Source organism: Sciurus vulgaris (genome assembly GCF_902686455.1).
Source record: "Sciurus vulgaris genome assembly, chromosome: 5".
NCBI lineage: Eukaryota > Metazoa > Chordata > Mammalia > Rodentia > Sciuridae > Sciurus > Sciurus vulgaris.
The window spans coordinates 109,745,663-110,322,378 of record NC_136465.1 but is presented as its reverse complement, the minus strand read 5'-3'; the positions used below and the strand labels follow the sequence as shown (position 1 = coordinate 110,322,378).

General features: G+C 38.9%; 2 protein-coding genes and 2 long non-coding RNA genes across 14 annotated transcripts; 2 read left to right on the top strand and 2 right to left on the bottom strand.

Moving 5' to 3' along the window:
- Window positions 1-33,955: 33,955 nt before the first annotated feature.
- On the bottom strand, window positions 33,956-40,867 carry LOC306660925. 2 transcript variants are annotated; one of them, XR_013763791.1, is made up of 4 exons: window positions 40,540-40,867; window positions 39,160-39,270; window positions 38,771-38,972; window positions 33,956-34,148 (listed from the first exon to the last, which is right to left on the bottom strand). It is a non-coding gene; the product is annotated as an uncharacterized lncRNA (long non-coding RNA). The 2 variants fall into 2 exon arrangements; XR_013763792.1 differs by lacking the exon at window positions 33,956-34,148 and having other exon boundaries at window positions 38,465-38,972.
- Window positions 40,868-99,454: 58,587 nt separating this feature from the next.
- Window positions 99,455-375,744, bottom strand: PCED1B (PC-esterase domain containing 1B). 9 transcript variants are annotated; one of them, XR_013763781.1, is made up of 5 exons: window positions 375,147-375,279; window positions 351,445-351,519; window positions 273,169-273,348; window positions 221,712-221,895; window positions 99,455-99,469 (listed from the first exon to the last, which is right to left on the bottom strand). XR_013763781.1 is itself a non-coding variant. In XM_079139623.1 (5 exons), the coding sequence occupies exon 5, from the start codon at window positions 251,053-251,055 to the stop codon at window positions 249,757-249,759; it is 1,299 nt and encodes a 432-aa protein (XP_078995749.1). In that variant the 5' UTR covers window positions 251,056-251,112; window positions 272,438-272,633; window positions 273,169-273,348; window positions 351,445-351,519; window positions 375,353-375,744; the 3' UTR covers window positions 249,381-249,756. The 9 variants fall into 9 exon arrangements, 6 of the variants coding, with proteins under 6 accessions (XP_078995749.1, XP_078995751.1, XP_078995750.1 ...); XR_013763782.1 differs by lacking the exon at window positions 99,455-99,469 and adding an exon at window positions 209,518-209,885; XR_013763783.1 differs by lacking the exon at window positions 99,455-99,469 and adding an exon at window positions 216,148-220,890.
- AMIGO2 (adhesion molecule with Ig like domain 2) lies at window positions 371,574-378,215 on the top strand. Its single transcript, XM_079139597.1, has 2 exons — window positions 371,574-375,411; window positions 375,774-378,215. Exon 2 carries the CDS (start codon window positions 375,834-375,836, stop codon window positions 377,397-377,399), a length of 1,566 nt encoding a protein of 521 aa, XP_078995723.1. The 5' UTR covers window positions 371,574-375,411; window positions 375,774-375,833; the 3' UTR covers window positions 377,400-378,215.
- A 66,471-nt stretch (window positions 378,216-444,686) lies between these two features.
- Window positions 444,687-454,642, top strand: LOC306660924. 2 transcript variants are annotated; one of them, XR_013763789.1, is made up of 2 exons: window positions 444,687-444,937; window positions 452,275-454,642. It is a non-coding gene; the product is annotated as an uncharacterized lncRNA (long non-coding RNA). The 2 variants fall into 2 exon arrangements; XR_013763790.1 differs by lacking the exon at window positions 444,687-444,937 and adding an exon at window positions 447,860-451,696.
- The last annotated feature ends 122,074 nt before the right edge of the window (window positions 454,643-576,716 follow it).

The window sequence follows — 576,716 nt, the reverse complement described above, 5'->3', positions numbered from 1 at the left end:
CAGAGACTCAAAGACTTTGGTTAAGTGGCAGAGTTTACTGGTGGCAGAGCTAGGAACAGAACCTGCTTTTTTTTGGTCAAGGTGTTTGTCTACTATCCTATCTTACTGAACCCATCTACCTGTCTTCCCCTTCATCAGCTGACGCTCTGTCCTCTGAAAACTAACCTCTGGTGCATTTGAACCCCTCAGGGTCAATAGTGGCTGTAGGGATGCATGTGTGAATGTTCTTAGGCAAAAAAGATTCATTCATATTTTGGAGAACTGGATGTCTATTTTAGAAGATATATCAAATCATCTTTGGTTATTTTGTAACTATGTGGCATTTCTATCTGCCTGCTTTTTTGCATAAATTTTTCATGAACCAAAATCACATTAACTCTATTTGATTTTCCACATAATATGGACTAGTAATATGAAACATTGTCATCTAGAGGTCAGGAGGTCCAGCAGGATTTCTAATGTTGTTTTGACTCCCCACGGAAGCCTTAAGGGAATGTGTTGAGGTGGCCCTCCCTCCCACCCCACCTTGGCTCTGTGTTTCACTTCTGACTTAGGGTACAAAGATACCAACCTATAGCTTATACTAGACATGATTTATAAGACCAGACTCATTTTAGGCTTCGTAAAATCTCATAGTGACATAGTAAGAAAGGTCACTTAACAATGAGACAATTAACAGGTTTCCTCCCCATGAATGAAGTTTGGTGTAAAAAGAAGCAAAAATAGTGCCAGAAACAAATTACTGGCTTATAAACATATCTATTAAATGCCTCATCCTTGAAGCACCAGATGTGGAGAAGACAAAGGCTAAATGCCAGCAGCAGGGTTGCTAAGTAAATTATTTGGTTTGTTGCTGGTAATGAGCAACTGCACATGGTAGGAGTTGCCATGAAATTACATGTTTCTGCTGGTTTGTTCTTTAATGAACCATGATTGACTCCAGGAATTGTTTGGATAAATTTTCCCTTTGGTGTTGAGAGAGAAGACAATTCTTCCTAAAAGAAAACCTTTATCTGCCCCAATATTGTTTTTTTCTGTATTCACAATTTTTTTATGTCTTCATCATTGAAATTGATTAATTTAGCATACATAGCTTATGATTACCCATAATTTCCCCCTTTCCTCTAACCTTGCTGGGGGGCACTTAGAATGGATGGAAAGAAAACCGAGGAGATAGTACTGTCTGTTAGCATTTCCAGATCATATTCCTGCTCCAAAAATGGGCAAATGTTACCATAAAGCTGCTGATTTGATTAGGAAGACTAATAATTACACACTGTAGCGACACCCTCACGTGCAATTTCCTATCACAGATCTGGCATTCTTCCCATTTCCTGTTTAGAAAATATTTTCTGGCTCACTTGAGAAGAATAAGTCATTAGAAGCTCCAGTAAACAATTCTGTGTGGGGTGTCCATTTGAGCAAGCAGCTGTCCTTTGAAAATTGCCTTTATTGTTCAAGGCTCGCAATTTCGCAGTCAGGAGGTTGTACAAAATCAATTAAACCAGAGGATCTCTAGGTAATCAGCTCTGAGAACTGTTGGCCCAGCTGTGATTATTTGCCAACGGTGGCAGCTTCTTCCTTTATTCCTCTGTCACTTGTGCCCACGCTTTAGCCTTCACCTCCTGGCAGTAGTGCGTCCCTCCTACCCCCCTCTGCTTCTTTCCTTCACCACCATGTTGGCTCCGAGGTGACTGCTGTCTTCCTGAGTCCTACCCCAGCTCCTGCTCTTAAAAGATGGGAGGAGGATGCCCTGCTGGGTTAGGAGCTGGGGCTTTTAGTTCCTCCTCACCAGCAGGTAGGGAGCTGCTGGAAGGAGGTACCACAAATTGCTGCTGTTGCTATGACAACCTGAGCTGCTCCTTAGAAAAGCACTTGAAGAGGAAAAGCTCCTTTGCTCTTTTGATCTATCTTTCTGTGTCTCCCCCTTCCTTCAGCCCTTGTTAGGTACCTCAAGTGATCATCTCTCCTAATGTCACCAGATACCTCCCCCAAGGAAATATTTCACACCAAGGCTGAAACAACAGAAGAGCCTTCCTGCCCTGCCCCCCTCAGAGGCAGCCTCCTTTAATAAGGCATGCATTCTTATGCCAAAAGAAGAAAATGTCAGTTATAACATTTAATACTAGGTACTAACATTTAATACATTTGTGTGTCATCTGGCTGAGTGCAGAAAGTAGTTGGAAGTACAGGGTAGAGTGTTCATTCATTCATCAAGCACTTATTGAATACCCACCAGTAAGTACCAGGCAACATGCTAAGCACTGGAGTTTCAGAGCTGAGACAGTTTCTACCTCACAGTCCGGTGGAGAGGCAGATATGCAGATAAACACCCACAATAAGATATTGCTAGTGCTTGGTAAAAATCTAGGTGGTTCCTGTCTGGTATAAGGGAGGTGCAGAGGAGTGGTTAAGAAAGGCTCTTGAAGGAGGTGAGTCTTGAGAGAGAGAGAGAGAGAGAGAGATGGATGTGTAGTAAACATGTACTTTAGTTTGGAAGACTCCTAAATGTTCTCCAGAGTCCAATATCTTGGCTTAATTTATTGGCTCATGTGCCCAGAGAGACTGCATGAGATGTAATGCAAATATAATTAAAGGTCAGTGATATCTTGCTTCTGAGTCCCTGGAGGGAGACCATGGTAGTGCTGGGAGCAGGGCTGGTGAGGCCCAGGAATGGGGTTCCACTCAGGGACCCTCATGGGAGGAAAAGCTCCATTAAAACATTCGGCTGCACAGAGTGGGGTCAGGAGCCAGTGTGGGAATGGTTGGTGTAGGTTACTAGCCTCTGGGTATGCGGTACTTGGGAGTGTGAAATTGCGTGGGGATACTGATGGGGAAAGAGCCACCTAATTATTACTAAGGACAGGATTGTATGTCATAATGAGTTGCAAGTTTTGTAATCCAATAGATCTGGGTTTATCTTGGCTGTGCCACCAATAACTGAAGACTTCAGACAATAGAAATCCCTCTGGGATGATTTGCTCAGTTGTAAAAAGGGGATTATCTATCTATCTATCCATTCACATCCATCTGTCGTGTATTGCATGCTATCCCACCCTTCCCCTCAGATTCACATGTTGAGGTATTAAGCCCTCATACATAAGAATGTGACTGTATTTGGACACAGCACCTTTAAAGAGATAATTAAATTAGAATGAGATGATTATGATGGATCCAATATGACTGGTGTCCTTACACGAATTTGGACAAAGACAGATACAGAGGAAAAATGACACAGAGAGAGGACAGCCAACAACAAACCAAAAAGAGAAGACTAGGATAGATTTTTTTGCTCATGGCCCTCTAAAGGAACCAACTCTACAACTACCTTGATCTCCCGAACTGTGAGAAAATAAACTGTTTTTTTAAGCCACCCAATCTGTGGTACTTTATTATGACAGCCCTAGCAAACTAATCCATACAGCTATTGTGAAGATTGAAAACACTAATTTATAAAATATACTAAAGCTTATACAAATATTCATTATACGGCAGCTATAATTATTGTTCACAGATAACAATACAGCTGGGTCTACTTTATGTAAAGACAAACCCCAACTCACGTGCATTATTCCGTTATTAAGAATATCAACATTAACTAATTTCTTTGGTTAAATGAATGTTAGAGGACCCTTTGCTTCCATTCTGATGCTAAGATCTTTTAAACATGCATCTTTCCTTACATTGATTAAAACTGAACGTTCAAACTTTTAATTTGTAGGCTCAAGTGCTTCTCTTTAATTGCAAGAGATTGAAACTAAGTGTATACTGTTTCTCAGAAAAAGTTTTGTTTTATTTTTATGTCAATTATGTCATTGTTTTCCAATGATTTGCTCCCACCCCCAACAATGGAGTGCTGAAAATTCATTTAAATTTCAGATTCTAAACAAGTGGACAAATTCTATGTGTTGGTGTTCTTTATGAATACATTCTATAAAATGTAGTCTTATGTAATGGTTCTATACTGTAAAAACTCAAACTTGTTTCTGGAACTTTAATTATAATTTAAAAATATGCAAATTACTATCATTGTCTCTATTTAGTTATGAACCAGCTGCTTCTAAACAATTAAAAAACAGATAATGTAAATGTAATTAGTTAGAAGAAATACCGTGCTACAAACAGAAAACAAGAAATTGAATTCTATTTACAATATTCCAGATTCTGCTTTTCTATTGAGTTTATGGGAGCTGGTACCAAAAAATAAATTGTACTTTATCATTGCTCTTTTCTAACATCTCTACTATTTGCTAAGAGCAAAATTTATTTATCTTCTTTCTCTCCCTTGCAGAGAAGGTCATAATCCAAAGAGAAAATTATCTTTATTGGTTCTAATCTATTCAAGGAAATGCTGTACTTGGAAGTTCAAGTAAAGTGAAGAAGAACTACTAGCAGAAGATATGACTCACTCTCAGAAGAAGAAATAAAGAATCAGTAGACCACACCTCTAATGACTGTGGTAAATTATAATGCCACTCCTCCCATAAGGAGTTGGGGGCCTAGTGCCCTACCCCATGAATCTGGGCTATACCGGGTTATACTTTCATCTATCTTTGGCCAATAAAATGTGGGTAAACAAATGTGATTCCAAGAGAGAATTCGAGAGGACTTGTAACTTCCTTCACTTTCTTATAGCATTTCTCTGAGATTTCCATGTAAAAAAACCCACAGTCTAGTCCCCTTGCAGATGACAGACCACATGAAAAGAGACCCAGTTGACAGTCAGCATTAACTATCAGACACATGGGTGAAGTCATCCTAGACTATCTGGCTCCATTCCCAGGTAAGACTAGGATAAGAACAAAGTAGCCAAATCTGGCCCAAATTTCTGATCTACAGAAATAAAAGTCAGTAAAAGGGATGTAAGTCACTAAATTTTGGGTTCTTTGTTACACAGCAGTAGCTAAAAGACATAAAAGCATATAGGTCATAGAAAAACATTAAAAAAAAATCTAGCACTCTGTTATGATAAAAACGCTTAATAAATTAGGACTAAAATAGAATTTCCTCAACTGGATAAAGAATATCTATGAAAAACCCATAACAAATATCACATTTAATGATGAAAAACCAAATTCTTTCCCTCCAAATTCAAGGCCATGAACAAGACAAGGATGTCCACTCTCATTACTTCTGTTCAACATCCTACTAGAGATTCCAGTTAGGACAATTAAGGAAATAAAAGAAATAGAAGACACCCATATTGGAAAGGAAGAAATAAGATATTTTGTTTGCAGAGGAAATAATCTTTTGTATAGAAAATCCAGGGTTTTCAAGATGGCGGAGTAGAGGGTGGCTGCATTTCATGTTGCTCCAGGACTCAGGATTCAAGAAGAGGAGATATTGAGAGACTTGGGACCAACTCAAAGCCGCCGGGTGAGTCTCTCCCGTTGGGGAGGTGTCCCGGATGGGGCGGTAGTCCCCGAATGCAGGGAACTTTGTGAAGTAGAGTTGTCCAACGAGAGACCCCTCCCCCCACTGGAGCAGTGAACTCCGACAACTGGGAGCATTGTAGAGGAGGCCGCTCAGCATGACGCTGGGACTTAGAGCAACCCACCAGAGATCTGGGCGGCTGCCCAGAGGAGGAGGTGCATGGTGAGCTGTTTGGACTCAGAGCGACCGCTCCTGAACACTGGGGGGCTGCCTGGAGGATGAGGAGGAGCGCAGCGGGTTGCTTGGACTCAGAGTGACTGCACCAGGGCTATGGGCGGCTGCCCAGAGGAGGAGGTGCGCAGTGAGTTGCTTGCACTGGTAGCAACTGCACCGGATCACCAGGTGGCTGCCTGGAGAAGGAGGAGGTGCACGGCGGGTCACATGGACTCGGAGTGACCACACAGAACACCAGGCAGCTGGCCAGAGGAAAAGGCATGCGGCGGGTCGCTGGGACTCGGAGCGACTGCACGGGGCTCCAGGTGGCTGCTCAGAGGAGGGGCCGCACAGCCAGGTGACTAGGTGCAGAGCAGGGTCCCAGGACCTAGGAGGCTTCTTGGTGGAAGAGCTGCACAGAGACAAGCTGAGGGGCAGGGTAAAGGTTCCAGGACTGCGGGCAGCTTCTCCGAGGAGGGGCAGCCTAAGGAGACTCATCTGCGAAGGGCAAGGCTCCCACGTGCAGGAGGTAGGCCCAGGCCCCTGGGAATGTTGCAGAGGAAGGCTGCCCAGCCCAGGCGGTAGTTGTGGATTGAGGAGAACCTCTAGGAACTGACCAGCAAGACCTCCCCACCGGGTGAATCTTCCCTGCCAGGTGAGGTTTCCCCACAAGGATGGTAAAACCAGAGACACGGGCCCAAACAGGCCTTGCCTCAGACTGCAGCCTAGTTCCCCTTTGGATGACCATTGGTCAACAAGTGGAGGCACCTCTGCCCACTAGCAGGGAATATACCCCACCTGAAGGCCACCACCCCTAGAGAGGTAGCTTCCTTGTGGAGCACAGCATTATCAACTTCCTCCAAGACTTCAGGCTACTGAAGGCTAAGAGGGGATATACTAGAAATCTTCAGGGACATTATAAGTCAATAGAGGAAGTCTGCAATATCTCAGTGGTCCACTGATACCTGAACAATATGAGAAAACAAGGGAAGAAAATGCCCCAAACAAATCTAGATGTTACATCAATAAAATCCAATGACAGCATGGCAGAAGAAATGACAGAAAAGGAGTTCAGAATGTACATAATTAAAATGATCAGGGAAGCAAACAAGGAGATGAAAGAGCAAATGCAGGCATTGAATGATGAGATGAAAGAGCAAATGCAGGCATTGAATGATCACACCATTCGACAGTTAAAAGAGCAAATACAGGAAGCAAAAGATCATTTCAATAAAGAGTTAGAGATATTGAAAAAAAAAAAACCAAACAGAAATCCTTGAAATGAAGGAAACAATAAACCAAATTAAGAACTCCATAGAAAGCATAAACAATAGAATAGAACAGCTGGAAGACAGAATCTCAGATATTGAAGACAAAGTATTTAACGTTGAAACAAAGTTGACCAAACAGAGAAGATGGTAAGAAATCATGAACAGAATTTCCAAGAACTATGGGATATCATGAAAAGGCCAAATTTAAGAATTATTGGGATTGAGGAAGGCACAGAGAAACAAACCAAAGGAATGAACAATCTATTCAATGAAATAATATCAGAAAATTTCCCAAATCTGAAGAATGAAATGGAAAAATCAAGTACAAGAGGCTTATAGAACTCCAAATACACAAAATTACAACAGACCCACACCAAGGCACATTATAATGAAAATACCTAACATACAAAATAAAGACAGAATTTTAAAGGCTGTGAGAGAAAAGAGCCAAATTATATTCGGGGGGAAACCAATATGGATATCAGCAGATTTTTCAATCCAGACCCTAAAAGCTAGAAGGGCCTGGAAAAACATTTTTCAAGCCCTGAAAGAAAATGGATGCCAACCAAGAATCTTATACCCAGCAAAACTTACCTTCAAATTTGATGACGAAATAAAATCCTTCCATGATAGACAAAAGCTAAAAGAATTTACAAAAGGAAAGCCAGCATTACAGAACATTCTCAGCAAAATATTCCATGAGGAAGAGATAAAAAACAAAGAAGCAAATCAGCAAAGGGAGGAACTATCCTAAAGGAATTGTCAAATAAAGGAGGAACCAAGTCATGTCAAAAAAAATAAGTAAAATGAGCCAAATGACTGGGAATACAAATCATATCTCAATAATAACTCTGAATATTAATGGCCTGAACTCATCAATCAAAAGACATAGACTGGCAGATTGGATTAAAAAGAAAGATACAACAATATGTTGCCTACAAGAGACTCACCTCATAGAAAGAGATACCCATAGACTAAAGGTGAAAGGATGGGGAAAAACATACCATGCACATGGACTCAGCAAAAAAGCTGAAGTATCCATCCTCATTTCAGATAATGTGGACTTCAAGCCAAAGTTAGTCAGAAGGGATAAAGAAGGACATTTCATACTGCTTAAGGGAAGCATAAATCAGCAAGACATAACAATCATAAGGATCTATGCCCCAAACAGTGGCTCATCCATGTATGTCAAGCAAATCCTTCTCAATTTCAGAAACCAAATAGACCATAACACAATAATACTAGGTGATTTTAACAAGCCTCTCTCACCACTGGACAGATCTTCCAAACAAAAATTAAACAAAGAAAGCATAGATCTCAATAACACAATCAATAATTTAGACTTAATGGACATATATAGAATATACCATCCAACGAAGAGCAAATACACTTTCTTCTCAGCAGCACATGGTTCCTTCTCTAAAATAAACCATATAGTATGCCACAAAGCTACTGTTAGCAAATACAAGAAGATAGAGACGCTACCTTGTATTCTATCAGATCATAATGGATTGAAATTAGAAATAAATGAAAGAGTAAAAAACAGAAACTACTCCAATACCTGGAGATTAAACAATATGCTATTATATGATGAATGGATAACAGAAGACATCAGGGGGGAAATAAAAAAATTCTTAGAGGTAAATGAGAACCAAGAAACATAATATAAAAATCTCTGGGACACTATGAAAGCAGTACTTAGAGGAAAATTTATTTCATGGAGCGCATTCAATAAAAGAAGTAAAACTCAACAAATGAACGACCTAACACTATAGCTCAAAGCCCTAGAAAAAGAACAGACCAACACCAAAAGTAGTAGAAGACAGGAAATAGTTAAACTCAGAGCTGAAATCAATGAAATTGAAACAAAAGAAACAATTGAAAAAATTGACAAAATAAATAGTTGGTTCTTCGAAAAAATAAAATTGATAAACCCTTAGCTACACTAACAAAGAGAAGATGAGAGAAAACCCAAATCATTAAAATTTGGAATGAACAAGGAAATATCACAACAGACACGATTGAAATACAAAACATAATTAGAAGCTATTTTTGAAAATCTATACTCCAACAAAATAGAAAATTTCAAGGACATCAACAGGTTTCTAGAGACATATGAATTATCTAAACTGAATGAGGAGGACATACACAATTTAAATAGACCAATTTCAAGTAATGAAATAGAAGAAGTCATCAAAAGCCTACCAACAAAGAAAAATCCAGGACCAGATGGGTTCTCAGCCGAGTTCTACAAAACCTTTAAAGAAGAGCTCATTCCAATACTTCTCAAAGTATTCCATGAAATAGAAGAGGAGGGAACCCTCCCAAACTCATTCTATGAAGCCAATATCACCCTGACACTTAAACCAGTCAGAGACACATCAAGGAAAGAAAATTTCAGACCAATATCCTTAATGAACATCGACACAAAAATTCTGAACAAAATTTTAGCAAATCACATACGAAAATATATTAAAAAGATAGTGCACCATGATCAAGTGGGTTTCATCCAAGGGATGCAAGGTTGGTTCAACATCCAGAAATCAATAAATGTAATTCACCATATCAATAGACTTAAAGTCAAGAATCACAGGATTATTTCGATACATGCAGAAAAAGCATTTGATAAAATACAGCACCCTTTCATGCTCAAAACACTAGAAAAAAATAGGGATAGTGGGACCATTCCTTAACCTTGTTAAGGCCATCTATGCTAAGCCCATGGCTAATATCATTCTAAATGGTGAAAAACTGAAAGCATTCCCCCTAAAAACTGGAACAAGGCAGGGATGCCCCCTTTCACGACTTCTATTCAATATCATCCTTGAAATGTAGCCAGAGCAATTAGACAGACCAAAGAAATTAGAGGGATACAAATAGGAAAAGAAGGACTCAAACTATCCCTATTTGCTGATGATATGATTATATACTTAGAGGAACCAGGAAATTCCACCAGAAAACTTTTAGAACTCATAAGTGAATTCAGTAAAGTAGCAGGATATAAGATCAATGCTCATAAATCCAATGCATTTTTATACATAAGTGATGTATCTTTGGAAAGAATAATTAGGAAAACTACCTCAATCACAACAGACTCGAAAAAAATAAAATACTTGGGAATCAATCTAACAAAAGAGGTGAAAGACCTCTACAATGAGAACTACAGAACACTAAAGAAAGAAATTAAAGAAAACCTTAGAAGATGGAAAGATCTCCCATGTTCTTGGATAGGCAGAATTAATATTGTCAAAATGGCCATACTACCTAAAGTGCTATACAGATTCAATGCAATTCCAATTAAAATCCCAATGACGTACCTTACAGAAATAGAGCAAGGAATCATGAAATTCATCTGGAAGAATAAGAAACCCAGAATAGCTAAAGCAATCCTTCACAGGAAAAATGAAGCTGGGGGTATCGCAATACCAGAACTTCAACTATACTACAAAGCAATAGTAACAAAAACGGCATGGTATTAGTACCAAAATAGATAGGTAGATCAATGGTACAGAATAGAGGCCATGGACACAAACCCAAATAAATACAATTTTCTCATACTAGACAAAGGTACCAAAAACATGCAATGGAGAAAAGATAGCCTCTTCAACAAATGGTGTTGGGAAAATTGGAAATCCATATGCAACAGAATGAAACTAAACCCATATCTCTCACCATGCACGAAACTAAACTCAAAATGGATTAAGGACCTTGGAATCAGACCAGAGACCCTGCAGATTATAGAACAAAAAGTAGGTCCCGATCTTCAACATATGGGCTTAGGACCAGACTTCCTTAACAGGACTCCCATAGCACAAGAAATAAAAGCAAGAATCAATAACTGGGATAGATTCAAACTAAAATGCTTTCTCTCAGCAAAGGAAACTATCAGCAATGTGAAGAAAGAGCCTACAGACTGGGAGAAAATCTTTGCCACTCATACTTCAGATAGAACATTAATCTCCAGAATCTATAAAGAACTCAAAAAACTCTACACCAAGAATACAAATAGCCCAATTGACAAATGGGCTAAGGAAATGAACAGACACTTCACAGAAGAAGATCTACAAGTGATCAACAAACATATGAGAAAATGTTCAACTTCTCTAGTAATAAGAGAAATGCAAATCAAAACCACCCTAAGATTCCATCTCACCCCAATTAGAATGGCGATTATCAAGAATACATACAACAAGTGTTGGCGAGGATTTGAGGAAAAAGGCACATTCATACATTGCTGGTGGGGTTGCAAATTGGTGCAGTCACTCTGGAAAGCAGTGTGGAGATTCCTTAGAAAACTTGGAATGGAACCACCATTTGACCCACCTATCCCACTCCTTGGCCTGTATCCAAAGGACTTAAAATCAGCATACTACAGAGATACAGCCACATCAATGTTCATCTTTTGAAATGTGCTCAATTCACAGTAGCCAGATTGTGGAACCAACCTAGATGTCCTTCAATTGATGAATGGATAAAGAAACTGTGGTATATATATATACAATGGAATTTACTCAGCCATAAAGAATGATAAAATTATGGCATTTGCAGGCAAATGGATGAAATTGGAGAATATCATGCTAAGTGAGATAAGCCAATCTCAGAAAACCAAAGGACAAATGATCTCGCTGATAAGTGGATGATGACACATAATGGGGGGTGGGAGGGGTTAGCGTTAGGGTTAGGTTTAGGTTTAGGGATATGGAGGGTGGTAAGAATGGAGGAAGGAAGGACTATATAGAGGGATGGGGGAAGGGAAAAAATAATAGAATGAATCAAACAACATTACCCTATGTAAATTTATGATTACACAAATGGTACGCCTTTACTCCATGTATGAACAGAGAAACAACATGTATCCCATTTGTTTACAATTTAAAAAAATGGAAAAACAAAGAAAATCCAAAGGGATGCACTAAAAAATTATTAGAACTAATAAGTCTCTTATTTTGTTTTGTATTGCTAACCAGAATCCTGAAGACTGAGTAATTTATAAAGAAAAGAAACTTATTTCTCATAGTTCTGGAGCCTTGGAAGTCCAAGGTCAAAGGGCTAAATTATGTGAGAGTCTTCTTGCTGTGTCATAACATGGTGGAAGTGATCACATAGCAAGAGAGTAGAGTATTCAAATTCAGTTTTCTCTTCTTCTTCTGTAAAGCCATTGATTCCATCTTGGGGGCCCCCACTCTCATGATCTCATCTAACTTCACCTCCTAAAGGTCCTACTTCCAAATATTATCAACATATGAATTTGGGGATTAAGATTTCAACGCATGAACTTTTGGTGGACATATTTAAACCATAGCAATGAGACAACAAGGATACAAGAAACCATTGTGTTTCTACACATTTGCAATGAATAATCAGAAAAGAAAATTAAGAAAGCAATTCCATTTACAACAGCATTAACAAGAATACTGACAAATACATTTAACAAAAGAAAAGCAAGACGTGTATAATGAAAGCAAAACACTGATGCAAGAAATTAAAGACCCAAGTAAATAGAAAGATATTCATAGATAAGAAGACAGTAATGTTAAGCTCGATCTGTAGATTCAACACAACCCTTACAATCCTTATCAAAATCATAGCTGACTTTTCTTTCTTGCAGAAATTAACAAGCTGATCCTAAAATTCATATAGAAAGTTGAAAATCCAGAACTAAAACAATTTTGAAAAAGAACAAAATAGGAGGATTCACACTTTCAGATTTTAAAACTTACTATAAACCTACAGTAATCAAGACGAGAGTGTTACTGGCATAATGATAGACATACAGACAAAATACAGAATTGAGAGACCCAGAAGCCCTTATGTTAATGCTTAACTGATTTTCAATAACAGTGTCAAGGCAATTAAATGGAGAAAGAACAGTCTTTCTGAGAAATGATACTGGGCCAAATGGATATTCATATCCAAAAGAAAGAAATTGGAGCCCTACCTCACTCCATAGACAAAAGTAAACTAAAAATGGTTTATTGAAGTACTAAAACTATACAACTCCTAGAAAAAAAATCACAGGAGCAAATCTTTATGGTCTTGAATTTAGGCAATGGTTTCTTTGGCACAAAAATAAAGAACACAAATGAGAAAAGAAAAAACAGATAAATTAGGATTTATCAAAACAGATAAATTGGGATTTATCAAAACTATGAACATTTGTGCTTCATATGATATCATCAAGAAATTAAAAGGAAGGAAGACTGGCTATAGCTCCGTGTTAGGGTAATTGCCTAGCATGTGTGGGGCCCTGGGTTCGATTCTCAGTATCACACACACAGAATTAATATCTATTTATTAATAGACAAAATAAAGAATAAAACACCTGAATCAAAACAAAACAAAACAAAGACCACAATGACATAACACTTTATACCCACTAGTATGGCTATACTAAAGAAGACAAACAACAAATTTAAGGAAGAATGTGGAAAAATTGGAACCATCATATATTGCTGGTGGGAATGTAAAATAGCTTTACCATTTTGGAAAACAATTTGACACTTACACAAAGTGTTAAAGATAGAGTTATTGCATAGGACACAGCGATTCTATTCGAAGGTATATGAAGGAGAAATGAAAATATTTGTCCAGACCAAAATCTCTACAAGAATGTTCAAAATAGTAGGATTTATAATAGCCAGAACATAGAAACAACCCATATTTCCATTCAAAATTGTGAACTGCAGTAGAGTTGAAAGAAGAATAAAGTGAATTCTAGAAGGCCCTCACCTCAATTCACAAGTAATTAATTATCATATGCAAGAAAATATTATACATATTGATAAAATATTTTCTGAGACATGATCCATATTCAAATTTTTACAGTTACCCCTTTCCCCCAATGACTTCTGTTCACTTAAGATTCTATTAGGGATCTTGTGTTATATTTGATAATGCTAAATTTGCTCTGCTGGTATTTATCACACCATTGTTAATGTATCATTTTTCTGTGTGTAATTAATATGTAGACCAGTACTTTGAGACCTTGTAAATAACCTGTCAACAACTTTGACCCGGTGGTTTTATTATCCATTGATGATCCTTATCTGAATAAATTATTATTATATATATGGTTTCAAAATGATGATTTTTCTAATTCTGTTATTTTTCTACACTTATTAGCTAACTTTCTTCTATAAAAAAGGAGCTTACCACCTGTGTCTCCTGTCCCTGTTTTTTGTGTTTATTTTTGACTTGATTTTTAAATTCCGTGTGTAGAATTGGTTGCTGTCATTTTTTTTTGATGATCAGTTTGACCCACGTGTCCAGTGGGAACCCTATGAAGCCAGCTGCTGAGTACTCAGGACATGCTGCCACGAGTCTTCAAGGTCTTTCCTGCTTTTGGTCAAAGATGTTTCCATCTCACTTTGGACTTTCCCAGCCAGAATTGGAATTTGCCAACTTGCTGGGCAAAGTTTTTGAAGTGGGGTATGAAATAGAGTCTTTGTACCTTTTCTCACGAATCCCTGGAAGTCCTCTCACATAATTTCGTAGAGATCTTACTCATGCTCTTTATGCCTGTATGTACTTCACTGTTGGGATGTGTCATGGTTTCTTCAACCAGTCTTTTCTGCACGGACAATTATGGAACCCTTTACTCTTTCAAATGGTACCACCATGAATGACCCTGTGTTTGTTGCTTTATATGCTCAAAATGTAAATGCATTTTAGTTTCATTAAGATATTTTCAAATTCTCCAAAGAAGCTGAATCATTGTGCACACCCTTCAGGGGTGGAAACATGCATGCTGCCATACAGCCTTGCCAATGGCAAGTACTGTCAAGTGTTCGAATTTTTGCCAATCAGATAGATGAGAAAGGGTGTCTCTGGGTGTTTTTTTGTTTCTTCCTTTTTAAATATATTTTCAAATGGTATTTTTTATACTTTTATTTGTTTATTTATATGTGGAGCTGAGGATCAAACCCAGTGCCTCACACATGCTAGACAAGTGCTCTACCACTGAGCCACAACTCCAGCCCTCTCAGAGTGATTTTCATTTGTATTTATCTTAATGAGAGTGAATTGTGTGTGTGTGTGTCTGTGTGTGTGTTTGTAAACTGTGTCTTTTGTCCAGTTTTCTGTTGGGCTATTAGTCTTTTTTTTTTTTTTTCCCCTTGACTTTTCAGAGTTCTTTTAGGTTAGAAAGATTTGTCTTTTACTGACCTATCTATTGCCAAAACCTTCTCAGTTTGTCACATGCCTATTGACTTTGCTTATGATGTGTGTGTATGTGTGTGTGTGTGTGTGTGTGTGTGAACTTTTCCAAAAATTTTTCAATTTTATGTATTTAAATAGGATCAATCATTTTTTAAAAATTGAGTCATGGATATAGAGACTGTCCTCATATCCAGTAGATAAAATCACCTTATTCTCAAAGGCATAACCCCTTCTCTCTTGAGTTTGCTTGAATTTCTTATTAGATACAATTTTTTAAAAGTTTTTTTCCATCTTCCTTATACAATAAAAAAAGTTTTGTGTGTGTGTGTGTGTGTGTGTGGCGGGGGTGGGGCGGGGGAATGTCAGGATCAGTTTGCCTATCAGATTCCACTGTTAGCATTTTCAATAACAATACATGGAATAAAGGCATTAAAATGCTACCCAAAGCAACAGTTCACCACCCTGATTTCATTCCCCATTTCATTCCTTTGAGTATATGAGAGAGTTTTTTTGTTTGTTTGTGTGTTGTTTTTTTTTTTTTTTTTTTTTTGGATGTTTTATCCTTTATCCATCTTAAAGACAAGACTTAAAGCAGAAATTTTGTTTTGTCCTAGGTTATAAAAGCATCAAACAACTGCATATTGAGTTTATGCCGTTTACCAAGTATAATGTGAAACTCGCTTACTTTTGATGCACAACATCTCTGGGAGCTGTATTGTTTTCTTTAATTTACACACAGTGAAAATAAGTGTTAGACAGGCTAAATAGTTTTTGTATGGTCTAGATTTGAACCTAACTCTTTACTTTGCTTTGAGATAAATAAGCTTCATAATTGATTATTTGTATGATTTTTTTTTTGTGTATAATATCTATCCCCCCTAGAAGTTTTGAGCTCCATAATGAGCAAAGGAATTAATCCATTGCTTCCTACCACAGTGTCCCAGAGAAATAATCATATATAAGTAGTAAAAGAAACATTTGTATAGCCAATACTACAGGCCATTCCAGATTGATTTTTTTTTAAGTGGATAATAAGTGAAAGAGGAAAGACAACATTTCTCTAGCTCTTGTCCTATTGAGTTTTCAAGACTACCATGTTTATTCCAAGTTGATGCTTCAGGATCATCATGAAACATCTGCCATTTATTTCCAAGTTTCCATCAAAGATTCTATAGTTCAGGACATTGGTGTTAGAGTCAATGCCCCTGCCAAGGCCCAGGGGCAAAACTACTCATACTGTGTCTTCTCTAAACCACATGTAGGTTATGTGGGTGATTTGGAGCAAGGAACAAAGAATCCTTTCTTCCCTATAAAGTTGAAAGATCATTAGGAGCTGGAGAGAAGGGAATAAAAATATGAGCTATACTTAGTCATAAAATCTGAATTGCAATGGTTGGCATTAGATTTAGTCTCCTGATAAGGTGCTTTTTCCAGGAAACCTATGTATTGAGCGCTACACTATTTTAGCCACAAACTCCCTCCTTGCATGGAGTTTAAAATCTGGAGATGCAAAATAAGCAGGCTTAACATGTAAGTAAGCTATAGTGTATAAATAAACAAGGTAAAAAGTTGCTATGGAAACAACAACAACAACAACAACAACAAAGGAGGGTAAGATGGATCAGTGGTGTGGGGATGAGGGAAGCTTAGTATATCAGGTAGTTCTCACTGGCAAGGTGGCGTTTGTATGGGAATGTAAAGGAGCCAAGGGACATAGCCATGTGCATATCCTAGGGAAAAGTATTGTAGGCAGAAGTAACTGTAAGTATAAAACCCCGCCTTCCATGTTTACAAGAGAGGAAGAAGTCAGTGCAAGGGTTGCAGAGTGAGTGAGGAGGAGGGGAGAGGAGTCAGATCTGCAGTCTGAGAGGCCATGGGGCAGGTTGGGGGGAAACTTGGGACCAAGGTAAAGGTGTTTATTTTGAATAAAATGGGACAGGAGCCTTTGAAAATTATTTATTTATTTATTTATTTATTTATTTATTTATTTATTTATTTATTTATTTATTTATTTATTTTTGATGCCAGGGATTGAACTCAGGGGTACTTGACCACTCAGCCACTCCCCAGCCCTATTTTGTATTTTATTTAGAGACAGGGTCTCAGTGAGTTGCTTAGCACCTCACTTTTGCTGAGGCTGGCTTTAAACTTGTGATCCTCCTGCCTCAGCCACTTGAACTACTGGGATTACAGGCATGCACAACCATTCTTGATCTTTGACAAGTTTTGAGTAGAGGATTGACGTGAGCTGACATGTTTTAACAGGATTATTTGGTTTGCTGGTTGAATATGGATGGCTGGAGGGAAGGAGAGAAACATGGATACAAATTAGGAGCCTGTCACAGTGCCAAGTCAGCTTTTGCTATGTGGCAAACTACCTCAAACTTAGCTGCTTTAAAATAACAATCCTTTATTCACCTTCCTGTGGATGAGCGGTTTGGACTGCGTTTGGCTGTAATGGCTTGTATTTGTTGCACATGGTTTTGTCTGGGCCTATTTCCAGGACCAGGACCTCAGCTGGGATGGCTCTCTCTCTCCAGGTGGTCTCTCTTGGTAACAGAGGCTAGCCCATGCTCACCCACGTGGTAGCAGCATTCTAACTGGTAGAATGGAGGCCCCAGTGCCTGTGCTCAGAACTTCTGCAACATCACTTCCATTTCATTCTCTTAGTCAAAGCAAATCACAAGTCCAACTCGCCTTCAAGGTATAGGTAAAGTGTGACGGGCGAAACCTGGGGCCCAGGGTTACGCCACATGCATCTAAAGATGGTGACTGACAGAGAGCAAACGGCATCCTGATTATGCCTGGAGAACTGCAGGAAGTGTTTACAATTGGTTGCATGATAATCAGTTCAGCCACCTAGTGCGTGGACAGATATACTTTACATGTATGCTTGAGCGAGTGATCGCTTGACCTTTAACGGGATTGGATGGACATATCTGGTTACAATTGCTTATGCATGAGACTACTTATATATTGAGGGTGTTATATGAATAAAGCAGAAGCTGCTTCATGAACCTCTGAAGTGTATGTGTCTTTCATCCCGCTGGTCTGGCCGTAGGAGCAAGAAGCAGCGCGAGCCGCTTGGAGCAGCTGGGCTAGGAAGCAGCGGTTTTCAGGAAGTGGTGGCCCAGACCACGATCAAACGAGGATTGGACTGGGAATTGGTGAGCGCTCAGGTATATAAAGGACAGTTTCGCTAGCGTAATTAACGAGAAGGTTTCCCTATTTGAGGAAACAGTGGCCTTAACGTTTTAACGGAAGGTTCCCCTAGAGAGGGAATATTAACAGAAGATTCTCCTAGAGAGAGAATATATTGAAAGGCTGTCCCAAGAGACAGCAAAGGACGTCCCATAACAAATATGTGTAAGTTGCTGTTTGTGTTACCTTTTCTTGTTTGGTTTCTGTTTGTTGTTGTTATAGCGATGTGTACATTAGTTCGTTTTTGTCTGACTTCCAAAAAACCAAAATCTCAAAAACAGTTAAGAGAAGGGGAAAAGATATTAGAAATTGTAGAAAAAGAACAATCAAATCAAGCTTCTGAAAGAGAAAGGAGATGTTCAGACTCTGAGGAACAGGAGCAATCTGAGACAGAGCCGGAAAAGAAGTTACCTCAGTGGCATTTAACCCCTACCACGCCACGCCCTCCGGCGTATAATCCAGATCATCACTCTTTTTCAAGTTGTAAGGGTGCATGTAATTGCTGCACAGGGGAGGCCCCCAGACAGTGGGCTGATGTAGAATCTCGATCAGTGTTCCAATACTCCCAGTATTTGAAGATCAAAACAATCAGAGATATCATCAAATATTAGATATAAAATTAGTAAAACAATTAAAAGAGGAGATTATGTCCTATGGAGTACAAGCTACATTTACCATTTCTTTATTAGAGAATGTTGCAAGTCAAAATCTTACTCCGACTGACTGGGGTAATTTAGCAAAGGCATGTTTATCTGGGGGACAATGTCTCATGTGGAAGGTGGCTAACCAGGAGATATGTTCTGATACTGCCTGCCATAATGCAGTTGTGGGCAATCCTCAGTGGAATCTAAACGTGCTGACAGGCCAAGGACCATATGAAGGGCAAGGTAACCAGATTAATTTCCACCCTGGTGTGTATCAAAAAATTAGTGCTGCTGCCACTAAAGCTTGGAGAATGCTTTCAGGTGCTGGCGATCTTCAAGGACAGTTATCTAAAGTTATTCAAGGTCATAATGAGCCCTATGCTGATTTTGTAGACAGATTGATTCAAACAGCAGGATGTATATTTGGAGATGTGGACCAGGCGATGCCCTTAGTCGAACAGCTTGCCTATGAACAGGCAAATAGATGGTGTAAAGAGGCGATAAGACCTTGGAAAAGCAAAGACCTTGGAGCCTACTTAAAGGCTTGTAGGGATATTAATGAGACTTTTATTCAAGGTCAGGTGATGGCTGCAGAGTTTGCACAGGGTCTTAGAGGTAATACCAGTTCCCGCCCAGGCCAACAGTGTTATCAATGTAAACAATTTGGACACATGAAAAAGGACTGCCCCCAAGGTTCTGTGCCAAAACTATGTCCCTGATGTAAAAAGGGGAAACACTGGGCAAGTGACTGTAAATCAACTAGAGTCAAAGATGGTAAGCCTTTACCTCCAAGAAATGGGAATCAGGGCCCCCAGCCTCAGGGCCCACAAATATATGAGGCTATCCAGTCTGTGCCTCGGACCCATTACCTCTTGACTCCCCAATTAGACAAACAAGAGGAAGCACAGGATTGGACCTCTGTGCCTCTGCCAGAGCAGTATCAACTCCAGAGACAGGAGTACAGCCAATACGTACTTTGGTTGTCAGCCCATTACCTAAAGGAACAGTGGGACTAGTTCTGGGGAAGAGTTCTTCTGCTTTAAAAGGATTAAATATTGTCCCTGGAGTTATAGACCCTGATTTTACAGGAGAAATAAAAATTCTTGCTTCTTCACCAAGAGGTGTAGCAATAATAGCTCAGGGTGATCACATAGCACAATTGTTGGTCTTACCCAGTTGCTATGATCAATAGCCATCAAAAAATATTATTAGGGGAAATAAAGGGTTAGGTTCTACTGGCCAAAATATGGTCATGTTAACATGGGGATTAAAAGATAGGCCTATGACAAAGTTAGTGATAGAAGGCAAAAGTTTTGAGGGCTTATTAGATACTGGAGCTGACAAAAGTATTATCAAAATTACAGAATGGCCAAAAGCCTGGCCACTTCAACAGGCAGATCAGACTTTAAGAGGATTGGGTATAGCTTCCAACCCTAACAAGAGTGCAGCCATATCAAAATGGAAGGATAAAGAAGGTCATAGTGGTGTCGTCCAACCTTATGTCCTTGAACATCTCCCGGTAAACTTATGGGGGAGAGATATCATGGAACAGATGGATTTACATCTCACATCCGAGATCCCATACGATAATCCAAAAGCTAATCAAATGATGTTAGCCCAAGGACACATATGGGGAAAAGGTCTTGGGAAAAATAATCAAGGACCTACTTCACCCATTTTAGTTACTTCAAAACAAGATAGAAAGGGATTGGATTTTCATTAGGGGCCACTGAAGCAATTAAAATAACATGGAAATCTGATAAACCTGTCTGGGTCCCTCAGTGGCCCCTCTCAAAAGACAAATTAGAAGCGGCCCCACAATTGGTTAACGGACAATTAGAGGCCAGACACGTGAAACCATCCACCTCTCCTTTCAACACACCAATATTTATAATAAAAAAGAAATCAGGAAAATGGAGGCTCTTACATGACCTAAGAGAATAAATTCTGTAATGGAGCCCATGGGACCTATTCAATTAGGATTACCTACTTTATTGACTATCCCAGTTAATTGGCCCTCCATTGTAATTGACATAAAAGATTGTTTCTTTTCCATTCCGTTACATCCTTCAGACACCAAAAGGTTCGCATTTACTGTGTCCTCACTTAATAATAGCTCTTCTAATAAAAGATATGAATGGATAGTCCTCCCGCAAGGCATGGCCAATAGCCCTACCATGTGTCAAATATATGTAGGCAAGGCTATTGAACCTATACGCCTAGCAAACCCTCAACTTTTAATCTATCATTATATGGATGATATTTTGCTAGCTCATAAGGAAAAACCTGTCTTAGAGCAATGTTATAATTCCTTACTAAAGTCACTTGAAAGATGGGGCTTACATATTGCCATTAATAAAGTACAAATCACAGACACCAAAAACTTCCTGGGATCTATCATAAATCAAACTATGGTTAAACCCCCAAAAATTACTGTTCAGGTGGACGAGCTTAGAACTTTAAATGATTTTCAAAAATGTTTGGGTGATATTAATTGGATTAGACCTTACCTTCATTTACCCACCTCAAGTTTGGACCCCCTGTTTGATATTCTTAAAGGTGATTCTGATCCTTTTCCTAAGCGAGTGCTTACCCCTAAGGCTTGAACAGCTCTCAAGCTTGTTGAAACAGCTATGGAAAAGGCTAATCTTGATCATATTGACCTAACTAAGCCTTTATCATTCATTGTCTTGGCCACAAATAAGTTACCCACAGGAGTGTTATGGCAAAAGGGTCCTATTCTATGGGTACACATGAATTATGCCCCTAACAAGGTCTTAGCCTTGTTTACTGAATCTGTGGCAGAATTAATCCTTAAGGCGTTAAAAGTATCCCTTTCCACCTTTGGATCACATCCCTCAACTATCACTACTCCATATACTACTGATCAGATACAATATCTTATTAATAATTCAAATTCATGGGCTGTAGTCTTTACTAGTACTTCTGCTGTGTTTGATAATCATTTGCCATTTGATCTTCTTCTCCAATTTTGGAGTCAACATCCTATAATTTTTCCTAAAGTCACCTGAAAAGAACCTATTACAGGAGCTACCTTTATATTTACTGATGGATCAAAAAATGGTATGGGTGCTATTACTATAGATAATGTTACAGAAACATTGTTATTTAATACTCTATCTGCACAACAAATGGAACTATTAGTAGCTATAGAAGTATTCAAAACCCACCATGAGCCTTTTAACCTATTCTTTGATAGCAAATACGTTGTTAATGCTGTTCAAAATTTAGAATTAACTGGTATGATTTCCCTCACCTCCACTATTACTAAATATTTGCAAAGTTTACAAAAATTTATTTGGGACAGAAAAAAATCCTCTTTTTATTGGGCATGTTTGGGCTCATACTGGCCTTCCAGGTCCTATAAGTTTACACAATGATTTAATAGACATGGCCATCAGAGACCCACACATCTTTAATATGCTTGAAAATGCAAAAACTTTTCATTCCAAATTTTACGTAAATGCTTCCACTCTACGCACATGCTATAAAATTACTAAGGCAACAGCTCGGGACATAGTCAAGTCTTATGCTAAATGTGTTACATTTATTCCTAACCCCTCATTGGGAGTAAATCCAAAAGGGCTTCAGCCCAATCATATTTGGCAAATTGATGTAACTCATTATTCAGAATTTGGAAAACTACAATTCATTCATGTGTCTATTGATACCTTTTCAGGATTTATTATGGCCTATGCTCTTATTAGAGAAAAAACCAAAGATGTAATAACACACTGTTTACAATCTTTCTCCATCCTAGGAGTTCCCAAACAAATTAAAACAGATAATGGTCCTGCATATATGTCCCAGGCCTTTAAACAATTTTGTTCCACCTTTGGTATTCAACATGTCACAGGAATTCCCTATAATCCTACTGGACAAGGCATTGTTGAGTGTGCCCATTTAATGCTTAAAAACATGCTCTATAAACAAAAAGGGGGAATAGGGGCATCGTACAGATCCCCAAAAAGACAAGTTGTCTGTTGTCTTGTTCATTTTAAATTTTTTAAATCTTGATTCTGAGGGCTGATCGGCTGCTGACTGTCATTCAGAGCCTAATAAAAAGCATCTACCTCAAGTGCTCTGGAAGGACATTCTATCAGGACAATGGAAGGCCCAGATCCGGTATTAATTGGACCCGAGGGTCTGTTTGTGTTTTCCCACAGGACGCATGATCACCAATTTGGGTGCTGGAGAGATTGGTCAAGGCCTCAACAGAGACCCAAAAACAGGAAGAAGATGAGGAGGCTTCTCCCGCTGATGGTGCTGGCAAATTCTCACCAAATTAATGGAGGAGACTTGCGTGAACTGTGGGGGATAGTGAAGATGTGGCCCTATCCTGTACCCCTTACCAACTCCTCTATTTTTACAACACTTGGCCACATTTCTGCAGTCCACTGTTCTATGGGGAAAAGAATGGTTTGGGTTTTTGTCCAAGGGAGTTCTCTTGTGTGTTGTATCTGTCCTGTGCATATACAAAATGCATATACATCCACGCAGAGAAACAGCCATTATTCACCAAGCTCTAGTAGCAATTGATGCTGGCCCATCCCCCCAAGTCTGGTTAAATATGCTGGACCGGTAGCCGATGACGGGTAAGATTCATGGGGAGCTCATACCAACCTAAGACAGGAAATGAGGGCTAGAGCCTCATTGTCCAATGATGGGTAAGGATGTTGCTCTGCCATGGACAACCTAAGACAGGCACAGTCCCTTTTATAAAGAGAAAGGGGGAGTTGTGGCAGGCGAAACCCGGGGCCCAGGGTTACGCCACGTGCATCTAAAGATGGCGACTGGCAGAGAGCAAACAGCGTCCTGATTATGCCTGGAGAACTGCAGGAAGCATTTACAATTGGCTGCATGATAATCAGTTCAGCCACCTAGCGCGTGGACAGATATACTTTACATGTATGCTTGAGCGAGTGATCGCTTGACCTTTAACAGGATTGGATGGACATATCTGGTTACAATTGCTTATGCATGAGACTACTTATATATTGAGGGTGTTATATGAATAAAGCGGAAGCTTCTTCATGAGCCTCTGAAGTGTACATGTCTTTCGTCCCGCTGGTCTGGCCGTAAGAGCAAGAAGCGGCGCAAGCCGCTTGGAGCAGCCGGACTAGGAAGCAGCGGTTTTCCGTAGTAAAGAGACTCCACCTTTAGAAGAAAGAAGTCAGTAATTTGTGGCCATTTCAAACCTGCTGCTCAGTAATTCAGGCAAGAGATTAGAATAGTTTGGAGCAGCAGGATCCCTAGGGAAGTGGTAAGAATTAGTTGAGTTCTAGATATAATTTGAAGGTAAAATCAACAGGATTTCTGGTCAGATCTCACATGTAGTATTAGAGAAAATGGAATCGAGATGATTCTAGAATTTTTGGCCTGATTACCTGGAAGGATGAAGGGAATTGGTGTCATATGAGATTAGTAGCTGATAGTCCCCTGGATTATATTTTGATCCACGTACATGTGAAGCTGCACGCTGCAGCCCTTCCCCAGGGGCGAGCCCCCCTGCTGAATTCACCATAGCCAGCGAAAGCTACCTGGAATGCAACCTCCTCATGGGCCGTTAGATCCTAAGAGAATTACAACCCTGCACTGAGCATGGTCAGGTACTGCTGCCAAATCTCCAATCAGGTAAGGCTTCCTCCGATAGGAAGAATGAGTGTTAAGAAAGAGGCTTGGAGGCTGCGAGCCACAGAGCAGGGAATGATAGCTAGCTCCTTCCTATTGGGCTGGGTCAGGTGCCCACTCAGGGCCGTTTTATGATCCTGTATATCCCATCAGTCCCCTTCTCCCCCCTCCTGCTCCCTCCCCGCAGCTGGTGCTGCTTGCTGATGCATAAACTACAATCAGATCATTTTATGCTTATACTGCCTTAGAGATTTTTATGAAATAGTTATTTAATGTGCTTTCATCCCTAAGATAAATGATTCCACCCAGAAAACATGTTCTCACTAGCTTCTTCTATCAAATAGCACTACATTAATCAAAATAGTAATGGTTTCAACACATTGGATTTTATTCACATGTATAAAAGAAGGCTAGAAGTCAGTCACTGAGCACCCCTAACTTCTGTTGTTCCAAGCGTTTGAAGTTTGGCTACCAAAGTTTTAGCCATCATATTTATGTCCAGGCATCAGGACTGAAAAAGAGCAAGACAAGGTCTTTTCCCTTAGTAAGGACACTCCCTGAAAAGAGTACATAATGCTTCTTGCATCTCGTGACCAAAAATTTGTTACATCACCATTATATGCAAGAGAGACTAGAAACAGTGGTCTGAGCTGGTAACAATGGTTCCAACAAAACACTAGGGTGCTGTTATTAAGGAAGAACAAGGTATTGAGTGGCAAATAGCAATCTCTGTCATATCCCCTTAATCAGAAGGGGACATAGGTTTTAAAGAAAGATTATAGATGAATACCCCATAGGACCCTAGCTTAATGCTGGTTTCTTGGATAAGATGCAATAGTATTGTTGTGGGACTTCTATTTTCTGTTTTATTTAATAGTATTAGGTTGGTAGGTGGTGGTAAAATATTTCTTAACCTACTACACTAATAATAATTCTTAATAATTTAATTTAATCATAACTCTATTTTAGCATGGTTGAAAGGCTGGGGCCTGGGTCTGATGATCTGAGTTTGCCACAACTTGCTATGGGTATCAGGTAGCACATATTAAAGAATTTAATAAATAGGTAACAAACAGTTAATGCCACCACCTTCCTTTCTTCCTCTCTCCCCTTCATCTTCTCTCCCTCTGTCAAGATTCTGAGTGCCTGCAGAGAGACCTCCTTGAGATGGACAGCTTCACAATTACTTTTCAATGCTAACTGTGTCTGGCTAAATCCAAAAGGATATTAACTGTGCCTGGGGGACCATTTGCTGACTCAGTTGCACATAATCTGGTTGAGGTTGCCTAGGTCTAGAGTTTTAAGTAGGACAACTCTTACGTGAGGACGGAGGTTCAGTAATAGCTTAGAAAAAACATGCCCTCACTTCTAGCTCTGGACCTAAGGGACTGTTTTTTTAAAAAAGTAAATTTATCAGGCTTCTGGCTGGGAGATTGTAGGAAGAGACTCAAGAGTGGTTTGGGCTGCCTGTGCCCTCGATTTTATAAAAAGGGCACATGGTTTCAGAGGCAGACCCACGGAAGGCTCTACATCCTCTTCAGCACCGGGCAATTCCCATCTCAGCTGTTTCTTTGGAAGTTGTTGCCTGAATCATGTAAACCACTGACAACAAAGAACAGAAGGGAAGCAGTTTTGTAAAACATCTGTATAGTGTCCACTTCAAGTAGTAGTCGGGGGCGGTGGGGAAAATTAACAGTTGTTTTGACAGCTTGAGTCTTTAAGAGGAGGCACTAAAAAGTACTTTCCACATGGTTAAATACAATTCCTCCTCCTTGTTCAGAGTTGAGTTGTAACAATGGTTCATTACTATATAGAGGCTACTTTATCTTGACGGTGCCTTGGTAGCACACATGGGAGGATATTAATCACAGAGGCCTTCTGAGGTTTGGGTTGAAGGATTTTTTTTAATAGTTTTGACATTTAAATGATGAGAGTACCCATTAAAATGTTGACAGCCTCATCACATACGAGGGATATTTATTAGCTCTGGGAATCACACATAGGAGTGATTTTGTGGATTACCTCTTTACCAGATCCTTTTATATGGGGAATGGGGTCTTTGCTCACTGGGAAGTAAAGGCAGGAAAAGAGAATGGTCTACTTGGTTCAAGCCCTGCCTTGCAAAGCAGAGTGACCTGGGTAAGTGTGAAGGGTCCTCTAAGATTCACGAGAAGCAATTTTGGGTGTCAGGCATTGACTGGGTTGTCTCTGCTGTGCTGTGTTGTTTAATTCTCATGCTGACTCCATGAGGTGTCCTCTGTTCTCTCTGTATTCACATGGAATGCTTACACCTTGTAAGTTATAAAAGGCTGTGTAAGCCTAAGAAATTACTATTTATAACTTTTATGAGTTATTAAAGGCTGCGTAAACCTGAGAAATTTTTTTTTAAATTTTTTTATTTTTGTGATGCTGGGGATTGAATCCAGGGCCTTGTGCTTGCAAGGCAAGCACTCTACCAACTGAGCTATATCCGCAGCCCCAACCTAAGAAATTACTCTTGTCTTCATTCAACAGAAATAGACCCCACAGTTCACAATGTGCCACAGAGATTCAAAAGGTCAGAGATGGTTGAGAGGGGAAAGGTTTCTGCAATAAGAGAAAAATAGTCTTAGTGTTGTAAAAAGAAACTTCAAGGAAATAAAATCCCATGTAATGAGAAAGGGAGTTTGAATCTAAGCAAAGCTTGCTTGCTGATGCATATACTACAATCAGATCATTTTATGCTTATACTGCCTTAGAGATTTTTATGAAATAGGTATTTAATGTGCTTTCATCCCTAAGACAAATGATTCCACCCAGAAATGACATGATATGAATGATGATATGACGGGCAATTGGATTGGCTGACTCAACTCCATTTTGAGACATGCTCCTCTTTGTCTGTTTCTGTCCTAGAGATGAGTTCAGGGCTTGCAAGTTCCGCCCTATGAAGCAATGGGGAATGTAGCACAGCAACCTCCCACATAGCAGCTTGGACACAGGTTATTAGCTCCTGGAGGGCTGCAGGGGTCTGCCAACCTGTCCTGGTGACTTCCTCGCCACTTCCATCAGACAAACCCAGGGTTTGAGCACTTTTAAGAGTAAATAAGTCGGCTCTTAGACAAAGAAGAAGACCTACGTGGAGGGTCCAGAGAAGGATGTGAGATAGCACAACCATGACTTCATTGCCCCTAAATCACACTGAAAGGGCTCTTCCTCCCAGAAGTTCTCATGGAAGCTGCCCCAGATTCTCTCCCACCTTCTCCTCTTTGTTACCTCCCAGCGATCTCCTTTCCCACTATCCCTTCCCTTGCTAACATCTTTCTTCCCCCTAAATCGTGCCATCTCTGGGCCCAGTCTTCTTAAAAGAGGAGAGAGAAAATGGTCAATAATGTACTTATAACTTAATTTTTTCTATTGCAATTCAAACAACACAGAAGTTCAAAATAAAATATTAACACATGTTCCTGCCCTCTTGTCCCTCCATCTCATTCACCAGATGTAAAAAACTATCTGTAAAAGGTGGCCTTGGAACCTTCCAAACTTTCCTCTATTTAAATGTTATCTTCAATTTTGAGCTTTGTATGTAGTTTGAGCAGAGATGGAAAAACAAAACAAAACAAAACTGATCTTTCAGAATCTGTCAGCAGTGTGTGCCTGTTTTTCTAGGAAGAGACTGCTCTTTTGTTGTGAAAACAAAATGCTTTCATGGGCTTTTCGAAAATGCAGAGCCTAGTCTTCAGGGGAGAGGTGGAGACAAGGACGCACTAGGAAGATTTGCCTGATGTCCATTCTGGGTGGAGACAGGGATAACCCTGGCCTCCCTAAGGATCTTTGGAAATATCAGGTAGGTCATGGGGACTGGGAGTCTACCATCCTGGAGGAGGAAGGTTTGAATTATTCTATCAAATTATTCTATTGGATGCCAAAGAAGGCTAGGGAGGAGGGGACAGTTGCAGTTCCTGCTCTGCACCCTAGCATTTCCCCCTCACATTCTCTCTTAGACATCTTTCTTTGTCAGATCTTAAGAATGAGTTCATCAAAACTTGCTGGTACGAGTGAGTGAGGTGCCAGTCTAAAGCACAAGAGTACGGCTCATTCATTGATGAAAATAAGTGGATATCTGAGCAGATAAGTCAATTAACTTTCCTTCAAATGTAAAGGTCCCTGAAGGATCTGGAAGTGTATTTTAATGACCTTTCTAAGACCAAGCGGAGAACACAGCAGTAGGACCAGACTGAACCCGTCTTCTCTTCTAGACTTTAATTTTCTCCTTTGAACAAAGGGACAATGAGGCATCTGATGGAACAGAACATGTTACATGGTTGTTAAGTTAAAAAGACTGAGGCTTTTAAAAGGAGTGCCCAATTTTCCTATCAACAAGAGGCCTCTGCAAAATTTTTGCCCAATCAATATGGGCTCTGTCTTGGGCTGTGAAAAGTCCCTCTGGAAGAAAGGCTTGAGGTTGCTGAGGTCTGTTGCTGGGCCCCATCTTGACACCTTTGGTTTGTTCTCTGGACTCTGTCCTTGGTGCAGTTTTCCCTTCCTTTTTATACCCCTTGTCTTCCTCTAAAGTCCCTGACTAAAAATTCGCCTATTGCCCTGAGACCCCAATTACAATGAACAGATGGTTCAATTTGGAGTTGAAAGCCTGAGTTTGAGCTTGGGTTTTGCCATTTAAATGGCTATCTCTTTCGTTTTCCCAGAGGAAGGCAGTAACAGATCCTTACAATCCTTGGAATGACAAAGGGTGGACATGCTTCATAGATTCTAAGGGGTTTAGCAATGCAAGGGAGCCGAGTGAACTTAAGCATTCAGATGCACAGCCTCTCTTACTGTGATTTTGACTTCATAGAAGGCTGCCTCTGGGCCTCAGAATAGGTACGTAAGAATTGGTGCTTTGAAGATTCAGAAAAATGTTTAAATCTTCTCAACTCCTGGATCTGGCAGGCTCCTGGGAGATCATCAAACTAGATGAGTTCTCCTAGCTCATTTTATGGGTGGGGAAATGGGGGCAGTAATTGTCCCAGAGCAAAGCCCCAGTCTGCGCAGAGCCAGGCCTAAGTGGCAGGTTGCTTGATGCTCCGTTCTGTGCTCTTCCCTCCATTGGGCATGCTGGTTTCACCCTGTGGTTTCTGGTTCATCTTGCGGAGAAAGTGAGTAGCCCAGGCTAACTCTCCTTATAAACTTTTATCTGAGGTAACTAATGTGCTGTCATGGCTGGCCACCCAGCACCTACCTGATGAGGTGCTTTCAAGGCATTTCTAATAGGTAAAGTATTTTCTTGGCAGAATGTTGGTTTCAGCCCACCTCCTGCCCCCCGTTAACTTGGGAGACAAGGTGGGAAAGGAGAGGCCTTGGCAAGACTGATAAAGAATGAGTTGGTCTTGGGGCCTTGTCCCAAGTGGTTTGCTTTCTCTGCAGTGCTGCTGCTTTCTCTTCCCTCCTCCATCCTCACTCCATTTGATTTTGCCTCGTCACCCAGAGACATCATTATGAGAAATTCCTATAGATTCAAACCTCTCGCAGCTCCTTCTCTTTGTGCAAAGGGGCAGTCCCTTATCACCAGCTTCTATAGGGCTCTGCTTGGGAAGATAGTGTTCCAGACTCTGAGATGTTAAAGACAATGATGGTCCAATGTCTTTATTGTTCCATGTGATAACTTTGCATATAGCTCTGGTGAATTTTATTGATTGTAAAACAATATAATGATGACAGTAAATGAAAAAGCAAAAGCCCCGCCCACTGTCCCACCCTCTAACATGCCGACTGTTTCCATCCTTTGAGTTCCTTGCTGCTCTTTGTTCATATGCTGTGTGTTTGGCTGAGTAGTAACTCATAGTAGTACAATTCAGCTCTCTGCTTTCATCTGGAACATTCTATTAGTTTACCATGTTACTGCCTAGATTTCAGAGTCATCATACTTAATAATCATAATATTTCATACCATTGGTCTGTCTCAATTTATTTAACCCCTCTCCCAGTTTTGTATGTGTGGATTAGTTCTGATTTTCCTTCATTAACAGAAATACTGCTTTGAAAAATGGATACTTTTGGTTCTTTTCTTCTTTTGAATTATTTCCACAGAATAGATTCAAAAGAACTGAATTAGTGAATCAAAGAATAAGAACAATTGTTGGGATGTGTAATTTTTTTTTAAATTAAAAATTTTTTTAGCTAACACCTACCGGACTAGGCTCCGAATTCCTCCAGAGGAAAGTCATAGAGTTTGCATTCAATAAATTCAATATCTGGTAGGAAAAATACCTGTTTTAATAATCACCCTCATTTGTTCAGAGTTGAATGTACATTATACTACCAGGTATTTGCATATTATATTTTTAACTTCTCATTATCACCAAGGAGGAAAATAACAATTACCCTCCTATTTTGCTGATGAGAAAACTGAAGTTGAGAGAAGTGAAGTAGTTTGTCCAAGATCGTACAGCTGGTAAGAAGCCAAGCTGGGATTCAACCTGGGTTGAATTTAATCTGACTTCAATGTTCATGGACTTCCCGTTAGGCTACCCAGTCCCTCCTCCTACAGTGTAGGTATTTACTAAACTCTTCCCCAAATGTGTAGTGTTGTAGTTTGTCAACAATATGAGTTTGTATTTCACCTCAGTTCTGTCAGTGTAAGGTGTGATTATCTGCCTACCCCAAATTGTAGATTTTTCAGATGTAAAAACATAAGCATTATTGAGCTTTTAAAGAGTAGCTTTCAAGGTCTTAACTGAAAGGATTAACAAATATGATGCTTCAGAGAGCACGGAAAGGCTCTCCCTCAAACAGTACCCTGGAAACTGCTGATTATTCCCAGGGTTTGGCCTTGATAACAAGGGCAGAGCTGGCTCACATGGATTCTGCAACTGACTGTCCCAGATAATGTCATCTTCCCTAATATAAGGGGATTTTGTGGGATGTGCTTAATCATGATGAGATTTCAATGGCTCTAAAGTTCTTTGGCTTATTGCGCTGTTCCAGGGTGTGTGAGCAGCATCATAAGGTATTTTTTTTTTAAATAATTTTTATTACACAGGGAATTCATATGTATTGTAGAAAAATTATGTAATCCAATAAACCAAAATTAGATAAAAGCAGTCATAATACTATCTCAGAGCTATATTGTCACTGTATTTACTTTATAGTATAAAGTACACACACACACACACACACACACACACACACACACACACACATGACTTCACCATACAGAATTTCCTGTGAATTTTCTGTGAACTAGATTCTGTACTTGATATACAGCATAAACATCTTTCCAAGTCAATAAAGATACTACTATAACATATCTCCAATGGCTACATGGTGCTTCATTGTGCCATAATACACTCAATAAATTCTCTGTTTTTGGGTTTTGAGGTGGATTTCCTTCCTCAGACTCAGTGCTGAAATGAACACTTTTACAGTTAAGTATCTTAGTCAGATTCTTAATAGATTTCTTGTGATAAATTCCTGAAGGTGCTGGGTCAGAAGGCATGTAGTCTTTAAAAGGCTTTTGTCAGTATTTATAAATTATCTGCCACAAAGACTTTATCAGTTTATACTTCCTAAACTCTCAAACAACACTACATATAATAATTTATTTTTTTTCCTGTCATTTTAGTAGGTCTCTATATGATCTCATTTTATGTGGTGTTTCAATGGTTAAAATGAGATTGTACTGAAAAAATATGTTCAAGGGTGAAATGCATCTATTTTAGTATTATTATTTTAATTAGTGCATTACAATTATACATAATAGTAGGATTCCTCAGGCCATATTTGAACATGCACATAATGTACTTTGATCAATCTCATTCCCTATTACCTTTTTTCCCTCCCCTTCTCTCACTTCTGATCTGCTTTTCTACTTTACTGATCTCCCTTTTATTTTATTTTAATTTGCATTATAGTTAAATTATTATAATATAATAATTTAATATAATATTAATTATATATAATTATATAATATACATAATTATATATATTTATTATTATATATTATATAATTATATATAATAATATATAATATATGATACATAATATATATTATCATAATATATAATATATATAATTAATATAATACAATATAATATATAATCAATATTAATATAATAATTAATATCAATAATATATAATAATTAATATTAATATATAATTAATTATATGTGATATAATATTAATTAATTATAATAAAATAATATAATATAAAATATTATAGTTAAATTATTTTAATTTGCATTATAGTTACATATAATCAGGATTCTTTGTGGTATATTCATATATGGACAAAGCATAAACTGGTAGGTGTCATTTCCTGGTACTTCCCAATGTCCTCCCCTCTTCCCTTCCTCTCTATCCCCTTTCTCTATTTTATTGGTCTCCCTGTATTTTTGTGAGATCTCTTTCAAAAATTTCTTTTCTTTTTTTCTCTCTAGATTCCACATGTGAGAGAAAATATTCAATCTTTGACTTTCTTGGCCTGACTTATTTCACTTAGCATGATGTTCTCCCATTCATCCATTTACCAGAAAATGACATAATTTCATTCTTCTTAATGGCTGAATAAAACTTCATTGTGTATATATACTTCATTTTCTTCTACATTCATCTGTTGATGGGTAGCTAGGCTGGTTCCATAACGTGGCTATTGTGAATTGCATGGTTATAAACATTGGAATGCATGTGTCACTATAGTATGCTGATTTTAGTTCTTTTGGATGATTTTAACTACAAGTTAGACCAAATGCTTTTTTGAACTTAACATGTTTAGTTACATTAGCTTCAATGGACCATGAGGTATGGAAGCTTTGATTATAATAGGGCTCTTTATGAATATGGCAGCCAGGATGAGTAACTTGGAGAGAAAAAGTTAAAGGAAGAGATTTTTCTAGAAGTAGGATTTTAATGTGCTTCTACAGCTGGAATCAAATTACTGTTGAAAGAAAAAATGGTAAGAATCAAACTCTTGGGCCTAACCTGAAAGACCTTCAGTAGCTGTGAGTTTTGGAGTGCAACACAGCTATCGATTAACACACCTAAGAGGGCCGGGTGCTGGTGACTTATTCTGATATCATTTCTATTTGTTGGTGCTTAAATTCAGCAATCTGTTGCCAAATGTTACTTTCTTCTCAGGAGAGTCACACATTTTAATTAGGCAAGGAGGAAGTGGGATGTTCCATTGCCTGCCAGCTGACACTTCTGGCTAAGAAAGGAATCACTAAAAACATTAAAACCATTAAAATATAGCTGCCTTTGTTTCCCGAAATGAAATCTCTCAAGGAAGATTTTACATTTTTCTAATGCTTATTTTGGTAAACTTCTTTAGAATTGTGAAACCGAGGTGGGTGATCCTAGAGTTTATAGCCACACATGACTGAATCATATTAGCAGAAATTAGTGTTTTTAATGTTCAAGACTGAAAATAACACCAAACCAATACTTGCTGTTGAAGCCAAATCTATGATCAATAAGTATAAATTAAAAGTCATACTTAAATCCTCTCTCAATAGCAGTTGTAGCTTCAAGATGTGCAACTTTAATACTTACTTTTTGACACATTTATTTATTCTCTCAGACAGTTTTTGGCATACAGTTTATGCCCAAGGTCAGTAAGCAGTGAAGATAGTAAGATATGGTTGTAGTTCACAGGAAATTATATCTGGAGAAGAAAATCAGACAGACAGACCCAATAAAACAAGAAGCAAGTGCTGAGAAAGAGAAATGAAATTTAAAGTGGGTCTTAAAGGGAAAATTTGCTGCATAAAAAAAATCAACTTTATGTTGTTGGAATCACTCTGAAAAGCAGTATGGAGATTCCTCAGAAAACTTGGAATGGACTCACCATTTGACCCAGCTATCCCACTCCTCGGTTTGTACCCAGAGTACTTAAAATCAGCATACTACAGTAAAGCAGCCACATCAATGTTCATAGTTACTCAATTCATAATAACTAGACTGTGGAACCAACCTAGATGCCCTTCAATAGATGAATGTATAAAGAAACTGTGGTATATATACACAATGAACTATTATTTAGCCATAAAGAAGAATAAAATTATGACATTTGCAGGTAAATGGATGGAGTTGGAGAATATCATGCTAAGTAAATAAGCCAGTCCCAAAAAACCAAAGGCTGAATGTTTTCTCTGATAAGCGGATGATGATTCATAATGAGGGGTGGGTGGTGGGGGTGTGTGTGGTAAGAAAAGAATGGAGGAACTTTGGATGGTGTAGAGGGAAATGGGGTGGGAGAGGGCGGGGGCAGGAAAGATAGTGGAATGAGAAAAACATCATTACCCTATGTACATGTATGATTGCATGAATGGTGTGAATCTACATTGAGTACAACCATGTAAACAAAAAGTTGTGCCCTATTTATGTATAATGAATCAAAATGCAGTTTGTAAAAAAAAAAAAAAAAAAACCCAAGTAAATAAATAAATAAATAAATAAAATCAACTTTATGTCTACTTTCCTGTATTATGAATTCCTAAGACTAAAACAAGTTAAAATATACGACTTAGATTCTGCTGTTAAAGGTGGTTACCTCTTCAGGGTGGGGTTGATATGAAGAGGAGGAGAGGAACTTCTCTTGCCGCATGCTTTCCAGTTCTTATCCTGACTCCAATCTACTACTTTCTAGAGCTCACAGGTGCTCACAGTTTAATGGGGCAGTGAATATTAAGAGGTTTTACTTCTGAGCTTAGCATATAGGACTAAAGGAAGCTCCTCTGTTTCCTAGTTTTGATCAGTTTGGTTATACCCCAATGTACGTCTATTTGGGTTGAAAAAAGCCAATTTTATAGAAAATATCATTTAAGCCTTAAGAGGCAATATCTTAGTATTCATGAAGACCAATTTGTATTTGCAAGCTTTGTCAGTTGCTGAATGCCCGGAAGCGGGAGTCATCATGCTATCTTCTCCATAGTTGTTTATTTGGTTTATCTTACATGAAGATCTGCTCTCAGAGCCTTGATAGCTTTTAGTTTATGATAATGATCGTCTTGTGGATACATTTTTAAAAATACATTTTGTCTTTCTTATTTGCAATAAATATTAGTATTTTTCATATTATATGTACGCCTTAGTCCATTTTCTGTTCCTGTAACAGAATATCACAAACTGGGGAATTTATAGAGAAAGGAGATTTATTTCCTGCAGTTCTGGAGGCTGGGAAGACCAAGATGAAAGGGCTGCATCTGGTGAAAACCACCTTGCTGCATCATAATGTAGTGGAAGACATCCAGAAAGCCCGCAGGCATGCGAGTTTAGAGAATCTGAGGCACAACTTGATTAAGAAACAAATAGATTATGTTTGGGCTGATCGAAGTTGCAACTGGGGAAAACAGAATCAAGCAGATTTGAATGTGTGCTCTGGAGTCTTATAGGTTTCAAACAAGGTCAAAACCACAAACAGGGAGGGGGATTACATCAGTCATTGTCAAGAATATAGATTACTGTAGGCAGGATGGATGTCATGAAAGAATAGGAGCACACACTTTATATATAAAGACAGGAGGGCGAAAGGACAAGAACAAAGGAATTCCTGAGAAAGGAAGGAAGGGAGTCAGGGGCCAGATGACCCTGGTGGCTCCAGATGGGACTGGATGGCTCTTTTCTTGTGAAAACCATAGCTCTAACTCAATCACCACAGGGTGTGGAGAGGTCGGGCCCAGTGGATTGCAATGTATGCTGGGACAGGAACAAGCATCCACATGGGATCAAAAGTTCTCTGAGGTAGATGTGGATGAAATATGGTCTCCCAGGTCACCTAGGCCTTAAATTTTGAGGGTGCCTCAATCTGCTTTGCCCTTTGAATTCAATTTCTTCTACAAGAGAAAGAACACAAGAGAGCCCAAGAGTGAACTTGCTTTAAATAACCAGGTCACTCCCACAAAAACCAAATCACTCCCATGCTAATAGCATTAATCTATTCATGAAGGTGGAGCCCTCATGACTTCATCCCCTCTTAGAGGTTCCACCGCCCAGTGTCATCACAGCGATAATTAAATCAACATGAGTGTTGGAGGGAAAATCAAGCCATGACCAAATGATTCATATATTGGCTAAATATGGACTACTCATTTCTGTGGTAATTGTTTTCAAAGTAGTTGCTACGAAGAGGTTCCACAGCTTTCAGTAGGTTCTCGAAGGGTTCAGTGGTCTCTAGAAGGTTAAGGTGAATTTCAGTCTGATAGATGCAAGTAGAGGAAGGTTTTCTGAGGGGAAGGAGGCTTCTTAAAAGCTTTGTGACTGAACCAATATGGCACCCCTTTGCTCTTCCAGGTCAACTCTGGCTATGCTTTTGAAGAATCACTGTATACAGTCTCTGTTGCTGCTTACAAATCATTGCTCATATTTTATTTGATTAGGTTGAATGGTATGAAATTGCTGCTATTTGACCATTTTTTACTTACAAAAATCCAAATTGTTTACACAATACATAAAACCAAGGACTTAGTTTGAGCTCTTTCAGAAAGTAAAGTGGAAATTCCTCTTGAATGTGCTTGTGACTCATCACTTTTCAGGTCTGTGATACTAAACATTTGGCGTGGTTCAATCACAACAACAACTAATCCTCTCTGTTAAGGAGTCCAAAGACTGACACCTTAGGGCAGTACTCTAACCCTGTGCTTCAAGGCCATCTGGATTTAATGCTTGGGTTGAAAGCCAAGAGAAGATAATTATTTCAAGTTCAAGACTTACTGGCTGTGCCAACAGGAACATAACATGCAAGAGCTGGGAAATGCTCTGTCCACTTGACTTGACATAAGTCTGGTTCCTTCATGAGTACTCGGTATAGGTTTTAGCCCCATAATTTGACAGGTGAAGAGAAACAGGAGTGAAGACGAGAGATATGCAATGCCACTAATTAAGAGGCCAGAACATCAATCCTTTGAAAAAAGATAAAGGGCTTGAAGTTTTGTAGCCTGGAGAAGAGGAGGATTGGAAGTAACTTAATAGCTGTCTCTTATTTAAGGCACTGCTAGGATCACTGCCATGGTTCTCTCCCTCAGCAGAAGCCTAAGGGGAGGTGGACACCAGCTGCAGGAAGGAATGGTGTCTTCCTCATGGTAACGAAGTAGGGAAGGTGCAAGGTGACATTTAAAGTCATCTCTTCCCAAAGAACTGTGTAGAGTCTTAGTGTCGTATCTTCAACATAATAGCTTCATCTTTTTATCTTTAAAAAATTTTTTTGTAGTTGTAAATGGACAGAATGCCTTTATTTTATTTGCATATTTTTATATGGTGCTGAGGATTGAACTCAGTGCCTCACCCATGCTAGGCAAGCACTCTACCACTAAGCTACAACCCAGCCCTCATCTTTTATCTTTAGCCAGTAGGAACAGGTGTCTAATAGGGACCCTTTAAGATTTAGGAACAAACTGAAGGTCAGGAGTTTGAAGAGTCAGAGGACCTTTATGTGGTCTTAGTTTTCAGTTGCTTGAGCTAAAGTTAGTCCTGGTTTTGGGTAAAATTGCATAAACTGTCTGGATCTTTTTTCGCCTACAATGGGAAGGTGAATCAGGGAAAATATACCATCAAAACATTTAAAAATTTATTGAGATGAAATCCATACAGCATAATGTTAACCAATTGAGAATGAATGATCCTGTGAGATTAGTACATTCAAAATATTGTGCAGTCCCCACCTCTAGCTAGCTTCAAACATTTTCATCATTCCAAAGCAAAACTCCTTACCTGTCTAGCAGTCTCTCCCCATCTTCCCCTTCCTCCAGCCCCTGCAACCACCAATCTGTATTCTGTCTCCACAGATATATCCCTAGGAGTGGAGCTGTGGTAATTTTCATGCTTAAGGTTTTGAGGAACCACCAAGCTGCCTTCCACTGTGGCAAAACCATATATACTCTCTTCAGTAATATACAAGCGCTTTAATTTCTAATCATTTGTCAATACTTGTTCTTATCTGACTTCTGATTCTCATGGAATCACCTTCAAGCCTGAAGAAAGCAGAGCCAATGTCATTTCACAGGCAAGGCCACAGCCACCTGCTGGAAAGAGCTGGGCATAGAAGGAAAGAACCAATGTTTAGGTGAGGGAATAGTTCCTCTGGGTACAGTGGTGGCTCAATGGAAGGCTGGCTAATCTCCAAGGTGTTGCTGGAAAAGGCTTCCGGGAGAAGAAGCTGCTTAAGCTAGGCTAATGGCTGGGTGTTGCCAGGGATACAAGGGGGGAGGGGGATGCAGAACCAGTGAAAATGTCCCTCAAGCCCAGAGGAGGCTTGAATAGGGAGAGAAAGCTGTGCTTCTTCTCACTTACAGGAGCTGGTAGGGAAGAAATTCCACTACACATTGGTTGAAACACTTGTCTGGCATCACGATTGACAACAGGTACTCACTGAACATGGGGCACCTTGGAACTGTATTCAGCATTGGCAAATGCAAGAATGGTTGACTTGTCCTTGTTTTTCTAACCATAGGAAAGCCCATTAACCATTAGGAGTTATAGCTTTCTCAGAAGCCTGTTGAAGAAATAGGTAGCTTTCAGAATTATTTCATTCCAGAAAGGTTATAGAAGTGTTTGACAACTTTGCAACTTATTAACTTTTATCTTTTACTTGCTTTAGCCAGTTTCCTGATGCCAGACCTCAGTGTATACTGTTATCAAAGCCACTTGTGGAAGGGGTCAGGGTTGCTCACCAGCCCTACCTTCTTTGGTGTGGTGTGATTTCCACTAATCCTGCTTCATGTGACAGCTGACAGGTTACTCCTGTCACGCCACACTCCTCTGTATACCCCATCAAATGTGTATAACATAGTCTGGAAGAAATTGTGAATAATAATAATAATAATAAAAATAAAAAAATAATAATAGTAAACATGTATTTACTAGGCATCAGGCAATGTTCTAAACACATCACATTTATCAACTCAGTTCTCCTAAACCTGTGTAGAAGGTATAATAGCCCTGTGGTGGTTAATCTTTGTTGTCATCTTGACTAAATTGACAGATACCTGGACAATTGGTAATGTACACTTCTAAGTATGTCTGTGAGGGTGTTTCCAGAGAAGGATGCCATGTGGGCCAATACACAGAGTAAGGAAGACCCACTTGAATATGGCTGACATAGTCCTATGGACTGGGGACTGTATGGAACCGAAGCAGAAGGGGGACACCCCTGCAGGCACAAGGCTGCTCTTGAGTGGGTATGTTTTTTGCTACTGCTATTGTCATACTTCAGACTCCTCACTGTTTGAATTAAGACTCATGTCACCAAGTGTCCAGCTTCTTGGACTGAGCATGCTTCTGGTTTCTCCAGGTCTCCAGCTTACAGATGGCTATTGTAGGACTATCCAGCCTCTGATCATGTAAGCCAACCTAATAAGCCCTGTTTTAGTCAGCTTTTTGCTGCTGTGATCAGAAGATCTGACAAAAGTAATTTTAAAGGAGGAAAAGTTTATTTTGGGGTGCACAGACTCAGGGGTTTTGATCCATAGACAGTTGGCTCTATTACTTGGGGCTTAAGGTGAGGCTGAACATTAAGATAGAGAGTGTGGCAGATGGAAGCAGCTTGCATGATGATTAGGAAGCAGAAAGAGAGATTCCACTTGCCAGATACAAAATATATACTCCAAAGCCACATCCCCAATTTCCATCTCCTCTAGACACACCCTACCTGCCTTTAGTTAATCCCCATCAGGGATGAGATTTTGGGGGACACATAAAATCCAAACCATAGCAATCCCCCTCCTGCAACTATACATGCATTCTATTGGTTCTGTTCCTCTGGAGAACTCTAATACAAGCTCCAATGGACAGTTGAGGAAACTGAGACAAAGAAGTTAAATAACTTGTCAACATCATGCAGCTCCTAGGGGACATGATGAGCATTTGACCCCTGATCATCTTAATCCCAACCTGATACACCTCTTCTCCCTGCTTGAACCCATGTGAATGTGTAATTTTTCCAGTAATTATTGCATGGGATGCTATCATAGCAGATATATTTTCCTCCTCTCCCTGTACTCGTGGAGACGTCCAGTGTGGAGTAGGCTGAGAATACCAAACTCGACTGCTGTGACTCTTACCTCAAGGTCACTGAAAATGTAAAATAATGAAAGAATCTTTATCCTCTTCACATATGGTTTTTGCATCTCTTTACAGAGACACCCACATTGTTGAGAAGATATCACAATAAGCTTGCTTTGGGGAGGAATCTGGGCCTCCTGAGCGAGGCCGAGGGTGGACTGGCTCTTACAGTTCCAAAGAAATAGTGAATGCATCATAGAGTGGAGCCGGGGCAGGTGGGGTAAGAGGGAGATTTTCAGTGAGATGCTGTGTTCTGGGTCGTGTGCACACTCCCGTGACCTCCCCACGCAGTCTTCAGTGAATTCTAGTAACATATAAACAGACCAAAAGTAATGGGATTTTTAATGTGAAAACCAATAAAGAAGGATAGTCATTGGTATAGAACCAAGACAGAACCAGATGACATGGGCACAAGGAGGTAGAGATCTAGGCCCCAGCAGAAGGCAAAAGAAAAGCACATTAAATTTCTAGTTTTCTGAGATAAAATAACATAAAGCTTACTTCCAAAGAAAAAGGCACACATTGAGCATGAAGTGAGATGATCAACAAACTCCTGGCCTTCGCCTCACTGCACTCTTGGTGTGAAGTGGGGTCCTCCTGGGCCAGCTTGTGACATGTTACCCAAAAGGTCAGAATCTAAGTCCCTTCCCCAATCACTGTCCCTCTCCTCCATGACACCTCTCTGTCCTAAAGCGTCCCTCCTCCAGGATGAAGGTCTCTTCCAGCTTCTCATTCCTGCCTACCACAGGGCTGCAGATGTGCCTCTTTCTTGGGGGTACCCCCTGGGTTGCTCTGCTTGCATCTGCCTCAGTGATAAGGCCATGGCTAAAACTGTAAGCTGGCCTGCTGCTTCAGGCCCCCTTCTGTGTGCACTGCAGTGACAAGGCATGAGCTGGTGGCTCCTCCTCCCCCAGCTGGCAGCCCCGCCCAGCACCCAGGCCCGGCCACTCCTCCTGGAGGTGTCTGCAGCTCTCCCTGCGCTTCCTTCTAAGAGGGATAATCAGCTCTGCCCTGCGGTAATCTCTTCTTTGTGGGGAGCCAACATATTGCCTACCTTTCAGGGTCTCCCCAATCCAGGCTGGTTACTCTCCCAAATGAAAAGAAAAAAAAAAAATGCATTAGCAAAGGAATGTGTTTCAAATTATGTGTATTTATAAGTCTGCAAATTTATAACCTGATGTATAAGTTGAACATGTGGAAAACAAAATTAATACACTGAAAACACTGTATAATTACGAAAATAGGCAGTTTCCAAGATAATCACCCGCTCTCTAAGCTGAGGCAGGCAGCTGCAGCACCAAAACAGACAACAGACTCGGGACACGACTGGAGGTGCTATTTATCCCCGAGTCCCACGTAGAGGTCCCTGCACTCCTTCCACACTAGCCACAGGTTTCTGAATAAGTGACCCTTTCAACATGCTCCTGATGGTTCAAAAGCCAGGCCTGTTGGAGGTGCAGGTCAGATATGCCCACACAGCTTCCTTGGGAGGCTGAATCCTTCAGCGTTTTTGAACCTGCCTTGAAAAATACCAAGGAAACACATTGTCAGGCTGAAAGATGAGATATGATTGTTACTGTGGCTATTTCTGCCCTACAAGTGAGGAGCAGCAGTTATAACAGCATATTCAACATTGGCAAGGGTGACCTTTGAGAAGAAAGTCTCACCTGAATCAAATGCACCGCTAACACGGACATGAGGGCATCCTGGGAGTTGCTCTTGGGCAATGTGGCTCAGGCTGAGAAATTTCTCTTCTCTCCTTTCTCCCTGTCTCCATCTTCTGTCCCTTGAATGCCTTTGTCTTGTTTTCCTTACTTTGGTTTTTACCCAGTCTTCTTCACCCTAAATCTACAGATGGTACTGCGAGCATTCATCTTCCTGTAGGTAAGGTTCCCAGCACATAAACAGAATGGTTATTGCAACAGGCATGTACAGCACTCCAACAGAGAGGGAAGGAAAAATGAGAGCGAATTTGGGTCAAACGTTGAGGCACCTGGGTTAAAAAGAAAAGTTAGAAAAATTTCTCTTCGGATTCTCTAAAAATGTTTGTAGAAAAAAAAATCAATAATAGGAGGCCAGATCTCATAAAGAATGAGAATTGCCAGGGCAAACGCACTGAACAGGCCTTGGGGAAGACTGATGTGCAATTGTAAAGATTTTGATCAAGGTGACTATTGTACTAATTTGAGCTTCTGGTAAAGAAATAAGTGATTGACACAATAAAGTTAGAGGTGGGAAAGCTCTTCTGGTTGTTGAGGACACTGATCTGGGTTCTTTCCTCTAACCTGTTAGGGGTCAGTCAATCCCTGTTTTGCAGAGTCATGCATCTGGGATTTGACTTCTGAAGAAACCAGCAACTCTTCCAACAAGGGCCTCTCACTTCATGCCAGCAACAAAGGAAACATATCTCAACCACAAGGGTTCTAAGTATGGATTTTCCCCTGGCAAATCTTGAAGGCTGAGAGATTCTTCTGAATGTGTAGCAAGGGAAAGCAGTGATGTCAACAGTATGTTCTGGTCAGGCTGTCCTGTTGCAAGGAGCCAACTCATGCTACCTCAAGTTGTGGGGAATTTGCATCTAGGGAGAATTAGGGATCAGTCACATGTCCAAGCCGCATGGTCACTGAAATAGGCTAAAATAGACACTATCCAGTAGCACAAGTGACCAGAGGTCTTTCAGACTACACAGTCACTCAGGGATGTAAGGATGAAAGTAGTCGGTTTTCTGACCCTCACTGGGTGCTTTCCCAGTTTCAGGGTTCTGAGCCGACATGGCAGCTACTTTTCCCAGAACCAGACATGAGAGAGAATGATTCTCAAGACAAAAATCCATAGTCTTTTTATAACCTCATCTCAGAAGTAACACATCATCACTTTTGACTTTTTTTTTTTTTTTATTGATTATGGGAACTAACCCTGGCAGGTGGGCTATGTGGGTATGGTCTACAGAAACATGTGAATGAATGCCAGGAAGCAGAGCTCACTGGGGGCCAATGTGGAGGCTGGCTACCACATCATCTCTGGAGGTACTAGATATTTTGTATTCAGTATTCTTGTGATCTGGCAACTGTTTCCATTCCTTTTGCTGCTTCTTCCTGTATCATAAGGGCTGCAAGACTGGGAACTACATTTCTCAGACTCCCTTCCCTTCAAGGCTCTGGAGATGGGTCTAGATTTGGGCAATGAGATGTTTGGGAGTCAGAAGGCAGTGGAGGCCATTCAGTGGTGGCTGACAAAACAGGCTTCACTGGATGTGAGTTTTTCAGTGTCCCCAAACTCTGGATCCCACTACAGTCACTGGTTTTGGGGATCTGGGAAGCACGGGGTCAGCACTGACTTCAGCAGTGGCTCTCACAGCTTTCTGACCTCTCCTCTCAATAGTTACAACAGCTTCTTGAACTTTGGACATTAGCTTGTAGCCATATGACCTAAACAAACTGTTGGCAGCCCCCTGAATTTACTCTTCCAGTCCTTTTAGCAGTGTGACTTCTCTGTAGTAAATTTCTTTGTGCTTGGATACTGAGAAAGGGTTCTGTTTTCCCAGTTTGGGAAAGGTAAGAGTAGGTTAGTAGTTGAATATCGGGTTAGACTTCCACTTCAAATTCCATCTCTATCAGTTATTTGTTGTGTAGCATTAAGCAAGTTACCTTAAGCTTTTAAGTCTTAGGTTTCACATCATTTTTAGCTCATAAAATTGAGCTAAAAATAGCACTCATGTCATGGAGATTTTATGAAGATAATGCATAATAAACTTTTAGCATATAGCTGGCATGCAGCAAGTAAGCACTTACTAAATATGCATTATTATTATTACTGTAGCTACTGTTGACATGGCAGAGCAGTGACATCCCAGATCTCCAGAGTCCGTGAGAGTGCCTCCAGGGAATACACGAGAAAAGCTCAAACCATCTGGCCTTTTGTCTTAAGTGGAGTATGGAGGTGGTCATTAGAATTGAGGAGGAATAAGTGTTGTGCTGGGAGTTAAGGGAAGATACTTAACAGTATTTTAACAGGAGTGTACTGTGGGTGGAGAGCCGGGAAGCACAGACAGAAGGCCAGGTGAGATCTGGGACAGGCTGATGCTGCAGAAAGGTCCACTAGAGCCGGCCAGGTCTGACCCATTCAACAGATGTCCACATGCTTCCATGTGCTTGGACTATTTAAAAACCAATATAAGTTTAGTTTACTGATGATTGGGAAACTCAGCAAGGTGTGGGCAAAGAAGGGCTTCTCCTGTTTGATTCAAAAGATTGTTCATCCCGTGATGCAGAGGGACATGGATAGGTCTCACATACATAAATCCAAGAGTGAAAATAAACCACCTGATCCATTAGTGCAGAAATGACTCTAGCTGTCCTGTGAGCAAGGGTGCCCTTTAAAGTCAACAGCGAGACTGGAGGTGTCTTCATCTCACCAAGCAAGGAAGGACAAGCACACTGCCTAGGGTCACAAAGCTAGTTAACCAAAATCTCCTCACCCCTATTCTAGCACATTTTCTTTATCTTACACAGTAGTAGAAGGATGGCCGGGTTGAGAAGCAGGTGAATAGATTATGTTTTGGTGAATCTTCGGTAACTGGGTTATTTGATAAAAGAGCAAGGGGAAGATCTACCATTCCCTTAATTTTATGTTGTGTTAGAGCACAAAGGAGCAAGAAAGCAATTAAAAGTATTCGAAATGTCTGCCATTTGCATTTTGTAGTGAAAGTTACAAAGTTCAAATAAAGATATTACTGTTATAATGAAAGGCATTAGAAATTCTTCACCTGAATCTAAATATTCCCAGGGATCCTGTGAGTCAATCCAAAGTTGTATATGTAACTGTGTTTACATGAGAACGAGAGCGTATAGCTTCCTATACATTCACGAGAGAATTCATAACCCAAGAAAAGTATCAGAAGCACTACTGTTGAATCCCACACCTCTTCAGCACTGGCTGGCTGGTTTATTCATTGATTAAGAAGACATTTATTGAGCCTACTTGACAACCTCAAAGGCATTTAAAGTTTAGGACATCTGAAATCTGCTTGGGGTCTTTCTACACAAAGCTGAGTCTTCAGGTGTTTGCTGTTTCCATGTGTCACACCAAGGCCCAGTAATCCTCCCAGTCAGGAGCCAGGAGTCTTCCTTGGCATCCCCTCACTCCAGTCTATCAGAAAACCCTGTGGATTCTACCTCCTCACTCACTCTCATGTCCCATAGGTGGCTCTTTCTTTACTGCCATGTCCCAGCCCAGGGGGTCATCTGCCTCCCCTAACACTCACCAAGCCCTGTGTGCCCACTCTGGGGTCCACTTCGAAGTCTGTGATCTTTCAGAAATGAAAATCCAAGCATGGCTCCGATCACCACCTCCCTCTCCTGGACCTTGCTGAAAACCTTCCTAAGGGTTCTCATCATGAATACACCTAGAACTTCTTTTCAAGGCTGAAGAGTAAAAGCTGCGTGCTCTGTCCTGCTATGAGAGCTTTGGCTGTGGTACAAGTGCCCCGCGGAAAGTCACACTGGCCTTCATTAAGCTTCTTAGAGCCACCACGCTGTCTCCTGTTGTAAGGCACTTGCACACACTGTTCTCCTGTCTGAGGCTCTTTTCCTCCCTTTTGCCTGGGGCACCCTCACTTTCCCTGCACATTTCAGCTATCGCATTACCTCCTCAAAAGACCGATCCCGGCTTCCTCTCAGACCAGATGAAGTCTGTGGTTAATGCCTGTGCTTTTCCTTCACAGCACTTAGTACTGTTTGTAACAATATATTTATGTGACTAATTGATGTCTGACTCTCCCTCTATGTTATAAGCAAATCACACTGTCCTCAGAGCCTACTATATGTTCACTTTGTTACATGTACACATTAAACATTTTTTGAATAAATGGATAAGGCAGTTGGAAGCTGAGACTGTGCATGTGATGTTTGTGCATACAGTGTGCATTGACGAAGTAACAATTTTTTTGTTATTGCATTTTTATATCTTTATTTTATTCATTTATTTTTATGTGGTGCTGAGGATTGAACCCAGTGCCTCACACATCCCAGGCAAGTGGTCTACCATTGAGCTACAATCCTAGCCCCAAACTAACAATTTTTAATTCTGTAATAATTACTAATTCTGAGAAGTCATAGTATTAACTTCTGACTTCTAAGTCTTGTTTCCAGTGTTAAAAGTTCTGTGTTGATATAATATAGATATAAGATGGTCACAGTAAACACACAGCCTTCTTGAGACTTTCTGGGTCATCTCAAGCCCACTCTTCTTTCTCAGAGAAGTGTATCATGAGGGCAAGACTTCTTTTTTCCCCCCAGTAATGGGGATGGAAGCCAGGTTCTTACACATGCTATGCAAGCCTCTACCTCTGAATCACTCACAGGCTGAATTTTCATCTGTCAATGTGAGCTCTTGTCCAGAAGCTGCTCCCATGCACTCTTCAGGTAAGCCTGTGATGTGGGGCTGGGGGAAGAGTCATAGGTCACCTGGGTGCCTGTGGACACTGAGAGGACTTGTAAGTTAGTTAAACACAGCGCACTTCAAATGTGCATGGGTAATGACTAGTGCTTTCCTTTCCAGAATGTTTGTTATGCTTCTTTTCATAAAATCTAAAGTAAGTTGGTACTAATACATGAACATCTCGTACTTTAGAATTTTCTAATACATTCTTTCTCACATATGGAAGCTAAAAAAAAGTCAACCTGAGTGTGGATCAGTGGTTATAAGAAGTTGAGAAGGCCTTGGAGGGAGGAGGAATAAAGGAAGATTGGATAAGGGTTACTCAAAATCAGTCAGATAAAAGGAATGAGTTCTGATATTCTGTAGCACAGTGGGATGAGTAGAGTTCACAGTAACCTATTGTGTATTTTATGAAGATGTAAAAAAAAAAGAGCTCAAAGGCTCCAAATATATAAAAAATGATAAGGAGAGGGAAGTGCTATTTTCCCTCATTGGATCAGTGCAGGCTGCATGCCACTGAAATACCACACTGTACCCCACTAATATGTACAATTATTACATGTCAATCCAATAATGTGTAAGAAGATTCCAGAAATAAAAAAAAAAAAATCCTTCCTTAAATGGCATTAACTAACTTGGGAAATAAAAAGGGGGATTCAAAATGTTCTATACCTATTTTAATTTGTAATCCTAGTTCCCGTGAGTTTTAAAAAAGTGTGTTTTAAAATATCCTAAAATAACATATTGTATTCTTTGAGTTGGAAGGGACCAGACATTGGAGGCAGTTCAGTCCTCTTGTTTCACATGACTGGAATCCATGGCTTTGGGAGAAAGGCATGATGCGGCCGGGTTAGAAGGTATTTTTAAGATTCCTCACACCTTCTTTTCTCCTGTCTGTACCCCCTCTTTAATTTTCCTCAGAGGACCTCATAGTATTTCTTCTTTGAGGCAGGAAATGGTTTGTTCTTCCATGTTGCAAGTCTTGCTTGATACTTTTAGAGAACTATTTCATGAGGCAGTGTGGGTCAGGGTAGCCCTTGGACTGCTGTGTATGCATTTTAAGAACCACATCTGGGTTTTAAGAATCACAGGCACAGGTAGGGCCATATTTCTCTTTTCTGCTCTTTCCACCTCTGTGTCAATTGGTCCCTGTCAATAGCCCCTTGAAGTGTCCCTCATTGTGATTTTCCAGGATATTCTCTGATATGTAAAAATCTCTTAATATTAAAAAAATGTTGAGAGTTCAATAAACCTGGGGTCTTTTATGCTTATGTTAGCATTTTTTATTCTTTTACTTTCAGGCTAGTGGCTCACACCTATCCTTCCTGATGATCTCTCATGGGGTTTGGCCCTTGCTGGGAAAAAAAATCAACATATATTGCTTTGAAACACTCTTCTCTGCAGAAGTGATCTCAGCATCTAAGAATACCTCTTCCTTTGCCAGAATAGATTAGAAAGAATATGTTAGTCAATCAATAACTGTTACAAACATAAAGTTTGCCCAGAACTGTGCTCAAAATTGAGGTTTACAAACAAGAAAGTGGTATGATCATTGTTCTCTCATTAGAGAAGAGAACACAATTTGGCACCTAAGTTTGAAACCACCATTTGACCTTGAATTCTTATAACTCCTCTAAGCCTTAGTTCTCTTGTCTATAAAAATAGGATAGTTATTCTATTTCATGAGACTTTCACAAGGATTTAATGAAAGTAAATAAAAGAGCTTAATATCATGCCAGCTACATAGTAAGTGCTCAATAAATTTAGTGAACTTTACTACTGTTATTTAGAGAAATTAAAAAAAAATATTTGGCATGGATGAAGAAAACAACAATGATCAGTTTAGATTTAAAGGGGTTGGAAATCTGGGGTGAGCCACTGGTTCTTGAACCAGTGATATTATGGAAGCGATGTTTTGGAAATACTGGTCCAGGATCTTGCCTGGAGCAGAGAGATGTGAGGGGCAGCTGGGTCTATGTAAAGGGAAATCTGGAGTGTGTTGTGAGGAACAGGCACTCAAGCTGTGAAGGGGTAAAAGGGTATTTTCTTAGCAGTATTTCCCCAGAGGAAACAAAGGAACTTTGTGCTCATTGTGATTTAGGGACAGAGGATGAGAAGACCAATGCTGCCACTGGCACTTGTTACGCAGGAATAAAGAAAAGGAACTGTCCATGGTAGCGACCTGGTATTTTGGCAAGAGTGTCAATTTGTCTAGTAGCTATGACAAATGTTGCTTTGGAGCTGTTGGATCCAGATTGATATCATCTGTTTCACTACCTACCTAACATTTCCCTGACCGGCTATAACTGCCACGAGGACAAGGGCTTTCTGTCTTGTTAGCCTCAGCATCTCCAGCACCAGCACAAAGCAGGTGAATACTCACTGAGCAGAATTACTGAATTGAGTGGATTTATGGTGAAGGCTGAGCAGGGACGTGAAGCTGGAGGCAGCTGGAGAGGTGGCTTCCTTGGGAGGCAGTCCTTTAAAAGTGGTACTTAATGGTACATGACAGGATGCTCACACTTGAACAGAGAACAAAATCATGAAAAAGAGGCCACAACTTGAGGGCCACTCCCAGTTTGAGAGTAAAAGGAAACACTTTATGCCTTCTTCTTGGAGATGCAGAGTGGCTGTTCACATACTAAAGGTTCCCAGAGGTTCAGTACAGGAGAAAGCTTTTCTCAGCCCAGAGAGCCTGGGACCTCCTCACATTGTTACTGAATGGGGGCCTGCCGGGGTGAGCCCAGACAGCCACTGGGCTGCTGGTTCTTGTGACTGCACCAGAAAGAATTCAAGCAAGACACTGAGTAGTAAGCGAGGATTTAATAGAGAGAGTGAGAAGCGAGAGTAGCACACATAGCACACAGCGTAGGGACTGCATGGACTGCCTCCGAGAGGACATGAGAGGCCGGTGGCCTGGTGCTCACAGGGCTGGAGTTTTTTTTTTTTTTTTTTTTTTTTTTTTTTTTTTTTTTTTTGGTGCTGGGGATTGAACCCAGGGCCTTGTGCTTGACAAGCAAGCACTCTACCAGCTGAGCTATATCCCCAATCCCAGGGCTGGAGTTTTTAAGGAAACTGAGTTCTTTGCTCTTGCCTTTGTTTCCTGTTCCCTTAGTTGATTTGTCACCCTTTGATTAGCCCTCAGCAAACTTCCTTTGTGAGGTCTGACAGGGTGGTTGGGACATAATTTTGCTAATAAGGAAGGGTTGATTGCAAGAGAGGGCGATGGCATTTTATCAGGAAATCATAGTGAACTCATCTGTTTTAATAAGGTCCCCAGCATTTTAAAGTAATGCTTCCTCAAGGGACTGTAGTTCTCCACAGCTTGGGGAAGGCCAGTCATTCGGGATCTTATTCCCAAATGCTTGCCCGTGCAGATGAGGGCCCTGTGGTTTCTGTTTCATGGCTCCTGGGTCTTTCTCGATGCCCAGGCCTGATGCCTGTCCTTCTTGTCCTCTCCCTCTACCCCGCCTGTTCACGACTACCTAACCTACCCAACAATGTCACTTCCCACCTGGATGACAGAGAAGCCACCCAATGCCCTTGGATCAGTCCCTTTGTTGACCATTCTGCTCTCAACTGGAAAACAGGAAGACAAGGGGAAAAAGGCTGCTGACAGCAAGTGCCTCGGCCTCTCCTTCCTACCGCCAGGCTGCTTTGGGGGCAGCCATTGGTGTCTCCGGTAAGAACAGTCTTTTCTTAACTCCTCAGATTAAAGACACGTTAGCACATTGGTTACTGACAAAATTCTCAATTCTGTCTCGAGCTTGTTTGCCATTACCTGCTATTCAATTCTTTCTTTTTTTGGTTATAGTTAGATGTGATAGTGGGGTTTATTTTGACATGATCACAGATGCATGGATTTAATTGGCTCCACTTCACCCCCAGTGCCTCCTCTTTGCCTCCCCTTCTGCCTCCCCCGTGCCCCTCCTCTGCTCTATTGGTCTTTCTTCTACTCACTTATAGTTTCTTTAAATCGGCACTCCATAGACACACACGAAGGTGGAATTCCCTGTGGCATATTCATGTATGTACAGAGCTTCATTCCATTCTTCTCCCTCCCCCTTATCCTCTTCTTCTACTCCACTGATCTGCCTTAAATTTTTCTGGGATTCCTTCCCTCCAGTCCCCATATTTTGGATCCATATTCTGCATCCAAACTCATTTAGTAAGTTCTATTTTTTTTAAAAAAATATTTATTTATTTTTATTTTTACAGACTGCATTTTGATTCGTTGTACACAAATGGGGTACCACTTTTCATTTCTATGGTTGTGCACAATGTAGATTCACACCATTCATGTAATCATACATGTACATAGGGTAATGGTGTCTGTCTCAGTCCACCATCTTGCATACCCCCACCCCTCCCCCATCTCATTTCCTTCTACATAATCCAACGTTCCTCCGTTCTTCTCTTACCCCCCACCCCCATTATGTATCATCATCCACTTATCAGGGAAAACATTCAGCCTTTGGTTCAAACAACTCTAAGATTTCATCTTACTCTAATTAGCATGGCTATTATCAAGAACACAATCAATATAAGTGTGGCGTGGATGTGGGGAAAAAGGCACACTTGTACATTGCTGGTGGGGTTGCAAATTGGTGCAGCCACTCTGGAAAGCAGTATGGAGAGTACTTAGAAAACTTGGAATGAACCCACCTTTTGACCCAGCTATCCCACTCCTGTTTATACCCAAAGGCCTTAAAATCAGCATACTACAGTGATGCAGCCACATCAATGTTCATAGCAACTCAATTAACAATAGCTAGATTGTGGAACCAATCTATGTGCCCTTCAATTGATGAATGGATAAAGAAATCGTGGTATATATACACAGTGGAATATTATTCAGCCATAAAGAAGAAGAATATTATGATATTTGCAGATAAATAGATGGAATCAGAGAATATCATGCTAAGTGAAATAAGCCAGTCCCAAAAAACCAAAGGCCAAATGTTTTCCCTGATAATTAAGTTCTATTTATATCAATGTTATCTCCCTTTCAAAAAGATAATATAGTCACATGGCACAAATTTCAAAGACAAAAAGGGTCTGGTGAAAAGTGCTCCCTTCAAACTACTTGTCTCCAAATAGCCAAGTTTATGTCCTGTGCTTGTTTCCCTTGCTTTTCTGCCCACATGAATGGCCATGAGCACATTTTGTTATGCAACATGCTCTTTGAACTGAAAAGCACATCTTGGTAAGGGTGCATTATGGGTATGGGGCATGAGTCCTCATTCTTTTTGTTTTTATAGCTACATAGTATTCCACCATTGGTGCCATAATTTATTTAAACATGATGCTTAAGTTATCTTAGTCTTTTGTTCTAGTCAGTGTTACTATGAATATTTGAGAAATTGAGAGTATTGGTAAAATTAGGTACCAGTTTTGTGCCACTAAAGCAGATCAAGAAAGTCTGTATGTCTATAACAACTCTCTCATAATGTGCATCATAGTGAGGCAGCTTGTATAAATAAATCACTGGTAAAGTGCAGTAGATAAAATTTAGATTAATTATGCACACTAATGAGCACACAGCACACACAGAGCTAAGGGCAAAAGGAACCAAGACCCACAAAGGAAATCATGGTTTTATTTTAATGACAGACAGAAGTGCCTCATGGGTGGTTACCAAATGCACCAGGTGCTTAAGTTGCAATGTCACTGGTTATATAGCTTTACTATTTACTGAGTTTCTCAGTTATAAAAACTAAGAATTCAAAAAAATTTTTTTACTTTTAATTTTGATAATAAAATAATTTCAAAAAGTTAACACTTACAGAGCATGTACTGTCTTCAGACACTATTCAAAGTACTTTGCAGGCATTACCTTATTTAATGGATTAACATCCCAAGAAAGAGGTGCTTTTTTTAAATTGTAAACAAATGGGGGTACAGTTTGTTTCTCTGGTTGCACATGAAGTAGAGGCATACCATTAGTGTAATCATACATTTACATAGGGTAATGGTATTTGATTCATTCTGTTATTTTTCCTCCCCCGTCAACCCTCTCACCTCTCTTTTCCCTCTATAAAGTCCCTCCTTTCTCCATTCTTGCCTCCCTCCCACCCCCCATTATGTATCATCATACGCTTATCAGTGAGATCATTTGTCCTTTGGGTTTTTGAGTTTGGCTTATCTCACTTAGCATGATATTCTCCAATTTCATCCATTTGCCTGCAAATGCCATAATTTTATCATTCTTTATGGCTGAGTAATATTCCTTTGTATGTATATACCACAGTTTCTTTATCCATTCATCAGTTGAAGGGCATCTAGGTTGGTTCCACAATCTGGCTATTGTGAATTGAGCAGCTATGAACATTGATGTGGCTGTATCTCTGTAGTATGCTGATTTTAAGTCCTTTGGATACAGGCCAAGGAGTGGGATAGCTGGGTCAAATAAAGGGTCCATTCCAAGTTTTCTAAGGAATCTCCACACTGCTTTCCAGAGTGGCTGCACTAATTTGCAGCCCCACCAGCAATGTATGAGTGTACCTTTCTCCCCACATCCTCGCCAACACCTGTTGTTGCTCGTATTCTTGATAATCGCCATTCTAATTGGGGTGAGATGGAATCTTAGGGTGGTTTTGATTTGCATTTGTCTTATTTCTAGAGAAGTTGAACATTTTTTCATGTCTGTTGATTGCTTGTAGATCTTCTGTGAAGTGTCTGTTCATTTCCTTAACCCATTTGTTAATTGGATTATTTGAATTCTTGGTGTAAAGATTTTTGAGTTCTTTATATATTCTGGAAATTAGTGCTCTTTCTGAAGTATGAGTGGCAAAGATTTTTTTCCCACTCTGTAGGCTCTCTCTTCACATTACTGATAGTTTCCTTCACTGAGAGAAGGCTTTTTAGTTTGAATTTATCCCAGTTATTGATTCTTGCTTTTATTTCTTGTGCTATGGAGTCCTGTTAAGGAAGCCTGATCCTAAGCCAACAAGGTGAAGATTTGGACCTACTTTTTCTTCTATAAGGTGCAGGGTGTCTGGTCTGATTCCAGGGTCCTTGATCCATTTCGAGTTGAGTTTTGTGCAGGGTGAGAGATAGGGGTTTAATTTCATTCTGCTGCATATGGATTTCCAGTTTTTTTCAGCACCATTTGTTGAAGAGGCTATCTTTTCTCCACTGCATGTTTTTGGCACCTTTGTGTAGTATGAAAAAACTATTTATTTGAGAAGTATTGGAATGAGCTCTTCTTTAAAGGTTTTGTAGAACTCGGCTGAGAACCCATCTGGTCCTGGACTTTTCTTTGTTGGTAGGCTTTTGATGACTTCTTCTATTTCATTACTTAAAATTGGTCTATTTAAATTGTGTATGTCCTCGTTCAGTTTAGGCAATTCATATGTCTCTAGAAACCTGTTGATGTCTTTGAAATTTTCTATTTTCTTGGAGTATAGATTTTCAAAATAGCTTCTAATTATGTTTTGTATTTCAATTGTGTCTGTAGTGATATTTCCTTGTTCATTCCGAATTTTAATGATTTGGGTTTTCTCTTGTCTTCTCTTTGTTAGTGCAGCTAAGGGTTTATCAATTTTGTTTATTTTTTCGAAGAACCAACTATTTATTTTTCAATTTTTTCAATTGTTTCTTTTGTTTCAATTTCATTGATTTCAGCTCTGAGTTTAACTATTTCCTGTCTTCTACTACTTTTGGTGTTGGTCTGTTCTTCTTTTTCTAGGACTTTGAGCTGTAGTGTTAGGTCATTTATTTGTTGATATTTTTCTTCTTTTATTGAATGCACTCAATGAAATAAATTTTCCTCTAAGTACTGCTTTCATAGTGTCCCAGAGATTTTGATATGATGTTTTTGTTCTCGTTTACCTCTAAGAATTTTTTTATTTCCCTCCTGATGTCTTCTGTTATCCATTCATCATTCAATAACATATTAGTTAATCTCCAGGTGTTGGAGTAGTTTCTGTTTTTTATTCTGTCATTTATTTCTAATTTCAATCCATTATGATCCGATAGAATACAAGGTAGTATCTCTATATTCTTGTATTTGCTAACAGTAGCTTTGTGGAAAAATATATGGTCTATTTTAGAGAAGGAGCCATGTGCTGCTGAGAACAAAGTATATTTGCTCTTTGTGTATGGAATATTCTATAAATGTCCATTAAGTCTAAATTATTGATTGTGTTATTGAGATCTATAGTTTCTTTGTTCAATTTTTGTTTGGAAGATCTGTCCAGTGGTGAGAGAGGTGTGTTAAAGTTACCTAGTATTATTGTGTTGTGGTCTATTTGATTCCTGGAACCGAGAAGGATTTGTTTGACGTACATGGATGAGTCAATGTTTGAGGCATAGATATGTATGATTATTATGTCTTGCTGATTTGTGCTTCCCTTAAGCAGTATGAAATATCCTTCTTTATCCCTTCTGACTAATTCTGGCTTGAAGTACACATTATCTGATATGAGGATGGATACTCCAGCTTTTTTGCTGAGTCCATGTGCATGGTATGTTTTTCTTATCCTTTCACCTTTAGTCTGTGTTTATCTCTTTCTATGAGATGAGTCTCTTGCAGGCATCATATTGTTGTATCTTTCTTTTTAACCCAATCTGCCAGTCTATGTCTTTTGATTGATGAGTTCAGGCCATTAATATTCCGGGTTATAATTGAGATATGATTTGTATTCCCGGTCATTTGGCTCATTTTTGTTTTTTTGACATGATTGATTTCTTCTTTATTTGGCTATTCCTTTAGGGTAGTTCCTCCCTTTGCTGATTTACATTGTTGTTTTGCATCTCTTCCTCATGGAATATTTTGCTGAAAATGTTCTGTAGTGTTGGCTTTCTTTTTGTAAAATATGTTAGTTTTTGTTTATCATGGAAGGATTTTATTTTGTCATCAAATCTGAAGTTAAGTTTTGCTGGGTATAAGATTCTTGGTTGGCATCCATTTTCTTTCAGAACTTGAAAAATGTTCCAGGCCCTTCCATCTTGTAAGGTCTGGGTTGAAAAGTCTACTGGTATCCATATTGGTTTTTGCCTGAATGTATATTGAGTTTTTTTTCTTGCAGCCTTTAAAATTCTGTCTTTATTTTGTATGTTAGTTATTATCATTATAATGTGCCTTGGTGTGGGTCTGTTGTAATTTTGTATATTTGGAGTCCTATAAGCCTCTTGTACTTGATTTTCCATTTCATTCTTCTGATTTGGGAAATTTTCTGATATTATTTCGTTGAATAGATTGTTCATTCCTTTGGTTTGTTTCTCTGTGCCTTCTTCAATCCCAATAATTCTTAAATTTGGCCTTTTCATGATATCCCATATTTCTTGTAGATTCTGTTCATGATTTCTTACTATCTTCTCTGTTTAGTCAACTTTGTTTTCAAGATTAAATATTTTGTGTTCAATATCTGAGGTTCTGCCTTCCAGGTGCTCTATCCTATTGGTTATGCTTTCTGTGGAGTTTTGAATTTGGTTTATTATTTCCTTCATTTCAAGGATTTCTGTTTGGTTGCTTTTCAGAATCTCTAACTCTTTATTGAAATGATCTTTTGCTTCCTGCATTTGCTCTTTTAACTGTTGATTGGTGTGATCATTCAAAGCCTGTATTTGCTCTCTCATGTCATCATTTGCTTCTCTGATCATTTTAATTATGTACATTCTGACCTCCCTTTCTGAAATTTCTCCCACCATGCTGTCATTGGATTTTATTGATGTAGCATTGAGGTTTGTTTGGGACATTTTCTTCCCTTGTTTTCTCATATTGCTCAGATATCTTCCCCTTTAGTAGTGAAACTCTGAGATATTGCAGATTTCCCCTATTGACTTATAGTGTCCCTGTAGATTTCCAATAACTCACCTCCTAGCCTTCAGTAGCCTGAAGTCTTGGAGGAACTTGATAATGCAGTGCTCCACAAGGAACCTGCCTCTCTAGGTGTGGTGACCTTCAGGTGGGGTATATTCCCTGCTAGTGGGCAGAGGTCCCTCCACTTGTTGACTGATGATGGTCAGCCAAAGGGGGACTAGACTACAGACTGGGGCATGGCTGGTCTGGGCCTGTGTCTCTTGTTTTTAATGCTCTGTTGGGAAGCCTTGCCCGGTGGGGAAGATTCACCCAGTGGGGAAGTCTCACTGGGCAGCCCTCCTCTGAGAATTTCCCTGCGGTCTGGAACCACCACTGGGGCTGGGGAGCCTCGCTCTGCAGGGAAGTCTCTCGCTAAGCCGCCCTCCTCTACAACGCTCCTGGCTGTCTGGGTTCACCACAGACAGGGGAGTCTCGCTGGGCAACTCTTCTCCACAAAGTTCCCTGCATTCTGGGACTACTGCCCCAGCAGGAGAGCCTCACCCAGCGGGGGAGACTCACCCACTGACTCTGAGTTGGTCAATATCTCTCCTCTTCTTGAATACTGAGTCCCTTGGTCCCAAGGCAAGATTCTTCTATGGAAGGGACGTGATGAACAGGGTTAATGTCTTCTCATAGCGTGATGCACAATCACCTCTCGCTCCAGCCCAGGGTGACTGACGCCTGCATTGGTGAAAGTAATTTCTACCAATTCCCGAACACGGCACCAGTCCAGTAGCTCTACTGGAAGACTTTCCCCCGAGCTGCCAACTGAGACAGGTGCTCTTGTTATCCCCATTTTAGAGGTGAGAAAATTGAGGACAAAGGAGATTAATTAACTCATCCTACATCACACAGCCAGTGAGCAATGAGGTGGGTTTCACTCTGGACAGTCTGAGTCCAGAGCTTTCCTTCTTGAGTTCTGCTGTCCACAGAAGGACTTTATTTCCAAGTCTTCTCTGACTCTGTAACTGAAAACACAATAGAAAGGAACTTAAAATTTTTCCTATTCTGAAAAGTGCCATAGAGGCTTGGGGTCAAAGAGGCTTGGGGTCACCATTGGGAACTTTAAAAGCTATTGAGAGGCCTGCATCTCACATGCGTGATGTGCTGATTGTAGTAGCAACCTTGCTTTCCTTCCTCTTCCTGCTGCTTGTTCTGCTTCATGTGTCATGACTGCATTTTATTCTTGTTTTTGTTCCTCACAAAGTAATCTGCTTGAAGCACAATGTGAAATCACTGTTCTGAAAATGACTTCGGCATTTTACAAAAGCGAGTGTCCTCTGTAGGTCGTGATATTAGGTTTATTCTTCCCCAAGTGTTCCTTCATAGCTGAATTTATTCTTCAAATAAGCTTCCAGCTGCTTTATGTGCACAGATTATGGTTCAAATCCTCTCTTGTCAGATCTGATAGGATCACCAAATTCAATTGAGAAGAACCGTGAAGCTCACTAAAACACCAGAAGAGACAGTGGCAGAGAACAGTTTTTAAATGAAATGTAATGACTTCCTGGAGTCCCCTTTTTATCACTTTTATATAGGATGTTTGGAAATTTCTTGAGTCTTAGGGCAGAATTTATTCTAATTTGTGGATCAAATTATGGGTTAATAAGCCCTTATTTAGATTGGTAGAAGTCCTGTCCTTTCTTGTGGAATGAAACCTATATTTATAATTTATTCTCTATCCAATTCCAAAGAGCATTTGGTTACTTTGTAGCTAAGCATTGATGAGATAAAAGTTTTGTCAACCTGAAAATAATCGTCTAAATCTTCAAGTCTCAGTTTCTGTGTCCTCTTTCCAAGGGAGCCTTCTTTGATCTTCCTAATAGGAAGCAATCTCTGCTTATTTATGGAACGCTCAAGTGTCAGCCTTTCCTCCTTTTAAAGAATCCCTTCTTTTGGCATAGTTGGTAAAGAAGGACTTTGTCATGTGCTTCTTCCAGCCTTACCAGTGACAGCCAGTTCTCTGCGTCATGTGATTGGCACTGATGCTTCCCGTGGGCTGCTCCTCTTTTTCCTACCCTCTGGGCTGGGATGGGGGTGAAATGGGCCAGGCAGCTAAGGAACCAAGTGTTAAGGACACATTTCTTCTGAGGATGGGTTAAATGCAAGCTGATCTTCACTGGCCTTGGTTCTGGGACCCACCATAATCTGGATTATTCCCCTTGGTGAGTAGACGGAGAGGGGTCTGGACTATATCAGTCTGGTGACATGTGGTGGCATTTTATGTACACAGTGATAAAGCGCATAATCTCTGGAGCTATACATGCTACTTTATTTCTTTGTACCTCAGTTTCCTCATTTGTAGGAGGGGGATTATGATGCTAAAAATATAACCCACCTTGCAGAATGCAGGCCAGTCACAAAGAGCATCCCTGACACATGGTGCATACTCTGTCAGTCCCAGCTTTGTCTCTCATTGTCATTTCAAGCTCCAGTCTCAAGTACCTCCTGTAGCACCACCACCCAAAGTTACAGAAATGCATAAAATTTTATGAGAAGATTGGAGAAAACCAAGTAAGTGGAATATTTTTATATTTAATTTTTTAAATTTGTTTTAATTAGTTATGCATGACAGTAGAATGCACTTTGATACATCATATATAATGGAGTATAATTTCTCATTTTTCTGGCTATACATGATGCAGCATCCCACCAGTGGTATAGTCATATATGTAATAGGGTAATAATGTTTGATTCATTTTACTATACTTCCCATACCCTTCACTCACCTCTACCTAATCTAAAGTAACTTATTCTTCCCTAGCCACCCCTCATTGTGAATTAGCATTCACATATCAGAGAAAACATTCCACTTTTGGTTTTTTGGGATTGGCTTATTTCACTTAGCATGATATTCTGTAGCTCCATTCACTTACCAGTAAAGGCCATCTTTCATTTTTCTCCAAGGCTGAATAATATTCCATATATATATCTCACATTTTTTTAATCCACTCATCAGTTGAAGGGCATCTAGGTTGGTTCCATAGTTTAGCTATTGTGAGTTGAGCTGCTATAAATATTAATGTGACTCCATCACTGTAATATGGTGATGTTAGGTCCTTTGGGTATAAACCCAGAAGTTGGATAACTGGTTCAAGTGGTGGTACCATTCAATGTTTTCTAAGAATCTCCACACTGCTTTCCAGATGACTGCACCAATTTGCATTCCCACCAGCAATGTATGAATGTACCTTTTCCCCCACATCCTTGCCAACATTTATTGTTTTTTTGTATTCTTGTCAATTTGACTTGACATAATTTGTATAATTGTCATTTTTGTATAATTGTCATTTTGACTGGGGTGAGATGAAATCTAAGAGTAATTTTGATTTGCATTTCTCTAATTGCTAAAGATGTTGAACATTTTTTCATATATTTGTTGATTGATTGTATTTCTTCTTCTGTGAAGTGTCTATTTAGTTCCTTAGCCCATTTATTGATTGGGTTATTTGGTTTTTTTGGTGTTAAATTTTGAGTTCTTTATATATCCTGGAGATTAGTGGTTTATCTGAGGTACACATGGTAAAGATTTTCTCCCAGTCTGCAGACTTTATCTTCACTTTGATTGTTCCTTTGTTGAGAAGAAACTTTTTAGTTTGAATCCATCCAGTTTATCAATTCTTGATTTAACTTCTTACACTTTAGGAGTCTTGTTAAGGAATTCAAATTCTAGGCCGAAATGGTGAATATTTGGGCCTGTTTTCTTCTGTTAGGTGCAGGGTCTCTGGTCTAGTGCCTAAGTCTTTGGTCCACTTTGAGTTGAGTTTTGAGTAGGGTGAGAGGTAGGGATTTAAATTCATTTTGTTATATCTGGATTTCCAAATTTCTCAGTACCATTTATTGAATAGACTATCTTCAGTGAATGTTTTTGGCACCTTTGTTCAGTATGAGATAACTGCATTTATGTGGGTTTGTCTCTGTGTCTTCTATTTTGTACCATTTGTCTGCATGTCTGTTTTGATGCCAATACCATGCTGTTTTTGTTACTATGTCTTTGTAGTATAGTCTGAAGTCTGATATTGTGATGCCTTCTGTTTCACTCTTCTTGCTAAGAATTGCTTTGGCTATTATGGATTTTTAATTTTTCCAAGTGAATTTCATGATTGCTTTTTCTAGATCTATGAAGAATGTCATTGGAATTTTAATTGAAATTGCATTAAATCTATATAATGCTTTCAGTAGTATGGCCATTTGGACAATATTATTTCTGCCTTTCCAGAAGCATGGGAGATCTTTCCAACTTTTGAGATCTTCTTCAATTTCTTTCCTTAGTGTTCTGTAATTTTCATTGTAGAGGTCTTTCACCTCTTTTCTTAGATAGATTCCCAAGTATTTTACTTTATTTTTTTGAAGCTATTGTGAATGGGATAGTTATCCTAATTTTCCTTTCAGTAGATTCATCACTGACGTATAGGAACATCTTTGATTTATGGGTGTTGATTTTATACCTGATACTTTGCTGAATTAATTTAGGAGTTTTAGAAGTTTTCTGGTGGAAGTTTTTGGCTCTTCTAAATATAGAATCATGTCATTGACAAATAGTGATAGTTTGAGTTCTTCTTTTCCTATTTGTATCCTTTTAATTTCTTTCTCCTATCTAATTGTTCTGGTTAGAGTGTCAAGGACAATGTTGGATATGAGTGGTAAGAGAGGGCATCCTTGTCTTGTTCCAGTTTTTAGATAGAAAGCTTTTTGTTTTACTCCATTTAGAATTATGTTGGCCTTTGGTTTAGCATATATAGCTAAACCAAATGATGTTTAGTTATGTTTTTACTATCCCTAGTTTTTCTAGTGTTTTGACATGAAGGGGTGCTATATTTTGTCAAATGCTTTTTCTGCATCTATTAAGATGCTCATGTGATTCTTATCTTTAAGCCTATTGATATGATGAACTATGTTTATTCATTTCTGAATGTTGAAACAACCTTGCATCCCTGGGATGAACCCCACTTGGTTATGGTACACTATCTTTTTAATATGTTTTTGTTTGTGATTTGCCAGAATTTTATTGAGAATTTTTACATCTATGTCATCAGAGATATTGGTCTGAAGTTTTCTTTCTTTGATGTGTCTTTGTCTGGTTTTGATATCAGGGTGATAATAACCTCACAGAATGAGTTTGGGTAGGGTTACCTCCTTTTCTATTTCATGGAATACTTTAAGGAGTATTGGTGTTAATTTTCTTTGAAGGTCTTGTAGAACTTGGCTGAGAATCCATTTGGTCCTGGGATTTTCTTGATTGGTAGGCTTTTGATGGAGTTTTCTATTTCCTACTTGTAATTGATCTGTTTAAATTGTGTATGTTCTCCTGATTCAGTTTAGGTAGGTCATATGTTTCTAGAAATTTGTTGATGTGTTCAAGGTTTTCCATTTTATTGGAATATAAGTTTCAAAATAGTTTCTAATTATCTTCTGTAGTTCAGTCATGTCTGTTGTGATATTCCCTTTTTCATCATGTATTTTACTAATTTGAGTTTTCTCTCTTTTTCTGTTCATTAGTATGACTAGGGGTTTATCAATTTTATTTATTTATTTTTTCAGAGAACCAACTTTTTAATTTGTCAATATTTCCAATTGTTTCTTTTGTTTCACTTCATCGATTTCAACTCTGATTTTAATTATTTCCTGTCTTCTATGGTTTTTGGTGTTGATTTGTTCTTCTTTTTCTTTTACTTTTTTTTTTTTGAATTGTAATATTAGGTCATTTATTTGTTGACTTTTTATTTGTTTAATGAATGAGCTCAATGCAATGAACTTTCCTCTTAGTACTGCCTTCATAGTGTCCCAGAGACTTTGATATGTTGTGTCACTATTCTCATTTACCTCTAAGTATTTTTTATTTCATCTCTGATTTCCTCTGTTATCCATTCATCATTCAATATGTCTTATTTAGTCTCCAGGTTTACAGTTTTTTATTCTATCATTGATTTCTAATTTATTCCATTATGATCTGATGGAATGTGGATATTATCTCTATTTTTTTGTATTTGCTAAGACTTATTTTATGGCATACGATATGATCTATTTTAGAGAAGGATGCATGTGCTGCTGAGAAGAAAGTGTATTCGCTCATTGATGGATGAAATATTCTACATATGTCTGTTAAATCTAAATTATTGACTTTATTATTTAGATCTAGAGTTTCTTTGTTTAGTTTTTGTTTGGAAGATCTATCCAGTAGTAAGAGAGTTGTGTTAAAGTCACCCAGTATTATTGTGTTGTGATCTTTTTGGTTCTTGAAGATGAGAAGGGTTTGTTTGATGTGTGTAGATGCTCTATTGTTTGGGGCATAAATATTTATGATTGTTATGTCTTGTTGATGTATAATTTCCTTAAGCAGGATGAAATGCTGTTTTTTTGTCCCTTCTGAATAACACTTTAAGTCCACTTTATCTGGTATGAGGATAGAAACCTTGCTTGTTTACATGATCCATGTGAATAATGTTTACTCCCATCCTTTTACCTTCAGTCTGTGCATGTCCTTGCTTATGAGTCTCTTGGAGACAGCATATTGTTGGGTCTTGTTTTTTAATCCAATCTGCCAGTCTATGTCTTTTGATTGATGAGTTTAGGCTGTTAACATATAATGTTATTATTGAGATATGATTTGTGTTCCTGGTCATTTTGATTTACTTCTGGTTTTTAATTTGATTTAGTTTCTCCTTTGACTATATCTTTAGCTGTTGTTCCTCTCTTTGCTGGTTTTCACTTTTTTTTTCTCATGGACTATTTTGTTGAGAATGTTCTGTAGTGCAGGCTTTCTAGTTGTGAATTCTTTTAGCTTTTGCTTATCATAGAAGGTTTTTATTTCATCTTCAAATTTGAAACTTAATTTTGCTGGATATAAAATTCTTGTTTGGCATTCATTTTATTTCAGAACTTGAAATATGTAATTCCAGGACTTCCTAGCTTTGAGGGTCTGGACTGATAAATCAGTTGAGATTCTAAGTGGTTACCTGCTATATGTAACTCAATTTTTTTTCTCTCATGGCCTTTAAGATTTTATTTTTATTCTCTGTGTTAGTCATTCTCATTATAATGTGTCTTGGTGGGGTATGCTGTAGTTTTGTACATTTGGGGTTCTGTAAACCTCTTGTATTTGGTTTTCCACTTCATTCTTTAGGTTTGGGAAATTATTTGATATTATATCATTTAAAAGATCATGCATTCCTTTGGTTTATATTCTATCCTGATAACTTAAATTTGGGCTTTTCACATTATCCATAATTCTTGGATGTTTTGTCCATGGTTTCCTACAATCTTTTCTCCATGGTCAACTCTGTTTTCAATATTATATATTTTGTCTTCATTGCCTGAATTTCTGTCTTCTAAGTGGTCTAGTCTGTTGGTGATGCTTTCTATTGAATTTATATTTTGGTTTATTGATTCCTTCATTCCAAGGATTTCTGCTTATTTTTCACAATTTCTCTTTATTGAAGTGATTTTTTCACTTCCTACGTTTTTTCTTTGATTTCATTCCTCATACTATCCTTTATGTCACAGATCAGTTTAATTATGTACATTCTAAACTGTCTCTGTGACATTTCTTCTACTGTGTTGTCAGTGGATTCTGTCATTGGAGTATCTTGGTTTGTTTGGGGCACTTTATACCCTTGTTTTTTCATGTTGTTGGTGTGTTTTCCTATCTAGCAGTATGGAACTAAGGCAGCACAAGTTCTACCCTGCAGTCCTATAGTGTCCCTGAAGTTTTCCAGCACCTACCTTTCAAGGGGGGAGACCAACAGCAACAACAATCAACATAACAACACGCAGTCTCAAGCCCCCTAGATCCTATCAAAGCTTCCACAGTTTTCTGGCAACAAACAGAAACTACAAGTTCAATTACTGCCCACACTATACACAGCAAATTTTCTAAAAGGATTTACAATTCCAAATGTCGGACAAAGAGATAACAGAAGTGGTGCAGGACATGATGTTCATGAAAGAAAAGGAGAGAAGCCAGAAGCAAAAATCTAAAATAAGAATGGAAGAGCAATTGGCAGAGACTGACCATTAGTGGGAGAAAAGATGGAGAATTCAGGGAAACAGACCATCGGGAGGAAAAATATAGACAATAAAAAATTAAAAAATAAGAATACACAACAAAACTGCAAAATACCATCCATATGCCACAGTCTTCAACGAACTGATGCATGAAAAATAGCCAGTCCCCCCAATAGTAGAGATACTAGAGAAGAGAAAACAAAAACAAACAAAACAAACAAAAAGCCCTAGAAACAAAAAAAAAAATAACAACAAAAACACCTTGGTGAGAAACTGAACAACTGTTTACTTCAGAGTTCAGTTTTTTCAGTCCTGTCTCTGATTCTTCATGGACTTTCCAGGCCCAGGCTGGCCCACGCAGACCTAGTCACTATCCCACTGATCTGGGTTCAGATCCCCAGGCTTGGCCACAGTACAGTTGCAAGATCTCAATGCTATTCCAATTTGCAGAGAGCTCATCAGGGATGTGCTCACATAGAGGAGCGACTCTGAAAAGAATCTGCAAGGTGGCAGTCACCAGCACTCCCCACAGGAAGACTCCAGGTGCAGTCAACCCTGAACGCACTTCAATACTGGACCTTCAGGTCCCGGCTGGTGTCCCCAAACAGAGGTGGCTGTGCCCTGAGACGGCGATGGCGGCAAACCTGCTGACCCCCAGCCCCCCAAGCGCTGACTGGAGTCCCAAGATGGAGGGGCCATGTGTAACCAAACCTGCAGGCACACTGGCAGTGGACCTCTGGGCGGTGGTAGCAGTTGGCCAACAGCAGTAGGTGGAGGGTTGCCGGCAGCAACGCTGGGAAAACTGGTTGGCAGCAGAAGCACCTGTGGTAGTGATGCCGTGAGAGAAGACCTCCAAGCTGCGGCAGTGGCATCTCCCAAGTGGAATTTTTAAATAGGGAATTTAAAATTGTCATACAAAATCGGATTTCTCCAAGACCCAAGGAAAAGTCCCGCCAGGAATTAGAGGGTGCAGTTCACTCCCTGACCTTCCTCTCTCTTGGCGTTCTGTCTTCTCTCAAAGTACCTCTGCTTTAAGTTCTTTGGTTTCTGTATCTCCTTCTGCCACCTATTTTGCAGAAAACTTCATTCTTACCTCAGGGAGCTCTCCCCTCTCAATTCATCCTGCTTCCCCGACTGAATATTTCCCCACGCTGAACCTTCTAGTCCAGAATAATACCTGGAACCATCCGTAGCACAGTCCATATTGGGCACTGGCAGTTCATCATGTCTTCTGCAAAGTCTTCTTACCAAATATACCTCTCTAAGGAATACTTGTTGACTGTGTCCCCACCTGTCTTACTCCCCTCCCACCAAAACATCAGCGACTCTGGTTGGAAGAGTCGCTGGGCACCTATGCTTACCCATGAGGTTGGGGTGGAATTCTCCCTTCCCTAGTTCCAGGGATTAAGCTTATTCTACATCCCTGGCTCTGGTGATTGGTTCAGAGTGGAGCTCAACATAGCCAATCACAAACAAGGAGACAAATGAGCCAAGAGGAGACATTTGCTGGGGTTTCTGGTAACACTGGCTTCTTCTGCAGGAGATTCCTGAAGTGACTTTTTGCTTGCACAATCTCCCTCCCTACTGGACCTATGTGAAGAAGAGTGTAGTCCTGTAGGTACTGCATCTGTCTTGAAGCCAGGAGAGCACAGCCTGCTTGAGAATGGTGTTGCATCAAAGAAACAGGAACACACACGCATGCTCGCAGTGGGGGGGGGGGGGTGGGCAGGGGAGAGAAAAGGAGAAACCTCCTTAGGTTGGAGATCAAGCTGTGTCTGAACCCCCCTGTTTAGTTTAGTTATGTGAGACAATATGTTTCCTTTATGGTTTAAACCAGTTTGAATTGTGCTTTCTGTTGTTTATGACACAGTGTCCAAAATGATAGTGTCTTTGTTTTCTAATAGTCCAACTAAGAGCTGAAGTGTCACAATCTCTCTCTCACCAAATACACATACTCCAGAAGGGAACATTTTAGTTCTTAAATGTAATAATATTACTACCATTTTTAAGAAGAAAAATATTGTTCAAGTGCTACATAGTCTGTAAGGCACTGTTGCTCACAGAAACATTTGTCTTTTGATATTATTGTACACAGCTGTTTTAGTACATCGTATTTACCAACATCTCAACTCTCTTTAGATTCATCTGGAATAAGAAACTGAGCCATCACTAAACCATATACTGGCTTCTTAACTCCATGGGAGCTAAGTTAAAACTTCAGAATTATAACTTGTAAAGTCCTGATTGCTTTTCCTACAAGGTCATTCTTTTCTCTAATTTTTATTTGGGGAGGCTGAGTGGAGGACATGTTTTTGTTTTTTAATACATTTAGTTACATTTTTAGTGTTCTTGCTGAAATAGGATTTCATCACCTTGCCTGGCAAGTTGTGGATTCTGCTTGATCGTATCTTTTTTCATCTACTAGCTATGTTAATCATACTTCTGTTCTCTTAATATTCAGGTTAAAGAAAAGAGATAGGAATTTTCCCTTGACACAGAATCTGAAATTCTTCCTTCCACCATCTCCATAGTCTGAATTGCTTACCCTTTAGGTTAAGGATGCAGTTTGAGGACATATTTACTTCCCTGTAAATCTTTGGGAACAAATTAGAGATTGGAGATAAAAATAACACTCAAAATGCCATATTGCCCACCTATTTTCCACTCCGTATTTGTAAGGATGTGCCTTTCTCACTTTAATGGAAAGGTCCTACTTCAAGAAAGGCTTTTGTCTGAATGTTATGGAAAATGTTATAAAAAGCAAACACATTTACAATCCAACCAATTTGCAATGTTGTTACATATCACCTATAAATAAAGTGACAATATAATACATTGTACAAACCAAGGTGCTTTTGAGGGTGAAAAGGAAACTTTTCATAAGTACATAAAACTGCCATACAGGCCAAGAAGGAGCAACAAGAAGTGAATTTATCCTCTTACCCAAAATTTTAAACAGTCCAATAAAATGTATTAAGTAACAGCTTACAAGACAGAAGACATCAGTTGACAAGGGGCAGGTGTCTCTGAGAGGTGGGAAGCAAATAGGTGGGCCCTATGATTATCCCATATTACTGCCTGGATACGGCCTGGAGAGAGTTCTAGTCCAACACAGGGAAGGGGACATAGGTGGTCTCCTTGAAGGGAGAAGACACTGCTGGGAGTGTGGGATGAGGCAACTCAAGCTCACAGGACAGAGTACTGAAGAGGAGGAGGAGGAGGACAAGGAGGACGAGGAGGAGGAGAGAATGCTGTGGAGATCTTTAGTGGGTCACTCTTGAGTACCCACCTGACCTCTGATCAGTGCATGTAGGAAACAACCACCCAGGTAGAGCACTCAGGAAACTTTTGCCTCAGTAGTGGAACCAAATAATTTTTTTTCTGGTTTCACCTAACAAACCAGCTTAAAAGCAAGATTCAAAAGTTTCAAACTTTTTCAAGAACTTTACTTCTGTTCCAAAACGAAGCCCAAGAATTTTTATAGGAATACAAGAATATCACACTCAATGAGATATTTACAGTGTAACATCAACTAAAACTTGTTAGCACACAAAGAAAAAGAAAACTGTAAGTCATGATGAGGAAAAAGTTCAATCCAGTGAAGCCAAACCAGAATAGATATGGAACTAGTAGATAGAGATATAAAAGTATTAATTATTGGTTTCCATACCTCAAGACACTTACAGCAAAGATTTAACACTTTATTTAGAAAGATAAAATGACTCAAATCAGGTTTACAGGGACAAAACCTACAAAGTCTGAGGTGTAAAAGCATATTAGCATTAACATCATATTAGACACTGCAGAAAAAGATTAGTGACTTGAAAGCACAGCAATATAACTCTCCAAAATTAAACACAGAGAGAAAAAAGATGGAAAGAAAATGAACAGAGAAATATTAAGCTGTGGAAAAATTTCAAGTGCTTAATAGAAATGTAACTGGAGTCCTCAAATGAAAGGATAAAAGAAAATTTAAAGAACTAAGAAACAATTCTCCCCCAATTCCAAGGAGGGCAACAAATCCAATACATTAGAAATGTGTCTACACCAAGAGACATCACAATTCTTTTGCTTATAAATGACAATAAAAGAAAACTTTATACGTAGTCAGAGATAAAAAGAAGACACTAAGTGCAAAGGATAAGGATAAGATACGACAATGACTTCTCAGTAGAAACGATGTAAGCTAGAAGGCCCTCGAGCAACATCTTTAAAGTACCAAAAGGGGGAAGGTTAGCTTAAAATTCCACACCCAAAGACAACATCTTAGAAGATGAAGAAGACTTACAAAAACTGAGAGAATTTATCACAAGTAAACATATCCTACATGAAATGTTAAAGGAAGTCCTCTAAGCAGGACAGAAATGGCATCAGATGGAAATCAGGATCAACTAAAGGAATGAAGAGCATCAAAATGGTAACTGAAAAGGTAAAATAGAATGATTTCTTCTTATTACTTAAATCTTATTAAAGATGGTTTTGAATGCAAAATTAATAGCAATGTATTGTAGAGTTTATAATATATGAAGAACTAAAATTCATGGCCTCGTTAGCACAAAGGTTGGTAGAGGAGAAATGGAAGCAGAGTGTCCTAACGTTCTTGTACTGAATATGAAATGGTGTAAAATTACTTGAAGTTAGATTGTATGACATTTAAATATGTCAAACCTACAGCAAGTACTAAAAATAACCATAATACGTTATAACTAATAAGCCAACAAAGACAAAATGGTATAAAAATACTCAGCATCATATAAGTCAGAAAAGGGCATGAAGAACAGATGAATAAATAGAAAACAAATAGCAAAGTAGATTTCATTCCAACTCCATCAATAATCACATTATATGTTTAAGGTCTCAATACCACAGTTAAAGAGTTTTTTAATTTTATTATTTTTTAAATTTTATTTTTACAGACTGCATTTTGATTCGTTGTTCACAAATGGGGCACAACTTTTCATTTCTATGGTTGTACACAATGTAGAGTCACACCATTCGTGTAATCATGCATGTACACAGGGTAATGGTGTCTGTCTCATTTCACTAAGTTAAAGATATTAATTGATTGTCAGATTGGATAAAAAAACAAGGGTCAACTATTTACATTTCCTGAAAGACTCACTTTAAATATAAAGATAGATAGGTTAAAAGTAAAAGAAGGGGCCATGCCTCTTGGAATTCGCAAGGGTTTCTCTAGGGGAGGTAAGTTATCTGTCCCCACAAAGTCATAGAGTTATAGAATATAGCCCATTCTTCAGACTAAAGGGAACTAAATGAGGAGAATCCAGGTGCTCCATTACTCTGAAGCTACTGGTTCCAAGCATTTTGAATAAGGGATACTGAACCTGTATATCTTTGATGGAAGTTGATATCTCCATGTGAGGAGAAAAGAGGACAAATTTGTTCTGGTTTGTATGAAGTAAGGAGACAAAATTTTTCCTGAGAGGAATTTTTTTTTTTTTGAACCAGGGATGGAACCAAGGGGTACTTAATCACTGAGCCACATCCCCAGTCTCTTTTTATTTATTTATTTATTTTTGAGACAGGGACATGCTAAGTTGCTGAGGCTGTCCTCAAATTCACAATCCTCCTGCCTTAGCCTCCCCAGTCACTGGGTTTACAGGTGTGCACCACCATGCTTTGCTCCTGAGGGGATTCTTTATCATCTTACACTGGATATAAAGGACAATGTGAAGGTAGTGAGGTCATTTGTTGGAGGACAAGGATTACTACATACAACTGACCAGCTCATTGTTTTGGTATTTAAGGAAGCTCATCAAGTTTTTGGCACAAACAGCATAGTGGTGTTCTCTAGAAGCTGGAGCACTCTATATGGGGTCTGAATGTGTTAACTAAGTAGAAATTTAGCCCTTTTTACATTACAGACTTGAAACAAGATGATTTTTCCTTTGTTAGGTCATTTGATCAGATATTTTTAGTGAAGTAATAAAATTGATTTTGACATGAAATAAACTGAACATGTGGATCACATTTATGAAACTCGAGATTCAAGAATAGTGGTCTGTATGTTAATATATGCATTAACTGTAATCTAGGTAAAAGTTGAATCTTCCAAATTATAGCTACTTAGCATATGTTAACTGAATAGTATTCTTAGTCACATATGCTAATGCCATCCCTGCATTCTGAGGAATGATAGAAAATACAAGTAGACAAATACAATACACTTTCTACTTCCCATCTCACATTTTCCTTAGGTTGAGAAGTTGGAGAGAAAACCTATTATGGGGCACACTATTACCTACATTACTTTTCCAGTTCACAATGAAATAACTGTCTGAATTTTATGCAAATGCATAAAATTGAGAAATGCTTAGTTCTTTTGTCTGGTGCTTTAAAATAATCTCTGCTTAGATTCTTTGTTTTAGAGTCTATGCCTTCTGTGACAAACAGGTGGCTACATTTTGGACCAAGACACCTAAGCTAAACTTCCACAGTGACAGGGAGATAGGGTTGCTATGCTTCTTGATGTTTATGTTTAAGAAGAGATGGCTCTCAGGACCTTGAGAAAATCATTTCTGGGTTGTAAAACTGACAAAAACCTTACCCAACCTTTGCAAAAGATCTTTACAAAGATCTCTATGTATATCTATAACACACATTCATATATTCATATGTCAAAGATAGAGAGGAAGATCACATGAACGTTATGTTTGTCATGAAAGTGCTCTAAAAAAGAGAGAAGAAGTAATTTTCTTGGCAACCAAGAAAATTCTGAGTGTTTTTTTTTTTTTTTTTTTGTCCTTGTAGTACCCAGAAACCAGGCAGACAAGGAGATATCTCTGTAAAGAACAGAGGAGGCTGGTTGTACCAAGTGTAAATCCCCTCTGGAAATCTTCATGAGATTATAAGGTTCTTTTCTTAAGTACCTAGGTGTTTTTCTGAAGAGGAGTGGTGGAGGAGAAGGAAATCTGAAGGTTTGGGCATTTATCCTGATGTTGCTCAGTTTCATTAAGAGACTGATGAGGTATTGAATTGGGTTAAATCATCTTTTATCTTGCTAGCCAGTGGGGTAGGAATTCATGGGAAAAAAGCAGATCTGTTATGAGAAATATAGTTTTCTTTGCCACTTTGTGTCAAATGCACAGATCTGTGTTGCTGCTGGACAACTTTCTATTTCACTTGTGTCAATACTTTTCATTTATTTACCTAACTGCCCACAGCTTAGTTTATTTGTGGGAAAACCAAACCAAATTTAACAAGCACAAACCCTTTTTAAACACAGAATGAGTCACTGTATCTGATAAATGCATGACCAAACTATGAAATAAATATACATTCTTGGTGCTAATATCAAGCCTCGAATATGCTTGATCTAACTTAATAACAAAAAGTTAAGGTATTGTTTGCCTTTTTCCATTTTTAAGAGTCTTACTCCACCACAAACAAACAATAAATCATCATATTGTCATCTATCTTACCATTTCAGAGAGGGAGAGCAAATATGACAGTTAAATATTTGTTCAACACTGGCTTAATCAGATCTCATAACTGGGAGCCTCTCTTTACCCTTAATGTCAGTGATTCACAGCAAAAAAGGATAAAATGTTGACTAAGTTAAACAGTAGAGAAAAGAATGATTAAACAAAGTAGAACTTAAAAAAGAGAGAAATGGCTTTAGAACTAGTTATAAAAAAAGAAGGTCCCTTGGTCAATGCCTTTGGTGATATTATTTCTAGCTTCCCGTTAAACATGATGTACTGTGGAGATTTAGTTTGCTTGTAAGCATCCCAGATGATGGAGACCCACACTAAGGCCTTGCCAACTTCCTATGTTGGGTCCAAAATGTGATACCCGATGTAGCTGAACTTTTCCAAAAGACTGGGTTTCCAAACCCATTTTCCTTTTAAAAGCAATGAATCCAGTTTCCTGGGAAGTTCAGAATAAATTGAACTGAAATGTCTGAGACTTTTATGTTAAAAAAAGCAGCAACTGTGTTGTATGCACACAGTTTCTCTCAGACCAAGCAATTTCACAACTATTTAGAGAAAAGGAAGAGGTCATATAGAGAATTGGGGTATCTACTCTTAGGAAACAGTCTTTGATGTTCCTTGATTTGTTCAGAAACATGAAACAAATTTAAATTTACATACCAAACTTCTTCTATTCCAGTACTTTGAGAAGTCATAAAAAATGAACATTATTATGATAAGCTTTATACCAAATAATTCCACTGCCGAACTCAAACTCCTAGATAAATCAAGAGACTTGCCTTATCAAATTGTTTTGGTTCTTGGGGGCAAAGATATTATTTTTAAAAAGTTGAACATTGCCCATCAAGAAGTATCTCACAACTTCGAGCATTACAAAAAACTTCCATTTGTTTTTCTGTTTGATTTAGAAAGTATTCACTAAAGTTTTTTTTTTTCTTTCAGTACTATATAATTAAGTGGATATATCCTGCCACAAACTGCCTAAATACTAGGATAAATTCAACACATATTTGGTTCCTTGGAGTGTGTCTGGAGCAGTGAATGTTCTCCTTCTCTCTGCTCTTCCTCCTCCTCCTTACCTCTCCTCTATAATAAAGGCTCAGGGTCTGGACAAACAGAGGGTAGAATTTAAAAGTAACTCCTAGATGGTGCTAAGTACTTAGTGGAAAAATCAATATTGATTGATGGTAGATCATGCTTTGCTGGAACCTAGGTAATAAAAGAAACATTTAAGCAAAATACTTAAAATGAAAAATAAAAACTAGATGGCACATACTCCTTTGATTAGTTTTCTCAAAGAACATGTGTAATTTCATTTCAAATTCTGCTTTTAGAGGAATAGAACTCACTATTGTTATTATTCAAAGTCCAACATACTAACTCTGAAAAGGGTCTTAAATTTTTTAATTGGGTAAGGAGACATTCCACACTAAATTTTTAATGGATACAACTCCAGAGAAATTTAAGAAGTGGAATAGGGGAGTAGTGTGAGAGAAGAATATAAATGTGATTTGAGTCATAGCATAAAAGCACTCTGCTGGGTATGGTGGTGCTTGCCTATAATCCCAGTGGCTTAGGAGGCTGAGGCAGGAGAATCTCGGGTTCATAACCTAATTCAGCAACGTAGTGAGGACCTAAGCAACTCAGAGAGACCCTGTCTCTAAAATATATGTGTGTGTGTGTGAGTTTATATATATAAAATGCAAAATAAAAGCTATATATATATATAATATATATATGGGCTTGGGGAGGCCGCTGTCCCAGACATATGGTGCTGTTTTCTTCAGCTGCTGCCACAGCTGCTGCCCACACTGCATCGGATGCTCTGAGATCTTTTCTCCCAGTGTGGCTGCTGTCTATACTGCTGTTGCTGCCACTCCTGCTGCCGTCAACACTGCTGTCTTTCGCCAAAGTTGCTGCCGCTCCCCAGAGGTCACCTGAATGTCTTCTCTCTGGGTGCCACTGCAGTTGCAGCCACATTGCTGCCACTGACCCTCTACCTGCCACCAATGCCACTGATGACTGCAGCTGCTGCTGACCTCCTTCCTGCTGCCACCAACTCCTGTCACCACCACTGCCCCCCACTGCCCAGAGGTCCACTGCCAGGGAGACTCCAGGTTTGATTGCACATGGCCACATCCATTTTGAGACTCTGGTCAAGCCTGGGGTTTGGGGTGCCTGCAGGTTTGCTGCTACCACTATCTTGGGGCACAGTGACTTCTGTCTGGGTATACTGGCCAGGACCTGGAGGTTCAGTGTCGGAGTACCTTTGGGTTTGGCTGTGCCTGGGATCTTCCTCCTGGTAGTGCAGGTTGCTGCCATCTAGTTACTATCTCTCAGGATTGCTCATCCCTGGTGGTTTCTCTCCAAATTTCTGTGGCATTGAGATCTTGGGACTGCATCGTGGCTGAACCCAGCACATCTGAGGCCCAGATTGGTGGGATAGTGACTGGGTCTGTCAGGGCCAGTCTGGGTCAGTCAGTCTTGTGGGAAGTCAGAGACAGAGCTAAGAAGCTTTCAGATACTGGCAGAGACAGTTCAATTTCCCACCTAGATTTATTTTATTTTTATTTTTTTCTTCTCTCTCTACCATATTTGGAGCAGGGTGTTTTTTGTGCATCAGTTTGTTGAGGATGGTGATATACGCATGGCATTATGCAGTTCTGCTGTATATTCTTATATATATTTTTCTCTTTATATGTATGCTTCCTCTTGCTTGTCTGTTTTCCTGGATTTCTTTTCTACCTTTTCTCCACCTAACAGTCAATCTCTGTTGGTTTCTGTTCCACCTTCCTGTGGATTTTTGCTTCTGGCTTTTCTCTCTCCCTCATGGACATCATGTCCTCCACTATTTATGTTCTGTTTTTGTCTACTATCTGAGATTGTAAATCCTCCTGGTAAGTTTTCTGTTTATATCGTGGACAGTGATTGAACTCATCATTGCTGTTTATAGCAAGAGGGCAGTGGATGCCTTGGTAGGAGCTATTAGATTTGAGGCAATATATTGTTTATACTGGGTGCTGTTGATATTGGTCTCCCTCTTAAAGGTGGGCTACTGAAAATCTTCAGGGACAATATAGGTCTACAGAGTAGAATCTTCACTGCCTCAGATCCATACAACTAGATGGGAAAACACACAAGCAACATGAAAAAACACAGGAATAAAGTGCCCCAAACAAACCAAGATGCCCTAATAAGAGAATCTATTGACAACACAGTAGAAGAAATGTCCAAGAAAGAGTTTAGAATGTATGTAGTTAAACTGATCTACAAAGCAAAGGATGGTATAAAGAGTGAAATCAAAGAGAAAACACAGGAAGTGAAACATCACTTCAATAAAGAGAAATTGTGAAAAATAACCAAGTAGAAGTCCTTGAAATGAAGAAATCAATAAACCAAATTATAAATTCAATGAAAAGCATCACCATTAGACTAGACCATTTAGAAGACAGAAACTCAGGCAATGAAGACAAAATACTTAATATTAAAAATAAAGTTGACCATGCAGAGGAAATGATAAGAATCCATGAACAGAACTTCCAAGAATTATGGGATAACATGAAAAGACCAAATAGATGAAGGAGCAGAGATACAAACTAAAGGAATGCCCAATCTGTTCAATGACATAATAGCAGAAAATTTCCCAACCCTAAAGAATGAAATGGAAAGTCAATTACAGGAGGCTTACAGGACCTGAAATGTACAAACTTATAGCAGACCCACACCAAGATACATTATAATGATAATAACTAAAATACAGAATAAGAATAAAATCTTAAAGCCTGTGAGAGAAAAAAAGCAAATTATGTATAGGGGAAAACCAATTTGGATCTCAACTGATTTCTCAGTCCAGACCCTCAAAGCTAGGAGGTCCTGGAATTACATATTTCAAGTTCTGAAATACAATGAATGCCAAACAAGAATTTTATATCCAGCAAAATTAAGTTTCAAATTTGAGGATGAAATAAAAACTTTCCATGAAAACAAAAGCTAAAAGAATTCACAACTAGAAAGTCTGCATTACAGAATATTCTCAACAAAATATTCCATGAGAATGAAGTGAGAAAAAAATAGTGAAAATCAGTAAAGGGAGGAACTACATTAGAGGAATAGTCAAAGGAGAAACTAAATCAAATTAAAAGCCAGAAATAAACCAAAATGACTGGGAACACAAATCATATCTCAATAATAACTTTGAATGTTAATGGCCTAAACTCATCAATCAAAAGACATAGACTGGTAGATTGGATTAAAAAACAAAACCCAACAATATGCTGTCTCCAAGAGACTCACCTCATAGGCAAAGACATTCACAGATTGAAGGTGAAAGGATGGGAAAAAACATATTACTTATATGGATTGTGTAAACAAGCAGGGGTTTCCATCCTCATGTCAGACAAAGTGGACTTTAGGCCAAAGTTAATCAGAAGGGAAAAAGAAGGATATTTCATTCTACTGAAAGGAATTATACATCAGCAGACATAACGATTGTAAATATTTATGCCCCAAACCATGGAACACCTATGTATGTCAAAGAAACCCTTCTGAATTTCAAGAATCAAATAGGCCACAACACAATAATACTGAGTGACTTTAATACACCTCTCTCACTACTGGACAGATCTTCTAAACAAAAACTAAATAAATAAACTATAGAACTAAATTATTAATTAGTATAATTAATTATATTATTTATTATACTAATTAATAATTTAGACTTAACACACATATATAGAATATTTTATCCATCAATGAGCAAATACATTTTCTTCTCAGCAGCACATGAATTGTTCATTAAAGTATACCATATTCTTATGCCACAGAGCAACTCTGAGTAAATACAAAAAAATGGAGATAATACCTGCATTCTATCAGATCATAATGGACTGAAATTAGAAATCAAGGGTAAAAGAAAAAATAGAAGCTACTCTAACACATGGAGACTAAATAAGACATATTGAATGATGAATGGGTAGTAGAAGAAATCAAGGATGAAATGAAAAAATACTTAGAGGTAAATGAGAATACTGATAAAACGTACCAAAATCTCTGCGACACTCTGAAGGCAGTACTAAGAGGAAAGTTCATTGCATTGAGCTCATTCATTAAAAGCATAAAAAGTCAACAAATAAATTACAGAACCTTACATCTCAAAGCCCTAGAAAAAGAAGAAATCAACACTAAAAACAGTAGAAGACAGGAAATAATTATAATCAGAGCTGAAATAAATGAAATTGAAACAAAAGAAACAATTGAAAAAATTGGCAACACAAAATGTTGGTTCTTGAAAAAATAAATCCAATTGACAAACTCCTACCCACAGTAAATGAGGAGAAAAAGAGAGAAAACCCAAATTACTACAATATGTGATGAAAAAGGAAATATCACAATAGACACAACTGAAATACAGAAGATAATTAGAAACTATTTTGAAATTTATACTCCAATTTCTAGAGACATATGACTTACCCACACTGAATCAGGAGAACATACACAATTTAAACAGATCAATTACAAGTAATGAAATAAAAAACTCCATCAAAACCTACCAATCAAGAAAAGCCCAGGAACAGATGAATTCTCAGCCAAGTTCTGCAAGACTTCAAAGAAGAATTAACACCAATACTCCTTAGAGTAGTCCATGAAATAGAAAAGGAGGGAACCCTACCAAACTCATTCTATGAGGCTGATACCAAAACCAGACAAAGACACATCAAAGAAAGAAAACTTCAGACCAATATCCCTGATGAACATAGATGCAAAAATTCTCAATAAAATTCTGGCAAATCACATACAAAAACATATTAAAAAGATAGTGCACCATGATCAAGTGAGGTTCATCTCAGGGATACAAAGTTGGTTTAACATATGGAAATCAATAAACTTAACTCATCATATTAATAGACTTTAAAACAAGAATCATATGATCATCTCAATGATGCAGAAAAAGCATTACAAAATACAGCACCGCTTCATGTTCAAAACACTAGAAAAACTAGAAAGTAGGAACATAACTCAACATTGTAAAAGTCATATATGCTAAACCCAATGCAAACATAATTCTAAATGGAGAAATATGGAAAACATTCCTTCTAAAAACTGGAACAAGATAAGGATACCCTTTTTCACCACTCCTATTCAACATTATCCTTGAAATACTATCCAGAGCAATTAGAGGAAAGAAATTAAAGGTATACAAATAAGTAAAGAAGAACTTAAACTATCACTATTTGCAGATGACATGATTCTATATTTAGAAGATCTAAAAAATTCCACCAAAAAACTTCTAGAACAAATAAATGAATTCAGCCAGGTAACGGAATATAAAATCAATACCTAAAAATCAAATGTATTCCTATATATCAGTAATGAATCCACTGAAAGAGAAATAAAGAAAAATACCCTATTCACAGTAGCCTCGAAAAAATACTTGGGAATTAATCTAACAAAAGAGGTGAAAGACCTCTACAAAGAAAATTACAGAACACTAAGGAAGGAAATTGAAGAAGACCTTAGAAGATGGAAAGATCTCCCATGCTCCTGGATAGGCAGAATTAATACTGTCAAAAATGGCCATACTACCAAAATCTTATATAAATTTAATGCAATTCCTATTAAAATCCTAATGACACTCTTCATAGAACTAAAAAAAGCAATCATGAAATTCATTTGGAAAAAGAAGAGATCCAGAATAGCCAAAGCAATCCTTAGCAAGAAGAGTGAAGCAGGAGACATCACAATACCAGACCTTAGACTATACTACAGAGCCATAGTAACAAAAATGGTATGGTATTGGCACCAAAACAGACATATAGACCAGTGGTGCAAAATAGAAGACACAGAGACAAACCCACATTAAATGCAGTTATCTCATACTAGGCAAAGGTGCCAAAAATATTTACTGGTGAAATAAATAAGTGGTGCTGGAAAAACTGGAAATCCACATGTAACAAAATAAATTTAAATCCCTATCTCTCACCCCGCAAAAAACTCAACTCAAAGTGGATCAAAGACTTAGGCACTAGACCAGAAACCTTATGCCTAATAGAAAAAAAGTAGGCCCAAATCTACTAAATCACCATGTTGACTTAGGATCTGATTTCCTTAACAAGACTCCTAACGTGCAAGAAATTAATCAAGTATCAATAAACTAGATGGATTCAAACTAAAAAATTTCTTCTCAGCAAAGGAAACAATAATGTGAAGAGAGAGCCTACAAAGTGGGAGAAAATCTTTACCACATGCACCTCAGATAAAGCATTAATCTCTAGGATATATAAAGAACTCGAAAAAGTTAACACCAAAAAAAAAAAAAAAAACCCAATCAATAAATGGGCTAAGGAACTGAACAGATACTTCACAGAAGATATATAAACGATTAACAAATATATGAAAAATGTTCAACATCTTTAGAAATTAGAGAAATGCCAATCAAAACTATTCTAAGATTTCATCTCACTTCAATCAGAATGACAACTATCAAGAATATAAGCAACAATAAATGTTCGTGAAGATATGGGGAGAAAGGTACGTTCATATGTTACTGGGGGGAATGCAAATTGGTGCAACCATTATGGAAAGTAGTATGGAGATTTGCTCAGAAAATATGGAATGGAACTACCATTTGACCCATTTATCCCACTCCTCAGTTTATACCCAAAGAACTTAAAATCTGCATACTACAGTGATGCAGTCATATTAATATTTAGAGCAGCTCAGCTTACAGTAGCTAAACTGGAACCAACCTAGGCACCTTTTAACAGAGGAATGGATAAAGAGAATATGGTATATATATATAAGATGGACTGTTACTCAGCTTTAAAGAAAAATGAAAATGATGGCATTTGCTGGTAAATGGATGGAGTTGGGGAATATCGTGCTAAGTGAAATAAGCCAAACTCAAAAAACCAAAGATCAAATGTTTTCTCTGATACATGGATGCTAAATCACAATAAGTGGGGAGGGGATAGGGAAGAATAGAGTTACTTTATATTAAGTAGAGGGGGAAGGAGTGTGGGGATAGAAAGGATAGTAGAGTGAAACAGACATTATTACCTCATGTATATATATGACTGCATGACTGATGTGATCCTACAATATGCACAATCAGAAAAATGAGAAATTATACTCCATTTATGTATGATCTATCAAAATGTATAAATGTATTCTACTGTCATGTACAACTAATTAGAAAAAAATAAAAAATTAAACAATTTTTAAAAAGGCTGGTGGTGTGGCTCAGTGGTTAAGCACCCCTGGGTTTAATCTCTGGTTAAAAAAAACAACAACAGCAACAGGTGCACACACACATACACACACACACACACACACATACACACAGCTTACAAACATTAAGTTCCATGGTAGAAACTTTATCCAATGTGTAAAGGATAGTCATCACTGGTTCCAAGCATGTAGAACTCATCCCTGTGCTGATACCCTGAACTTAACCCTCACCCCTTGAAACACAATAGGGTTTTTTATTGGCAAATCCTCCCATTTCTTTAAATCTGTGAGCCTCACCTCCTCCAATGAGTGTTCTTACTTTCTAACACATACCCCACAGTGCTCTCTTTCTGGGGAAACTCCAGTAACTCAGCTGGGTCATTCCCAGAGTGCTTATCACAAACTGCCTTGTAGCATGACCTTCTGCTTGCATTTATCTTGTCTCTGGGATCAGTGGGTTACAAAGTCCTTGAGCAAAGGAAGTATGGTTTATGTGAACTGAAGGCAACCCTGCCCCAATGTCAAGTTCCAGGTAATATGTCAGATTGGTAGATGTAACATGCATAAACATTAACTGTTCCTCTCTTCACTGCCACACATGTCAGTCTCTTCATTGTAGTTAGAGATTAAAGACAAGAATTTTGGTCTCTTTATTACTTCCTAAGGCCCCTAATTATCTGCAACAAGGTGGTTTTAATTTTCCCGAAGAAATATTATAATTTAATACTAAGGAACAAATGGCAGCACTCTTTTTTCAGTTCCTCCTGTAAAGAGGTGGAGTCTCCTCCATGTCTTGAATCTTGGCTTAGCCTATGAGTTTCTTGGCCAATGTGACATTAGCAAGCCTGGCATAAACTGAAGCCTGACAAGTGCTTCTGCGTGGGGCTTGTTCTCTGTCTTACTGCTTTTGGAACTCAGTTGCCATGTGGAAAAGCCCAGCTAGACACTGGAGAGACATGGGGCCCAGTCTCTGTTTCTCTAGCCAACTGCCAGACATGTAAGTGAGGCTCTCTAGGACCAGCCATCTCCCAGCCAGTCCCCAGCTGACTGCAATGGCCTGAGTGAGTCCAGCAGAGACCAGCAGAGGAGCTGCTTAACCTCACCCAGCCCAAATTACACACCTATGGAATCGTGAGCTAATAAATGTTTATAGTCATGTGCCATGTAATATTTTGGTCAATGATGGGCCACCTATATGATGGTGGTCCCATAAGATTATAGTGTCTGGTGACATCATCACTATCTTTGTGTAAGTACACTCTATTTATCTGGGGATGTGGCTCAGTGGTAGGACACTTGCCTAGCATGTGTGTGGCCCTGGGTTCAATCCCAGTATTGTAATACATAAATAAATAAAGTGCTTAAACAATTTGTCCTAGAGAATATTTAACTAATAAAGTGGTGAAACTGGGATTAAAATTCTAGACGTCTGGATCTTTTTTTTTTTCTTTTTTGAGATGGGGGTCTCACTATGTTGTTCAGGGTCATTTCAAACCCATGAGTTCAAGTGAGTCTCCGGAGTAGCTCAAGAAACCTAGATTCTTAACCAAGAGTTCACATTCTTAATAAAACACCCTGTAAGTACTGCTTTAGTTTTTAAAATTGTAATTGGTAAACTGTGAAGCTAAAAAGAAAAGGTGTATCATTAGACTTCTTTTACATGAGTACCATCATTTCCTACTTCCTACTATTTAAAATCATTACCAATTGTCTTTGTATAGGTGTGAGATATAAGCCACAGCAGGGATTAATGAGTTTTTGCAGTTATGAAACCCTCGTAAATATTAGCATATTGGAGAAACGTGTCTCTTCTGTTCCAGAAGAATTATATTAGAATCCCAAAACATGGGATTAAGGAGGTTTATAGATCCACAGAACACCCACAGGCAGAGACCTGAACGTTATAGACCCCACTTGTAATTCAATTCACTAAGTGAATCCAATGAATGCACATATTTCAAGTGCTCTGTAGAGTCTGAAGTGCTATGCAAATGTTAATTGTTTTTTGCTAAATTAATTCTTCAGAAATGTCCAGCTGGGCTATTGGGAAAAAGGAGGCCAGGGCCATAAAGCTAACAGAGACTATGCTTTATTACTGATGCTATTATGACTTTCTGCTTTATGTAAAACAGTGCATCATGGGAATATGTTTAGGCACTGTTGGGACAGGTGCTTGCTTGGTGACTGTCTAACAACTCTATCTGAATGACACAGTGCAGACTCGAGTCAGTCACAGAGCTCATGTCATAGTATAAAACACAGGGGTGTTCGGGTATTCTTAACAAGCCATTTAAGTCTCCTAAGTCCCAGTTTCCTTCTTTGCAAAATAAGCATCATAGGATTGTTGGGAGATAAGGACACAGGTAAACAGGATGATGCTACAAAGACCTTACATTCATGTCTTAGATTCACTTTTCCTGTGCTAAAAATATGGACTAAATCATTCTTCCAACACAGTAAGTGCAAAACCTGGGCCTCCAAGCCAGTGGTTCTCTAAAGGTCTCATTATTATCTGTTTGCAACCCAACTGGAAGGAAGTAAATGTTATAACCCAAACAATTTTTCTCTGTCCTTACAATGCTTTGTTTACCCCCTTTCCATTTCCTTTATCTTTAACAGCTACAGTCATATCCCAGCCATCATTAATATTTTACTACCACAAATAGTGTTCTGTTAACTGTCTTCCCATGACCTTTATTTTCCTTTGTTCATAGAAATGTGCTGAAAGACGAGACACTCTTGGCCTAATGGGTGAAACTATGATGGTTTTCTCAGAAATTAGAATAGAGAAGAGTCCTTGGTTAAGTTCTGTATCTGCACTGGAGATCAAACTGCTCCTTTTAAAGCTTACAGAGAGTTTGTTGCTGTGCATAAACATTCTCTGACAACAGACTGAAGAAAATTTCCATAATCTAAGGTTTAAAGTCTGACAATGAGCTCCTTGTTTTAAGATTCTCTAAAAAAGATGAGCTTATGTAAAGTAACCAAGTCTGCTAATATAGAAGGGAGAAATGGTAATTTGGGAGGGTTCATTTACGCTTCATCCGTTTTTTGGAATAGACCCTCAGAAATTTTCCTACCTTTCCCCAGTGGAAGTAGTCTGAGATATCAGAAACGGTAACAGTTTTACTGAGACTTGGACTCATGACAGTCCTGCATGCACACTTGCATTGGTCAGATTTCCATTACTGTGACAAAGTACCCGCCATAGAGCAACTCAAAGGAGGAAACCTCTGATTTCCGAGTTTGGGTCCATGGTTACTTGGTCTTGTTGCTTTGGGTCTGTAGCAGGCAGCACCTCTTGGAGCAAAGCTACTTGCCTCATGGCAGCCAGGAAGCAAAGAGTGAGCTGAGGAAGGACTGAGATCCCAGGGTCCCCTTCAAGGCCAGATCCCCAGTGAACACACTTCTTTCCATCAGATCCCATAAGCTCCTAACAGCACCATCATCTGTGGACCCAAGGTATTAACACATGAGACTTTGGGACATTTAAGATCCAAACAACACTTCTTGGCCTTCCTCAGTGGTCTGACGGGGGCATTAGATTTTCATACAAAATCATCTACGAGGTTGTCAAATCTTGAAGAGAGGCAGTTGGGCCTGAGCCGCCCTGTCTAACCCCAAAAGGTCTGTGATTCCCCTTTGACATTGCCTCCTGAAGTCCTCTTTCCCTAGGAGAATCCCCCCGCCAGCTGTTTTCCAGGGCCAATCATGGGCAGTACTGTGCTATCTTCTTCAATTTTCTCCTCCTCTTCTTTCATTTCTCTGATCTCTGCCTCCAGTTCCCTCTAATCCCATGTCCACATTTAGACTTTTAAAATAGGACCTCAGGCAAACTTTTGCTTCCTGGATCCTGTCAGGAAGGAGGGCAGTGCTTTCAAATTGCCTTCCTGCAGAACTCCTCCTTTATGGTCACAAAACTCATTTAAGACCAACCAGAGCTCAATGGGCCATTTTTCTCAGGGTTGTTTGGACTTTTAAACAAGAGGCAGAATAATGGCAGAATTTAAGCAGTGAAACAGGCAGGGGGAGGTAGGACAGAGCATTTGGACAGGGGACCCTTCCAAGTATATGTCAGCCCCTGCAGGGCTGCTTTGACACGGACAAGGGTGCTGGCCTAGTTGACTGGCAAGGCCTGCTTTGATCATGGCTGCAGGATACAGACACTTTGCACTTCAGAATCTGGCTGGAGTAGAAACTTGTGCTAGCTAACCTTCAAGGCTGGTTTGGTGGATGTACATAGAAAACTTACTTGAAGATTTCCTATTTATAAAAGAATTACTGCTATTGTCACAGATCTGAGAACGTGGGTTGTCCTGAGAGGGAAAAAAGGCATTTCACTACTGTATCCAGTCATCAAAGTGACCAGATACATAAGAACATAAGAACATTAGTAGGTAACAGATGCTGAGGTGGCAGTGAAGACTGTGACCCCCAAATGGATTAGGATGGGCAACCATAGCATTGTTCTTTAGATTTTAAAGTGTTAAAAACCTGGGGGAAGGAGAATAACAGGCCCATCCCCAGACCACTAAAGGGCACTTCTCAGTGCTTGTTACACTGTTCTTGGGTAAGTGACCTGTCTCCCCACTCTCCTATATCCCAGGTTCTCCCCACTAATGGGCAGAAGCTCACAGATTTGTGCAGCCTTCTCCCTGGAGATAAATGATCCCTAGAATGATTCATGCTTCTTCACCTCCTTCTGTTCATTTGCATGTTGCCTATCAGTTTGGTTTTTGCTTGCTGCTTTCTGCTTAAAGCACTTCCCAAACTAATGAGAAACAGAGCCATATCTCATTCCCTTCCCAATGTTATGCCTAAACTTGGGGGCTTATTTTATTCTGTACCTGTGGGTAGGGCTCAATTTTATCCCAATATTTTTTCAGATATATAAAAATAGAGCTTTATGATTTCAGATAGCTCTCTATAGTGACAAAAGCAAGAAAATAAATTAGAAAAATGGAAAACAATACTCAGAGGGAAATTGCATTCTGGTCGGGAGGGTTCCCATTTTAAGAGCATAGAAACAGATGGATTTCACCTAGGTCTACAACAGGAACAAACAGTCAATACTAGCCCCCACCCCCATATTTGCTAAGCCCTTAAAGTACACAATGTCTTTGAAGACAACTGTGAAATATTTGGGGTACAAATATAAACACAGGAGAAAACAACAAAATAATGATATTTCTGCTAAAGTCTCTTGAGATGCAGAAAATAATTTCATTTTTCTTAAGGTTATTTCTTGAGAAAAATCCATTTGGATCACAAAATGAGAGGGAGGAAAAAAAGAAGAGATAAAGATAGACATGTATAGAGAGAATTATTTGACTATATTGAGGTTAAGGAGAAAATTAGACATTAAAGACTTTACTGGCATTCTGACTTCCTAAAATAGAATGCCAGATACACAATCTCCTTCTGGAATATATTAAACATAATGCAGAGAACTTGCAAAATGGAATTGGAAGACAGTGAAGGCCAATATAAGCCAATATCTGGTTATCCACAGAGAATGGTAGAACCAAGTTCACAGACTTTTTAATGTGTAAGATCATAATGAACCAAGGACGTCAGAAATGGCACCCTGAGGGCAAGGCAGGAGACGGGATATATTTTATCCAGTTATTATCAGTACGTGTATATGTAATTAATTCATCCCTTCCCTAATTGTTGAAAGTGATGTTACAGATAGCATCACTTTTTTCCCCACTTATCCCCAAATCCTGGTGTCCTCTACATAGGAAATGTGTGTATATTCTTGAATATATTAAGTTATGCATTTATAAACATTCATTACATGTATTAAATCTATACTATTGTTTTTGATGAGTATATATTTTTAAAAACCACAAATGATAACATTCTCTGTGCATACATAGAGAATGCAACTGCTTTTTCCCATCAACAATACATCTTCAAGATTCATGTCAGTGCAGTGGGTGCTGTGGTGTATGCCTGTGATTCCAGTGACCTGGGAGTCTGAAGGAGAAGGATTCCAAGTTCAAGGTCAGCCTCAGAAACTTAGTGGGGCCCTAAGTGACTTAGCCAGATCCTGTCTCAAAAAATAAATAAATAAATAAATAAATAAATAAATAAATAAATAAATAAATAAAAAAAAATAAAAAGGGCCGTGGAGATGTGACTCAGTGGCAACGCACCTCTGGGTTCAATCCCCAGTATCAAAAAAAAAAAAGTGCATATGTCTATCCACATGCATGTATCTTCCTTGTATAGATACATCTGATATTACACACATAAGCAGCAGTTATTACTACTTTTTAACTGAGTTGTAATATATCATAGTGAAGATGTGCTTTAACCATTTCTCTATAGATGGATATTTAGGGAGTTTATAATTTCACTCTTACATACTTTGAACATGCCTTCTTGGCTATATGTGTAAATGTTTCTTTAAGGAAAAATACTAAAAACCAGAAATACTGAGACATAAAATTTGTGCCATTGAGAATCCTGTTAGCTGGCTATGAGAATACACATTTGCCCACACTCTGCTTACAGAAGATACTACCAAGTGTTTAAATTTTTCATAATCTTATGGGTAAAAAAAAATGACATATTGTTGTTTTGATTTTTATTTTCTTGATTTCTAATGGAGTCAAGCATTGTTTTCCATATTCTTAATCACCTATTCACATTTTCCTTCTGTAAATTGCCTGCTTGGAGTTTTTGGATCCATTTTGACTTTGGATTATTTGCACATCCTCCCATTTTTAGAAATTTTCTTCATCTAGTCTAGAAATCAATTTGTCCATTATATAGTTTGATGTATCATCTCCTAGTCTTCCACTTAAAAATCTTTCTTCAATTTATTTGTCATATAAAGGTTTTGATTTTGAAGTAGTCAACTTCTCTTGTGACTTTAAAAAAATCCTAAGAAGGACCTTACTACTCAAAGTTACACATATATTTTCATGACTTCCTTAACAAGATTCCCAGAGCAGAAGAAATCAAAGCAAGAATCAATAAATGGGATGGATTCAAACTAAAAAAATTTTTCTCAGCAAAGGATACAATCAATAATACGAAAAGAGAGCCTACAAAGTGGGAGAAAATCTTTTCCACACGCACTTCAGATAAAGCACTAATCTCCAAAATTCATTAAGAACTTACAAAACTTTACACCAAAAATACAAAGAACCTAATCAATAAATGGGCTAAGGAACTGGACAGACACTTTACAGAAGAAGATATTCAGGTGATTGATAAATATATGAAAAAGCATTTAATATCTCTAGTAATTACAGAAAAGCAAATTAAAACAACTCTAAGATTTCATCTCACTCCAATTAGAATGACTATTATCAAGAACACAAACAATAATAGGTGTTGGCATGGATGTGGGGAAAAAGGTACACTCATACATTGCTGGTGGAGTTGCAAATTAGTGTAGCCACTCTGGAAAACAGTATGGAGATTCCTCAGAAAACTTGGAATGGATCCACCTTTTGACCAGTTATCCCACTCCTCAGTTTATACCCAAAGGACTTAAAATTAGCATACTACAGTAACATAATCACATCAATGTTTTGCATACTTTTTAAACCTTACCTTTAGAGCTTTAATTCAGTTGGAATTTATTTTGTAACTAAATACAAAAATAAAGATACATGAAATAAAGATACATCTTATTTCTCCTTATCAATGGATACATAGCTGACCTACTTGCCAATTTGATATGCCTCCTGTAGCATATCCAAATTTCCATGTATACGTGGATATATTCTTTCATTCCAAATATCTACTTGTCTATTCCTGATCTAATGCTGCATTATTTAAGTTACTGTACCTTATAATAAAATTTGATACTGGAAATTAATGATTCAGAATTTGTTCTTCATTTTATTACCTTGATTATTGCTCTGCCTTTACTCTTTCATATGAATTTTAACTTGATTTGGCTCATTGTATAAAAAGTAACTTGAGGATTTTAATTAAGATTGAATCAAATTTACAGATTAATTTATGAAGAATTGAATGTTTACAAATAGTGAATCTTCTCATTCACAATCTGAAATATTTCTCAGTAATATTTTATAGTTTTCTCTAAAAGGGTCTTAAAGGGTAGATTCAATTGATATGCTTTACAGTCTTGCTATTGCTGAGAAAGACATATTTTTCAATTGCTTTTTAGTAGGCATATATAGGAAACAATGGTACCTTTTAAATCTTTTTTCAAAACAGAAGTGTTTTATGTCAAGAATCCTTACTCTTTTCAATGGTGATAAATGTCTTTAAAGCTTTCAAAGAATGAAGAAGAATGCACACAGGTTGTTTTTTTTTTTTTTTTTTTTTCCATCAAGATGTCTGGTTTATCTTCACCCATGCTTAGATAACCTGAAGTTACCTATTGCTTTAATTGTTTCACACGAAGCTTCTGCTGCCCCTCTTATCCCTCCTCCTCATGAAAGATTTCTGACATTTAAACCAAATAAGACTAAATAGATACTAACCTCAAATGTTCTAACCTTAAATGTAGATATACATTTTTAAAAGAGATCAGTAAATTTGTATTGGGAACATCTTGTGCAAGACAGTTACTGCGAAGTATATAAAATGTATAAAATACTGCAGCTGCCCTTAGGAACTTAGAGGTAGCAGTGGATGTGTTCTCAAGAATGTCAGAGGCCAAAACTTCAGCAAGACAATAATTTATTACATTATTTAAGCCTTAGAAAACTTCCATGAAGGAAGTGCTATTATTATTCCCATCTTAGACATGAATTCTGTGTGTAAGAGTGTATAATAAAGGATTTGGCTGCTTTTGTCCCCTATTCCTGGGAGGGGGCCTCTAGTGCTACGAGATTTTTTTTTTTTTTTGTGGTGCTGGGGATTGAACCCAGGGTCTTATACATGGGAAGCAAGCACTTTACCAACTGAGCTATATCTCTAGCCCAAGGAGAAGCTTTGTTACTCATTGTGCACCCCTCAACTCATGTTTGATAATTTGTGCTCATGAGGTGACTTATGACAGACCCCCCCTAGATAGTTTCAATTACTTATTTTTAGGTGTGTACAGGAAATGATAGTGTCTTTTGAGTCTAATGAGATGCCTCAGCATCAGCATCTCATTAGAAAGACCGATCAGGATTAGATGGTTAGGACTTTGAGCTACGCAATGTCAGCCCAACCTTCAGAGAAAGGAGAGGGGTTAGACATTGGGTTGCATAACACTGCCAATGATTTGGTCAGTCATGCCTATATAAAATGAACCAATAAAAACTGCACACCAAAATTTGGGTGAGCTGCTCTGGTTGGCAAAAGTGAGCATTACCTACATTATAAGCTGGAGGAGGCAATAGGTTTGGGAGACCAGGACTGGAAGGTTCATGTTGGGGACATTCCAAGAACTCACCCTGTGTGCTCTCCCTTTGACCTGTTCTGACTTGTATCTCTTTTTTACAAAATTGCAATGGTAAATTCAGGGCTTCCTGGAGTTCAATGAAATATTCTAGTCATTATCAAACATGTGGGGGCTCATCAAGGGGACTCCTGGATTCGTAGTCAGCTGATCAGAAGTGAAGGGAGTCCTAGGAATCCCATATTTGCAGCTAGTGTCTGAAGGTGACGGCATTCAAGTAGAGGGCCCTGCTCTTAACCTATAAGGTTCGACCTGGGTAGTTGCTGGCTAATCATAGTGGAAAGATCACTCTTGGGCAAAGAAATGACCACCCTGTAATTTATCTTTTTTAAGGTTTGGTATTTTTATGTTTTATATTTAGATGGGGGAAAGGGAAAGTCCCTTCAGTAACTATTTTCCACTTCCTCTGGTGGATAGAACCATGTAAACAGGCAGGGACGAGTAAGGGAGAAACTCGTTGTATATTATTAGTGAATCCAGGTCCAAGTAATGCATTTTCTGCTTAACATCAGAAATGGGACAAAGAAAACCAGACATCCAGGAGGATGGAGAGCTGGATAAAGAATGTTCAGAAAGAAAACTCCCAGTTAAGGATTCTGTGAACCCTTTCAAATCGTATTCATCTTGTGCTTTAATTAATAGACAGCTAAGCACAGAATGCATAAAATGCAATTAAGATGGAGATGTGAGTCAATTTTATAGCCATGGGTTCAGGAAACTTGTGCCTTCTCATTTCAGACCTACAAGGTTTTTCACGCCATGCAGCAAGAATTATGTACATTAAACTTCTCTTTAAGTTGATAATTCAGTTGAACAGTGTTCCACATTTCATCCGCGCTAAGCGCCAATCTGCTGTTTGTTCTCAATGTGAGTAGCAGTCCTACCTCCAACACCAGATCCCTCCCAGAATATTTTCCTACCCACAGAGTCCAAAGTCATAGTCGCTCCAAATGTGGTCCTATGGAAAGAATTCTGAAGATCTGAAGAAATTTTCCTTTCTTCCCCAATGCAAGTTTCTCAAAAGAGTCATACGTCATGCCTCTGGACATTTGAGTTCCAGAGTGGGATGGGAATTCTCACCCATTTCACTGGGAACCAAAATGGCACAGATGCCTGGTCTTAAAGATGCTGTAGCCAATATGTCTCATTACCTATAACTGGGATAGCAGAGGTGATTTCTTTGAAAGTGGCAGGGGCCGCAGCTGGTCTCTGCCTCATTCTTTTTTATTTATTTATTTATTTTTTATTGTAAACAAATGGGATACAACTTGTTTCTCTGGTTGTACATGAAGCAGAGACATACCATTTCTGCCTCATTTTTAATGAAGGGTAGTTTTATAGAACATCCTTAAACTATGGCCACCATGCTTTTAGGGAGGAAGCAACGAATAAAGAAAAATCTCTATATGTGATATCTTTATTCGTTTCCTAGGACTGCTGTAACAAATCACCAAAAATTTGGTGGCTAAAATAACAAAAGTATGTTCTGTCATGATTCTGGAGTCTAGAGAGACCAACATGTCAGCAGGACCGCATTTCCTTCAAGAATCCTTTCTTGACTCTTCCAGGCATTCTCTAACTGTGGCTGCTTCACTCCAAATTCTACCCATCTTCATATGGTCTCCCCCGACCCCTGCGTCTCTGTGTATCTAAATCTTTCTCCCTTTTCTCTCATAAAAATGCCAATCATTAGATTTGGGGTCCACCCTCAATCCAAGAGCATTTCATCTAGACGTTCTTAACTAGTTACATCTGCAAAGACCCTGTTTCCAAATAAGGTCATATTCTGAGGTTCTGGGTGGGCACAAATTTTGGGGACACCATTCAATCCTCTAAGCAGCCACAAATAAGGATCTGAGTGGTGCATTTTCCAGATCTAATCTTTTTCGAGCCTCAACTCCTTCACTTGTAAGCTGAGGCTGATGGTGACACCTGCCCTAAATACCTCACAGGGTGGTTAAGATTAAACCAGTTAATTGATGCGACAAGACTTTGTAAACTATTACAGGGATAATGGGACAAATATGAAATGGAGGGACGTGGCTGCTGGCAATAAGAATTACTGTCTTTGTTGAGTTTCTACAACTGGATTTGAATGCTGGGACAGGCAGAGGCTCAGGACCCACTGTGGGCAGTAGCTGAGGGAACAAACGTGGATGCTTAGCTGTCTTGAGTGTTGGAAGAGGAATACATAGGTTTATTATGCTTATTGTCCTTAAGAGGAGATTATGAACTGGGAGGAGCTGGGACACTATGTTCAAAGGTGACATCCAAAACAGGGAGGCTATGACAGTCCTTAAAAACTGAAATTGCTGGTTTGTGTTTTAAGTAGTTTGCTCTGTGTCATGTCATGTGACTTCTTTCCTGCGATGCCCAAGTCCTCAGAAATGTCAACTGTACTCAGGGGTGTTTTGAGCATATAGGATTTTTTTGACTTGTTTTGGAAATTATGTCAGGAGATCAGTTTTTAACTCAGGCAGATGTGACTTGGGAAAAAAATTGTAGACATGTGAATAGGAACCAAGAGATAGTGACTCTAAAAATGTCATCATTTTCCCTGGGTTCCGGAATTGGTAGAAAAGGAGGGAGTGCTTTGGTCTCAGCCAAGGAATGGAATTAGGGTTAAGGCTATCTAATTCAGATTTCCCAAGGCAGGAGAGCCCCAGATGACATTGGGACACACGACACTGGGTGCAGGTATGAAGGAACTGCAATGGAGTGAGGAGGGACACAGAGCACTTACAAGCAGCAGAGGCAGAGGCACTGGGCTCACAGCCCTAAAAGGCAGACTCTTCATTCTACAGAAGCTCAGGGTCTAGGCGGAGAATGGACTGTGCGACCCATATAAGGGTAAGTGGTAAGAAGAACTGCAGACACCCAGCCCTAGGTCGGACTTCAGGCGAGGGTTCTCATCACCCAATCATTTCGCCTCTGAATGTTCTTGCATCGTCTCACATATGAGCTTTTGGGGGGTACCCCATATCTAAACCATAACAGCTAATGACCAATTGCATTCAAATTGGTCGATTGCTACTTCTCAGAAGTTAACACAAAAGATGGTATGCAATATCAATAATGGTTAAAATAGAATAAAAATAGTTCTAAGGCAAAGTACAAGCAATAAAATATATTCATAGTAAAGCAAGTATAAAAATTCATTAGGTAGCCAAATAAATTGCATAAGAAATAAACTGCTAAACCACTAATCATTTGCTTAACTATGAAGGAAATAGCTACTGATGTTTCAAAAGCCTTGGAGTGCCAACTGAACAGTCCTTTCCAAATGTGGCTCATTACTTATTCAGCTTTTTTTGCACCGGCTGATTTGTTAGTTGTTAGAGTGGGTCCTCTTGCCACTCTGGAGGCTTCTACATATAAAACTATGAATATATATACATACATGTACATCAGCATAAATAAAAGCAGATGGTTTACAAATGCAAGTACGAGAGTGTAAAAGGTATATACAAAGTCAATCCTCATCATTCACAAATTCTTTTCTGATGAATTTGCCACTCAATAAAACCTATTTGTAACCCAAAATCAATACTCTCAGTGCTTGCCAAGTGCTGTGGTTTAAATGGGTCCCCCTTAGTTCAAGGGTTGGAAACTTAATCCCCATTGCAACATTGTCTTTAGGTGGGACCTTTAGGAGGTGATTAGATCATGAGGATTCTGCCCCTGTGAATGGATTCGTACTGTTATCATGCAAGTGGGTTCACTATCACAGGAGTGGCATCCTTGTGAAGGATGAGTTCAGCCTTTCCTTCTCTTACCTTTCCTACTCTCCCCATCTCATTCTCTCTTGCTCCTCTTTTCTCTCTCACTTTATCTTTTTCTCTTTTTTCTGTCACTCTCTTACCATGTAATGCCTTCCACAGTATCATGATACAGCCAGAAGGTCCTCACTAGATGAAGGCTCTTGATCTTGAACTTCCCAGCCTCTAGAACCACAAGCCAGATAAATTTCTATTGCCTATAAATAAGTCTATGGGCAATCCATTAGTATAACTAGTTACAGCAGCACTAAATGGAGCAAGACCCCCCATCATTCAAAATGTATGAATTATGAAAACTATGAGTCTTCTGGGTATGCGCATTCCCAATTGAAATCTAACAAGGCAACTTCTCTGCTCTTTTGTTCCAACTCTTACAAAGAAATGACCAGAAACCAAGCATGGTGGTGCATGCCTTTAGTCCCAACATTCGGGAGACTGTGATGGGAGGATTCCTTGATTCCAGGAGTTCAAGATTAGCCTGGACAACATAGTGAGACCCCATGAAACAACAAAACAGATAAAAAACCCCAAACAGAACAGAAAGAAGAGGAAAGAAATATGATACATATGATATATATGATATATGCACTTACACATAAATTTATATAAATGTATATGTGCATATATTGTATATTTATATGTACATATGTAGAAATATAATATATAAATATATACATACACATATGCACACCAAGGGGTAGTGGTTCAGTTTTCACTAACCTGGTATTCACTTATTTGTAGAAATAACTACCATGAATGATGAGAATTGCGTATATACATTTGTATATGCACCTACAGACATATCTGGAAAGAGGCACACACATGTTTGCATGTTTGTAAATGAGGATAGGGTGTATTTGTCCATCTTTGCTATATATTCTGAAATCCACACAGGTATAATCAAGAGAATATTGCTAATGGCTCTTGTTTCTTCCATTTTTCAGAAGTGACGAAATTAGTTCTCAAAAGAGCTTTGCTCTTTATAAAAAGGGAGCAAATTGCTCACTTTTTTTGTAGGTACATTAAGTCTTTTGGGGAAAGTCTACTTGAGTCTACTCAGTAATCTACCTCTTTCAACACATTGAATAGCATATCCCATTAGTCTGACCAAGTTAATGCAACTTCAAAAGGGAAATAGTTCAGCTCTTTCCATAAGTATGATGAGAACCATAATGCAATTTTTCCAGCTGTTTTTCTATATTTTGCTATTCACTGGCTAAGATTGCTAGAAAAGGATTACATTATTATAGGAAAAGGATGGCCACTCATGGCAGGTAAAAAATGATGCCACTGACTTAACAATAGCATGAGAACTTCAAGAAATTTTCTCAAAAGTTGTAATGGGTTTACAATATTTCATTCCTGCTTTTCCTCTAATGGCCCAGGGTAACCAAGGGAATATTTTTGCATGACAGCTGAAATGCATCAGGGCATTTAGTCAAAATTTGGGTGAACTAACTGGTCTACGATAGCCATGAATCTTCAGTCTTGACCGCTGAGGCCCTATCACATAAAATCAGTGAGCCTGTTACAAAATTCAGAAATGGAAGTGTGGCATTTTATTTGATGCAACCAAGGGTAAAAACATGTATTTACATTTGATGTAATAAAAAGAATTCCTGTCTACAGGAATTCCTGTATAATTCTTACAAAATGAGGATTAAAGATTTCTGTGTTCTAAATGTATTTTTGGAGTAGATTAAGTTCAAGGACAGATTCCCAAATTAATGATGGCTCAGGCTAACTGCTAAGGATCCTAGGAGCTGTGGTTTCCCTATGGGCCCAGGAAGAAAAGAAGATGGTGGATTTTGGTGAACAGGTAGCCTTTTCGGCATGGATATTGTTATTTACTGGACCTGAAGAAGGAACACAGACCCCTCCCCCTCCACCACCACCATCACCACCACAGGTTGGGCAACAAATCTCAGAAGAGGAGTGGGGCCATTTATGATATTAATGTCCTGGGGAAGATGCTGGTTACTACTCAAAAGTGAATGGTGAAATAAAATAGTTAAAGGTAGAGAATAATCCATGACCATCAGTCTCTCACTTTTTTTTTTTTTTCCTTTAAGAATTGACTAAAAACAGCCAGGCACTATGGTGCATGCCTGTAATCCCAGCAGCTCGGGAGACTGAGGCAGGAGGAACTTGAGTTCAAAGTCCCTAGACAATTCAGTGAGACCCTGTCTCTTAACCAAATAAAAAAAAAGGGCTGGGGATGTGGCTCAGTGGGTAAGTGCCCTCTGGGTTCAATCCCCAGTACCAAAATAAATAAATAAATAAATGAATAAATAAATAAAATTTAAAAAAGAATTGACTAAAAACAAAAGTTGAGGTGCTTTAAAAACAGATCCTCACTGAGGAACCCAAGCAATGTGTGTATGAAATTATGCCTGCAAATACTAGAAGCTTTCCATTTGTGAGAGTGAGTGGACATTCTCATGTATTTTAAATGTCTTCCTCACATGATACTATTTATTAATCTTTTGAGAATCTCCCCAAAGTAATATTTTATGCCACTGGATGCAGATATGTGCCTTAGATTCTTTTTTTTTTTTTTTTTTTTTTTTTTTTGCGGTGCTGGGGATTGAACTCAGGGCCTTGTGCTTGAAAGGCAAGCACTCTACCAACTGAGCTATCTCCCCAGCCCGGCCTTAGATTCTTCCAAACAATTCATGAACATGTGATGTGGAGTCAAGCTACCAGAGGGATCATTGGGGCATCTGGTTGCAATTTGGGAATGGCCAAGGCGGGGCATTTCTGAGACTGACAGTGATGGAGGACAGCTTCTTTTCTTTTCTTTTTTTTTTTTTTTTTGTGGTGCTGGGGATCAAACCCAGGGTCTTGTGCTTGCAAGGCAAGCACTCTATCGACTAAGCTATCTCCCCAGCCCTGGAGGACAGCTTCTGATCACAGGTAAGTCTTAGTAGTCCTAGAGTTGATAGCAGGACCTACTGTATTACCTGGCCAGTCCTGTGGGCTAGTTCTGGGAGCTGTACCTGGTAGCTTAGTCTAAATGCTGTTCCCACCATTCCAGGCCTTCCAGTACTTCTGTGGGCTTTCTAATGTTCCTTCAATTTATTTTTCAGCTAACGAGAATGAATTACATTGTCTTCAACTAAGAGCTTTGACCAATATAAACAACAAGCTAGCTGCAGTAGAATGAGAACTCATTTCTTTGATGTAGAACTATTTCTCTTCCTCAAACTCTTTACTCACATTTTCTTAATCCACTCATATTTGTTAACAGTGCTGTGCTAAAGTACACAGATGGAAATTTCTGTCTACATTGTGTGGAATATCAAAGCTAGGGCAGAATGCACTCGGAAGCCAGTATGTTTTGGCGGAAATTATTCACATAGGAGAATCTGAAGGGGGAGGAAGGTGAATTCCAGGAGAATTAGTCAGTTCCACCGGTCCCTCTGCCCATCAATGCCAGCAAGTTCTCCTTCTGAGTTAAAACTTGAAGCTTCTGGACTGGAATTTAGTAAAAGAGGGAAATTCCTCCAGAGATAGGCTTATGAAAAGGAATCAACTTTTCTTTTTTTTTCAACTTCTTTTTATAAAAGGATATCTCAAATTTTATTCTGTTTTTTCTAGAGTTACTGATGACTTGGGTCTAATGTTTCAAGAAGTTATGTTTTTTCCTTAAAATTTTTCTAACCCAAATTGTGTTCCAGTGTAATTGAGGCTTAACAGAGACAGAAAGCAAGGGCATGCCATCAGGACTGGCCACGTAGAAGAGATGGTCTTGGTTTGTGAAAGGAAACTTGGCACTATCTCGTCCAGCGAGTACAATAAAGACTCGGCTCTCAGATGAAGTTTTAAGGTCTTTATTTTTATGGGAGAGCTTCTGAGGCGAGTGCCTGGTTCTTCTTCCTCCTCCACCGCTGCCGTCTTCTTCTTCTTCCTCTCTCGTCGCGCAGCTCTCTCCTTCTTTTCTCTCGCGCTGCTGCTTCTCTCTTCTTCTTCTCTCATCGCACCGCTGCTGCCTCTCTTCTTCCTCTCTCCTCACGCAGCTGCTGCCTGCCTTCTTCTTCTCTCGTTGCACCACGCCTGCCAGCCTCCGTGGTGCAAAGTACGCAGCCTTATGGGATGTAACAGCCAATCACCTTAACGGGTCAGGCGTTTGGCTCGTGGAGACTTAATGGTGGGTAATGAGGACATGTACTGATCATATCATGGCTCTTTGTTGTAGGTATTAGAAACCAATTGTGACCTAATGTAAGCAGAAAAAGTATTATTGAGGGGTGATTGAGATGCTTACAGAATTGAGGAAGGTGAAAGAACCAGGGTCATAAAATGAGCAGGTGCTAAAGGAAAAAAGAGAGAGCAAGGCCAACACTAGGAATGGTTGCTGGGGTACCCCCACTGGCTCCTCTACCACTGACCTAGTTCCTGTTACTGCTGTGGCCTGGCCCTATCACGATGCCATGGAACACTTAGCTCCACCATCTCCAGGCATCATTCCCCTCTCCACAAAGTCCTGAAGCTGAATTGAACCTGCTTATGAGAAACAACTATTAAACATGCAGGAGTTTTGCAAGCTGAGCAATAAAGAGTTTTTAGTTGGAAATCAGTCACAGTAGGAGTTACTTTTACCACGAAAATTGGCAAACCTACAAATTAAGACTGGTTTTGTTTTCCCAGAAAGCCAGTTTACCAACAGACTACTGCCTCAGGTACCATATCCTGGGTGTGAGCATCTACTTGACTGTGTCTAAGATATGTGACTGTTTAAGCTTCAAGAAGATGGGGAGGGGAGAGAACGGCCTTTTAAGTCTTGTAGGCCATAGTGGAAAGAGGCCTCTCTCTTACCAGCCCTGGAGCAGTGGGAGGATCTTCCCTCAAATGATGAAGTTTCAATGCTGACTAGTCTCCTCAAATTTCAAATATTCTCTGCAGTATGTAAAGGGCTTACCTCAATTTGTACCAAGCACCTGGTACTTTTTGTGTCCCTTTTCCTTTATTCTCCTTCCTTTTCCCAGTTTTTACCGCATATATAATCCTTCCTTTTCTGTTTGATATGATCTTAAATCTCAGCCACAACAAAAATAAAGCCTCCATCAAACCTTGCCCTAAGTTATATCTAGTAAAGGTGTAAGGTCAGCTTACACCTAGTTGAATTGCTAACTAACATTATGTTCCCTGTGAAGGAAATGAGCTTCTTTAGACAGAATTATTATTGTCTTAAAACCTTCATGTTTGTTTTTGAAATAATAATAAAATAACACATGAACACTCAAAACCAAGATAAATTTCTTACTGAGATACCGAAAGTCTATTTGTTATCTAAAATTCTATCAGAATAATTTTTATTAAAAAACCAAAAGGTAAAGTAGTGAATCTTCTAAGTGAGAGGAAATTACAGTCAGCTAGTATTATTTTTTACTCCTAATTAATAAACCTAAGGTACCTGGCTAACCAGCTGAAGGTTAGACACAGAAAGAATAAAAGTAAAATCTTTTTCAAGGAAACTGCTTCTTGGTATCGGTTGCAAATGATTTGTCTTGAAACTTGGATGCATTCTGGGGATGAGCTGGGGTTCAGGACTTGACAGCTGTGCTGGGTGGAGGGAAGAATGCAGTGACTTGAGCTAGTTGTCTCCTTCCCAGGTCATCCAGTTTCCTCATCTGGAAAAGAAGCCTCCATCCAGATGTCATTTTAGTCAGCTTTCTGTTGCTGTGACCAAAAGACCCAAGCGATCAGGTGAGGAAAAGTTTATTTTGGCTCACAGTTTCAGAGGTTCAGCTCATGGTTGTTTGACTCCATAGCTCTGGGCATGAGGCAGAACATCACGTTGGAAGGGCTTGACAGAGGAAAACAGCTCAGGACATGGCACTAGGAAGGGAGAAAGAGAGAGAGAGAGAGAGAACACTAAGCTCACAAGGGATAAAATATAAACCTTAAAGTCTTGCCCCCAGTGACCTACCTTCTCCAGCCATACCTTACCTGCTTACAGTTGCCACCCAGTTAATCCATATCAGTGGATTAATTCACAGATCAGGTTGCAACTCTTATAATCTAATCATTGCACTTATAATAAACTTTCTTGCATTGTTTGACGCCTGAGCTTTTGGGAAACACCACATATCCAAACCATAACAATTCCTTTGTATGCCCTTTCTTCTCAAAATTTTGCCTCTTAATTACCAATTCCAATCCCAACTTTCAGTTGAAAAATGCACTTAATTATTTGCAGTTCAGCTGGGCACTAATGAAAACTCGACACATCATGACGGAATTTCTGATCACGGAAGCCCTGTTCACACCTGGGTTACAGAATCTCCCTCCTTTGGTCTTTCTTGATGAGTAAAGCCTTATTTTTGGCAGTGCTGGTTTGGGAATAGCATCTCTATAGAAACCACTGCCTAGGTGAACACTTCCCTGTGACTGAGCATCCTTCTACATTTGCATGTCATCTTAATTGAAAGAACAGGTACATCTTTCTATCTAGATCTCTGAGTCATTTTGTCAGCTTCCAAGTCAAATCCTAAATTAGATGCAACACCTGAAGGAGTGTGCAAACTGAGAGAGGCATCAGGGTTGTCATGACAACTGGGAAATGCCATGTCTCCCCCAGAATGTTAATTTAACTGTCATGGTAGGGTTTTACAAACCAGTAGTTATTATGTTTTTCAACTGAGTAGAAATGAAGTGACATTTGGGGTTTTCCTTGAAGGATTTAAAACTATTTGTGGTTACTGTTGTTAGATTTCTTCCTTTGCTACAACCCCAAGCCCGGTGTTTTCTGAGTTGTGGAGTCTGGTGAGAATTGGCTGGGACATCACTAGAGGTCCCTGAGCAACCTCTGACTGGATCTGAAATAGTGAAGATCTAGAGCACCTACCATTTCATACTTTGGAGTACATGTTCTCAGAAAGAACTCCGGAATCCAGTCTTATAAGATGGTTTTAAGAAAAAACAGAAATGGGGACTGGGGTGGTGGCTAAGTGGTAGAGTGCCTGACTTACACGTATGAGGCACTGGGTTGGATCCTCAGCACTACATAAAAATAAATGAATAAAATAAAGGTATTGTGTCTATCTACAACTAAAAAAAATAATAAAAAAGAATAAATAGAAGTGACTGGCAGCCTCCAAATGCATTGCTGTTTCTAACACTGTTACAACCAGGAATAGCTTTCATTTGATACACAAACTAGAGGAATAAACTCTATAATGTGTAATGTCATTCAGTTTTTCTCCCTCTAGCCCCCAACGTGTTATAAGTGCTCTAGGTACCCCCTGTCCTCAGGAGAACAGTGGAATGATCAACTCTGCACATTTTCTCGTGGATCAACTATAATTACCAGTCCTACTAAGCTGAATTTTCTTGTACCTGATATTATTGAGTGAATCAAGAAGCAAAACATATGTATAGTCTGGTTTGGAAATCCCAGCAAGGTTTGGGTCAAGGTAGAATGATAGAAAATACATCTTGTAAAGAGGGATGATGTATTGAAACTACTGATAATTTTAAACTGGGCACTTTCTTTGGAATGTTAGGTAATCATGGAAGTTTTGATTCAGAGCTGCTCAGGACTTCCTGATGTATGACTGTCACAGGTAGCTTTAACTTCTTTCAGAAATGCCAATTCTAATTCTCACCATGAAGAGTTCCCCATGTTCTGGCAAGAAGAGGAACACTTTCTGCTCTAAAGTGTGTGCTGTCCCTGCTCTTTAGGAAGGATGGAGAAAAAGAGCCCAAATGGATACACACACTGTTTTTAATAGTTGGGAGCAGTATGTGCCTCTAAATTCACTTGATGCTTGCTCAATTTTCTATTTCCTGTGTAGATTCATTCTCAGATTGGAGGCAATTTTATTACCAACACATTCAGATTAATTCCTGAGTAATGCCTGGCTTCTCTTAAAAGCAGATCACAAAATCTGGACTTTGATAGTTGGAGTTTGACCATTTTTCAATCTAAGTGTTCCAGGATAAGATGTTCTATAAAGATAACTGTGATGAAACCACTTCTGATTTATTAGGCAGACTGAGAATTCCAAATGATGCAGAGAAAAGAATAATAATGCAACAAAACCACCACCATTTCTTAAGTGTCTGCTAGATTCTAGGCATTTTGCATATATTAACCTCATCTAATCTGCACAACAACCCTGTGAGTTTGATTTTATTTTCAGATGAAAGAACTTCTCTCAGAGATTAACTTGCTCAAGTCACACAAACTACCCTTAGCCCTGGAGCTAAGATGCAAACCTGAGTCAGAGTGATTCTTAGCCAGAACGCTACATAGTAAGCAATGCTGTATCACCAGTCAAAAAGCTACATGGGATGGTATATTTTTGCTCATGCCTGTGAATTCAGTATTTTCAATGTTTGTGTTCTAGAAGACTATGGCAGTTAAGGCAGTTGTGGAGAGGCAGACCCTGGAAGAAAAGAAGTGGAATGGTGATAAATAGGAACAATATTATGTGGAAAGAAGAAAAGATATTTCTTATTATCTAAATGAGATTAAGGTCTGGGATCTAAGAGTTCATCCTTTAGCATTTATTGAAATGCCAACATAAGCAGAGCCCTATATTATAATCCTTAGCAAAACTCAGTATAAATTACTGACTAACAACCATTAGAGGAGTTTCAGTTTTTTCTGAAGTGAAGCTATAAGTTAAGTGTCAATTGAAATCTGTTAGGTAACGTCATGTTGGAAAGAAGACGTTTTAGAAAAATATTGGGACCTGAAATTTCATTTTAGAAAGTCTCCAGTTTTTCTGACAAACAGGATGAAGAGAAGCATTGTAGTGCAATTGTGCTGCACAAGAAAAAGGAGTGCCATTTACATGGATTGCAATGCACATGGTGTCTACTGGATTTGTACAAAAGGGCAGCCTTCACTGAATTGAGAAACACTAAGAATCTTCTCTACTCAGACGTATGATGCTTCTGGTTTGTTTGCTTCTCTAAGTAACTGGGTCAATGATGGTGCATGCCATTTAGACAGATACAAAATATTAGGGAAGGAGTGACATTTCTGGTGGGGGGTGGTACCCAAGAGTTTTCTATGGGGAGGTCAAGTCTGAGAGGTTGAGGATGCCATTGGACACACTACATTGAAGCTGAGGGGAAAAGTTGAATCTAGAGAGAGAATTTTGGGAGTTAACAGCGTATACAGAATCCTAATGCCATGGGACTGAATGAGATGTCCCAGAGAGGGAGAGTGGAGAAAGAAGAGAAGAGGGCTTAGGACCAGGCCTAAGTATCCTCTAACATCTAGAAGTCTGGAAAAGGAAGAGAGTCAGCAAAGAGATTGAAAATGAGCAGTGAGTGAGGTCAAGGACAGCTATGAGTTTAATATCCAGGAGGGAAAACAAATGAGAAGAGTGCTTCAAGGAGAGTCAAATGCTGGGCCACGTGCTGCTGAGCAGTGCTGAAGCCCAATTTTGTAATATGTCCTCTTCCTCCCAAACCCATGACTGCCTCTCCAAGGATCCCCTTGCTTCTTGATTCAGTTTCATACAATCTGTGCTTATTGCTATCACCAGAGTGGGCTATCTCTCTACGACTATAAACACTATCATGTCACATTCTAGCTTAAAACTAGGTAATGGCTTTCCATTTCCCACAGAATATAATTTTAACTCCTTAATTTATTAGAGGCCCTTTCTCACTGGAAATTGCGCTCTCTACCTGCTTATCTCCCATACATCCTGAGCTGTACCTCAGTGAAACACTTTCCTTGTGCATGCTTTTCCCCCGTTTCCATGCAGTTCCTTTTTTTACTACTCTTCCCTCTGGCTGAAATACTCTCTTCATAGTCCTCCTAACACTTCTCAGTACACAGGACTCAATTCTAGGGTCATCTGCTCTGTAAAAGTCTTCCTTGACTTCCCTTGAACAAAGTAAACAATGCCCCATTCTACCACCCCGTAACTTGTCTTATATGTCTCAATTACAACACTATTTGTATTGTGACTGCTTTATATTACTATCATAACATTAATAACTGCTCATTCCTTAAGAATGGGAGCTATGCCTTTTCTTTTTAATGTTCCCAGGGCCGTGTAGAGTGCTTAGTTCTTACGAGAAACCCTGTAACTACACATGAAGGAACAAGATGTAAAAGTTTTCATAAAAGTCTGCATTTCTATGTTGACAATACTTCAACAAAACTTTCTGTTTCTTGAGGAATTACTTACTTACTAAAAGTCAGGGATAACTACTCACCTGGCTCTCACCTTCCTGTTCTGGGGGAACACACTGCTCTAGTACTTCCAGATTGTGGACCACTGGTGATTGTTCTGTTTTATGATTCACCAGAGGCCTTTTCCAATCATTTTCTTGGGGCTCAAAATCATGAGTCATGCAACTAGTTCTTTATACTAGGAAAAAAAATCCTACTCACCCTATTTATTGGAAGCCCAGAGCTCCATCACTTCAATTAAATTAATTTAGTATTTGTCAAAGTTCCCCCAGTTACAGATTGTACCTTAAAACATAAGAAAACGTACTCTGTGAAGACTCCACATTTTTATTAATATAATTTTTAAAGAAAATGGCTTATGTAACTCAGCCATAATCCATCTAGGATAAGATATGAGGAGAGAAATGAAGTCGATTAGATTATCTTGGAGCCAAATTAGTTTGTAGTGGAAATTTATGAAGAGCATTAAGTCAGACTTTGGTGTTTAAATATGTAGCAAAACTTTAATATTTCCCTGGCATTAGGTTATATAATAGTAGGAATACACTTATCCCTGTCTTGTTTTCTTTTGTCTTTGCATCTCAAATTTAAAAAAGCACTATTTCAAGAAAATCTATTGCTGAAAGATTAACAAGATAAAGTTCAGGTTTCTGAGTGTTATTTAAGCAGATATTTTGACCTCTCAAAATTGGACCTTTTAGAGGTCAACCATTCTAGTCCTTCTCTCTCTTTCATCAGGAGCAATTGAAATAAACCAGAAGAATGAGAATCTGTCCTACTTTTAGAGGCCTAGAAAATAAATCTCTATTGGTAACTCATTTCATTATATAGTAACCCTCTGGAACTTCCTTCTCATGTTTGTTCTCTAAGGACCTCATGTTTCCATCAAAGTCCTTTGCCTTCTTCCAAACCTGGACAACACCATTCATAAAACCACATTTTCATATAAGAATGCTCTTAGCTGCCCCCAAAAGAAACTGATTCAAATGGACTTTGAGTCAGCAAATCTATCTCTCCTTACAGCAAGTCTAAGGTCAGGTGTGCTCTGGGGTTATTTGGTTTGTGACTCAAGAAAATCTTTGAGGATACACATATTTTTATCTTTCCTTGACTATTCAGAACTTGTTTCAATCTCAGGCTGTAAGCAAGTTCCCGTATACATCCAGACAGGACAAAATCCAGATGGAGAAGAATGGTTGTTTCTTGTGTCTCCTTGGAAGGAAGGAAACCTTTTCGAGAATTTCTTAGCAAACTTGTCTTCATGTTTCTTGGTCAGAATTGGCTATTTTTGACCAGGTTTTGACAAAGAAGATAAAATGTCCACAACTGACCCATCATGTGGTGTAAACTACCAGGACCACTATGTCTGCCTGTCATTCCATCCAGCATTTTCTTCTGACTTTTGTTCCTCTCCTGCACCTTGTGCCGTATCCTCCATTAAGAGGGGAGGAAGGACCAGGAGGAGGACAAGAGAACAAACTGACTTGAAAGTAGAGATTGTTTGAGATTGTAGTAGGGATATAACTTATAAGTTGGAGAATAGAATTTATTGAAGAAGATCATGTTTACATTTATTATGTAAGAGAGTTGGATTATATGTTCTCAGAGGTCCATTTAACACTAAAATGTTGCGACCAGACTGATAGGAAGGAACATTGGCAATGAAGTCAGTCAAATATGCATCCTTAGATCAATTCATTTAATTCTATGGTGACTAAGATTCCTTGTCTGAAAAATAGAAACAATAACAATCACCTCGTGGGATGCTATGAGCACTATATGTATTACACAACTAGTGTACCACATCTGGTACTTTATTTATAGGTAAATCACAAAGGACAATTGTCTGTAATAATAAGGAGAAGGAATTGGAGATGCTGGGAACACCAAGCGCGTCAGTTGCAGGGACCACAGAACAGCTGACTGATGACCGTGAGATGGCGACTGCCCATACTGAATGATTCACTGGGCTGAACGTGGCACTCATGTTGTCTCACTTGTCTATTGTGGTCCCCATTTTATAGATGAGATCACGAAAGTCACATGACTGGTGAGTGGAAAGACCTAGTCTGCAATTTGGATCTGCCTTGTGCTGAGGCCCGAGCTCCTGACCAGAATATGATAATTCTTCCAGAATAAGCCCCCTTTCCCATGGTTACCTGGGTAGTACATTCTCAACAAAGTAGATTAACACGGTCCTCTAACTTTTAGATTTCTTTGCCTTGCTTCCTTTATCCAATTAAATTGAATCATTCAAAGTACATGTATATTAATAACTTGTTTTCGTATATTGTCTCTTTTTGACGGAGAACCTAAACCTTTTTGTATTCTCTAGGTAGAATCAACTGGCACCAAAACATTAGTAAGCAAATGCAGATTTCACCAAAGACTTTATGGAAGGCACAGAGGAGGAGGGGTCCATTGCACACTGCACAACAAGCTATTGACAAGTCCTGTTCAATCTTTCTGCTCTCTGGTTCCTTTTTCCCCACTGAATATTCAGTGTGGGGGTTATTCTCCCTATAGTAGAACCCCTTTCTGGGTCCTGGCTCTCTTTACCATGTTGCTTTCCCCACTCTGACTCATCGTTCCCTCCTCTGCAGACTGTTTAGCAGTTTCCCACCTTCTACCTTTTACTTATACACCCCAGCCTACCTCTGGAAACACAAGTGGGTCTGGCATTAGCCCTATAATATTAGTTGAGGGTCAAGAAGACCTCACTACTGAAACATCTTAACATGCTTTCCTCTTTGAATTGGGGTATAAATGCTATCTTAGGAGTGAACTGAGAGAGGAATGCATGATTGAAAGGAGACTTGTCAAACCATCATCAACAAGTGATATTTTATTTTGAATTGGTTTGTTGATTAACTCACAGAATTCTGAAAGGATAAATTTGATTTTTTTTTCCAATGAAAATCTATTTCTCAGGATATGGTATGGAAAGAGAGTCTCTGGGAAGCTGTGGGGGAGGTATACAGACAGGAGGGAAGATTCAATGTCAAACACCAGTGGTGGAATGAAATTTAGAGATGGGACTCTATATAATTTCCCCTAAATTAGTAGATGTGTTCATGTCAGGGCAACATACTAAGTGTCCTTACCTATATAGAAGACCATAGTCTTAAGGTAAAAGATGCAGGAGAAACTTTAAAACCTTGCTTAGTTTACACTTCTATCATGAAGAACTTGAAGAACAGATGTTTGTAAGTATCAGGTATTTAAATAATACAGAATCATGTCTTAACAATTGGCTATATTGTTGGTAGAAGTACAAAAATAAAACTGATAAAAAAATTGAAGTCAGATTCCCACCTCATACCACGCCTGAAATGAATTCCAGATGATTTCGATTTTGATATTTTAAAGAAAAAAATTAATGAAAGAAAATACACATGATTATATTTGTTGAGAATATTGTGGTAGGTTAAAAAGTTTTCAGCATGACACATATAAGGCAAAACTAAAGCTGAAATGATCAAAATACCCTTCTATGAGTGGAAGGGATGATCCATAGGCACACGTACCAGGAGGCAGGGGGCTAGATGCCACAGTAGGATGCAGTAGTTCATAAAAGTAGAAAGACAATGGACAGATTAGTGTGAAAGGGGACTTCATGGGGAACATGTCCCTTACAGTACAGCCCACAGTAGATTATGGGAGAAATTAGGATCAAACTTGGTTGCTCCCTAAAAGTTGGCATAAAGCTTAATTCTCTTAAGAAAAACAGACCAACAATTTCCAAGAGGTATCTTTGGGTAAACAAATAATGAAAGGTAACAGATCAAGAGGTGGTACTATAGCTTCCAGTTTAGGAGTAAGAATAGGCGGATTTTGAGTCCTGCATTGCTGGAATTCCTCATAGCCATAGAAGAGTAGAATGATAAATATTACAAAGAAACGTAGAGAAGCACAGTTTTAAAGTCCAACCCCTTTGCAAATAGTTCCCTTAGAAGGCATTTTTCTATGCAAAGAGAATTATGTTGAGAAAAAGTAAGTACTGAAGGCAAAAAGAATTTACTGTTTGGATGTATACCAAGATTTAAGCCGTCAAGATAAATCATGACTTTTTGTATATTCCTGAAGGAGTAAGCATGCTCTAGAGATCCGTGCATACCCATGTTTATAGCAGCATAATTCACAGTTATGGAATCAGCATATGTGCCCATCAACAGATTAATAGATAAACAAAATGTGGTATATATATATATACACAGTGGAGAACTATTCAGCCATAAAGAAGAATGAAATAATGTCATTTGCCAAAAAAAAAAAAAAAAAAAATATGAATGGAACTAGAGATCATCATGTTAAATGAAATAAGCTGGAATCAGGAAAATATCATATGTTTTCTTCCATATATAGAATCTAGAAAAAAAGGATAACATGAAAGTGAAGGGAAACAGAAGGGGAGCGGGAAGAGGGTAAATGATCAACGTGTATTATATGCATATATGAACGTGCCACAATTATTCTGTATCATTAATAGGTACTAAAAAACTTTAAAAAAAGAGAGAAAAATCACAGTTTTAAGCCATCAGTATCTATTAAGCCTAACTGAGGAAATTATATATTCTGATTGTTGGATTTTTGTCATGAAAATCTTGGTCTTGGTAACATTTCATATTTCTCTACTGGTCCTGTACAGAGAGCAAAGGAAAGACTAAGAACTTAAGTTTTGATATTGAAAATTTGAATTGAATTTTCAAAAAACTAACAAACAAAAGACCCAAATCCTTCTGTTTAGTCTCATACAGAAAGAAATTCTACTTCATTCTGTTATTCAAATTCCTTTGTTAGTAAATGCTAACTTCTTTTTAAATCTTAACTCCAATTTTTTTCACAGTCTTCCATTCTTCTCATCACTCATATTAATCTGTTCTACCTCTTTCCACATTTCTGATCATGGTTATCTTTTTGCCACTGCACCTATCTTGTCCTTCCTTCCTTTCTCCTCCCATATAATTCGTAGCCTAACCTTGAAGGCTTGGCTCAAATATCTCCTCTTTCATAAAAATTTTATAGACATCTCAGCTCCTTCCATTCTCTAGGCTCAAATAGCACTCTTGGTCTGATTCCTCATCATTCAAGTAGGCTATCCTTCAGCTGCCATTGACTTCTGGCACTTCACTTAATGCTGGGCACGGATATACACCAGTACTTCTTCAAAAGATTGCAGTGTTTTGGAGAACAGAACTCTACACTACTTTGTCCTCTTTGACACATTCTATTGGTGATTACCTCTTTGTCTACCTCAGGCACTAGAGCATCTGGAAAAAGTAAGTACTTGCTGGATTGAGTTTTTAATTAAAGTGACAATGCAAGACACCAGACAGTAGCTGGTCCCTTCACAGTGATGCTTTACTGGTGGTGATTGAGGGCTGTGTGCAAACCAGTGTAAACTTGGTGAAGCCACAGTGGTTCATCTTTGCTATGAGCTAGATGTGAAATCAGCAGGAGTTACGCCAAGTCCAAGAAACTCTGGGAGAACAGGGGTGATAAATATGCCATCACTTGGGATGCTCAGAGTGATCCATTTCCATTGACAGCTCTACAAAGTTGGGCAATTTTTCACTACTGCAAGCTTCAAATACCTGCTCTTCTGATTAAACGGGGTTCATTAAACATATTTATGAGTGCCTGTCAAGGGCATTTATATAAAAAACTGGCACATAGTAGGTGCTCAAAGATCTTTCTTTTCTCATTCACTTGGCAAATGTTGCAGTTATTTCCAAAGTTGACCCTTTATTCCCTCTTCCCCACCTCTGACAGCATTTTCATGCAACAAAAATGGTAGTTCCTTCCACTGATATAGAGCTTTATGGTCTGTAAAGTAATTACAAGAATTGTTTCATTTGAGCATCACATGAATCCAGTCAAGTGGATATGATTAATCTCTGTTTTTCAGATGGTAAAACTGAACCTTAGAGAACTAAAGTTATTTGCTATTGGTGAACAACTCAAACTTGAATTTCCTGATTTAATAAATTAGAAATGAAGAGGTAGAGGGGACATCTTATTTCCTCTTTTTAAAATGATATCACCTTGAAAATACCACTGTGTTAAATATTGCTATTTGCTTCCCAGAGGTTTGATTCACCATGAGCTGAACAAGTCCAAGTTCTATGGCCCTTCACTTAAATGGCCTTCCTAAAGTCATATTACAGTTATATGTTTTTGTAGAAATTGCTAGCAAAAGGATTGAGTTATATTCTACACCCCCAAATTGTATAACCTTCAGACCCCACAACCTAGCTTTGTCACTAACAGAAACTTGACTACGCACATTGTCACCCAACCAGAACACTACATTTGCCTGTATTCCTTGCAGGCATGGCCACATGATCAGTTCTGGCTAATGGCATGTAAGCCAAAAGTGTTCGAGACTTTCAGGAATTATTCTAAATGAAAAATGGACGACAAACCTTCTTTGTCCCTTTCCCTATCCAGCTGCTTAGAACATGAGTGCTTTAGTAAGCAACTTAGACCATTGGAATGAAAGACCCATACTAGGGATGGTGGAAGGAAGAAATGTAAGGAAACTTAATCTCTAATAACTGATGATATGTATCTTGGATTTTCACCAGACTTCTTTAAGTAAGAAAAATAAATTTTATAGATTAACATCTTTATCATTTGGGATAACAGAAAACCAGGAAAGTTTTGAGAGTGGTAGGAGACATATGGTAGACCTTTTTGTTTTGTCTTGTTAAGTTGCCCAGGCTCAGTGATCCTTCTACCTCAGTCTCCTGAGTGTTGGGACTACTTCTAAAAAAATTATTGGTGAATAGTATTGCATGATATGGGAGTGCCATAGTATGTTTAACCATTTACCCATTGAAGGATATTTAAAGGATAAAGGATATTTAAAGATAAAGGATATTTGTTTCCAGCTTTTGGCTATTACAAATAAAGATGCTATAAACAAACATGTATACAAGTTTTCATTCTCTGAGATAAATAGCTAGGAATACAATTGCCAGACCTTATGGTAATTGCATATTTAACTTTTTAAGAAACTGAAAAATTATTTTTCAGAGTGATTGTAGCATTTTATAATCCCAATAGTAATGTGTGAGAGATTCAATTCTCAATATCTTCACCAACATTTGGTATTGTCATTGTATTTTATGTTAGCTGTTTTAATGGGAATGTAGTGATATCTCATTATAACCTCAATTTGAATTACCCTAATGACTAATCATGTTGAACATGTCTTTGTGTGCTTGTTTGCCATCTGTATATCCTCTTTATCTAAATGTTTCTTCATGTATTTTGCTCATTTTATAATTGAACATTGGTTTGTTGATGTTTACTTTGAGATTTTTAAAAGTTCTAGATATTTTGGATATAAATTCAGATCTATGGTGTGGAAATATCTTCTTTTATTGTGTAGTCATGTCAAAGAACTCTTTACTGACCCCTAAGTCCCAAAGATTTTCTCCTGTACCATCTTATAATTCTTTCATAATTTTAATTCTACATTTAAACCTAGGATCTATTTTGAGCTAACTTTTTATGTCATGGGAGATTAGGTCAATGTTTTTGCTTATGGATATCAAATTGCTTTGGCATATTTTTTCAAAATTCTGTCCTTCCTCCATTGAGTTGCTTTTGAACCTTTGTCAAAAATCAGGTAGCCAAACTATATGCACCAATTTATTTGGTCTCTATTCTGTTCTGTTAATCTATGTACTCATTCCTTTGCCAATATCATACAGCCTTGATTAGTTTAACTACATAGCAAGACTTGAGATCAAGTGAACTGATTCCTCTCACTTTATTATTTTTAAAAAATCAGATCTGAACTATACTAGTTCCTTTGCCTTTCCATGTGGATTTTAGAATAAATCTGTCTGTTTCTATAAAAAAAAAAACTTACTGAGAATTTGATAAGGGTAATAATGTTTAGCTATGTATCAAGTTGGAAGAATGAACTTCTGAACTATGTTGAATCTTCTTTCAATTCAGAAATTCAGTCTATCTATTTTCATCTTTGATTTCTTTCATGAGCTTTCAGAATATAAGTACCATATATATATTGGTAGATTCACACCTAAATAATTCACTTTTTTGAACAATTACTATTTAAGATTTTTAAATTTCAGTTTTCAAGTGTTAGTTTCAGTATATGGAAATGCAATTGATTTTTGCATGTTGATCTTGTGTTCTTTGACCTGTTGAACTTGCTTATTAGTTCTAAGATTATTTTTATAGATTCCTTGGGGTTTTCTGTGTAGACCATTATGTCTCTTGCAGAGAGGGACAGTTTCATTTTTTTTTCCTTTTCAATCTGTATGCACTTTATTTCCCTTTCTTGCCTTACCATATTCTAAAACTTCTAACACTGTTGTATTGCAATGATAAGAGTGGATATTCTTGCCTTATTTCTGCTCTTAGGAGGAAAGTATTCATTTTTTTGCCATTAAATATATCATTTTAACTATAGGTATTTTTGTAGATTATTTTTATTAAAGTTTAGAAACTCTCTTCTATTCCTAGTTTTTAAATTTTTTCTCATGACTGATTACTAACTTTTCTCAAATGCTTTTTATCTATTGATAAAATCAAGTAGTTTTTCTTCTTTAGTCTGTTAATATGGTAAGATCACATCCCTGAATTTTTGAATATTGAACCATCCTTGCCTCTCTGAAGTAAACCCACTTGGATATGGTATAGAATTCTTTTTATATGTTGTTGAATTCTACCTGCTAATATTTTGTTAGAAATTTTTACATCTATACTCATGGGGGGTTAGTCTGTGGGTTTTTTTTTTTTTTTTTTCCTCTTTGCATGTCTTTATTTGATTTGCATATCAGTTAATATTAGCTTTATTCAGTGACTTGTCAAGTCATTTCCTTCTATTTTTCACAAAAGATTGTGTTGAATTGATGTTAATTCTTTTTAAATATTTGGCAGAATTCTTCAATGAAACCATTTTTTTTTGTTCTCACGGGCTTCCAAAGAGCACAATTTAAAAGTAGAGAATAAAGGAAAGAAACCAATACAGGTCCATGTGATAATATGGCATGCTCATTCATTATGAGAGAGGCACTTTGCAAGTTGTGAGCATGTGCTCTTTAGTGTCAGAGAGATGGCATAGTCCAGAGGAAGAAGAGCTGACCATGAATTGGAAGAGCCAGAAAGGTTCTGTTGGATGAGATGGACACAGCTCCATGGACAATGTGAAAGCTTGGTGAAATGAAATAACTAAGAACTTGTATGGTAGAATTAATATTGTCCAAAATGGCCATACTACCAAAAATGCTATACAGATTCAATGCAATTCCAATTAAAATCCCAATGATATACCTTACAGAAATAGAGCAAGCAATCATGAAATTCATCCCGAAGAATAAGAAACCCAGAATAGCTAACGCAATCCTTAGCAGGAAGAGTGAAACAGGGGGTATCGCAATACCAGAACCTCAACTATACTACAAAGCAAGTAACAAAAACAGCATGGTATTGGCACCAAAATAGACAGGTAGATCAATGGTACAGAATAGAGGACACGGACACAAACCCAAATAAATACAATTTTCTCATACTAGACAAAGGGGCCAAAAATATGCAATGGAGAAAAGATAGCCTCTTCAACAAATGGTGCTGGGAAAACTGGAAATCCATATGCAACAGAATGAAAATAAACCCCTATCTCTCACCCTGCACAAAAAATCAACTCACAATGGATCAAGGACCTCGAAATCAGACCAGAGACCCTGCACCTTATAGAAGAAAAAGTAGATCCAAATCTTCACCTTGTTGGCTTAGGATCAGACTTCCTTAACAGGACTCCCATAGCACAAGAAATAAAAGCAAAAATCAATAACTGGGATAGATTCAAACTAAAAAGCTTTCTCTCAGCAAAGGAAACTATCAGCAATGCGAAGAGAGAGCCTACAGAGTGGGAGAATATCTTTGCCACTCATACTTCAGATAGAGCACTAATTTCCAGAATATATAAAGAACTCAAAAAACTCTACACGAAGAATACAAATAATCCAATCAACAAATGGGCTAAGGAAATGAATAGACACTTTACAGAAGGAGATCTACAAGCAATCAACAAACATATGGAAAACTGTTCACCATCTTTAGTAATAAGAGAAATGCAAATCAAAACTACCCTAAGATTCCATCTCACCCCAATTAGAATGGCGATTATCAAGAATACAAGCAACAATAGGTGTTGGAGAGGATGTGGGGAAAAAGGTACACTCATACATTGCTGGTGGGGCTGCAAGTTAGTGCAGCCACTCTGGAAAGCAGTGTGGAGATTCCTTAGAAAACTTGGAATGGACCCACCATTTGACCCAGCTATCCTACTCCTCGGCCTATACCCAAAGGACTTAAAATCAGCATACTACAGAGATACAGCCACATCAATGTTCATAGCTGCTCAATTCACAATAGCCAGACTGTGGAACCAACCTAGATGTCCTTCAATTGATGAATGGATAAAGAAACTGTGGTATATATATATACAATGGAATATTACTCAGTTATAATGAATAATAAAATTATGGCATTTGCAGGCAAATGGATGAAATTTGAGAATATCATGCTAATTGAGATGAGCCAATCTCAAAAATCCAAAAGACGAATGATCTCACTGATAAGCGGATGATGACACATAATGGGGGTTGCGGGGGCAAGAATGGAGGAAGGAGGGACTGTATAGAGGGAAAAGAGAGGTGGGAGGGGAGCGGGGGAAGGAAAAAATAACGGAATGAATCAAACATCATTACCCTAGGTAAATGTATGATTATGCAAATGGTATGCTGTTAACTCCATGTACAAACAGAAACAACATGTATCCCATTTGTTTACAATTAAAAAAAAAAAAGGAACTTGTAAGGTGCTTCAGTAAACAGGATCGACTGTAAATGCAGTGAGCACATAGTGCTCAGGACCCTTGTCTAGGGATAAGGGACAGATCTTATCTAGGGATAGAAAGAAGTTTAAATTTGGGGGGAAGGTACTTATCTCAGTGAGCATTTTTTTTTTTTTAAGGCTTGACATTTCCAACCCCTAAAATGGCGAGTCCAACTCTAAAAACCATAGATTCATAGCTTTAAATCTTCCACTGTATATAATGCCCAAATCCCTGTAGATTACTGAAGAAGTCAGAACATGTCAGCATTCAAGATCTTCTGGGGAGTGGACACTGTGGAATGCCTCATCAGACTGTAAAGAACCCTTCATGAATGACCACCTGTCACCGTCTCATGAAGTGGTTGGGGATGAAGGGTGGCTATCATTGCATTTCTCTCACTGTTATTGTTCAAAATGCTCTGACAGGGCTGCCAAGGAGGAGGAATGGCACAACATTGTGACAAAATTTATTAGCATTTGCAGAACTAGACACAGCCCCCCAGGGGACTTAGAGATGCTTCGCCACGCTCTCCTCCCACGCTGCCATGGCTGCTTCCTGACCTTCCCCCCACCTTGAGATGTCTGTCGTCTCCGATGTGTCTGGGTCCCCAGCTGGCTTGAAAGTTCTTGTGACACCGGGGGCATATTATGTGACATTGTCCTTAGAAAACTCTAAAGCTGGTATACACTCCAGAGATCTGCTTTACATTTTGTTCATTTTGTATTTGACTCTGTTCTTATCGTACAAAATAGAGAACTGAAAATGCCAACGGTTGAATATAGTGTAAGGATTTTACATGTAGATTTTTAAAATTTATCATGACTAATTTAAGTTCAATATTAAGGAAGATTCAGCATTCTATATTCAGTAGGAATTAAGCCTTCTCGTTTCTTTATTTTGAAATACATTATCTTGTAAGAGTTGTAGAAAAGGTGTCCTATCTAAACCAGGGGCATGAAAATGTACATTCCCTGGAATGTGCAGAAACATTGTGGAGGGCGTTTGACTGCTCAGAGTCTAGCTGAGGTCTTGAATACTTCAGTAATATCCTAGAGTAAAATTAACAGCTACCATTGAGCCCTGGCCATATACCAGCACAGAAGTATGTAATACCCTAGTGGATCCAGGTGCTAGTATCCCTCTATTCCCATGATTATAACATTGACAGTGATGATGGTTAGCTAGTGTATATTTAAGTCTGGATAAAGTCCAGATATATTTGACTCCTGGCTGCAGTCTTGGCCACTGCCTTTGACATTCCTGAATTTAAGACTAAGGGATAGGTCTTAGTCTGTTTGTACTGCTACAACAAAATAAAATAAATGGATAGCTTATAAGGTATAGAAATTTATTTCTCAAATCCCAAAAGAAGCTCAAGGTCAATACAGATTTAGTGTCTGGTGAGAGTCCATTTTCTGCTCAGACAGCACCTTCTGGCTGCATCCGCACATAGTGAAGCGGGTGAAGGGTTCTCTGAGGTTTCTTTTATAAGGTCATTGACCCCTGCATGAAGGTTCTGCTCTCATGACCTAATCACCCCTCCTCCTAATACCACTACCTTGGGGTAAGAATTTTGATAAATGAATTTTGGGGAACACAAACATTCAGATGATAGGAGGATTAACTTATTCTGTAAATTTTTATTTACAGTCCTATAAATATTTGCCTGAGAACCTTAATTAAATGTGAACTGCTCTTTCCGGATAAGCATGGTACAGATCTGCAATAATTTTTATTTCTAAATACTTCACCTGATACATTGAAACCCTTCCAAAACATGAACACCTATTTCAAAATGTTCTTAAAATTAAGCTGGCTTTCTCTTCTTCTAATCACCTACTCAAAACTAAAATACCTATGTCTTCCAGGGGAGGACAACCTCATTTCTCCACTTCATGAGGTCCAAGGAGATGGTGGAGCCAAGCAGCTCTCTCTTGTTTTGTTTTTGTTTTAGAAGAGTGAGGTGCCAGCCCCCTGGTCTGTGCTACAGGGGAAGCTCTGCCCTCGGCCCTGTGAGTGCATTTTATAACATCCGAAAGAACCTTATGAACTACACCTGTACTGGCCAAAGTTCTTCCATCCCTGGCATGACTGTTGACAGAAGGAAGTGTGAATAGTGTGGGCCACGCTCTGTAGAGCAGAGTGAAACAAAAGAGTGCAATGATACCTACAATAATTAGGATTGCAGTCTTTGCAGTAGGTTGGGGGCATCTCTGGGAACAGCAAATTAATAACAATGTCTCTTTATGGTAGTGCATAATAATTACGAAAATGAATATGCTGCATGGAGTTGGGTTTTTCCCCCTAGTGGACCCACAGCATTGTATGATTCATTTACTTCTGGAGCAGAATTCTTTATCCCAGATCAATTGTGTGTGCCTTCCTGATGACTCTTTAATAGAAAAAGTGGACACGGAATGACAGCGGATGATGGGAGACACAGACGCAAAGTAGAGCTAGCATTGCCTGGAGTCAAACAAAAATTATACCACTTAAAAACCCAGAGTCCAAGAGCTAATACCTTGCCTACAAAAGAACAAAAGGCAGAAAGTTTTTGCTAAAGTCATGTAGATTATAAATGTCTGGAACTCCTAAGATATGTATTTCTAGTTGAGGCTCGAAGAGTCATTATATTTTTAAAGAAAGAAAAAAAAAACTGTTAAAGTCAGGTAACCTCATGAAAATCTCAGGTGCTATGCAGTAAGACAAGTCTGAAACTAGGAACTCATACCTAAGTGTTGACCAACAGGCCTTTGAGAAAGTGGCTTTGTCTCTCAGAACTGAGCTTCCACAGAGGAAACTCTGACGTACATAGGGAGAAAAAAGAAGCTCCCCTTTCTTGGAGAAACTTCTCTCTACAAAATTACCCACATGAAGGTGAACATTCCCTGGGAGGATGGGACTGACAAATATGGTTCATTCTATCAAATGACTTTAAAATTAAACCACAGAAAGAAGTAGGAAAAGGCACTGTGACAATAGCACATCTTCATGATGTTCTCCCCATAATTTACTCTAAATGAAGGTAGAAACCAGGACACAGAACTTTCGTTGCAGATGGAAAGAGAAAAAGGGATGCCAGTCATTTTGTTCTTATTCATGTGCATTCAAAAAAAAAAAAAAAAAAAAAATCCTTCCCTCATGGTTTCCATAGCTACTCCACCCCCTCAGTTTTTATTTGCAACTTGTCTAAGGGAGAGGTCACGGACAAGTGGCATCAGTGCCTTCTCACCCATCAATTTGGAATGGGTCTCCAGGACCCATGCCCTGTCTAATGCTGATCCACACCCCATGTCATGAAGGAGGGCAAAGCAAATCCAAACAGAATCCTCTCTACCTAAACAATCTCCCTTGTTCCTTTTAGCTTTGAAATTCTTATGGAAAGATGGCTCAAGAGTGTCCTTCAAGCTAAACACCAACTAGAATATTGAGGTAAAACACCATCATTTGTCAGAGTAAAAATATAGATCTAAAATATTTCCAAAAATATGAATTTTCTATCACCAATTCAATTCATAATATAAGATCATATATATGTTAATATTAAAACCAAAAGAACTGAAAAGAATACTTTTAGATTGATGAAAAGACCATTCTTTCTCCTAGGGTTCCCATTCTTGACTGATTTTGGGTTCCTGGACTCTATCCTGGTGCTTGGTTACTGGTCATAACTGCCAGGGGTATATTATGTGGGCCTCCCTTGATCTTCTCTGGAATCGTTTCTCAAGGCTATTTTGTTTCTCATAACAATTGAATTCGAATTTCAAAAGAGTTCTCTTTCTTTATGTTCAGACAAGAACATTAGCAGCATCTTACTGAATGTTTAGGACAATTGTTCTTGGGATTCTCAGCCCTGAGTTTAACCTCATGCCTGGCATCTGGTTCCTGGCAGACTCCCACATGGTGTAGGGGAAAGCTTGCCCTCCACCAGTGAGAAACATCAACCCGTCTGTTCCCTGCTTGCAGTTCAAGGCATGACAATTCTTCATGACAATTTTTCATGAGAAACTTCTCCCCTGCTCCCTCTCCAGCCTTGAAACACACAAGGGCAGATGGTCTTTCATGGCCCACACAAGTCTAAATCTATATTTGGAAGTCTTCAGATTGGGGATAGTATATCTGCTCTCTTCTTAGAGTCCACCAAAGTAAAATAAAGAAAGGAAACCATATGCTAAACCCACAACAAAGAGAATGGGAGTCAGGCTCAGTAGAAGAACTAGTTAACATTCTAAATATGTCAAGTGCATGGAGGATATGAAATGGATCCGGGAAGTCATGCTTTCACATGGGGCACAAAGCCAACATTGGAGCTGATTTACCCCACAAAATCTTAGAGAAGTGCCAAACTGGAGATGTCACCTATGGTGAAGGGCAGGAATAAAGCTTGGAACTGAGAACAGGGGATTAGTTTACAGGGTATGGAAGCGACAAACTCTGCTCTCCCTAGCCCATCCTTGACACTTAAAGGCCCAGTGTTTGCAGCTAGATATCTCCCCCAGGCTAGATACCAGAGTTTCTTCTTGTATGGGGGTCGGGTGTGGGCTTGATGGCTCTTGGTCAAGTACACACTCTAGACTATAGGTCTCCTCACATAAAAGACGGTTTCCCACTTGATAAAGCAAACTGCAGCAACGCAGAAGTCTTTCAGATGTAGAGTTTCAGACTAGCTTTTCATTGAATTACTCTGAAATGTGAACAGCAAAACAAGGATTCTAACATATATGAAGGAGTCCCTAAGTAGTAGGGGGACCAAGGGTGGGTGGGCCAATGAAAAGAGTGAAAATGCAGAGAACAGAAGAGAACTCTCCAAAGAGGAAACAGCAGTGAATGTCCATGATATAGGCAGGTAATTGGAAGAGGGTTGGAGTGATATTGAGTAAGCCTGATGTCTGCTCCCATCCAACAGGTACCAAAACAAAAACAAAAACAAAAAAACAAAAAACCTCAGTTTGACATTTAGCCAGTCAGTAAGTATGATTGCCTGTCTTTTTGTGCTAAGTTCATCCTGGATATTGATGGCAGTCAATTTTATTTTTAATGGCATGTAATCAGTTTTCTTCAGGGTGGTAATCAACTGCACCTCTCCATGCTTTTACTGAGCATAGCCAGCAAGATGAAGGCTAAGAATTATGGGAATAGAACATCACCTTCTCTCAGAGACATTGAAAACAGATGTGGGAAATAAAGTGCTGGAAAACAGTAAAAATAAATACCACCTTTCATAATTGATGATTTATAGCTTGCAAAGTGAAAGAATGGACATTTTTTTAAGCTGTCTGTTTTATCTCAACTCCCTAAGGTTTCCCTCCCAGTAATGGGAACAAAGCCCTTAAAGCTGTTCCAGGAAACAGCCCCAAACAGAGAGTAAAAGAGTAAATTGAGCCTGATAGCCAGATAGTGCTCAAACAGTAGGATTACCAGAAACTATTGACCAGAATCTACACCTGTTGTAAAACATTGTGAAACATGTTGTCAGCAAACCCAAACCCCCTTTGAAATTTCCTGGCAGCTTTGTTCCCCTTTTTTCCCCTTTCATGTGTGACCCCTCCTGATGTGTGGTTTCTGCCTTTATAAACCTACAAGATTTTCTGCTAGGGACTCGACTCCTCGAGTTGGGTCCCAGCGCGCTGGAATAAACACCTCTTGCGGTTTGCATCAAGTGACGCCTCCTGCGGTTGATTGGGGTTGCCATCCATCCATGGGACAGAGTTGGGGTTTCCTTTTTGGGGGCCTTACATTTGGGGGCTCGCCCCTGATAAGATGGCCCCCTCTCATCCGCGGAGTCGACCTTGGAGGTAAGAAGGGGTACCCTGAAGTTGTCTTTGTCTTGTGTTTTGTTAGTTGGTCTGGTTCTGTGAGCGCGCTTTCGGTTTCGGTGGCAGCCGTTCGTTGACTCGTGAGAGTGGCCGAACAGTGGCCGGTAGACGTGCCTGGGGGGCCACAGGTTGCAGCCCTGGGGGACGCCCTAAGGGTGGAAGGAGAGCCAGGGACGCCTGGTAGTCTCCGTCGGTAAGGGCGCTGATGGGGTTCAATTGGTGGATCAGAGATTGGCGCCCGTCTGGTTCTGGTTCTGTTGTGTGTTTGTGGCGGAGGTGGAGGAAGGGTTGGAACAACTGCGGGGTTCTCGGCCCGGGCTACTCTCGGGTGGACCCCAAAGGTTCCTTCTCTGGACTCCCCCTCCCGAGAGCCCTGAAGGGTAACTTAGCAAAGTAGCTTCAGTCTCAAAAGTAATGAAAAATAAGGTCTCATAATTTTAACATCCAACCTGTCCGGATGAGATGGCTAAAATGCCTTAGCCACAGAGTTTCTGTTAAAACCTGTTAGATCCTTCCAGATCTCAGTCAAGGCTTACATTGAAATATAAATAAAAGAAGCCTGAAGGTTCAGTAGGAGACCGGTCTCAAACCCAGGGAAAGAAAAGGTAAAAAGAGTCTTTAAAACTCCAGCAAAGTAAATGCTATATTTTTAATTATATGTTTTTTTGAGCTCATGATTTTTTGATCAGTTCTATTTTTTTATTCAACTAGAGTTTTTGAACATCTGTTACATTGCAATGGAGATTCACCTATAAAGTTACAAGGGCTTGATTTTGTGTTATTTGTATGTTGTGCTGTCTGATGTCATGTTTTGTCTGTATCAAAACTGAGCGCTCCTAAAATTAAAATTTAAAAATGGATCCAGATACTTTTAATTCACGTGATTTAAAAAAGGTTCAAATTGGGTAAACTAATAAGAGTAAAATGTCTTTGAAAATAACTTGCAAGTCTCTAGGTGGTCAAGCTAATAAAATATTGATGTTAATAAAATGTCTAATATCAATTGTTTCTAGGACTTTTCTTCAACAGGGAAGAGACAGCAAATACTGTTCAGGACACTTGTCTGATATCTTGGTTTTTTTCAGAATAAGTGAATTAGAGTTAACATGTATGTACTCTAATGTGTTTGTAGAGATATCTGATTAATTTACAAAGTTAAAATGCTAATTGTTAAATAACATCGAGTACTTTTAACTCCTTAAATTCCATGGGGTATCATACTTAAACATTATTGGTGTTTTCATAGGTTGGTAAATAAAAGGGTTTAAACTTGCTTTGTGTCATCACTAAACTAAAAACAAGGCTATTAAGAGTTATGTCCTAACAAGTGCAATTCTATATACAAAGGGTCCCAAAAGTTTCAACTGTGTTTCAATTGGAATACTATAAACAACAGAATATTTAATCTTATTAAAATAGAGTAATTTATCTAAATTCAGAAATTTCATAAGAGTTGTTTGAGAATGTGAACAAAAAGGGGACAACGAATAGGAAAGAGAAAATAAAAGGTTCTGTGTACGGAAATATATTTAGTAAAAGGAAAAAGGAAATGTTTCTGGGTAAGAAAGTGCTTGTGTGATGAAATACATGAGGGTCTAAGTAAGTGCTAAGAAAGCCTGTGTAAGTAAAGGGCAAGTTTCAACAAGTTTGTGTGTAACTAAGTTGGTTATATGTATGTGAGACAGCTAAAACTATTGAAGGTTTTTCCTAAGGTGAAATACTAACATTCTGATATAAACCAAAGTTTAATCTATATGGTAGAATGACATGGTAAAATGACAAGGATTTGAAACACTAATTTACTCTTAACTTTGTGTCTATTAAGTTTTATTCTTTAGAACAATTAGTCTTAAAAATTGGGGTGTATACAATTATGGTTAAACAACTATTATAGAGTATTGTACTTTGTTACAGAGTCTACATTTCTCTTTAAAAACTCAATTTGGTAAGATAAAAGTGTCAAGGTATTTGTGAAATGGTCACTAGTTGTATATTAAATGTGTTCATATTTTTCAGGACCACAAGTTTTTAAAGCAAGGAATTTATTAAGCTCTGCTATCCTCCAGATTAAACTTGTCTGTAATGGTAATCTTAAACTTATAAAGAGTAAATTTTATTGGGGATTTATTTCTATCATTTAATGTTCTATTATAGGACCTGCTATCAATAGGGTATGTGTAAAATTTGTTACTTTTTACACTGAGATAAAGAATTTCAAATGTAAATGTATTTCTAAACATTAGAGTCTGATTTGTTTAAAGGTTAATATTGTGAAATATGAAAGAAACATGAAAACATTTTGCCACTTAATCACACAAAAGGAAAGTTAAAAGCTCTCTCAGCCTTTCTTTGATTCACGTTTTAGATACTATGTTAAATTGTGTTAATTATAAAGTTTATATAGACTCAGGAAACAGTATATGTAAACTACTTAATGGTATTTAAGGAAGAAGCAAAGATCAACATCAGAATTAGAACACTCAAGATCTGTAAAGAGCCACGCCTTACCTGAGATAAGGCTCTGCCTCCCACCTCACTGTGTGTAGAATAGCTCCAAAATAAGCCAGACTTCAGCTTATTTAAAGTTATAGTCAAAAGATTGGTTCTTGTTGTAAAAGTACTGTGATCTCAAATAGGGGATAGAATGTAGCTCTCAATCAAAATTCAAGATAGCTATTATACAAGCTGAATATATTTTTACTCTTGCTAATTTCATTTTGTAAAACTGTTACCTGTTAATGTTTTGCAGAAGTAGCTGCTCCAAGAACAAACAACCTAGGTAACTTGTGATAATAAGCCATCACCTATAGAATAGATAGTGGTAACTTCCAGTACTAATGCAGACTCCAGTTAGATAAAAGGGTAAATAACTGTAAAGTTATAGACATTGAAGTTAAAGCCCAGTGCTCTTACTTTATGACTGGTGAGACTGGCTTGCTGGATAATTAAGATCAAACTTAGAGATTGGAGTTAAATACAGAGGTCAAGAAAAGTCCATATTTGGGTTTTGCCCTCAACGTTAGCCTGAACCCAGGGAATAAGAGGACTTCTCTAAGGAGCGTTGCAACTCTGGATCACACAACCTCCTGATCAAGGAGATTGTTGAGACTAGATGATGAAAAATCATCCAGTGCATCTGCTGCAGAGGAGGGTCATGGAAAAGGGGAAACATCCCTTGATGTTTCTAAAGGAAGTCACCTCATCAAGAGACCCTGCCTAATCAAAGTCACTGGTGGAGCTAAGGAGCCGCTCTTAAGTTCTGTACGAGTGACCCCTGTGGGAACTCAGCTGACTCTTTAACAAGACAGGAACCAGGTCAATTTGACCAGCTTGATCTTAGATACCCAGCAAAACAGTTAAAACCAAAATATAGCCATTCTTGGGCATTTAAAGGAAATAATAATTAAATGTAACTTAAGATGTACACTTGTATTAGCCCACTAGAATAAAGGCTGGAAGCTACAAATGAAAGAAAGATTCTTCAGCAAATGTGCCTGATAACTATCAAGAGAAACTGCCAGAGTCAGAAGTTTTTAGTCAGTTTAAGGCCTGCAGACCTTCCTAAGCTACACAGGTAGACTTAATCTATGTTTGCTAGTATGATTATCTATTCCTAAGTAACAGAAGTATAGAGATCTCTAGTAAACACAGGTTATACCAATAAAGGGATATTTTACAAAATCAGATGACATTAAGTAGCTTAACTATATTTTCTGGAGACATCTATGACAATGTTAAAGTCCCCAAATAAAGGCCTTGTTCTCTCTAGCCTTTGCTAGGCCTAGTTATGGGAACAATTTCTCAGTTCTTCCACCTCCTGGTGAGAGATTAACTTCTGTCATTTTCATGATACTCAGTTGCATGTTTCAGATGCTGCAACATTTACTTTGTACTAATCTCATTTCAGTACTCCTGTCTTTTTGTTCTATCATAGAAGCACCCACCCCCAGATGACTTTACAACCTGCTCTACCCCAACCAGGCTTCTTCCTGGGACCCCTTGATTGACCCGATTTTTAGAAAAGGAACTCCAAGCTGCTTGCCCCACGCCACCCACTTCCAGCTCGAAGAAGCTAGAGTGGTCATCGACCTCCTTCCCCAGCAGCATGGAGTTCCTAAGATTAGAGGGGGGAATGAAGCCAGAATTGGGAACAGGTAGTTAGTGCAGAAATAGGGGATCGGGTCAAATCGAGGAAATGGCCATAAAATCATCTGCCTCTGGAAGTTGGAGACTGCCCCTGGAAGAATGGAATGTCAAGGATCTCCAGAGGCCATTGATTACCAAATTTACCTGCCTTTATCAAGGACTTTTTATCAAGGACTTCAAACAAGGGGCTGCTAATTGGTGGCCCGCCCCCTGGGCTCTTGCCTGCCTGAAATCGCCTAGTCACCTTCATCAGGGAAAGAGTAAGTGCTGTACAGGTACTAGTGCTCAGGCAACAATACCAGTCCCTCTGCCCTCCGCCAAGGAAATAGCTTTGGAGAAGAGTATATAGAGACAGAAGTTCCATGATTAGAACTTACCAAAAAGAAAATGGGGGAATGAAAGAATGGACATTTTTTTAAGCTGTCTGTTTTACCTCAACTCCCTAAGGTTTCCCTCCCAGTAATGGGAACAAAGCCCTTAAAGCTGTTCCAGGAAACAGCCCCAAACAGAGAGTAAAAGAGTAAATTGAACCTGATAGCCAGATAGTGCTCAAACAGTAGGATTACCAGAAACTATTGACCAGAATCTACACCTGTTGTAAAACATTGTGAAACATGTTGTCAGCAAACCCAGACCCCCTTTGAAATTTCCTGGCAGCTTTGTTCCTCCTTTTCCCCCTTTCATGTGTGACCCCTCCCGATGTGTGGTTTCTGCCTTTATAAACCTACAAGATTTTCTGCTAGGGACTCGACTCCTCGAGTTGGGTCCCAGCGCGCTGGAATAAACACCTCTTGCGGTTTGCATCAAGTGACGCCTCCTGCGGTTGATTGGGGTTGCTGTCCATCCATGGGACAGAGTTGGGGTTTCCTTTTTGGGGGCCTTACACAAAGCACTTCCTTGTTTCACCTTATCACCAAACAACCCTGTAAAGCAGAACATTTTTACAGTTGCCCTTTAGCTCCAAGCTGATGTTGAACCTACTAGGAAAAGATTAACACATGCAAAGAGCTCCGCATGCCTGGTACCTAAGTGCTCAACAGCAGAGAGATGCATCTAGAGAACTTGAAAAGTGGGGCAAAATCTGCCTTTTGTTGTCATGGCTTTTTTTTCTGTGCTTATCTTCTTCCTTCCATCTCCCTGTGCCTCCTTATATCTAAATTTTTAGCTTGTGCATGCCTAAAGTCCCCTAGGTATTACCCACAGCTTTCAACTTCTGCTCCCTTCTCCCCAGATAAAAAGCTTCCGTCACATGTCTCTTTCCTTCAGATCTTTAATACAATGTGACAATGTTCGTACAGGAGCCCCAGAGTACTGTTTCAGAATCACTTACGAGTCTTTAAAACAGGCAAGGCATCAAGGTAAATGACAATAATTAAGGCGTCTCTCTTGGATTTCTGATGGTGCCACACAGGCAGGTTGTTGCCAACTTTGTGGTCCTGAATAACTTGACACCTGAACATCCATGTAGTCCGCTGAAGGAAGATTCAGATTCTCCTGACTTTTAGAAATAAAAGGAATAAAAGAGGTTGCCTTTGAGAGTTTTAAAAATTGATCTGTGGAATAAACTTGAATTTTCTTTGAGTAGAGTAAGCAGCTTTTAGTCTCTTGCACAGAAAACACCGCCTCCCAGCCTGGCACCACAGCAGGTTTCCTAGGCTGAATAGAGAATAGTCAGAGCTGCAGGCAGATCCTTGGAGAAACATTTACAGAGTATAAATCTGATTCTCATACAAGGACTGTGTGGTGTCTAGTGTAGGGTGGGTGGTGTTGCCGTGGCGATGGTAATGGTGTAGTGTGTGTGTATGCATGCACCGTCAGAACCAGAAAGAAAAGAGAGACAGTGAAATGAGTTAGCTCACTACATATTTACATTCATTGAGCTGTAAAATTTATCTCTTAAAAAAAAGAAAACCACAGAAAAACCAAAAAACAACTCTATTTTGTTGGATCCGATTCCAACCATTTTCAGCCAAATAGCACTTTGATTTTACAGGAAATAAACTCAGCAGCCCATAAAGTTGGGGGATTGTGGATTGCTACTGTGATAAGAATTAACCATCTGCTGAATATCTAAGCAAGAATTGTTACTGCCCAAATTCTAAAACAGAGTTTCCCATGGATTCAGATGATTTCAGAAGAATTTTTATGATGAGAATTAACTCTAAATGGCCCATCTGCTGATGCTCTCTGCTCCAAATGAGAGTCTCCTCGGTCACACTAATCATATATACATCTGAGAGAAGTCCTTGTAAGGTGTCAGCGCCAAGCACCAAGCGATGTGTGCTCTCAGTGCTTGGGTAGTTTTTGTTTTTATCTACTTGAGTCGCAATTCGTCAGTGATGATATATTAAAGGAAGAGAAGTGTCAAAATGAACATTTATGAATGACCTAATTTCACACTAATATAATCTAAAAAATAAAGTCAGATGTTGGAATAAAGTGATTAAATACATTAAAACAAGCAAGATGATGACGAGGAAAATAGTGCAGGCTTGGCTTTGTCATGATGACAAGCCCAGGGGAAGGACGTGGTCAGCCAGTGCCCAGATGCCTCTGTCTTGGAGGCTCCCTGACAGCTCTCAGGATTTCAGGAGAATCCATAAGCAGTTCAGTTCTTTCTCTTGATTACTCCTCCTCAGCCTACGTAAGGACAACTATCCAGACAGACTTCTTTGCTAGACAATCAGTTTACCTAGAAAACAAGCAAACCAGATTCTCTGTCCCTATCTTTAGTTTTTTCTCTCTCCTTTCTTTTCTAAATTCTGTTTTTTTTTTTGCCTTCTTTGCTTAACAAGTAGTAAATGTGTGTGCATACAATATTATGCCATATCAATAATCACTGGAAATCATAATTTAAGGAAGAGATCATGTTGGAAAAACCAATTGGTCAAAATAAAGAAAACATTACTTTTAACACAAGAGGGTCTCTTTAAAAAAAAAAAAAAATGTACATGACTATGGTTTTATTTCCATGTAATGAACTACCCCCAAATTTACTGACTTCAAACAACAGTTTTGTTCCAAGTCTGTGGGTTGGTTGGGAGTCAGCTGGGAGGTATTGTGCTGGGAGTCATTCATGCTGTTGTGGTGAAGTGGTGGATGGGGCAGGAACATTTGAGATGGCTACATCACATGTCTACACATATCTAGAACCTTGGTGAATTCAGTGGGAAGGCTGGAACTTCTTTCTATCTCTGTTACTTTCTCTGTATAACTAACTTGGACTTCTTTACATAATGGGAAGGCCTCCAAATGCACACACTTATCAATCCTCTGCATGCATCATGATTGCTACTTTATCATTGGACAGAGTCAGTGTTGGAAGGGCCTATACGAAAGTGTGACTATGGAAGGCATAATTTGGGTGGAGGGGAGCAAATAGTTCTTTTTGCTTATCCTTCAGTGGCATCACTCAATTCTGTAATTGCTAGCTTGTTATCAGTGCCAGGAGTTAAATTGGATCTAAGTATCCTCAGTGGCTAGCATAGTACCTGGTCAGCACTGGAATATAAACTGGATGGATGAACAAAGAAATGGAAATGTTGGGTAGCATACTCCAATCATTGCTGGGAGAGCTGAAGAGGAAGCCACGTGACATCAGTTCTTACCTCCATCTCTTTAATTCCTCCACTGCCTCCCTTCTGAGCCAGGTGTGAGGTGTCATCACAAACAGAAAGAAGTGCCTTCAGCTAAACTGTCTGCATTTGTCATAATTTCACAAGTCTCTACTTGTGAAGAGGACACTCTCGACTCACTGCTTTTAGGGGACATTTGAATCTTGTAAGCTGTTTGGTGCTAGGTGGTTTTGCATTGCAAGATTGTATTCTGATAGGTTAAGAAAAGAAGACTAACATTAATCCAAGACTTCATGAACAAACATGAGTTTGCACAAACATGAGGAAAGCACAGGGAAGTTGGTGAGTCCCAGGATGAGGTAGGTTGGGAGGACCAACCACACTGGAGCGGACACAATGTGACCACCAGATGAAGGTGAAATTGATTCTGACAAAATGCAATTGTATTCCAAAGAAGACTGGTGAGCCTACACAAAAAAATTATCTTTAGGTATATATGGTTTAGTTGAAAAGATATACAAGCCTAGCTTTGGGTCTCGTCTTTGAAATGTTCTTGTTTGCTTTTGTGATATGGGCTGGCATTTTCCTTCTCATGAACTGTCAATCAAGATGGTTAGGCCAGGTCTATAGGTTTCACCCTGTGCTTCTGGTGCCTGGGTCCCAGGGGATGAACAGGTGGGGAGATGGGGCTCCCAGACTCCAACCAGATCACCTCTGCTTTCATCTGTCATGCATATATTTATGTGATCTGCATAAGACCTTGTTTGAACAAAGATTCTGCTACTAAAAAAGATTATTAAAAGAAATCCTTTTATCTCTGAAACTCTTCTCAAAATCCACTGGCTCCCTTGAATGTTCAATTATATAATTTCACTTTGTCTTTCTTTCTGGGAAGAGAAAAATATGTAAATAAATTGTGTTAGAAAAGCAATGCTTGATTTTTGATGTTGTTTTGTGTTTATTTTGACGTCTATTAGCAGTGGTTAGCTGCATGTCCAGAATGCTAATTACTTTCCAGTTCAAGAATGGAAAAATGGTTTGTAAACATTCCTTGAAAAACGCTGTGATAGTTGCCTTCCAAATTATTACCAATTTCAGAGCCTTTGGAGTCTGAAGATTAACTGTGCCATTGGTTTTATAGTCTCTCCTGGTCTTCATTTCTCAGTAGTTTGGTTTCCAGGACTTACTAAATCAAAGACTTTTGATGTTTGAAGAACAGTCTTTTGAAGTTTATCTTCCATGCAGATTGTCAGGATTCCCTGTTGGCTCTATGAACTTGCTTTCATTCATTCACTCAACATTGAACCTACCTCAAGAATGGAATACTAATTAGAATAAGTCATATTCCATGTATGTATATGTTAAAATACATTAAGAAAATAAAAAAAATAAAAAGAACATTGAATAGGCACTTGCTATACACCCAGTGCTATTCTAGGTTCGGGGTGGTGGGGAGGTGGGACTGTGAACAGGACAGAGTTCCTGCCCTCATGGAGTTTACAATCTGCATGCCTGAGCAGGGGAGAGAGACAATGAGCAAATAAGTAAATCAGATAAGTTCAGATAACGGTTAGTGTTGTAAAGAGAAAGGAGAGAGAAATGAAGGAAAGGAGGATGAATGACGTGGTTGCAGAATCATCAGCAGAAGGTATTCTAGCAGGAAAATGTGAACCATTGACTCTTCAAAGAGCCAGGGCCCTGGAAGGAGTCCCAGTAGGGAGAATGTCCTGGAAAGGGGAGCAACAACTGGGAAGCCTGGAGAGGGGATGGGGCTTTATATTTTTGAGGTGCAGAAAGAAGACCAGTATGCCTGAAAGAAAGAAAGGAGGGTAGGAGACGAAGTTGGAGTGAGTTCAGAGCACGTAGGGCCTGTGGAAAAGAGTTTGGATTTTATTCCAAACAAAACAAGAAGTTGACCGATTTGAAGCTGGAAGTGAAATGATCTGAGATCCATTTTTAGAAGGTCATGCTGTTGACTGAGTGAGGAACGGCTCTATGCCATTACCCTGCTCTACCTTCTTAATAGCACCCATCGCACTCTGGAATGAACTTGCCCGCGTAGGTAGGTATTGACTTGCTTGTGGTCTGTCTCCTCCACCCCACACCAAAAGAATGTGAAATCCGACAGCGATAATTTTGTCTGCTTTGTTCAGTGCTGTCCACCCAAGTGTCTAAGACAGTACCTGCCATATTGTGGACACTAAAAATCCTTTGTGGAATGAATAAGTGAATGTGCTTGTTCATTTACATAACTGAGCCCTGAGAGGGGTGTCTGTGGTACATGAGAGGGTGACAAAGTAGGAAATAGGACATTTGGTAACTCTTTTCTAACTGCAGCTGGAATCAAAGGGATATTATGAGCCTGCTCTGGTGTGCCCCCACTTTAGATACAGGTGCAGCGTAATGACAGTAAACATTAAGTCCATTCCTGGAGTGTGGGAATATATATATATATATATATCACCTTGAGGGTGTTGAAGGATGGAGAAAGCAGACGTTTGAAGTTGGACAGGCCTAGGTCTAATTCTTCTTCTTGCTTGTGCCAGATGGATGCTTTTGAGTAAGTTATTTTAAAACCACCATCCCAACCTCAAAACTTGCTCATGAGTGTTTTCTGTGAGGAAGTTACCCTCTTCTGTGTTTCCCTTCCAATGTGAGAAGAAACAGTCTCTCTCTGGAGACAGGGAAATGTTTTATGCCTTTAGGTTAAGGGAGGCAGATTTGGTGGTGCAGTTGTGTTTGACACCAATTAAAATTCCCAGCTTCATCCTACTTGCCCCTTGAGCCACTGCCCAACATCAACAAGAGTGTCCCAGGAAGGGTGACCCAGGGCCATAAGACTTATGGGTTCTGATTCCTGAGAGTCCAAAAACAAGGATCGTGACAATAACAAATACACCAAGTGCTTCCTATGTGCCAGGCACTGTCCTAAGTGTTACTCATATCAATTAACTCAATTATGGACCATGAAAACCTGTTTTCTAGGTGAAGGAATTGAAGAACAAAATTTAAATAATGCACCCTATGGCACATGGGTGGCAAGTAGAATTTGAACCCAGGGAGCTTGGCCACCTGCCCTGAGAAGTGGAAAGTGGGGGAAAATCTACATCCATACCTGTGGTCTTAGGGGGTGCCCCAGCATCTCCTGCACCCACACAGGGCCCACTGCATCAAGCATACCTGGTCTTACGGCTACAGAGGCTGATCTGTGACACACTGTGTTTATTTCTAGGTTTGTGTTTTTTCATTTTTTTTTTTTTTTTAATTATGCTGGGAATCAACTCAGGGCCTCACACATGCCAAAAAAGCACTCTATCACTGAGCTACACTCCTAGTGCCCCACACATTCTTCTTCTTGATAAGAGAGAAGCACGTGATTTTGGATGACTGGTCTCCACCCTGGTTCCCCTTCTTCCTCCTCTGTATGACTGCAGGGCCACTTTCCTCCTCAGAAGACCTGTGCTACCATCACACACCAGCTTCTACCCACGTGTTGTCTCATTTCACCTCCAAGATGAGGTGTGTTCCTGCTGCAGACACAGTGTCTGACACATAGTAGGTGCTCAATGCATGGTCAATGAATAGAAAAAAGAGATAATTTCAGACAATGCTGAAAACCATTATAGAAATTGAGCTCTGGCCTTCTGCAAGTCTGGGAGCTATGCCAGGTAAAGGAGCTGACGTTACGCCATTGGCAGAAACAGAACCATTTTAAAGTGCAACGGCAAATTTAAACATTCAAGCATGAGGAGTATTTTTATTACTGCACCTTGCCAAATGAAACTGAAGCAGATTTTGATATAAAAATTGACAGGAAGCAAAAGTGGAATGGGTAAAAATAGAAATTACCAAGCTTTGAAAGGAAGTACACAAGATGAAAATGGAATTAGATCTACCTTGACTGGAGGAGATTATATATAAAAAAAAGAATAAATTGACAGTAAATTAACATGCAGCACATCTACAGTCTGTCTTTAGAAGATAACAAAAGATATATTTATTATCTCAAAGCAGACTTTGGGGTGAGTTTTTTTGTTTTCGATTGGCTCCTGAAACGAGAGGTTTCATTTTGCAGAGAACTGGGTACCACGCTCTGGCGACGGCTTGAGTGCACATGGAGGAGCCTGTGTTATGCTTCTCTAAATCCTCCTGGATGCAAGTATTTGCTTGGATGGAATTTTCTGTGAAGTTGAGATTGTTTGATACCTAGGGGTTAGGGTGTTTGTGTGAGGCTTGGGGTATGCAGATGGAACATACTAGAATTGAAGCCCTTAAAAGTCTGATAGGGCAAAACAGAATCCAATCAGGAGGCACCAGATCTGCCAACCACACAGTCACATATATGAAAACATTTCAACCACCAATTGTTTTTCTTCATCAAATGTGACAAATGCATAAGCTATAATACCCTGAAGGCCACTTTATTTTTCTGTCATTTAAACCAGGGAGTGGTTCCCCCCTCTTTTTTTCCCTGAGAGATGAATTCATTGCTACATCCCTTTCTATTCTTTCAGTTACTATAATTTTCTTACCCTATGGCTTCTTAGTTCTTAGCCACAAGAATTTAAGTCAACTCATTATTGAATAATTCTATTCCCACTTTGAAGAGAATTTGCACACACAAAAAATAAAAACTGAACAGAAATGAAAATATGTTCATGCAAAGACTTGTCCATGAAGGTCCACAGAGCAGCATTATTCAGAACTAGAAACAATCCAAATGTCCATCAGCAGGCAAATGGATAAATAAGACATGGCATATCTTCAAAAACAAGAAATGAACTCTGGATGCATGCCACAACATGGATAAGCATTAAAAAAGTATGTTGCATGGAAGAAGCCAGGAGCAAGGGACTGCATATTGTGTGACTCTATGAATGTGAAATGTCCAGAAAAGTAAATCGACAGAGACAGAAAGTAGGTTATCAGCTGCCTGAGGCAGGGGGTAGCTGAAAGATGGCAGCTGAAAGAATAGAAAGGGACATAGCAATGGCATGAATGGCCATGAGGATTTTGGGGGGCGGTGGTGAAGGAAATGCTCTAACACTGTAATGTGGTGATAGTGCACAAGTCTAAATACGCCAGAAAAATCACTGGATGTAAATTACTTCAATAAAGCTCTGAAAAAGAAGGTAAAAATAGAGGAACTCCGATGGAAAGCACGGGAGTATAGGTGGGCATTTGAAAGGTCAATTCTTGCCAGGCAGGGTCAGCAAGGATTGGAGCCTGAAATCCAGCATTCACACAACTGCCAGGAAGCTGAGAGCTGGCCAGTCCTCAGCCAGCTTCAATGCACTGAGAGGAGCAAGGTTAGGTTTCAAGGGAGCAATAAGTTCTGATCTAGAAGCTGGAAGACCCTGGGGACAGATGTCTTGGCCTAATTCACACTGCGATCAGGTGGACAGACTGGGAGTTCAGGCTGTGGATCCTACAGTGCTTTGCTTTGGACTAGACTCAGGAGGGTCTTCCAGCCTTTGGGGATGGTTACTGTCAAGAACGAAGCTCAGCCCTGGTCTTGTGTTCCATTAATCAGGAGAGAAGACTAAGAGCTGAAGAAGAGCCATGAAGGGGGAATCCCAGAGGTAACAACTGGAACACCAGGACACAACTGGACTCTGTGAGGGCATCAGAACAGGTGTTCAAAATCAGGGCATCTAAAGATCATCACCAGCCCTGGAGCCAGTGGTGAAGGGGTACGGTCAGGCACCAAAAGATGGCAGGTGCCAATGATCTGAACTGGGGTATGAGGGTCGTGACTAGTGTCAGTGACCATGCTGGGCCTCTGCTGGGGCTGCAAGCATTTAATGACCCTGTGTCAGGTCTGGCCTGACCAGGAGTTCTAAATGCCTGCCTGCCTCTCCTACCCCTATGTGAAAGAAACTTCAAATTATCAACAATACTAAACCATATGATGAGTGTGCAAAAGGCTGGCAAAATTCTGATTTTCCCACAATGACATTGGTGCTTTGTAAAAATATACCAGCAAAGTTTCCAACTTTCCTCTTAACCCATATTCCTTAATCCCCTGCCTGACTATACTTCATCATCTACTAATATACCATATAATGTGCTATACAATGTGTTCATTGTTCAATTCCATATCTGTCTCCCATCATTAAAATCTAATGGCACAAATTTATTGCTATGTCCCCAGCAACAAGAACAATGCCTGACAAAGGAGAGCTCCATAAATATTTATTGAATGAATAAATCAGACATAAAATTCTTTCCCTGCTTTCTTTTCTTTCAGTTTTGCAAATACTCTGAACACACAAGTTTAGGCTGCTGGGTGGAAGCCAGGAACAGACCTCATGGCTCCTGGCTTGGGGGTTTAGGGGTGCTGCAGAAGTGAGGGCCAGGCTGGGCCTGCACGAAAGTCCTGTGATGATGGGGGTCTATCTAGGTTAGGCACTGTTCTGGCCTTTGCACCCCATGGACAACTGCTTAGCATGCCTCCTGGCTTCCAGGTCAGCAAGTTTTCATTTTGTCACTGGCCAGCCAGCCTTTGAGACTCAGTGGGCTGGTGCCCACCTCTAGCAAACGGGCCTAGCTGGGGATGCCCACAAGAGCTGCCTATTGAGAGGACAGGGAATTTCTGGTTAGGATATCTCTGGGTTCCATTCTTTCCATTTTACTTTTAAAAAAATTTGTTCTTTAGATATATATGACAGTAGAGGATATTTTGACACATCATACCTACGTGGAGTATAACTTCCCATTCTTGTGGTTGTACATGATGTGGAGCTACACTGGTATTCATATAGGAACATAGGAAAGTTTTGTCCCATTCAATCTACTGTCTTTCCCATTCCTATCCCCACTTCCTTTCATTCCCAAATTCAAAGACCTTCTATTCTTCCCTCCCCTCCTTATTGTGTGTTATCATCTGCATATCAGAGAATGATTTTTCCATTTTAAACAATGAGAGAGAGAGAGAGAGAAAGAGAGAGAGAGAGGAATATGTATGGTGAGATGCAGTTACTTTAAAAAAAATTTGTAGTTGTAGGTGGACAGAATGCCTTTATTATATTCCTTTATTTTTAATGTGGTGCTAAGGATCGAACCCTGTGCCTCACACACGCTAGGCAAGTGCTTTGCCACTGAGCTACAGCCCCAGCCTGTTGATTTGGGTTTTTTTTTCCCTACATTTTCTATTGGAGCATTATAGTTGTACATAATAGTGGGATTTGTTTTTACTTGTTTTGGTTTTTATAAGACAGAAGAAAAGTCTGTTTCAGTGGAATTCCCAGGACAATTTTGAAAGGCTGGCCTGAGTATTGGCTTCTCTTCCCTGCATCCTAACTTCTGTCTCAGTTTCTTCTCAAGTTTTTGTAACATACCTCACATTCCAGATGTTTTTATAACCTCCCAACATTTAGCAGTGATTGATTTCTATTTTTCTTTTAGTCAAAATAAAAATAGGAGTTATTTTGTACTGCAAGAGAAGGGATTCATTTATGTTGAAAGAGGATGCATTCTGCATCTCTGTGAACACCAGACTAAATCACATATTTTCAAGATGCAGAATACTGTGACACTTCTAAATGTGTATAAACACTCTCAGCCCAAAAGTAACTGCTTACTCTTTTCCAAACTTTAATTATGTAAAAATTTTTTTCTTTCCTTTTTTTTTTTTTTTTTGTAATACTAGGGTTTGAACCCAGGGTCTTGCACATACTAGGCAGTAGTTCTACCACTGAGCTACATACAGTCCTTTAACTTTGAGACAGGGCCTCGAATTTGTGATCCTCCAGCCTCAGCTTCAGGAGTAGCTGGAATTACAGGCACACACCATGACTACATGTTTATGCAAATTTTTAATTGAAGAACAACATGCATTCAAAAATAAGCACAAATCCTAAATGCACAGCCTGATACATTTTCACTAAGTGAACACATTTGTGTCACAGCATCTGGATCAAGAAACAATATGACCAGGTCACTAGAATTCCCCTTAAAACTCCCTCTGGTTGCTTTTCACACTCACCCCATTACTGCCAGGTTGTAGCAGCTTGGCTTGTTTTTGAACTTTATGTGAATGGAGTCAGACAAGATGAACTCTTTTGTGTCCAGATTCTTTTGCTCAACAATGTGCAGTTTTTTGAATCACACAATGTATCAGTCACTGATGGACCATATGCATGATGGATACACCATAGAGCCTAGGTGTGCAGAGGACTATACCATCCAGCTGGGTAACCACACTCTGTGATGCTCCACAATGACAAAGGCACCTAAAGACATGCTTCTCAGAAGTGTCTCTGTCATTGAGCAACACATTTGTGAAGAAAAGTGTGGACCTGAGGGTAAGGCAAGTGGGAAAAAGAGAAGACAAGCAACGTGTTCTGAAGGCTGCTAGACCTAGGGTTCAGGCAGGAGGGCATCTGGCCCTGCAGCAGGGCCTCCAGGGTGTTAAGAAAGATGGTAGCGAAGATTCCTGGATTTCTACTATTCCTGCAGTAGATACTCCATCCTGCCCCACTTCCCCAGTGCCCTTTTGATTATATTTGGAAGTCCAGCTGGTGGGACTCACTGAAGGAGTGTGTACAGTGCAGAAAGATAAAGGGTGGACTCAAGGATGAATTTCAGGACTTTCCTTAGAAGCTGGGCTGCTGCCGTTTACCAGGAAGGCTGGGGAGAAACCGGTATTTGGGGAGGTGTTAATCAGACAGTTTATTTTGCACATATTAAGTTGGAAATGCTTCTTAAAACAAATCCAAGTGAGTATGGAGCTCTAGTCAGTTGTCAAAGTCTAAGAGAGCAATTCAGTCACCATTAGAATGCCTTTAAACCTGTGGGGACAGTGCAATGTCATTAAGGAATGTCAACTCAGCTGCTAGGTCCAAGTCCTCTTTTCCTCCTTACTCTTCTGTCCCTCTCTTTTCCCTTAGTTGGTATCAAAAAAGCCCAAATAATTGGGGAAGAGGGAATCTTACTGAGAAAGAGAAGATGGGAAAGGAGATGGGAGGGTGGTGGGGCTGGCTGCTGGGAAATTCTCTTTGGTTACAAAAGGAAAAACAAAGACTTAGTACACAAGCCAGTTAGAACCTGTGCACATACCTTTTAATGCCTTTTGCCTATCACTTTCATTGTTGTTATTCATAATGCATTGTCCTTGGAATTTTCTTGAAAGCAAGAAATTCCTTTCTGTGTTCCTAGAGAATGTGTAAACCCAAGAGTTGAACAAAATATATTTGTTGTATAAATTTCCTTTTCACTCAAAGAACTTAATCACTTATCTATATATTTATTCCTATACTTAGCAATTTGCTGATTGTAAGGTAAATGCTTACTGAATTGGTCTCTGTGTGTGTGTGTGTGTGTGTGTGTGTGTGTGTGTGTCTATAAGAGAGAGAGAGAGAGAAAGAGAGACACAGAGAGAGAAACAATGGTGTTTGAAGTGAAAAAAAAAAAAAAAAAGGCTCATTTCAGATGAAACCCTCTTTTCATTGCTGAAGTGTTGGCCCCATCTCTGGTGAGCACTTGTTTTTTAACCAAGGATAAGATGCTGGAATGAGTCCCTGGCAATCCCTGGTAACTAAACTGAAGGACACACACGTGCCTCCCCCTCAGATATTTTTGGCAATTAATTCACTCATATTCAATCTCCAACAGATGCAGCACTTGGGGGAAAATAACTCTCCCTTCATGCCTAGATTCCGCATCTTCTCATAATTAAACCATAAACAAAATAAAAGATGAAATGAAATATACATCATTGCCTTAAGAAGAAACAGAAATGCAAATGAAACGACTGATCCGCAGATGGACAGCCTCCCGGGAGTCTGCACCTTGGACTTGGACGTCCGCCAGCCTGTCTGCTCATTTCCTCACCCTCCTCCCGCCTCTTTCAATCTCTTTGCTTTGCCCCAACTCGAGTCCCTCCATTCTTGCCCATCTCCACCTGGGTGGCTCTTTCACTTTCTCTTACACTTGAATTTTCACATTTCCCAAGGACAGTGCTGTGAAGTAAGATCATATTATAAACAGGAATGATTATTTTAGCCAGCACAATAAAAGACTGACAAGTTGAGGGGCCCTAAGCAAGTTGATTCCTGATCATCAAGATGAAGATAGAGTAGCTGCCTTTCCTTCAGGACACACACACACATACACACACACAGCTATATCCTTTAGACTCTTATATTGAAACAGGATAAGCTTTATTCATAACTGGGGACTGAGTGCCACAGGCCCTAAACTAAGTCTCCCACTTCCTCTGCCTCCATGACTAAAATTTGCCGTACGCTTGATTGGTGTTGCTGATTCCACTATTACAACTATTGTGTGCAACTACACGTTTGCATACTTTGGCTCAACCTTGTGTGCCTCGCTCTGAGCTAAAGCACTTGACTAGGTCAGGGCCTTACATATGGTAGAGCTGGGGATTCTACCTGGACTCTCCTTGCATTTCAACTCAGCCAGGGCTCAATTGTGTTAGTGACTCTTTCAAAGCTCCTGTCAAACACAGGGACATGATTGCCAGGTTGGCCTCCACAGCCTTGGCTTATTCATCAGACCAGCTTTACCAGAGAACAGGATCCTGAGAAGGTAGGTGGGGGACAGTAAAAGGACAAATGAGATACCAAGAGGGAGGAAAATAAGGGTAGCTTCTTCAGGAAGACTAAGTCCACAGCCTGGGTGGTCACAACAGCTTTGCCAGAAGCTGGCCTGTGACACACAGTTACCCTTCTTACAAACAAGGCGACAGACTGTCAGAGCTCCTCACCAGAACTCAGGAAGACCATGTCCTTGAATGGTGTGTGGCTTCAGCTCTCAAGTCTGGTGAGAATTTGGCCGTGCTGTTACTGCTGACCTCTGGGCCCTCTGGACTTTTGCTGGGGAGCATCTGCTGTCAGTTTGTGGGTGTGTGAGAGCAAGGAAATGGGGTCCATGAGGGGCAACGTACCAACCAGGCCCACAGCAGGGGGACCAGTTAATGGCTCAGTGCTGACCCGATCCTAAGAGGCCTGAAGTTGCTTTCTGTCAGAAATCTCCAGTATCCCTCTCTTCACCCTTCTTGCTCCCCAAAGATGCAGAGCCCACGGTTTCAGATGCTATCCCTTGTCAGATCTGCTTATAGGATCTTAAGACCGAAGAACAGAAAACACCTTTGAGTTTTGCTCTACCCAAAGATTTCTTTCCTTCTTCCCTGTTTCCCTCCCTCCCTTTCTCCCTTCCCTCTTTCCTTCCATTTTTTTGTCTTCCTTCTCCTTTCTCTCTCCCTCTGTCCTCACCCTCTTTCCTGTGTTATAAACAATTAATTGGGGGGCTGTAGTTGTTGTTGTAGAGCACTTGCCTCGCACATGGGAGGCACTGGGTTTGATCCTCAGCATCACATAAAAAATAAACAAATTAAATAAAGGTATTGTATCTTTCTATAAAAAAAATTAATTGGGAGGCCACGAGACTGAACTGGCCCTGAACCTTAGGCTCCTACATAAGCAAGCTGAAACCTAACTCAGTGTTCAGTCAGAGTAATCTTAGGCGTAAGCAATCAGAAACCACCCAACTACCCTCAAACTAGGGACTTGCCTCTTTAATCACACAAGTAGATTTTCTTGGCCCTGCTTCTAAAAACCTTATCAAAGCTTCTCTTGCCCTGCGCTCCCAGGTAGAAAGACCAACCACTGTGGCCTGGTGCTGCTGGCTCCATAGATCATGGCATGCTCAAATAAGCACAGCAAAATTTTCATATGCCTTAGTTTATCTTTTAAAACCTGCATATCTTCTTTTATTATAGGATCTGTCTCGTGTGTGAGGCATATGCAAGGATCCCCGAGAAGGAAGTTTCTCTCATACTGATCACCACTTTGGTATAATCCGATATGTGATAAAATGCAAACTCCCAAAAGGGATTTCCCACAATTACTGAATGTCTAAAGACTTCTCTTTGTTGTGGATTTTTGGTGTCTGCTGGGACTTACGTACTAGGGTATGGTTTTATGTCCCAAATCAACTGTAGATTTGCCATGTGACCCAAGGCTTCCCCACACTGCCGGTTCATTTGTGATGACTTGCCCCGTGGTTACCAGGACTGCCTCCCTCTTCACAGGAGCTAGTACTCTCCACTGTGCAGTCCCTTATACTCAGTAAAATATGGTTTGCGACTGACCATTTTTTCCCCATTTACAAGTTTAAGTGGTTTCTCCGTGGTAAGAATTCTCCAATGTCCAATTAGGTGAGGGTTCTGCCTAAAGGATTTTCCAGATAGATCACATTTAAATGGTTCCTGATTTCCTTAGTTTTTGATGTTGAACAAAAACAATGCCCTTTTAAAAGCCGCCCCATGCTCATGACACAAATAGGTGTACATTTTCATATGCATTTTATGATGGGATTTTTTTGCAGCATGGATTTTCATACTCATTACAAATATAAGATTACTTCATTTCTCCAGTTTTTGACATTTTCTAATAATTAGGGATCCACATTAAAAAGTCTAGTTTTATACTCAGCCATAAAGAAGAATGAAATCATGGCATTTGCTGGTATATGGATGGAACTGGAGAGCGTCATGCTGGGTGAAATAAGCCAGACTCAGAAAGTTAAGGGTCAAATGATTTTTCCCACATGTGGAAGTTAGAACAAAATAAGGGGGGTAATGGGAAGGAGTCCACGAAAATAGAAAGGAAAACATTGGAGTAGAGGAACGGAGTAGAGGGAAAGGGAAGAGGGACGGAAAAGGGGAGGAACTGTGGAATGAAACTGATCAAATTATGCTATGTACATATATGAATATATTACAGTGAATTTCACTTTGATGGATATGCACAAAGCACTAGTTTAAAAACAATGGATAAATAGAAGGAAGAGCAATAGAGTAGAAGGGAAGAGAGAATGGGAGGAGGAGAGGGAAAGGAGAAGCTTTGGGAACTGAAATAGAGCAAATTATATTCCATTCATGTATGAGTATGTCAAAATGAACCCCACTATTATGTATAATTATAATACACTAACAACAACATTTCTTAAAAAATCTTAGAGGTCTTCCTTTCAAAATGTTGACATTTTTCACCATTGACTTATTTGAATATTTTCTGGTGGGGATTTTTCTTGGTTGACCTTTGCTGTGCAGGAAGCATTGCCTGGGAAGGAGCTTTTTTTGCTGCCCTTTGCCCTTCGCCCTTCTACTGCCTTTCTAAGCAGCTTTTACCTTCAAGGGACCCTCTGATGGTCTGGCACACATCCATTGCTGCATAGACACACATTCTACAGCAGTGACTCCTTCTTGGTCTTGGTGTTGACAATAGACACAGTGGATCAAAAATCCTAACATCAAGGCTTGGGTGGATCAGTATCAGAAACTCTCCTCTTAGCTCTTTGGGAAAATAAGACTCAGTGTTCTCGCAATTTAAAAATCACAGGATTTTTGGCTGGAAATGCCAGGGAGACCCAGGTCATGTGATTTTCCGGTGTCTCATCTCTGAGAGTTCCTTGCGGACAGAATTCAGATACAATCTTTCCTCTCAGCCCTAAAATTTTAAGGAATCCCAGAACAATTCATTTCCATTGTGCAGAAGCCAATTCCCAGATGAGAGCTAGCTGTAGCCCAACTGAGAGGACAATAGTCAGTACTGGAAATCCTGGACTTTTCTGGAAGTCTAGAGGATCAAGTGCAGCAGTCAATAACTAGCATCCTGTCTGCCGGGTGTGGACCTGGGAATGGAGGGAGTGTGGGAGTCCTGGGGTTTCTCTCCAGGAGGGTTGCATTTGAAGGACCCAAACCTTAGTTATGGGGATCAGGTTCTAATTGGGGCATCTCAAACTAGAACCAGCAGGGGGCATTGCACTCCTTCTGGTAGCAGCACTGCTTATATGACCTATTCCACCTGCCTGCACCTCTCCTTGGAATCACAGGTGCAAAACTGGAGACCTGAGCTACTCAGGGGTCCTGAGTTTGGACCCCTGACCAATCTCTCCTGTTGGTAAGATCTTGGAGACTCTCATGAGTTCACTGGGGCTAGACAACTTCTGCCTTTCTCATGGATTGCTGGGGAGATGACAGGAACTATTTAAGGAAAAGAGAGAAATCTGTAGAGCGGAATTTTGCAGGGGTGTACATGTGCAAATTGGGTGTTTTTTTGTAATGCTGACCATATTCTATTTGAATCATTTAGCACTATTATCTGCTGCACATTCTGGCTGAGCATTATGGGAAAATATAGCCATACATGGCTGGAGATGGGAAATAGAATGGGCAGGATATTGGGGCTTAATTGAGAAAATTCCACGATGCATTTTGGTGACTTCTAAGGACAACACTAAAATAAACCATAAAAGGCTCTGTGCAATTGTCCATTTCATTGGTTGCAGATAGATACATAAGACCTGAGAAAAGGGTTGAGAGAAATGGTCTCAGAGGTCCAGGCAGGGGTTCTCTGCTCTTCTTTGAGAAGGGGAACAACATCCTTGGTGATCACAGGCTTGTCTGTAAAACCCTACGCACAGACAGGAGGAAAGCCAGGTGGAGAGAGCCAGAAACACACTGTATTCACTTCCTACAGCTGCTGTAAACAGTACAAATTTATTCTCTTACAGCTTTGGAAGATATAAATCCTAAGTCAGCTTCCCTGGTCTAAAGTCAAGGTGTCAGCAGAACTGGCCCCTTTCGGAAGCTGGCCCCTTTTGGGAGGTGGGAATTCACTTCTGTGCCCTATTCAGGTTCTGGTGCAGCCTTGGCTTGTGTCTCCCTCCTCCACCTCCAAAGTGCAGCCCTCCAATCTCTGCTTCCATGATTACATCTCCTCTCACTCTGACTCTTCTGTGTCCCTCTTTCAGGGACTCTGTGACGACACTGGCTCATCTGGATAATCCAGGATAATCTTCCCCCTCTCAACGTCCTTAATTGAATTGCACCTATAAAGTCCCATTTACTGTGTCAGGAAACAGTCCAGGGATTAGGACTTGGACTTATTTGGGAGGCTGTTATTCACCCATCCCACAACATACCCTTTACTGGCTGGCAGAAGAGCAGGAGAAAGAACTGACTGTTCAGGAAGAGCAGAATGGAGTCTCCAAAACATAGCAAAGGGGCTGCATTTTAATTTCCTGATGACCAATTTACCCAATTTCTATATATTAATAGTATACAAAAACTTGTTTCTTTGAATGATTTTAATGTCATTTAAAAATTTTTCAATCTGCAGTATTCTCTTGTGGTTTCCTCAAATGGTTTATCAGCCTTAATTTTGAACTCCTAGTAATTTTAAATTAAATCAAAACTTAAATTACATTAGGTCAAATTAGATTAAAATAGCAAAGAATAAGACAAAGGGATGACGTTTTAACCAGGAACTTTCAAGTAAGAAATAGGTAATGGGGCTGTTTTTAAATTAAATTTTAAATACAAAAAAAAAAAAAAAAGTACCCCAAAGATTAGTAACAACAAAACTATCCTGTTAGAAATGATGACATTTTAGATTTCTAACAAGAATAGATTTGAGCCAAGCCAGCAGGAGGGCTGTGAAGAAGCTCAGAAGATTGAATTATAATGATTTTTATGTCCATCCTCAAGTTAGACAGTTTCTAACTGTAAATCTAAAATTGCCATGAAATGATTTTATTTTAGTGATTTTCGAACATCCTAAAAATTCTAAAAAGACTATTAAGTAAGAACGAACAGTAAGCTATAAAGTGCAACCATATTGTACGGTAAGTTTGAATTGTTCAACTGTTAGAAAAGTTAGGTTGATAAAATAAATTACCACAATATAATAGCCAACTTGAAAAACTGACAGAATCGCCACAAATATGATAAAATGTTGACCAAACCAAAAAGACAAGGCAAGCACTGACATTTAAGTTATGGAGTAATTTTTGATTTTTTAATACAGTAAAAACACTTAAAGATTTCTTTAACCTGCTACTGCAAAGAGAAAATGAAACCATGTCAGGGAAAACTCTAGAAATCCTCCAAAACAACTAAAACTGGCTCATTGGAGACAAATTACAATAAATTCGTAAATAAGTAAAAGAAGCAACTTTTTAAATAAAATGATAAATTTGGTGAATTGACGACTTGACAAATTGCTTTTTGGCAAACCAGGCTCTCCATGATTTGAGCTTCAGTAACCGCCCTGCCTTCCTTCCTTGGCCACAGAGCCTTCTAGTGGGACACAGGGTCTGCTCGGTGTCTGGAAGGGGAGTCAAGGAATGCCCTCCTTTGTCTCTGCTCATTTCTGGGCTCTGCTGCTGGTGGAATTGCCTGGGAGGAGTTGCCTGAGAGGTCTGTCCCTCTCCTACCAGTGAACCTCTCCCTCCGTGGTGCATGCTCTGGCACAGCTCTGACACTTCAGTTGCATCTGTCACTCTGTGTTCATCTCCTCCAACCAGACCTTAACTTTCTTGGGCAATAATAGTTTCTTATCCAACTTTTTCTCCCTACCCTGAGTTAGTGCTTGGCAGCAATTATTGAATGAAGGAATGGATGTGCCACAGACTTAAAAAATATGTCATTTCTCCAGGATTTTATTCCTGGCTTCTTCCATCTGTGTTCAGTTCCCTCCATTGTGGCAAAATCACACGTTTCCTTGCCTCACTAAAGCCAGGAGGCCTCTTCACCTCTGCATCCCCATCCCCAGCAGCTATGGGACTAACAAATTACTTCATGACCTAAAGTGAGCCCCCAAGATCAGAAGGCAATTCTCTGTATGAAGTCCCCCCATAGGGACATTCCAAACTCCTTTTTAAGTGTAAAGATCTTTTCATATATAAAGGAGACTTATTTCCATTCAAATTAGCATTTTGGCTCTTATCTTTTGACTCATGGGCAGCCAATTTCTTCAACAGCTTAGCTTCTTCAGGACCCACTTCATGCCACAGTCCTAAGCAATAGGACCAACTACTTTGTGAACCAAACAGAGAAACTTTATTTATGAACATTATAGTCTGTAATGTCTTTTAAATCTATTTTCTTTCTAAAAATAACATTATGGGAAATAACTGTCCCTATATTTTTGATTCCTCCTGTATTTATAACATGAATGGAATTTCCCAGGTTATCCTTTCTGTTTATTGCTGAAACACATTTTAAAAAATTTTAATTGCTCAGTTCATCCATGAATACTCAGAAATAATTCATCATTGCTTCACATGTTTTTTCATTTCTGTTTGCACAGAAATGAATTATTTATTAACCTTTTAAATTTTGTTCGACTCTCCCTTGCCTTTTGCATTTTTCATTTAATATTTGAAAATGCTGTATTGGTTGTAGTAATGAAGAGGGCATGATTTTGTCATAATAAAATATGGAAAAGCTGCTGATGTAAAACCAAAGTCTCATTTAGATGAATTGAGATGATGACTTCAGATTTCTATAAATATTTTCTGGACATTTTCCCAAAGGCCTTTTCCACAAAGCTTCTTTTCCTGTTCCTGTAGAGGACTGCTCATAGTTCTTGAGAGCACTCTACACACACCTGTTAGTGCTCACTTGTTTCCTTTCTTCACTAGAATACAAATATTTTACATCTGCAACCCAGGGCCTAGCACACTGTAGATGCTTAATTGATGTCACTCAGTGAAGGAGTGAGTTCAAGGTGTCACTTTCATCTCCCTATTAAAAATAATTTACTATTCCCTCATTACTCAGTATCTGACTTATTGCAATTTTAGTTATCTGCAGTCAACTGCAATCTGAAAAGATTAAGTGGAAAATTCCAGATATAAACAAGTCATGATTTAAATAGCTTCTATTATAATATATTGTTACAATTGTTTTATTTTATTATTATTGCTGCTAATCTCTTACTGTGCCTGATTTACAAATTAAACTTTATTGCAGGAGTATATGTGTAAGAAAACCATGGTATATATGAAGTTTGGTACAGTCTGAGATTTCAGATATCCACTAGGGATCTTGAAACACATTCCCCATGGATAGGGAGACTTTTGGACCAACAGCTCATGTTCATGACTACATTCTTTGGGACAACAGTAAGCCAACCTCACTTCATGAGTTATTTCATAATCTTTCCATAGTACAGTCTAATATATTTATTAACAATGCAATATATTTGTTGACTATGTATTTTCTTTTTTATATAAATTTATTTGTAAATTTATATACATTTATTTTAGCAGATACATAAAACATAAAAATTGTACATATTTATGAGGTACCATGTTGAAGTTTTGATAAACCTAAGTATTTTATCTGTAAGGAAATTATCAGAAATTTAAGTAAATTAGCTCTTCCCTGGAATCAGCCTGGAAGTCCATATTTTAATATAATTCTACCTTGCTAAGGTATTTCAGTTCACCTTAACTTGAAACTGATTGAAAAGATCCTCTACTACTGTTCTTTCCATATAGGACATGGATGGCTGCACCCCACGGGCATAACATCTGACAAGTGGCTTAAAAACTGAAGCCAGGCTAAAGGCAGGGAGCACATGTAGGAAACCAGGGACAAAGAAAAATAGATGGGGGGAAAAGTGCTAGATGGGATTGAAAGTGAAATTGTTATCTAATCATTGTGATGCTCCTAGGAATCCATCCCTAAGCTCCAGTGATTATACACTGATGATAAGTGCAAGTGCCCATTGTTTTTGTAGGTGAATGCTGGTCCAAAGACTCAAGCAAATCAAGGATAAAAAGAAGAAAAGAAATGGAGACATTAATTAATCATTCAAACCAAAGCATCTCAACTTCGGCACTATTGATATTCTAGGTTGTGTTACGGGTTTAGGTGCTCCCCTAAAATTCATATGTTGAAGTCCTAACCCTTAGTATCTCAGAATATGACTTTATTTACAAATAGAATCTTTTTTAGGGGAAATCAAGTTAAAAAAAATCATTAGGGTGGACCCTAATCCAATGACTGGTGTTCTTATAAAAAGAGGAGATTTGGACACAGAAATACACAGGAAGGTGATACGAAGGTACACAGAAGAAGTCAAGGAGAGAGGCAGAACAGTGAGACAATAAATTTCTTTCGCTCAAGTTAGCCAAACTGTAGTATTTTGTTTTGGCAACCTTGGAAAACCAATATGGGCATGATAACTCTTTGTTGGTGCGGTAGGGTGGGGCCTTTCTGTGCATTATAAGATGTTTAGCAATGTTTCTGTCCTGACCCACTAGATGCAGTAGTATCTCCTTGTGCCCACTTAAGGCAATCCAAAATGCCTCCAGTTGTCACTAAATATTCCCTTGGGACAAGCAGAACCAGACTGTATGGCTTGGAAGCAGTTGCTGGTCTCATCCATTGCAGGCATATCACTGCCAATTCTGTAGCACTCTCCAGGGCCTGATTTCCCAAGCAGAGTAATACACATAATTTGGAACATTTAATTTCATCTGAATAGGGACCACTTACAAATCATGCATACAATGGGAAAAACTCTAAATCAACTGAAGGTCTGCAGAACCTAGAGAAGGAGACCATAAAAGTCACCCAAAACTATACCACTTTGGCATAGGATTATTTGGAGTTGAAGGCATTCAAGATACAATAAATGCAGAAAGAAGGAAGCCTTTTTAAAAATTTCTCTTACTAAAAGCAGAAATTCCTGAGAAACAAGAGCTGCACTAAATGCCCTCTCCTGGAGATGTTTCATGGCCACAAAGAGGATGGGAAGTTGATACCAAAATGGACATGCAAGAATAAAGGTTACTAAGATAGCCTTTATCTTCCAGTGGTTTCCCCCATAGATTTACTTTCTCATGGTCTGCTGCTTGTAGAAACCCAAAACTCTTTTCCTTTCCTGTGTGAAATTTCCACAGTTTATTCTTCTGTGTTAAAAATGTCATGTAAGCTCTGGAGCCTACCTGCTTCTCTGGGTCAGGAAAGCAGCCTCACCTGCCTGTAAAAATTAACATACAATAAAATGTGCATGCTGTTCTCCTGTCTTTTCCTCAGTCTAATTTGTAGGGGCCCAGGCAATGAATCTCAGAGGGTAGAGAGAAAAAAGTTTTTCTCTCCTAGGAGTGCAAATCCCTTAGTCCTACTCAAGGAATACTTAAGGGGTTTCATTTTCCTTAAATCTGGACAGTGGCTGAGTCTGAAGACAAAGGCATTTGTAGATGTTACCCTTTTGTAAAAGGGCTAGTCTTGCCATTGTGCAAAGCAATTCAAGAAGGAAAATGATGCTTCTGTGCTATAGAAAATCAAGAAAAATGTACTGCTTCAGTAAAAAAACTGTAGCAGAAGAATCTAAGGACATACATAGTTGAGAAGTGAATATTGTAATAAACCATCTAAAAGGCCTGAATAAATTACTGTTTATTTACATGCAGGTAGTTAGTTATAATGAATGGAGAAGAACAAAAACAACAGCAGCAGGCATATTAGTGATGCGGTGAAATCCTTTTCACATCCTTTAATTCCAAAGGGATTCTAAAAGGTCACATCCACAGAGCTTCCATAATTATATTTTCCTCACAGCAAGAACTCTTCCTAATGGCGTTGCCATAAGCTGCATTCAGGTGATGAATTTTTTTCCAGTAGGTCAATGTATCATTTTAAACATCAGAAAGCTCTCTTTTGCTAATAGTTGAAGCATGCTTCCAAGGTCTAGATTAAAATTCTGTAAGAGATCCTTAAGTAAGTCCACTTACTTTTTCAATTTACTCCAAGATCTATCTGACCTTACTAGTCCATAATCAATTATGCATTACCGTGCTGGGGTTGTGGCTCAGTGGTAGAGTGTTCACCTAGCAGGTGTGAGGCACTGGGTTCGATTCTCAGCACCACATAAAAATAAATAAATAAAATAAAGGTACTATGTCCATCTACAACTAAAAAATATTTTTAAAAATTATGCATTATTTGTTTTTTTTTTTTTTTCTTCCATCTTAAGTGTCTTTGTTTCCTCTTCTTCTCAGGTAAATGTATACATGTACTAGTATTTTCTCTATGTCTATGTCTTTATTTTGTCCTAAGTTAGACTGGGAAATAACTAAAAAGACTGAGCCTTTCCAGTCCCCTCCACCTCTTTGAGTTGGGAGCTCCAAGACATGGCCTTGGTGTTCTTCAGCGATCACTCCCATCTCCGCCCTGCTTGGTGGAATAAAGGGGTCACAGCAGCAGAAAACAGAGGGCTCCATTTGTCTGGGCTCTTGTAGATACTGGCTGTGTGCGAGCTCTCATTCCTGATCTCTGAAAGAGATGTGCTGACCCCTGCCTGCCCTCCTCAAAGGATTGTCAGAATCAGGTAGGACAGTGCATGGGAAAGCGGTTTGTCAGCTGGCAAGTGCTTCACCACGAAGGACATCACAGTGAATAGGGCCGTCAAAGGCCTACGATGGCTTTGTGTGGGGGAGAATTGCTGGCCCACGTCTTCTGGGAGCAAGCAGACTTCTGGAAGAACAGAGCAGGACTTAAAGAAAGAGCTGTCTCTTTGGGATCAACAGGATTGGATTTGGACATCTGAAGTACATGCTTGTGTCCCTATAGTTCTCAAAGAATTGTTTTCCAAAGCTTCATCACCTAAAGTAGAGGAATTGCTAAACACAGAGATAATCTGATTTTATACTACTCTTAGGATTGGCTTTACTTCAGAGTACATGAAACAAAATGTGCCTGAGTTCTCAGATAGCTGCTTCGTAGGCAAGACACTTGCTTGAGAGGATCTTGAAATGCGGTAGGCATTTTCCAGGGAAGATGAGCTTTATGGAGAATCCAGATCAAACACAAGGAGGAAAGCTGCAATAGTAGGAAGGCCAGACCACAGTGGGGTTGGGTAAAGAAGGGTGCTCATGTAGGAGAAGCCTCAGGCCTCAGTTTCCTTCTCCCCAGGCCTCGGCAATCCTGCCCAGCATTTCCAGGGTAGGCCAGTTCTTCCTGTCCAATCCTCAGTAGTGTTCAGTGAGAATACTACTGCTATTACCCCTTCATCATTTTATCTAGCACTCCCCAGGGAGTTGGGCAAGGTACTCTTCTTTTCCCCATTTTATGACCCAAGAAGGTAAAACATTTTTGCTTTGTCAACATTTTTGCTGCTGTGACCCAAAGACCAGACAAGAGCAATTTTAGAGGAAGAAAAGTTCATTCAGGACTCATGGTTTCAGAGGTCTCAGTCCATAGATGGTTGAATCCATCACTTAGTGCCTAAGGTGAGGCAGAACCTCTTCGTGGAAGGGTGTGGCAGAGGAAAGCAGCTCAGAACACAGCAAATAGGAAGCAGAGAGAGACTAAACTCAGCTCACCAGGGATAAAATATACCTCCAAAGGCACAGTGATCCACCTCCTCCAGCTATACCCATCTGCTTATGGTTAATCCATTCATGTGGATTAATGCACTGATTAGGTTAAGGCTCTCATAACTCAGCCCATCTCACCTCTAAACTTTCTTGCATTGTCTTACACATGAACTTTGGGGGGATACCTCATAGACCATAACAGACACTAAAAGCAGGATCTCCAAGAAATATTTGTATACCTATATTCAGAGCAGCATTTTTCACAGTAGCCAAAAGGTAAAAGCAACCCAAGTATTTATTGATAGGCAAAAGGATAAAAAAAATAATGTAGTATATGTATTCAATAGAACATTACTGGGAGCAAGGGCCAGGCCAAGGAATGTGGGCTGGGCTGCAGGTGTCACATGGCCTGGGTGTTGGACCACGGTGCATGCCTATGCTCCCTATGTGTCATTCCCTGTGGTCTTTGTGGTCGGGGCTGTGGGCTACCCCCTGGGATGGTTCATCAGGGGAAAGGATCCTCAGTCGAGGGAGGAGGAAAAGAGCATCTCAGAGTGCCGGGAGGATGGCAAGCTGGATGAGCGGCTGGGCAGGACCACACCCAGGTGACGAGGCTTAAGGACTAGCTGGGGTTTGCTCCTAACGCTGTCCTGAACAGAAACTGCCCAGAGAAGAACTAATGGAGGACATATTGTTCCCTATGGTCCACAGGGCTGTGACTGGTTCTGCCACCATGTCGACCCAGCCCCAGAACATACATCTGATTTGCTTTGCTGCTTATTCTAGTCCCTCCCACCCCACAGTCACACTGTACCGGCTGCTCCTTTATGACCAGGCACAACAGCAGCTGAGGGGCCAGCAAAGAGGACGGTGAGGTCCTCTAATACGGTGAGGTCCGTAATACTCAGGCTTCTGGGCTTACGTGGGCGCACTATGCAGAGGAGTGTTTTGAAATGAACACTGGTTCTCAGACTCCCTGGGGAGGTGGTTTGGTCTCAGGAGGGAAAGGCTGGGATTTGGGTGTTACCTTTAGGAGGGAACACGCATGTCAAGTTCTAGTTTGCACTGGGAAGAGTTCAAAAACTGGTTCAAAAACTGGTTCTCAACTGATTTTCCTTATCTTTCAGGTTCATTCTTCCTGAAATTCTGTTGTCAGCTCAGGAATGGGATTCCTTAGAGAAGAAAAGCAGTTTTTTTCTGCTGTCAGAAGCTCAGGCTGTTCACCTTAGGGCAGGGAGGAATTTGCTTGAAAACAATCAACATCTTCCACCCCTCATTATTGTGTAGTGAAAACCTTGATTAAAGTGGCATCTGAGCACCTGTCAATTGAATCCTATCTTCCAGAAGGCATTTGGTGTTTCCTTAGGAGTTAGGAAGTACAGGCAAAAGTTCAGGTAGGACAACCACTGTTTAGGACTCCCAAGGCCCTGGAAACCTTGTTTTACTTGGTGGTTGCTGTGAATTCCTGAAGCCCAGGTTCCCAAGAGCCTTTGTATCATGATAACAGAGGCTATAGCATCATCTAAAGTCTAAATTGGAGTACAACAGATGCACACAACACTTCTCTAGAAAAGTAATATATGTATATTAGAGAAAATTTGGTAGGGATTAAAAAAGGTCACCCATGCTCTCAGTGCTCTTAAAAAAAAGAGAATATTACTCAGCCTTGAAAAAGGACATTCTGACATGATATTGCATAGATAAAACATTTATGCTTAAAGAAAGTGCTGGTCACAAAGAAGACAATGCTGTATGATGCCACTTATATGAAGTATTTAATCAAATTTATAGAACAGAAGCAGAAAGGGGCAGACAGGGGATTTATGGCGAGTTGTTTAATGGGTTCAGAGTTTCAGTTTTACAAGATGAAAAAGTTCTGGACTTGGCTGTACAACAGTGTGAAGACGCTTAATGCTACTGAACTGAACCCTTAGAAAGGTGTAAGATGGTTAATTTCATGCTACTTGGATTTTATCACGAGTAGAAATAGAAATTTAAAAACAAAGCAAAACAAGCAAAAAACGCGTGCAAAGTCATAGAGCCAGTGTTCAAACTATTTGAACTGCACTTATAACTTAAAGGCAGTAGGCTCCATTGCACATAAGGAAGCAAAAAGCGAAAAAAATAACGACGCAAAGGAAGGACTAGAGGGAGTCCATCTTCCTTTCTTCCTCTTTGTTTTCAAAAGAGTGGCTAAAGAAATGACGAACATTTGAAGTGATGCTACCTGACACTGTATACATGTTTTGAAATGTTACACTCTGCCCCATAAACATGTGTAATTATTATGTGTCAATTTAAAAAATATATATATTAAAATATCATAGAGTTTTGCCTCTGAATGCTTGTGGCATAAAAGTCCTTTCTAAGTGGTGGAAATACAAGATATTTCTTTTCCTTCTCTGTGTCAATCTGTTTTTTTCTCAAATGTCTATGATTATGGATTACCTTTGTAATTGGAGAACATGCTAAGGATCTATTACATCAACAGATGGTATGCAAACATTCTGAGATGCTTGGGTAAATGATATCTGACAAGGTTCCTCAGGGTGGGAAGCCCTATTGTTTCCTGTGGGCCACAGGCCAATTCCAGGAAGGACCTGGTCCCATCACATGGCTGCTCTAATTCAAGGGGAAAAATAAGTGGACCTAGAGATGGAAAACGACTTTCCCCAAGCTCCAAACCCATCACAAATCAGAACTAGAAATCAAGTGTCACAGCCTCTGCTGTTCCAGTGTCCTTTGCCCCTCGTCACTGTTTCTCTGAGAGCTGATGTGCTAGTTGTACCAGCCAGGTCAGGGTTCCATGCAGCTCAGCTGGGCTCACCCCACCGTTTCTCACCATCAGCACTGCAGACACTTGGACAGCATAGTTCTTTGCCAAAGCAGGCTGTCCCCTGTGCTGTAGGATGTCCAGCAGCATCCCTGGACTAGAATCCAGTCACCCCCCCAGCCCCCGTGTGACAGCCTCAGATGTTTCCAGACACTGCCAAATGTCCCTTCGGAGACACAATCAGTTGCAGTTGAGAACCACTGATTTACTCTTGGTGAAAATTCATATAATCAGATTAGCAGATTTTTCTTTTGAATCTTTGCCTCACCTGTTTGTAGTAATGGATTTGGAGTCTGAGAAGTTCATGAAAGAAAAAAATCCTTGGCTTGTTCCTTGACCCCCCTCTGCAACTCAATCTTACTTAGGCTGCGTTGCTGCAGAGAGAAATCCTGGGTGGCAGAGTAAGAGGCTGCAGCTATGGTAGCAGTTTCCTGAGACTGCTCTCCAGGCTCATCCAGCCAGGCTTCCTGGTGACTCACCGGCTCTCCTGCTCCCTGGGTCCCTGTCCTGACACTCTCCTGCCATGGGGCAGCCCTGTCCATTTCTCTCTTGCCAGCTGACAGCTATGTCCTCTCTCTGAATAACCCTGAGGTCAGGGGTAGAAAGGGGCCGCCTGAGGCACTGCACTGGTAATGGAGGCAGCTCTGCATTTGCACAGAAAACCTGGGCATGACTTAGCCCCTTTCCTCCATCTTGAAATCGGCGTGTCCTACTTGGTAAGACTGTCCATGAGAAAAAAATGAGAGTATATATGTCAAACTGGGCCATAAATGCTCAAGTCACCCTATTGTCATCATGTCACTGTGATCTTGAATAAGCCAGTTAACTTTTCAGGGCCCTCATCTGAAAAAGGAAGGAGTTGGTGAGGCTAACTGCAAAGGCTTTCTTCAATGTCAGCTTTCAAAGACTGTTCTTTCAGCTGAAAAATGGAAGAGGTAAGAACTCCTCCTGAAGTTGTAGTGAAAGTGGAGGATTGTGGGAAATGCTTTGCATACTGTCTGTTATTCATGTCAGCATGCCGTGGGCCTGGTCATCTGGGGGGGCAGGTGGGGCCTGCTAGCCAGAGGGATCACACAGCACTCAGTCTGCTCAGGCCTTCTGTGAATGAGAGCCCAGGGCCAGATGGTCCCATCTCCATTTACCACGTTTTCTGTGGTTCTACATAAGGGGACAGTGGGGAAGGAACTGCGGAGCCGTGTCATTTCTCAACAAAGAAACTCATTTTCTCATTTTTAGAGAGTTCAGGAGGCCAAAGAATGGTGATAACTGTTATAGGTGATTAACAGGTTGTTCCCAAAAAATCTGAGAGGTCAAATTCTCAGCATGAGAATGAAAAAGACAGAGATAAGTAGAGACGAATCCTAATAGTTCTGACGAATCCACAGGGAGGGTGTTGTTCTGACTCATAATCTTTTGGCTCTAATGGCCATCGACCAGGTGGCACCCAGCATCCTTTACCTCCTGTGAAAATAGGAATGCAATTACCACTAGCATATTACCACTGCTACTGCTGTTGCTGATGACGAAGATGATGATACTAGAATCCATCAGCTTCTGTGCTAAGGACTTTATATATGTTAAAATTTGAATACTAATAACAGTATTACAAATAGGCATTCCCGCTCTGTCCCACAGAACACAATGTCAGAGCCCAAAGAGGGTCAACATTGGCTCCAAATTTTCCAGTACAGACCATTGGAGCTGAGCACGAAGTCTAAAGTGAGAGAAGGACAAGAAAGGTTGACACCAACCTTACATGGTAACCGCCAAGAGTGATGGGAAAACTTCCTCCTCCAGTTTCCTCTTTGGACTTGAGCTTCCATCATTTAATACTAGCTTTATTTACATTGCTAAAACATTTTCCATGTGGCAAAGAATATTGGTCAAACTTTTTGTTAAATCTTTAGTAATTCAGAGGAAAGCAAAAACCATTTGAAACAGACCTCAGGGACCCCGGGCATCTTGACAGGCTCTATTTCTTACTAGTTTGGCATCTGCAGTCAAAGAGTTTGCTTCTCTTCATGATGGTTTCTTCATCTGTGAATAGTAATAAATGATTTCTCCGTAGTATGGCTATGAAGTAGTATTGATACAATAGACTAAAAGACCTTGGTAAAAAGTAAATTCACATAAAAAGAAAAAGTATTCATTGTCATTTGGGGAAGGAATCTTTTATTTTCATTTTTTATCACCATATCAATATGAGTTTACATCATCATTATTCACACACACAATGATAAGAAAGAGATCTATAACCTCTTCATGTAGAAAGAGGGGTTCACGCTTTCATGGGAATCCTTCCAGACCTTTGATTAAATGAAGGATGCTTTTGTTTTTTACCTATAATCTTGTAAGCACTGATTTTTACTGATGGCAGTACTGACGAGGTGGAGCAGGGAGAGAGTTCAAGGGCAGTAGGTTGCCAAGGATGGTAGGTAGAAGGGGAGTGGACAGATCTACTCTGAAGCTGCCAAGCTGGCAGCTAGGTGGGAAGTCAGTCAAAACAAGGAAAATATAGAAAATACTTGGAATATTTTACCAAAGTAAAGCAAAAATGTACTTTAATTTGACAGTATTTTTAAGGCATGAGATCTGTTAAATAATGGGACACCTAATTAGAGTTCTAAGGGGACATTTAGAGAGCAAAAATTGACTCCGCATCAATGGTGTCTATTCCAAGGTGATTAAAATAGGGCCAGAGTGCAAAGGTAGTTGGGGAATCATCTGAGTTCAGAATTAGTCTACATTTATCAAAATTTCCCAATTATTTTATATTTATCCATAACCAGTTGTAAGATTTTGCTTTGTCTTGTTTGTAAAGTTCCATTTCCTTTCCTGCTTATTGAAAATATTCAGTTTGGGTTTTATATGATGGCAATTCCTTTTTTAGTTATATTTCATTGGTTTACGTAATTACAAAATTGAGTACAACTGGCAAAACTAGTTTGTGGACAAACAGCAGTGCCTCTTGGTAAATATAAACTGTGGGAGCAGAAGTGCCCCGGGACCTTCAGACCTGCCCCCTGGCCACTGCTCTCCCTTTGACCCTCAGCACATGTTGAACTGAGAACCAGGTACGAATTTGTCAATCTGGTCTCAAGGGTTGCTCAGAAACAATGGTGTCCTTTAGGTGCTTTGGCTGCAAGTAACAAAAACTCTAACTGAGGTTATGTTATTTTAATTTTTTAAATTTTTAAATTTTCTTCTTGTGTATGTGTCTCTTCAAATAAGGAAATTTATCATCTCAAATAACAGAAAGTTTAGGTTAGAGGTAAGAGAGTCTTTGAGGCTAGTTGATTCAAAGGTTCAACAATATCATGGAGTTTCAGATGATCTCCACATCTCCACTTTTCTTCCTCAGCATCAGCTTGATCCCAGGACTGGAGCCAACACCTTCCCTTTTCCTCATTTAGGAGAAAAGAGGAAAAAACAGGTGTCACCCATGGAATCCATCCTTCCGTTCTATCTGCTTGGCCTAAGTTGGGCCCATGCCCATCCCTGGAGTAATCAATCATCATCACCAAGGGAATAGCATTGCTGATTGGTTTAGAATATCGGCGTCCTTTCCTGGAACTGGGGATGGGCACTGTTTCCCAGTCCTGTGGTTCTCGTGGGCTGTGTGAATGCCTGAACAAAGCTAGGTCCTGTTGTGGAGGAGCAAGGGAGGACAAGACAGTGGCTCCCGTAATAAGAAGCTTTCCCTTAGTTCATCATTGCCCCAGGCTGACTCTGTCCCCTCAGGAGCCAGGAATGTTCGTCTCCAGACAGTCTTTCTTCTTGGTCAACATGGTATCATCCACCTACTCTGAGCAGCTAAAAGTAACAAAATAAAACTGCAGAAACTAGTCTCACTTGAATTCGCAATCACAAATGTGATCGGCTCTCCCAGGTCCCTGGAGACCTGCCTACATGTGCCTTGTTTGTTCTGTCAGTTGTTGCTCTGCAAGGAAGCATTTCACGGATCTGTCCCGTTTCCTCTTCTCCTTGTGCTCTCCCTTGGTGTCTTTCTCCCAAACTTCACTGAGAAAGTAGAAGCTGGGACTAGATCCTCCCCCATCAACTCTACTTCACGGTCCACCTCTGCTCACAGGCTCTGCCTTCCCTCTGCCCCTGTGGCTGATCTGGTTCTTCTCTCAGGCCAAACTTGCCTTCCACTTGTGCTGGGACCCCAGCCCCACTCACTTCTCAAACCCTATCTGGCAACCAGTCCTTATTTCTCCAACTCCATCAGCATAAAAGGGTACTGGAATCTTGAATCTTAAAAACGACACAAAAAAACCTGTTCCACAGCCTTTTCCCTCCTGGAAGAGTCTTGCTTTTTCACAGCAAAACGTCTTTAAAGTGTTGTCTGGAATCACTGCCTCCTGTTTCCCAGTCATTGTCATCCCTCCTCACTGCAGTGAGTTGCTTACCCCACCACGCCTCTAAAAGGTTCTAATCAAAGTGATTCACAATCTTGCTGCATTTCTTTGACTTGACCTTTGCTTTCTTCAAACTCTTGCTTTCTTCTTTCACCTTCTATAAATATACCCTTTTCTATGTGAATTTGCCTCCTAAATCACTTGCTGTTTCTCAATTTCCTCTCTTTGGGGAAACCCAAACTTGATTTGGGATCTTCTTTTCCCCTTTTCTTCCCCTCCTTTCTCTTCCCTAATATCTCTTCCCTTTTCTTCCCACCTTCAATCTTCTTTTAGCACATACTTATCTGGTTATCTTAACTCTAGTTAAGAGACTAGTTAGCAGATGACTGGCAGATTCAGAGTTCCGATCCTGACTTGTCCACAGCTCTAGTTCACACAGACACCCAGCTGCCTGGGTCCCTACTGGGATATGTGGTAGCATCTCTGCCCTCACATGTTCTACATAGAACTTTTGGTTCCTCTCAGTCTCTGTTCCTCAAACCCAGTCTTTGCCAACCTAGTAAATGATGTCTACACCTTTGTCCCAGTCTAACTCTGAATCAGTTCTGACTTCTTTTGTCCCATGCTACTGTACTCATATACTCCATCAGCAAGTCCTGGCATCTCTTCTCCAAGAGAACCTAAATCCACTCATTTTTCATTTCTAGCACCAAGCTGCAATCATCTCATTATGGAATGTCCCCTAAAGGCACACTTATTAAAGTCTGGGTGCAGAAGTGCAGCCGTGTTCACAAGTGGGGCTTTGGGGAAGTAATTGAGGTAGAGTCATAATTTGATGTCATTCCTGGGAGGTGGTAGAACCTATAGGAGGTGGAGCATGGTTGTAGGAAGTAGGTCACTGGGGGACTCTTGTTCCTGGCCCCTCTCTGTGTTCTCTGCCTCCCACTGCCCCCCAGCTTCCCAGTCACCGTGAAGTGAGCAGCTCTGTTCTACCATGCCCATGCGCCATGATGTTCTGCCTCACCACAGGTCTACAGCAATAAAGTCAGCAAATCATGGACTGAAAACCTCTGAAACTCTGAGCCCAAATAAAGCTTTCCTCATTTAAGTTGCTCATATCAGGTATTTTGGTACAGTAACGAGAAGCTAACACAAGCTCACTGTACTACTGTGATAACTTGATACAGCTTCCATTCTCACCCTCTACTCAGAGGACAAGTAATCAAAATATATGAAGTTAGATCACTTCACTCCCTTGTTTAAAACCTTTCAGTGGCTTCCTGTTGTGGGCAGAACAAAATTAAGATACCTTATCATAGCCTAAGAGGCTTTACCAGATCCGGTGTGACCCCTTTCTGACCCAGTCTGGTGAAATCAGACCCAAGGCATTCTGAGCTTCCGAAACTGCAGGCTTGTTCCCACAGGCTCCCACTCAGAGCCTTCCAAGTTTCTCTGCTCCCTGATTTTTGAAAGGTTTGGTCTTTGTTTTCATTCAAACCTCAGTTTAACTCACTGCCACAGAGGCCGTCCCTGGCTGCCCTATCTAAATTGGTCTCTCACCCCCATTACTCTACCTTTAACCTTGTTCAACTTTTGTTCTAGAACTTATCACTGTTTTAATTATTTTACCATCCAGTTCCAGACAGCAACTACCAGGGAGTCAGCATTCTTGGTCTTGTTTATTATTGTTAAACAAAATTTATAGGAGGTCATTGTTTTGGTCTGAATTCTTGCACTAGACCCAGCAGAGCAGACCAAAGTGCAGTCACTTGTACTGAGTGCCACATACCCAAACTGAACAAACAAAAACTCCAGGAGACTCACAGCAACCAATTAGAAGGGGCCTGAGTAGCACAATCTCAGGCTGTTTTCCTTACTGCACACACACAGCAGTGTTTCTGTGACCTCGAAAAGTATGGGATTTCTCCCCGCCAATAAGCAAACTCCGTTCTGTGGTGGAACCATCTGGCTGTCCCCTAATTCACTTCAGCTCTGATACTACCTCCCTGAAGATGGTGTCAGCTTCCACAGGTCGAGGGTTTGATCTCCAAGACTGACCCCAGCTCCCACACTTGAGAAGCCAATTGCAAACCCCAGGTTGTTCTACTTGTGCTTCTGACTGACCAACTACAAACTGGAGTTTCTACACCCCCCTTCCTTGAGTTTTACTAGTTTGCTCAAATGGCTCACAGAACTTGGGGAAACACTTAGGTTTACCAGTTTATGATAAAGGATGTTACAAAGGATACAGATAAAGAGGTGCACAGGGCAAGGTATGGAAGAAAGAATATGGAGTTTCCAAGCCCAAGCTAGGTGTGCCATTCTCCAGGAACCTCTGGGTTTTGATCTATGTGGAGACTTCCTGAGCCTGGTCCTTTGGGTTTATATGGAGGTTTCATTACATAAGCATGATTGACTATATTATGGTGATGGACTTAACTTTTACCATTTCTCCCTTTTCAGGAAGTTGAGTAAAATCCCGACCCTCTATTCCTGCCTGGGTCTTTCTGGTGACTAGCCCCATGCTGTGTTGGTCACCAGTCAACTCATCACACTTTGGGGATTCCAGAAATCTTAGGAGTTGCATGCCAGGAAGTGGGATGAAGAGCAGAAACACATTTCACAGTACCACAGACCCAGTCTACTTTGGCTAGCTGGCATGATAAGGAAATGCCCTTATCTGTTGTAGCCGTAGTGAGAGAGTGACCACAAAACAACCCATCCACCTTTTGTTCCCTGTTTCTGCTTTCTTTAGCCCTTTTTTGCCTCTAAAGTCAAACTCTTCATCAGGACATCAAGACTCCCTTTCTATTTTATAAAATGAGATTGGTTCTGGAACCACAAATAAAGCCAATTATATCTTTAAGTTAAACTCGTAATTTTGGTGGTCTCAGCACCTACAACAATAATGAAAGCAAATAATAATCGTAAATTGATGAATGAGAAATGCTGTTTGCCTCACTTATAGCTCACTTTCTGAAAGGAATGACGTCCTGGAGTGGTCAACAGAAGTCCCAGGATGAATAGCCATGGGAGTTACCTACTCTTCTTTCAGTTTCCACTTGACTCATTTAGCGAATGTTCCTTGTCAGGTTGTGTGCTAAGCACTGGAGAATCCAGAACACAGAGCTCGACTTCAAGAACTCAGACTAGTGGATGGCAAACTGAGACTTTAGACAGTGACAGTTGCTGTCTGACAAATGCAATAGGAAAGGGAAGCATGGGATGATATTGGAGCTCAGGAGGATCTCCTACCTCAGAAAGATGAGATCAAGGAAGGCTTTGGGGTGAAGTGCTGCCTCCACTAAGTCTTAAATATAAGTGAGTGCTAGCCAGGGCAGAAGGGATGTCTGTGTGAGGACTCCCAGTCAGTAAGTGGTGGAGTCAACATAACTACATTAGGTGTTATTTCCTAATTTCCCTTTCTGGTGCTTAGTTTCCTCACTGGGTGAAGATAACTGATAACAGTGCCCCTAAACCATGGAGCCTGAGGACCCAATGAGAGCATTCCTGTCAGAGCACTGGGCACTTGTTTTAGTCAGCTTCTCCCCTCACGACTAAAAGACCAGACAAGAACAAGTTAGAGGTGGAAAAGTTTATTTGGAGTGCAAAGTTTCAGAGGTCTCTGTCCATAGGTAGCCAACTCTGTTGCTCTGGGCCCAAGGAGAGGCAGAACACCATGGTGCAAGAGTGTGGTGAGGAAGGCAGCTCAGGACAGGACACCCAGGAAGCAGAGTGAGCTCCACTCACCAGGGACAAAACATAACCCCAAAGGCACACCTGCTGTGACCCACCTCCTCCAGCCACACCCTGCCTGCCTACGTTTATCACCTAGTTAATCCATATCAGTGGATTAACTCACTGATTAGGTGAAGGTTCTCATAACCCAATCATTTCACCGCTAAACTTTCTTGCATTGTCTCGCACATGAACTTTTGGGGGACATCTCTTATCTGCACCATAATAGCGCTGAAGCCAACTTAGTCGGTACTCAGAAAATATCAGCCACTATCACTAGCATTACTAATTTTTTTTTTTTTTTTTTTTTTTGGAATGTGGATAGAGAAAGACTACCTTTAAAACCTAGGACCTTTTCCTTACAGTGAAACCAGGACTTGACAGTTCCTAATAGCCATGGCTCTCCTCTTCCCTCCTTCCTTATGATTGCTATATTACTTTATCCACTTAGAACATATTCTGAATGTCCAATTTTGGTCCTTTTTTCAATTTGATAATATTAAAAGGTAAAAAGATAGAATTGATAATTATACGAAAGGATTAATGGTTTGAATTCTTCATTGAGAAAGTAATGCATGCACACATTTAAAAAGTTCTAATAAAAGCCTACCAACAAAGAAAAGTCCAGGACCAGATGGGTTCTAAGCCGAGTTCTACAAAACCTTTAAAGAAGAGCTCATTCCAATACTTCTCAAAGTATTCCATAAAATAGAAGAGGAGGGAACCCCTCCCAAACTCAAACTATGAAGCCAATATCACCCTGATACCTAAACCAGACAGAGACACATCGAGGAAAGAAAATTTCAGACCAATATCCTTAATGAACATCGACGCAAAAATTCTCAACAAAATTTTAGCAAAATTTTAGCAAATATTTAAAAAGATAGTGCACCATGATCGAGTGGGTTTCATCCCAGAGATGCAAGGTTGGTTCAACATCAGGAAATCAATTGTAATTCACCATATCAATAGACTTAAAGTCAAGAATCACATGATTATTTCAATAGATGCAGAAAAAGCATTTGATAAAATACAGCACCACTTCATGCTCAAAACACTAGGAAAAATAGGGATAGTGGGAACATTCCTTAACATTGCAAAGGCCATTTATGCTAAGCCCATGGCTAATATCATTCTAAATGGTGAAAAACTGAAAGCATTCTCCCTAAAAACTGGAACAAGCAGGGATGCCCTCTTTCACCACTTCTATTCAATATCGTCCTTGAAACTCTAGCCAGAGCAATTAGACAAACCAAAGAAATTAAAGGGATACGAATAGGAAAATAAGAACTCAAAATATCCCTATTTGCTGATGATATGATTATATACTTAGAGGAACCAGGAAATTCCACCAGAAAACTTTTAGAACTCATAAGTGAATTCAGTAAAGTAGCGGGATATAAGATCAATGCGAATAGCTAAAGCAATCCTTAGCAGGAAGAGTGAAACAGGGGGCATCGCAATACCAGATCTTCAACTCTACTACAAAGCAATAGTAACAAAAACTGCATGGTATTGGTACCAAAATAGAAAGGTAGATCAATGGTACAGAATAGAGGACACGGACACAAACCCAAATAAATACAATTTTCTCATACTAGACAAAGGGGCCAAAAATATGCAATGGAGAAAAGATAGCCTCTTCAACAAATGGTGCTGGGAGAATTGGAAATCCATATGCAACAGAATGAAACTAAACCCATATCTCTCACCATGCACAAAACTAAACTCAAAATGGATTAAGGACCTCGGAATCAGACCAGAGACCCTGCAGATTATAGAAGAAAAAGTAGGTCCAAATCTTCACCTTGTTGGTCTAGGACCAGACTTCCTTAACAGGACTCCCATAGCACAAGAAATAAAAGCTAGAATCAACCACTGGGATAGATTCAAACTAAAAAGCTTTCTCTCAGCAAAGGAAACTATCAGCAATGCGAAGAAAGAGCCTACAGAGTGGGAGAATATCTTTGCCAATCATACTTCAGATAGAGCACTAATCTCCAGAATCTATAAAGAACTCAAAAAACTCTACTCCAAGAATTCAAATAGTCCAGTCAACAAATGGGCTAAGGAAATGAATAGACACTTCACAGAAGAAGATCTACAAGCAATCAACAAACATATGGAAAAATGTTCAACATCTCTAGTAATAAGAGAAATGCAAATCAAAACCACCCTAAGATTCCATCTCACCCCAATTAGAATGGCGATTATCAAGAATACGAGCAACAACAGGTGTTGGAGAGGATGTGGGGAGAAAGGTACACTCATACACTGCTGGTGGGGCTGCAAATTAGTGCAGCCACTATGGAAAGCAGTGTGGAGATTCCTTAGAAAACTTGGAATGGAACCACCATTTGACCCAGCTATCCCACTCCTTGGCCTATACCCAAAGGACTTAAAATCTGCATACTACAGAAATACAGCCACATCAATGTTCATAACTGCTCAATTCACAATAGCCAGACTGTGGAACCAACCTAGATGCCCTTCAATTGATGAGTGGATAAAGAAACTGTGGTATATATATACTATGGAATATTACTCAGCCATAAAGAATGATAAAATTATGACATTTGCAGGCAAATGGATGAAATTGGAGAATATCATGCTAAGTGAGATAAGCCAATCTCAAAAAGCCAAAGGACGAATGATATCGCTAATAAGTGGAGGATGACACATAATGGGGGGGAGGGAAGGGTTAGAGTTAGGGTTAGGGAGGGGGGCAAGTATGGAGGAAGGAACTACTGTATAGAGGGTAAAGAGGGGTGGGAGGGGTGGGGGGAAGGGAAAAAATAACAGAATGAATCAAACAACATTGCTCTATGTAAATTTATGATTACACAAATGGTATGCCTTTACGCCATGTACAAACAGAGAAACAACATGTATCCCATTTGTTTACAATAAAAAAAAAAAAAAAAACTCTACACCAAGTATACAAATAATCCAATCAACAAATGGGCTAAGGAAGTGAACAGACACTTCACAGAAAAAGATCGACAAGCAATCAACAAACATATGGAAAAATGTTCAACATCTCTAGTAATTAAGAGAAATGCAAATCAAAACCACCCTAAGATTCCATCTCACCCCAATTAGAATGGTGATTATCAAGAATACAAGCAACAACAGGTGTTGGAGAGGATGTGGGGAGAAAGGTACACTCATACATTGCTGGTGGGGCTGCAAATTAGTGCAGCCACTCTGGAAAGCAGTGTGGAGATTCCTTAGAAAACTTGGAATGGACCCACCATTTGATCCAGCTATCCCACTCCTTGGCCTATACCCAAAGGACTTAAAATCAGCATACTACAGAGATGCAGCCACATCAATGTTCATAGCTGCTCAATTCACAATAGCCAGATTGTGGAACCAACCTAGATGCCCTTCAATTGATGAATGGATAAAGAAACTGTGGTATATATATACAATGGAATATTACTCAGCTATAAAGAATGATAAAATTATGGCATTTGCAAGAAAATGGATGGAATTGGAGTATATCATGCTGAGATAAGCCAATCTCAAAAAACCAAAGGATGAATGATATCGCTAATAAGTGGATGATGACACATAATGGGGGGAGGGAGGGGTTAGTGTTAGGGTTAGAGTTAGGGTTAGGGAGGGGGGCAAGAATGGAGGAAGGAAGGACTGTATAGAGAGAAAAGAGGGGTGGGAGGGGTAGAGGGAAGGGAAAAAATAACAGAATGAATCAAACAACATTACCCTATGTAAATTTATGATTACACAAATGGTACGTCTTTACACCATGTACAAACAGAGAAACAACATGTATCCCATTTGTTCACAATAAAAAAAAGTTCTAGTAATACAAGTGAGAATAACATGAGATGTAAAAACCTGCCTCTTTATGGATCCATATGTAATGTAATTATAGTTGACCATAATCATAGCTATTATTTTCCCCAGAAATTTATACAAATATATTTATGTTATATAAATATATGTATAACATAAATCTTTAGAATCCTCCCTTATAACAATACTGTACCTTATTTTTTAACTCGAAAAAGTCTCCTATGAATGACTAAATAATATTTCATTTTATTGAGCCACTGTAGTTTATTTAATTGTTTCTGGTTGGGCATTTAAGTTTCCTCTAGCTTTTTACTATTACAAATAATAAAATTATGCTATCTCTGTACAGTATATATTTAGCTCCTTGTGCAAATGTTTCTATGGGGAAAATTCCTAGAAGGGGAGTTGCTGAGTTAAAGCAATTGTGCTCTTTAAATTTTAATAGCTATTGCCAAATTGTTTTCCAAAGAGGTTACAGCAATTTACATTCCATTAACCGTACATGACAGTTCCTGTTTCTCACACTCTTGAGTATGATCAAATTTTATTTCTGTAAATACACTAAGTGAAAAATAGTATCTTGTTTTAACTGACACTTCTTTGATTACATAAAAAACTGAAAAATTTTTTTCTATATTTATTGACTTTTTGCTTTTCTTTCCCCCTGTGAACTGTCTGTCCACCTTTTATCTATTTTCCCATAGAATTGTTCATTTTCTGTTGTTGATTTTTAGATCTGTGAGTTGAAAAAATAATCTACTCCCTTTCCTGTTTCATAAATCACAAATGTTTTTTCAATCCCGTGGTTTATCTCTTGATGTTGTTTAAAGTATTGTCTTGCAAAAGTTTTAATTTTTATTTGAGTAAGTTGGTCATTATTGTCTGATATATCTCCTGACCTTCCCCAGTTCAAAACTATGGGAAAAAAAAATTACCAGTGGTTTTTCTAGGATTGTTTTGGTATTATGTTTTATATGTAAGTTATTGGTTCACCTAGAATTTATTGAAGTATAAGGAGAAAAGCACTTTAGCACCCCTCAACTCCCATGACTTGCTTGTCACAACAGCATTTTTGAATTATTCACATTCTCCAAGTGACTTAAAATGCCACTTTATATTTTAAATTCTCAAATATATTTGGGTCTGTTTCTGGGCTTTCTGTTCTCCACTAATAACTTTATTATTTCCTATAATTTCTCTGTAATGTAAATCTGTATTTCCTGTAATTTCTCTCCTTTAAAATATCTTTTTTGGGGGAGTAGAGGGTGGGTACTGGAGAATGAACCCAGGGGCACTTAACCACTGAGCCACATCCCCAGCCCTTTTTTTGTATTTTATTTAGAGACAGAGTCTCACTGAGTTGCTTAGTGCCTCACTAAGTACTGAGGCTGGCTTTGAACTTGAGATCTTTTTGCCACAGCTTTCTGAGCCATAGGATTACAGATGTGTGCCACTGCACCCAGCTAAAATATCTTAATATTGAGTAAAACTAGTTCTGTCTTGTTTCTCTGTTTATAGTTGTATTGGCAATTCTCACTCTTCTATTATTGCATATGACATTTTTATCATTTTTTCCAAGTCCCCCCAAATCTTACTAGTATCTGGATGAGAATTACAATTGCTTCTGGGAAAAGTAATATTGTTTTACTTACTCCTATGTTCTTTTATGTTCCTGTACCATCAGGACAGGATGGACCACGCGGCAAGAATAATGAAATCCCCAGATCTCAGAGTTTAACTCAACACAATTTTGTCTTTCACTTTTGCCAGTTCTAATGTGGTGGGGGCTGCCCTGTGCAGTCTGTTTTTAATCTTACAGCTCAACAGAGGCCCCCAATAATCAGATGGGCCGTAAGTAAAACCATTCTGGTTAAATGATTTGGAGCAGCAAATCTCACTTTCAGGGTCAAAGCTTAGAAAAGCAGGTTTAAATTTTCCCTTATCATTGGGTTGCTGAGGTCATGAATTGAGATGACAGAGCTGAAAACAGATACTTCCTTAATAGCTGAATCGGTTCATCATAGGTCAGCTGCCCTGGAGACCCAATAGGCTCACATCACAGCTGCTGTGACTCGGGAAACATTTTATTGTGTTAAGGCCACCGAGCCTCCAGGGTAAGTCATTATTATGATGTGAAAAACTTATCCTTGGTACCAACAGCAGGGAAGCTGCGGGAAAAAAATTGAAATATTGACTTAGCAGTTAGGTGATGGCAACAAGGAAAATGATATCAGAGCTGGAATGAAACCAAAGGTTTGATAGAGCCATTGCTTGATATGACCTTGAAGGCAGATGCTGTGTTAGGTGGTAGCTAGCGATGGCCAGTGAAATGTAGGCAAGGTCACAGGTGTTCTTTAAATGACTTTAGGGTTTTCCTTAAACAACTTCCAAAGTAGACAAGAAAGCAAAGGGTGGTAGTTAATTTGTAGAGAATAAACAGAAACAAGGGAGCAAATGGGAGAATATGTCAAGAGAAAAGGATTAATGGACTATCTCTTGACAGGGTCCCTTGATGTTGATGTAAAGCTAGGAATTATGACTATAAGGGTTTCCGATAGTCTGGGAAGGAAGATTCCTTTAGTAGCAGAAGTGCACTAGGGTAACTTCTGACCAGGTATTAACCCCAGTGACTACATTAACATGGGGTTGACTTGGAGATGAAGCCCCTCTAAATAGGATGGCCACCATGACAGTTCTGGAGAGGACCAACTAAGGTCAAAAACTCCACTACCTGAAGTGAAGAAGGCATTGAACACCTGATCGACAGAGAGAACAGAAGGTGGTCCCCAGCTCTTCTGGTAAACATCAAACAGTGATACAATTGGTGATGGCGTTGTCTCCTTTGTCTTTGCTCAGAGACAGCCCACTCTCTCCCTTGACAGTGCTTTTTGCTGAAGCCTCACTTTGCTTTTACTTCACTTTCACTTATCATAAAGTTCTCTTGCATGGCTTTTGGTGTCTGACTTTAAATTTTCTTTCCTCGGAACCAAGAACCTAGGGTTGGAGTTTCACCTCCCTGCTTTCCTGTGACACCTGTACCTATGGAAATGGTTGGTTCAGGGGAAGACGTCAGAAAACAAGACCTCAGTGCTGACATATGTGGTTGCTACTGGCTGTATCTGGCAAAATGTTGGGGGACGGAGAGAAGAAGAAAAAGAAGAAGAGGAGGATGATTAAAGAAAAAAGAAGGGAAAAAGAGAAACAAGTTGTTTCTGAGACAAGTAAGCAAAGGGATAAAGCACATTGAGAAATATTATTGGTTAGTTGCTCATAGAAATGTCTGGAAGTGGATAGATGGGCCTAATGGTTTCTGCAAAGAAACCAAGAGCCTTGTTGAAATATCCTGAGGTGCCTGCTCTAATTTAGGGCAGGACACAGGCTGGGAAAGCTGCGTAGCTCAGTGCTCACATCAGGTATGACCAAGGAAGGCAATGGAGAGGAAGGAATTTCTAGAGAGCAGAACCAAGAAGCTCCCAGATGCGCCCCATGTCTGGGGGATGGACCCCAAAACTCCCACCTGTGCTCCAGGCCCACCCAATGTTGGAGTGACTTGAAACAGTGTTGGGCAGGTATCTGAAATTTGACTGACCAGATTCTCTCAGAAACTTGAGATGGAGACTGAGATGTTGACCGGTTCTGAGTCCTCAGAACTAAGGACATGGGGGGGTGGGGCAGCCATCCTCCCCCACCAAGTGTGCAGAGAATTCTACAGAGAAAGTCAGACTTCTCTTTAGAGAACAGAAAAAAACACCTCTTGTGGAGAACAAGAGATGGGAAATCATATTTAAAGGGGCAGGGTAGAAACGAGAGACAGGAGGGTGCCTCTGCCTGTGTCCAGCAGGCGTTCTAGTCTCTCCGGCTCCCCCATCGAATCTCCTCAAGCACCAGCTGCTTTCCTGGGGGCATCAGGAGACTCACAGGTCGGGGCCGTCTGCCTCCTTTTCTTGTGTAAGTATGATGGGATTGGTTTCAATTTCTTCAAATCAAAAGAACCTTGACTGAGGAAGTTCCCACAGCTTATCACTGGAAAACATCTCCAGGAAGGGCCCGCCCCTTCCTTCCTGCTGAACAGGCTGTGGTCACCGCATGGAGGTGAGATTTCTCAGCATCATCTGGTTGTTTTTTTGTTTTGTTTTAAATATTTTTTTAGCTGTCGAGGGACCTTTATTTTCTTTATTTATTCTATTTCTATGTGGTGCTGAGGATGGAACACAGGGCCTCACACATGCCAGGTGAGTGCTCTACCACTGAGCACAAGGATCATCTGGCTTTAAAGTGACTACCAGGCAAGAGGAGTAGCTGGAGAATTAGTTTATGCTTCCATCCCCACCTAGACTGTCCAAGTTTAAGAATGATATTTTTAATAACAACACTGAGAATGACAATAATATGTTAAAATAAAGCATGGATAATACTAATTGTCCTTAATTTCTTAATTGGGCTAAGAAAGAAGAAACTCTTCTTTATCTTCCTTTATCAATTCACTCCTGCTCCCTGGGAAGATTATTTTCTATCATCTCCTTTCTTCTAACCCCTGAACCACCCCCCACCCCTTCTTACTGTCAGTTGAAGAAAGTACTTCTGATTCCACTGAGACAAAAGATAGCCAGAAAATAACTGTCTTATCCTTCGTCAAATCTGCCAAACTACTTGCACTGTGCCCATGTACTCTGCCCTCCATCCTGCCCTATCAATGCTGTCCACCAGGACCTCCTGTGGTGATAGTAATGTCCTGTGTTATCCATCTCCCTGTGACTAACCATAAGGCACATGTGGCTAGTGGCTGCTGTGTAGGACAGCCAGGGTAGAGAGAACTCTTTTGAGGAGTTTTGCTGTAAAGGGAAATGGGTAGATAGAGAGTGATAGGGGTCAAAGTAACATTTTTTTAAAAAGGTGGAAATGGTATTTAACCATGTGCTCACATGGATCAATCTCATCTTCTGGGAGCCATGTTTTCCTGAGCTGCCTGACCTGCCTCAACCTGTTCAGGTCACTCTGAGCCTGTTGCTCAGTTGGCCTCCTGAGATCCTCACTCACCTCTATCCTGAGGGACTTCCTCTCATTCTTGAGGTGGATCCCATTTCTTGGATAAGCCTCTTTCTTGATGTACAGCCGTGTTTTGCTACTGCTTCTGTTATGGGGCGCAACTTAAGAACAGACCGATCACCACTGAGAAGTCCAAATTTGAGAGTCTTTATTAAGCTGGCCAGCTGACGGTCTCACACAATGCTCCAAAAATGGCTATTGGGAGAACAGCCCCGACCACAGGGTTGTAGGGGTTCTTATACCAAAAATCACATCAGTCATAAGTGTCTGTTGCTATGATTCAAAATTACAAACTAACATCATGAGATCATTGACAGAGGGGGAAGTGGGTCAAACTGACCCTTACCTAGGTACAAACTAAAGAAAGGTTGCTAACATCCACACAATTACCGTTTACATGGTACATTGATTAAGAGCAATAGAGGTCAAAGGAGAGCAATTTTTACTACATAGGAGTTGCCATTGTATATTATTAAACATGTCACACTAAGTAACTGATGAAGGGTACAGAGGCGGGGTGTTCCCATGGGAGAAACTTATTTCCTACATAACATGGATCTTCAGAGCAAAATGGAGTCTGTTTAGTCATTTCCCTTAGAGTCTGGTCTATAACATTCTCATGGAGCCAGATCTGTCAGCCCATCACAATTTTCCTTCTCTAACTTTTTGCTCTATTTTCCTCCATTTACCTTCCAGTCCTTATATTGAGTTTTTGTTTCAGCTAGTATGATTTTCATTTCCAAAAGCTCATTTTTGTTTTATTAACATTTCCCTCTCTTTTGGTAACATCTTGTTCTGGTTTTGTAGATCCAGTATCTTCTCTTATCAATGATAGTTTTTTTCTCCCTGTAAATTTAAACCTGCAGAAAACATTGGTTTGATAATTTCATCTTGCCCTTTAATGCTAGAAGCTTTCTTCAAAATGTTTAGCTGTCGTGGGCTATCTATCCTCTCGCATTTAAGAGTAGAGCAGCAGAAAAGGAGTCAGAAACTGTGGGCAGGGGCAGGGTATGAGAGGGACTTGTTGCCTCTAGTCATTAGGAAGTAGAGATCTTTATTCTCTGCCTAGTTAGTCCCCTGAGGGATTATCCGGTTTTGAGCCTGGGAGCTGAGTGGATGATGCAGGACACAATTCAGATGCTCATGTAATTCCAGCACCTCCTTCCTTGGTCCCGGCTCCTCCCTCCCGTGTCCCAGCACCTCCCTCCCGTGTCCCAGCACCTCCCTCCCGTGTCCCAGCACCTCCCTCCCGTGTCCCAGCACCTCCCGCCCGTGTCCCAGGACCTCCCTCGTGTCCCAGCACCTCCCTCCCGTGTCCCAGCTCCTCCCTCCCGAGTCCCAGCTCCTCCCTCCCGTGTCCCAGCATCTCCCTCCTTGCTCTCACTGCAAGTCCAATGACCTCTGGTTTATCTTCTCTTAGTCTTATGCCTGGATGGGAGAATGAAGTTCCCAGCAGTGAAAGATGGCAGGGCCTGGTTGGTGAACTGTTTTTCAAATGGTTTTCAGTTCCATCAGGCCCATCTACACCCCTTACTCCTGGGAGAACCCGTATCACAAATCCTGAGCCTTTCGATGACTCTGAGGGGCCATCCAGATCACTTCTAGTCCTTCCACGGAACCTCATGGATCTTCTCAATTAGGTATGTTGCCTGAATTCTCTCCAGCTTCTAAATGTGCACGTTGGGGGAGGGACATGTGTGTCAGTCACTAAAAATTCTTTTTGGTCTCAAAAAGGTTAATGAGGTTTCAGAGGAAGCAGAAGTAAAAGCCTGTGTTCGATCAGCCATCTGTGAGCAGGAGCTTCCTCATTCTTATTTGGATGAGATGCTGAGCAAGCTTTCATCCTCTGCCAGATCCATGTTTGCCACAATAACATGAGACCTTCCCATTGCCTAGTCTGCATCTATTCTCTGTCCTTATCTCATTTGACCACTTTGTAAGATTTGACATAGTTGCTCACTGGCTTCTGGGACCCCACACCTTCCTCATTATTCTCTACATTTGGCATTCTTTCCCTTTCCTACATTTAGAATGTACTTTCAAAAATTGAGTTATAATTTATGTAGAGTGAAATGCATTAATCTTAAGTGCACAGTTCAATTAGTTTGGTAAATGCATATATCCATTAACTCACACCCCTAGCAAGATAGAGAACATTGCCATTCTTGTTTTCTTCTACTGATGATCCTCCTCTTCCTTTTCCTGACTGTTAAATGATAAAGTTCCCTGGAATGGAACCACCATTTGACCCAGCTATCCCACTCCTTGGCCTATACCCAAAGGACTTAAAATCAGCATACTACAGTGACACAGCCACATCAATGTTCATAGCTGCTCAGTTCACAATAGCCAGATTGTGGAACCAACCTAGATGCCCTTCAATTGATGAATGGATAAAGAAACTGTGATATATATACACACACAATGGAATATTACTCAGCCATAAAGAATGATAAAATTATGGCATTTGCAGGCTAATGGATGAAGTTGGAGAATATCATGGTAGGTGAGATAAGCCAATCCCAAAAATCCAAAGGCTGAATGATCTCTCTGATAAGCGGATGATGATACATAACGGGGGTTGGAAGGGAGGCAAAAATGGAGGAAGGATGGATTGTATAGAGAAAAAAGAGGGGGGGAGGGATGGGGGGAAGGAAAAATAACAGAATGAGACAAACATCATTACCCTATGCACACGTATGATTACACAAATGATAGGACTCCATGTATGACCAGAGAAACAAGTTGTAGCCCATTTGTTGACAATGAATCAAAAATAAATAAATTATTTTAAAAAATGTTGACGTTCCCAAGGGCTCGATCCTTGGACCTCCAGTGCATCTATCTACATTGTCTCTCAATATCCAATCCCTTGGCTTTCTGTATTATTTAGACCTGTGCTGTCCAATATAGTAACCACTAGCTCCACACAGCTATCAGGTCTGAATTGAGTTTTGCTACAAATGTAAAATGCAGACTAGAGTTCAAACGTTCACAGACTATGTGTATTGAAGCATCAGTTGGTATATTTATTTACAAAATGTATAATTTTTATTTATGTTTGATAATTTCATCTTGCCCCTTTAGTGCTATAAGGGCACTACATATAATTATAATATAAGCAATTTTATGTATCAGTTATACTTTTTCAATTTAAGACAAGGATATAAAATAGCTAATTAATGTTTTTATATTGACTACATGAAAAAAACATGGAATTGGGTTAAATAAACATACTACTAAAATTACTTTTTTCTATTTTTCCTACTTTTAAAAATATGGCTATTAGAAAATACATGTGACTTGCATTTCTACTGGATGCCTCTAACATTGACAACTCCCAAATTTACATACCTAGCCCCAAACTCTCCTGAACTCCAGACTTCATATGCAAATGCCTGCTTGACTTGCCCACTTCATCTGCATCACAGGCATTTCAAACTTGATAACTCCCAAATGGAATTTCAAAGCTTTCCTTACCCTACACTGATCCTCTCCAGTTTCTCCCATCTCAGTAAAGAGTATCTCTCTTCTTATTCAGTTGTTCAGGCCCAGAACGTTCGAGTCATTATTGACTGCTCCTTTCTCTTGCTGTCCACATTCATTCTCTCACATATGCATTTAGGGTTAGGCAACTTCTCACCTTTGCCCCCACCTGGCACAGGCTATGGATCCCACTTGCCAGTCACAGACTCCTGTATGTCCCAGATTGCCCACTTAGGTGGACCAGTCACTTCTCTGAACTGCAGCCAAGTGAATTCTGTTACAAACATTGGACAGATTAAGTCAGTGTCTTACTCAAAACCCTCAAAACCATTTTGATCACATGATAAATTCGGAGTCCTTACCATGCTGTGCAAGGATCTCCCTGATCTGTCCCTGGCCATGGCTCTGAACCACTTCTCACCCTTTCCCCGTGCTCGCTGCACGTCACCTGTACCACACCTTGGTTTCCATCTCAGGGGCTTTGCCCTGGCAGCTCCCTCTGCCTTGAAAGCACAATTCATGGTTTTACCACAAGGCTCACTCCAGTTCATTCAAATATCACCTCTCCAGAGAAACCTTAGAAATTTCATCTAATGCATCGCTGTTGTTCTCTAAACCTTCATATATTTATTTTTATTTCTTCTTAACATTTAATGCCTGGCCTTGTTTGTATCTATTTGCTTATTCTCTGTGTCCTCCACAAAAATGTATGCTTCTTGAGAGCAGGGACTCAGGCACTTTTGTTCATTCTAGTGTCCCCACCACCTAGAACATTGTCTGCCACACAGTTGGTGATCAAAGGTTACTTTTCAAATGACCAAGTAAGTGTATATGGATGAATGGATTGAAGAATTTAGTGAGTTGGAAGCTGAGCCAGTTTTTGCATTAACATTGGCAGGAGAAGTGAGTTCTGTGAAGGCAAAGCCAGGAAAAGAACTCAGATGCTGGCAGGAACCCACCTTCCACGGGTCAGCACTGCCCTGGAGAGCCAGAGGCGAGGTTCTATGCCTCACCACCTTCCAATAACCTCTTAGAAGAGCACAATGCAACTTGTTTCTTTCCTCTTCAAAATCACTTCTTTGTTAGGAGTAACATTGTAATCCCTCCCCTTTTTTTCTTGTCATAGATCATTGGTACCATGCCAGAAAAATCACCTGCCCAGTCACTGTCTGTGCTGGTGCCATTCTTACTAGAGTGTGGCAGATGGTGTTCAACTCTCCTGTTCTCCAATGGTCAGAATTAAGTGTTATGATAATATCCTGTCTGTTCCTCCCGATAAACCAGAGATGGCATTCAATCATGAAATCAAAATGAGAACCAGCAGTCCTGAAGTATAATTCAACCCTACTGTAATAGTCTTAATAATTGATGAATTCTCACAGATCTTATGTATCAAATCTTGTGTGTTAAAATGTATCCAGTTCTTTCTTGTCTATGCAATTCTACACAATGATGAATTTAGGTTATTCTCTATAGCTGCTACCTTCTAAGAACTGAGACAAAATACATTTTTATAGGCAAATTCTATTTTTTTTGTAAATACAATTGTCTTCACTCTATAAATTATGTGTTTTTATTGTTTGAAATACTAGAAAATACAGTTAAATAAAAAGAAGAAAATTTAAAATCATCTAGGCTTCTACTACACCACTAACATTTATTTGTATAACTTCCAGACTCTTTCAAAAACACATTTCAATGTATGCATAACATCATTAAATAGATAAGCTGTACATTCTTGTATTGAGAAGTTCCTCGTGCAAATATAGGATTATATGCAAAAGTTAATGCTGCTGGGTGAACACCTTTTATCAGCATATTTCTTGGCCATTAATATCATAGCCACTGTTCACAAAACTTCTGCTCCTTGAATTTTAATATATGCATTCTTGATAGGAAACAAGTGTGTGCCAAACTGCTGGTAAATAACACCATTCTGCATAAAATAATGGCCAAAACTAAAACCCTAGGGCAACACATAGGCTGTTAAATATGTGAAATTAATAATGCTTATGTAATCTGAAAAGAGTTAGTAGATTGTGTGACTAATGATGGGGACATTTAAAATTCCAAAAAATTAAATGAAAACAAGGTTTCTTAGTATATGAAAGGATTATTATTGCAAATATATTACTTAACTCCTCTATCCATAACTTGAAAGCCACTGTGTACTTTACAAAACAGTATATAAAAATTAGGGTAAATTATAATAGTCCAAAGATTAAAACTAAAACATTACCTTTTTATTTATTTTTTAAACAGATTGGCAACCAGAATAAACATTAAACAAATTTATACCATTAATAAGTCATTTTAACTTAGTTTTCCCTCCTCCTCCTCCTCTTCTTCTTCCTTCTCATTTTCTGGCTTTTTTTTTACTTTGCTAAAGAAGTATTGAACTAGAACCAAAGCAAAAGATTCAAATATTGTCTAGACTGGATCTAACTGAACTCACAGTCCATTTATTTTGAGATTCTTCCTCAAAGATCAATGAGACTGAAAGGGAATCTCCCACATATAGACAGATGGAGTGTTTCTGGGTCCTACTCTGAAAGTGACTGTCAGTCAAACTTAATTAGCACAATCTGTCAACAGGCAAGCGTGGTAAGAGTGACCACCATGCCTCATCCTAAAGGTGAAGGAGTGGTTGGAGCTCCTTACCCCTTCTCTTCTCTAGAACTTTGAGGAAGGGAGGACAAAAACACCATTTAGCAACTTTGTGGTCACTTAGTCCACAGTCACACTTTGGATTTCTCAGAAAATACTAAAAGTTCATTCATTTATTCACTCATTCAAAAAACATTTATTGAGGACTCACTTCATATCAGGTGCTACAAAGGATTTAGAGATATGGGGTATAGTACTTAATTTTATGTGCCAACTTGACTGGGCTACGGGTGCCCAGATATTTGGCTAAACATTATTTCTGGGTGTATCTGTGAGGGTGTTTCCAGAAGAGATTAGAATCAGTAGATTTTGTAAAGCAAATTGCTCTTCTCCATGTGGGTGGGCATCATCTCATCTATTGAAGGCTGGAGTAGAACAAAAGGTGAAGGAAAGAAGAATCAGTGCCCCTTTTCTGCCTGACTGCTGAGTTGGGACGACTCATCTTCTTCTGTCCCCAGACTGACACTTAGACCATCAGCTCCCTTGGTTCTCAGGCCTTCAGACTTAGACTGAACTACATTGGCTCTCTTGGGTCTCTGGCTTGCAGATGGCAGATCGTGGGATGTCTCTTCCTCCATAATTGCATGAGACAGTTTCTCAAATTAGCCCTCTCTCTCTCTCCCTCTCTCTCTCTCTCTCTCTCCATATATATATATATATATTTCTGTTTCTCTAGAGAACTTTGACTAAAATGTGCAGTGAACAACATAGTCGTGCTTTTTTACCCTGGTTGATTTCATTGTCTAGGAGGAAAGCAAACATTAAATATTTAATCCCAACTAGATGAGTTATAGGGAAGAACAGATTGCTTTAGGAGTGAGAAGCTGAAGAAACATCTTTGTCTCCAGGCTGAAGGTAACGCACCCTTGAGGATGCTGCTGTTCTGCAGACCCTGAAGGTGAAGGACCAGCCAGTGCCCCATCTTTCTCCAGAACTTTGAGGAAGGGGTGACAGAATGCACAAAGGCTCAAAGACAGACAGACACCAAACTTCCGGGAGGCCTCTGTAGCCAAAGGAGAGAGGAGTTCTTGGGTTTATTGTATTGCTGGGTGTTGAAACACAGTTACAAACAGGGGTGGCATTTGGGAAGACAACTGTCAGAGTATGGAGTTAAATTCATGGAATACCCAATTAGTATTCCTCCTACAGGTCTTCTTTGCCTTTCTTTGCTTTCCCTTTGAAGGCTGATGCTCCCCCTGGTTCTGTCCTTAGTCTTGGCTCTCCTTCATTCCTATGTGTGTATTCTTCTCTAGCTGATCCTCCTTGTTTCTCAGTCAGGTCTGACATGCTTCCACCCCAGGACTCTTACCCTTCCATGTCCCCCTACAGAGAACTCTCTTCCCACCTGCTTCCCTTGGAGCACTTTTCTTTTTCTTTTAGGTTTCTGCTTAAATTTGAACTCTTCAGAGAGATCTTCTCTGGCCATTTACCACTCACTGTTCCTTTATCATCCTTTATTTTGCTTAAGAGCAGTAATATGATCTGGCATTGCATTATGCTTCTTTGTTCATTATCTCTTCCCCCCCATCATGAGAGTTCCATGATCTCAAAGTCTTGGCCACTGCTGCACAAGTATTCAGACACCCATGTAATGTTACTGGCACAAAGTAGGTAATATTCACTTATTGGATAGGTGAATGGATTCTTGAATGAACAAACGAACGCTGGAACGGATTTAGCTACTGCCCACATGCTACTGACTTCAAATCTACACTTTCTGCCTTCTTTCTTCTGAGTGCCAGATTCACTTATTCAACTGCCCCTTTGTCACCTTGGCTGGTATGACCTAGGAGCACACGGATTTAACATGCTCCAAACAGAACTCATCAACCCCCCACAAACACGCATACCCGCTGTCTCTCTTGTGTTCTTCTCTCTTTTGAATGATTTCACTACCCATCCAGTTGCCCAAGCCACAAGCTTTGTGCCATCTTCGTGTTTCCCTTTACCCTCTATATTCCATCAATCACCAAATGCTGTTGACTCTACCCTGTGACTTTGCCCTATCCTGTGCTTCCTCACAGACATAATAATACTCATTTGTTTATAATTATTTCCTGAATTATGTCCTCTGACTATTGCCCTACTGTCAATTTTGTCTCCTTCCAATTTGTGCTCTATCTTGCCACCAAGGAACTCTTTTAATTGCATTCATGCTTTATTGCATGAAGCAAGAGCTCCTCTTTGCTGTAGATAATATCTAAGTATCTAGATATAGCACACAGGCTTGGGATAGAGCTCAGTGGTAGAGCACTTGCCTTGTATGCCCTAGGCCCTGGGTTTGATCCCCACCATGGTAAAACAAAACAAAAGAACAACAAAAACATGAAATTTGTTCCTTGTCATTTCTGTTTTGGTTTCTATGTTCTGCCACCATCATTCACATTAGCATGGTGATGTGCAACAAGTAGGAAGGTATGTTTGTCTTGGTTATGCAGAGTTCTCCTGTTCCTGGAAAGAAGGGAGGGTACTTAGAGCCAGTGTTGCTGACACCCTCACTGCCGGCTATGACCTTTGTGCAAGTAGGCCTCTTTACAGGGGTAGACCTGTGCCACCTGAAGGGGCTCCTACAGATATGGGAATGAAAAACTGATTATGTCCATGCTCATTGGTTCCAGGGAAGAGGTAAGAGGCAGATGTAGTCAGAGGCTTTGCTCACACTGAGAACTTCCCCTTGTTACTGAGCCTGCTTTGATGCTGGGATTAGTCCCATAGAGAGACACTGTTATGGTTTGGATGTGAGGTGTCCCCCAAAAACTCACATGTGAGACATTGCAAAAAGGTTCAGAGGAGAAACGATTGGGTTGTAAGAGTTTTAACCCAATCCGTGAATTAATCTCCTGATTGGGAGTAATTGAGTGGTAACTGAAGTGGTAGGGTGTGACTGGAGGAGGTGGGAATTGGGGGTGTGGCTTTGAAGTACATATTTGTATCTGGCTGGCCAGTGGATTCTCTCTCTGCCTCTTGATCACCATGTGAGCTGTTTTCCTCTGCCATACTCTTCTGCCAAGATATCCTGCCTCACCTTGAGCTCCTAGGAATGGAGTCTGCTGTCTATGGATTGAGACCTCTAAAACTGTGAGCCCTATAGTAAACTCTTCCTCTACAACTGTTCTAGTCAGGTGTTTAAGTCACAGCAGCAAAAAAAGCTGACTAAAATAGATACCATGGCTGTCTTTAATATGGTTTGAAGAAATTTCATGTAGAACAGGGAATTCATTGACTGTATAAATCTAAATGGATTAACCAGGATCTCTAAGCAGAAGCTAGGTTGTGGCAACACTTTCCTTGGGCTCAATAAAAAAGATACATTTCTGGTGGTTGAATAGGCTGCCTGGCAAGGCAATGACCTCCTCATGATTGAGGGGATTCACACAGACCGTAGAGAGGTGCTCTGTGGTTATACATTTCCAAGGAATCGTACTTCTGATTGGTGTTGAATCAGATCTGCACAGATGTCCCTTCCTTGCTCAGATATTCTATTTGCCTCTGAGTCAAAGGATAATTACACAATCCTCCATTTTGCTTGGTTGTATAGACCTAGACTTTGGAAAACAGATGGGAAAACAGACTTTGAAACTAAAAGCCCAAGAATTAGTGTGCCTATTTTTATCAGGTGGTTTTGTATAATCCTCAGATTTAAAAAATACCCTGAAGAAAGTTGTTTGTAGAACAAATTTCCTCATAGTATTGTCACAGTGAAATATTTTAACAACTAATATATTATCAACCTACGAAGGAGAAACCACTAACAGTTTCCAATGCATTAAATAATTTAGATCCTATCTCAAAGTTTATTGCAGCTTGATAAGAACACTTTTCTGTCTTACATTCTGTTGGTTTGATTCTATGAAATGAGCAGCTGGTTGTATCCAGACTTTTAAAGCTCCTGGTTTCAAAATAAGATCATAGAGCTGCTTTAAATTAAAGATTTAAGCTTTGAAAAGTTACATATACAGTATTAGTCAGGGTCTATTTAAGAAAAGAGAAACCATTCTAGATATTTCAAGCAGAGAGAATTTAACACAAAGATTGGTGACATGGGTGTTGGAAAAGCTGGCGGACCAAGACAAAAAGATCAGTGACAGATTGGTAACTATAGGAAACTGATTCTCCCCTGAACCAGTGTAACTGACTCAGGAACCAGGAGCAGAAACTCAGGGAGGGTTGGCTCTGCTTGGCCGCCACTGCAGTGCAGTCACCGACCCCACTGCCAGTGCTGTTAACAAGGCTGCCATTACAGCCTCTGCTAATACACTTGCTGTTACCAATAGCCTATGCTGCTACTGCCACTGTTACCATGGTTACTACATGATATTACCATGTTACTACAGATGTGGCTGCTTTCACCCAAAACTGACACCCAGGGCAGGAAGAAAGGGAGGGATACAGCCACTTCTTCCCTCTTCTTCTTCTTGCTTGAATTCAGTGGAGAGTCAGGGAGCAAGACAACCTGGACAGAGCAGTTGGCAACGTAAAGAGACAAAGCTATAACCAATTTAGTTATAGATTTAATTGGTGGCTTTTATTAGCAACTCATAAATTGGAAAGCAGCCTCCATTATTAAAAAAAAAAAAAAGAATGAAAGTTCCCACTGAACACTTGTAGAACAGTTGATTTTCTAAGCTGGGAACAAAGAATTAGAACAACATGGGGAAAAACCCCATATGTTAGCATCAAGTTCCTTTTTGGTAAGGGTTGAAGCAGAGGAGACTTTCTTATTATACTGACACAGATAGATTCCAGGAATCGCTCATTTCTAAGAAAAACTGCTCAGTTTTGGGATCTGTTTCTTTAAAGTTTCAGTTTAATTATGTGGCATTTAGCTTGAATGACTCCATTTTGGTTTGTTTTGGTCTGGTTTGGTCTTTTGGGGCCTAGTACAGGAGTTTAGTCGAAAACAATGGCCTTCTGTCATTTTTGTTCAGTGGCATGATCCCAACCCTTTGCAAGAGAGCAGAGCACATAAGAGGAGAAACTAAGAACACATAAACAAACAGCCTAAATGACTACAGATTGGTAAAAATTGTTACAAGTTTTTAAAGTGATTTTTATAAAAAGCAAACCAATTAGATTGACACCAGGATTCTAGAATGGTGCCTAAGTGAGAAGATAGCCGTGAAACTTGCTGGAGGTTACTAACTTACTGTGTTCAATACCGCTGAAAATAAGATCATCACAAGGGCAAAGTCTTAGCAACTCAAAAAATAACAATGGTGGGGCAGCTTGAGGTATGTGTGTATGAGAAACTTGCTCTGAATCAGAGAGAGAAGATATTTTAGGTTAACCTGTAAGTCACTTATTCCTTCAATGTCCATGCACATGCTACACTTCACAGGTGGAGAAGATTATAGTTCTCGAAGAACAGTAAAGGCAACTGGAACTCTGAATGATTCAGTGCCTTGTCTGAAGTCACAAAGCTGGGAAGTTGCAGAACTTGGACTGTAATTCAGATCTCTTAGCTTGCAGATAGTGTTTTAGTATGCATTGCTGCCCCCAAATGATTGAAAGCCTTGCACACTATCATCTTTATAATGATGATTATTTCCTGTTGGGATGGAAGATTGGCAGGGAATCATCTAAATGTTTACCCTTTGGTCACTGTGTGAATATTGTCATGTATTTGGGAAGCACTGAAGGAGTGGGAAAAGGTGTAGTATCTTAAATTTGTTAAAGTTTACCAGAATAAATTATTTTAGGTCTTCTGGCAACAAGTTATCAGGGAAGGAAACCAAAAGAATTTGTTGCCAGAAGACCTAAAAGAATGACCTAAAGTTCTCTAAACAAAAAATAATAAATGAAGGACTCTTGGAACATCAGGATGGAGAAAGAACATGGAAAACCAAAGTATGGGTAAAGACAGTAGAATTTCCTTCTTCTCTTGATTTTATATTTTATGTTTGATTAGTAGAAGCAAAATTATAATACTGTCTGAGTATTGTAATATTATTCCAAATATTTGTAGAGAATATATTTAATACTATTAGAAGCACAGGAGGATGAAGGGAGAAATAATTTCTTTACTTCATTCAAACTGGTAAAATGACAATTACAGTAGGTGGTAATGTTGTAATACCTAAAACACTCCAAAATAAGTTTATTATACAAATAGATACTCTCAAAAACACTATAGGTAAATAAAAACTAAATTCTAATAAAGTACTAGTAACTCATAGGAATGCAGAGAAATGAAAACAGAGATCAGATCAAACAAAAATAAAAAACAGCATTAAGTCCTAATATATCAAAAATTATAGTAAATGTAAGTGATCTAAATATGTCAGTTAAAAGACAGAGATCTTACTAAGGACCACAAAGAATGATCCAACTATGTGCTGTCTACAAGAAACTCACTTCATATATAATAACATATGCAAGGTGAAAAGAGGATGGAAAATATGCATGTATTAATCTACAAATAGCAAAGATAGATATATTAACATTAGATAAAGTAGGCTTTAGAAAAACTAAAATTTATAGAGACAGAGAAGGTTATTATATAATGATAAAAGTGTTAATCCACCAAGAAGGCATAGCACTCCAAGCATATACTAAAAAACAAAACTACAAGACATGTAAAATGAAAATTGGTAGAATTAAAAGAAAAAAAAGATAAATCCACAATTATAGTTGGAGACTTCAATACCTATCTCTCAAAAGCTGGTAAAACAAGACAGAATATCAAGAATGATATGTAACTCAGCAAACACCATCAACCAACAGGATCAAATAAAGAATACTGTTGGAGTCACAGTGAGGCAAATTGCTTGCCATGAGTGACTCCATCTTGTGGGAACATTTTGTGGGAAGTATCACACAGGGAAAAAGTTACATTAGGTGAAAGGAAATTATGATTAGAGGAAAACAATATATGCTGTACACAGCAAACAGTGATCTGAGCTCTGCAAACAGAGTTACAATATATGCTGCGCACAGCAAATGCTGCACACAGCAAATAGTTATCTGAGTTCTGCAAATAGAATATTCCAGGAAGTTAAAACAGTGTCTTGGGGAGAAAGTTATTAGTTACAAAATATTAACATATTGTACTTATTAGAGTTCCTGCTTGCTGGCACATAGAACTACTTACTGATGATAATAAAAGAATGAGGAGTAGGACTCAAAAAGGCTCTCCTCACTCATGGTTTAAATGACTTTATGAGTTAGTTGTTTTTCTTCGTGGGTTAGTTTTTCTTCATGTCATCACCATGGCAATCTAGGAGGTATTTTTAATTTGTGTTGACACCAAGACAGAACACCATGCCCAACAACTGCAGAAATGATGTTCTTTTGATTGATCACAAAACATATACTAAGACAGATGATCTCTTGTGCCATTAAAACAACAACAACAACTCAACAGTTTTTAAAAACTAAAAACATGAAGTTAATTATCTGTTTACAACAGAATGAAACTAGAAATCAGTAACACAATGAAAACAGAAAATTTCCCAATGCATGGCAACTGAACATACTTACCAATATAACTCATGGGCCAAAGAGGAAGTAGTAACCAAGAAAAAAATTTTGAAAATATATCATGCTTAATAAAAATGAATATGCAATAAATCAAAATTTATGGAACACAGGTAAAGCAGTGCTGGCAGTGAAATTTAAGGACTGAATACTTCAGAAAGAGGTTAAAGTTCAAACAGATAATTTAAGTTTCTACTTCAAGAATTAAAAATATAAAAATGAGCAGCAAACTAAACTGAAAGCAGGCATATAAAAGGAACTGGAGATAATAAGAATTAGAGTAGAAATGAATAAAGTTGAAAACAAAAACAATAGTCAATGACAGAAAAAAAACTGTTTCTTTGCAAAGATTATTGAAATTTGTAAACCTCTAGCATGACTAACCAAGAGGAAAAAGAAAACAAATTAGTAATATCATGAACAAGACAGGACATATCACTACAGATCCTACAGACATCAAAGGGATAATAAGAGAAAACAACAAACATCTATATGTACATAACTTTCACAACTTAGATGATATGAACCAATTCTTCAAAAAACACAAACTGACCATACCTCATGCAATATGAAGTAATTTGTTCAGCCCTATGATTACTGAGGAAATTGAATTAATGATTTAAAAATCTTTTCTCCCAGCAAAGAGAACATCAGGCCTAGACAGGTTCATTGAAGAATTCTACCAGATAGTTCAAGAACTAACACAAATTCTACATAATCTTTTGCAGAAAATACAAAGAGGGCTGGGCACTTTCCATTATCTTTTATAAAGTTAACATCACCCTGATGCCAAAACCAGACTAGGACAGTACAAAATATAAATAAATAAATAAAAAGAAGAAGAACAAACAAAAAAAGAGAACTACAGACCAATATCCCTGTTTAATATATGTGTAAAAATATTAACAGAATATTAATGGAGTTCACAATATCTAAAGAGTAGTATACATAATGATGCCCAAGTAGAGTTCATTCTGAAGATGCAAGGCTGATTCAGTATTCAGAAGCCAAGAATGAGATTCATCTGAAAGAGCTAACATCATACCTAAATGTCAATCATGCCTCTAACATCCTACTTAAATGGTAAAAATTCAAATGCATTCTTCCTAAGAGGGAGCAAAGCACCTCTGTGCACTCCCACTGCTTTCATTCAATAGTGCTGGAAGTTCTAGACCATGCAGTACAATAAGCGCAGGAGGTGAAGGAACATAAATTGAAACAGGAGAAATGAAAATTATTCTTCTTTGAAGATGATGTGATTCTTTACATAGAAAATCCCAAGAAATTTATAAAAACACATATCTCAGGATACAAGATAAACATTCAAAAATGAATTGCATTTCTATGTGTTAGTAATGAGGACATAAATAAGTCAATCCCCAAAAACCAAAGTTCGAATGTTTTCCCTAATAAGTGGATGGTATATAATGGGGGAGGGAATGGGGGTGAGAGAAGAATGGAGGAACTTTAGATTATGTAGAGGGAAATGCGAGGGAGGGGTATGAAAAATGGAATGAGACAGACATCATTACCTTATGTACATTTACGATTACATGAATGGTATGAATCTACATCGTGGACAACCATAGAAATGAAATGATGTACCCCATTTGTATACAATTAATCAAAATGCAGTCAGTAAAAAATAAAAAAAGAAAAAAAGAAAGAATATCATTTATAAAATCGTTCAGGAAAAATGAAATAGGGAGGTATAAATCTAACAAAACATTTAGAACACTTGCATGCTGAAAATTACATAATGCTAATGAAAGAAATCAAAGAAAATCTAAATAAATGGAAAGATGTACCATGTTCCTGGATCAGAAGACTGAACATAATAAAGATGACAATTTTCTCCCAATGTATGTTTAGGTTTAATTTAATTTCTATCAAAATCTCAGCAAGAATTTTGATAGCTCTACTAGATAACTCTAAAATTTATATGAAAAGGCAAAGTAATCAGAATAGCTAAAGTATTTTGAAAAGACAAAGTGGGAAGAATTAGTCTACTTGATCTCAAGAATAATTATATAGCTACATTAATCAAGACTGTATGGTTATCAAAGGAGTGGTAGATACACAGATCAGTGGAAAAGAACAGAGAACCCAGAAATAGATCCACACGAATATGCCCAACTGATTTTCGACAAAGCACAAAAGCAATTCAAGAGTAAAAGAGCCTTTATAACAAATGAGGTTGAACAGTTGGTTCTCCATCATCAAGAACACAAAGTTCCACCTAAGTCTTACATCTTAGTAAAAAAAAATTATTCAAAATGGATGATTTTCTTAAAAGTAAAGCATAAAAATATAAAACTTTTTGGAAAAAAAAAAAACAAAGGAAATCTTTGGACTCTAGAATTAATCAAAAAGTTCTTCGAGTTGACACAAAAAGCAATGAAGCCAGGGATAGTGGTGCATGCCTGTCATTCCATTACTTGGGACACAGAGGCAGGAGGCTCACGGGTTCAAGACCCACGAGGGCAACTTAAGGAACCCTTGTTTTGAAGTTAAAAATAAAAAGAGTTAGGAATGTTACTCAGTGGCAGAGCTTTGCGTGGCATGTGTAAGGCTCTGGGTTCAATCTCTAGTGCCACATACACACAGGTATACACCCCGAACCAAACCAAACAAAAAAAAACTATAATTGGTAAAATAGGAAAATGATAAAATGAACCTAATCACAATTAAAAGGTTCCTATGGTAAAGATCCTCTTAAAAGGATGAAAAGACAAGCTATTGGAGAAAATAGTTACAGACCATTATATAAATACACATAATGCTATTAATTATGTATATTGCTATATAGTGCTATTAATATTTAGACTCTATAATAAAGTCTCAAACTCGACATTAAGAAGTAAGCTTTCCAATTAGAAAACAGACAAAAGACAGGAAGAAATGTTTCAATGAAGAGGATCTGTACATGACACTAAGCAGTGAAATGATGCTCAACCTCATTAGTCATCAGGGAAATGCAAATGAGAACCACAGTGAGATATCGCCACACGCCTATCAGAACAGCTGAAATGGAAAAGTCATGATGACAGTAACTGCTGAGAGGATGAAGAAAAACCAATCATTCCTACGTGGTGCTGGGGATGGAAAGTGGTAGCTCCAACCCAGGAAAACATTTAGGCAGTTTTTTAAAAACTAAGTATGCAACTACTGTATGAGTCTGAAATTATACTCCTAGACATTTATTCCAGAGTAATGAAAATATGTTCACCTAAAAACTTGTGCATAAATGTCTACAGCAACTTTATCCATAATAGCCCAATACTAGAAACAACCCAGATTTCCTTCATCCATACCATGAAATATTCCTCAGCCCTAAAAAGGAAAAAACTATTGGCATGTGCAGCAACCTGGATGATTCTCCAGAGAACTGTGCAGATTGGTAAGAACCAATCTCAAATAATTAAATGTGGTATGATTTAAATGACATGTTTAACACAACAAAGTTATAAAATGGAGAGCTGATCGGTGGTGGCTAGGGGTTGAGGAGGGAGTGTAGGTCGTAGTGAAGGGGTTATCAATGGGTGACCTGAGAGATCCTTGGGGATATTTTTAACTTTGACAATATCAGCGTCCATATGCAGTATAGTGTATACAGTGTAGTTTTTCAAGTTGTTACTAATGAGGGAAAGCAGGTACAGGGTCTGAGGCTCTCTCTGCTTTATTTTCTTACCATTGCATATGAATTACAATTATCTCAAAAATAAAAAAAAATTAATTTAAAAATGCTCTGTAATATACAAATAATTCATTGTAAAGGGCGTTATTTATCCACCTTGGAGCTACCTGTCATGTTCTTGGCCATACTCCTGGGCTCAACCATTGACCACTGTAGCAGCCTGAGGGTGATCGCAACACTGTGCATGAACTCTGAACAACCCTGTGGAGTCAGACCACCAGGACTTGGGGAAGAGCTGGGGCTGGGGACTGGAGAACAATAGTGCTGACATGTATCCACCTTCCTTCTTTCTTCTTCTAATATTTTGAAGAACTGAATTTATTCTGATGACTTTCTGAAATACTGCATCTAAAATATCTGAATATAAGGATAAGAATTTCTCCAAACCCATTAACTAATTCTCTTAACAACTTAGGATTTATGTTATGGAGGCAGAGGTTTAAAGATATCCCAATGTTTCTCATGTACATGCTTTTTAAAGATATCAATAATTCACTTCACACAATTGCTCCAGAAATGACTCAAATTTCTTTTCCCAATTGTGTCAAAGCCAAGGACAGACTTCACTACCATCCAGTACCTCTGAGATTTTAATCACAACATGGTGGTGTTCACCCCTTACTTCTTGCCTCTTCTCATACAGATGAATTAAGACGGACTCTAAGAATCTCTGCTGTCATCTACAATCTTCTGTTTTCTGGTTGCACATTTTTCTCAAACTATAATCTTGCTTCATCTTCTCTTTTCCTGTTTATTTTAACCATGGGATTTGACGGATACCCTCTTTATGTCCCCACACAGAAGGCTTACTACTATTTCTTATCATTTGTTTCTTGCCTTGGGAATAAAATAATATACTGACAGATAGATTTCCACATCACTGTGCACTTTCTTCTTTTTCTAAATCTCCACAGAGCTAGATGTCTGGTGTCAAGTGCTTTGCAGAACAGAAATCTCAGTTGTTTTCTTTTTTTCCATTGAAATGAAGGGTGCCCGAGTGATTACATGGAACCTTCATTCCTGTCTTTGAATGCTTAGATGGAGGCTTCTTATAAACAGGAATGAATTTCAGAAATATTTGGGATTAAGATGAGGGCTCTGTGGAGTCCTGTGGCTGGTATCAAAGACATTGCTGTGCACTAAGACTGCTGGGTTCAAGGACGTTCATAGGTGCCCACCCAGTGCCCACCATGAGCACCTAGGAGGTTGGGAGGGGCTGGTGCATTTGGAGTGCTTTTGTTCTTTGCTTTCCCAAGGAAACAGCCTCAGCCACCCAGGTCTTGGATTACCATGTCGCTCAAGCTGTGAGAGCTCTGAGATTCGTGAGATCTGAACGTGGTTCCCCGGAGCTGACTGTGAGTCAGAGAGTAAACCCCACTTAAATCGGCATGTGTGTAAAGAGCTTATTTTAAGATCCAGAGAGCCTCTGGAATCCAGGGCCTCCAGTAACAGAAATTGGGAACCAGAATCTAAGGCACTTTCTCCGAGTCCTCCCCCCTCCCCTTTCTCTGTCTCCCTTTCTCTAATGGACATGGTCGCTCCTGTCCATTCTCTCCTGTGCATGGTTCCCCGCCTGCCTTCTCATTCTCCCTTTTTTTCTCTGTGGGCTTACAGTTTAAAATGTCTACCAGCCCCCACCTTTCTACACAGCCTACTCCATCTCTTGGGGCTCAATTCCAAAATCCTTGAGGAAAAAAATTGGTCCTGATACTCTCTATAAGAGCTAACTATAGATTTCTGGAAAAGTGGGACCCTTCCCTGAATCTCCTCAGTAGCCCTCTGGGATCTAGGGTTTCTGCCCCACCTGTGGCAGGTGCCATGGGTTAGATACGATTATCTGAACGTGATGGAGTGCTTTTTTTTTTTTTTTTTTTTCAAAGTATTTGCTTGGTCAATCATTATATCCTGCAATACTTTCCAACAAAGCTTAACCTTTATTGTGGAGGGAGAGGTTACTTCTTCACAATTTGACCTGAGCCAGATGGGGATCTTTTATCTACCTGTAGCAGAGTCTATGGGAGCTGCTATATAACTGAGGATCATGGCATTTGGGGGCAGTTAGGGTAAAGAAAGCACTGGGTTGAAGGTTGTGAATCCAATGATTGTAGCCCAGGCCCAACACGATACCAACTCACTGTGTGACCTCCAGCAAATAATATCATTTTATGAGCTAAAGCTTTCATTTGTAAAACGAAGAATCTGGGGTTAATCTGCAGTTCCCAGATTTGTAGAGTATGCTAACTGCTTAATTTCAAAAAAGGCATCTGTACCACATGTTAATGGTGTGAAGTTTGTTGCTCAGTGCTACGTTCATCCTGCAAGAATGTAGAGAGTCCAAGACGCTTACGGTTAACTCCATGTGAGTCCAAATGGTGCAGGCTGAAACCACGGTTGTAGCTGACTTTAGGGCTTCTTCTGGCTCTGATATTATGGAATTCAAGCCAGGGGGATTTGGGGTGTTTAGAAAACATTCGCTTATTCAAGAGGAAAGCTGACAAATATTTCCAGGTCCAAGAGTAGCACTAGAAATTTTCAAGAGAAATTAATTAAGACAGATTCCAGGGTTTCGAAATCTAAGCTGAGAGAGAAGATGGAAAGAAAGGTCAATATGAACAGGAGTGGGGAGATATGGGGTGACCCAGTGGGGAGCAGGCTTATGTAATATGGCTCCTACATAATCACCAATAGGAAGAAGGCCAAGGAAGTGATCTCAGCTCCCAGGCAAGGTGAAATAACTTATGCACATTATAGAATAAAATATTAAAAACAAAATATCATTAATAAATACAACATAATTAATAATGCATAATAATATTTTTTATCAAATAATATTAACACATGAAAGTACCAAGATGGTACATGGCACATAGTAGGCTGTTTTTTATCTTCCCTTGAATTACAATACAGTTGAAGTACTACTTAGATATCTTCTAGTCAAACTTCTCTAATGATTAATACCAGCTGAGTAGACAGCAAGAAGGCACTGGCACTGTCTTGGGGGAATTTCTATGATGTATGTACCCGACAGATGCTCACAGAGAATCACCTTCACATAGCTTATCTCAACACTGTCCTCGTTATGTTTTCTAATGCTCTGTATGTGTAATATCAAATAAGAAACTGATTCTCAAAGACATTCTGCCTCATAGCACTCTTCCTGAGATTGTTAGGAGATCTGAACTTGACAGTTTCTATTTCTCAGAGCTAAATACAGATCTGAGGGTTAGGTTGGGAATATAGGGTCAAATTTCTAACCAATTCTCATCTAATTGAAATGAAAAGCAAGACGTGGTAAATAGGAAAATTTCTTGAAAAGAATTAGGTTAGTAATTTTTGGTATTTAAAAATGTTATTAGTATTTTAATTTACATATTCTAGCAAACATATCCTTTGGATAAAAGAAACTTTTCCAGTAAATTCAACTGTCAAAGCTTTAAGAAATCATAAAGCTTGTAAGAAAGTGTTGATCCAAAGATGGGTCAAACTAAAAGGAAGTAGGATCTTGGGCAGCTCATAGAGTATAAGAAAAACAGATTCTGTGCTTGAAATTGCAGAAATGCTTGAAAGAAAAGTTGTACTTCCTTTAAGTAAGCCAAACCATGTTACTTGAATCTTCACTGAATAATATTCATAAATTGTGAATGATGAGTTCTCTTTTCATTCTTCAGAGCCAACCCACAGACAAAGTTGGTATGAAGAACAGAATATAAATAAATCTGAATGTTGAAAATTTAAAATTTGTATATAGCTGATAGCAATTGAAGGGAAGCAGGAGGAGGAAGGAGTGGGGAAATGCAGGAGGCTAATTTTTTCCTCTTACACAGCCAAGGGTCAAATCACACACTATTATAAACGAATCAATACATAGAGATTAAGGTGGCAGGGAAAGACATTTCTGTACCTTTCTTTTCTCAATAATCTCCTAAAAAAAAAAGAAGAAACACAAACCCAACTTTGACACCACCATAGAGAAGACATGGGTAATGATAAGCCTTAGAAGGAAGATGACAAGACTGCCTCCAAAGAGGCCACCCTGGGAAGCAAGGGGAGTCTGAAGGGAACATTGAAAGTTTGTAAAGGAGGTAGTTACACCCCAGATCTCCACTTCTGTTCCTCCCATCTGCAGTAAGAGAAAACAAAACCAGGAACTTCAGACCCAGAGACAGCAAGCAGAAGGAAGATGGAAGTTTGTAAAACTTTTGACATGAATCTGGCATTTTTCAAAAGTTCAAAACCTGAAAATTGGTATATTAAAGATTAATATCCACAGTCCCCTCACCTCTCCACTATCTCTGCCCACCACTATAGAACACAGGCAATAACTGACTTAAATCACTCAGGCAAAAGATTAGAGGATCCTTTCCTAGGAAAACAGACTCATCCCAGAATACAGGCTCATAGATCCTGACATCTGGGAAACTTCCATGAAGAGCTGGCTTCTGCTTACTGTGAAAAACACTGGTTAATGAGTGGTGTCCTAGCATACAGTCAACCAAGAATCATCCAGAATTCAAGAAGATATGAAAGAGCAGAAGGAAAAAAAACCAGCATCCTAAAAGGAAAAGAAAAATCCAGAAGAACTGAAAAAAAAAAAAAAAATTGTGGAAATTTCCCAGAAAGTGGAATAAAAGATGGATGTATAGTAGGAGAGGGAAAATATAGATGGTCTAACACCTGAATAATGGATGCTCTGGAGAATAAGAACAGTGGGGTAAATTTATCTAATAAATCATACAAGAAAATTTCTTGAAATACAGGATGCATTTCCAGATTGAAAGGTGGGACTAATTGACCAGTTCAGTGAATAAAAAGTGTGTCCATGATCAAGCCATATCATTGCAAAATTTCAAAATCTCAGATATAAAGAGAAGATTTCAAAAGCTACTCGAGTGAGGAGAAAATCAAATTACCCACAAAGGGCTGGGCATAAGGGCATTGGGTGTAGCCCTTGGAACTCTTGCAGAGATTTTTTTCTTCTGTCTGAGCCTGACTTCCTTTCTCCTGAAGGCTCACCTTCTGAGTTTTATCCTGGAATTCTCCCCTCACCACCTCTCTTGCTCTGCCCATTGAAGACATTCTGAAAGTTCTATCATATCCTATTCAAAGCAATCTCTTCTCTCCTTAACTCATTTCCATAGTGGATGCTGTGACAGATGAGTGTATACAGGGCTAGGTTCTGCCTCCCAGACAGCCATCTCTTCAAACATCATGTGTACTGGGTAGTGGTCGAGTGTGGATTTCCTCAGCATATACCAGCAGACCTCAGTTACCAGGATCTCTGCAGACACTATTGACAAGTCTTCCTCCTGCTTGGAGTCCTCTCTGCCCTCTTTGGTGGTAGAAGGGGTGAGGATATCAGTCAGGTAGAACTTCTACAATCACATAACATAGATTCAACCTACAAACATCATATGAGAATTCTGCTGATTCCCACACAACAGACCCATCCACACCGCAGTACTATCCAGCTATGAAGAGGAAGCAGCAAGGATCTGCTTAGACAGAGAACAGACACACCGGGGAAGAAGGCGTTGTGCCTGAGAAACTGTTAAGCATGTGAACTTGAGTTTACAGATTTTTACAAAATCAAAACCCCTTTCTTATTTTGTCCTACTTCTCTAATCTCTCCTGAATTTCCCTTGTATTATAGAGAATAATAATGATGACTTTCCAGTACTCTGACCTGGGATCACATTAGGCTCATACTTCTGGTTCCTTCCATTATTATTCCATTATTCTGTGGGGTTTTAGATGTTTCTATATGCTTAAAACCTGCATGCCAATGGCAGAAACTATTCAAATGTTTCCATCTTGTATAGATCAGTTTTTGCTGCATAACAAACCACTCTCAAACTTAATGACTTAAAATAGCAACTGGTTTTTAGCTTATGACTGTATAGTTCAGTAGTTTGGACTGGGTTCATGCAGGCAGTTCTGGCCAGACAGGCTGGGGTTTGGCTGGAGGTGGGGTTGGTTGCGATGGCTCATCTCTACTTTACATGGCTTTTCTTTTTCTAGCAGGCTCTCCTGGGAATGGTGAGATGGTGACTACACTGTTGCAAGAGTATAAGAGGAAACTGAAAGGCCTCTTGAGGTCTAGAATTGGACTCGTTCACTGCCACTTCTTTCATATTCTATTGATCAAAACACATTGCCAGATTCAAGGGAGCCCATCTCTTCATGGAGGAGCTGCACAGTATTAAGGCCATTTTTCAGTACACCCTATTTCAGGAGAAAAACTGGAAGTAGAGGATGAGAGAGATAGACAACTTTTTCTTTTCATTCATATCATCCTGTTGTCACCGCCCACGGCAACAATCCTGCGGGTATTTATTGGAGGTGGACTGGAAACGAACTACTTCTACTATCTTTCTCTTTAGTGGGCTGCTTTCTTGCTTGTTTGCTTGTTCCCTAGCTTATAGAGGAAGTTTTAGAAAAAGAGAGAGAGGAAGAAAAGGCTTTGCTTAAAGGAGAATCTTTGCTTATCGGAGAAGAGACTTGCTACACTTTCAGAGATCTATATCTTCTTAGAGTCCTGCATCCTGCAAACTAAAGGTGCGTGCTATCAGAGGTGCTTCTTCTGTGATCTGCCTTCTGCCTTCTGCCATCATTCAGAGGTGCTGCTTATCCTCCGCCCAGCCATCTAGAGGTGTGGCTTAGTACTGCGTTCTGCGATCTGCAACCTGAGGTGCTGCTTATCCGGTTATCCATGGTGCTTCCTATAGGTGTGTCTTATATTCCTAAGGCAGCCAATCAGCTTAGGATTAGCACAATTGAGGCACACCCCTCAGTACCAATCAAGAAAGAATGAGGAATATCTGTTGACCACTAGCACAAAGGAGACATTAACTAATCAGGCAAAAATAGATCACACCGTGTTAACACTAACTATGTGCCATCTCTTGGCTCAACACCAGCCACCATCTTAGGGTTACCCAAACATGTCTTCTGCATCCTGTTTTGTTAGAATTTTAAAATTTATGTAAGTATACATATTACTTCTGTAATAATGATGATAATTGTTTTGGTCAACTTTCCATTGCTATGATAATATACTTGAGAAAAATCATCTTATACAGTAAAAAGTTTATTTTTGCTCATGGTCGCAGAAATTTCATTCCATGGTCCTTTGGTCCCATTGCTTTGTGCCTGTGGTAAGGCAGAACATCATGATGGAGAGCATGTGTTAGAGCAGAATGGCTCACCTCATTATAGCCAGGAAGCAGAGAGAGAGGATAATGGGTGGGTGTCTTTGAAAGGCAAACCCTCAGTGACTTTCCTTCCACTAGGTCTTGCCTCATAAAGTTTCACCCAACAGTCTGGCAACCAAGTCTTTAAGACCTGAGACTTTGGGAGATATTTAAGATCCAAACCATAACAATAATATTAAAATATAACACCAAACATGTCTATTACCTTAGTTACACACTTGGATAATAACATAATTCATAATCTAACTCACTTTTTTCTTTCTCTTTAGTTGTTTTGGTGGGGGCAGTACTCAGGATTCAGCCCAAGGTCTTGTCATGCCAGGTAAGCCCTCTGCCACTGAAATACTTCCTTTTTATTTTATTTTAAGACAGGATCTTACTAAGATCCCAGGCTGTCCTTGAACTTGTGATCCTTCTACCTTAGCCTACCAAGTAGCTAGGGTTACATTAGCACCACCACACCTGGTTAATCCACTTAACACTTTGAAGAACCCATGATTGAGTTCCAACTCCTAATTCAGTTTATGTCTTTGGACCTCTTGTAATTTTAAGACCAAGTAATGTCAGTTTGCACATGAAAACCTCCAGCTTGGCATGTAAGTCCTTAATGAATGTTGAATGAATCTGAATCTGGATGAGAAGATGGGAGCAAAAATAGGTGTAGAAATGAAGGAAAATAGTCTTAAAGTCTCTTTTATTAGTTTAATGTTTATAAACCAAGTTTTATCATGACAACCTGAACTTTAACCTGAGCAAGAAAAAAGCTCTAACTCCCATGCACTTGTAGTGTGGACTGTTGCATGAAATAACCGAGTGACCATTGCTGTGACAGTAGCTGGGAATTAGGGCCCAGGGCAGAATCAACTCTGGTGCTGCAAGTCACCAATCTAACTAAGAAACCACGCATCTTTACAAAGGCTGGGGATGCTCCTCATCTATGTCAAGGGGGGCCTTGGAGAAGTACCCAAAAGGGTTATTTATTTTACAAACTTTCTTTCTTCAACAGCTGCAACACAAATTAGCCAGACACAGAGAGTGGCCTCTTAATTTTGTTCAGTAAACTCCATGTTCAGTCTGATCTAGTGCTCTTACCAGTTCTTCCTGTTCCTCCAAATTAGAAATGGATAACTAGAAACAATAAAAATATGTTACAGAAATTCTTGCAGATTCTTCATTGGCTGATTTTCAGTTTAGAATATGTTTTCCTAAATCCTATTAGTTTAATATTTTTGAGAGTAAGCTGGCTATTCATTTAATAGTCATTAGAAGTCATCCTGGCCCTTCCCAGGAAGGTCAAAGAGTAGCCTGTTATTTTGATGCCTAATGTAACTGGACAAAGGAAATTGCTTTCATCGTTTTTGCTTTGCCTTTCTTAATTGAACTGAATGTCAACTTTCCACTTGATGTTTCCCGACAAACACTCATGTTCCTAATGCAACTAGATTAGATCAATCTGCATCTGTCTCCATTGTACCCTGGGAATGCATAAACTTTGAATATATATTTATTTTGTGGATTTCATTTCCATGTTAATTAGAATGCAGGTTTTTGGAATTTCTTTTTTGAGTGAGCTCCTTACAGTCAGCCTGGTGGAAACAGCTGTATGCTGTTTATTGAACAAAAGATGTTGTTCCTTTCTCTGACAATCATTGGATATATACTTTTTAGATCAAAATATACACCTCCATTCCTTCTGATATAATAATAAGAATATGCTAATTTACTGAGTTTCAAACTCACTTTTATTAGGTCACGGTGTTTTTTAAGAAGGCATAATGCACAATAAAAATTACTGAGAAGTCGTTCTTACAAACAAGTATTTTGAACCAAATTCTGTTCTCTATCTAAGTAGATTTTTTAAAAGGATGAATCATTTCTCTAATTACAAAAGTTACTTGTGTCAAGGGTAGAAAATCTGGAAAATAGGCAATCCCACTATTGCTAACATTTTGATAACTTTTTTCTGTATACATACAATTGATTTCTGTAAGATGCTTTTCCTTGGAGCAGACAAATACAATATCAGTTCCCAAACACTTTTTCACCAACCATCCTTCTACTCTAATCAAGTAGTTATTAGAGCTAGATGAAGTGGCACAATAATCCCAGCAACTAGGGAGGCTGTGACAGGAGGATCACTAAGATGGAGGCCAGCCTCAGCACTTTAGTGAGAGCCTATCTCAAAATAAAAAAAGGGCTGGGGATGTAACTCAGTGGTAAGTTGCCTGTGGGTTCATTTCCTACTTTGTGTGTGTGTGTGTGTGTGTGTGTGTGTGTGTGTGTGTGTGTGTGATAATTGTTGTTCTTGTTTTTGCATAACACAAAGACTCAGGCAGGCAGTCCAAAAGTAGTATGATGGCTCTGTGATATTGTCAGGGGCTGGACTTTTTCTATCCTTTCCCCCAGTCACCCTTTGCAAGTGCTTTGTGTTCACATGTGAGCTGCTGAGCTCCAGTGAGCACTTGCAAGTTCCTGGCAGAAGGGGAGAAGCCCAGGAGACAAAAGGGCCTATGATGAGGGATTCAGTTCTCTTTAAAGAGCTTTCCCAGAAGTCCTACTTGGTGACTTTACTTGCATTCCATTGACCAAAGCTATTCATGTAAACTTTCCTAGCTGCAAGAGACATTGAGAAATACTTCTGTTGATTCAGTTGGTTGATTCAGTTTGGTTTGATTTATTCAAGTATGTTACCATCACATACAAAATCAGGGTTGGAAGATAAAAATGGAAGAATAGATATTGGGTAATCAACTCACAAACTCCACCACGTCCCTTGACCATACCTGTGTGTCTCTTCAGGGCAAATATTACTGGTTATACCAGATGTCCTAAATTTTTTCCACCCTGAGAATTTTCTGTCTAGGGACAGGCATATTCTCTCATCAGCACAGGCAAGGATCAGACAAAAGAAGATTGAACCCCACCTTGCTTGGAGATTCTGTCTCTTGCTGACTTTAAGGGAGAACCATGTTGGGAAGGCCCATGTGGCAAAGAGCTGAGGGTAGTCTTTGGCTAGCATCTCGCAAGGCACTGAGGCCCTCAGTCCAATATCCTCCAGTTATTGCATCCTGCCAACAGACACCTGAGTGTGGAAACAGTCCTTCTGTTTCTACCTCTGCTGACACTTGGATTTTAACCTTGTCAGAACCTGAAACCACGGACCCAGTCAAGTCAGGCCTGACTCCTCACGGCAGAAACTGTGAGATGATAAATGTCTGTTCCATTAGACTACTAAGGTTGTGAAAATATTGTTATACAGCAATAGATAATAATACAAAATACATATCAATAATGTCCAGAAAAGAAAAGCAGGAAGTGAAATTTTTGTTTTGTTGATTTAGAATAGTGCCAATAAAAAATTTCAATTAAAAAAATTAGCATTTAATAGCACCCCTATTCTCTTAAAAATGTTAAAAATAAAATAAATAAAATATTGAAATGGGGAAAATGGATTAAGATTTTGAAAACATACTAATGCATTTTTTTCTTGAAAAGAAGAAAATGTATCTACTTATTGGTCCACGATAAAAATGAGTAACATTGTAGTTTCTGGTTTTAACCCTTCTGCAAATTTGTCAAAGACTTCATCGAAACTGATCCTTTTTTCCATATTCATGTTCAATTCAGAGTATGAATCTATTTGTCAACTTACTGTGCTCACACTCACAGCTGATCCTTCCATGGGACTATGCCATACCACAAGAGTTGACAATGCCAACTGTACTCTAAGAAAACTTGAATGATTCTGAAGAGTTACAAACTTACTTTCCAAACAAATGTGTCAATGACCCCTTTGTTGGAGGTTGACCAGATAGCTTGAAGTTCTCTGAATTAACTTCCAAACAAAATACCAGCATGTTTTTAAGATGATAAGCAATAAAATATGCTAATTTAAAACACATATAGATTTTTTTTGAAAACTTAAAAGTAATTGCAGCAATTGTTTAGAGCTTAAACCAACAACAAAAAAAAAGCGTTTTCGTTTTTCTCTTGGAGAGTATTATTTCACCACAGGCATTTAAATTCTTGGTACATGGTGGTAATAGCCTAAGTTTGATTATGGTTGATCTGAGCCTGGGGACATTCCACCCCTTCCTGGTGCACCAAGGTGAAGAAGCCAGGGAGAAGTGAGAGGTGCTATTATAGGGTGCTCAGGGAATTTGCCTCTAATGAGCAGGGAACTAAGGAAGAGAGGGAATGAGCTGTGCCACTCCAGGGGAGGATGATTCCAGTAAGGGGCAAGGGTTTTGAGGCCAGAATGTGATTGGTTTGTTGGAGGAACTGCAGGAAACCACGTGATGGGAGCAGAAGGATCAAGTGAGTGGGAGGTACTGATGATAGAGAAGTAGCAAGTCAGGGGCTGGGGCAGGAGAAACGTGATTGTTAGGGTCATGTGCACTGTTTCCATCGTATCCCTTCCTGCCGGGTGATGCAGGTTCTGGTCCAGAGAATTACACTGGATGTTCAGTTGGAAGACTTCATTTGAATCAAATATTTCCCACTTAACGGAACCCAGTTTCTCAGGAAATAATATAATTTATCTCACAAGGATACTGTGTTTACTGCATTAAATGGGTTAATGTTAATGAAAGAGTTTTGTAACCCATAAAGCATCATGGTAAGGATGACTCTTATTGCCTTTGAGTGGGGAGAAAGAACTTTTCCTACCCTTTTAAATTGTGTAGCTGGCCTAAGAATTCAATTGGCATAAGACAGAATAATGGGGGAAGCACACAAATTTAATATTTTTATGTGCATGTGGGAGTCTTCAGAAAGAGAGATACAAAGAGGCTGTGAGGACCAAAACCTTATACACCCTTTTACATAACAAACAATAAATTGTGGGGATGTGATAAGACAAAGGGGGTTGGCTAGTGACTCCAAAATGTGGGATATTGACTAGAAAGTGTGTAGGGAAAACCAATGGGAGATGAGGATTATTTTAGTAAGTTTGTTTGCACATGCTTATTTTGGCATTGATTCCCATCTCTGGTGATAAGAATGTTCTCTTCCTGGTACAGGGAGGGCACTTTTCTTGCGGGAAATTTTATGATCTTTTTAGGGAGAAAGTGTGGTGGGTCAGAGAGCCCTCTCTGTATCTGTGATTGCTCTAGTGTCTTCAGCTCAAATAATCAACATGTGTAAGCGACATATTTTGGAGTGGCATGTTCTGAACCCCTTCACTGTCAAGAAAGTTTGATGTTTAATTGCTCCAGAACCAAGGAAGTAGAGACTTTCTAGTTTAAGTGCTCTGCGTCCTGCTGTTCTCCTCCCATGATTGCACGTTCTTTCTCATGCAGCCTCTCTCCCAGGGAGCCCTGGGGGAACCCAGCAGGCAGGCATGCTTCTCATTAGTGTGACAGGAGGCACATCACCACCCACGGTGATAACGGTTAACCAAGCTAAACAGTATAAGATCACCTTCATTTGCAAATCTGATGAGCAAAAATTACATGGTTCAACTCTAATAAGAGGGAAATGAAGCTGGAGATCATTATTTCCACATCTAAGATTAGCAGCTGGAAAACACAATACATCTGTAAAATGACAGTGTCAAAGATACACAACTTAGCATGACACCGGCACACACACACACACCAAAGAGGAATCGCTTCCAAAGTAGAAGTAGAGGCTCAATCCTCTGATAGCTGACTGCTCAACACACACGATGCCTGACCACCATGACATCACAGATTGAAACAACTGGTGAAGGTCTGGGCTGGGTGGGGGTGTGGGGGAGATATCTGCTAACCAAAGGAGCACATGAGCTATGAGCTGTCTTTCCATTCTTTTTCCTTATATCGTTTGGAAGAGTGTGTTCTTTGCCTGAAGAAATACTCCTTTCTATAAATCAAATAGGACGATGGGGCTGGAAGGAACCAATGTGGGAGTAAGGAGTCGTCCCAGAAAAAATTGAGTATCTCCCTCCATCTTCACAGAATGTTTATTTCTATGTCATAGCTGGTAATTTACTGGAGGTCTTGGCTTCTAACAAGCCTGGGTTATAAGCCTGTATTCCATTCACTTGTTTTGAGACCCGAGGCAAGTTATTCAAGATTTCTGTTTCTGTTTACTCATCATTCAGTAAGAGACAATAAGAGAGACTGGCTGATAGTGTTACCAGCTCAGCTCAGTGGGTTCCCGTGCTCTCAAGAATCAGGCAGAGGCACAATGTAACAGGAGCAAGGCTCTTGACTGGGGGCTGCTGCTCAAACAGGAAGGGAGGCAGCATGACCCAGAGTGTCAGGCTGGCTTAAGCAAAGAGCAGAGGTGTGCAGGTTTTTATTGCTTTTTTTTTTTTTTCCGGCACAGGAGATTGAACCCAGGGGCACTTAGCCACTGAGCTGCATTCCCAGCCCTTTTCTGTATTTTTATTTAGAGACAGGGTCTTGCTGAAATTGCTTAGGGCCTTGTTAAGTTGCTGAGTCTGACTTTGAACTTGCAATCCTCCTGCCTCAGTCACTGGGATTAAGGTGTGCGTCACCATGCCCTGCAGGTGTGCAGCTTTGATGACATCTACAGGGCCAGCGGGAACTGGGTCCCTTGATGTCATCACAGAGGAGGAACTTTACCTGCATCTGTGTGCCTCTTCTTCATGCTTCTGCTCATTGCCCTCTGAAGTCTCCACAGAGGGGTGTGCGTGTTGTGTTAATAAGGAAAGAGGGGAACTCAGTGGGTTACTTCAGCGACTGTTCTGCCCATGGTTGGCCCCTCACCACCTGGAATGTGCCTCTTACTCTCTGGGAAAGTCTGATATTATTTTCAGAGTGGGCAGACTATTGTTCTGACTCAAAGGCCTTGTCTTGGTGATGTTGCTTTGTCTGCCTCCAGCTTCTTGGCATTTCTGCTGACCGCATAATCTCAAAAGCTGAGCTGACTTCTCAGCCTCCCATCTCCCATCTCACTTGGCCTTCCCAACCTTGAAGGCTGGTTCACTTTTAACTCCTTATTTTCTGGTACGGCTGTTAGCCCCATAAGACTGTCTTATTTCCCTTGAGAGGTTTTATCCCTTAATCCTAAGGGGTCCTGTTTTTCACAGGGGTCCCTAACTGTTCCAGTCATAAGTATTAAGTGAGAAAATGTCTGTGAAGCATAGCACAGTGCTCTATCAATGCTTGTCTTGGTGTTATCATTGGGGAAAGTTCTATAAACAGGGCTATGAGAATGAGAAAATGCCAAACCTTAAGAATCATCCTTACAGAGCTGGGGGTATGGCTCATTAGGTAGAGTGCTTGCCTTGCACTCACAGAGCCCTGGGTTCAATCCCCATCACCACAGGAAAGAAGGAAAAAATCATTCTTAATTTTCCAGGGCTTAGCTAACATAAATCTGATGTAACACTTAGTGTACATGAACTTTTTCTTTAAGGAGTTTATTCAATAAAAAGCACTAAATATACTAGAACAACATGAATGGTTATAGATATTTCATCTAAAACCCTGGAGGCCAAAAGAACTGGCACATTTTTTAAATGCTCAAAGAACCTAGAACTCTATATGGAGAGAAAAGAATCTTCAGGAACGGTGATATAAAAGTATTCCCAGATGAAAGAAAATCAAGGATTCATTGTGAGCATACCTACTCTGAAATCCAGGAAGGATATTTAAAAACCCTGAAAGAATTTAGAACATCAGACCTGAAAAGAGAGTAATATAAATGGTAAATATCTGGTAAATGTACTAGACTTAAGTTCTTTTTAAACTGTTCGAAAATTGAAAGCAAAGATTCTACATTGTGTGATGGATTCTGAATGAATCAGATATGATGCGCCAGACAGCTACTGCAAAAAGAGGGGAAGGTAAAAGGAATTATAAGTTGATGAGATTTCTACATTCCACATGAAGTGGTAAAACATTGATTCTAAAAAGACTGTTGAATGTTAATTTTTTATGTGTAACTCAAGCAGTCCCTTAAAGGATATGCAAAGCCATGTGGGGGAAACACAATAGATAAATTAAAATGAGAAGGGAAAAGGAGCAGCTTAGTGGTGGAGTGGCAGAGCCACCTGTGAGGTCCTGGGTTCAATTCCTGCCACTGCAAGAAAATAAGAAAATAGCACGGACTACTATAAAATATTCAAGCCATCCAAGAGACGGTAGGAAAGAAGAAATAGAGGATCGATCAAACAAACAAACAAAAAACAGAAAATAAATATGAAAATGGTAGAGTTAAATAAACCCAAAGGGATCAGTAGTTGTACATGTTCTAAACAAGAGGGCAGCATTTAAAAATTTTTTTTCTGTAACTGCTAACTAGTAAACATCTTAGACCTTGGGAGCCAACGGGCTGTCACAACTAATCGTCTCTGCCACTGTGGTACAAAGGCAGTCATGAACAGCATCTAAGTGAGTGGGTCCCGTTGTGTTCCAACCAAACCTTATTTACAAAATCAAGCAGCTGGAAATGGCCCACAGCTGTATCCTGGTGACCCTGGTCTCAATCTACCCATTAAAAGACAAAGATTTTTGGAATAGATGAATAACCATAAACTGTATGAATCTATAAGAAACTCACTCCAAATATGTCATAAGTATGCTAAAAGTAAAAGGACATAAAAAGATTTATCGTGCTAAGTGAAATAAGCCAAAACCCCCAAACCAAAGGTCGAATGTTTTCTCTGATGTGCGGATGCTAATTCACAATAAGGGGGGCGGATAGGGAAGAATAGTTACGTTGTATTAGGTAGAGGGGAGTGAAGGGGAGGGAAGGGGTAAGGGGATAGGAAGGAAGTAGAGTGAAACAGACATTACTACCTCATGTACATGTATGACTAAATGACCGATGTGATCCTACAATATGTACAATCAGAAAAATGATAAATCACACTCTATTTATGTATGATCTACCAAAATGTATAAATGCATTCTACTCTCATGTACAACTAATTAGAACAAAAAAAATTAAAAACTATAAAAAAGATTTATCATGAAACTTTAATGAAAAGGAAGCTGGTGTGGTTATATTAATATCAGACACAGAAAATTTCAGGGCAAAAAATTACCAAAGATAAATAGGGACGTTTTCTAATATAAGAGAACTGATTTGCAAAGACATCATCTTAAACGTGCATACATCTAAGAGCAAGCATCAAAATACCTGAAACAAAAACTGACAGAATGGGACAAATATATAAATACCACTACTATATTCAGAGACTTAAACTCTTTCATACGATAAAGAAAATTAGCAAAGAAGCTGAACGACTCTATCAGTTGACAGGATCTAATTGACATTTATAGGAACTCTATCCATCAGCAACATCGGCAAATTGAATTCAGCAATATATACTAATAATAACACACCATGACCAAGAGGGCTCAACTCAGGGATACAAACCTGGTTCAATATTCAAAGATCAATCCATGTAACCCACCATATTACTTTCTTTTTGAGTTCATATGGAACACTTACCAAAATAAACTATATTCCAGGTAATAAAGCAAACCTTAACAACTTTAAAATAATTGAAATCATAAATATATGTTCTCTGACTATGATGGAATGACACTAGAAATAAATAACAAAGATAACAGGAAAACCTCCAAACACTTGGAAAATTAAACAAAGATACTTCTTAATAAACCATGCCAAACAGAAGTCTGTGGGAGAATTAAAAACTAAACAAAAAACGAAAATGTAACTCATCAAAAATTGTGGGACTCTAAAAAAAGTAGTCTATTTCAAAGGAAAAAATTGTAGGCTAAAAGCAAAGCTGCCCTTGGGGTAAAATTATAGCACTAAGTGCTTGTATTAGAAAAGAAGAAAGTTCTTCCAATTAAGAAGCAATTTTAAAAAAATCTGCAAGATGGAGACCTAGGAAAGTTAGTGGTTTAATTCAGTCTGAGTCTGAAGACCTGAGAACCAGGAAACATTGAAGTAAATTGTAGTCCCTGAGCAACAGAAGATAAAATGTCTCAGCTCAAGTACTAAGGGCAAAAAAGGAATGAACTCCTCCTTCCTCTGCCTTTTGTTCTATTCAGGCCCACAACAGATTAGATGATACTGATCCGAATTGCAGAGAGCACAATCTACTGAGTCCACCAATTAAAAGGTCAATCGCATGTAGAAACACCCTTATGAATGCTCCTAGAAATGAGTGTTTAATCTGGGTCCCCTCTGACCTATTCAAGTTGATACAAAAATCAGCAGTCACAACGATGAAGTGGTTTAACCTAATAATGAAAAACTGGCTCAGTATTCAAAAATCAATCAATGCAATTCACCATATTAACAACCTAAAGAAGAAAAATCACAATTGACAAAAGAGAAATCATTTGAAAAAAATTAAACATCAATTCATGATAAAAAGTTTCAGTAAACTAGGAATAAAAGGCAACTTCCTTACCATATAAAGCATTTACAAAAACCTACACAAACAGCGTACTTAGTGGGAGAAATCTGAATTTTTTTTGACCCCTTAATATCAGAAATAAAATAAGAACAGTGACTCTCTGTTCCTTTAGTGGGGATTGGTTCCAGGATCCCCTGCAGATACCAAAATTCATGGGTGCTCAAGTTCCTTATGTAAAATGATTAAGTATTTGCATATGACCTACCCACATTGTCCTGTATACTTTAAATCATCTCTAGAATATGACATCCCATAATAATATCCAATACAAGGTACAATGTAAATATTTGCTAGATGGTATTGTGTAGGGAATAATGGCAAGGAAAAATGTCTGTATGTATTCAGTACAGATGCAATTTGATTTTCAAATATTTTCAATGTATGATTAGTTGCATCTGTAGGGTGTGGATTGCTGTGTATTCTTTAGGGGTGTATATTTAGATGGAAAAACTCTAAAACAAAGCAAGGAATTGATTATTATCCAAGCCCAGGTCAGAGAAGAGGTAGGGAGGAAATTTTAATAAAGAAGGATCAAAAAGATTGTCCAGCGAGTTGGCAATAGTTTATTTCTTGAACTAATGGTGATGGTTTATTGGCTGTTCGTGTCACAACAGTTTGTTAGGTTGTATACTGTATTGTTTTATGTGCTTTCCTGTATTTGCATTATATTTCTCAATACAAAGCTAAAGAAAAAATGAACATGTATTTTTTGTTACGGTGCTAGAGATCAGACCCAGGGCCTTGCTCATTGTAGGCAGCGTTTGCAGTGTTGGGGATGGAACCCAGAGACTTGCACATAGTAGGCAAGTACTCCACCACTAAGCTAGGTCCCCAGGCAAAACATTTTCAATGTTAGCTTTATTAGAAACAAAATTTAACACCTTACTTCTCAAAACTTCCTGTATTTTTAATATGTATACCAATAATTCAATAGAAGTAACAAATGGCCCTCAAGAGTTTTTTAAAAATTATTTATTCTTTTAGATATACATGACAGTAGAGTGTATTTTTTTAAAAAAATGTTTAGATGTTGGAAGACCTTTATTTTATTCATTTATTTTTATGTGGTGCCGAGAATCTGACCCAGTGCCTCACACATGCTAGGCAAGCACTGTACCACTGAGTCACAACCCCAGCCCCCAGTAGAGTGTATTTTGACATACACATACAAGGAGTATAACTTATTCTAATCAGGGGTCCGTTCTTGAGGTTGTACATGGAATGGAGTGTCACTGGTGGTGTATTCATATATGAACATAGGAAAGCTATGTCTAGTTCATTCTACTGCCTTTCCTATTTTCATCCCCCTTTCCTTCCCTTCATTGCCATTTGCTAATCCAATGAAGCCTTTAACACATGGCCCTCTGGACACTGAACATCCAAACCATGGAGCTGGCTCTGGGTGGGGCCAGTACCACGTCTACAGTCATGGGATCCTCAGCTAGCAAGCTCCTTACTCTGTTTTCAGCTTTAACCAAAACTCTTCCTGATTGAAAAACAATATGAAAAATTGGCCTTAATTACCTGAAAGCTTTTTATATAAGTTCCTTAGAAGGTTATTTATAGCAGAGTCATTTAATATCATTAAGATAATTCCATGTGCATTTAAAAAAAAAAACTTATTTTAAATTCTAGTGATGGCTTAAATTGCCTTTCCTAATTTTTTAGATTTCACTTGCTTAAAATAGTGTAGGTGTGGATTACTGTGTATTCTTTAGGGGGTCAAGGAACTAACAGGAATTTTGAAAAACAAGCATGGAATTAAGAGGGTAAAAAGTCCCAAAATCAATCCTAATTTTCATCAGTACTGCATGGAAAATATAAAACTATGTAGGCAGCCTTCAGCAAAATTGCTTGTAATAAAACTCTTCTTTTACAGTGTTGGAAAAAATGACTCAAAACTCGAAATGTTATTAAGAACATTTATTCACTCCAAAATTTTAAAAGTTTTTACCTTAGGGGTGAATTGAGAATTGTCTAAAATATATAGTAGAGTGCCCTATCTTTGTGTTTTTTTTAACACATACTGAAGTTTTAAATTGATATGTAATGAAATCTAGAATCTGTTTCTTTGTAATTTCTTTTATCTTTTTTATGCTTAGAAAGTATGTCTCCATACATATCTCATCATATAATCAATCGAATTTGTTTACTTAACAAATAGAGAGCATCTACTATGTGCAGACATTGTTCTAGGTATATATGAGAAAATAGGTCACATAAAATTTCCTGCCCTTGTGGAGCTTATTTTTAGAGGACAGACACAAGAAGTACGGTAAGTATATGATATGATATGTTAGAAAATAATAACGGCCACTGGAAAAACTAGTGCCAGGACAGGGCCTAGCCTGTGGGGATTGTTGGAATCATAAAGAAAATGGTCAGAACAGACCTTATTTGAGGAAACCACATTTGAAGATGATTTAAAGGAGATAAGGGAGTATGCCTCATAAATATTTGGAAGGAAAATATTCTAAGCAAAGGGAACTATGCACACAAAGGCTCTGGGGCCTGAGAGTGCTTGGAATGTTCCAGAAATAGTCTGGAGTCTGCCATGGCCAGGACAAAGTAGACAAGGGGGAAGTGGCCAGAGGTGTGCTTAAAGAAGTAACTGTGGCCTGTTGTAGACTCTGGCATTTACTCTGAGCAAGATGGAAGCCTTTGGTTTGTTGGTGATCTCAGCGAGGTTTGGACAGGATCACTCTGGCTGTTCTGTCCAAAAAAATAAAGGACAACGGGGGTAGAATGATGACCTGTTAAAGGTATTGCAATAATCTAGGTGAGGTATGAGAGTGGGGACTACTGTGGAACATGGAGGTGGAAAAAAGTGATCAGATTTTGGATATACGACAAAGTTGAGACAACAGGATTTTCTGATGGAAAGATGGAGTTGTCATTACTTGAGAAGAATACGAGTAGAGGAGAGATGGATAACATTACTTCAGCTTGTGATGACTGAATGACAATGTTGAATAGTGTACTGGGTTGAATAGTATCCTCCCCAAATTCACGTCCACCTGGAACCTCAGGAAATAGGGTCTCTAGAGATGTCGTTAGTTAAATTAAGATGAAGTCATAATGGATCAGGATGTGTTCTAAATCCTTATAAGAAGCTATATGAGGCCAAGGGAGAGTGCCATGTAAGGATGGAGGCAGAGACAGGAATGATATGCTACAAATATAGTATCATCGAGGATTGTTAGCCAGAAGCCAGGGGAAAGGCATGGAAGGACTTCTCCCTCAGAGCCTTCAGAAGGAACCAACCCAGCTGACCCTTTAATTTTGTGCTCCTGGATTTCTGAACTGTGATGGAATAAACTTCTGTTTTAAGCCACCCCATTAGGAGTAGTCGGTTATGGAAGCCCTAGGAACTAATGTAAGTAGTTAAGTTTAGAGTAAAATTCTGGGCTAGATATCTATTTGTGATTTGGAAACTTATAAGGAGTATTTAAAGTCGTGTACTTAAATTTCAAATAAATTAAATTTGAAATTTAATTTAATTTAATTCTTCTTTGGAAGAAGGAAAATAAGGAAGAGGAAAGAACCAACAACCAAGCTCTAGGCCTTCAATATTAAGAGTTTGGAAGATGAGGAGAGTCACCAGCGAGGTAGGAGGAAAAGCTCAATGTGGTATCCTGGAAGCCAGATGAAGGAAATCTTTCATATTGAGAGTGGTCAGCTAAACCATCAAGCAAGATGAGAAATCAGAATTTAGCACTGAATTGGCTGATATGATGGTCATTTGGAGAATTTGCCAAAGAGTGTTTTATTGGAGTGTTGGAAGGGAAAGCCTGATTGGGATGGATTTAGGGATGTGAGGAAAGAATTTTAAACAGTATAGCAAAACAATGTAATTTTGCTTTAAAAAGGAGTAGTCAAAATAGAATTATTTCTGGATAATTCAGTGGGATCAAGAGAAGGTGACTCTAAAATGGGAAAAATCACAGAATGTTTACAAGAGCATATGAGGAAAGAGGTGAAAATCTGCCCTTCAGGAGACTCAGGGACTGGGTGATGTCCTTTTTGGAGAAGGACATGATTTGTGGGAGCAGGACCTGCGTGTTGATGGAGAGCCCAGAGTGGGATGCACTGCAAGTGAAAAGTACACATCCGGTTTCTAAGACTCAGGATGAGGAAAAGAATGTAAAATGTATTAAAATAGTTTTTGTTGATTATGTAGGGAAAGCTAATGATCAGCTCTACCCATCTGAGATCTTGAATGGAATCTTCTGCTGGGACCAGAAACCAAATCAACATAAGATCAATTAATAATTTTATTAATTTTACATGAAACTAGGGACCCTCACAAGAGAATAAAGATACAAAGAAATGACCAACACAAGATGCTTTATGCTTTTTAGACAAAGAACAATCCATTTGTGATAAATCATAAAAAAGGATTTCTGGGAAGTCAGTGGGAGATATGGGGGTGAGGGAGAACAGCTATTGGAAAATAAGGGTTTAGTCTAATACACAGTATGACAAGCACTGAAAAGTTTCGTAAAAGAGAAAGTTTATTTGTGAGGCAGCAAAGCATGGGGGGTGGGAGAACCAAGTCTCAAATCTGCCTCTCCAGAATAGAGTTGAGGAGTTTTTATGGGACAAAGAAGCAGGGTGATTTAAGGCAAGGGGAAAGATTATTGGTGGTGAAGCAATCAGTGGCCTGCACGGGTGTAGTCAGTCTTCACAGCTCTACGTAGGAGGTATGTTCACAAAACGACGGTCTTAGCATTGCTCCGAGGGTGGCAGTTTTCCGGTGACCTGATGTCAAAAAATCACCCATCCCAAACCTTTGGAGGCCCAGATGAAGAGCTGATGATTTTGATGAAAATGTCCTTCAAGTTCCTGAAAAGTAACCGCGGCAACCGTTATCATAACCCACATGCTAGAGGTACTCTCTACAGCAAGCCAGTGGGAGACTAGTGACAGACAGTGCAGCTGCGTGACCTGCGAACTGGTGATCTTTAAAGCCAACTAAAAGCATGAAACTAAAGGGGAGAATGGAAGCTCAGAGTCAGAGAAGGAAGAAGTCCAAGGGGCTGGGTAGTATAAATGAGAGCAGGCCAGCTACATTTGCTGACTGACAGTTATCAAGGGTAGAATTCTGGCCTCTCGTGGAGTCTTGAAGATTGGGTCTTATTCTTCTGAAGACTCTCAGGTCCTTGGGAGATACTTGTGAGCTGTGAAAGATGCATGTTTACAGCTGTAAGCCCTTCTTTTAGTAAAGGCACGGCAGACGATTGTGGCCCATTAAGCAAGGGTTCAGTTTTAACTCTAGTGAATTTATTCATGTCCATGATTCCCAGTTTCTGGTGACAAGGACTCTGCTGTGGCTCTGGTACAGCAAGATGCCCCTCCCAAAAGAAACTTCGTGGGCTGCTCCATGTAGGAAAAGGCACATCTGATAGCATAAACCCTGCCTGTGAATAGAAGGGATGGTGGGTATCTGAAGATTGCTTTGACTTTCTCACTGAGCGAGGAAGCAAGATTGCCCATAGTGTTCAATTCATTTGTGTAGAATTAATTTTGGTGTAGTGTATAAGGTAAGGATATAAATAGATCCCTCCCCCGCCAACGATTAACCATTTGTCCTGGCATCATGTATTGAGTGAGATTTCCTCCCCATTGATGTGTGATGCCTCCTTTTTCATAAAACAAATTCTCTGATTGATTCTGGGCTACCTTCTGCATCCGTGTGCCCACGCTCACATCTGTCCCTCACTGATTTAATTCTTATAGCCATGTAGGACTCTCTGTATGTTAGGACCGTCCCTACTTTTGCATCTCTTTCAAGATATCCTCCCGTTTCCTTGATTGGTATGAGTCCAGGTGAAATTTTAAGATATTTAAGTTCCAAAAAATAATCAGGCAGGGATTTTACCTGGAATTATCCTCTCTAAGTCTACCTGCAGGAGGGGAATGCCATCTCTACTCTGTCATCACTGTTCTGTTTGGCTTTTCAGGATCTGGGCATATCTTTCTATTTATTGAATCATCTCTCTCTCTGTAATTTAATAATGTTCCTTGAGTGAGTGCCGCACACCTTCTCTTCTTCCCTGGGGTTTTGGTCTCAGGCTTGCATTGGTACTCCTAATGTAATCCATTTTTTCCCATTCTAGTTTTGAACTGGGAAAGCTCTGAATTTTCTTTTTTTTAAAATAGGAACCTTGTTTTTGCTTTCCATCACTTGTCAAAAATCTGCTGTGTCCCAGGCCATGTGCAAGTGCCGATCTCCACAGTAACCCTGAGGAAACTGAAATTCACTAGTTTATTTTAATAATTTTCCGGTTAAGTACCTACTTCTTTCTCTGAATGCATTTCTCCTGTAGGCACAAAATGAACTGTGTCTCTGTCTTTTCAATAATTACACCTTTATTTTCTTCTTTTGCCTTTTTTTGGGGGGGGAACTAAACATCACTTAAACCCCCTTTAATGAGTCAGGCATATCCACAGGGAAACTAGCTACCTGCCCTTTGCTGCCATGCTAACAAATTATGTTGGGCTATTTTCCCCCTAATTGAACCTGTTTATACCTTCTGTTATTTTCCTAGGTATCACTTGTGTTTACTAGCTCCCGGCTACTTTACCTCACCTATTCTGCAGTTTCTAATCTGATAAATAATACACTGTTCAGGCGGCTTAATTCTGAGCTGCTTTCCATGAAGAAAAATATGTAGTTGGAGAGTTCCATTAGAAAGTGGTGTTCGAGGCAGTTGTTTTGAGTTCAAAAACACTTTCCTGATTACGCTACACAGCTGGGGTTGCCAAAAGCCTGCCTTCTGGACAAGGGGATGCTCTTGTACTAAGTTTAATTAAACAGTCACCAGTATGGGAGTTAGGAGAAATCCATTTTCTATTTCTACTATGAATTTGCAATATTTGCAATATTTGTTACATCTGCCTTCAAATAAATGGAATACGATGACAATATTAAGATCCATTTCTATAATTATCACATCACAGTTTTCTCAAGTTTTTCCCATGCATTATTTCATTTGTTCCTTCTAATAACCTTTTAACTGATAGGACCAAAGATATCGTTCCTATTTTACATGTGAGGAAAACTGCAGCCCAGGAGACTCATATGTGCCGATTCAGGTTTCAGGTTGAACCTGAGCTAGAAGCATGGTCTTGTATTTTCTACTTCTCTTTCCTATACACTGACCTCTCTTTATACCTTAAAAGTTATCAGTCTACTTGGGAGGCTGAGGCAAGAGGATCAGGTGTTTAAGGTCAGCCTGGGCAACACAGTAAGACCCTGTCTCAGAAGAATTAAAAAATCCCTTGAAGCAAATTCCCCTAGGCATTTTTACCCAGCTGGCAAATATACCACTGATAGATTTTGTCAGGCTTGCAGGGGAACATGTAACACATTCTCTCTCATTTGCAACCTTCAGCACCTGAAAGGTTGCTCCAGGTTTCTAGTGCAGATCCTCCCACGGTCTAAGTAGTTTCCTATTCCCAGGGTCTTGGGTCTGGTTCTTTTGGAAGTGTGTGTGTGTGTGTGTGGGGGGGGGGGGGGGTGTAGGGCCAATTACAAAGTTAGAGGGCACTCACTTCCAATGCCAGCTGCAAGTGCAGGGCTCCCCAAAACACTTCTGACTTGGCATTCTCTAGGAAGATTCATAAAACTTCCTAAAAGCTGTTATGGTCAGATTTATGGTTTATTATAGGGAAAGGATGCAGATTAAGATCAGTCAAAGGAAGAGACATGGGGTAGAGTCCAGGTGGATTTCAAATGCAGAACTTCTTTTCTTTGTGGAGTCAGGACACCCTGTGATATTTATGTCTGGCATTGATGTTGGACAATACACAGAGTATTGCCAACCAAGGAAGTTCCCCTAAGCTTCAGTGGTTTTTTATTGGTGCTGCATTACACAGGCATGATCTCAGTCTCCAGGTCACTGAAACCAGGTGACTCAAAAGCTCTACCCAGTCACATTGTTGGTTTTCCTGGGGAGGACTGTCCCATTCCTAAGGCTATATGGGAGTGACCAGTCCCCACCCTAAACTGCGTTGACTATCCACTGTGAAGTATGAGCTCCCAGTCAAGGAAAGACACAAAAGATTATTCACCAGAAGTCAAGGGAAAAGGTCAGATCTCTTTTGCAGAAGGTTAATTGTTCACTACAGAGTGCAACTGATGTTTCTTTGTTTCCTGTGTAGTTAGGAAGAGATCTCAGGGTCTATACTCAGGGGCTTGGACTTCTGGAAGAGAGCATTCTCCGTGACTAGGCCTGAAAGGCCCTGCTCCTCAGTTCTCCCAGGGAAAATGGAACTTGCCCGCAGTTGGGAATCAGCCCTTAACCAATCAGTAACCCAAACAGAATACTCCAGGAGGCCTTGAGTCTCTAATCAGCAACAGGAATCATGCTGAGGAAATTGCCCTTAATGTGTCATCCAAATTCCATGCTAACCCAAATGTTTCATTTAAATGTAAAACAGAGATAACAGTGTATTTTAGTGAAATATGCCTCTCTTCCAATCATGCTGCTCTTTCCATATAGTGTTCAAAATTCACACCCTGCTGAGAAGTCACCCTACATCACCCCCTCCAACCAGCAGAACTCCCATCCCAGAAAGCCAGCCACTTGTGCACTTCAGTGCTTCTTCAGTGCACTTCAGAAATGAAGCCAGTCCGTCAATGAGCAGGAACCTACTTGGTGGCAGGCACTGACCTAGCACTGGAGAATGCAGAGGCAAATCAGCAATGTGCCCCATGCCCAGGGGTCTGGTAGTCTAGAAGGCTGGGGAAAGACAGAAGTAAAGGAAATGAGCAGTCTATCCCTCGAGAGTTGGGGTGCAGGCCGACACCTCGTCATATCCATGCTGAGAAGCCTTTCTTTGTGATCTAGTCCTGGAACATTCATTTGCCTTGGATATCATGCCTCCGTCTGTCACCAGGTAAATAACTCTCAAATACTGAGAAACAACCCTTTTTGTTAAACAGTTTTAGCTGTTTCAGACAAGATACCTGCCTAGCCAGCCTCACAGACATCCAGGACCTCATCTTCAATATGAAATAGGATGCAGGATGGAACACGGCAAAACTGGTTTCAGCTGTAGAGGATGCTGGGAGGACCTGCTATGTGCTTCCTGACTACACACTATCTACTGTTAGTACACTGCCAACTGCTTTCCACCCGGAGTGCAATCCAATGACATAGGACTGAAGAAATGTGGTGCCGGCTGCTGGGATGGACCTTCCCCACTCCCTGGAAAAAGCCATGAAGAATCCAACAGTCATCAACTGAAGTTCTCTCCTTTTGTCTTTTTACCCTTAAAAGAAACCCCATCCTTTGTTCAGACTGAAAGCTAATTTGTGAGTCTCTTCCCCTTCACTTCTTATTCTCTGACCAAGAGTAAACCTCATTCACTGTTCAGTCACTTCTTGGTTTTGTTATTGGTTATGTGATTCCAAGAGGGAGAAAGAACCCAGTTTGGGGGCAGAAATTGGTAATGCTTTTGGATGTTCTACCCCAATAGTCCAATGTGGACCATCCTGCTCTTAGGAAAGCAATTCCACCAGACATCAGGTTTTCTCAGCCATTGCTTTCCACAGACCTCTCAAGATATCAGCAATGCCTGATATCTTGAATGGCTACATGCAGAAATGCAACAGGACTGGGGTTTGAATTGAGTTCTGGAGTTTTCTCTGTGAGCTTTGGGGAGTTGTGAGAGATGGTGGAGTTCATGCTCCCAGAAAAAACAAGACCACACACTAAGCAGTTAGCAAAGATGCTCCACTCTCTGCCAACTTAGTGGATGATGAAATTCAGTTCAAGAGTACAGAATGAATTATTTTATTTATTCAATTCCTCTTTGGGAATTTTCATATTAGATTATCTTTTTTAAAAAGGCAATACATGTTTTAATTTTTCTAGCAATATACCATGTCATTAAGGCAGAAGTGGAGATGGGGCAATGGGAGCTATACATGGAAAACGAGAAACATAGAAGCCCTGTTTCAGTCAACATGCAAGTCTCGTGTTGTCAATTAACTCTACCTCAATTTTTTGATCTGTTAAAAAAAAATAGGCAATAGGGTCGGGTTGTAGCTCAGTGGTAGAGCTCTAGCACATGAGAGGTACTAGGTTTGATCCTCAGCACCACATAAAAGTAAGCAAATAAAATAAAGGTATGGTGTCCATCTTCAACTAAAAATATTTTTAAAAAAGAAAAAAAAAATCATAAAATAAAAATAAAAATAAAAAACAGGCAGTAGATCAGGCCATTACCACCTCCCTCACATTAGCTGCGTAGTCTGCCAGAGATCAATTTGCCAATACCATAATTTCCATTTGGTTCAGTCTTTGTTTCTTAATGGCTGACAACACATTTCCTTTCCACAACCTCGGTCTTGCTCTCAACACTGAGTTTACCTGCAGTCTCAACATAATAAACAGAACTGGTCCTACCACCAGCCTCATTTCTCTCTACCCCTCAGCAGAATGAATTCTCATCTCTGTCAGTGCCCTCCCATGGAAGACCACCAGGGATACCCCTGTACCTGTTGAGTTTATTACTCACAGTGAAGGAACACACATCTTAGGAAACCATGGGCTGCCTCAGTAGGAAGGTATTAGAAAAGACTTAGAGGACTTGGGCTTCTGTTCGCTGATTTGGCAAAGAGTTTAAGGAAGCAGGGTTTTGCTCTGGAGTGGATGCTTTCAGGAAGCTAGGGTAATTCCATGACCAGTATCTTAATAAATGCTATTTACAGGGAGGATAGATTAGGAGGAGGCTAAAGCTGCATTTGGTAAGAAGCGGCTGTCACTCATATTAGCTGGGAGAGATGCTGTGTGGTATTTTGTGGCTCATGCAAGGCTCATGATTTGTTCTCTGTTCAGACAGAATGCCAAGTGGTCTTGTTTTTATCTTGCTCCATCATGACAACAAAGTGGCCTTATCTGATGTCAATGACCTGCGAAACTGTTTTCCTTTAACAGAGAACACCAAAGCCTAGCTGTTGGTTCCAGCTCAGCTCAGAGCAACGCCAAGGCTGACTAATAATACCAGGTCAGCTCTGGATGTCAAGACTGCTTTTTTCTTTCTCAGCAGTGTTTTTTTTTGTTTTGTTTTTTTTTTTTGTTTGTTTGTTTGTTTGTTTTTGGCAGTGCTGGGGATCGAACCCAGGGCCTTGTGCTTGCCTTGCAAGCACTCTACCGACTGAGCTATCTCCCCAGCCCAGTGAAGGTCTCCTTGCTGTCTTCTGAGCATGCAACTTTTTCCCAGTCCTTAGAGTTGGAGCTGGCTGAAGCAAGTGAGGCAAGCAGGGCACAAACTTTAGGAACAGCTTACCTTTTGGTGCCAGCCCTCTACCTATATGACTGAGAGAAAGAGTGTCTCCTAGAATTTTGTACTTTAAGCCCCTTGGTTACTTCACCTCTAACCTACTCTGCAAAATCTTTGTGTGCAGTCTTTGCCCTTCCTTCTTTCTTTTCTCCCCGGAAGTCCTACCCCACTGCCTTACCCAAGACCAGGGAGAGCTTTCCCTTCTCTGACCCCAAACACTCTCAGGGTCTCTAAGGATTTGCTAATTGTGACATGTGAGTTTGTTTGGTTTCTCCAATTGCACTATAGATCTCAGCCTGGCTGGTCCTTGCTCATCATTCATGTCTGGGTTTAGATGTGCCGCTGAGAGAGGACTTCCTTGCCCAGCCTAACTAAAATATACCCATGTCTAGTCATTCTCTCTCTTTACCTTCTTGTATTTTCTTGATCCATTAATCACTATCTAAACAAGTCTTCTTTATTAGTTTGTAAGTTATGTTCTGTCTTCACAGGCACCTCAATGTTGTAAGCATCTGTCTTATTTAATCCTGTGTCTCCAGGGCTTTGCTGTATTTATGTTTATAATAGTCAATATATACTTGCTGCAATTGAATGAGATGTACTAAGATATATATATATAAGTCCCCTCATTGCATGTGTCTGTGGCCAGGAGGGACATTGGACAAGAACAGCAGAATCCTGGCCTTCACATATAGTATACGATCCGAGTATCACCATGCTCGATGGGTATATTTTAGTTAGGTTGGGCTTCATCAGTCTGTTCTCAGGAATTAGAATAAAGAAGCACTGAGAGAATGAGACATTTTATAGTGAGTGTTGTTGAAAATATGCAAAACAAAACAAAAGAAGACTTGAAGTAAAGTGGTACCACGAGGAACCTTGAACAAGTTGAAGTAGAGGTGGAGCAGCAGGTGGGTAGATAATAAAAGAAACAGAGTAAGCAAAGTCAAAGCAAAACAAACAAGAAAAACAACACAACCTAAAAGGTGGGAAAGCCAGTTGATGATGCAAGAGAACGAGAGATGTGCAGCAAGAAAACTCGCAGAGAGCAAATGAATGGGTTATGTCAATGGTGGTTGCCTTCCATAAGACCCAGAAACTCCACTCCCTGGGGTCCCAGAATTAGATGATTTGGCATCTAAGGCACCTTCTCATTCCAATCTCCTTGAAGCCTGACTCAGATACTGCTCCTACTTTTCTGAAGCCTAGAGGTTCTGCTTTTGCTGAATTCCCTGAGACTTGGCCATGAGATCACTGTTTGTTCATCTCTAGGGGGATAGATAGAGCACATTCTTCATTACTCCAGGTGACCAGAGTCTCCTTCCCTATATACACAGGGTACTGGGGATTGAACCTGAGCCCTTGCACATGCTAGGCAAGTGCTCATTAACTGAGTTACCTCTCCAGCCTGACTTGAGTCTTGTTCTTAAAATCAAGAAAGCCTAATTCAGACAGTCAGCTCTTCATTCAGGCGTTGTTCACTACAGAAGGTAGAATGGAAACAGTCTTCCATGTGGACTGTTTTGAGTTTTAATCTAGGGTCACAGGTGAGCTCTGAGACTTTGGGCACTATAAGACCTGAGACTGGTCCTTTCTATCTTTTAATGTCTGGGGCTCAGGATTGCTGTGAGAGCCAACAATGGTTTATGCAAGCAGCTGGCATGGGGCCTGACACAGACTTAGCACTCAGTACGGGCTGGTTCCTGTTCTCGTCCTTCTCTCTGGATACTTCCTGTCTTGCATAATAAAGTCTACCCACTTGACCACTCTAGCAGCAGCTCTGGTTAAGCTTGTCTACTTCCTATCTCACAAGGCTCTGTCTGTGTCTGTTTTGTGCTCACACACTTAAAGAGTGAAAGTCAATCTGACAAAGCTATAAGCACAGATTTGGGGCCTGAATTTGAGCCCATTTCACTTGGTATCCACCAAAAGTTAACTAGAAGAAAATGGTTAACCTACAATACAATCAATTGTGGAGGGTAGAGTGGGGATAAGGAGTTCACTTTATATCTTCTCTCTCAGTTGGTCTGCCATCGACAAAGAGTTATTGAGCCACCATCATGTGTAAAGCTATTATAAAGACAGTACATAACATTACATATGACGAAAATTAAATGTACATATACATAAGTTTATTTCATGTTTCACTTACTTAGGATTTGCCAATGTGTGTCAGATATTTGAACAATGTAATAAACATTGTAAAGGTTAACTTACAATGGGTCTTAACTTGTGTTAACCAGTGTCTCCTGAATATTACCATAGCATCTTGCTCCTAGACAGGGCTTATAAAATAATGGTGGATGAAAGACTCAATAGCTAGTTCAGATTTTTCAGGAATTAGCAAACATCTGTAAATCTTGCTGTGCTAAATGGGAGTATTGCTATGTAGAAAAATATATGGTGGTACTGTAATTATGGCACTCTCAAGTTAACCTGAAATCGTACCCTTTTTTCTTTGCCACATTCCCAGCCTTTTTTATTTTTTTATTTTTGAGACAGAGTTTAAGTTGCCCAAGTTGGCCTTGAATCAGTTCCTTGAGTAGCTGGGATTGCAGGCATACATCATAGTACCTAACTAAAATTATAAGCTTAAAAGTCATCCATTCTGTTTAAACCACCAAGCCTACAGACTATAATTTTTGAAAAAGGAATAGTATAAAATTTTCTGGAGCTACTCACTATAAATTCTTTATCTTCTAATCATCTCAGGCAAGTGGCTTTCTGTGTCCTTCTGACACAGAAAAACAAAATAAATAAAAAGAAAGCAAAGACCAGAAAATTCAGCATCCTCTATAATTTAATTGGGCAATGCAGAAAGACTGGTATTCCACAAGCTCCATCAATTATTTTTTTAGGCATATAAACAAATTTAAATGTAAGTATTTCCACAACTTAAAGATCTACTTTAGAATAATAAAAACCATAGTATCAATACCTCTCCAAGAATAATGATAAGGGAATAAATGTTATAAAAAACCAGTGAGAAAATTTGTAAGTAATTCACTTTTCCGACCACATGCAATATATGTTCAGAAGTCAGTATAAATCCCAACTGAGTAAAAAATAAATACCTTTTGTAAGAATATCACTATGATTCTCAGTGAAGCAATGAAAAGTTAGGTAGGTTAGAGATATAGAACCTAAAATTAGATTTATATACTTTGGAAGCACTTTTTAATCTGTCACATAATATACAAAACATGTTCTGTGCCTTTGTCTAGAAAGTTTGGCAGAGATTGTTTTAATTGGCAAAAAGCGTTTAATTTAAAAAATAAAATGACAGGGCTAAGGATGAAGCTCAGTGGTAGAGTACTTACTTAGCATTTGTGAGATCTTGGGATTGATTCCCCAGCACCACAAAAAGAAAGAGAGCCGGGTGGGGGACGACAAACTTGCTTTTCATGTTGAAACCATTCATCTGAGAAGTTGTGCAGCAAGGAGCTATCTTGGATGCAAGATAGCTCAAGCTCACCTGGGTGGCATCGAATTACTGGTACTCCAGATGCTCATTAAAAAGATGAAGTGAAAGTAGGAGAACAGGACAGGGCATGTAATTACCAGCTCCCAACTTGACATTTAGTTATTAGGTAAGCACTGTAGAACACGACAATGAACGAAAAGGGAGAGAGTAAAGAGGAAGAATTGAAACTGTCAAAATTGTTCGAGAAAAAGAAGGACTAGAATACCGTCTTTAGGATCCACACCATGAATCAAGTGTCATTGCAATGTCCATGTAATGAAATCCAGTTACCTGTGATTAAATTACGTGGGTGAGGATGAAGCCACACCATTTTCTACAATTTCACTTCATTTTGAGACACTTTTTTTCCATGGTTCCTCATCCTCATCAAACATTGAAGAAGTTTAGAAGTGTGCACTTCCTAAAAGGTGGGGTCAGAATGTCTACCTGCCAGCACAGTGACGTTCTTTCCCTGGTACTTCTGCTCCTCTGGTTCTTTCTCTTCTCTAGAAAGAGACAGTTCAGTTCTGTTCTCTTTGCCCATCCATCCTGTCCTGTCTTAGGTTTGGCATGCTTCCGGGATTCCATCATGCCTGAAGGGATTCCAGAGGGCAGAGCCCAGGTCTCATGTTCCTCCCCCCCACTGTTCTCAGCTCCTCTAGGACGGCCCTGAGCCTGGCATATTCTTTCAACAAGTAGTGGTAGAAGTGGAGTCAATCAAACAGCTCAGCCAGGCACGTTCTCCTCTCATTCTTAGAGGTATTTTCCTTCTGGAATCCTCACTCTTCTCTCTCTGCATCTCAGGCCATGACAACGCCATCTTTTCATAGAGAAGTTGTACAATGAACCTTACAGATTTCTTTTCCCCAGACAAGCCATCTTGAGTTTCCACCAGAAGTCCCTTCATTTTCTTAGAACTCTTTTGTTTTTTCTTTGGGTAGCCTTAAGCATAGTGGTGTGTCTGTGCCTGTTGGGTGGTGAACTGTGGGATCCACCTCTCTTGCCCTTGGAGTTCCTTTGGACTCAGCAAGAGTCTATATAGACACAGTCATTGGACAGAAACAGGTCTGCTGCCTGGCATGATGGGGAACTCTGAAAAGGGAGCCTTTGTTTTTTTATCAAGTAAGATTAATCTGGCTGATTATAATACTACCATGTTTTAAACAGCTCATCAAGGAGACAAGCAGACTGATGTAAATAATGTTGTGTGGCATTGTAGAGTTGCAAAGCACATACACAACTCTCCTGATTATTATCTCCAGAAATCCAGAGCTCTGAAAGCAGTCCTGCCTCCAAATTGCCAGTTTCCCCCATATGAGAATATATAAAACAGCCACTTTCCCTCCTCAGAGTCCACAGTCACCCCTCCTGCTCATTTCTCTCAGCCTAGGTGGTCACTAATTAACTAATTACTTCAATGGTTTGTTAATTTACTCATTCAGTACCTGCTCCCAAACTCCACTGCTCATTCCAAGAGGATTTCAGGTAGAATGTTATCATTTGTGTGAAAAAACAAAGGGGCAGTCTTGTTAACCAGCATTTTCTCCAGTGATTAAGTCCTTTGTTCCCAAGCTGGATCCCTGCTCCTTACATTTCTGGGCCAAGAGACAAAGCTGGCTCTGCAGAGATGGCTCTTGCCTTTCTCTTCTGGGAATCTTTAAAGGGCCTGGCCAGAGCAGTACTTGAAGGCCCCACCCCACATCTTCCCTCTTAAGATATGTGGCTTACGGGTATCTCCTTTGAGCTTAAAACCCATGTATGCAAACCTCTGATAACAAAAGTTCAAGCTGCTTCTCAGTGGCCTCTTCTAGAAACACAAGTATAAAGTGAATCTAAATCCTGGCAAGAAGTGACACAGGTCGGGCCCTTGGGACTCCGTTTACAGAAACTGAAACCAATCAAGGGTAACTCACGCTTTCCCAGGGCGCCCTGTTCTGGTGGAGAGCATGCGGTGGTCTTGCCTCGGCCCCATGCAATCGTCCAGAGTTCTAAATTTCTCCTGCCTGGGATGGAACTGTTCCACACAAGTGTTCTCATTCCCCCATCTGCTTCGGGAAAACGCCCCTCGCTTTCTCGGAGATGTCTGATGGGAAGAATCTGAAGAGAGAAAGCGTCTGGGTTGGTAACGGCGATGTCTCCCGCCTCTGAATGGACGCGCTCTGTGCGCGTGTCGGGACGGTGGGGAGACTCTTTACCATCCTGTCACGCTCAGCTGTTGTTTACTTTCTGTGAATCGAATGTTGACAATTATAGTTCGAGGGTTTTTTTAACAGCATATGCTGAACATGATAAAATATTTAGAGCAACTTGCTTTGGACTTACAATTATGTTACATTCTTTCAACCCATTTATGACTAAATTAGAACATTTAGTAATGTTTGGCGACAACTCCCACACTTTGTAAGCACCAAGGGGAAGAAAATACAATTTATTTAATTGGTTTTCATTCGGAAGGGAAATAATCCCATTTCAACCATGGCAGTGTAAGAAAAGACACAATATATTCCCCACATAAATACGCAGATGCTCATACATTTGGGAAATTAACATATATCCTCTACAAGAGAACTTACCCTAAGGCTATTTCTCCTTTATGTCTCAGCCATTACTTTCGCCCACATTTTTTTTTTTTTTTTTTTTTTGGTAGGATCCCTACCAGCCACCTCCTCTTCCTCTATGTGTTCCTTGCAGAATTCCTGAACTATAGATATGGCTTCCAGGACACAGAAGGTCATAGGTACTTGAGGGGCACCTGCTTTATTCTGGGCCTGTGCTGGGCATAGAATTCTGAGATGAGATGAACTTATTTGTTCCCTTTTGCAAAGAGCTTGTGACCAGAAACAAAGAAAGATAAGAAGAGTTCACACTCTACAGACAAGGGAGACTCCTTAGGGGGCACCTGACTGGCCAGGACAGGGCAAGGAGGGGAAGCAGGGCAGCCTGAGAATCACAAGGAACACAGGTGATTCAAAAAAGTGGGAGGGAGGCACTTCATTCAGTGCTTGGGTTCCAAGGCCTGCAGGCAGGAGAATGAGCCCCTAGGTCAGTATCACCCTTGGTCCAGTTGGCTGTGGGAAACAGGGAAGAATGGTGAACAGAATTCTGATTGAAAACTTAGGGGCAGTGCAGATGGTGCCAGGCTTTGCACTTGACTTGTACCCTGAAAGCCATAGGGAGCCCATGAAGGACCCTGCAGACTACACAAGAGGAAGCCAATCCAGCACCGAGGCAGAGTATTGCAGAGCAAGAGGGCAGACTTGCGTGCACATTCAGGGAGAATCAAATATGTCTTAAGTGCAGATAACTTTATTTTAAGAAAGCTCAGGCAGAAAAACTGGAGAAAAAAATGCCTCCTCTCTTTGTACACTACCTTGCTGCGGCTGAGCTCCAGTACTGCCTTGTGGGGGCACATGCTAATGATAGGTGATCATTCAGCACTCACTGTAAGCAGCTCTGGTGCCCAGGCACTTCCCACCGAAGGAGATCAGAAATATGCCACTTGAGCATCAGGATTATTTTTGAGCTGAAGACAACTGATAATCAACAGATACAGGAAGAGTTCTCTAACTCTTTCCTAAGCTGTCTAAAGCAGGGTATAAATTTCCCTTTGTGAAGGTGTTTCCCCTCTGTGCCAGGGAGGGAAGAGCAACCCTTCATGGAAACTGAAAGTCAATACCAAGATAAGTTTGCATAAACAAACCTTACTAAAATAACCCTTATCTTCCTTTAGTTGTCCCTATATTTTATAGTTATTTCTCATGACTTATCTTCCCTTGTAGCCCAAACCCTCTTTGATTTGCTTAAAATGGTATATAAGCCTCTGAGTTTACCCACATCTTTGAGTTTCACTCCTTTTCTGTGAGCTCCTTTGCATTAGCATTAAGAAAAATGACTTTTTTCCCAATTCATCTGTCTTTTGTTAGTTTAATTTGCAGGCATCCATGAAGCAAACTTAAGAGACTAGAGTTTTTCCTCTTAGTAACATTCAACAACATATCTCATTAAATCCTCATCCCTTTTAGTGAGGAAGTTACTACTATTATCCCATACTTTAAATACAGAAACTAAAAGACAGTAAGGAGCTAGTCCAAGGTCAAGCAGCTGACAGTGGCAGATCTGGGATTTGGACCACACTGCCTGAACACCTCACGACTCTGCTATAATTCCAACTTGTTGAAAAGATAGTGTGACAGAGCCAGCGGAGAGGGATTGGGAAGCCAAGAAATCCATATTCTAGTCTTGGCACTGTTGCTATCAATAATAATATTAACCATGTAAATATTTGTCCTCTTCTTTATAGTTTGGATAATTAGGTCATGAATAAGATTTGATATGACCTTGGAGTAAATCATATAACCTATGTGTCTTAATGTTTTTCTACTAATTAGCACACAGTTTTTAAATTCCCACCATGTTCAAAGCCCTATTTTAATTTGAAGATCATGATCTTTTTTTTTTTTTTAAATCCACTTTGAAAAGGCAATGATTAGCACCCTCTCTAGTGAATCCACAAACTAATCGTCAGATACTTCAATTCTGTTGGTTCCAAGAAACGAAACAGAAAAAAGTTTTTTTCAGTTCCCTTAAATGCAAAACACCTATTCAGACCAGATGGGGGGTACGGGAATTACATTTTGATTTAGGTACCAACCAATATAACTAAGGGGTCATTGGCTATAATTTAAAATGGAAAAGAAAGCAGAAAAGCTCTTACAGATTATGTTATTTTGAGCAGGTGCAGACTGTCGTTAGTGAGGTAAATTGACAGTCTCAGACTTGCCGAAGCTGTGAGTACCTAACTGGTGCCATGAATACTGTTTACCCAACCCCAAGGCTTTGAGTGATCACCCAGGAAGCCCCAACAAGAGTTCCTGTTGGTCGAGAGCGGGAGTGTGAACTGGAGTCCCCTAGACTGTCGCACAGATCATTTGCTGAAGGGATTTAGAGAGAGGGTGGGAGGAGAGACAATGGAAGAAAGTGGTTGGGGAGAGACTGAGCTAAGATGAGAGGAAAGATGGAGCAAGACTTGGAAGCTACTGCAAGAGCAAAGTTTGAAGAAATGACAAAGAAACATTTTAACACATTAAGCATTGTGGTATGTGACATAAATCCTTTTTTATCTACAAAAGCATAACAACACTTTTCCCTGTTGAAGGTTTTGCTGCCAATTGGTCTATTTGCTCTCAGATCCATTGCCCGTCTCTGCTCCTGTGTCTGATAGTTGCAAGCTGACTCCCAGGCCAGTGAGAGGAGATGGAGCGGGAAGGAGAAGCCCTCTTGCCCTTTTCCTCTGTCTTGGAAGGCATATTTAGCAGCAGCTGCAACTCCTCTATGGTTCCAGCTTTTTCCCAAATAGGCTCCTTGTGGTGACAGTGTCTGTCTACCAAGGGGCCACCAGCTCCTTTCTCCATCCCTCCAACACCAAGAATGGGCCATGGCTTCCCAGTTGCTGATCTTGGGCTGCCTTATCTACCCTGGTTACTCTTTCATGTCCTTTAATATCTGTAACCAATTCCCTCCAATTGTTACCATCTGTTTAATACACTTGGGTGTATTTTGTTTTCTTGCTGGAAACCTGATAGATAGAGGCTCCTCTCCTTTCCGTCTTTCCCCTCCCCTCCTCTCCTCTCCTCATTTCTATAATGAAGAATTTCCTAAAACATGAGTCTCATCTCTCTTTCCCCCTTGCTCATATCCTATTCCTAGAGCTCTGGAGTAAAATATCTGATAGTAATTTTGGAAGAAATCTTGGGCTTGTTGGTCCAACTCAGCTTCTTCCTTCCTGAATGAGTCTTAAGAGGGAGAGTACCAAGTCTCTCTGTGCTGTCAGCCTTGCCTGGCAGGCCTGACCCAGTCTAGCAGGTGCCCTATTTGGGGTAGGTCTGTCTATAGTTAGTTGACGTGACCACCAGACCTAAAATCTAGATGTCCAGCCTGGCTTCTGGCAGGCATGAGGGTATCTTTATTTTTTTTTTTTTCTGCTTTTGTTTTATTTCAACTTTCTCAGAACCCAGGAGGGAAAGAGAAGCTCTATGTCATGAGGGTCCCTCTTCAGAGCCTTACTAATATTGACCAATTCCCGGTGAACTGAATTCCTGGTGTTTTTAGGTGCTATAGTAGCAGAGAAAGGCCTAAAGGCAGGGAAGGATACCTGGGCTCAGCTAATCAATGTTTTCTTCAGCAGTTTTGGGGACTCTCAGGGCCTGTGTACAAGGATCAGCCCTGCCACTATGGAGGTGTCACTAAACTAGGATATTATTCCTAACGCCCAACTGCTGCAGTGGCAATATCAACTTCTGTCTGGCGTATGTTGTTGCTGTTGAAAGTAAAGACCTGCTATACTTGGTGTTAGTGAGGCTGATTTCCAGTATAAGTTTCCATATGATTCTAGAACCACTGCTTCCCTCCTGTAGATTTCTTCCTCCGTCGTCCCTGTCATTTTCCTGTAATCTGGCCACCTTGGAACTACTTGACATGCTGTGAACACATGGGTTATGTCTGGTCCCTCCAATGGATGTGGTTCAAGTCTCTTTTTCTAGTAACTCCTGAGCTCCTGAGCAAATAAGAGATTTACTACCTCTACCAGGAGAGGGTTATTTCTAAATGACACTATCCAGAAGCTCCTGTCTGAGTTGTGACCTTGCATCAACAAGTATTTGAAAAGCAGAGCCTGTACTGAAGAGTTCTGCCTCCCAGATTCCACCTGCACTGTTTCTCCAACCTCTGTGCTCCTGGATCAATTCCCATGAATACAATGGACAACACTGGAGCTCTTGGAATGAAGTTAAACAAGAGCACCTGACAGAAGAGCATATTTCATCACAGATCTATTTGGATCCCGTAATGGAGCCAGGGTTCTGGAACAACAGGTAGCTAAACTGAGCAATAGATAAGGACTCTGCAGCAGAGGACATACGTGGCCCCCAGCAAGAAGGAATCGAAGATAAAATGAGATTGTTTGTAATGATCCTGCACAGTGGTGCTTCAGGCTGACTTGACACTATGGTGATTATGTCAAAATTCTAGTGAAAGGGGACAGTTGAGCATGTGTTGTTCTTTTTTTTTTTTTTTTTTTCTATCCTTATGCTCATCTCTAAGTGCCTGCTCCCAGCAGAGGAGCAGTCAATGATGATGAATTAATTATGTTTTAAAGAAACTCCAACTACAGTGGCTCATGCCAACAGCTCAGGAAACTGAAGCAGGAGGATCGCAAGTTCAAAGCCAGCCTCAGCAACTGAGCGAGACCCTGTCTCAAAATAAAAATATTAAAAAATAAAAAAGGGCTGGGGATGTGGCTCAATGGTTAAGCACCCCTGGGTTCAATCCCAGTACCAATAAATAAATAAATATGAAAAATGCTGTTTTAGTTCTTTCCCTCTTGTTTTTCTTTTTTTTTCAAGTCTTTGATCAAATCATATTTTTTTCTTTTTTTATTTTATTTTAATTAAAATCATAAATTTATATAGGGCAATGTTGTTTGATTCATTCTGTTATTTTTTCCCTTCCCCCCCACCCCTCCCACCCCTCTTTTCCCTCTATACATTCCTTTCTTCCTCCATTCTTACTACCCTCCTTATCCCTAACCCTAAACCTAACCCTAACACTAACGCTAACCACTCCTACCCCACCCCCTTGTATGTCCTCATCCGCTTATCAGGGAGATCATTCGTCCTTTAGTTTTATGAGATTGGCTTATTTCACTTAGCATGATATCCTCCAATTTCATCCATTTGCCTGCAAATGCCATAATTTTATCATTCTTCATGGCGGAGTAATATTCCATTGTATATATATGCCACAGTTTCTTTATCCATTCATCAACTGAAGGGCATCTAGGTTAGTTCCACAATCTGGCTACAGTGAATTGAGCAGCTATGAACATTGATGTGGCTGCATCTCTGTAGTATGCTGATTTTAAGTCCTTTGGGTATAGGCCAAGGAGTGGGATAGCTGGGTCAAATGGTGGTTCCATTCCAAGCTTTCTGAGGAATCTCCATACTGCTTTCCAGAGTGGCTGCACTAATTTGCAACTCCACCAGCAATGTATGAGTGTACCTTTTTCCCCACATCCTCACCAACACCTATTGGTGCTTATGTTCTTGATAATCGCCATTCTAGTTGGGGTGAGATGAACTCTTAGGGTAGTTTTGATTTGCATTTCTCTTATTACTAGAGATGTTGAACATTTTTTCATATATCTGTTGATTGCTTGTAGATCTTCTTCTGTGAAGTGTCTGTTCATTTCCTTAGCCCATTTGTTGATTGGATTATTTGTATTCTTCGTGTAGAGTTTTTTGAGTTCTTTATAGATTCTGGATATTAGCGCTCTATCTGAAGTATGAGTGGCAAAGATATTCTCCCACTCTGTAGGCTCTCTCTTCACATTACTGATAGTTTCCTTTGCTGAGAGAAAGCTATTTAGTTTGAATCTATCCCAGTTGTTGATTCTTTCTTTTATTTCTTGTGCTATGGGAGTCCTGTTAAGGAAGTCTGCTCCTAAGCCAACAAGTTGAAGGTTTGGACCTACTTTTTCTTCTATAAGATGCAGGGTCTCTGGTCTGATTCCGAGGTCCTTGATCCATTTTGAGTTGAGTTTTGTGCAGGGTGAGAGATAGGGGTTTAATTTCATTCTGTTGCATATGGATTTCCAGTTTTCCCAGCATCATTTGTTGAAGAGGCTATCTTTTCTCCATTGCATATTTTTGGCCCCTTTGTCTAGTATGAGAAAATTGTATTTATTTGGGTTTGTGTCCGTGTCCTCTATTCTGTACCATTGATCTACCTGTCTATTTTGGTACCAATACCATGAGGTTTTTGTTACTATTGCTTCGTAATAGAGTTGAAGATCTGGTATTGCGATACCCCCTGCTTTGCTCTTTCTACTGAGGATTGTTTTAGCTATTCTGGGTTTCTTATTCTTCCAGATGAATTTCATAATTGCTTGCTCTATTTCTGTAAGGTACATCATTGGGATTTTAATTGGAATTGCATTGAATCTATATAGCACTTTTGGTAGTATGGCCACTTTGACGATATTAATTCTTCCTATCCATGAACATGGGAGATCTTTCCATCTTCTAAGGTTTTCTTTAATTTCTTTCTTTAGTGTTCTGTAGTTCTCCTTGTAGAGGTCTTTCACCTCTTTTGTGAGATTGATTCCCAAATATTTTATTTTATTTTTTTTTGATGCTATTGTGAATGGGGTAGTTTTCCTAATTTCTCTTTCTGAAGATTCATCACTTACGTACAAAAATGCATTGGATTTATGAGCATTGATCTTGTAACCTGCTACTTTACTGAATTCACTTATGAGTTCTAAGAGTTTTCTGGTGGAATTTCTAGGTTCCTCTAAATATATAATCATGTCATCAGCGAACAGGGATAGTTTGAGTTCCTCTTTTCCAATTCATATCCCTTTAATTTCTTTGGTTTGTCTAATTGCTCTGGCTAGAGCCTCAAGAACGATGTTGAATAGAAGTGGTGAAAGAGGGCATCCCTGCCTTGTTCCAGTTTTTAGGGGGAATGCTTTCAGTTTTTCACCATTTAGAATGATATTGGCCATGGGCTTAGCGTAGATGGCCTTCACAATGTTAAGGAATTATCCCACTACCCCAATTTTTTCTAGTGTTTTGAGCATGAAGGGATGCTATATTTTATCAAATGCTTTTTCTGCATCTATTGAAATAATCATGTGATTCTTAACTTTTAGTCTGTTGATCTGGTGAATGACATTTATTGATTTCCAGATGTTGAACCAACCTTGCATCCCTGGGATAAAACCCACTTGATCGTGGTGCGCGATCTTTTTAATATATTTTTGTATGCGATTTGCTAAAATTTTGTTGAGAATTTTTGTGTCGATGTTCATTAAGGATATGGGTCTGAAATTTTCTTTCCTCGATGTGTCTCTGTCTGGTTTAGGTGTCAGGGTGATATTGGCTTCATAGAATGAGTTTGGGAGGGTTCCCTCCTCTTCTATTTTATGGAACACTTTGAGAAGTATTGGAATAAGCTCTTCTTTAAGGGTTTTGTAGAACTCGGCTGAGAACCCATCTGGTCCTGGACTTTTCTTTGTTGGTAGGCTTTTGATGACCTGTTCTATTTCATTGCTTGAAATTCATTTATTTAAGTTGTGTATGTCCTCCTCGTTTAGTTCAGATAATTCATATGTCTCTAGAAACTTGTTGATGTCTTCGAGGTTTTCTGTTTTGTTGGAGTATAGATTTTCAAAATAGCTTCTAATTATGTTTTGTATTTCACTCGTGTCTGTTGTGATATTTCCTTGTTCATTCCGAATTTTCGTAATTTGAAAATTTTCTCCCTCTTTCTCTTTGTTAGTGTGGCTAAGGGTTTATCAATTTTGTTTATTTTTTCAAAGAACCAACTATTTATTTTGTTAATTTTTCCGATTGTTTCTGTTGTTTCAATTTCGTTGATTTCGGCTCTGATTTTAACTATTTCCTGTCTTCTACTGCTTTTGGTGTTTATCTGCTCTTCTTTTTCTAGGGCTTTGAGCTGTAATGTTAAGTCGTTTATTTGTTGATTTCTACTTCTTTTGTTGAATGCGCCTCATGAAATAAATCTTCCTCTAAGTACTGCTTTCATAGTGTCCCAGAGATTTTGATATGATGTGTCTTTGTTCTCATTTACTTCTAAGAATTTTTTAGTTTCCCTCCTGATGTCTTCTGTTATCCATTCATCGTATAATAGTGTATTATTTAATCTCCAAGTATTGGAGAAGTTTCTGTTTTTTATTCTGTCATTTATTTCTAATTTCAGTCCATTATGATCTGATGGAGTACAAGGTAATATCTCTATCTTCTTGTATTTGCTAACAGTAGCTTTGTGGCATAAAACATGGTCTATTTTAGAGAAGGATCCATGTGCTGCTGAGAAGAAAGTGTATTCGTTCTTTGTTGGATGGTATATTCTATATAAGTTGGTTAAGTCTAAATTGTTGATTGTGTTATTGAGATCTATGGTTTCTTTATTCAATTTTTGTTTGGACGATCTATCCAGTGGTGAGAGAGGTGTGTTAAAATCACCTAGTATTATTGTGTTGTGGTCTATTTGATTTCTGGAATAGACAAGGATTTCTTTGACGTACATGGATGAGCCAATGTTCGGGGCATAGATATTTATGATTGTTATGTCTTGCTGATTTATGCTTCCCTTAAGCAGTATGTAATGTCCTTCTTTATCCCTTCTGACTAGTTTTGGCTTGAAGTCCACATTGTCTGAAATGAGGATGGATACTCCAGCTTTTTTGCTGTGTCCGTGTGCATGGTATGTTTTTTCCCATCCTTTCACCTTTAGTCTACGGGTATCTCTTTCTATGAGATGAGTCTCTTGCAGGCAGCATATTGTTGGATTTTTCTTTTTAATCCAATCTGCCAGTCTATGTCTTTTGATTGATGAGTTCAGGTCATTAATATTCACGGTTATTATTGTGATATGATTTTTATTCCTAGTCATTGGACTCATTTTTGTTTTTTGACATGATTTGGTTTCTCCTTTATTTGGCTATTCCGTTAGGCTAGTTCCTCCCGTTGCTGATTTACATCGTTGTTTTTCATCTCTTCCTCATGGAATATTTTGCTGAGAATGTTCTGTAATGCTGGCTTTCTTTTTGTAAACTCCTTTAGCTTTTGTTTGTCGTGGAAGGATCTTATCTCATCGTCAAATCTGAAAGTAAGTTTTGCTGGGTACAAGATTCTTGGTTGGCATCCATTTTCTTTCAGGGCTTGGTAAATGTTGTTCCAGGCCCTTCTAGCTTTTAGGGTCTGGATTGAAAAATCTGCTGATATTCTTATTGGTTTCCCCCTGAATGTAATCTGATTCTTTTCTCTCACGGCCTTTAAAATTCTGTCTTTATTTTGTATGTTAGGTATTCTCATAATAATGTGACTTGGTGTAGGTCTGTTGTAATTTTGTATATTTGGAGTCCTATAAGCCTCTTGTACTTGGTTTTCCATTTCATTCTTCAGATTTGGGAAATTTTCTGATATTATTTCATTGAATAGATTGTTCATTCCTTTGGTTTGTTTCTCTAAGCCTTCCTCGATCCCAATAATTCTTAAATTTGGCCTCTTCATGATATCCCATAATTCTTGTAGATTCTGTTCATGATTTCTTACCATCTTTTCTGTTTGGTCAACCTTGTTTTCAAGATTAAATATTTTGTCTTCAATATCTGAGGTTCTGTCTTCCAGGTGATCTATCCTATTGGTTATGCTTTCTATGGAGTTTTTAACTTGGTTTATTGTTTCCTTCATTTCAAGGATTTCTGTTTGATTTTTTTTTTCAGTATCTCTAACTCTTTATTGAAATGCTCTTTTGCTTCCTGTATTTGCTCTTTTAACTGTTGATTGGTGCATTCATTTAATGCCTGCATTTGTTCTTTCATCTCCTCGTTTGCTTCCCTGATTGTTTTAATTATGTACATTCTGAACTCCCTTTCTGACATTTCTTCTGCTGTGCTGTCATTGGGTTTTATTGATATAGTATCTAGGTTTGTTTCGGACATTTTCTTCCCTTGTTTTCTCATATTGGTCAGATGTCAGTGGGACTGTGTGATATTGTAGATTTCCTCTGTTGGCTCATAGTGTTCCTGTAGATTTCCAGTGTATCACCTACCAGCCTTCAGTAGCCTGAAGTCTTGGATTAACTTGATAATGTAGTGTTTCTGAAGAACGCTGCCCCTAGCCCGCTACTGGTTCCAGGGAGAGAGACATGGAGAGGTCTCTTGCTGCCCAGCCCTGGTCCCAGAGGCTGCTTGCAGGTCGGTGGTCTCCACTGGCTTGGGGACTTGTAGCTGGCTCTGTGTAGACAGGCTCTCACTGCGCGGTCTGCCCCAATAAGCTAGCCTAGAGAGTCACTTCCCACCGGCGGGGGCTGGGCTGCTTGGGGAAGTCCCTGGCACCCTGTGCTGGTCTCTGAAGCAACCTGCGGGTGGGCCGGAGCTGGCCGCCCTGCTTCTGTGCAGAAAGGCTCTCACTGCGGGGCCTGCTCCGCAAGGCTGGAGAATCTGTCCCTGTGGGAGGAGCCCACTGCCAGAGTGCACAGAGCTGCCTGGGGGAGACTCTATCTGCCCTGTCCTACTCTAATCAGCCACTCGAATCCGGGCCTGCCGCCCAGCTGAGCTTCACTGGGTGGGGGAGACTCACCCCGTGGTTCTATTTTAGTCTGAGTCTCTCAATGCCTCCCCTTCTTGAATCCTGGGTTCTGGAGCGACTGGAGATGCAGTCACCCTCTAGACTGCAATCTTGGATCGCCTCCCTCTTGTTTTTCAAAACCTAATTTTAGTTCCCTCTCCTTTGATTGTTTTGACCTCTTATTTTGCCTTATTTCTCTCTCTGGACTCTTATCTATGAGCAAGAAACTCTTTGTCTGTGACATGATTAGGGAAATCACATTCTCTTAGCTAATGGACTCCAGAAAGAATGGAGTGCCTACCATACTGCCTGTCTTTAGGCAAATTGTTTAACCTCTCTGGGCTCAATTTTCTTATCCTGGGTGACATTAGTAAGAGCAGTTCTATGAATTTGAGTAGAAGATAAAGAGACAGTGGAAAACACCATCTTAAAAGCTAAAAGTCCTACATTTTATATGCAGACCATTGTTCCCCTTGTGACCAGGTGTGACAGCCAGTGCCATGAGAGCTAAGAGAGCCAGCAGGTTTATTCCTCTGAGGTCACTGGGCCCCCAGAGGTCCTATGTGTATGCTTTGGTCCTTTCAATGGGAAATGCAGAAAACCTATGCAAGAGAGGCAGAGAGATGAGAAAAGGCGAGGCCCTGAGGCCCTGAGGCCATCTCAGGAGGGGGACACCTGGTGCGGGCTCCTGTGTGACCCTGTGACCTTCTGAGCAGGGTCGTTGTGGTATGGCTTTGTCCTTATGGTAGACAGAGGAGGAACAACTGAGAAAGCAAAATTAAACATATATGTGAGGGGGAAATCGATGGTGTGATATGGATAAGGACAACTATTATTTATCAAGTGTTTACCAAATGCTGGTTATTTACTCAGCTTCAGACTACATTTACCTCTTCCCACAGCACTGTGAGTTAGCTGGTGGTGGTTTTGTTTTGTTTTTGCAGATCAGGCAGAGGGTCAGAGGATTCTTAACCTGCTAACAGACATAAACCTACTAGATGATACTAGATAGTAGAACCGTGATTTGGCCCAAATTAATTTTAGTTGTTTTTTTCTTATGATTGGATTGATTTTTCTAAGTTTCTGGGGAAGATGAGAGCCATTATTCTTTGAAAGGAGTCAAGAAAAGGATAAAGAATAGTGAGGATACCAAAATGTGTTCAAGTGGTCTTCAAGCATCCACAGGCAAAGAGCTTTGTCTTTACACAATCATATCTTCAGAACCAGGGCATGACTAGGTGATCTCTTTCCCTCCTTCCGTCTCCTCACTCCTTTCTTCCTTCCTTTCTCATTCGCTGTCTCTCTCCTTCTCTTCTTCCAACCTAAGGAGGGGTAATTTACCACTGAGCCACATCCCAAACCCTTTTTATTTTTAATATTTTGAAATAGGGTCTTGCTACGTTGCTGAGCCTGGCCTTGAATCCATGATCGTCCTACCTCAGCCTTCAGAGTTGCTGGGATTACAGGCATGTGCCTGGCCTAGCTGCTCAATAAATGTCTTTTGAATGAATGGATGAACAAAGGATTGGATGAAAAAACAAATACAAAGTTACAGGGGTATCCTGAGGCCTCAAAAGAGAAAATGAGGAACTTTGGAAGGACTTTGCCCTCTCTCTTCTCTATCTTGAAAGGAGATATGAGGAGCTGTGGAAAGCAGAGTTTCAGAACTGTCACCTGGGAAACATGATTGAGAAGTCAATAAAAGATGACCATAAGAAGTGCTGAGCGGGAATGACAACCCTCCAGAAGTTTGTGTAAATCTGTCAATGTTTATTGAATAAGTACTCACCTAGTCGGGAGCTAAAGAGAAGGATTTGGGATTTCTTTCTAATCTTACATAATGGATCAGATTTTAAAAATCACTATAGTTAAAAACCTGCCATATGGAAAGTATTTTATAAAATGATGATGTTGAAAATTATAATCACAAAGTGTTGAAGAAAATAATGAATAGTGCCAACTTTGCAGTCAGTAGATATGAATCTTTAAGTCCACAAGTTCTCTTTAGTTCTTTCTCCCGACTCAGGTGAAGGAAGTGAAATCTGTCTGTTGAGTTCCCCAGTCCGGATTTTTCTGATTGCATCCCATGTGTGTATGTACCATGTGCCTTGGACACTTGCTTCATCTGGAAAAGGTATTTGATTCTAGAAGCTTGAAGAGATTAGACATTTCTCGCAAGAACACTTTATAAGAGGTACCAGGAAGAACCCAAAGTCTAGACATCTCTTTTTGAGAAGTTTGCACCTGTGGATGTTCTAGATGATCTCATTGAGAGTCATAAACTAATGACTCATTCTTTCATCTACTGGCTGGCTTTCTCCTAACAATAGAGACTCTCCCTGTCCTCTGTTGGTCACCCCGAGGTACAGTTTGCAGGGGTGAAGGCAGGATAAATGCTTGATACTTCCTCTCTGTTTGCCACTTAACAATCATGATGTGGTTCTCTAGCATCATCCGAGGTTTCGGAGATGGGTTTTGGTTATGGTAGTTGTCTCACTCTTCTGATTGTTTAATCTCAGTTTTCTGAGTATGAACTCTGAAGCCAGCCTGCTTAGAATCAGAATTCCAGTTCTGCTTGGAAATTGAGGATACTTAACTTTATCCCACAGTTGTTTTGAGGATTAAATGAAACTCTGTGTGTGTGTGTGCGTGTGTGTGTGTGTGTGTGTGTGTGTGAAATGCTTGGCATGTAGTAAGCCAACGTCAGCATTTGCCGTCATTACTATTGTCATTATGATTGTTTTTAAGTGGTTTGGGATGATTTCTAGACAATGGCATTGTGTAAAAACTTCCCACATAATTCTAATGTTACGCCAGGACGGAGAATCACAAGATTATGAGGTTTAAAGGGATAACATTTACAAACAAAGGGAATGAAATGACTAATTTCTGTTTTTAGAAGACATCACAGCATGGCAGCACTTGTTATCCCAACTACACCAAGGTTGAGGCGGAAGGATCACAAGTTCAAGGCCAGCCTCAGCAATTTAGTGAGGGAGCATCTCAAAATATAAAAATGGCCAGGCATGTAGCTCAATGGTAGGGAGTTTGCCTAGCATGCACAAGGCCCTGGGTTTACTCCCCAGCACCAGGAAAAAAAAAAAAAGACAGCCCAGGGGCTGACTTTCTGTTCCTGCTCCTTCACTCAATATTAATAAATTAACCTCTCGAAGCCTCAGTGTCTCCATCAGAAATAAGATGAATAGTAGTGCATGGTTCATAGAGTGACTGTGAGGATTATTAATTCTGCCCAATTCCTGGCACATAGTAAGTGCTCAAGAAGTGTTAGCTGCTATGTGTTGAAGAGCTACCGCACAGGCCAGGGTCCCTGTGCCCAGCTGACATTCCTCTCCCTGCCTAGATTCTTCTGTCTGTACAATCTGAAAGGTAAGAACTAGGATCTGAGAAAACTGATTCCACACAAACATCTTTAACAGAATAGTATCTGTGCTCAGGTTGCTAGACAGCTGTGTAAACATACATTCCAGTAGTTCATAGTAGAACATTTTATTTTAAATGATATTTTGAAAGGGAGAATCTTCAAATTGGATAAGCAAATAAATAAATACCATCTAACAAGCTCAGTGCCAAGTCCAGATGGATTTTCTCTCCGTATTTGTACTTCCAGCCTTTTCAAGATGCTGCTTCTCTTCCTGTTCCACAGCTTTAAATCTTCTGTTTTTCTTATCTACACACTATAAATTTTGGGGCATTTCATGTGAGATGCTGTGTCCTTTAAAAAGAAAGCATTTTGTTTTCCCAACATCCTGATTTGTCATCCATAAAGACAACAGACAGGAGAGTCTTTAAGAGACAGATGCTAAGGGATGAATTATTGATCAAACCATAAATAAATTGGAAGATGAAATACATTTCCCAGATCAGTTTATTAAAAAAAATCTTTTCAAAACTTTTCGACTTCAACTCTAGAGACCTATCAACAATGGAGAAAAATGCCACACAGGCATACACAGGAGGACCAACTGGAACAATCAGAGGCCTTACTTTTCAGACAGATTTGGCAATCTTTTCAATGTTGAGATCTGTTTTTATGATTTCCCCTTCCAAATGGCCCTCTGTTTTGAAAAGCTGAACACACCAAACTGCATTTATCAATATTTAATTTATTTCCCCATTTTTTATTAATCAAAGTAATCTATCACCGCCAACCAGAACATCCAATCAGTATGAATCAACCTGAGTTACTATACCGAATTGTTATAATTCCAGATTAAAAAAAAAATTGAGTTCAAGTAAATATTTGAATTGAAACTCTTGTTAATTTGGAAACACGAGAATATTGTATTTTCCTTCCTGGCATGAAAAATGAGGATGACAACCTGACATTTAGGGTCTTTCAATTTGGGGTTCTAGCCAATGGTTAGAAAAATAATGCCCCCCAAATAATCTATGTTTGCCTAGAACTTATGCATATGTGGTTTCATGGCAAAGGGGAATAAAAATTGCAGGTAGAATTTGGGTTGCTGATAAACTAACTGTAAGATGGGGAGATGGCCCAGGATCACCTGGTTGACCCCAAATAATCATAACTGCCCTTAAGTTTGCAGGTAGGAGGCGGAAGACATGATGTGATGTACTGTGAGAAAGATCCTGCTGGCCAGTGCTGGCTTTGAAGCTGAAAGGGGGCTACAAGGCAAGGAATGTGAGCAGTTTCTAGCTGGGAAAGGCAAGAACATAGATTCTCCTTCAGATTATCCAGAAAAGTGCACTGTCCTGCTCACATCTGATTACAGCTTAGTGAGACCCATTTCATACTTCTGACCTCCAGATTGGTAGGATGAGAAATTTGTGTTGTCTTAAATCTGTCCCCTGCCCCTGATTTGTGGCAAGTTGTTATAGCAGCAAACTGTATATAACTTATTTTCCCTAATTCCTTGACTTCTACTTTCCTTCATGGGCCATGTGCTCTGGTCAAAGTGACCTCTTCCATGATCCGTGAGTTCTACAGTTGGAATGAGCTTTGTCTCCTCCCAAAACTCATGTTGACATTTAATCCCTATTGTCAGGTATTAAGAGGGCTTAAACTGTGTTTAACTCTGGTGGAGCTTTGGGGAGGTGTTTAGAATTAGGTAAAATCATTAGGGTAGAGCTCCCAAGATTGAATCTGGTGGCTCTGTAAGAAGAGGGAGAGGAACCACAGATGCTCATATGTTCAAATGAACTCATGGTCCCTGACTCACCATATGATACCCTGCACAGTCTCAGGACTCTGCTAGAAAGAAGACCATCACCAGATGGGGCACCTTGACCTTGGACCAGAATCATGAGCCCAAATAAACCTGTTTTCTTTATCAGTTATCCAGTCTGAGGATCCTGTTATTAGCAACAGAAAATTGGTCAGTAATTGGGTATGCTTTCTACCTACTTCTGGATCCTTGCTTATGTTTTCCCTCATTGTGACGTCAAGACTATATCACATCAGCAGAGGAAAATCCTGTCCAGTTTTCAGAAGGCAGCTCACATGCCTTCTTTGCCCCTGACTGCACTGTTCCTGCATCTGGGATGCATGTTCTCTCTCCCTCCCTTGAACTCCTATAGTGCTGTAGTTGTCTCTCTTTCCTACCTTACTACGTTTTCTTCTGAATTGGAGTTACTTGTGAATGTGCCATGTTGTCTCTACCATATTTAAAGCTCCTGATGACAAAGTTAACATTTGATTCATCTCTAAGTCTACAGTACTGAACCCAATACATTTATGTCCTATAAAAATTCATAGTCTTTTTTATGTGTGTGTATATGTATATGTACATATATGTATGTTCAGGTATATATGTATATATGTGTATTATATGAGTATATGCATATGTACAAAGGATATTCTAGAAAGACCATATGCCTCCTAGGAAAGAATAAGATAAAAAAACCAAATGTTTATCATCAGCTGCTACACAATGGTAAGCATCCCAGGCACAACATTATTTGGGAACAGCTGAAGTATTTGTCCAATAACAAGCCTGAGGCAGAACAATGGATGAATGTGGGGGAGTTCACTCCTGATGGAGGAGGTCCCTATTAAACATGGAGACCTGTCCCAGAAACTCCTCTGCAGACACTCACAGGATTTGAACAAGAATTCTGGTTTGTGAAAAAGAGTAAGGTGTTCTTAGGTCAGCAGTTAAAAGTTTTCATTTTATTTGAGATCTAGCTACCCAGAATGAATGCAAAGCACTTTCTTTCATGGCACTGTTGAACAATATCTTTCTTTCCAGAAGGAAACTAAGAGTGAAACTAAATGAGTCACAATATCCATTTGACTGCTGTCATACTGACTTACTGCAATACATAAAGCCTTTCTTAACAACAAAAAAGTGAAATGTTTTGTCTTCAAGATGAGCAGGTATCTCGGTTGCACCATAATTTCCAATTATGTGAAAATAGAAAAATGTTCTCTTAAATACACTGCCTGTTAAAGCAATTATTTTAGCTATTGTCTTTCTAAAATAAACATTAGGCCCAAGAATATACATCCTTCCAAGGACTGTTCTAATCCTGGTATGTTTTTAGTTCTTTTCCTTTCAGAAGCTAGATCATGGGTGCATTTTTAATTGTTTGTATTTATTGACTACTTACTGTGTCCCATACATGCTAAGTGTTTTACAGAAATTATGCCATTTAAAACTAACAATCCCATGAGGTGGGTGTTATTATTTTCATTTTAAAATGTAGGTGTCTATCAAGAGTTTAAGGTTCCTACACAAGCTCCCAATAAAGGGTGTAGATTCAATGAACCCCAAGGCCTGTGCATCCCCCAGCATATTCTTTTTTTCTTTTTTGAGTTTTATTTTTTCATTTGTTATTTTTAGTTATACATGAGAGTAGAATGTATTTTGACGTATCATACCTACATGGAGTATAACTTCCCATTCTTGTGGTTGTACACGATGTGGAGTTACACTGGTCCTGTATATATAAAAATATAGGAATGTTGTGTCTGATTCATTCTACTGTCTTTCCCCACAATGTTCCTTAACTTTGACATCACCTATCAGTGGGCTACTTACCAGAGGAGGCAAGTTGCATTCTTGCTCAGACATTAGCATCTAACCTGAGATATTAGATTTTTTTTTTTTTTTTTTTTTTTTTTTTTTTTTTTTGAGCCACCTGCCTCAGCTTCCCAGGTAATTGAGACTACAGGAGTGCTGCACCATTGCATCCAGTTCAGATATTGGAATTTCAATGATACTCCAGAGCAGTACTTTTCAATTTTATTCTGAAATAATCCCTAATAATAATTATATTATACTTTTAATCAGAGTACATGCACATATCACACACACATATATGAACATCCCATGGAATACCATTACTACTTAAGTTTGATGTTTTTTATTCTGTTACACCACATTTTTTAGAAGAATTTTGATCAGGTGCAATGAATTATTTTCACAATTCAATAATGGATCACTGTTTTGAGAAACGCTGCACTAGGGTATAATGAGTCTATCTTACACTATTATCTTTTTGAAGAAAGCTCTACCACTTAAGTTACAGTATTTAAATTCTCAGTCCTCAGTTTCTTAATCTAAAAAATGATGGAGTTGAAGCAGATCACTTAATTCTTAATCCTGGCTGCACATTACAAATATTTGGAGAACTTTTAAATACACTTATGTTCAGATTTTTTGCCCCCGGAGTTTCTAATTTAATTGTTTGGAATAAGGCCTGTGTATTGTTGTTGTTTTAACTGTCCAGGTCATTGTAATGTGACACTAGAATTAGAAATTACTGGACGAAGTGATTGCTAAATTTATTCTCAGGCAAAAATTCTAGGCTATTCTGACATGATAAACAGGATATATATATATTTTAACACTGAAAAAATATTATTTTAAAATTTATCTTTGTGCAGAAAGGGCATTAGTACCAAGCAATGCACCTTATAACAATGATCTTCACATTCTAGTTACATAAGGAATTGGAGATTGTCTAACATACTGATTCCTGGGCCCATGCCCAGTGATTCTAACTATAAGCAGGATGGGGCTGCATACTGCATTTTTAACAAATACTGGAGGTGCCTCTGATGCAAGGAGTCTAAGAGCTAGTGCACCATATCATCTCAATAAATGTTTATTCATTCTGTGGTCCTTAGTGACTGGCACTGGGTCTGTGGCCAGTGGTCTGAGATGTTAAATGTCTGCCCTATCAGCCTGGTCACTGTGGCTGCCCACTGCCCACACTCTGAGCTTCATGCAATTTCCCTCCATTCTTCCATCCTTTCCCTAACTTAGCTCAAATAAATACATTCTCTCTTTTCTTCTGCTGCAACCATAATTATATCCTTATAAATTAAAATCGCATTCCAACTGGGTTATAATACCCTGGGAGGTGATTCCAAGGTGGTAGCTAAAACAATAGGATAAACATTGGATACTTCTTTCATTTTACTTAACTAATATTTTTATAGTACTAACTGTGTGCTAATCACAATTCTAAAGACTTTGTAAACACTGGCTGATGTCCATATTCATCCTATGAGGTAGGTTCTCTCATCCTCCATATTTTATTTGAATCCCACTGTATTTTTATAGCACTGACTTTATTCATTCTTTTGAAGAGTATTATTATTTTTAAAACAAATAATACTGTGTACAAGGAACATAGAAGAAATTAAGTTAATATTTTAATATGGGGCTTGAAATAAAGTTAATTTTTGAGTTAGGCTGCTGCAGGCAGACAGACTGAATATGAAGGTTCATTCTCCTCCATCATTAGAGGTATTTCAGTGGAAAGATTTGCAAACATGGTATTAAGGAATTACCTAGTAAGCTATTAGATAATTCACCCTAGTAGTAATTTCCTTGAATACTTTTATATAATATGGCTTTCTTTCTTTTTTTTTTTTTTGCAGTGCTGGAGATTTGAACCCAGGGCCTTGTGCAAGGCAAGCACTCTACCAACTGATCTATATCCCCAGCCCAATATGTCTTTCTTATGTAAATTTTTATCTCTAGCCATGATAATGTAATGCTTGCTTAATACAAAATAAACATTTTAAATTGAGTTGACAAATACACATTTGTGTATTTGTATACAATACATAGTATATGTACATAGTATACTAGTTCATCACCTGCCAACTTGCAAGGATACATAAATACCCTCACTTCCATATGTAAACACGTATTGTTTGGTTAGGAAAGGCATAATCCCACAATGAAGGCGAGTTCACATGCAAAGAAGTTTTTTTCCACTTTTAATGTTCGTCATCAGCTGGGCTTTGAATTCGTTTTGTAAAGTTTTACCTGATCAACCATTTGCTTCTTCTCAGCCTAGAAACAAGACCACTTATTCTCTATCTATAGGTTCATCTCTACCTGGTCTATATTTTTGCTATCAGTCTATCTCTGAGCTTTTTTCTCAGTGTTGAGACTGGGGTCCTTGGGTTGTTTCAAAGATCCGTTTCTATCTAGAACCACATTTCAGATAACAGTGTCATGTCTCTTTCCATGTACGGGGTCCTTGTTGGTAAAGCACCAGTCAATTGTGTATGTTTGTGGGGGGGGGTCCAGTTATACTCACTGTCATGCTTCATGACAGCCAGGCTTTTCTGAAAGAGTGTGTCTTAGGATAATCAGATAGCACTTGTTGATGGGAAAAAAATCTTACTAAAAAAAAAAAAAAAAGCCAGCTACAACGTACAAGGAGCTGGGCATGGTGGTATACGCCTGTAATCCCAGCAATTTGGGAGCCTGAGGCAGAAGGATTACAAGTTTGAAATCAGCCTTGGCAATTTAGCAAAACTGTACTCAAAAGAAAACACAAGAAGTATTGTAAGTGTTGTAGATGTAACTAAGGGCTCAGTGGTAGAGTCCCCCTGGGTTCAATCTCCAATAGGGGGTGGGGATGGGGGAGGAAGTGCAAAGAATGGTAACACGAGAAAAATCACAATTTTCCCATCCCTAATGAAATCATTTTTTTCAAGCAAGAATCATTAATGGGGGCCATAATCATTAAGTGAAAGATTGATAAGGAGTTGGGAAATTTACATGGCACCGATGTATCGCCCGTAGGACACTTGATGTTTTCACATGTGAAAACATAACTTTCAAACGGAAGTTACCAGTTGTCTCCAACACTGGGAGCATCTAACACTGGAAACCTCCTATTTTGTTGCACTGTGAGTTATACTACCTTGACTATGAAGTATCCTACCAAAACTATTTCACTTGAATATAATTGAGTTCTTGAACCTAATATTCACTTTATAGGAAACACAGGGGATAAAGTAAAAGTTAAATGATACCATGAAGAAATTATTAGACAAATTCAAAAAATGAAACTTTCTATAGGACAGGTCTTTTTAGCAAGTGGAAGTCTTGAAAAGAAAACATCGTGTGCTGGTTTCTCTTGTAGATTAAAAGAAATTTCAAGAAACAAAACAACTAAGGCAATGTGCAATTCCTCAGTGGATCCCAGTTTGAATAGTTGTAGAAAACATTTTGGGGATTGGATATCAAATGATATCAGCAAGTTACATCAATTTTGTTAGATATTATACTAATCATCTTGTTATCCAGGAAAATATCCTTACTTCCCACAAAGTATTTAGGGATGAAATATTATGAAATAATTTACTTTAAAATACTTTAAAAGCCAGGTGTTGTGGTACACACCTGTAATCCCAGTGCCTTGGGAGGCTGAAGCAGGAGGATCACAAGTTCAAAGCCAGCCTTAGCAACTCAGTGAGGCCCCAAGCAATTTAGGGAGACCCCGCCTCCAAATAAAAAATAAAAAGGATTGGGGTTAAGCGCCCCTGGGTTCAATCCTGGGTACAAACAACAAGAACAATAGCAGCAACAAAAACCTTTGAAAAAGAAATAATATGGTAAAATATTAACAGTGGTTAAATCTAGATTATGGCTACATGAGTGGGAATACCCGCCATAATCTAAATTTAGATTTTTCTATACTTTTTATAGTTTTATTTTAGGGCAAAAAAAAAAAAAAAACATTTAGATTAGCAAGTTTGCAAAGTATTATCCTTATCTTCTGAAAAAGTACTTAACTAGAAATGCAAATTTTAGGATCCCACTCTGCACATACTGGATTAAAGCTTGGGGGTGGTGGTTTTGCAGCAATGGTGTTTGAGCAAGCCCACCAGGAGATTCTGATGCTAAATACCATTGATGATCACTGCCTTAAGGCCTGGTGTGGCTAGGGTTAGAGGGGATAAGGGAAGTTCAACATGGTAGTGTGATTTAATTGCCAAGATGAAATATAAGATCAAAACCAACTTGCCAAAAATCAACCCATGATATTTAGACACAGACACCAAATTCAAGAAGCCATGTATCAGCTGGATTGGAGGTGTAATAGCTGCAGCAGGAAGGACGGCAGCTGCCCAGAGGAGGCACTGTCAGACGGCATTGGCTGGTGGTTGCTTCTGCTTCAGGGTGTCTGCTCTGCCACAGCAGCTCCCGCTGGCCCTCTTGTTCTTCTACAACCCTTTACTTGGAATCAGAGTCTGGCACCTAACAATGTTGTTCCTACACGTTGGAAGAGGGTACTATTGTCGAATGACTATCTGCTCAACTTCAGCATACTGTTTATTCTCTCCTTCCCAATTACCATGTTCCATTGGGATGCTCCTTGGGATCTTCTGTGACCTTATGCCAGGCATCTGATCCTAGGGCTGGAATTCCTCCACTACATGCCATACTCTTCAGGCTGTACTAGACAACACCCTAGACCTTGCTATCAAGGTAGGCTCTCCCAGTGTCTCCCTTACCATAGAGAAAGGAGAAGGCAATCATTTCTGGTTCATTTCATCCCACTTTGGCTAGTTAGCCCTTCCCATGCTTGTTCCAGGCTTATTTAACAAATACTATCTTGTAACTGGACACTGATTACTAATAATGCTACGTTAGAAAAGGGCTGCATATGTAAACTGTCAAATGTCACTCTTAAACCTTTTTTTCTTCCACTTCACTTGCTTTCACTATTTTATCTGGAATTCTCTAAAACAATATTTCCTAAAATATACCTTTTAAAGATGCTACAAATGGCTAGGTGCAGAGTGCACACCTGTAATCCCAACAACTCAGAAGCCTGAGGCAGGAAGATTCTAAGTTTGAGGCCAGCCTCAGCCTTTTAGCCAGGCCCTAAGCAATTTAAGGAGATCCTGTCTCAAAATAAAAAATAGGGCTGGGGAGATAGCTCAGACAGTAAAGTGCTTGCCTTGCAAACACAAGGCTGTGGGTTCGATTCCCAGCACCACAAAAATAAATAAATAAATAAATAAAAATAAAAAAGGTTGAGGATATGGCTCAGTTGTAAAGAGCTCCTGGGTTCAATTTCCAGTACCAAAAAAAAAAAAAAAAAAAAAAAAAAAGCTACAAATGAAAATGGTTCTATGGTTAAATGAATCTAGCAAATAAACACATTTAATCAAGTGATTTTATGCAGAGCTACTCAGAGCTTCATTGTAAGTGTCCATACTGGGCAATTATGGAATGACTCATTTTGCGAACAACCTTGCCCTCAGAATACATATGAAGAGAAGATTATGGTTCAAAGGGACATGTTTCAGGAGATGGTTCTTTAAGAGGTAAAGTCTTATGAAAAAGCTATACCTATAAATTAAGCATGTGGTGGTAGAAGTCCTTCACGATACTGTGAGGATAAAAATATTTTTTCTAGAATTTATAGAAATGAATATACAATAGCTTAAAACAATGTCTTTTTCTGACGTAAATCTTCCTCCCCACCCCTCCTTTGAAACAAGCCCTCTCTGTGTTGTCCATAGTTGTCTTGAATCCCCGTGGTCAAGCCATCCTCCTGCCTTAGCCTCCCTAAGTTACTGGGACTAGAAGTAAGCACCCCTCTACCTGGTTCTGACATAAATCTTAATTATCTGTTTTCAAAACAACTTACCTTTGCAGAATTCATGAACATACAGTGATCAAAGAGACCTACCGCTTTGCACAACTCCAGCATTTAATGTGAACATTGCCGCAGAAAATCTGTGACTGATTAGTAGAGGAGTTGATGGTGTTCCTATGGCAGGAGATAAGGTTTCATTTATTTTCAAATTCTGGGCCTTGTTTTCTTCATACTAATGGAAAAATATAGTTATAGCTTTAAAGTTTGGGTCTTTGGTAAAACATATTTTTATACCATCTTGTGAGAAACATCCATGGCTTGGATAATGTAAACTTAATCATTAATTTTACTTCTATTTTCCTTTTTCCAGAAAACTTGAGACAAGTCAAGTATGAAAAGCTCTGAATGCTGTCATTTCTGGAGGCTGCAGTACAGGCCAAATGAACCCTGCATTGTAAGTCTGAACAATAGAGAAATAATTTTTCTCATCAGTACTGAATAATTTTGGCTCTTTTTATCAGACAATAGCTTGATTGCATTGCTAGGTTTCTGGATTTTAAGGAGCAAGATGACAATAGCAGAAATGGGCAAAGAAAGCCTTAGATTGAAAGAAAGGCCAGTATATGTATGAAATTAAATGCAGGCATCCAGGGAATGTGCTATCAGGCTCTGACTCCAGTGGCTGGGGGTTGGGCCCAGGGAAGAGGGGGGAGGGTAGCCACTCAGGGTGACTTATGTAAAGCTATGTTGACAGACATTCCCTGAAGAGTAATCCAATACGGCCCAATTTTAATACAAATTGCATACTTAATCTAATATATAATGTGAATTATCTTTTCGCACATTTAATTAAAGCAAATATACTAGACCATATCTTTTCCCCATCTGTTGCCTAGTAGGGATAGAGAATTCAAGGGAACAAGACTCATAGTACTTTAATTCTGAAAGAGGAGGATAACATGCTAACAATGAAGCCATTGCTGAGTGTGGAAAATAATATAAAGGGAATACAGTGCTATAATAGGTCATTACGGTACTTTCAGATTGGTCATGAAAGTCCTTTAAGGAAGTGACTTCAAAGACAAGAATGGAAGGATGAAGAGTTAGATATTCAAAGAAATGGAGCTAGGGATGTAAACCATTCCGAGCAAAGGGAATACCAAGTGCAAAGACCCAAAAGAGCTTGAAATGTTACATGGACAGGAAGAAGTTCCATGTGGTTGAAAGCATAAAGAACCATGAAGAGAGTTCCAGAAGATAACATTGCAGGGGCAGGAAGAAGGCTGATCAAATAAGACAGTGTAGGAGAAAGTAGGAATTTTATTTTGGAGTAATGGGTTTCAGATTCCTGACCTTCTGAACTGTGAGAGAATACTTTTTTCTCTTTCTTTCTTTCTTTCTTTCTTTCTTTCTTTCCTTCCTTCCTTCCTTCCTTCCTTCCTTCCTTCCTTCCTTCCTTCCTTCCTTCCTTCCTTCCTTCCTTCCTTCTTTCTTTTTTTGGTGTGTGTGTGTGTGTGTGTGTGTGTGTGTGCTACTGGAGATTGAACCCAGGAGTACTCTACCACTGAGTTACTTCCCCTCTTTGTAAATTTTATTTTGAGACAGCGTCTCACTAAGTTCCCTGGGCTGGCCTTGAACTTGATTCTCCTGCCTCAGACTCCTGAGTAACTGGGATTATAAGAGTGCACCATCACTCCTGGCTAAATGTGTGTTGTTTTAAGTCACCACATTTGTGGCATCTTTGACAGCAGCCATACGGAATTAACACACCTGTGAAGGAAGATTGTCCCTGCATTCCAAATCTACCTGCATTCCTACCCACCTGAGGAAAAAAAACTTGAGTAGTTGGTTCAATTTAATTCATAAAACAGTAGATTATCATGCGTGGTTCTCAGCACTGTGTCCAAAAAGTCATTTTCCTTGATTTATCAGGCATGGTCACATTACGGAGGATTAACATGTGCTAACCTAACTCACAACAACCAGAACACCAATTTATTGGTTTATTTCTGGAAATTTAAGTACTAAAATGTGTTGATTTACTCAGATCAGCAGCTAAATGCTGCCTGGGAAGTGTAAAGCCAGAGTGTAAAGCCAGGAAGGCAACTGGCTCATCTTGAGGGCTGATATTACTGAATCTAAGATAGTCTGATGCACTAGAACATTTACATGGTCAGACATGTCCCTCTTTCTTGAACATGCTGGAACATTCTTTCCAGGTTCCTGAAGAGCCACCATCCTCATGCTGTTTTAGCAATATTCCTTCAGAGGGGTTACAGAGATTTAATGTCAATTTACATGATCTCTTTGGACAATCATCAATATGTATTTATAAGACACCTCTTCCCATCCTGATTCAATGAGAAATACTGGTCAGTAAGTGCTCAGCACTGCTAAGGTTTTAGATACAAAGGTAAAGATCAAGGCCTTCTCTAGGAATCACATGTTCCTTTAGAGGGTTAAAAGCCACTGTTTTTCTCTTCCATAGCTATCCATTTCTTTTGAGTTCATGATCTTCATTTTTGTGGGCTAACATTTCCTCACTCTTGTCAAATTTAGGGGTAGTGGTATTGGAGACCGACAAATCAGTCAAATCAGTTCAGTAAAACATCCTGATTATTCAGAAGATTTTAATCACATCCTATTGACTAGTTTATTTAAACATTGACATTTCACTAGTCCAGTAGACCAGGGGTTCTAGTATTTAAACAGTCTTAGTGATGTTAACATTCCTACAAAACAAAACAAAACAAAACAAAAACAACCATGGCATCTGTCAGAGTTGAATGAGATGGGATCTGTGGACTGGGCTATCCCTTCCAATTTGTAGTTTATTCCATGATGGTGACTATATGGTCTTTAAGAACAGCTTTTAGCTGGATACAGTGGTGCAGGCCTGTAATCCCAGAGGTTCGAGAGGCTGAGGCAGGAGGATTCCAAATTGGAGGCCAGCCTCAGCAACTTGACAAGGCTCTAAGTAACTCATCTAGATTCTGTCTCTAAATAAAATATAAAAAGGGGCTGGTGATGTGGCTCAATGGTTAAGCACCCCTGGGTTCAATCCCTAGTACAAAAAGCCAAACATCAACAACAAAAAACCTAGCTTATTTTGAGCTAATTTTCTTAAGTCCAAAAATCAGGAATGCATATCACTGTCACAAGCATGCCTTCCCTTCTAGCTTACAATTCATCATATAAGTAACAACAGACTTCCAGTTCTGGTCCCAGAGATGGTTTTGCCATCCCTTGCATAGTAAGACCACGTTTGGTGGACTTCCCTTGTTTTACATTAGCTTTCAAACCTCAGGACCAAGAAAACTAGTTTAAACTAGGAAAGACTAGGGGAAGAATGGTTGTCTGAATGGAACAAGTCACACTCATCTTTCTTGGATTCAGTTTTCTCCTAAGTGTTGGTTAAGTTTTATGTCTTTCATTTCCCTAATTCTAAAATTCAAGGATTCTTTGAAAATCTCTGGAAAATATGATCACAAAAAGTGACCCATATATGGAAACTCCCAGAAGAATTTACTTTAGACAAACTAGTTTGAATAGTCCACCAAGTAGATGTCACAACTATTCTTCAGCGGTAATTATTTCACTGCAAGGAGAGCTATCCATTAAATATAGACACACATAAAACCCACGACTATTTTGTGAAACAATTTCTGTATTCCAATTTTATTGTTACAAAAAGGGAAAAGCAATAGCGAATGGGGAGGCAGGAATAATGCTTGGTCCCTCCTGCGCCCCCCATGCAGAAGACAAGAAAAGCAACAAGAACCAGTCAAAAGGCTCTCCCTGGGCCTGTAATCCGTAACAGCTACGAAGGCGAAAATGTCCAAAAATGGACTATTAAGGCTTAAGGTCAGGGCAAGCAGCCTGTGCCAACATAACGGCAGAGTCAAAACAATCCACGCCATTCGCCTTCAGGAGGAGGGGAAAAAAGACCCAGGAGGGCCTACTGGCGCCTTGACTCTGGGTGGGCTGGGGCCCCTCTTTTTGATCGCCTGTGCCGCCCTCTCCAGGGCATATAGGGGCCTCGAACTAGGTACCGCGGTAAACCCCTGTACACCACAGGCGCCCGCTGCTGATAGCAGGGTGAGAAGCTGGGCATGGGTGGCGGGGAGCAAAAGTTGAAGTCAGCTTCGAAGGCAAATCCTGGCTGGGTAGGTGAGGGGACATCCGAATGGAAATAGAATTGATCCGACTGGAAAACATGGTCGGAGGAAAAGTAGGAATCCTGGGGATAGAGCCGGGACTGGGGCGACACCTGGGGTGGGGGAACGGGATGAGGCAGCAGCGCAGGCAGGTGTAAACTGGGGCGTGGGGTCTCGAGCAGGGGGCGGCGCCTGGGAAGAGGCAGGAGCGGGAGCAGAGGTGACACGGATTGATCTCTGTTGGCCTGGGGCTGCCTGTCAACTGCCGGGTCAGGCTGTTCCCACTCAGGGGGGTCGTGGATCTGCTCGCCTGCCTGTGCGTGTGAGCGGCAGGGCAGCTCCACACCCCACGCCTCGGCCACGTGGGTCAGCAGCAGGTAGGACAGCTGGCGGTGTGCGTGCTCGTTCCAGTGCACCCCATCTGACTGCAGGCAATTCCAAGCGTGGCGAAAGTGGAAATGCAAGTCGAGCACATCGAAGCCGTGTTTACTTGCCTCCACGGAGCTGTGGAAGTTGGCGTGGACCAGGATCCTTCGCAGGGGGTTGGCCCAGGGCAGGGGCTTGCGTGGGAGAAAGCCCGCGGTAATGTTCTCACCCACAGGCATGGCCGTGTTCCACACCAGGAGGCAAGACTCTGGCAACACTTGGCCCAAACGCTCAAACAGGTTCTCCAGGTTCCGTAGATAGCTGTTCCAGGACTGCGGACCATACCTGGAGAGGTCCCAGAGGCAGGAGTTGATGATGACCAGATCAGGCGCGTGTTCACCCGACTGCAGTTCCTCCAAGATGGCCTCCAGGTATTTGGAGTACACGCGCGTGAGGAAGTAGAAGCGCACCAGATGGTGGCCCGAGCAGAACTGGCGGACCTCGCGGTAGTTGGTGCCATTGTGCATGGGACTCAGCTGGCCCCCATTCACCAGTTCGTCTTGTTCGAACGTCAGTTCACCTTTGGCCTTGAGTTGGCTGGGAGTGAGCAAGCAGTCTTTCTGCAGCAGGAGCACCAGGTCTTTGTACACTGCCCTCTGCACAGAGTCCCCCAGGATGACCACAAATTTGTTGTGGAGCAGCTGCTGTACTTCGGAGGCCAGCAGGCGGACCATGATGCCCAGAGAGCGCAACTTAGCTCCTTCCTTTGTGCAGGGTTAGTCTGCAGATTGCTAGGACAGAAGGAGAGAGTGCTGGAAGGGACTCCCCCTGGGCAGGGCAGGTAATTCAATGAAGACAAGGAAAAGCCCTGGGAGCCACGGCCTCTGCCCTGAGGAAGTGCGCCTGAGGCGCCTGCCTGGCAAGCTCCACCAAACCTGGGCTTGAATGGGAAGAGAGCACAGGCAGGAAACTGGTGAGCTGGGTGGTCTGCTGCCCTTTAGGCCTGGGACTTGTAAGCTGCGCATGCAGTTCTAGGAGTTCAGGCTCCACCCAAAAGGGAGAGGCCAACCCTAATCAGCACTGCTCAGGTTTGATAACACCGCGATGACCCAGCAAGAACGTGGAAGCAGCCACGTGCAGTGCCAAACACTCCTTCCTAATCCCAGATATTTGGGAGACTGAGGCAGGAGGATCACAAGTCCAAGGCCAGCTTGGGCAATTTTGCAAGACCTTATCTCAAAATCAAATTTTTAAAAAAGAGTTGGGGTTCAATCCTCAGTACAAGGCAAAAAATAAAGGAACAAACAACAAGAACCTGGAAGTAGCCAAGATGCTTAACAACTACAGAATAGTTGGCAAACTTTGCAGCTATTAAATAATGAGGACTGAGATTAAGAACATGGAGAATGTTTGTAATGCAATGTTGTAAAAATATTATACATTGTGTGCCCATATCACTGCAACTCTGTGAAATAGATAGACATAGATAACATTGGGAGGAAAATATGTAATAACATAGTTTATTAAGAGCAGTAAAATTATGAGCCAGGCACACTGGTGCCCATCTGTAATCCCAGCGTCTTGGGAGGCTGAGACAGGAGGATCAAGAGTTCAAAGCCAGCCTCAGCAACAGCGAGGTGCTAAGCAACTCAATGAGACCCTGTGTCTAAATAAAATACAAAATAGGGCTGGAGATGTGGCTCAGTGGTTGACTGCCCCTCAGTTCAATCCCTGTAACCCCCCAAAATAGTAGAATTATGGGTGAGTTGCCTTACCCCTTTTTTGTAAATATAATTTATAGTTTTATATTGCCTTTTTTTAACTTAAAAATAATTAAATGCAACAAGTAACAGAAAAGAGTACATGTACTAGGTTAGAAAATATTAAATGAAAAGGTTTCTTTAATAAGGAAATGACTGCTTATCAGGAGGACTGAAAAATACTAATCAAGATAAAATTTGGATATAGTTCAGCTATGTGCTTTGCTTTCCATTTGAAGATCAGAATATGCTACCTCAAAGTATACACTTTGATAAGGGATATTTTCAACTGAAAATAGATGCAGAAAATTCTATGGCCTTGTCCCCTTTTTAATTTCTTGTTATTTTTATTTGTTAAATTAATGAATTCATTCTTTTTCTGACGTCCCTTTATCTGTCTAAAGTCTGGGCATAAATTTCCCTTTGAGGAAGGCTACACCTCTCCCCCTCAACCAGGAAGAGAAGAGTTTCTTTCGTCACTTAACATCACACAGGTTGTGGGAATTGACACCTATTTGATGTTGCATAAATAAATCTTACTAAAATAGTCCTTATCTTCCATTAACTCCACCTATCTATTTTTCAGCTTTCTTGACGTTTAAACATTTGTTTTCATTTGTTAAAAAATATATAAATCCTCAAATCTAACTGTTGAGTTTCACTTCTTTTCTGTGTATTCCTTGCATGCATATATTAACTAAAATTGTGAGTTTATTCCTGTTAGTCTGCCTCATTTGCTTGCCCACAGGGGCCGAACTAAGAAGTAGAGAAAAAGGTTTTCCTTTCCAACATATTGGATAAAAATGTTAAAAACTAAAACTCATCTTCAAAACTTTGGATTGTTTATTTCAAGCTGCCACTTACGACTATCTTCAGGGATGACTCTGGGAAAAACACGCTTCAATACCTGATTGGGAGGAACATGGCAATCGCTTATATACTTACACAGAAGCTTTAAAATAAACTAAGGCTTGACGGTTGTAAAATTTTATGCATTAGTAAACATTTTAATGGGTGTTGATAGACAGCTATCATTAAATTACAAACTCAACTTTCTTTTTCTTTTGTTTTGTTTTGGAATTGAACCCGGGTCACTTTATCACTGATCTATATTAGTCCTGTTTTATTTTTTATTTTGAGACAAGATTTTCACTAAGTTGCTGAGGCTAGCCTCAAACTTGTGATCCTCATATGTTATAGCCTCCCTAGTTGCTGAGATTACAGGCCTGTACCACCATGCCTGGCCAAATTCAGTTTTTAAAAGTCATACTACTTGTGGTTTTAAATGGTTAAAAGTAAAAAAATTAAAACATGAAAATAGGTAGAATATTAAAGTTCTATAAAACAGTTGAAAATATTGGTTCATCTTCCTCATCTTCGTAGAATAATTTTGCTATCAGAGAAAATAGAAAGAAAAAAAAAAAAAAAAAAAGCTTGAGCCAGGCACTACGGCCTCTACCTGTAATCCCAGTGATTATGGAGGCTGAAGCAGGAGGATCACAAATTCAAGGTCAGTCTCAGAAATTTAGAGACCCTGTCTCAAAATAGAAAGGGCCCAGGGATATGGCTCAGTGGTAAAGCACCCTTGGGTTAAGTCCCCAGTACAAAACAAACAAACAAAAAAGCTTAGAAACAGAATATAGCTCGTGTGGTTCTACTTGCTAGCTCCTTGACTTTAGGCTAATTATTTTGCCTCTCTATGCCTTAATTTTACTCAGCTGTGAAATGGGACTGTTAATATCCACTTTATGGATTTTGATGTAAGATTAAATGTAAAATATTTTGAACAATGCCTATTATCAGGCATTAATAGGCATTGTCCAAAACATTAGCAAGTGCTGATAATAGTTATTATTCCTAAGCAAGTTGCAGAACACCAGATTAATCATCTATAAAATAGGGATACAATATTTCTGCTTGTATGGCGAAGAATTTCTCATTGTTCTTCCCTAGTAGGACATGCAGATGTGTTTGTGAGACAAGGGGTGGGGTGATGTAAGGATCATTCTCACAAGAAGCTGAAACTGAAAGGAAACTCATTAACTTCTTGGTAAAGAGCGCCAGCAACTCCAACAGGATTAACAAAATCAGACACTGGTCTCCGACTGTGGGAAAGGATTGTTTAAGCTAAGAGTCCAAACATCAAAAACAAAATGTACAGAACCAAAATGACAGTTAAGCAAAGCAAGTGAGTTGGGGGAAAAAAATAATAATAATAATGCAGAGAAGTTAAATCATCTCTCTCTTTCTCTCTCTCTCTTTGGCAAATAACTTCCATTTTCAGGCTTTTTTATTTACAAAAAGTGAAACAAAAAGGGATTTGAAAGCCAAATCAGTGATCTTTTGAAGCTAGGTTTCTTCTTTTCTTCAGATTTGCTAAATTCACCTATTAGTTTTAGAGCTATCTTATGGATTAATATTAATTAATTATTAAAGATCCTGTAGAACCAGATATTGTGCTAGGAGGTTCAAGGAGTGGGTATAAAAAGACAATCTCATCCCTCAAGAAGAGGGGTAAGGAAATGGATATTCAAAGACATATCGGAGGAAGAGCTGGACGTTGGGATTGATGTATGCAAATGAAGCCTCCAAAACTGTTGGAAGAGTTGAGGGGTAGGAAGGAGGTACCTGAACAACCATTGCGATCTGTTATTACAGTCTTAAAACAGTATTAAAAGATTTTTTTTCAGCCAGGCATGGTGGCACACATATGCCTGTATTCAGCCAACTGGGAAGGCTGAGGCAGAGGATTTTAATAGTCCTACTTATAAGTGAAATATGAAAAAAATGCTTGCCAGACATGAAGGTACATGCCAGTAATTCCAGCAACTTGGGAGGCTGAGGCAGGAGGATCACAAATTTGAGGCCAGTCTTAGCAATGTAGCAAGACCCTGTCTCAAAATCAAAACTAAAAAGGGTTGGGGATGGCAGGGCATGGTGGTGCTCGCCTGTAATCCCAGCAGCTCCAGAAGTTGAGACAGGAGGATCAAGAGTTCAAAGCCAGCCTCAGCAAAAGCGAGGTGCTAAGCAACTCAGTGAGACCCTATCTCTAAATAAAATACAAAACAGGGCTGGGGATGTGGCTCAGTGGTTGAGTGCCCCTGAGTTCAATCCCCGGTACCTTCCTAAAAAAAGGACTGGGAATGTAGTCAGTGGTGGAGCATTGAGGTTCAATCTCTAGTACCCTCCCCCCCCAAGAAAGGTTTAAAGATGATCCCCATCTTGTGGTTTTATGTAGTTATGTAGTTCCACATTTTTCTTTTTTCAAAGCAAAATTTGGACTTAGACTAGAGCGGTGGCAAGAAATATACATTATTGATGGCTACCCCTATAATAAATTACTTCCAAGCAACTTGCCTATATTTCTCCACTTGGGGATAATTAATTTTTTAGTAACTTCATAAGCCATGAATTATAAATCATTGACTATTGCTTTATAACCACCACAAGTGAAACAACATTTATTTTTCATTAATCAGTATTTGTAATAATTGGGTTAATTTTTGAGGAAGAGTAATACTGAAACAGACTAGTTGCTCCAGAGACCCTGCAGAGAAGACTTAAATCAGAGACAGTCATTAACAATTAGGGTGATGTTTGATTACTTGTAGGAAGTACTTAATTATTTTAAAAGTTTCTTGTATATGACTATCTTAATGCAACATGGTATTGGGACAATAAAAAGTTCATTTCCTTTTGATTGCCTGGGATCAAACCAATACTTAGAACTTTCCAAGATTCCCTTAAATTTTAATGGAATATATGGTATATACAAGAGAATAATCATTTTTCATGAATTCACCTGTTTGAATTATCTATTTCTTGGCATTTGCAACTTGTCAAAAATTAAGTTGAATGTCATATCAAGTTTTAAAAGAAAAAAGAAGAGCTAACAATTAAAATTTCTCTTTGGGAAAGCTTAATGACGTATGGATTGAGGATTTTCCAGACTCATCTTTTGATTTGAGGCAAGATAGTTAATATCTATTCCTTCATAAACCATCAAAGCGGGGAAGATAATGCAGGCCTACTATTTTAAAAAGAGGTTTTAGGAGCAAATAAAAATATCTATCTAGAAGCACGGTGAGAGACTATGGTAAGTAATGCAGTAGAGAAATAATTGCCAAATAGCTGTCAGAAAGACCAGTTCCAGTTCACCATCCCCAAAGATCTCACCTCTTAAATAGATCTCAGCATTGCACCTATTAATTCAGTAAAAATTTAGATAACACCCCTGTCTGTTGAGGCCTGTGGTAGATGTCATTCTGCAAAATTGGTTCTCACTCCCAACAAACATCATGGTTCCTTTGCCCAATCCCTGCATCATAAACCCCAGTGTATGGTTTGCATCCTTAACTTGATTATTCAGGTAGTCCTTAGTCACACATAAGGTCTGACACGTGAAATAAACGGAAAATTGTAATCCCAGCAACTCAGATTGCTGAGGCAGGAGGCTCACAAGTTTGAGGCCATCCAGAGCAACTTGGTCGTCTCAAAGTTGGAAAATGAAAGGGCTGGGGATGTATCTTAGCAGTAAGGTGCTCCTGGCTTCAATCCCTAGTCCCAAAACCAGAACACAAAAACTACAATAATGATCTCCAAACTGGGTACCACATGATCACGAGTTTATTTTGGGGAGGCCGGAGTCCCTAGGAACTTATTCAATTTGCAGGGGTACCATCCCTACAGTCTTAAACTTGTGATTCTTTTGCAATAAATATCTTTGGAAGAATTTCAAACACTTTAAATCTGAAAATTAACAAGTTTAAAAATTCTGAAAACAGAATGGATATCCCACAGTCTTAGTCTAATACAAATATTTCTGTGTAGAAAGAAATGTACGGACTATCCTTAAGAATGAAGTACAAGTTCGGGGTGCTAGACATGCAGATGTTTTTTATAAAACAAAAGATAAGCTGGACATGGAGGCGAACACAGGAGGATGGCAAGGATGCTGAGGCCCACCTCAGCAACTCTGTGAGACCCTGTCTCAGAAAAATTAAAAAAAAAAACAAAAAGCTGGGGAGGTGTCTCAGTAGTAAAGGGCCTCTGGGTTCAATCCCCAGTACCAAAAACAAAACAACAAAAAAAGAGAGATAAACTATGGACCTTTTATTCAAATGGCCTTATTAAGAAAAAAAAAAATCTTCTGTTTTTCAAAGGGATCCCCTAAAGTAAATAATAAAAGAAATTGATAAAAACAAAAATTTGATACCAATCATATGTAGTCTATGGTAAACTTTCACATTATGCTCCTGAGCTATTATTCAAACTACATTTCCAGGGTTGAGGATAGAGCTCAGTGGCGGAGTGCTTACCTAACATAGGTGATTCCCCAGCACCACACAATAAATAAACTACATTTGCTAACTTCCTACCTATTACTCCTCTATCAGGAATGAAAGATATCAGAAGGGAGTGACCCGACTTTCACCTCCACCTCTGACCTTCCCATTCTATAAAACAGGTATACGATCACCTGTCTCACTGAGTAAGAGCGAGAATGAAAAGAGAGCCCATATTAGGGCTTAGTATAGCACCCACCAGACACTAAGCCCCTTAATGACCTCTAGCACAGCAAGCTGTCCCTGCTTGGCTCTAGAAAAAGCACAGACCTGTAGACAGGACCTGGCTCAGACTCCCTCCTGAAACCTTCAGCCCCAAAGGCTCCTTCCCACTCGTGTGCAAAGGCAGAAAAGTACCTCCGTAGGTGCAAAGTTAATCCTTCCACGCTGGTCTCTGGTCCTCTCGCTTCCCCAAGGGTTCCACTTCAGGATGTCCCCCGGTGAGGGGCGTTTTCTTTACTCGGGTTGGCTCCTTTCTTTCAGCATTAAATACATTCTAATTTCTTGCTTTTAAGAAAGAAAGGAAGCTTCTTGACTCCACCTCCAGGACAGTCCTATCTTTTGCCTCCGCTCAAGGCCACATTTTAAAGTGTTGTTTGCGCTGGCTGGCCCGTCCCGGTCTTCACCTCCCACTCATTCCCTCCTTGTATTTCAGTTTGGTTTCCAGCTCCACAGAACCAAAGATGTCTGTCTGCAAATCATCACTGATTTCTTTCTTACCCCTTTTAATGGTCACTTCTGGGTCCTTCCAAGCTCCTGAGGCTGGGGTGCTGTTGACTGCCACGTCTGAAAAACTGGGCTGAATCTGTCTGTGACAACCCTGTATCTCTTCCTGGGATCCTTGGCAGGTTTATTCTCTAGCTCTGGGAATTCCCCCAAAGTTGATCTTTCTCAAGGCCCAGTAATTGGTTCCTTTCTTCTCCAACTTTCTTATTCCTTTGTTGATCCACTCTCAGAGCTACAGGCAGAAGGAGATCACACATCCCCTCTAGCCCTAAACAGTTCTGGTTTAGGCCTGTTTCCCCAGCATAATTATTAATAGCACCCCTCCCCCATCTGGAGTCCTAGTTTGAATAATGACAATTGGCCAATCGTCTTATCAATAGCAATACCATTTGTATGCAGATGGCTCAGAACTGAGGCATTAAAGCACAGTGGCTAAGAGGGAGGGCCCTGGAGTCGGCCCCCCTGGGTTCATATCCTGCCCCACCGGCTTTCCAGCCTCAGAGACTCTGGGCAGGTTGAGTAGTGTCCCTGCATTGAGGAAGCCTTGTCAGTGGAACAAGCAAAGTTTCTTACTATGGATTTCTTAACACGTTAGGGTTAATGAACATTGGCAAGTTCATTAGCATGATACTGCCACATTTTAAATGCTCAATGAATTCAGCTTGGCTCTCTCTCTAACCCAGGTCTGTCTTCTAGACTTAATTCAAGTGCAGAATAAAGTTTGTTGGGGGTTGTGGGGAGTGAGGAGCAACAGATTCTCTAGACACTCATTTATCCTCCCATCCAACTGTGGCTGAATTCCTGAGATTATTCTCTCCTGACCTTTGAACCATCTTTCTAAAGGTAAATATTGATCATTGATGGGAATTGGGTCAGCATATTCTCACAGAGAGCTGCTGTAGAATTTTGCTCAAAACACTGGATATATGTAACTGGGGGAAAATAAACTGCCTCTGAAAATGCTTGGGGCAAGTCTTTTTTATTTTTCATGACTGATTGTTTCCACTATTCCTGAGATAGCAAAATCCTTGGATGATTTCCTCCATATAGATCAGTTTAACTATTTCTTGATATACATACATACATACATATTTTGAAAATACACTTCAGGAAGGAGGATATATTTTCCATATATTCTGAAAAATTGAGCACAGTGACAAATTTCTTCTGTTGTAAGTCCATGGTTAGCCTTTTTATTTTTCACTAATTTTTCTTGATCTATATTATTATTATTAGTCTTACTCTGATTAAAACATTATTTCTAAAATGGTCTAGTTTTGTGTGGGGGGTGGGGAGAGCAGGGATTAAAGCCTGGGGTGCTTAACCACTGAGCCACATCCCACGTCGTTTTTTTCTTTTTTTAACTTTTTATTGCGACAGGGCCTCACTAAGTTGCTTAGGGCCTCGCTAAGTTGCTGAGACTGGCTTTGAACTTGTGATTCTCTTGCCTCAGTCTCCCGAGCCACTGGGATTACAGGCACACACCATCACACCCAGCAAGACAGACTTTTTAAAAAGCAATTTTGTCACGGAAACTTTCCTATTTCCCCAGACAGAAAAATCTCTCCTTCCTCTGACAAAGGCCTCTACTTAACACTTGGTTTTGTTTTGTACTACACCTAGCTACCTGTGTGCCTCTCAATTCCAGCCTGCCCTAGTCTGTGATGGCAGACTGGGTCTCACCCAGCCTTGTCACCGTGACTGCCCAGAGACTTAGCATCCTAACAGTATTCATGGAGCATTGGCTCAGTGCCAGCGTGTTCAGTTCTTACAACCCACTGGGGTAGGAACTACTGTGACCTCCATTTCATAGATGAGTAAAGGGAAGAAGCAGAGAGAGGTTATATAAATTGCCCAAGACTGGCCCATTGGTAAATGGCAGAACTGGTCTATTATTGACAGTAATTTATTTATTTATTTATTTATTTATTTATTTATTTATTTATTGGTGGCACTGCAGAACCCAGGGGTACTCTACCATTAAGCCACATCTCCAGCTCTTTTAATATTTGATTTGGCAACAGGGTCTCACTAAATTGCTGAGGCTGGTTTGAATTTGGGATCCTCTTGCCTCAGCCTCCCCTCATCACTGGAATTACAGGTTTGAGCTACCACACCCAGTGACAGTAAATCTTTTAATCCATTTGATAAGTTTAAAGTTTTGTTTTGTTTCTTTAGGAGATAATATGCCTCCAGGCCCTAAGCTTGTTAAACTTCAGATGTAAATACTTGTTAAAATTAGGAAGAAAAAGTAATCTTATCTAGAAAGAAATATCTGTATGTAGCTTTTATCTTTGTTATTCAAAATAATATTTTGTGCACAGCTTAAAATTTTTTTATAAGGAAACAAAGCAGGTATGAAGTTAACTTAGTTGGATTCTCATCAGATTGTGAGCTAGAATTCTCAAGGGTCAATGGAAACCCTAGTGCTGCATTAAAGTTTTATTTTTATTTCAAAAAATTTTATACTCATGCTGACAACTTGAGATTCTTATGACTGGATAAAAAGTTCCCATGATTGAAGAAGGGACTGGGTAGCTAATAATGACTAGTTGCTTTCAACCAATGATTAGGTTGGATCCTGAAAATTCTGTCTCCAGGACAGGCCACAGAAGGCCATTCATACTGTGACGGGAAAACAGGGCTGAGTCAGCAGGTCTGGGTTTCTGCCCGTCCAGTGCTCATTTATGAGGAACTAGCCCCTGTGCTCTTTCAGGGAAATTACACAAAAGAACTTTAAAAATGAGTATAATTTTATTATTGTTGTTGTCCTCAACACAGTGACATCTGAATTCTATGTGCAATAGTGTTTCTGTGAGAAAACTTTCTGAGTTAAAACATGAGATTCTAGGGGCTGGGGTGTTGCTCGGTGGTAGAGCTCTTGCCTAACATGCACAAGGCACTGGGTTCAATCCCTAACACCACTACAACCAAAAAAAAAAGTTTTCTAAGAGCAGGTAGGTCTCTGTCTCCCACATCTCTACCCACACTGTCTCTTAAAGGGATCTGAAAGACCTGGGGACCTGGGTTCCCATTGCTCATCTGTGGTCAGGGGGACTGAGGACTTGCCTGGTTTCAATCTTTATGCGTTGGAGCAGGAGGAGAGACAAGGGTCAACGGGTGAGGAAAGTAATGGCTCTTCTTCCTTCAGCTGCAAATTTAGACTCTGGAGTGTCTCTTTCTGTGACCATGTCTTCTCTCTTGTCCTCCAGTCCCCAAAACAAATCAATAATGCTGCATTGCCCACTTTGGAATGAATTGTGGAAATCAAATAAAATGCTCCATAAACATCACACATGTTCAGTGTCACTTGTTCTGAGCCACCTCAGCATATGTGGGGGTGGGCTTAGTGGCAAAGGGAGCTTTCCAGTTACATGAAGTATTTAACTATTTAGCAACACTAGTAGTTTAGTAACATCATTTAGTGTACCTCCAATAGGATTTAAGTACTTTATCTGCTTGCTTATTTATTCCTCTTAAACATGCTAAGAAATAATTACATTACTTTTTCTTACTTTCCACATAAAAAAATCAAGTTTAAAAAAAAGGAGTCATCTGGCCAAGGTCATCCATTTTACAAAAGGCAAGACTGTGAGTCAAAACAGAGGCCAAGACTTTGTGGTCAACCACGACATACAAGATTGTTCAGACAATGGATGCTTCACCTCCTTTCTCCAGTTCACAACTAAATTGGTTATTTCCTGGCTCCCAGCCCATTTTTAGAAATTTGGTAGTTTATCAATCATTCATACCTGATTATCATCATGTAACAGCTATTTTAGTGCTGTTAGGAGAGGTGGACTGACACAGTGATTCCTTCCTAAGCGAGTGCCCAAGAAATGGGATCCTCCTTTCTTAGGCACTTACGGTAAGAAGTTAGAAATGCAAAATTAATGTTAAAAGAAAATGAGAAAACTGGAAAGTACTTACTCATCGAAGCAACTGGTGATTTTAAAATGTATCTCTCAGTTGATTCTAGATCTCTTCCCTAAGTGGAGAGCTTTCCAGGCTGTAGGTCAGAGTGGCCTAGAGTCTGGCAGACAGGGTAAATAAGTTCACCTCTGGGAGGTGCTACATCCGCAGACCAGAGTCTGGGGAGTGATGTCATTTCCGGTGCATCTGGGGCAAATGACACGGGTCAGCATTTACTTTCTTGCTTTAGAAAGTGGATGAATAATGGCTTCAAGACTCTGGTATATGAAAATAAGAAGTGGTAAATAAATACCAAAAATCAAAAAACAAAACAAAACAAAAAACACTAAACCCAGAATCTTCCAGAAAACTGGCTCTGAACTTGTTTTCACTTCACCTTTCTCAGTAATTGGAATGTAACTTATCTTGACTCTTTTTTTATTCTAACAGCTCAGTTCCTCAGCTCTTAGGATTCTTGCTGGTATTGTGCCTTCAGTTGTGAGAAGGAAGAAGGAGGAAGTGGGAAGAGACTCCTGGGGAGATGGCATTTCTCTGTGTTCTAACTTATGCTTAGAACCGTAATCCTGCACCTTAGAGTGGCACCGATGGTTTGCAAAAACGCTTTCAAATCTTTCACTTGGTTCTTTGCCCTTTTTTTTGGAAGAATAACCCCAGCTATAGCTAGGGGAAAACACAGAAAATAAAGGACCTGGGCTAAGGCCCCAGATAAACACAGCAAGCTGCACAGCATCTCCCTCGCTTCCATTAAAAACCAGCAGGTAACTCAAGGGGGACAGTGTGCTTAGAAGGAAATGGTCCTTTGATGGAACAGATAAGCACAGAGCTTTTGCTTTTTGTTTGGAATGGTAGTATTGGGGGAGAAACATTATCACCTCTTCTGCAAATACCAAGATGAAAGAAAAGGAGGAAATGAATGGGGGGGGGGGGGAGAAAGAAAGAAAAAAGGAAGCAAGGCTTTAAGAAAGCTTTTCTCAAAATGGTGAGAGTTCTATAGGTATTTTAAACACTATAGAATAGAGAATTTTTCCATTACATTAACTCTCCCTGCCACCCTAAATGAATATAAAATAACAAAAAACTAGACTAACAGATTCCAAAACATCCTGAATTACATGCCCTCCATGCTATTTTTTATTTTGTTTTTTGAATACTATGCTATTTAGATAAGCTAACCTATAAAATGATGCAGTTGTCATTATTGTTTTCATCTTCTTATATATTGCCATTGATCCAATTATTTTTACATTTTTCCCATGAATTTTAATACAATCATTGCTGTGTCTCCAGGAAGGGCTGCAGTCTAGAACCCAACCCATAGATAACTTGAGTATTTTTTCTTAAAAATTCGTATTACATAACTTGAAAAATCTGCCATTATCTGATCCTAGCAATTCTGTGAGTGACAAATCTTTCCAGTGTTTTAGATTCCAGCTAGCCTGTGCATTGTGAGGATAAAATAACAAGCTATGGGAGGATGACAAATTCTTCTAATCATCAGAAGAGCTGTAATAATGCAAAGGATAATCAGGTTTATACTCTTCAAATTTAAAATGAAGTTGTTTAAGGTCAACCAAAAGATTTTCAATGGATTTTCTTGCTTCCAAGAATTTATCATAATAGCTGGCTACTTTTGAGCTGGTCTATAATCCCAGCAACTGCAAGGGTGAGACAGGAGGATCACAAGTTCAAGGCCAGACTGGGTAATTTAGTGAGATCCTGTCTTTTAAAAAAATAAAAAGGACTGGGAATGTAGCTCAGTGGTGAAGCACCCTTGGGTTCAATCCCCAGTACAAAATAAAATAAAACAAATAACAGACCATTACAATATGGTTTGGATTTGAAATGTACCCCAGTGGCTCATGTGTTAAATGATCTCCAAGGCAGCAGTTCAGAGGTAAGGCCTTATGGAGGTGATTGGATCATGGAGGCTCTGATTTCATTAGCGGATTAATCTATTGATGGAGTCATAATTTATTTTGCTATTGGGAAGCGGTGTATGTTTAGGAAGGTGGGGCCTACTTGGAGGAGTGCCCTGGAAGGGTCTTATTCTCTCTTCCTCTTCTTGTTTTCTCTCTTCCTTTTTGCTTCCCAGCTGCCATGAAGTGAGCAGCTTTGCTCCAACACATGCTCCCTGCCATGGTGTTCAGCCTCCCCACATGCCCAGAAGCAATGGAGCCAAATGACCATGGCCTGAAACCTCTGAAACCATGAGCCAAAAGTAAATCTTTCCTCCTTTAAGTTGATTTTCTCAGGTATTTTGTTACAGTAACAGAAAAATGACTTAACCCATAGTTAACAGCTACTATAGCTATTCCAGCTACTGTTATGATTCTGGCTTTCCATTTCATTCTCCAAAGTTTGGGGAGTTATCTGTTTTTCTTCACCACATTTGACTTTTTCCTAAAACTTAAATGACAACTTATGAATGTTTTATTCCTTCAATGTGCTTTCTCTTGCAGACCTTTCATAAAGCCAGCTCTCATTGTTATCTTCACTCTGCAGAAGATGTAGCAGGCACTGAGAGAGCTTGTGTGACATGTCACCCTGATGGAGCAGGCAGGCACTTGGAGCCAACTCTTGTAACCACAGTGTATGATCTTTGCTGCCTCCTCAGTGGGAGGCCAAACAGGTGTACTGTCATTATTGTCATTCTTAAATTATTTTGCTCATTTTTAGAAGGCAATTCATGCACGTGGCCCAAAACTTCAAAGGGTATCAGAAATATGAGTAAGAAGGAAGTCATGCACCCTTTGGGTTCCCAAATCCTTATTTCTCTTCTAGAAGAAATACTGCCTGCCACTTTCTTCTTGTCTCATCTGAAAGGCTCTATACAGATGTTCTGTATCTTTCTGAGATAGATTATTCTCTCTTTCCTCTTAAAGATCTAATAATCCCTTTTATTAAAGGCAGTTGTTGGGTAATATATGAGTTTCCCTTGAACGGATATTAAACTGCAGAAAAGCTTTGGTAAATCGATCATCCAGATTGTTTCAAATATTCAGATATTTGAAATGATATAGAAACCCATTTCTCACAGCATCCTGCGGCAGGAGGCAGACAAAGCTGTCCTGGGAGGCTGCACCTTGACTGACCTGGGCCACCGTGAGACATGGTGACAACATGTCTGCTCACTGTTAGGTTGGAACCAAAGCTGCCATGCTGTGAAGCAAGTGAGCTGTGAGGTTCTCTGACTTTGCAGCCAACAGACTTGGGTTTAAAACCTCTTCAGTCATTATGTCTGCATGACCTTGGCAGTCATTTAATTCCCCTGTGATTATTTTCTCATTTATAAAATGGTGATAACAATAATAACCACTACCTAGATAGAAGCAAAAATTGAGAAAACAAACCCAGAGTCCTGTGTAAAGGAGCTCCATATCATTAACCATGGCCCATCTAGTCATTCTCTCTTTTTTCAGTCAAAAAATATTTATGATAGGCACTATTCTAGGTAGTAAGGATAAAACAGTGATAAGACTGTTTTGTTTTGTGTACTCGGAATTGAATTCAGGGGCATTTTATCATGGAGTTACCTCCTCAGTCCTTTTTATTTTGAGACCAGGTCCAAGTTGCTGAGACTGGCCTCCAATTTGTGATCCTCCTGCCTCAGCCTCCAGAGCTACAGGTGTGTGCCATCACACAGCAGAATAAAACGTTTAAAAAATGTCCTTGACCTTATGTAATTTATATTTGAATTGGGGGAGGCAGACGATTAAAAAAATAGATGAACTAATTCCTTAGGTGAAAGACCAGAGGATAATGAGTGCTGGATGAGGAGGTTGCAGGGACTGTGAGTTGGCATTTTATTTTTATTTAAATAACAAATTTTGGCAGTACTTGGAATTAAATCCAGGGGCACTCTACCACTGAGCTATACCCTCAGCCATTTTAAAAATTTTTATTTTGAGACAGGGTCTCACAAAGTTGCTGAGGCTGGTCTCAAACTTGTGATCCTCTTGCCTCAGACTCCTGAGTTGCCATGAGTACAGTCAAGCACCACTGCTCACAGCACAAGTTGGCATTTTAAATAGAGTGGTTTGGAAAAGGCTTGTGGAGAAGACAACATGTGAATCAAATTCTGAGGAAGGGGTTAGAGCAAGCTGTGGTGAACCCTGGGGGAAGGACGTCCATGCGGAGAAGTCAGGAAGCAAGTCTGATTAGGCTGGAATGAAGAGTCAAGAAAGAAAGGGGGACAGACCATGGGCCATCTAAAAGGCATGGGCTTTTACTTTTGGGAGCCACTGTGAGGATTTTGAGTGAAAAATGACACTTCTCACTAATTTTTTTTTGCGGGGGGAGTACTAGGGATTGAACTCAGGGGCAATCCACCACTGAGCCACATCCCAGCCCTATTTTATATTTTATTTAGAGACAGGGTCTCACTGAGTTGCTTAGCACCTCCCTGTTGCTGAGGCTGGCTTTGAACTTGAGATCCTCCTGCCTCAGCCTCCCAAGCCACTAGGATTACAGGCGTGCACCAGCTACTTCTCACTAGTGACCACTTAACATGGTCATTCTTGCTGCTCCATCGAGAAGATTGTATGGGGCACAGGCTGCAACAGAGAGGACCAAGTAGGAGGCTACTGAATAATGGGGGAGTTGTGGCGTGGATCAGAGTGGCATTGGTCAAGGGATGGAAAGTGGTCTGTTTCTGGATATAGTGTTAAAATAGAGGCAATAGAATTTGCCAGAGGGGAGAGGTGCAATGTGAGAAGAGGTGATGAGGATGGATTTTGACCTGAGCAATAGGAAGTGCAGTGCAATGTTGCCATTTACTGCAATGAAGAAAATAGGGAGAAACAGGTGTCAAGGGTGAAAGTCAAGTGTTTTCGTTTGGAGCTTGCAAAGCTCAAGATTCCTTTTACATATCTCAAACCCAGAGGTTGAATGGGCAGGAATTTCAAGTTGGTTTGGATCCTAATAGAGAAGGTGAAACTAGAGGAGGATGGAGTTGCGATATTTGAGCCCTGGGATCGTCCAGTTAGAGGAAGGCAGGGAGATGAGGGTGAGCCTGTGAATGATTCTGAGAAGACATGGTGAACGAATCAGGAAAACCAAAAGTCTGTAGGGTTTTGGAAGTGAAGAAGAGAAAGGTGTCTCTAGAAAAGATTCAAAAGAAGGTTGTTTGTGTTAGAGACAGATGATACGTCAAGTGGGATGTTGAACCACTGGTGATAACATCCTGTTGGACATTGGTGACCTTGATGGAGGGGTGGGGACAGGGCTAATTGGAATGTCTCAAGAGAGAATGGGAATAGAATTGGAGATGGTACCTCACTCAAGGAGTTTTGCTACAAACAGAAAAGTAGAAAATGGCACGTCTGCTGGAGGGGAAAGTGGAGTTAAGAAAGTTTTATCTGCTTTTAAGATGGAAATGATAATAGCATGCTTGTGTGCTTACAGGAACGATCCAGGAAACAGGGAAAAGCAGATGATGTGAGGAGAACAGGGCAGGACTGCTGGAGCAATGTTGGTAGAAAAAGGAAAAAAAAAAAAAAAGGAGGTGTGACCTAATGCCTGCTGGAGGGATCCCCCCTGGACACGAGCACATCAGGGTCATCAGCTGACAGTGAAGGTGGAGAAGGTGGTATTAGAAGGCGGAGGAGGAAAAGAAGGCACGGAATACTCATCTAGGACACCAGAGAGGCTGTAACCCTGAGCAGCATGAAGGGTGGTTGTGTTTCTTCTCATCTGTCCCAGCTACATGGGTACAGGCACAGAGTAGGCAAAAAAGTATCTAATCAAGCTTGGGGTTTTGCTTTTTTGGTCTGTATTAATGTACATTCATATGATACTCCAAATTCATAATTTATTTAAAATTATGATTTATTTGAAACCAAAACCACAAAAATGAAAAATTTTAATTAGGCAGTGAAAAATATTCCGAGTTAAGTATAAGGGCAAAAATGATATTCCCTTAATGTCAACAACCTTTTAATAGTTCCAGTCACAGATTAACTTAAATTTAACTTTGTGAAATCCACAAATATTTCATCCACATTTTCTATTTTAAGGAACATGGTTATTTTTCTTATCTTCTTGGAATGGAATGCTATATGCAGGCCAGAAATCAGCCCATTAAATATTTACTTATAGATGCATGTATTTCAGCCAGTTGGTGTATTTTGTATTCAGATCCATGCCTGGCTACCTTAAAAACATGACCAAATTTGGCAAATCACAAAACAATGTTTTTTTCTTTTTTTGTATGACTTTAGCTGTCGTCTACATGCTTTTGATAGCTTCTCTTCAAAGCATTTGCATTTAGCACTTTCAAGGACATAAAAATAACGAATAAATTCATTTCTATTTGTATGGTTGTTGAGCTGTAGGGTCATTGGGATTTGGGAGGTTATGGATTGAGAAGAGCCAAATTAGAGGTTTCACTATTCAGGATGGATGAAATGAGAAGTGAATTTATTTTTATTTAAAAAAATTATTATTATTATTATTACCATTATTTTTTGTGGTGCTGGGGATCTAATTCAGGGCCTCATGCGTGCTAGGCACATACTCCAAAACTGAGCCATATCCCCAGCCCTGAGAAGTAAATTTATAAAAGATTCTATTCTATCAGGATTTCTTCAACCTTTCTACAAACTTTCTTAGATGTGTTATGTTTTATGCAAGTTCTTCATTCTGCTCCAGCGTAACTTAGTCGTTCAGAGCATGCCTTTGCAAGCTAAAAATTTGGGTTTAGAGTCCCAAATCCTTAACCCGTGAACTGTGTGACTGTGGGACTGATGCTCAACCCCTCTGGCCTTTTCCGGTTTCAAAGACAAAACATGCAAAGCGCTAAGTAGAGTGCAGGGCACTTAGTAAATGCTCAGTTTATTCTAGGCATTAATAGATGTAGGGATCTAGTTCAACAAAACTAAGTCATTTTGGTCACAGCCACCCTTTTGTCTATTAGGTGACCCTGGCACACATCCCAAGCCCTATAGACAAACAAAGTTGTTAGGGTGGTCAATTGAGCGTAGTGTCCAGGTCACTGACACTTCAGACTGTTTCTTTGTTTCTGGCCTCAGGGATTGAACCCAGAGGCACTTACCACTGAGCAACATCCCCAGCCTTTTTTGTATTTTAGAGAAGGATCTCACTGAGTTGCTTAGTGCCTTGCTAAGTTGCTGAGGCTGTCTTTGAACTCTTGATCCTCCTGCTTCAGCTTCCCAAGCTGCTGTGCCCCACTCCAAACTGTTTCTTAACTGATGTTTTGAGAGAAGACAGGTTTATTCAGTTGGCTATCGCCCACCTTTGTCTCACTCAGAAACCCCTTCCTCCCACCTTGGGGTGCAGGGATCCACATGTGTTGCTGCTGCCCACGACACTCTCTGTCCTTAAGACTCTGATAAGTTGCACTTTGTGCAGTCTGGATCTGTCTGCCTCTGTTTCTGGTCTCACAGCTCCTTCTGCCTTTGGCAGCTGGTATGCATACCCTAAGACTGGAATGTTCTGAAATAATATACGTACATCCATGCTTTAGTAGTATAAAATAATATTTTGAAGGCCAAAGCACACCATAAAAACTAAATATTGACAGGCACCCTATTTGATAGGCCCAGCTCTGTGGACTAGTGTGATCTTCTCCCTGCAGGAACAGACTCTGCAGGAGAGAGAATGACAGAAGCCATCCTGAGGCCAAGTGAGACTCAGGGAGACTGAGCAACTATTGTAACCACACAGTCAGCTAAGCTTGGACCAAGGACTGGGCTTCCTGGACCCTGCTCCCATAGTCCCACAGCCACAGTTCATGATTTTATTTTATTTTTTAAAGATTATAAACCTTTAGCCACGTGTGGTGGCACACACCTGTAATCCCAGCAGCTCAGGAGGCTGAGGCAGGAGGACATCAAGTTCAAAGCCAGCCTCAGCAAATTAGTAAGGCCCTAAACAATTTAGTGAGACACTGTCTCAATATAAAACTTAAAAAGGGCTGGGGATGTGGCTCAGTGGTTAAGTACCCCCTGGTTTCAATCCCTGGTACAAAAAAAAAAAAAAAAAAAAAAGAAAAGTTGCAAACCTTTTTCACTATGTCCAATTTAATACCAAAGGAGCCTTACATTAGGTAGCATTATTCCTCATCTCTAAATAACATTATATTGTTTTAGAAGACTAAACCACTAGCTTAGTTCTCTGATTCCAGTTCTCTCTCCTTCCTTTCTCTTCTCTCTTTTACCAACTTAACCATTTGTTTAAAATGTGCAGTTCAGTGTTAGGTCTATATTCATACTTGTCAAACAGATCTCCAGAACTTTTTCATCTTGCAAATCTGAAACTCTGAACAGTCCCCTGCCCCCTGCCCCACCCCCCAGCCCCTGGTAACTTCCTGTTCTGTTGTCCATTTCCCTTATGTTCACCTGGTTACCACATCTTTAGAGTTGTCAAACCCTAGGTTGGTAACTCTCAGATCCTCTGTGTGTTATGTTCCAGTCAGATGACTTAGCTATTTATGAGTTATAACACATTTTCCTTTTTTCCATCCATGCTGGCATAGACCATGCACACAAAGAAGTTTCACCCCTAGAGCTGAAAAATACCAGGAGGACCTGACAGCAGAAGCTGGCAGAGAATCTTCCTTTATGGTTTACACTCAAGATCTGCACTTCAAAATTTTCTCTTAAAAATACCTTTGATCTTTATTTTCATCTTGTCATACCTTACGGCTCTATCAACAACATTGTCAACTTAAGAAATCTGAATATTCCAAAACTTGGTGCTTTTAAGTGGCATTATGAACTCTAACAGTGGCGATGTTCTCTTTGCTGAAATTAAAATGCTAACCCTTCATTTACTTGAGTGGTGGCATTACAGTTGCAGTAATTTTTCTAATTTTGAAAATTATCTGAAACTTGGTCTTCCTTCCTTCCTTCCTTCCTTCCTTCCTTCCTTCCTTCCTTCCTTCCTTCCTTCTTTCCTTCCTTCCTTCCTTCTTTTCTTTCTTTCTCTTTCTACCACAGATTGAACCCAGTGGCACTTAACAACTGAGCCATAACCCCAGCCCCTTTTTACATTTTCTATTTTGAGACAGGGTCATTCTAAGATGAGGCTGGCTTTGAACTCGTGATCCTCCTGCCTACTGAACTGCTGGACTATAGGCATGTGCCACCACATCCAGTGACATACTACATTTATAAAGCAAATGTTCACACACTTTAAAATGCTATCAACAGCTTAATTCTTGAATGTGAAGTTGTTCTGTCTAGTAGGGTAGAAATAACAATATTTTTGGTATGTGCTGTTCTTCCTTTCTTTCTTCATTAGATAAGTTTGTTCACTGATATCTCTCTCAGCCAGGCACAGTGCTTGACATCCAGTGTTCTAAAAATGCAATAATTACCAAGAGCAAAGAAATCTCTCTCTCTCTCTCTCTCTTTCTCTCCTCTCTCTCTCCTCTCTCTCTCTCTCTTTCTCTTTCTCTCTCTCTCTCTCCTCCCTCTCTCCCTCTCTCTCTCCTCTCTCTCTCTTTCTCTCTCTCCCTCTCTCATTTCTTCTTCTTCTGCTGGTACTGGAGATTGAACCCGGGGGTACTTTACCATTGAGCTACAACCCAGCCCTTTTCATTTTGAGACAGGGTCTCACTAAGTTGCTCAAGCAGGCCTCATACTTGTGATCCTCTTACCTCAGCCTCCCAAAGTGCTGGGGTTACAGGTGTGCACCACTGCACTTGGCAAGGATGTCTCTTTGCTGCTGGTCAAATAAGCTCTGTGACTATGCAGAGATACAATGTAAAATAAATCCTAAGTGAATTATTTTATTTCTCAAGTCTGTTCCTTCTCTCAATAAATGAAACCAACATCCCCTTGATTGTTCCAGACAGAAACATGAAGATCCTCTGTGACTCCTTCTTCCACTTTGTCCACCACAATAGAATAGATCATACCTCCGAAACTGCTCTCATCAGTCCACTTCTCTCCCCTCCACAGCTTCTACCAAGAGTCCAGTTCAAATCTGGACTCTTGCTGTGGCTTCCTAATTTTTCCAGCCTGTTCTTTTCTTCCTCTGGGTCTGTTTTCTAATCTGTGGTCTTTGCTCTTTCTAAGATGCAGACTTTAGGATTTCACTTCCCTGCATAGGCCCAATCTTGCCTCCTTGATCATGCTGAAATGTTTCTGAAGATACCAGCCTTTCTGCCTTAGGCACATTAGCCAAATCCAGAACAGAAACCTGAAGATCCTGTTGAGAAGGCATCCCCAACCCCTTAGATAACAACAGGAATGACCAACACTTACTGAGTAGACTATTCTGAGCACTTTAGGTGTAGTAACTCTTTTTACAAAATCAACACTAATAAATATTGCTGCCATTTATCGAGAGCTTCCTGTATATCCCAGTGTGATATATCCATTAGTTACCTTTAGAGCACCCGCAGGGTAGGCATTACTGTCTCCACCAGGATAATGAGAGGAGGGAAAGGACTGGGTTTGCCTCAGGTCAGTCGCACGGGAAGAAGCAAGGTGTGAATCAACCGGGCCTCTGCCTGATCTGCTCTCTCTGCTCACCACCAGCACGGGACGCCTCACTGCGCCCCAGACGGCACAGATGCCACACCTGCAGTGGTGATGTATGTGCAAATTAACTGCAGCCACGTCAAGCAGCCTGCTTTGACTTATTACTTGGAGGGGAACACAGGCTGACAGTAGGTCAACAGTGCGTGGCTGCTTTGATTTCAGGTATATGACTAGGGACCGCAGGTTCAGGAGTCCTACAACTTATAGACTCAGAGGGTCAGGAACCTGGAAAGATTTCTTATACTTCCTTTATTTATGGTGACTGCTTACACTGCTCAGTGGGGAAGAAAACCCAACAAATTGTGGAGGTTCAGGGAACCGCGTTAGCCCGCAATGTCTGAAGGAGAAACTCATTCACAGAGCTTGATTAACCACAGACGGATGTTTTAGGAGGAAGTAGGCTAAGAAAAATCTGCAACCCTAGCCTATCATAAGCTTAGTTTGTGCAAGAAAACCAGAGAAGGAGCTTATAATTTCTTTAAATGGAAAAGGCCCCCAAATGTTTTGTCTGAATAAGTCCTTAGTGTATATCACAGGACGGATGCAATTTCTTTAGGCTGCAAATGAATACTTACATGTTTGTGCAAAGAAGCTTTCCTTGTTGTCCTGTCTCTTCATCATTGGGTCCAGAGGAGATGGGAAAAGGAAGGAAGGGAGGTCAGTGGGCATGGCACACTGTCACCCATGCTAAGAAGAGAAAAAGGTTGTTGTGAGTTCTGCTTGGTCACGTGCTGGTTGGCTGAGTCATCCTGGTCCTATCAAGAGAGAGACAGCACTTCCGTCAGCAGGCTGGGCAGCTGGAGGGCATGGCCCTGTGGCCTCGGCCTGCTCTGAAGGGGCAGCCGGGGCTTCCTCTTTTAGGAAGCTAATTAGATACAATTTTGGCTCTTCTCAGCGTTACCCGATAAGTCCAGCTGCCAGCTCCCCACTTTTCTAGCAATCTAACAGGCTGCTCAAACCAACCTCTGATATTATTTCAGTGTTAGGTAGTAGCTAGCAAAGGGTGGTACAAAGCAAAGGGTGGTAGTTAATTTGTGAAAAATAAACAGAAGCAAAGGAGCTAATGGGAAAACATGTCAAGAGAAAAGGACTTGGTACTAACTCTTGACAGGGTCTATTGAGGTTGATGTGAAGCTAGGAATTATGGCCAGAGGTGCCTCCATTTGTCTGGGAAGGAAGATTTCTTCAGTAGAGCAGGTGCACTAAGATAGCTTCTAACCAGTTATTGACCCCGGCGCCCACATTAACATGGGATTGACTTGTAGATGAAGCCCCCTAAATAGGATGGCCACCATGACAGTTCCTGAGAGGACCAACTGAGGTCAAAAACTCCACCATCCAACATGAAGGAAGAGTTGAACACCTGATTGACAGAGTAAAGAAGGTGATCCCCAGTTCTCCTGGGAAATACCAAACAGTAATACATTTGGAGACAGCATTGTCTTCTTGGTCGATCTCTGCTCAGAGAGGGCCCACTTTCTTGAGAGTGCTCTCTGCTTAAGCCTCACTTTGCTTTTATTTTACTTTCACCTCACTTTCTCTTTACTTTCACTTACAACAAAGTTCTCTTGCATGGGTTTTGGTGTCTGACTTTAAATTTTCTTTCATTGGAACACAAGAACCGAGGTTTGGAGTTTTAGTTCTCGTCTTTCCTGTGACATGAGCAAATTATTTTCCATATTTGGGGACAATGACCTAAACTAATTTAGCTCTTCATCTATCACTTTCAAACCAAAGTCTCTTTATTTTCAAGTACTTTGACTACGGGACTCCAACTAGATCCTGTAGAGAACACCGTGGTAACTCCCTGTGCACCTCTCCTAATACAATTCTGGAATTTTCTGATCATTTGCTAGCAACTCCTTTAAAGTCCCTTCCATCCTGGGCAGTGAGGCATTTGCTTCTGATGCCTAGCAAAGTTGATTCCAGTTTCAATTGATTGAGAGCTTGTCAAAGTCCCTTGTCATTCAAAGCCAAACCACTTAGGAGGAGGACAGACACGGGCTAAGCCATCTAATCACCATTTGCATATTTTGGGGGTGTTGGGGTTTTAGGAAACAGTGGAACTAGAGCAGTACCCTGACTACACTCAGACCTGTTTCCTCGTTTTCTTTTCCAACATACGAGGTTTGTCCTTAAAATACCCGGAACTTTTTAATTGATGAATTCATGTAACAGAGGCTGGAGAAACTGGAAGAAACTCCTGCTTGTCCCCAGCAGGTTGAAGGAATTGCCAAGGAGGGAGAGGCAGAGCAAATCCACCAGGCCCCAAGCCAGCTGTAGACCATGTTACGTTCATACCCACCGAGTGCTGCCATGGTCCTTCCTGCTTTTTCCTCCCACCTTCCCTTCCTCCCCTTACCCTCCCTTCATTCCTTTCCTCCTTTTCATAAGACCAAAAGAGAAGCTATTGACTAAATTAGCTTACGGTTATGGTATCTATATATAACTTCAATTACAAGGAAAATCAAGTGGTTAGGGAATTAAGCCACAATGTTCAGACTCTTTTATGGGAAGAATCACTGCGTGTATAGCATTTATTGCCAAATTAGATAGAAATGTTATGGTCCATCTGTAGAAATCAGGTTATTTGCATTTGCAGAAAATGAGGGAGGCACATTTGGAGGAGCGATTAAGAGCCACCTAGACCCTCTTCTGTATGCCTGACTGCCTTCTGTGCTCGGTAGGCAGTAGCAGATTCAGAAACTAAGACCAGGAGTAAATCCAGAGCACAATGCACACCCTGAGAACACCAAACCAGGAGTTTCAAATGCCAGTAATGGTTATGGGACCAGATATGAGATGTTAATGAGTAAATGACCAGTATCTGTTCTTGGGATCTATATTCATTTTGCATATTAAACATGGAAGAGTAATCCTCACTTCTTTCAAGAATTGTACATTTTTTTCCTTGAAATTCTTAATGGTCTCATTATATCTCTTCTTTGGCCACTTGGGAAAATAAAAATGCTTCTCCACTTTTCAGGAAAAAACAGAAGTGAGAGTATGGTGGTGGTAAGTGACAATTAATAGTCTCAGTGTTGGAGACAATAGAGGATGGTAAGGATTGCGGAAAACTGGAGAATGCATGTGCCAATTAAGTGGACGGTAGCCATTCTGTTCTAGCAGATTACTTCTTGAGGAAATATTGATACTGGGCAAAAAACCTAAATAAACCCTTTAGTTTCACTAGCTCTTAGAATTCACTAATTTTAGATACCACACAACTGTGCAATGTGTTACTAATTCTCATTGACCTCACTGTAGACAATACCGCTGGCGTGTGGGTTATGATGGAAATGGTTGCCTAAGTACTAACTTAGGAACTTTAGTAACTTCAAGACCACTTTTGCTGAAAACACTGACTCTTCATTTGGACCTGCAGATGTCTGGTAGGTGACCAGGTTGGCATCTCTGCCTTCATATTGCCTCTGTCTCCTATGATGTCTAAACCTTTGGGTCGGATTCTACTCAGCTCTGCCTGTAGACATAGGGGACATTTGAGAAATGTTTTGTTCAAAACTATAATATAGAGTTAATTTGTTCTAGACTTGTCTAGTCTCTCTCTCCTCTCTCTTGGGCTAAAGACACCTACCAAGAACCAGGTATAGAAATGCAAGACCGTGAAAGGAGTGAAAAGAGGTGGTAACCTGAGTTCTGGAATATCTCCATCTATTCCCATGAATAGTCCTCCTCTTTATCAGCCTCTCCCTCTCCCTCCTCATTCCTGTCTGTGGGATGAGCTTCTGAGCCTAGGTTTGGTAACAATACGTCTTCAATATTGCCACATAATCCAACTTTTCAGAAGACAAAGCTGTATACATAGATTTTATGAGCTATATCCTGATTTTTAAATGTCAGCTCATTTAAAACACACACACACACACACACACACAAACAAAAAAATAAGCACCACATAGGTAAAATCAAACAACTTTGCAGTTTTGCAGTTATTGGGCTGTACTTCTATCTAGACAGTAAAGGTGTCAAATTTGGGCAAATATTTGGGAATCAGGGACTGCACAGCCTCAGATCAAAGCCAGGCAGTGGGGAGAAGACAGGTAGGTAGTGAGATGCAGAGGCTATGAAACGGGTAGAAGTGGAGAATTCTGAACCCATCTTTGCCTTAGGAACAGCCTTTTTCTTCTAGCCGGAGCAAACACAAGCAATGGTTTCCCAGGCAACGTCTGGTCTGGCACAGTCTGGAAGCTCACATGTTCTGAAATGCTGCATCATTTCTTGATGGGCAGGTTTTGGCCCAATTCCCCAGAGATTTGCCAATCTAGGAATGGAAGTGGAGATGGTCTTAACTCTCTCTTGCAGTGAATTTCAACCCTTTTACTAAGTGCAAAGAGTCCTTAATGAATTCTCAATGTCTTTATGTTTGTAACATCTTGGAATCAGGTTCTCAAAACCTGAATCCCTCATAAGTATTTTTTAGGTGTTGTTTATATTTTATTTGTGGTGCTTATAGTGGATGAATATAGATAATTGGATACTTGTAACACCAATATATTGATACTATAATTGATCTGAGTGGCTTAGTATTTCTTCACAATTGGACAGATTTTAGTGACTGCTTTGAGATAGATTGCTATGTTGCTCAGGTTTATATATATTACTCCTCAAAGATGAATTTAAAGATATTTGCTTCCTGCTACTAAGGTGTCTGAGGAGGGAGGATCACTTGAGCCCAAGAATTCATGGCCAGCCTGGGCAATATAGCAAGCCCTTGTTTCAAAACAACAATGAAAAGAACTCCAAAACAAACAATTAAAACTCCCACCATATTAGCTTCATTTGTTAAAAAATAAAAATATTAATAAAATTGTGTTAGGGCAGTTTCAACAACCATACCATCTATAACTTTAAAAAAACCTTCTTTAGGTTTCCAGGTTGAAAGACCAATCGTCCTGGTCATAACCACCGTCTTGCCTGCCAGGTGACCCTGGCATACATCCCAAACCCTACAGGGCAAACAAAGTCATTAATGTGGTCACTTGGGCATGTGGTACCTGTCACTGAGGACACACAGTTTCTTTGTTTTTATTTTTTATTTTTTCTCAGTACTGGGAACTGAAGCCAGGGTCATTTTACCACTGAGTTACATCCCCAGCCCCTTTTGTTTTTTAATTTTGAGACAGGGTCTCATGTAGTTGTTTAGGGCCTCGTTAAATTGCTGAGGCTGACTTTGAATTTGTGATCCTCTGTCTCAGCCTCCAAAATCACTGGGATTACAGGTGTGCACCACCACGCCCAGCACAGACTGTTTCTTCAGTGATGTTTGACATGTTAATGGTCTTCGAGGAAGGCCAGGTACATTCTGGTTGGTTATGGCCCACCTCTTTCTATACCATGTCTAGCTTGGTATAGAAACCCCTTCCTTCTTCTGCTTTGGGAGCAGGTCTTGCTATCACCCAAGACATGTTCTGTCTGAAAATCCTAATCATGGAACTTTGTGCAGTCTTGGATATTTGCCTGCCTCTTGTCTCTTAGCCCCTTCCACATCTGGTGACAGGTTCTCAAACACTAGGACCAGGTTTTTCCAAAACACCTTCCATACAACTTCAAACAAGTCAGTGTTTTTTAGAACACTGGAGAAGTAGAACTTAAGTCAACCATTGCACCTTTCAATCCATATCACACATGACCTTTTTTGTTCAACTCTCTCGTACTGTTTCTACTTACTTTCCAATGAGCTGAACTGAGATGGATCAGGTTATTGGTCCGGCACAGCAGTGGAATGCTGTAGGCACATTATATCCCGACAGTAGTCAGGCATTTGGCAAAGCCTGTTGCTACAGCCTTAGCATTCTAGATAAGACGAAGACATTCATGTGGGCTAGATAAGAGCACATGTCAGTGTGCTCATAGTCATCTGTATTCAACATATCATTCAACATTTACTCAGCAAATATTTATTGGGCATTTATAGACTAGTACAGCTCGTCGTTCCTCTATAATTAGAGGAACAAAAAAAAATTTTTTTTTTTTTGGTAGAAGGCATTGGCAAGCAAATAGAAGCTTTGAAACAGGAATACACACACACACACACACACACACACACAATTTTTTAAAAAGTAACTACTGTAATCTTGAATGGAGAATAGATCGTATATTCACCGAAAGTGGGTATTGAAATAATTTTGAAATGTCATAGGTGAAACATGGTGTTTCATTATATAAGATGATATACCTGAACATTAATTAATATTCTATTTTAATATTTTAGGCTTAGGTTTTAGGTTTACAGAGAAACTGAGCAGAAAGTATTGAGTTCTAACATACCTGCATTTTTGTCATGTGACAAAATACCTGAGAAAATCAACTTAAAGGAGGAAAGATTTATTTTGGCTCATGGTTTCAGAGTTTCAATCTGTAATCACTTGACTTCCACACTCTGGGCTTGTAGTGAGGCTGAACATCACGACAGGGAGAGTGTGACGGAAAAAAGTCGCTCATCTCATGACAGTCAGAGAGAGAGAGAAAGAGAGAGAGAGGGAGAAACAAAGGGTCTGGGGACAAGACATACCCTTCAAGGGCACATCCCCTTCTTCAATAGACCTCACCTCCTAAATTTCCACCACCTCCCAACAATCCATTTGACCGTGAAACCATTAATGAACAAATATATTGACAAGATCAAAAACTTATCATCATTCCATCCCTTCCTAAAAGCCCCACCTCTGAACATTGCTGCATTTAGGACCAGACCTTCAACACGCCAGGCTTTGGGGGACATTCCAGACCCAAACTACAAGAATACCCTTTCCCCTACTTACCCCTCACATTCCTCTCTTATTAACATTTTGTACTACTGTGCTCTTTTCCTCTAATTGATGAACCAGTATTGATATGTTAACCACAGTCCATAGTTCAGAACAGTGTTCGCTAGTGGAGCTGTCAAATTCTACAGATTTTGACAAATGCATAGTATCATGTGGCCACCGTTACAGTTTCATCCAGAAAAGTCTCACTCCCTGTGTTCTGCCTGATGATCCCACCCTGCCTCCCCGAGAAACCCTGGCTACCATTGTTCTTCTCACTGTAGTTTGTCTTTTCTGGATTGTCAGGAAGTTGGAGTCATGCAGTACATGGGCAGACCACAACTTAAGATGGTTTCACTCAACAGTTTCCAACTTTGTCATGGTCTAGAGTTGGTACCCACACAGTAGAAAACATACTTCAAATTTTGAGTTTTAATTTTTTCCAGGGCTAGTGTGATATGTGGTACACTCCTCCCTTGTGATGTTGTGCAGCAGCAATGAGCCACAACTTCTGGTCAGCCACGTGATTAGGAGGGTAAATGACCCATATCTATTGTGTAGTGTTTGCTCAGCTATGATGTTCAGTGGGAGAAGGTGTATTAAATGCATTCTTTTAAAAAAACTTTTTAAATTAGTTATACATGACAGTAGAATGCACTTTGATACATCATATAAAATGGAGTATAATTTCTCATTCTTCCAGTAATACATGGTAATTTAGTAGATTAAATTTTTGACTTATACCATTTTCAACTTATGTGAGTTCATTGGGACATAACCCCATCGATAGTCTAAAGAGCATGATCTTTTTAGATGGACTTTTTTCACCTAGCAATAAGCATGACATTAATCTGTCTTTTGCTTGATAGTCCATTTCATTTTATCATTAAATAATATTCCATTGCATGGGGTACCACGACTTGTTTATTCACTCACCAATTGAAGGACATCTAGGTTGCTGCCAAGATTTAAAAACTATGATACAGCTGCTAAAAAATATTTAAATGGAGGATTTTGTGTGGCTAAAAGTTTTTACCTCATCTGGGTAAATATCAAGGAATATGATAGCTGAATTGTATAGTATAGTAAGGCTGTTTAGCTTTGTGAGAAACTACCTATCTGTCTTCTGAAGGGGATGCACCGTTTTGCCTTCCTATCAGCAATGAATGAGAATTCCTGTTACTCCACATCCTCACCAGCATTTGATATTGTCATTGTTTTGGATTTTAACCATCCTAATAGGGGGGTAATAGTATCTCATTGCTTTGGTTTGCGGTTCCCTAATGACATAGATGTTGAGCATCTTTTCATGTCTATCTTCTTTAGTGAGGTATCTAGGTCTTCTGACTTTTTAAAAATTGGATTGTTCACTTTCTTATTGTTGAGTGTGAAGACACCTTCATATATTTTGGAAACAAGTTATTAATTAATATGTATTTTGCAAATATTTTCTCCCAGTCCATGGCTTGCTTTTTATTCTTTTAACAGTGTATTTTGCTGTGGCCTATAATCTCAGAAGCTCGGGAGGCTGAGGCAAGAGGATCACAAGTTCAAGGCCAGCCAAGACCCTGTTCCAAAATAAAGAAAAATAAAAAGGGCCCAGGATGCAGTTCAGTGTTTAAGCACTCCTGGGTTCCATGCCCAGTATCAAAAATAAACAAACACCCCCAAAATAGTTTCTTTGGCAGAGTAGAAGTTTTTTTTTTGTTTGTTTGTTTATTTTTTGTTTGTTTGTTTGTTTGTTTTCTGTGGTACTGGGGATTGAACCCAGGGTTTTGTACTTGTGAGGTAAGTACTCTACCAACTGAGCTATGTCCCCAGCCCAGAAGTTTTCAATATTAATAAAGTCCCATTTATCATTTTTTCTCTCATGGATTGTGCTTTTAGTGTTGAACTAAAATTTACTACCAAGTAGCTCATCACCTAGATTGTCTCTTATGTTATCTTTTAAGAAGTTTTGTTAATTTTGCATCTTATACTTAGGTCCATGACACATTTTGAGTCAATTTTTGTGAAAGGTATAAAGTCTGTGATAATTTAACTTTTTTTTTCTTCCTTCCTCCCTTCCTTCCTTCCTCTCTCCTTCTCTCTCTCTCTCTCTCTCTCTCTCTCTCTCTCTCTCTCTTTCTCTCTTTCTTTCTTTCTTTCTTTCTTTCTTTTTTCTTCTTTATATCTCACGTGGATGTCCATTTGTTAAAAAACAAACAAACTATCTTCTTCCATCGAATTGCAACGCTCCTTTGTGGAAGATCAGTTGACTACATTTTTATAGGTCTATTTCTGGACTCTATTATGTTCCTTTGCTCTATTTGTCTATTCTCTCACCAAATGTGCTATCTTGATCATTACAACTTTATGGTTGAGTCTTGAGGTTGCACAGTGTCTGTATTCCACCTCTGTTCTTCAATACTACGTTGACTGCTCTGTGACTTTTGCCTTTCCTTATAAACTTTAGAATAAATTTGCTGATATTCACAAAATAACTTGCTAGAATATGGATTTGTATTGCAACAGACCTATAGATCAAGTTAGAAAGAACTTTGAGCCTGACAAATTTGAGTTTTTTGACCATGATCATGGGGCAGCTTTTCCTATATTTAGTTTTTTGATTTCTTGCCTCAGTTTTATAGTTTTCCTCATAAAGACCTTATACAGATTTTGTTAGATTTATGCCTTTGTATTTTTTCTTTGGTGCAAACATAAATCGTGTATTTTTAATTTCAAATTCCAATTGTTCATTGCTGGTATGTAGGAAAGCAATTACTTTTGTACACTAACTTTGTATTCTTCAGTCTCGCTGTAATCACTTATTAGTTTAGGGGTTTTGATCTTGATTCTTTGGTATTTTCTATATAGACAGGCATGTCATCTCTGAACAAAGTTTTATTTCTCTCTTCTCAATCTGCGTATCTTTTCTTTCTCCCCATACCTTTTTTCTCTTTTCTCCTTTTCTTTCTTCCTTTTTTTTTTCCCCCTTTGGTATTCATGCATTAGGAGTAACAGGGGCTATTCTTGCCTGCTCCTCATCTCCAGGAGACACACCTAGTTTCTTACCATTAGGCATAATGTTAGGTGCAGTTATTTTGTAGGTATTCTTAAGTTGAGGAAGTTCCCTGCTATTTGTAGTTTGAATTTAAAAAAAAATTATGAACTAGTGTTGAATTGTATCAAATGCTTTTCTTCATCTATTGGTATGACTATATGATTTTTTTCTTCTTTAGCCAATGGATATAATGAATATATTAATTGAATTTTGAATCAGTTGAACAAGCCCTGTGTGCCTGGATTTAAACCCACTTGGCCATGATGCATAATTCTTTTATATATTGTTTTAATCAATCTGTTTAATATTTTTGGGGGATTTTTGATGTGTGATTATTAGGCCCAAGACTTAACATCTGTGCAGCCATCTTAAATCCTTACAAGCCATCTTATAAAATAAGTTTCGCTTTCCCACCCTAGAGGGACACTTACAGAGAAAACAAAAGTTAAAATATAACTTCCCTTCCCACCACCTGTTAACCAACCTAACTGAAATATCTCCTTATTTGTCCCATTAGCCTACCACAATCCTTCCAATGGCCCACCACAAGCTTCTATGCAAGCAGCTCATAGACCTTACGCAAGCAGTCCAAACCCACCCTAAAAAATACCCTGAAGTTAAGCCCTGCCTGCCTCTCTCGCTTTTCTCTGAGTGATGGCCTTTGTCAGATCCTAGCTGACAACTAAAACTTTCTATGTGTGGATCTCCTCACCTGGTTTCTGTGTCGCTCATCTGTGTCTCATTTCCCTTTCAGTGATCATAAGAGATATTTGTGTAAAGTGGGGCATGGTGATGCACGCCTATAATCTAGCCACTCAGGAGGCGGAGACAGGAAAATCACAGGTTCAAGACCAGCCTCAGCAACAGAGCAAGGGCCTATCTCAAAATAAAAAAAAATAAAAAGGGCTAGGGATGTGGCTCAGTGTTCAAATGCCTTGGGTTCAATCCCTGGTACCAGGAACAAACAAACAAAACAAACAAACAAAACCCCAAAAAACCAAACAACAACAAAAACAAAACTGAATTGAAAAAAAAAAAAAATTTCTGCGTAGTTTACTTTTCTTTTAATGTCTTTGTGTGGCTTTGGTATTAGAATAACATTGACTTCATAGACTGAGATAGGAAGTATTTTCTCAGTCTCTGTTTTCTAGACGAGACCGTAGAGAACTGGTGTAATTTTTTCCTTGAATATTCAGTAGAATTCACCAGTGAGCACATTTGGGTCTGGTACTTTGTTTCAGAAGTTTACTAATTATTCATTAACTTTCTTTGATAAATATTGACTTGTTCAGATTATCTGTTTCTCCTTGTATGAGGTTTAATAGATTGAATCTTTAGAGGAGATGGTTCATTTCATGCAAGCTATATCTGTGAGCATACAGTCAATCCTAATACTCCTTTGTTATCCCTTTAACGTTCATTGAATCAGTAATAATGACCCCTTTTTCATTTCTGACATCAGTAGTTTGTGTTTTCTCTTGGTTTGGCATATCATTATAATTTAGTAATACTATTTTTATTAGAAAAGAGGGCAGATATACTTTTGCATAGCTGGTTTTCTAAACTGCCAATTTACGTGCTTTGCTGTTTTTCCATTTTATCTAAGGCTCGTTATATATTCAATGCAAATAACCTTTCGGCTTGTCATACATGCTGCAAATGTTTTTATTCCAACTTTTTATTTTCCTATTTTGTTCTTGCATAAGCTAAAAAGTCTTTCAGTATTTTTAAATTGTTTTGCTCTTTGCTGTTGTGTTTACAGAGCATTTACTCTGTGTCAGGCAAAATATATAGTGATTTACATGTATTATCTCAATTAAACCCTGAGGTACTTTATCTCCATTTTATGAATCAGAAAACCAAGGCACAAATAAGTTGAGTATCCTGTTTAAGATGGGCACATCTAGTCAGTGGCAGATCTGGGATTTGAAGCTAGTAACTGTCGTGCTAGAGATTTAACCCCTAAATTCTACTGCCTCCTAGCAAAACACTCCATTTGAATATGATATTACTACCACGCTTACTAGCATGTTGTGTTTTGGGGAAGTTTCTGTCTCTAAATGAATTTAGAAAGACAATCAGAAGAGGAGGGAGGGTAGGTGAAGGGAAAAGAAACAGGTTTACATATTTTTTGTGTTTTACATATTTAAAAAAGTTATACTCAGAACACTACTTTCAAAATGTCAAGATTTTCAAATTCCATAATGTACAACTATATTTCATAATCTTTGAAAAGTTCAAAGAACTTCTTCACATTTTGGAATAGGGTTGATGTTAACTGGTTTGACTGATGGAAAAGAAAATTAAGTTGATGGAATATTGGAAGATGTGGAAATAATTGCAAAAGAGATAAACTAAGCAGTTTTCTTTTCCAAAAAGGTGATTATAGATTGAACTGGAAGCGTTTCAGAGTTTGAATTTTTTTTTTTTTTCAGATCTCAGAATATTTGCATATGTCTCTTAGAGAGAGAGAGAGAGAGAGAGAGAGAGAGAGAGAGAGAGAGAGAGAGAGAGATCAGTCTTGGGGAATGAGACCCAAACGTAAACATGACATTCCTATGTGTCTCATATACACCTTACATACATAGCCCAAAGATAATTTCATACAATATCTTAAACAATTTTGTTTAAGAAACAAAAGTTTCATGATGCGGAATTTCCCACTTGTGGCATCATGTTGGCACTCGAAAAGTTTTGGATTTTGGGTTTCCAGATTAAGGATGTTCAATCTGTATTAACTTCAAGAAAAAAAGACAAGTGGTTAAAAAGTCTAATTGGAGTGTACTATAACACCCGACTGTGATTTCTTGTGATTTCTGCCTGCGTGGGTATAATGAAATAAACAATGAATAATTATTTGTACAAAAAAAAATAAAATAAAATAAAGAAGGAAAAAGAAACTAGAAACTGAATGGAAGGTGAGGAAGCAGAAAATGGAAAAAGTAAGAACAGACAGCTCTGCTAGACTCAGGTATGATTTTCTTAGACCTTCCCGACTTGCTTCAGTATCTGATCTCAGTATCTGAACTACCCTGGGACTGTGAGAGTAATCTCGTGTCCATCTGGTGCTCACTGTAGCATGCCACTTACAGGGACCACATCCTCCTTAACATAAAACCCACCCCTCCTCGGCTCCACTAGCATGTTGTGTTTGGGAGAGTTTCTGTCTCTAAATGAATTTAGAAAGACAACCAGAAGAGGAAGAGGGTAGGTGAAGGGAACAGAAATAAGCTTACAGTCACCAGTAGGTGGAATTGAACTGTTGACATAATGAATACGGAGAGAACATGCTCATTCTCTTGTTGTCCTCATTTCGTCCCTTGAGACTTAGCTCCAACCTTCAGAATTATTTCTAAAGACAAACTATAATAGACTAAAACACACTCCCACCCCTACCCCAAATTCCTTCACTTAACAAGTTAAATATAGGATATTAATAAGTGACTCACAACACTCAAAATGAAGACAATAACTTTAAGGGGAATAATGAAATGGGGGTCAATGGCTTTTTAAATACAATTTCATTTACTCTCTGACTTTGACACGTGGCACCTTTTTTATCCTCATTGAAAATCCAGGCCCTATATTGCTGTGTCTCTGGTATAAGTTCTGTTCTTTAAATGGCACATGGAACTCCTACAGTGAGGCTTTCTTCTTCCCAGTTCACCTGGGAATATTAACTAGAAATACTTTATTCCGGGGCTCCCAGAACGACAGAAAATCTTAATATTCTGAGAAGTCTCATTGAAAGTCTAAGCATCTGCCAAAAATGATAGATGTCCTTTGCTCTGAAGAAGTTTCTTTCATGTTTGATATCCAAGGGACATTTTATAATTCTTACCTAGTTCCAATATCTGTAAAGAGACCCCCCCACACCACCAAAAAAAAAAAAGACAAGGCAGCTTATGGGAGACACACCTGTTTCAGGAGGTGGAGGGAAGAGATCTAAGGACACTGGCAGCCAAGGACAAGCAGCCAGTTATGCAGGGAGGTCTTAACACCACCAAGTTCTGTCCAGGTGGCAGGGCACATAAACAACATGTGACAGTTACTCAAAATCAAGACAGGAAGGAAGAAAATCAGGAATACACCTTAGTGAGGGCCAGAACAAGGCAGAGCCCCAGAAAGACTGCGCAACAAAATGGGTTAAAAACAAAAACACAGGAAACAAAGTGCAGCTACCAGAACTGAAGACAGAAGGGCAGATACTCTGCAAAACACAGGTGAAGTACAACCTGAAAATACGAACAGCAAACGAAACTGGAATCTTGGAGACTCTGGTTGCCTCACATGAATTTATGGGACTATAGCAACGTGCTGATCCTCATGCTGAAATTGATGTCACAGGGTGAAAATATAATTCTAAGTTTCTAAAAGACCTTGATTTAAGCTACTCTGGGGTGACAGTGTGGAAGTATGTCTTTGTCTCTAAGGAAGATCATAAGAAATACTTGTGCATAAGAGTCATCCATAATTTTTAATCTGTTGTCTCAGGGGTCAGCCAAAATTCCAAATTCCCTAGCTCTTGTGATCCATGTAAGTGACGGCAGTAATCTGAATTAGTAAGGTGACTGGAAGGGGCGGGGAGTAATAGAACAATGACCATTGTTCTTTAAGAATCGTGAACAGGAAAACAAGGTGGTTCTTTGGTTTCTGGGTTAGTTTGGACAGCTGAGTGGACAGTGCTGGCAGGGAATGGGGACTGCCTTATGCCTGGATGCAAAGTGTGGTTCACTCTTTATTTCAAACCTGAGTCAATTACTTAACCTCTCTGAGCCTTTATCCCTCAAAAAGAATAATTTTACTTCACAAAGTTATTGTGAGAACTAAATGAGACACAAACTTGAGAGTTCATACTTTGGTGCTTATATTGAGTCTCTAGTAACTGCCAAGTCTTAGAGTAAATGCTGAGAATAATAAATGAAACACAGTTCCTGAATTCAAAGTATTCTCTGTTAGCTGGAAGAGATACGCACAAACGATTAACGCAATACAATGCAAGAAGCACTAAAATGTCAGTGTGCATAAGGTGTTAGAGGAGCTCAAAATAATGCAAGGTGCTTGCAAATGTGGAGCTACAGAAAGGCCTCTGATAGATGAGGGAAAAGAGGAATGACCGTGGGAGCTAGGCTTAAACAAATACAGTTTCACCAAAATGCCTTTCACTTGTGAACTTGGACACATTCATTTCCCTGAGCCTCAGTTTTCTCAGCTGGGGATAATAGCACCTATCTCAAGGAGGGATTTTGAGGGTCATTTGAAATAATTCATGAAAAATGCGTAGCACTGTGCCTGGTACCCAGCAGATCTCTGTGAACATTAGCTATGGTCTTACACTTGTTCCTTTGGAGAACTCAGGGGGTCAGTCAGTTCTACTAGACTCAATGACATATCAAGTTCACAGCTAGTAGCACAGCCTAGACTAGGATTCAGGCTGCCAATTTTATGTTCCAAAATGGAAGTAGAGCTTTATGTTCCTCCAACCCCACTTTTTGTACTAAAGATGAAATGGAATCCTTTTGTGTAAAGGGGGTACTCCAGCGAAGTTTTCCAAAAGAATGAAGTCATTCAACATTTGAATGATCTCGTATCTAAAAGGGTTGCCCACTTCCACAGAGCTGACCAGATTGCATATACAAGTTCACTTTTGCTGAACCACTCAATTATTTTTTTTCCTGAGCTATATATATTTCTCTTATTTCATACCTCTAGGCACCAAGTTCTCCACAGTCTATTTAATTGACTTTCATATCAAAGCAAAATGAAAGCAAATGGAGTAAGTTCTACTTGTAATCAACATACAATTACTGTCTATTATGTTTTAGAAGTTGTTTGCTGGCAGTTTGGAAAGAGATTAAAAAGATTACAAAGCATAGCCACCATTTGTGACATAAAGTAAATCAGATCTGTATGAAATGAGAAAACAATAATTTCAGAACAATGTAGAGATATTCCACAGTGATATGGGTGACTGGATATAGTCACACAAAGGTGATGAGTTAATGGGTGTTCTCTTAGAAAAGAGCAAATGAGAATGTAAGAACTGGATTGGTGGTGGCAAGGACTGCACTAGGAGTTCCACATGGACGCGGGTGAAAGTGATTCCCGAGACTGCTCTAGAAAATGGTAATGGTAACGGATGTGGACTAGAGAAGAGGCAGGCAGGCAGTGGATCTCATTAGCATCACTTATTAAAAGTTCAAACACCTATTCTTAGGCCCCATCCCCCAGAGATTCTGCTTCCCCTAAGGGTGGGGTGCCTAGGTCTCCAGTTTGTGGAAGCTCCTGACTGATTCTAACGTGCAATCTAGGACGCAAACCTCTGTTCTAGACCAGATGGAGAATCTTTGTAAGTCCTGTACAGAAAGAAGCAGGCCTGTGGTGACTGTTTCTTCTTCCTGACTATAATAAAAATATGACTTTCTTGAGTTCGCCTAGGATAAGAGCAAAGAGAATACACTGGATTGTGAATGTGTTAGTGTTTGCCTGGGAAGGGTCAAGGTGAGGATTTGGAGAGACCACTGAGATTTGGTAGAAGGATTGAAGAATGCTAATGTAGGGTACAACACCAAGAAGAAACCAAGAAATTTTAAGTAAAAATTGTGTGTCTCTGAGGAACTTTATTAAATTATGGAGTTATGAGGTTGACAGAAGACGAAAGAGCAAAAGAAGTCTAAAATCTGCTCAGAGCTTTGAGGCCAGTGAGGGTGAACTTGGTGAACATTGCTAAACTTCAGCCGCAGCTGTAAATGGCACATTCATTGCCTTGTGTTGTTGTGAAGATGAAATGGGACAGTCTGCAGGCAGCTCAGAGCTCTGTGCACACCACAGACAGTACTAAACATCAGTTGGCGGTACTCTTTTTATTTGAGGATGAAGGTTCCTTATGAATTAATTATAGTATCCCAGACTTGGGATTTGTGTGGCTGCATACTAAGAGGGCTTCTCTTGAAAACTGGTATAGGCCTGAAGAGCCTTATGTCTCTAGTCCAAAGGAAATCCAGGGAACCACTTAGTCTGTGGGGAACTGGATGGAAAGCCTCACGGAGGGGGCCGGAGAAAAGGCCTGGAGGCCAAAGGTGGAGCTCAGAGCTGGGAGGGAGTGGGTGGAAGAGATGGAACTGGAGTGATGGGGTCCGTACCCATTTTGGAGGCCAAGGCCCAGACACTGGAGCACACTGGCATGGGCTTCCACTTGTTCCCGTTTATGAATCATCAGCACCATGGAAAAGGATGGTAGAATAGACAGCCTGAAAGATAACTCAATTTTACTTGTCATTTTTTTTGTTTCTTTTATTTTAATTTATTTTTATTGTAAACAAATGGGATACATGTTGTTTCTGTTTTGTACATGGAGTAACAGCATACCATTTGCATAATCATACATTTACATAGGGTAATAATGTTTGATTCATTCTGTTATCCCCCCACCCCTCCCACCCCTCTTTTCCCTCTATACAGTCCCTCCTTCCTCCATTCTTGCCCCCTCCCCCCATTATGTGTCATCATCCACTTATCAGCGAGATCATTCTTCCTTTGGTTTTTTGAGATTGGCTTATCTCACTTAGCATGATATTCTCCAATTTCATCCATTTGCCTGCAAATGCCATAATTTTATTATTCTTTATAACTGAGTAATATTCCATTGTATATATATACCACAGTTTCTTTATCCATTCATCAATTGAAGGACATCTAGGTTGGTTCCACAGTCTGGCTATTGTGAATTGAGCAGCTATGAACATTGATGTGGCTGTATTTCTGTAGTATGCTGATTTTAAGTCCTTTGGGTATAGGCCGAGGAGTGGGATAGTTGGGTCAAATGGTGGGTCCATTCCAAGTTTTCTAAGGAATCTCCACACTGCTTTCCAGAGTGGCTGCACTACTTTTCAGCCCCACCAGCAATGTATGAGTGTACCTTTTTCCCCACATCCTCGCCAACACCTTTTGTTGCTTGTATTCTTGATAATCGCCATTCTAATTGGGGTGAGATGGAATCTTAGTGTAGTTTTGATTTGCATTTCTCTTATTACTAAAGATGGTGAACAATTTTTCATATGTTTGTTGATTGCTTATAGATCTTCTTCTGTGAAGCATCTGTTCATTTCCTTAGCCCATTTGTTGATTGGGTTATTTGTATTCTTGGTGTAGAGTTTTTTGAGTTCTCTATATATTCTGGAAATTAGTGCTCTATCTGAAGTATGAGTGGCAAAGATTTTCTCCCACTCTGTAGGCTCACTCTTCACATTGCTGATAGTTTCCTTTGCTGAGAGAAAGCTATTTAGTTTGAATCTATCCCAGTTGTTGATTCTTACTTTTATTTCTTGTGCTATGGGAGTCCTGTTAAGGAAGTCTGATCCTAAGCCAACAAGTTGAAGATTTAGACCTACTTTTTCTTCTATAAGATGCAGGGTCTCTGGTCTGATCCCGAGGTCCTTGATCCATTTTGAGTTGAGTTTTGTGCAGGGTGAGAGATAGGGGTTTAATTTCATTCTTTTGCATATGGTTTTCCAGTTTTCCCAGTACCATTTGTTGAAGAGGCTATCTTTTCTCCATTGCATATTTTTGGCCCCTTTGTCTAGTATGAGAAAATTGTATTTATTTGGTTTGTCTCCATGTCCTCTATTCTGTACCATTGATCTACCTATCTATTTTGGTACCAGTACCATGCCGTTTTTGTTACTATTGCTTTGTAATAGAGTTGAAGATCTGGTATTGCGATACCCCCTGCTTCGCTCTTTCTACTGAGGATTGTTTTAGCTATTCTGGGTTTCTTATTCTTCCAGACGAATTTCATAATTGCTTGCTCTGTTTCTGTAAGGTACATCATTGGGATTTTAATTGGAATTGCATTGAATCTGTATAGCACTTTTGGTAGTATGGCCATTTTTACAATATTAATTCTGCCTATCCAAGAACATGGGAGATCTTTCCATCTTCTAAGGTCTTCCTCAATTTCTTTCTTCAATGTTTTGTAGTTTTCATTGTGGAGATCTTTTACTCTTTGGTTAGGTTGATTCCCAAGTATTTTATTTATTTATTTTTTTTTTTGAGGCTATTGCAAATGGAGTTGTTTTCCTCATTTCCCTTTCAGCTGTTTCATCACTTGCATATAAAAATGCTTTAGATTCATCATTTTTTTTTTTACAACCAATATTTTTCTTTTTGGATGCTAATGCCAACTCATAGTTACATGAGCTAATGCATGTGAAAGTATTTTCTAAATTGCCAAATACCAGTGAATAAAGCGTACCAGTGTTTTTCTCTATTGAGTTTATAGAGATATTGAACTAATTTGTGCATTCTGAGCAGGCGTCTGAGCACCATGCATTGTGGTGAGGGTGTGGGTTCCCAAGGAGGAGGATGAGGAAGGCCAAGGGCAATGCTGGGCAGGGCTGGAGGCAGCTCTTCTGCAGATCTCAAGCCTGGGGCAGTAGAAAATCATGCCATTACATCCGCACATCTGCGAGGGTTTGTGCTTGGAAGTTTCAAGGATGCACCTTTTGTTAAAGGGTTAGATGAAGTGAAAATGCTGGGCTGGAGAGAAACGAACAAGGGATTCAAGCGTTGGGCTCCTGGTCCATGTTCATGAATTGTTTGCTGAAATGAAGACAAAGGTGAGCATAGCCCCACAAAGGGAGATAGCTTTGCAAATAAAGCCATGGCACATTGGATCTGATGTTTCTGGCTGCAGAAAGCTGCTCTACAGTGTGTCCAAGGCCACTCATTTATAAAACGAACTTTAAAGAATACTTTCATCATAAAAATCATGGTTGCTGTAATGCTTTATTTAAGCAAGATTATATGCTTTTCTTTCTCTAAGAAGGTCTGTACTTTCTGGTTGGAAGGTTGTTTGTGGCACAGGAGAGTAGTGCTGATCAGTCTGCCCTCTGCTCCCTGAGCTGTGCACACTGGGGTAGGGTGGAGGAAGGAAGGTCTTTCTCCAGTTTCGCAAAGGCACCCTGTGGGATAGTGGCAGCCCTGTCTCTGAAGGTCCGAAAACACAATGCCTGCTCTTCTACTTAGATCACTTATCAGGGTGACTTCCAGACCCTGGGGCAGGAAACCAGTAAAAAGAGTAACAAAGTGGGGGGAGGGAGAGGGAGAGAGAGAGAGAGAGAGAGAGAGAGAGAGAGAGAGAGAGAGAGAGAGAGAGAGAGAATGAATAAAGCTCATAAAAAGGTAAGGTAGAAGAACTGGAAAGGAATAACAAAGTGAGACAAATCATGAAGAAAGATAGTTCTCAAGATAAGAGGAGGTGGCCCCCACAGATTTCCGGTAGTATGAGTAAACTTGAGGGAAAGTTCACAGTGACCTAATCTGCAGCCAAAATGAAATTAGGGCAAAACACAATGTAGAGGCATTTTGCAATAAGAAGGGACACGAGTCTGGCACCTAAATAACCAGGGCTGGAAAGAGTCCGTGTCACCAGTAACAGGTCTGCTTTTAGGAAGAATAGTAAGAGGAGCGTGCTTCCACTGTCCTCTTCACTTCCATCTACGCTACCTTCCTCCTCTGCCCACTCCAGCCCCACAGTGAAGCTGGATGGCTACAGCTTCTGTTTCACATTTCGGTTTGGAGGATGAGAGCCTCCTTATTGTTTGCATCTGCTCTTGTTCCCAACTCCGAATGTTCAGGAGCGCATTCAGAGAAAGAAGCCCTTAACTCTGAGGAACAGTTTGGTCCTGAAACAAGCTAGGAAATGGCTCAAATTCTTTTCAGTTTCCAAGGAAAGCAGGATTAGCACAATATAAAGAGAAATGACAACATCCAAGCAGAATTTCATAGAAATAAAACAGATTAGCTCCAGGAATATTTGCTTTATGATGCCCAGCATACCCCCTGTTTCTCCATAGACCAGGAAGACCTATGGCCAACACCCTTCCTGAATTTTTATCCTTATAGAACTTTTGGGTGGGACATTATGGATTCCTATCAGTTCCAACTGAGAAATTTATGACATATTTTCCCCTTCAGATTAGACTTTTATAATTTATTTATTTACTCAATGTCTAATAGACTCTGATTGTGTTAGATTCTGGTAACACAAACATACCTAAGGCATGATAACTGTCCTTAAAGTCCTTACTATAAGGAGGCAGGCATGTGCTATGATTTAGATAAGTGTCCCTCAAAGGCCCATGTATTAAAGACTTGGCTGCCAACCTGTTAGTCCTATTGGGAGGTCGTGGAACCTTTAAGAGGCAAGACCAGAAAGACACATCTGGTCCCTTTCTCTCTCTTTGCTTATAGGCAACCAGGAAGTGGACAGACCTTTCTCATTTGCAAAACTCGTTGCTTCAGTAATTGGCATACTGTGTGGTGAGTAAAATGGGCCTGGTTCAGTAGCAAGACCTGCGTTAGTTTCTTTGGGTTACCATAACAAAGTACAGTATGAATATCTCTTATCAGAAATGCATGGGAGGACGAAAAGTGTTTGGGATGTCAGCTGGATTTTAGAATATCTGCACATACTTAATGAGATATCTTAGGGATAAGATCCAAGTCTAAACGTGAAATACATTTTTTTATTCACTAGTACATAGTGCTGAACTCAGGGCCTCAGATATGCTAGGCAAGCATTTTATTACTGAGCTTCGTCCTCAGCCCTTTTTTAAAAATTTGAGACAGGGTCTTGCTAAATTGTCCAGACTGGCCTTGAACTTGAAATCCTCTGAGTAGCTGGAATTACAAGCATGCACCACTGTATCCAATTCATTTCTGTTTTATATACCCCTTATACACATAATCTACAGATAATTTTATGCAGTATTTTAATGTGCCTGCATTTTGATGGTCACCATCAAATGAAGTCAAATGTGGAATTTTCCACTAAAAGTGACATCATGTCAGTGGTCAAAAAGTTTTAGAATCTGGAGCATTTTGGATTTGGGATTTTCAGATTAGGGGTGCTCAACCTGTTCCACACACTGGGTGGCTTTTGACAACAGAAATTTATTGTATCACAGGTCTGAAAACCTGAATTCTAAAGTAATATGTTTTCAGGGTTGTGTTTCCTCTGAAACTTGCAGAGAGATAATCCTTCCTTGCCTCTTCCTAGTTTTTTATGGCTATCAATGAAGGGATTTGGAGTAGTCCACTCCAGCATATAAATTATTTTGAGCTTAAGGCAAATGAGAAAAAGCAGATGCAGGATGAGTTCTTAGTCCTCCACTACCTACCTGAAAACAGAACAGGAACCCCCTTGCAAAGTCTCACCTCTGCTTCTATACCAGGAACAGTGATAGAGTAATAAGGTAAAAACCTTATCACTGGACACAAGATGGCATCTAGCAGGACCTCTTCAAACAAATCCTACTAATGAGCCCTATCTACCATTAGTTTCCCCATAGATTTGCCTTCCCAAAATTTACTGATCCTAGGACTCAAAGTCATTTTCCTTTGTCTTGCCATTTCTCTACAAAACTATTCTTCTTTGCTAAGTGCTATGTAAGTCCAAGTTCTAACCATCTCTCTGAGTTACTTATCACCAAAACTCCTGTGTGGATGTGCAGTGCCTGTTAGTAAACTTCTGTTTCTTTTCCTCCTGTAAGCTGTCTTTTGCTATTTTCACCTTCAGGGCTCTAGCTGCAGAACCAAACATGGGTAGAGAAAAAAGAATTTTTCCCTTCTCCAAGCCAGGAGTCCCTGGCATTCCTTGGCCTGAAACCTCGTCACTCCAACCTTTGCCTCTGTCTTCACGTGGCTGTCCTCCCTCTGCTGGTGTCTGTGCCTTTACATAGCATTCTTCTCTCTGTACCTGCCTCTCGTTTACTCAAAACATTAGTTATTGGATTAGAGCCTCCTCTAATTAACTATGACCTCATCTTCCTAGATCCTGTTTCCAAACAGGGCCACATTCACAGGTACCTGGAGTTAGTACATCAACATATTCTGGGTGGGTGAGAAACAATTCCAACCATCTCAAGGCCTTTTGTCCCCTTCCTTTCATCTCTCTGGAAGTGCAGCAGCTATCTGTGACTCTGACCAGCATGAGGAAGAAGGTCTGCAAACTAAAGATGGTGGAAAGGAAAGCTGGGAAAAGACAGGAGTCTGAGCATCACTGCAGGTGAACTACTGCCAGCAGCCACTAACCTCTGGGACTCAGGAATGTGGGGGAAATGACCCCAAGTTATCCAAGCCACTGCCAGGTTTTCTGTCACTTATATTCAAAAACACCCTAATGGACACACCAAATTTCCCCTAGTTCACAATAAAATTAGAAAAATAAGGTAACACAATTTTCATAAATCTAAATTCATTCAATTTCTTTTTTCTGATATTATGTCATTTCCATGATTTTGGTATTTAAATATCTTGTCTTTTCTGAAATAATGACTGTAGATTGTCACTTGCTTTACAGTGTACTGGCCTGGCAAACAAAGGAAAGAAGCAAGGAGAAAGGGGGAATAAGATCTGAGAAAGTTCATCTTTCTGCAACTTAAAATTTTTTTTGAGCTTGTGATTTCCAAAATTCTGTGCTGAGAAGAATGCTGGCTGAACTTGCCTTGAAGGCCCAGAGCCTGCAGTGTGCTCGAGTCGCTTGGAGCAGCTCACAAGAGCAGATGGTTGAATTTCCAGGAAGCTGCTTGGCATCACCTTGGTAGCCTGAAATCCAATGTGGTGGGAGTATTTGCATCATGGAAATCTGCAAATGCTATAAATCACCTCCCAAGCTGGTTGTTCGCTGCCTGGAACCTGCCTCTGCATTGTACGGGTGGGGGTGGGGAGGCAAGCATGCAGGTACAACACATACCACCCAAGACACACATGACATTGATGTGGACTTCATCTACGAATTCACAGATTCACAATGAAAAATACTCTCTCAGCGCTGGTAGTCATTGGATGGTACATTTTCTTCATGAAAGCATCAGCTCTGCCTCAGTAGAGCCCACATCATGTGTTCTAGTGACACAACATCACACTGCCTAGTATAACTCCAAGAGGGTGCAGGGGACCTCGCTTTCCTAGGAGTCATTATCAGAGATTGTACTGCCATAGAACGCTTTGGAAAGAAAATGCTGTTGGAACACGAAGATATTCAGCAGTGAAGATGTGTGTAGACAGATAGGTCCCTGTCCTCATGCATACACGTTCTCAGATGGCCAGGCAAGAAGTCATAATTAACAAAGGCACTTTGTAATTTCAAGTAGTAAGAATCACCAGAATGTGTTTTAAACAATCCATGGTAGTGTGTTCATTGAGACACTAGTTCAATGGGTGGTTTGTAGATGTTAAAAAAAAGAGAGAGAAAGAAATGGGTCTGCAGCTAATAGATTTGGAAAGTGTTGGTTAGCTCAGGCTAACTGGTTTCTTTATTGCCTACCTTGTGAGACTTTAACTGATACTGAGGTGCACGTGAATCTTTATTTCTACTTTTAAGGTGCATCACCTATAATAAGTGCTCCACAGAGGCATTTTAGGAAATACTAGCACAGTCATTTCAGATTTCTTGAAAGGTTTCAACTAATTTTCTTGAGAGTCTTTTCTATTAGGTATTAAAGCAAATATATAAAGGGATTCCAATGAAGGAGCCCGTGTAGGTATAGATTCAGCACTGCCATCACTACCAGGTAGACTTGTGCAAGTTACTTAACCTCAGTTTTCCTCGACTGTGCAATGGGAATAATAGCACAAGTGTCCACTTCCTAAGCCACTGAAAGCCTTGAAAGAACAATAAAGCACACAATATTATGTTCCTTTAACTTTAGCTCTCTCAGTACCAGAAGTGTATTGCTTACAGAGACTCACTGCCTTACACCTTTGAATTCTTCTAAGGCCTCTTTTTTATTCTTATCCAACCAATTGGGTAAATAAATTCGGTTCCTCCAGCATCTCCTCCCTGGGAGGATCACCCAAACTTTCAATCATTTCTGCTGCTCTTTTCTGAGCTGTCTTCATGTTTCACTGCCTCTCTTCAGTTTAAGGATTTCTAACAGGGCTCAGGCCTCTGAAAAATGCTGCCTAGAGAAACAGAACTATTTGTGACTTCAAAATTACATCAATCTGTTCTTTGAAAAGGGTTTGAAAAGGCCTTTCTGTTATCAGTGGGAGTGGACTATTATTAGCAGCCAGCTCTGCTCTGATCTTGTTGGATTCAGTTCTGATTTTGAAGGGGGGAAATTACAGGATGTTTCTTGTGACAGAAGGGTGTAATGGCTGGTAACGATGTGTTGTCCTCTGTTTAGCACTGACAGAGAGTTGAGTTATTTTAATTTTTTTTTTCTAGTAGAGGAGATAAATGAGACAGAAAAAAATTCCAAGTTTAAAAGAATTTATGGACACCTAGAATTCTTTCTAATACATACTGTTTTTCTATCTTATTGTACTAAATTTTAAAAAATACAGTTGAAAATACCTTTACTAACCAGAAACCAGCTCCCTGAAAACCATGACTTAAATAGTTGAGAAATATACATATACACACAATATATATTGTTTATTCTCTTGCTAATGTATGCTTACAAAAGAGAAAGGTGGAAATGGTTATGGTCTAAACCGTAGTTCCAAACTCATGGTAGGTAGGGACATTTCATGAGGCAAATTAAAGCAAATTTTGGTAAAGTTTCCATTTCTAAGTTATATCATCTAGATACATATTTACATAATCAATTCTTCTTTTCAAAGTTAAAAACAATGGGACTTTTGTAAATGATGGCGATGCATTTTTAATATCATCAGCAATGAAGAGAGTCAATCGTCCATTCAGTTCCTGACCCAGGTATATTTGAGGTGCTTTTGTCATTTCATGTTTTTTCTTCTTTAATTTTTAACCGTGTCAAGAGCAGTAGGAAATGTCTAACTGCTGCCATTCTATTGTTTGGAGTCTGAGCCTGATGCTGTTTGGCCTCACCAGCCCATGGAAGTTCCTGTGGCAATGCTCCATCTTCTCAGGTGGTAACTTAGCAACCCCTCCCACAGGGTCCCTATTTGTGTTGGGGACTCCCAAATGTGGGTGCTTCCCGTTGGCCCTATGTAGGTCTGTCAAGTGCTGTCCCTAGTCTCTAGTTGCCCCTTTAGCTCCATCCCCGGCAGAACTGAGATATCAGTTGTGTGCAGATGTCAGATTCCTCCCCTCCCCTCTCTCCTTTGGCATACTGTCTCCAACCAAACTCTTTCCCCATCTCAGTCACAAAGCAGAAGCCTCCATGTACACCCCCAGGGGCATGTGGTTTAGCATGAGGGCGACATGAGCATCGTGGGGTGAGCATGCACATGATGAGCAGCCAGTCAGCCAATGCAAGAGAAGCCTTCTCCTGTTTCTCTAATGATGAAACAAAACCTAACATCTTCGGTTCCCCCACAATCCATAGGTGTTTCTCAACTTAACAGTAATCCTGTAGTAAATCTAAAATATTATAAGTTGAAAATGCATTTAATACACCTAACGTAGCAGACATTGAGCAACACAGTACACTATGGCTCATCAGTTCTTGACCCTCATGATCTGCAACTGCCTGGGAACTGGCTCCTGGCCACTGCCCAACAAAGCAAAAGAGGGCTGGACCGGTCCACTAGAAGATTAAAATCTAAAGGTCACAGTTCAGTGCGCTACTGTGCTCGGCTGTATCACCCTTCTTCTCCTTGTTGTCTTCCTGATTTTAATTGGTTTGAAATCCAGCCACTTTTTAAGAAGGAAAGTACCAAGAAATAATAGTTAAAGAAATGTGGGATAAGACAAACCAATATTAAGGGGAGTAAACAGGTTTCTCAATCTCACACTATACATTATACATTAGAAAAAAATTCTATACACTAGAAATTGCTACAACCCAACTTTTAAAAAAAATCATTATAATATTCTAAGAATGAGCAAATAAATTAATGATGATATTTGGCTCCTTTGGGAAAAAGGTCTTGAACCAATTTAATTACAAAGATACTGTGCAAGTTAATATCAATTTAGTAACTCAAATTAATATGAGAAACCAAGAGTGGATAAATACTTTCACACTGAAGTTGTTTTTGTTGCTCATAGATTAGAGCCATTTGTTCACTTTCTGTCTAGTATATTATGATATTTGAAAAATTAAATTAATTTAAATTTTATCATTATCAGATAGACACATGTGTCTCCTATAAATATTTTACTCAACTAGCAATTCCATTTTTCCACAACTTGCGATTCAGTTTCTCCATGCTAAATACCAGAAATTGCAGAATAACAGAAATTTGAGGAGAAAAAGTTAAAGCATACTTTAAATAATATCACATTTAAAATAATTATATTTGAAAATAAGGATATTTTTAAATAATTATGTGTTATACTATCCAGATATATGAGGGTATATGGTACATATTACTTAGTTGCGAGTCCTATGAGTAACAACAAACATATATCTGGCGGGGGGGGGGAATCTACAACTCCTCTGGTGGTTGGTTTCTTCCACCTGCCATAATTGTAGTCTATAGACTGGCAGGATTGGCAGCAACCTTGAGCTTGTCTAAGATGCCAATGGTCAGGCTAGGGGTGCAGTCCGATGCTAGAGAGCTTGCTGACCACGCTAGAGCACCTGGTTTCCATCCCACATACTACACGAGAAAAGAAAAGAAGGAAGAAAGAAAAGACACTCAAAATGGTTGAGTTTGAGTCTATGGTGTGAAAAGATCCCAGTGATACACATGCATCTTAAAGTCTGAGGAAACCATGATCTAAAGAACAAATGGCTTAAGGCTCTCAAACAGATGGAGGGAGGAAAAAAATAACAACCTGCAGAGTAGGCGCTCTGAGCAAGACAGAATTGCTATGGGAGAGAGTCAACAATCTGAACTGGGGTGTTGGGGGGAAGCAAAATTAAGGGTATTACTAAAAATACTTTAAAAAATTCTTTAACAGGGATTCATTGCTGTCTTGCAGAGTGAATTAGTTCCTGCAAGAGTGAGTTGTTATACGAAAAGCAAGGCTGGCTTCTCTCTGGTCTTTGGCTTCTTATCTTACCACGATCTCCCCTCTCTTATGTGCTTCCACCACAATGCCATCTGCCATGTCATGGTAGAGCCAAAAGGTGCTTACCAGAGGATGAACAGCTGGGGTTGTCCAAACTTGGATTTCAAGCCCTCAAAACTGTGAGCTAAATAAACTTTTTTCTCTACAAAGAATCCAGCTTCAGGTATTTTGTTATAAGAACAGAAAATGGACTAATATAGTCCAGAAACTATGGAATGAGGAAAGGAAGGTAACTACCATGGAATGAGAGTTCAGTAGGACCTCCAATTAACAGGAAAACTGGGGAATGCAGAGCACCTTGAACAAAACAGCAAAATAAATTAATTTAAATGAAAAAATGCAAAAAAAAAAAAAAAACTAAGTCCAAAAATAAACGTTAAATAATAAAAAAGCTGTTATACTTAATATGAATAAGTTAAACTTTTCTGTTGAAAAGTGGAAATTGACAGTTGGGTTAGATAACGAAATGTAAAAAAATTCAGCAATGTATTGTTTATTTTTAAGGCTTAAAAGAAGTGATTTTGAAAAAGATTAAAGAATAAAGGAGTGGAAAAGGGATATCACAAAAGAAATCAGTGGCATGTGCCTGTAATTCTAGCAGCTCAAAAGGTTGAGGCAGGACGATTTCAAGTTCATAGCCAGCCTCAGCAAACGTGAAGCACTAAACTGTTGCTTTTCTTGTGCCTGACTAGCTCAGACAGGGGGTAAGTGGCACAGAATCAAGACCCAGACTCCAGGGGAGTTGTGGCAAGCTTATGGCAAGCAGCTTGCAAACTCGTTTATTCCTGGAGCAGCTATACATTTTATAGGTTTCTTGCCCAATCACAATGTGCCACAGGGGACCAGACCATCAGGTTCCTATATGGGTTCCCTAGGTAACATTGATGTCAATTTGGGGAGGAAGTGGCATGTCTTACCAGTTGACTGAAGCGGAATGCTCCATCCTGCAGGTGTTCCTGCTAGGCCTGAATGTGTGTAGGTTTTCCTAATACACTGAGACATTCACAGCTAACAGTCCAACGTCTGACTACCCACACTAAGCAACTCAGTGAGACCCTGTCTCTAAATAAAATACACAATAGGGCTGGGGATGTGTCTCAGTGGTCAAGTGCCCCTGAGTTCAATCCCAGTACCCCCGCTCCCCAAAAAGAAATAAAAAATTAATGTTAATACCAGATAAGAAAGAATTTAAGTTTCAATCACCAATGAAGTTCAAAATGAAGATTACATAATGATAAAAATATCTTTTATGTAAAAGTTATCATTATCTTGTATGTTTTAGAAAATGCAGTAGCTAAACCTATAAACTGTTAGAAATTCAAGGAAAACTTCATTAAAAGTACAATTAATATTAATGTTTTAAGCCCGGCACAGTGACTCATGAATGTAATCCCAGCTACCTGGGAGGTTGAGGCAGGAGGATTACAAGTTCAAGACAACTTAGTAAGACCCTATCTCAAAATAAAAATAAAAAGGGCTGGGGATGTAGCTTAGTGGCAGAGTGCCCCTGGGTTCAGTCCCCAGTATCAAATGATAATAATAATAATAATAATATAAAAAATAATAAATTTCATTCAGAACCATTCTAATCTAGTGTGTGGGGGAAGTAGTTATAATAATAAACAGAAATTAAATAGTAAAGTTATTCAAAAATACTACCCTATAATATGGTGCCTTTGCATATTGAATATTTTAAGCTGAAGAAATCTAAGAAATGGCAGGTGCAGGAAGGATCCTCTGACTTTCCGTCCTCCCCTGAAACAGGTAGAGGAGAGGTACCCTCCCTACAGGGAGAGGGAAGGAACATCCCTATCTCCAAAGACTGAAAGACAGAGGACTTGATGAGGGGCCTGCAAACAGGTCTGCCAAGTGTCCTTCAGTAAAGGACTCTGACCTCCAACCTCCTTCATCCTGTCTTACTTTTCTATGACTCCCCACTCTTCATCAAATCTAGTATAAAAGCACTCTGGTTTACTGCTTCTTGGGGGGTCGTCATTTCCTTGTGAAGGTTTCTATGTTATATAGCACTGTATTAAAATTTTTTGATTGAGATGAGCAGAGCATTAATTTCAATCTTTTTTTTTTATTAGAATGTGTTGTAAATCACTTATTGTCATGAGTACGGCCAGTTGTCATTCAACTAAAATTGTAGACCATTGCCGTTGACATGTTTTTGAGGCAAGCTAAGTTTCCACGCATCCATCCTTTAATTGGTTTAGGGCAGGTTTTTAGCAGGATAGGTTAAAATAAACAAACAAAGTTGAACACTAGTTAAAGGTGGAAAAGACAGACTTTATTCAGTAACTACTGCAGTAGGAAAAAAAAGAGAGGTCAGTATAGAACTGAGCTCAACTCCTATCCATATGGAGGTGACGACCTTTTAAAGGGAGAATGAAGGCGGGGAGGGGGGTGACAGGAGGCTCAAGCAGAATGGAAGGAAGTGGAAAAATAACAAAAGTCAGGTAGCGGGGTTGGTCAATGCAATTAGACCATCTGGGTTTGTTAACAGGCACTTATTAAAGTTAGGCTCCTACTCTTAGGTCCAAAGTTTAACATCTGTGCAAACATTTTCAATCCTTACTACCATTTTATAAAATAAGTTTTACTTTCCTGCCCTAGAAATAAGTTGTGCTTTTCTGCCCTAGAGAGGTACTTGCAGAGGAAACAAAAGTTAGCAGATAGCTCCCCATCCCCTCAACACCTGTTAACCAACTTCAATATCTCTTTATTCTCCTAGAGCCCACCTCAAGGCAGCTTATGCAGGCTTATGCAAGCAGCCCTATAAAACACCCCAGAGTTAGACTTTTCCCTGCCCTCTCTCACCTTTTCTGAACCATGGCCTTTGTCAGACTCTGACTGACAAATAGGGCATAGAAGGGCATTCACATAAGTAGAGTCTTCAATTTGTATATTTTAGCCACATGTAAATAAAATGTGTAAGACGTTGTTATTTATATTCCAACCAGCCCCGTCACCCCTGTATAAGCATCTTTCTTAACTGTGGACCTCTCTGCCTGGATTCTGTGCTGCTTGTATGTGTTTCACTTTCCTTTCACCTACTCTCCCACAGAGACTGGGAGACAGGAGCCCTATCTACAGGTGTTGTCTGCAACAAACAGTAAATTCTTTTGACCGTCTTGAAATTTCCCGGGCTGAACTTACAGGGGTGGGTTAATCCAGAAATATGGCCTTGAGCTGTTAAAACCATACTAGTGTTTAAATCTCAATCTATGTATGTGTAGAGGGTGGGGAGTGAGGAAGAAATCAGTTGTAATGAGGAGGAGAATTCTCAGATGTAACCCAAAGAAATCATGCTACAATAATGATCTTAAAATGCACAGCTGTTGCCAAGTGATTCTACTTGGTCACTAAATTTAAATTTTCATTTGCTAATATAAAGTCAAATTTATATTACATGTGACTTTTTAATTTAAGAGAACTAGTTGGCATATCATGCCTCAGTAGCCCCTGAAAATATTCCTAAATAATATATTAATATGCATAATAATACATATTATGCTCCAAAGGATTGCCTTAAGTGAGCCATCTGAAACAACTTTTTAAAATTGAAAAAATAAAATTTTGTGAGTGTATATCTCAGTCAACTTTGTCCAACTTTAGATTGTGATAATAAATTCAAGAAGCTAGTCATAAAAACTATATAAATAAGCCCTTGAACAAGTAAATACAGGATGGAATGATCTGTATTCTCTCTGGAGTTGTTAAGAGAATATGTGTCAAATTAGTTCTCAAAATATTTGCCTGATGCACACATAGTCTTTGGAAATGTACGTGTGAAAATGCAAAAACCTTCATAAAGCTGACAAAAATGAAAAGCAGTTCTAGTGAAAGTGCCCATCATTCATTCATTATTGGTCACAATATGGTTTTATCTTTGCAATCATAAGTAGTACTATGTGAAACAATATGCTATAGGAAATTGGGATAAATGTTTTGCTACCTCAGTGCAAGTTGGTTCCCTATCAAGGTCCAAAGGGCAGGGTGTAGTCATCTTATAACAAACCACATTTGGGCTCAGAAGAGGCCAGTAGATCAAGATGACAATTGGATGAAATAATCCTACCTGAAGGTTTTCAAACTCACAGCCAAATATCTGGCACTTGGCACATAGTAGGGCATTCACATAAGTGGAGTCTTCAATTTGTTAATTCAGCCACATGTAAATAAAATGTGTAAGTTGTTGTTATTTATATTCAACCAGCTCCATCACCCCTGTGTAAGCATCTTTCTTAAAGAGATGGCAACAGGGAAGACACTCGACTTGTTCAATTACAAATAAGCCATGTTCTTATCATCATCTTTTCTCATTGTTATACACATTGAATTTAATTGGATACTGCCACTCCAAACCTCTCCTCAAAAAAATATAGCTGAGGGACTGGGGATATAGCTTAGTTGGTAGAGTGCTTGCCTCATAAGCACAAGGCCCTGGGTTCAATCCCCAGCACCGGAAAAAAAAAAAAAAAAAAAAAAAAAAAAAAAAAAAAAAAAATATATATATATATATATATGTATATATATATATATATATATATATATATAGCTGAGACCTAAGAAAGAAGCAGGAATGCCCTCTGCCCTCTGCACAGTTAACTGAAGCTGCTGGAGTCAGTGCCAGCAGATTTAGAGCCTTTATCTCAGAAGAACCCTCAGGTCCCAAATTGAAGCTTATTAAATCTCATTTAGCATAGGACTTAATTTTGTTTATTTGGTTTCTATGTCAACCAGCTAGAAGGATTTCATACAATGCTAATTTCCTAGGGTAGAATTTTAAAAAGAAGCATACTTTAAGAAAACTAGATCCCACGTTGGAGTTTGAGGTTGTTTCCTTTTATCCTCAGCCTTATCTCAGCACTTCCTCTCTCCCTGGTTTTTTATACCTCTGTCTCCTTTTTCAGGACAGGTAGTTTACTATGTCTTATTAATATTTATATTCCTCTTTACTTCTAAATCCTTCTAAAAATCTTGAAGTCTAGGCATAGAATAAATGTGCATTAAGCACGATGAATCAAAAGTAGAGAATTAGAAGATTTGAAGTTCTTTTGGAAACAGCAAGAAGTCACATATAGAGGCTGATAGTGTAGGAAGACACAAAATCAAAGGACTGACACAGGAGAAAACCCAGTCACCAGGAGCCGTTCAGTGTAGAGATGAAGGGTACCACAGGCATTGTTAGTCCCTGAAAACAGCAAGGAGCTACAGAGGGCTGCAGAACGTGGTGCTCTGAATGACCACGTTGAACCATCAGATGGGTTTCAATGATGAGCTGCATGATCGGTTTACAGAAAGGGGCAGGGATGAGATAGTATTCATCTCTAAATTGTCAACCAAGTTTCCTTTAGATAAAACCAGTGATGCTTGAGCACCATAAAAGGGGCATGCTTGTAAACTGCTGGAAGTTGTGTGAACCATTTAAGAAAAAGTCTTAAGAACAAAGTCAGATATTACAAAGCTGTATGGCACGACGATGTTCATTGCAATATTCTTATTTATTATTTTTAATATTTATTTATTTTGGGGGTACTGGGGATTGAACCCAGGGGTTCTTTGCCCCTGAACTATGTCCCCAGTCTTTTAAATTCTATGTAGAGACAGGGTCTTGCTAAGTTGCTTAGGGCCTCACCAAGTTGCTGAAGCTGGCCTTGAACTTGTGATCCTTCTGCCTCAGTCTCCTGAGTCTCTGGGATTACAGGCCTGTACTACCACACCCAGATAATCATAACAGTATTAATATACACTATGAAAATACCCAACAGTGGAGGAATATTGTTCACCAAGTGTTTTTTAAAGTTAAATTAGAGTATTCTTGGAAGCCAAGAGCCTCTCTCCTCACCTGGATAATAATGATACTGACAGAATCTACCCTGGAGTCTATTGAAAGCTTGCAACTTCCGGGGAAGGACTAGATGGCAAATTGGAGTTAATATCTATGAATTTCAGTTCTTAAGAAAGTAGCTGTTCCCCACCCCCAACAGCTCCATTGCAGGTAGCTGTGTATTTTTGGAGCAGTTTGCACACAGTCTGCGGGTGCCAGGATGAGCAAAACGTACTCTGTTCCCCAATGTATTTAATACCAATTCCCAAGTACTGGGAATCCATGCTCCAAGAGCCGATTGATGTTTCTGATCACAGAGGTGCAGAATGCAAAGAAGACGACCACTGTCGTTGTACCTCTCCTAATAACCGCAAGTTCCTTTCATTCCAGTTGCTATGACTTCCAGAGATTTAAAAAGTTGAAGCCTTTCCCCCATTTTTAGAAATCAGATATTAGAGACAAGTACATTCAAAAGCAACCACACATATGGGAATATTAAGTGACCATGCATACCCAAGGAAACACATAGCCTCAAGAAAAGACTTGAGGAGATCTTAAGTTTATATCTCATGCTTAACTTTGATACAGAGACTGCCTAAAACCGTAAAAAATAAATAAAACAATAACAAAAATAACAAACCCTGCAGTGGGCAGGAGAAATCTGCTTTCCAGAGTTACTCTATTATTTGATTCAAATACCTTGTTATAAACAAAAAAAATCTTAAGGTACACAAACAAACCTGAAAATATGGCTTATTCAAAGAACATCAACAATAACAACAAATCAACATAAACTATCCCTGGAAAAAACCTGATGGCAAGTCTAATAGACAAAGACTTTAAAACAACTACCTTTTAGATGCTGATGAATTTTAAAAGACATGGAGAAAGTCAAGAGAAACAATATATAAACAAAATAGAAGTATCAATTAAAAAATAGGCAACCTAAAGAGAAACCAAAAAGAAATTGAAGAGCTCAAAAGTATAATAACTGAAATGAAAAATTCACCAGACAGACTTGAAAGCATATTTGGTCAAATGGAAGAAAAAAATTAATAAACTTGAAGATTGGATAATGGAAATTATCAAGACTGAGGAACATAAAGTATAAAATACTTATGGTAGGAGTCTAAGAAAGGGGCAGAGAAAATATCTGAAGAAAAAAATGAGTGAAAATTTGCCAAATTTGAAGACATCGATATAGACATTTGAAAAATTCAACTAACTCCAAGTAAGATGAACTCAAAGAAACTCACACTAATGCTCATTCAAACTTTGAAAAAACAAAGAATCTTGAAAGCAGTAAGAGAAAAATCACCTGTCATATACAAGAAATCCTCAATAAGATTATCAGTAGACATAACTTTCCTATGTTACTATATGAATACATGACCAGTGTACATCATGTACAACCACAAGAATGGGAAGGTATACTGCATATATGTATGATATGTCAAAATACACTCTACTGTCATGTACAACTAAAAAGAACAAACAAACAAAAAATTATCAATAGATTTCTTAACCGAAACTTTGGAGACCTGAAGGGAATGAGTAGATATATTCAAAAAGTTAAGACAAAGAAAGAGAGAGAGAAAGAAAGAAAGAAAGGAAGGAAGGAAGGAAGGAAGGAAGGAAGGAAGGAAGGAAGGAAGGAAGGAAGGAAGCAAGGAAGGAAGGGAGGGAGGGAGGGAGGAAGGAAGGAAGGAAAAGAAAGAAAACAAACAAAAAAACCTTATCAAACAAGAATACTGTATGTGGTAAAACCGTCTTCAAAAGTAAGGGAGAAACTAATACATTTCCAGATAAATAAAAGTTGAGGGAATTCATCAGTAGTCCTGCCCTTCAAGAAGTGCTCAGTAGTAACGCATGTGCTTAGTATGTGCAAGGCTCTGAGTTCAGTTTCCACCATCAAATAAATAGAAAAGAAAGGAAAAAGAAATGCTCCAGGATGTTCTGCACAGTGAAATGAAAGGACATGGGACAGTTACCTGAAGACATATAAAGAGAGATCTCAATAAAGGTAAATACATGGGCAAATACAAACCTAGTATTATTATAACAAGGGTTTATAATTCCACTTTTTTCTACATTATTTAAGAAATAAAGACATTAAAAATTTTTAGCCTAAAAGATAACACTATCATAACTTTGACTTGTAATTCTTTGTTTTGTTTTCCATGTCATGTCATGTTAAAATTCTAATTTATATATTTGGACGCAAATATTTAAAGATGTCATTGTGACATCTTTGTATCAAATGATGTAGAGAACAGCCAAAATTCAACAACAAAAACCAAGCAGTCCAAACCAAATGGCCAAAGACTTGAATAAATACTTCTCCAAAGAAGATATACAAATGAACAATAGGCACATGAAAAAATGCTCCATCACTAATCACTTAGGAATATACAAATCAAAACATCAGGGAGATACTACCCAACAGGATAGCAGCTATAAAAAATTAAACAAGGCTAGCAGGTACAGCTTAGTGGTAGAGCATGTGCTTAGCATTCATAAAGCTCTGGATTTAATCCCCAGCACCACAAACAAAACAAAAGAAAACAAAACAGAAAATAACAAATGTAAGACTGGACAATTTGGAACACTTGTGCATTGTTGATGAAAAGGTTAAATGATACAGTTGCTATGGAAAACAGTATACTGTGGAAAAAATTAAATTAGAATAACCATATGATTCAGCAGTTACCATTCTCGGTATATAACCAAGAGAATTTAAAGTAGAGCATCAAAGGGATATTTATGCACCTATGTTCATAGCAGCATTATTCATGATAGCTAAAACATGGAAGTAAGTGAAGTGTCCATTGACAGATGAGTGGATAAGCCACCTTACCTTGGGTCCAGAGCAATGGAGTTGACCTACCATGAACTAAACCTCTGAATTGTGAGTTAACACAGTTGTTCCTCTAAGTTGTTCTTATCAGGTATTTTGGTCACAATGACAAAAAGCTGACTACCATGCTATTATGGAGATGGATGATGACATGAATGAAGATGGTGATGGTCACGCATTACAGATGTATTTAATTCTACTGTACCCTTAGAAATAGTTAAGATGGGAAATTTTATGATATATGCTTTTATCACAACAAAACAATTTGAAAATTAGTTAAATTAAAGCTGGGCCTGTTGATGTATGCCAGTAATCCCAGAGACTGGGGAGGCCAAGAAGGGAGAATTACAAGTTCAAGGCTAGTCTCAGCAACTTAGGGAGATTCTGTATTAAAATAAAAAATAAAATGGACTGGGAGTGTAGAAAACTCAGTAGTAGAGTGCCCCTGGGGTTTAATCCCCAGTACTACAAAAACATTTTTAAAAAGAATGTTAAATTAGAATGTCTCATTATGATATAAATGTATAAATGCACATTAAATGGATGTATGTGAGGCTATATTCTAACATTAGTAGTGGATGGTAGGGTCAAAGATGACTTTTATTTTGATCCTTAGAATTGTGTTTCCCAAATTTTCATCAATGGATATAAATTAATTTTAAGAGAAACAAGAAAGGATTTTTGTGTGTATTTAGGGATAAGCTTTACCTACGTGGAAATTCATTTACATGAGAAGCCCATTCCTTGACCATACTGTGTTGGACAACACAGGAATGTCCTCTGTGTGCCTGATATTTGTTGGTTTCTGAGTATTCAAAGATGATACACACGGTTCCTGTCCTCAGGGGAGCCTAGTCTCTACGAGAAGACAAGTTTTACTATAATTGAATACTCACTGATGTAGGTATTTTCCTTAGGTTTTGCCATTTAATCCCCACAATAATTCTGGGGACTAGATATCATGACTATTCTCCTTTTGCATGGCATGAAGCTGAAGCTTAGAGAAGTCAAATGATTTGCCCAAGTTGACAGCATGGAAGAAATGAAGCAGAATTTCAAACCCAGACAGACCTGCTCCAGATAGTCTTTACCTCTCTCTCAGCACACACCACCACTATAATCTAGGTGAGGTAGAGGTAATAGAGTGGTAGTGGAGCATAATCAGTACTCCATGGAGGAAAGGATGGGGAAGGCTTCCTGGAGGAGGTGGCATCTTCACAGAACTGAATATGGATGGGAGGTAGAATAAGGTGAGGTGCTCAAGGGTCAAGAGACCACAGAGCACTCAACTAACGCACCTGGTCTAGTGTGGATGGAACCAGGGAGCCAGGTGCAAAGCTGGAACCTCATTCCAAAGAGACATGATTGTTTCATCCACTGGTATTGTGCAAAATGAAAATCTATCTGTTCTGCCTTGAAGTAAGAGAAAGGGTTAAGCAGGCTTTTAAATTTCCATTCCTGTTTGACTGATTACTGCCATGGTAACCCAGCAGCAGCCAACACTTGTCAAGGCCTCTTCTTTGGCTACAATAATAAATAGTGATAAAACATTACCTCAGGGCTTTGTATTTTTGCCATCACTTAAAATTCTGTCCCTGACTATGGTGAAGACTTAAAAGAAAAATAAAAAGTATATTTTAAATAATGCACTAGAAATACTTCGTGCATATGCTGTAAGAATTCAAAGCTCTAACATTCCAGGCACTTGAAAGGCTAAAAACCTTATCAAGGCGGAGTTCAGAAAGGGCTTTCTCCCTCCTCAGAAGCCTCCACAGAAGGTAAACAATGATGCTGCATCTTGCAGCTTCATAAAGCATTGGTCCCATTTGTCTACAATGGCTTCTGGGCAGGGGAAAGCCATCCCTCACCCCCCCCCCCCCTTTCACTTTTAATTCCAGCGGAAAGAGAGGAGCTGAGTCTCACAGTTATTGCTGTGTGACAGCTGTGCGATGGGTGGAAACTCGTTTCTAAAACAATGCACAAATATTTAGATTTAGTACCATTCTCAAAGCACTCTCAGCCCTGGCAGCTTCTTCAAAGAAAGCAATTCCTAGAGTACTTGGAAGCATCTCAGCGTTGAAGGGAGACCTGGCTGGGTTCAAATCACGGTTCTCCCACATGACAGCATTGCGTTCCTACCCTCCTAACCTACAGCTCAGCTTCGGGCTTGTAAAACGCAGCCTAGTTGAAAGGACTGCAGATAACGAATGCAAATGTGACAGGGACATAGCACGTGTTCAACATGGTGGTCATATAAGAGGGACCAGGAAGCGCTGTGAAATGGTCCAGGCAAAAAGTCTGCAACCCCCAATTTACATATCAGATTCCTTCCATTCGAAGAACTGTTATCCCTGAAATTGGGATGTGTCTTATAGCAGGTGACGTTCTATAATTTCATAGTGATTTTTCTTTTTTAGTTAATCCTAGAATAACGCCCCACCTTACAATGGAGGAAATCTTAGCTGGATGATACAGGGTAGTTCCTTCCAGCATATGGAACATTTTATTTTGGGTACAGGCCAACATAAAAAAGAAGCCAAAACCTATTCCTGTTCAATAAATCTGACAGAAAAGATAAGATTCATGGCAAGTACTCATCTCATCTTTCTGAACTGTTGCAACCTGGCAACACATCTGTTCCTAAGAGAAGGCACGTCAGAATCACCCAGCGACTCGGGCTCCTGTGTGATCTGTGCCACCTGGCCCTACCTTCCCATAGCTCCTCAACCTTCTTCTCCCCACTAAATGGGCTCCTGCTAAAGCAAAACCAAACCAAAAATACTTAAGTTCAGCTTTTCAAAGCTATTTCTAAAATAGAACCAGGCAAGAATGTAATGAAGTAAGTTTTCAGGCTTGTAGAAAACATACTGATCACAACAGCAAGTCTTACCACTGGGGGAGACGGTAGGAAGATGTTCAGGGAGGTAGGTACTCGTGACCCTAGAGTACCTGGTGTCACCTACTTGATGTCCGGAAGAACACACACACACACACACACACACACACACACACACACACACCCACATAGGTAGCAGATTCTGATTACATAGTGGGCTAAGAGGCACTTGCCTGAAGAATCTGTTTACGAGGACACTAAAATATCATCAAATACCATAAATCAGGACTATAATTCCAGTTAAGTGTGGTTTTTGAAAGCAACTCTACATAGTGACTAAAACATAAGTTTGGTCAGGTACCCATTAAATAAGGCATTTACTGTTAGGAGAAATAGTTTAAAATGAAACAAAATAATATGTGCTAAACCTGTTTCAAATGAATATTTTTGTGGCACTTAGGAGTATCCCTGACAGTATGGACCACTGATCCTATAAATTCGGTTCCTGAAATTAATAATTGGTCAGTAAGGTGAAAGGAATGTCAAGAACTGCCCAGGACCAGAGATTTTACCTTTATGACAAGTGAACACGTCAACCTGCTGCTGTTTCATGGGTGCTGGTACAAGACACAAATCTAAGTCAGATGGTGTGGAACAAAGGGTAGTGGGTGCTTTGCTCATGAGATGTATAGAAATGTGAAGATCCTGGAGAACTGTCTCCCAACAGTGACATAATATGTTACATGCATGTGATATGGTGGAATACAGCATAGTATTTCCCACTCTACTAAAACAACTGCATACTTGAAACATGCAGAAAGAATATCAGCATGAAGAGGCACAGATTCCTAGACTGCCTGGAAAGTTCATGGGCCAGCTCTAGCCCAGAGCAGTGCAGGGCTAGTTGTCTCCTGGGAAGGAACTTGGATGAAAACATCAATTACTGGAGAAGGAAATGGGACAAAGGAAACCACAGATCTTTTTCCTTTTTGTTCAGAGACAGACATATTATGCATTTCATGATTCAGAGGACAAAGGTAATTGAACATTTAAAAGTAGTTGGAAAAAAAACTTTCTCTAAAAGCCATCCATGGGTTCAAAGTTTAGTTATGGAGAACTAATTATTTTCCCCTGGTGTGGACACAGGCCTCTACTTTCTTTTGTCTTTATTAATCACTTCACAGTTCCTTGCCTCATATTTAAAGGTCTTCAGTAGGGAGATAAACAAAATTACCAGATTTAATATGAATGGAACTTGAATCATTTCAAATGTACATATCAAATCTATTGGAACTTTTTTTGTGTAATTTTTAAGTGTGTAATTCAGCTAACTTGAATTTCTGAATGTCTAAATTTCTGAATTCTAAGCATTTTCTCCTTTTCTCAAATTATTACAATAGATAATAGTCTACTACGTAATTGTCATAAAACATTTTCTAACTGACAACCTACTGTTACTTTAGAAAATAACTGATATATACTAATATTAACTAATCTGTAGACATAATTTCTGTCTCTTAAAATTTCCTCTTTCTGGTCCAAAATTTAATTTGGGATCTTATATTACATATTTTTTTCATGATTCCTTCATCTCCTGCATCTTGAACAATTCCTCAGTGTTTATTTTCTCTGACCTTCATGTTTTGAAGAGTCCTCTAATTTGGGTGTGTTCGATATTTTCTCAGGGTTAACACATCTTTGCCTAAAAAAAAAAATGCGGAAGTTATATTGTTTGCCTCTAAGTGCATGGATGGCATCAGGAGATACATGATGGCATTCTGTCTCGTTTTTGGTGATGATGGCTTTGATCATGTGATTGTGGTGGTGTCTGCCAGGTTTCTGCACTGATTTTTCACATTGAAATTAAGTGTCTTGTGGAGAGAAACAAAGACTGTAGAAATATCCTGTTTCTCAGCAGAGTGTTGCCCACTAATGTTAACATCTATTGATGTTGCCACACTACAACAGTTATCATAGCATTTACCCAAAAGTGATTTTCTATTTCTATCATTCCTTCTGCATTTATAAATTAGAATTCTACTGTAAAGAAGAATTGAATAACTTATTCATTCATTTATTTATATCAGTACAAACTCATGGATATTTATTTTATTTATCGTCTTGTTCAACTTGTTCCCTATTTGGCCTGGGGGAGCGCCTTCATATTGGCTCCCGAGTTCTTCTGGCATGCTTCCATCATATATTTTAGCACTTCCTTGCTTTCTGGCGTGACAGTATGGTTCAGACTTATCTTGTACTTTTCTTCACCATCACTGGAATCAGCCTCTCTAAGAAGCTGGGTCTGCTTTTATTGGTGAATAATGTTTAGAAACTAAGATCTGGGTGAGTGCTAGGTGTGCACATCATTACTGGGGTGCCATTGCTTCTAGGTCCTTTCAGCAAACAACTAGGAAATACTTGTAAGTATACACACATGCAAATACATCTCTACTGATCTATCAATCTGTCTGAAGCCATGATTTACATTGAAATCTCTGATCGAATCCCAAATCACAAGTCCACTATAATCTCCCCCTTTCCATTTATAACTTCTTTGTCTTCTAATAACATACCTGGCTCTCTATATCCACAACCTTTTAAATTATGTGCACAATCCTGTAATGTGTAGTTTTAGAGGTGCTAACTCATACCTCTGAGAAAATTTACTAAATGGAAAAAAAAAGTTCTATATATTTCTGTTTGTTTTCAGTCTTAAGAATATGTGATGGTGACTTTATATGCCACTTGATTGGGCCACAGGTACCCAGATATTTGATTAAATATTACTTTTGGCATGTCTGAGAGAGTGTTTATGGATGAAATTAACATTTGAACGAATAGACTGAGACTGTTTGAATTTGCCTGAGAACTGAGAACATTTGAATTAATTGCCCTCCTCAATGTGCGTGGGCCTCATCAAATTGGCTGAAGTCTTGAATTGAATAAAAGACTAAGAAAGAAAGAATCCTTTCTCTGTGCATGACTGTCCCCAAGTGGGGACATTGATTTTTTTCTTACCTTTGAACTTGGGTTCAGAATGGAACATATATCAACTCTCCCAGTTCTTAGACCTTTGGACTTGGACTGGAACTTACATCTTTAGCTTTCCTCCTTCTCCTGCTTCCAAATTCAAACTAGAACTATACCATTGGCTTATCTGGGTTGCCAGCAAATTTTGAGACTTCTTGGTCTCCGTAACCATGTGATCTAATTCCTTGTAATAAATTTCTTCATTTTCCTAAAGAACACAGACTAATACATATTACAAAACCAAAATATTATTTCCCAAACTTACTTAGTTTAGTTTTTTCCCTTTGCATACCGTTCCTTGTGGTTATGTTGCTAATTGGTAATTGTTCTTTGTTTACCATTTATATCTTAAGACTTTAGCCTGATCCTATCTGCACAAAATCTCTAGGACTTTTTATCTTACTCAGGATCAAATTAGAAGTCCTTTCATGGTCTAAGCCTCACATGATCTGGCCCTCCTATGTCTCTCTGATCTTACCTCCTTACCACACAATCCCTCGAGCCCCCCAAGTCAAGGTTCTCTGGCCCCCTTGCTGTTCCTTCAACATACCACAGGTCCCTACCTCAGTGCCTTTGTGCTTTCTCTTCTCTCAGCTTGAATGCTTTCTCCCCAGATATCAACATGTCCGTTCCTCACTTCCTTCAGAATTCTGTTCAAGAGGCACCTCACATATTTGTTTCTTTGTCTTAGTTATAAGAAAGAAAGTTCCATGAGAGCTTTGTTTTGTTCTCTGCCATCCTCTCTGATCTAGAACAGTACCTGGAACTGTTGCTAGTAAGCCAAAATAAATAAATACACACACATACACATAAAATATATAGAAATGTGTGTGTGTTTGTGTGTGTGTATAAAGAGGTGGGTTTTCCCCAGCTTTATTGAGATATGATTGGCAAAAAAAAAAAAAAAAATGTATATTTAAGGGCTGCAACATGATGACTTAATATACAGATAGATTGTAAAATATCAAGCTCATTAGCATCAAACATTTGTTGAATTAACCTGATTCATATTTCTGTAGGAAATATCTTAAATGTTTTAGATGTTGGTTGTAAGTGTTAACTGATAACAAATTGTCGACATAAGGACCAACAATCTGTATTTCTCCCTTGGATCCATACTACCGTAACTGCAAGTACAGTATGTGATTCAGTCTATTCATTAGAATGTTTGCCTTCAACACACTCCTCCATATCTTTTCTAACAGCTGCCTGCCCTTATATAAAGGAAACATGTTTTTTTTTTCCATCTGCAATTCTCTACAATGAATAAATATTAATTTTATAATCAGAGAAGAAGCAAAAGCTATCAAAATAACAAGCTCATATGTTAAAGCATAAGTCATCGCCTACCCTTGAATTATTGTGATACTGCTCCTCATTCTTCACTCCCCTGAGAGATCGTTCATGTTGACAGCCTCCAGAATCGATTTTCAAAGCATTTGTTTGAGAAAATTATCCCAAAGCATATTTACACCTACAAATAGGCAATTTACTGTTGTGTAAGCCAACCTACAAAGATACAGTTATCCCAAATCACTTAATAGGAACAGGCAGAAGAAGGAAACAACAACAGGTAGTAGAAACTGGGAGGTCATCATTGTGCTGTTTTTCAGGGAATTTGGCAAAGGAACAGAGAGGTGAGAAGAAAAAGGGACTAAGCTCTAGTGGGGTGAGAATGTCAATGTCTTTTCCTGCATTTTATCACAGTAAAGGAGGTGATAACACTGGAGGGCAAGCTCTTAAGGCAAATGAATTTGTATTGAAAGCCAGATATAAGATAACAAATTATGAAAGCCACTGAGTGATGTCTAAACTAAGAAATAGTAGCTAGGAAGTTGTTTTTGCTAGTGGAGGGCAAATATTTGTTCTATAAACTGAAAAGACTGGGAATAGCCAAAGAGGTTGTTAGGTTAATAGAATCTTCTACTGGGTTTACTGGGGAGGAATCTCAGCAGCACCATTTCCCATGGAATATCACCAAACCTGGAGGTATGTGAACAGTGAGACAGAGAATGGGAGAAGAGAAAAAGAGGACAGAAATAGTTAATTTTGTAGAGTCCCATGGGATACAGAAAACACTTAAGGGTAACAAATGTTGAAAGCAGGTGTGGTCCCTCTGGAATCAGATTCCTCAGATTTAAGGGACTCTAATCAGCAGCATCAAATCCTGGAGGAAGGAGGAGTCACATCCAAATTAAAGAAATGGTGATGCATAAATTCGTGAAACAAAGGGAGTGTTTCCTTTCTAGAATAGAGGGCTTTCTTTGTGGAGAACATCTGGACAAAAATATGGGAAAATAAAGCTTATGTGAACATTATATACAGTTCCTTAGGCTTTTGTTTTTTCTCCTAGAAATGACTTAACTCCAGGACATTGGTAAACACATGAACGCTGAGGCCCCCATGAGGACAGGTTTCAGAAAAGGTGGTGAATCTTGCCGACGTGGTGCTCCTCTCTGCCTGCATCTGCAGCAGCTGACACCTTTGGTCGCCTACCCAATGGTAATTCCCAGCTTTGTCTGTTCTGAAGACCTGAATTTGTTCTTATATCCACACTTTTCCAAGAAATCATGAACTTTAGGGAATGCCAGCCCATTCCCATTTCTAAGTGTTGAAGTTTGATTATATTAACCTAAAGGTGAACATTGCATTCTCTTTGCCAGTGATTGGCTTTGGGAGAGTAAGTAGTTTTGATCAGCAGGACATGAGGGAAGCAGAGGAGGTTTCTAGGAAAGGTCTCTTAGCTTTTTAAAAGAGACAGAAGACTAGGTGTGGTGGCATGCACTTGTAATCTCAGCTATTTGGGAGGTTGAGGCTGGAGGATCATGAGTTCAAGGCCAGCCTAGGCAACATAGTGAGATCCCACCTCAAAAATAAATAAATAAGCCGGGGACGGGGGGTGGGGGGGACATCTCATTTTTTACCCCCTGTGTATAATAGAGTGTGAAGACATGATTCTTGGAATTGCTGTAGCCATTTTTTTAACCATAAGGAAAGCTAATTAATATACTGAGTGCTGTGGTCAGAATGTTTTTTTTTTTTTTTTTTTCCTCCTCCAAATTCATATGTTGAAATATTAATCTCCCAGGTGATGATAGTCAGAGGTGGGGCCTCTGGGTGGGCGATCAGGTCAGGAGGTCAGAGCCTTCATGAATGGGATCAGTGCACTTAAGAGAGGCCCCAAAGAGATCTCTTGCCCCTTCCACCATGTGAAGACAGAGCAAGATGGCACTGCCTATGAAGCAGAATGTGGGCCCTCATCAGACTCTGAATCTGCCAGGGCCTCCATCTCGGACCTCCCAGCTTTCAGAACTGTGAGAAACAAATATCTATTGTTTATAAGCTAAGCACCGTAGGGTGTTTTGTTGTACCAACCAAATAGATTAAGACACTCAAGATGTTGGAGCAAACAAGTGAACTTGTGTTCTTAATGATGTTGTCAAGGTGCTGAATTGAACAACCCTGGGGCTATACTACCTTGGAACTTCTCCTAAGGTGACATACCAAATCCATTATCTGTTCTAGCCATTCTGAGTTGAGTTTTCCATTACCTGAGTCCCATATGTTTCATTGTCTTACTCTTACAATGAAGTTTTCAATGTGCTAGCAATAAAACTCTAACTTGTGTAGATTATTAAGTTATAACATGGCTTCTCTCCCTTTTACTCTGTGGGAGAACTCCCAGAGTGGGCAGACTGTGACATCCTTAGAATATCAATCTCTCTAAAGTAGAGACAGGGAGCTCCTAATACAATTGGGATCAGAGGCAGCTTTGGCTCTGGTAACAATATAATAGCTGAAAATGCTCATAGTGTCTCTGAGGATTGATATACAGACTAAATTTAGAAATTAGTTCTTAGGCTAACATTTGGGCTGAGTCTGCTGCTGTATCTCTTGCAGTGCTCTGGTGTCTTCAGGATTCTAAGGCATCACACCTGTCCTGTGACTCGGATGCTCAAACCTTGCATATTCCAAAGAAAGGACTGGCCCTTGACTGGACCCTAGGAGATAATCTCCGAGTCCACAGAACATCTTTCCTGATGAAAGAATCAATGTATAACTGAAAGCTTACAGAACTACGCCATGGCAGATAATCTGGTGATTCATGGTGAAAGCTGGTTTGACTGCCTGCAGCCTAGAGTATACTATATCAGTTTGCCCTATCAAGGCATGGAGACCGAGCATTAAGGACAGTCACTCAGGTATTCCATGCCTACCTACCTGACCTTCAGTACCAACTTTGGAGACCAAGGCTCAGACTCTAGGCATTGAAGCTCCTCTGATTGGCAATAATACTTTGTATGTGTTATCATGCATTGCTACTGAAAAAATTTAAGCACTGTCTATACAACTTCCCCACTAGAGGACAACTGGAAGCTTGTGCTAGATTCTCCTGGACTCTGCTTTATGCACCTTTGCCTTTACTGATATTAACATGAATCCTCCCACTGAAATAAACCATAACCATGTGTATAACAGCCTTTCTGAGTTCTGTGAGTCATTCCAGTGAATCATTAAATGTGATGAGGGTCTTTAAGACCAACTGTTAAGTTGTATGAGTTCCTTACATATTTTGAATATTAAGCTCATATTATGATTTAGAAAGGAGGTGTCTCTGGAAAAGCTCATGTATTAGACAAAGCAGGAATGTTCAGAAGTGAATTGATTAGATTATGAGAGCTATAATCTCGCCAGTGGATTAATCCATTTTATAGATTAATAATTTGAATGGATTGCTGGATGATAACAATAGGTAGGTAGGGCTTGGCTGGAGGAAGTAGGTCACTGGGGGCCTTCCCTTGGGATTATATTTTGCCCCCGGCTCCTCTCTCTTTCTCTCTCTCTCTCTCTCTCTCTCTGTGCTTCTCAGTTGCTATGAGCAGTTTTCCTCCACCATGCCCTTCCACCATGATGTCCTGCCTATCTCAGTCCCAGAGCAATGGAATCAGCTGACCATAGACTGAGAGCTCTCAAACTCAGAGCCCCAAACAAACTTTTCTAAGTTGTTCTTGTCAGGTAATTTTGTCAGTGACAAAAGCTGACTAAAATACTCCATTATTATAGGCATAGATTGCAAATATTTTCTCTCATTCCATTGGTTGCATTTCACTTTGTTGATTGTTTCCTTTGTCCTACAGAAGTTCAACGTAGTCCCAATTGTTTATTTTTGCTTTTGTTGCCTGTGCTTTGCATATCATATTAAAAAATAATCAATGCTAAAACCAATGTCAAAGTACTTTCTTCCTATATTTTCTTTAAGGAGTTTTATAGTATCAGGTATTACATGTAAGACTTTAGTTCATTAAAACTTGATTTCTGTATGTGGTATATGATAAAGGTCTAATAACTTCTTTTACACGTGGATATCCAGTTTTCCCAGCACTATTTGTTTTTTCTTGGCATCCTTGTCAAAGAGTAGTTGACCATAAATGGGATAAAAGTGTAGACTTATTTTTAAGTGCTCTATTCTTTGCCATTGGTCTGTTTTTTCCTAGTACACGCTGTTTTGATTACTATATGTTTGTAGTAGATTTTGAAATCATGAAGTGTGACACCTCCAGCTTTGTTCTTCTTCCTCAATAACTTTTTTTGATATTTGGGGTTCATTGAGTCGATACAAATATGAGGATTTTTTTTCTATTTCTTGAAAAAAAGTCCTAGGGGTTCTGATAATGATGTAGACTGCTTGGGTTGTATGGATATCTTAACAAAATTTGTTCTTCCAATCCAATGACACAGAATATCTTTTCATTTATTTATGTCTTCAATTTCTTTAATCAATGTTTTATAGTTTTCAGGGTATAGATCTTCTACCTCCTTGATTAAATGTATTCCTAAGTACTTTTTTGGATGCTATTTTAAATGGGATTGTTTTCTTTATTTCCTTTTTCTCTCTATATAAGACAGTGTCTTCTACGATTTGGATTCTTCCTTTCTGACTTGGAACTGCTCCCTTCTCTCTCCCCTTCCTACCTGCCTGCCCACCTCCCTTCCTTCATTCCCTCCTTCTTCTTTTCCTCCTTTCCTTCTTTTCTTTCTTCTGCCTATTGCTCTGGCTAGAATGTCTAGCACTGTGTTGAATAGAATGTGTCAAGAGAAAGACTCTTTTGTTTCCGGTCTTAGAAGAAAATCTTTCAGTTTTTCTTCATAGTGTACAGTGTTAACTGTGGGCTTATCATATCTGGTCTTTATTGTGTTGAAGTACATTCCTTCCTAATTTGTTTAAAATTTTTATCATGAAAATATGCTGAACTTTTACAGATGATTTTTCTGCATCTATTGAGATGATCACATGATTTTTATCCTTCATTCTGTTAATGTGATATATCACAGTTTTTGATTTGCATATGTTGAACCATACATCCATCCAGGGAGAAATCCCACTTGTTCATGATGTGTGATCCTTTTAATGTGCAGTAGAATTTGGTTTGCTAGTATTTTATTAAGGATTTTTAAATCCATGTTCATCAGGGATGTTGACCTATGATTTTCTTGCCTTGTGGTGTCTTTCTGTGGCTTTGGTGTGAGAGTAAAGCTGGTCTGGTCATATGAGTTTGAAAGTGTTCCTTCCTCGTCAATATTTTAAGAGTTTGAGAAAGACTAGTGTTAGCTCTTCTTTGAATGCTCAGCAGTGGGGCTGGGATGGTGGCTCAGTGGTAGAGTGTTTGCCTACTATGTGTGAGGCACTGGGTTCGATTCTCAGCACAGCATGCAAATAAATTAAAGGTTCATCAACAACTAATGAAAGCATTTAAAAAAAAATGCTAGTGGTATTCACCGGAGAAGCTATCTTGTCTTGGGGTGTTCTATGTTAGGTTGTTTTTGATTACTGGGTAAAATCTTTTTACACATTAACCTCACTCCTACTGCTCATATTTTCTACTTCATGATTCATTCTTCATAAGTTATATTTTCTCAGGAATTTAGACCTTTCTTCTAGGTTATCTAATTTATTGGTCCATAATTTCTTCCCATAGTCTCTTGTGCTCCTTTACATTTCTGCCGTGTCAGTTGTAATATTTCCTCTTTCATCTGTAATTGTATTTATTTGATTTATTTTTCATTGGTTAGTTTATCTAAATGTTAGTCAATCGTGTTTATTTTATCAAAAAGTAACTCTTAGTTTCATTGATCTTTCCTGTTATATCTCTAGTCTCTATTTTATTTATTTTTCCTCCAATCTTTATTATTTCCTTCCTTCTGATAATTCTAAGCTTAGTTTGTTTTTTTATAATTCCTTGAGATGTAAAGTTAGGTTGTTTATCAAGATATTTCTTTTTTTCTTAATTCTGTCATTTATTGCTGTAAACTTCCCTTTTGGAACTTGTTTTACTTATCACAAGTGTTGGTATATTGTGTTTCTATTTTTATTAGTCTCAAGATGCATTTTAATTTCCCTTTCAATTTATTGTTTGGCTCATTAGTGAAGACTTATTTTATGGTCTAACATATGATCTACACTGAAGAATGCTCCATTTAAGCTTGAGAATAATATGCATTCTGCTACTATTGGATGGAATGTTCTGTGTTTGTGAGGTCCTTTTGGTCTCTGATGTTATTCAAGTCTGCAGTTTCCTTATTGATTGTCTATCAATATTTTCTGTTGAAAGTGGGATATTAAAGTTCCCAACTATTACTGTATTGCTATTTACTGTCCCCCCACCCAATTCTGTTAATATTTGTTTTACATATTTATGTCTTCCATTGTGGGTACAGTGTATTTACAATTATTATAGCCTCTTGATGAACTGACTCCTTTATCATAATATAATGATATTTGTCTCTTATGACAAATTTTAAAACTGAAAGTCTATTTTGACTGGTACAATACAGTCGCCCCCACTCTTTTGATCAGCACTTGCATGACGTACCTTCTTTTCCCCTTCACTCTCCCCCTGTTTGTGTCCCTAAGGCTAAAGCGAGTGTGTCTGGTAGGCACCATATTGTTGGATCTAATTTTTTACTCATTTGGTCACTCTGTCTTTTGATTGGGTAATTTAATCCATTGATGTTAAGTAATTAATAATAGAAAGGACTCATTATTGCCATTTTGTTCATTGTTTTCTAACTTTTATAGTTCCTTTGTTTATTTCTTCCTTTTTTTCTGTCTTCCATTGTGAAGAGCTGATTTTTTTTTTTGTAGTGCTATACTTTGATTTCCTTTTCTTTATCTTTTGTGTAGAGCTTTTTTTCTTTCTTTCTTTCTTTTGTTTTCTTTCTTTCTTGTTACCACAAAGTTTACATAAAACACCTTATAGTTATGATATTTTGTTTTAAGCAGCTAACAACTTAACTTCAATCACACACAAGAACTCTACGTCTTTACTTCCTCCCATATAAATTTTGTGGTATCAATGTCACCTTTTTATATGATGCATTTATTAACAAATTATTGCATAAGTATTTTTAATGTTTTTGTCTTTTGAATTTTATCCTAGAGTTAAAAGTGATTTACCCACCACCATTGTAGTATAAGTGTATTCTAAATTTGATTGCATGTTTACCTGTACCAGTAACTTTTATATTTAGCATATTTCTCTTTCAGTGGGAAGAACTAGGTCTAGAATTTCCTGTGAGGAAGGACTAATGGTTATGAGTTCCCTTGACCTATGTTTGGGAATATCTTTACTGCTCCTTCATTTCCACACTTGATCTTAGCCAAAAGGCTGAGAAGCGATGCTCCTTCATTTCTGAAGGATCACTTTTCCGCATATTGTACTCTTGGCTAGCAGAATTTTCTTTTAGCACTTCACCCCGTTCCCCACTGGCCTATAAAGTTTTGATGAGAAGTCTGCCAATAATCTTATGAAGGTTCCCTTGTATGTGATGATTCTTTTTGGTCTTACTGCTTTCAAGTTTCATCCTTTGTCTTTGGCTCTTTACAATTGGATTATAACGTGTTTTGGTGTATTCTTTCATTTCATTTTTCTTGAGGTTCTGGGAATTCAAGAATCTGTATGTCCATCTTTCAAGGTTTTAGAAGTTTTCAGTCATTGTGTCTTTTAATAAGTTTCTGTTCCTCTCTCTCTCTCTCTCTCTCTCTCCTCCTTCTGAGACTCCCATAATTCATATATTCATTCACTTGGTGGTATCCTATAGGTCTCTCATGTTTTCCTCACTCTTTTGCATACTCTTTTGCATACTATTGTTTTCTTTTTTGTCACTCTAACTGGGTAATTTCAAATGATCTATCTTCAAGTTTGCTGATTCTTTTGCATGATCAAATCTGCTATTGAAGTCTCTGTTAAATTTTTCAGGTCTGTCACTGTATTCTTCAGCATGAGAATTTGGTTCTTTTTTATGGTTTATATTTCTTTATCAAGATGATTATTTTGTGCATGCATTATTTTTCTGATTTCCTTTATTTGTCTGTGTTCTCTTACATCTCACTGAACTTAAAGAAAAGATCATTTAGGATTTTGTCAGGTAATTCATTGGTCTCCAATTTTTTTTTTTTTTTAGTTCAATTACCAGAGCTTTATTAGTTTTATTTGGAGGTGACATGTTAGCCTGATTCATCATAATCTGTTTAGACTTGCATTGGTGTCTTTACATTTGAAGAGCATAAACTTCTTCCAGTCTTTACAGTCAATTTTGGCAGGTAAGGACTATTCTATTGGGTCTACAAGCTGGTGGGATAGCCTGCAGACTTATAGTCCATTGGGGTGGGAGTTGGATTGGTGCCAGGTTTGTAGTAGTATTCTGTTGGATCTGCTAATAGAGACTAAAGAAGGCATATTTACTGTCTGGTTTCTGGGCAGACTGGACTACCTCTAAGGCCTTGGTCAGTAGGGCTGGTCATGGGACAAGTGTCTCCTTTAGTGTCTGCAGTTTTGTCTGCAGATGGCAGACCTGTTAACAGGTATGCAGACGAATATGACTCTCTCTGAGTCCCTTAAAGGGCTCCCACAAGATCACTGATTGGGCTCCTGAGTTGAAGGATTAGCCATGTATCATGGCTGAGAGAAACTACAACTGAGTTATAGAACCACTTAGAGGGTCTATATCTTCGGGCAAGATCTGAAGACCTACCTCCCAGGTCAGGAATGGGTATGCCTCCTGATGAATTTCTGGGAGGTCATGGCTGCTCTTGGACCGGAGTATGAGAGAAAGGAGCTGGTTTCCAGGACCACTTCAAGATCTGCAATTAGACTGAAGTTGGTGGGCTTGTCACCAAGGCACAGATGGGTGTGTTTCCTGGAAGGTCTCTGAGTAGGCAGGACTATTCCCAGACCATAGCTGATAGGGAATGGAGCCAAGTCACCAGGCTATTTCAGTATCTTCTGTGGACTCAAGGGCAGTAGGCCTGCCTCTGCAACTACAGAAGAGTTTATTGCCTGGAAAATCCTTGTGCAGGCAGGACTGCTCTCAAACTGAGCCTCAGAGTGGCTGGAGCCAGGTCACAGGCCACTTTAGGGTCTGTAGCTGGTGAGTCCAAAATCTGAGGCATTTTGGGTAGGTATGACTTCACCTGGCTCTCTTGGTGGATGGTTCTAGTGGTAAGAGCAAAGCCAAATGGGCAATAGTCGAGTCCACATGGGATGGAGCTATTTATGGATCTATTGCCAGATAGAATCATGGTCAGTGACATTGCCTCCTAGGTATGAGCCTGTCCACTCAATATTTTGAGCTTCATTGTGTTTTGCTCAGCTCTTTTCAGCCTTGTGTTCTCTGCCTGAGCTTTTCAACTTTTTGTCTGGGTCGCAAAGCCTCCAAAAAGGCACTTTTGTTCAGTGATGACTTCCAGATTCTTAATGATGTTGGAGAATATGAATGGGGGAGGGAGGTTTATGTCACCATCTTGCTTTCTTTGTTTATCTTAAATAGAATCTTAATGAGGAGGAAATTAAGGAACATTTTCAAGGCTCTATAGCTGGTAAAGAGCATAGTGCTTAAGCCATAGTCTTCTGATTGAGCTCAAATTACCAATTTACACAAAAATCCATTCTTTTAAGTACTTCCAGTGAATTTCATCTCTCAAGTATGAAACAGCTTAGAGATGTGTATTCTGTCTTCTGAATGTATCAAGAGTGCCTTAGTAACTATCTGTTATGTTTTGGATCTGGAATGTTCCCTGAAAAACTCATGTTTTCAAAGCATGATCTCCAGTGCAGTAAGGTTCAGAGGTGGATTTTCTAGTCAGTGATTAGTGCTATAACCTCATCAATGGATTAATTCATTTGATGGATAAATAATTTGAATGGACTATCGGGTGGTAACTGGGGAGAGGGTTTGACTGGCAGAAGTAGGGCACTAGGGGCATGCTATTGGGGACTATATTTTGTCCCTGGATCCTCTCTCTCTCTCCCTCTCTTTCCTCTTCTGCCTCCTCCTCTTCTTTTTCTTTTTCCTCCTCTTCTCCTCTTCGTCTTCTTCTTCTTCCTCTCCTCCTCCTCCTCCTCCTTCTTCTTCTTCTTCTTCCTCTCTCTCTCCCTCCCTCCCTCCCTCCCTCCCTCCCTCTCTCTCTCTCTCTCTCTCCCTCCCTCCCTCCCTCCCTCCCTCCCTCCCTCCCCCTCCCTCCCTCCCTCCCTCCCCCTCCCTCCCTCCCTCCCTCCCTCCCCCTCCCTCCCTCCCTCCCTCCCTCCCTCCCTCTCTCTCTCTCTCTCTCTCTCTCTCTCTCTCTCTCTCTCTCTCCCCCCTTTCTGGCTGCCATGATATTCTGCTTTGGAGCTCTCTGACCGTGAACTAGACCTCTGAAACTGTGAGTCCATAATAAATCTTTCTTCCTGTAAAAACTGTTGGACACAATGATGAAAAGCTGACTCACACTATCCCTAGAATAAGAGCTCTTCAGGAAATATACCAGTCATACTTAAGAAGGTTTTGTTTTCTTTTTGCTTAGGATATATAGCAAGTAAATATATCTTTGGGCATTTAGGAGCAAACTAGCCAAAAACACTAAAAGGAGGAGGGATGTTTGCTTCTTTTGCTCCCTTTCCCTGTTTATACGTTGCATTTTGGATATTCTTCCTTTCTTCTTTTTTGTATACAACCAACACAATCATAACTAGGGAGAAAATTTGTTATTTCTTCTGCCAAATATGTGAAGTATTTCCACTCCTGATATAATTGAAATCTTGGTTGTGAAACGAGTCCTTAGTTTTTCGTTTTTGATTGTGTTTTCTATGTGCGTCAAGATGGAGATGGTATACAATTCCATATCATTGACTGAATGAAGCCTACATCAGATATTAATTCATAAAACAGAGTGAAAGCAACAACTTTTTGCTGTTCTTCATACACACTTCTTGGAAGCCCAAGGCACCATGGGCATACAAGACTTTGATAATATAGACCAAGAATCCTTGGGCTTCCAAACCTACATTTTAACCAGATTTATAAATGAATAAATTTAAAATTCTAGAATTACTTGAAATGTATTATGGATTTGTTCTGGAATCTATGCTTTGTTGCATTATATATTAATGATATTGAAAGGTATTAGATTTCCAAGATCATGATGATTAGTAGATGTAAAACAATGTTCTTTTTTCAGAAAGCATTCATGCATTATTAAAAACCTGGATTATTCAGTAGGAAAAATTCCTTAATAGTGTGAACTAATATATGCATGGTAGTATTTTAATTCTGGGAACTTGTTCAGAAAGAAATAATAAGAAATAGAATATTTCCTTTCTTTTCAAGAAAGGGTTTTCAACCATGCCAGCAGGATGGTTGGTTGACAGCTTTTGTTGTAACAAGAGTGTAATCTTGATGTACGTACATACCACCATACACATGCCACTCTATATATACTTTCTTCCCATACCCAATATTCATGCACATACTACATACCATCCACACACTATGCAATACACATATACACCAAGCTTTATACATTCCCCTCTCTGCCAAGCACACCCTATATATACATGCCATACCATGCCACATATACCAACACATACACACATATACCTTTATATCAAATGCATACATGTATACACAAAAACCTGTAATATATCACACACATACACAAACTATATCTATATCTATAATACACACACACACACACACACACATACACACAAGAAATACAAGACTTAACTATGCATGTACCACACATATCATACCACACACACACTTCCACTCATACCAAGCACACATGCATACACATACAAACACAATTGGGCCATCTGCTATATTCCAAATCTTATTTCTAACTCTCTCTTCCTTTTTCACTGTACTTCAGCTGTATCTTTTTCCATGTTGCATCTTGAACATATCAAACATACTCCTCCTTAGGACCCTTGCATTTTTAGTCCTCTCTGCTAGAACTTCTCTTTCGCTGGATATTAAATGGAAAGTTCCATTCACTTAAGGGATCTTTTTCCTAGCCACCCAATCTAGGATAGCCCCAAGAGAGTCCCTCTTTGTGACTCCCTGCTCCTCTCTCTCACTCTTCTGATCTATACTCTGAATATCAAGCATAAGATGTAAATGGTCCTTAGAAATCATCTAATCTAGTCTAAATCCTTATTTGGCCATGAGATGAGAATCTCAAAAGGAGAAGTAACTTGCCCAAGGTTATAGAAATCACTTTTATCCATTCAGCAAATATTTAATAAGTGCCTACAATATATTAGATACTATTCTAGGTACCAGGTATCAGAGGAGAACAATAAGGGCAGGGGCTTCAAATCCATGAAATTTACATTCTATTCAGGTAGAATCTTATAAAAATAAATAAATATATAGTGTAATGAGAAACAATAAATATATAGTGTTATGAGAAACAAGACACACAAAAAGCCTGGGGAGGAAAAAGGAGGCAGAAATAAGAAAGCTAGGAATTGTTGAGAAACACTATAACAAAGGTGCATGGGGAAACAGGCTGTTGGAAATCTCCAGGTATTAAAATATTGTTTATTCAAGATGGTAACCAAATGTCAGGTTGACGAGTGAATGCAGAAGATTTAGTAAGGGAGTCATTTGAACTTGAAAAAGAGACAGTTTCTGAGTATAGGCTCAAGTCAAAGATGGTGTAAAAGACCCTTATGTGTTGTGATGACTTTGTGATAGGAATAGCTGTAGTTAAGATAATGGTAATGTATGAATCAAATTCACTCGAAGTATTGTGCACAATGAACCACCAGCGAGTTTGGATACTCTCGTTTATGTCAGTTATCTTGGTGGCTAGTGCAAACTTAAAATCTTCTAAGAAAGTAATGAACAGTCTAAAAATGGGAGCCAGGTTACTAAAAGTTAAAAAGTCAAAAGTGATCATGAACAAAGCAAGACTAAAATCAGACCCCCCCATCTAGGAATGTCCCAATCTCTACTTATTCTGGAAAGATGAAAGTCTACTGATGCCATCATGAGATGAGGTCAAGCAATAAACGCTGAGAAAGGCAGACTATCTGAGGAAAAAAGAGACCGAGAGGCACCATCTCCTGGGAAAACAACCTTCTGGGAGCTCAAAACCCTCTCTATATTCTTGTGTTGGAGGTTCAGTCCAGAAGTAGGCACCAAATGGAGATGTCTCAGTACATAGGAGGTGTGTGTGTGTGTGTATACTCACTTGTGTGTGAAAGATAAAAGAGAAGATATGTTCTGGAGTTATCCCCACATGTTTAACAGCATATCCTTTCTGCCAGGTCTGGTACAATTAACACAACTCATCTGTTTAAGAAAATGATTCTTTTAGGAATGGTAACCTTGGTCTCATATGTTACATTAAGTTCCAGAATGAATGTGGCTTTTCAGATCATCTGAGTCATTCACAGGCAATTTCAACAAAATTGACCATTTGCACATGAATCATAATAGGACCTTCTTTTGCGGAAACTTTGGGTGGTTCTGACTAAAGTTTAAATCTCTGAAGTGGCTCAGGCTTCTTAGATTTAAGGTAAACTTCAGAAAATAATAAGAATTTGGGGACTATATAACCATTGTGAATTTTAAGTATTAAAATAATTCCTGTTTTGAAAGACAAAAATGCTGTCCCAAAATGTTTAGAAATTAGGAGAGGAATACATTAGAAACACTTACAGAAGAATCTCTCTAGTAGAATTCTTTTAGATTTTACTTTATATACCTTAAACATTTTATTTGCCATAGCACATATATCATTTTTGGCAAAGGATTATTTTGGATTTGTTGATTCCAATTCTGTTCATTCTTATATTTTAAGATACATATTGAACATGATCTCATAAGAAGCTAAAATGTACAAGTTTAATCAAAATATGTCATTTTTTAAATATGAAGAAAGTAAAATGAAATTAAGGATATGTTGATACCTCTTTCATAGGAAATTCTCATATTAGATTTTGTCAACAGTACCACCCAACCTTTCACAAGTTGGAAAACAGAACCCAAAAGACATTGCTGAAAATATTCTACAGATATCTTGTTCCCAACAATTAAAGCAATTGAGAGTCCTACATCTTTAGAAAAATGCTTTACCATGAATTCTTTTCATTAGTAAAACAACCTACTTGATAGCTATAAAAGTTATCACTATTTTCATTTTGTAAATGAAAATACTGAGCCATAGAGCACATGAGGAAGTCACCTGAGATTTCATGGCAAGAAAATGAAAACGGTGTACCTGGAATCCACTAACCTTTGTATTTCAGCCTTTCCATACCACACTGCCCTGGCTGGATTGTGACAATGTATCTTCTAGGATACATTGACAGATCCCAACTTAAAGATTTGCTCAATATTATTTCACAGTGATGCTTAGATGTTCAAAATGGTATTTAAAATTTTTGAGCAGCATCATTTAAAATTTGGAAAGTTCAGCATTTTGAACGATATCAAACAGCTACTTGAAAGAGTCAGCTTTTTGAGTTCTGGCATGCAAGTTTTATGCAGATTTCAATGGCATGAGTATTTGGCTTCTTTCCCAATGATAAGCACTCAAGTTTCCCTTGGGTACATCATGCTGCCTTCCTTACTATTCACTTGTCCTTTAAAGTAGGTGAGAGTTTGGCTCTTACCACTTCCTATATCTCCTTTTTAAAAAGAATCAGGCTGAAATGCTTCACACAGAGGGCTTAAGAAGTCCATCTGTTAACATAAAGGGAAGAAAATAATTTATTTCAACCATTAAAAACTTTTGACAGATGGACACTTAATCTTCTTGTTTTACAAAGAGCTCATTCAGATGAGCTGAAAAGTGAATCAATAGAAAGATGAACAAGATATATGATCAACAGCTTATAGTGCAAAAATTCAAATAGCTAATAAAAATATGAAAGATGCTTACAAAGAAGGAATGACAAAACATGATATAAATACACACATGTGTATATATATATCTATATATATATTAAATAGTGAAACATGATTTATAAATGTATCGACTTGGAAAAAAGGCAAAATAACACAACCACGACAACAACAAAGAAGTTGTGTGGGACTCAGTACTAATGAAGGAAAAACAGCTCTTGGACCCTACTGGTGGAAGTGTAAATTTGAATATCTGTCATTGTCTATAAAAATCACAATTGCGACTATCCTTTGAAGAACTAAGCCCATTTTATGGAATTTATTGTGTAGATATAGTCACGGAAGTTCACCTGGATAAATATGGACACCAAACATTATTTGTGGCATTGTTTGCCATTTTTTATTTGTAGCAATAAACAGCAAACAACCAATTCCTATCAGTAGGGAATTGGTAAAATAAATGAAAGTAAAGCCATAAATAGAGAATTAGGCACCAATATTTGCATTCTCTAGTAGTAATTCTGCTAGAGGCTATTGCTTTAAAAGACTATTACTCTCTGGCCTCAGAAGTAGGGCTAAGAGTAGGGTCATCTGGAACTTGACTTCCACGCGCAGTACAACCACTAACCTAACTTCACCATCAGATGGATCCTGCCCCTTGGCCTGAGGACTTGACAGAGACAATGCTGGGTGTGATGGATTGCTTTCCTAACAATATAAAGACTGCATTCAAGCCTCGAATTACACATCCAAGGACAAGTCATTTAATTCTTGCATAGCTTTGAGATATTGATTTATTTCAGAGGACTAAGGCATATTAAAATGATAACTGGGTCTTATTTTTAGTTTGGCTAAACAGGATCAAAGCTCCAGACTGCCAGGCTTAAATACACATAAGCATAAAAGTTAATTAATATAATGTTTTTCTTGTGTTTTTCTCCCCCATAAATATGTTAATGCACATCCACTTAAATAAATCAAGGTTCCATCTCAAGTGACTTGCTTAGATGTTCATATGCAAATTAGAGAGATGATGCAAAGGGAAGGGATGATTTACTACTTATTAATGTTAGTACTGGGAGACAGTTGTTGTTCTATTAAAAAAAAGGCACTGGGAATATGGTAGTGTTTCCACCATTGTTAGTTAATTTTGATGTTGATGACTCGCTGTGTAGATTTTTTTAACTGCCCAGAACGTCTACTTCCACTCCAACTGCCTCACCTTTTATGTAAATATGAACCAAAACATGACCATTCTGTCAGCCCATCAGGCTGTTGAATGGAACTGCAAAAGATGCATGAAGGGAAACCTCTCACACCATGTTGCTCCCTCCAACTTCCTTCCCCTCCCTTTTGTGCTCAGTAGTGTCAACAGTGAGAATTCTTTGGTGTTCATCAGCCAGGACTGATAAGGGACAACCGTGTACACACCTGGGTGTTTTTACAAGTAAGCTGCAAATTTTTACACTTTCAATCTAACAAGTTTTCTAGGAAATAAGACTATTTGAATACTTATCTGCTTAAACCATAGATACATGGAGACTCTGAAAAGTACCAAATGTCCTTGCATTAATAAGGAGGACCCTGGGGGTCTACCCCTGGACTAGGGGTAGATTTCCTTAGCCCTCGGAGTGGGATGCTAATAGTGTTTCAATAGTTTTATTTGCTGAGCCAGAAGGTGATGGTGGCTTGACATTATCATTGGATGAATCAGTTTTTAAGTAAGTGGTAGATATTGGGATGTTCCAACTTCTTGAATAAGAATATGGTTCCTCAATTATAAAAGTAATTCAGGTTTATAAATACCATCATGATGTCTTCAGTGTTTATTTTTGTTTGTTTTGGTACTGGCGATTGAACCCAGGGGTGCTTTACCACTGAGCTATATTACCAGTCCTTTTTTATTTTTTATTTTGAAACAAGATCTCACTAAATTGTTGGGGCTGGTCTCAAACTTGCCATCCTCCTGCCTCAGCTTCCTGAGTCACTGGGATTACAGGCATGTACCACCATGTCTGGCATGTCTTCAGTTTTCAAAAACTGTCCTTGGCAGATGACTGAGCATATTGAATATAGTTCCTATGATAAAATACAATTATGCATTGACCTAACATATAAGACACAAGCGATTTCTGTGATGCATCTCAGTCCATTATAAATAGCTAATTAATATGACTTGTACCCCGATGTGGCAGTGTTCTATGTTTGTGAACAGAGTCAAACATAAATGCCCCAATGACATGTTATTTTAACTCACAAATTTATAATCTGACATTGTTTTTGTTTTGGGGTTTTGTTTGTTTTGCAGGGCCTCCCACACGCTAGGCAAGTGCTCTACTACTGAGCTACAACCCAGCCCACAATCTGATTGCTATTATCAAAATATTGATCCTACTGATCAAGCATATATGAACAATCACAGCTAAATAATTTTCCATGAGGACATGTAAAGCATTAAAGATGAAGACTATCACAATAAAGTTGTGAAATAACCTTATTTGATTTTCCTGTCTACCCTTCCCCAATATTTTTACAGAAAACTGGATAAAATATATTTAAGGGATATCTTATATTTCATTGTGTGTCTTATTAACTTTTACTATTTGAAAACAAACAGTACTTCTCTTTTTAAAAAGTACTGCTCTACCTTTAAAAGAAATTATCCAAATGTTCTTCTGCTCCCCCGGCTCAGTGGCACTTAAACTATTTTTGAATAGTAGAATGTCATCTTCAAGTGAAATTTTATTTGAAACTCCAATAAATAAAAGTGAATAAAATGAAACTGCTCTGGTTGAAAACTGGGCATACCTAGCTCTGAGTCCTATGTACTATGGAGTCTCTCCTTTGGGCAGAGTTGTTTGAAAACCACAGTGTTAGCTGGTGAAAAGGAAATTGCTCTCCATTTGATAGGAAGCAAGTCCAGTCAGTGTCCACTACACTGTTGAAGATCACTGTCTTGGTCAGGCCATGCCCACATCTGACAAGTACACTGCTCCCTGCTGGGTCCCTTCTCTATCCTCTGTACCTTGTGGTTCTACCTCCTTAGCCCAGGTGATTGAACTAGGGGTAGGCACCTGATCTAAGGAAACTTTCTATCAGCTGTCAAGTGGCATTTCAGGAACCTGGTATGAAAATTCTTCCCAAGTAGGCACTCCATTCTGGAAGGTTGACTTTCTCTGCAGGGAGTTTGAACTTGAGGTATATATAGAGGAAAGTAGCAGGGAGACATACAGAAAAAAAGCAGGAGACTTGAGATAAGAAGAATTAGAATTTGTCAAGGCAGAAGCTGTCAGAGAAGAGAGAAGCTGAGTCAAAACAACAGCAAAGCACTAGGAGAGAGCAGTGCTTGGCTGTTCGGGATCCTTTGCCAGCACACCAGGATGACTGATGTGCCTGCAAGGAGACTCTGAGATGGCTTCCTGCACAGCCTCGCTTTCCCAGGTGTCCTTATAAAAATCTCTCTCCAATAAGCATTCTCAGTTGACTTCAATTTGGAAAAGCCTCACTGACTTCATTGCATAGTTTTCCTAATTTATCAAACATAATTCAACCCAGCAGATATCATGTGAAACTAGATCTGAATATCAGATTGGTCTCAAGACCAGGAACACCAAAAGCATAACACTGGAATCCTTGACAGACATCAATAATTGAACATATTCTTTCATTCCATTTATTTATTTATCTACCTATTTTTTGTGGTACTGGGGATTGAGCCCAAGGATACTCTACCATTGAGTTACATTCCCACACCATATTTATTGTTTTATTTTGAGACAGGGTCTCACTAAGTTGCCCAGGCTGGCCTTGAAGTTGAAACCCTCCTGCCTCAGCCTCCCAAGTCACTGGGATTGCAGGTGTGCACCACCATACCCAGCATATTCTTATTTTTTTTCTGTTGAGATAGGAATTGACTTCAGAAAAATTTTCAAACAGTTCTTTAGTCAGTTTGCCAATTTATATGTTTGACACAAGAGTTGAAATCTATTTACCATTCTACTCCAGTGAGTATTTGGGATCACCTTTCTGTTTATCAGTGTATTGGAGCAGATCTGTGGTTTTCAATGTTTTCCATGGTGTCTTAGGTGTTGGCAGAGGTGCCTCATGGGTTATCTCTGGGAGAAGGAGAATGGGGCCCAGAATGAGGGTGAGCAATTAGAATCCAGGTAAAAATGGCCCATGTCCAACCTTTGTGCCTTCAACACTTTTTAAAAATTTTTTATATTTTATTTTTACGGACTGCATTTTTTTTTTTTTTTTTTTTTTTTTTTTTTTTTTGCGGTACTGGGATTGAACCCAGGGCCTTGTGCTTGCGAGGCACGCACTCTACCAACTGAGCTATATTCCCAGCCCAACAGACTGCATTTTGATTCATTGTACACAAATGGGTACAACTTTTCATTTCTATGGTTGTGTACGATGTAGATTCATACCATTCATGTAATCAGACATGTACATAGGGTAATGATGTTTGTCTCATTCCACCATTTTTCATACCCCCTCCCCCCTCTCATTTCCCTCTACTTAATCTAAAGTTCCTCCATTCTTCTCTTATCCCCCCACCCCCATTATATATCATCATCCATTTATCAGGGAAAACATTTGGCCTTTGACTTTTTGGGATTGGCTTATTTCACTCCAATTCCATTCACAACACTTTTAAACAGATAAAACACTTTTATGCATTATACATGTTTAAGCGCCTGGTAACATTTTTATTTGAGGAAAGTTTTCTACAACTAAAGAAAAAAGTAAGTTAAAATCACAAGCACTATTATTAGTATTTGGACCCTTGTTTATCATTTCATAGACTGATTTGACTGAAACTGCCAACTGGCATATCAGCCAAAAACTTACACTTCTCATTTCAAGATTTAAATTTACAGAACAACTTCTTCAAGTACTGTTTTTATGCTACTGCTATTAATGAAGGATGCTCTCATGCATCAATGATAATACATCTTCCAGATGACAGTCACAGCATCCTTTTCTTATAAAGTATTAATTAAACATTAAAAGGTATCATGATGCAAAATGGTACATGCACTCTTTCAATAACTGAACTGTGTTTTTCAGAAAAGCAGTAAATATATGATGGATGAACAACATCCTCAGCTAATTTGACCTAATTGTCATTTACAGAACTCCCAACAAGAGCAATCTTATACCTATTCTTTCAGGCACACTTGGTACATTTTCTAAGGTAGAAAATATTCTAAGCCATAAAATGTATCTAAATAACTTTTAAGTGTTTTAAGTCATGCAAAGTATGCTCTTTTGTGAGATACAAATAACAGAAAATATATCAATAACAGAAAAAATATCTAGAAAATTCACAAATATTTGGAAACTAAACTACACATTTTGATATAGCCCCTGAGTAATGGAAGACAAGGGAAATTATTAAGTATTCCAAACAAACTATAAATGCAAATAAAGCATCAGAATTTGTGGAATTTCACTGATGCAATTATTAAAATAACCCTATACTGTTAAAGGAATAGAGTTAGAACTTAAAATCTTCTAACAAAGAAAACTCCAGGATCAAAAAGCTTCCGTGGTAAATCTGACCAAATACTGAAGGAAGAAAAAAAAAATACCAATTTTACAAAATTCAAGAGAATTACAGAGAAATGAATACTTCTCAACAAGCAGATGAGCATTATCCTAATACCAAAACCAAAGACACTGTAAGAAAAGAAAATCTTGTGTACCAATCTCCTTTGTGAAACTCAATACAAAAGTGTTTAACAAAACTTTAGCAAATTGAATCCAAAATTATATAAATAGAATAGCACTTCATAACAAGTTGGGTTTACCCCATGAATGCAAAGTTGTTTTAACACTGGGAAACTAATCAATGTAATTACCCACATTAACAAATGAAAACAAAAACCAGTGATCATCTCAATAGATATAGAGAAAGCAAAATCCAAAATTCTTCCTTATAAAAATTCACAGTAAGATAGGAATAGAAGGGAAAGTCATCAAGAAGAGGTTTTTACAAAACAACAACAATTTACATTTACCATCATACCTAATGATGAAAGACACACTGAATGTTTTCCCTGTTAGATTGAAAACAAGGCAAGAATATCCACTCTCACTACTTTTTTTTTTCAACACTGCATGTACTAGAGTTCAGTCAATGCAATAAGAAAAGAAAAAAACAGTCCTTTTAAATAAATTTTGAAAAGATTGTAAAGGAAGAAATAAAACTACATATTTGCAGATTGGATATGATTGTCTATATAGAAAATTGTATGAAATTTACTTTTAAAATTATGAGAACTAATAAATGAGTTTAGCAAAGTTTGGAATACAATACCAAAGTGCAAAAGTCAATTGTATGTCTACATACTAGCAAAGAGCAATCAGAAATTGAAACTTAAAAATTCAAGTCCATTAGAAAAAGAAACACTTAAAGATAAAACTCTCAAAAGCTGTGCAAGACTTTATACTAAAAAACTGTAAAACACTGCCTACAAAAGTTAAGGGTTAAATATGTGAAAAGATATACTATATAAATGGATAAGAAGACTCAATATGATTAAGATATTACTCATCTTCAAATTGATGTGTAGATTGAATACAATCTCAACATTCCAGCAGGCATTTGTGTTTTTTTTTTTTTTCCAAAATTGACAAATTGATTCTAAACTTCATATGGAAATTCAAAGGCCTAGAGTAGTCAAAAAAGGAAAAGAACAAAAATGGAGGGCTAGTACTACCTGAGATTAAGACATATTAAAAAGCAGTAGTAGTATCAAAACAGCACAGTATTTCTATCAAGATAGGAAAATGGATCAAGGGAATAGAATAGTAAGTCCAAACAGTCTAGACTCACACGTATACGGTCAATTGAATTTTGACAGAGGTATAAAGGCAATTCATTAGAGAAAGGATAGTTCTTTCTATAAATGGTAATGGAACAATTTGTTGTCCTTATGCAAGGGGAAAGAACAAAAGAACCAAAAGGAGTAATTCCATACCTTGGGGAAAAAATTAATCTGTGTAAATATTAACACAAAATTTATCATTGATCAAATGTAAAACTGAATTACAAATTTGTAAATTATTTTTCATCCAAGCTCCAAAGATTATACTCCTCTCCAAATTCTTGTGTTCCAGATTTGAAGGACATTAGTACAGCCTACAGAAAAGTTGCTTGGTGCCTTGGGGGAAATGCTCATTTTCTAAAGAATGGTAGGTGCAGAGAATAGAGGTTGAAAAGAGAGAAGATTCATCAACCTGCTCTTTCATATTATATACCTTGACTATGAGACTAGTGGCTGCAAAATGTTTAATGATTTTCTATTACTGAGAATAAAATGAAATTATTTACTTTTAACAGGACAAAATGCAGTGTGAGCAATTATGATATTAGTCCCACCAAGATAACATGAAATATCAATTTCTGGATTAAAGAATGTATGTGGATCCACTTGTTTCTGCCATCTTCAGGGAAACTTCATGGTGGCTGCAATTACAAATGAAGAAAATTTTCTGAGGTATAAATACATTAATCTGCCATGGTGCTAAATTAAAAGAAGGGACCAGAGTAAATCACTTAATTGCATCTATTCCTCTGATAGGATGCTTATTAGGCCAAGTGATGAATGCCTACTTTAAAATAATAACAATAACAAGCATTTAGAGTGATTATTATTTACTAAATGCCTTTATAACTTCATAAGAACTGAACTACAATCATACCCATTTTACAGATGAAGAAGGGAAGTTTGGAGTATCTTTTACTGCTTATTTTGACAGAGTTAGGACAAAAGCCAAAGTTTATGATGTTCTAACCCATTTCTCCACTTCCCCTATTAGCCAGAGCTTTCTAAGGCAGGTTAAACAACTTATGTCAACATCTAAAAAATTCTCATTAGATAATTAATCATATTGTTAGTTTATTAAAAATGTATTAGAGGATGTCAAATGTGTTTTTGTTCCTACACATTGAAGAAAAGTTGCAAAGGAAATTAAAACAATTCTCCAATATTTTTAATTAATAAAAAAACTCAATTTACATTAGGCTGCATTTTGCTTTTAATTTTTACACAATCTGAAGTGTTTGGTTTCTAAAGAGTCAATATTTTTAGAGCAGGTGCCAAATTTCACAGCCATGAAAGGCACCTTGCAAATCCATGGGAAAAGCACCTGCCTCTTGCCAAAATCTCATCTATAAACCTTCCTCCAGGGTGTACCATCATGATGTCGCCTTCCTAGTGTTTAAAGAATAAGATTTTTCTTCCTTACTATGACTACTACTACTACTATTATTATTATTATTGGTGCTGGTAATTGAACCCAGGACCTTAACACTGAGCGTCTCACTCCCAACCCTAGAATAAGATTTTTTCATCTATTTTTAACAGCTTTATTGAGACATAATTCACAGAACATATAATTTATCTTTTTCAAACGTACAATTTCATGATGTTTCACAGTTATGTGAAACTCACAATTTTAGAACATTTTCATAACCTCAAAAAGAAACCCCAGACCCTTAGGTATGCTCCCAAATCCACCCCTGGCACATGCTAATCTACCTTCTGTCTTTATAGATTTGTCTGTTATGGGCATTTCATATAAATAGAATCTTAAAATATATGGTCTTTTGGGACTGTCTTCTTCCACTTAGCATAATGTTTTTAAGCTTCATCCATGTTGTAGCATCTGACAGTAATTCATTTCTTTTTATGACTGCAAAATATTCCACTGTATGAGTGTACCACAGTTTCTTAATCCATTCATCATTTGAAGGACATTTGTGTTGTCTCCACCTTTTGGTTATTATTAATAATGTTTCTAATAGACATTCGCATACAAGTTTTGGTGTATATACCTTGGAGTGAAATTGTTGCACCATGAGGATACTCCTTATTTAGCTAAAGAACTGTTGGATTTATTTCCAAAATGGCTGCACCATTTTAAATTCCCACTAGCTTTGTATGAGGATTCCAATCACATGTCCTTGCCAACCTTTATTATTTGCATTTTTAATTTTAGCTATCTTAGGTGGCATGAAGTGGTATCTCACTGTGGTTTTCATTTGTACTTCTCTGATAATCAATAATGTTGAGCATATTCTTATGTGAGTGTAGCTATTTGTATAACTATCTTGGAGAAATATCTATTCAGATCTTTTTACTATTTTTTAAATTGAACTATGTATCTTTTTATTATTGAGTTTTAAGAGTTCACATGTATTCTGGACATAAGTCTCTGTGCTAGTCAGCTTTCCATTGCTATGACAAAATACCTGAGGTGGAGGGGGGAAACAAAAGGAAGCAAGATTAATTTTGACTCATGGTTTCAGAGGTTTCAGTTAATGTTTTTTGGCTCCATTCATTGTCTTTGGGTCTGTGATGAGGAAAACATCATGGTGACAGAGGAAACTGCTCTACTTATTTCAACAGGGCCAGGAAGAAAAGAGGGAGACGGGAGGGCAGAGTCTCAATATCTTCTCCAGGGTCATGGTCCCCGATGACCTAACTTCCTTCTACTAGGTCCTATCTCCTAAAGATCTCACTACCTCCCAATTGCACCATCAGCTAGTGACCAAGTGTTCAACACAGAAGCCTTTGAAGAACATTTAAGATCTAAATCATAATACTCTCCTATCAGATACATGATTTGCAAGTATTTCCTCCTATTCTATGGTATGGTTTTTCACTTCTTTGATAGCATCCTTCGAAACACAACAACTTTTAGTTTTGATGAAGTCTAATTTATCTACTTTTTGGTTGCTTGCTCTATACCAGTAGTAAGCTATTATAAAGTTTAAAGTTATGTGCTATTTACTATTTAGGATGAAATTTAGATGATAAATATAAAACTCATTTCCTTATCTGATGTTACATTTTGAAAATCAAAATCTCAAAATAAAAATTCTATAATTTTGGAACTGGAAGAAATATTAAATATAGGCCAATCTATTTTTATTACACAGATCAAAAATCAAACTTCACTCCTTTCATGATAAAGATGTCACCTTTTGCCAAACTGTGACCTAAAAACCATTTGCTCCATTAGACTTATTTGCAGACTAGAAATAATTCAAGTGTTTTGACAGACTCTCTAAAGGGAACTGATAATTATTGGTGTGGATAGAGCTTATCAACCTCTCTTTTGTAGTCAAGACACATCACACTGGGGGTGTATCTGCAACTATTCAATTTATAAAATTTTGTATTTGTTTTCTGAAAACTTGGCATCTTGTAGACTCAGCACAATATCTTTAATAGTGAAGGTCATTTTAAAGTAGAAACATTTATGACAATACTATCTTATTTTTAGACAAAACATTGAAGAAATGTACTAATAGAAATCATGGAGCAATTGATTCAGAAATATTTTCTGGTTCTGTATTCCATGTATATTTAAAATTTTCATCATTCTTATTAAATAGGTTTCCAGTGAGTTAATTTAAAGGGCAACGCTTCACTGATGTGAAATAAAAGCTCAACTGCACTTAGGTGCCCCAAACCAATCAATACAATTTCTTAGAATCAGAGCATGGCACAGAACTCACATTGTTGTATATAAATGCTTTTCATGTACACATAAATGATTTACATATAAAAGGACTATGTGGAGATGTAACAGACACATCAATCTTCAAAGGTGCTCCAATCTGCTATAGATAATCATTATATCATCTCATCATGTAGAAAATAAACAGTTACACATTAGATGAATAAGGAGATTCAATCCATACCACCTTTTAACCAGCAAAGTAAAAGATTATATTCTAATTTTAAAAATTTCCAGAAGGAGAGGAAGAAGAGAAGGGTAGGGAAAGTGGAGATAAAGTGTTCACAGCACCTTAATTTTTGAAGCAGTTTATAGTTACACCTCATGAGCATTGCTACAGCTTTAAGGCAAAACTTTCTGTTTGTCCTTGGAAACATAGAAAACGGAGAGCCCAGATAGTCTGAAAACACTGGAGGAGGGGCAGGGGGATGAGGAAGAAAGAACCCACACCAGCAGAGGTCAGATCAAGGACAGACACAAGTACAAAGCTGGTTTAATATTGTAGAAGAAGCTTTGAACTGTTTGCTAATTCTTGTGTCTGAAATTCCCCCATCATTATTATAGAGATTCAAAATTAGTTCCAATCCAGAGAAACCAGTCACTCTTAGTTTTGGCAAGGTCCTAAGACCACCATTCCTTTAGGCACTGATATAAGCATTTAATGACAACCTATGTGCCAGACTTTGAGGTAGAACTTTCTGTACATTTAGATAAATTGGTAATATTATAATTTAGACAGAACACAGTGAATTAGACTAGAGTTTAATTTTATATACTTTTTCATTATTATTTTGAAAAATATATCAACTTTGGAGTCATTAAAACAAAAACTATAGTCTTAAAACCTTCCTACCTGCATCTCCAGACTACATTATTAAACCTTGCTCAGTGGACAACAGGAAATGTGAAAGTAGAACGTCCTAAAAATGTTCTGTGTGTTGGAGTAAGATGATCATGACAGAAAGTTGGATGCAGGCATCAGCTAGCTCTTCAAGACTCACCTGAGGCCTGCACTTGGTGGTGGTCTCCTTGATGGAGGCCTCTATCCCTGCTGGAGGTCTTGGTGCCAGCAGCCTTAAGCCTTCCGGGATGGGAACATGTGCTTTTCCTAAAGAAAGCTCTGTAGGTCAAGCAATAGCAGGAGTAAAGTCTGAAACTTAAATTTTCTGTTTTTCCTTTCCCAGTGGGAGCCAGAGGAGGAAGAAAGAATTATGCAATCATACAAAGGGCTTCACCAGTGTGAGCCTCCAAATAAATGGTATGATTCTCAACCACATTCTTTTAAAAGAATCACATTTTGGACTACCCTTGGCTATTTCTCTATACGCATGTCCCACAAATTTTTAGTACAAATTTCGAGGCAATTCAAATCTGGTAAAAACTGGTGGCCAGAAACCTGTTTGGGGAGGTGGAGTGGGGTGGAATAAGGGAATGGGATATGAAGCAGAAAGTGTCATCAGCATGGAGTAGTGCAGCATAAAACACAAAGTCAGGCATTCAGAGCTATCCAACGCGTGGTCAAGAAAAGTCGTATAATTTTCATTCCTAATCTGTGATTTCTAAATCCAGAAATCTACCCATCTTCTGAATTCCCATAAACTTCTCTTTTACCATGTATTTTTTCTTGACTTGTAGTAATTGAATGATTCTTCTCCCTTACTCCTTCAGGACAAGAAAAGGACCTTCTCTGGTGCCTCTTGGCCCAGAATGAATGAATAAGAGATCCCCAAATAATTGGAAGGGGGTTGTGTACACTTTTAAAGATAGGTGGTTCCACGAGTCCATTTCAGATAATGGATTACTTCCCAAGAGTGGAGGATAGCAGCTAATGGGATTGCATTTGCTTTTGCATCCAGCAGGACGTTCAAGGGGGCAGGTCTATGACTGTCACTTCCATGACCAGGATGCTGTTACTGTTGCCTGCAGCTTGAGGCTCTTTGCCATAGAAATGAACTTTAGTCTACTTGCTGAAGGGAGGAAGTACTTGGATAAACCCCACACTCCCTGGAGCCCAGAGGAGAAATGGCGAATCTTTTAAAGTGATAAGGAAAAGGCAGGTATTATGGGCATGACAAATATTTGCAAGTGATGTGAGTTTGTTAAAGGATTACAACCTTGGAAAGCATAGTAATAAAATGATACACCTTGGAAATCGTGTCCTTATGAAAAACTCAAATTTCTATGTAAGGTCCAACACATAGATTGTGATCTAAATCACAAGCAAACCTCCAGCTAAAAATCACTATTTTGTGAAATAAAGTCAGGGAAAATCAGTGCACATGGTTGCTTGGTTCCCCACACAAACACCATGGGATATGGATATATATATTTTTTTTCCTCAAAAATAAAAACTTAATGAAGTGTGAAGAAATTTGCCTCAAGTCTTATTGAAATGGCACTTAGTTAAAATAAAAACTTTTACAGTACAGATTTCAGACTTTAAACCATCAAGACTCTGTATTCGAAAGGCATTAGTAAATAAAGCTACTTTTCACGGGACTGGGAGGCATCCCCTGAAGCAAGCTTGGCAGATGCATCCTTTGAATAATAGAGAGTATATCAAATAATTCCAGGCTTTATGCTGTGCTTGGCACAGCATTGGCCATATAACAAGTGTTAAATAAAATAAGAGCAACATGTAACACGGAGAGCCTGATTCTCACATTCTGACTGCTAAACCCACACACCAGATGGTGAAACGCATTGTAATCTAATGCAGAGGGCGTGTGAACCAGGCCGGAGGCAGCTCGGAGTCAGGCCAGCGGCCTTCTCCCCTGGCCCCCTTGTGGGAGAGCTGCAGGACCTCCACCAACAGTTCTAATGGCAGGTCTGGCACTTTTTGAGAGCTCACGGGGCTCACGGATGGGTCCAGACAATCCATGAATGATGCCCATTTCCTACAACTCTGTGTGCAAAGTGACATCTAATCAGCTCCCTTTACCACCAGAAACCACTTTCCAATAAGCTTTGTAACAAATCGGGTTACCTCGGCGAGATCAAGTACAACTGGTTGCTTATGAGACTCTCCAAAGTATTAGCTCTTAAAAAACCATCTACCCTGAAGACAGAAGTAAGCCAATCATGAAAGGATGATTCCACAAGTACTGGATGATTCCTATATGAGGTAGTCAGAGGGGTCAACAGAGACAGAGAGTGGAATGGTAGTTGCCAGAGTCTGGGGAAGGGGAACGGGGAATTATTGTTTAGTGTGTGTGTGGCATTGCAGTTGTGCAAGATGGAAAGAGTTCTGTGGATGGCTGGTGGTGATGGTAGCACAACCATGTGAATGGATTTAGGGTCCCTGAGTTGTACACTTCAAGATGGTTCAGATGGTAAATTGTGTTATGTGTATTATCACGATTTTAAAGTATATAAATAAATAATACATATTTAAAAATCTGATAAGCACTTATTTCTTCTGAGGGTCAGTGAAAATCATGGGGATGTTCCCCCTATCACGAAGCCTTTTGAACACTGTCTTCCACAACCCTCTTGCCTGGAGGTATTGGTTCCCCTAAAAAGAAAGTGAACTACTCCCGGGCAGAGTGAGGTTGGCCTCATCTTTGTGTCCTTGTAGCTTTGTACAGGCCCTTGAAACATGAGGTTCACAGTATTCCTGGGCTTCTATTATCAAGACAACCCAAACGTTAATGGACTCTTCACTTCTACCAAAAATCAATTTTTTTAAAAAAACAGCTTAAAAATCAGACTTCTAAAGCTGTTGAATTCAGTGGGAGGAGAAACGTATTTCTCTTTGAAATCTGAAGTTACATAAATCAAACTTCAAAGAGCATCAGTACATTCTTTAATGCCACATATGGTTTTTGAACCGAAGAGCTCAAACCTTTGGTGCTGTGACCTTGTGGTTCTCTGCATTTGTGGCCTGAGAAATCAAACTTCACGTTGAACCAACTTCTGTATGTGTCTGCTATTGACTCAGCAGAGAAGGGCCTGATCAATAACCACCTGAAGGAAAATGCCAGTTTGATCTAAAAATGAAGTTCATGTTTTCATGATCAAACCAGATTCTTAGGGCGTGTCAGACCCTTTCAGTGATGAAGTTCCTGAAGGGTGACAGACGTTTTTCACTTGAAGTTCAAGGTGAGGCTGCTTCTCTTGCACTCAAGGTCTTTGTCACATATTTAAGAACAATAATATGCAGTATCTTTGTGGGTTTTGACTCTTCAACAATGTTCTAAGTCCCATGTTCAGCAGAAATATCATACTCCATTAATAAACTTGAGCCAGCTCCTATGCTAGACCTGTTGTTCTTGTCAATGAAAAACTGCTATCAAACACTTCCTGGATGAGATATGTTTATAATTCATAATTAATCAACTGAATAACTACCGAGTAAAAAATGGTTCACTGAAGTGGGTCTTACTGTAACCCCCTTGTTCTTTCATCTTTATTGACAGTGTCTGCAAAGTTCACTTGACATCTACACACAGTGTTTTTATTTTTAACCTCAGAGTGGGGATAGAAGTGATTGCTGGCTATACTATGGGTTAGCATTTACATGTCTAATTGTTCATTCATTTACCTTTCTCTATTCATCTACTTTTCAGCTAAAAAAAAAAAAAAAAAGTCCATTACAAAGTTTCATTTAGAGACATGAACACCATAGAAGAATAAGGAAAAGTGGGAAAATTCTCGAATAATTTTGACTATCAGCAATCTCCTGGTCGACCTTTTAGGACAGTTCTAAACTCCATTGCACTGTGTGGGAAAACAGAGTCTCCATTTTAACAGGTTAAAAATTACTGAAGCGTTTGATAAATTGTCCAAACTTAACATACTTTAGAATCTCAGAGATGTTCTTTAGAAGGAATATCAGAGATCATCATGTTCAGTGATGCCCATTCTTGGCTGCACATGAAAACCAGCTGAGAGACTTAAAAAAAATATATTGCAATTCTTATTTAACTGGTCTGAGTGTATTAATTTTTTTTTTATTTTTTTAAGGAAAAAGTCTTAAAGGTTTTTTTAAAAAAAGTTTTTCAAGTAATTTTAATGTGCAGCTAGGGTCAAGAAACTGACATGGATCAACACACCCCACTCAACCCTCACCCCCTACCTTCCCCCACTTACAGAGGAAGAAAAGCTAAATGATTTGCTGAAAGTGCCATAAAGGTTGCTAGAAGGAGACAAGCAGGGATTTAAAAATCTTAAATCCAATTTGCTAAACTTTTTTCTTTTGTAATAAAGTATTATCAACTGGGTGATTTTCACTCAACCTAGAATGATTTTGAGTTGAGCTGGAAGACAAAGCGGAAAGTTTATTTTAGTTTTCACTTCCAGACCTGGACATGATGAACCCACAAGATAAAAGAGTTCTACCTATTGTCAGGAATCTGCCAAAGGAAGACAAACAAGGTCTGTATGTGCACAGACATGTTATATACTTCTAAAATTAAATAGACTGGTCAGAGGCATGAAGTTTCAAGAAGAGAAGTAAACAAAGTAAAGCAAGAGGAGTGGCTACAGTGAATGCTGGGCTCATACTGATCCCAAAGATGATTCCATTCTGTTGTAAAAATCAAGTAATGGAGACCTGAGAGAAAATGCAAATGATCAACAAATATGCAAAAAGACACTCAGTCTCACCAGGGGTCAGGAAAATGGGAATCAATCTACAATTTATCTGATTAACAAGAAGTACAAAGTTGATGATCCAGGTTGGACAAAGATGTGAGGAATGCTCAATGGGAATTGTGTGAGCTTCCAGACAGAATCTGGATATCGGGAATGTGCAGGGTACAAAAGATTCTGGGAAAGGAAGTCATAGGAAAGACTTGCTGTTCTTCACCCTTCCTGTTACTTTATTTCGAGGTTGTTGAACCTACATGTTTAGGTCTGTGCTTGAAGTATATGGGCAGTTCTGGAATTGGCTCCTGAGAAGCTCAGCAGCATTGGGCTACTCTTGCTGCCTTTTGTCCCCTGTCCTATGTAGTCCCCACCTCACCAGCAGATCTCAGGGTTCTCAAACTGGAGAAAACTGGGCTCATCCATTGCAACCACTCCATCTTTTATTTATTTATTTTTTTGGTGGTGGTGTTGGGGATTGAACCCCATTTTGAAATCATGATGGCCGGGGCAGTCAGTAAGGTCTTCACTCCATTGCAACCTTCCCACCCACTCAGCTGCTGGACGTGTGTCTCTCTACCATTTACTGAGTACTTGCTGGGATCAGCATAGCTTTTCATTTTCTCAAATAGTTATTTTGTCCTCAATCAACCCCATAAAGTAATCATCATTTCTATCTCTATTTTACATATGAGGACACTGAGATTCAGAAAGATTAAGTGGTTTTCCTGAGGACACTCAGCTGGCAGTTGGCAGTAACAGTTCTGATTTCTCTGTATCGGGAGTCTCATCTCTTTGTAAGAGAAGTATGGGGAGTGAATACACACTTTCCCTCCAAGTTCCTCTTCCAGGGAACACTGGATCTGAGCAGATCCTGCAGGAGCTCCTGTGTGGGAGGCAAACCCAGACTCCAGAGGCTGAGCCTGAATCTTGAGGCTTCCCTGCCAGGGTCACTGCCAGCTGCCTGCAGGCTGGTCCCTGTGCCACCTTAGCTGCACATTCAGTGGAGGAAGAGGCCTCTGCTGCCAGTGCCACCACCTGCTGTGAGCTGGTCTTTCTGCCCTGGTCCTCCCTAGTGCTCTAACTTTAATCCAGGGTGCCTTTTGCTTCTTCTGGGAAGATGGGCGAAACATGAACAAGTTCACCTCAATTTACCTTCCTGTATTCAGGACCTTAAGGCTGCTCTCTATTAGTTCCCTCCCTATGCCACAGAGAAAGGGAGAGTAGAGTTTCCTTCTTTTCGTGACAGAGTATATGCTGCTCCTGCCCCACAGGCCTGCTCCATGAAGATGGGTGAGGCTTGGACCCCCCAAGACTCCCAGCCTCTGATACAAGCAGAGCTCGTAAAGGTCTGGCCCAGGCATTTATCAATCAGAACATTAGGGGAATCTTTCATAAAAGTGATGAAGAATATCAAGGCTGATGCTCCTGTCACCAGGAACACAGCTCTTCCCCTCTGGAACTTACCAGTAACTTTGTGTTCTGTCGGTTCTGCTTATTTGCAGGTACTGTTTTCTCATGGAAATCGAGGCTGGATACCTATAACCACCTGCTCTCAACTGCGATCTGCCAAGCCCCTAGAGCTGACAGCTTGCACACTCCACCCTCTCCCTTGTAATGGTTCTAATAAAATCCAGACCCCAGACCTGCTCAAGGAGAAGTTACCTTTAGAACATGAGATTCCCCTCTTCATTCTTTTGTCATCAAATAAAAATGTCTGACTTGCCAAAAAACAATTCAGGTATATTATTTGCAAATTATATTGAGTACAGAAAGAATTTGCAAATTCAGTAACACTTCCTGTACCCAATTTGAACAAAGACTTGGGGTACATGGTATAATGAGAAATGCTTCAAGGAAATTAACCAAGAAAATAAGAACTTGAGTGGGTTCACTTTAAGATAAGCTCAGCATCCCAGCCATGAATCTCAATCCACCCTGTGGGATATTTACAACATTAAGTGCTTGCTTTCTGTATTCATGTGGACTCATCATCACAACATGACAGAAATTGGCTCAAACTCACTTGAGCTGATATAGGAGTTTAAAGTCTCCTGTACTCCAACAAGGGAATAAGCCACAGAGGACTGATCTTGGGGATATATGAAGCTTGAACTCTCACTTCAGGTTTCTCCTTACTGATTTCTCATCTCTGCCTCTATCTGTGTTCTGGCTTTGTTCTGTCTTAGTTTGGAGGTACCAGTGGGGAGTTGTAGGAAGGAAAGGATGGTCATGGACAGTAGCAGGCCAGATCCATAACCCTTCCCTTTTACCACTATGGGCAAAATACTCAGTGGCTCCAATAGAAAAATCCTGGAGAAAGATTCAATTTGCCTTCTTTTGAATCAGTTATTTTTGATAATCTGAAATGAGCTTTGTTACCATCAGAAAGGGGAAGAGTATGGGGCAGAAGTTGAAAAATAGACACTATAGTTATACATAATTAAGAACTAAAGCATCTATTTATTTTATTTAATCCACATCATCAGTTTTATTTTATTAAATAGTATAAAATAAGTTTCCAAAAACAGAATTCCAACTGATAAAACTGTGACCATTGGAAGTTAGGCTTTTTTATTAACCATGTTTTCCTTTATCTCACTCATTGAAATTTTAATCATATATTTATTGTGTGGTCATTTGATTATCACTTCTCTGCTCAGCAAGGACGTGAATTCCACAAGGACAGGGACCTTCAGTGGTTTAATTTACTCTGATTTCCTCAGCATCCAGAACATTGCTGCTCTAACACACCCTGCACATGACTGAATAAAGAACAAACTTGACCTTGATGCTAAATCCAATACATACATGATTCTGAAGTTAAGGAATTATAAGTGAAGAAACAGTATAAGAAAGAAAAAGAAAATGAGATGAATGCCTAGAATTAGAAGATCCAACTAGCCTCATCATTCCTGGCCTTCCAGGGAATACACAGAGCAGAAACTGGGGAATTTCAAAGAATAAGTGTCTCATGAGCTAAGCATTAAAAACTCAAGATGATCATAGCAGAAAAAGGTTCAAAGTTCTAGCTGATTCTAAAACTTAAAAGTTTGGAGACAGATTTGACCTGTGTATTAAATAAAGGATAGGACTGAGCCTGAGAAACTTACCACCCATCACTGTATTTCTATTCGACCCAATTTCTAAATGGAAATGTCATCAGGCCAGAGACATCCAGATAGGTCTCTTAAGTGGCCTGTTAATGGAACAACATCCTAATGAAAATTCCCCTGCTTGAGCACGTTATGGGTTGTGTTAAAAATTACAGCCTTTCAGATGCACAGGCTCTTGCTTTATGAACACTTTGTCTGTCTAAGCCTCCGTTAATTGAGTTCTGCAGCTTTCCCTGATCAAAGCTTCCTGTGTCTGAGTCTGGGCACATCACTGAAATGAAAACAGTCTATCGCGACCTAGGGTGGGTGTTGGGGTGTCCCTTCTCCAGTGTAAGTTCTTAGCATATTGGTCTGGGGGAGAAGGTGCCTCAGAGAGAAGGCTGCAGCCTTACGACAGAGGAAGCAGGCCCCTAAATATGTATGGGTCCTCTTCCTACTCTTCCTAACCCTCCATTATTCGTATGGGAGACAGGGACAGAAAAAAGGTTTGGAGGAAAAAGCAACCTACTCTGATTGGATAGACTTTTTTGTTTGTCTGTTTTAGACTTTTGCTAGGATAGGTGGGGAACTGTGGAGGAGGAACAGGGAATTGAGGTCAATGGGTGCCCTGTGGGAAGGGACCCCTCAGAGGTGGAGGAGGGGTTCTTACCCAGGCGGGGGCAGGTACCAAGAGACCCTGTGGACTTGCTGGCAGGAGGCTCTACTTCTACCCATACAGGTTCACAGATGGCATTTGTTGATGCTTCTCAGGAATTCACCTTACCCTGAACAGCAGGTTAGAGGACTGGTCTGAGGGAGCCAAGGGCTGCCTAGAGGTCCGTGCTTACCCTAGGCACGGCCTTTCCTTCCCACTATACAACTCACACCCTGGATGAAGTTATCTTCAACACAAGGATTACCTCACACCTAATGATTTAATTTAACAAACAGGAAAATTTAATGCAGTAAGGAGCAATTAGACAAATTTATCTAAAAAAAAAAAAAAAAAAAATTCTTGATTTTAGAAGGAGAAAATGCAAACCACCAGTCTTCTATTCAGTCATAAAATGGTCCATCTGGATTTCTGTGGCCAAGCAAAAAGAGCACACTGGACTGGGAGTCCAAACACTTACCTTCTGGTCATAGATCCAATACTCATGGGCTGGGGACTCAGGAGGATTCTTCACTATTTTATCCGGGTCGTTCCGCTATAAAATGATAAAAGGATATATAAGTTCTCCAGGTTTATTTTTCTGATACATTTTTTTTCAATTAAAAATTTATACGATTTGTTAACTACATCATTATACTATTTTTCTCCTCTTTGTGGGATGATCTAGAAAGTATTTCTCCATACTGATGGGAAATGCAGCTGTGAGTCTGCTTGTCACCTTGAGCATCAATTCACGTGCATGTTCTTTTGAAAGACATCAGTGCTCTCAGTCACTCTTCAATCATTCACACTTTGTTCACTCTCCCCCAGTGACTTTTATTCTTCTACGAGCAGTTTCAAAGCTACTTCTTACTAGAACCTTTCTAAAAAGGGCAAAATATTTTCCCCACAAAAATCCAGCTAGGGTTGACTATTTGAGGTAAAGCAATGCAGAAGAAATTTTAAGTCTCAGTTCTGAGCAATGGCTTCCACCCATTTTGCATAAAATCATAGAGCTGCTCCTCTAATTCTTTGTATTTTCCTTTTCATTCCCAGGTTCCCATTATTTCAGGACCTGGCCTCCTAACTAATCTCCCCCACATCAAGCCTTTCCCTACCAATTCTGCCTGCACAGTACTACACTCTTTCCCTCTAGAATCCTGCACCCACCCTCTATCATCTGTATTGATAGCAGGATAAAGTCCAAGAGCTTAGACCAACCTTTTCGCTCTCATTCCTGTGGCTCTCAGCAGCCCTGGCCACTGCCACTCCCCTACGAAGCCTGTTTTGGTCTCACAAGTTTCTCGTACTAAGCACATCCCAGACCCTTCCAATTCTGCTCTTGAACCTACCTACTTGAAACATCTCCCTTCTAATGGCCAACCCAGCCTTAATCTTCCTTCCAAACTCAGCTTAGACACTCACCCCCTTCCTCTAAAGAACTTTCTCTGAACTCCATCTTGAAGGCGGGCATCCCTACTTTGTGCAGTTTCCTGACTGACATGACAAAAGAAATGACCTAGGGTAGACTCAGAGGTATTTCTTCCTCAGTCTATTTTTGGTTGGCATGAGCTTAAAGTCCCCCTAAACACAATCAGAAGACAGAAGAGACAGGAGTCAGAGTATAAGGTGGGACCCTGACTAGTCCCCACAGCACAGGGGGAGCTGTGAGAGGTCCGAGTGAGCTGGCTTCTCCTCAGAGGGAGAACCAATGGGAGAGCTGAGGCAATGGGACTGGGCTTCTATGGAAGGAATTTGGATTGCACCAGTAGAAGCTGCTGTGGGTGGCTTCCCCTTACTTCTGGATCCCATCTACTGTCTTTCTTCTGCCTATAGCCTCCACCCTCAACAAAACAAACAAAACAAAACAACCTGTTAGAGTAACCAGCAGAAGTTTGGTAGCAGTTAAATTCTTTATTACCCTAGAGACATGGCTACCTCTGTTTTTTCTCCAGTGACTAACAGAATTTACCCTTAATCCTTGTCCCAGTGAACATATGAACACCCTGCAAGTGGATATTTGGTTCAGGCCTAATACCCACAAGCACTAAGAAGATGACTGCCCATGTGATAATATTCACTGATCTACTATGTGGCAGCCACTGTTGAAAGTACATTCATTCACTCTTGAGTTTAATTCCAATCACAATTCCCATTATATAATGGAGAAAATCTGTAGTGTCAGGGGTGAGCTGCTTCTCCCCAAGTCACACAGTTAGTGAGGGTCAGAGCCCAGTCCCATAACTGCTATTTCCACCTTGCTTCATTTTAGGGAAAGGGCCTTAGTGGAGGCAGATGGGAACTCTCATGTTTGCCGGAGGTAGAGTCTTCAACACTTCCCTGACTTTTTCTCTGAGAGCATCCTCTGGGACCTGAGGGCCTCTCATTACCTGAACTATGAAAATGGCACATGTTTAATTATTCATTTCCCATCGCCCTTAATGAAGGGATTAACTGCTGAGTGAAACGAAAGGAAATAGTCTGACCTTCAGGCTGACAGGAAGTGATAATTAACTAAAACCTCAAGTCAGTTTAAATGGACAAATGAAAGGGTTTTACTGATCTCGATGCAAATGAGTCATGGGGTCACTAATTGAAGTCACATAACGGAGCAATGACAAGGAGAAAATAAACATGTGCTAAAAATATGTTTTCTTAATGATGTGCACAGGTGCTCTTCTACCTGCCACTACGGGCTGTGAGCCTGGCTTGCGGGGAGGATGGGGGAGCTCCACGCTGGGGTGGGAGTCCATTGCATCTCAGATTCAGAAGAGCATCCTGAAGGTGGAGGCTACTCTGAGGTCTGTTCATCCCAGCTTCAAGACCACTGATTGGTTTTTCATTACTCGGTTGACTGGTTTGACCAAAAGTTACTGTGGGAATGATTCATGGAACCGTTTTGCTGCTTGGTATGTAAACACATCCTTCTAATCTAGACCTTTCGCTATGAAAATGGTCATAAATAGCTGCGAATTACTACTGTTGTGCAACTCCTGAGTTCATCGTGGCTTCTGGCAGAGCAGATGGGAGCCACGATACAGGCTTTGCTGCAGCACCCATCTTTCCCGTGGCATTTAACGAGCACAGTGCAGTAGGTGCTGCATAGATGACAAGACGGTCCCCCTTGATCCCGCTTTCTCCCAGGATAACGCACTTTTCCAGAAGGCCGTCAAGCGTTGAAAGTCTCCACACACAGATACTGCATGACATATAAATATATGTCTGCTCAAAATATGGCAAAATGAGTCACTATTAATAACTCAAAGAGTCATGGGGATTCAGGCAGCCCAATTCCTCTGCCAAAAGTTCAGAATGTTTGCTCAGGGCTTTGATTTTTTTTTTTTTTTTTAAACTCTGTTCTTGGTTCGCTTCAGTACATTTTCTATTTAGATACTTCACCAAGTATGTCAAACTTTATCTGACCTTACTAGGACATACCAGAGCATACAGGAGGGGAAGGCCTATAAAGCTATTGGGGTTTTAAAAATCTTGTTTGCCCAACACATTTTCCATTCCTCTTTCCCATAGCAACCATCATCTCTGACATATATGCAGAAATTGCTAGAGAAAAAAGTAAGGAAATTCTCTAACTTATTTATATGGATAATAATAGTCTATTATTAATTATTTCTTGAACATTCATGACTTCTGGACAGAATACTTCTACATGTCATTGCTAAGCCTTGTGGCAACCCTGCAAAGTACATGTTATGTTCGTTTCACAAACCAAGACTCAGCAGTTAGGTAATGGGCCTGAGCTGATACACAAGTGACTTTCAGGACTGGAAAGCAAATCCAAACTTCCCTAGCTTGAGCCATATGAAACTGACCACAGTCAATTATTTCTGACCTCAAATGGAAAAGTCCTCTCAACCTAGTGCTATAAAGCACTGATCCTGCAAGGACACCCAGACTCTCCTCCTGATGTCATGAAACCTCTTCACAGACTGACAACACCTTGATTGGAAGACTGTGTGACACAGTCCAGGGGCTGGGTGGTGAGGGAATGGTAATGTAATCTATGATCCTTATACCCATTATTATTACAGAAAAAGACATGATGTGAAACTGAAATAAAAATAGCAAAGCATGCCAGAAATTATATAACATACTTATATTTTTGATACATTCTATCCAATGCTCACATGTAAGAATGCTCACCAGATTTTCCCAAGCATTGAAATGATTTTGAGTACTGAAAAACTAATGATGCTGAAATGTTATATTAGTACACTATATGTTTTTTTCTTTAAAAAATTTGTTTTTAATTGTAGGTGGACACAATACCTTTATTTTATTTTTATTTATTTGTATGTGGTACTGAGGATCAAACCTAGTGCCTCATGTGTGCTAGGCAAGCGCTCTACCACTGAGCCACAACCCCAGCCCCATACCACATGTTTTAACATAGGTAGCCTATGAATCTGCAACAGGGATGTATTTGAAGGAAAACTTGGTACGATTGATTTACTTTCTTGATAACTGGGTTTTTGAGAGAAGCTACTATGTATGACAAATTATTTCTCCAAGTTCTTATCTTAGAAATAATACAGAGTAAATTCAAATTTTGCCTTTAATTCACAGTCTTCTCCACTGATTTAGTTAAAATGGGAAAGATTCAAAGGGCTTATGATGATTATTCATTGAAAATGTAATGACTGCTGAACAGTGGATTGTTAAATGCATAATACTTGGGAAGATTTTGCTGTAAGTTTTGTGTCCAATGATGAACAATGAGAAACTGGTCAGTAAATGAGTCTTAGAATGAGATAACAGGTACTCCTCGTATTGAAGGGGACACGGAAGCACATGGAAACCTAATGAGTGGCAGCCATTCACCTCATGGTGCTTTCACAGTGACCAGTGTTCAGCTCTGTGACTCCTGAGCAAGCGTTCCTGCCCATACCCTGACCTCCATCCCAAATCAGTTTGGCTACAAGTACTATTTTGTTTCTTACTATCAATACTTCTTTTTCTTGAAAGTATCTGGTATAAATAGTAAAAGATGTGCCCCCCAAAATAACATATCATAATGAACCCAATACCTTAGATGACTATCAGATGGGATAGAGTAAGCTTGATTCTTCATATTTGAAACAAAACTAATATTACTTAAACAGGTAAATAGGTGACTCATCAGAATCCACAGTCTTATTGGTCTTTCTCCAGACCAGAGGAGACCGTTCCATCCTACTTTTCCAGATAACACTTGCCCCCCATATAGAAGGTACGAGATTTGATAATTGGAAGATTGTGCCTGACTCAAATTTCCAAACCAGCATTTTTAATAGGAAGGTGAACCAACACAAGGTTAAGGATAGCTTTACTATACTACATGTGAACCAAACCAAATAAGGAAGAGGTGCTTGAAATAGAAGCATTCCTAATACCTTTTCTAGTGCAATGATAAGTGTATAGAAGGAAAATGAAAACAAGGATACTGATTGACAGAAGGATGAATGATTCAGCTTGGTTCTACCTTCACAATGACTCATTCTGCAAAATTGGAATGTTTAGCAAATAAATCCTACTATTGTACCAGAAAAGACAAGAACATAAGATGGTAGAGAACCAAGCATGCCAAAACATCATTTTCTTTTACTTTTGTATATGACTTCTCAGTGTTCTGAATATTACTCTTGTCTGTAATGATACAGAAAAGGGAAAGAATATGTTAATGATAGTCTGTCATAAAAAGCAGTCTTTTATGAATGAAAATCATTTTTCTAAACCGGTATCTATGGGTAGTTCTAAGTTTATTTTCTTTCCTCATTAGCCTTAGATTGAGTCTGTGAGAATGGCCTCTTCCCAGTGAATAGCTGGACACTGCACCATATGGGCCTTTGGCACTCTAGGCTCCCATACCCAGTTCTGCCCTATAGGTCCTGGGCTATTTGCCAGCTGTGTCTCCATCGCAAAGGTAACTCTGTGAATGACATGGGATAGATCTTGCAGCCTGGGTTGGAAGTGGCCCAGATGGAATGGGAGGGTGTGCTGGCCCAGAAAGATAGTGGCGCCTTTAACCACCACTTTATAGATGTGACTGGGTCAACTCTAATCTCCCACCACCACCGGGCTAAGTAAATACTGATAATGATTTCTTATCTTCCTCATGGGCTTCAAACAATTCTAGCAGAGCTCATAGAAGTTCAAAGGTGGATGGAGTCCAGAAGGAGTGGTAAAGGGGAAAGGAAGGTTTCTGCATATCGGACCTAAAGCTCTTGGAATATTCAGATCAGATTATATGCAGGATATGTGTCCATTCAAAAGGACACCCTAACTCTTAGGCACTGAATGGAGGTGTTGGTATATGACATGTAGACGTCACTCTTGTTTTCAAAGCATTTATGATTTGATAAAAGAGGTAGTGCAGTAGGTGGTGTGTGAAACAGGGGGGAAAGGTTTAAGTGTGATAGGAAGCAGTCCTTTTAGGCAGAGTGTGTGGTCGGCTACTGAGACAACAGGAGGTGCTTGGTGCTTCTCCTAAAGACATCACAGTGATGACAAAGCATGGCATCATGAACTGTCTTTATTCCCTAGTGTCTCGTGTGGTCTTCTCACTATTATGCTCTTCTAAGAAGCTACTGGAAGAGTCAGCAGACTAAGTATTTGATAGTGTGGGTGTTTTCAGAGTCTTTCTTTCTTAACAGGAGAGAGAAGGGCTGAACCAAAGCACCAGGTACCCAAGGAGAGGAAGAAGTCCCTTCAACAGAGGTTGTTGGTTGCTAGGAATCAAATCTCACTCCAATTAACTGAAATTAAAAGAGGAATTCACTGTAAAGATAAAGATGGCAATTTTACAGACATCCATTAGCAGGAAACAAAGTTCAACTGGATTCAGAGGACCAGTGGTAGGAAATAGAAAGCCAGATTTCAGGCTGGTCAGTCTCGGTTCTCCATTTTATTCTTTCTTCTGTTTTTGGCTCTTTCTCTTTGACTTTGCTGTCTTAAATTTTTTTTTTCTTCAGTGCTGGGGATCAAATCCAGGGACTTGCACCTGCTAGGCAAGTGCTCTACTGCTGACGTACACCCCCAGCTCTCCTCTGCTTTTTAAAAGCATGTCTAATTTCTTCTCTCCATAGATTTTGGCTTCCTCTGATGATAACTTTGCTTTCCAGTGGGTTTGGTTGTGTGGGACTTGGGTTTGCATTAATGCCAACCTTGGCCCTCACTGAACGGGGTTCTCAGCTGTGGTCTACAACCACTGATTGTAACTTGTAATCTTGTAACATGATCAAAATCATGAGAGAGAATCTGATGTTGCTGTCCAGGAGTCTACCCCTGGCTACTCAGAGTGAGGCAAAGGGGATGCAAGGTGGGATCAGGGTCACTTAGGCCTGCCTTTCCAGCAAAGACCATGAACTGCAGGGACTGCAGAGTTGTGACCGTAGGAGGTGGCACAACTGTTCCAAAGCATGTGAACTACTTCCCCAAAACAAATGCTTCCTCTGCACAGTAGAGCAGGGGGCAAGCCTTACTTGGAGAGGGCAAGACTGTTTGCTGTGGCATAAAGCCAAGTCAAATAGTTTTTGGAATATCTGCTTCTCTGTTCTTTTTCTCCATCTACTACAAACTTCACACACCCACATACCACTGTTTTAATAGTGGCTCAGTCACCACTCTGAATCTGTGAATGGGGTACACAGGGGAACAGATCTGGGGACTAAGGTATTTTCATTCATTCATTTGATTAACTTTAGCAAGCACCTACACTACACTTTGTGCCAGAAGATTCTTACATCCTCCAAAAGTCTATTTTACTAATCGTTCTTTGGCACTTGTGTTAGCTGGCTTTCCACTGAACTGCCATTTAAATTTCACCACTTAGAGGTTCCTAAAATACTCCTGGAATCTATTGTACCTAAAAATTTCTAAAAGCAGAATATTAATAAATTCAGATACATAAACAATGATAATTTCTGGCTCTGGAAACTACGTTCAGTCCAGTGCCTGGAAACAAAAACTAAGCAAAGGGCTAAAATAAACATAATATTATCAGCCTGGCCTTCCCTTCCCCACTGATGTGTGCCTCATTAGAGGTTCCAGGAAACTCACTATGTTTGCTCTAGACAGATGTTTACATGTGTTTTGATTCTTTCAAACCTAGTGATATGGAGCCATGAAGAAAAGGGAAACGAACAGCTGACCATTTAAGAAGTTAAAATAAAACTGTGAATTTTGAGGGAAGTACTTTCTATAGACACATTTGTCTTTATAGACATTTATTTCAGGTATTTAGACTTTATTTTTGGTATTTTTAGCTGATGCAGATAGGGAATTGAACTGGGCATCAGAGAACTTGAATTCGCTTTGCCAATAAAAAGTGTATGATGTAAGTTCCTTGCCTCCCGTGATCTTGTTTCTTTGTCATTTTCACCTAATCCATCCAGTTAGTAAGGAGGTTCATCAAGGGACTGAATATTAGTGGTCTTTGAAAATTATAAAATATCATTCAGCAAGTGTTTGAATTTGACTAGGTAAATTCAGTACTTTATTGAAAAATCAATCTTCTTGCTTGACTTTACTACTTATTTTATGCAAACTTACATTATCAAGTTTTGGCAATGATTTAACCAAATTCCATCTCAAATACACACACACACACACGTGTGTGTGTGTCTACTTTTTGTTTGTTTTCTGTGGTGCTAGAGATTGAATACAAAGTTCTTGTACATGCTAGGCTAGAGCTTTAACACTAAGCTATATCCACCCCCAAACATATTTTAAACTAACATAATTAATTTACATATTGACTGTGTTATAAGTTTATTTTCTAAAGTACATAGAAGTTAATTCAAGCATTTGTTAAAAAACAAATACATCTCCAAAGCAGGTAATTATTAAACAAAATAAGAAATATCTGTAATACCCTTTATTTTATTTCTTTATTTATTTTTGGTATCGGGGATTGAACCTAGGGGCACTTAACCACTGAACCACATCTCCAGCCTTTTTCTATATTTTATTTAGAGACAAGGTCTCACTGAGTTAATTAGGGTCTCCCTAAATTGCTGAGGCTGGCTTTGAACCTGTGATCCTCCTGCTTCAGCCTCCCAAGATGCTGGGATTACAGGTATAAGCCACTATGCTCCACCTATAATACACTTTAAATGAAAAGTCTCATGATAAATATTGGTTTCTCTTAAAGCAAGGGATGGAATTTGCAACTGAATCCAATCCACAGACTTTCTGAGCCCAGATAAGGCAAGGTATTGTGCTAGGATATGCAGAGAGTGAGAAAATATAAGAAAACTGCCTCTGCCCTTAATGATCTCAAAAGGACAAGATACAGAGAATGTAAACATATAGAGATGAATTAATTTGTGTCTATACTGTACATATTAAATTACTACCTATCAATATAGCCATAGAAAAGGCAGCATCAATTTTAAACATGAACAGATCTTTGAGATGAATTAACCCAATTACTAAATAATGTTTTTATTACTGAGTCATGTTTAGCCAATGCTCCACTCATGATATAGTCTCTAAATGGCACTGAGAGTAAAATATTTCTACAATTCTTTGAATGATGGTATATGATGATGCCCAGAAATGGGTTTTCCAGGTCAGAGAGCAGGTACATTGCTCAGGAATGTCTGGGCACAGACTCTCCTGGCTCCTGTCCCCAATGTCAGGGTGTGGTTCAGAAACAAGGCGAACCCAGTACCGTAAACATCCTCCTGAACTGAGGCTTTAAATACAGAGAGTGTTTATGTCAATACTTCCTGACTAAGGGTGTAGATGTTCAGTGTAGGGCCTGGAATACTGCTGGAGACTAAGCTTCAGTACCTGACCCAGGGATAAGCCAAAAATTAGAGTTGCCAGAAAAGGAATATAAAATACTCGTTAATAGGATAAAGAACATAGTTAAATGGTTAACAAAAAGGAGGATTTCACTAGAAAGTTGGAATATATTAAAAAAATCAAATGAACCTCCAAGAATGCTAAACATCTGAAAATATTTGAAACTAGGAACACAAATGAGTAAGTTATACAGCAGATTGGACATAGGATAGCTACAGGATAGTGAGGTGCATTGGTGAGCTGGAAACCAGATCAATGGAAAGTACTTTGAAGCAAAAAGGGAAAAGGATGAAAAATAAAAACAATAGCTAGACCATGACACATGGAGAATTTCATATACATAATGTAATTGGAGGTCCCAAAATGAGAGCAAATAGAGAAAAAGCAACATGCCCTGGGATAAGGAACAGGAATTTTTCAAAGACAAAGTCATCAATACATAAATTTAAGAGTAGGATAAAACTGCAAATAACTACTTTGCAAACTGAAAACCAAAGACAAAAAGAAAAATCCTAAAAGTGGCCAGAAGGAAAAGGAAAAATAAAAAAAAAAAAAAAGACACTTTCTTCAAAGAAGCAACATGAAGGTTTACAGTGATTTACCAACAGAGATTATGGATTCCAGAAGATAATGTTTTCAACCTTAAGTGCCTAAAGAAAATGATTGTCAGCCTAGAATTGTAGCTTACAAAATCATCCTTCAAAAATGAAGGTGGAATAAAAATGGTTTCAGACAAACTAGAAGATAGTCTTCAGGCAGAGAACAATAATCTCAGACAGAAATATGGAAAGGCAGGAAGGAAAAAAAACATTGGAAGAGCAAATATGTGGATATTTATAAGTTACTATTGGCTACACAAAATGGTAATTTTAATGTCATTTATAGTATAAAATAAATATATACAATAATCTACATGGCAAAAAAGAATAAAAAACCTTGAGGGATAAATAGTTTATTATTGTTTATTATAATTATTTGTACTGGGGATTGTTGTTCGTGGTAGTAGTAGTAGTACTGGAGATTGAACCCAGGGGTACTTACCCCTGAGCTACATCCCTAGCCCTTTTTATTGTTTTTTTATTTTGAGACAGGGTGTCTCCAAGTTACTTAGGGCCTTGCTAAGTTGCCAAGGCTGGCCTTGAACTTGCAATCTTCCTGCCTCGGCCTCCTGAGCCACTGGGATTACTAGCATGTGCCACTGTGCCTGCTAGGAGTCAATAGTTTGGAAGGTCTAAGGGTCTAATAGTATCAGAAGAGTGGGAAAATAATGATTTGTTATAGTTTAAATATTTGTGCGCCCCAAAATGCATCTGTTGAAATTCTAACTCCAGTGATGACAGGGAGGTGAGCAGCCTCTGGGAAGTAACTGGACTATGAGGTTAGAGCCTATGAATGGGATTTGTGATCTTATAATAGAGACTTGGGGAGCTTGTTTGTTACTTCTGTCATGTGAAGACACAGCTAGAAGGCACCATTCATGAGGAGCAGAACTGTACCAGACACTGAATCTGTGGGCACTCTGATCTTGGACTCTCCAGCATCTAGTACTGTGAGAAATATGTATTTTGTTTACGAGCTATGTATTTATGTTTTTTTGTTATAGCAGCCCAAATAGACTAAGCCACTCTGTAAGAAATCAAGGATATATGTTGTAATCTCTGGGATACCTACTCAGAATAATAAAATAATACATATATAAAATTGTACCCACTAGTGACCAACTCATACTTATTTCAAGTATACATGAAATACTTTTTGTTAAAATCACATATTATAAAGTCTCAACAATTTCAAAATATTGGAATCTTTCAGAATAGTGTCTCTTACCACTGTGGAATAAATTAGTAACAAGATTGATAACAAAAGTAGAAAACAATAGAAAAGTAGAAAAATTAAATAATACATGGGATTAATAAAGCAATAATCCAGAAATTAGAAAACAACTTAAACTGAATAACAAAAATAAACATTTCAAAGCTTATGGGAATAAACTTAAATGGTGCTCAGAAGGAAATGTATAGCCTTAAATGTGTATACTGTATTATAAAATAAAAAAGGTTAAAATGTACTATTTAATCTGGTGTTAATCACCAGAAACTAGAAAAAGAATAGCAATCAAACCTAAGGAAAGAAATGAGAAACAAAAGCAGACAGTAAGGAATTAAAAATCAAACATATAATAGAGAAAATCAAGAAAACCAGAGTAAATTTTTTGAGAAGATTAACAAAATGATAAAACTTTAGCAAGACTGACAGATTAAAATTATAAAAAAGGGAGAGGGCACAAATCAGCAACAATAGCAATGACAAAGAGGTTATCCGTAGAGATCACACAAATATCAAGGAAATAATTAAGGGATGCTAAAAACAACTTTATGTTGATGAATTTAACAATTTGGGTAAAAAGGGGAATTCTTTGAAAAATACAATTTACCAAAGTTAACAGAAGGAGAGACAGAAAATATGAATATTTCAGTAGGCATTAAAAAATTCAGCCCAAAATTAAAAAATGAAAACTTTCTCAGAAGAAAAGCCCTGGCTTTTAAGATAGCTTACCAATGAATTCTCCCAATTTTTGCAATGAATTAAGAAAAAATTAATTCCTGCCTTTTATAATTCTGCAGACAGAAAGAAAAAGGAGAGCTTCTCAGATTTTTAAAAAATTAGAATAGCATAAATTTTATTTTAAAACTCTGAGAAGCTTTGTGAGAAAGAAAATTACAAACTACTTTTCACATAAACATTCCTGAAAAATTCTTAACAAGATATTAGGAAATCAAATCCAATGATATTCTAAACTGAGGGGGAAGGTTAATCCAGATGTGCAAGGTTGGTTAATTTGATAAACTGAACATTAATTTGTGCTGAAAACAATTAACCACTAATAGAATTTTCTTAATTTGATCAAAAATATCTGGAAAATACGTGTAGCAAGCATTATTCTCAATGGTGGAATATTAAAACTTATTCCTAAACTTGGGACCAAGTTCAACACCATAACTGGAGGTCTACAAGAGAAAGAAATGAAAGTCATGGAGATTGAAAAGCAAGAAGTAAAATCATTGTTTCCAGACAATAAGGTCATGCCCAAACAAAAATTCTATGAATTACTCCTATCTGTATATACCAACAATAAACATATAGAAAATAAAACCTATTTACAGTCATATCCAAACACTCAAAACACCTTAAAACAAATCTAAAGATGTACAAGACTGAAAATTATAAAATAGCATTGAGAAAAACTGAAGAACCAAATAAATGGAAATAAATACATGGCTATGATTAGAAGACTCAATATTGTAAAGATGTTAATTCTTTCAAATTAATATACACTTCCAGGAACCAAAACTGAAATCTGATTTTTAGGCTTTTTTTTTTTTTTTTTGCTTTGTTTTGTTTTCAGAAACTGACAAATTCTTTTAAACTTCATATGGAAATGTGAAGTAGTAGGAAGAGCCAAAGCACTCTTGAAGGATAACTATGGAAGACTTGAACTATGAGATATCAGGAACCCTGATTACAGAGCTCTGATGATCAAACTGAATGGTATAGGTGCAAGAACAGATAACTGTTCAGTGAACAAAGAGTCCAGAAGCAGACCTGCATATCTATGATCACACAGTTTATGCCAAAAGTGACCCTACAACATGGTAGGGAAAAGAGTGGTTTTCTCAATAAATGGTGTTGGGTCAAGTGAATATATAAATGGAAAAAGGCATATTGACTTGTACTTCACACTACACACAAAAGTCAATTCCTGATGGATTGCTGAAATAAATTGAAAGTAAAACAACAAAGATTTTTGAGGAAAACACCTTTGTGAACTGGAATAGCAATACTCTCTCAAAAAGAAAATAAACCAAAAGACAAAACAAAACAAACAAACAAAAGAACGCCATGAACCATAAGAGAAAAAAAAAAAAAAAAAAAAAGAAATGGGATAAACTTGATAAAATTAAGAACTTCTTTTCACCAAAAATGTCTGAATTGGCAATCTGCAGATGGGAGAAAATATTAATCTCCATATTAATTTGCCTAGGTCACACACACACATATATGATTTAAAAATCTCACAAACCAGAATATATAAAGAAGTTTTAGAGAGCCGGGCTTGGTGGAGCATGCCTGTAATCTCAGTGGCTCAGGAAGCTGGAACAGGAGGATCACAAGTTCAAAGCCAGTCTCAGCAACAGCGAGGTACTAAGCAACTCAGTGAGACTGTGTCTCTAAACAAAATACGAAATAGGGCTGGGGATGTGGTTCAGTGGTCAAGTGCCCCTCAGTTAAAATCCCAGTACCCCACCCCCAAAAAAGAAGTCTTAGAGTCAATAAGAAAAAGATGGACAGTTCAACAGCGAAATAGGCAAAAGACTCAGAAAAGAGGAAGTCTAAATGAACATATGAGAAATTGCCCAAGTTCATTAATAATCAGGAAATACAAATTACAACCACTACCTACTCACTAAAATGACGGAGATGAAAAAATGGAAAATATGAAAAATAGTAAGTGTTGACAAGGATGTGTAAAAAATATTTCATATACCTTTTGTGAGAGAAAAAATTAGTATGCCACTTTGGAAAACTGGCAGTTACTGCTGGAGCTGGACAGGTACATGATCTGTGGCTCAGCAAATACACTCTCAGGCATACAGATCCACAACGATGCACAAAACATCAGATGAATCTCCAACGTGAGCCACAGAAGCCAGACCCAAGAGTCTTCATTCCATTTGCCCAAAGTATAAAAACAGGCAGAACTATTCTATGTGGTCAGAAGTCAGAAGAGTGGTGCCACTGGAAGGCTAGCAACTGGAAGGGAACACAGGGGACTTTGGGAATGTTGGTAAATGTCCTGCGTCTTCACTTGGGTGATGGTTACAAGGTCCTTGTTCTGCAAATCCTCTTCCATGCCTGCTCCATACGTTGTCTCATAACTTTTGCCAGAACTTTCTTTTCATCAGAATAATTGGACAGAACTCAATTTCTGCTTATAGAACCACTCAGTTTATTTTCAATAAACGTATTTATAATTGTATTTTGTTGAGGTTCTGCAAAATGCTGGCTTATATCAGGGAACTGGCTTTTCTCTCTAAGGAGTTATTCAGCTTTCTGATAAAGTCTTTCTAACACAAGTTCTATATTCTTTGTCCTTTTGCCTTTCTTCTGCATGGTCACTGTTCTAGCTTATGGACTCTACCTTTCCAAGCTTTGTACTTATACTGATAAAGGAAAAGGGAAGTATATAATAGAATACTTTTCTCATTGGGGCAAAATTAGGGTGCCACTGAATTTCTGGTGCCTCTGTTTACCTGCTTTGTACCTTCTGCCCAGGGATGACAATGCCCTATGCAGCCAATCTGAATATGTGATCCTACTGTCTGACAGATCCCTCTTGTGTCAATGGATTTGTCATGCTATAATAGCTTGAGATCACTAAACAAACTATTCTTCTTTATTAATGTACATTTACAAAACATTTTCATCTATAAACTTGGCTTTGCAGAGAAAATGATCAGGCCAATATCAGGTTCTGATCCACTTGATTCTTACATTAAATTGATAAGTAGGTGTTATTTTGTTTTGTATTTAAATTATTGCCTATGTATATAATTAACTCCAAGATACCAAAAATACCAAGTTTCTGGATTTGCCTAAAGGAACTAAGTTGGTGCTACCAAGGTGGTCCTGCCTGGAGAGCCTAGTGTCCTGTTTTTCCCAGGCTCACCCTACAAACTAGTAAGCAAATATCTGAATACTCCTTGGGTCAATGGATAATCTGCTTCTAAAATTAGAGCCAAGGACCCAAGGTTTCAGTGCCTACCCAACAAGCAGAATTTAGGAAAGAAGAATAAATATGTAGAATCATTTTAATAAATAAAATTGAGTGGCAAATTCTACTTCAGAATAAATGTGGACAATTGCCACAAAAAGCGTGTTTTCCATCATCCTCCTGTTTCCATGAAGAAGGAAATGTCAGTGAGCAGACTCATCCTTCAGCAACTTGCTCAGATTGGCACCTGACCTCTTCTACACAACAGCTGCCAAGGAAACCTACACTGGTTTCCTATCATGTATTTTTATCACACTGTAACAAGCAAGTAGCAGCATGTCAAAATTGCTCTCTGGAGAGAGTGATTATTATTATTATTTGTTTTATTTTGCTTTTTCCTATAGTTTGAAATCTCTTTGGGTACTCTCCAGTGTGGATTGAGATTGCCAATCTTCACTCCTAACTAAAGGTTTCCACTGAGGATGCACAATGTGTCACCTTCAAGTTGCAGGGGTTCTGAGAAGCCCAGACATGCAGACGGGTGGACTTATTCCAGTCTGCAGCTGCTGAGACAGAGGACCACAGAGAGCAAGGCAGAACTGAACCAAATGAGGACCTGCTGCACTCTGGTAGAGGAGGGCTCCAGGGAGCAGTTACTTAGTATAAACATATTGTGGTGAGACACCTCTCCAGCTCTGTTTATTTTGTACATAAACCCAGCCATTAGGTTCAACAAACAATTATTAAACATCTGTGCTGTATCAGGCCACATCCAAGGCACAAGGGTAACAAGGCTTACTCTCTTACAACTTTATTGTTCTCAAAGCACTTTTCATGTCTTATTTCAGTCAACCTTGTGGAATCAAGCATTGCATATGTTAGTACTGCACTTCCATTTTATGAATGGAGAAACTCATAACCTGAAAGGCTGAGTCACTTACCTAAGATCCCACAGTTAATAAACCAAAATTCTGGGACCACACTCCAGGGACTTGATTCTTTATTCAATGCTCTATTTTGCTCTAAGAATCACCATTTTTTTCAGACATTGCCATTTGGCATTTAATTGGAGGGTGTTTCAGACCCTTGGTGCATGACGGGAGAGAGATACTACTTTCCTTGCTTATAAGTCTTTATTGCTAATGCCATGGAGAAGATGAATCATAGGTTTGTGTTACCATTGCTTAATTCAAAAAAAGAATTTTCACCTCTGACAATTTAACAGTTTTCTCCAATTTATGTTTTTATTTGCATATAATTCACTTTGCTGAATCAGATATTTAGTCAACAAAATGAGTAAGAACTAAAATTCTTCAGGTATTTGGAATTTTTGAATGCCCCAAGTACATATAGTCTATATTTCGGCTCTTGGTTAAATCCAATTTGGAACTGAATTCTGTGACTGTCTTATATCCTATATTTATTTATAATAATACTACAAATTCCTAGAGGAGAGCAACCATGTTATGGCCCTGGGAGTGTAGCCAAGACTAACAATATTTGCTGAATGGAATTTAAATTATGGCTAACCCTGCTACTCCCTAAATGGGAAGCATTAGAGCTAATGGTTAAGCATGAGACTAGAGCAAGACAGGCTTTGATGAGAGAGCTAGTTCTACCACTAACATTGAGCAAGTTGCATACACCAGCTAAACCCCATGGCCCTCATTAAAAAATGGAGACGTTAATGGCCATCTCTTAGGACCTTGATGAGAATTAAAGAGAAGCTTGGAATGTAGTGTAACTGAGACCCCTTGCAATTAACAAGACCACTTTCTGTGATCTCTCCAGAAGTCCTTATGCCATCTTCTATATTAATGTGATGTTTCTTTTCACTGTCTCAAACTGAAAGGTCAGAGTTCCAGAGCAAATTGCCCATGGAGCAACCAGCAAAAAGGGCTTTGCATTTGCTGAAAATAATTAAGTATTTGAGATAGTGCTGGCTCTCTAGTGGGGAGAGCTTGTGCTTTTCTCTCTCAATTTTATTTTATCTTGATGGTGGTTGGTGAATAATCATTGTTTCAAATTGAACAATCAGATTCACCATTATAAAGCAATGATAAATTAATTACTGCAACAGGAAATCCAATTTTTAAAAAGACATAAAACAGGAGTCTGAGTGCTTCATATAGTTTTCTAAACCAGGTTTGCTAAATATTATCTGCATTTATGAGAGATAAAATTAACCCCAGTTTTGAGGGATAAAACAGCATTTAGGAATTCAATTAGATGAGCTCTTCAGGCTAATAATGAGCAAAATGAAAATCAGAGCACTTAGCATTTATGACTAAACTCTTAAGAGGTAACCATAATGCTAGTTTCATGGTTTTGACACACTGAATTTTAAAAAACAAATTCTCATTTGAGTATTTCATTCCTAAGGGTGAGAATTTTGGAGTATTAAATAAAAAGATTTGCTTGTTTCTATCATTACACAATTATGACAAAGAAAAAAAAAATCATTCTTTGCAAACTTCTTAGGTTCCTCACTTCAGTGGATTTATTCTTTGAGCAGAGACTTTGATTTACCAATGTGATTATGGATGGCATTCTCTGATTCCTTATATTTTTCATATACCTTCCAGTTTCTCTACAATAAACACATAGTGCTTTTCAAATTAAGAAAAAAGGGGTGTTTAGTAATTTTTGTTTGTCTGTTTCTCATTGAAAAATAAATGGAGCAATGGAGCAGAGAGCATTCTAGCTCACCAAAAGTTGGCTTAAGGGCATACTGTTGGAAAGGACTCATAGCTGTTGGGGTGTGTTTCAACTAAGGAGGTTGAGTCCCAAACCTGGGACGGGGACTGTTGGCCAATAAGAAATATACATGTGACTATTATATGCTTTATTTTAGTCGGATGTGTGTGGCCATCATAGCACTTATGTAACTCTCAGACTAAAGAGTAGTAACTGACACGTAGGAGACACTTAGGAATTATTTGCCAAATAAATACTTGTGCTAAGGTAGGAGAACAACTGTTGTTCCTCAGAATGGGAGCCATCTCTCTACTGTCTGAGAAGCCAGAGATGGCTGTGCCTTCTGAAACTACAGAACTTAACCACCAAGTAGGAATCACAATTAAGCAGAAGCAGCATGAATAGCTGATGCCCATGACTTTAACAACTAAAGTTTTTATTGTACTTTTCTTATCATAAAAATATTGTAGAATTTAGACAAATGGTGTGACTCTACATTGTGTACAACCAGAGAGGTGAAAAACTGTACTCCATTTGGGTACAATGAATCAAAATGCATTCTGCTATCATGTACAACAAAATAGAACAAATGATAAAATATATTATAGAATAACACAGATAAGGAAAGAAGAAATATTTTTTAAACTACCATTTATGACATGGGGATATGCTTTTTCAGGCAATCTATACATACCACAGAATTGATATGCAAATATATTTTTTTAACGATAATTAGAATTGTATCATTTTGTAATATTTTGCTATGTCACCAGATATTCCCCTTCCTCATTATTTTGAAGAGCACTACAGTATGACACCAGATGGGTGTAAACTTATTTATTTATGCATATCCCTATGACAAATTAAGAATGTGCTAATTTTTTCCTATTAGAAATGATACTGCAATGAATATTTGATCCCCCATTATAATTGAATACTTAATAGATTAAAGTGATCTCTCAACAGTGGAGAACTTGCCTGAAGTTGTTTTAACTTAAAGAAGCAATGGGATTGACATCATTCACTGCAGAGAGAGAGGAGGAGCCTGTGTGTCCAGGGTAGTGAAAACTGACCCAGACAAGAAACCAAACCCAGAACTGCTCTAATTGGTTAGCACTAATTGGTTAGTCTAGTCCTGGTCTTGGGCAACGGGGAACACATCATTACCAAAAAATCATATTAACTTTTTGAAGTTGGAAGGAACTTTAGAAATCATCAATTGACACCTCAATTAACTCTTGGGATTATGGGAAGTTAAAGAATTTTTACTCAGATCTAAATCTTAGACCTTCTCACCTTGTGATTTTGGTAGGTTTCTGTACTCATCCAGTGGTCTAATACTTTTTTAATTGAAGACTCTGAATAAATGGGGCTTTGGGCCCCCTTAAGCCACATTCCAATTCAAGTACAACTAAACCAAATATGCAGGACTTTCACCAGGATGATCTCAAACAGTTCCACAACCCTTAGCTTAAAAACCCCATCCAAACCCTAAAAACATGTTAAGTGAAAGAAGTCAAGATATAAAATACCACATATCACACAATCCCATTTATATGAAATGTCCAGAAAAGGCAAATCATATAGACAGAAAATCGATTAGTCCTTGACAGGGGCTGCAAGGAAGTAGAATGGGAATGACTACTTAATGGGTTGGGGTTTCTTTTCAGGATGATGAAAATAATCTGGAATACAATAGTGACTGCTGGGTGTGGTGACGAACACCTGCAATCCCAGTGGCTGAGGAGGCTGAGGCAGGAGAAGGATCGAGAGTTCAAATCCAGGCTCAGCAAATTAGTGAGGCCCTAAGCAACTCAGTGAGACCCAGTCTCTAAATAAAATGTAAAAAAAAAAAAAAAAAAAGGGGGGGGGTAGTGCTGGGGATGTGGTTCAGGGGGTTAAGTGCCCAGAGTTCAATTCCTAGTACCAAAAAAAAAAAAAAAAAAAAAAAAAAAAAAAAAAAAAAAAAAAAAAAAAAAAAAAAAAATACACACACACACACATGATGGTGATGGTTGCACAACATTGTGAATAAACTACAAAATTGTTAAGTTGTGCATTTTAAAATGGTTAAGATAGTGAATTTTATGTTATGTGATTTTATTTATCTCAACTGAACTTAGAACATGTCTAGCCTATGCTACTAAAGGTAAGAGAGAGATCAATGGGATGGGTGGGTGGGAAGTGCTTAAAGAGTTGCTCCAGGGTGAGTTCTCCCTGGGGTGGGAATGTAGTTCCTGCCCCAACCCCGGTCATTTCCAACCAAGTAAAGGAGCTTCCAGAGAAACAAGCTACAAGTTGACATATACCTCCTGGAATTCAGGGGCTGGAGTCTGTCTTCTCTGAAAATATCTCTCCAAATAGTGAGAGATATAGGATGGTTGAGAGATCTCACTGCATAACAAATTTGGGGCAATTTACAAAAACCAGCTGGAGCAGGCCAAGAGGACAGGCTGCTGTAAAAACTGGGGGCACTTCCAGAACTGATGGGCAAAGCTATGCATTTTCTGACTTAAGCCAAAGTATTCCTGGGTTAAAAAAAAAGGAGTGGGGGAGGACTAGATATTTGCTAGATTACAGGATACCTGCTAGAATCAATTGTGATAAAGAATGTGCAAGTCTTTCATAGGATAAAAACTTCTATTAAAGTGTTCATTATTGGTCAAGATGACTGAGAATCATCAAACTAGTGCTGTAACAATTTCTTGTCTCATATTTCTAATTCCTTAAATCTTGGACTATAACCTAAGAAATCCTGGAAATCACAGGCCTGGAAGAACCCCTGAGATTTCATCTACTCAAATCACTGCCTTGGGGCAGGAGTTACTTCCAAACACAGAAAGACATTCACATGCCCATACCAGATCCAAAATCATGTCCAGTGTCAATTTACTTTCTTTTGTCCATTAGAGTCATTATCGAGTGGTCAAAAAATACCAGCAGCTTATACCATGTGAAAGAGGGCAGAGGAATAGCTCTCCATCCTATTTTAAACTCCTGGGAAGGCAACTTGACCATCTGTCTTGGTACCGATTCCAGGTTGGAACCACTCTTGGCAATAACTTTTCTATTCTGTTTAATCTAAATCCTTCAAATGGAACCTTAAGGTTATTTCAACTCACTCCATTTTTTAATAATTTGAAACACAGTTGTTTACCATCTGGGCTACAGGATTATATAATGTTGCAGGATTGAGGTGAACATGAAAATGAAGTAATACATGTGGAACACAGAACTCAGAATCTGGCATATAATCATGGCCCAATATATATTTATTAACTATCACTGTACTCATTAGGACTCTGTCAGTCATAAGTGACACAACACAACTCAAAATGATTTAGGCAAAAAGAAGAGAGGGAGGTAAAAAGAAGAGAATGTAATTAAATAAAAAGTTTAAGTGTGTAATATTAGGCACTATTGGATCTAGGATTCAAATAAGGGGACTCTCACCAGAGGTCAAACAGATAGGGTTGTCTGATTTTGCATTTTCAGCCTCAAAGAATGTGAACTAAATAAAACTCCATTCTTTACCAAGTACAGAGCCTCAAGTATTGCATTATAGTGACAGAAAACAGATTAGTATAAAGGCGACTATTAGGAAAAAGATGAAAGTTAAAAAGATACCAGAAAGATAAAAAATAAAATATAGTCATATTTATACCACTATTAAGGTCAAGTCAGCTTTCTCTTCTCCATGCTAGTATACCTGCCTCCTTTACATTTCTCTTCCCATTAACATAGGTGGGAAACCCAGTTATCAGGTCTTCCAATGATTAAACAGCCTTGTCTGTGGATTTTGGGTGCATTTAGTTTATTTATGCTGTGTAATCACTGCAAAATGTTTCCTTGGTTTGCCTTCAGCTATAACATAACCTTCTGTTTCTATTTTTAAAGTCATTTATTCTTCTTACAGCATTTTTATATTAAACACAGGTCTTTCTCCGATCTTCATGGTTTTCTCTTAAGAGGATGTTACTCAAGAAAGTACTGCAAAAACTTGGTCATTTATTAGTCATTTAAAAAGTACTTGAGCACTGTAACTTTAATTCTATTTCTCTGTTAAACTTGTTAATCCTATAAAAACGAAGAACTAAAGGCCAAATTTTTTGAGAACTCCAGGAGGTGTGACCTAATAAAAGAAAACCTCAATCTCTGTCTCTCCTTTGGAAGTGAAGAATGGTTTCATGAAGCCTTTCAGGCTGTATTCTTGTGATAAAATTCAACTTTTCATGAAACTGAAATTAATCTGATCAAGTTACCCTCACTTGAAAACACTTTGAATTTACCAGTGCTATTCTGGGTTTATTCCACAAACAAGTAAACAATGCACATCACTCCATTTAAACTAGGCACTCACTGGTCTTTAGAATCTGCGCTACCACACCAATCCATTGACAGACAACTTTCACTAAATTGAAGGTTGTTTGAATGTGGGGTGAAGGAAATTGGTTTGTCACTGTCATTGCTTTTATTTTTAAGTAATGTTACATATTATGTGCCCTGCCCCAACTGTGTTTTTCTCAATTTAGTCTGTTTTTCAGTTGTTTTCCCTATCCCTTCTACTGTGAGTAGCATCTTTTGTTAGGGCAGTAATTTATTTCTTTTAATCCGGATATAATGGCCAAATGGGTCATTTGGCTCAATCAAATCCCATCGTTAAATCTTGGAATTAAGCAAAAATGGATTTTTAATCGAAAAGCTCATCAGCTTCATGGCCTCTACTTCATTTCTGCATGGCCTTGTCCAGCTTGTACCTTCCCATGCCTGCTGGACCAAAGCACGCTGGAGCCTGGCCTCTCCGGAAGGGACTAAATCCCACTGCGCAGACTCGCCTTCTGGGATCAGTCCTGGTCTCGGTCCAGCCGGCCAGCAGTTTGTCAAAAACCAAAAATAAAACAACCAAGCAAGAACTGGTCTGATTCTGAGAATTTTTTCTTTAAGGTTAATGCTCTTTGCATTCAAGCTGGAAGGTCGGATCCAAACCATCTTTCCTGCCCTCCTGCTTCTGAATTGGGCACCATCCCTGATGCCGCCCTGAGTTAGGAAAGGGATAGAACTTTTCCAGGGAGCAGAGGGATGTCCTCGCTGTGCCTTCCCGGTTCCTTCCCCCAAGCAGAGACTCCGGTCGCCCTGGAGGAGGAAATGTGCTCGAGTCCCCATCCCCCCGCCTCCTCCCCCAAATGAGGGCGGAGACGAAGGCAGCTTTTCTGTTTTGTAAACCTTTGAAGCCAACTGAACTTAGAGCCGATAAAGCTCCGTTGGCCCTCGCCCAAAAGCAAAGCGCGAAGAGGTCCGGGAATTGCGTGGACTAGGGGGGGAGAGATGCTACCTGCATGGCCACGGCGACGTGGGTCCCCAAGATTGCGCCCCCTCCCTCCCGAACTGGGCGTCTCCTCCTGAGCCCTTCCCGACCCCACCACCACCCTGTTTGGGGCTGGACAAACGGACAGGAGCGTTCAGGGTCGCGAGCTGGGGCCTCCGCGGATCCCCACCACGAGGCCGCTCCGTGGGTCCAGGGGAGCCGCAGGAGAAGGCGGGAGGCGGCGGCAGGGTGGGAGTGAGGGGGACGCCGGCCGCCTCTCCGATTGGTTGCGCCGCCGACCCCTCCCGCTCAGCGGCCCCTGCCGAGCGCCCAGCAGTTCCCTCCCGCGGCTAGCGAGCTGGGTCCCGCAAGAGCGAAGGACGCGCAGGGGCGGGACCGACCTCCCCGCCCCACCCGACCCCGGGCGCGCGGGGATAAAACCCCGGCGGCGGGCGCGGGAACATCGGGCCCTGGGGCCTCCAGAGCGCGGAGAAGTGGGGTCGGCCCGACCCGCTGCCCGCGGCCCCCCTTCTCGGACGCGGCTGCGGGAGCGGGGCGCCCCGCGCGCGGGCACACGGTGGCCAGAGCGCCGAGGCGGTACCTTCAACGGTGCAATGAGAAGAGCCCGGGAGAACCAAGTGGAGTCCGCGGAGAGGATTGCTGCGCCCGGGCTTGCTGCTGCCGCCGCGGCTGCTTGAAACTCCCCAAAGTTGAGAGACAGCGAGAGGCTGCCTCCCGCCGGGAGCAGGAGGGAAAGGAACTCTCAAGGTGCCAGAGTGACAGAGACGGACAAACAGACTCACAGACCTTTAGAAAACACCGCCGTCGGCGTCCTATCTCCGCAGCCCGTGAGGCTTCCCAGCTCTGTGAGTTGTTTTCTGGACGGGTGGTTTGCTAAGTATTTCCGTTTAATTGTTCGTAGGATGTGTTTGTGTATTTTTGTGTTTGTTAGAGGGAGTTAAAAACAGAACAGATGGACCCCTTTAAAACCATTGAGTTTCTGATGGCGAGACAGTTGTATTAAGAGAATGTGCCTGTAATGTCTTTAAGCAGGAGTAACCTAGGGGAAAATGCGTTTGGTGGTTAAAAGGTAGCATAGAACTCTCTAGTGTGTAATGAACCCCATTTCAAAAGTTACTGGGAAAAAATACGGTATGACTCTTAAGGGTTAACTAGTGATAATTAACTTATACTTTTTTCCCCTTCTTAAATATTAATTATTTACCAGGTTGACTGGTGGGAGGCTGAACTGGAGAAAAAGGGTCCTGGAAAAGACGCAGAGGCGACCATGTCTTTACGTTTACGCACACTGCCCACCCTGCCTGGAGTTGTCAGACCGGGTTGCAGAGAACTGCTGTGTTTGCTGGTGATCACAGTGACTGTGAGCCCTGGTGCCTCTGGGGTGTGCCCCACCGCTTGCATTTGTGCCACTGATATTGTCAGCTGCACCAACAAAAATCTGTCCAAGGTGCCCGGGAACCTTTTCAGACTGATTAAGAGACTGGATCTCAGCTATAACAGAATTGGGCTTCTGGATTCTGAGTGGATTCCACTATCGTTTGTCAAGCTGAACACCCTAATTATTCGTCATAACAATATCACCAGCATTTCCACAGGCAGTTTTTCCACGACTCCAAATCTGAAGTGTCTCGACTTATCATCCAATAAGCTGAAGACCGTGAAAAGCGCAGTGTTCCAAGAGTTGAAGGTTCTGGAAGTGCTCCTGCTTTACAATAATCACATTTCCTATCTTGATCCTTCAGCGTTTGGAGGGCTTTCCCAATTGCAAAAACTCTACTTAAGTGGAAACTTTCTTACGCAGTTTCCTATGGATTTGTATGTTGGAAGGTTCAAGCTGGCAGAACTGATGTTTTTAGATGTTTCTTATAACCGGATCCCTTCTGTTCCAATGCATCATATAAATTTAGTGCCAGGAAAACAGCTAAGAGGCATCTACCTTCACGGAAACCCATTTATCTGTGACTGTTCCCTATACTCATTGTTGATCTTTTGGTATCGTAGGCACTTTAGTTCAGTGATGGATTTTAAAAATGATTACACCTGTCGCCTGTGGTCTGACTCCAAACACTCCCATCAGTTGCTTCTGCTTCAGGATAACTTTATGAATTGCTCTGACAGTGTCATCAATGGTTCCTTCCGTGCACTTGGCTTTGTTCATGAGGCTCAGGTTGGGGAAAGACTGATTGTGCATTGTGACAGCAAGACTAGTAGTGGAAATACAGATTTCATCTGGGTTGGTCCAGATAACAGACTGCTGGAGCCGGATAAAGAGGTGGAAAACTTTCACGTGTTTTACAATGGAAGTCTGGTTATAGAAAGTCCTCGTTTTGAGGATGCTGGAGTATATTCCTGTATTGCAATGAATAGGCAACGCCTGTTAAATGAGACTGTGGATGTCACAATAAACGTGAGCAATTTCACTGTAAACAGATCCCATGCTCATGAGGCATTTAACACAGCTTTTACCACTCTTGCCGCCTGTGTGGCCAGTATCATTTTGGTACTCTTGTACCTCTATCTGACACCATGTCCCTGTAAGTGTAAAACCAAGAGACAGAAAAATATGCTAAACCAAAGCAATGCCCATTCATCTATTCTCAGTCCCGGCCCTGCCAATGACGCCTCTGCTGATGAACGGAAGGCAGGTGCAGGTAGAAGAGTGGTGTTTCTGGAGCCTCTGAAGGACGCTGCAGCAGGGCAGAATGGGAAAGTCAGGCGCTTTCCCAGTGAGGCAGTGATAGCTGAGGGCATATTAAAGTCCACCAGGGTGAAATCTGACTCAGATTCAGTCAATTCAGTGTTCTCAGACACACCTTTTGTGGCATCTTCTTAATCGTGTGCCTGTATTTGTATGATGTCATAATTAATCTCTCCATATTTAACTTTGTGTGGTCTCCAAAATAATAATAGGGCAGAAATTGTGGGAGTTTTTTTGTTTGTTTATTTGTAGTTTGTTTTTTGAGATAAAACCAAATAAACAGTCTATTGAAATGGTTGTTAGGAAATGAGATAAAGCACTTTGGTTCCCCAAGGTGCCCGAGAAAGATGGGGCTGTTTTTCAAAGGCTCAAGTTCCAGATAATAATATCTCAATCACTGATACTGCCAAAGCCCGCCCAAAGGTGATATGACTGATATTATCCCTTTATGCAGGACTCTTAAAAGAAAAAACAAACTGCATGTATTAGTGCTCCTTAAAAAACAGACTTTGCTAACTTTTTAGGACCAAAGTTGAGTTATTTTTAAAGAAAAGCATTAGTGTCCTTTATTTTTCAAAAGATATAAAAGAATCAAGCAGCAGTGATTTATAAAGCATAAAGTTAGATTTGGCAAGTAGCCAGAATCATTTCAGACCAGTATGAACTGACTGCACTGATAATGCCATATTTTCTACAGTGTTAAATAAGTAGTGCAAGGAAGGTACATTGGTTTGTCTTCTTTCCATTCTGTACATTCACTCCATTCTGTATCCTTGTATAAATGATCTCACTGAAAATTTAAAGTCATCATTAATTGTTGCCAAGAATGTGTCAATACCAAAATGTCAGAGTAACTTCTTAAAACTTTGTTCTTGCAGACTAATATTTGTTCATATGCTTGTGTATATGTAAATCTTAAATTATATAAACTATTAAATAGACCCTACTGTATTGTGCTTTGGACATTTAAATTAATGTAAATATATGTATTCCGTGACATGATGTTTTGTCTTAATTGGCTATTTAAAAACATAAATCTAAGATGTTTTATGTGATCTGATTGTGCTATTTTGTGCAAAACACCACCAATAGCAAATTCCTCTCCAAAATTCTTGTAGTTATAGAAAATTCATCTTTTAGAGGGACAAAATGCTTTAATGTGTTCTGGACCAATTTGTGCTTTCTATATCACATTTTACTCTGATATCATTATGTACTTCAATCAGGTGTGGAAGACACTTGAATTTCAATTTTGCCACAAATGAGAACCTGGGAGATCTCCTTGTTATTTCCATTTCTGCCTTGAGGTAATCAAGTACCTTCTCTGGATCAAGGTTTTCTCAACTGTAAAATGAAGGTCTTGGACCAAATGATGTTTACGTTTTCTTCCCACACTGAAATCTATAACTTCCTGCTGGTCTTAGCTCCATCCTCTGCTTACACAGGCTTTCTGAAACTGGGATCTCTGAAAATGAATGGATTAAGATAGTCTAGCGTAGTACTGTGAACTTGGAGGAACACTTCCAGATCATCAGTTCTAGTTCCTTCCCCTCTCTCCAGCATAACTGAGGTCCAGAGAGGGCTGTAAGTTGTCTTAAGGTAGAATGATGATCTAGTGTCAGGAATAGAAGAGTTTTAGCACTCTCCATGGCAGATAACCCCAAAAGAACGGTTACCTTGAACAGCGATGAACATGGAGAAGAAGCCAAGAAATAGACACAAGTGTGATCAAAGGCAAAGAAAAGTCAAGGATGCATTGTCCTGGGGCTAAGATTTTTAAGCAGTGGGAGTGGGTGACAGTGACACACATGGCAGAGTAGATGAGGGTGGAAGATGAACCACTGCTTTGGCAATGAAAGGATTCTGGGAGCAGTGTCAGTAGTAATCGTGAACATGGGGAGAGCTCCCTAAGTGCCCTGCTTCTCTCTCTGTGACTGACTCTGGTTCACAGGGGGTTAAGGAGAAAGTGTCCAAGAAGTGCCCCTTTAGGGAACAGGATAGGAAACTATTGCTCAGTAGCACTGAAAATCCCTTATTGCATGGTGTTAACAACTATTGACTGTTGTTAAGAGTTATTGCCCCTGCCTCTAAAATACCAACCTCACCCTTCAGAAGATCCTGAAGAGCCAGATGTTACCAGAAGTATTTTATTCTAGTTACTGCCATTTAAGTAATTAGGAAGAGTTCTATGATTTGTATGACCTTGGAAATCCTCTCTTCTACCTTCACATTTAGAGAAACCCAAACTCATGAGATGCTGTGATTGGTTTATGATCATACAGCTAGCCTGGACACAAGGAAAAACTTGAACTGCTAAAGCCGTTGGGTAACAGAAAAGGCTGAGCACTTGAACTTTGGGAGTGTGATAAGAGGCAGGACCACCACCTAGTGAGGAAGTTGCAGAGATCTTTTCTGGCTGAGATCTTTAAGGTCCTCCTAGCCTTGTACTGAGGAAATAAGTTGCATTTGGCAGGGAGATATGGATAGTGTTAGAGCTCAATCATGGCTGATCCTAATACGAACACAGTTTAAAGTTAAGGATGATCTGAGATAGAAATCAAACACAATCAAAACAAAACAGAAAAGACCCTCCTGAATACTGAAAACAAAGCTATGCTTTGAGTAAAAACAGAATGATGTGATAAAAAAGCATGGAACTGAATGTCATGATGTGGAATTATTAGCTCTTAGGTGTATTGATTTTTTTTAGCAGAAGCCTGATCTCATGTATTTTAAATGTAGGAACAAAATTAATTTATGCTTTATAAATTTGTCTCACTCAAAACTTTTATGTAATTTTTCTTCTGAGTACTAATCTGGATTTATATAACTGGGTTGTTCTTTAAGCTACTCAGTATTGTTCATTTTGTAGTGGTGAGAGGTGGGAACTTATTGGAGAAATTAACTATCACAGAAGTGAAGTTTTCCCAGGCTTAGCATATTTTTTCACTATATTGAAGTTACTGGGTCCACTATTTTCTCTATGTTTATAATTAATTGTGAGTTAGATTTTTAAAATTCACCTTTAAGATTTATAGTCCAAAAGAATAGCCTAAAAGATTTTCTTATTTATACTCAAATTCTGTATTAGTCCTCACTGCTGGATTAGATGCATTTTAGCATATTTATTTTTAATTTTAATTGTTTGAATTATTACTTGCACAGAAAATGGTGTTTATTTTTCTAAATAAACATTTTTCTAAAACGTTAACCAGAAAGGGACATAGGTGAAACTTTTGGGAATGGAAACATAAGAGGAACAGGCAGACACCCTCTGTCCAAATTCCAGAAGGACATTCAATTTGGATCACCCTGCTAGGCACTGGTAAAACAGAATACACCTTGACATCCTCCATCATCACTGGCTTTCCTTTGCCATAACTGCTGCCTGATTTTTGCCACCTTTCAGTGTCATCTGGTTTATGGAATGATTAACAGTAGCTCCAAAAACAGCCTTCTCAATAGAATCTCAGGGGGAAAAAAAATGTAATAAACAAGGGTTTCCAGCAGCTACCCCTCTGCATACTCCTACCAGAGATTCTGCTTCAGGGAGTTTGGGGTAGTATGTACCTATGGTATTTTTTAAAAATTAATTTGCCATGTAATTCTGATTTTACCTATTTTGATGAAACATATCCTGAAATGGGACCATAGCAAATCTTGTGTTTGATGCTATGGCAAAACACATTATTCTTACTTGCTAATGGATTTATTAATAGAAAGAATATTCTAGTCCTCTAAAAAGTTCTTTATATATTTTAAAAACCCAAATAAATAACCCAAGAGTTTGGGTTACTGATACTAAATGCACTTTAGAGTATATTGTTGTCTCTAATTTCTGATTTATATTTTTCTAAATTATGAAATCCAAAATTACTTTGAGATGACTAAAGCCCTGATTCTCTCATTTTTTTAAAGCTATTTTTAGTTTGAAAGCAGCTACAACAGATCAGATTTGTAACAATGAGCTTTGAAGCTTTCAAATTTGATTAGATCATAGTAAAGTGAAGTTATATCCCAAGGATATTTGAGAGCAGATTTCATCTACAGAGAACCAAACGTCTTTGTTTTCCAGTGGGTAGTAGAAAAATATTTTTTAAGGAAGCATTAGAATTCTTTTCATGATTCTCTCATCTCTCCCTGCTCAAGAGCCAATCCCCAAACCCACGTTTCTTATTTATTATAATATGAAAGTTAGTGTGGAAAGATGATGATTTATTTGCCTTTGTAATCATTATTGGATGATAAGATATAAAAAGAACTAAAAGCCCTTATAACAATTTCTTGAATAATTTAGAGGATTGCTTAAGGGGCATTGTTGCATGTGGATAGATTTCAAGGAAGGGAGCCCTTTTTATAATAAGGACCAGAGTAAACAACACGGATAAACAGACACTTAGTCTTAGTAAGTTGTAAAATGTGTGCATGATCTTCATGCTGGCTTTAAATTCTTAAGCAGAGGTAGCATTTATTTGTTTTTATTCTTCATCACAGAAACCTTGAAAGATGGGAAATATTATCTTGTTGCAGCTGGAAAAAGAAACTCAAAAAAGAAAAATAATTCTTTCAAATGACTTAGTTAATAAGCTGTTTTTATTGTGATAATCATTTAAAAATATTTCTTCACAATACTCACATAGGAGTTTTGCCAATAGAATGGCTTTTTAAGGCCTGAGTCATAGATGAACTTTCTATAAATGTGAGAATATGAATGAATGAATGCTCACAGCCTTCTCTGGGGGAGAAGAGAAACAAAGTCAGGAGATCCTAAGTCATAATAAAGAGTGACATTATTTTTTTTCCTTGTAAAATATGATGCATTGTAAGTGGCAAAATTGGGAACCTATCTAGGGAGGTGTGAATTTGGTAGACTGGCCTCCTCCAGTCCATTGGCTCTTTTTATTCTGCTGCACTTCACACATGAAATGTGTTAATATGCTAAATAAATATCTGCTTTATCATTGTAAACAACATATCCAAATAAATGAAGAAGTAATTATTTTCAATATTTTAAAATTAAAAATAACCCAAATTTATAGGGGAAAAAAATTCTGTTTGAGGGAGACCTAAGAATTTGTTTTCAATTTCCAGAAAAGTGGTAGAGATAATTCAGACCTCAGGGAGATTTTTTTTTCCAACTAATTTTAAAATTAGATTTCTCAAGGGAGTTTTAAAATTATTTCACTAGGTAACCTCACTAGCTACTTGATTAAAGTTCTCTATAAGGTAATACGTTACCAGAGTGTGTACACACACACACACACACACACACACACACACACACACACACACACACATTCAGGGACATTTATAGTGTCCATAGGATCTTACTCTCAATGGAAGCATAGGATAGTTTATCACTTTGTTGATGAATGACCATAGTAGCCAAGAGCAGATTATGGAGCATTGCTGGAGGCTGTGGAGGCCATAAATGATGTGTAATAACTACACTGTCCTCTTAAAGGACTTATATGGAGAGTAATAAAAAAAAAACTACAGCAACTTAATAGTAATTGAGTTGATTTGCCTACTAGTGACTCTAACAATCAATAAAGGTGGAAACAAGATAACTTTCTTATTTATACCTAACTTCTGGGCTAATGTGGCACAGACTTAATCATAGATTATTATCCTATGACTATTATCTACCCTAGGATCCTTAACTTCAGAAAGTCAATGGGAGATAGTGCATGCAAGTCATAGAGCTCTGAAATGAACGTCAGGAATTCTTTTAAAATTTCCACTGGTGTGTTATTCTTGATCCCATCTAGAGGAAAAAGGGAACTTAAAGTTTCATACTGGTCTTCTATGTACACTCACAGCCCCAACCTTACCTCCATCACAGTTGGGATGAAGCCTTCTAAATGTGTCATAGCCATGCCATGAGGAAGGAAAATAGACCAATAATTACATTTCCTATATGTAAGCCCCATACTAAGGGCTTTATATATTTTGTTTAATTCCCATGAGAAGGTTATTACTTATGTCCATTTAAAGATGGAGGAACTAAGTGTTAGGTATGCCAACTAATATACCCAAAGAAATGTAGTAAGGGAGTCAGAATTTCAACCTGGTTTGGTGTGGATCTGGAGCTCAGTCCTCTTATAATGTGTATTCTGTAGTAAATTAAACTGTAATTCTTTTCACTCCATAAGACGGCTTACTCGTCATATCTCTTGGTCCTTTTGAACCCTATTAGCTGACTTGAGACCACCCAGTGGTCTGGGTCTGTTTTCAAGATTCTACTCCATGCCCTTCCCTCGCAGCTATCCCCCAATCCTGGCAGCTCACTACTTTGGCCCTCAAACAGCCTTGGCTTTTATTCTTCTGCTTCTCTTTTCATTCTCCATCTCCTTGCCCCAGGTCGTCAACTTCTAGGGGCTATTATCTTCTCTTTATCAGCATCTAATACATAGTAAGTAGGTATTCGCATGTCTTGGCAGTTTCATTTTCATTCATTCATTAATTCAACAGACAGTATGCAATACCTAATATGTGCCAGTCACTATGCTCAAAGATCAACACGATCAAGTTGCTCCCAGGTTTCTGAGAGGCAGAAATACAGTTTTATCACCAGGAAAGTGCCCTGATGTAGAAACACCCAAAGACAGGGAGGCCACTGAAAGAGTCCTGAAGGAGGAGCACACATTTAGAGTTCCTGTTTGGGTTCCACAGCTAGACATGCAGACGCATTGGAAAGCAGGACTGTGAATGTGCTCCAGGTCCATGGGGATCCAAGTAAAGTGGCCATCAGGAAACCAAGGCAATGCTGTCCGCACTCTGTCTTAGAATGAGGCTCCTTAGCAGTTTGATCACTAGTCCTTTTGTACCGGGTCCAGTGCGAAGCTTCCTCTTTTCTCTCTCTGCACTGAAATTTTAGCAGTGATGTATTCCTACTTCATAGCTCTTCAAGGGGGAAACATACTAAATTGACTCATGTAAATGCTTATGGTATTTTTTCTAGGTGAAAAAGAGTTAGAAATATTAGCTTCTCTTGTGTAACAGTACGGGCTTAACATGATAATGATGAAATAATCCTACTTAATTCAGTTATCACTCTATAGACCAAGAAATGTCTCAGAGTGAATGTTTACCCAAGCCTCACTGTAATTAAATTTACATTGCCAGCCCACATATTGACTTGACTAAGCTGATTTTATAAGAGTGAATGATTTGGGTGGGAGGAGACTGAAAGATGTGATTGTCAAGGGGAAAAAAATATTAGACTGACCTGCAGGATTAAATCAGAAAAATCAGGCTCGTGTTGAGCATTCTTGTGCACTTCTGCCCCAACTCTGCCTGGTTAAATACTTCTCCAAAGCATTTGTGCTTGAGTGAATTTTTCTCAATCTAGTCTTGTTAGAGCTATTGCACACTTTATAAAGAATTACTTTTTTCAACTGTGTTCCTTTTTCCAAAGAAAATATATTGCCTGAGGCGGAAACAAAATGAAATATCTGTGACGTGAAAGCCTAAAAGAAGTTGTTTATCTTTTTAATTCTCATTTTTTTCATATTCATACTTAATTACAACCTTAGGGAAACCTTCAGCTCTCAATCGGACCTACTTCAAATCAGTGGAGAAACTAGCAAATATCTCCCCTTAGCAACCATTTAAAATAACTTTGACTTTTTCCCAAAACCCAGAGGAAATAACAGTGCTTGATCCCGGGCCAAGTTTGTCAGGAACTCTGTGTTAATAAATCTTACTCATATAAGGACTCAATTGGAAAAGCATGTCATTGATTATTATATACTATTTGTAATAAGGACCTTAATTAGCTATGGTTTGTAGTGATTTGAATGACAAATATGTTATTACCTTTACTTCTTGTTTAATTGATCAGCATTAAGCATCTTAAGAATTTGGCAGGGTTTTTGGAAAATGAAGTCATAGGGAGCCCCGTGCAGAGTCCGAGGTTTTCTAGACTAGTCTTAGACTCGGGCGTTGCTCTCCTGGGATTTTCTATAATGGTGAGCTGGCTAGCTGACTCCCCCGCCATTTGCCACTTAGCATATTCAGTTTTAAGTACCACAGGCTGGGAGAAGTGGGAGTGTCACCTACCTACCGTGATAGAGCATCGTATCCTTCTCTTGAATTTAGGGGTGGTGACAAGGAAGTCTCTTCCCACAAGGTCTAAAGATTTAGAGGAGATGGAGGCAGGGGCATTTCTTAGGAAGATTTTCCTGATTACATCATCATCTCCTCTGCTTCCTTCTGAAAATGCTTGGAACACATGTTTATTATTTGTTATTAAAACCACCTTAAAGACACTCAGCTATAGATGCTCATCCTCCAGCTCCACCCCAAGCCTCTTAAAAGCATTAGTGAACCCTTCCAGTGCCCAGTACTAAGCACTCTGCTATCTATGGGCACTGGCATGCCAAGTATTTTATATTTGACCTAGAAATGCCTTCTTGGTTCTTCCTACGACCCTTCTCTCTGTCAAATGACAGCTCCCTCCAGTTACTCAGGCCCCAAACCTTGGTGTCATCTCTGACTCCCCTTTTGCGTTTACATCCTGCATGCAATCTACAGGGAAATTCCTATGGCTTTCCCTTCAAACTATGCCCAGAGTCCTCTCACGACCTTCACCCCATCCTGCATCCAAGCCACCAGCCTTCTTCACTGGGTGATTGCAGTAGCCCACTGGTCCCCCTGTGTCCACCTTTTTCCTTCTATGGTAGCCCTTAAAACAGCAGCCACCATGACCCTTCTGAAGTGTAAACCAGCTCGTGCTCCTCTTCTGCTCAGAACCTATGACTTCAGTGTTTCTCACCCCTTGGCTTTACTCTGGAAGCATATATGGAGATTTCAAAAACATTCCTGAGTCTGGCTCCACCCTGGAGATTCTGATTCACTTAATTTGAAAGCTCACAAGGGAGTCTAAGCCCTTACCCACCCAGCCAGTTCTCCAGTCTGGGTTCCCACCTCTTTGACCTGCGTCCACTCTGCTCTTGTCTGTTGGCCTCTGTGCCCATTCAGGGGCTTTGTGCTTCTCTGCCTTCTTCCTGATCCCCACCTCACTGGTCTGGCCTCCTACAGGGCTTTGCTCAGATCTCCTAGTAGGAAGGCCTCCAACCAGGTTAGACCAGGTTATTGAAAGCTGAAAACCTTACCCACCCCAAGCCCAGCCCAGTCCTCTTTCCTGTTTTATTTTCCCCCTTTGCATTCATCTCCATCTGACATGCACATACTGTACGTTTGATTTACCATGTCATTTCCACAGGGCAGGGATTTTTATCTGTTTTGTTTGCTGCTGTATTCCCAGTGCTGAGAAGAGAACCTGGCGCAGCAAGTAAGTATTCATCAGGGAGTGAATGAGTGAGCACTCAGTTAGAGCTGAATGGCTGTCCACTGTCATGAACTCTGAGGTAAAGCAAGGCCACATAGGCAGTACTGCTTACAGTACTGTCTATGTGGCATGCTTTCTACTTCGCCCCACAGTTTGTGATATCCTTCTTCACCCCCCAAAAGAGCACACCAGGAGTTTTGCCATATCCAGGGATGAATAAGCTGTCTAAATACCTCTAAGTACCCGTTTAGCATATACTTCCCACTTGTTTAAGGCATCCCATTTGGTGTTTATGAAAAGATGTCATGCGGAGTACAGGAGAAGCAGGAAGCCCCTGCCTGGCTTCTCTCAGCATCTGCTAACAGAATACTGCCAATTAGCATGTGTCGAGGGCCTGAAAGGAATGAGACTGGGCTTAAAAGGTATCAGGCTGTAGGCCTGACACAAATTTAATAAGCTGCCTCCCACCTTTGGAGCAGGTTTTGGGGAATGCAGTTCTGTCAGGAAGAATTCTGGCTGCTTTAGTGAATCAACAGCCGAGCTGCAGTGTTTACGCAGTCGCAGTCACGGCCGACATGCCATCAGTGGTGACCTCTGTGGAGGGTGTGTAGTCTGACAGCCCAATTAACTCTTCCCCTGTCAATGTGTGGAAACTTCCAGCAACTTCCATGGCAACAAGGAGAAACTTGCATTATCATAGAGAAAACCAAGCAAAAGAAGGACCTGAATGATGTGGCAGCATGGGGCTAGACCCTCGCAATATCCACCACCCCGTGGCGGGGTGGGGTGCAGGGGGAGAGTAAGTCTGTGACAGTGGGTGGCAAGAGCTGTGTGAACTGTGAAAGGCAAGAGCAGGACGACCATCGAAGATGGCAGCCAGGCCAGTCTTGGGGCAAGAGGAAGCCCGGCACTGTAGAATGTCCGTCTCTCTCCGTCAATGTGTTCCAGAGCAGCTGCTGCTCCTGTCTTCATCTCCCACCCCTCTTTGCTTTCCATTGAGAATCTCTATAGTACTAAAACCAAGAGAACAGTAGACCGCATGCCACTTTCAGGAAGTTTTTTTAACAATAACTCCATATTGTTAAAAAAAAAAACAATTTTTATTCAGGTTTGTGCCGTTGTCATCTCATCAACCTAATTTCTGGTTATCAACAATAAAACCAAATAGGAAGAAGGGACAATGGAAAATAAGTAGCTACCATTTATTGAGCTGCCATGGAGCAGCCATTGTTCTATAGTGCGCTCTGTGAGCTGACCATCATGACTCTCATGACAGCCCCTGAACTAGAATTACTGTGAACTCCACTGACCTGGGAGCAAACCAAGGCACAGAGAGATTTAGAAATCTACCAGGGCCACGTGGCTGGTAAACGGAGGGCTAGGGTTCATACGCATTGCCTCATGTAATTTAGGCACCAACATGCTAAAGGAGGTACTGCTGCCCATTTTACATATAAAAAATTGAAAGAGATCAATTATTCAGTCAAGGTCATGTGGCTAGTAAGTAGGACAGTAAGATCAGACCCCATGTCTATCTAACTTCAAAGCATTTGGCTGTGCTTCTTGGGTAAGGCCCACTCTTTTTGATTTATTATTTATTATTAATATTCTAAATTTGGAATTACCATAACTATTGCTGGAAGTAGGCTTCCAGAGATATCTGGGTGTTACATAAAGATTCTATAATTTTTAGTTTTATTAAAAAAGATAGTCATTACACTGGATTTGAGCAGCAGCACATTAGAGCTGCCAAGAAAGACTACTATTGGCCCTGTGACTGCTTTCTGTGGGCCTAGCACAGGGCCAAGTTCTTTGATTACATAATTACAGAAAGGTATGGCATCCCAGTGAGATGAGTACTAATAGACCCATTTTCAGATGGGAAGATTGCCTGAGATTATGTAACGTAGCTAGTAGTAGCCAAAATGGGATCTGATTCCACATCCCTCACTTCAAAGCCTGTGCTCTCTGCAGGGCCACCCGGTCCTCTACCAGTGCTCAGTGCAAAGGTCTCCTGCAGATGGGCACCTAGAAAACTTAATTGCACATTCTAAAATTTTGTAATGAAGAATTAAGAATGATTGTCATTTCACTGAGGAACTTTTGAGTGTGAGCTCAAAGCCAAATTCCTGTCTGGGCTTAACCAAATCAAGCTGCCACAGATAGCAGGCTGCTTCTCTGGTTCCCCCACCAGACATCTCAGAAAAGAATGCTATTACTGGCCACTAGGAAGACCCTAAAGGCTGAAGATACTCATCATAAATCTGACATTTATGTTGGAAAAGCAATTCCAAGAGCATATCCCACACATACTAGTTTGATGGCACCTTGATATCTTAGTCAAAAAGTCAGACACTGAAGCCATTTGGCCCATCTCCTCTTTCTTATGATCAAAGACGTAGTAAGGTTGTTTCATTCATTGTTTAAAATGTTTACATTCATTCATTTTCTGGAAACTTCCAGAAAGTACTTACTGACAGCTGGATAAAAGTAACAGAATGTATCCAATAAAAATACTTTTTGAAACTAGGAATTGCATTATTATTTTGATAGCAATCATAGAATTGATATTCATATATATTGTTCATATTTATAGTTTTATGATTGCTTTTATTCTCATGGAAAAACAACCCCCTGAATTTGGCACCAAACCTGAATTTGAGTCTGTTCTTCTTAATTTTTTTCCCTTTTCCTTCTCATGTTTCTTCTTTCCTTCCTTCCTCTTCTTTTCTCTTCTCTCTCTCTTTTTTCTTTCTTTTTTTTTTTCTAAATAAATCTCCTGTTTCATAATAATTTTAGTGCTAGAAAGGTCTATAAAATTTTAATTTTAGTCTAGAAAAGGTTTGGTACTTCTCTGATAGACTTACATGGTATTTACCATCTCACAGTTTGGAGTCTGCTAATATATGCTATTTGTAGTCTGAGAACACATTACATTTTATCATGCAGCTCAATTTCTAACATTGTTTAAATCATTGCTATCACCAGGCTTTCTTAAATGATACATAAATCAGTGGAGATTATTACCTTTCTGTGTTACTTCTAAGGCTGTTATCATTCCTATGAATGTCAGTCTGTTGGAGGGAGGGAGATAATCTGTGAAAACTCCAAACCTCTGTTTTATCTTCTCTTAAAATTTTAAGTGTCATAAAATATTCTGTGATATAATAATGTTACAACTCACATTCAGAATCATGATAGCTAATATTTAATATGTTTCTGAGGAATAATTATGCAACATTAATCTCAGTTTGCAAACTGTGTACCTATTAAAATTTTCCTTAATGGCAAATGTGCTAGGCAGTTTTCTGTCATTATAACAAAATGCCTGAGATAATCAACTTGTGAAGAGAAAAGCTTTATTTTGACTGATAGTTTTAGAGGTTCTAGCCTAAGTTAGGTTAGGCTTGTGGTTTTGAACCTGTGGTGAGGAAGAACATCATAGGAGGAGTGTCGTGGAGAAACGCTGTTTATTTCATGAACCAGGGAACAAAGAGATGAAGAAGAAGGGGCTCAGGTCTTCTGATGCCCTTAGAACACATGCCTTCCATGACCTGAAGAGCTCCCACTAGGTCCCACCTCTTAAAGGTTTTGCCACCTCTCAATAGTGCCACTGTGGAGAGAAAGCCTTTAGCACACAGGCCTTTGGGATACATTAAGATCCAAACTAGAGCAGCAAGACATACATACTTGTTGATGTAATGCACTGGTATGAAGTTTGATAGTCACTGTAGGCCTAGGAATTTAATCCAAGTGTTCCTATTCTCCATCTATGACGTTTTTTTAAACTTTAAAAAAGTAATAGCAGAGACTACATTAATTCAATCTTTCCCAGCTTTCAAGTGGATTAAAAAGTTAAAAATCAATGGTTTAGGGATGGGGTATAGGTGAGTGGTAGAGTTTATGCCTAGCATGGGTTTGGCCCTAGGATCGATCCCCAGCACAAGAAAGAAAGAAAGAGAGAGAGAGAGAGAGAGAGAGAGAGAGAGAGAGAGAGAGAGAGAGAGGGAGGGAGGGAGGGAGGGAGGGAGGGAGGGAGGAAGAAAAAGGAAGGACTGACCCAAACCACACATAATTTACTTATTAGCCAATCAAAGATGATTCATGCCACTAAGCAGAAACCTTCCCCAATGCAGAACTATTTATTTTGTGGTGAACAGAATAAACAGTCTTTCTCTGAAGTATTTGAATCTGACAGTCAAACTTCTACCCATCAGAATATAGTCTTAACCCATCATTTTCTTTGGAGACAAAAAGTTTTGGTTGCATTTTTTCTACTTAAATTATGGCACTCTTTCCCCTAAACTGTTGTTGTTATTATTGCCTATTCTTATTGGTTAAATTATTTCCATGGGAGTGCAATCATTTTTGAATAGTGTTGGGGTTCAGAACATGCTATCCCAAAATATGACACCTTGGCACTGGAGAAAACAGCAGCACAGATCACTCTTATCTTTCATCCCCTGAGAGAAACTCATTTGAGAGGCAGCCTCCCAATTCCTGGAAGAAAGGAACATTCTTATCTCCAGAGACACAGGGACAGAGAAGAATCTGAACAAGTGGACAGTGCTAAGGTCCTCCAGTTTATTGTCAGCAGATCATACCACTTGGCCGATCATGCTTCTTTACAGCTATTCACCTCTGCATCAAACCTAAATAAAAACACACAAGTTGACCTGCTTCTTTGGGTATTCATTTCTGAAGACTCTCGTTAATCTATCTTTTCTTACAGACGTCTCAGCTATGAATCTAGTAATGGTTGAGGAAAAGATATTTCTCATCCTCTTTAATATGCCTATGTAGAAATTTAGAGGATCAACCTAAATGGAATCACTCATACTAAAGTTCCACATCACCAAGTGGAAACTAAGTTATTTTCTGACTTTCTGAGAAGTTAGGAGAGAGCTAGAGGCAGTAGCCAGATCCCCTGATAGGCCAGTTTTAGCCAGTGTAATAAGAAAACCCCCTCTGCTTTAATCTTTATGAGGAAAGTGATTTTTAAACAACCAATCCACTTTTTGTTCCTGGTTATTGCTTCTTTCAGCCATTTTTTGTCTATAAATAATTACTGCCCACATTCCAGAGTGGAGCTTTCTGAATCTCTTCTGAATCTCTTCAGAGGGTTGTCAGTTTGTGAATCATTGTTTGCTCAAACTCTGTTAAGTTTACTTTGTCTAAATTTTTTCCTTTATCAAATAGCATTAATATACACTTAAATATTAAGTATCTAAGCAGGTACTTTCTTTGGTCTGATACTACAGTAACTAATGGCTTTCTCTGAAACATTTTTTCTTCTAGATTAGTCTATATCTCAGTTATTTTCATATCAGGATATTAAAATTGTACCTCTTAGAAGTATATGTATCTGCATCCTCAATCCTTTTCTGTCCCAATGTCCCTCCTGAATTCTTCTGTCATTGCTGTGACATTGAGTTTGCAGTCTTTTGAGACACTGCATATGACCTGCTACTTAATAAACATTTCTCTCATTTCATACTTAACTTCCTAAAGTGCATTAGTATTTTAATTAATTAGTTAATTAATTAATTTTTTATTTTTACAGGCTATATTTTGATTTATTGTACACAAATGGGGTACAACTTTCATTTCTATGGTTGTACACAATGTAGATTCACACCATTCGTGTAATCATACCTGTACATAGGGTAATGATGTCTGTCTCAGTCCACTTTCTTTCCCACCCCTCCCACCTCATTTCCCTCTACACAATCCAAAGTTCCTCCATTCTTCTCTTACCTCACCCCCGTCACCCCCCCCATTATGTATCATCATTCACTTATCAGAAAATATTTGGCCTTTGGTTTTTTGGGATTGGCTTATTTCACTTAGCATGATATCTCCAACTCCATTCATTTACCTGCAAATGCCATAATTTTATTCATCTTTATGGCTGAGTAATATTTCATTGTGTATATACACCACAATTTCTTGATCCATTCATCTATTGAAGGGTATGTAGGTTGGTTCCACAATCTAGCTATTGTGAATTGAGCAGCTATAAACATTGATGTGGCTGTGTTACTGTAGTATGCTGATTTTAAGTCCTTTGGGTATAAACTGAGGAGTGGGATAACTGGGTCAGATGGTGGGTCCATTCCAGAGCACAAGAAATAAAAGCAGGAATCAATAAATGGGATGGATTCAAACTAAAAAGCTTTTTCTCAGCCAAGGAAACAATGAGTAATATGAAAAGAAAGCCTACAGAGTGGGAGAAAATCTCTTCCACACACACTTCAGATAAGAGCACAAATCTCCAAAATTTATAAAGAACTTAAAAAAACTTTACACCAAAAATACAAAGAATCCAATAAATGGGCTAAGGAACTGGGCAGACACCTTGCAGTAGAAGATATACAGCCAATCAACAAATATATGAAAAAGCGCTCATCATCTCTGGTATTAGAGAAATGCAAATCAAAACCACACTAAGATTTCATCTCACTCCAATTAGAATGGCTATTGTCAAGAACACAAGCAATAACAAGTGTTGACATGGATGTGGGGAAAAAGGCACACTTGTACATTGCTGGTGGAGTTGAAAATTGGTGTAGTCACTCTGGAAAGCAGTATGCATCAGTCTTAAGTAGAAAAATTAAATGAAGAACTGAATTTTCTGTTGCATAAAACACATTTTGTGGCACAACCCCTTATGATTGAATTCAAAATCTTAGATTGACTCTAGACAACCTTTACAGTGTTCATTCCCACAATTTTTCTATCTAAAAAACCATTTCAATCTGACCTATTCAGAATCCTTAAAGAATGTTCTTTTTAGTATTTTACATGGATTGATAGTCTGTGTTAGTCAGTGTTCCATCACTGTGACAAAATACCTGAGAAAATCAACTTAAAGTGAAGAAAGATTTATTTTGGTTCATGGTTTCAGAGATTTCAGTCCATGGTTGCTTGGCCCCATTACTTATGATCTAGGGTGAGGCAGAACGTCATAGCAGAAAAGTATAGTGGAGCAAAGCTGCTCATCTCATGGAAGCCAGGAGAGAGAATGAGGAAGTGACCAAGGCAAGATATACCCTTTAAGAATATGTTCCCAGTGATCTGCTTTATCCAACTAGGCCCACCTCCTAAAGTTTCCACCATATCCCAATAGCATCACTAGCTGGGGATAAAGACTTCAACACATGAGCCTTTGGGGGACAGTCTAGAACCAAACCACAACAATAGTCTTTTAATTCTAAAAGGCCTAACATACATCCCACTTCTATGAAGCCATCTTTGACTTCCTTCATGGATTCACATGTTAGAGTAAGATTTTCTAAACATATACCATTTATATACTGACTTAAATTGTCTTTAAAAGCCCTTTTTTCATCAAGGCACACATATTAATTCAATTTCAATTGAAAATGATACCTCTGGTAATAATATCGAGATTGGTTGAGATGGAAGAAAGTAGGAAATGAAAGCAGAGTGTTATGCTTTGGATGTGGAATGTCCCTCAAACTCTCACATGTTGAAGGTTTGATCCCAGTGCAGCAATGTTCAGAGATGGGCCTTTTAGGAAATGATTGAATCATAAGGACTCTAATTTCATCAGTGAATTTAATCCCTTTTATGTGTTAATAACTGGAATGAGGTGTAAGTTGCAGGCAGTTTGGATGAAGTAGGTAAGTGGGGGCATGCCCTTAGGAACAATATCTTGTCCCTGGCCTCTTCTGCTTCATGGCTGCCATGAGCTAAGCAACTTACCTCCACCAAACCCCTCCACCATGATTTTCTGCCTTGCCTCAGACCCAAAGCAATAGAGCTGGCTACCATAGACTGAAACCATAAGCCCAAATAAATATTTCTTTCTCTAAGTTGTTTTTATCAGGTATTTTTGTCACAATAATGAAAAGCTAACTTACACATAGGGAAACCAATTAGGGGGCCTTTACAGTGGCCCAGGAGCAAAAGGAGGGACAATTCTGGACATAAAAAGGAGTCACAATTTTAGAATTTAAAAACTGATTACAATTAGATAAATTACTTCCGAGTCACATAAAGGCAGTCATAAAAATATGGACAAGGCACTACAAGAGAACAGATTGGCGTGGGGTTGAATGTTCAGAAAAACTTTCCTAAACACTTAATATCCCAAGACAAGCTTGAAGGCTGAGTTTGTAAGGCAAAGTGGAGTGGGAGGAGGGAATTCCAGTTCAGTTGGAGGGAGTAGCAAGTTAAAGATGAGAGACCGGAGACAATCCATTGCATTCCGTGAATTGCAAGTAGTTTGCTTTTGCCAGTACCATAGCTGAAGATAGGCAGAGGTGAGAACTGCAGACGGGAGGCTGGGAAGGTGGTGGAGGTCACATGATGAAGGGTCCCATGTACCACCTCGCATCAGGCCAACCTTATTCTGAAAGCTATGGAGTCATTTTGTGAAGGATTTCAGCAGCTGGAGTGATATATGAATGGATTAGTAAGCTAGAAAGAGCTTTCTATCTGTAGTAAAGAAGCAGCAGATTAGTTAGAATTCTAAGGATAATCTGGGAAGAAATGAAAAAGGTTTGAATTGAAATGTGGTAATGGTGATGGAGCAGCGGATGTATCAGAGGAATGTTAAGATGATAGGATTGGCAAGATTGGTATTTGGTTAGGTGAAAGAACAGAGAAGAGACCACAGCTGACCTTCCAACTTACTGTTTGGGCCGTGAAGGATGATGTCATCTTCCAAGACAGCAGAATATGTCTGAGGGAGAAGAAAGTGAGTTTCATTTGCCATGTGTTAAGTTTGAGCAGCCCTGCAGGGTATTAAAGAAGAAATATCCAGCACAGAGATACATGAAGAGGCCTGGAGCTCAGAAAAAAACCTGAGCTGGAGATTTAGAGCTTGGTCATCAGCATTTAGTTAGGAGTTAAAGCCCTGGGAGTGGATAAAATAAATCAGGAAATATGTAGCCAGAGAAAAGAAGAGATTGCAACAGCTGAGACGGCAATATTTAAGTAGTTGGAAAAGCAGGCGCCAGAAAAGGAGGGTCAAATAGGAGAGAGCAAAGCAGGAGGAGAATTGAATTAGTGAAGCTGAACGTGGAAAAGCAGACAGTGTCCAGCAGGGCCAAGCACTTCAGAGAGATTAAGAAAGAGAAAGCCTGGAAGTAATCTCTAGATTGAGGAACAGGTGACCTTGGCACAGTAGTTAAGTGGAGGAGTAAGCCAGATGGCAGTGGGCTGAGGAATGCATGAGAAATGAGGAAGTGCAGGCATTTCTTTTAAGGAGTTAGGATGGGAGTGATTTGAAACAAGAGCTAGAGCCTGAGTTTTGCAGAGAAACACAGAATGTAGTGAGGGCTGTGGATTTCTGAAGCTTTGGGTGGATCTAATGCTAGCGGGGAGAAATCAGTAAAGACAAGGAGGAAGATCTTGCTAAGACCAGGCATACAGAATGAAGCAAGCCAAGAGTGGTGTTGCATGCCTGTAATCCTGGTGACTTGGGAGGATGAGGCAAGAGGATCACAAGTTCAAAGCCAGCCATAGCAATTTAGAGAGGCACTAAGAAACTTAGTAAGATCCTGTCTCTAAATAAAATATAAAAAAGGGCTGGGGATGTGACGCCCCTGGGCTCAATCCCCAGTAACCGCTCCCCCCAACCCCACTGTCCCGAAAAATGAAGCAAAGGCATGCCACAGCAGGAAGGAAGAAAATGAGTGCATGGGAAGAAGGAAGGGTAGCTCTTCCATTCAGAGAAGCAGGAAGGGGAGAGGATGGGCGTTTCTCTGTGAAACACAGAAGGAGGTCCTCTGATGAGAAGGAGGGGGGACTGATGTATTGGGAAGAGTCTAAAAGACAGTGGGGAAGATTTGGAAAATAAGAGAAAGAGAATAGGGAAGGAAGTGAAGGGTGAAGAGGAAAACAGAAAAGTGGATAAGAGAAGGTTGAAGCACCCGTGTAGCTGGGAAGTTCTGCAGAATGACAAGTCCTAGGATTGTCCCTAACGGGAAACAAAGGATACGCAGTGACAAGGGTAGGAAGAACGGTGAGGCTCAGCTTTTGAAGGGTCATCTCTATGGATGTAGAAGTTACCTAGGATGGTGGCAGGACCTGAGATGACAGGGATGTGAGTCAGGAAAAGCAATGTTTGCTGCTGTAATGAGAACCCCAAATTTTCAAGGACTTGCCAAAATAGAAATTTGTTTTTCTTGCATGTCACAGTCCAACTTGGGTTGGCAGCTATTCTCCAAGCAAAGACTCTGAGACTAGGGATCCTTTGGCGCATGGATCTGCCGTCTTGGAGTTACTTGTTTCTAACTAAAACGACCCTGAAACAACACTTAGAAAAGATAGCACACTTAGGAACACTTGGAAACATGGAGGTAAACCTTTCAATAAAATGCCAGCAGTAATAAAACAATACAGCATGACCCAGGGAGTTTATTTTAGGAGGGAAAGACAAAGGTTATGCCTATGTGGGCCTGGCCGAACTGGATGGAATGGAAACATTTACTTTGCTCCATGTTCTGCAGCTCATCCAAACATTCATATATCATAAAGTCAGAAATATTGGTCTTTCACTTCAACAACCAACAATGAGATAAATCTGTGAAGACATTCTGTAAATTGAAATGCATGCTGTAGGAGTAAGGAATTTTTGAGCACACAGGGCTCCATGCTGGGGGTGGTACTGTTTAGTATAAAAAGTTTAAGATATGACATGATTTGTCCTCTCTTGATCTTACCATCTGGTTGGGAAAGAAAAGGCACAAAAAGATGCGCAGGACATCATGTGATGAAGAGTATCAGAGGTAGAGACAAGGAATATGTATATTTAGAGGCTAGAGGGAGAGAAGACAATATCCAGGCATTGTCCATTCCAGAGAATCCAAATTATCTCATTTTCTTCCAGGAACCAGAAAGATGGACTTTCTCAGTCCCTGCTGCCTCCAGGAGATCTAAGTGACTGAGCTCTGGCCCCTCAAATATTTGCAAAAATTATGTACACCACCCTTGAGTCTGGGCCATCAATAACAGAGTGTCTCTCATTCATTCATTCATTCATTCATTCTCTCTCTCTCTCTCTCTCTCTCTCTCTCTCTCTCTCTCTCTCTCATTTGTGCAAAGAATAAGCAAAGGTCAATATTTTAAAAAATACATTTGCTTTTCGATCTGTGTTTTTAGTTTATTCATTCTCTTAAATAACATTTATTGTTTTTTGCAGGCAGGAATTTTGCCTTCATAGAGCTTACATTCTAGTCGATTGATGACCTCTGCTATGGTTTGGCTGTGAGGTGTCCCCCAAAAGCTCACATGTGAGCCAATGTAAGAAGGTTCAGAGGAGGAATGATTGGGTTGTAAGAATCTTAACTCAATCAGTAAATTAATCCCATGGTAGAGATTAACTGAGTTGTAACTGAAGTGGTAGGGTGTGACTGGAGGAGGTGGGAATTGGGGTAGGGCTTTGGGTATATATATTTGTATCTAGTGAGTAGACTCCTTCTCTCTGTTTCTTGATCTTGATGTGAGCTGCTTCCCTTTTCCACACTCTTCCACCATGATGTTCTGCCTCCCCTTGAGCCCAAACAAATGGAGCCAGCTTTCTATGGACTAAGACCTCTGAAACCATGAACCCTCAAATAAACTTTCCTCCTCTACAATTGTTTTGGTCAGATCTTTCAATCCCAGCGAGAAAATGCTGACTAAAACAACCTCTAAGAAGTTTTCCACGTTACTTTTTGTTATTTTGAAAGTGTGCTATTGGATTTATTAATTCAACCAAATTTATTTTCTAGTTCTTTAATAGCTTTCTTTAGCTTTATTATTTTCTTGTTCTTCTTTTCCTTAAGTTCTTTTAAATTGTTTTTTAAATTCCTCACATTGACTTTTCTTTTTTTTAATAATGAAAGTATTTAAGGGTACATTGAAACCACTTTATGTGCACCTTCAAGTTTTGTTAAATCAACTTTATGTGCTTGTGTGGATATTCCTCAGCATTACCAATCCTGTGAATGGCTTAGAGGATGCAGTCAAGTCAGAAAAACATCTGCAAGAGTTTCAAAACTCAGGAGAAAGAAACTGGTTTTAAACATATCATAACCATCAACAAAGAAATGAACTGTACTGTTTGTTAAAAATCTGTTGGATTTATATACTCTATGAGCTTATTTTCAAAATGTATTTTTCCTCTAAGTGATTTTCATTTTATAAACTTATTTTAGAGCCAATAATCCATATGAGAGCCAAAAACATTTATTGGCTTGTAGCTATTATTGTCTATCATGTGTTTTCAGGAATAACATTCACATTACCATCAATCTAAATGTTGTGTACTATGGTTTTGATTTCTTTGAATTAAAAGAGTTGATATTAAATATCACTTTACTCAATTCCCTGTTTCAGAAAGATCCTAGGTTATAAGAAGTGTTATGCACCCTCTGGTTTCTCAATATATAATTAATTACACATATACATGCACACACATACAACTTTACAAATTGTCACATTTACTTTACTGGTCTGCCCTAGGCATCCTAGAATGTGAATTAGTCACTGAGTCATGCATCTAATCCTCAGACGACTAACACAAAAGTCCCACAGAAAAAGATCCTAATTAGAAGGCGACAGAGACCCCAGTCCATCTGTGTTTTGAGAAACCCACTACTATACCCTGCAGTCAAAGCTATTCAGCTAGAAAAGGGTTAGGAACAAGAATGAGCTCTTAACCAAGAGCAAAAGAAGAGACTACCAGATTTGGGTTTTTTAATGAAGAATCTTGGTTTGGACATTCTATTAGTAGCTATGGGGAAATCACATATCGCCTCAGATCCTTCTTTATTTAGAGATATCTCTTCACTGCCAAGGACTCTGGAAGTGCCAGTGTTCTAGATGATGGACAGCCTGAGATGTGGAGTCCTTCAGACCTGACATGAGTCCCAGTGTTACAAAGCTGGAGCCTTCTGAGAAAGGGAAACAGTGTGAAGACCTACCCTTCACACACCGATTCTTGGGATCGAGTCAGAAAGATTACAGACATGTTGCTCAGAATAACAGGCATGAGTTTTACTGAAGGGATAGGAAAAGGGGACACTTTTAAGGGAGAGCGTGAGTTTGCTCTGAGAGGAGAGGGACAATGTGCCTCTCCTGCATTCCAGTTTTACCGGAAATCCCAGAGAAGTTTCCAGAGAGTCCTGCCAACATCCACCTCTTGACTTTTGACTGACATCAGGGGACAACAGACTTTTAAGTACCTATTGACATGACAATTCTAGCTTCCCCTTGCATCATGCTGAGCTGTGCTAATTGGATTCTTAATCCTTTTTATGGTTAGGAGGAAATTATCCTTATCTTCCAGAATCTTTGTGAAAAGGCTCACAAAAGTTTCTACCTTCAAACTAACTTGGGTTCCTTTTATCAACATTATTTCCTTCCTGCATTTCTTTGCAGATAACAGGTAGCTTGCTGAGAAATGGGACATATCCTGTCTACTTAGGTCAGGCAGGGCTGCAGGTAACTTATTTTTTGGCAAAGAAAGCATATGGAGTTCAGCACAGTGGACCCATTTTATAGAATTATTCTCTTTTAACCTTGGGTTCTCACCATCCTCCTCTGTCTGTCCCCTAACACCAGCAACATCACACAGCACTGTGTAATTTTGTGCAAGGGCGCAGTCCCTTGTCCTAAGAAGTGTAGGTCATAGTATTATCTTTTTATGAGAATTATATGAAAAAAGATAATATAAAGCACTTAATCCTGTGCATCCATAGCTAATAATCAAAGCCATCATTATTTTATTGCTTTATGATTTGCAAGGAGGTTTTTTTTTCCCCCTCAAGTCTCTTATTTATTGCTTGCATTAATTCTATGCATTAGCAATAAGCTCAGAGAGTTTGGTTGCCTAGCCCTAGATCACACAAGAAGGAACTCTTGGTTGCTATGGAATCACTATCACCTAGCGCTGTGCCTGGCACATACTGGAAGCTTAAAAAATTTCTGGTGAATTACCAAACAGTGGAACTCAAACTTTAAGTCACATGCTCTTCTAATGTTCTCACAATGTTGTTGGGAGTCTCAAATGAGAAACACATGAACGAGCTTTCAAACTGTCATGCTAGCTGCACTATTATTATATTTATCATGTTGTACTGGGGTAAGGAAGGTGGCCCATATTCTGTGTGACCTTAAGTCACAATGATCAACAGAACCACAGAGGCAGCAACTCCATTCTACTGCTTTGAAAAATCTCTTTGTGGATACATTGTATTTGTTAACTATTTTTAAGAGTCTTTATTTTGTGGTGCTGGGGATTGAACCCAGGGCCTCCTGCATGTGAGGCAAGCACTTTACCAACTGAGCTATATTCCCAGCCCAGTGGATACATTTTAAATGGGAAAGGAAGGACCCTTGCTGAATATCTCTTTTCATCCAGAATGCACTAAAATGATTTTGTTCTCTGAACTTTATAAGAGTCCCTATGTTTAACCTGGGTTTCAGTTACTTAAGGTGACTGAAAAAGTGGGAAAAAGGAAGAGGTCAAACTTTGATAGCTTTAGGGTCTCTTCATCCCCTTAGGCTTATCAGCTTTTGAGAAAGGAATCAATGGATCAATAGCCACCCAGTAGAATTGTTGATTTGTGCTTTATTTCCTCAAAGTTTAGAACTAATTATTTCCTGTCACATGATTTCATAAAGATAAGTAACATTGATTCAGCAATTACTTTGTATCATGCCCTGTCCTTCATGTGTTATGTGAGGTAAGTATGATAGTTATCTCTATAGATGAGGAACCTGAAGCACAGGGAGGTTAGGTCATTTTCCCAAGGTCGTCTGGCCAGTAATTAAGTGGCAAAGCCAAGTTAGGAAGACATGTGTACTCTCACCATGGAGCTATGCTATCCTTCAGAAGTGAAGATATTCATAATGGCAGCAAGATTACCCAGGCGGTTCCACACCTACCTCCCTACATGGTTTCATGTTGGAGGCATTGTGTATGCAGCAAAATCACATGCATAGGCATTCTAAGAACTAAGGCTTCATAACTGCAATAATTGAGGCATAACGTTTGCAAACCTGAAAGCCAAAATCTCTTTTAAGGGAATCATGATAGTTTTCAGAATACATTTGGCCCTTCATATCCCTGAGTTTTGTCAACTACTGAGGATCAAAAATGTTTGGGAAAAAATATCGTCTATACTGAACATGAACAGATTTTTTTCCTTGTTATGCCATAAACAATATGATATAACAACTGTGCACATAACATTTACATTGTATTATGATAGGTATTATAAATAATCTAGAGATGATTAAAGCAGATGGGAGGTTCGGTATAGATTATATGCAAACACTTTACCATTTATATAAGGGATTTGAGCATCCTTAGATTTTGATATCCAAGAGGGATCCTGGAAAAAATTCCCCAAGAATATCAAGGGAGGACTGTAGATCATCACATCTTTAGAACTTGAAAGGGACTTTAAAAGTCACATCATTCAACCTGTGTGTCTAAGTGAATTGTTCAAAACCCTATTGGCAGAGGTAGAAGTCAAATCCAGGGGCCTGAAATTCCCAGTTTCAATTGCAAAGATTCTTATAATAAGGCTTTTTTGCCTTTTTGTAAATTTCTTTCTTCCTGGTCCTTTTCTGGGGCCTTCAGTATTAAAGAAATAGCAACAATTGAGACATTTCTCTCAGTGTGAACATTGCAGCATGGATAGAAGAACCTTCCTTCCAAGGTCCCCACTCACTTTATTAGGATTGTGTTATCCAGCTTTTCATCACTGTGACCAAAATATCTGCCAAGAGAAACTTGGAGGAGGAAAAGTATATGTGGGGCTCACAGAGGTTTCAGTCCATGGTTTGCAACTCCATTGCTCTACATCAACTTCTAAGATGATGCAGAACATCATAGCAGAAGGGCAAAGTGAAGAAAAGCTGCTTAGTTCATAGCAGCAGGAAAGAAGAGAGATTGAGAGAGAAGGTGAGGCACCACGGACAAAATATAAATCCTAAAGGCACACCACTATGTTAACTACTTCCTTCAGCCATGTCCCACCTGCCTGCAGTTACTACCCAGTCAGTCTATTCAAATTATTAATCATCAAATGGATCAATCCATTGATTCCATTAAAGTTCTCATAAGCTAATAATTCCGCTACTGGATATTCTTGCATTAGCACAGGAGCTTTTGAGGGGGACACCTCATATCCAAAACTAGAACTATATGGTTTTGGAAAGACTATGTGTCTTTCCTTAGTTCCTTCTGTTAGGGATCAAGTTAAGTTTCAGATAAATGATAAGAACTGCAAAGAGGCTGGGATTTTACTCTCTGTAAGCTAACAAGTTAACCTACTATAGTCTCATGGGTGCTGGTAGAAGACCCAAGACTCCTCAGTCAGAGACAATGGGAAGTTTATTATTCATAGCAATAGTAGTGATCAGTACCTTAGTATTTTTTTTTTTTTTTAACCAGCTCCTCAAAATCCCCAACATCCAAAAGGAAGAAAACATGGCCAGAAAATACTTGTACATGTGGTGGGTTGGATTAAAAGAGAGGAAATGTGACCCGAATCTTTCATAATGGGCAGTAAGCATACCTGTTCTTTGCTCCATAGAGATTCTATATCTATTATAGGAACAGCAGACATGCCTGTCCTTTGTTCCAGAGGGAAAACCCTATCTCTGTCTTTCGAAGTTGTTCTCTATACAAATGTCCTTGAAAAGATAGTCCATAACAAAAGGAAATCAGTGCTTCTGCAAGATGTGCCAAAATGTTGAGAGACTCATGGGAAATTGTCTCCCAACAGTACAAATTCATGAAAACTGTCCTATTCAAGTCACCAAATGTGCTATTTTTATATTTTTAAAGTACCTAAGATAGCTGAACTCTTGAAAAATCAGACACCAACTTCATTTTGTTTCAATTAAGTCTTTCAGCAAGAAAACTGGTTTTTAATCCACTCCAGTAAAAATGACTGAATACCAAGGATGGCATTAGAATTTTTAAAAACAATGGAAATACACTTTTCCTAAGAATTTCATTCTTCCAAAGAAAGGATTTTTTTCTTTGCCTTGCAAATGCACAAGAAATATTTTCTTGTTTGGAAAGTGAAATGAAGGGGAAAGAGCCAGTGATTACCCAATTTTTCAACAGCTGCATGTGTTTTCATGTACAGCACACACTGGGGGGCATTTCCATGTTGATGTGCAAATAACTCCCATGATGTGGTCACTTTTAAGGTTATACAATTACTTTTTATGATAGAAGAAAATATCGTAAATCTTCAAAGTATATATATTTTCCACAAATAGTTTTAATTGATGACTAGGATTTCTGCCATTTATACAGTAGTTGCTTTTGTCTTTCTCGGTAATGAATAATACCACTTGCAACTTACCGTGCATCTGATGTTCAGGTACTTTGCATATCATATCTTATTTGAAGTATATGAAGGAACAGAGACACATGCAGAGCTATAGATGGAGAAGCTACGATTCAAAGATCTACCTACCTGCAAAGATGGTAACTTTCTTTATTTTACTCTGGATTATTGTTACATGGGCCACCTTTTGGCTTGGAATAGAGATTTCCAACAAGATCTTGAAGTATTGTCCTCCACATTGCTCTCAGTGCCTTCGTCCCATTCACTTGGAATGCTGATTCTCAGCTACCTTGTCTATAGCTCGGGGACATCATAGACTCTTAGAAGTTCTAAGGAAGACTGACACCAACAGTCTGTATTTTATAGCATCCCCAGTGGATGCTCAGATGTTTTCAGATTCAGTGGTTCCATGGTTGGAAGCTCTTGTAAATAGAAATTTTCAAAATGTTCTTCTAGTTGTCTCTTTATAATTTATACATATTGTTCTAAGTTTGTTCTCTAGTCTACTTCTTCTAGAAGGACCTTTAAAGAAATCCAAGAAAACTATTTCCAAAGAAATACACTGAACAAGGGACACTAATCCAGGTGAATGGTATAGTAACATTTTAAAATATATTATTAAAATTAGAACTGAGTACCCATGTTTCAAGCCCTGATTAAAGTTAAATCAAGTCAACAAATCACTCTTAATCATTTGCAATGGAAAAGAGTTGAGGCTGACTTAGTGAAGTACTTATTGGTGCTAATACATTCACTATTATGACTAGCAAAGTAGTTCTAAGCATTTCATCAGAAACCCAAATACTATGGTTTGTTTGTTTGCCCTCCAAATTCTTGTGTTAGCAGCTCAATTCCCAATGGAACGGCATTGGCAGGTGGAGCATACTGGAAGGTGTTAGGTTGTGAGGACTCTCCCCTCATACATAGATTAATGCTACAGTAAGGGCTTACGGGAGAAGGTTCTCTTGCACTCTTCTGCCATGTAAGGAGCAGTGTTCCTCCCCTCCAGAGGATCTAGCATTCAAGGCACTTCCTTGGAAGCAGAGGCTTGGTCCTTACCAGACACCAAACCTGCTAGCGCTTTGATCTTGAACTTAGCCTTCAGAATTGTGAGAAATAAATTTCTGGTTCATTTTGTTTTGCTTTGCAGCACTGGGCATTGAACCCAGGACCTCAGGCAGGTTAGGTAAATGCTTTACTACTGAGTTGTATCCCCAGTCAATTTCTATTGTTCATAAATGACCCAGTCTCAAGTATGGGCGCAAAACAGACTGAAGCACCCAATAATAAGTAAATGTTGAGTAAGCATTTTTAAGTGTTCCATGGAGATATTATCAGTTTTATTTATATTTGCACATTAAATTGTCCAGCAGTTTTGATGGATGGTCTGATAAGTAATTTTCTTCTCCCAAAGTCACCACCTATGACTGTTAACACTTTTCTCTGACCCATCTATTTTTCTCCAGCTTAGTACTTTTTAAAGCAATTCTACCTCAGATCCTAAAGTGCCAAGCAATTCAATAGTCTCATTTAGTAAGGCTGAATTTTTTTCATTTATATTTTAGGATTCTAACTGGTATATTTTGTATATTTCACGTAATTGGAATGGATTGAATATTCTCCCTTAAAAATTGTGTCCATCCAGAGCTTAAAAATGTTGCCTGTTTGGAAATGAAGTCTTTGTAGATTTAAGTAGTTATGAATCTCAAGATGAAATCTGGATTTTGGTTGGACTCTAGAAACCAATGACTCATATCCAAGAAGAGAAGAGGCATGGAGAGACACAGAGGAAAGAACATGATGTAAAAATGAAGACAGAGATTGGAATTATTTCACCATAAGCTAAGGAAGGCTGAGGAAGTCTAGCAACCACCAGGTAGTAGCAGAGAAACTTGAAATGATTTTTCCTCAGTTTCCAGAAGGAACCAACCCTGCCAACATCATGACTTTTGACTTCTAGCTTCCAGATTTGTGAGAGAATAAATTACCACGTTTATAGTAATTTGTTATGTCAGTCCTAGGAAACCAATATAGCAATATAAAAACAATTTAAAACAAGAAATCATGTTTATCAGTAAGTGGTGTGCTAATTAAACGAGATACATGGAGAAAGTAAAAACAAAAGATTGACTGGACGATGTTACTAGATCTGAAAATATGCAACTGCTAGCATTGCCTTAATTAAATAAAGATGTTATTCCTCTTGAGTAGTTTGTGAAGACAGAGACTGCTTGTCTTGTTCTGTTATTCTCCATAACACTGATCACACAGTGTTGAATGATTTATCCTCATGTTCAGTGAGGACCCTTTCTTAATCTCGGGTGAAACTCTGTCTTAGCAGAGTGACTGGCACATAAGTTACAGTAAGGGCTCAACAGATTGTATGACCCTGTGTCAAGATTTGCCTGTGTCATCCTTGTTTACTTCTATTTTTCTGATATAATTATCAAGAGTGTCTTCTTTTGTTCTTAAAGTATACCAGTTTGAATGATACATGGTCATTATATTGAAAGATCCTTAGTGTACGTGTGGGGTAGATGATTTGAAAATAAACTATCTGCTTATCTGTGATTTTTTTTTCCAGTTTCAGTTACCTGCAGTCAATTGAAGTCTGAAAATATTAAATGGAAATTTCCAGAAATAAGCAATACATAATTCACTGTTGTGAGTAGTATCATGAAATCTCATAACGTTCAGCTCCTTTCTTTCTGGGACTTGGATCTTTGTCCTATGCATCTACACTGTGTTTGAATCTGCCTGTTAGTCACTTGGTGCCATCCTAGCGTAAGGCTCCCAAAAAGGAAACCCCAACTCTGTCCCATGGATCAATGGCAACCCCAATCAACCGCAGGAGGCGTCACTTGATGCAGACTGCAAGAGGTGTTTATTCCAGCGCGCTGGGACCCGACTCGTGACTCACGCAGGAGTCGAGGAGTCGAGTCCCGAGCAGAAAATCTTGTAGGTTTATAAAGGCAGAGACCACACATCGGGAGGGGTCGCACATGAAAGGGGGAAAAAGGGGGAAAAAAGGAAAAAAGGGGGAACAAAGCTGCTGGGAAATTTCAAAGGGGGTCTGGGTTTGCTGATAACATACAACACATTTCACAATGTTTTACAACAGGGCGTAGATTCTGGTCAATAGTTTCTGGTAATCCTACTGTTTGAGCACTATCTGGCTATCTGGCTATCTGGCTCAATTTACTCTTTTACTCTCTGTTTGGGGCTGATTCCTGGAACAGCTTTAAGGGCTTTGTTCCCGTCACTGGGCGGGAGACCTTAGGGAGTTGAGATAAAACAGACAGCTTAAAAAAATGTCCATTCTTTCACTAGTATGATATCATGATAAAAAGAAGGTTGAATACTGTATAATAATTTGAATGAGAAAGAGATCATTTTCACATAACTTTTATTACAGTATATTATTATAACGTCCTACTTTATTATTGACATTAATCTTTTACTTGCCTAACTTATAAAGCAAGCATTATTATATGTGTAGAAAAATGTGAACATATATGTAGGAAAAATATCTAAATATATATATGTAATATATATATGTCATATATATGTGTATATACACACACACGCACATATATATATATATTCACACACATAGGTATATATATATATATAGGTATCCATGTGGAGGGTTTCTTGGAATGTATTCCCTGGAGATAAAGGGGGATAAATATGTACTGTTACAGACATATTTAACAAAATGGCAGAGGTATTTTCCCCTGTCTTTATTAGATTTTATTGTAAAATTCATATATGTAATTAATATATCCAGAATGATTACATTAAAGCAAGTCAGATTATGGCTTTTTTTTGGTTGTTCAAAATCCTTCTATTCCTGCTCATCTCACTCAGAATAAAAACCTATCTTTACAATGGGCTACAGGGTCCTACCTGATCTGACCCAGATCCTTTAGTACTGAGTTCCAATCGAACTGCCTTCTTGCTGTCAATCAAACACATACATGTTTCTGAGTTAGAAGATTTGCCCTTGTTGGTGATAAACAGGTGTCAAAATTCTTGGAATATAGCTAAAGTAGTATTTGGATATTAATATACATTAAAATACCTATAATAGGCCAGGCATGGTGGCGTGCACCTGTAAATCCAGTGCCTAGGAGGCTGAGGCAGGCGCATTACAAGTTCAAGGCCAGCTTTAGCAAATTAGCAAGGCCCTAAGAAACTTATTGAGAGTTATAAAAACAATATAAATATAAAAACAATATAAAAAGAACCTAGGCTGTGGCTGTGGCTCAGAGATAAAGTACCCTCAGGTTTAATCCACAGTATAAAAAAAAAAAAAAACAAAGGAACAAACAAAAATACCCCTACAATAGAAAATAAGAAGATAGAAAATGAATGACCTTCAGGTTAAAATCTAACTAGGTAGGGGGAAAAACAAAATAATTCTAAAGCAATAAAATAAAAAAAAATAATAAATGCATAGGTTAATGAAATTTAAAACTCAGAGAAATGATCAACATAAAAGTGGTTATTTAAAAATTCTGGCAATTTTGATCAAGATAAAAGAGACTGTCTATAAGTGTAAGAAATCCCACAAAAACCACGCTGGACACGGGAAATCACATAAGGGAATTTATTAAGCAAACAGTGTCTCCCTGCAGGGTAAGAGAGGAAAATAGAAAGGAAAAGAAAGTGTGCATGCGCTAGAGAGAGTGGAAAGCCAGGAGGATAGAGAAAAGTGAGTAGGACAGACAGAAGAATGGAAAAAAGATGGCGGGGAAGCTACAGTAAAACAGTTGAATTCTGCAGGCTAACAAGGGGACCAATATGGGAGAAGGATACTTGCAAGCTGACTGATGAACCAATAGTTAGCTAGGATGTTCACAGATTGACAAGTGGTTGGGAGGCAGGCAAAATGGCTGTACCTGATGGGCGGGGGAGCAGCTTTATACATTACAATAAGTAACTATATTAGGCATAAAAAGGAGTAAACTCTATTGGGGATTTTTAAAGTATGGAACAACATACAAGAGTTATGAACATAATTTTGGTAAAATGTAGAAGAAATAGTTATTTTTAAGAAAAAGACAAGTAACCAATACTTACTGAAGAAAGATATTTTAAAAATGCAAAACTACCAATATGCATTGTTGATGGTCAAAACTTTCCTCAAAAGGCATCAGATCCAGGTTTTATAAGTGAGTGGAGGATATGAAAAATAACAACCCCTGAGAAAAAGGGGAATAACAACCCCCAGAGAGAGAGGAGGACAATGTGACCTAGGGAGAAAAGGCAAGCAATGAGATCTGGACTTTCACCTTTTCCCAGAAACAATGGGTTTTGAATTTTTGCAATTGTTTCCTCTGATTTGAGCTTTGAATTTGCACAACTGTTCCCCTGAGTACCCAACCGGTGCATTTTTGCCATAATTCAAATCTCACTTGTCATGATTCCAACTCCTCTTAAACTCTAGTTGTAATCAATCATCATTTCTTCTCCAGAAAGAAGCCATTCTGCTGCTTAGTAAAGAAAACTTGGTGATCTGTTGAGGTCTGTTTCCTGTTTGGGTCATTTTTACTTTCAGTGAGTTGTCCCAATACTTTAAAGAACAGATCATCTTTAGCTTTCATAAACTTGAAGCCAGAATTGGGGACAGGCAGTTAGTGTAGAAATAGGGGATTGGGTCAGATCCAGGAAATGGAGGCCATGAAAGCCATCTGCCTCTGGAAGTTGGAGACTGCCATGGGAGAATGGAATGTCAAGGACCTGCAGAACCCATTGATAACCAAATTTACCTGCCCCTGCCAGAGACTACAGGCAGGAAGATGCTGATTAATGCCCCCTGGGCCCTACCTGTCTGAATCACTTTGGCCCTCCCCCTGCCCCATCCACTTTTCACTTTTTACATCTCACCTGCAAAACCAGGCCTAATCCCATAGGCAGGAAGGAAAGAGATAAGAGGGAGAGAATGGGAGGATAAAATCCATAAAAAGGACAAGATTTGCTCATCCCAGGGATTCCGCCTTTGGGTCCCCTTCTTCCACCCAGGAGAAGTCTGCTTTTACTTTTCTTTAATAAAGTTGCATTTCCACTCTACATTTACCTCTCCAGCGCTATACTTCAACACCTGAGGAAGCAGGACTCGTCACAGGTAAAGAGCGGTATCAGATTGACATAGAAAAAGAGGGAAAATTATTTAACTTATTTTTACATTTAATATAATCTTGATAATAAAATAAGAGTAACACAAAACAAAACTAGCAGGTTAATCATACTTTGAACATTATTTTGTAGAAATATTTGAAAATCAAATCCAACAACATACAAAAAGACAGAAAATTGTTCAACATTAGAAATAACATTCACATTGTAAAGAGAAAAAATACATTAATCTTACTAGATATAAGAAATAAGTATTAGAAGAAATTCAACACTTATTTTGGAGTTTTATGAATAACTTCAACATGTTCTTCCAATTATTAAACACAGGTTCAACCAACTAGCTAAGAAATGATAATTGCAATTCTATAAAATCTTCTTAGATTATAGGAAAAGAGGGAGCATTCCCCAAACCATTTTATGATGTTAGCAAAAATCTCAATACCAAAACTAATAAAAAACAATAGAAAATTTATAGACCTATTCCATTCATGAAAGATCCTAAACGAAACTTTTTAAGACAAAATTGCATGAAGTATAAAAAAGAAAGTAAATAATTTATGATTAAGCTGAGTTCATTCCAGGAATACCAAGGAGATTTAATATTTGAAAGTAAAATTATGTTGTTAACCTCACATGTAGTAAGTAATTTAATCTTGTCTGAAGTAAGTCTGGTCTTTTTTTTAATGTTTCTGGGAGATAATCGTTAAGCCCTGGGAATGTTGCTTGACAGGAATGTTTCTGTTTTCCTGGGAGACTTGGGTCACTGAATAATCTAACAATATGATTTAGGGTAAGGTCCTACTTCACCAAAAGACCAAGGATCTGATTTGACTGGGGGTTTTGGGCCTTGCCTGGGTAGATGGAGACTGGAGACCAAAATTAGCCATAGGAACAAGCAATCATAACTATGTCATGGGGTCCTGATGAAAAGTCTGGGCATCAGGCTTCAGTGAGCCTCCCCAGCTGACCATACTGTGCATGTCACACATTGATATTGGAAATTTACATGTCCATGAGTTTTGGGGGAAGGAAAACAGCAGTTTGATAACTTTTCTTGACTCTGCCCTGTGTGCTTCCAACTTTGACTGATTTTTAAATTTATATCCTTTTTCTGCAATAAACTCTTAACTATGGGCATAGCAACTTTCAGGGACTTCCATCAGTCCTCACAGATCATCAAACCTAAAGGTGGTCTTGGGAAGCCCATAAACTTGCAATTGCTGTCAGAAGTGAAACGAGTCTTGTATGGATAGTGTCTCCTCAAACTATACAATTGGCCAAACTCCTCACACTTCATTAGTTTATTAGAGAAAAATCATATGATTATCTCAATAGGTGCAGAGTTAGATAAAATGCAGTAACTATTCATGGTTTAAAAAGTTATCACCAATTCACAATAAAATTAAGATTATTTAATCAGATCAATAGCACCTTAAAAACCTCACAGAAAGATTATACCTACTGGGGAAAAGTTTAAAGTTGAAAATCAAGAAAGGAAAAAAAAAAGTTCATTATTACTTCATATATTCAAAATTCTACTAAATGATTGGAATATTCTAGTTAAACAAGAAAAAGAAGTAAAATAAACTATTACCAACAAGCTGTCATTACTTGGATAGCATAAATATCTACATAGAAAATTTAATAGTTTAATGGCCTATTTTAAGAATAAATAAGAGAGTTGACATTGTGGGTTACAAAAACAATATTAAAAACCAATTATATTTTTATATACAAGCAATTATCTTAAACATTTATTTTAAAATATTATGCCACTTAAATGTTCTTATTGGAGGTATAGACTATGTATTTGCATTTGTTCAAATGCAACAAATTGCATACTTAGTTTTGTTTGTTTTACTGTATGTATATTTTATCTAACAATGAATTGTAAATATTTTTAAAATAGGTAAAGTATTTATATTACATTACAACAAATATACATAGTATCCAGGTAAATCTCAAAGTTGTATGAGTGCTGTAACTGTGAAAAATTATAAAGTTTTACTAAAAGATGTTAAGTAAAACCTAAGTAAGTGGGGGGATATACCACATTCATGGACAGACTGATTCAATATTGTGATGATGTCAAATCCCATGATTAATCAGCACTTCTAAACTCCCAACATCACAAGCTGATTTTAAAATGTATACGGAGTAGTAAAGGACCTATAATCACCAACACAGTTTTGAAGAAAAGATGTGATTGTGTACAATTGAACACTAAAATTTATTGTAAAACTATAGTATTAAAACATGTTTTATGACACAGGGATAAATCAATGGAGCACAATACAGAGTTCAGTAAGACTTACATGTACATAGATAATAGTTGATGTTAAATACAAAAGAACAATTCAAGGAAGAAGGAGAAAGAAAGGGAAAATGGAAGATTTCATTTGATTTACATTATTCATGGTCAAAATTATTTTCCTTAATATTTCAGGAACAGGGGAACATAAAGTATGGACGAGGCCCAGTTCAATTTTCCTAACAAGAGAGCAGGCATGGGGGTGTAGCTCAGTGGTAAAACACTGGACTAGCATATATGAGGCCCTGGTTCAATCCCAGTGTTACCAGAAAGTGAAGGAAAGAAGGAAGGAATGAAAGAGAAACCAGCCTCATAATTTGTGGAGCCACTACAAAATGAAACTGTAGGACTTTGTGTTAAAAATTATTAAGAATTTTAAGACAGTTACAGCAGAACCCTAAACCAAGTATAGGACCCTTCTAAGCTTGGGATTCCTGTTTGAGTATGTGAGTCACACACCCATGAAGCCAGCCCTGCCAAGAAATACCCTATAGCAAGGTCTTGGCAATGTACTAGTAAGAGTCCTATATACATTGCTATCACCTTTGCAGGTGTCAGTTAATGTGGGAAGAAAAGTGCTGCCCTATCAGTGTTTCCATTCATAACTATACCAGTATTCTCTGGAGTCAGAACAAAGAATTCTCTATATTTTTCCACTTTTGTTAACTAAAATGCACTTTTGTAACTCCATACCCAATTCAAAGTTTCCATTCAAAAATAGTTGTAGTGCATAGCCTGTTTCTGAGCGCTCAGGGGAGTACTTTAATTTTTCTTTCATTACCCTAATAAATTTTCTATTGTTTGGCATCCTCCTGTGGCATTCATTCACAAAATTGAAAAAAAAAAAAAAAAATAGAACATTTCACTAAGCTAATGTTGATTTTATTTCAGGTTGCTTTACTTTTTACTCTCAAATATAATGAATAAATCAGTGTTCAAAGTTACAGCTATTATGATATATTAATGTGAATATTTGGTAATGAATAAGAACTGATTTTCCAGAATAAATTCCAATTGAATCACACTCAAAATTGGTCCTTAGAAAACATTTTTGAAAATCTTTTCTATTTTATGGTAAATATTTTGAAATATACAAATGGATTGAAGTTTTCTCAACATTATTTAGGATCTTTCTTTGAAAGATTGGTTGCATTTTATTTAATATTGTTATATGCATAATGATTCCACCTTACCAATAAGCCTTGCATATAAAGTTATAATGGGACTTATACTAGTTATAGATGTGTGTTCTTTTGTTACACCCATATAGTACCTCTGAAGTCATTTGGGGTAAAATGACATAAGGGAATAGGAATAAAATTGATGAAAATCTAAAGACTGACTGAAAATTGATAAACTTTCCAATAGCAAGGACTGGTCCTGAAAATCTCCATTAAAAATAGTGGAGTTTTTATTGAATAACACCCAAATATTTTTTTAGCCCAGGAGGTGATGCACCCTCACAAAGCTCTTCAAAACTTTCTTTCCTCTTTGTTTGTTTGCCTCTCAATCTTAAGTCCTTTGTTCTGTGTTGACTTTTGCTTTCTGTTTGTGAGGAATTTTAATCTCCTAAAATTTGTTGTGTATCTGAATAGCTGTTTTTGTGCCTCTTTTGTGATTTGCTCATTTTTTTAAGTTGGACTGTTTGTCTTTTCCTTATTAATTTGTAGAAAATTTGTAGAAGTTTTATAATTGAGATAAAAACCTTTTGACTATTGTTTGTCTTGTAAATAATTTCTTAGACTGTGTTTCTCTTTTCTCTCTTGAAAGTATATTTGTTGCATAGACATTATGCATTTCAATGTGATTAAATATATCTGATTCATGATTTATGGTTCCTTTAGAGTTGGTATTGCTTGTGTCCTATTTAAAAATCTTTCCTTATTTTAAAGTCACAACACTATTCTGTCATATCCTCTTGAAATTTTTTCATTTTTTTCTTTTACATTTATGCTTAACAAAATACTGGAATTAATGTTTGTTTATAATGCTCAGGTATGGGGCAAGTTTTTAAAATATATAATAGGGATGCTTAATTTTCCTGATATTATTTATTAAAGAGAACCTCCTTTACCTCACTGTTCTATAATGCCACCTTTTTTATAAATTGAGTGACCAAGTATGGTTAAGTCTGTCTGGACTCTTCCTATCTGTCTATCATTGACACTTTCTATTAAATTGTCCCAGTGTCTTTCTACTGTAGCTTCATATTCTTGATAACATTCAGCTCTCGTCTTAAAACATTGCTTGGTTCTTCTTTGCCCTTGGAATGTCTAACTAATTTTAGAATCAGCTTGTCAAATTTTATTAAAAAAATGAAATTGTTCACAGAAAACACTTAGATTCATCTGGAAAGAATTATTCTTCATAATTTTGATGACTTCTTTCCATGAATATGGAATTTCCCATCAATTATTTAGGATTTATTTTGTTTGTCTTAATAATGTTTTGCGGTTTTCTGCACAGTGTCTTGCATATCTTTTTAGAGATTTACTCTTATGTTTTTGGTATTTTTCAAGTTACAAATGATATTTTTATTTGAATTTTTCTTACTAGTATACAGAAATTCAAACAACTTTTTTTAAAAATATTTTTTAGATGTTGATAGATCTTTATTTTATTCATTTCCTTGTATGTGGTGCTGGGGATTGAACCCAGTGCCTCACACATGCTAGGCAAGTGCCCTACCACTGAGCCACAACCCTAGCCCTCAAACAACTTTTAAAGTATATTTTCTAGTAACTTTCCTAAATTCACTATTTACTATTTTGATATGGTGTTAGGTTCTTTCTTTTCAATTGTCCACATACATAACCATATCATTTGTGAATAATGATATTTTATTTCTTAATTTTCCAAAAATATGACATTTATTTATTTTTCTTTCCATATTACATTAACTAGAAGTTTGAGTGTCCTTCGGTGTTGTACATTAAAAACAAATGGTAATAAAAGACAATGTATGTCTTAAAGACAATATCTTGTTATAGATCTCGAAGAGAAAGCTTCCATCATTTCACCATTAAGTATGACATTCATCAAAATTTGTTTCATATTGTAGACACTGTTTATTAGGTTGAGAATATTTCCTTGTAGTCTAAGTTTTCTATTATTTGTTTTTTTTTTTTAAATTTATGATCAGGTTTTTACCCAATGAATTTTTCTGCAACTGTTGAGATGATATGTAATTTTTAGCTTTCATTCTGTTAATGTGATGAATTACTAATAATGATTTTTTTTTTTCATGTCAGATCAAACTTGAAGATAGCAGTTTTGGAATAAACCCAATGTGGTAATAGAATTCATTCTTTTTTTTTTTTACATATTACTAGATTCTATCTGTAGCACTAGAATGTGAGTTTCATGAAGGCAAGGGTTTTTGTCTTTTTTTAAAAACTGTGTCTCCATGGCATATTTGTTCACATGAGTTATCTCAGTATTATGATAACTTCTACTCTGCCTGTGATAGGCAGCCCTGAGCACTGGTTATCTGGGGTGAATCGCCACATCTCCCCAGTGGTGGACATTACATTCATCCCCCTTCCTAGAGAGCATATACCCAAATAACTTGGGTATCATACCTCCTCTCTTTATTTCTCACAAAGGCCTTAATCATTCCTCCTTAATCACTCCTCACTCTTGCAAGGGACTGAAGGTTGGGGCTTTTTACACTCTGATCCAGGATTCTGCATAGCAATGGTTATTTTCTCACTGGCCTCCAGTGCAACCACTCAATGGACACAGATGCCCAGGGGCCAAAGAAGGAGCAAGGAGAGGAGGCAGAAAGACTGTGCGGCAATCTTGGTATCACCTTCAAGATAATGTCTAGATTAAAAAATGAATAAATCAAAATAAAAATAAAGAATACCTCAGGGCAGCCGGGTGACTCTCACCCGTTGGGAAGGCGTCCTGGATGGGACGGTGGTCGTCCGGAACGCAGGAAACTTTGTGAAGTAGAGCTGCCGGCTAGACACCCCTCCCCCCACTGGAGCAGTGAACACGGACAACTGGGAGCGCCGTAAAGGAGGCCGCTCAGCACAGCGCTGGGACTCGGAGCAACCACTGGGGCTCCGGCGGCTGCCCAGGGGAGGAGCAGCGAGGAGAGCTGTGTGGACTCAGGACACCGGGGCCTGCTCTGAGGAGGAGGAGGAGGAACGTGGCTGCGTGGATTCGGAGTGACTGCACCAGAGCTACAGGTGGTTGCCAGAGGAGAAGGTGCGCGGCGAGCTGTTTGGACTCAGAAGGACTGCTTCTGAACACCGGGACCTGCCCGGAGGAGGAGGAGGAGGAGCGGGGCCGCTTGGATTCGGAGTGACTGCACCAGAGCTACAGGTGGTTGCCAGAGGAGGGGCTGCGTGGCGAGCTGTTTGGACTCAGACCACTTCTGAACCCCAGGGCCTGCCCGGAGGAGTAGGAGTAGGAGGAGGAGGAGCGCGGCGGGTCGTTTGGACTCGCAGTGACTGCATTGGCGCTCCAGGCGGCTGCTCAGAGGAGAAGGCGAGTGGTGAGTTGTTTGGACTTAAAGTGACAGCTCCTGAACACAGGGGGGCTGCCTGGAGGAGAAGCGTGGTGGGTCGCTTGGTCTTGAGTGGCCGCACCAGAGCTCCGGGCGGTTGCTCAGAGGACCCGTGCTGTGGGTCACGTAGATTCAGAGCCACTCAGAGCAACCGCTCCTGAACACTCGGGGGGTTATCTGGAGAAGGAGGAGGAACGGGAGGGTCACTTCGACTCGGAGTGAATGATTGCCCAGGGCTACGGGTGGTTGGTGGAAGGTGGAGGCACACAGTGAGTTTCTTGGACTCCTAGTGACCGCACCGGAATACTGGGCGGCTGTCTGGAGGAAGAGGCGTGTGGCGGGTCTCTGGGTCTCAGAGCGATTGTGCGGGGCCCCAGGTGGCTGCTCAGAGGAGGGGCCGCATAGCCAGGCCATTAGGTGCAGAGCAGGGTCCCAGGATCTAGGAGGCTTCTGGGTGGAAGAGCCGCACAGAGAAAGGCTTAGGGCGGAGCGAAGGTTCCAGGCCTGCGGGCAGATTCTCTGAGGAGGGGGAGCCTAAGGAGATTCATCTGCGAAGGGTGAGGCTCCCAGGCCCAGGAGGTAGGGCCGGGCCCCTGGGAACTTTGCAGAGGAAGGCAGCCCAGCCCAGGCGGTAGCTGTAAATTGAGGGGAACCTCTAGGAGGGTACTCACCAGCGAGACCTCCCCACCGGGTGAGTCTTCCCTGCCGGGTGAGGTTTCCCCACAAGGACGGTAAAACTAGAGACTCAGGCCCAAACAGGCCTTGCCTCAGCCCGCAGCCTAGGTCCCCTTTGGATGTCCATTGGTCAACAAGTGGAGGCACCTCTGCCCACTAGCAGGGATTATACCCCACCTGAAGGCCACCACTCCTAGAGAGGCAGCTTCCTTGTGGAGCACCGCATTATCAACTTCCTCCAAGACTTCAGGCTACTGAAGGCTAAGAGGGGATATATATAGAAATCTTCAGGGACATTATAAGTCAATAGAGGAAATCTGCAATATCTCAGCGGTCCACTGATACCTGAACAATATGAGAAAACAAGGAAAGAAAATGCTGCGAACAAATCTAGATGTTACATCAATAAAACCCAATGACAGCATGGCAGAAAAAATGACAGAAAAGGAGTTCAGAATGTACATAATTAAAATGATCAGAGAAGCAAACGATGAGATGAAAGAGCAAATGCAAGCATTGAATGATCGCACCAATCGACAGTTAAAAGAGCAAATACAGGAAGCAAAAGATCATTTCAATAAAGAGTTAGAGATATTGAAAAAAAAAAAACAGAAATCCTTGACATGAAGGAAACAATAAACCAAATTAAGAACTCCATAGAAAGCATATCCAATAGGATAGAACACCTGGAAGACAGAACCTCATACATTGAAGACAAAATATTTAACCTTGAAAACAAAGTTGAACAAACAGAGAAGATGGTAAGAAATCATGAACAGAATCTACAAGAACTATGGGATATCATGAAAAGGCCAAATATAAGAATTATTGGGATTGAGGAAGGCCTAGAGAAACAGGCCAAAGGAATGAACAATTTATTCAATGAAATAATATCAGAAAATTTCCCAAATCTGAAGAATGAAATGGAAAATCAAGTTCAAGAGGCTTATAGGACTCCAAATATACAAAATTACAACAGACCCACACCAAGGCACATTATAATGAAAATACCTAACATACAAAATAAAGACAGAATTTTAAAGGCTGTGAGAGAAAAGAACCAAATTACATTCAGGGGGAAACCAATACGGATATCAGCAGACTTTTCAATCCAGACCCTAAAAGCTAGAAGGGCCTGGAACAACATTTTTCAAGCCCTGAAAGAAAATGGATGCCAACCAAGAATCTTATACCCAGCAAAACTTACCTTCAAATTTGACGATGAAATAAAATCCTTCCATGATAAACAAAAGCTAAAAGAATTTACAAAAAGAAAGCCAACATTACAGAACATTCTCAGCAAAATATTCCATGAGGAAGAGATGAAAAACAAAGAAGCAAATCAGCAAAGGGAGGAATTATCCTAAAGGAATTGTCAAATAAAGGAGGAAACAAGTTGTGTCAAACAAATAAATAAATAAAATTTAAAAAATGAACCAAATGACCGGGAAACCAAATCATATCTCTATAATAACCCTGAATGTTAATGGCCTGAATTCATCAATCAAAAGACATAGACTGGCAGATTGGATTAAAAAGAAAGATCCAACAATATGTTGCCTGCAAGAGACTCACCTCATAGAAAAAGATACCCATAGACTAAAGGTGAAAGGATGGGGAAAAACATACCATGCGCATGGACTCAGCAAAAAAGCTGGAGTATCCATCCTCATTTCCGATAATGTGGACTTCAAGCCAAAGTTAGTCAGAAGGGATAAAGAAGGTCATTTCATACTGCTTAAGGGAAGCATAAATCAGCAAGATATAACAATCATAAACATCTATGCCCCAAACAGTGGCTCATCCATGTATGTCAAACAAATCCTTCTCAATTTCAGAAACCAAATAGACCATAACACAATAATACTAGGTGATTTTAACACGCCTCTCTCACCACTGGACAGATCTTCCAGACAAAAATTGAACAAAGAAACCATAGATCTCAATAACACAATCAATAATTTAGACTTAACGGACATTTATAGAATATACCATCCAACCAAGAGCGAATACACTTTCTTCTCAGCAGCACATGGATCCTTCTCTAAAATAGACCATATATTATGCCACAAAGCTAATGTTAGCAAATACAAGAAGATAGAGACAATACGATGTATTCTATCAGATCATAATGGATTGAAGTTAGAAATAAATGAAAGAGTAAAACACAGAAACTATTCCAACATCTGGAGATTAAACAATATGCTATTATATGATGGATGGATAACAGAAGATATTAGGAAGGAAATTAAAAAATTCTTAGAGGTAAATGAGAACAAAGAAACATCATATCAAAATCTCTGGGACACTATGAAAGCAGTACTTAGAGGGAAATTTATTTCATGGAGCGCATTTAATAAAAGAAGTAAAACTCAACAAATAAATGACCTAACACTACAGCTCAAAGCCCTAGAAAAAGAAGAACAGAACAGCACCAAAAGTAGTAGAAGACAGGAAATAGTTAAACTCAGAGCTGAAATCAATGAAATTGAAACAAAAGAAACAATTGAAAAAATTGACAAAATAAATAGTTGGTTCTTCGAAAAAATAAAGAAAATTGATAAACCTTTAGCCACACTAACAAAGAGAAGACGAGAGAAAACCCAAATCACTAAAATTCGGAATGAACAAGGAAATATCACAACAGACAGGATTGAAATACAAAACATAATTAGACGCTATTTTGAAAATCTATACTCCAACAAAATAGAAAATTTCGAAGACATCAACAGGTTTCTAGAGACATATGAATTGCCTAAACTGAACGAGGAGGACATAAACAATTTAAATAGACCAATTTCAAGTACTGAAATAGAAGAAGTCATCAAAAACCTACCAACTAAGAAAAGTCCAGGACCAGATGGGTTCTCAGCCGAGTTCTACAAAACCTTTAAAGAAGAGCTCATTCCAATACTTCTCAAAGTATTCCATAAAATAGAAGAGGAGGGAACCCTCCCAAACTCATTCTATGAAGCCAATATCACCCTGATACCTAAACCAGACAGAGACTCATCAAGGAAAGAAAATTTCAGACCAATATCCTTAATGAACATCGATGCAAAAATTCTCAACAAAATTTTAGTAAATCGCATACAAAAACATATTAAAAAGATAGTGCACCATGGTCAAGTGGGCTTCATCCCAGGTATGCAAGGTTGGTTCAACATCAGGAAATCAATAAATGTAATTCACCACATTAATAGACTTAAAGTCAAGAATCACATGATTATTTCAATCGATGCAGAAAAAGCATTTGATAAAATACAGCACCCCTTCATGCTCAAAACACTAGAAAAAATAGGGATAGTGGGAACATTCCTTAACATTGTAAAGGCCATTTATGCTAAGCCCATGGCTAATATCATTCTAAATGGTGAAAAACTGAAAGCATTCCCCCTAAAAACTGGAACAAGGCAGGGATGCCCTCTTTCACCACTTCTATTCAACATCGTTCTTGAGACTCTGGCCAGAGCAATTAGACAAACCAAAGAAATTAAAGGGATACGAATTGGAAAAGAAGAACTCAAACTATCCCTGTTCGCTGATGACATGATTATATATTTAGAGGAATTCTGGAAATTCCACCAGAATACTCTTAGAACTCATAAGTGAATTCAGTAAAGTAGCAGGTTACAAGATCAATGCCCATAAATCCAACACATTTTTATACATAAGTGATGAATCTTCAGAAAGAGAAATTAGGAAAACTACCCCATTCACAATAGCCTCGAAAAAAATAAAATACTTGGGAATCAATCTCACAAAAGAGGTGAAAGACCTCTACAATGAGAACTACAGAACACTAAAGAAAGAAATTAAAGAACACCTTAGAAGATGGAAAGATCTTCCATGTTCTTGGATAGGAAGAATTAATATTGTCAAAATGGCCATACTACCTAAAGTGCTATACAAATTCAATGCAATTCCAATTAAAATCCCAGTGACATACCTTACAGAAATAGAGCAAGCAATTATGAAATTCATCTGGAAGAATAAGAAACCCAGAATAGCTAAAGCAATCCTTAGCAGGAAGAGTGAAACAGGGGGTATTGCAATACCAGATCTTCAACTCTACTACAAAGCAATAGTAACAAAAACGGCATGGTATTGGTACCAAAATAGAAAGGTAGATCAATGGTACAGAATAGAGGACACGGACACAAACCCAAATAAATACAATTTTCTCATACTAGACAAAGGTGCCAAAAATATGCAATGGAGAAAAGATAGCCTCTTCAACAAATGGTGCTGGGAGAATTGGAAATCCATATGCAACAGAATGAAACTAAACCCATATCTCTCACCATGCACGAAACTAAACTCAAAATGGATTAAGGACCTCGGAATCAGACCAGAGACCCTGCAGATTATAGAAGAAAAAGTAGGTCCAAATCTTCACCTTGTTGGTCTAGGATCAGACTTCCTTAACAGGACTCCCATAGCACAAGAAATAAAAGCTAGAATCAACCACTGGGATAGATTCAAACTAAAAAGCTTTCTCTCAGCAAAGGAAACTATCAGCAATGCAAAGAAAGAGCCTACAGAGTGGGAGAATATCTTTGCCAATCATACTTCAGATAGAGCGCTAATCTCCAGAATCTATAAAGAACTCAAAAAACTCTACACCAAGAATTCAAATAATCCAGTGGACAAATGGGCTAAGGAAATGAATAGATACTTCACAGAAGAAGATCTACAAGCAATCAACAAACATATGGAAAAATGTTCAACATCTCTAGTAATAAGAGAAATGCAAATCAAAACCACCCTAAGATTCCATCTCACCCCAATTAGAATGGCGATTTTCAAGAATACGAGCAACAACAGGTGTTGGCGAGGATGTGGGGAGAAAGGTACACTCATACATTGCTGGTGGGGCTGCAAATTAGTGCAGCCACTCTGGAAAGCAGTGTGGAGATTCCTTAGAAAACTCGGAATGGACCCTCCATTTGACCCAGCTATCCCACTCCTTGGCCTATACCCAAAGGACTTAAAATCAGCATACTACAGAGATACAGCCACATCAATGTTCGTAGCTGCTCAATTCACAATAGCCAGACTGTGGAACCAACCTAGATGCCCTTCAATTGATGAGTGGATAAAGAAACTGTGGTATATATATACAATGGAATATTACTCAGCCATAAAGAATGATAAAATTATGGCATTTGCAGGCAAATGGATGAAATTGGAGAATATCATGCTAAGTGAGATAAGCCAATCTCAAAAAGCCAAAGGACGAATGATATCGCTAATAAGTGGAGGATGACACATAATGGGGGGGAGGGAAGGGTTAGTGTTAGGGTTAGAGTTAGGGTTAGGGAGGGGGGCAAGTATGGAGGAAGGAAGTACTGTATAGAGGGTAAAGAGGGGTGGGAGGGGTGGGGGGAAGGGAAAAAATAACAGAATGAATCAAACAACCTTACTCTATGTAAATTTATGATTACACAAATGGTATGCCTTTGCGCCATGTACAGAGAAACAACATGTATCCCATTTGTTTACAATAAAAAAAAAAAAAAAAAAAAAGAAAAAGAATACCTCCGATCATCTAATTTGGAAAACCCACTAAATAAGTTCCCTGATATGTTGTGTCTCTGGAAAGCTATAAAATGTACACTTCTTATAAAATTAATTTTAAAACCAACCCTATAACAAATATTATCTTATCCACCCAGAATATTTCACATTGAGATTGAGTGAGCTTACTCTAGAAGTCTGAATTCATTTCATTTCCCATCATCCATCTCACAAAGTGCCCTCTGCAATGGACAGAAATGTACTGCCCAGATTACCCTTCAAGGAAGGACTAATTGCCTCCCATGTAGAAGGCAGCCTCCAGCTAACCAGCCCTCCAGGGTCTGCCTCAGCAGCCCCAGGGTTTATCTTCCCTAGAGCTGTACACATCCAGATTGAGATACATGGAGTTATAAAGTCCCAGCCTTATAGACTCAATTCTGACAGAACACACAGGCTCTCGGTGGGGTAGGTCAAGGCTTTATCAGTCTTATACTTCTTTTGTTATATTCCACCTCTGCCCAATGTCTCCTCCTCCCCTTTGCTTTCTGATATTGATCCCCATAAAATCCTTGCATGCCAAGCACCATCTTAGTGTCTGCTTCCAGAGAATCCCAGTTGGTTGGGTTGGAAGCCAAGAGTGATTTAAGAAAGTCTGCAAAAAGAGAGACTGCTTGCCACCTGGCTATCAATGAGAACTCTCTTTGTCCAGAGAGTTAAGGTAGGCTGTTGAAGTTCAGGATCGACAAAATCTCCTTTTAAATTTTGTCTTGCCATTGCAGCCACACTTGCTGGAAATTTGCCTTCGGCAGTTCTGGAGACATTTGGGCTAGTGAAAGGACTTCCTCAAGGACTGGTTCTCCAATTTTGGAGCAAACCAAATCTGACATCAAGCCAATCTCTAAAACCAACAAACTTTAATATTTTTTGAAAAATTTATTTTTCAGTTGGTTGTAGGTATCTGGTTTATTTTGCATTTATTTATTTATGTTCCTGTTTGCACATTTGCTCCTGGTAGCAATTTGACAGGAAAATGATATTTGTCTTATTACATTTTACCTGCAGTATATGACTGAAGAAAGGAACCATTTCAATTTAGTGCTATATAGATGACTTATCAAGGAATTTTGAAATAAATAAAATAAATGACATCACTAAACAGAAAAAAAGATAATGTCCAGAATCCCATGTTCTGACAAGAACTCTAACTTAATTTATGTAAGTCACCCTTGAAAGTGGCCTCTGAATACATTAGAAGAGCTGAGGTGTTCATCTTTCATCAGTAATCATGAAACGTGGAGAGGTAGGACCACAGTGCATTGCTGGATGATAGATATTCACCTATTTTCTTCCATCTAAAATGTAAGAAATGCTTTCAAATATTAAGCATTTCATTTTCCAAACATTTTAAAGTTAATGAGGAAAAAAAATCTCATTTTTTAATGTTCAGTGTAGCGTGAAGTTAACAAGGTACTCAGGAACAGAGATGAGATGAGTTATATTATGCGTCTTTGTTAGTTACATTATAATTCCAACTGTAAAAACAAAACAAAACAAAACAAAACAAACACTAAATCTATTAACAAAACACTTGACCTTAAGTTGACTTAGAAAGTCAGAGAACTTTTCATGATTCCTCTTCTGCCCACCTTTTTTGGTCTCCTTGAATTTTTGCCCAGTCATTTTGAATTTACTTCAATTCACCAATAAGCCAGGTTTTCCTAACTCCAGACAAGAATCAATGTAGGCACACACACACACACACTTTCCACTCAGAACATTCTTTTCTTTCCCTTCAGCTTCTTTGTAGAGCTAGTTTCAACACTTCAGAGGGTTTAAATATTGCCAAGTGCATGGACACAAGCCTATAACCCCAACTACTGAGGAGGCCGAGGCAGGAGGATCACAAGTTTGAGGTCAGTCTGAGCAACTTAGCAAGATCCCTTCTCAAAATAAATTGAGAAGTGGGGGAGGTCAGTCTGAAGATGTGAGTCAATGATAGAGTACTTGCATAGCATATACAAGGTCCTTGTTAGTTCCCAGCACTAGTGTCTATTGCCCAAGGAACTGCTGAGAATGTAACTTTCCCCGGATGAGAGGTGATTAGTACTAAGAGCCTCTGCTCAGCTCCCAATAGAAGGCAAACTATGTTTGAATCCAGCTTCACTCCTTACTAGTTATGTGACCTGGGACAAGTGACTTAATTTTTTTGTGCCTCAGTTTCTTTACCATTAAACTGATGCTACTGGTACTTCTCCAACTGTTGTTGAACATTTTGGGAGTTTAGTCTAGAGTTGGCACATGATGAGTGCCTGTTGAATGCTATTTACTTGTTTAGCAGTAAGGGGAAAATTGGAGTTCCTGCAAAGGATTCCCTTGGGGAGGGGATACTCAGCTCTCTTGTAAACTAGTGGAAACATCAATGAAGGGATAAGGTTTCAGTCACCACATCTGAAAATAGAGTAGGGACTACTCAATTCCCAGCAGCCTGAAACAGATAATGAGCTCCAGAGAGGGGAAGATTTTATGTATTTAAGGAGACACAGTGATTCCTCTTTGAATTTTCAATTCTTCACAAAAAGGCTAAAAGCAAATGGTGACATTCTCAAAAAGATAAACTTCCTTGCTTATCATCTTACTCCAGTGAACTGTACTGAAAGAGCAATAATCAACAATATTTGGGGACTATTGCTTAGGTTTTCCTGCAAATGTTCAGATGATATAGAGAGGACAATGGTTGCTTGAGTGAGTGGAAGAGAGCAATGGAGAATTTTGGGATGCATTGGTGTGCCACACCCATTCCTAGTCCAAGTCCCCTTCTTGCTAGCCACCTTACAGAAAACAAATATGAAGACAAATGTTTCTTAGCTAAGGAAGGAGAGGGGAAGATAGAAAAGCCTGGGTCCCTGCTGGCATCACAGAGCAACCACACCAACTTTGGATTACTCACCTCTGCGTTTTGTATGTGATAGAGACACACACAAAAAAGTAGACAAACTCCTTTTTGTTTAGGAGAGTGTTGGTTGGGATTTCTTGCCTTTGAGTGAACTTCTGTTATGGTTTGAATTTGAGATGTCCCTCAAAAGTTCCCATGTTAGTGTAGTTATATTAAGAGGTATAGGGACTAGATTTTGAGAGTTGTGATTTAATAAGTCTATGAGGTTAAATGGACTAACTGGATGGTAATTGTAGAAAGATGGGGTGCAGTTGGAAGAGGTGCATCACTGGAAAAATGCCCCGCAAATGTTCAGCTTCCATGTGGCCCCTTCCCCTCTCTCTTCCTGCTTCCTGGCTTCCATGAGTGAGTAGTGCTCCTCTGCCACACCATTCCACCATGATGTTCTGCCTCACCTTGGACCTAGAGCAATGGAGTCAGTTGACCATGGGCAGAAGCTCTGAAATAATTAACCAAAATAAACTTTTCCTCCTTTAAGTTGTTCTTGTCAGGCATCTTGGTCACAATGATGGAAAGCTGACAGATATAGAAATTGGTACTTAGAAGTGGGTCATGACTGTGACTAACCTGATCATGTGATTAACAGGCCAATAGAACTAGTTTGCAGGAGGAATTTGGGAAAGTTCAGTGATGCAGTGTTAAGAAGTCTTAGAATGTGGTAAGCAGAGCTTAATGGGGGATAAGCGTGGGACCTCAGATGACTAAATGCCAATAGGAATGTAGACAGTAAAGACTGTGCTCATGAGGCTTCAGAGATGAATGAGAACTCAAATGGGAATTGAATTAGAGACCATTTGTGTTACATTCTAGTAAAGAACTTATCTATATATTGCTCATATTCTGAGACGTCATGAGAGGACAAATTTAAAGGTGATGGACTAATTAATCTGGCAGAGGAAATTTCAAGTCAGTATAGCATTTAGGATGTACATGTAAAACTGGGGCCAAGGATAGTGTGGTTATTGAAGGCATTACCATCAGTAAGGAGAAGTGAAGTATGTTGCACAGAGACAATAGGAGAGACTCCTTGAGGACATCTCAGGAATTTACAAGATCATACACATTGTAAATTAAAGGGCATAAAAGTAAAAATTCCTTTGAGAAGAGACCATGGGGGTACTCTGTTCATGCAGAGGAGCTCTGGGAAGTTGCTTCATTACTCCCAGATACCTAGATACCTAGAGACTTTGAGGCTGCTGCAGTCATGGTACCAGAGGGTCCAGCTACTGCTTAAACTGGTGGCAGACCTTGGTGTCATCCATGTGGTGCTAGTTCTGCAGCAATGCATGTGCTGGAGTTAGGGGGTGATGGAGGCTTCCACTGAGATTTCAAAGGAAGGTCTGGAAGGCCAGGAAAAGTCTTGGAATCCCTGCAGATTGCCAGAGAAGGAGATTCATGAAGCTGTGAAGGTAAAGCTGAAGCTGGAATGGAGATCCCAGGAATTAAAAGATGCCAGTAACATAGACTGTCTACCAAAAAAGCTACTGGTTGTGGAGAGTCAGGCTAAGAGAGAGGCATAGATGCCTTAACCAGAAAGTTCAAAGGGGCAGGGCTGCACAATCCCTTTGGAGAGAACATTTCTCTGCCAAGTGCCCCAGATGCTGGAAGTTGAGCTATAGGACCTCGTATTGGCCTGTCTGGATTTTGATCTTGCTTTGGTCCCATATTTTCTTTCTCTGCCCCTATTCCTTTCTTTGGAAACAGGAATGTTTACTCTATGCTATTATATATTTGATACATGTAACTTGCTTTTTGATCATTACAGGGGCTCACAGTCAAGTTTGTCTTGAGTCTCAGAGAACATTTTGGACTTCGACTTTTGAGCAATGCTGGAACTATTAAGACTACATGGAGTCCTGGAGATGGACTAAATGCATTTTGCATTGTGAGATGGATATGAGATTTTGGGGACCAGAGGTGGAATGTTATGGTGTGGATATGCGGAGTCCTCCAAAACTTCCTATATAACTGCAGAAATATTAAGAGGTAAAATGATTAGTTTGGACTAACTGGATGGTCACTGCAGGCAGGTGAGGCATGGCTGAAGAAGATGGTTCATGGGGGGGCATGCTCTGGAAGTGTTCATCTTCCACACTTCCCTCCCCCCACCTCTCTCTCTCTCTCTCTCTCTCTCTCTCTCTCTCTTTCTCTCGGAGCAGCTTTCTTCCACCATGATCTTCTGCCATGATGTTCTGCCTCATTTTGAGCCCAGAGCAGTGGGTTGGCTGACCATGGACTGAACCTCTGACACCATGAGCCAAAATAAAATTTTTTCTCTTTTCTTGTTGGAGGTTTAGATCATAGGAACAAAAAGTTGATTAATGCAACTCCTAACTAACAAATATTCATGTAACCCCAAACTTTATACTGTTAGAGTCTCTATTGTAATACTACAGTATTTTATAAAAACTAGTTTTCTTTCTCTTCTACTAGATCTTAGTTCCTTGTGGGTAGGGCTGACTTACTTATTTCTAGACCTACAGCATATAATAAGCACTCAGTAAGCATTTGATGAGTGAATCCTTTTCAACATACCGTGATTAATGAACTTGCAAATCAGGAACTGGTGCTATAGAAAGATTTCCCTAGATGTCAGTTTCAGTCAGGAACAAAGTGATGCTCCTGTAAAGAAACCAGGTGCATCTGAAAAAATATAAAAGGCTCATGAGCCAGAACTGAACTTTTCTGCCTTCATTTATTTCTGGATGCATTATGATAAAAACAAAGTATATGAATAAATGGAAAACCCCAGACATTTTTACTAGAAAATGAAAACATACACTCTTTTTGGACACAGAATTAGCCTTAACAGAAAAAGGAGTAATAGGAACAACAAAACAGAAAAGGGCAGAATGATTTTTCTCCCTTTATTAGCCTGTTTGCTCATGCATAAAATGGACCTTTATTTGGCCAGGAAATCCATGCATTTCATTTTAAATAATCTGGAGCAATGACTGATTAAGAAATGTGTGTTCTTGACCTTATCAGTTTTATTCAGGGGATGCTCAGCTTGCTGTTTCTCCTCACAGATGTGCAAAATCTTATTCCTCAGGATACTGTCTTTCTTCATCTGCCTTCTCCTTTGCCTGTGGCAGATTTCATTTCCTTCAGCATCACTAAGTTACTGAGCCAATTTACCCAGAGAGTTTCTGTCACTTGCATTTTAGCTGCCCACTTCCCTCCCTGGTTTCTATTTTAAAATGCTTATGTAACAACATTGGATTTGCTAGGGTCTTTTGACCCCAGAAGATTTTAATCACATTGGCCCAGATACCCACATCATGCTCTGTGGAAAATCCAGCACCTTCTCCAGGATTTCTCCTAATTCCCAGGATACTTCCTGCTGTCCTCATGGACATCTTGACTTCTGTTTCCTATGCTGATGAGTTTGTGCTTCCCATGCTTTTCCATGCTGTCCTTGATGTATCACACGAGCTGGAAGTAACATGTGACACTTCCATGTGACATGGAAAAGCTTCCTTGATGAATATGTTGGTACCTATTCCATGCCTGGCACTGTCATGAGAGGAAACTTTGAGGAGAGGTGACCTTGAACCAAGAGCCACAGTCTTCTCCCTGGAGGGCTGCAGTCAGGTCATCAAGAACCTATGAGGCCAGGCATGGTGGCGCATGCCTATAATCCCAAAGGCTCAGGAGGCTGAGGTATGAGGGTTGCAGGTTCAAAGCCAGCCTCAGCAATTTAGCCAGGTCCTAAGCAACTTAGTGAGATCCTGTCTCAAAATAAAATATAAAAAAGGCTTGGGATGTGAATGCCCGGGTTCAATCCCCAGTATGAGAAAAGAACTGATGAGGGGAACTGTGGTCAAGTACTGTGGGCCATGGGAACCAGGATGCTCTGTCTACAGTGCTGGCACAGGGTTGTGAAAGATCTCAGTAAGCACTGTTTTTAGTGTAGATAGAATAACAACTGAGTTGCAGATCAACTAAAAGTGATTATTCCATATAAATTGTATTTCTTTAGTATAGAATTCCTGCTTAGAAGTTCCAATGGTTTGGTCAACCTTGGAAAACAAACCACTTATATGTTAGTATCTGCAGAAATCAGTCACAGTTGGTACCCGTGGGTACCCAGAAGAAAAATGCTAGTGTGCTGAAGGAAAACACTCGATTCTCTTAATCGATGAAGTAAACACAGGGTAAACCTTATGTCTTTGTATAAAATATCTTTTTCTAGTTTTTATTCACCATCAAATGGCTAGTTTTTTCTTCTGCTTCTGTCTTGCTTTGATATACATACATAAATAACTCTCTGTGTGTTTTAATAAGGTGGGCTTTAGGGCCATCTAGTGGCTGCTTTTCCCCTAGTGTTTTGTTTTATATTATTTTATTTTATTTTTACGGACTGCATTTTGATTCATTGTACACAAATGGGGTACAACTTTCCTTTCTATAGTTGAACAGAATGTAGATTCACACCATTTGTGTAATTATACATGTACATAGGGTAATGATGTCTGTCTCATTATACCATCTTTCCTAACCCCGCCCTTCCCCCCTCTCATTTCCCTCTACATAATCCAAAGTTCCTCCATTCTTCTCTTACCCCCACCCCAACTCCCATTATGCATTCCCCTAGTGCTTTTTTTGATATAAAATATTAAATATTACCTCCAAGTGGCAGAGGATAAAAAAAAACCCAAATTATTCTCTTGATAAATTTGCTAAGTATCCTCTTAGAAGCTTGAAAAACAGCTCTTGGAAATAAGAATATATGAGATTCTTGTAGTATCTCAATATATACCACAAGTGTGTCATATATCCTTTATCTTCTTCCAAAATGAAAAGTTAACATATTGCATTCCCTTTCAAACAATGTAGACAATATGTGTTTTTGGATTTTTGAGGACAGATAGAATTCTGGCATCTGGTGGATTGGTTATGAAGTTTTAGTCTATCCTGACAACTAAGAATTTCCTGGCTCCAATATTTGTACCTATTTACAATGTTCAATTGAAAGAAATCAGTCTAGGGCTGCCCTCACTTTAGTGGGGCCTAATGATATTAAGGTACAGTTACAGATTTTTCCCAATGCAAGATTCCTGAGCTATCAAAAGCTGGTTTGCCAAGTATCATCAACACAACTTGCTGATAAGACAAACTTGAGTTTATTGTTTACATCACAAAGCTTTGGTATCATCTCAGGGTAGGAGAAGGCAAAGAGAATTTTCTGAGACTTTGGCCATGTGATTTGAATCGAGTCTTTCAAACTGGGCCTCAGCATTGGGTAGGGATCAGAATCTAATGTTCAAGATTGGTATGATTATCAAAGTCAGGAATTCAAAGAATTTTAGGTGCAAATGATTAGTTGATGTTTTCCACTGAGGCATGGAGAAGGAGACAGGTCTTCTGGGAAGGTCCTATAAAAAGCAATCAAACCATCTGCCTGAGCAGAGACTTCTGGAAAAACAAAGCCACGCAGATGAAGACAGAGGGATGGCAAATCCACAGGAACAAAGACCCACGCTGGGGTCTCCTTCCCCGTCATCCAGGCTGAGTAGCAGGTAGACAGCTTCAGTTCTCTGTGACTCTCCACAATTAAGATTCCTTCCTGGAGTCAAGCAGCATTCCCTGTTAAAAATGCAAATAACAAGAAAAAGGAAACATTAAGATATTATAAGTTGGATTGCTTCCCATCAGGATGTTTAAATGGCAACAGTTCTCTGAAGCAACAGAGTTCTATTTTATTGACACATAACAATTGTACATATTTGTGGGGTGCAGTGTAAATCATTTGATATATGTATACAGTGTATAACAATCAAACCAGAGTAATCAGTCTTTCCATCTCCTTAAACTTTATCATTTCTCTGTGCTGGGAAACTTTAAACACTTCTCTTCTAGCCGTTTATAAAACATATATTAAATTTGTAAACTATAGTTGGCCACCGTGCTATACTGTAGAACACCAAAATGTATTCTTCTTGTCTCATTTTGAATTTATTTTGATACCTGTTGTCTAAACTTCCTGCCCCTCTCCTTACCAGCTTCTAGTGACCACCATTCTATTCTCTACTTCTATGAGATCAACGATCATCCATGGAGAAACTAACCATGCAATGAGACAGTAAGAACCTGACTTTGAGGGCATCATCCTCATAGGATGGCATTTAAAGCCACATGACCTGTCTCACCTGGAGGAGTGCAACAGGTGCAGATAGACACCCAAGGTGTGGGTCCTGGTATGTCTCAACACTTAGGATCTGGAAAAGGAGAATCCAGGGAGGAGAGGAGGAAGGGAGAGGAGGAGGAGAACCACTAATGATTTTAAGAAACAGTTTCACAATGAGTTTCATTGTTCAGATGCTACTCTTTCCACAGACACATATTCCTCTGGATCAATTGATTCCTCAGTTCTGCCTCACATACTTTAACTCACAGAATGTATATGGAAGTACCACATGCATCCAGGATCCACAGGAACCCTGACCCCAGTTTTGGGGTCTACCTCCTGACCTAGTGCAGAGGAGGTGTAACAGAGTTAGTCAAGGATGTTGAATCAGGTCTTTTCTTTGATGCACCAGGCTTCCTCAGGTTGTGGTATGTATGTTATGTCAGAATTCAATGTATGAATACAGTGTTGGGCTACTGGCTTCGGGTCTAACATCACCACTACAATAGTTAATGCAAACACAGCTACCACCGTCACAAGTGCTCACATCTGTGTAGCTGAGAACTGTTGGAAGAACTGGAGTCCAGCTTCTGCACAAACTTAGGCTTGGATGAACTTGCTCGTCAGCTTTTATAATCACGAAAGTAGGCTTTCCTTTGATTCTACTTTCTATATCTATATGAATACTTATCATTAGCAGAACCCAACTCACATTTAAAAGTTTTCTGTAGGTAATTTTGAGACATGTAATTAGCCTTCTAGCCCTTAAGATACAAAGGGCATACAAGATTCCAAATACCAATAGCTAATATCCAGTGTTCAAAGGGTTGCAAGTTTTGCAAAGGGTTATAAGACTTAGATATTTTCTAAGAACTGCAACTTCTGCATTATTTCATAAATATTTTTATTTCTGACATCCTGTAGTATGGGAAGGCTTGTGGTTCTTATCAAATTGATGCCCTCTGTTTTTATTCTCTGCTTGGATTCTAAAGAATTCTATAGCTTTATCCATTTTAATGCCTCTTACTCAGCTCTCTCTTAATATATTTTAAGAACAAATATTTTGGGCAATACAGATCTAGATGATCTCCAAACTAGGCTATGGTGTTGGTACAGTGCAAACTCTTTCTCTTGGTCTTTCAACAGCATAAGTAAATAAATAGTCAATTGATAGTCTTCAAAAAAGATCAAATATTAAAATAACTTCTGAGGTAGAACACCGTGAGGTGCATTGCACAGTGGTGGCTCACAGTCTTGCCTAGGAGCCTAGATTGATCTCACACGCTGTTTCCAGGTTGATCTCTTTAACCCTTCATTTATTTTTGGTTAATCTTAATCTAGCACTGTCAACCCAAGAAATGCATTTGCTTCTCCTACAATCAACTACCTCCTTTCCCTGCTTCATGTTCAGGGTCAAATATCCATAACTATACAGTATAGCAATAAGCAGCACTTAGTTTATTTCAGAACTTAAAATAACTGATAGCTGTTATGGTTATTTTTATAACTTCATTGTTTTTAGAAAATCAAAGAAAAAACACACCAAAAATTTTAAAAACATAAAAACCACAAGAACGACAACTGCAAGGGAAATAAAACTAAACATTAGAACCGCTATTAAAATAGTTTACAGTTTTCCTCCCAGTGGACTTGACAAATGGGGAGAATTGCACAGGTGCATCTAGAAACACCCATCATGGCTAAGACTTCCTGACTAGTCAGTGTCTTTCACGTTTACAACAAAGCAAGTCAAATAATGCTTTTCTCTGTGAATGCTATGAAACTGTATATTATGGAAATTAAGATCTGTGACTGGAAATCAGGGTTCACCCACTTCTTTGGATTAATCAATTTATCTGCCTCCTAAACTAAGAATCCTGTTGTGGTTTGGATCTAGACTGTCCCTCCAAAACTTATGTGTTAGGCAATACAGCAATGTTCAGAGATGAAAATATTGAATTATGAGAGCTGTAACCTCCTCAGTGGATTAATCCATTTGATGGATTAGCAATTTGAATGGACTGCTGGGTAGTAACTATAGGAAGGTGGGACATGGCTGGAGGAAGTAGGCCTCCAAGGGTGTGCCCTTTGGGACTATATCTTGTCCCTGGCTCTTACTCTCCACTTCCAGTTAACAACTTTCCTCCTGCTTGTTCTTTTGCCTTGATGTTTCTGCTAGTTGACCATGGACCAAGTCCTCTGAAACCATAAGCCAGAATAAACTTTTCCTCCTCTAAGTGTTCTTGTCAGGTATTTTGGTCACAGAAATGAAAGCTGACTAGTACAAGTCCCCTGAGGACAATTATGATGTGGGCTATGCCCAAGACACTGCGATGGATAGGGAAGGGCTGAGTGGCGCCCCTTGACTGCAGTTTTGAAGGACTCGTATGAATTATGCACGTGAAACAAATAGAATCAGAACATTCCAAGTAGAAAGCAAAGTGCTCCCACAGACGAAGAGTTGCCATGAAAAGCTTGGTAACGTTTGGGAGAATTGCAGCGAGTCAATAGGGCTGCGCTGTCAGAAGTGCAGGGGACTGGGGACGGAGAAAGGCAGGGTCCACAATACACAGAGGCAGGGCTACTAAGGCAAGAAGCTTCAGCTTTATCCTGAGAGTTATGAGGGGGAGGAGCTTGATCAGATTTAGTTTGGCCAAAACACCATCAGTTGGTTAGAGGCTGTATTAGAGAGTTCCTGATGAGGAAGGGGAAAATGTACTTGAGAAAAAATTAAACAGGAGAATCTACTATAATTTTGCTAACATAGTAGATTATAGTAGGAAAGATGGTAAACTCAGGAGACCTGGATCCAAATTTTTTACATTCTGCTACTGCAGCATGATTTGGACAAGTTCTTTATTTGAGACTCAGTTTCTTCACCTGTAAAATGGAAGCATTTAACCCTATGCTTGGCATGCAGTATGAATGCTCAATAAATATTGGCTATTATTGCTATTAACTGCTCAAACCTGACTGAGAGGAGAGAGGTAGATTGATTTACAGTTATCTGACTTGATAAAGTACAGGCTGACTATCCTTTATCGGAAATGCTTGAGACCAGAAGTATTTTGGATTTCAAATAGTTTCTAATTTGGAAAATATTTACAAATCTATAATGAGAGATCTTGGACATGGGACTCAGGTCTAGACACAAAATTCATTTTTGTTTCATATACATCTATTCACATAACCTGAAGGTATTTTTATACAATATTTTTAGTGCACCTGCATTTTGACTGTGACCCATCATATGGGTTGGGTGGATTTTTCCACAAAGGCATTATGTTACTCAAAAAGGTTCATATTTTGGAACATTTTGGATTTCAGGTGTTTTGATTATAGATGCTCAATTATATCAGGTTTGGATGGGATCACTTCTTGCTTGAATCTGTGCTATTGTAGAATTGTCTCTTTAGACATGATAGCTTATGTTGATAGTCTGGCAAAGGTATAAATCAACTTCAGTCAAAAAAAAAAAAAAAAAAAAACCCTAGAGATAACTATTGATATATTCTGTCCTACTTCATTTGAGGATATTAGGATTGTTAAGATAATATTACCAAAGACAAAGTCAGGCAAAAAGTGACAAGGAATACAGAAACTTTGACTTGGTAATGTGGTCCTTTCAAGTACTTTAGGTTTGAACTGGGAAGAATTTCAATCATTTCATGGGTCAGTTATCTCAACTAATGAAAAAGTCAATGTTTGAAAACTAGACAGTTATTTGGCATGTAACCACTGGAGGAAATGATGTGTTTGTACATGTGCATGGGATGATTTATAAAGGTCACTGCTCCAAATGGAAGTTAAATGCTTCATTTTCTTTAACTGCAACAAAATGCTGCTTTTTTTTTTTTTTTTTTTTTTTTTTTTTTTAAAGAATACCAATGAGTAATATCTTGGTTTTCTTACAGATTATTTCAGAGTTAACTAATAGATTTAGGTGACAGAAGAGCTGACTTGTAATACTTCATGTTAATTAAGTGTTATTTCATGTTTCTCTGGTGGCTACTGTTACATAGTTTTATTATTTTTCCTTGTAAGATCTAAATGAATCAAAGGGCAAAGACCTACATTTCTATTGTCAATTTTCCCAAGTCCTAATTATAACCTTTTCTTCATATCTTTGTCTTAATCCTACAAAGCAAAATAACAGCAGGAATACAAATCACTTTCTAATATTAGCTCAACCCATCATACACTACAGCCAAGAGCCAAGGTCACTGTGTAGGTGAGATGTCTGGAGCTGGCCATAGGACGAGCTCACAAGAGGTACTTGTATATATCCCTTTCCAACTTTTTGTTCATTGATCTCAAGTAGGTACCTTAAGAGGAGCCAAAGTAGAAGTATTTATGGCACAGAAACCGACCTATTAAGGCTCTTTTCTCCCATGAATTGGTTAACCAGTTCACCATTGATCGAATATCAGAAATACTTTTTAAAAAATCTGCTTTGGGTGGTGGCAGGTGGCAGGGGTAGAGAGAAGAGGTTTTGATGGCTTGAGAAGTGAAACAGTTTTGAATTCTGCATCAATTCACAAAATTGGCTAAATCGTATATATTTCTGATCTTCACCACTTTTGAGCTCACAAAATAGCAATACCATGAAGTTCAACCTAATATAGAAGGGTGCGAGTAACAGAAACCTCTACAAAGAGCCACTTACACAAATAAAATTTTGTGCCATATAACAAGAAAACCAAAGGTGTGCAATATGGATACATAGCTATTCAACAAATGCATGATGCTGCCAGAGACCCATCATTCTTAGAAAATTGAACTTTGTCTTTTTTGCTTGTCACCTCATGGTCACAAATGTCTGTTGTGCCTCCAGTGACCATGCCTTTGTGCTAGGCAGAGCAGCACAGAAGGGCAAAAATCTTATGTTCTGCAAGTTTAATATGTTAATCAGGAAGATAAAGGTTTTCCCTGAAGTCTCTCCCAGTAAATTCCATTTCCATCTCACTGGCCAAATGAGTGGTCCCTTGTCACGTGGTCACTCCCTGACAAAGATGAACAGCATTACTAAGGTAGGTTTAGGTCAATCATTATTAGTCCCTGGCCCCTGGCTCAGGGGGGTCCACTCTCCCAGAGAAGATGAGATCTTGGCAGCCACCTGCACAGAAAAATGTTCCACAGGATGGTAAAGGGGGGACCCAGTAGAGATGGGAAGGACAACAAATAGTGTCGATCAAAACGCCCTTGGGTTAGAAAGCCAAGGGTTTTCAGGAGGGCTTCCAACAAACTCTAGCGAGCTGTCCCGTTTCCTTCAGTTTAGCTATTTTAAAGTACTAGGAGTTATTTTTAATCTTTCACACTGGTTTCCTAGCATTGTGCCTAATTAGCATGGAGCTCAAAAAAGTATGCAGTAAATATGAGTAAGTTTTGCAAAATTTATACGATCACAGCATTAAAATTTATTCCTAAAGTCTCCAAATTCACAGTTTGGTCGTTATGTGGCACAACCCTAAAAATGATTGAGAGGAGACTTGACCTAAGGTAAAATCACTGTCCTGGCACCTTGGTCTGAGATATTGTTGAGAGAAGGTAATGATATAAGGGAATATATAAGAATTCTGAATAAGGATCCTAAGGCTGGTCATTTTGAGGAAACTTGGAGGAGTTAATATACTCCTCTGTGGTGAAGGTTATATCCTTAAGAACTCTGACAAGGCATTTACCTACCTTGACATTTAAGAATCATGTTACCCAAATGACTGTCAGCCTCGCTCCTGCAGTAATGGCAGGTCAGCCACTCTGCAGGCCCAGGTCATAGTCTAGTCTAAGTTAGCCACTGTTTATGCTTCACTTTCCTGTTGATTTGATTATGGCAAATAGGAGAGAAGGCTTGGCTGCTGTGCTCTTGGCTGAGCTTGGTAGAGAATTACGTATAATGCTTGTTTTTATAACATGGTTACAAAATACTTTCGGTCATATTTATGAGCATGGGCTTCAGAAGCAGACACTTTGGTTTTATCCAAAAGTGGGCATTTACTGGCAATATGATTTTGAATAAGCTAATTTCCTGCTCAACCTCAGTTGCTTCATTTGTAAAACAATATTATTAATGTTGAAGAAATTAAATGGGGCAAAGCATATAAAACTCTTAGTACATATTAAGAACTTAATATTTAGAAATGGGATTATTGTTTCCATTTTCTGATGTCTGCTTTAAAGAAAATGCTTCTGCAATGATTGCATCTGTGGCAACTGTTGCTTTATTAATAATAAATATAACAAAGGTTTTGTAATAACATAACAACTGCTATTTCCAAGGACAAATGTGCAATAATTAATTCTTATACTTCTTTCTGATACTATCTGTATACACTTGGAGAATGTGATTTTGCCTTTTTTCATTTCATCTTTAATAGCAAATCCATTTATTCTCTCATAACTTGTCCATGAAAAATTATGCAACGATTAAAGGAATCTTCTCCTTCACTTTAAAATGGTTAGAAAACAGGATCTTATAGGTAATGTATAACCAAAAGACAAAAGTCCTTATCATTGTCTTTCAATCTTTATTTAATATTCACTATGGATAAGACAATATAAAAGATCATGTAGTTATGGTTATAATTCTATAAAAGCGTCAATCAGAATGACGGACATACTGCCGCACACTGAGTACTAGAGGTTTGTTCTGTTATAGATACAGAATCGCTTTTCATTTTAAATCCAAGCAACGAGGAAGCTCAAAAATACATTTTAATACTCTGCAACCAGAATTTATATTTAAAGTGTAGCTGTATGAATAACAGGAATAAAATTAAATCTTATTTGAGTTTAGAGCCAAATGCATTTTACTGTATTCTGGTTTTTGGCATGTTGCTAATGCACATATGGTTTGTGTATTATGATACGATCAACTAACAAATTGTTCTGATAGCTTCATTTCTGAATAAGATTACACATGGTCTATGAAATTGTGGATGACTAGACATTTTGCCCTTGCCCATTTTATATAGTTGTCTCATCCTTGTATTGTTCCAAAAAGCGAATCTTTTACATGACTTTTGTATATAACACTTAGAAAATATCACAAAACAAGCCACTAGATGGCATGCTAATCGCACTGATACTCTAGTGTCAGGCAGAAAAATAGCATTTTTTAAATCCGTAGAAAACTAAAGCAGTAAATTACACGAGTATACATTGTATTATAGAGCAAATGTATGTATCAAAAAGTCGACTGTAGATGTGGATTTCTATGTAGTAAATTCCTTTTCCCATTCACTTCTATTGTAAAATCAAAGATGCATTTCTCAAAATAATAAAAATTGATGTGGACAATACAATGAATTATCATGTAGGAGAGAAACAACTATTTTTTATTGACATATTTAAAAGAAAATTCTATTCTGACATTTTAATAAAGGTTGAAATGTCACAACTGAATGTTGCAGAGTTAAGATTAATTTCATGTTTGGTACAACATCATACAAATCTGGAGAAATAAATGACATTTTAACAACACCCAATGAAAATCACCTAATGCATTTCCCTTCAGTTGCTCTGAAATGAAACCTAACACTTACTGGATGCTGATGGGTTTTAGAAATAAACAGTCTGAGCCAAAAGAAAGGAGAAGCAAACACAGCAGCGGTAGTAATTAAAGCAAAGTAGCAAATGAACAAACACAGCAGCAGATTCTGCAAATCCAAAGAAGCAATTCAAGCAATGAGAACACACATTGATTGAAACTAGTTGCTGGAAGGAATTCGAGAATTCCGTGAAGAGAATCCTTAATGATGCACTCCTTCATTTTTTTAAGTTATGAATTTCCATATAAGGAAAGTATGCCTGAAATAAAAACCAGATTCACTTTATAATGAAATAAATGTTTTTTTTTTTTTTTTTTGGGAACTCCAGCACTTACTTTGAACTTCATTGTTTACTATATACTTCTAGATCTAATTCACAGCTGTCTCTTAAACCAAAGCTCCTAATAATCTAGTCCTGGGTCTCCCACTCTCTGGTGGTCTGTTCTTGCCTAACTATTCTCACTTGCCACAAAACTCCATTTTTTTTTTTTTTTTTTTTTTACTGCAGCAGCTTCTTTTTTTTACTTATTTTTAAAATTTGTTCTTTTTAGTTATTCGTGACAGTAGAATGTATTTTGACATGTCATACACAATTGGAGTATAACTTCCCATTCTTGTGGTTGTATATTATGTGGAGTTTCATTGGTCATGTATTCACATATGAACATAGGAAAGTTATGTTTGATTCGTTCTACTCTTTCCCATTCCCATCTCCTTTCCCATCCCCCCATTCCTCCAATCCAGTGAAACTCCACCCACCACACACACACCTATTGTGATTCAGCATCCACATATCAGAGAGAATATTTGGCCTCTGGCAAATGACATAATTTTATTCTTCTTTATGGCTGAGTAATATTCCACTGTGTATATATACCACATTTTCTTTATCCATTCATCTATTGAAGGGCACCTATGTTGGTTCCATAGCTTAGCTATTGTGAATTGAGCTGTTGTGAATTGATGTTGCCATGTCACTACAGTATGCTCATTTTAAGTTCTTTGGGCATATGCCAAGGAGTGGGATAACTGGGTCAAATGGCAGTTCCATTCCAAGTTTTCTGAGGAATCTCCATATTGCTTTCCAGAATGGTCGCACCAATTTGCAGTCCCACCAGCAATGTATGAGTGTGCCCTTTTCCCCACATCCTCACCAATATTTATTGTTACTGGTATTCTTGATAATTGCAATTCTGATTGGAGTGAGATGAAATCTCAGTCTAAAAACTCCAATTCTTACTTTGGCCAGGCAAGCCTGCCCACTGCCTCATGTGAGTGCTTCATCTCTCTCCCTGTGCTCTGCTGTAGCAGAGATGGTAGACTTCCTTTTCATAGTATGAAGTTGTTGCTGTGAGGCCCTGGCCAGCTGGAGTCCAGGTTTCCTAACCCCACTCTCTCTTGCATCCAGGTGGGACTGTGTGACTAGTTCCTGCCAGTGGAATCTGAGCTGAAATGATGTGTGTCATTTCTTGGCCAAGATGGTTTGGAAGTGCCAGTGCTTTCCCTACTGCAAGCAGGTTGATCTTAGAATCCACACATGAAAGGTGGCAGAGAATCCCAGTAGAGGGCTCCAAATGAGTATGGGCAGAGCCTTCCACACCCTATCGTCCCCTCCTGCCGCCCAACAAGGGATGATTGTTTCGGAATTTATGAGAGTGAGAAATAAGTTTCTACAGTGTAAGTCATGAAGGAGTAATACCTCACCATAATTAATCTATTTACAACAGTAATTTTAACAACTGGAATGCCTTTTCCATTTTAGGGAAAGACAGACGGCATTGAGTGCTAGTATGACATGCTATGAACATCATAATGGCAACATCTTTGTAATGATTTTTACATAGTATCATTTTTTTAGCCTCTGAACTTCAAGAACTAGTTGGTGTGACTTATTAGTAGAGTTTTGTTGTATGCTGTTGGGTAATTCTGTTTAAGGGTAGTCAGTTTCTGACTTTGAATATTTTACATCACTACTGGGAATAGGGTTGAGCAAGCCAAAGACTGATAGGGAAAATATGAGAGTCATTTGACATTCTAGAATATTTAAATCTGACTGTCTCTTTAGGTTACATAGGAGATAACGGAGAAAGATGGAATTGATAAGGTAGATTCCAGATCAAAAGTAATTTTAAATGCCAAAGTTACAAATTAGAACTTTAATTTGTAAGGCAATGGGGAGGGTATTATTAAATCTTTTTTTCCAGTCAAATACAAGCTTGCTTTAAGAAAATCTGCTTGGCAACAACTTTAAATATAGCAAATTTACAAGTTAACTTTAAGAGAAATTTTTAAAAATTGTGATGGTGTTGTCCTGCCTGTTATAGAATAGTTAGCAGGATCCTTGGTCTCTGCTAACCAGGTACCAGTAATCAACCATCACTTCCCCTCAAGTCAGAATATCAAAAATATCTCCAGACATTGTCAAGTATTCCATGGGGAGTAAAATCACTCCTGCTTGAAATCCAATTTTAGAGAAATAAACGTTTCACAAAGTGAAAATGTCTTTAGTTTCTTCTATTTGAAAATAGAAAGTTTTCTAGTTGAAGATACACCACTGCCTCATTTTAAATCAGGACATGAGAAGTTCCTGTGGCAGAGGTTGTGCTCAGTTGAACTTGGTAGGGTAAGGAGACCCCTGAGTCATTTGAGAGCTGGGCTTCTGTTTGTCTCCTGCTTCAGAGTATTAAGCTGTATTCCACAAAACATTAGGGGGTAACATGGTAGGAAGACAAACTTGAACTTCCACTCGTAGGCATCTAGGTTCCCGCTGGCGTCTGCCCGCAGCATCTCTGTGTTAGCCCAGTGTGGTCAGGAAGCATTGGATTGCTTTGACCATGGAGGAAAGGGGAGGAACACCTGGGGAGTGTGTAAAGGCTAGCAGATGTCTGTGCAGTGCATGAGGGTCTGAGAGTTTCTTAAGGAATAGGAAGACTAGGGTGTGGTTGGAGGATGGTGCTTGGGCAGAAGAGCAGGTGGTGAGTTTGCAAGGACCCTCAATAGGGGCCCGAAGGTCCCACCAAGGAGCTGAGACTTTCTCCTGCAGCAACAGAGAGCTCTGGGTATTGCTGTGGCACAGCAGAGTTTCTATCGTGGCTAAAGTATAACCCTGGAGGGAAATGGAAGAAAGTAAAGAGCGGGAAATCAGAGAGAAAACTGCTTTAAAATTCTAACAAGAGATGCTAAGCTGAACAAAGACATTGAGCATAGGAGTGAAGCAAAAGAGAATGGAGATGGCTGGCAAAAGCAGAGTCGTTTGTTCACAAGAGTGACAGCTATTTACAAAACCATGAGCACACGGAAGCATAGACTCATGCTTTTGGGTTTTAGGATGTTGGACTTAAAGGATTTTGGTGTTTACATGGGTGGCGCCCAATGAAATTTTCAACCAGGAGTTTAAATTTTCAATTCTTTGCTCTTTTCAGGACTACTTTATAGACCTTTAATATCTCCATACCTGTTTTAAATTTTACCTTGTGTTCCTATGCATGTGAGTATATACATCGTTCTGCAAAAACCCAATATATAAAACATATTTCCATAAATATGATTCTTAAAGTAGAAACTTTGGGTTGAGTGAAAACCAGCTTAGATTATATTTGAATGATATAGGGATCTTGGTGTTCCTGAAATCCCTTTGCTTCCTGTGTCCTGTGCTGCCAGCATGGATACCATTCAATGTCTCTGTTCCACCAGAGTATTCACCTCTCAGGCATGGAATCAATGTGGGCAAAGGAAAACCAAAAACAGGATAAAATATTTCAAATTTAAATCAAGAAGGAAGTTTACTTTGAACTCTGTTTTTTGAGTAAAGATCATCTAAATTAAACATGAATTTGAGTCTGTATACAATTGCCTTCAGCTATCTTCAAGAAGAGGTAACTAGTAACAAGTCTGTTATAGGAAAAGTTTGACAGGCAATTACATTCACATTAACCTTTTGCTGGGACGTCTACAGGAATGAGATGTTTCTGAATTATTAGGATTCTGCTCCACCACTGGAAAATTCCATCACTCCAAATACATTTTCAGACTGCATCCTTTGGGTCCAAAGTGACTGTAAAATGCCAATTAGAGAATTGCAAACAATGGGCTCACAAGACCTGGTAGAATTCCAAATGATTTCGTGGGCTTATCAAGCCATTTTCTAAACAATAAAAGAAATGTGAGAAATGCAGCAGCTACTTTAAAGAGCATTATTGTTCAACCCTGAGCTGCCTTCTGTGCAGTGTGTTTTCATACGCTTGAAAATTCAGGAAGTCAGGGCATCTGGAGTAAGAAGAGGCCTTGCAGGGCAATTTAAATGTGTCATTCTGTTTCCCACTTTATCCTTATGTAGAGATATAGATTTAAACAGTTAAAAAATGTACCCTGTGCAAGGTATGGGGATAGCAAGACACAAGAATAAAGGTCCCACATAATGATAATATATCATGAGGCAGATGTTAGGCTACACATTAGACAGTACATCAACTAATCCTGTGACATACATATTACAATTTCCATTTACAGATGAAATTTATTGTGAGGTGTAACTTATTTAATGGTGCAATTTTAGCAGGTGGAAATGTCCAGCTGGAATCTGTGCTCTGAATAATATCTTATCGCTGGGCTGTGGTTCTCAAGAAGCTTTTGATTTAGTTCACACTAGAGGGAAAACAAAATAACAAGAGCAAATACAAATAAAAAGTCACAAAAATATATAAAGACTAGAAGGTTCATGATTCATTTCCAAATGACTCATACATACAGGAAGTACCTTGGAAATTCAAGGGCTCTTTACATAGAGAAATGCATTTAGATCAGCAAGTTTTTTTTTTTTTTTTTTTTTTTTTTAATTTGCTCTGTGCAACATGCTGGGAGTAGTGTGAGACCACAAGAGGAAAACCACCAAGTCCTGAGTCATTGCCTAGAGTGGTCAGCAAATCCTTTTCAGAGCAGGTATGGGGTGAAGAAGTGTTTAGATTGGATCTGGAGAGCTATGCTTGAGGGCCTACAACACCAAGGAAATGAGAGGCAAAGATGTGTGGGGGTGGAAGAACAATGTCCATCAGTAGTCTGACGTGGGTGCACCAGTGTGACCTGGTGGAGACTTCACATAAAGAGGAGTAGGAGCTACGGCATGGTAGGTCCTTGCAACTATGAGTTGGCAAGTTTTCCAATTATTCTGAGAATGATAGTGAGTATCAAAGCTTTTTTGAGTAGACATGGGAAAAATCAATCTATCCAGGTGGTCAAGGAATTTACTCATAGAAAAAGTAAGTATGTTCCTTGGGGGAAAATGCTGATTTTGATTTAAGGGAATCTATGGATCTGATAATCCCACTAAAGAAATCTGTAATTATGACTTTAATTTATGCGATGGGTTGGATGGAATTCTTAGAACTCATTCATAGGAAACACATTGCTTCGTATTACTAAACCCCTATTGTCTTGATCCCACCCAGCAGAAATAAGAAGTAATAAAAGATTCTGAGTACATATCCTTTCAGGATCGTGCTAAAAAAGAGTATATGGGAGTTGTATTAGTCTTCTTGGGCTAATAACAAAAGGCCACAGACTAGCTTAAACAACAATTTATTTCTCATGGTTCTGGAGGCTGAGAAGTCCAAGGTCAAAGTGCTAGTAGATTTGGTTTCTGGTGAACTGATAAGGGTTTGCAGATTGCTGCATTCTCACTGTGTCCTCACATGGCAGAGACAGAGCCTGGGATCCCACTCTATTCTTACAAGTCTGCTGTCCTATCAAATTACAGTCCGACCCTACAACCTCATTTAGCCTAATTACCTGCTAAATACTCTATTTCTGGATACAGTCACACTGGGGGGTTAGGGCTCAATATATCTACCTGGGAGCCAAATTTAGTCTATAGCAGGGGTTTAGGTACAGCTACTGAATCAAGCACTAGGGATTTTTTTTTTAAATTTATCCAAGATTTTGGAAATTACATAGAAGTTAAAAAACCATCACAATAGCAAATAAGGAGGTAATGTTTTCTCACATTCCTTCACTGCTTTGTGGAACTTTCCCTAATATCAAAAATGATAAAGATTATTCTTGTATACTACAATTACAGAAATCATGACTTTCAATTAATAAGTTGTTTTGGATAAGTGTATTATAGCTATATGGGATAAAGTAACCTACCATATCCACATTCTACTAATAGTTTCTACTTATGTGATCACCGATCATATGCTAAGGTTTTATATATGTTTATTCCTAAGGTTTTATATATGTTTTTATATATATTTATTCCTATAACACTGTAATGTAAACATCTCCATTCCATAGAAAAAAAATCAAAACTCAGAGAATTTAGGTAATTATACAATATACAGCCAAATTTCAAACTCAGGCTTGGGTGATCCCCCAAGACCAGAAATTCCCATGCACCATCCTACCATTCTTGATATCATTTTATCTTGTATTGCATTGATGCTATAACAAATAAAATGACATTTTCAACAGTCAAGATCTTGAATGGAGAATGACAGCCATCAGAATCGCCTAGAGATTTTTAATTCAAACCCAGATGAAGTTGTCTCCCACCATTAAACACAAACATGCACACAAACCAGGCCCATGGAACCAGAATGCCTGAAGATGGGGCCCGAGAACCTGTATTACAAAGTTACCTAGGTGATTCTAATGACTGATGAGATCTGGAACTGCAATGGACTGAATGGTGGCCCCTGCAAAAGATGCATCCATGTCCTAATCTCTGGAAACTGTAAGCATGTCCTTTTTGGGAAAAGGAATCTTTGTAGATATCAATAAGCAAACCTAGAGCCCCCACAAGCTGGAAGAGACAAGGAAACCTTCTCCCCCAGAGTCTTTGGAGGGAACAGGTCCCTGAAGACACCTTGATTTCTGAATTCTAGCCCCCAGGAATGTGAGAGAATGGATTTCTGTTGTTCGAGCTGCCGAGAGTTTGAGGTGATTTATTACAACATCACTAGGAAGCTAATATAGGGACCTGCTGATTTAGGTGCTATAAAGTAGCTCCAGTAATTAAGACAAGATTGAATGTGGGAGTGAAAGTGAAAATAAAGAAGGACATCTTTTGTCACTCAAGAATTTAATAGAAATTTGTCACTCACAATTAATAGGCTGTTTTAGTCATTTACTATTCAAAGGTCCATCTACACATCTTTAACTGTTTCAAAAAAATTGAGCGGGGCTTGTAAATCGTATTTACATTAACCCTTAACTGGGGAAATTCATTCAAGTGTAGACAGTAAAACCCATTGTGTAGGTAAGGTTTATAAGAGTCCTGAAACCTCCAGACAGCATTGTAATTCAATTCCTTCAATTCCTTCCTAGAGGTTAGTGTTGAGGCTGATATCAAACAGGAAAAACAGTCAACAACTATGTTGAGAATAAGCACCCACAAAAACCGTGAGAGATGACAAAGGAGGGAAGCAATGGGAGATGGCTTTTGTACTTTGTGCCTCAGGAGGTACACATGTTATTTTCTTCTATTCTTCAGCAGGTGTAGCTCCCCTGTGAAGTGGGTTTCCCTCTCCTTTGGTAGACAAATAATGTAAAACGGACAGGGATGCTCCCACAGTGAACACAATTAAAAACCACAAGTAGAAGACATTTACTGTGGTATTTTTAAAAATATCAAACCAATAATTCTTTTTCCTCCTCTAAATGTTTTTTAATGTTATGTCCTATTTTAAAGGACCCGAATACCAATTTTTCTACATACCAATTGAAATAAACAAAAATGTGTGAGCATTAAGTCCTATTTTGCTGCCAACTAGGAAAATATCCAAGGTTATGTTGAGCTAATCCCACATGATAATGCCTCTGTGTTACCTAGATTCTTGCTGTCAACAAGGCGCCTTGAGATCATGCTATGACATTGTCTTATTCATTTGATTTTCCCATATTTATATTTCTAGCCCCAACCCGTCCTAAACTCCAGACTGAAAACTCCTAAACTCCTTAGAATTTCACTTGATGTCTCCACTCATATGATTAACCAGCAAAGAACTTCTGACTTCCTTCTCCAAATTTGCTTCCTCTCCAGTGTTCTCTATCTCGGACTTAGTGGCATCATCACTTGCTCAATTGTTCAAGTCAGAAACTATGGAGGCATTCCTTCTTCTATTTCTGGAAACTGCCTTAAGTCAAATCTATATCAGGTATCATTGGCCAACCTTCCAAAAATATCCTGAATCCTACACTTCTCTCTCACCCAGACTGCTCCATCATTTGTTACCTAGAATATGGAAAGAGTTTTAACTGGTCTCCCCATTTCTACTCTGTTCCCAAGTTTATTCTGCACCCAGCAGCCAGAGTTTTAAAATAAGACCAGATTATGTTTAGTTATGTCTCTCTTACTTAAAACTTCCTGATAAGTTCTAGATTATTTAGTATAGTAACTTGAAATCAAAACCCTCAATAACTATAGGTTTAATGAGACAGAGGGCTGTAAATGAAGCTTCCATAGGTCAGGGACCAATCTACCATTTAGTGAATAAACCTTTCCACATTGTTCAAGATACATCAACCATACCATATTTGCTTTCAGGTCTGTGGGAAGTAGAAAGAGAAGGAAATGTCCTTCCCAGAAGAATTTAAGCTTGAAAATGTGCATATCATTCCCACTCAAAATCCAATCACCAGAAATTAGTTGTATTACCACACTTAAATGTAAGGGAGATTTAAAAATGTGATCTTTATTGCATGTAATCATGTGCTGAGCTGGAAATTAAGTTCTATTACAACAGCAAAAAGGGGAGAATTGATATTGGGAATATTATGGTAGGTTAGGTCAGGGTAATACATAGACCCAAATATGTTACAGATCAACAAAATGGAAGTTTTGTTCCATTTTCTCTCATAAAATAGTTGTGAGTGATTGAATTGATTGTTGGTCAGACTTTTCTCAATATGGTTATTAGAGTTCAAGGTGATGCAGATTCCACCATATTCAACCTGTGGATTTGAAGGTTGCCATTGCCATTTCCATCCCCAAGAGCATGGAAGAAGGAATAGCTTAGAGATGCACAGGATCTGAGTCCTGGAAGCGGTGCACATCACTTCCACTCACATTACATTGGCTAGTTCTCACTAGCTCATGATCACATCTAAGTGCAATGTACGGTGTGAAATTTTGTCTTGTTAAAATGCAGCAAAAAGAGAACAGAGATTTGGATGGATACCTCCCACGTTTCTCATCTCACCCAGAGTAAATCCCAAAATCCATATCACAACTTAAAGTCCTTACGAAGTCTAGCCCATGACTGCATCTGTAAACTTTCTTAAATGTACCTTTGGCTGATTTCAGTCCTGCCTCACTGCAACTGCTGTTTATTCTGTCTGGAACACTTTCTCCCAGATTTTCTCACACCTCACTTCCTCACATCACTGAATTTTCTACTTAAAAGCTACCTTCTAAGAATGACCATCCCAGAGCCACCATTTCCACACCTTCCTGCATCGTCTCTGACCACTCCCTATCACTGCCACATCTCTGACTGTTTCATTTTTCTTCTTAGAACCTAGCATTTGTTCATCAGTTTATTTGTGGCCTGGAGAAAATAGGCCACACCATGGCCCTAGCTGCTTAAAAAAGGTGTCATAATAGGTACACAATAAACACCTATTGAATTTAATTAATTGACTAGGGTAGAAACTCTCGTGCTTATAGGTAAAATTTGATTTATCACAGCATTCTGTGAACCAATACCTTTCCATTCTTATAGATATTCCTTCTGGAAGACCATTTTCCAGATGTCTGGTAGTCACGTCCCTTATTTGTAGAATGGGGATAATTATGTACCTATTTCCTAGAATGATATCAAGTTTGCATGAGATAGAGTATGTAAAATGATGAGCTCAGAGTAAGTGCATGCCCAGCAAGCGTTAGCTATGACCCATGTTGCCACCTCTCAGTTCCTGAAGGGAAATCATTAAAGTAAAAAGTGTGTGTGAGGGGAACTTTGTTAATCATTAACATATTCCTAAAACATGTTAATATGCTACATATTAAATTATATATCTAAACTTAGGAGCAGAAATAAAGGATCAGCAATGTAGTTATCTACTACCTTGATGTTAAAGTGAGAGATGGGCAAGTTCTGAATGGCCTTTCATTTGTTCAGGTTGTTATTTTATGAGGAAATATGCAGGCGCTAAACCTCTCCAGCACCAGTTTGATTGCCATAATATAACAGTTTAGAATATTACAGTCATTCTTCCAACATGACTTATTGAAGATAAAGCAGAACAAAATCCTCCTGGTAACAACCCCTTCTGTGTCTAATGCATTATTGAACATAACAGGGATTTTCATTTGGTTTTCACTTTCAAATTAAGAATACATTCCATCCCATAGCTGACAAATTATATCTGCTATATTCCTGTTGACAGACCTATTAAAGGTGATATAGTTATGCTAGTTAATCGTGTATCTTGGTGAATTTTTGTGAAAAGCTTTGATCAAAATATCGCCCCCCTGCTTTTTTTGTGATCAGAACCAACCAGGAAAAGGCTACCAAACATTAATAGAGCCTGAGACTTTTTAGCAAGTAAAAATATTGAAATAATTGCTTAATAAATAATTGTTCTATTTGTTTTCATAGTGATAATTTAAAAAATAAGCTTCTCCTTGAGTCTTCAGTATAAATATTCCATTCTCTAATGTTACAAAATGGTTTCAAGGGGCCAGTTTTGCATTACCAATCGACAAGTGAGTGCTGTGGCCTTACACTCCCTTGCTGCTTGCTCAGGACTGGTTATTTTTTCCTCTCAGATCTAGCCGAGAAGGTTGGAAGTTCTACGATGCCTCATAGGCACAAGATACATCGACTTGAAGGAGTTGGAATTACTGACAATGACTGACGCTCGAGTCCTCTGAAATTGTGACACATGAACAGCTACACTTCCCCCTCCTGTCCCACAGTTTTATCACACACAGTTGTCAGGACTTCTCTTGCCCCCACTCCTCCTTGGTACTCATTACCCCATGACCCAGCTCCATCTATTTCAGGCTGACTGCTCACTGGAAAATGTGGTCTCTGAACAGACATAGAAATAGAATTGCTGATGGGGAATTAGAGAGAGAGAGAACGAGAGAGAGAGAGAGAGAGAGAGAGAGAGAGAGAGGTGGTGATGTTGGCTGGCTCAGATGGGAACTACGTCAGTGGGGCTGGCACCTGTTTTTCTCGTCAGTGCCACCCCTGTCCTGGAGTTAAGGGCAGGCAGTGGGGGAGAGTCAAAGTCTTTCCCCTGCTGTGGGGTTGTTCTTGCTGCTGTTGTTCAAAGGGCAGTGTTTGTGCCATCTACGAAGATATTTCTCAATCCCTTTCTGCTAATGATGCAGTTCGTGGAAAGTACGCAGGAATCCTGACACACCTTCTTCTCTTCTCTTTAGTTTATTATACCAGTGCCAGTTTTTATCTTTTTATATATCTTTGTGGGTATTTTAATAGAAAATTACAAGGAAATCTGTTAGGTATTGCTAATTTGATGCCTTGTTAACCTCAAAGTTTACCTAAGTTATTTGATTTTGCTTATGATGAAGAATGATCAATTAAGCAGAATAATTGGCTGAAAGGAATAAAAATATTCTCTATACTGAATATATCCTCCATTTTTATCTTCATTACAACCAAATGGATGTATGTGTTGTTATCTTCATAATACCAGAGAAGAATTTTATTTTTATTGATATGAGGGTTTTTTATTTCTAATACCAGATTGTGTTTCTATCTGGGATATCTTCTGTTAATACAGAGGTAATTGGGAACCTGAATTATTACTTAGAAAGTCACTTTACAAATGCCATAGTGAACAGAAAAGACTGTGGGTAAGTTAGGAGGATATTTTGCTAGGAGATGAGGCTCTGAGTTATGCCTGCCCCATCAGAGCATGTACATTTAAGTAATTTCATCAGTATTCAGCCAAATTCTTCATAGGATGTAGTTGGACAAATACTACTATCTTATGATTCTTGAGTTTTCCTTTTCTATGGTCCACATGGTTTTTATCCAGATAAGGTAAGTAAAACTTATTAGATTTTCACTTCTATGATGGTCCTGACTATAGACATCACACCATGCCCTTGACTGGAATTTCAGTTGCTGTCAAAGCTCTTCAATGAAACATTTATAAGCTTTAGATTTATCTCCACGATGACTAATCTTGTTTATTTCATGAGACCATTTTTTCCCCTTCTAGAGGGCAACCTTACTAATTTTCTTTTCCAGATTTTTAGCTAAAACAAAACTTTTATTTACCACTCCAGTGTATTTAACACTAGATCGTTGTGACAATGTGATCAAATGGTGGGATGAGTCCAAGTCACTTCCCCAGTGTTACCCATGAAACCACAGCTCTAAAAGCGACCCAAAGAGAAATTCTTGCCCAAGACTCTTCCTGCAGCTGAGTGAATGCCTTAGATCAAGAATACCTGCACCTTTGCTTTTCTTAATTAAATGCAGAAATGACATACAACAATTTATTTGGCAATTCATTTCAGCTGAAATTTTAAAAAGTAGTGATTGTTCCTTATGTTTACACATAGTCTTGCTAATTTTATTTTATTTCATTTCCTCTTCATTACTTTTTTTTCTAGGAGAGATGCTCTGGAGAGGGAGAGTGTTCCAGGTGTGCCACGTGACTCAACAGGCATTGGGGGAACAGTCAGGCAGATCAACAAAAGGTGACCCTAACTTGGCCTGGGTCTGGTGTGCGCTGATCAAAAATGGGAGTGATGAGATGAAGTGCTTTGACATTCATGGATGTTTGGGCCTACATTTCCTACATTTGTTCTAAAAAATTTCCATCTGCCTTTGGAGGACAGTTAGTGAGAAAACCAGCTGTTCATTACTTCTGAGAAAAGAAACAGAAGGAGAGGACAGACCTCAGAGTGGGTCTCACTGGAAAAGAAAGGCTGCGCTGAGCCCACCCAAGCTGCCCTCCTGCTCCACAGGGCAGCCGTTGTGCCTCTCATTGCCTCTTGAAAATTCTAGAAGCCTCCGTTCCTGAGGTGGAGGTTGTGAGCACTCTGGACTACCTCAGTGAACGCTGGCGGTTTTTATAAACAAGGTCATGGTCAATGTTCCCTGACTCTGAAGACCCTTCTGGATATTTGAGAGGCAATTATTTCCTGAGTCTTATTAACTTTCAAGTGGCTGAATGCTTTCTTAGCTGAGTGCCAAATAAAAAATTACTTGGACAGTCTTTTGCAATAATGAAGGGAAGCAAGAAAAGTGAGTTTCATTAGCTGTGAAGAAGCCATTTCCTTCTGCCTCTCACTTTGACCTCTGACCACAGCAGCCACCAGGTGAAGGTTTATAATCAGAAGCTTATCAAATCAGGGGCCGGTGCATGCTCAGGGACGTCCAGTTCTCCACCATCAGCGAGAACTCCCTTGTTCTCACTTCTCTCTGTTCCCTGTTTATTTAAGTGTCACATTTATTGTCCCACTGATAAATGTGTTTTCTTTCCAAGATAGATTTCCCTAAAACCTGGCATTATTCTGCAAACATGGAGATATAAGAAATAAGACACCAAATTTGCACTAACTAAAGCTATTTTCTATCTAACACTTCTTTGAGGTCTGTGATAATCAGGAGCATCAGAGTCTCTGATAAAGAACTCTCCTTTATCACCCCAAAGACTCAAATCTAAACCGTATCGAGTTTTCGTTTTAAAAGCTAAAGAAACTATTGTGGCAGCAAATAATTCTCTTTAAAGGCGTAAACACACCAGATGAAACAGGGTGGAAATTATGCTTGGTGTATAAAGAAAGCATTTTCCATGATTCATATCTTCACTTCAAATAGAATCTTCAAATTCATAGATGCCACACAGTGTTTTTGAGCTTTGAATGGTTGTCTTAAGAATAATTGTATTTCTGAGTAGATGAGCAATAAACACTGTAAAATGTTTTTAAAATACAGAAACCTACATAAGAGAAAATAAAATCCTCTAGTAAACCTCTAATAAATGATGACTGCTGTTAACATTTTGCTGTTTCCTTCCAGTTCCTTTCTATGCATTTTTAAAACATAGTTTAGAAGGGAGTATGTATAATGTAGCAGAGGATAAGATTTGAAATTATTCAACAACACCTTTTCATTTTCCCCCCTTTTCTTTGTATCCTTTCAAAGTACAAGGCAGATTCATAAGGCTTTGCGCTACAACTCCTTTTCCCTCTCATTAGATTTCACTATCATCCAACCAGGTCCACAGACCAGACTCCTTGGAGTCAGTCTAGGATCCTTTTCCTCGTATCCATGATCATTTAATCAACACATTCTACTGCCTCCACCTTCAAGACAATCACCGACCTGACATTTCTGACTGTCTCCACTTACATCATCCCAGGCCAAGCAAGCCAGTCATCTCCTGCCTAGACTAACGCAAAAACTGCTAGCATTTTCATTTCTTTCTTTCCTGCAGTCAGCTTCCCACTCAGGGGTAAGATGGATGTTTTGAAAGCAATAGTCAGATTCTATCAGCATCCTTCGCAAGTCTTCCATAGGGTCCCTTCATCCTCAGGGTAAAATCCTAACTATGCTTTATAATCATAGTTCTCAAACATTTTGTATCAGGTCCCCTTTTTACTCTTTGAGGGTACTAAATCAGTATGTAATTTATCAAAAATTAAAGCTATTTTCTATCATATCCACAAAGGAAAAAGAAAATGAGAAAGAATAAAACTCAGGAACATTTAAAATATTTATTCTATAATTGAAAGATAATTATAAACCCATTTACATTAGCATAAATAAACTTTTATGAAAAATAGATATGCTTTCAAAAACTGTGTGTGCATGTGTGTGTGTGTGTGTGTGTGTGTGAGAGAGAGAGAGAGAGAATGCCATGGTTTTACATTCTTATAATTTTTTAAAGAAATCTGATTTTATTAAAGACATCTGGATTCTCATATTTGCTTCTACATTTTGCAATATGCTTATTTGCACTATATGAAGAAACTCCAACCTTACTGGAAAAAAGTATTTGGAAAAACGAAGATTTCATGGAACCCTGAGGATCTCAGGGACCATACTTTGAGAAACAGTGGGTCTACAAAGTCTAACATGACCTAACTCCTATCTCTTTCTCCAATTCTGTCCATAACAATCTCTATACTGTCTCACTCTATTTAACCAGAAAGGTCTCCTGCTGGTCCCTCGACTCTCCATGCAAGTTCCTACCTGAGGGCCATTGCATTTTATCCTACTGTTCCCATACCTGAAATTGCTTTCTCTAGATATGTGTTTGGATCTCTCTTTTACCTTATTTAGATGTTGGGTTAAATTATATCTCACAGAGATTTTATTGAATCACCCTTTAAAAAATTGTCTTATCTCTTACTGTTTTTCTGTCACCTTATCCTGCCTTGTTTATTTTAATAAAACTTATAACATTTGGATTTAGGCTAACATTTGATTATATATATTATATGCTTTCCATATTAGAACATAAGCTCTATGAGGACTTTTTTTTTCTTATATGTAGTTTTCACAGTAAATATTTCTTGAATGAATTAATTAATAAATTAAAAAAATTGATCAGATTTATGACTGAAACCACATGCCTTTTCCTACATCTTTAGATTATGGTGTCAAAAGTAGGGTTTTACTGAAAGAGAAATTTCTATGTGACAGAGCTCCTCCTTTGACACACCACAGTGCAGTCTTGTCCAATTGGATCAAAGAGTAGATCTTGGTTTAAATTGTGCCTTAAGGTGTTATCTTGGTTTAACATGTGTCTCTTTCTTGGCCTTGGAGCTTGTGAGAAGAGAAAGGAGGAGTTGTGTAGGGGAGGCATTTAGGTAATAGCTGAGTTGCTGAAGTACCACAGCTAAGAAATGTGTTTAGGTAAATTAAAGGATATGCTGAGGGCTGACTTGGCATCAGAACATCTTGGATACTCAGAGGTGTAGACCTACCAGGTTGCATCACAGTAATGGTGTCCATAAGCACAGGTAGTGATAGAGAGCTGTTTAACTCTATGCCCTTGGTACCCATGAGGCATGGAACATAGAAGTGGGGCATGCAAGTTGGTTGAGAACATGACTCAGAGGTAAATCAGAGTGGATTATGATGGTACACTGAATTGACACCCAGTTCAGGCCTGCAGGGTGGACCATCAAGGCTAGAGACAAGATGGGAGTCATAACCAAAATCCAACGACTGCTGTCACTATAGGAAACAGAGTCACAGAGAGGACCACCTGGCCCCCCTCAGCTGCAGGCAGTAGAAGAGTGATCATACAGGGAATGGGGATCATTGTGAAGACCAGAGGGATCAAGCAGCCTAGGGCCATGTTTCCATCTTTCCCTCTGCCTGAGGTCAATCAAGCTTTCCTTCCTTCGAGTGTTAGCAGAGATAGGGCAGAAAATCAGAGTAATTGTCCAAAAGAACTTGGGTTAAAGGTCTTTTATTGCAGAAATTACTGAACTGTACTAAAGTTACTAGATAGGATAAATATAGAAAGGGGACATTTTAAATTCTAGTTCATGAAACTCTTTGCTTTTTCTTTTCCCACCATCTGAAAATCAGCATTGCGTTGGGGCTAATCATTGTCACTTTAAATCTTTGACATAAATAGAAAATCGACAAAAGAGGAAACACCAATGCATAATAAACAGATACACAGAGCTACTCTTACTGTGATTTAAACAAGCTAAAGGAACGCTGAGGTATCTGAATAAGCCCTTTTAATTTGGCAAATATTTTTATTAAATGAAATTATCCAAAAAGAAAAGACACTGCCTCTTAATGATGGTACATTCTGTAGGACGATTTGTCAATATTTATATACTTTGAGGGATTTAATCTCTGAAAACTGGCAGGGATAGTGATTACTCATTGATTTAATAATTTCTTATTTGATAGATCTTGCTTTTGATGCAAAGTCTAAGAAATCTTTACATATCCCAAATCACAAAGATTTTATCCAATGTTTTCTTCCAAAGGTATATATATATTTTTGGCTTTTACATTTAAGTCTGTTATCTGCTTTGAAATAATTTTGTATATAGTGCAAAGAATGCATCAAAGTACCTCAGACTTTTTCTTTTCCCTCCCTCCCTCCCTCCCTCCCTCCCTTCCTTCCTTCCTTCCTTCCTTCCTTCCTTCCTTCCTTCTTTCCTTCTTTGCATATATGGATAATTGGTCATTCCAGAACACTTATTGAAAAGATTATCCTTTCTCTACTGGACTGTCTTTTTACCTTACCAAAAAAGTTAATTTACTATGTTTTTGTGAGTGCGTTTCTGGACTTCATTTTGTTTCATTGATCTAGTTGTCTCCCTGTTGATGTTAATACATCATCTTGATTATTTTAGTCTGAAAATCAGGTAGTGAGAGTTCTTTAACTTTGCTATTCTTTTGCAAAGTTGTTTTGGCTATTCAAAACTCTTTGCATTTCCATAAAAGCCTGTTAAGATTTTGCTTGTGATTGCACTAATTCTATAGTTCAATTTGGAAAGAACTGACATCTTAACAAAATTGTTTGCTTATTCATGAATATGGAATATCCCTCAATTTATTTAGGTTTTCTTAATTTTTTGTCAGTAATGTTTTGTAAATTCTAGGGTACCACTCTTCACTTGTCATATTTATCTCTAAATATTTTATTTTTTTTTTGTTTAGATGAATACAATTTTTTTCAAAAAACATTTAAAAATAATTTTTATTTATTTTATTTTTTTAAAAAAATGTTATTGTTCTTTTTAGTTATATATGACAATAGTATTCACTTGACATAATTATAAAAACATGGAATATAATTTGTTCTAATTCAGTTCCCAGTACTTTCTCTTCCCCTTCTTTCCTCCCTCCCCCTGTTCCCTTCCCTCTGCTAAATGAATTACTTTATAATTTCATTTTAATAGTGTTCATTGTTAGTATATAGAAATACAATTGACTTTGTGAATTGGTCTTGTATCTTGCAAACCTGCTAAATTCACGTTTAAGTTACAGTGTTTTTTTTTAGCTGATACTATAACACTTTCTCCAAAGATGGTCATGTCACCAAAAATAGTTATAACTTTTCTTTTACTAACTGGATGTATTTTGTTTTTCTTGCTTTATTTCACTAGCCAGATCCTAAAGTTTTGAGTAAATTGGTAAAAACAGACATTCTTGACTTATTTCCGTCTTTTTTCTTTTTTTGGTGTAAGAGTTCCTAAATTTTATTCTTCTGGCAAATTGTCAGTATTTAATACAGTATATAATACTATTAACTGTAGTTCTCATGTGGTACATTAAACTCTAGAGATATGCTGTTATCTTACATACCTGCAACTCTGCACTCTGATCTGTAGCTTTCTAACTCCTCCTCATACTTGCTAACCAGTCTTACTTTAAATATACCTAAATATGTGATCTCTATATTTAGATTTCACATTTCGTACTATATCTTTCTTTCCACTTGCCTTATTTCTTTTTCTTTCATTTTTTTCTTTTCTTTTTCTTTTTGTTGTGTGTAGAAAGAGACATATAATACTTAAAAAAATTAAGTGTATGCTTATTTCAGTTCATCCTGGATGGGAGGACAATCTACACCATTCATCTCTGTGGGACCATGTGGCCCCCACCTTAAGGCCTCAAGGGGGCCCCACAGAAGGGCAGAGCCTGTTTGTACCAGGGGCTTTGGGGAGTGCCCGGGGAAGGAATGTGAACACAGCCAAGATCAGAGGTTCCTCCATTTAGCCAATTTTTAGTTTAGGTGAGAATTTTAGGGGGTAGACATACCATTAAGTACAATGTTCACTGTAGTAGGGTTTTTTTTGTAGAAGTTCTATTCCGAGATTGCTGAGAGTAGTTTTTGTTTTTCAATTGGAGTAGTTGTTAATTTTTTTTGTCAAATATTTTTTCTATATTTATCTGATAATCATGATTTTTTTAAATGTTTAATTTGTTAATAGAATTACACTGATAGACTTTTGAATGTAAAACCAATACTGATTTCCTGGAATAAGTATCAATTAGTCATGATTTTTTTTTACTCTATGCTAATGAGAGATATTGGTCTATAGTTTTACTTTCTTAATAATGTCCTCGACTAAGTAAGCTGAGCCTCATGAAATGAGTTTGAAAATATTCTTACCTCTTCAATGTTTTGGAGAATTTTGTGCAGAATTACTATTACTTATTCTTTAACATTTAGGTAGAATTTACCAGTAAACCATCTAAGCCTGAAATTTTCTTCATGGGAAGATTTTTAACTAAAATTGTTCTCTAATAGGTATGGTCCTCTTCAGTTATCTAGTTCTTCTTGGGTGAGCTTTGGTAGTTTGTATGCTTAGAGTAATTCGTCTACTTCATCTAAGTTATCAGATTTATTGATGTAAAATTGTTCATAATATTTTTCTATTATCCTTTCAACATATAGTATCTCTAGTGATGTCACCCCTTTCCTAATATTGGTAATTGATAATTCACTTTAGTAATTGGTAATTGGTAATTCACTTTTGCTTTCCTGATAAGTCTACTGAAAAGTTTATTAATTTTACTGATCTTCTCAAAGAATTAGATTTGGGTTAATTGATTTTTTTTTCTACTGTTTTCTGTTTCATTGGCTTTTGCTTTGGTTTTTATTATCTTCTGCTTTCTTCAAGTTTAAGTTATACTTGTTTCTTTTGTTTATTTGTTGATACTGTTTTAAAGAAAAGCTGAAGTTAATTGTTTGAGGCCTTTCTTGTTTTTCTTAAGGGAATTTAATACTATAAAATTTCCATCAAGTACTGCTTTGATTGCCTCCTGTACACCTGAATGGTTCCAAGTTGAGGTCTTCCTACCTTAGGACTTCCTTGAATCCTCTGTTGACATAATTTCAATGATTTGAAATCTATGGACACTTGTTTTATGGTCTACAATAAGATATATCTTGATAAACATTCTGTGTATTTGAAAAGAATATCTAATCCGTTGATAGTATGAGGAATGCTATACAGAAGTCAAGGTAGAGTTGATTGATGATATTTTTTAAATTTTTAACTGTAATTGTGAATTTCTATATTTCTTCTTGATATTCTCAATCCTCCCCTTCACGTATTTTGAATCTCTCATTAGTCCATAAATATATAGGATTGTTATTTCCTTTTATTGAATTAACTCCATTATCATATGAAGTGACTCTCTTTATCATGTAATATTCTTTGGTCTAAATTCAACTTTGGTATTAATATAATAGCTCTAGCTTTCTTTTGGCAGTGATAGCATGGTACAATGTATCTTTTCCCATTTTTTTATTGTTATTGTGTTGATATTTAAAGTGTACTTTTTGCTGGCAGTATATAATTGGGTTTTACTCTGTTAACCAAATCCAACAATATCTGGCTTTATTTACGAGGTGTATACCATTTAAATTTAAAGTGGTTGTGGATGTGATTATGTCTAAATCTATCTTGTTTTTATTATTCTGTCTGTTCTTTTTTCCTTTTCTTTCTGTTTTCTCCTATCTTATTTTGGATTATTTTTTTTTAATTAATGATGCCATTTGATCTCTTTTACTAGTCCATTATCTATCCCTCTTTATTATGTTCTTAGTGGTTGTTTTAGAGTTTATAGTATACAGCTTTATCTTATCACAATCTTAAAATGATGTCATTCCACCTCATGTAAAATACAAGAACAATAAACTGAATTTCTATTTCTCTCCTCCCTTTCTTTGTACTATTGTTCTCATATGTTTCATTTCTAAATATTTTGTAATCCCAACCATATATTTTTATTATTTTATTTAAACAACCACTTATCTCTCAAAGAGACTTAGTTCATAAGAGCAATACTGTTTTCATCCACAGATTTATTACTTCCAGGACTCTTCATTCTTTTTGCCAATCTAGACATCTGGTATAATTTTTCCTTTGTCTGAAGGACTTCTTTTAACATTTCTTGTAGTACCAGTCTCTTGGTGAAAAATTATTTCAAACTTTTTTGGGTCTGAAAATCTGTTTTGCCTTCATTTTTTAAAATATTTTCACCAAATAAAGGATTATAACCAGTTGATAGGTTTTTTTTTTTTTTTTTTTAATGGTGCTGGGGATTGAACCCATGGCCTTGGGCATGCAAGGCAAGCACTCTACCAACTGAGCTATATCCCCAGTATACGGCTTTTTTCTTCTGAAATATTAAAGATATTGCCCCACTTTGCTGACTTGTGGTATTTCTGACTAGCAATTTGTGGTCGTATTTATCTCTATTGGTAGTGCCTCTCTCCATGATTCTTGGCTATTTAAAAATTTTTCTCTTTTTCATTTCTTTATTGAAAATTTTAATCATGTACTTTTGTGGTGTTCTTCAGGGATTTGTGCTTGTAAGCTGTTTTTGTTTTTAATAACTGATACAGCCAGGCATGGTGGCATATGCCTATAATTCCAGCAACTTGGGAGGCTAAGGTAGGAGGATTGAGAGTTCGAACCCAGTCTCAGCAACTTAGCGAGGCCCTAAGCAACTCAGCGAGACCCTGTCTCTGATAAAATATAAAAATGGACTGAGGATGTGACTCCGTGGTTAAGCACCCCTGGGTTCAATCCCTGGTACCCCCCCAAAAAATAGCTGATACATAGATCACAAAAATTATACATACTAATGATATATCATATGATATTTCAATACACGTATGCTTTGTGAAATGTTTAAATTAGTTTAAACATATCCATCACCTCAAAAATTGTTTTATTTCTCCATGGTGAAAGTATTCAAAATCCTTTCTTCTAGGTTTTAAAACATATAGTACATAATTGCTATCAAGTCACCCTACAGTGTGATAGCACACCAGAGCTTCTTACTCCTATCTAATGCATCTCAGAACCCATTGATCAACCTTTCCCCATTCCCCTTCCTCCTCATTGAATGTCCTGAATTTGTGTGTTTATATAATTCCATCAAATTAAAAAAAAAAATCCTGATGTTATTTATTCAAATATTTTTTGTCTCTCCTCTTTCAGGTACTCCAGTTATACAAGTGTTAGGGCGCTCGAGCCTGTCCTTAGGCAGCTTTATAAGGCAGACATGGCTTGTGCATCCTGACCACATTTCATCTCTGGCATTCTAGCATCTGGTTCTGTGCCCTCCCACAGAAGGCACTCAATGAGTGCTCACTAATGGGCTAATTTGCACATGTGTTGGTGATTTCATTAACTTTTTGGTTGTCTTGTTCACCTCTCAATTTTCATTTATTAAAAATATTAGCTTCTCTAAAGCCTACAATTTATGTTAAATTATGGAAGCTGGAGATAAACAGAAATGAGTGGTTCCCCATAGGGCATGGAAGCAATGTTTTAAAGTGAAATTCTCTGCACATTGTTCTATTGTAACGGAAATAGCAAACCCCTGACGTCATCACAGATGTTTCTTTTATTGACTCAGTTTCAACACTTCAAATCAACATACTTAGATTAATATTAAATTGCAAGTAAACCAAAGTAAACATTTCCTTAGATTACTTTAGACTATTAGCATTCCAGGGAAATTATGTATCAGTAATTCTAATAAATATCCTTCTTGCTTTTACATCTTGTTTGTTTTTCTCAGACTTTACACCATTATTTTAATAAGACTTTTTCTGGTTGGGTTCGTAAACCTGACCATCTGGAAGTAGCATACACGTTCACTTAAAATCAAATGATATACAATTTGCTGAAGTGGGATTTTAAAAAAAAAATTTGCTTTCAAACTATAGCCTTTTTGTAGGTAACTGAGTTAAAATAACTGGAAGATAAGGGCTGGAGATGTAGCTCAATGGTAGAGCACTTACTTGTCATATACAATGCCCTGGGTTCTGTGCTCAGTAATGGAAAAAAAAAAAAAAAAAAAAAAAAAAAAAAAAAAATGGAAGAAAGGAAAGCATGTAGGCAACTTGTCAAGCACCAAAAAAGTGATAGAAAAAAGAACAAAATATCTAAATTTTCCTTCTTTGCCTCTATACTGGAGAATATATTTTAATTTTTAAAAATATTTAATTCTTAAAGTATCTGAATATGAACTCTTCTCATAAATGTTTATAAATTAAACACATTTTAGACACAATAGAGAGGAAATGGAAATGAGATTATATATGGCAAAACGCTGTTCCCCTTGTAAGCATGGAACTGTCAGGTGTTCCTTCAGGGCCAGGAGAAAAACTGCAGTGGCCTCACCAGGCAGTGATGCCATGTTATTTTCCCACCCAGCCCTCCATGCTCTCCTGGGCACCTCACATGTTGCCATGGCTGCTAGCCTCCCAGGGTCAACCTTTCCTTTAATACCAATTAGCTTGATTAAGACCCCGACTTGAACAACTGCATTTAGTTATCTGGTCCCCTCACAAAATACTTCTGAGAGTCCTCAATGTCTGTTTCCACGTCCAGGAATGTGCTTCCCCCTCGTATGTCGCCTCAGCTAACCGTCTTGCTCCAAACTGGGGCTCCACTCTCAGACACTGGCTTCTGCAGGTTGTGGTGGTTTCTGCCTTACAACTGCACTCCGCACGTGGGTCTGCGTCTTCATTTCTCCCAAGCACAGCTATTTCGTTTTTTTAAGAAAACCTCCTGGAAAATTTGGAGATTACGGAATGGACTATAAGACGAGCAAGAAAAAAAAATCTAACAACCACTATTTTAAAGTCCACTAGGTACCCCTCCACAGGTCAGCCCTACTGGCTTTCTTTTCCCACAACCCTCAGAGTGCTGCCATACTGTGAGAATCTTTGCTGTGTCTTCATAGCTGAAATTTGAGTTCCATGTATTACAGACCCAGTGTTATGGTTTGGATCTGGAATGTCCCTCCGACGTGCCTGTGCTGAAAGCTTGGTCCCCAGCAGCAGTGTTCAGGGGCAGGGCTGTGGGAAGTGATCGGCGAATGAGGGCTCTGATTTCTGATAATTTCGTGACATTAGTGGGAGCTGGTGGAGACTTTAGGAGAAGGAGTCTAGTTGGAGGAAGGGTCTTTCTTGTCCCGAGTCCCTCCCCACCCTCTCTCCTTCCCTGCCACCGTGGGATGAGGAGTTTTGTTTGACCTCACTCTCCTCAGCTACCCAACTTGGAGTTTGACCAGAGAGAAATAAATAAATACATTTCACAAAGCGAGACATTTTCTATGCTAACTCTTCAATGTTTACATAAAAGCATAGTTTTAAAAGCATAGTTTTAAAAAAGCCTAGTTTTAAAAAAATAGGAAACAGTTTATGATCACAATATCATTTGCACTCTATTTTTCTCTATGAGTATATTCTGTACTCCAGTGAAATTTCATTGGTCATATGCAGACGAGTTTCCAGGAAAGTGCCCGTGAGATTCAGGAGTCATCCCTGCTTGACTGTGTATTTAAGACTTTAGTTTCAGGCAAATGCTTTAAAAATACATGTGAAATGAGGATATATTTATCTAAAGCAAGAAAGGAGCTATTGCCTACCCAGAGGGGATGTAATTTTATCACTATTAGGTGGCAGTCTTAGGTAGGGTGTTACAGATAAAGTTGTTTTGGTTCTGTTTTTAAAGAAAATTATGACAGCGTCATACATCATATATCTAGTAATTGAAGGTTTTGGAGATACCAATTACATAAAGCCTTCTATTTGACCAAAATTTATTTTGTTACTGTCTTTTTAATAAGACTATTAAGTTGGATATTGTCTAATAGTGTCCTTGGATATCCATTTAAGTAGACCAAAGAGTCGTACAAACATGCAAATATGAATATGTTCCTACCATGGAAATTAAAAATAACTGCCCTGGACCAGTGTTACATGTGACAGCATAAGAGATCTCCCTCCTCTCTATGCTTCTCAAAATACCTCCCAGAGACTGGGTACATTCAAGGGTAGCCACAGAGCTATAAATCTGGGATGTGATAACCTTTCCGAAGTGTGTGTGTATATGTGCAAACACACATGGGTGATCTTGAAGTGTGACCAATTACACCAACTCCTTACCCCTCTCCAGTACCACAATTCCTTCAGTTGGTCAAGAAGGGTGAACACCTAGCGTTCTGTGTCACTGGACTGCTTGTGTGAGAGGTGGATGCTGAGGACTCAGAGGCCATCTTGAATTGTAAAGATAACTGTGTTTTGGTTTAGATATGAGGTGTTCCCCAAAAGCTCATGCATGAGATAGTGCAAGAAAGTCTGGAGGTAAACACCAGGAGCGGCAAATCAATCATTGCTTTGAACTTCAGAGCCTTGGACAGTGAGACTGCCGCATCTGGGGATCTTTCTGTGCCATGGTGCTAAAAGACACACCCATTTGCAGGTGGCCACTGTTCATGGGGCAGATTCTATGCTTGGCGTGGAATTTATGGGTTCAATAGCTTTGGACTGAGATTCCTGCTGCCTACGGTGAAGGAAATATGGGCGTCCTGAATAGTCTTGAGGCTCCAGCTGTGCAGTCTAGAGAAAATAGAGCAAAAGCAGATAAGCTCCAACTAGCCGGTTCCTGCCCCACTTTGCTTTTGTTTACCTTGAAGAACTTTTTTCCACAATAAATCCCTTTGATATGTTTCCCTGTACGATAAAGTTTCATGGGCATTTTCCTCTCTGTTTAGGGATCAAACCCATCAGTCTTGATCCACCCACTGGGGCCCTGCTTTTAAACTATTTTAGTATCTTTTGTCTTTATTTCTTATTATTACTTCAGAACTTTATTTCTCAGTCAGCTCACAACCTGCAGATGGTGCAGGTCACAGCCAGAGGTAAAATGATTGGGTTATGAGAGTTATAATCTAATTAACTAGGTGGAAACTGTAGGCAGGTAGGGTGTGGCTGGAGGGGTGGATCATTGAGGACATGTCTTTCAGGTATATATTTTGTCCCTGGTGAGCAGAGTCTCTCTGCTTCCTGATTGTTATGTTCTGAGCTGCTTTCCTCCACCACACCCCTGGGCCATGATGTTTTGCTTCTCCTCAATCCCAGAGCAATGGAGATGGCCATCTATGGACTGAGACCTATGAAACTGTGAGTCCTAAATAAACTTTTCACTCTCTGTGTTGTTCTTGCTGGGTCTTTTGGTCACAGCAATGAGAAAGCTGACTAAAACACTGAGTCTATGAATGGAGCAGGGGGAAAATTGTATAAAGTCAGTATATGGGCAGCAGTGGAAGACCCTACTTGCTACAAAGACCAGCCTCCACCTGGCCTCTGTGCACACCCCAGTTATCACAATGGGAAAAAATGCCATGTGATTTAGGGACTACTCTGGATTGAAGGAGTATAGAACACCCTCATCTGGGAACAGAGGGAATGTTAAAAATCATTCTAGAATGATTCTAGTATTTGAGGGGGTTGGGAGTGGGGTAGTATCACTACTTCATTAATCAAGAACAATCATCATCAATCAAGTTATGCATCTAAGATTGGGGAAGGGGAAAGAACCACATAACATATAAAGCAATAAGTCCTTATTCTAGAACTTTGCCTTACTGATTTGTACAGAAATAAAAATAGCCTGGATATGTTATGTTTAGTGAGGAAAATAGATAAATTCAACAGAGTTTGTGTGGTAGTTTTCCATTCCTGCATAACACATCACCTCCAATTTAGTAGCTCTAACCAGCACACATTTATTATAGCTTCTGTTGCTATGTCTACATATGGCTTCATCGTGTACTCTGCTCAGAGTCTCATAAGGTTGGAATAATGGTGTTGGCCGAAGTCAGAACTTCATAAAAGACTTGGAGTCCTCTACCAAGCTCATAGACTGTTGGTAGAATTCAGTTCCTTGCCATTGTAGGTCTGAGCCCCTAAATTGAGGCTGCTTGCTGTTTTCTGACATGTGACTCACTCCACACATATCAAAGAGCTTCTTTCAGTCCAACAGGAGGGGGTCTCTGCTGCTTTGAGTCTCTCAGGGAAGGTCTGAGCCCGCTTATAAAGAGCTCAACTGATTAAATCAGACTCACCTGGGATAATCTCCCTTTTGAGTAATGCAGTCAACTGATTAAGCACCTTAATTACACCTGTGAAATCTTTTCACCTTTGCCTCATAATGTAACCTAAGTACATAATTGAAATCTATCGTATCCATCATTCCTCACATGTGAAAAGGTGGGAGATTATACAGGTTATTCCAGGGGTCAAGACAAGACATCTTAGAATACCTTATATGGTTTGAAATGGAGGCAGCTAAAGAATAATTCTTCCTGGGTTCCTTGAAGCTTCACCAATCTCATTTCCTCAATTACAAAAAACTGTAAACTACTCGTAGAGGAATATTGAGTGAGCCAATAGTTTTCAACCGCAGTGTGTTATTCAGCTTTTCATCACTGTGACTCAAATACCCAACTAGAACAGCTTAGGTTTTATTTTGGCTCACGGTTTTAGTCCATGGTTAACTGGTTCCACTGCAATGAGCCTGAGGTGAGGGAGAACACTGTAGCAGAAGGAGGTAGCAGAGGAAAGCTTCTCAGCTCATGGCAGCCAGGAGAGAGAGAAGGGCTGGGGCAGGGGGAGGAAGAGGTTGGAGAAAAGGCAAATACTTCCAGTTACCTACTTCCTCCAAACAGGTCACACCTCCCAGGAGTCCATTCAGCCATTAATGGATTAGTCCTTTGGTGAGCTCCAAGCTCTCATGATCCAAACAACTTCCCTAAAGCCCCACCTCTAAACATGAAACTTTGGGGGCATTACAGATTCAAACCATAACACTCAATAAAGTGAATCAAATTTATATAGGATATAACTTTGAAAAATTCTTGCCTACCTCAATTAGGGACAATTAAACTTCACAAAGAAGGTAAAACATTTTCTAAGGAATTATGTAAATTAATGTACTTCTTTACCTTAACAAAATGAACAATTTCTTCACAAGTCATTGGGTGGGGGTTCCCTCCTCTCTGCTTTTTCATATATGTCTGAGGTCCATGTTAGACATGGGCAAGAGCTAGGATTCAAAGAGGATCCAGAGGAAGGAAAAATATAATTGGGAGGAGGATTCTACAAGAGCAGTTATTCCTTTTCTCTTGTAATCTTTCTCCCTCTTCCCTCTCTCTTTTCTGTTTCTACCACCTCCCTCTCTTCCTTCTTTACTTCCTTTTTTTTTGTTAGAGAAACTTCCAAGAAGATGATCAGTATTTTTCATGTGTTTGTGTAATCACAACTTCTATTTCTACTTAGACCAGAAAAATAGGAGTATACATTATCTCACTGAATCCTCACAAATGTTATATTAATAGATATTAGAGATTAACTTACAGAATTGAAAGATATTCTTTATTCATTGGTCTATTTGAATATGTATCTTTTTTCTTTTTGCTATCAGGGATTGAACCCATGGGTGCTCAACCACTAAGCCACATCCCCAGTCCTTTTTAAATATTTTATTTAGAGACATGATCTCACTAAGTTGCTTAGGATCTTGCTAAGTTGCTGAGGCTGTCTTTGAACTCCTGATCCTCCTGACTAAGACTCTCAAGCTACTGTGATTATAGGCATAAGCCATGGCACCTGGATTGAATGTATATTTTCTTTCATATCAATTCATAATGGTTCAGTGTATATAAAAATATTAAAAATTATCAAATTTTCTATAATATGTATTGAAAATATATTTTCCAGTACAGTAGTCACCTCTTATTTGTGGTTTCACTTTCCACAGTTTGAGTTATCTGTGGTCAACTATGATCTGAAAATGTATAAATGGAAAATTCCAGAAATAGGCAATTCATGTTTTGAAAAATTTTTTGTTCTTTTTAGTTATACATGAGAGTAGAGTATATGACTAATTTATACAAACATGGAGTGCATCTTGTTCTAATTAGAATTCCAGTCTTGTGGTTGTATATGATGTAGAGATTCACTCTGGTGTATTCATATATGTACATAGGAAAGTTAGGTCAGAATCATTCCAGTCTTTCCTACTCCTTACCCCCTCCCTTCCCTTCATTCCCCTTTAATCTGTGGCACTTCTCTTATTCCCCTCCCCACTTGTGTGTTAGCATCCACATATCAGAGAGAACATTTGATTTTTTGTTTTTTTGGGGGGGGTTTGCTTATTTCACTCCAGATACATCCATTTTCTGGCAAATATCAAAGTTATTTTTTAATGGCTAAGTAATACTTCATTATGTAAATATACCACATTTTTTAATCCATCAATCTGCTGATCCATATCTAGTTTTTCCAGAGCTTACCTATTGAGAATTGAGCTGCTACAAACATTGATGTGGCTGCATCACTGTAGTATGCTTATTTTAAGTCCTCTGAGTGTATACAGAGGAGTTCTAAAACTGGGTTATATGATGGTTCTTATCCTAGTTTTTTGAGGAATCTTCACACTGCTTTGCAGAGTGGTTACATGAATTTGCAGTTTCATCAATCATGTATGAGTGCCTTTTCCCTCACATCCCCACCAACATTTGTCGTTACTTGTATTCTTGATTGTTGCCATTCTGACTGGAAAGAGCTGAAACCTCAGTGTAGTTTTAACTTGTATTTCTCTAATTATAGAGATGTAGAAGATTTTTTTCATAGATTTGTTGACCATTCCTATTTCTTCTTCTGTGAAGTACCTGTTCAGTTCCTTTGCCCATTTATTAATTGGGTCATTTGGTTTTTTTGGTGTTAAGTTTTTTGAGTTCTCTATATGTCCTTAAGATTAATACTCTATCTGAGGTGCAGGTGACAAGGATTTTCTCCCATTTTGTAGGCCCTCTCTCCACTCTCTTGATTATTTCCTTTGCTATGAAGAGGCTTTTAGTTTGGTACCATCCAATTTATTAATTCTTGATTTTACTTCTTGCACGTTAAGGAAGTCAGTTCCTAGGCCAACATGATGAAGTGTTGGGCCTATCTTTTCTTCTAACAGATATAGGGTGTCTAGTCTAATGTCTAGGGCATTTGATCCACTTTGAGTTGAGTTTCCTGCAAGGTGAGAGGGGTTCAATTTCATTCTGCTACATATGGATTTACAGTTTTCCCAGCACCATTTTTTTAAGAGGCTATCTTTTTTCCAATGTATGCTTATGGTGCCTTTGTCCAGGGTGAGGTAACTGTATTTATGTGGGTTTGTCTTTGTGTCTTCTGTTCTGTTCCTTTGGTCTTCATGTCTGTTTTGGTGCCAATACCATGCCTTTTTTGTTACTATAACTCTAGAGTATAATTTAAGGTCTGGTATTGTGATGCATCCTGCTTCACTTTTCTCACTAAGGATTGCTTTGACTACTCTGGGCTTCTTATTTTTCCAAATGAATTTCATGATTGCTTTGTCTATTTCTATGAGGATTGTCACTGGCATTTTAATAACTTAAATCTGTATAGCATTTTTGGTGGTATGGTCATTTTGATATTAATTCTGTCTATCCAAGAACGTGGGAGATCCTTCCATCTTCTAGGGTCTTCAATTTCTTTCTTTAGTGTTCTGTAGTTTTCATTGTAGAGGTGTTTCACCTCTTGTTAGATCAATTTCCAGGTATTTTGGTTTTTTGAGGCTATCGTGAATGGGATATTTTTCTTAATTTCTCTTTCAGCTGATTCATCATTGGTTTATAGGAACACCATTGATTTATGGGTGTTAATTTTTTATCCTCCTACATTACTGAATACATTTATGAGTTCTAGTAGTTTTCTGGTGGACTTTTTTGTTCTTCTAAATATAGGATCATGTCTTCAGTAATAGGAATAGTTTGAGCTCTTCTTTTCCTACTTGTATCCCTTTAATTTCTTTCTTTTTCTTAATTGCTTTGGTTAGTGTTTCAATGACTAAGTTGAATAGGAGTGGTGAAAGAAAGCATCCCCATCTTGTTCCAGTTTTTAGAGGGAATGCTTTCAGTTTTTGTCCATTTAGAATGATGTTGACCTTGCCTTCAGCTTTTGCAGCTTCAGTTTGCAACATTGAGTTATGTTCCTACTATTCCTAGTTTTTTTAGTTTTGAATATGAATGGATGCTGTAGTTTGGCAATTTTTTTCATCTATTGAGATAATCATGTGATTCTTGTATTTAAGTCTTTTTTTGTGTTGAATTACATTTATTGATTTTTTATGTTGAACCAACTTTGTATCCCATGGAATGAAACTCACTTGATCATGGTGCATTATCTTTTTAATGTGTTTTTGTAAGTGATTTGCCAGTATTTTATTAAGAATTTCTGCATCTATGTTCATCAGGGATATTAGTCTGAAGTTTTCTGTCTTTGATGTGTCTTTGATGGTTTTGGTATCAAGGTGATACTATTTTCATAGAATGAGTTTGGAAGATTTCCCTCCTTTTCTATTTCATGGAGTAGTTTGAGGAGGATTGTTCGTTCTTCTTTGAGGATCTGTTAGAACTTAGTTGAGAATCCATCCAGTCCTGGGTTTTCTTTGTTGGTAGGCTTTTGATGACATCTTCGATTTTATTGCTTGAAAATGATCTGTTTAAATTTTCTGTGTTCTCCTGGTTCAATTTGGGTAGGTCCTGTTTGTCTAGAAATTTGTCAGTGTCAATGTTTTCAAGATATTCTATGCTGGTGGAATATAAGTTTTCAAGATGGTTTCTGGTTATCCTCTGTATTTCAGCAGTGTCCATGGTGGTATTTACTTTTTCATTACAAACTTTTTAAGTTTGAGTTTTTTCCTTCTTTCTCTTGGTTAGCAAGGGTAGGGGTTTATCAATTTTATTGATTTTTTTCCATGAACCAATTGTTTGTTTCATTGAGTTTTTTGAATGTTTTTATTTTTCTTTATTGTTTCAATTTCATTGATTTCAGCTCACATTTTAATTAATTCCTGTCTTCTGCTGCTTTTATTATTGATTTGTTCTTCTTTTTCCAGGGTCTTGAGATGTAATGTTATTTTATTTGGTCGTGTTCTAGTATTTTAATAAATGAGTTTAGTGTTATGATCTTTCCTTTTAAAACTTTCTTCATAGTGTCCCAGAGATTTTGATATATTGCATCACTATTCTTATTTACCCTAGTCCTCAAAAGGCAGAGTCAAGAAAATAACTACCTTTAAGAAATGCTTGAAATAAGAAGAGTGAGACAAATATGTATATGTTCAAATGTCCCTGGGCCATTCAACACACAAAAGTCAAGAAAACCAGAAAAACAAAAAAAAGTTCTTGATGGAAGATTAAGGGATGGTTTCTGTTATGATGGTAGAAAAATTGTCTATAATACCCTATGTTGTCAGTTCTCAATTGTCTTTCTGTTTTTTCTTGGGGTATGTATTGCGCACAAGAGTAGTAGTCAGGGGCTGCCGGTTCCTTCTTTTTGTGGATCTCCTTGTTGCCTGTTCTCAGCTTCCCTTGGCCACCATACTAGATGGGGTGGGTTGGAGGGTGTTATTCATTCCACTCACGGCTAGGAGTCGCTGTAGAGTTCGATGGAAGGGTTTCCAGAGGTGGGGCTTGGTCAAGCTGCTTTGTGGAATCATGTTTGGGGAAGTTTTAAATCAGCACACCTCCGGAGTCCGGTTACTTCCGGTCTGCACTAGGCGTCCGTACCTCTTGAATCTGCCCTGGGTTCCGCTCAGCTGTGAAGGAGCCATTCCTTCATCCCCCTTCTACCTCCCAGGGCTCCCATATCCTGGCCACCTCCGCTCAGTCCGAAAGCGCACTTTCACTGCCCCCTGCCCTGTTAAGTCTCCCGTCATCCCCAGCTTGTCCTGCGAATCCTAAGACTCAAAGTGTGGAGACACCCAGGATCTCCCAGGTCTGAGTGTCTCAAGTTCCCTGGGCTACAACAGCTCCACGTCAGAAATTCATCTGGTTTTGTAGTCACACTATGGGCCGCGTGGAGGGCCTCTGCCAGGTCAGGTTTTCGGAACCATCAGGAATTACATACTTCTGGGCCCTTGGTTTTGACCCAAACCTGCCGGTCACCGTAGTACAGTGGAAAGAGATGGCGGCTGACCCTGCAGGTCCTTGGGAGAGGCGCAGTGTCCCTCTCACATGAAAGCAAAGTGCAGCTCACCCACCAGATCAGCCTGACAATGTCCCCAGTTGCCATCCTCTCTGCTTCAAGACACGCCTCTGTGCCAACTGAAATGGGGCTCTCTCTTCCACCTGGCCATGATGGATCCACATCCGCAGCCACTGTGCCAGTGGTGGTGTTTTTTTTTTTTTTTTTTTTTTTCTTTTCCTTTCTTTTAAATTTTATTCTATCTAATGTTCTGTGCCCCTAGGTCATTCTGAGAGTCCAGTATTAAATCCCAGTAGAATTTCATTCTTGTTCTTTCTTTCTTTCTTTTTTTAACTGACCTCAAAGAGAAGCCGTTTGTTCTCTTTCTTGGTCCTACACCGCTCAGAGCACTTGGAAAAAAACCTTCTCTCCAGCACCATCTTCTCATAAGTTTGACATTGTGTCTGTTCTGCATGCATCATCCCTTCCCTTTATCTCATCACATGGGTAATGTATCATTTCCTGTCATCACAAGAGGGATGAGTACAGTGCATAAGGTATTTTGAGATTGAGTGGGAGATCATATTCACATGCTTTGCATTACATTATATTATTACAATTATTGTATTTTGTTATTAGTTATTATTACGAATCTCTTACTGTGCCTAATTTATGAATTAAACTTTATCATAGGTAGGTATGTATACGAAAAAACATCATAGGTAAGGATTCGATACCACCTGTGGTTTCAGGCATCCACTGGGTGTTTTGAATGTATCTGTGGTAATGTGTTGTGCTCAGAATGACTTTCCCTTAAAATATTTATCTGTATACTATTTTAGTACTTTCATTTTTGTTTGAAGTGATGAGGATCAAACAGAAGGCTTCGCACATACTAGGCAAACACTCTACCACTGAGCTGCACCCCAGACCCTACCTTCATGTTTTTTTCTTTAATATAACCCAGTGAATTTCAAAGTGTATAAAATGCTCACTAATAGAGCTTCATCTTCTACATTACAACCAACCTTTAGGAAAATATCATTTGAGTTTTGCTGTCGTATCAAAGAAGAATACCTATAATTATTTGAAAAATTATTAAAATACTCTTCCCTTTCCAACTGCATAGCGATGGATCATGGTTTATTTTTACATTTGAATCTTTAGTGGAAATCTACTGGAATTTGTTCCCAGCCTCTCTCACAACTGTTTCCCTTGCAACCCAGATTTGTGAGGCTCCAGTTGCTTGTTCCTACTTTTTGATTTTGCTCACTGAGTTGATTAGATTGGAAATACAATTAGATTGCCTCTCCTGGGAATTTGAAACACTGGAACATTTTCAGTTTGACATGTGTAGCTATATGCCATATTCTGGGGAGTTGTGGAGTGCCATATTCCATGCCTGTTCACAGAGAATGAAGCACTGTGTAAAGACTCATTGAAGAAAGAGACAGGGCAATGCAGGTCCTGTTCCTTGCTTCACTTCTGTCCTAAAATCAGTGCATTTCTCCAGCAGATTTTCATGGAACAGCCCTGGAGTCTTTTTGTAAATTATTTCTTGGATACACTATTGCAAATCAGTTTCTAGTATAACCTAGTAGACATATACAACGTAAAGGGTATTTTATTGTGGTGTAAGTCCACTTCAGGTATTTTAAGTACCTTTCAATATTTTTAAACGCCAACTCCTTCACCTCCCTTCCTCTTTCTCTTTCTGGATGTCACTCATTCCATACTTCTCTTGCTTGACTGCTTCTGTCTCTGTTGACTTCTTGTGTGATTTTACAACAGCTTCAACTGTTTCTAACTTGGGGAGTGGGAATCTGTTTTGAATGCAAATTCCCTTCTAACTCTTATTCTCTCTCCCTGATTCTTTAAAAAGAATAGAAAAAAAGACACCTACATTAATTATCTTCACTTTCCACAAACACTCACCCTAAACTCTATGTAACCTGATCCTAAACAATGGCCTTAAATTGGCCTGGCCAAGCAGCTGCTATGGCAACTGTCCTTTGTGTGGGGTACTGTTTCCCTTGTAGTTTATGTAAATCCTAGCAGGGCTGATGCATGGTGGCTTTGCTTTCAGAAAGTTGCTGGATACTTGAGCCATCTTTCATATAGATGTGCATGATCTTTTCAGATTTTTAACTGGAGAAATTTCAAAGATATATGAAAATGGGGCCAGTAATATATCCCCCTATATGCCCAGCATTCAGCTTCTATAATGATCAACTCAGAGTCAATTTGTTTCTTTTATATCTTAAACAGTTTCCTTGCCTTCCCAGGATCATTCTAAAGCAGATTCCAGACTTATATGTTTTCATCTATAAATGTTTCAGTGTGTATTTCTGAATGACAAAGATCCCATTTGTAAATATAACCATATCATCATCATTATCAGCATAATTTGTTAGACCAATTATCTCATTCCTGCTTATATTTCTCCAACTTTCTTATATTCTTTTTTTTTAAAAATTTTTTTGACAGTTTACTTGAATCTGAGCCCAGACAAGAATCTCCACATATTAAATGTTTATAAGGCTCTTAACCTTAACCTTCAGGTGTCCTGTCCATCTCTTCCACTTTCTCGGTCACCCTGTATTTATTGTGACAATATTGTTATTGAAGGTGATTAAACAGGTTAATTTTTTTTGTAGAATTTTCTTGCCATGTAAATTTTTGTCAGTTGCATTCCTGGGAAATCATTCATTTGTTTTTCTGTCCCCCATAATTTCTATAAATGGGCAAAGGCTCGATCAAATTCAAGTTTAATTTTGGCAAGAACATGTTTGAGGTGAAGTTGTGAGCATACAGCAGGAGGTACATATTATTTGGTTCCTCTTTGGGTCCCTATGGATGACTCCATCACTCTGGCAGATTTGTTTTAACCTGGAATGCTGCTTTTCTCTAAAGACTGTAAAGTCTTTTTTGTAGGGGAATGCCGGCGTCCTCAGCATCTAGTTTAATGCCTGACACAGTGACTAAAGAAACCTCTTAAGAATGTGCCTGTGCCTGTAAGATATATCATGTCACACAGCATATAGTCCTATCAACTTTTCCAGGGAGGATTAGTTACAAAATATTCTCTTAAATAATTGAAGGATGTAAACTGTTGTAAAAGCAATTTCTCTTTGGAAAATGTCTCTTTCAAAAATGAGGAATTGGGATTTAGAATTGCCCATGGTCTGTTCATAATTAGCTAGATAGCAAAAATGTTCATGTTGAAGCCACTTCTTGTTTGGAAGAATAACCAATATAATTTATCTTCCTATTTTCTGTACTTGGAACCATTTCTTTCTTTCTTTTCTTTTCTTTTCTTTTTTTTTTTGGAACCATTTCTACAAATGAGGATACTGAGTTTCAGAGAAGTTAGATCGTTCTCCATAAGGCACACAGCTAATGGTGGTAGAACTCAGGACTTATATGTAGATCCTCAGATTCCAATTACAAAGCTTTTTCCAGTACATACTACAAATCAGGCCTAGCAAGTGGCTCCCACATTAGGTGAAATTTAACAAGTATGAAGCACAAATAATAGTCTCTTTCAACTGTGAAGTGAAGGTCATCAAGTCTACCTGCGGGGCTAGATCATTCAGTGCAGAGAAAAGTCTCCAAATAAAAATAGGCAACAGGAGTTATCCAAGGCTACAAAATGACCAAAATCTTCTTATCTTTGTGCATTGTTTTAAGAGAGAAAAATAGCTAGTTCAGAATCTGTCATTGTTAAAAGCCTCAAAATAATAATGTGTCAGCTGCCCTTGGCCATGGAATAGCTCAGGCTGCTTGGTAGAGTCCCTGCCTTGGTAGGGACTATTTGAGTGCCTGCTGGCACTTTCCTCACAGATGCACTAACTTCTTTGATACCCTGGATGCTTGACTGGGGCATGGTACCCTCATCCAGTGTAGAAACTACTAAATCAGGATCCTTTCCCTGGCTGTACCAGTGAAGCTTAAAAAGTTCCTCAGTGGCTCCTGTGGCTTTCCAAATTTCACTGCCAAAGCTTACCCTGAATAGCTTTGTTAGCTGCAGTCAGGAGAAGCCAAGCTGTTCCAAGAGGAGAGGCCAATGGGACAGCTGTGGGATCTATTCCCCACGGGTCCCTAGTAATGCTTCAATTGTTAACAAAAGCAGGCCATGGCAGGATCTGAGTATGTGATACTTGAAGAAGAATACAGTGTGTGCTAAAAGCCCAAACCAGAACTCAAAGGCAAACTTAATCCAATGATCATCAAAAGGGTTCAACCCAGCATCAAACTAGGATCACGATGCACAGAACTTAGTGTATTTCATGCGACTGTCCTCCATGGTCTTCAGCTGTACCTACTGGTCATGTGTCACCCTCTATCCCTTCCAAAACAGAACCTGTATGCTATTCTATGTTGACCTTCAGCTAAAATAGTGTCTGGCACTTAATAAGTACATATGGAATGAATGTTGTTACCTCAACAGAAATGCTTTATACATATCATAATTTCTCCTTCTATCATTCCTGCTTGCATGAATTCAGTTACTTTCAGAGAAGAGGAAAATACCTAAAGTACTTTTCATTTAATTATAGAATGGTAGTACTAGTCCCAAAGAATCATCTTCCTCACTAAAACAAACATTATGGACTCCATTATTGAACAGTCTAAGATGAGACAATGAAAACAGAATAAAGATTAGGTTGAAATTTTTCTTTTCTGGAAATAAATCCATATTTATGGTTGATACAAACTAAGATGACCTTCAGCACTGATTATTTGGACATTTCCTGAAAGCCTGGGTTATATTTTCAACCCCTCCAGGGTTTGGTTTCTTCCCCAGGGCAAGCTGGGTTTCGGTTAAGGGATCCTATTCTAAATGCAGCTTTCTTAGGATGATTCTCTGGGGAAGCTCTGATCTGGAGCTCCCTAATCTAGGCAAATAGGTTTTGTTTCACATACTAATGCCAGTAGAAGGCCTGGAATGTGAAACCAAGAGAGCTTTGAGGCTGGGCTTAACTGTAACTTCAGCCTGGATGATCAGTTGCCACTATGGACACAAGTGGGGAAACAGTGGCTCAAAGGCTAAACATCACCATCCTGCCTTAATGACTTCACAATGCAGAAAATGTTTGCTACATACAGAACTTAATCATTTCAGTCTTGAGGAATGCAAAATGTTCACAGAGGACACCCCTGTTTTACACTTTCTTGCAAGTCTCATGGAGCAAGGACTGGAAGCTGAGAACACTGTGCCCCAGTACAAATCTTTTCCAACGTGCCCTTTGCAGGTTTGGCTGAATGTAATCCCCTCACTATGGAACCAGTTCCTCAAAGTCCAATGCTGCCTGCTTGATTGATTCATTGATAGAACAAGTCACTGACCTGCACATGGCAATGGGGAAGTTTCTCCTTGGCAGTCATGGGGAATAATAAGAGGAAAACCTGCCAGTACAAGACATCTGGCAGAACTTGTTGAAACTCTATTTCTAGAACTTGGAATGCACATGAATCTCAAATGCACTAGGGAGTCATGCGGGCTGATCTTTAGTGCCCTTAAGAGGAATCATTTGCAATCTTTGACCCCACATAACCTACACAGGTACACATTCCAGCATATTTCAAATATTTTCTTTCTACATGTGGAGAGTTTATCTCCATCTCTATTTCTCCACCTTCACCCTGCAGTGATGGCTCATTTATACTGGCATATAGGAAAAGTGAAATATTGACAAGGTCATTTTCAACTTGAAGTGAATGACACCTCAGGTCACATGAATGGAACAGTGCTACACTACCCTCATCTAACTTGAACTCTCCTTTGGATTCATTGTTCACACTACACTCCTTTACTCCATATGTGATTCTCAACCAGATACTTCTGCCTATTAGCATTTCCTACCTCTAGAATGGCACCCTTATTCAAACTTGGTTAGAGATACTAATACGGCATTCGAGATAACCGAGTGAAGATGAGAGTTCTCTTGCTAACTGTGCATGAGAATGGAGGCAACATACCTTACCAATAAACGTAGCAGGGATTTATCTACAATAATTGAATTGAATTAACATTTGTTCTATTTTCTTGATTTCTCTCTGAACTTAGAATCTGCACTAAGATTTCAGGTGACCTTTTTTTCCCATTTATCCTCTAACTTCTCCACCAAATAGTCAATAAATAATATCAACCAATTAAAATCAGTGCAATCTTTGAGAGCAAATCCTAGCAGACACCCATGAATTTTGTATATAGGAGTGAGTCTAAAGAGGGAACCAAGGGCTCTGTTTCATATTTGTCCCAGAGTTCAAAGGGAACAGACACACTGTTTATAGGAGAAGCTTCTATTTTTGAAAGATCAAATTTGACTCATTCAAGAACCAGTCTCAACAAAAAGACTTGAACTTCTTAGCAATTCATCTCCCTAAGATCTCAAACTCCCAGAATATAATGGGCAAATACACGACCTTCAAAATTCAGCTCGGTTATAGCCTGAGAGTTCTTCTCCTTCTCCTCCATTCTCCTCCTTCTCCTTCTTCCTTTTCTCTCACCTTCCCCCTCCTTTCCCTTCCTTCTTTTTTCTTCTTCTTTCTTATTCTCTTATTTCCTGGAGACAAATACCTTTTAAAAATATGAAACAATCTATGCAAACACAAATTTATGAAATGAATGTTCTATCTATAAAATATAAAATATAGCAATTGCCTCTAATATCTAATATTATTGGAGAAAAACTTGAGTGTTTCCGGTTTGTTTATTTCCCAGATGATTAGGAAGAAACAAAGCTTTGCAGAGAGAATAGTGAGGCAAGAGAGGTAGGTAAAGGAAGCTAATGGAGAGCCCAAAATAGTGACTCTAGATTGTGGGAAACTGCTGGATATTCAGTAAGCAAGTCAACTGAACCTGTACAGTGGTCCTGCTGTCTGCCCTCTTCATCCCCCTGCCCAGACCTCATGACCTCTGTGGGATGGTTAGAGTAGTCACCTCACTCATCTCCCTGTTTCCTTTCTCTCCTCTCTTCCATCCATCCTATATCAATCATTTAGCCAAGGAATATGTAACAAGCATCAACTTTGTGCTCACCATATTTTTATCTTCTGAACACCATCACAGGGATCTTTAGAGAGCAAGACTTTAAGAAATATCATTGTATTGGCGGGTAAGTGTGACTTTTAAAAATAATGACCTAATACGCTCTGCCTACCAAATTCGTTCCCCAAGGGATCTACGTGTATACAAGTAGGAGTGTGTGTGTGTGTGTGTGTGTGTGTGTGTGTGTGTGTACCTCCTCTATGGATTTAAAGCTGACATTTGTTTGCTTTCTTCCTCTCTGAAGAAAACCAAAACATTTTCCTAATCATTATAATTACTATTCCAACAAGAGCCTAGGTGTGAGGAGATGAGGTGCCACTGTATTCTTCCCATTCCTCACATGGTTACTGTTTCTCTAATCTCCCTGCAAAGTCTCTAAACACATCTTTCCTCCCAAACTATCTCTGGTCTTTCCAAACTTTATTTTTTTTCATGTTTTTATGCAATTCTCATTCCAAAACCAGTTGTGAGGATATTTTTAAAAAATATGTGCATGCGTGCATGTGTGCATATGTTCGTGTTTGTGTGTGATGTGTACTTTGAAAGTTTCTAAAGTTATTCTGGGATGAACTTTTCTTCCATGTGAATCTATTTATCTAAAAGGCTGTTTTTTTCTGTGACTGGCCATTTTAAGTTTTTTTTTTTTTTTTCAATCTTACAAGTTTTCCTCAATGAAGATGGTCACAAGCTTTCAGAGAAAGACTTGATTTATATTCTGTGATTGCACACTGTCTTATTTTTGTTTGTCAGAAATGTTCTATCTGCTTGGGGTATGCCAAGTAACACGTGGAAAGGGCTTGGAGTCTGGGAAGACTTGGGCTTCAACTTGGTCTCTACACCTGACTGGCTCTGTGTTTCTCTGGGAGAGGCACTTCAGGTCTAGGTGTCTTGGTTTCCTCCTCTCTAAAACATGTCGAGTTGGCGCTGAGCTGTGTGAATGTGCTCTGTGAACCTTGAAGTGCTCTGTTAGTCAAGCGCTGGTTGGAAGAAGGGGTGCCTTGTAGAAGTGGGGTTAAGGTTGCTGAGGCAACGTCTCTCTCCTCCTACTTCTTGCCCAGCAGATGGGGTCTCCCTTCAGGCCTAATGAACAAGTACTATGACCAATAATTATAAGTACATGGCAAATATATATGTATTTTTGGGGGGGTACTGGAGATTGAACCCAGGGCCTTGTGCTTGCAAGGCAAGCACTCTACCAACTGAGCTATCTCCCCAGCCCTATGACAAATATTTAATGCTGTGGGTATTAAAAAATGCCAAAAAATAAAAAGCATCAACATTTCCCCTTGACAGGGAAGCTGATCAGTGAGTCCAAAGAGCTTTGGCATAAACATGCAAATATTTTTTTAAGCCGGTATTGGTAATGAATATGCCTTTTCATGCTAGCCACTTTTCCAAGCGTGGATTTAATCTTCATCCTCCCTTCCACACTTTTTGGCTGGGTACTAATAAGGAAAGTGCCTAGTGAGCAGTGACAACCCAGTTGCAGGTATACATGGTTACATGTACATATAAAAAAATAGCCAGCAGTATTCAACAAAATCAACTCCTTTTTTATTCCTTAAAGATATAATGTTCTGGTCTTTATACCAAATGGCTATTAAGTGAAAAATAACCATTAATCTTACATGAATTTTGATTAAAATCTACTGACGGGTCAGAAAACCTAACAGAAAATAAACTTTTCTTTCTCTAGCTTTAGAATTGAATTTATACACTGATCCAAATGCAGACTATGCCAAACACTTGGGAATTTATTACTAAGAAAATCAAATTCTAGTAATAGAATTTTTGAGAACAAATTATACTTTTCTGAGCAGCATGTTTCCTCTCCTATTTGGAAGTCATTAAATTAGTCTTTCTATTTATTTTTCAACAATTGTAAGTCAATATATTATTTTAAAACATAACATCAATTAAATTATTTCATTTAAACATCCACTGGCACATTATCCTGCTTGTTCACGTCTGTCTTCCTTTCCTTGGTGGGTAACATGTTATATGGAGATATAACTCTATTCTACTTTGATCACCACAAATCAATTCTCTTTCTTTATCATTACCTGCCTGACTGCTAAAATTTCATGAGCTGCTGACTCATCAGCACTTCTCATCTTCCTTAAAATTTAACCTTTGCTGACAAGCCCAGCATAGCTATTTTTATAAGCTATATCAACTACTTGTTTGAACTGATCAGCCATCTAATCATGGAAGTTGACCTGATTATTCCACAAGCATGAGGAAGTGAGAGGGAAGAAAAGGGAAGGGAGTAGGCTCTGCTGGGTTGTGAAGAGGCCACTGATCTGTGACTTCTAAGAAGTTAAAAATCATTGAACACTCAGTCACTCTTTTGAGGAAAAAAATGTAAGACTGATCCTGGAAGGCTTATTTCTGGCATCTGTTCTGTAGCAGGAAATGGAAGTACCACAGCTTTCAATCTCTCTGTATCCCTTTCTTCTTCGTTTCTGCTTTTATTCATGTTGATCACTGTCCCAAGAACCAATGGAGAGTTGAGGAGTCGTATAGCTGAGGGTAATAGAAATGTAAGTGGACGAGTCCTGCTCGCCATGACTGCCATCATCTCTGGAGGAACAAAACACACAAAATATGAATTGCCATGGTGGGCTGACCTCCACATACTCAGAGCCCCCCAATCATGTCATCTGTTCCAAGAGCACTTTTTTTTGAAGATGAGTAACAATCCTTTGTTTCTCCCACAATATTGGACACATGGCAGATGATCAGAAGTGTTGCTTGAGTTCCATTGGCTTAATAGAAGCCCACTTCTCTTCTCCAATTATGAAATGAATTTGTACAGATGGTCTATGAGATAGTAGGCCTTGAAATGTTACAAAGCAATTTTACTTGAATTCAGTAGATTTAATATTTTTAAAATTATTCTCCACTTACCACCCAAATCAATCATTTTAGTAGTCAGGGAAAATCCATTATATAAGTCTTTTCAGTAGCTAAAGGACAACAGTTAATGATTGATAGATCAGGAGCAGCCCTGAAATTTTTAAATCAAGTGATCCACATGGGAACTCTGTTCCAGGTGATTTATGCACTGAGGTCTCTTTATTTTAAAACTACACTTTTACCTTAGATGAACATATTTGTCTTTTAAATCCTTTGTACTATTAAGGCAACATTAACCCAAGTTCCAAATGATATGAAGCTTACATTGACTTTGCGTTTGAAAATTTGACACTAATTGGATCATTTAATATTTTGAAACATCTTCTGGTTACATACAAAAAGTAAAATTAGGAAGACAAATTCTAACAAAATGAAGACAATTCACAAAAGTCCCTGTCACAAATTTTTCTTGAGAAAAAGGGCACCCATTCATTGAATTTCTTAGTTCTAAAGATGAATTTGGTGTGACAGCTATGGAATTGGATTAGTCAAGGAAACCTGAGGGTTAAATGAGAGATCTTGAGGTTGATGAGTTCTTTGAAATAAAGCAACTGTAAAGGCATGAGGGTCTATTTATTATTGAGGCCTATGGAAGTACCAGTGAAGAGTGTTATGATCATTTAAGCCTATAGATTACCAGAGAGATGGATGTTCCCTTGGGTTGACTGTTTTCGACTCTCTGAATTAGACAGAGTCATATCCTCCCTTTTTTGTGGGATGGGGTCATGATGCACCTGTGAAGTTGGACACCACAAGGCTTTCCTGGAAAAGGAAGGACTGCCAAATGAAGTGTTTGAAAGGCTCTCCAAGGAAAAGAACACATCCACAATGGTATCCCCTCCTGAGGCTGGGCTGGTTGAGAGGCAGAGCAGCAGAACCTGTGGGAAATGGGTAGGGCAGAGCCTGACTGCCCAGACAGGTCCTCACCAGAGGTGTTTATCTCCAGTGAATATACTACCTCCCAAGGAATGACCTCAGACTTATAGGCTCTTATTTTAGTTCATTCAGGATAGTGTACAAATTACCACAAACTGGGTAGCTTAAAAACAACAAACATTTATTTCTCATATTGCTGGAGGCTAGAAGGTCCAGCATTCAGGTCCCATAAACTTGGGGTCTGGGGATGACCCATCTCCTGCTTCCCAGTCTTGCCTTCTTGCTACATCTTCACTGGGTGGAAGGGGTTAGCTAGCTCTCTGGTGTGTCTTTATAAAGTTACTAATCCCAATCATGAGGGCTCTGTTATCATGATCTAGTCACTTCCTAACAGTTCTACCTCTTATTATTATCACATTGGGGATTAGGTTTCATCTCTAATTTTGGGGGGACACATTTAGACCATGGCAGCTTTGTAATCCATTGGTGAGCCACAAATGGTACCTTATGCTAACAAAACTTAAAAGATCATGAGCTGGAAACACAGAATGCCAGCCTATTACATTTTAAAGAGAAATGGAAATGTCAAAGAGACCTTACATTCAAGTCAGTTTGACCAGGGAAAAATACATGAGGCATTACTTTGGGGAAAAGGAAGCAGAACAAGGGAAACTGGTTATGGGAACAGAATGTGCAACAAGCATCAACTCTGACAGACTTCCCAGCCATCTATACAACAGGAATGTACTGATCAAGTAGACTGGATGAATCCATTTCCTACCAGTGCTTGGACATACATAACTCAGGTTTGCTTGATTTTGTCAATCAAGAAATGAGTAGGGGAGAGAGAAGCTCTCCAAAGGAATATGTTTATTTGGGAGTGACAAAGGATTGCAATTAGGATTTGCATGCCATGATGAACAGTGGTGGTGGGGAACAGGTGTACCCAGGAAGGCAAAGGAAGGTATATATGTTTATGCGTGTGCATATATGTGTGTGTGTGTGTGTGTGTGTGTGTGTGTGTATGTATATACATTATACATATATAATGTTGTTTGTTTGTTTTGTTTTTGTACCCAGGTGCACTGTACCACTGAGCTATATCCCCAGTCCTATTTATGTTTTATTTCGAGACAGGGTCTTGATACGTTGCTTAGGACCTTGCTAAGTTGCTGAGGCTGGCTTTGAACTTGTGATCCTCCTGCCTCAGCCTCCGGAGCTGCTGGGATTACAGCCATGTACCACCATGCCTGGCAAGAGGATTTTTAAAGATAAAATGAGGAAGCTTACATTAAGTTTTTTATGACAGTTTTCCTTAGCCACAGATATCAATGACAAGCATGGTGATAGTCCAGGGTTGCACAGGCAGTGGCTGGACAGGTATCCTTGCAGAAGAGGTCTTTGTGTAGGGTGCAGCTCTTTGTGCAAGGCAGCATTGGCCTTTGTGCACGGTTTTGGTTTGGGCAGTCTTTTGTGATTGTTCTTGTTATCAGGCAAATATGCATGCATGGGATCCCTTCCCTAATGGCCTCTTGATTCTATTTTGCTTTAGGATTGGTGTAAGTGACTCCATTTATAGTCTGCCAATTTTTACAATTTTTATGTGACTTTACAAATCTCTCTCCAAATTATGCTGGATTCATTTTGTAGTTTAGTTCTCAAGGAACAATTTTACTCACTTTATTTCCAGGTTTTCGATGACCATCCCTCTAGAATCCTCAAGGACTGCCTACAAGATATATAATCCAACGATAGATTAGTTCAGTATCAGATTTGTATTTGAGATGCCCACATAGTCCACAGGTACAGCTCAAGTAGCACCAGGCCCAATAAAAACCACTGACCATGGGACAGTGTGCCAGGTAGCACACATGTCCTTGGACCAGGGTTAATAACCACTTTGGCACTGAGACAAATCCTATGAGGTGTAGAAATTTTGAAAATTGTTTCTCTAAATTCCTCCCTGTGATACACTGTGAAATATTTATTCAGATACTGAAAAATCTGCTGGCATTTTCAGTCACAACTTAATCGAGTTTTTGTACCATTCCCCAGTGTTCTTTCCTTCTTTCCACTTTCCCTTAGTGGGGTTGGGGTCGGGGAACTAATGTTGGGTGGGAGATTTGCTCCCGGGTCACAGTAATTAGGTAAAATTTAAGCAAACATTTAAAATTTTCAGGATTCTTTTTGTTCCCAGTTTAAGAACCACAATGGGTATTTATGAAGTTTTTTAAAGACAAAAAAATTCTTCTAAAATCCTTCTTATCACTTTACCTTATACCGAATTAGAAGACTTGATTAGACAGGTAAAATTTGCTCTGGAAGAGGTAGGAGTGTCAACAAATTAAATCATTTAGGGTATTTTTTTTAAATCCTAAATACCAGATCATTCTTTTGTTCATCAATAGTTTCATATTTCTCGAAGCTAATGTCTATATAGGTGATTATCTTTGTCTGAGGCAATATGATTCTAATCAAGCCAGTAAACATAACTAAGAAGACTTATCTAGTGCAGTATAAAAGAGAGACACTTTCATGTGTTTATTTCATCTCCAGATTAGCTAAGTTCATAATTCCAGATTAATAAAACTAGAAGTCATACCTGAGGAAATCCTGTTTTCAGGAATAGAGCAGCTTTGAATATTTTCCTATAGCAAAGCATGCTGATTGCTTTACTTTCAAAGTAGTAATTCAAGTAATGCCTCCTAAAGATCAGTTACCCAGGAAAATCAAATTCATCTTATTTCCAAGTCTTGGTCTTTAATTTAAAAAAAAAAATTAACCCACAAAGCATTTATTTTCAAGATAACTGTAGAGAATTCAGCTTTCAATTATTCTATAAACTTTTCAAGTGCAAGCACTTGACTCTGATAATTTACGTACTTCCTCTCAGTAGGGAAATCTGCACAAAGACTTTTTATCTTATGTAGGGGCTTCTCATTTTCTCATCAATGTATACTTCTGATGATAGCAAAACAGTGCAAAATCTTTTTTCAAAGAAAAATTATATTACACCTTAATATAAATATAAATGACTAAGATCCTATAATATTTTTCCAGCCTAGTATTTTTAAATTTCTATTAGGAGAAAAGACTCAATGTGAAGGAACACAATAGGGCAAACAAAATTGGGAATCAAGAGGGACCTGTGGTCGAGCCCTACCTGTGGGATCTTAGAGCCCTCAGGTCAGCTTTCTGAGCTTCCACCTCCTTCTGTTTCAGAGGAGGAGGTTTGACTGGAGCTTTGAGATACCACCAAGTCCATAAATTTTAGCTGACATTGTAGATGAAAGCAAGGTTGAGGGGATTTGGGGAGCTTCAAGAACAGGTATGGTGAGAATAAGGCAGTGAAGAGAAGGCTGAAGGGAGAGGGGGTGTGTTAGAGCACAAGGTATTAGAACTCAGTGTCCAACATTGGAATAGTTAGTGGAGGTAAGAGCAAGACAAGGAGAGGCTGCAGGAGGTGCGAACAAAGGCTTTTGAAGTTAGTATTAGGAAGTGTATCAGGACTAGATTACTCACACAAATATTGAAATTCTTCCAGATGATAAGGAAAACTGGTGAAGAGGAAGCCTGTGAGCTAGTGAATGTGGTATGTGACATGGAGCACAATGCACAGATACAGCATAGGTGCCAGACAGATTTGGTTCAAATCACAGCCCCATGGCTGAGCATGGCTTGTCCTTGTGCACCTTGTTTACCATGTCAAATCACAGTCTACTCTACTATAAAATGGAATAAATGACGATGTCTGTTCCACAAAACTGTTCTGTGTAGCAGATGTTAGTAATTGCTTACCCAGCAGACATTTGCATTTTCCTTTTTTTTTTTTTTTTAACTGAACAAACTATTCCACAATGCCAAAAGCTCAAGGCAGGTTGAGTTTAGATCACTAGATATATCTTGATCCATCTTAGCTAATCATGTGACTCTTTCTTCCTTTTTTTTATGGTTCAGATATGAGGTGTCCCTTAAAAGCTTATGTGTGAGACAATGCAAGAAAATTTAGAGGAGAAATGATTGGGTTTAATAGCCAAGAGCTTCTGCAGCTGTCTTGCTACCGTGAGGGAAACTAGCAAGTAAGCTGAGAATGCCATCTCAGAAAGATGAAAGGAACATCAATAATTTGGTAAAATCAATGTTAGAAAGACTACTAACACAAGCTCTGAAATTTGTTAGGAACTTGAAATTTTAGATTATAATATAAGCTAAAAATTGTTCCTTCATTCTTTGCCCTATAAAAATTGAATTATTAGTTTTAACAGGACAGTGGAGAGGGAGAGGGCAGTCAAGAGAAATGCCTTAAAATCGGAAGTGACTGGAATTTATGAATAAATTGCTAGATATTCTGTACTTCTTTCCTTGCAGTTGTCAAGGGCCATAATAGTTAAATTGATGTTGGCTCAGGAAATATAAAGTGAGTCACAGGAAGAGAATCTGGTTCAATGATTTTGAAAGGTGCTGAATATCCAATATAATTTAAACTTCTTTTTTCTAGTGCTTTAAAGAGGAGAGCCATTATCTAAATACATTAATGAGGCAAAGTTGGCTTTTAAGTAGAGTGATTGGAATAATGTGAATTTATTCACTTGACTTATAGCTATTGATATCTTAGAGAGTAAACAAGAACATGAATACTGCAAACCCATCCTCATTTTCCTGCCTTCCCATTCTTCAAAGGGATGAGGCTGATTCTTGGAATATGGTGGAATAGAATTGGTCACTTTCCTAACTGCTCTGTGGCATGAAACCAAGAAAACAGGCAACTTCTCAGCAAGGTGGGTGAAAATATATAAAAGAGGATTTACAATGAATTATTACTGGACATTCGAAGCTGATCAGGGACTCAGGAGGTTGAATATAATAAAATAAGGAAGAAATCCCCAGCAACGCTGCTACCACACTAGCACCAGCCAGAGTAGTCCCCCTGTGAGCAAAATGGAGGGATAGGGAATTAAAAAAAAAAAAAAAAAAAAAAAAAACCACCATTTTAGGATTCCTGTGGCATGTTTGGGTACAGAGAGATCAGAGATCAGAGACACTGCCTGAGTAACCTTAAAGGCATGCCGCACTATATCCTTGTGCAGGAGAAGGGCCACTTTTCTTGCAACTGCTGTGGACAGAGAAAGGAGCCATTTTGCAGTTGCACCGTGGGGACTGGTAGCTGTGGAGGCTGATTCCTGGGGGCCCAAAGCTTGGACCAGGCAAATGCACATTGCATTACATAGTGCCCAAGTGACCAGGAGAGGGTCAGATGTGGAGAGGGCTTTACATAGAGGTCATGGAAACCCACCTGGCTCCACCCCCATTCCCCTCCAGTCTGGCCTCTTGCAGGGCTAGGTGAGTCAGGATTCATTGACTTTGGAGACTGAACTGGAGAGACCAGGAAACATGGAGTCTGCAGATGACAAAAGGGACAAAAGATTAACTCCTCTGCCACATGAGTGGAACCCAGGAGAGCTCCCTGGGTGCAGTCTCCCAGCAAGGACCAGCAACCGATTGGCCCTGGAGATGCACTGATTTAAAATCATCAGACTAATTGACATTCAATGAATAACCTGGAGCCTGCCTAGGCCAAGACCCCACCTCCAGGAGCTCTCCCTATAGAGGATAGAGCAGACATCACACACCAGCTGAGCCCACCCAAAACTGCTGAGAAGGGAAGCCAACAATTTTTGAACTACAATGGAATCCATTCTTTAACTTTTCATTGAGAGCGAGAACTTTTTTTTCTTATCTCTGTTTAATTGTGAGCTGAATGGTTCATGGTCACGTATATATTTGTTTCTTCTTTCTAGCATTTTTTGAAGGCAGCTATTTTTCATGGCTCAATCAAAGCAAGAATGCTCAATAGTATAATTTGCTTTTGTTTTGGATTTTATTAATTAATTAATTAATTAATTAATTTATTTATTTTTGGTACTGGGAATTAAACTAAGGGACTCTCACTCACTGAGCCACATCCCCAGCCCTATTTTGTATTTTTATTTAGAGACAGGGTGTCACCGTACTTTTGCTGAGGCTGGCTTTGAACTCGCAATCCTCCTGCTCAGTCTCCCAAGCCACTGGGATTACAAGCATGCACCACTGCACCCAGCACATTATTTAATTTTTAATTTTTATTTTATATATACTTTCTCCCACTTCTCTGTTTTCCTTGATTCTCTTTATCTCTCTTTTTTCTGCTAACAGGCTAACTCTACTATTTTCTTTCATTCTTCCTTTAATTTTTTTACTGCTATTTTATCTCCTCCTTCCACATAACCATCACATCACACTTCTCTTCTGTTCTCTCCTTGTTTACCATTTGACATTGTAAAATCTTTTGCAAACTTACTGTTTCTATTGTGGGCAATAAGTGATCACATCATTTCTGTTTAAGACATTTAACATGTGAATGTCAGAGGAGAAACTATATTGTTTTCATTAGTTTTTGTTATTTGTTTCCCCCCAAACTGTGAGGTATTGTAAACATGCAGGGACACTGTAAGTTCACAGGGTAAAAACCCTACTGCCTCCGATTCATACTGTTAGATGGGTAGACACATAAAAAACATGACAAAGCAAAAGAATGAATTGCCCCTAACAAATCAAAATATTTTAATAACAGAATCCATCAACACCACAGTGGAAGAAATATCAGAGAAGGAGTTTAGAAAGTTCATAGTTAAACTGATCTATGATATAAAGGATGATGTAAGAAGTGAAATCAGAGAGAAAATACATGAAGTGAAAGGTCACTTCAATAAGGAGATAGAAATACTGAAAAAAAAATCAAGTGAAATTCCTCAGAATAAAAGAATCAATAAACCAAGTTAAAAATACAAAGCAAAGCATCCCCATCAGACTAGACTACTTGGAAGATAGAGTTTCAGGCAATAAAGACAAAATGTGTAATCTGGAAGATAAAGTTGACCTTGGAGAAAAGATGTTAAGAGAACATGAACAGAACTTCCAAGATATGGGGTAACATGAAAAGACCAAATAAAAGATTTATCAGGATAGATGAAGGCTTGGAGTTACAGACCAAAAGAATGCACAGTCTTATCAATTAAATAATATCAGAAAAGTTTCCAAACTAATGAAATGAAAAATTAAATACAGGAGGCATTCAGGACCCCAAATACACAAAATTACAACAGAATAACACCAAGGCATATTATTATGAAAATGCTTAACATACAGAATTAGGATAGAATTTTAAGCATTATCAGAGAAAAACAACAGGTCATATTTGAAGAGAAATCAGTCTGAATCTCAGCTGATTTCTCAACCCAGACCCTAAAAGCAGGAGGTCTAGGACTAACATACACTAAGCTCTGAAAGAAAATGGATGCCAGTCAAGAATACTATATACCAAGAAAAATTAAGCTTCAGAATTGATGAAGAAATAAAAACCTTCCATGATAAACAAAATTAAAAGAATTTACAACTAGAAAGCATATACTACTAAACACACTAATAAAATATTTCATGAAGAAGAAATGAAAAATAAAATAAAAAACCAGCAAAAGGAGGAGCTACCCTAGAATAGTAGTCAATAAAAAGAGAAACTAGTTCAAATTAAAAACCAGCAGTAATTCAAAATGGAAAGGAATAAAAATCAATTCTGAGTAATAACATTGAATGCAAATGGCCTAAACTCAACTCATCGATCAAAAGACACAGACTGGCAGATTGGATTAAAAAACGATGCAACAATGTGTTATCTCCAAGAGATTTACCCAGTAGGCAAAGACATCCACAGACTAAAGGTAAAAGGATGTGAAAAATCATATCATTCACATGGGTCTTATAAATAAGCAGGGGGATTCTACCCAACAAAAATTCAAAATAGCAACAAAACAAAAAGTTGGTTCTTTGGAAAAAATTAATAAAACTGGTAAACCCTTAACCAAGCTAACCAATAGAAAGGGGGAAAAACTCCAATTACTGAAGTCAATGATGAAAAAGGTAATATCTCCCTGGATACGACTGAAATACAGATGATAATCACAAACTATTTTGAAAATTTATACTTCAATAAAATAGAAAATCTTGATGGTATTGACAAATTTGTAGAAACATATGACCTACACAAATTGAAATAGGAGGATATAAAAAATTTAAATGTCCATTTCAAGCAATGAAATGGAAGATGCCATCAAAAGCCTACCAACAAAGAAAAGCCCAGGACTAGATGGATTCTCAGCTGAGTTCTACAAGACCTTTAAAGATGAACTAACAGTAATCCTCAAACTATTCCATGAAATAAAAAATGAGGGAATCCTTCCAAACTCATTCTATGAAGCTAGTATCACCCTGATGGAAAAACCAGACAAAAACACATCAAGGAAAGAAAACTTCAGACCAATATCTCTGATGAACATATATGCCAAAATTCTTTTTAAATTTTTTTTATTTTTTAAATTTTATTTATTTATTTTTTATTTTTTACAGACTGCATTTTGATTAATTGTACACAAATGGAGTATATCTTTTTGTTTCTATGGTTGTGCACAATGTAGATTCATATTATTCATGTAATCATACTTGTACCATTTTTCATACCCCCTCCCTCTTATTTCCCTCTACATAATCTAAAGTTCCTCCATTCTTCTCTCATCCCTATCCCCCACCCACATTATATATCATCCACTTATCAGGGAAAACATTTGGCCTTTGGTTCTTTGGGATTGGCTTATCTCACTTAGAATGATATTCTCCAATTCCATCCATATATCTGCAAATGCCATAATATTATTCTTCTTTACGGCTGAATAATATTCCATTGTATATATATACCACAGTTTCTTTATCCATTCATCTGTTGAAGGGCATCTAGGTTGGTTCCATAATCTAGCTATTGTGAATTGAGCTGCTATAAACATTGATGTAGCTGCGTTACTGTAGTATGCTGATTTTAAGTCCTTTGGGTATAAAACAAGGAGTGGGATAACTGGGTCAAAAGGTGGGTCCATTCCAAGTTTTCTGAGGATTTTCTACACTGCTTTCCAGAGTGGCTGCACTTTTTGCACCTCTACCAGAAATGTAAAAGTGTGCCTTTTTCCCCACATCCATGCCAACATCTATTATTGTTTGTGTTCTTGATAATAGCCATTCTAATTGGGGTAAGAAGAACAAAGAAACTATAGAACTAAATAATACAATCAATGATATAGACTTAACAGACATATGGAGTATTTAATCCATCATCGAGCGAATATACTTTCTTCATAACAGCTCAGCTCATGGATCTTTTTCCAAATAGACATTATGCTATGCCACAAAGAAGCCATTAGTAAATACAATATATATATATATATATATATATACACATATATATACACACTATATATTAGTAAATATATATATAAGTAAATACTATATATATATACACACTACCTTGTATATATATATATATATATATATATATATATATACACACTACCTTGTTTTCTATCAGACCATAATGGAATACAATTAGAAATCAATGATAAAATAAAAACAAAACTACTCCTACACCTGGAGACTAAATAATATGCTATTGAATGATGCAATGATAACAGAAGACATCAGGGAAGAAATAAACATTCTTAGAGGTAAACAAGAACAACAACATATCAAAATCTCTGGGACACTCTGAAGGCAGTACTAAGAGGTAAGTTCATTGCAATGAGCTCATACATTAAAAAAATAAAAAGTCAAGAACTAAATGACCTAACATTATATCTCAAAGCTCTAGAAAACCAAGAACAGATCAACAGAAGACAGGAAATAATTAAAATCAGAGCTGAAATCAACAAAATTGAAACAAGAGAAACAATTAAAAATTTTGACAAAACAAAAAGTTGGTTCTTTGAAAAAAGTCTTAATAAAATACTGGCAAATCGCAAACAAAAACACATTTAAAAGATAGCAAACTGTTTTAGTCAGCTTTTTCCCTGCTGTGACAAAAGTAACCCAATCAGCCCAAATGTAGAGGAAGAAAAGTTTATTTAAGGGCTCATAGTTTCAGAGGTCTTAGTCTATAGAAGGCCAGCTCCATTCCTTGGGGCTCTAGGTGAGGCAGAACATCATGGAGGAGGAGTGTGGCAGGAGGAAGCAGCTCACATCATGATCAGATAGCAGAGACTCCACTCACCAGATACAAATAGATAGCCCATAGGCAAGACCCCCATGTATCACTTCCTCTAGCCACACCCACCCACTTTCGTTTATCACTCAGTTAATCCTATCAGGGTATATATTCACTGATTAGATTAAGGCTATAGCCCAATCATTTCTCATGCAAACCTTTCTTGCATTGTCTCACACATGAGCTTTTGGGGGACACCACATCTAAACCATAACATTCACCCCTGGCCTCCAAAGGCTCACTCTCCTCTGACAGTGCATAATATATTTAGTCCATAATATATTTATAAGAGTTCCCATAATCTACATACACCATGATCAAGTGGGTTTCATTCCATGGAATGTAATTTTGGTTCAACCTACAGAAATCAATGAATATAATTCACTACATATATAGACTTAAAGACAAGAATCACATGAATATCCCAATAGATGCAGAAAAAGCATTTGACAAAATATAGCACCCCTTCATGTTCGAAAAACTAGGAACAGTAGGAACATACCTCAACACTGTAAAAGCTTTATATGTTAAATACATGACTGACATCATTCTAATTGGAGAAAAACTGAAAGCAGTCCCTCTAAAAACTGGAACATGACAGGGATTTCACCACTTCTGTTCAACATCGGCCTTGAAGCTCCAACCAGAGCAATTAGGCAAAAGAAAAAAATTAAAGGAATACAAATAGGAAAAAAAGAACTCAAACTATCCCTATTTGCTGACGACATGAGCCTATATTTAGAAGACCAAGAAATGCCACCAAAAAAATTCTAGAACCCATAAACGAACTCAGCAGGATATAAAATTAACACCCATAAATCAATTGTGTTCCTATATACCAATGATGAATCAGCTGAAAGAGAGATTAAGAAAATGATCCCATTAACAATAGCCTCAAAAAAATAAAATTAAATTCCTGGGAATCAATCTAATGAAAGAGGTGAAAGACCTCTACAATAAAAAGTACAAAACACTAAAGAAAGAAATTGAAGACCTTAGAAGATGGAAAGATTACACATGTTCTTCGATAGGCAGAATTAATTGTCAAAATGGCCATACTACCAAAAATGCTATACAGATTTAAAGCAATTTCTATTAAAATGTGAATGATGTTCTTCATAGAACTAGAAAAAGCAGCCATAAAATTCATTTGGAAATATAAGGCCCAGAATAGCCAAAGCAATCCTTAATGAGAAAAGTGAAGCAGGAGGACCACAATAACAAACCTTAAATTATATTACAGCGCTATAGTACCAAAACAGCATGATATTGGCACCAAAACAGACATGAAGACCAGTGGAACAGAATAGAAGACAGATAGACAAACATGTAAATACAGTCATCTCACACTAGACAAAGGTAACAAAACATACATTGGAGAAAAGATAGCCTCTTGAACAAACGGTGCTGGGAAAACTGGAAATCCATATGTAGCAGAATGAAATTCAATGCCTCTCATCCTGCACAAAACTCACATCAAAGTGGATCAAGGACCTAGGAATTAGATCAGAGACCCTGAGCCTACTAGAAGAAAGTGTAGGCCCAACTCTCAACCATGCCAGCTTAGGAGCTGACTTCCTCAACAAGAGTCCTAAAACTCAAGAAGCAAAATCAAGAATCAATAAGTGGGATGACCTCAAATTAAAAAGCTTCTTCACAGCAAAGGAAACACTCAAGAGCATGAAGAGGGAACCTACAAAATAGGAGAAAATCTTTGCCACTTCTACCTCAGATAGAGCACTAATCTCCAGGATACATAAAGAACCTAAATGTCAACCCCCTAACAAACCAAATAACCCAATTAATAAATGGGCAGAGGACCTGAACAGGTGATTCACAGAAGAAGAAATATGAATCAACAAATATATGAAAAAATATTCAACATCTCTACAGTTACAGAACTGCAAATGAAAACGACACTGAGATTTCATCTCATTCCAGTCAGAATAGCAATGATCAAGAACACAAGTAAAAATAAATTGATGCTGGGGATGTAGGGAAAAGGGTACACTTGTACATTCCTGATGGGACTGCAAATTGGTACAACCACTCTGTAAAGCAGTGTGGAGATTCATCAAAAAAGTAGGATAGGATACACCATTTGATTCAGTTATTCCACTCTTTGGTATGTATCCAAAGAAGTTATAAAAAAGTATACTACAGTGACACTGCCACATCAATGTTTATAGCAGCTCAATTCTCAGTAGGTAAGCTCTGGAATCAACCTAGATGCATATCAACACATTAATGGATAAAAAAATGTGGTACATCCTCAATGGAATATTACTCAACCATGAAGAATGACTTTATGATATTCACCAGTAGATGGATGGATCTGGAGACTATTGTGCTAAGTGAAAATAAGCCATTGCCCAAAACCCAATGGTCAAATGTTCTCTCTGACATATAAATATATAGATACAGAAAAGTGGGGAGGGAAAGAATAGAAATTCAGTGGATTATTCAAGGAGGAATGAAGAGAGGGGGAATAGGAATAAAAAAGATAATAGAATGAATCAGACATAACTTTCCTGTGTTCATATATGAACACACAACCAGTGAAACTACACATCATGTATAACCATAAAAATGGGATCTTAATTAGAATAAGTTATACTCCATGTATGCAAAATATGTCAAATACACTGTACTAGTATTAGATTCACATATAGTGTATCTAAAAATAACAAATAAAGGAATGAGTCTATTTAATTCATTTACTGAAAGCCTGATAGGAAACTTAATTTACCAACTTTGAGTCTACTTTAAACTGGACCAAACAGCAAACCTATATACACTATAAATGGGAACACTGTATACACATATTTTGATGTATGAAGGATGAATGTATACATATATATATATATATATCCCAAGTAATTTAGCAACATTGATGACTTTACTTCTGACCATCAGAATGGATGGAAGCTATGGGTTAGAACAGAATCCTGGGAGGCCTGTATTGTTTCTGCCATTAACTCTTCAGTTTTTACACTATGGATGGTTGTTGCATCCCAGAAGAGGAGGCAGATTGGCTTAGAAGGGGTGCTATTTGTTAACTAGTCTGGGACTACAGGTAGAGCATCCCTAATTTAAAAACCTAATGTCCAAAATGCTCCGAAATCTAAAACTTTTTGAATGCTGACATTATACCACAAATGGGAAATGCCACACCATGAAACCTTGTTTTATACACAAAATTATAAAAATATTGCAGAAAACTACCTTCAAGCTATGTGTGTACTGATGACACATAAATGAATTTCATGATTAGACTTGGATCCAATTCCAAAGATATCTTATTATTCATTTATATACAAATATTTAAAAATCTGAATATTTCTGAAATCCAAAACATTTTTGGTCTCAAGTATTTGGGAGTTGTCCATGTCTTCACTAGTTAGATAGATGCATTGCATGGGCTATTTTCCAAATTCCTTGACTGGTAGTGCTCCCATAGTTTTATCTCAATATTCTAGGGAAAAATGAAAATAAACAGACGAAATTCCCTTTTTTGACCGGAAGATCAAAGGGAAGGTGCATGCCTGAAAACTCCGTTGCCACCTTGAACATGAAAACAAGATTATCGATGCCCTGATAATTTGGTTGTTGATACAGATTTTTCTCTGATACACTAGGAAACCAAATATTAGGTCTAATTTTGGAGTGTTTATTTTTAAATTCTGGTTATTTTTAACTATTCATTCTTTTTTTCCAAAATGGAAAGAAAATTCATATTGGCTTGGATTTAAATGTGATATGGTAGTCAAAAACTTAATTTGGAGGCTGTTGACCTGTGATTGAGTTTCTGCTTCTTGATAATTTTGTGAACTTTGGGTATGAATCTTTGCATCTCTGAGCCTCATTTCTCTAACTAATAGAGTGAAAGCAACAGACACCTGTCCGTCTCCCAGGACTGCTGGCAAATGCTTGGATAATAGGTGCTATTGTTTGAAGTGGGGTATTGCTATAACAATACCTGTAAAGGTGGAAGTGATTTTGTAACTGAATAATAGGCGGAGAGTGAAGGAGTTTGGAGATCGAGCTAGAAGAAGTACAGAAGACTGAAATGGAACATTAAGAGGTCAACTCTGGTGGAGGGCTTAGAAGACAAAAAGACTAGGGAATGCCTAGAACTTTTAAGAGATTTCTTAAGAGGTTTTGACTGGAATGCTGATAGAAATATGGATAGTAAAGGAAATTCCGATGAGGTCGTAGATAGAAATGAGGACTATCTTATTGGGAACTGACTAAAGATCATCCTTATTATAGAGTTGCAAAGAACTTGACTGCATTGTGTTCATGCCCTAGAGTTTTGTGGAAGGCAAAAAAGAGTGGTAAACTAGTATATCTGATGGAAGAAAAATCAAAGCAGCAGAGTGCTCAAGAAGCTGCATGGGTACTCTGAACCACTTATACTGAAATACAGAGTAAAGGGATTATCGAAAGGTGGAATTTAAATTCAAAGGGAAAAGAGACACAAAAATTGGACTTTTCTCAGCCTGTGTAAGGGGTGAAAAAGCATGCAAGAGTGTGCCCAAGCACTTTAATAACTGGTTAGTTATTAAAGAAACTGGGATGATAATAGGTGTCATTCATCAAGTGGTTCCTGGTGACTACTACCACTCTGGAGGGCACACATGTAAGTAATAGCAGCGTCCACATCCACGTGGTGCTAAATTTGAAGGTGTGCATCATGGAAGAGCCATGGGGGCCATGCAGACCTCCACCTAGATTTCAAAGGACACTTCCTGTCAGTCCTGGGGTCCCAGCGGCAGTCCCATCACCCTCTCCCATGGCTCCACTAGACGTTGCTCTGGTAGGGATGCTCTGCCTGGCTCTGACCCTGCAGCAGGTTTCTGCCTGGGCTCTAAGATCACCTAATCTTAAACTTTCCAGCCTCAAGAACCTTGAACCAAAATAAATCTCTTTTTTGATATAGGTGTACAGAGAGAATTAAAGATGCCACAAAACATTGAGGAATGAACAGAGAGAGCCATCAGCCTCAATTTCTGAGTTTTTGTTCCATTTCTCTTTCATGCTCACCCCGGCAGACATCATTGTCTGTCTTGAAGTAAGCTCAATGGGTCTTGTTCCTTATTCAAGAACTCACCTGAGTTTTACACTCACGGAACTAGTGAGACCAAAGAAAGGACCAAAATCCAGGTCTCTGGTTACTCCCCAGAGTTCCTTCTGGTGATGGCAAGCCTGTCTCTTTCTAAAGAAAACCTACATGCAGAAAGGAGAAAAAAGTCCTCTTAGATTTATTTCAGCTTTAGTTCAATTCATGTTTTGTAACATGGATATAGCATTTTTTAATGACGATTTTATTTGCAAAGACATCTTTCCCAAAGTAGTCTGGCTTATCACTGTCTTTGGATCCAATTGTGTTAGACATTTTCTATCTTGTTTATCACAAGAAATATTCCAGTTGCTTGATAGCTTCAGCATTTATGTCCATCTTTTCCTCATGATGGCTGACTTCTTGCTGCAACATCCAAGCATATTTGTACTAGTTCCCATATGTTTTTGTAGCCTCAAGGCAGTTTTGCTGATATGCAGTGAGTCAAAAACCAAAGCTTCTGCAAACAGAATTGCATACCACAGAGATTATCTTATAGAAAGACTTAAAAGTCCAACAGATATGTCACAAATCATTAGATAACATCGATGCCCAGCAACTAGGAGCAGTAAGAATCACAGATAGTTCATGAGCAGTGTGCAATCGTTCATCTTAACTCTAGGTCAGATGTTGAATTTTTTAAAAATGGATCATATTGATATATCTTTTCCTTCTCAGCCATTCCTTCTGTGGGTTGAAGCTATGAAAACTTCAGCTCTAATAATAATAGATGGAAATGATAGATATTTAAAATATGTTATCAGGTTCTAGAAAATGAGAAAAGATTTATTTACTCCTAAATTTGACTGAGAAATAGCCACTAACTAATGGCTGTAAAGCATATGGAAACATGAACTCTAAAGATCTGTCAATGCTCATTTCTCCTTAGAATGTGTTTCAGAATGCACCCTATTGTTCTTTGGGTGCTAATGAATCCATATTTAAAACATGCCCTCGAAAGCATCTCTCATGCTTCTGAGACAATTGCTATAAAAACGCACCGGTTCATGGTTTGCCTAAATGGAGCACAATTATCACCAAGTTGCACAGTCTTTTTATCTGTACTGTCACTGCAGGAAATCTCACTGTGTATGTGACCTGAATACATACTACCTAGTGGAAAATTCCATAAATGCAGAGTCGCCTAGAGCATCCGACAGCTGCTTTTCTTTCTTTTCTTTCTTTCTCTTCTTTCCCAACCAAACACAAGGGATTGCTGGAGAATAGTTCCCGAAATCACTGGCCTCCTTACTATTCTCTGTCATTTTTGTCTATCTATATTAATTCTTAAACAACATCATTCAAATTGCTGTTTCAACCCTGAGGAATGTAAATACTGAGGCAATTACAAAGCTGTATTTTCCAGTGGCACACATTTAAATGATTAGCTGAAGGTCAAATGTTAATGTCACAAAATAAAGAAAACACAGTCAATGTATTTTGCCCATAGTTAACAGACTAACCTAGAGCAAACAATCTAAAATTGCAAGGAAATTTGAATGTGGAGACTCAAAATGTTCCAACCATCTGAATGTCCAGAACAGTAGGTGAATTTCATTTGCTCCAGTAATTCTCGCAAGGCTGGTGGGACAAAATATATCAAGAAAAGGAGAAAGAAGAAACAGTGAGGAGATGGATTGTGGACAAATGCATGTGTTCAACCAGGCAGTGGTGCAGGATGAGAGAACAATGCAGGATAGTTGTCAGTCCAAAGTTGCCAGGAGCTCAGAGGCAGCATGGATATCCTTTATTATATAGAAATTAGCTTTGAGTGCCCTTGGCCCCCTTTCTTCCCTGGCCTCCATTTCTGCAAGTTGTCGCTCTTCCTCCTTCTTCTATTTTACACTGTATCTCTTCTGGTAAGTCAATAGAAAGAAATACAAGCTCTGAAGTTAGTGATGTTCCTAATTACATACTAACTTCTATTTATCATGTATTTTGAAACTGTACTCTTGGGATATTTTGTAGAATCCTCAAATCTAATGGTTATGAGTTGAGTTCCCCCAAAATGTATGCTGAAGTCCTAACTCACAGGACCTCAGAAAGTCCTCTCATTTGGTAATAGGGTCATTATACATGTAAGAGTTAAGATGTGTATTGGAGCAGGATGGCCACATGAAGACATAGAGCTACACAGGAAGAACAACCTGGGAGATGGTGGTAGAGACTGGAGTGAGACATGTACAAGCCAAGGAGCACCAAGGATTACTTGTAGTTACTAGGAGCTAGGACACAGACATGGAACAGATTCTCTCTGGGCCTCCAGAAGAAGCCAACCTGATGATAGCCTGATTGGAGACATAGCCTCTTCAACAGTGAGAGAACAAATTTTTTTGTTGTTTTTAGGTCATCCAGTTTGTGGTACTTGGCTATGCCAGCACTGGGAGACTAATGTAGTAACATTTGAAAGAAACCTTAGTATTTCTCTCTAGATGAAAATTCCACCCCTAATTCAATGACACAAATGACCGCAATATTCACTACTCGCTGAATACACACCAGACACCACCAAGGCTTCTGCTGCAGAGTTCTCTTCACCCCTGCCTTGAAATCAGGCTGCCCTTCTTCCCTCTTCAAGTATCCAGTGATCTGGCTCCTAGTGGTAGATGGACTGCTTAGTAGTCAGAGTTCTGAAGCTCTGGGATGAAGCTCTATAAATTTCTAAAATTCCTTCTTAGACTTTCCCCATGAAACTAATGCATTTGCTCTCTGAAGACAGGCCTAATGGGAAATAAAAACAGTCAACTGAACATCAGCTGGGAAGCATGAACTCAGAGCAAGGTGTGCTAGTCAGATGGATTAAATATTTAATGGCACCAGACATATCCATTTCACAATGAGGAATGGAATGTATTTGGGCTGGAATTTTGGCATCCTCTCCTCTGACATGAGCTGAGCATGTCCAGCTGTGCTTTTACATCCTTTTTAGAGCTCCCTGAGACGACCAACTTCTTTCAGGGAATAATATATATATATATATATATTTTTTTTTTGTCTTAGCTACTAATGTACCCATGTGCTACTCAATCACATAAGTTATAGTTTGATCTGTGATTAAGTTCAGAAAGTACATGTGGGACAGAGAATGCTTGGATTTTACTAGAGAAGACAACCAGGGAAAGCTCTGGGAGCCTTTGCACCATGATGCGAGTTGACCCTGAATGAAGGAGACAGAGGAAGGGGAAGTGTCTAAGGAAGGCTTATCAAGGCCTTCAGGGGCAGGTATGGGCCAGGAAGGTTGGCTGGAGGCAGAGTGGGCTGTAGGAGAAGTCCCTGTATCCCAGAAATGAGTCTGGCTCAGTATTCCTGCTGTGCTCAGTCATCTGGCAGCAGCCCATGGAAAGCTTGGCCTAAGTGCCAGCAGAGTGAAGGATTTTTGAACACAAAAGCTGGGATCCTTGGTCACTTATGCCTTCTATCTTCACACACCACAGCCCAGGAACACACTTATCTTTAAGGGAACTAATTATATATTTTGATAATATATTGATTTAAAATTTAACTGCCAGAGGCAATTTTACTTCTCATTTCTTGGAAGAAACCTCATGTGGTATGACCTCCAAATATTTGTAAGACTCATCTTGTTTTATTCTATGTACTGCACACACACACACACACACACACACACACACATTTTCTAAGGTATATTATTGCATTTAAAAAAGAGAGAAAGCCTTTGAAACTTTAACATTTCCTGAGATAGGAATTCTCCTGAAACCTGTAGTGAAATGCCTCTTAAATTGAAGAATACTATTTTAGTGCACTCTATTAGTTAGACAACAGGCAAATACACATTTATAATCACATCTTACTGTGAATAAATGATATACCTTATACCTTGCAGCATAGATCACATTTAATGAAACACCTAGCTGAGTCTTAAGAACACTTTACTTTACTGTAATGAGAACAGATGTTGTCCCCAGAAATAGTAATATCCACAACTCTCAGTACTGAGAATGAGTGAAACAAAAAACAATGCACATCATTTTTACAACATCATCAGATGGCAATTGAAGGATGTGCTGAGCACAGCTCCCTCTGTCTTGTCTGAGACAGTTACGTGGAGATTTGGGAGAACACATGTGTACACGTTGATTCAGCATGACCAAAAGGGCTGTATTTCTCGATCAGCTGGGAATGGATTGTTCTTAAAATGATGTAAAATACAAAGCAGACTAGAGGTGGGGAAAGCAGTGAAAACTGCCATCTATAAAATAAGAATCTTGAATTGCTGTCTGCTTATTGTTGAGTCTTAGATAAATTACTCGAGTAGCTTCCTCTCAATCCATTCCTCTTTTATTTGCCTTTCTTTTTCTTCTTTTGTCTTTTCTTCAGTCCATGTTAGTTTAAGGAGCACGACTTAATCACATAAAAACAACTTTGACCTAATGATTCATTTTATGAACTTAGTGTGGAAATGCCATTTTAACGTTCAGACTCAAATATTTTTTTTCTGTATAATTTTTTTTTTATTTTATTGTAAACAAATGGGATACATGTTGTTTCTCTGTACATGGCGCAAAGGCATACCATTTGTGTAATCATAAATCCACATACAGTAATGTTGTTTGATTCATTCTGTTATTTTTTTCCCTTCCCCCCACCCCTCCCACCCCTCTTTACCCTCTATACAGTACTTTCTTCCTCCATACTTGCCCCCCTCCCTAACCCTAACTCTAACCCTAACACTAACCCTTCCCTCCCCTCCATTATGTGTCATCCTCCACTTATTAGCGATATCATTCGTCCCTTGTCTTTTTGAGATTGGCTTATCTCACTTAGCATGATATTCTCCAATTTCATCCATTTGCCTGCAAATGCCATAATTTTGTCATTCTTTATGGCTGAGTAATATTCCATTGTGAATATATACCACAGTTTCTTTATCCACTCGTCAATTGAAGGGCATCTAGGTTGGTTCCATAGTCTGGCTATTGTGAATTGAGCAGCTATGAACATTGATGTGGCTGTATCTCTGTAGTATGCTGATTTTAGATCCTTTGGGTATAGGCCAAGGAGTGGGATAGCTGGGTCAAAAGGAGGGTCCATTCCAAGTTTTCTAAGGAATCTCCACACTGCTTTCCAGAGTGGCTGCACTAATTTGCAGCCCCACCAGCAATGTATGAGTGTACCTTTCTCCCCACATCCTCGCCAACACCTGTTGTTGCTCGTATTCTTGAAAATCGCCATTCTAATTGGGGTGAGATGGAATCTTAGGGTGGTTTTGATTTGCATTTCTCTTATTACTAGAGATGTTGAACATTTTTTCATATGTTTATTGATTGCTTGTACATCTTCTTCTGTGAAGTGTCTGTTCATTTCCTTAGCCCATTTGTCGATTGGATTATTTGTATTCTTGGTGTAGAGTTTTTTGAGTTCTTTATAGATTCTGGAGATTAGTGCTCTATCTGAAGTATGATTGGCAAAGATATTCTCCCACTCTGTAGGCTCTTTCTTCACATTACTGATAGTTTCCTTTGCTGAGAGAAAGCTTTTTAGTTTGAATCTATCCCAGTTATTGATTCTTGCTTTTATTTCTTGTGCTATGGGAGTCCTGTTGAGGAAGTCTGGTCCTAAAGAGGACTGGGGAGATAGCTCAGCTGGTAGAGTGCTTGCCTCACGAGCACTAAGGCCCTGAGTTCGATCCCCAGTACCAAAAAAAAAAAAAAAAAAAAAAAAAAAAACTAATGACAGGTGAAAGGGTAAAGTGGTACAATAGTCTCTTAAAGTGAAAGAATATTAATTCTCATCTACTTGGAAACTTTCTGTATAATTTTTGTGAAATACTGCTCAATGATTTGCTCTAAAGCAAAAAAAAAAATCTATTCTTAAAAGGAGAGCAAAAATATTTTGAGCCTTTCTTTATTAAGAAATCATTCTTCAAATTCCAGAAAATACTTATGCATCAAGTTTAATAGTTCATAAACAGTGCAGTGTTTAAAATAACAACCCAAATAACCTACAAATTGGATTTTTATCTTTTGTGGTCCATACTCTTATAGAAAAAATTAGAAATAAACAATCATAGCAACTTCTAAGATGATCTTCTTAGTGTCCTTTGATTTACTTAGTTCTTTATAGTTATCACATTATATTGTATTGAAAATGCTCTATGTATTTAAGGAAGAACATAGAATATATTTCACAAATAATATTAATGAGAGAAGACACAAGAAGAATTTTGGTGTTTAGAGAATTAAATATTAGCAAGCCAGAGTGCAAAATAGCCAGATTCTCTCATTTAGCAAGCCAGAAAATAGAGTAATCAGATTCTCTCATTTAGTTCTCCTAGAGTTCACTCTACTTCTCAACACACACAGAACATACACAGCCTGCTACAGACTGCTGCAGCCTAACATCCCAAGTCGCTGAGCACTGCGCCAGTTGCTGGGAGGCCACAGTGTCATCAGCAACCTGTTTCCCACCTTCTCTTTCCCATTCCTATCCGGAAAAGAGCTAAAGAAGTCCTTCCAAGACCCAGAGTTTGCCTAAGAGGCTGGGGGCTGAAGAGGGCGGGCTGGCAGGAAAAAAGATGACTGCAACATTCCTCCAGCTCTTGAGGCAGAGAGACCTGGAAAGAAAGAAGAGCTAAATTCTGCCAGCGCCTCTCCCTCAGTATGCAAACACACATGCACACACCTACACCTTCACACTGTGCTGCATTTTTCTCACGGCTGCCCTTGACATTCCTTCAAACTTGACTTTGCACATGGAGAGTGCTTATGAGCTGAAGAGGCCACATACAGAAAGAATAGCCTCGAATCACATAGCCTCCAGGAAATCATCTTTGGGCCCCAAGATTTACTGAGCAGGTGCTCAATAAATGTTTGTTAAATAAGTGAGTGTGCTCATGCCACCTACTGACATTGAGTTTAATTCTGATTATTCATGGGATGTTTTATCCCCTTTTGCTTCTGAATCATTTCCTCTGCATAGTTCATGGATCCTTTGCTGCTGGGAATTGCTGCTTTGGGAATTAATCAAGATGATCCCGAGCTCTAAACATTTTGGAAAATATCTATAGAAACTTGGGTTTTTCCATCCCCTATCTTGGGCTCATTCCAATTTTGTAAATGACTTTCAGCTATTCTCTTGATAGTACATCTGTGGCTTAAATTTTATGGGTGTGTTTAAGTAAATTTCTACAGAAAATGAATGTGCAATATGTGTACCAAAAGTTTTCAGAAATTGAAATTCTATTGTGAGTAAAATAAGTAACTAGGGAGTTTGTTTGTTTGGGTAGAGTGTACTTATTTTTAAATTTAAAGCCCTCTATATAAATGATTGGTTTTAAAATATAATAACCTGTAGAGGGATTTCATATTTTTAAAATGTGTTTAACATTCAAGAGGCTTGAACTGAAACTAGGTCTTCAGGGTTCTGTTCCACATGCCAAGAAGGGGCAAGATAGGAGATGTGTTAATGTCTGTCATTGGAGATCATGATCACCCTTCCCCATTCTACGACGTTCACACTTCCCTCACCACCTAGAGCTTGCCTCCTAATTTCTATGCTTACAGAGTTGACTACAGAGTCTCTTTAACCACCATGCCCTCTGGAGGAACTTGTCCAAAATCCTATGTCACGTCTCTGGAGTACATTGTTAGAGGGACAAGGGTTGTCATGGCTTGAAGAACGGAGTAGCACAATGCTGTAGGGCTTGATGCAAATTAAACAGAACAATCAAACATTGATCAGAAGAGCCATATCAATAGGAAAGTACATCATACAAACTTGCTTCAGTCAATTTGTTTAATAAAATTAAACCTGTTTGGAGCAAGATCATGCTACTGCTTTATAAATCGGAACCATCTGAATGACCTTTGTGTATACTTCTTTCAAATCTCATGTAGTTTCTATGATACTTTGTATATTTCTCAGAGTACAAGAATGGATGGTGGGTCTCACAAGAGTGGCAGAGATTATTTTAAAAGTTCTTTTAAATATTTAATAACTACTCATTCATTGTGAAATAAATTCAAATTTAAAAATAAAATAATTAAAACTCAGGATTCCACCACCCAAGAATTAAAAGAAACTGGCATTTGGTTAAATAACTTTTTCAGTCTACATATGTCTATACTTTCCAAAGATGAAATATATCGTATATATTCCATAAAGGTACCTGTAAAATTTATTTATTTTTACACGTCAATAGATATTCTTTTACAACATCATCTTTAATGGTGGCGTAGAATTCCTTTCTATGGGGGTATCATAGAACATTTAACCATTTTTTACATTAAACAAGCTGTTTTCAATAACACAATTGTAAATTGCACTGCCATAAACATCTTCAGTTAAGTATTTGTCTCCTTAGGATTAATAATTTCCTTAGGGTAAATTATTAGGAAAACGTTCAAAGGATTTACATATTTTAAGATATTAGACATCTAGAGTTGGAAATACTTTCTGAAGAAATGCCTTGATATCAATGACATTTGATCTTAGCTTTTGAATCAGAAAACCTGAGGGAAAATTTTGACCAAAATGATGTCAGAAGCTATTCCATTTTGTAGGTACAATGAAGTAGTGGAATCTCTTAGTTTCAAAATTAATATTTGAAATTGAGTGTACCTACAGAAGATATGTTTTGAAACTAAGGAATAATTTTGCTCTTTGATAACTGGAGGAAGATAGACACACCAGGAATGTAGAGGACACTTTAGTGCAATGGATTGTACTGGACTTTGTCCTAGCCACCTCCAGCGTTAGGAGTCCCACCCAGTGGAGTGGAGTTACTGACAGTGCCTGCCAACATGACACGAAACTCTTTCTAGTTAATGTTTTGCTTTTCACGTCATTGATGGTCATGAAGCTGCTTAAGAGCCAAATACCAAATCAAACCTGAACAAACCATCACAAGCTGAGTAAATCCAGTTGGAATCTTTTATCACAAAAAAGTCACACGTGACTTGGTGCTAAAAAAAAAACAAAAACAAAAAAAAAAAACTCCAGGTGTACATTCAATACCATGAAGATTTGGTTAAAAAAAAAAAAAAAAAAAGACTTCTGGTTTTCATTTCTTCAACAAAGAAGCTTAGACATCACTACTCCATCCAAACAGGTATAAGAATGAACAAGCTGCAAAAGTCTTCTGAGATCCAAAAGAGAAGTGAGGTCACAGGGCAAACTGCTGCCCCCCAAATTGGGTAGGCAAACACAGAGGATCACAGTCTGCTACAGCAGAAAATCACCAGCAGAAGTCTCCATGGAAACCAGCGCCAGGGTAGAAATACCCAAACTATGATTGATGTACTGCTAGAGGCCCAGTATGGACAGACTGAGGCCTAAAACTACAAGGGGGCTTGATACAGGGGAGGTCTGTATTCTGCGAGTTTGACCTAAAGGAGCTCAATCTACTATTCATGGTAAAATCTTATGTTTTCAACAGGGGTGTAGGAAAGGAGTCATTTTGAAATATTTCATTTCAAACAGCTATTTTAATAAGATCTGCCTTCCAAAGAAACTACTTAAGCAGAGCCCAACTTACCTGGAGGAGGGAAACATTCAATTCAAGCCTAACTTTCATTTTCACTACCCAGCCCACTCTAGCCTTCCTCCACTCGAGAAAGAGAAATGTCCAACTCCAGTGAAGTCCAGCCATCCTGTCTCACTGAGTGGGTGAGGGTTGAGAAGTCATAGTTCAGAGGCACAGGCACTTTATAACTGAGGCTTATATATAGGACTATAGACTGTCACTCAGGCACCTTAGCATGTACTGCTAAAGGCCTCTTTAGAGCAGTTGCTTTTACCCTGTACATGTTCAGCTATAAAGAAAAAACTGCAAGGCATTACCAAAACAGTCTGAAGAGAAAGCAAGCATCTGAACCAGACATGGCAGGGCAGTCAGAACTGTAAGACCAGGGGTTTTAAACAGCTATGATTAATATGCTAAGGACTCTAGGGGATAAAGTGGATAGCATGCAAACACAGATGGTCAAGGCAGGCAATAAAATGGAAATCCCAAGGAAAAAAAAAAAACACAAGTTCTAGAGATTAAAAACAACAACAACAACAACAAAGCACTAACAGAAATCAGTAGTGCCTTTAATGGGTTTATCAGGAAACAGGACACAGCTGAGGAAAGAAATCCTGAAATTGATGCTGTATCAATCATAACCTCTAAATCTAAAAAGCAAAGAGAATAAAGACAACACACACATACACACCCCAGGATATCCAAGAACTGTGGAACAACTACAAAAGATGCAATATATACATAATGTGATACCAAAAAGAGAAAAAGAGAGAAAGGGATAGAAGGAATATTTGAAGGAATAATGACTCAGAATTTTCCAAATTGATGACAGACATCAAATCACAGATCCAGGCAACTCAGAGAACACCAAGGACTGATCCCCCCAAACCAAAACAAAACGCCCATAGAAGCACATATTCAAACTATATTTAAAAAAAGATAAAAGCATTTGAAAGAAATTAACAAGAGCAAAAATATACCTTACCTATAGAGGAACAACAACAACAACAAAAAATTAATAGCCAACCTCTCCATGTAAACAAGAAAATAGTAAAATATTTAAATTGTTTGGGTTTTTTTTTTTTTTTTTTTTTGGGTGCTGAGGATCGAACCCAGAGCCTTGTGCTTACAAGTCAAGCACTCTACCAACTGAGCTATCTCCCCAGCCTGTAATATTTAAATTGTTGAGAGAAAAATTCCACCAACCTGGAATTCTGTATCACTTTTAAATTGTTACTTAAAAGTTAGAGATAAAGACTTTCTTAACAATCAAAAACTGAAGGAATATTTTATCTGTAGACCTGCCTTGGAAGAAATGTTATGAGGAATTCTTTGGAGAGAAGGGAAATGATATAGGTAAGAAATTCATGTATACATAAAAGAAGAGCATTAGTAAGGAATAAATGAAGGTTAACTGGCCTAACAGATAAGTTTGCTCAAAATTATAACAACAATGTATTTGATTATGTGTATGTCTACCATATATAAGCTTATGCTTATAAGAAAATGAACAAGAATAATGATACGAAGGATGAAGGAAGAAGTAGAGTTATTTTGTCATAATGAGGTACTTCAACTACTCATGAAGTGGTATAATGTCATTTGGAGATGGACTTGGATTAGCTGTAAATGTATATTGCATGCACTTTAAAAAGTCAAATAAAAAACATAAAAATATGGATCATGGTGTTATAGTTTGGATCTGAAATGTCTTCAAAGGTTCATGTGTTGAAGGTTTTGTTCCCAGCTCATGATGCTATTGGGAGGTAACAGAAACTTCAGTGGGTGAGCCCTAGTTGAAGGAAGTGGGTCACTAGATGCATGTCCTCAAAGAGTACACCTTTTCTCCAGTACCTCCCCCCTTACACACACACACACACACACACACACACATCCTGGCCAACTTTGCTCTACTATACCCCTCCAACAATGATGTTCTTCTTCGCCCAAGCCCACAGTAATTAGGGTCAAGAAACTATGCACTGAAACCTCTAAAACCATGAGCCAAAGTAAATCTTTTTCTCCTCTAAGTTGATTTTATAAGGTATTTTGTCATAGCAATAGAAAGGTAACATGAACTGTACTAAGGAGAGAAAATGGATTAATATAAAATGCATGATTAAAACCACAATAGATGAAAGAGTAAAAGATTAAAATAGGAACAAAATACAAGAACAACAAGTAGAAGACAGTAACAAATGTGGTAAATATTAATCCCACCACATCAATAACCATTTTAAACATCAATGATCTGAATACCCCAATGAAAAGAAAAATATTGTCATACTATATCATACTGTTTTCTACAAGGAACCTACTTTAAATATGAATACATACACAGTTTAAAAATAAATGAATGGAAAAAAGATAAACCATGTTATGTAATAATAATCAAAAGAAAAGTGCGAATAGCCATATTAATTTCAGAATAAAAGTCATATTAGGAAAAAATATATACCAAAACCACAAAGAGACATTATAAGAATGACAAATACAGACTAATATCTCTCTTGAGCATAAATGTAAAAATCCCACAAAATATTAGCAAATCAAATTCAACAGTGTATAAAAAGAATTACACACCACAATCAAGTGGGTTTATCTCAGGTATGCAGGCATGATTCAACATTGTAAAATCCATCAAGGTAATCCATCATATCACCCGGTTAAAGAAGAAAAACAACATGGTCTTAAACGCAGGAAAAGCAGTTGACAAAATTTAATATACGTGCTAAAAATTCTCAGCAGACAGGAACTAAAGGGGAAACTTCTTCAATTTGATAAACAATAGCTACAAAAAACCTATAGCTAACTCTGTACTTAATGATGAGAGACTAGAAGTTACGCAAGGATGAAGGCAAGGTAATCTCATCTCACCTTTCCTTTTCAACATCATACTGGAGTTCTAGCTAAAACAATAAGATATGTAAAGGAATAAAATAGGCCAAAGACATTCTTTTCAACAAATGATATTGGAGCTACTGGACATCCACATATATAAAATGAGTCTAGACCCAGAGTTCACCCCTTACAAAAAAACTAACTCAAAATGCAAAATTGCAAAATTCCTAGAAGATAAGAAGGAGAAAATCTAGATGACTTTGAGTTTGATGATGACTTTTTAGATATGACACCAAGGTCATGATCCTTGAGAGAAATAATTGGTAGGCTGAACTTAATTAATATTAAAAATGTGTGCCCTTTGAAAGACTATTGAGAGAATGAAAAGACAAACCACAGACTGGGAAAAAATGATTGCAAAAGACATAGTTGATAAAGGAGCATAATATAAATATATAAGGAGCTCTTAAAACTCATCCACAAGAAAATTAAATTAAAGGATGGGAAAAAGACTTTAAAAGACAGCTCAAGAAAGAAGATAATTCAGATGAAAAATAAACATGTAAAAAGATAGTCCAAATCATATATCATTAGTGAACTACAAATTTAAAAAAATAAGATTCAATTACATGCCTATAATGGCCCAAATCCCAACATTGACAGCACCAAATGCTGGCAAGGATGTGGAGTAATAGGAACTCTCTCATTGTTGGTAGAAATGCTAAATGGTGCATGCAGTCACTTTAGAAGTCAGTTTGACAGTTGCTTACAAAACTAAACATACTTTCACCATATGACCCAGGAAATGTCCTTTTTGATATTTACCTTAAATGTTATCTCCAAACTTTAAAAACTTGTATGTCAAAGATCATAGTAGCTTTATTGGTAGGAAATAAAAGCAAGCAAGATGTCCTTCAGTAGGTGAATGGGAAAATAAACGTGTACATTCAGCCAGTGGAACATTATTTAGCACTAAAAAGCCATGGAGAAAACTTAACTGCATTTTATTAAGTGAAAGAATCCAATCTGAATAAAGCATCTTAGATGGTTCCAACTATATGACATTATAGAGAAGGCCAAGCTATGTGGAAGATCTGTATTTAATAGGGATTTGTAGGGGTTCATCAATTGTACCAGTCACACCTCTCTGACAGGGGATATGATAAGGAAAATTTTGCATGGAGCGGGGTGGGGAAGCTCTGTATCTTCCTCTTAATTTTTTTTTTTTTTTAAGAGAGAGAATGAAAGGAGAAAATAATGTGAACAAGCAGAGAACTCAGACAAGGCCAGAGCCATGGTCTTGGCAGAGTAGAGAAGAGCTAAATTCTCATTTCAGTTACAAAGATTAATTGGAAAGTGAAATGGTGCACATAGTTTTCTTACATGGATTTCTACAGTTAGTTAAATGTCCTTATTCATACTTTAGAGAAAAGGAAAAGATTGAATGAGTAAGTTAAATGTCTCATTCAGAGAACACAGAAAATGTAGGTGCTCACTTTGGGTCCCAGGAGAACTCTAGGTGAATAGATACAACTCTCAGAGGCAGTGGACCGGGTGGAAGAGACCACGTAGAGGTGTTCGCATTCAGTCAATCAGTCGTCAGTTCACATCCCTCCTTCTCCCTTGCCCTGCCCCTTACCAGGAAAGACACCACACTAGGAATGGTGAGTGATTCTGAGTTCCCTTTCTGCACACACCCAACAAAGATGTGTGCCACACTGTTGTGATCTCACTTCAGAGTAAAGCCTGGAGGGACCCTGCTTAACCACCTGGGAGCTGAGGCTATTGCCCTAACAGAACATGAAATGGAGGTCTGGAAAACAATTTGAAGTGCAAGAAATATGAGGACACAAAATAGACTGAGATACCAAAGGAAAGAAAAATGAAATCAAAATGAAACAAAAAACAACCAAGACGACAAAAGTTAAAAAAAATGTTCTTTTTTGACAAAATACGATTAAAACTGTCTTTCCTGAAGAAAATTTGGGGAACATTAATACTGTCTAAATAAAGAGATTCTATCTGTCAAGCAAATATTTTCTAAACTTGGCACTTAATCTGCAACAAGTAAATGGGGGAAGACAAGCCAATGTTTTGAGATGTTTCTTTTATAATAAAATAACATTGACTAAGTAACATACTTGTTACATTTAGTAATGACAGCTTGTATTAATTTAGAAATTGCAAAGCACCAGGAACTGCACTAGGTATTTTACATAGATATCAACTTATTGCTGCATTTTACAGGTGAAGAAACTGAGTCACTGTATGTGAAGTTTTGAAAGTCATGCAGTCCACGATCAGTAGAGTGGGCTTTGGACCCAGACTCAGATCCCAGGGCCATGCTTTTATCCTGTACTGCACAAATGACTATGTGTTAACAATATCACCAGAGTAAGATGAGCTTATCAGCTCTCCAACTATGTTCTTCTGTCATGTCTGTAAAATTTTTTTTTATTTCAATGAACATAAAATGGTCCTGTATGAAACAAATTTTTACAGAGTGTGATAGCATGTTGTGGCTTCCAAAATGCCAAGCAAATAAGAGCAATCGTACAGAGTGCTTTGATTATATCTGTATGAATAAAAGAAGTATTTTTATTACTTAACCCCTAAGAAAAAAATCCTTTAGCCCTTCCATGAAGAATATTTCCTACCACCAACCATCTTTTGAAAATTAATTCCGTTTTAGGTTCTCAAATTACTATAAAAATACCAAAACTTTCTTTAAAAAGTGACAGTTTAGTTAGCCTATTGGAGTTGCTTTGAAAACAAGTAGAGGATAAAAGTCTAGGTTTCTTTACTGCACACAGAGGCACAGTCCTTCACAGGTCTTAGAAACAAGCACGTTGTCCGTAGGAGTGTATCAATCAGATGAGGAAGGGGCTGTGGGCAAGGAACTGCAATGCAAGAGCAAGACCCCGAGACTCTGGTAGAACCATCAGCATCATCAGCTTGAATGTTCAGGGGTGCTGATTATCTACATCAAAGCTCTGGAGTCTTCTGGTTCATTCTCTCAATTCTGTCCACTCTTCCCCTGGGTTGACATGTCTGATGAATAGATGTCAGATGCTGACATTGTCATTCTCAATTTTTACACAAGTCCTTGCCCGACAACACTGTAGTACACTGCTGTTTTCCTTTGTACATGGCGAGGCCATGAGTGCTTCTTTCTGTCTGTAAGAATGCAGCCTTCTGGGTCTCTTCTCACCAGTGTAGGTAACAGCTATTCAAGAGACACATAAGTCATTGTGAGGTGATGAAGTGTGAGACCTCACATGATGCACAGCTTTTAAAATAGACTAATGACATAATGCAATGGCTATGTCCCAGCTTGGGGTGGAAAATATTTCTGGAGGGAAACAGAGATAACTAAGAGAGCTAATTCATAATCTAGAGCAGTGTCCCAGGGCAGGAGAAAGATCAAGGTCAGGAAACCTTCTGTTCTCTCTTTCTCTCTTCCTCCCTAGCAAGAGCTTTAAAAGCCAATAGTCATATCTACCTTTTCTTTACAGATCTAGGAACAAAAACAGCACAAGAGAAACAGAGTGGGAAGTTTGTTAAAGACGTGAGAGCCTTAGGAAGGCTCCTGAATGAGCACTAGGAAATACTCCTTGACATTAACTTATCCTCTGCCTCCAGAATATTCGATGTGTTTGTCTCAAAAAGTGCTGTTTGCCTTGCCCTCTTTTTCAGGATAATGGAGCTCTGGATGATGTTCTCCTACGATCCCTCCTACAGGGCAAGTACTCCTGCAGGATTCCCAGCTCCACAACAGGGTTGTGTGCGGTGGAGTCGCTCACACCCAAGGCGAACAGTAGGTGTCAGCACTGACCTTGCTCATTTTGTTTCAGCATCGGTTTTCACATCAGCAGAATTCAGGTTATGCATTCCATGGCAACAACTGAAGGACAGAAAATATCTTACATGTGATTTCTAAAGAAACAGCATTTCTTTAGAAATGTTAGGTAGACAATTAGGTAACTGCCTTAAGAATCCAAAACTTTCTCTTGGAAATGAAGAGTCTGGAGCAGCTGCCCTCCCTTACACAGACATATGGAAATGTAAAATTCCAAACCTTGCCTACTTGTAGTTTTCCTTCCTCATCCAACTCCCAGACAAAATACATTTATGAAGAAAATAACAGTGTTTAAATTTTTTTTTTAAAAAGGAGAGAGTCAGAGAATTACAGAGAGTCTTATCAAATTACAAAAAAAAACAATTTTTTTTTTTTTTTTGTATTGGAAGGCCTGACTGTTAGCTTTAATTATGTTTTTAAAAAACAGACTTTATTTTTTAGAGCAGATTTAGGTTGACATAAATTTGAGCAGAAGCTGTAGAGATTTCCCCATACCTCCTGGCCTCCTCCACACATGGCCTCCCAAGCTGTCAACCTCCTCCACCAGAGTGGTCTGTTTGTCACAGATGATGACCTGCATTGATACATTGTTACTGCCCAAAGCCCATAGTTTACATTAGTCTTCATCCTGATGTCGTGTTGGGAAAATACAGTGCCTTGTATCCGCTGTAGTATCGTGCAGTAGTTTCACTGCTTTAAAAATCCTCTGTGCTCCATCTATGTCCCTCAACCTTGTCACCATTGAACTTTTTACTGTCTCTGTAGTTTTGTCTTTCCAGAATGTTGCCTAGATGGAATCATATAGTATGTAGCTTTATCTGATTAACTTATTTCATTCATTAATATACATCTGTTTCCTCTTTGTCTTTTCCATGTCATGTTCATTCATCTCTTTTTAACTGCTGAATAAAACTCCACTATTGAATACCACAATTGATTTACCCTTTCACATACAAAAGGACATCTTGGTTTCCAAGTTATGGTAATTACGTTCAAACATGCTACAAACACCCATGTGCAAGCTTCTGTGTGGACATAACTTTTATCTCATTTAGGTAAGTGTAAGAGCATGATTATTGGATTATAAATATTGGATTATAAAGAAAGAGCATGTTTAGTTTTGCTAGAAACTGTTAAACAGTCTTCCAAACTGCTATACCATTTTGCAATCCCACCAACAATGAATGAGAATTCCCTTTGTTCTACATCCTCACCAGCATTTGGTGGTGTCAATATTTTGGATTCTGGTCATTGTAATAGGTGTACAGTAGGATCTCATTTTGTATTTAATTTTTATTTCCCTAATATGTGAATAAATGATGTGAAACAGGTTTTCACTTGCCTATTTCCTATCTGAATATCTTCACTGGTAAGCTCTCTGTTAAGGTCTATTTTTTCCCAGTTTTTCATTAAATTGTTCATTTCCTTACTGAGTTTTAAGATTCTTTGTGGAGTGACATTGGCAAGATACAAGCCTGTAGTGCTCATGCTCTCCCCACAAAGACCACCAAAACAATGAATAAACAACCACATTTTGATAAAAAAAAAATAACTAAAAGAGAGTCCCACAGCACGTCAAAGGAGTAGCAGAAATGCTGTGGTTCACAGGACTCAGGATGGGGAAGGACAGAAGGAAACTCTTTGTCACGGCCTGTCAGGGTCAGCTGGAACCAGGAGGGACTTCTCCTGGTGGAGAAAGGTAAGCAGCCCATCACCTCCTTGGACACTTATGGTCCCCAACACTGGGGACCTCTGCAGTCCTCAAAGGTGCTAAGCCCAGCTGGGAGTTTATATAGCTGCACTGGCCCCAAAAAAGGAGCTGACAGAGTGTTCTGCCTTTGGTGGCCTGTGCTGCTGTTCTGCTGTGACATCTTAGAACGGGAACCCCTGCTAGAGTGTGTCCTGCTCTGGAGACAAGTAGCCATGGCACACCTCCCAGCCCTGAAATACTCCTTACCTGGCTGCTCACCATTCCTAACCAAACTGGTATTACACCATACCCCTTGGGGTCAAGCGGCCACAGAGCTGCTCCATCTGCCCCTCCCAGGCAATGCTGCACCCTGCCCCTGGGGCCTGAGCTGAGGCAGTGCCCTGGCTCCCAGGGAAACAGTGCCTGAGCCACCCAGAGCAGGCATGCCTGCCTATACCTGAACTGAAGTGATGGGTTGCCTGACAGGGAATCTGAGCCTGGGCCTGCTGTGCAGTCTTGCTGATCTGACATGGTATCTTGCATCCCAAGGAAATGGAGCATTGAATAAGCCGAGACAACCAACTCTATAGGCTAGATAACTCTAGCACCTTGCTTTGCCCAAGTAGGAATAGCTTCCTGGAGTCTAAGTTGCTGAAACCCCCATCCCCAAGGAGCGGAATCATTGCTGTGCTGCTCCCTGTCCTTGAAGGTCCAGGAAACCTTCTGAGGTCCTTGCTGTTACTGCACCTGGCCTATCAGAATCCGGAATTTTATTGTGTCCTACTGCCCCAGGATCTAGAGTCAGCACTACATGATGTCTTATTTGCTAGGGCCCAAGTTGCCACTGAGCCCTATTCGGTCTAGTTATTGACTTGCAGCTGTGCACTGCTCCACAGATCTAAACCTCCAGAGCATGGCTTCTTTTCTGGAGACATTGCAGTACTACACCTTGTCCCCCAGGGCCTGAGCTGCTAGCAAGTGCCTCTGAGCTACAGATCTTAGTGTTACGAGTAATCTGCTCCCAAAAACCATCCCAAACAGTGAACAACCACCAAAAGACCCAAGTGCTACAGTAGTTTCATGAGACTCAAATCCCAGGACCTCAGCTCCAAAACTGCTGTAAGAACTATGCCCTAGAATCCAGCACCACCAAAGCTGCTGTGGGACATGGCAGACCTGATACCAAGAAGGATCATCTCAGCTAAGACATCCCACTGTAGGGAAAATGAACAGGAGGATTTCAAAAGTTCTTGCCACTGAAGACCATAATGACATACCCTGCCACAGGGCTGACACAAATTTATACAACCTCGGCCTTTGAGGTACCCACAATCATTGCCAAGGTGGATTGGATTGCCACTGAACAAGCTACATGGAGGCTATACCACTGCATCTGCTCAGAAATAGAGCCACCACTTCCTTCCCAACTGATACACTAAGATCTATCTGCAAGCTACTATGTAAAATTCAGAAGAGGTTATTTTTCTACCAGAAGCACAGACATCAACTCAAGAACAAAAGAAATAGGTAAAAGCAAGGAAACATAACAACACCAAAGGAGCACCATGATTCTCCAGTAACTGACCCCAAAGAAGAAAAGAATGTATGAAATGCTTGAAAAGGAATTTAGATGACTTTATGGAAACATAAAGTATTGTCTTGTATTGAGATACAAGACAATGGATGGACAATTCAGTGAAATCAGAAAGCCAATTCATGATCTAAATGAGAAATTCAACAGATATAGATATCATCAAAAAAACCCAAACATATCTCAGAGTTGAAGATTTGGATGCATAAATAAAAAATACAATAGCTTCATTAGAAGACTAGATCAAACAGAAGAAAAAAATATCCAAATTAGAACATAGGGCCTTTGGAAATTATCTAATCAGAGGCTTGTGCCTCACTTAGTTTTGTGCTCTACTGTTAGACATATACACGCTAAGAATTATTATGTACCTTCAATAATTGACCCCCTTATTATTCAATTGCCCCTCTTTATCTCTTATAACTTTCTTTGATCTGACTTTTGCTTGTCTGAAATTAATATAGCTACTCCAACTTTCTTCTTGACTAGTGTTATCATGTTCTGCATTTCCTCAGTTCTTTTACTTTTAACCCATATATGTCTTTATATTCAAAGTGGGTATCTTGGAGAAGCAGAAAGATGGCGGAATACAGAGTTGCTTCTCTGGTAGCTCGGTGGTACAAAACCAAGAAAAGCAGCAAGGTGGGTAAATGAACAAGAAGTAGGGGGGACTTCACTGAATTTAATACTGGACACTCAAAACAGATCAGGGATTCAGGAGATCAAATATAATAAAATAAGGACGAGATCACCGGTGCCATAGCCACAGCAGTGGTTGGAGGCACAAACTAGAACAGTCCCTCCATGAATGTAGTAAAGCAATAAGGGAATTAAAGGAAGCCTGATTCTTGGGAGGACTGAGGCATGTTGGGGTGCAGACAGTTTAGAGGTTAGAGTCATTGCTCAACTGAACAGTAAGGTGGGGTGTATAATATCCTGGTACAGGAAAGAAACTGCATTTCTCCCAGAAGTGTGCAAAGGACAGCTGAAGGAACAATTTTGCAGTCACATTGAGGGGGCTGGCAGCTGGGGGAGCTGATTTCTGGCAGACCTGAGTCTGGCTGGAAAATCAAACTGGACAAACCCATACTGTGTGAGAGAGAGTGTGCCTAAGTGACCAGGAGAAAAATAAGCATGGAGAGAGGTTTATACAGTGGAATACTGGTCCCAGAAACCCACTTGGCTTCACCCTTCCCTTCTAATCTGGCTGCTTGTGGGACCAACAGGGAGAGAAGTGCGTGAAAGGACAGGGGAGGGAGAGATTGAGTTTGGAGACTGAATTAGAGACCAGGAATCATAGGGTCCACAGGCAACATAGTGGGCTAAGAACAGGAGATTCCACACCACACAAGAAATTCTTGGGGTGCAGTCTTCCAGTAAGGACCAGTAATCGCTGGGCCCTGTAGGTGTGGTGACTTAAAATCTACAGAGCAAATGGCATTCTGTGAAGAGACTGGAACATACCTAAGCCTAAACGCCATCTCCAAGAATTCTGCCTCCAGGATTAACCCTCTTAACCTAGAAACCCCACCCAGAGTAGGACAAGTATCACACTCTAGACCTAAGAAAGGAAGCTGAAAATCTTTTGATCTGGAACAGAAACAATTCTTCAACTTTTCATCAAGATCTTTATTCTATCTCTTTTTTTCTCTCACATTTCAACCATTTTTGAAAGTAATTCTTTTTCATGTGTCAAGTTATTGAGGATTAGGATTTCTGAATAGTATATTTCAGTTTTGTGTTCTTTTATTTTTACTTTTTTCTTTCTGTTTTTTAATTTTTAAAATTCTTATTTTAGCTGGGCACTGTGATCCTGTAATCCCAGTGGCTGGGGAGGCTGAGGCAGGAGGATCTCAAGTTCAGAGTCAGCCTCAGCAAAAACGAGGTGCTAAGCAATTCACTGAGACCCTGTCTGTAAATAAAATACAAAATAGGGCTGAGGGTGTGGTTCAGTGGTCAAGTGTCCCCCCCAGTTTTTTTCACTTTATATTATTTTTCTCTCACTTATCTGTTTCCCTTAATTCTCTTTCTTTTTTCTTCTAACGGACACCTCCATTATTCTCTTTCATTCTTCCTTTAATTTTTTACTTCTATCTTCTTTTCTCCTTTCTCATAATCATCACATTCTATACCACTTCTGTACTCTTTTTGTCCACCATTTGAAACTTTTGCAAACTTACTAATTTTATTGTAGGCAATAACTGAACATATCATTTCTGTTTATTATAACAAAACTGTAGATGTCTTAGTAGGAGCTAATTGGTTTAAGGTTGTATATTGTTTGCATTAGTTGCAGTTATTACTTGTCTTCTCCTTAATGGTAAGGTACTAGAAACTTTCAGGGACACTATAAGTCTACAGGGTAAAAGCTGCACTGCCTCAGATCCATGCTGCTAGATGGGTAGACACACAAACAACATGTAAAAACAAGGGAACAAATCATTCCAAATAAACCAAGATGTCCCAATAATAGAATCCATTGACACCACAGTGGAAGAAATGTCAAAGAAGTTCAGAGTACACATAGTTAAACTGATCCATGAGGCCAAAGACAAGGTAAGGAGTGAAATCAGAGAGAAAATACAGAAGGTGAAAGATTACTTCAATGATGAGATAGAGCTTCTAAAAAGAAACCAAGCAGAAATTCTTGAAATGAAGGAATCAATAAACCAAATTGAAAATTCAATAGAAAACATCACCAACAGACTAGACCACTTGAAAGACAGTGTTTCAGGCAATGGAGACAAAATATAAAATCTGGAAAATAAAGTTGACAATGGAGAAAAGATGTTAAGAAAACACAAACAGAATTTCAAATAAATATGGGATAACATGAAAAGACCAAATTTAAGATTTATATGTATAGATGAAGGTGCAGAGATAAAAACTAAAGAAATGGACAATCCTTTAAATGATATAATATCAGAAAATTTCCAAAACCTAAAGAATGAAATGGAAAATCAAATACAGGAGGCTTACAGGACTCCAATAAACAAAATTACAACAGACCCACTGCTCGGCACATTATTATGAAAATTCCTAACATACAAAATAAAGAGGATTTTAAAGACTGCCAGAGAAAAATGTCAGATTATGTTTGGAGGGAACATATCAGCTTTGGATCTCAGCTGATTTCTCAACCCAGACCCTCAAAACTAGGAGGTCTTGGAATATATCAAGTTCTGAAAGAAAATGGATGACAACCAAGAATTTTATATCCAGAAAAATTAAGCTTCAGATTTGAAGATGAAATAAAACCTTCTATGATAAACAAAGTTAAAAGAATTCACAACTAGAAAGCTGGGGCTACAGAACATTCTTAGCAAATTATTTCATGGAGAAGAAATGAACAATAAAAGTGAAAACCAGCAAAGGGAGGAACTACACTAAAGGAAGAGTCAATCACAGGAGAAACTAATTCAAATTAATAACCAAAAATAAACCAAAAATGGAATACAAATCATATCTCAATAATAATTTTGAACGTAATTGGCCTAAACTCATCAATCAAAAGACATAGACTGGAAGATTGGATTAAAAAACAATACCCAATAATATGCTGTCTCCAAGAGACTCACTTCATAGACAAAGACATCCACAGACTGAAGGTGAAAGGATGGGAAAAAACATGTCACTCACATGATGTTTCTACCCTCATATCAGATAAAGAGGACTTCAAACCAAAGGTAATCAGAAGAGACAAAGAAGGATATTTCATACTATTTCAAGAAATACATCAACAAGACATAACAATTGTACATATTTATGCCCCAAACAGTGGAGCATTTACTCACATCAAACAAACACTTCTCAATTTCAAGAATCAAAAAGACCACAACACAATAACACTAGATGACTTTAACACAACTCTGTCACCACTGGATAGATTCTCCTAACAAACACTAAACAAAGAAACAATAATTAAAAAATACAATCAATAATTTAGACTCAATGGACATATATAGAATATTTCATCCATCAGTGATCGAATACAATTTCTTCTCAGCAGCACACAGATCATTCTCTAAAACAGACCATATCTTATGTCACAGAGCAACTCTTAGCAAATTAAAAAAAAGTAGAGATAATACTTTACATTCTACCAGACCCTAATGGAATTAAATTAGAAATCAATGATAAAATAAAAAATAGAAGCTACTCTAACACCTGGAGACTAAATAATATGCTTTTGAATGACCAATAGATAGTAGAAGAAATCAGGTATGAAATTAAAAAATACTTAGAAGTAAATGAGAACAGAGACAAACATCAAAATCTCTGGGACACTATGAAGGCAGTGCTAAGAGGAAAGTTCATTGTATTGAGCTCATTCAATAAAAGAACAGAAAGTCAACAAATAATGACCTAACATTACAACTTAAAGCCCTAGAAAAAGAACAAATCAACACCAAAAGCAAAGGACAAGAAATAATTAAAATCAGGGCTGAAATCAATGAAACTGAAACAAAAGAGACAGTTCAAAAAATCAACAAAACAAAATGTTGGCTCTTTTAAAAAGTAAATAAAAATGATTAACCCATAGCAAGCTAATAAAGAAAACGAGATAAAACTCAAATTACTAAAATTCTTGATGAAAAAGGAAATACGACAGGCATTACTGAAATATAGACAATAATCAGAAACTATTTTGAAAATTTATACAGGAATATAAAATAGAACCTTGAAGACATTAACAAATTTTTAGAGGCATATGACCTACACAAATTGGATCAGTAGAACATATACAATTTAAACAAAACAATTTAGGGCAATGAAGTAGAAGACACCATCAAGTGCCTAACAATGAAGAAAAGTTCAGGACCAGATGAATTCTCTTATGAGTTCTACAAGACCTTCAAAGAAGAACTAATACCAATACTCCTCAAATTATTCCATGAAATAGTAAAGGAGGAAACCCTTCAAAATTCATTCTATGAAGCTAGCATCACCCTGATACCCAAACCAAAGACACATCAAGGAAAGAAAACTTCAGACCAATACCCCTGATGAACATAGATGGAAAAATTTTCAATAAAATTCTGGCAAAATGCATACAAAAACATATTAAAAAGATAGTGTACCATGATCAAGTGGGGTTTATCCCAAGGATGCAAGTCTGGTTCAACATATGGAAATCAATAAATGTAATTCATTGCATTAACAGACTTAAAGACAAGAATCACATGATCATCTCAACAGATGCAGAAAAAGCATTTGACAACATACAGCACCCCTTCATGTTCAAAACACTAGAAAAACTAGGGATAGTGGGAACATACCTCAACATTGTAAAAACTGTATATGCTAAATCCAAGGCCCACATCATTCTAAATGGAGAAAAATTGAAAGCATTCCCTCTAAAAACTGTAACAAGACAAGGATGCCCTTTTTTACCACTTTTATTCATCATAGTCCTTGAAATTCTAGCCAGAGCAATTAGACAGAAGAAAGAAATTAAAGGGATACAAATAGGAAAAGAAGAACTCAAACTATCACTATTCACCAAAGATATGATTCTGTATTTAGAAGACCCAAAAAATTCCATTAGAAAACTTCTAGAACTCATAAATCAATTGAGCAAAGTAGGATGTAAAATATGTAAAATTAACACTCATAAATCAATTGTATTTCTATACATCATTGATAAATCTACTGAAAGAAAAGTTAGGGAAACTACCTCACTCACAAGAGCCTCAAAAAAGAATATTTGGAAATCAATCTAACAAAAGATGTGAAAGACCTCTACAATGAAAACTACAGAACACTAAAAAAAGAAATTGAAAAAGACTTTAGAAGATGGAAAGATCTCCCATGTTTGTGGAGAATTAATATTGTCAAAATGGCCATACTATCAAAAGTGCCATACTGATATAATGCAATTCCTATTAAAATCCCATGGCATTCTTCATAGAAATAGAAAATGAGGTCATGAAATTCATTTGGAAAAATAAGAGGCCCAGAATAGCCAAAGCAATCCTTATGAAAAAAGTGAAGCAGGAGACATCACAATACCAGACTTTAAATTATACTACAGAGCTATAGTAACAAAAATGGCATGGTATTGACACCAAAACAGACATGTAGACCAATGGTACAGAATAGAAGATACAAAGACAAATCCACATAAATACCAGCAAAGGTATTTCATACCAGCAAAGGCACCAAAAACATACATTGTAGAAAAGATGCCCCCTTCAACAAATGGTGATGGAAATACTGGAAATCCATATGTAGCAAAATGAAATTAAACTCCTATCTCTCAAAATTCAAAGTGTACTAAGGACTTAGACATTAGACCAGAGACCCCAGAGGCCCTGTGCCTAATAGAAGAAAAAGTAGGCCCAACTTTCAATCATGGTGGTTTAGGAAGTGACTTCCTTAACAAGACACATAAAGCACAAGAAATAAAATCAAGAATCAACAAATGGTATGAAATTGAACTAAAATGTTTCTTCATGGCAAAGGAAAAAATCAAGATTGTGAAGAGAGAGCCTACAGAATGGGAGAAAATCTTTATCACCTCCATCTCAGATAGAGCATTAATCTCCAGGATATAGAAAGAACTCAAAAAACTTAAAGCCAAAAACCAAATAACCCAATTAGTAAATGGGCAAAGGTAATGAACAGGCACTTCACAGAAAAAGAAATATATGGAATATATATATTGAAAAATATATGAAAAAATATTCAACATCTCTAACAGAGAAATATCAATTAAAACTACACTGAAATTTCATTTCATTCCAGTCAGAATGGCAATTATCAAGAATACAAGTAACAATAAATAACAATAAATACTGGCAAGGATGTGAAGAAAATGGTACACCATACCATTGCATACCAAATTGGTGCAACCACTGTGGAAAGCAGTATGGAGATTCCTCGGGAAACTTGGAATGGAACTGCCATTTGATCCAGTTATCCCACTCTTTGTTATATACCCAAAGGAATTAAAATCAGCATACTAGAGTGACACAGTCACATCAATGGTTATAGCAGCTCAATATACAATAGTTAAGCTGTGGAACCAACCTAGGGTCCCTTCAACAGGTGAATGGGTAGAGAAAATGTGGTATGTATACACATTGGAATATTACCCAGTCATAAGGAAGAATGAAATTATGGCATTTGCCAGTAAATGAATGGAAATGGAGAATATCTTGCTAAGTGAAATAAGCCAATTCCATAAAACCAAAAGCCAAATATTCTCTCTGATATGCAGATGTTAACTCACTATTAATAAGGTGGAGGTGGGTAGGGAAGAATAGAAATACTTTGGATTAGACAAAAGGGAATGAAGGTAAAAGAGGGAGAATGGCAATAGGAAAGATAGTAGAATTAATTGGACATTACTATCCTATTTGCAGGTATCATTACATGATCAGTGTAATTCTACATCACGTACAACCAGAAGATTGAGAAGTTACACTCCATATATGTATAATACGTCAAAATACATTCTACTATCATGAACAACTAATAAGAATTTTTTAAAAACATAGTGAGTTTCTTGAAGATAATATGTAGTTGGGTTGTGTTCTATTTTTCTTAATATAGTCCAACAAGCTTTTTCTTTTAATTGGTATACTTAGGTCACTGATATAACTGGATTTGTATCTATCACATATTTCATGGCTATTTATTGCCCTTTTTCTTTGTTCCTGCTTTTGCCTTTCATGCTTTTTCTGCCTTTTGTCATTTTAGTTGAGAATATTGTGTATTATTTCTATCCCTTCTCACCATATCAATTGTACTTCTTTCTTGCCCTGAAGTATGCAATATACATTGTCAAGAGTCCAAGTCCCCTTTCAAATGACATTTTCTGCTTCACAAATACAGTGCAGTATAGTACAATGCAGTATCTTGTAAAAGCAAAACAATCCTATTTTGTTCCTCCCATCCCTTGTAGTATTGCTATCATTCATTTCACTTATATATAAGGAGATGTGCATGTGCACACACACAATCAATACCTTGTTGCCATTATTATCTTGGACAAATTTTTAGGGCTCTGAAAATTTTTTAAAAAATACAGAATGTTTCATTTTATTCTCATTTATTCCTTCCCTGGTGCTCTTCCTTTCTTAATTAAGATTCAAGTGTATAATTTTCCTTCACTCCAAAGAACTTGTTTTAACATTTCTTGCTAGGTAGGTCTATTATTAACACATTCTTTAACTTCAGTCTGAAAAATTCTCTATTTTTTCTATACTTTCAAATGATACCTTTACAAGGTACAGAATTTTATACTTTTTTTTTCTCTCTATACTTTGAGTATTTCACTCGGATCTCTTCTTGCTTGCATGGTTTCTGTCTAATGTAATTCTTATATTTGCTTTTCTATAGGTAAGATTTTTTTTCCCCTCTCTGACTTTTTTCAAAATTTTTTCTTTATCTTTAATTTTCTGAAGTTTGAATATAATATGTCTACTTAAATAGATATAGACATAGAAGCATTTATTCTGCTTGGTGATCTCTGAGCTTCCTTGATCTTTGGTTTGATGTCTGGTATTAATTTGGGGAAAATTCTAAGCCATTATTACTTCAACTATTTCTTCCCTTCCTATATAGTTCTCTTGTATTTCCACTACTTGTTTGTAATATCTTCAGTAATGGTCTCAGTTCTTATGGTGTAATGGTTCTCCTTTCTTTTCTTTTACAGACTTCTCTTTTCTGTTTTTGAAGTTGCTATAAAAAATATCTTCAAGCTCAGACATTTTTTCCTCAGCTGTGTCTAGTCTGCTGAGTCCATCCAAGGCATTCTTCATTTCTGTCATAGTGTTTTTCTCTTTTATCTCTAGCATTTCTTTCTTATTCTTTCATAGAATTCCCACCTCTGTATGTCAACATTGCCACTTGGTTCTTGCACATTGTCTATTCTATCTAGTACAACCCTTAGCATATTAATTATAGTTGTTTTAAATTCTCAGTATGATAATTCCAACATCCTTGGCATATCTGAATCTGGTTCTGATGACTGCTCTTGTTTCAAACTGAATTTTTACTTTTTAATATGCATTTTAATTTTTTTGTTGAAAGTGAAATATGATATATTGGGAAAAGGAATTCTGGTAAATAGGACTCAACTGATGTGGTAAGTCGTGGGGGCAGGAGAAGCATTCTATGTGCTTGTGATTAGGTTTCATTCTCTTACTGAGGCTCTCAAGAAAGAGGGAAAACCTTGCTAATAAGAACAGAATGTTCTGGGACATTTCAAAATGGTTATTCTTCCTTTCTCCCTATCTAGAGCATGAAGGGATTTTTCTCTGCTCTTCACTGTGAGAACATGATTAGAGCTCCTGCAGTTGAAACTCATAATAAATGTGAGGGACTTCTTTATGACTGCCTTCCTCCCAGAGTTGTTCTTGGTGAGCCTCTAGTGGCTTGTTAGTTACAGTTTAGAAGTTACTACCTCAGTACTGAGTTTCGAGGAGATTTCTGCTTTGGTAAATTTTGATTCTCTATATTGATCTGTCACTCCAATTTTTGGTGCTGGTGTTTACCCTATGACCTCACTTCTCAGACAGATCTAAGAAGACATGACAAATTGTTGCTTTTTCAGTTTGGTTTACTTTTTATTTGTTTAGATAGTGAAAATTTCCATGCTCCTTACATGTAGGTCCAGAAACCAGAAGTCTCAATTATGATTTTAAAGCATTTCCTTTCTCTTATTTTAAGTCTATAATATTAAAAATTATTACTCTAAGAGATATCATCACAAATAATGTCACTTAGTTCCTTAATTTTATAGTGAGTTTTGTCAACAGTATGCTTTAGTCAGCTGTTCATTTTTGTGACTGAGATACCAAACCAGAACAACTTAGATGAAGAAAAGTTTATTTGGACTCATGGTTTCAGAGGTTCAGTCTGTGATTGGCCAGCTCCATTACTTTGGGCCTGAGATGAGGCAGAACATCATGGTATAAGTTGTGGTGAAGGAAAGTTACTCACAGAATGGCAACTGGGAAGCAGAGAGAGACCATGGAAGGAGCCAGGGACGAAATACATAACCTCTAAGCCATGCCCCAGTGACACACTTCCTCCAGCCAAGTCCCACCTGCCTACAGTTACCATGGTTAGTTCACTCAAATTATTAACCCACTGACTAGGTAGCAGCTCTCATAATCCAATCATTTTACCTCTGAATATTCCTGCATTAACATAGGAGCTTTTGAGGGACACCTCCTGTTCAAACCATAACACAGTGAGTATGGACTAATAGGCTATCAGTGTTGGAAGTGACCTTAAAAATCATCCAGCCAAATCCATATTTTTTAAATCAAAAAATGAAGTCCAGAAAAATTAAGTGATTTGATTAAATACTTTAGCTGATTAATGGTAGATCCAAATCCCTTGGTCAGCTGTGCCTTTTTCACTATATTCCACAGCTCAGCTCTCAATTTTAAATTGCCTAATTCACAAATATCTGTAATTATATTGAGTATTTGTATAGTTCACTATCTTATGTAAAAGCCTACCTAAATCTTAAAAAAATGTTGGATTAAAAACCTACTGTTTGGTTATTCAAGTCTCATTCCCTGCCTCCGTACCAGTTTTGCAGTGGTACCCAGCCTACCTCCCTCATGTCTCAGAGGATGATGGCCCCAACCTCTAGACATACACTATTTAGTCTAAGCCCAAGCTAGAAGTTCCATTTCCTTCCAATGCTTAGCTTAAGAATGAGCATGTAACCCAATTTGGGACACTAGGACATTAGAGAAATTCTACTGAAGCCTTTTTGGAAAAAGTTTCCATGTTTCCAGGAGATAAAAACAAGAAAATTTATTTCCTAGTTGTTTCTACATTTGGATCTGAGGTCTAGAGCTTCTGCAGTCATTTGGGGAGTATAAGGGAAGCTAACCAGGAGGCAAACATGACACATGAAAGGAGCTAGAACAGAGAGATGGAAGCAACCCAGATCTCTGAGGTCATTGTTAAACCACTAGACTTCCTGTTATGTTGGATGTTAAATTGCCTTGTTGTTGAACCAGTTAATATTGTGGTTTTATGTTACTTACTTGTAGTCAAAGTAATCTAAAAAAGAGTTATTAAATGCACATTATTTTATTTCCCAGTTTATCTTAAATTTAATATAAACTTAAGGCCTAAACATAGTATCTGGCCCACAATAGGAATATTTTCAAAGGAACAGGTACTGTCTGATTTTTAAGCTCACAAAAGATGACCATTGTTCTCTGTTCTTTCTCTTATAATGCAATGATCCACTACACCAAAGGCACTTGTCAATTTTGGAATGTTCTTGGGAATACTTTTTAACTCTGGAGTAAATAACTTTAATCCAGGTATATTCCTACCATTCCTTATTATCTTATGTTCTGCCTCTTTATACAATAATCTTACAAATACATGTATTTGCTCTTAAGGTATCTGTATTTAAGACCCTGATAAATGGTTCTTCTCAGAGATTTTTTAAAATCTCCAACTCCAATAACTTTTGTTTTGACAATTTCCATAAATTATAGGTAGTGTAGAGATTCTGTATTTCTAGACATCAGGGTCTGCAAAGGCCGGGGGGTTCTTAATCCTGGCAGCATATGAGAATCAACTGGGGAGAGAGAAACATCCTGATGAAAATGAAGGCCATATACTAGACAAATTAAGTCAGTAACGCTGGGAGGGTTATCCAGGCATGTGTCCTTTTTTAAAAAATATTTTTAACAACTGTTGTATTTTTAAATAATACAAAACGTACCAAAAGAGTGGAAAAATAGTACAAAGAATACCTATATACCACTCATCCAGAGTTTCCATGCTAGTTTATCATTTTCCCCTCTCTAAATAAAAATATTATCTCTACATATTATAGGTGGTTTTAAACATTTGAGAGTAAGTTGAGGACATGACACCTCTCTTCCTTTAATTTTGAGTACTTTAGTGTGTGTTTCCCCAAAACACAGGCCTTCTCTTACATGGCATGGTGTAATGATCACAACCAACCAATCAACATGGATTTAATCTATAAGCCTTATTCTAATTTCTCCAAATGTACCTACGATTGTCCTGGTTCAGTTTCCAGATCAGGATATCATTCAAGATCTACTGCATTTAGTGGTCACCTCTTTTCAGTCCCCTATTCAGTCTAATACAGGACCTTTCCTCATATTTTTCATGAGCTTATCATTAAAAAAAAAATAACAGACCATTTACTTTATAGAATGTCTCTCCATTTGTGTTTTTTGGACACTTCCTCATGATTAAATGCAGGATGTGTATTTTTGACAGGAACATCCCAGAGTGATACTAAGTTGTTCTCAGAGCATCATCACCAGAAGGGATATGTCGATGTTGGGAAGGTTGATGACAAGACTGAAGGAAAGATAAGGGATGGGAGCTAATGAACTGTCCTCATGTTCTCTCCAACTTAAGTCTGCTTCTTCCACTGCTACTGAAAAATACAACACACGTGAGTACTTGTCTGCCCCACTAGACGGGAAGTTTCCTCGGTGCAGAAACTTTACGTTACTAAAATTTTATTCCTCCCTGGCACCATATAGGTGATGATGGATTATCAGATAGACAATGAATGCTTGCTGAGATAGATTATAAGAAGTTCAAAGCTCAGATTTTCTGCTATCACTGAAGAAAATCAGATGACAAGGTGAATGGCAAATAAAGTTGACTTGTATCAACTTTGGGCATGTAAAATAGCACGCCATTTATTTTTAAGGGAACAACTTAAGTTGGGCCCTTCTATGCCAGGCAGTGGAGGAACCCAGCTGCTGGCATTCATGGAGTTTCCCTCTCCTAGACTGTGCTCCTGTCAGTAATCCAGGATTATAAATGGTTCTGATATAAATGCAACCGTCTGTAGGCACCATGGATCCTCCTCTTCTGATCATTGTTTCTTGTCCATACCTTACTACTGAGAGGACAGTCATCCCTGTCCCTGGGGCCCATACAGGTTTGATGGCTCTCTGTGGCTTTCATATCACAGCATTTGATTGTGAAGCAATTTGTACCTCTCAGGTACCCAGGAGATAAAAATATTTTGCACAAATTTGGTTTGATGAAAACCAAAATTGTTTACCCACCCTCCCGCCCCCAAAATTAATGCCTTTAAACATTTTGCATGCGTCCTATCTAGTCAGTCACAGTTGCCACCACTCCTCACTCTCACACACGTGATTACCACGTTTGCATTGCCCCATGCTCCTGGAGCCCTTTGACCTTGCAGTCCTGGTTCTGAAACTCCACTCATCTCAGTGGTCTTACAAATTCTCTGAGGGACACCTCCAGAAATCAGAGCCTGGTCTGCCCTTCTCCTGGAAATGGTAACCCCCCCTCTCTCTCCAGCTGACAGCTTCACTACAGGAAAGCATGCTTCTTCTAAGCCACTCCAGTTCTTCTTCCGACTCTCATTCTCATCCTTCCACCTCACTCTAGCAGCAAGGTTATTACCTCCCTCTTCTGTATTTCTGCATTTTGTTGTCTTCTTCTGACTTCCATTTATTTCCCAAGGCAATGAGTTTTAAAGCTTCTTTCTTTCTGAGAAGAAAATCAAATAGTAATTAAGACCAGCAGGAAAAAAATTTACTATTTCAAATATTATTCCACCACCCACATATAGTTATTACAGGTTCCTATGCTATAGAGTGACAATACACTAATTACTTTTCTCTCCTAGATGAACTTGTCTACTCTCAGGTTATATTTGATATGCAAAATGCCCAAGCAGTTTAAAAATCTAAAATACCTTGAAAATACATTTAAAATTCAGTAAATTTTTCTTGGGGCTGGGGGTGGTATAGAACTTTCCTAGCACATGTGAGGCACTGGGTTTGATCTTCAACATCACATAAATATAGATAAATAAATTAAAGATATTGTGTCTATCTACAACATTAGAAAATTAAAATTCAGTACATTTTTTTCCTCCATACATCCATTTCTTTTTAACCTTCATCAGGTTAGATTCAAGTTTTGCCGACCATAGATTTATAAAGTAACCCAGGTTTAAGATAGCTAAATGAAAACTCTCACTAGCTTCTCTCTAAATTCCCATCATTACAATTCCAATTTTCTCCAAATGTTTAACTGATATATGATTTCTGAAATCACAGTCATCCTCTCTAAGGAAAATTTTCACATCATTCTCAACTGGCCAGAACACATTTTTTACCTCTAGGTAATATAAAGTTGCATTGTTCTTTGAAGATTAGCCTACCCTGGCTGTTAAAATGACATGTAAGTTGTACCTTAAACATTCTTCACAATGAATACATTCTTCTGATTAATTGGAACATTAGTAACTGTTCCTATTCTGACCTCAGCCTGGCAGAATACACTTCTCAGATACTTTGGAAGACCCTTTAAATAATGTACTGTTTCATCTTTGAGGTTCCTTTGAAGTTGTAACTACCTCCATGGCAACACACCTACAGATTAAAAGTAGAAGAAGGAAGAGGCACATGCTTAGTTTGCTTTGTTAAATCTCCCAGTGAAATGGGACAGGAAAATCTAGCCCTAGCAAAACTTTCATATCTCGTCTACTGTAATATAACTAAAATATGCATATATTTTGGTCTTAGTCCCTTCCCCTCTCCAGCTGTTCCTGGAACAGCTCCTGAGACCCTTGGTATCTTGGAAATAAGTCTTTTTGCATACTAAGGAAATGGCTGATAGCTGGATAGGTCCTGGATAATTTCAGGATAACAGCTGGCTACCAGGGGAACCAACTGTCTGATTAAAGAGTTGGAACTTTGAACCCAATTTCCAGACCTCTGGGGAGAGGAGAGGGACTAAAGGTTTAGTTGATCACTAATAGTCAATGATTTGATCAATCATGACTATACAAAAACTCATAACCCGCCTCTAGTACTTGGAGTATAGAACTCCTGGGATGCCGAACACTTGAAAGATGTTACATCCCAAGAGCAGGGAGTCCCTGACTCTGTGCTCCTCTTCCTATTCCTGGTACTCTGCATCTCTTCTACATGGATGTTATATCCTTTTATAGTCAATGGGCAAATGTAAGTGAACTGTTTCTCTAAGTTCTGTGGTTCATTTCAGCAAATGCTTGAACCTGAGGAGGGGGTTGGGGGAAGCCCCGTGTATAGCAAGTTGGTTAGCATTTCTGAAGCCTGAACTAGCCAATGGCATTTGAAGTGGGAAACGGTCTTGTGGGTCTGAGCCCTTAACCTGCGAGGGATGACTCTAACTCCAAGCAGTTGGTGTTGGAATCTAATTAAACTCTAGGCTCCCTGTTGAGGTGAGCTGAAGAATTGCTTGGTGTATAGGGAAATGTTCCCCAACCCCATATACACATCTGGTGTCAGCAGTGAGATATTCAGTGTGGAGCTCTCTGTGTGAGATAGGAAAGCATTTTGTTCTCAGTTTTTAACAATGAGTGATTCTTCATAACACTTGGCGATGACTTCATAGTTCCATAAAGATGAGAAAAGCACCACATGAAGTCTTCTAAGTGGAGATAAAAGGAATTGAGAAAGTTTGAATTGAAGAACTTTTACCACAGCGCATACTTCCTGTCCATCTCAGTCCCACCTCTCTGCTTCAACTAACATTTCTGTTTCCAGCTTCCTTCTCTAAAGTCAGGTTATCTGCTCTTTGGCCTGCTCAGTGAAAGCTTGACATTTACTTCTCATTTTACCTCATGAGCAGGTGCGGCTAATCTGCTTCTGGTTGTTATTAAGTTCCTACGAGTCTGTCTTGACAAAAAGATTCCTTTGCCATCACTCCATGTACAGCCAATTGGTAACCTTTCATTTATGGCCAATTATAACAGTTAATTAAGCTTCAGTAATTTGATTTTTAAAACTTTTTTTATACAACAAAAATAAATCAATTTAGTAAAAGAATTTTTCTTTCTCTTCTAGTCTCTTTTATTACTTAAAGATCCTGTGAAATAGTAGTTACTCATTTTCTTGTTTTCTGAAATTGCAAAGAGCCTTACAAATAGTTTAGGTGATTTCATTTTGATCCCTAACAGTTTATTCATTTAAATTTTACAAATGTTTATGGAACCCTAGCATGGACACCCATCAAAAGTAAACTTGCAGGGCTGGGGAGATAGCTCAGTTGGTAAAGTGCTTGCCTTACAAGCACAGGGCCCTGGGTTCAATCCCCAGCACCACAAAAAAAAAAAAAAAAAAAAAAGTAAACTTGCAGGTTCTGACCTCAAGAGTTAATGATTTTGCAGGGAAGAGGACCATAAACACAATTGTAATAGGAGACAGAATCTAAAACATACCAAGAAAAAATCGTATACACTGCAGAAGATGGAACAGTAAGAAAAGGTTAAATCCAGCTATGGGGGTTAGATTGGGGAAGACTTAGAGAGGAAGATGGAAGGAAAAGTAGAATTTTGAAAGAAAGAAATGGGAATGGAATAGAGAAGCCATTTCAGGTGGACAGAACAGAAAAGGCAAAGAAATGGAGGTGGGAAAGAGAAGACTTATCCTGGGAGAGCCTAGGTTAGCCAGATCTTGGAGGATGAGGAAGGAAATGTCTGGAGGTACAGCTTGGAACCTGGTCCTGAGCAGTGATGTGTTCATGTAACCAGTTTCAACTTCTCCCCACAGTCTGTATGGAGCCACTGAAGATTTCTAAAAGAAATGATACTGCTAGAGTGGTGTGCGCAAAGCTTGATCTGGTGACATTGCTCACAGTGGTGGTTATCTGGGGTGCTTTTGCTTTCAGGGACATTAGCAGTGGTGGGTGAACTACAGCTGTTGGAATTCAGCCCTCCATTTATGAGCTAAAGAAGGATTTCTACAGTTTCGCTTGGTTGAAAAAAATCAAAAGAAGAATAATCATGACAAATGAAGAATGTGACACAGGAAAATTATATGACATTTAATTTCAGAACCCATAAATAAAGTTTTACTGGAACACAACCACACCCATTTGTTTACTTACAGTCTATGGCTGCTTCTATGCTACTCTGGCAGAGTAGAGTAGTTTCAGCAGAGACCACATGGTTTACAAAGTCAGAAGTATATACTATCTGGCTCTTTACAGGAAAACTTTTGCAATCTCTGGTCTAGAAATCTAGTTAAAAGAAATCAGACTTTGGACATCTAGAATTCCCATGGAAAAATGTAAAATACTTCATGCTTACATTTAGGCTTGATGCCTGAAACTCACAGCCTTATCCCAAATTATCAAACTCACTCTTAAAACTGCAGACTCCAAAGTAGAACACAAAAATATAAATTCTAACACTGAATAGGCAAAGGCAAAGGAAGCACCTGCATTTCCTTTTCCTTTGCAAAGCAGAGTTAAGGGGCTCCCACTAGCTGTGTCACCTTGGGAAAGCCACATAACTTCTTCACTCATTTTTCTCATCTATATATTGTGCTAACACATCTTCCCTTCCTACCTCACAGAGAATGAGATTAATACAGGTGACAGTAGCCTATAAACTTCAAGTTGAAACAGAGTAAAAATAATGGTTCATTCAACAAATATGGAGCAACTACTGTATACCAGGCACCATTCTAGTCTTGTGAGTTGGGTAGAACAAAATGAAGATGCCTGTTCCTCTGGAGCTATGTTTGTGCTTGAGAGGATGACAGTCTTGCTGCTTTTTCTCTTTATCTGCCCTGTCCCTCTCCACTGGTAATTCCAATGTTAAGGACAATTGTTCTGATTAGATTTAATTGTAATGATCTTCCATCGGAATTATTACATGCTGAATCCAAGGGACCCTGATCTAACACAATAGTTTTTCCCCAGTTACTAACTCTGAGCTGGAAGTGAAACTGCTATAAATTATCGCAGACTTCAGAGAGGGAAACCAGGCAATTTTTCTATCCCTGGTAAGAATCAACCTAATTTGTTCAGATTTGTCCCAAGTTTTTAGTCACGGAAAATGTGAAGAGTCTTTCTTAAGTGTGGACAACTTTAATTTCTTCTCTTGGCCAATAGCAGATAGCTCAGTAATGCTTTATACAAACTCAGATGGACTCTCTGGAAATGATCCTAAAAGACATATTCTAAGATTATGATGCAAAGTAACAAGTTAGCTAAACAATCATACTGAAGTGTTTTAATAAAATTTACACAAAGAAGACTACGTCTGCCAAAACCTTCTTTTAGATGTATGCTGAATTCCTGAGTTGGAAAATATTTTCTATTTTATTTACTTTCCATGACTTGTTCAAGTATAAAATTTTTTTTCTCCTTTTGGGGGAGAATGAACATAAATCACACAAGGTAGAAATTTATCTCAATATTATATGCTTTTCTCTAATAAATCAAGATCTAAGGCAGCATTAAATTTAGATTGTGATGTACTTAAGAGGGGGCTGGGAGGCAGTTGTATTTTTCTGGTGCTCAGGAAAGAGATATGAGCTGGAGAAAGAGAGGAACTTAAAAGATGGGCAAGGATGAGCTCAACCAGGTGGAGCAGGCAGAGTGAGGAAAGAAAACTCAGCTGGAGCCCGGACTCTGACATTTAAGGAAAAGGAACAGGGCAGTGCTGGATCCTGAAAAGTGGACTGAAAAGAAGCTGAGAGGCCACTGGAAAGCCAGGAACATGAAGTGCTGTCAAAGTCAAGAGGAGAGAGTGTTCAAGAAGTTCATGGTCTCAAGAGTCAAATTCTGCTGAAATCTGACATAGGTAAGTAAGTGCTCTCTGGATTAGCAATAAAGAGCTCGTGGGACATCCTCCAAAGAGCATTTCCAGTGGGACATTGGGTGCAGCCAGAATGCGGTGGTGGGAAGTGAGGAAGTGAATGACAACTGGACAGATGGCATTAGAAAAAGTGATAAGCTTTGGGGAGGAAGAAGGAGCATGCTCACTAAATACCTATTATGTGGCAAGAGGGGGAAAAATACAGACGAGAAATGCCTTCAAGTATTTGGGCTCAAGGAAAATGTAAGAAGTTTATATTTGAAAGGCAAAGGCCACTGGCATTTTCAGAGGTAGAAATATAAAGAAAATACTTAAAATACTAGAAAGGGCATGAATAGAGGGATACTAGCAGATGGGAATACACACTGGAGAAGTGTAAGGGACAGGGCAGTGTGCTTTGAGCTGAGTTTGGAAAAATTAGCTAAGATCAACCAAGTTGTCAGAGGAGGGAAATCTGGAAGTAGGAACCCTGGTTAGGTAGCTGCCTGCCACAGGCACTCATTGTTTCATTTAAACGTCTTTAGACCCCTCCTGTTTTCAAAGTCTTCACCACCACCAATTCAAGCTCAGCCTTGTTCTCTTCACAATGAAACATTTTCAAACACTTCCCACTCATGCGTGCTCATCTCCTTCAAGTCCTGTTTAGTCAGAAGTTTGAGGTCCTATCACTTATCCCAAACTACTTTTAAAGTTTTATCTCCAGGTCCTCGTGCACAGAGGCAGAGATGGAACAAGGACACAGAATGCGACCCGGTCCAGTCGAGCTTCTGTGCTCCTGCTTTGGTGGTGCGGTTCTCTCTGCTCTCCTGCTTCAATCAGTTCCCGCCTAGCTCCTCCCTCAGTTTTTGTCACCCTGCTCTCTTCCTCTTCATTCTCCCAGATATTGTTTGAAAACTTTGTTCAGTGGTGATCCCTATCTGATCTTTGCTGCTATAAATTTATTCTTTTACTACGGGGCCTTGGGAGGACTTGATTTTATTTTAATTTTGGTATGGGGGAGTGAACCTAGGGGCACTTAACCACTGAGCCATATCCCCAGCCCTTTTTATTTTTTTATTTTGAGACAGAGTCTCACTAGGTTGCTTAGAGCCTGGCTAAATTGTTAAGCTGACTTTGAATCTGCAATCCTCCTGCCTCAGCCTCCTGAGCTGCTGGAATTACAGGCCATGGCACCATGCCCAGATTGATTTTATTTTTGAAAGTATGCTAAGAATAGGAATAAAGAAGAAAATAGTTTTCTTTCCCCTGCCCAGATTCCTTATGGCATACCTTACCATGGATTTATATTGAAGAAAAACATCTCCAAGTTCTGGGCTGCTGCATACTAAGCCTCTCCCTCTTTCCCTCTGGTTGCTCCCTCTGGCAGGGGTCTCCGACCTGATGCTGATTTGCTCCCTCCTTTCATTCAGGACTCTACTCATGTGTCACTTCTCAGAGAGCTCTTCCTCAATAAGCAGCCTATCCCTGCCTAGTCACTCCCCCATCACCTGTGTTTTATATCTGGGAACAGTTGTCACTGGGAGAGATGGACTTGCAGAGATCTTGCCTCCCCTGTTCACTGTGAAATCCCGGACCTGGGGCAGTGACCAACCACCTGAGTGTGCCATCAATAGTATCTTTAATTGGTTTATCATACAAGGTACATTCATAAAGGTCGTAACTTTATGGAAAGCTTGGAAATGGGCAAAGTATCAGAAAATGTGGTTTAAATGGTCAATTTTAAATGCTACTTGTCTCTGGAAGCTTCCATAATCATGTCATACTTCAATTCAAGGAAAATTTACTAAATAACTACTAAGGTGAGGCTGAAGACACAGAGAAGTAAGGGACAGTCACTGAGTTCCACTGGACTGCTAATGTTCTAACTCAGCTCCAGTCTTCTACTCCATCACTTGACCACACAAAATTCTTCTTCAATGTTAGGTAAGTGCTCAACCACTGAGCTACATCTATGGTCGCTTTTAGTGTTAGTTTTAGTTGCCCAGGCTGGCCTTGAATTTGCAATTCTCCTGTCTCAGACTCCCAAGTACCTGGGATTACATGTGTGCACCCCAGTGCCTGGCTCCCTTGTCTTCTTTGAACATTCAGAGTTTATAGTCCATTACAGAAAATTTTGACCATGTTCTATTGTTCACTGTTTCCTGTGTTAAGTCCTGACCCACTACTGAATTACAAACTCCAAGAGCGCAACTGAGGGCCCACATGAGTTCCCTGAAGTAGGCTTGAACTGCAGTCATGTTCATACAATGGAATGGAAAGTAAACCTGAGAATGCTTCCAAAAAAATCGAATCTACTCTCTACCCAAGATCACACCCTCTGTCCTAGTCACCAAAGTCTTTTCTTCCATTACGGACAAATGTGTTGCATTTGAGATGTTCCAGAATCTCTGCATATTCATTCTCCCCTTCTCCTACCCTCCAGTGTTCTAGATTCATATTGCCAAGATGATTAAATATTTGGAAGGATTTTAAAATGAGAAGAGGAGGAAAGGTGAGAAGGAAATGGGATGAGTTGGGTGTTTTTTCATTTAGAGAAATGTCAAAGTGTATTAATTTATGTACTCTGTGCCTAGTTTTCGATATAGTTACTGATCTCATGTAAGAGGGCTTTGCCTTCATGACCTAAATACCTCCTAAAAGTCTCACCTCTGAATATCACCCCCTTGGGTGTTAGGATTTCAACATATGGATTTTGGAGAGACATTAATATGAAGACCATAGCATTCTTCCCCTGGTACCTAAATTCATGTTTTTATAAGCAAAATAAATTCCTTCTCTCCCAATAGTCTCAAAAGTCTTAATTCTTTCCGGAATCAACTCAAAGGTCTTGGCCCAAGTCTCAGCTAAAATATCATTTAAACCAGTTATGGGTGAGACCTACTTAAGATATGATTCATTCTGAGGCAAATTACTTTTCATCTGTGAACGTATGAAATCTGACATGTTATATGCTTCCAAAATGCAATGGTGGGACAGAAAGTTCCATTCTAAGAGGGAGAAATGGTAAAGAAGAGTGACAGGTCCCAAGAAAGTCCAAAACCTTATGACTCAAGAATCATCTTTGGCTCCATGCTGTGCCCTCAGGCCCACTGGGGCTGTGGTCTCACCTTCCAGATGCACTGGGGCCATGGCCTTGTCCCATGCCTTTGGCAGCTGTACCCCTCAGCAGCAGCCCCTGCTTCCACCATGGTAGCTCCGGTGGTGGCCCTTCCTCAGTGCCTCAAGTGACATGCCCAAGGCCCCTCCAGGCTAGAATCATGAGCTAGAGTTTCTGGATAGAATCATAGGGGCAGTCCCAACCCCAGGGTTCTTCTGGACATTGCCCCAACAGGGGACTTTGTGGTGGCCCTGTGTTCAGTGGAGGTTTTATACTTTGGATTTGAGATAGGAGATGTAGGCTTAATGCTCTCTGAATTATTTGGGGGATCATTTTATGTCTTGAATAATACTTTCTAGCTTTTGTTTAGATAAGTGACCAATCTTGTTTTATGGTTATTTGGCTGCACCCTTCATATTCTCTTTCAAACAGACTCTGATTTTTTTCTTAGCTAGTCTAAGAATGTGTTAGACCTTTCAGTTGCTACTCTATTTTGATCAACAATTCCATCTTTAAATCATTTTTTACATCTTACCTTTTGCTATAAGCAGTAGTCAAAGGAAGCTAAGCTGTACCTTCAACATTTCCTATAGATATTTTCTCAACCAAATACTCAATTTTGTGGCTTGGAAATTCTACCTTCTGGTAAAATGTTAGACACAAATGCGGCATAGGCAAGTTGTTTCCCACTTTGTAACAAGGGCAGCCTTTCCTTCAAGGTCCTGTACTACGTTCCTCATCCATCTGAGACCTTATCAGATGTCATATTTGGGTCAAAATTCTCTTTAAGATTATTTATGTATTCCCTACAACCTGATTTTTTTGTTTGTTTTCCATGAACCCTGCCAGAATTGTCCTTAACCATTTTTTTGTAGCAATATAGGCTTTTTCTAATATGCTCCTCAAAACTTTCCTAACTTTCACCACTCCTCAGTTCCAAAACCACTCCCACATTTTAAACATTTGTCACATTATCACCCCACTCTTGGTTCCAATGTTCTGTTGGTCTATCCATACCATAGTCTATCCACACGATGGTCTATCCATACAATAGACTGGGTGACTTATAAACAGCAGAAACTTATTTCTGGTGTGGAGGCTGGCAGTTCCAAGGTCCAGGCGTGGGCAGATTTGGTATCTGGTAAGGGCCTATGTTTTAGATGGGCATCTTTTCACTATGTCTTTACCATACAGAAGGGGGAGTGATTCTGGGACCTCTTTTATAAGTGCACTAATTTCGTTCCTGAGGACTTCACCTTCATGACTCTATTATTTCCTAAAGTCCTTCGCTCTTAAGATCATCTTCTTGGGAATTAGGATTTTGATGTATGATTTTGTGGGGACACAAATATTTAGACCAGGGAAGTGGTGTCAATGGGGAAAAATGAGTTTGCAGTCTGCTTGCATTTTACAAGTAAAGCAGTGAAGTGTGTGTGTGTGTGTGTGTGTGTGTGTGTGTGTGTGTGTGTTCTGCCCATATTAGCACTGGAAAAGAAAGAATTCCAAAACAGTTGGTGTCATAATGCCAATCTATTCAGATGAAGAATTCTGTCAGTTAACACAAAATGTCAAATATCCCAATCGATGGAAATATCCAGTGATGATATTTTTGATATTTTGTTTTTGTTTTTGTTCTTGAGATTTTTGGTAAGGTACAGTTGCAACTGATTTGTCAAATTTAAGGACTAAAATCCCAACATTTTCTATCTGAGGTTATCAGGCTGATACTCTGGAAAGAGTTTTAGTATCCTGAAGATTTATATTTTTATCTTACAGTATTCTTCAAACAGTAATTATTTATCTTACTTTTATTACTTATTTAATTTAATCAGACCACAAAAATATCAATAATATAAACAAATCCTCAGAAATTGCTATAGAAATAAAAAAAATGCATTCTCAAAAATTATTGGTATAATCTAGCACAAAAAAGTTTAAATAGATTTAAATGGTCCTAAGGAAAAAAAGGTATAGGAAATAGAAACTTGTGAATTAAGTTTTCTCATATCAACATATTAAGTTTTAATAACACATCACCTCCAAACCCCAGTCTATTTCAGGAATGCTCTGAGTTGGCTCCAAGCATCCAGGTCCTCAAATATCTGACTCTGATTCCACAGTTCACTTTTATACCAGCGCAACTCGATCCCAGAGTTCCATCTGGAATTTTGCGTTCGGTTAATCCCACCCAGCTTCACATCCCTGTCATGCTGGGTCACTGCCCAGATGGCAAGCCTCAGAGTCATCTATCCTCTCCTTTCCTCTGCCCCAAACTGCCCTTGGTTTTCTCTCCCTTGAACCATCCTCCCAACATTCTCCTCCTGCTGGAATCTTTGATTAAGGGTAGGGAAGGTCAGGAAGGAAGGTTCCTCACTCTCACGTTTGAAAGTTCTAAGGTTCTTTCCAATCATGTTACTGTTTTTAAAAAATATATTTTATTGTCACTATGATTAACTAAACAAGCAAATACTTCTAAGGCACCCACAAATCTATCATAATCAAATATCCAAATTTTAAAAAAAATTTTTTTTCCTTCCAAAAACTGGATCCTAAATATAGAAATAAAGAATTTCAAGCCATCTTTTCTACCTAAAACTATCTTTGGAATATCCCAGATGGCTCCTGAAAATTTTTAGGTATTGTTTCTTTCACTATAAAATAAGAGAGTGGAAAGAACTATATTTATTTGGTAAGTGCATACTGAAAGTTGTCAAGCCACAAAGGACACTTAACCATCACCAAGTTAACTTTGTTAACAGAGGTAAAATTTTATTAATATAAATTTATCAGAAATTATATGCTTTGTGGGAAATCCCTGATGTTTGTCAGTACCTTCCCTGGCCATCATGGGATAACACTGACCAAAGCTCTAAGAAGAAACGGTGTTGAGTTTTCGTATACTTATCAAAGTCCTCCTAGTGTTTTCTCGAATTATCTGATGGTATTAGGTAACCATAGTGTTATCAATCATAATTTCAATTATTTCAAGTTTTATTTGGCTGCAACTTTCATTTTAATGTAGCAACTTCTAATCTAGTTGCTCACAACTAGGGATGCACATCGGAGCTTTATGATAGAGCTTTCTGCATCTTATACAGACTTAGTGAATCTCTTTACTTGATATTCTTTGTGTATAAATCAGAATGATCATATATTATGTCTCAAGATTTTTTTATCTATAAGAATTATGTTCACCCATTTGCATAAATCAGATATAACATTCATTAACAATGGACTTAATTATTATCCTTAGAGATATTTTATTTTAAAATTTTAATGACTTTATTTCTTTTGCTATATAACAGTAATCTGATTACATGAGTAAGATCCATCATATTCTCAGGTCCCACCCATACACAAAGGGAGGTGATTATACAAAGTGTGTACACCCTGGGGAGGAATCTTGGTTTTGGGGGTAGTAGAGGGAATACTGGGGATTGAACCCAGGGGCACTCTGCCACTGAGTTATATCCATCATCCATTTTATTTTTAACTTTGATACAGTTGCTGAGAGTTGCCCTAAACTGATGAGGTTGTCCTTGAACTTGTGATTCTCCTGCTTCAGTTTCCAAAGTTGATGGAATGACAGGCATGAGCCACCAAAGTCAGTCCCTGGACAGGAATCTTGGTGACCATCCTAGAATGCTGTCTATTCTATTTCTCCATCCAGTCCCATCAATATTTATGTCAGTAGACTTTTCTCTTTTAATTTACAGTGCAATTTTCAGTTTTAATTTTGATTATTTAGTATTCATTTCTTTTCATAACCTCATAATTGCAGGTTGGAAGAGACATGGGTGACGTCACTTTTTCCTCCTTAGGACATCACTCCCTCTACCTGCCCTCTCCTTTCCATTCTGTATTGTTGTTATTCTATGGAGTTCTATCCTTGTCATTCCTCTCTTCTTTTTGAACTTACTTTAACAAAATGTTGTCATCTCCTCTCATTGCTTCAGCTCCCATCTCCACACTAATGTTTCTTCAAGTTATACCCCTAGCCCAAGGCATTTCTCCTCTTTAAATAGTATTATTCTCATTTTCCTTCATTTAAACCAAGCCAGTTGTTAAAATGTTATTTACATCATATTTACATCAGCGATTCTAATAATCTGCACTATGACACTTGTAATCTTGATTTATTTAAAAATTGTTTTCATGTTGTTATTGATTTTATTAATAAATTTTTAAAAGTTTTAATCTGTGTTAGCTCAGGAACTCATAAATGGGATAATTATCATATGAAAGCTGTGCTGTAAAGCCCAGGAGCCAAGATGTTCACTAGTGAAGCATTGAAAGGGTTTTATATATGGTGGTCAGGAAAGGATTAATGGGTTAAGTGGCATTTCCATAGGAAATATTTTATTCCTGAGAGTCTTCGAATCATTTTCAACAAGGCATGAAAAGTATTCTTTATCATTAATCAAAAGGTCTAAAATAAAAGATTTAGGACAGTAATGTTACAAGCACCAACATCATAAAACAACAACATACGTAGAATACTTAAGAAAATACTTATTTTATTCGAAAAGGAGATAGATGGGGAATAAAAGGAGAAACAGGTGAAAATGGAGGTTAAAAAAAAGCAGGGAGATTAGTGAAAATAATAAAGGTTAAAACTGAGAACATTTATTTTATTTTTAATTATTATTATTATTTTTATTTTTACAGACTGTAGGCAGACAGGTTCCTTTCCACTATAGCTCTGCTTCATTCTTTCTGGTGTATCAATGCCCTCCGTCACTTATCTGGAAACACGGGTTGCATTCTAGAAAGGTCTTTAGCAGGTAGCTAGAAAATGCAATGTTTCGAGAATTAGAATTTTCAAACTAGTTGGAAATAGCCAACAATTTGAGGCAGTGAGGTAAGAGAAGGAGTTAAGAAAAGACACAAAGAGAAACTTAGAGAATAAGGAGGGAGGCACCTTCAGAAAAAGCCAGAGAATACTTTGAAGGAAAATCCTCTAACAGTCATACAAGACAGGGATTTGCTTCAAAATTATGACGTTTTGGAATTAGAAAACCATCAGGCCAAAAAGGCCTTGTCAGAATGAGTCAGTATAAAATGAAGTGGAGAAAGAAAATCTGTCTGTCTTCCCAGTTGGCATTAAGTACAATTTTTTTATCGCTCTATTTTGTCCAACATATTGAAAAAATGAAATTTAATGAATAACAATAGATGCTGAAAACTTAATATTTTTGCCACGTGTAAAACTATGAAAACAGATAATAACTGACTAGACATCTATACAGTGCCTCTTCCAAAGGCCAAACTGTCCTTTAAATCTTAAGATTATCTCCAAAGAAGATTTCACAAAACTGACTGCATACATGTCCTTCTAAATTGTCTGTACTTTTGAATGGGAATTACTGTATCAGAAGCATAGGAAATGAGCTGTTTTCCACACAAAAACGTCTCAGTATTTGACTGCCATTTTTAAGAAGTGATGTTATTTGTTCTGTGGAAACTTGCCCTGGAAGTGTTATATTTCCCTCCCTAAAATATATATACCCAGTTGCTAAGTGTTATGGTTTGGATGTGAGGTGTCCCCCAAAAGCTCATATGTGAGACAATGCAAGACATTTTAGAAGTGAAACAATTGGGTTATGAGAACCTTAATGCAAACTGAGAATTAATCCCCTGATAGGGATTAACTGAGTGGTAGCTATAGGTGGGTAGGGTGTGGCTGGAGGAGGTGGGTCCCTGGGTGCATGACTTTGGGGTGTATATTTTGTCCTGTTGAGCAGAGCTCTCTCTGATTCCTGGTGCTATATTCCCAGTTGCTTTTCTCTGCCACACTCTTTTGTCATGTTTGGCCTCACCTCAAGCCCTGAAGAAAGGAACTGGTCTTCTATAGACTGAGACCTCTGAAACCATGAACCCCCAAATAAACTTTTTGTTCTCTAAAATTGTTCTTGTTGGGTCTTTTGGTTACAGCACTGAAAAAGCTGACTAAAACACTAAGTATGTCAGCATTGAATTTTCACCTCAGAGTAACGATGACAACAATAATACCCAACATTTACAGATCACTTATAATGTGGAGGGTATTATTCTAAACAGTCGGTGTGTAGTAGCTCATTTAATTCTCACAAAAGTCAAATGTGTTCAATATTAACATTACCCTCATTTTACTGATTTGGAAAACAAGACAGAGGCTAAGTAACTTGCTTAAGTTTACTCTGTTACTAGTGAATGACAGTTTGGATTTGAACCCAGGTCCTGTGGCTCAGGGCATGTTCTTAACCAGACTCTTCAGTCTCTGATGGCAGCCAAGGCTGTTTTGATATCCAACGGCTCTTCAGAGGCATTTTGGAAGTGTTTGGATGAACTGTGACAGTGTGATGTGTGCCCAGTACTAAACCAGCTGAATTCCAAGAGTATAACTTATGACTGTCTGTGTATGTGTGCACATGCATGTAAAATTTAATCCTGGGTCCACAGTCATAAAGTACTATTTGTTTTTCAAGCCTGAGTCTTGCCTAATTCTGTAACACGAAGGCCTGGCATGCTTTGCTACATCTCCAGGACCACTCTAATGTAGTTACCTCCACACTCCATCCACAACATCAAACCACACAAGCAGACGTCTCCTCTTCAATGTCTATCCCCATCTTTCAATTCCTAATGGAACCACTGAAGTTAGACTTTTGTTACTTCTCCCCTGAAACAAGAAATGACCTCCTTACCATTCTCATTTTCCAGCATTCTATATACACTGATCCCAGGCATATCTTTCCAAAGCACAATGCTGATCATTAAATCTGAAAAATTCTTGCATTGACCCCCAATTTTCAAACAAAACTGAATGATGCTGTTTATACGGCTTCCCTGCATTCTGTCCTCTACCTATGCAGGTTTGCCTCTATTTGCTACAAACACTTGGTACTCCAGGTGGTTTGGAATATTCTCTATCACTCTCTATAATCCCTGTGGTTGTGCATCTGCTTATGTTGGGACATAGGCTTACAATGTCTCTTTTACCATTTCTGTCAGTTAGTACCTGGTATGGGTTGAATATTTGTCCCTTGCAAAACTCATGCTGAAATTTAATTGCCAATGTGACAGTATAAGGAGCTGGGAGTTTTAAGAGGTGATCAGACCTCATGGATGGGCTCAGTGATTTAATACAGGGTTTTTTATGAAGAGCCCAGGAATGGATGCTCTGTCTTTTCCCCTTCTGCTATGTGATGTCTTCCACTATGTGATCACACATTAAGAGGGCTCCTGCCAGAAGCAGCATAACATGAACTAAGACAATCTCCAACTTATATGCCAGGTGTGGTTCAAAAACTAACATCCTCTCTAAAGCTTTTCCTGACACCTCTGGCCTTCCTCTCATCCCCAGGAGAATGAATTACCTCCTCTTCCATGCTCCCCTAGGACTTTTTCATCCTTGCTGTGTAACTTTGTCTTATACTTTGGTTCTCCTGGTATAGTGTCTTGTACAGCACGTGGCAGGTACTCCTCAATGCTGAGTGAAATTAGTCAGTAAGCTCTGCACATATCTCCTCTAACTGGATAGAATTTATTCCTCCTCCAACCACAACATTTAACACTTTTAAAAATCCAATTTACTTTAACCCTTTTTCTACTATATTGTTCCCTCATCCTTTCCAAACTCTCCCCACAGTTTCCAAGTTCCTTGATGCTAGAGATCTTATTTGATTCATGACATACAGAATCTGCATACAAGGAAGGCACTTGGTAAATATCTGTAGAATGGATGGGAATGAAATCTACTCATAACAAAGAATTCACAGTCCTAAATAGGTACATTTTTTTAAAACAATCCATCCCATAATAGTACCTCCTATGCTAGATTCCTAACAACCTTATGCTCTGCTTAGCTGGGATGCTATGGTTTAGATGTGGTTTATCCCCCAAGGGTTCAAGCACTGAAAGCATGGTCCCCCGTTAAGGCTGTGGGAGCTTTAAGAGGTGGGGTCCAATGGAAGATAATTAGGTCACGAGGGCTCCACTCTTATGAATGGATTCGCAGAAATGGGTCAAGTCTAATGAAATACATTGGTTTTTGTGAGAACACATTGTTAATTTTGTTTAAAAAAAGCCTGATCCCTCCCTTCATTTTCCTTCTTTCTTGCTTACAGACATGCAAGGAATTCCTTGCCAGACATATTGCCATGTTGTTTGGAATTTTCAGACTCCAGCAACATAAGTCAAATAAAACTCTTCTCTTAAAAAGTACCTAGCCTCAGATTTTTTTGTCATAGAAGTACAAAATGGACTAAGAGTTAGTTACATGAATATTATAATTATGCCCTTTTCCACCTTAGGCAAAACCATGCTCTAAGGTTGTATGGATACCAGAATTTGAATCTATTTTTAAAAAGTAGTAAATAGAGGTTATCTGAATGAGGGAACGTAGGAGTCCCAGAAAGTGTTAAGTGGAAACCTGTATGAAAAGTTTTTTTACAAAAGAAAGTCAATCAATTCATTGGACCAAGAAAACATGAAACCCCAAGAATGATAAACTATGACTTCAATAAGGATGGGTAGATAGTTGTCTTCAAAGAATGTGGCATCCAGGGGACTAAAGAACAGGAAAGTGTAAGGATAAGAAACAGTTGGCTCTTCAACACAGAATGGACAATTTCTTCATCGTGTCAACAGGAACTGACAGAGCCAGATGCACATGCTAGGTTACATGAAATCCAGAGTCCTGACTACCTTGTGCTGAGTATGATTTGTACAGTGGAATCCTCATGTTATGAAGGAGCTGATTGCTTACGTGTTAGGATTTAGGATGAAGGCACCTACTGAAGGGACAAACATGATTGTTAATCTCTTTAGAATTGTTAATTCTAAAGATCTGGTTTGAAGAGGGAAATTCCACTGTCTTCAGACAATGGCCTCTTAAGATTCACAGAGGATGAGACCAGGCTCTATCCTGATGCCAGGGTACTTTCAACACATGGCCCCAGGCAAGCCCCTCAGGTGACTCTGTTGCTGCCTGATATTTTGCACTGTCTTGCTTACTTTTCTACCTGGCGGCTCGAGGATTTGAGATTAGTGCATCGATATCACCATTCTCTCTTTTTTTCCTGGACTTCCTCCTGAGGCATACTGGTTCTTTATGGGAATCCTTTTCCTGGTTATAAAATAGTCTCAGAAAGCCTGATTAAGAGGGTTCTTCTTTCTCATGGAATGTCTACCTTGCAATCTAGAACTACTGTCCTTGGATAGCAAAGAAGTCTATAAAATGTGTATATATGGTATGGTTAAGGATCTTTTCTAAGATAGTTCAGATTGAAACAGACTATTTCAGTTTGACTTGCATTTTGGTGATGGTCTTCAAAAGAAATGAATGTGCCTTTTCTATAGCCCATAAAAATTTCTGAGCCTATATCTCTCTGTACCACACAGTGTTTTTTTACAGTGCTGTGATCCCCTAATGGATTAAGAATGACTTCATCCAAATTAATACTTACCACATTTTTTAAAACTAAGTAGTATGAAACACTTGTATTAGAAAACAACAGTGGTGACGCATACTTATAATCCCAAGGACTCGGGAGGTTGAGGCAGGAATATTGCAATTTCAAGAACAGTTTGGGCAATTTAGTGAGACCCTAAGCAACTTAGTGAGACCCTGTCTCAAAAATTTAAAGGGTTTGGGATATGGCTCAGTGGTTAGTCACCCCTGGCTTCAATGTCCAGTATCAAAACAGAAAACAAAATATAGAGCAAAACAAATGCCCCCTGCAAACAACAAGAAGACAACAGTTTGTTAACCCTCATGTCCCCATCACTCTGCAAAACTGTAACTTTCAACTTCTTTGTTTCTTCTTTCACACTTTTAAAATGTACTTCTCTAACAGGATTTTTTTCCCCCAGCTTTAGCCAATGTTTGTTGTTGAGATTACTTAACTGTTTTACAGGTCCCATATCACTTAAACTCTTCCCCTTGTTCTGTTCTCTCTATTGAACTATATCATAGTCTCTAATATTAAATCATTATGACACTATTGTAACTCTGTAAACATCAGCCACTGTGGAGTCAAATATTGCAATCTGATAAGTTTTCTTTCTGGTATGGTCCTGTAGTTCCTATACTGTGTGTGTGTGTGTGTGTGTGTGTGTGTGTGTGTGTGTGTGTGTGTGTGTGGTTTCTCATGTGTTTAATTATTCCGAGACCTGTCAAATATCTATCAAATTATCAAAATGCCTACATTAGTTATTGAATTTACCACCTGCCACCCCATCTCTGTGAAATCTCCATTCCTGAGTGTTCATTTCTGCTGCTTCAATTGATGTGAATTCATTTCTAGTCCAGATCCTTCCCTAAACTGCTTTCCTGTGTGGAGTCCCTTGTTTCCTGGAGCCCATCTTTCTTAGTTGATTTCCTCATTTTTCTAAAACATGTTCTCTGCTCTTTCCTAAGGAAGGGTGCATGGGTAGTTATTTTTCTGAATCCTAGGATGTCTTGCTCCCCCCCACCATTTGCGCTGGAGATTAAGGGACTTCGACACACACTCTACCATGGAGCTACACCCCCAGCCCACCTTCTACCCTCAAATTTAATTGGTAGACTGACCTACAGTGTCCTTTATTCTCCTGAGTTTTGAACACATTGTTTCATTGTCTTACAGTTTCCAGTCTAAAACCAAAAAAGTCTGACACTGATCTTGCTATTTTTATTTTACTTCCCTCCATTTTCTCTGCTTTCTAGAAAATTTTGAAATTCTTGGGTTGATCCTCTAATATTTTTATTTTCTCTCATTTATTTACAACTCTTTCTCCTTTTATTCCAATATCTTGGATAGTTCCCTGATTTGGTTGTAATTATGCTTTTATTTTGGGTCACTTTCTTGCTCCTTGGGTAGTCTTTTGTTTTCCTATAATATCTTGGTCTTAATGCACAAAACCAGTATTTTCTTTCTTTGAGGATACTGATAAAATGTCTTATTTGGACTTTTCTTCTATTTCTTTGCTTCTTTTTCATGCAGGTTCATCTTCGTGGTTTACTTTCATTACTGTGTCATGCTGGAGACTCTCCACAGGTGTTTGATCTGTGACTGTCCCTTCATATTTTAAACACGTCATGTACCATGCAATTCGCATCTTTAAAGTGCATACTTCTGTGGCTGGTGGTGTATTCACAAAGTTGTACAATCCGCACTGTAGTAAACTGTAGACTATTCTTGAAGATTCATTCAATTGCAGCACTTACAATTACTTTATTCTTTTTTATTGTTAAATAACATTCCATTCTATGGACAGACCACATTTTATTTATCCATTTATTAGTTTATGGATATTTGGGTTGTTTCATCTTTTGATGATTATAAGATTGCTGTGAATATTCATATTCAAGTGTTCATATGGACATATATTTTCATTTCTTTATAATATATGTTAGGTGTGGAATTAACTCGAGGAGTGGAGTTAACTCTATAGGTAACAGTTTAAGGAATCTCCAGAAAGTTTCCCAAGTGCTACAGCATTTTGTATACCCACCAGCATCATATGAGGGTTTCAAATATTCCATATTGTTACCAATAATTGTTATTATCCATCTTTTTTATTATACTCATCCTAGTAAGTATGAAATGGCATTTCAATACTTTTTTTTTTTTTTTTTGCAGGGATGGGTACTGGGGATTGAAATCAGGGACACTCAACCACCAAGCTACATCCCCAGCCCTATTTTGTATTTTGTTTAGAGACAGGGCCTCACTAAGTTGCTTAGCACCTCACTTTCACTGAGGCTGGCTTTGAACTCATGATCCTCCTGCCTCAGCCTCCTGAGCTGCTGGGATTATAGGCATGTGCTACTGCACCAGGCTCATTACAGTTTTGATTAGCATTTCTCTATTGACTAATGATGTTGAGCATCTTTCCTGGGCATTTGGCCATATGTGTATCCTCTTTGAAGAAATGTCTCTTCATACAGATCTTCTGTCAGTCTTTTTATTATTGAGTTGCAAAAGTTTTTTATATATCCTAGATGTGAGTTCCTTTTCAGAATATATGTTTGCATTTATTTTCTCCCATTCTGTTTCTTGTCCTATCAATTTCCTGATAGCATCCTTTGATGAAATCTAATTTATTTTGGGGAATATATATATGGTTTGTATTTTTTGTATCATATCTAAGAAGACTATGTCTAACCTACATCACAAAGATTGATGCCTATTATTTTTCTATGAATTTTATATTTAGGTCTACTATCCATTGAGTTATTTTTTTGTGGGTGGCATAAAAGGGTTTTAGTCAGGGTTCTCTAGAGGAAAAGAATCAACAAAAAGCATGATTGTAAAAAGGGGATTTATTAGATTGGCTTACACGACCAGAAGCTGGATAGTCCACAATGGCCATCTGCAGCTGGAGAGCTGGAAGAACCAGCATCTGCGCAGTCCAAGATGCAGAAGCCCCAGAACAAGAGGGATTAAGAGTGCTACCCTAGTCTGCGAGCAAGGCTTCTGCAAACTACCTGGAGAATCACTGGCAGAGTCTGCTTTGGAAGAGTGAAGAAGCGAAGCGAGAAGCCCATATCCTCAGATGATTGAAGTAGCAATCAAGAACCCATTCAAGAAGAGCGGAGCTTGCATCTGCATCTGCTTCCTTGTTCTTCCAGCTTTTATTCCATCCTTTTGGGCAGTGCTGCCCATGCTTAGGGAGGGTCTCCACTTCCTATCCCACATTCCAATCATTCCTAGACATGCCCTAAATGACACACCCAGAAGCCTCTTAATCATTGGCATCTCTTAATCCAATCAAGTTGACAATTCAAACCATTACAGGGTCCAACTACATTCTTTTGTATGTTTTATATCCAATTGTCCTAGTATCATTTGTTGAAAAATATTTTCTATCATATTAAAAAATGAAACACCATAAGAGTAAATACTAAAAGACACTAACTGGTGGTGCTGTGTGCAAGAGAGGGTTAATTAACTGGTGAGTCTCCATTTGAGGGTAATGACAGTGTGTTGGCTTTTCCTTGAATCCCATGAAAAGGTAATAATCAAAGTCATCATTCAGTTTTGAACCCTACAGCTTATCCCCATTGCAGCTTCTGCTTCCATGCCCAGAACATCTCCTACTCAGTTTCTACGAAGACTTCACCAGTGGTCATTTAGGGAGAAAAGAAAGTGGGTGGGTAGGTTGTCATCTGTGTGGGTTGGAGAAGATCTGGGGCTGTTTAACCACATTGCAGACTTCTGATGTGTTCTTCTGATTTTAATCTTTTGCTATATCCACTCTTTGATGCCTGCAAGTTCTGAAACTTTGAGTTTCATGGAGCAAATGGGCTCTTTCCTCATCAGTTTTCCTTTCAGGAGGGACATAATTTTTCTCCTCTACTCTGATAACTCACTCTCCCACCTCTTTTTAATTTTGTCATCTGAAAATTTTCTGAAAGCCTTTGTCTGTTGATGATTCATCTCCCTTTCTTGTTTTGGTCATTTGTCATTTTAATGGTGTTCAGGAGATAAATAAGACAGCCATGGGATAAGTATGCCACATTTAACAGGAAGTTTCCCTGTAGTTCTGACTGTGCACACCCTGAAAAGTCCATATTCAATCAGGTTATAGCTTACTTCATGTTATGGTTTGGATATGAGTGTCCCCCAAAAGATCTTCTGTTAATGCAGGAGATGAAGTGATTAGATTATATGAGGTATAACCTAACCTAATCAGTGAATTAATCCATTTGGATTAACAATTTGAATGTATTACAGGGTGGTAAACTGTAGATAGTAGGGGTGTGGCTGGAGGAAGTAGATCACTGGGGGCATACCTTGGTGTTTTAGTTAGCTTTTTCTCTGCTGTGACTAAAATGACCCAACCAGCACAATTATATGGGAAAGAAAAGTTTATTAGACAGCTCATGGTTTCAGAGGTCTTAATCCATAGACAGCAGGTTCAATTCCTTGGGGCTCGAGGTGAGGCAGGACATCATGGTAAAAGAGTATGGCAGAGGAAAGCGGCTCACAAGGTGATCAGGAAGCACAGACAGACTCCACTTGCCAGACACAAATATATACCCCAAAGCCATTCCCCAATTCCCACCTCCTTCAGTCATACCCTACCACTTCAGTTACCACTCAATTAATCCCTCCTAGAGGATTAATTCACTGATTGGGTTAGGACTCCCACAACCCAATCGTTTCTTTCTGAACCTTCTTGAATTGTCTCACATGTGAGTTTTTAGGGGACACCTCACATCCAAACCATTACACTTGGAGATTATATATTTTGTCCCTGGCTTTTCTTGCTCTCTCCACTTCCTGACTTCCATGCAGTGTGCAGCTTTCCTCTTCCATGTCCTTCCATCATGATGCTCCATCTCACCTGAGCTCCAGAGCAATGGAGTTGGCCAACTGTAGACTGAACCTCTGAAACTATGAACCCAAATCAATTTTCCTCCTGTAAGTTGTTCTTCTCAGGGTAGTTTGCTCACAGTGACTAAAAACTGATATATACACTTCAGTAGGAAAGTCTGACCAGGCAAGTATAAGTTTACAGTTAAGGAAAGATAGCAAGAGGAAGAAACCTTTTTTTGTTTTTAACTAGAGTCTACATCCCATATTGGCACCATCCTATGGTCCAAGGATGTCAATAGGATGCTGCTATCCTGTGGACAATTTTTAACTCCCTAGAAGCAAGCATCAAGTATCTGCTTCAACATGGATTTCTCAAAGCTGAGTATACTAGGGAGCACTCAATAAAATGTTCAGTTCATAAAAGAAGGATTAATAAACATCTATATGACGCTGAGCAAAGTTTCCAACTACCATTGGTAGCCTCGTTATTCAGTAAATTTTTTCAGCATTTAAGTCCTAATTTGACTTTTACATCTTGACTTGAGGTACTATACATTTCATTTCTTAACTATTGCTCCAAAGTAAAGTTGTATGTTACTGAGATGGAAATCAAGACAGACTAAGAAATAAGAATGTACTCCTGGTTCAAAGAAATCAGACCACAAAACAAACTCACCTTTTAAGTTATCTTCTCATGTTCTTCCTCCCTTCAATCCCTGAAAACAAAGTGTCATCATTCACCAAAATAACTCTAAAATTGAATTGAATAAAATCGATCCAGTTTGATAATTATAAAAGATAACTAAATTTGTAACAGGATGCTAGTATATTACCATGCTGTCTCAAAATTTCTAATTTTTTAAATCCTTTTGAGATATATGGCATGAAACTAACATTTCTTTTGGGTGTGATTTAGTTTCATTTTATCGTAAAAATTCTAAAAAGATATTTCAATTTGTATCACCTAGAGATATTTACTCCATGTTCAATTATTTTTTCTTGTATAAAGTCACCTAGATAACTTGATAAATAAAATAAGTTATTTCAAAGTTGAAGAAATAGAAGAAAATAGAGAGTTTTGCAATATTATATAATTTTATGTGGTTTCACTCACCATATTTAGTAGACCTTGATTTAATCTACTCATAAAATCTGGACATAGAAAAAGGAAAATAGGAGGTGTTGATTATTTGAATTCATGAAATGCTTAAGTTGCTGAGAAAGTTTCAGGTAACTTTTAGATTCAGCTCATTTAAATGGTTAAGTTGGCCTCAGGCCCTTGTACTGGATTGCTGCCTAGAAATTTCTTCAGTATTGCTGGAAGGTGTTGTTGCTTGTCTTTTCAAGAATAGTTGAGATATGATCACACACAAAAAAAATACGCTCCCATTATGCTGAAAAAATGTAGAAGTAAGGTTTTTTCTCCAAAGGGGAAAAAAGTTTTTTGATCTAAGTCAAGCTCTGTTTGATAGCTGCAATCTAGTTTGTTTTATGTTAGCTTAAATCACTTTTTAGTGGCACCTATTAATTTTCTTCTTTTCATTGATTAGATATTTTCTAAAAATTATATGACCATGATTTTTCAAAATCTCAGATAATAATAGCAATTTGAAAATTGGCTTTTAGTGCATTACTTAACAAACTAGGATTATGTAAATATTTTATCCATAGAGCCAAATACTAAGCTTGGAGTTACAGAGAAGTGAATATGTTATCATCATTTATATTTTTCTGAAGAGAACATTTCCCAAGTTCCAACATAAAGAAATTTTCTTTTAATTTTTTTTCCAGCTTCTTTCACTTCAAAGTTACACTCATGTGCTGATACTTCTTGTATCTTAGTCTTATGTTTCTTAGAATCATTTTATATTTTGCTGGTTTATCTATTTGAGAGCAATGGATGCTAGACTTTCTAAATTTTGCATGTCCAAATGACTTTCTTTTTCCTGCTCATTTGATTAATAATTGTCTGGGTATAGAATTCTAAATCTGAGCTGGGCATGGTGGTGCATGCCTGTAATCCCAGCAACCCGAGTCAGGAGGATCACAATTTCAAAACCAGCCTCAGCAATTTACTGAGGCCCTGTCTCAAAATAAAAAAACAAAAAGGGCTGGGGATGTGGTCCATTGGTTAAGGACTCCTGGGTTGATTCCTAGTAGTCTCCCTTCCCACAAAAGGGCATTTTTAAGAACCTACCAAGTCTTTTCTCAGCTCAATATATTTTCTACTGTTATTCCTCAATTGTTTCCTTCCTTTCATTCACCGGTTTTCTTCTTTTCAACCCCAGGTATGTGGTTATTGGACTTCCTGAATATATCCTCTTTCTTAACCTAGCTCCTACTTTTTTTATTGGCTAATAATGATTATACATAACATTAGGATTTACTTTGACATAGTTATAAATGTGTGGAGTATAGTTTGCTACAATTAAGACCCCAGTACTTACCCATCCCTTCCCTCTCCTCTATTTTACCAATTTTACTTTATTCACATTTTCTTAAAAAGTGTCTTGTGACTAGATATAAAGAAAATAGACAATGAAGAATATTAGTTAAGAGAAAAGTCTTTTAAATCGAATTCCCTGGATTTGAATATTACTTCTTCTATGCATTATCTGTGTGACTTTGATATGTTACTTAACCTCTCGGCATATATGATCATAGTGCTTACTTCAGAAGTTTGGTGTCAGAAATAAAGTTATTTGCCAGGTGTAGTGGCACACAGCTGTAGTTCCAGTTACTCAGGAGGCTGAGGCAGGAGTTTGAGACCAGTCTGAGCAACTTAGTGAGACCCCTGTCTCAAGAAAGCAAACAAATAAATAAGCAAGAATTAAATAAGTCAATATAACTAAAGCACTCAGGATATCCTGATATATACTTCTTTGCTCTTATTTCCTAACAATCAACTCCTTGTATGTTCTAAAGAGTTCTATGAATTTACTTTCATTTGATCAATTTGTCTGGCTGTCCAATTCACTATTCAGCTTATTCACTAGTTTATTTTCATTTGGGCAGTTGTATTTTTAATTGCAATAAACTCTTGCCTGTTTTTGAATGTCTCCATTTTCATAGTAGCCTGTTGTGATTTCTGTTGCAAACTCTTCTTAATTCTGATGTTAATATTGTTAAGTGTGAGTTCTTGTTCATTCACCAAATTATTAATTTGCTCTAGGGTTAGTTTTTCTTTTGTTTATCTTAGCCTTTGTCTTTTGTGGCATTGGTTTTGCTCACATGCCTGGTGATTCTGGATATCTTGCATGTTTACAACTATTGGTGGGTGACATATGAGCTTGGGTCCTCTTGCTGTGTTTAGCCACACTCCCTCTCAGTCTGGTTCTATTATCAGTCAGGGTCCAACAGAAAAACAGAAACCACTCTAGTATTTCAAACATTAATAAAGATCAAATTTAATACAGGGAGTCTTTAAGATATTGTCAGAGATTCTGGAGGAACAAAGACAGTAAGGTTAAGTTCCTCAAAGATAAGTAGCTATAGGAAACTGGTACCTTTTCTGTGCTGAAGAAGCAAAACTTTACCCAAAGGCCCGGTGAAATGTGCTACTGAGGTTCCTGCTGTTGCACACAAGTTGTCAGAGCAGGAACCCAGTCCTTGGATTTAGATGGTTGGAAGTGGGTTCTACAAACTTAAGTGCCTTCAGGGGCATGGCAAGGCCAGCAATGGATGAAGCGGGTGGGCCAGTGGGTGCAAAGCAACGAGGGTGGTAGGAACTATAACTGGCTGGAGAATGCATGCCCTACCAACGCATTTACACTAAAATTTCACATTTTTACAAAATATGATGCTGTCTAACAAAATTGATTTTCATCTAGATCCTATGTCTGCTGTTTTTTCCCGTCTCTTAAAAATATTGCAAGAGTCATTTCAGGGAAAAAATTATTTTCATTTTTACTAAAACCTAACATACTTAAGAGAGAATGAGTTTACTATTAATATTCATGGGGTTGAACATTAGCATCTTCTGCTTTATCTCTTTATCATAATTATATATCATACTATATTTTGGCCATACTGATCTAAACATTCAGTTGATTTTTATTTAGTTATTTTGAAAGTATAAGGGTATAATTCTGTTACTTTTAATCTTTTATAATCTTTCCTCTGTAGTCCTAACAGTCATGAGCTAGAGTATCATGATGCTTTGGATGCTTTCCAGATATGAATATCACTTTTCAGACCATAAAAGGAGCCTTAGGGGTTTTGGCTAATGAACTGGAACTGACTGAACCTCAGAAGGACTAACTTTATGCTGACTGAAGCAATGGAGAAAAGAAAACAAGAAAAAGCAAAGGAGACCTGTCACATATTCATTTAAAAATTTTCCATATGCTGTTACATTTTTGGGACAACAAACTTACACCAAGAGCAAGAAATTATCTTCAACCCGAAGAGAAAGGAACTGAATTTTTGTGTGTCTGATACGTGCCAGCCCCATATGTGGGTTATTATGTTTTTCTCAAATCAATCACAGAAGACAAGGAATTTAGCCCATGTCACAGATGGAAAAACTGAGGTGAATTCGAGCACCCTGAGCAAACAGATATTAAAATGGTGGCACTTCTGATATTCAATCCTAAATCTATCTGATTCCAACAACTCAATCCCTTGTTCCATGTTATCTTTTTATGAAGTCAAAAGTTGGTGAGAAATTTCATAAGACCTCAGGAGAAATACCAACAAAGAAGACTTTTGAAAAGCTGTCAATTTTCTTCTAATAATATCTTGAAAAGTATTATAATTTTGTTATTTTGCTGGTCAGTTAGCAAGCAGAGAAATACATAAGTAGAATTATTTCAACTTCACACGCACTCAGATAGCTGTGGAGCCAAGACAGGCCCTGAAGATCACCTGGCAGTCTTTGCCTATTCCACAAATAGAGCAGTGATGATTCATGCTCTTGTAGTTGATATTAATCGCACACTCGAAAACACTGCCCGAGCCATGCTCCCCAATGACACTGCTTCTCTGAGTGTTGAAGGCAGCATCTAAAAGCACTGCTAAGAATAGAAGGCCAAGAAACCAAATACAGCTCTCAACTTCCAGAACCCTCACAGCAGCATACCGGAAAAACCAGAGTAGGTTTCCCTCAATAGGCAGCTGCACGATCAAGTTCTAGAATGGTGGTGTTCGACGTGGAGTGCAATTGTTCACAGGGCAATTGGTCCTGCGCTTGTAGTAAATATGAGGCCTTGGAAAGCTGGCACTGCACAAACCCTGTCTGGTTGTATTCCTTTTCAAGATCAGCATGTTGATGCATTTATGACCATAGAGGGGGCATTACCCAACACCACTAATTGCCACTTAGTGTTAATCTTTGGCTTTATTCCTTTTGTGTGCTTTCTGATCTCCTAATTGGCTAATTAGAGCAGCACTGGGCTGCTCAGGAGCTCAGCTGGTATTCCCACCTGTGGTTGCTAGTGAGGAACTCCAAGTCAATAGCCACTACCTATGGAGACCTCAACTTTGCCACATCCTGCTTTGAATTTAGGTACACCTGGGAGGCCCCTCCTGCGTGTTAGTATTAAAAATGCCCTACCTGGCTTCCTAACATAACTCTCTTGCCTCCCCTTAGTTCAGTGGTCTTCAAACAGCAGTGTGAGGGAAGATCATTTGGTGCCCTTGTTAAAACACAGATTTCTAGGTCCCACCCTAAGAGCTTCCCATTCACTAAGTCTAGGGTGGGGCCTAATATATTCATATATTTCTAGCAAGTCTTCAGGTGGAGGTGAAGTATCCCCTGTCTGCAGACTACCCTTTGAAAACTACTGCTCTAACCAGACACCTCAAAGCTTCCCTAGTATACAAAGACATGGCAGTCTTCCAAGACCTGGTCTTGCAGAAAACTCTACAAGGGGAAGGACTTTGTGAAAGAAACATGGAGAAACAACCTGGCTCCTGGCTTCTCCTTTTTAAATGAATAAAAATGAGAGGACAGTTACAATGATCCCCCCCCCCCCCCACACGCTATCCACCATTCTCTCTCTCTCTCTCTCTCTCTCATAGTAAAAGATATTAAGAAAAAATATTCAAATGTGAATATTACAGAACTTTTCTCCATACCAATGAACATTGGCAACAAATATATTTCACTGTCCTGTGCTAAACAGATTTAATTTCCTATATTCAGGCTAAACAAAACTGATGTCACACAAAAATAATCCAGCTCCTTGCTCCATGAAAAACCTCCTGGGAGATAAGACTTGGACCAACAGCTTGCACATCAAGAGCCCTTTCAAGATTCCTCCTCACCGTGCCCACCAATCCAGGTCTATTATGTCATAAAATCTGGAGAATCCCAACCGGTGTGCCCCCCTTGAAATAACTGCCTTAAATTATCCTATAAACCTTGTAATTATTGTCTCCTGACACCCTCTTTCTCAGTTTAGACACTACCAAGACTATCAAGGTGATGTTCTTCTTTACTGTGTTAGATCTAGTAATTTTAGCTTTTCTTGATCAATAGAGGTTTTTGTTTTTTAATTATTATTTTTGTGGTAAATTTTGGAGGTTTGACAAGTGAAAATCCTCCAGATTCTACCAAAATAAAGTCTGAAGACCCTTATTGGAACAGCAAAACTCCCAGAAGACCCCGTGAGCTCCCAGTCTGGAGTCTCCCCAACAGTGATGGACACACAGTGTGTTCCTCAGTGTAACCTTCTCATTTAATGCTTCTCAAAGTTGTTCCCGAAACAGAGTTTCAGCATCACCTGGTAACTTGATAGGTAGGCAGCTTCTCAGGTCCCACCCTAGCCCAGCTCAATTAGAAACTCTAGAGGTATAGCTCCACAATCTGTTTTAAAAAGCTCCCAGCACTAAATGTGGGAAACACTACTTCCAACCCATTCGCAGCATGACAGTCAGAGCAACCTCAACTGAAACTTTTATGAAAATTGTAGATTCACATGGTGTTGACAGAGTTACTTTAGATTAGGTAGAGGGGGGTGAAGGGAGGAGAAGGGATATGCGGGTAGGAAGGATAGTACAGTGAAACAGACATTATTACCTTATGTACATATATGACTGCATGACTGAGGTGATCCTACAATTTACAATCAGAAAATGAGAAATTATAATCTATTTATTATGATCTATCAAAATGCATAAATGCATTCTACTGTCATATATAACTAATTAGAACAAATGAAAAATTTTTTAAAAAGAAATAGGAAGTTTCCTTGTACACTTTATTCAGTTCTCCCCAATGGTAACACTTTGCAAAACTATAGCATAATGTCATGACCAGGTTGTTAACATTGATACAATGCACCTATTTTATTCAGATTTAATTGTGTGTACATGTCTGTGTGTGTGTGTGTGTGTGTGTGTGTGTGTGTGTGTATTAAGTTCTGAGTTCTACACAGTTTTGTCACCTAGGTTGTGTCCCTAGCACCAGAGTCAAGTCCATACACTATAGGGCTCCATTGGCCTTTTATAACGGTATCGTTTTATAATGGTACCCACCTCCCTCCTGCATCTCTTACCATTGGAAACCACTAACCTACTTTCCATTTCTAAAACTTAGTCATTTTAGAAATGTTATATAAGAGTAAGTAATCTTTTTTATTTTTTTATTTGTTCTTTTTAGATTAATGGCAAAAAATAATGAAAATAACAAAAATAGTGTATTATACATTTCAAAATTGCTAACAAATTTCAAATGTTTTACCATAAAAAATAAGTATTTGAGGTAATACATATGCTAATTTACTTGATTTAAATATTCCACATATATTCATAAATCATAATATCACTTTGTACCTCAAAAATATATTATTATAAATTGTGAATTTATAATAAAAATTTTTTTAAATGTGGGTAAATTTTGGGATTGTCTTTTTCACTTAGCATAATCCCCTGAATATTCATTCAAGTTTTTGTGTGTATCAAAGGTTTATTAATATTTATTTTTAATGTGGAATAGGATTCTAAGGTATGTAGCACAGTAGATTTAATCATTCTCATTAAAGGACATCTAGATTTGTTCCAGTTTGGGGCTTTTACAAATGAACATGCATGTACTGGTTTTTAAGCATAAGTTTTCATTTCTCAGGTGGTGTGAAGTTGCATGTTTAATTTTATAAGAAACTCCCAAACTGTTTTTCTGAGACGGTAGCATTTATACTCCCACAGTAAACAATGAACGATCCCGTATCACCTTGTTCTCACTAGCACTCAATGTTGTCGCTACCTTTTATTGTAGCCATTCTGACGGGTGTGTGGTGATACGTAATTGTGGTTTTAATGTACAATTGCCTTGATGGTTAATGATGTCAAGCATAGTTTCAGGTGATTATTTGCGATCTTTGTATCCTTTTCAGTGAAATACCTGTTCATAACCTTTTTTCATATCCTTTTTTAAAAATTCATTTTATTATTATTATTACTATTACTACTACTGCTGCTACTACTACTATTATTATTATTGTATGTGCTGAGGCTTGCTCTTGCTAAGCAAGCACTCTACCACCAAGCTATACTCCCAACCTTTTTGTCCCTTTTCCAAAATGCATTATTTTGTTGTTGTTGCTTTTACTGTTGTTTTGAAATTTCTTTATACATTCTAGATACTAATCCTTTGTTGGATATGAGGTTTCCAAATATTTTCTCTGAGTTTGTAGCTTATCTTTTTCATCTCTTTCACATGTGCTTTCTTTCACATACACAGAACAAAAGTTCCTCATTTTCATGAGGTCCAATTTGTCGACTTTTTTCTTTTGTAGCAAAATTGCCCATAATGACTTTTTAAAAAGATTGTGGTAAAGTATATATGACATAGTGATCTTTTACACTCGCTAGGGTGACCTTTTAAAACACAAATTGAATTATGTTGCTTTTCTGTTGAAAATCTTTTAGTGTTTTCCCACTGCCCTCAGGATAAAGTAAGGCCCCTAATGTGGATTAAAGCCTTGCACAATTTTTGTTACACCCCTGCCACTCTTCTCTGTATTTGCAAATAAGGGGAACTACTTTCAGTTCCTCTGAGACATCTGGCTTTCTTTTCCCTCCTCCTGGGACCATCTACTTCTACTACTTCCCCCCTCCACAAATTCCTTGAGGACTTTGCTGCTGCTTTATATTGTGTGGTACTAACATCTCCACTCTTGAAGCCCCACATAGAGTTAAGTGCCCATCTTTCTGCTGCCCCTTTTCTCTGAACTCCTAGAAAGGAAGAACTGTCTCTTCATTCCCATCTCTGCATTGCCTGTCCAAATGCCCACCACATAGAAAACCCAGACATGACTAACTTCTAGGATCTGCAGACCTCCTCATAGTACCTGCTGCAAGGAAAGAAAATAAAATCTAACCAAACTGTTCACCCCCAAATTAGCATCACTCACATCATCTCTGTTCAGCTTTCAAAACATTTTGCAGTTACAAAGCAGCCTTTATTATTGAGCCCTTGTGTGGTATGGTATTTTGGCAAAATGTTTTATAATTAGCTTGTCAATTGTTTCTCTAAACCCTTAATGAGAAATGTTTACCCTATCTTAGAGATTTGGGAACTGATCCAGATGGATCAGAAAACCACATCTAAAATCAGATGGCAAATCATTAATCCTCATCAAGAAGTCTTTGTCTCTCCAAGTGTGACCCTGACATGTATTACCATAGCATTGATAAAGTCCATGATGCCCTGGGACACCCAGAGAGGATCATCCAATACAACATTATCTATTGGACCATTAACAAAAATTGAATGATCATTTTAATTGACTGTTGAATGTATGAACTGAAAAACACATCCTTATTTTTTTGTTAATTATTTAAAGTGTTAGACCCTTTCTGCATCCTGCTCATTATTAGCTTACTGGATGGTTTCTCATTTATGGAATAGACTTTAAAAATTAGTATAATTGGCCAGGCACAGTGGTGCACTCCTGTAATCCCAGCAACTGGGGAGGCTGAAGCAGGAGGTTGGCGAGTTCAAAGTCAACCTTAGCAACTTAGTGAGGCACTTAGCAACTCAGAGAGACCCTGTCTCTAAATAAAATACATAAAAGGGCGGGGGATGTGGCTAAGTGGTTAAGCACCACTGCGTTCAATTCCCAGTAACCCTTCCCCCAAAATTAATGTAATCATTCCTATAGCTTTTATAACATGAAAATAGAGAAAAATCTTCAGCAATGGCATTAGTTACTTCCCTTTATTTTGCAAAATTTGATCTGCATCTCTTCTTTATTAGTTGAGAGATATTAAAGATAACCATCATAATCCACCCACATTGTCAGTCCAACTTGAGCCTCCAATGAGGCCCTTGTGAAAGGATGAAAGACCTTCTCAAAGGGAACAGTGGACAAACAGAAAAAAAAAAATTGGAAGAAGATTAAGTAGCACACTCCCCACCCATACACACATATAGCCTTTTCGTCTAGTTCTAAGGTATCATGTTCCGAGGGTCCACACACTCCCTGGGCACAGCTGTGATTCCAATACATGTAGTATTAGGACCACTTCTCGAACCCAGGTTTGTACATCTCCATCCTTCCCCCGTCATCAAGAGGGAGACAGGAGACAGAGAAGCTTGAAAGCATCATCTGAAGCAGTGAACCAGGTCCAACAGCAGCCCCAACCCCCTAGGGCAGGTCTCACTTCTCATCCATCCACCCAAGCAGCACCTGCTCATCCCTGGTGTATCTGCACCAGAGCTATTGCAACAGCAGCAGAAATTTACTTTTCATACATAGATTTTCTTTCTCCTAAATTCACTCTGAAATGAATTATGGGCTCAATGATTTGATCTTGCTTGTGTGAAGATAACATTTAACTAATATTGGATCTCAAAACATTTTTGGTCTGGTTTTATTGACCAATATAAAACTGTTGTCCATTTATTTATTCAACATTTACTTAGTGAGGACTCCCGCTGTGCCCCTTTTCTCTGGCACTGAGGATAAAATGATAAACAAAATAAGCAGGGCTTCCGCTCTTTTGAAGCTCACAGTCTGGTAGAGGAAGAGCCTAAAGTTCACCAACTACACAAGGACACACATATGTCCTTTAAAGACAGCCTCTGACGCAGCACTGGGTTGGGATAACACTGTTAACATCTGACATACACTCTATTGCAGCACCTGCTGTAGAGGTGTGTTTTCCCAGACTCAGTGACAGCCAGATTGGCCAATGGAGCTTCCATGTATCCACCACATGGCAAATGTCTTCAGTCTACATGTGCTTCTCAGGACTACCACATCATGTTCTACTCCACAATGGTCTCTCTTTCATTGGGTATTCTGGCAAGGAATTTGACTTAAAATACCTGACCAAAAAATGTGATGATGTTCTATTGTGACAAAGACATAAACACATGGTAAACTTTATGTTGAACACCTAAATGTGGGAGCAGCTAGAACCCATCTTTAATGATGGTCAGGAATGCAGAGTAGTAACTAGGAGGTGAATGGACTCAAAGAAACTTCTCTGACATGACAGGCTGTCACAAACATCCCTGAAATCTCTGAGGGTTGACTAGTAATTGTGTCTGTTAGCCTGAAGAGATTTAATGGAACATGCCATGGTGTCAGGGGCTCTGAGGTGAACAGAAGAGTGCCTACTACTCACTGCAGTGCCAATAAAAATGCATCTTGAATCCCTCTTGCTGTTAGGAGTATAATTCCCAGGGCATCAATGGCTATGCATTGGAATCCACCACTATTCACATTGGACCTCTGCTTCTTCTGAGCTACTTCTCGTAGACATGTGTTTGACAAAGAACAAAGGGAAGATTACTACTCAGTGACTGGGTGTGGTGGGCATAGTTAGGCAGATCCCAGTAACATGTGTCATCAGTCTTTGGCTCAAGAATTTCTTAAGGACTTTTAGAATTTAGGAATTAGTCTTTCTTAGACTAATGGACCCCAATCTTCTTCCCTTTCTCCTTAACTTGGGGCCAGTCTCCCCCACATTCTGACAGCTCTTTCAGTTTTCACTAGCTCCTTCTATTTCCTTGCACCCAGAAAATCTCTCTACTAAAGCCCTTGCACATTTTGTTCAATTTTGGTTTCTGTTTCCTGTAAGACCCAGACTAGAATACTATCCTAACGGGATTTAAACTGTAACCACCAAGCACTGACTCAGTATGGCTATTTCCAGGAATTCTCCCCCCCACCACACAAAACCCTATAATTGTAGTAAATATTATGAGGAAAAAGAGCAAGGTTCTCATTAAACAAATAAAGATTTGGGACATCAGGGAATACCCCTCTAAGGAAGTCACTTTTAAACTGAAACCTGAAGGATAATAATGAACTCATCTATCCATTCATTCCATAAATGTTGAAGGGGCACTTCCCACGTGCCAGGCACACATCGTTCTATATGTTGAGGATACAGCAGTGAATAAGACAAGTTGCTGTCTTCATGGAGCTTATATTCTAGTAGAGGAAAAAATATTGCCAAAACAATTATTCAGGTGGTTTATTTAAGGTCTACAGATGGAAAAAATAAAATATAAGGAGTTAAGGGAAATAGGAAACACAGGGACTAAGGGGCTTGGCCTCACTCACAAGGTGATCTTTGAGAACATCATAGAGGCATAGAAGGAGGTAAGGAAATGTGCCATGGTATTTCAGAGCATAAAGCCCAAGGCACAGCATGACTGACAAGTTTGGATAAAGCTGAAACCAACATGACTGAAGTTGAGGAAGAGTAAAGGAAGATGAAATTAGATAGGTACTGGGGGATGACATCTTATAAGACTTTATAGGTCTCCCTAGACTTTGTCTCTTGCTCTAAATGGGATGAGAAGTCCCTGAAGGGTTTTGAAAATAAAAGTGACACCAATTGGCATTAATATCGTTTAAAGACCATTCTGGATGCTGTGTTAAAAAAGGATTTTAGGGCTCTTTTGGCAGGCAGAATTTCAAAGATGTCCCCCAGTATTCACATCCCTTAACTATTCATCACTCAAACACTAATCTAGGTATTTCTCTGAAGGGACTTTGCAGATTTAATTAAGGTTACCAACCAGCAGATCTTAAAATAGTGAGAAGGTACTAGATTATCTGGGTGGGTTCAATCGAATCACTTGGGACTTTGAGGAGGAGTGAAGCCCTGTTGGCACCTTCGACTTCATGAAACCCAGAGCAGAAAGCCAGTCAAGCCTATTGGACTGCTAGGAAATTGTGAAATAATCATTAGTTTTGTTTCCAGCTGCTGAGTTTATCCAACTTATTACAGCAGGAACTGAAAACTAATATAGGAGTAAAGCTCTTAATCAAGAAATTATTGCAAAATTCTAACAAGAGGTAATGGCATAAACCAAGTAACAAAATGGAAGTAATGCAAAGTGGTCAGATTCTGAATATATTTTGAAAATAGAGCAGGAAGGATTTGCTGATGCGGTGCATGACTGGGAGAAGTTGAGGGTGACTCCAGGGTTTTTGGTCTGAGCACCTTCCAGGATGAAGCTTGCATTTGATAGGATCAACTGCAGAAGAAAGGGTTTGCGGAGAGGAATTTCAAGAGGCAGGTAGGAACCAAGTAATATAGTTTTCTGAGTTAAGAATTTTGAACTTTATCTTAAAAGTAAAGGAAAACTACTGAATTATTTTAAGTAGTCATAGATAAGAATTAGATTGGAACTTTAAAAAGAAATCTCAGGAGGCCTCATGGTAATGAGACTGATGTTGTGAGTTGCATGTACTCAAGGAAGTAACCAGAGAGATTTTTTTTCCCCAATATTTAAGAAAAGCAGCAAAGCCCGAGTGTCCCAAAGGAGGACCAAGGACAGTCTCCTATTCATCACAATGGAATTTCTCAAATATAAGTAATGACAGGCTGTTTTAAGAAAAAAAAATCCTCATAGGACTCCAATATTTTACATAAGTTATTTTAGGTATAATGAACTAAACACAAACAATGAATAAACAGGGCTCTTCTACCTCAATAGACATACAAAGTGAATGTTAAGAAAAATATAACTAAAGCTTAGAACATTAATTTATATTATAGAAGATGTTTTGTGAAAATTAAATTGTCCACGTTTGATTTAATAGTTGAAAGATGCAATCTGGTTTCTTTTTCTTTCTGTCTGTCTTCTTTTTTTATTTTTTCTGCACATCAACAATATAAATGCAAATGCCTGTTGAAAAATGTATGGGCAAAATGATGTTATCAACATCAAAGTTTTGCATGCTAGTTCAAGATAATCAGATATCATATTACTCAAAATTTGCCAAAAGGCAGTCTTCAAATGGCATTTCTAATGAGGCACAATTTAATAATTTTGTAAAGTTTTTTGCTGCCATAAAGATGACATAGCATTGCAACATCTTAGAAATCTTCATTAGCATGATACTTAACAGTTTTGTTGGACTTTATCCATTATATATTTATTTCTGCACTATTCCCAATAAACTGCAAATGGACACATACAAAGGTGGAATTTGTGTGGTACATCTTAACAACACAGCACTTTTTCAAATTTAGCAAGCCAATATGCATAGAAGGTAAAGGGAAGAAAATAAAACTGAAAGGATTAGAAAGGAAGAAATGTAATTGAACCTATCTGCAAATGTTAAAATTTTGTTGGTAAAAACCCTAAAAAGAAGATTCAAATAATTTAATAGAATTAACAAGAAAGTTTAGCAAATTTGCTGAAAACTAAATCAAATAAACATTAGTATGCATCTCACATACCAGCAGCAGTTGAAAAATAAAATTAAAGTACTATTATTTACAATAACACCAAAAATACCTAATAATGAATATGACAAGATCTTTCTGGAGAAATACATAAAACTTTTCTGAACAATGTTGAAGGAGTTCTAATTACATGGAATAAGGACCATGTTCATTGATTAGAAAATAACATTTTAAAAAGGTCAACTTCCTGTCATTGATTCAATGAAGTACTAATCATATCCCTACAGACTTTCATTTTTGGAAATTGACAAGTTGACTACAAATTTTATATATTCAAAAAGCTAAGGATAAGCAAGACAGTTTTAAAGAAAAAACAAACGAGAGCGACACCCCAAGTAAACATGTTTTATGTAAGGTATTACAGGGCTTAAGTAATTAAGACTATAGGAATTGTTACAGGCAGAGAGAAATAGACCTGTAGAGAGACACTTGAGGTAAACCCATGAATAGGGGTCATATGTAGATCAATCAGGACATGATGACTTTTTAAAACAATAAATCATTCTTAGAAATAGGTTATCCTTTGAGGCAAAATAAAGTTGGGTATCTTTGTTACACGATAAATAAAAAATAATAGCAACTGGATTAAAACCTAAATGAGAAAGACAAAATTACTAAACTTTGAAAAGACAATAAAATAGGATATTTTGTGATATCATGAGAGGAAAGAATGTTGGAAATATGACATAAAGAGCATAAACCAGAAAAGACTGATAAATTTAATTGCATTAAAGAACTCCTGAGGCAGACATAGTGACAAGCACCTTAGTCCCAGTAATGCTGGAGCCTCAGCAGGAGGATCCAGGAGGATTGCAAGTTCAAGGCCAGCCTCAATAACTTAGTAAGACCCTGTCTGCAAAACAAGTTAATAAAGAAGAACTGCTATTTATCAAAAGACCCATAAAGAGAGAGAAAGGGCAATGCACGAAGTGGGAAAGGATACTGATAACGCATCAATAATATGGGAGAAATGAGAGTTTTTCTTACTATAAGAAGGGCTGAGCGGAGAGCTCCAAACCGCAGGCAGCCTCTGGGACCAGGGCAGGGCAGCCAGAAACTTCTTCAGGAGGCCCTGCCCCTTCTGGCCGCAGGCTCTTTCCACGGGGCGATCCAAGATGGCCGATTAGAGGGTGACTGCATCTCCAGTCGCTCCAGAACCCAGGATTCAAGAAGTGGAGGCATTGAGAGACTCAGACTAAAATAGAGCCACGGGGTGAGTCTCCCCCACCGGGTGAAGCTCGCCTGGGTGGCAGGCCCGGATAGGGGCGGTTTATCAGAGTAGGGCAGGGCAGCTAGAGTGTTCCCCAGGTAGCCCTGCTCACTCCAGCGGTGGGCTCCTCCCACACGGCCAGCTTCTCGGAGCAGGCCCCCAGTGAGAGCCTTTCTACACAGAACCAGCTCCAAGTCCTGGAGCCAACATGGCAAGCTCCAGCCTGCAGGCAGCTTCAGGAACCGGGACAGGGCAGCCAGGGACTTCCCCAAGCGACCTGGCTTCCTCCAGTGGGAGGAAGCCTTTCAAGCTAGCCTTTCAAGGCTAGCTTCTCAGAGCAGACCACCCAGTGAGAGCCTTTCTACACAGAGCCAGCCATAATTCCCCAAGCCAGTGGAGAGCTCTGACCCGCAGACAGCATCTGGGACCAGGGCAGGGCAGCCAGAGACTTCTACAGGTGGCCCTGCCCCCTCTGGCCACAGGCTCTTCCTATAGGGCGATCCAAGATGGCAGACTAGAGGGTGACTGCATCTCCAGTCGCTCCAGAACCCAGGATTCAAGAAGGGGAGGCATTGAAAGACTCGGTCTAAAATAGAGCCACGGGGTGAGTCTCCCCCACCTGGTGAAGTTTGGCCTGGGTGGCAGGCCCAGATAGGGGCGGATTATCAGAGCAGGGCAGGGCAGCTAGAGTGTTCCCCAGGTAGCCCTGCTCACTCCTGCAGTGGGCTCCTCCCACACAGCCAGCTTCTCGGAGCAGGCCCCCCAGTGAGAGCCTTTCTGCACAGAGCCAGCTCCAAGCCCTGGAACCAGTAGTGGGCTAGGGGCAGCTTTCTTCAGAAGCACAGCATTATCAAGTTCCTCCAAGACTTCAGGCTACTGAAGGCTGGGAGGTGATACACTGGAAATCTACAGGGACACTATAAGCCAATAGAGGAAATCTGCAATATCTCAGAGTCCCACTGACATCTGACCAATATGAGAAAACAAGGGAAGAAAATGTCCCAAAAAAAACCTAGATACTCAATCAATAAAACCCAATGACAGCACAGCAGAAGAAATGTCAGAAAGGGAGTTCAGAATGTACATAATTAAAACAATCAGGGAAGCAAACGAGGAGATGAAAGAGCAAATGCAGGCATTGAAGGAGGAGATGAAAGAGCAAATGCAGGCATTAAATGATCGCACCAATCAACAGTTAAAAGACCAAATACGGGAAGCAAGAGAGCATGTCAATAAAGAGTTAGAGATACTGAAAAAAAAAAAAAAAAAAAAAAAACCAGAAATCCTTGAAATGAAGGAAACAATAAACCAAGTTAAAAACTCCATAGAAAGCATAACCAATAGGATAGAACACCTGGAAGATAGAACCTCAGATATTGAAGACAAAATATTTAATCTTGAAAACAAAGTTGACCAAACAGAGAAGATGGTAAGAAATCATGAACAGAATCTACAAGAATTATGAGATATCATGAAAAGGCCAAATTTAAGAATTATTGGGATTGAGGAAGGCTTAGAGAAACAAACCAAAGGAATGAACAATCTATTCAATGAAATAATATCAGAAAATTTCCCAAATCTGAAGAATGAAATGGAAAACCAAGTACAAGAGGCTTATAGGACTCCAAATATACAAAATTACAACAGACCCACACCAAGGCACATTATTATGAAAATACCTAACATACAAAATAAAGACAGAATTTTAAAGGCCACGAGAGAAAAGAACCAAATTACATTCAGGGGCAAACCAATAAGAATATCAGCAGATTTTTCAATCCAGACCGTAAAACCTAGAAGGGCCTGCTACAACACTTACCAAGCCCTGAAAGAAAACAGATGCCAATGAAGAATCTTATGCCAGCAAAACTTACTTTCAGATTTGACAATGAAATAAGATGCTTTCATGATAAACAAAAGCTAAAGAAATTTACAAAAAGAAAGCTGGCATTACAGAACATTCTCAGCAAAATATTCCATGAGTAAGAGGTGAAAAACAACGATGCAAATCAGCAAAGGGAGGAAACAACCTAAAGGAATAGCCAAATAAAGGAGAATCCAAAGCATATAAAAAAAAAAATGAACCAAATGACCGGAAAAACAAATCATATCTCAATAATAACCCTGAATGTTAATGGCCTGAACTCATCAATCAAAAGACATAGACTGACGGAGTGGATTAAAAAGAAAAATCCAACAATATGCTGCCTGCAAGAGACTCAACTCATAGAAAGAGATACCCATAGACTACAGGTGAAAGGACGGGGAAAAACATACCATGCACACGGACACAGCAAAAAAGCTGGAGTATTCATCCTCATTTCAGATAACGTGGACTTCAAGCCAAAACTAGTCAGAAGGGATACAGAAGGATATTACATATTGCTTAAGGGAAGCATAAATCAGCAAGACATAACAATTATAAATATGCCCCGAACATTGGCTCATCCATGTATGTCAAACAAATCCTTCTCAATTCCAGAAATCAAATAAACCACAACACAATAATACTAGGCAATTTTAACACACCTCTCTCACCGCTGGATAGATCGTCCAAACAAAAATTGAATAAAGAAACCATAGATCTCAATAACACAATCAACAATTTAGACTTAACCGACTTATATAGAATATACCATCCAACAAAGAATGAATACACTTTCTTCTCAGCAGCACATGGATCCTTCTCTAAAATAGACCATGTTTTATGCCACAAAGCTACTGTTAGCAAATACAAGAACATAGAGATACTGCCTTGTACTCTATCAGATCATAATGGATTGAAATTAGAAATAAATGAAAGAGTAAAAAACAGAAATTTCTCCAATACTTGGAGATTAAATAATACACTATTATATGATGAATGGATAACAGAAGACATCAGGAGGGAAATTAAAAAATTCTTAGAAGTAAACAAGAACAAAGATACATCATATCAATATCTCTGGGACACTATGAAAGCAGTACTTAGAGGAAGATTTATTTCATGGGGCACATTCAACAAAAGAAGTAGAAATGAACAAATAAATGACAACACTACAGCTCAAAGCCCTAGAAAAAGAAGAGCAGATCAACACCAAAAGGAGTAGAAGACAGGAAATAATTAAAATAAGAGCCGAAATCAACAAAATTGAAACAAAAAAAAAAAAACAATCGAAAAATTAACAAAATAAATAGTTGGTTCTTTGAAAAAAATAAACAAAATTGATAAACCCTAGGCTACACTAACAAAGAGAAAGAGGGAGAAAACTCCAATTACTAAAATTCGGAATGAACAAGGAAATATCACAACAGACACGAGTGAAATACAAAACATAATTAGAAGCTATTTTGAAAATTTATACTCCAACAAAACAGAAAAACTCGAAGACATCAAGAAGTTTCTCGAGACATATGAATTACCTAAACTGAACAAGGAGGACATACACAACTTAAATAAATCAATTTCAAGCAATGAAATAGAAGAGGTCATCAAAAGCCTACCAACAAAAAAAAAGTCCAGGACCAGATGAGTTCTCAGCCAAGTTGTACAAAACCTTTAAAGAAGAGCTCATTCCAATACTCCTCAAAGTATTCCATGAAATAGAAGAGGAGGGAACACTCCCAAACTCTTTCTATGAAGCCAATATCACCCTGATACCTAAACCAGACAGAGACACATCGAGGAAAGAAAATTTCAGACCAATATGCTTAATGAACATTGACGCAAAAATTCTCAACAAAATTTTAGCAAATTGCATACAAAAATATATTTAAAAGATAGTGCATCACGATCAAGTGGGTTTTATTCCAGGGATGCAAGGTTGGTTCAACATCCGGAAATCAATAAATGTCATTCACCATATCAACAGGCTAAAAGTTAAGAATCACATGATTATTTCAATAGATGCAGAAAAAGCATTTGATAAAATACAGCATCCCTTCATGCTCAAAACACTAGAAAAAATTGGGGTAGTTGGAACATTCCTTAACATTGTAAAGGCCATCTACGCTAAACCCATGGCCAATATCATTCTAAATGGTGAAATACTGAAAGCATTCCCCCTAAAAACTGGAACAAGGCAGGGATGCCTTCTTTCACCACTTCTATTCAACATTGTTCTTGAGACTCTAGCCAGAGCAATTAGACAAACCAAAGAAATTAAAGGGATACGAATTGGAAAAGAGGAATTCAAACTATCCCTGTTCGCTGATGACTTGATTATATATTTAGAGGAACCTGGAAATTCCACCAGAAAACTCTTAGAACTCATAAGTGAATTCAGTGAAGTAGCAGGTTACAAGATCAATGCTCATAAATCCAATGCATTTTTATACATAAGTGATGAATCTTCAGAAAAAGAAATTAGGAAAACTACCCCATTCACAATAGCCTCAAAAAAAATAAAATACTTGGGAATCAATCTCACAAAAGAGGTGAAAGACCTCTACAATGAGAACTACAGAATTCTAAAGAAAGAAATTAAAGAAAACCTTAGAAGATGGGAAGATCTCCCATGTTCTTAGAAAGGCAGAAATAATATTGTCAAAATGGCCATACTACCAAAAGTGCTATACAGATTCAATGCAATTCCAATTAAAATCCCAATGATGTACCTCACAGAAATAGAGCAAGCTATTATGAAATTCATCTGGAAGAATAAGAAACCCAGAATAGCTAAAGCAATCCTCAGTAGAAAGAGCGAAGCAGGGGGTATCGCAATACCAGATCTTCAACTCTACTACAAAGCAATAGTAACAAAAACGGAATGGTATTGGTACCAAAATAGACAGGTAGATCAATGGTACAGAATAGAGGACATGGACACAAACCCAAATAAATATAATTTTCTCAAAAATATGCAATGGAGAAAAGATAACCTCTTCAACAAATGGTGCTGGGAAAACTGGAAAACCATATGCAACAAAATGAAATTAAACCCCTGTCTCTCACCCTGCACAAAACTCAAAATGGATCAAGGACCTCGGATTCAGACCAGAGACCCTGCATCTTATAGAAGAAGTAGGTCCAAATCTTCAACTTGTTGGCTTAGGAACAGACTTCCTTAACAGGACTCCCATAGCACAAGAAATAAAAGCAAGAATCAACAACTGGGATAGATTCAAACTAAAATCTTTTTCTCAGCAAAGGAAATTATCAGTAATGTGAAGAGAGAGCCTACAGAGTGGGAGAATATCTTTGCCACTCATACTTCAGATAAAGTGCTAATTTCCAGAATCTATAAAGAACTCAAAAAAGTCTACACCAAGAATACAAATAATCTAATCAACAAATGGGCTAAGGAAATGAACAGACACTTCACAGAAGAAGATGTACAAGCCATCAACAGAAATATGAAAAAATGTTCAACATCTCTAGTAATAAGAGAAATGCAAATCAAAACTACCCTAAGATTTCATCTCACCCCAATTAGAATGGCGATTATCAAGAACACAAGCAACAATAGTTGTTGGCGAGGATGTGGGGAAAAAGGTACACTCATACATTGCTGGTGGGGCTGCAAATTAGTGCAGCCACTCTGGAAAGCAGTATGAAGATTCCTCAGAAAGCTTGGAATGGAACCACCATTTGACCCAGCTATTCCACTCCTTGGCCTATACCCAAAGGACTTAAAATCAGCATACTACAGAGATACAGCCACATCAATGTTCATAGCTGCTCAATTCACAATAGCCAGATTGTGGAACCAACCTAGATGTCCTTCAGTTGATGAATGGATAAAGAAATTGTGGCATATATATATACAATGGAATATTAGTCCGCCATGAAGAATGATAAAATTATGGCATTTGCAGGCAAATGGATGAAATTGGAGAATCTCATGCTAAGTGAGATAAGCCAATCTCAAAAAACTAAAGGACGAATGATCTCGCTGATAAGCGGATGAGGACTTATAAGGGGGTGTATGAGGGGTTAGCGTTAGGGTTAGGTTTAGGTTTAGGGTTAGGGATAAGGAGGGTGGTAAGAATGGAGAAATGAAGGACTGTATAGAGCGAAAAGAGGGGTGGGAGGGTGGGGGGAAGGGAAAAAATAACAGAATGAATCAAACAATATTGCCCTATGTAAATTTATGAATTTTAATTAAAATAAATAAATAATAAAAAAAAAGAAACTGTGGCATATGTATATACAATGGAATATTAGTCCGCCATGAAGAATGATAAAATTATGGCATTTGCAGGCAAATGGATGAAATTGGAGGATATCATGCTAGGTGAGATAAACCATTCTCAAAAAACTAAAGGACGAATGATCTTGCTGATACACGGATGAGGACATATAATGGGGGGTGGGAGGGGTTATCGTTAGGGTTAGGGTTAGGTTTATGGTTAGGGATAAGGAGGGTGGTAAGAATGGAGGAAGGAAGGACTGTATAGAGGGGAAAGAGGGATGGGAGGGTTGGGGGGAAGGAAAAAAATAACAGAATGAATCAACATTACCCTATATAAATTTATGATTACACAAATGGTATGCCTTGACTCCATGAAAAAAACAGAGAAACAACATGTATCCTATTTGTTTACAATAAAAAAAAAAAGCAACTCCCCCCCCCAAAAAAAAAAAAAGAAGGGCCTAGATAAATGGGAAGGTAAAGACATGAGATGGAGGGTGAGGAGATGGGATAATCAGTAGACTGAAGCCTTTGGAGGGGACAATGAAAACATAGGTGAGCATTGCTTTTGATAACTGGAAACACTTGCCCACTAAAAGGAGGAGTAAGAAAGAACGGGGCTGTAGGTTCAGAGAAGTTGTAGACTTGCTGGTGTGAAAAAGTCGGAGCTCCTGAGTGATGGTTTCTGTTTTTTTATGAATTTTATGAGGTTGTGCCAAGTTAG

Bases quoted from the DNA above. Each gene is read 5' to 3' on its own strand.
- PCED1B (XM_079139623.1), bottom strand. From the start codon at position 251,055: ATGGTCCGCCTGCTGGCCTCCGAAGTACAGCAGCTGCTCCACAACAAA.
- AMIGO2 (XM_079139597.1), top strand. From the start codon at position 375,834: ATGTCTTTACGTTTACGCACACTGCCCACCCTGCCTGGAGTTGTCAGA.